Source organism: Cyanistes caeruleus, chromosome 1, assembly GCF_971803275.1.
Source record: "Cyanistes caeruleus chromosome 1, bCyaCae1.hap1.1, whole genome shotgun sequence".
Lineage (NCBI taxonomy): Eukaryota > Metazoa > Chordata > Aves > Passeriformes > Paridae > Cyanistes > Cyanistes caeruleus.
Window position 1 is genome coordinate 115,549,374 of NC_141701.1, and position 482,450 is coordinate 116,031,823.

A 482,450-nucleotide genomic window follows, 5' to 3' on the forward strand; every position below is an offset into this window, starting at 1 on the left:
AAATATTGCTGGTTTGTGTAATGCTAATGACAACTTGGAAAAAAAGATACCTTGGACCTTTTTGTCCAGATGTTGGGAAAAAAAAAAATTGCAAAATGCCATTTAAACTATTTTCCTTGTGATCCACTCAAGGGTGGGGCAAAAATCTCAGCATCCATTCAGTCTCACTTGCTCTAAAATGACTGGAATAAATCTCTGCAGCAGGACAGAGTTTGTTCATGAAGCTCTCTTTTTTGCTTTGTAGACTTATAAAGACAATGCTGTAGAAAGCATTTATAAGAAATGGGAAAGTATTATCCATGCTCCTGGTGTACCTCAGGAAAGCAGTACAAAAGGGAGCTTGTGTAAATATTCCACATTATAACTAAAAATATATTTTTAAAAATTATATGTGGTAAAGTCCAAAGTGGCAAGTTTGCTCAAATTAAACCCACTTGCCAGGTCTTGCAAAAATGAGTGTTCTGAAGAGTTGTTCTAGGAGCTTGTTACAAGAGTTTGTCATGCAGTATTTCCTCATTGTACTGAAAAACACAGAAAAAGTGAATAATATAAATTTAAACTAATATATAAATTCTTACTTTTACTTGACTCATTTTGATGTGCATTTAATTGTGCAGACCTGTGGCTCTCTTTGGGTGGAATTTTTCTCTTTGCAGAGCAGGAACACTTATGTTACAATTAAACCCCTATTTTCAGTGCCCAAGTGGGACTTTCATGTTTCATAAACCCTGTGTTGAAGTAATTTTCATGTTATTACTGTTTCACTATTTTATGCCTGAAGTAGGTTTTTGCCATGTTCTTGGCAAGTATTTATGTGAGTAACATGCCTTAAGGCAGCACATAATTTTCCAAATAGGCAAAGAGGGTAAAAGGAAGATATATGGATTTTCATGTGGCTATTGTTACTGTCCATCCTTGCTGTCTAGCTCTCTGTGACATGGCAGTTGTACAAAACATATTCTTCTAATGAAAAACACAGGTTGCATTTTCTTTTTTTTTTCTCTGAAGTCTAAGACCTCTCTTATGACCTTCTTCTGGGCCAGAACAAGAGCAGTTTAGTGAGCTTTAATGCACTGGAAAGATTAATCCAGAATTGCCTCTTCTGAATAATCTTTTGTGTTTCCTGCTGTTTTCTTTAAATACTTCCAGCTGCATAACTACTGTAATAGCTATCCTAATTTCCAACCAATAGCCAAGAAAACATGAAACTTCTCTCTGAGGCAGTTTGATTCTTAGTTTTCTATTTGACTTCAGTGGGAGCTAAACCATATGTTTAAGATTCTAGTAGAACATAAAGGTTTCTGATAACCACAGTGGTGTTACTTTATAATCCCTACTAAAATTTTCTGTCCTTTCCTGGCAAGTACCACAAATGAACATGATGTTTCTTACAAACTATTATGAGTTGTGCATGTATGACAAAAAAGAACAGAAAAGGCAACCTTTGGAAATGATAGTATAATTTTGTGTGCAAGAGCATGTCTCAGTTGCTGACAAGCTGAGCACCATATACTTGGCTCAGGAAGTGTGTACATATTGGAATTAAATTTATATTCTTAGTCATTAAGAAAGAGAATGAAAACAAAACAATCTCTCTGCTTTTTAGTGAGGCTGATACAATTGATACATCAGAATCAACAGCACTGAAAATAATGGTGTGAGGCTGTCCACATCATCACTCTGCAGACATTCCTTTTTCCCATTCCCCCACTGCTCACAGAAATTAATCTTGGTGGTTTATTCCTTGTGTCACATCTTCAGAAAGAAAATTTTGCAAAAAAATATTTCCCATTAGGTATGATTTTATAAGTTTATTTTTGTGGAGCTGGGGAGTACCAGTGAAAATTAGCAGCTCAGGAAAAAAAACCCCGAATTCTTAAGGACTGTTAAATTCTTAATACTGAGCTAAAATGAGAGTGACAGCTGTTGTTCATTGGCTTAGGTGTGCTGTACACCCAGACTCTTCTACCTGGGTCAAGGCTCTGATCAGGCTGCTTTTACTTTTCCTACCTTCTGGCCATTGTGCTTACTTGGACTCTAAATTTTCTGTGTACTAAGTGCTGTGCAGTGCATGGTGTGCACAGTGCAATGGGGTTTTCCTATTCCCATCCCATTCCTTTGCTGCTTTGGAGTCCTAAGCTCACAGGTGGCTATAGTAATTATGTACACCCAGCCTAGTAACTCTGGATTCTAAAAAGAGAAATAAATAAAAATGTATCCAGTATTTCACTGCTCAGTGTCTGAGGTATAAGGACTGCAGAGGGTAAAAAGAGAAGGAGAAGGCAATGAATACCACCAGAGATGACTAAGTTATGGATCTAGGTTCAGCTAAGCACCTACAGACAGTAACCTGACTTTCTTTGGGACACATCATCTGCTTTTACACTGGCCTACTTAGATGGCAATGCATTCCCCTGGGATACCCCTCCAGAAGTAGGTATGGTACATGTTATGAGTTTTATGGTACAGCACAGGCTTTGTAGCAGAGCCTGCACCCTGATGGTCCATGGTGAGACTGTAGACTGTATTTATACTGCTAAGTGCCCGTCCAATTTATGTTCCGTATCATAAGTCAGGAGAGACAATATGTCTGTTAGAAAACCCCCAAATAGCACAGGGAAGTGTTTGGAACAAATGAATGTCAAAGGACACCTCTGACTAGTGCAATACAGCCACAGTGAGTATTCCAAATAGCCCATTACAGCCCAGAATAGCTACCCTGGCTGTGTGGGTGTTATTGAATTCAATTCTTTTCAGTGTGTTTCCTTCAACTATAATATTGATCTTAAACTAATTACCTATTACTAAAGGTGACTGTAAATCCAAAGTTATGCATTTGGGAAGGGACTTAAACATGGTCAGGGAGTCATGCTTCATAATTGAGGCTTAATTAGAAACAGAATAAGGATGTCACAGGTCTAAAAATTTAAATGCTTTGTTACTGTCAAAAGCCTTTAATAATGTAAATAAGGAAAATTAAGTTGCTTTAAATTAGAAAAAAAAGATGTTAGAGTAAGATTTTACTGAAAGAAATTACAGTCTAAAGAGGTGACAGTAGACTTATCTCATTGGTTTTGGTTACTCTGAGTGACATGTGGGTTTCAGATTAGGTATTTCAAACTGATAAGCAATATAGATTGATGAGAAAGGAAGAGTAATCTCTGGTTGTACATTTAGGTCTTTCATAGGTCCTGTGTAGCTTTTGCTCGTGTTTTATTACAAAATGAATATGAAATACATGATGCTGTCCACGATGCCAGGAGCAAAATATCCAGGAAAAGACAGCAGAACACAATTAAATATTCCAAAAATCTATAGCCACGGCTCAGTATAGAAATGGACCCAGTTCTCCTCACAAAACAAACTAAACTCATCTAAAATAAATAATTAGTTGTACTAGATTTTGTTTTATAAAACTGCCTTCCTAGTGGCATTCCAATGAAGTGACAGACTGATTATCTCAGTAGCTCTTCTCTAGTAGAAAGAAGTGATGAGAGACAAATTTATTGAATACAGAGAGTTAAGAAGCCATGATGATGACCTCTCTGTGTATGTGCTGGCTTCATGGGGAAGGATGAAGTGGGTAATAATCCTGGAAATGCTGGTGTGTGATATTCCAGGTTTCTCAGTGCTCAATTAAAGGAGCCTTCCTTTTCTTTTGCTTTGGCAAGACACCTCTTACCTACCAGTGCCATACATTTGGGATGTGAGGTATTGAGTTCTTTACTGTAATATTATGGTTCACTAGAGCTTCTTGTGCAGCTGTGCAGAAGATATTTTTGGAAGAGCTGGACACCTAAGACCCCTTTAACAAGACCTCTCAGAGGAGCACTTCTCTCCTGGAGCTCAGGTTGTCAGGTGTCAGTGTGCACTGACAGCAGCTGAAAAAGGCACAATGCAGAGTAAGCAGAAATTACCATGATACTGTTGAAGCCATGATGTTTGACCCAAGCCTTTCAGTTAGATTAATTTATATCAATTCCCTGCAATAACTGAAAACTAATTTAAAGATGAATAGGAGTAATGATTAATGGCATTATTGCAGGCACTTTGAACTAAAAAAGGCCAAAATTAAAAGGCAATAATGATTCACAAGGCATGTTAGATGCTACATGAGACTCAGAAAAGATGTGGGTAAATGGTATGAAAAGTCACTCTGGACAGTTCCAGCTGGAGGAGATCTGAAGTCTTGTCACTGCCTGGTTTTGGGGCAGAGTATCATTCTTGGAGCAGGTGTCTTTCACACTGTTGTGATAACTGTAAAATCCATGACATTGGCTGTGTGAGATTTAAATTTACTCACAGTGCATCTGACCTGTGTACGTGAGAAAACAGAGTGCCCAGGACTCTCTTTTTTCTAACACCCTGCCCTGAGGGGCTGAGTCTCTGTTTGCAGGCTTTCTGTGGGTTTTAGAAAAAAAAGGCTAATCTGTATTAATGAAGTCAGTAAAACCTTTCTGTATTTTTGCTAGCAGCAAGTTGTTTCGGAGCTTTCTGGCTTCTGTGTCATCAATCATCAGAGCAACTTTGTTTAGTCTGCTTCCGGACCTTTTCTTGAACTATCCATCAGGGAGGCTTTGGAAGTAGAAAGACAGTGATTTTTTTTACAGAAGACCAGAAAATGGAGCAATAGGAAAAGCCAAGCCAACTTCTTTGTTTGATTTCTTTTGCAAAATGAGACAAAAGAAAGAAAGAGAAAAATATTGAGCAATTTAGACTAAGAGAGAAAATAGTCTGACACACTGCACATTTTCAATACATTTCAGTGGAAAAGAGGCTCTTTGCTGCTACCATTTTTCACAAAATATCCCTGTGTTCTTTGACATCAGTTTGGAATTTTTATGTTTATCCCTACTGAGCATAATGCACAGCATGAAATCAGCTAAGGAAATATAAGAAACTGCACTATATGAACTGAGTTTCTTCTGCCTTCTCTCTTGGTCTTAGCAGGTCTGTTTATGTTCATGGTTTTCCTTCCTCTCAAGATTTCAAGAATCTCCTGAGTTTCTTCTATCTGTGCCAGCTCCTAGAGAAGATGGAGAAATATGTAGCATAGAATGACATTGTATAGATAAACTACACAGTTAGAAAAATGAAAAGGAGTCCAGGAAAGAAGTGAATTTATAGAGACCTGTGTTCCAGTCTCTGCTTTGTTGGCCACTTCTTGGATCACCCATGTTTAGCTTACCTGCATCTGAATTTTATGAAAATATAGATGAAGAGTTCATCTCTACCTTTCAGAGATCTTCTGAGGTTAAACAAGAGCATGTGGAATTTTGTACTTTGAGAACAGGAGTTATATAAGTACTTTGGATAGGTGTATTAATCAGGTATCTCTGATTGCATCCCCTGAACAATCTATCTCACCAGGACTGCTCAGATATCAAGCAGCTTTCAGCAACCATCACAGTAAATACAAACTCCAAGTACTGTATAACTGTTGTCTTTGAGATGTTTTTGAGAAACAGACAATATGACCCAGCTTTATGGCCAAAATGTAACACTTTATTGCCCACAAAAATTTGATGGGCCCAACATGGGTCTTGATATTGCAACAATAAATAGCAACATTCTGCAACTCACAGATCCAAATCCAAGAAAATAGTACCACCTTATATTTTAATCAGGTGGGTGGATAGAAAATGTATCAGTATTTGTTGTGGTGTGCCATCCATGGCAAAAGGTGCCTACACAATTAGTTCCAAGCAAAATAGACTGGAGAACAATTCCCTATAATTAATAGAGAAAGGTCAGCAGAATTGCCTTCAAAAAGCACCCTTGTTTTGCTTTCATCCAGGAGGGTTCCTGTTTAGCCACCATCACCAGTATTTTCCCAGACTTTGTGTAATCAGGTGGGCTTAGTGCTACATTCAATTTGGTGAGCTCTGCATGTTTTGTTTACCTTTCAAAAAGAGACTTGTAATTTCTTTTCATTTGCATCCTATTGTACACAAGCACAGATGAAGCATACACAATATGCCATAATTAACAGAGAAAGTCTGAGGAAGACTGAATACATTTTTATTACCTGAATCCAGCCTGACTGCCTCTGGAGGGAGATTTGGGTAGTGGTGTGCCCTTTGGGAAAAACTTTTCTTTCATTAGCCTGATTGGTCACTGAAGGTCATTTTTTATTCCAATGAAATACAGCTGCAGGTGCCTTTTATCTGTTAATGCTGTTTATTCTTGTTAATGCTGAAAATTCCTGGGTGACTGCTTTGAGTGTTTGGTGTTTATCTTTGATACCTAAAGCAATGATAAATAATTGTTTATGTCCAATGTGCATAAACAGGACAGGATGTCTTCTCTCACCGAATACATCCAACATAAATTTCCATGCTGAAAATGTCTCTTTTCCATCTATTTCCTTAATATGAACTAGTCAAATTCATTAACCAAACCTTGCCATTTTAGAAGCCTTTTTATGTAACGTAAGTCCCTGTTGTATATTTTCCAGAGGTTTCTCATGCAAATTAAGTCACTCTGCTTTGAACTGCTGGCTAAATATTATAGTGGGATTTTGGAGACATATACTGAGGTCTTCAGATTCAGTTACTGAAAATAGCAATTTCACCTGTAACTGCTTTTATGCTGTTATCTGCAATGTTAAAAAAATTTATACCACTAAAATTTTCCAAGGAGTTTTGCAAAAAATGTGCAAGATATTCATAGATATAAAGAATTTCTGTTCTTTGTCTTTTGAAAGATTTACCTAGTGCTTTTCTGGCTCATGGTTCCACAGGGAATTCCTCCTTAGCAGAATTTTCTATTACAGGTCTTGACCAGATAGATAAACATAATAGAATTGTGATTGTTATGCAGCATTAGAAGAGCACCTATACTATATTGAAACATAAAGATCACATAATCTTAAATCCATTCAGCAGTGTACAGACTGGTTAAATATTTTTCAGGCTATCAGATACACCCTATAACTGGAAATAACTTCGCTGCACCCACTATTGTGTAGATAAATCATTCACACCACGTTCTGAAACTCTCTTTAGGAGATATTTACAAAAATGAAAATGCAGTGAATTTATATGTCATTTCAAAACTAATAACTAGATAACTGGCACTGCAGTGTATGCAGCTTCAGATTATTCAAATAAATAGGAAAATGTTATTCTCTGTGGGCTAAGACTTATTATTTCTGTGAACAAACACTGTTAATTTTTATTCCCTGCACTTTATAGATTCATAAACTGGGATTATATTCTGCAGTCAGTAAAGATATCACTTCATAAATTTTATTGTAGAAGTTAAGGAAAAAGACATCAGGAGTATTTGAAGGAAATGTTTTCATAACGAAATTTGAAATTTTCTTTCACTGAAAAACCCTATTATTCAGCTTGTGTAAAAGCCTCAAAACTGTAACTTTTCATAGGAAAACCTAATTTTTGACAAAAATGAGAAGACACAAAGACTCTGTATTATGCAGAAGACATCAGCCTGGATGTGGAAGACATTCTTAATGACCATGAGATTAATCATGAGGGAATTAAATATGTTCTTCAAGACATTCAGTTAAGCACAAAGTCTGACAGGCTTTTGCTATTCTGCTCATTATGCTTTGTAATTTAAGTGAATAACTCTGAAAGAGATGGTTTTCTTCATCTTGAAAAGGAATAGACACATGGCAAATGTTGAAGTGTTACAAAACAAAAATATGAGCAACTACTTCTATTTTGCTTCAGTGGCTTGAAGGGAATTGGCAAAATATTTTCAAATACTGGTTCATTACTCAATGTGATAGATTCGATATCTTTCTTAGGGATAAAAGGAGAATTCTAGTTGAGAAGATTCTGTACCAGTACATAAAATCAGTTAATAATAAGTTCTTTGATTAAAAGCACACTATTACTTTCCTAACTGTGGGTGAATAAATGAGCAAAGGAAGGAGATAAGGGAACACTGTTTCACAGCCTTCCAAATTAAGCTGATCAGATTGCAAGAGCTGCTGTACTGTGTACTCCAGCCCTTCTTGCTCACTGGACTGTCTCTAGATGAAGCAGCAGCTCTTGTGTATTTAGTTTTGACTGGGCTTTGGATTCTGTCTGCTTCAATGGCGATCCGGCATGATTGTGGCATTCCACTTGTCCATAATTATTTTCCTGAACTATGGCCTAAGGTTATGTCATAAGAAATAGAGTGTGTGTGTGGGCATACCACCACAAAAAAGCAAAATTGTTCTCTCTGAACTGTTTTCTAATTTGGTCTCTTTGGTGCTAACTAAAACCAATAAAGGTGTCACTTCAGCACCAGCTATATCTTTATGCCTAGGAAGGTAATTGAAAATGTCTTGACATGTTGAACTTCATCAGCTGAAAACACTGCCTCCTTAAATATTGGTCTACTTCAAGAAATGGCTGTTTAAATGTCACTTTCAAATGAAAGACTCTCTTCCTGTATACTTTCAAGTCATAAGAGACGGCAATAAGTCAAGTGCTGTTTATTTCAGTTAGTGTTGCAGAGACAATGCAGCCAGGAAAAGAGAGTGCAGATTCATTTTTCTTCCTGTGCATTGTGAAAAAAGCTTTGTATTTTGCTGCAGGTGGATGCAACAGCATGAACCCTACCAAGTGCCAGACTGTCTAAGGACTTCATTCATGCTACAGAACATTTGTTAGGTGAAGGGGAAGAGGAATTACCTTACAGCTTTGAAACTGTATGTAGTAATCCTGCATAATGAGAAATGTTGAAAGGCAACTTTATATAGTAATCCAATAGAGGAACAGAACCTTTGAAGTATTAGTTAAAAATCCTGAGTTCTGATAATATACAGACACGTGATATAAAGGGGTCTTGTAGCAATAATTCAAATGAATTCTACTAGCATAAATAACAAAAAAAACTTTCTGCAATCAAATGTGACAGGATTAATTTGCCATTCACTGGAATTTAATGCAAAAATATAAAAATGGGTGTAAAAATTTGCAACTCTACCCCATAGTTGTAAAGCAGAACCTTAAGCAATTGATCAATCTGTACTTCATGTCAGTTTGTACAATGGCCCAGAGTATTTTTGACAAGTTTCCATACAATTTTTGAGTTCTTATTTTGGGTTGGTGGCTAAATGTGGCAGGCTTAAATCTATCCAAAAGCTAACTAGCTACACTTCTGTAATTAAATAAAACTAAGAATAATTTCTAATTGACATTTTGAGTATTAAGTGCACAACAAATATATTGGTGGCATTCAGGCTAGAAAGGCTTCAAACTTTGAAATACAAACTCTGCCAAGGAGCAGCCACAATAGTGGGAGTGGGAACATGGTTAATGTTTTAGCCATCTTTTGTTCAGCTGATCATGTTTCATTCTGATTACAAGAGATAATGGAAAATGCTGCATCTTTTTGTGGAGGTTCCTTTTTAATTTAAAAGGACATAAAGGAATTTTCTTCTGTTTTGTTGTACAGACAATTAATTTCTGTAATTAGGTAATTTCTTCAAGGAGAAATCAAATTAAATCTGCCCATACAAGGAATTCAAAAAATTATGATTCCAAAAGTATCACACGACTCCATGATAGCTGTATCAGATTCTCACCATCAAAATAGTCTCGGAGTATAGAAGACTAACCTGTGATTGAAATGGTACCTGGAAAATAGAGACCCTCTGCGTGCTGACATTTTCAATATGTTCCAGCAGTTACCACCCATCCTATCTAAATGTTTTGTTTTGAGTATCTTTAACCCCACTGAACATAGTTAAGCTAAAACAGGGCTAAGGGAAATCTCACATTTATCCTTTTTAGCCAGTCAAAAAATTTTGAAAGGCCCAGGGCTGCACAGTGATATACTATACATTAAGGTTAAGGTATGTACAGGCTCTAAGTTATATTTTTAGTGCAGATACCTCCAGGCAGGGAGGATGTTCTTCCTCTTAAACTGTATGGCCTGAAATTATTGTGCTCTTGATAACTGTTGCTTATTTTATGTTACTGAATTTCTGGCTCTTTCTAACTGAATTAGGATAAAGATTCATCCAGGAACCCTTTTTATTTTCTATTTTCTGACATCTTAAGGCATTCTTTTTCAAGTATTTCAATTTTTGTCTAAAAGACTTTATGATACTATATTAAGCAAGGCTGAAATTCCAGAGAATTTTTGTTTTACTTTAAATACATGACTAAACCTTACTGACCTCAAGAGCTGAAATGGAGGTTCACCATTTGAATTGAAATAGAGATACACCAGGAACATAAATGCAGAAGACATACTGTGTAAATGAAGTCCAAACTTCAGAAGAAACTGAAACCATGAAACTAACAAAAATAATTGAATAAGAGTGGAAATGAGTTGCCAAGATTTGTACATGTGATATAATCACATTTTGTATAGCAACAGAGGGGAGAAGTGCTGCATAAGAAGCCAAATTTATTTCCACAAAGGGCAGAAGATAAAACTGACAACTTCAATATTCACCTTTAAGGTGAATATTGTAAAAGGTGAACATTAATCTAAGAAAAACCTTTTGTGAAATATATATATATATATATTTTAAATATAATTTCTGGATTTTGGTTGGATTTTAAAAATTGCATAGAAGAATCAATACCAATTTCATCCTTCCACCCTAAGGCAGAATCACCTATACCTGCTTTTCTCTTGATGCTTTCTGAGCCCAGTCTTAGTGGCCTACAATGACAAAGTTACCACACTTCTCCAACTCAGTGTTTCAGGGATTCACTTCCCTTTAGTGTTTAGAAAGTCTTTGATAATGACTAACCTGGACTTTGTGCAATTTAAGTCCATTACTTCTTGTTTATCCATGAAGAACAGATTATTACCAGCTTCTTGGAAGAGCTTTTAAAGCATTTGAAGTCTGCTCATCAAGTCTTCTTTTTTCAGAACCAAACATTCTGTATTTAGGAGACTGAAATGGATTAGTACTAAAATCAACCATCAAAATTAATAATCCACTGAAAGCCTAGAAAGCTGTTTATAAAGCTACCTCATGTCATAAAAAGGACTGATTACAAGCTATTTAGAATAAATTCTTTTGATGTTTTGCCTGGCATGAGAGTCTGTCAGGCATGTTCAAATTAAATGTCTTTATCATGGAGAATTTTTTACTCTTTAAACCTAAAACTTTTTCTCCTAAAACATATCTGGATTGAACAGAAAGAAGAAACTACATGGAGCCATGCCTTAAGAGTGAATTGTATAATATTATTAGCTCAGGGAGTATCACACTGAGGTCAAGGCCCTTCTCGTGCATGATTTGGGATATGAGGTTTAGCACTGCAGGTGAACATCCTAAGCTTTTGCTGATTCTGATGAGGAGGGCCTTAATGCAGGTCCCAAGTGAAGAGGGATCCTGAAAAGATGCAATCAAACCACCATAGAGACAAATTGCAAAAATCTGAGGGCTTGGGTTTTTTAACAGGTTAAGGACTGACTAGCTGCACATAATAAGAGTTTCTTTCTTTATTGAAAAACTTGATTTGTTTTAAGAGAGATTTAATTTGCTGTGATATTTCTAGGAAAACATAACCCCCAAATAGTAAAAACAAGGAAATAACCGTAATAGTGTCTTGTTTGTTATAAGACTAGACTCACAGCTCCATTCTCTGATAAGAAATTTCATTAAATGCTCAGAATTTGCTGAAACACTAAATTAAAACATTTCTGCCAGATTATGAATCACTCATAGCAATGGAATCAAGAGGCATTAAAGGATATGCAGGTGGTAAGTTTTTGTTTGCTAAATCTCTTCTCCCACTACTGATACGATGCTGCCCTAAAGCAATCATCTTTCCTTCTATTCCTTGCTTTCTTCTTAGTTGTCTTTTGCAGTCTCACTCTATTTTCAGACAGATCTTTTTAAGTAACACTGGTGCTAAAGAACAGCAAGTGTTATATACACATCCTCCAGAAGAGAAACTTGGCAGAGGTTTTTTTTGACAGAGGAGCTCAAAAATAAACACTTGTGTGTAAATGACTCATGGATTTACAGTACTCCTAACTTTTGATTTTGTTCTTAGTTTCTGTTGCATTCAGGACAAGGTTCTGGCACTCCTAGATCTTGTGTGCAGCAGCCTTGATCCACATGTAGGGAAAGGAGAATTGATGGCTTGTGCATCTCCTGGGAAGACATGGACTTTGCAAGACATTTAATTGCTAACTGATTCAGCCGATGAAAAATCTCTGAATCCACTGCATCTTTTACTGATTCTCATTGGCTTTTTTGTCAAAACAAGAAGGATGAAATGTGTAAGACAGAAATAATGGCTTCATGTTGAATAATCTTCCAAACTCAGAGCACAGATGTGTGAGAGAACAGGCAGATTCTGTTTTGCCGAAGCTGTGGCAAGACAGGAGTTGCATTATACTGCACATAAAAGAGTGCATATACACAGCATTAAAAAAGTTACAAAAATTAGCAGTGGAATACAATATTCTGAGTCACTTAATATCCTAATTTTCATACTGTAGACAGAAAAAGAACAACCTTATGTGTTAACTATTTCAGACTTTGCTGAGAAGCCCAGGAGTCCATTAGCTGGAGGAGATTTGAGGTTTGAGTGCTTAATTAGTTTACCTGAGGACTGAATTAGATGCTATAGCAGGTGTTTGTAGCAATTTTTTTTTCAAAAACTACCAGGATTGTAATAAATTCCCTTTGAAAAAAGTACCTAAATAACTGTTTTGTACCATCACAGCTTGTTGTTTTCATCATTCTGTGCATTTTTGCTTGCAGAGGGGTAACTTGTGGATGTATGCTATGTCTGTGGATAATAGTATTCTTATTTGCACGTCACTCGAGGACAGCTGAGACATCATAATTCAAGAATTAACTGTATCAAACACTGTTATTTTTTGATTAAAAGCTAATGAAGAATTTTGAAAAATACAGAGGTGATTTAGATTTTCTCACTGTCCACATTATGAGAGAGTGAGGGGTTAAAGTACAACAGTTCCTGCCTCAGTGCTTGAAGGTGAATAGACATTTCACAGCCAGCCATATTCACAGGCATTTTGTAAGAATTAAAATTCTGATTCACTGCTGAAATCATTCTTCTTCGAATACAAGATTTTTGAGTCATCCTTTAGTTGTGACAATTATTTAGTTGCTTTGCCTGTGAGAGTTTTCTTTCCTATCTTACATTATATAATGAAACTGGTGCAAACCAAACAGTACTTTCCAAGCTAAAACAAACCACCACAAGAAGTGGAGCCATTTATTGATACTTTTTTTTTCACTCTACTCTGGATCCTAATTAGAATTAATCTCTGTATCAGAATTACTTTATGATTTAGATTCCCCACTTCAAGGTGGAAAAAAATTCTACTTTTCATTTTGAAAGATATAACATATTCCTCATTTTTATAATTCATTTGTGATCTCAGTTACAGTCTGTATATAGACATAAATTGAAATACACATATAAAAAAATCTTGGCACTAAATCAATGTGCCATCTGCATTGTAAACTGAAGCGTATGTTAAAAACAGCAGCACAACAAAACAGTCTTATATCAAAGTCACAGGGAATATGAACAAGAGACAAGACATAAAGGAGAAGATTCACCTGTCATTTGCCATGACAGAAAAAGAGGGCCATGATTTTTTATGAGGTGCTTATACAAGGTAGACTGTCTGCTTTAAAATCTGACTCTTCAGGAAAAACAAAATCTTTGTCATTACAAATCACTACTCTAAAACAGCTGGTCTGTATTATACCATGCCTCCAGCAATGACCTTTGTTGGACTGGAAAACTAAACAAGCAACCTTGTAGCCTTGTCAATTCTGCACCATGCTACACATGAGTCCACAAGGACTTTTTTCCCTGCAAGAAACAGCTGATGCACTGCTGACGGTTGCTGCTGTTACTCTACTGCCTCAAAAATGAGCACCATTTTACCAATTCCATTGTGTAAATTCTTATGAGGACCTAACCAGCCTGGTTTATGGGTAGTTTTCACATATAATTGCTTTTTTCTTCTTCTGTTTGCATGTTGAAACACTTGTTTTGAGTGGGTTTTTTGACTGATAAGACATCTGATTTGACTCAGGTTCTGGATAATTTTGTCTTCATTTTATTATAAGAAAATGAAATATTGAATGGATGGATACTGCACACTTGAAACCATCTTTTTAACCTTTGTTTTGTTGTTTCATGGAAATGAGAGACAAAAAGAGGAAGTACTGTAGTTCAAAACTGACTAAAGAGCCCAGTGCAAAAGCAATCAGAACAGGACAGTTCACACTGACTGTGGCTGAATTTGGCTCTACAATATTTTTAGGCTATTTTCCCACACATTTTTAGGAGCTGTGTGTTTGTTCCTGAGTTCTTGTCTTTTAATGCTGCATGAATTGTACTATTCAAAGTCATTGCCGTTTGATTTGATGAGAAAAACAATACAGCAGCTAAGATTCCATTTAGGAGTCCTTTTTTTACTGCACCTGTTTGCTGTTAGCCTCAAGTGGAAGGCCTCAAAAGTATCATAAACAGGGGGTTTCTATTCTTCCTGAAAGAGCCCTTCTTTTCTTAGCTGGTGGGAAGAGTAAGTTGAGTGGTATGCCATTGAAAGCATAGTCTGAGTGAATAAAATGGAGTCTTGCAACAGCAGAGTGAAGTATTCTTTCTTCTTTTTCTCCATCTGTTAAAAAAGCTAGTGCAGAGCTCAAGCCTCTGTGGATGTCTCTGCAATTGAAGTACAAGTTGCTGAGTGCAGTTCTGCACTTGACATTGGAGCAGCAATAATAACACCCAGTGGAAGAGCAGATTGTTGCCACTGGCTGCCATCCTTTCTCAGAGATTTTGTCACAAATTATATGACTTGCTTTTAAAGAGTTCTTTTCTTCCAATGAAACTCCATTCTGTTGAAGTATACAAGATACATTGTGTAAGTGCATTAATCAACTTTCCAACTCTACAAGAGATATATCACTTGTAAATGAAGACCAGAGAGCAAAGGCAATAAAGGTTATGCATTCCTCTTCAGGCTCAATTTATAGCAAGGTCCCCACTGAAAATGCTGTGCCATGCTGTGCTTTCTTTTTCCCAAAATAAAACACTAATATAATGAGTGAAGCCATTCCAAATGAATTCTTTTGTGGCACAACCTCTTTGTCTTATGGAAAATAAGAGGATTTATATTGATAGACTTATGTGCATTAAGATTAATTACTTTTTTGGGCGTAACCCTCTATACTCTGACTCTTGCTGAATATAAGCAAAAAATAACAGGCCAAGTAAAATAAATGGTTGTATTTATACAAAATCCTTCAGTGATTTATGGGTCTTGGCTCTGACTGGGAGCTGTCATCACTACAAGTACTTGTGTTAAAGAGAAGCAATATAAACTGTTGGGTCTGATCTAAGACTTTAAAGGTAATAAACAGGTTTCTGGGTAGGTTGCCAAACCCCTAGAAATGAACTTTAGTTAGATCTTCCAGGGGTGAAAAAATGAAAAGAGACTGGAAAATGATAGCGAATTCTGTGTTTGCAGAGATACAGTAGAGATGAACCACAAAGAGAAAGGGACTTATAATGTTTTCATGTTTTGTATTCTCTAAAGATCTTTGAGTACAAATCACAGAGAACACAGCTGTTCTCTACAGTTGTGACTTGAGACTTTACCAAACAGGATATGTGTGTATCATTGTGTTATACAGACCTCCTGTTAGGAAATAGAACCTTTGCTGAGAAAAACTGCAGAGAAACCTGGAATAAGTTCTTGAAGCAGTCATGGCTTATTTTAAGTGGGATTTTTACATCACACACTGAGAGAAATATAAAATTTTTGAGGGACTTCCACATAATTTTTTTTTTCCTTCTGCACATGCATTTCTTTGCATACTTAGTGAAAACAAAAGAATCACACCCCTCTGCATCTAAGATCTTGTTCTTGGTATTTAAGCAACGAATTAAATGGACTAACTGCCCTCTCCCTCAGCCCCCACAAAATAATGAATGTTGGAAGACTTTGGAAAATGAACAGAATATCAAAGCTAGGTCTCAGAAAATCAGAATTAAGAGTGAAATAGGATTAGAATGTAATGTTGTTTCTCAGTTGTGCTCTTTTTCCCACCTCTATCCCCGCTACAAGATTTCTATTTATTGCCTTGTCCAATGTTCCAGAAAAAGATCATGTTTTAAAGTCATAAACAGATATCTCCATTTGCTCTTTCTCAAGCTTGCCTGAACCTTTTTGGCATCCTCCCTTCATTTGCTTTCTGTGGGGAGCATGCATAAATTTTTAAAAAAATTTTATTGCAACACCACTAGACACTTCATGTAAAGTGAGCTAAATAAACAGCACTCTTTTACAGCATCTCAAGGAAGATTGATTTTTGCAGACCTTGTTTTCAGAAGTTTTGGGTTTAACTTCCATTTAATGGAAGAAAATACACTCTTACTAGATGCAACAGTTGTACAGAAACTTGTCAAAAGTTGCTGAAAACATATGGCAGCATCTGCAGAAAGTTTGAAATGAGAAGTCTGGGTGCGAAGTACTGCAACGGTTCCAAGTTACCAGTGATAATGCTTTAAATATTTAAAGTATTGTGACAAATTCAAAGCTGCATGTAAATATTTTATGAATGCTGTGGCTTAACAGGATTGTTGTGGTGTTTACTTCATGCATCTACAGAGCATGTTTGTCAGGAAATTGGCTCTGTAAACAGTGTATATTACAATCCTTATATTCATTTCTTAGAAACAGTCCAGGATATTGCAGCTCCATCAGTCTATACATGAACTTGTGACATTCTTGCAGGCTGACTCACTTGGTTTAGCCAGAATCAGGAAACAGAGCAGAGAACAGAAAACTTGGATTAAAATAAGAAGAGAATACTTCGGGAAAAAAGAAAGGCTAAAGTGCAAGTTTGTGGGTGTAGACTGGAGCCCAGACTAAGAGAAAAGAAAGACCTGGAACTTGGAAATTATTTAATGTAATATAGACATTTACAGTGTCAGTATCTGTAGGGAAAATAGTTGCATTTCTTTCCGCATAGTCCATGGAGAGTTACAGGCAGTTTTGGATTAAAATAAATATCACTAATCCTAGATTTCTCCTTTTATTTGAAACGGTGTCCTGATAATAAAACATTCCTGGATACATTATCTCAGACACAAACTATGTGGATGCTCATATCTCAATAACTGAATATCATTTATACATAGTTATAGTTTTATATAACTTTTACTCTACCTTCTTCCTATTGTTAAGCTTAAACCATATTTTGTTTCAAAGATATTTTTTAGATTGCTGAATCTGCCATTTCTCACAATTCTCAAAGGAAAGATCCTCAGATACTAATTATGGTCAGGCCTGCTGAGTGATTAAGGCTTGTAATCAGGCACTTGGAATAAGATTAAGCAAATTGCAGATTTCTTGCTGGGAGAGGTGAATACGTCAGAAGCAGCACATCATGATCCAGAGTAACAAATAAGAAAGACACCAAAGAATCAACTTGCTCTGCAGCTATGACAAGTATTTAACTATTTCCTTTCCCACTGACCTCCTGCATATATCTGCATTAATTCATAAAATAGATTAATAATTTAGATGGGAAGCTACTGCTGGGTACCATCAGCCCCGGCTCAAAGATATGCCAGCCTGGAGCAGGCTGTTAAGGGCTTTTATCAGTTTCATCCTGAACATTTCTAGGGAAGAAGATTCCACATCAGGTAAATTGTTGTAATATTTTATTACCCTTATGGTGAATAAAAAAAAAAGTCCTTATGTCTAATCAGAGTTTTCATTTTAGCAGCTTTGTTGTCATTCATCAAGTCACCATTGATGTCACCTGTGTCAGTCTGTTCTTTAATCTTTGCCCATAACCTTGTGTATCCTAACTTCCCAGACAAATCTTGAAATCAACCAGCTGCATGGCCCAAAATGCATATTTTCTTCCTTTCTGAAGACCTTCTACTTATTCAGTGCAGCACTCCTGTGGCACAGGTTACCCCACCACATCTGTTCCTTCCAAATGAGCTCACAGATCTGCAGCAGTACATGGACTTCTCATTCTCTACCACTTTTCATGGCTCTATTTCTTCCATCATTTTTTCATATAGAGTTGTAGACAAACTACATATAAGCCTAATGGGATTTGAAAACTCTCAGATATGTCTTCTGATTCAAAATGAGATCCCTGCAAGAGCTAACAGTGTTTCGTGACTGCTATGTTGAAATAGATCAATATACAAGCTTCCTCCTTCTTTTATCAAGTATCTGACCTTCTGATTACAAGGATTACTTCTCTGGAAAGAAGTTATTTTATCCTCCATGTTGTCAGTGTACAGCATAACTGATCAGAACAATATTTATTTTTCTTTCTGCTTGATGATCCTTGTGTATTATATGAAACTAACAAATGTCATCACCAAATTAGGCAAAATGGGTAGAGCTGTGCCTGCATCTCCTTTCTTCTATGTGTAGATCCATCTCATTGAAACTGCAGTATGTCTGTGACAGGCTTCAGTTTGGGAGAAAACAAGAGTCTCCTGAAAATATGTTCCCCCTCCTATTAGGCAGGGAGGGTAGACATCTCCTCCAGAGGAACTGCTGTTTCTCCTCTCTCTGTTAACTTTGGGAATGAATCATCAGCAAACACTGGTACTGAAATTTGGACAGACTGACTGCAATGTTTTATAAAGTCTGACAGATATTTGACATTACAGAGATGTAATATAATTATTATATGACTTCAGGCAACCAAGGGTTTGTATCTCTATATCTCATAAAACAGTTGCTTTCCTGTTCATTTCTTAAAAGCAGCATGACAAAAGTGCCAGCACAGGAATGTGAGAACCACTATGTGAAGTAGCAGACCAATGCCATTTAGCTTTTCTTTTTACTCCAAAGCAAGGCAATATTCATCTGGTTTTGTTGCCTTTGAGGAGGCATCAAGTAATTCTAGATCAAAACTAGAGGGTACAAAAAAATGCCCTTTCACTTTGCAGACATATGTGACTTTTAATACTTTTCACAAAAAGTCACAACCCAAAATTATATCTCTTGTTATGCTTTTAACTGGAACATTGTTCCTAGGAATTTGCTTGCAATGAAGTAAAATAAATGAGATGATAGGAAAAGATACATTCATATTTCTCTCTCACATGGAAAATGAGACCAACCCTTGAGATTCCAGACAGGTAATACCTGCAGAAACTGGAAGTGTTTAAGCAGTCCTAAGCTCTAGAAATTTTTTGAGGGTTTTTTCTTCCTGGGTTCACCAATTACTTTTTTCCAACTTTTTCTTCTTCTTTTATTCTTTTTATTTTTTCTGGCTGTGTTGTTCTTCTTTTTCATCTTGTTTATTGTAGATGGATCAAGATACACAAAAGCCAGAAGGAATCAATAGGAGTTGAAGAGAGATCTAAGTGCTGAGACCAGAGTAAATAAAACTTAAGGCTGATATCCAAAAATCTTTCAGAACAGGTTGTCTAATGGAAATATTATCTCATTGTTTCTATACCTCTCATCATCTATTATGAATCTGTTACACATTGTGAAAAACTTAAGGTGCAGATCATGAAACTTAGGCTTTCTGTCCAGCAAAGCACAAGCCTGGAATTTGAGCGTGTCCTTTTAATGTTAATAGAGGACAAGAAATTTTGTTATCCACTTTCATTATGGTTCTTTGGGTTTAGGAAATAATGACATGAGGAACTGGAAGAAAAAAAATCAAACTTTCTCCCTAAAATACATTTAACTGCAGAGGGAGGTTGATGTATTCTCTTTTCTGATATGACTTATTCTAGGCTTTTACTTGTGTAAATTAAGAATGAAATGGCTAGAAAAATGCATTGGGGTTTTTTTTGTGTTTGTTTTTGGGATGGTTTTTATTTTTTCCCTGCTGTTTTTCAAATGTCTGCCTAATTGAGCACAGCTGTGCAGTGGTGCAAAACTAACCAGGAAATGAGCATTTTGATAATTTCACATTTCTAAAGCACCTCTTAAACATCTCATGTGAGAAAAGCAGACGCAGTACCTTTAGAGATCAACAATATTGAACCAGATTTGTCATACTGAGCTGTCTCCTGCAGGCACTTTAAAAAACCATCCACTTTCAAGACAAATTCGTAAAGGTTCCCTCAGCTGTAACTGTCTTGTAACATAAACAAAATGTGTGCAGAATAGAGACAAACTTTTCCATGCTGCTCCAAGAATGAATTGTCTTTTCACTAGTCTACTGCTAATGAAGGGTTCATATTTTTTACTTCATAACAATCATCCCTGCATCAGTTTTCCATTTTGGACTGTGACCAGTGGAAAAGTGTATAGGTCTATGAAATACTCTGAGGTAATTAATTAGGAGTTGGTTTTTGTCATCATCCTGTTTGTGACTTCAAGCTTGATCTTTGCATGTTAAAGGGCTGATTTATCCCTGAACCATATCCTCAGAAGATTTAATATAGTCTGACTAAATGCACTGATACAAGTTTGCCGGGTCATTTCTTTCTATAATAAAAAATTAATTTAGAAAATGCTTTTCTTTGTAATTCAGATTCAAATCTAGGAAGATGGACATCAGTTCCAGAATGTGAGTTTTCAACAGTGTCAGAAATCTCACCCAAAGAGCTTGTTTGGGCCCAAGCTTTGTTTTCTTGATTCTTGACTAAACCTTAGGCCTGACCTGACCCCTACCTGGTCAATGACAAGAATATTCTTGCCTTTAAATTTGATCTTGATTTGAACAAACTCCTCCAAACATCTCAATTCACTCCATCCAAAATTTGTAGTTCAGTAGTGATTCTCTCATGCCACTAATCTTCCAGAGCACTGTCAAAGAATGCAGGCTGTGGAATACAAAAACACCTCTTCTTGTTTTCATTGAGGTGAAATGTGTCCTTTGTCATTCTGGTTTTCCTTTTCCTTGAGCACAGTCAGAGATCACTAGTGAATTTTGAATGCTGTCAGGCTTCCATACCCTGACTTCTGTGGAGATTTAAATCACAGTATGCCTTTCACTAACCCATTATAATTACATCTATCTTATTTACTTTGATTGAAGTTGTACCAATAAAAATTGGCTTTGTGCACTGGTTTTGAGAGTTATAGAGAGAAATCAGGCCAAGAGTTTTACTTTAGTTACCCACTGACACAAACATTGCTCTGGGTAGGCCACTAAATGCATTGCTACCTTATTAGTCTGTGTATTCCAAAACAAATAGAGCTCCAGAATTTGAATGTGCTTTTCAGTGCATATCATCTAAGAAGGAAGAAAAATGTCATTGGTGTGGAAAACAATGTTCTTTCGGTACAGCATGTTTTAGCTTACATTGTAGTATGCCAAACTACACTCAATTTTTAAATAGTGTTCATGCTTTATTTGTTTTATTTCTGGTTAAGTGGCCTGAATAATGTATTTTTTTCTTTTATTTTGATTAGAAAGAGTACATTGCCATTATAGAAAGGCTTGGATTTTGAAGCCTTTCAGTTATTTGGACTTGACTGGCATGACTCTAACAGTAATTTAAAGTAGTATTAAGAGTTTGGAGATAACTGTGATTATCACCTTCCTGGGGTGGCTTGGAGACACTCATTTATGCTTTCACTCAAAAGTAAAAAGGCTGGGTTAAAAGTAGCCTGTTAATGGAAAGTAAACTCTTATAATAATTTTTCCCATGTAAGACACAGAGTGTTAGGAGTGTCATGATAGTGATTTAGAAATGTTTTCTTTTTCAATTATCCTCATTCTTCTTCTTTTTTCTTTAATTTTTCCTCAGTCTTATTTCTGAGACCCAAAACAAACAAATTAAGATTCATAAAGAAATAAAACTATGGTAGAATTTAAATTTAAAAAAAAAATGCCTTTCTAATGTGGATCCTTTCCAAGAAAAAACAGGTTTCTTGGAAAACAATTTTTCTTGTTTTTAATGAAACTGATTTTCTTATGAGAAAAAATTATGTTACATATTCTGTTACATACAGCTAAAAATCAAAATACAAACTTTGATTACTGTTAGAACTTCAATATTAAGATTTTATTTTTCAGTTAATGAAACAGCACAAAATTCTAAACCAATGCATCCATATTTGGCCCAATGACCCATCAAACTCGCTGAGACTGTTAGGCTTTTCATGATGATCATATTTAGACTCTAGACTGATCTGGGCAATAACTTCCCTTGTTGCCTGACCTTGTTAGCAGCATTTATTGCCTGAGTAGCAACTCAGAGAAGCCTTTTCTGGATATTTCAAGACTCATAAGATGTTTCAAATTTAATTAACAAATTTAATTAATATACAGTGATCTAATCTTGTGCGTGGGATACCTTTGAAGTTTGTTGCCTGGACTTGAGAGAGGTCCCCTTCAGAGAGATTATGGGGCCAGGAAAACAATTGCAACTATAGAAGTGTCTCAGTATTTCTCAAGGCCAAATCCAAATTAATTATTAACTTTTTAATACAGTTTGTTTTTCTGCTGTGAATAGTTTATATTGCAGACTGTCAGTCATATCCCATGATGCTCATACAGTCTAAAGAATAGGAAACATACTTGTTCAAGATTTTGATTTGGAGACTGTTGTTCTTTTTTTAGGTACATAAATTTTTTCATCAATTTTAAACAACACTTTCCCTCAAATATGCCCCTCCTTCATCTACTGCACATTGATCTGCTACAATAAAGGTTTCTCACAATTTAAACTTTTGAGAGCTTTGTACTCTCTAGTATCTACCAGACTGAAAAAAGGAGTGGGATAATAAAATGAAATTTAAAAGTAACTTTATTTTTTATTTTGGACAATGAAATAGGAAGTTGTGGAGTTACAAGATATTTCTTAGAACAGAAAATTCAGATTAAGAAATTATTTTTAATTATTAGAGATTTTGTGCTTATAGCTGTGAAATAATTAAATCAAAGGAGGGGTAGCAGTCAAATTAATACAGCTTAATATTATTGTAGCACTTCAAAGCTCTTAGAAAAATAAATTACTTGAGTTCAGAGTGTAACTCTCAAGAAATTATTTCCTCAGCATGTACAGCCTTTTCTTTCTGCTCTGACTACTCATAGACAACTTTTAGCAGTCTTAATGCATATATTACTCCTGTTCTTGTAATAAATTTTTATCAATAGTATAGAAGTACATCTTTATATCAGATAGCCTGTAACAGAAATCAGTGATGTTGATGGTGGAGTGGTGCCTCTTCCCTATGACTAATAACCACAGGCAGCCTTTGAGGAAATCATTACAGTTTTGTATCCATGATGAAAATATTCCAAATAAGGGAAGATGGGGTGGGGGAAGAGGGGGAAGGGGGGGGAGTAATTTTTCTTTTTATGAGAAGGTTTTATTTCTGGTTCATGTATTTTCCATCTCATTCTGTTCTTTCCTTTGTTGTGAGCTTTCACAAGCAGTAATTCTGATTTGTGTGCCTCTAAGTGGCCAGGAGATATGGGGTTTTTTTTTGTCAATTCATGCTGAGTTATTTGATGGTGTTTTGGATAGATGGTTCAAGATTAATGCACAGAGGCATTAATTTGCTGTTTTGGCAGTAGTCATTCTGCCTGGACTCACAGACAACCACATGTCTGTCCACCCCCGCACTCTTTTCTTTCTGGTTCAGTCTGAGATATCATCCATATGATTTCACAGACATGACTAGAGCACTTCCCTGATTTTGTTTTCTAATGTCAGCTAGAAAATCTGCTAGCAGCCTCATAAAAACTGCAGCTTTGTGGCTCTCCCAGGCCAGCCTGCCATCAGGACTGAAGGAGCAGCACACAATCACTGTCTCTCCAGAGCAGTTGTGGTGATACAGCAGAATGGATGCCCGAGCACTGAAATGCCTTCATTAGGCCTCCTTGAGCTTTCAGGGAATTTGCAGGCTCAGCACAAACTCCATAAAATCAGAAGTGGAACAGGGAGGGAGAGGCTAAGGGAGGTGAAAAAAAGCTAGCTGCAGAACTTGCAAATCTAAGTGATGAATGAGTCCTTGCAATAATTCTTATAGATCTAAGTGAATGGCCTCTTTGGTGCTGCAAATGTGACAGCATTGCTGACAAACAGAGGAATTAATCACAGGGAAGACAATGTTTATGGAGATCTGTACTAAGAAGCAAAGTCAATAATTATTTAGGTGATTCTTTTGGGCTCACCTGCCTTTAACTCATGCTAATTTCAGTTTGCCTTCCTATAGTAAGAAAGAACAGAAATGCCAGAATTGATGTATTTCTGATTAAGTGATTGGCCCAAGGTCACACGAAGATTGAAAAGCAAATACATTACCAGAAGCATCAGATGTCTGGGTTTTGCCACACAAGTTAAACTATCTAGTTTCTCAGTAAAGAGTAAGGCTGCTAAATTAAGCCCAGCACTGTTCTTTAAATAGTTTATTCTCACATGTTTTTTCAGAGTTAGCAATTCATGACATAAAGGTTTTAATAATACAATTGAGTTTGTGTGGCCAGGTTTTAGAATCAGGGGGATTACATGGGTGGCTTCTGTGAGAAGCTGCCAGAAGTAAACCCAATGTCCAGCACAGTCAGTTCCAGCCAGCTCCAGGATGGACTGGCCAAGATGGGAGTGCAGAGATCAGCCTGCAGCCCATGGAGACCCACACTGCAGCAGGGGGGTGCCTGAAAGGAGGCTGTGACCATATAGGAGGCCCATGCTGGAGCAGGCTCCTGCAGGTACCTGAGGTCCAAGGACAGAGGAGCCCACACTGGAGCAGGTTTCCTGGTAGAACTTGTGATCCCATGGGGGACCCACCCTGGAGCAGGCTGTGCCCAAAGGCCAGCACCCCATGGAAGAGTGACCCATGCTGGAGCAGTTCATGGAGAGCTGTTGCTTGTGGGATGGACTCACACTGGAGAAGTTCATGAATAACTATCTCCTATGGGAGGGACCCCGTGCCAGAAAAGGGGAAAGACTCCTCTCCCTGAGCAGCAGGAAGAACGTGTGGTAAACTGATCATAACCCTACTCCCTTGTCTTCCTGCCTTGAAGGAGGGGAAGAGGTAGAACAGAGGAGGAGGAAGGGATGATGGGCAGGTGCTTTTTTACTTCTCATTTCCTCCTCTGATTTTGTTAGAAATAAATTAAATTAATATCCCAGAGTTTAATCTGTTTTGCTGGTGATAGTACTTGGTGAGTGATCTCTCATGGTCCTTCTCTCAACCCATGAACCTTTCACTATATTTTCTCTTCCCTGCCCAGCTTCAGAGGGAAATTTGTGGCATTTGTGTGTATCTGGCATCCCACTACACACTCACTATGGAAAGGACTGTGAAAATCCCAAGATGGAGCAAAACCAACCTCAGCATTGGTCAGAGTTACATGAAGGAGCAGCATGAGGTATCATGGTGTAAATGGAATGTGGGTATAACAGGGAAATGTGAAGAAGATATTAGAGATTTGGTTTTCTTAAGGATAGATGAATCAGTAATTTAAGGCATTGCTGTGTAAAGTTCAAAACTTTGACATGATTTATAAACAAGGCTAAGGGTGAGAATTCACTGAATGTCTTCCAATTAAACATACTCCTCTTTTTATTGAAGACTTGGGTAGCAAAAGTTAATCTTAAAAACAAACTTGATTTTATCTTTGATTTCTGACAAAATGCAAAAAATCCAGGTTTTTTTATCCATGTTACAACAGTAGTAACATTTACAGTCAAAACTACCTAACTTTTATAGAATAGTAATTGTTAACAGCACAGTTAAAATTGTTAGGTAAGCACAATTCCTGATTCCTTTGAGGATGTAATCCCTACCCTTTTTTATGGGATGTTACATTCACCCCACCAATGTTCTCCTGGGCTCTGAGACTAATGCTTACAGTGTGATCTGCCCTCAGAAGAAGGAGGATGAGGACAAAGGAGAGAGGATTTCTGGGGAGTTGTCAATGTCCTGCATTGTCTGGGAAGAGCATGATATAGATAGTGAGGATTGCTTCCTCTGCACTCCAGCTCTGATATTTTTATACACTGGCACACTGTGCTCTTCTCTCCATTTATCCTCAGATGCTGTTACAGATGAATTTACTGGTATGCGTTAGACACTTGTTCTTTATTCTCCTTGTTATGCTTAAAACCCATTTAACATTAACAATATTCCGAGGTTTCAGTCTTTTGATGATTAATAATTGAGAACTGATTAATTATTTACCGTGCCAGGGCCTCTGAATTTGTACCGTTCCCACATTTGCAAGGACTCTGCCCTCATCCTATTCCTACACTCCTCTACAACAAAATCATTATTCTAAGGCCACAGTTACTTCTTTGTGCACTGAATAACTGCTGCTGGTTATCACTGATTAGTTACAAAAATATATCAGAGCAGCTGTAGAAGTGGACAGTTACTGAAGGACACAATCATAAAAAGCTTAACTAAAGTTAACAAAAATAGGTATCAGTTGCCTAGTAGCTAGAAAATTGCTGTTAGCAAAACAAGCTGAAACAAAGATCCAGTCAGGCCAAGACAAATGAAGCCTGGCAAGTCCTACTTCTGAGGCTTTGCAGTGTTAATATAAAGTCATGGTAATGGTGCTGTTTGGGTCACAAGACTACAACACCTGATCATGTAAGTAAGCACAGACACAAACATACCCACCAAACCATACCTCAGCTTCATGTATTTCTTGCATTTGCACTTCAAATGCAAGAAGTACACGAAGCTTTCTCTTATTCCATGCTGCCAGTTGACTGCACTCTGCAAACAAAGTCCAAGGATGTTCATAGAATTTTTAGTTGGAGAAAATTACAAAAATCTGGGGTTGTCACACATGTTCAGATTGAAATGGAAAAACTAAAAAAAAAAAGACAAACCCACATTTGTGAGCCTCTAGCAGGTATTATGTTGACCTGCAAACCTTAAATCTGCTGCAAATCTTAAATTAAACTATTTGAGAATTTTTATCAAATGATCTTCTATCATTTTTCCCCCAAGAGAAAAAAGTAGTTATTTTCTGGTACATCTAAAATAAAACTCTGATTCTCATAGTAATGAGGTTGAATAGATATGCAATTATGTTTTTTAAGAGGAAAAATTAAACCTCATCTTAAATTTTTAATGTCTATGGATTACATTGGAAATAGCAAAAAAAAATGGTCAAAATTTGGGCCTATCATAAACCAGTTTTTATGGTATATGAAAAAGGAATATTTCTCTCTGGAAAGGAACACTTCCAATTAGTTAAACTGGAGATGAATAGACCCATTAGATAGAAAAGAATGGAGAGGATTGGTAGTCTTCAACCAATGGCAAGAACAAAAATAGTCATCTGCCAAAACCATCTTAAACCCAAGAGGTAATGTACTTTCTGGCCTGAAAAGACAGTTTATTGTCCATTATTGGGGTTTTTTCTGCCCATCTTAATTTTTATCTGAAGAAATACAAATATAAATCTGATTTTCCTCAGTTTTGCTGGTAAGCTTTTAAGAATGAATGCTAAATATTTGGACATCTCAACTGAAGTTATAAGTTTGGCTGATAAATTTAATACTAATAAATATACTATCAATAAATTTAATACTAATACTAATTATACAATATATTTAGAGTTTTGCATGGGCACAATACCAGCTATTGTTTTTATTTAAGAAGTAGAAGGGCCTATAATCAGCGTATAGATGGATTCAAAGCTTGCTGTCAGTTTTTAAAATATAGTCAGTTGTAGGAGAGGAATCTCAATGAGAGGAATGTATTTATTTTGGGGTATCTTAGATTTAGATTTAATTTGAAAATCAGCAGTCCCAAAGAAGTAGCATAGGTATAAATGAAGTGTATAAATTACAGAGATGTTATGGACAGAGTAAATAATGATAAATAATAATCTGTTTGGTTGCCTGAATCCAAGTGTTACATGACAGCATAATACGAAGTCATGCAGAGAAATGAGAAATATAATCTTTAGCTATGGGAAAGAATTATAAACTTCAAAGAAAGAATGCTGCAATGCATTTGAACTGGGGGAGGGGTTGGTGATAGTTCACCAGCTAATCAGAAAAGCCTAATGATGAATTGTAGTCAGCAAGATGAATGCTCTAAGGAATTACACATTAAGAGGAAATTATATCACCATCCCATGGCGTGTAGATCCCCAGTCTGACACCTAAAACAAAAAAAAAGGGCTGGTAAATTAGAGAAAGATGAAAAAGAAAAGCTGAAGGATTATAGAGGAGGAAACACGTATCTTAGAGACACTCTTCAGCTGCTTCATCGACTTAACATATCAAAGGAAAGGCAAAGGGATGACTTCCTCCAAACCTTTTAGTGCCTTGGAGTCTAGGAAGTGGAAATCCGATAACAGATGCCTTCTACCTGACTGGCAATGTGGCAAGATTTAATGGCTGGTAGCAGGAACCAGGGAGCAAAAATAAAAAGGCACATTTCTAACAGTAAAGATAATGAATCCTCAAACCTGCACACTTGGAGTGCATTATCTTACCCAAGCTCTCAGACTAGCTCAAAACCATGCTCCACTTTGACCATTTGTTCTGTAAATCTTCAGAAGTAACAGAAATTTTAATTCACTTAACACAAGTTTTCCTTTCAAAGTGTTTATAAATCATCAAAGGTAAATTGCTTCAAAGATAAAATAAAAAACAAACAATTGTTTTGAAACAACCTTAGATTTTTTTGTTCACAGAAACTGCACAAGCCTAAGTGTCTTTGTTCCTGTATTTCTTTTTGACGAAGCACTTTTACACATCTGACTTTATTCCTGAAAGCTGGCCATGGATTTGAACAAAATATTTTGTTTCCATTACTTGACTTTCAATATCTTGTAACAATCTGCTCTGTGGTTAATAGAAGCTGTCCTATATTTTGTGATTGGCAATTAGTCCCACCCAGTGTGACAAATAGATGATGATTTAGCACCATTAAACAATGCAGTTCCACCAAGTGGCAGTATTTGGTGACAGGAAGAATAAACCAGCTAAAAGCATAACACTGAGGGGGGTAAATTAATTAAGAACATATTTCACACATTTGCATTAAGGTCACTGAAATCAGTGGGAAAGTCTCTGTTTTAGAGAGGATATAGGACTAATCTGGTAAATATATTCAAAACTATACTCTTACAGTGGGAGGTTGAACATTATGAATAAAACAAACCCCAAACCTGTGCTGAAAAAGACACAAATACTAAATATACTCTTTGTATAAATATGTAAGTATGAACTGAGGAGACATAGGTTTTATCCACGCATAATTCTTCAAAATTGTATCCAAGGGTAATACATTTTTAAATAGAAGGAGATTGGAATAAGTTTTGAACCCATCATCTCTCCTAAAATAAACAACTCACTTCTCAAGTCTTAAGCATGGTAACAGCTCTCATCTGTGAGTCTTTCCTTGAACAAATGGGAAAATCTTATTTCATGTTACATTCCTGAAGTCTTTTTTTTTTCCAGCTGACAATGATTTCACTTAGGGGAAGTGTATGAACTCCAAAAGCTGGCTTTGGGAAGAAGATAATTTCTTCTCTTAGAATAAATTATGTTTTATTCTTTATCCCTTTTCAAATTCCAGTAACAGACACATTTCAAATGTTTCATAGTTTTATCCAGAGGCATGCAAAATCTCTTCATAGAGAGGTGACAGGCCTGTCCCTCACGTTTGGACACTAAATCTGCCTTCTTTTTTTATGATTCACCATCAGACTTTCAAATAAGGACATGGCTTGACTACCAATATTTCACACTAGGCCTAGAGATTCACTGATAATTTTGATGTCTGAAGTATATTTCCTACTGATTGTATTAAAGAATGAAGAATAGGCTTAGGACTAAATGCTACAAAGTTTATCAATTCTGTGGCCTGATTGCATCCTGTTTAGGGTTTTTTTTTAATTTTGGAGCTTGTGTATGCATGCACATATGCATAGGTACCTATATATGGTAGTGAAGTATTTTTCTATTTATATCTATATATATTATAATTTATTTTTAATATAGTATTGCAGGAAGTTTATCATTTAAGCAGTAAGAATTGCTCAGTATCTTTTAACAGCATGGTTAATACATTCCTACACTTTTCAAAGCCCTGGGAAGTACCCTTTGTATTTAAGAAATAGTAGACCTTTAAAAGATGGAATTGTGCACCTGACAGTAAACTCAAATTCTCATGATAAGTTGAGGAATTAGACATTAAGTCCTATGCCTAGAATAAGGAAGTCAATATGCCAGAAAGAATTCTGTTTAGATATGAAACATGAAGGATTGTATTTAAAAAAACCAATAAGTAGCTCAGAAAATTGTTTGAAATGGTAAATAATCAGTTTAAATTAATGTTACATTGCATGAGCTTAAAGAGAAATTTCATGTTTGAACAAGTAAGAAAAGTAACATAGGACTTTTCCATGATTACACAGAAATTTTGTATCTATGATCATTTAAATACAATCAAGTAAAGTAGCAATGTTGTTTTTGTTTACTTATATATTGCAGTGACCTTTGCTGAAGTAGTATTGATCCAGTGGAAATAAACATAAAAAGAAATTGGAGATGATTCGGACACCAGCTAGACAAATATAAGTATTATGAAAACCATGAAATGTAGATTAAGCAATAAAAATGTTGAACCCAGCCAGTACAATTAAAATAAATAAGTTTTAAATAGATAAGGATATGAGAAAAAAAATTTATTTTCTCCTTTTTATAAAGGCAGAGAGAATTGAACCACAGTTGAATAGGAGAGGCTCTTGCACATCTTCCAGTACTGAGCTGAAAATTTTTTCCAGTGTCAGATTCTTTCCTGTTCTTAGTTTCTCTACATCAATTCAAGATGCTTACAAACAAAAGCATGTAATATTGAATACAGTCTAGACTGAATCTCAAAGTCTCCAGGTCTGTTAATTGAAATCAACAAAAAATTCTAACTGGAATCAATAGAGTGGATCCTGTAAGTGAAGTGAAGAATGGCAGCCCTCTTGGTCACAGCAACCATGGAAGAAACTGAGTTTAAAATCTCTTTTGACAGGAGGAAAAGTGCCAGCAAAATCTCAAATCTGGACATGAGGAGAGATGACTTCAGATTGTTCAGGGAATTAATAAGTAAGGTCCCCAGGGAAAAGGTTTTTGCAGATGGTGGGGTTCATCAGTGCTAGTTACTTTTTAAATATCACCTCCTAAAGGCACAGGAGCAGGAAATTCCCAAATGTCAGAAGTCAAGCAGGCAAGGCAGGAAGTCTGCTTGGCTGAACAGGGATCTTCTCTTGGAAACTTCTCTTGGAAACAAGGCAAAAAAGGCAGGTGTATGCCCAGTGGAAGCAAGATCAGGAGACAGGATAAGAACACAGACATGCTGTTTGCCTCTGCAGGGAGAAAATTCATAGGTCCAAAGCTCTACTAGAGTTGAACCTGGCCAGAACTGTGGGGAACAATAAAAAGAGTATTTTCAAATATGTTAATGGCAGTAAGCAGGGTAAAAATAACATTGGCCCATTACAGGATGAGGATGGTCACCTCACACACAGGGATAGAGGCAAGGCAGAAGTGTTCAATGCATTCTTTGCCTCCATCTTCAACACAGATGATGGAGCAAGGGGCTCTCAGGCCCTGAGCTGGAGGACTATGACTGCAAGAATGATCTATTTCCAGTCAACTATGAAACTGCAGGAACTGTTGCTCCACCTGTATCCCTACAAATCTGTGGGGCCTGATGAGATTAATCCAAGAATCCTCCAAGAGCTGGCTGATGTCATCACAAAACCTCTCTCAATGATTTTTGAGTCATCTTGGGAATCTGGACAGGTCCTGATTCTGGAAACTGGCAAATATTGTCCCAGTTCTCAAAAAGGGCAAGAAGGAGGACCCCAGAAACTATTGCCCTGTCAATCTCACTTCAGTGCCTGGTAAAATTTTGGAGATTATTCTGACAGGTGTTGAAAAACACCTGAAAGGGAATGCAGTCATTGGTCACAGCCAGCACAGCTTCATGAGGGGAAAGTTCTGCTCATCAAACCTGATTTCCTTCTATGACAGGACCAGAGGGAATGACCTGAAATCATGTCCGAGGAGGTTTAGGTTGGATATTTGAAAAAGATTCTTCACCCAGAGGGTGGTCAGGCCCTGGAACACTTCCTCAGGGAAGTGGTCACAGCACCAAGCCTGGAAGAGCTCAAAAGGCATTTGTACAGTGCTCTCAGGTACACAATGTGACTCATGTCCTGTGCAGGACCAGGAGATGGGCTACTGATGATCCATATGGGTCCCTGCCAAATCAGTATATTCTGTGATTTTCTGAAATGCTTGTCCCTACCAGCTCAGGAACTTAATGCACTTGCTGTAGTCTTCCTGACGCATTTTCCTTCAAAGAGGTATGTTGATACGTTAAGAAGATTTGGTTCGAACAATAGATGTTTGGATATTTCTACATGTTTCTAATATACTGTCATGACATATTCTTCACTGAAATGTCTTAAAATAAAAAGGATAGCTTCCTTCAAATACAGATACTAGCATTTATACTCTATTGCTTGTGTTTCACTAGCACAGATGTAATTCCTTAAATGTCTGTAACTTCGCATTAATTTCAGGCTAAATTTCTGGAAGTTTTCAATAGGCATATGCCAGTCAAGACAAATTGGGGTGATGGTGCTCCCTTAGTGAGCAGATTTCTGAGTAAATTTATTCATAGTAAGAGATAATGTCTGGACCAAGGTCAGGAAATCTACATCTCCACAGGAATAGCTGTGTGCAGACAGTTGAGGAAATAATTATATCTGAATTTTTTATAAAAAATTAAATGTACTGAGGGCAATAATTATTTCAATTCTTTAACCCTAGAGAATTATTGCAGGCCCAGATAATGCTGGAAACTCATTAAAGGCCTAAAGGATTTCAATCCCATCTGAATTTCTGCTGGAAAATAACAACAGTGATGTTTTGGCGAATGTGCCCTGGAGTTCACTGGTCTGTATGTACTAAATCCAAGATTATTATAACTATGTGAGCAGAAAGGTAAAAACTGCCAATAAACCAAACAGAAATGTGGGTTCCAATCAACAGGGCCTGCCTAAGCAGTCAAAGGAGAGCATGGAGTTGAAACATGGATTCAGTGGGCAAGGATCATATCATGACTTCATTTTACATGTGGGCACACACAAAGCATTTAATGCATATGGATTCCTGAATGCTTACAAAAGGCAGAGATTTCCTTGTCAGCTTGAACAGGGCGCAGGAGCTGTGGTCACCAGGATTCCTAAGCAGACCAGAAGGACTTTGCAGGACTCCCTGCACTTCTTGTGCTGCTTGTGCTCTCTAGCAAGCCAACAAACAAAACCTCAAAACAAAGCCTAGGAGGATTTGGTTTTCAAACATTTTTAGAGCCGTAACTATAAAGAAACTGACATGCAGCCAATAAAAGTACAGCTCTAATTTGTAAGGGAAGTAATCAGTACAAATTAAGAGCAGATAAAAAGAAATTACCATCATAAGGGAGAAGGCAGAAATGAAGAAATGAAAATTCCTGGAATGTCTCCAACAGAGTTTGGTTCTCATGTTACTTTACTTATTAGAGACAATTAGGAGAGATTTGTCTGTTGCTAAGAGTTCCTTAGATTAGATTAAAAGACTAAAAAGTTTTAATGTGTTGGCCTTTTGCTGCCCTTGGGGAAAGAATCCAAACCCATAGGAATGTTAATGAGGAGTGGAATCTCCAAATGGTTTAAAATTAGTTTTTTGCTTTCTGTCCACTCCACCCTACTTTCTCCTCTTAATTTCTTCCATATGTTTGCATCTCTACCTGTAAAATTTCACCTGTGAGACTGGCAGGAAGTCAATAAGAAATCATGAATTCTCATGAGATGCTATGAACTGTTTGATTTCTGATAATGTTTATACCTTTGTTTACAACAGAAGATGGAAGTAGGTAGTTTGCAAAGGAAATAGAAATAAGGCCCTTTTAACAGCAACTAAATCATGCTGACTGTCTGTTACACCCACACATCATTAAGTGCTCTCAAAAGCTGTAATCTTCAATGACAAAGATGGAAAATGGACCATTCACTTGAAGAATTAAAGCAGACTCTACTTCTTTCGACAATGTTTTCTTGACAGTCTGTTAAATTAGCAACAGCAGAACAGTATCAAAGATATAGGCAGCTGTCCTGCATTTGCTTCACATAATAAAATTTCCCTCAGGGACTGAAGAGACCAAGGATTGGTGAGCACCCAGGCATGAGCCATGGCAGAAAATGTTGTCTGAAGGGCAAGTTCCCAGTCTTCAGTTATCCTTTATCTTGAGAATGGAAGCCAGGAGTCTGCAACTGGGGGAAAGTAGAGTTTATGGAAAAACAAAGTTCAAGGATTGTCAGAATTAGATGAAATGTCTTTCTAATGTAGCAAGAACACCTTGAAACTAATATGAGCTCAGATTAACAACCAGCAGTATAACAGAGCCAGGTCTGGAATTATGAGCTGTAGCTATTCAATGCCAGCAGAGACCAGGCAAGGGAATTCTGCTTCAGCTGTTAATTGTGCATGCAGAAGCATTAGTGAGGAACAAATCGCTGCAGTAGCTTAGCCAGGACAAAAAGAAGGGATGGCAAGGACTTCTGCATCAGCAAAATTATGACGTTCTCTTGTAATGTTACTAAATTTAAGTATGGACAAGAAGGAGAGAAAATAGAGCTCTGGTGTTGTATTAAAGGCAACAATGAAATCTTGTCTTGCACTACTCCAAGGAATTTCTTGTTTCTTTTGAAATTTCTTAAAGGATGTTTTCTTTGAATATCGGGCAACTCTGGAAAAGATGTTTGCATTTTAACAGTGATATATTATCTTAATATAGTGAAAAACTGACAGACACCAAGACTCCTGGCCTTGCTGCAGTGATAGCTTCACCAGTAGAATTTCATGTTCCAGCAGGGAGCTGTCTGTCTGACCCCAGCCCATGCCTCAGAGCTGCCCAGCAGTGCTCATCCTGCCCTACTTGAGGCTTCCTGTACTCTGCAGGCTCCAGAGTTCAGCAAGGCATCAGGCTTCACTGAATCACACAACATCCAGAGGGAGAGACCTTTCTGTGCGCATCCAGGATATTTTCAACAAAACCTGGGTTATATAGGTAAAACATGACCATTTTGTACTTAGCTACAGATAATCAGGTTCAGGCTTGGCTGTCTTCCTCTGAAAGCATAAATTCCATTCAGCTAATTTACTAAAGCTTTGTGAAATAACATGGACTGACATCACCATGTCTGTCCTTAAGGAATTTGGAGAGATCAGGATTTCAGCAGAACAATCAGAAATAGCTTTACATTCTTTCTATTCATCCAACAAGCTACAGGAATTATTTTTTCTCTTTTGAAAGCATGCAGTAGCTTTGTTCAGTTGCCCGTAACAAAAGGTGTTTTTTTCTCTTCTAGCTGGTTTTTTGGGGAGGTGGGTTTGGTTTTTCATAGACATGATGAAGCATCACTGAAAGTCTTGTACAGAGAACAAACACAAGAGGAAGCTGTATATTTTGGGGGATTTATCACGTCTTCTGGTTTACTCAGTCTGCCTTGGTCTGAGAGCAGAGAGCATTTTGACATCTGTCTGTTAGAGCAACCGATGACACTCATGCATCTCTTCTGGCTTACAATATGAAATACTAGCAAAATTCTGATAAAATTGTCATGTTATATCAGCATACTCATAGGAGGGAGAGATTAAGTATCTCTTTAGGTAGGAAAAGGTAGGAAAAACCCAAATTGGTGTTTCCAGATGAAGGACTGAGTCCTGGTTCCTGTCTTGTCTGTTGTGTCCTTGTCAGTTGGTGCAAAGGAACAGAGGAAGTATCCTAAAATCTAGTTGCCAGGGCTATCCCAAATTGCACCTTCCAGATGTATTGTGCAGCAATACATCATACACATTTATGAGCCCTCCTCTAGGACCAGGTTGGCAGCTGGGGTACAACACCTTCATTTGCTTCTTCTCTCAGGAAAACTCCTTACAGCTACCATCACCTTTACATGCCATTTAAAATTGAACAAAGCTTTAGCTACAGTACAATTTACAGCTTAGTTGCCAAAATATAAGGAAAGTTAAAAGATAGTGACAATCTCACAGAATTAGGTCTCTGATTGTATTTTGAGCTTTAAATCCCTCAGATGTTACTGTATATTTCTGATTCTTTACGAAGTTGAGGAGATAATATCAACGTACTTTTCTCCCCTCTTTCACTACTGTTTTTTAGCAACATGAAAACAGTAATGAAAAAAAACCCATATAGTAAGAAATACTGAATATAACTAAAAATAGATGGAGATACTGTTTTACCTTCTACAGAGTTGACAGTGCATGTTGGATAGCTGTGTATATTTCTGTACATAGCTGAATCTAATCTAATACAGCAAATAGGTCTACTTGCAGAACAAATCCTGCTGTCCTAATAACATACAAAGATATTAATAGAGTTTCCACTTGTGAAATTGCTTTTTCAAAAAGCATATGGTTCAATTTGGCTCAACAGCTTTTATTCCTTTAAGTGTCAGCAATTTGCTGAAAACATTATTATTAGTTATAATTTATTTATTATCTCCCTCAAAAACTCCTAACAATATTTTTTGAACTCTGCCATTACATCTAGAAACACCACTGAGACTAGCAATTGACAAAACTGTGTCATAATAAGTTGGATGTGTGCTGCCTGTGGTTTTTAATATACCAGCAATGTCATTATTTTGTCTTATAACTTAAAGGGCAAGTTAGACTTTTTGCTAAATCACAAAGCACATATCCTTATGCAGACAATACATTTCATGCAAAAGTACATATAGAAATTATAATAAAAAAGGGTTCAAATTGCGGTATCTAATCGGAAAATGTTAGGAGCTGCCACAATTAAGCTGTCCAAATTGAGAAATGATTTGGCAGGGAAAGTTCCTGTGTCCTGGTCTAATCTGATGCTTACAAACCGGAAAGCAAATTATAATTTCTTTTCTTGAAGCTTTCTGCTCTGCTTGTTCTGTACCCTGGACACTTTTCATGATCAAATAGTTAGAAACAGAATAATAATTTAAATTTTTTTTTTATAGCAGATATATCTTGCATTTTGTTTCTGCTGCTTGCCAAAGATGATTCCTTTCTTAGGTGTTTTATTTTATTTTATTTTATTTTATTTTATTTTATTTTATTTTATTTTATTTTATTTTATTTTATTTTATTTTATTTTATTTTATTTTATTTTATTTTATTTTATTTTATATTTTTTTATTTTATTTTATTTTTTCTTTGTTTTCTTTCTGGGAATTTTGTTTATTCGGGTTTTTCATTTGTTTGATTTTGGTTTTTTTGGGTTTTTTATCAAAAAACTTCCTACCTTAAAATGGCAAAATCAATTACAGATGTAACAATTGCTCAAATTAAAGACTAATTAACAGTACTAGAAACTGACTATTTTCTATGAGCTCTTTTCTATGTCTCAGTGGATAGGTAGTGTCCTGAGCAATTCCACAGAGCCTGCAGGCTGACTGAAACCAGCTTGCTTTCCTCCCAGGAACCCAACATCTGTGTGGGAATATCCCTTTTGCTCAGCTATCCAGACTACTTCAGAAGCCCCCTGCACACACAAAGGTGCAGTATGTGCCTCTTGGACATCTCCTGACCCCTGGGAACCCAGAAGAGGGAGATGATCTACATGGCCAGGCAGTGGGATGCACAGCTGTGACAGAGCCAGATGGTAAATCTGGGGAATGAGGAATTTTATGTTGTACTTTAGGCTTTGAGGGAAGCAGTTTGAGTGTTACAGGCAGCAAATCGTGTGCATGTATCTACTGTGACACCTAACTATGATATAGGGCCATTAATGGAAACTTGGTAGTACTGTTAATAACGAAGCAGAAAAGCCACGAGTCTCTCGTGACTGTGTATTATACATCATGTGCATTGAAAACAGGCAGGTTGTTTGCATTATTGCAAAACTTGGAACCAGGATTCTTGGTCCCTCCCAGCACCCAGATCCCCCAGCACCTTCACAAGACTGCAGCAACAGGGGAAACTCACCTTGTCAGCCAAGGAGAAGACTGAGCAGGCAGAAGGGAGCTGATCCTCAATGGAACAGCACCAAAACCCCTTCCTCAATGCCTCACAACCTTAACGCTCTTGCTATAAAAAGGTATCATTTTACATGTTTTGAAATCAATCTTAATTGTGATGTGTGAAGAAAACAGAGCTGCTATGTGCTGAAACTGATCTCAGTGTGACTCCGAGCTGGGAAAGAGCCCACTGCAGCTGTTCCACTGCATTAGAGCCATCAGCTTCACCTCATTAGGAGAAGCATTCACCTTCCTGTGAGATCCCTGCTGCACAACCTCCTGCCTTGCCACCGAGACAGACACGGTATGAACAGCGTCACTTAACCCCTTGTGTTCCCAGCTGCACTCAAATTTAGGGAACAGAAAGCTGCAGGAGTAGCTAGAACACCTTCCTGGCAGTACTGGTGTCTGGGGACAAGAAAACTACAGTTTTGTGCACAAATATTCATGATGCCACTGTATGCCTCACTTTCTGACAGACCAACACCGTGTGGGGCACAGCAAACACTTAGCAGTCACCATGGCAGAGACAACATATGAAGAAAAGAAAGTGACAATATAAAAGAAAGAGCAAATGTAATGTTTTTTTGTCACCTCATAGCAGGATGACATAGCCAAATGTTCCTCTCAGACTAAAACATTTCTTTATTTTGTGACAGGGACAGGAGAGTATGCAATGACTCTTTATATTTAATTACATAATTTAACTAGATACAATTTTCATCAGTCGCATTTGATTTTCTTTATTGTAGAGAGGTTTTGATAGCAATTTTCCTTTCCAAAACAAACGTAAAAACACGGTTTGAGTATAGTATCATCATTAGGTGTATGAATTTCTCTTAACTTTAAAACATTCTGCTTGGAAATCTTCAAGAATTTCACTCAGAAACATGTGCCTGTAATTTTTCATAGAGCTGAGTTCTGATGAAGCCCTCAGGACTGTTAAAATCCACAAATTGTGTCCTTAAGTGTCTGGAGGTTGTATGAAGTAAGGCTGAATTACAACAAAGGTAAAATCTTATTTTATGGAATTCAGTGGTTGGGTGGGTGGTTTTGGGGGTTTTTTGAGCATTATTTGATGTCTTTCTCAAACTCTAATAGCCTGGTGTTTACAGACTGGTAGAATTGCCTTTACTCTCAATTACTTTATTACTTTTAGGACTTTTGTGGGAAAAGACTGATATAATTAGGGCCTGACTTTTATTTCATGTGATCTAAGCTTTGCTAAGGAGCAATCTCCCAGACTCCAAAGTTACTCTGTTAAGGAAATGGGAGCCTTCAAAAGACTCGGAGTTTCCTTGGCATTTGGTTCATTTGCCACTTTTGAGCGTTACAACACAAAAAACATACATTTTTGTGTCCCCTCCATACAAAAGGGCAGAGAAGGAGGGTTGTGGAGGAAATCAGGTGATGGATTTCTTCAGGCTCATTCATCTCTGAATATGTACCACACACGTTAAGTCTGAGAGGAACAAAGATGGAGCCATGTCCTCCTCCACAGGGCATTACTGGAGCTTTGATCCCTCGCCCAGAGCTGTCTGGAACTGGGAACCACACCTCACTACAACTGTTTGCTGCTGTAAACACAGCACAAAATCCTGCTCCTATTGCCCAGATTTCCCCTCTTAAGGAAAGGGTGCCACTGGAAAAGGGAATACTGTAGGCTATAAGAATATGTGGCACAATTCCTTGGAGACAATGGGCCCAAATGCAGACAGAACACAGGACTGAGCTTCTCCAGGTGCATAGTTTCTACAAAGCATTTCCTAAACTATGGAGAAGGGCGAGGTAATTGTCTGCCTGTGGATATCTTGTGGGGTCGTGAAAAGAAATGTGTATTTAGGTTCATGATTTAGAAGGAAGAGCTAAAGGAAATGCTGACACTGGGAGAAAGAGAAGCGGTTGCAAGGAATCTTAATCTGATGAAAAATCTTAATATAAATTTTTTGATTTAAGCTCTTGTTATTTGAGGTATTTTCCTAGCACACATCCTCAGGTCTGTGCTATCTGAAAGGAACATGCTTCCTCCTCACTTATGCCACGAGAATGGACAGTCAGTGAAGAGGAAATCTGGTGGCTGCTGGCTCTGATTCCAGAGAAGAAAGTGTACGTCTAATTTGGTATAGACTTCTCTGAGCTGAGAGTGCTTCTATTGCCAGTAATCAGTCAAAGATCAAGAGCACAATCTAACACAAACGTGGGACTTTTTTTGTAGGATAACTTGCACTTTTTAAGTGCTTTCTGTTATTTTCATTTAATGATATGAAAATCAGACAATATCCAAAAGTACTTTCCATAGTGAAGCAGTATCTGGTAAAATGGAAATCAGAAACCATTAGATGTAGTCAAGCATGAACCTGGGAACGAAGACTACGTTTTCATGCATGTTTTGATCCGGACCAGCTGGATGCTCCATGTTAAATCCATTTGCAAACCTGTGGTGCTATGCAATAGATGGATTCCTTCTAAATCAACCCAGATTGTATGTTTCATTCTCTACATAATGTTTTCCCATGCTTAACAGGTTATTTCATTTATTTAGTAGCCAAGCTAGGGCATTCAGACAGCTTTGGTAATGTAGATAGAAGGATATTTTGTTGTTGTTGTTATTGTTTTTTGTTTGGTTTTTTTTTGTTTTCTAGACCAATATAGAACTCCAGAACAACATTGACCAAAAATACGGCAGCCTCAACACCAAAATTATTTATATTTTTGGGACCAAACTGCATACTAATGTGGACACTGTGACTTAGACACCAGCAGCCTTTTCTCACACAGATCTTAACAGCAGAATTCAATGCTATTAACATTTATACCCCTCTTCTTACATAAATTTTTCCATGGTCATTGCTAATGAAATAGATCATTCTTGACAGAAAAAATGCATGTGAACATGCTGGAAAACAGTGTGTGCACTTTATACTACATGAGAGGATTCAGAACAAGGTGATGTTTTTGGAAACTGAATTTCAAAGGATGTGGGAATAACACAGACCATCTGTGTAGTCACTTCATTTTCTGTTGAAAACATGGAATTTACAAACAGGAAAAAGTTATCTGGCCCAGCATATCTGCTTTTTTTGGTGTACCTTAATCCCACTTTCCTGTCTTTTCGCTCTATGACTTGACCCCTTTCGTGCTGAAGAAGGATATATGCAGCTCTCTTGAATTCAGTTTCACTTCTCAGCCTCAATCTTCTCTTCAATTATTTATTCCATATATTCAGAGCTCTTTCAGTGAAATACCTCCTTCTGAGTTTACTTGGTTTAGCTTATGTGTCCACTATTTTTTATCTTTTCAATATGAGTAATTTGTAGATTAAAAGTGCTGGGGTTTACAGATATAAACTTTTCATACCAAGCAGTACCATGACAATTTTTTTTTTTTTTTTTTAATTAAAGCTGGAAATATAGCTACAGTGCTAATATGGAATCTTAACAACATTTCAAATATTTTTTTTTTTCAGAGGGAAATGAATTAGAACTAGAAAGTGCTGGTGTTTTTAGAAATTCCAAATATTTCCTTAATTATTGTGTATCGAAGTCCTCTTGAGGACTTTCTAAAAATCACATGTTTAAGTCTGGGCTCCCATGATGAGTTCCCTTGGCTGATGAACAGAACTGTTTACAGGACCCATTGCAGACATATCTCACTAGGAAATGAATTGCCCTGTAGGTGCTTACATGCCTCTATTGCTTGTTAAAAAACCTATGGATTCTTATTCAAAATGAAACACCAAATTCTAGATGATTTAATTCTAGCTAATGAATTCCACACCATGTCCACTGCTCCACAAAAAATATAAGATAATTTGAAATAATAGAATTCAGAGGCGTAGGTTTTCATTGTGACTCCCAATTCATTACCTTATCCACTGGACCACTAAGCCAGAAAATCAGCACTGTAAAGGCAACAGCAACTGAAGAAGTTTCAGCTTCATTAAATATTGCTGAAGAAATCAGACATGTCCCTTCTGTCTCCTGGGTAACATGGGGAATCTAAAGCTGAAATCTGTAGCCACTGGCCGAGAAACGTGGCTGAGAAGAAGAACAAACAGCTCTTTGGTCATAAACATTTTGAGGCCACTGCAAAAAGAAGCTGTGTCAGAAAAGTCTACCAGTGCTTGAGGTCCTAAGATGCTGAGTTCTGCATGGGATGAAGGGTTTTGCTAGGGGTGTAAAACTTGGGACAAGGCATGACTTTCAGCAGAGGATATGGAAGGCAGGAAAAGCAAGAAGACAGTTATCTCTATATACTAATGTAGCTAGTAACCTGGGACCCAAAATTACACTGCAAAGTAAGAACTGTTAAAATACAACTCATATAACAAGTAGTTTCATAGCCCTTTCTTCCTGCTAGGGAGCCCCTAGATGCAGTAGGAAAGCAGGAGGAAAAGAAATATTTTGCAGTCACATAAAGAATTGATTTCTTCTTAGGTTTATATAGAATATTTTGTTCAAATATTTTTGCATATGTTATTTTCTTTCCTTAACATAATTCTGTAGTCCTTCTACAAACTACTCATTTATGACAGTATTTTGGGAAATGCTTGATAGATAAAAACCTTTCATGACCATTGGAGAGGGAATTTTTATACAGGAAGGTAGTGAAAGAGTAAGTGGTAATGTCATTAAACTGGAAGTGGGTACGTTTATATAAGACATTAGGAAGAAATTCTGTACTGGGAGGGTGGTGAGACACTAGGAAAGCTTATCCAGAGAAGCTGTGGATGTCCCATGCCTGGAAGTGTTCAAGGCTAGGTTAGATGGAACTTTGAGCAACCTGGTCTAGTAGAATGTGCCAGTGCCCATTGCAGGTCTTCAGACTAGAAGATCTTTAAGATCACTTGTGACCCAAACCGTTCTATGATTCCATGATTTTATGATTTCCACTGAATCCAGTAACTTTGTTTTTACAAAGAACTTCTAAATGTACTTTCTGTGACTCCACAGACTTAAGGATGCATGGAATATCATGTACCTCCACTATCCAAGGAGAATGATCGGTTCTTTATGATGAGAGCTGGGAGGCTGGAGGTAGCGTGGTTGGTCAAGTTGTTGTTGGGCTGCCTCTCAGTCAAGCTGTCAAAACACCTCAGTAGGTCAGGATGTAACTTTGTCTCAGTCTAATTCTTCTTTTCCAGTTGTCTTCTGAGAAGAGCCTTGTCCTTTCTCCCTGCTTGGCACTGTTGTCTATAAAGGTCCTACCAAACCATATCATTCTCAGGTATGTGATCCAACTCTCAGCATCATTTAGGTCTTGAATAGACAGAAATTAAACAGTGCTAGAGAAATATTTCCAGGACTTGCTCAAAATTTATGTAAGTAATGTACTATGAAAGACGTATTTTAATATTTGGTCTATTTATCACTTAGGCCAAGACACATACCAAAAAAAATTGACTCATTTAAACTCCTGTAGTTTGACAAAATTTATTTATTTATTTTATGTCCAAAGGTATGGATACCCTTGGGGTACTAGGTAAATGTACATAAACCAGTAAGAGAGGCCATTATTACAGAGAAAACAGTGGTGAGAAACACTGGGCATACAACTGGGATAGTTCTTGGCGGATATTATATTTAATAACAATGCTCTCAGTAGAGAAATGTAAGTTTTAGGCTATTGGCCCTGCATACTACTTCTCACATAAGTGAAATATTATTAAACCAGATTTCTGTTTTATCAGACTGTAAAGTTCACTCAAACTGGACATGCTTTTCCTTGCTTGTGACTAGCTGTAGGTGCATATGCCAGCACAGTCTCAGGGCCAATATTTAATGTGCAATTTTGATACTTTTATAGAGAGGAGAAACTATATGTAATTTACATGAATTCATAATTTCTACTGCAAGCTGTAAAAAAAAAAAATATTCTGGGTTTGATTTTTTTTATGGGTATGTTTGCCAGATTGTAGCAAGGCATATGTGCTATGGAGGAAAAGAAAATCACAGCTTGAAAAAAGTCAGCATCTGAGTGGGTTTTATTCCCCTCTCAGAAGTAAACAGTTTTCACAATTAACCCCACTGCTCTGTTTATACATCAACTAAAATGTGGAGAGTACACACAGTTGTTCTCATTAATTTGTGATAAGCAATAGTGACTTGAAAAAATTATGTTATGGTTTATGCATTACCAGGTCTTGATTTCAATGGGAAACATATGCAGAGACAGATTTTCAGTCTTTCTCTCTGACAAAAAGAGGTGGGAAGCCATGGAATAAACACATTCCGATTCATCTGTTATACTGGAGTTCCCTCCTCTCTTTCTTGGTGTCCCTTGACAATACAGACCCATAAAAGACATCACACTTCTAAGTTGCCTCTTCCACTTGATAATAACCAGCAAATAAGCTGCAAGGTGGAAAAGCTCTGCAGAAAAAAATTGTACATAATATATTTCACTACTGCCTCATGGATATAGAAACAAATGAGCCCCCACAGCATATCTTGACAGTCATTATGTTGTAATAGCCAAGAATTTGCAAATATTAGTGACTTTTGTAGGAAATGCCCTGCCTGCAACCCTTTGTCAAATATATATGGCTTTAAGTTTAATGTAATACAGTGAACATAGGCATTTAAGTAATTCTTTAACAGGACATTCTGTTATTTTTGTTTCAGTAGAAGGGAGAAACATATCACTTGTCTACTCCAATTAGGTGATTTTAAAGTACTGAAATTGACAGCTATTGTCTCTTAAAGTGGTGACCCTTATGTCATATAATAAGGTAGCGTACAAGTAATAAGCTGGAGTCTGGATATGTATTGTTGTGTATCTAAAGCTAGTTAATCTTTGTATCTTCATTTTACTGGTCAATGTGAGATAATTTTCAAAAGTAAGACCCTGATATACTCAGTGGTCATGAAAATCAGGCCAATAAATTGTCACTTAGGTGCTCTGAAGCTTAGATCAGGTTGAGCATTTCTAAAAAATGAGATGAATGGAAAAATTATAAAAGCCACCTGGAAAGTCTAAAGTAGGAAGACAGAATTTTATCTAGACGTGTTGTTACTGCCACAAAACTGAATCTAGTCATTTCCTGAGCTTCATCACCTGATTTTTATTAACCCCACAGAAGTGAGACTTATTTTGCAATAAATAATGATTTACTGGCTAATTCCCCTGTACCAGTCTTCAGTACATGTACACACAGTGTTACCCTCTGCAAAGCTGTAATTTGCCGCATAGAGTATCTGAGAAACTATCCAGCTTTTCCTTTCAGATTAGTTGAGTCATTATTAGTCATTGTGGGTATTAGAAATAGTCACAGAGTGGAAACTATGGATAAAGCATGTTTTTCTGAAGTGCATGCTGGCCTGTCAAGCACAGTCCTTGCCTGTGCTCTTCCACTCATGCCCACTAATACAACCTTCCCTTGTGGTGCAGGTCAAGTGCGTGTACAATCCTCCAGGGAATTGTCTTCCAAGGTTTGTAACCTTGAAAGTTACAAGCATTAAATGCTGAAAGTTGAAGCATTAGATGCTGAAAAGAGAGAGGTTCATTTGGATAAGAATAGTTGAGTGACAAGTAGGGTGGTGATACCTTCCCTGCCTTCTCTTACCTCAAGCAATTCAGCCAAAGTTCCAAGGCAGCATGAGGCTCTAGCATGAGTCAGACTGCTCACCATGCACATAGCTCACACCTAGGTAAGCTGCAGAGAAATAGAAATGAAGATCAGGCCAATAATATTTTTTGTTCAACTCTAAGAGACCCATTGTGAATTAAATTCCCCAGAAGCACAGAGGTAAAGACAGCACTAGTTGTAATGATGAAGAGAGTTTTCCATCAAAAAAGAATATTAATCTGAAATGTATTTCTCATAATAGCAATTTCTAATGTAATAGAAGTTTTTCATTGTTTCCAGTAAAGCTTAGGCAAAAGACACAATGCAACTACTTCAGATCCTGAGAAAGTACCAAAGAGCACACAAAAGCAACAAATGAATGGCATGTTTTTAAAACAGGCTTCAGGAAGATGCAAATGAATAGAAGAGTTACTGGCAAAATGAAAAGCATCTAAGAGTTTCAGGCACTGTCTCTGACAAGACCTCTAAGCAGGATCTGAAACCAAAACTTGGGTAAAAACTCTTTGAGGTTTAAAAGATAGACTTTGATAAAATAATTTAAAATAGTTGGTATTTATATCAGCTGATATTTGTGTCAGCACAGGCTCTTTAAATAGATTAATAGTGCTCTGATACACTGTACACAATTACAAATGCAAAAGGTCTCAAGAGGGCAAAGGTAAAAGGATCTGGGCAGTTCTGGAATGGCATCCAGAAATTCCTATCCAAAGAGCTTCATGCACAAACCCAACAATTGTAAAACAATGTAAAATCACATTTCTTAGCTGGAACAAGAGAGTGGTTGAGTCAAGACAAAGACATTGTCTCTGACATTGTTACCACAGGAATAACCCATAGCAAAAGCAGGTAGTGTTGCAGGGAGTGACGACTGATATCTCAGAATAAAACAACTCACATGCTCATACCTTTAAATTTCAGGTCCTACAAGGTAGAATAGTTCACAAACTGAGCCCCTAACATTACATAAAAAACAATGGGTAACAAAAACGGAAACTAATTCACCCTAAAAAAAAATTGATCAAACACATAATGCGTTTTATTTTTTTTTCTTTTTTGTTATCTATACCCCAGACAAAAATGTAACATTTGAAAACACATTTTTGGAAGGATAGAGACTTCAAACATGCATTCCAGTGTCTGGGCAGGGTATAAAAGTTGAAAGGTAGAACATCAATATCAGTACAATAAAAAACTTGAGTTCAGATGAAATCTGGATAACGATTTCTAGATAGAAAGCCAAATGTCAGACATGACAGAAAACACCTGAAGTGACTAGTCAGAGATGTCGGGGACAGGGCATTCTGAAACCCTAATATCATTGTAAAGGGTCTTTCTTGGAACTGGGTAAGATCTCTGTGTAGAAAAACAGGTTTTTATGGAAAATATGGAAAAGAGCACATGAAACTTAGGTGGAGGTACAAGAAATGTAAGAATAAAATAGAGATATTTTATGTTTTCCTTAGAGGAGCATTAGGAAAACTTTTATTTTGTATGCAAAACTGTAGGCCAAGTTGAGAGGAAAAGCACATTTAGTTAGTGAATTCGGAGTAGATTAATTTATTTTGCCTGTGAAAAATTTTCTGGACAATGATTCTAGTTTTTTACATGATATTACTTAAAAAAACAAAACCCAGAATCTAATGTATGCTTATGTACAGCATATTGACTTTTCCCAGTGACAGTCCTTACATAATAGTGAAGATTTTTCAGTGGATTCAAGCAGTTTGCACTGAAGTACAGATTTTTAATATCACAGCTTCAGAAAATGGCAACTGATAAAGGTTTTTGAATCATATTCTAATAAAACATTCAGTTAAAATATGTGCCCAGATGGCCCATACCCCTGGCACTTAGCTTCAGTCAAAAGACACATTTCACTGCTTTACACAGATATCAGAATCATCAGGAGCTTCTGACAGAAAAGGAAAAGCAAAATTAAGCCAATGCAATTTGATGTCTTAAGTGCTACTGAGCTCCAGAAAATGATGCAACATCTATGAAGGATAGCAAATACAGCTTACAAACAGCAGAGATGTTGCAAGATGTATCTCATGCACATTTTAGGTCGACTCTCCTAGCAGAAACAACTTATGGATCCACTTGAAAATCTCAGACAGTAAGAATATAAATGCCATTAAGCGTGTAATTTGCCCAGAAGTGTCTGAGATGGCAAAAGCTTCAGTGGACAGGAGAGATGGTCACCCATCCCAAATAAGTGAAAATATTCACTGTTTTCTGATGACAGAGGTGCCTCTATTTCAGGGTAGATGTACCTGGCAACACTTTCCTCAGAGTCTAACCTACTGACTTTATGTTATGTTATCATATTAATCACAAATATTTGCAATACAGTATTAATCCTTAAAAGTGGCCCATTTCACAGAATGAGATGCAATATGGAAAAAGACTTTCCATAAAAAGTTTCTACTAGCAGCTTCTGCTAATAGAGGTACATTGTGGGCCCTTGCTTCAGCCATTTGAATTTCACTTTTGTGAATTTTAATTTAAATAAACCCAGTCATCTGCTGCCTTCTTGTTTACTAGACCTCACTAAGTGTCTAGATAACAGCTCAGTAAGAGTTCCTTCTCTTAAATGTACTTTATATGCACATGGTTGGGTCTCCTTCAAGTTCCCCAATTTAATTTGCTCCACACTACAGTGATTCAATCTGATCACCATTTATTTACACTGCTGCTCAGTGTAACATTGACAGTATTTCCACATTTGTCAGAGTTCCTACTAATCTACTCACATAATGCCTCACACATTTACTGAGGCTGCCTTTTCAATATCACTTGATTTACACTGCCTTTGGGAATGTTTGAAAAAAAATTATAAACTCTGCACATTTCTTTTGCAATTCAGACTGGATTTGTGGAGTGCTGTTCTTCTTTGCTTATTTATCTTAATTCCTAGGGTATTTGGAAATTTTAGGATCCCACATCTTTGTTATGGTGAAGTTGTTATTCTTACTTTACGAAAGCTGTGAAGAATCATTTGCACCACAGCTAGAATTGTTCATGTGTTTACCTTGGATCTGTTACTTTATTGGTAAAAAAACAGTTGTATTTTAATATTCTTAAGTCACAAGACTTTCCATAATTTCTAATAACAAAAAAATAGAATAGGTTCTGGTGGAACCATTAATTTAACCTTCACACTTAGTTTTTTCAAGGATTTGATATATCTCAGCCTGTCACTAAAACAGCATGTGTGGATTTTGGAAGCGGATTTGCTTCACCTGTCCTGTAATCTTCAAGGGTCCAATAGCATATCCAGTCCACCAAACACTCCTGCAATATTTATACAGCTCTACAAATTTATGCAATCCATTTTCTGCAACTCTGCATGCAATTATGAAGTTCAAAGAATGCACTAGTCTCACTAAAGAAATTCATTATTTTAAGCTGTGACAAGTGATGTACTTTTGGTGATTTTTTGTTCCAATGGATTACATGTAACACAGGAAATATATGGGTTTACTTTCATTTCTCCTGGGGGATATGATCACAGAGACAAACCAAAAATGTCACTGTTAAGCAATATGTTTTATGTATGCTTTTTGGAGAAGCTACCATTGTAGCTTCTTATATCTTATTATATCTTATATTCTTATATCTTATATTTGAATCCAGGGTATGATGTATGAATATGAGCAGGAGAGGAACCAAATCAAGGTAAAACTCAACAGCTGCACCTCTGTCAGCTCAGAGCAACTGAATCAGAAAAAATGTAAATATTATGATCTGGGAAAGGTGGCACATATGGTAACCACATGGTTAAAGACCACGAGGTAGCATGTTTTATCGGAGTTTGCTCGGCAGTTTTTAGAAAGAGTTTTTTTCTCTTTTTGAACACTTCATGGTTCTTTCACCCTCTTTGGAGTTGAGAAGGACAATTCAGTGACTGAATAGAGACATTGTTAATCAGATTAGTAGTTGTCCATTCATTAAGAATTTCCAAGATTTAAAAATTTTTCAAAAAGTCATACCCTGAAAGTTCAAGCTGGAACAATTTAAACATTTTATTACAAATAAGCATTACAAGATGTTGGAGGGGGGTTTTGGGTTTATTTTTTTTTGTGGTTTTTCTGTTTGTATGTTTGTTTGTTTGGGTTTTTTGTTTGTTTGGTTTTTTGGTTTTGTTTTTTTGGGGGGCGGGGATTTTTTGTATTTTCAAAGAATATATATTGTGGAACAGCTACCCCAAATTACTTATGTCAAACTTTAAGACTTTTAAAATCTCTACGTATCAAAACTGGAGCAAATTTAACAATTTTTTGGTGTCATTTTTTAATTGTGTTTTTTTTATGTATCTTCTAAGTACACTCTCAGATGATAAACAGAAAACCATGAATAAATAAATCATAAAGAAATAGGTCATCCAAAGCATTGCAAAATTAACATAACCCCCTACCTTGAACAAATTAGCAAAGCAATTGAAATCCTGAGGAAACCTAAGGCTCCTAGATCCAGTAGACACATTTAATTTTGCATAGATGAATCATACTTAAATATGGAGTTAATTACACAAATTCTTTAGCAACATATGGAAAGCCAAATGGTAATTATAGTTCATTACTATCTGCATCAGTAAAGACAACAATTCAGATTTGGCAGTTACCTCTCACATAAGCATGCGTGGTGTCTGGCAGCCTGAGCAAACATAAGATCTCACCACTGGCTGCACAACTCCGTCAGCTGTAAAATAACTAAGTGTTGTGCGATCTGAGGCACAAATAAAGTACAGCTGATGGCCTATCTGTACTTAGCAGATGCAGGGCAAACAGCACTGGACTCCTAAAACTCTCCTCTGTATATGGGGATATATATATGTATATACCCTTGAATGATGTCAGGAGAACTGGAGTCTGGCTATTGTCACCTAATCTGTAATTCCAATACAGTCCCTAGTCAAAATTAATCATAAATGACAATCATGTGACCAAATACAGGACTTTATGCTGTAGAATCAAACACAGAACTGTCAGAGCAATTCCAGAGGAGGGACACAAAATTGATAAGAGGACTGAAGCAACTCCCTTACAAAGACAGGCTGAGAAAGATGGAGTTGTTCATCCTGAGGAAGACACTGAGTGGAGATACTTTCCAGTATCTGAAGGTGGCCTGCCAGGAAGCTGGAGAGGGACTCTTCATCAGAATCTGTAGTGATAGGACAAGGAGGAATGGGTACAAATTGAAAGATGGCAAATTTAGGCTGGATATTAAGGAAAGATTCTTTACTGTGAGGGTGGTGAGGCACCTGGACAGGTTGTCCAGGGAGGCTGTGGATGCCCCAATTCTGGTGGTGTTCAAGGCCAGGTTGGATATGCCTTTGAGCATCTAAGGGAGGTCTAGTGGGAGATGTCTCTGTCTACAGAAGAGGTCTTTTGGGACTAGATGACCTTTAAGGTCCTTCTCAACCCTTAACATTCTGTGATTCTATAAATATAGTTATTGGGGGATAGAGTGATGTCTACTTAAAGTGCTCTAGATATCAGTTTAACAATATGATGAATAATCTTACAGCTTCACTGACTACATTTAGTAGAGAAAATATTACTATTAAAGGGACATGGAATGTGCTTTTTTGGTGTGTATCCGTGTCTACCATACACATATTTTTATGTGCTTCTTGTGTTACCTGTGATATGAAACAGAGTTGTGTGACAGTTCAACAGTTGTGCCCCATTAATGGGATCTGAACATGAGATCTCAACTCTCTTATCTTACAGATAAGCTTGTAGTTATCTGGAAACCTGATGAATTTAGAAGCTGCAACAGAAAAGCATTAGGTATGATCTGCTACATGCCAAGGAATACTTTGAAAAGATCATACAAGGAGAAACATGCCATTGGCTAAAGTAGTGAATTTGGGGAACAGAAATACTCAAAACCATGATGAGAGAAGAGCAAATCAAGGCTGTCTATACTAAACTAAAAGAGGAATCAAGAAGTAAATTTGGCAGCATACTAATGCAAGCTATCAACTCATTTTGTCAATTGACAATAAATTTGAAAGATTCTTATTCATCCAGTAGCTGACAGATGATATTAACAGAGCTTGCACATCTTTTGCATTTAGAAACAAATCAGAGTCAAACTTCAGACTGGATTAAACATTTTAAAAACCATCTTGCTGTTGAGGTGCATAAAACTCATTTGCTGTCAATAATATATGTGCACCCCAGGCAAATTGCACCTGTAGTTTCTTGTATTTCCTATTGCATACTAGATGATACCATAATTTGTAGATTACAGTAATTCAGGAAAGCTCACTGTAGCAATGCCAGGATGTGACAGTCATAGATCTAGAGCACCAAAATGCCAAAGTCATTACTGCATGATCCACTAAGAAACAGAACACAGAATTAAAGGGAATGCATGAAGACTTCTGCTTTAGAGTACATGCCTTAGCAAAAGTAGTATAAAATGGGAAATGTCAGCAGCAAGACCTCACCAGCACAAATAAGACAAATCTGAAGTAGCTGTTATTGAAAATACAGTTCAATAAAGAGTGGTGAAACTTGTTTTTCAGCTGGTAAGGAGCTCAGAAGAAACCAGCCTCAGCAGCTTTTTGTGTATTTTTCCTGTTTGCAGGCTAACTCAACAGAAAGTTAAGGGACTGATAACAGTATAAATGATGCTACAGTATAAATGAGAGGCTACCTAGAACAGAGGCTGTTAAGATAGTGTTAAAGGAATAAAGTAGGTATTTATTTTAAAAGCCTTCAAAGGACACACCTTGGGCAGTACAAGAGCCCAGCCAAGGCTCCACACAAGATGGACAATGGATCACATGTTTTCACACTTTTATAAGTTTTGGTCCATTCACATTTTGAGGTTTATTGTCCAATTACAGCTTCAGGTTATGAAGTCCCATCCTCCCAGATTGCTCTCCTCAATTCACTGCTGTTTATACATTTTGGGTCTGAAGCTGCAATGGTGTCCTTGGTTCTCGGGCTGGGAAAGGATTGTTTTGTCTATCTACCCTGTGAATAGAACTTGCTAATGCTTTATATGAAGTTCATATACCAATGCAGTACAGAATCTGGAAAATATGAAAGCTAAAGCTTAATGCATCAAAACAATGCTCTGCACAGATTAATTCATCATTAAGACAATACAAGGTGAAGGGATTTAGTGATTTTATATCAGATTACAGACAAAATGACCATTATATTGCAAGAGATTTTTTAACTTTCCCCAATTCACCCTTTTTGTGCATAGACTGAGTCACTGTATGCCCTTCTCTGAAACCTTTAGGATAATCAGTAAAATTCCCACTGCAGGCTGCATAAAGCCACATTTGTCCTTAACTGCATTTAGGTTGTCAATCCAGATAAATTATCGACCAAAACATGTTAGATGCTGTGACAAATTTTGACCTGTTTCAATGAGCTTGTATGAAATTTACTCTTGAATATATCATGCAACCTTTGATGACTGCATGTTTTGTCATCAATACAAAATCACAAAAAATAATTCGATAGGTTTACAAGTTTTTAGTGGGATGAACTACACAACGTATCAGTTGTCTCTTTTAAGAGAAAATAGGGAGAATGCTAAAAATAGGCACAGATTTCAACTTCAGAGGTCCCAGTGTCCTCTGATTACATATGTAGCTAATGAGGAAGAGATTCTTTTTTATTAATTGGCAATTTTTAGTCTTATATTAAAGTCAGAGTTGCTCCACTGCCACTAATTGCAACATAATAAAAATGCTAAGTTTGGGTTTTAATAAATCCTATTTTTCCAGGGAGAGAGTATGTATTTGAAAATTTTCTGACTTATTTGGTTTGACTTTTGAGTTCACATCAGATCTTGCTTGTTCTATAAGGAATATATTTTTCTACATGTGGATGTTCAGTGTTACAGATGGTTATTAATAACATATCACTAATCTCTGGAGGTCGAGAAATATTTCAACCCAGAACATCCACTTTGCCCTTCAAAAGCCATATTTTCTCTCAATAGTAAACATCAAAATAACAGCATAATTGAATGAAATGCAAAGGAATTATTTATGTAATGGAGACATCTTGTTCTCATAAATTATTGAATAAGAAATAGCTGACAACCTGTTGAATTTTCCTAGGGCTCTGCTGACTTTCTGTTTATCAACGTGATATATGATTTATGAATGCAGAAGCATCAGAGTAAAAATGATAAGAGAACCTGGCTTGCATACTAATAAAGAAACTTCAGTGAAACCAATATTTAAAAGTTAAAAATTAGGTCAAACTACTCTCAGTTTTGTTGTTGACATTCATTTTTTTCATTGTGTCAGATATAAAACTGCAGGATTTTTTTCCCCAAACTGGTACTAAAAAAACCCAAAACCCAAAAAGGAGAACTGCTAAAAGCCAGTCATTTTCACTACTTGTTTGGTGGCTCAAGATGCCAAAGGGTTAGGCTGGACTCCATGTGAAGGTTTCCCTTTCACTTCTATTTCTCCTCAATTTCATCTGTAAAAATTCTGTCTTTGTTATCACAGTAATATCTTTGAGGCCAAAACAATGATCTGATGAAAAGTTCCAGCCTAAGCAAAACCAAATGCAGCTCTCAGAATATGTGAACTTTGGGACATCAGCATTTGGAACTGCTCAAAACAAATGTAAACCACTACAGTATTAAAAGAGTAGCGAGACCTTTAAAGTTTGACATATTTAATACTTGTAAATCCTCTTGCACTTTGTTTTTCAGAACACTGTATTTCACTGCATATTTTACCAGTAACCTTCCATGCACTTGGCTTTTCTGGCTTTGGAGGAAAGACCCTGCACCAATGCACAACATAAAATATTTTTGTTCAAGGATTCATACCACAATAACCAACAATGTTCATGATTTAAAAACAAGTTCCAAAGAAATAAACAAAACCTTTCAATTTTAGGAGAAGCTCCACATTTTATGAGTAGATCTTTGTGACCTCAGGCCAGTTATTTTCAGTTAGCAAAAGTAAGTTGGAGGTGAGTGATACTGACTGATCTTTTCAACAGTTATTTGTTCTTTCTGGACATCTATCTGCTACTCTATGTTTTTATGAATTACTGTAAGAGGAAATGTTTTTTTTTTTAAAGTAATATACAAGGGTGAATGCCATCTGTACTTTAAGGGTTGCAGAGGTGAAAAAACAAGAGAATAAGTGCCTCATCCTATTGCTCCCCTTATAGCTGGAGCTGGGTGGCAATGCTTTGGCTGAAGCTTTGTGAGAATGGACACAATCCCAGCACAGTGATGGTGGACTAGAGGGAACAAAGGCTGATGAAGATGTTGGATTTCTCAAGGGCTTTTATTCGAGAAAATCCCTATGATTAATAACAAAAGCTCACAGCCTAGCTTCCACTATGAACAATCAGTTGCTATTAGACGATAGTAAAAAAGCAGAATATTTTTTTCCCATCCATGCATTTTCAAGAGGTAGCATTTGTTTCTTACAGCTCTGAACTTTGCTACTCACTGTGATACACTCTATCAGCAGATTTCAAAAACCACATGGTGCCCAAAGAAGATGTAGGGGCTCAGGAGGATGCAGCTTATTGTCTTGTATCTCTCAAACAGAGCACTGGGGAGAATGGGAAAGGTATTGATGTAGAATGGCATCAGAGAGCTCATTTTTGCCTGCCAAGAAAGGCAATAATCCCTTGGACGTGAACCTGTACAAAAGGGGACTTTTATTACTGTTACTTCAGCATTTCTTAGAGGTGTTTGATCTGGACTCCTGTCATGTACAAAACCAAAGTTCTGCGAGCAAGTTACTCTCAGCAGAAGTTTTTTGACTCTTCAATTTTCTCTCTTTACAGACCTGATGACCTTTTAATAGCCATAAGTGGTCTGAGACACCTTAAGGGGAAAACTAGAAGATGTGTTTCTAGTTGTTGGTAAAATGTCCTCCTTTCAATTTTTTTTTTTTTTTTTTGCTACATATAATATCTTGCTGAGCTTTTAATGCTTCTGGATGGTCTGTCTGCAAGAAATAAAATGAATGGCCAAGGCATGATTCACTATCATTTTTCTGAACAAAATTTTGGGATACTTTTGGGATACTTCTGTGTAGAGAAACACAAATTAATAATATAATTGCATGTGCTACTTACAACCTTATATTGGATTTACCACTGAATAATTTTGAAAATGTGTGATAAACACTGGTGCATTTCAAACTGAATAACTAATTTCCCATGTTGCACAAACTTTCCTGTACTGGGCTTAAAAATATATAGCTTGGATAAAAGGACTTAAAGATACTCAGGGTTTTTTTTAATGACTATTTTACATTATAACTGTGTTACTACATTATAACTGTATTATTTTCTAACCAGTAAATGAAAAAAGTAGATATTTAAAGTTTTGACTATAAATATTTTTATAAAGCAAGGTAAACAATTAATTGAATGAATCAAAGTCCTGTATACAATGCAGCAGCAGTGGTGTAAAGAGAAATAAGATTCTTTTGCACCAACAAAGAGGAATCCTCACTTTCCTATGCCCTGGCTCTTCCCTGCATTGCCATCTGTGTGAGACTGTGTGAAACTGACAAGTATCTAGAATATCTAATGAACTTTAGGGATGTGTGGAACAGACCTCTTTACTGAGTGATAAGCACAGCATTGCTGAGGAAATAACTTCATTTAATGGCAGCTGTTCATCTGGAGCAAATAGAACAAAGGCAGAGACTGTAAAGCTTAACAGATAGCAGGCACGGAAGCAATGAAAAAGTTATGTGTATGAGAAATTTATTGAGAAAGGATAAGCAGTCAGTAGCTGCCTTTGGTTCTTAACAAAAAAACCCACTGGTGTGCGAGCTAAAAAAAAAAAAAAATCAAAAATAATGGTGGGGTTGGTGTATTTTGTTTCCATCCTTCTGCCTATTCATGGAAACAAAACTAAGGAGAGGCCTGAGATAATGGGAACTTCTCCTAGTGCTAAACTGAGCAAAATATGGGCCAAATCTCAAACAGAAAATGAAACTAATCGTTTTCTGTGCCTCAGACTGATTGCTGAACAGGAGCAAAATGGGACCATGGAGGGAAAAATGGAGCAGCTCAATAACTTATTTTAGTCTGAAGGTTACAGAGGGTAAATAGCATCCTGACATTGAGGTCATAGCAGGGGACAAAAATGCTACAAGGAATCAAGCAAAGCATGCTAAATCAGAGTTCACAAGTTAGAAAGGAGCTATGTGGACCATGGTTTGCAAGATAAGTCACAGCAATGCCAACATTTGAAAAATGGGCTGCACTATCTCACTTTGGAATTTGCAGAAAGTCTTGTCAAGAAGGAAACTGTTGATGAAGTCTCAGGTAAAAACAACTGTAAAAAGGTTTGGCATTTTCTCAGGAAGTGGGATGGTCCTGACAGATCCCAGAACAGCAGGAGAAGCATTGGTGTCTTAGATTTACACACCCTGATTGCTGACCTACAAATAGGTCAAACAGGAAATAAAATATAAATAGGAAAATAAATGAGCTTCTGTATAGGTTCTTTGGAATTCAGAGTAACAAGCAGAATTAGCTAGATCCTTTGATAATTTTGATAAAAAAGACACTCAGCCCACTGCTCTTCTCCAGGTTCATGTTCTCCAGAATGAGGATCCTGCTTGACCTAGAATCAAGGATTTTTAGTTTCATGGATCAAAATGGACATCTTGAAGGATGTAGCTGAGCTACTGTAGTTTTCCTAAAGAAAAATTATGCTCTTTATTTTAGTGATGAATTCCTTATTTTCTTGAGTCTTTACCGCCTAGGAATGTAATGAAATAATAGTAAGTATAGCATCTAGATGTAAATAAGGCTTTTCTGTGCTACAGTGATGAATGGAAATACCTCCACAACATTTACTGCTGTTCAACTAAGCCCAGCATTGGGAGTGATTTAATTATTGATTAAAAAGCTAAATTAATTGTTACATTAAAAGAATGCTTTATTTGGAGACTTGTGCCATGTACTTAATGGAAAAATACCCATCAGTTCATTATTTCACTATTATCTACAACTCTTGCCTTTGATAATTTACTTCTCTCTTGTGAATGAAAAGAGAGCAATAAAATTGCCTTAATATACATATTTGCATTGTCAACTCCATATTTAAGTTTGCATGAAAAATTTGTACGTTACACTGACTCCTAAAGAGAGATCTTCAAAAAATGTAGTAAGTTATTTTTATAAAGCAAGATAAACCATTTGTAGAATATTTTACTATATTAGCAAGAAATGGCACTTTTCTAGTCCTTTATAGTTGCTTTGTTTTATTGTGAGTCAGAGCTGGTATAAAATACAGCAAGACAGTGCAGTGAAGCTATAGCATGTTGGTTTTTAATTAATATTCTTATAAAATATGAATTAGCATGGTTAGAAACTTACTTGAAATCTAATTAACTTGCCATAGCTATGTTGTTAGGTTTCTGCAATACTAAAATCTTTTTACAAGGTTAACATATTAATAATATTATGATTATGCATTTCTGTTCATTTAATTATATTGTAAAACTTACTTTGTCCTTAGATGAGCATTAAGCATCAATTCAAAGAGCTGTCCTTTAGCAAATCATTCAATTGCTGACCTACAAAATCTGACTTAATTACAAATTCATTATTAAATACTTTTACACTTAATTTTATATTTTTATGTCATGGTAGATAGCAACACTTTTAAAGAAGGAGGCAGATAGTTGGTTGAGGATTTTGGTTAGCTTTCTTATGTTGGATAGAAAACTCAGAAATTTGCTGATCTAGTTCCACATTTTGTGACAATCAAGTCTGCAGCTACAGGCAGGGTGAATCTCTCATTAATAAAGAGTGTCTCACGTTCCAATAAAGCACAGGCAGTAGTAGTGTGTCTTGTTCCTGGAAAGCTTTTCCTGTACACTTTGCAGAAATCAATGAGTATAATTGTAGTGTACTTGTCAGACAGCTAAAATGTTTTTTTAAGACATGAAATATGTTCTTATGTGAAAATCTGGGGCCTTCATAAGAGACATGTAACTCTAAAATAGTTGTATCATATGTATGACCTTCATAATGAAATGCTATACCTCATCAATCAAAATTTGACCTTTTCTTGGCATTCCAATGGTAGAACTATTCTTACATTAGAAGAGGTGTCTCACAGTAGAGGTGATTCTCATATTTTTGTGATTAGTTGTTTCAGGGATATCCTGAACATTACTGCAAATAAAAGTATGGTCTAGAACTCATATTCCAAAGTCATTAACTGTATTCAGTCAAGAAGAAAAAACCCTAGAAGACCTTATCTTTTGTGTGTTAACAAAGCTGTGCTTGTTTTTCCTCAAGAGAAGATTTATTTTCTAATAGATGAACATGGTCCTTTAATTTACATACCTTCTTGGATTTCAGTGCAGCTATCCTAATTTGAATCATAGATCATTCATTACTAATTTTTCAGATTTCTGCCCCAAATCACACCTCCAAAATTTACACTTCAAAATTTCATCCCAGCAAATGTTAATTTTTGACTATGTATATAAAAAGTAAATAAATGAATGAACAGGGATATTTTTCCATACTTTTATTTATTGTATGCTTACTTTTAGGTTTTCAGTAAGAAAACATGCTGAGGTTTTTCTAGTTTAATGAAAGACATTATTATGTAAATGGTCCCGAAGTAATTGTTAAATAAAAATAATCATCTAAAGCTGAATGACTTTTCCATTAGAAAGGATATATTTTCTGAAATTTCTCATGATGGTTATTTTCTGCTTTCAATAGAAACCTCAAGCATTTCTGTATCTTCCAGGAAAAACTTATAAACACATAAACAATAGCATTATTCTCCAATTTTATCTTAAGGGTCTGCACAGAAAATTGTTGCAGCTATGTGTTTTTATATAACTGTGAGTTGTGAGGAACAAGATAAAAATAAGCTCATAAACTATAAATCTTCAGTATTACTGTATAGTAAAATTGCTATACATAATTCTTGTGCAGTTTATCCTGAAAACCTGATTAAGATATACTGCAAAATGAAATGACTGGTGCCTAAAAATTTATGGGATTATATGGACACATATGACCTAGATTCCTCTGTAGCACTGATTTCCACACAGAACTAAATGGGTGCTGGTAGACTGTGCCACAGTTCTGTGCAGACAAGTCACATGAGTGAATGTTTCAGTTAATATTCGTGCTCACAGTCTTGCCTGACATGTCAGTACAGGTGCTAATTTCACTTGGAGACCTTTGAAAGGTAGGCATGGTCCTAAACTAACTAAATTTTAATGTAGGCCATGGATGAAGATCTGTACAACAGTCATGACTGATGTCTGGATCCTACCTATCTTCCAAACACCATGTTTGGGCATTTTATTACAGTAGTGACATGTTGATCATATCAATGACTCTAGGAATATTATTTTAGTAGATACAGATGATCTTTTCTCCTACACAAAGACTGTCAACTCTAAGGATTTCTCATTCTGCTTTACAAAATGGGGGAACAGAAAGGAGACATCCCCCAGTAAGTAGAACATGCATGAGAAGCCATACACAGCCAGCATGAGAATTCATGCTTTACTTCCACAGGTAAGGAAAAGTCAAAAAGATGTCTGAGTAAATGAACAGGGGAGATAGAAGCAGCCCAAAATATAGAAAATCTTAATTCAATTCCAAAAGTGCAGTTTACTTCAAATAATTGTCTCTTATTTACTGAGATTCCACTAGTTCAACACTTTTCACCTGAAAAGGAAGGCAAGGAGTGGAGGCAGCTCAGAGCATGAGGAAACATATGGAGGCTACAATAGAGAATCAAGTCAGGATATTTAAATTGCTTTGTGTATTCAGTGAGCCAAAAGGTGGCTTAAATTTCTTCTCAGATCAGCAAAATACAATTTTCTCTGACTTTGTTTAATTTACCAATGTGTTGACAGTTGGTCTTTGACTTTTTACTTCAGGTGAGCATAACTAACTCGACATGTTGTGACCTTAGTGTGTGCCCTGAGCTGGATTTGTGTTTCATTGCAATTCCTGTAAGACGTTAAGAATTAAATAGGACTTGTAGATGCTGAACAGATATGTTCCTATCCAATCCAGAGCTTGGATTCCATTAAGTATAAGCAGTCTGTAAAGACATTTTTCAAATGTGCTCATATCTGTTCCTATTTAGAACTAAACATGCTAATAACAGAAAAATTTTTAAAATGCATTTAGTTTTTCATAGGTAGGCCTAAGAAATTTGGTCCTTATTACATGCAAAGAATGAACATATGCATCCTAGAGAATAAATGATGACTATACCTCCTTGGAGTATAAATTTTCTAGTGATAATACTGAGGACATTTAATTGTCTTTTCCTCAATTAAGAGGATTTAACATTTACAATTTAATGTACATTTACATTTACAAATTTACAAATCTAACATTTATAAGTTATATGATATTTACTTTCCCACATTTCTTTAGTCTGTTTTATGTTTGACTCATAGTATATGTCACGTTTCTCAGTCTGCTATTTCTTCCTCTTTTTTAAATCCCCAAACCAAAATAGGCATCTTTCTTTTCTCCAGAGACTATCAGGTGATCAGAGAACTTCAGACCCCAGAAAGTGCCTACATTTACAATAAACAAATTTTCAGCATTTTGTATTTCAAAAGAGAAAGAAGTAAAATAATGAGTAGACATGACCTCTTCAACAATCAAAATTACACTGGATTTAAGAAAACAAAATGCAGTCGCTTTGTGAACAGTTTTGTTCCAAACTGGTTTTATGCTGTTTTTGGAGTATGGTCTTAAAATGAAATTTGTAAGTTAAAGAAAAAAAAAAAATAGATTTTTCCACTTAACTCTAAAAATAAGAAAAGGAAAGTATTAATTAGTGAGTAAATTGTCCTTCACTTGTTCAAGAAAGTTATCCTTTACAAGCAGCCTAACCTAAGGATAGAAATACAAATCCTTCTTGGTTGGAGTAAAGGGGTAAAATCCTTGCCTTAAAGTTGTTGAGGGTTTACATATATTTTCACTGTAAGCTAGAATCTATCCTTCCTGTGCTGATGGGTAGCATTTGTACATGAAACCTATTTAGTTTTGTTAAGGCTGATGCTGAAAGTAACTGGTCACAGCTGGGTGCATGACAGTATGTATGACAATCCATAAGTCAGCCTGCCTGTCTCTCTCTGGAACTTGTCTCCTACTTTTAATTTTTGCACATTCTCAAAATGTCTACCCTTAGCAATTTTAACTGTCAAAATTAATGAGTTAAAAATGCCATGAAGACTATGCGTAGGTACTGGTCCTTTTGGGTAAGCATTAATCTTTGTAATTATTTATTAAGTAATTGCTGTGCAGAGAGCTGTTAATCTGAAAAGCAATTCTCAAAGGAAAAAATTGTTAAGGAAGGCTGGTATTTAAAAAGACACGTTAATCATATAAACATGTGTCGCAGCACAGGAAAAGATTGAGAAACACAATAGGTGTTCATCTTGTTTCAGCTGCAAATTCTTCACTGACCTCTGCACAAGATGGGAGAAACAGTAGAAATCAGATCACATTGTTGGGAGGATTTTCAAGGAATACTTCAAGCTGGTAGAGACAAAATCAAAAAGGCCAAATTCAGAAATAGAGGCAGTTAGCAAGCCACACCAGGAGTAACAAGGACTGCTTTAGAAGAGCAATAACAGTATAAGGTAAGAAGTCTGAAGAAGGTGTTGGCCTACTCCCTCTGTGAAACAAACTAATTGCAGGTGATACTGAAAACAACGAAATGTCACAGTCTTTTTTGAGACAATCTTCCCTAAAAAGGTCAGTTTATGACTAGAGGATTAGTGCAGCTGGTAGTAGAGGAATATTAGCAAGATCTTCAATAGAACAGGGAAGACAAATTTAGAGATTATTGGGATAGTTAGGGGTTTGTCAAATCTCTGAGTGCAACCCCTTCCCACCCGGAAAAAGGTGCTGCTCCTGGATGCCCCCCAGCCAGACCTGCTCCCCATTGTAGAATCAATATGGAATATGAGAAATGCTGGAGGAAGAATGAACTTCAAACAAACAAACAAACAAATCTTATCCAACAAACATACACAGAATCCAAATGCAGTTTCAAACAAAGGAAATATTTTCCTTTAGCATGGAAAGCAGAGTAGCATGAGAATTTCAGGTTAGTCACGTTTCAATTCTTTTCCCAGAAAAAACTTGAAGCAAAGAGTGAGTACTCTTGGCAAACTTGGAAAATAACAAATAGATAAATAAGAACTAGGATGGATTTTTCATGAATAATTGTATCAAATAATAGAGTTTTCTTCATCAGATCTTGCTGATGGGAAACAAGTAGGAGATTTCCTGGGGCTTCTTGCCATCAAGAGGGCTTTGATACCATCTTCACAAACCAGGACAACAGCTTTACAGCCAGGACAGCAAAGCCTCTGAAATTTGTGCAACACAGGTTAGACAATTATATGCAAAAAGTGATCTATCAATTCTCTATGAAAATAAAAGAAATTTTCAGATATGGCTCTGCAGAATCAAACTGCGTCCACTTCTATCCAATATTTTCACTAATAAAGTGCATGATATAACAGAAAATGATCTTGTTAGATTTTTGAATTTCAGAACAACATCAGACCAGGACAATAAGCCTGTTGGAGGACAAGATTAGAATGCCAAAGGACAATTCTTGATGTACTCAAGAAATAGTCTGAAAATCAATCAGAAAGTGTGACATTAAAATCGGTTGCACAATAAAGGATATGGGAACAACCGGTTAGAGATAATTTTTGAAAACCATCTAGATTTAGAAGAGAGCACAAGCTGAATAAAGAAGGTATTGATCTTACAAAAAAATAAGTTTACCTGCAAAACCCCCAAACCTTAAGTTCTAATTTTTCTTTGGGAAGGCTTCTGTTAGAGAGACATGTAATTTTTGGGAATTCATTCCTAAAAAAGTTGTTCACTGGTTAGGAAAAGAGCCCCAGAGACCAATAAGAATGCTCTGATATAAAAATGCTGATACCTAGAAAAAATACTCTTTTAATTTATTTGAAAGATGTTAAGAATGAATAATAGAATGATGATTTTATTTTTTTTTTTAAGTGTATAAAGTGTATAAGGGAGAAGGCGACATCTATTTTCAACAACACTTAAGAACAGAACAAGAAATAATGGATTTAGAGTGCAACATAAAGCACAAATCCAGACAGTAGAAAACATGTATTTTCATACATTATATACATATTGATACCTACGGTCTTACATGTGTGTGTGTACACATCCAATATGCACAATAACATATTTTGTGTGTGTGCAGTTATATCATAAATGTATTGTATATATATATCAAGGCAGATATACATAAAAGTACAGTCAGCATTGTCCATAATAAAATTCAGGGCACTTAAATTGTCGTCAGTGATTATAAAGGTTACATAAAGAGCACTGTTTTTAACTTAGACAACTGTATTTTACATGTAAAATCCCACTCACCTTCCCCCATTTAGTAGTAAAATTATCTGCAAGCAGGGAAAACATGAACAGTTTATAATCCAAGTTGTCATTTTAACATTTTTTATTAATAGTAGAATAAACCTTTTTAGCATTCATTAATTGTTTTAAGACAGATGTGGTAGGTCTTTCCTTTTTAATAAGCAAATTCAATGGGAAATCACAGGTTTCTGTGCCACATGTGAATTAAGCAAACAAAACTTCAAAGATAAATTCACTCTGAGGCCTGCCAAAATTGCAAATGAAAGTAGTTCATTTGCTTCTTCAAAAGATGAATCTAATTTTTCAAGAAAATTATTTTTATCACATAGAAAGCACTTTAGTCTATTAATTATTGTTATAGAAAGCATGAAGTCTCTCTTTTTTCATGTTCAATACACGATACTCATGTTTAGTGAGACTAGTGCATTTGTTTTTGTAATCAGTGTCTACATGTCTGCCAAGCTCAGCTTTCCAATGCCTTCAAATTTTTTGAGCTTCCTTTTCTGACCATGCACATCCATGGTAATTGACTCACTGATTTACTTGCAACTGAAGAATTCAGACTTAACACATACACAAAAAACTTAACTTGCTTGTTTTGTTATAGAACTCCATTGTCCAAAAAAATCCTCAGTTCTTGAAGTCAAATGTACTAGACAAGGACACTGATATGTTATTTAAACATTTTAAACAAAAAAGGAAATGGTTAGCCTGGGAAACAAGGAGGAATGTGCATTCCTTTTGTGTAGCTTAGGAGAACTATCCATTGGTTCTGTGTGGTTTATGTGGAAATGTGTCCAAAATCAAACAAAAATCTGAAATTTACAGGTTTTTTGCCAAAAGAATTAATGAGTGATAAAACATTTATTTTCCACATTATTATTTTCTCAGACACAAAGATCAGAAACAGAAGTTTGGAAAAATGTTTGAAAATTTAATTTTAAGTCAGCTAAAGATCATTCATGTCACTGTGTTTCCTATGTAATTTAGTGTTACAGATTCAGCCATACCCTCTAACCACCACAAATAAACTCTCAAACTAGAAGGGAAAGCACATTTTTGCATGGAAGATGTAGTCAAGGAAAATCTTGTTGTAGAACGGAAAGAGGGCTGGATGCAACACAGGAGGGAATGTTTCTGTTGATTAACATTAAATTCAGACAAATCAAAAATAAATATAGTTTATTAAATAAATATTTAAAGTATTAAAATGTCTTTGAAGTCTACATATTTTTAGAAAAATTCCATACATAAATTTATACACAAGATTCCTGTGGAAAATTTTGATTTCACAGTAATTGAATTATATTTTGAAATATTGAATATATTGAAAAATATTGAATATATTGAAAAATATTCTAATTAACTGTTCATTAATTTTGAAGGAAAAATAGTGACAGCAGGATATGCCTAATTTTAACATAAAATTGTCATAACAATAAATTAAGATGACGAATGAACTCTGAAATCCAAAATCTATGGTTAAAGATAATTCAAATTCAACCCTGAGAACTGGTCAAAGTGAAGGCTATTTAAAATTATCAGATAATTGGATCTAAATTGGATAATTTACCAACAATGGAAAATAGTAAATCAGCTGTACTGAGCATCAGAGTCACTGATTGCAACAGAGTCGATCCTGATTCACTCTGCTGTGAATGAGAGGGAGAGGAAATACTTCTTTCCAATCAAACCTTGTTGCTGTAGGGGAATTGTGAAGAGAGTTACTCCTGTATTTTTTAATCAATGCATTGCTGAAGGATCTCCTGAGATTTAGTTGGAAATTGTCCAGTTATGCCAGCTACACCATAGCTGGTCACCTGTTTGGCAGTTACCAACATCTGCATGCCCAGCTAACTGATCAGTGGGGAGGTAAAGCTGACCCAGGAATTTTACAAATAAAAAGATGATCTGAGGCATGCTGACATTCTTCAATTTTAGTGACTTGTGATATGAAAAGCAGTCACATCTCTCTGTAAACTAGGCCACTGTTTTGAGTCAGCATTCTTCGGGCAACTTTTATATCTGCTTCTAGCTAGAAATAAAGTTTCAAACAGCAATTTTACAAGTGAAGTTTTTCAAGTGAACTGATAAGACCTATAGGTTTTCAGTGAAATAATCAGAATAGCTAGCATAAAAATGACACAGAAAATCTCTTCCTTTGAAGAAAATTGGTTGTGAGAGGAAAAATGCAGTAAAAATTATTAAATTTGGTTTATTAAAAGTAAAAGAGAACCCTGTTGACTTCATTTTCTGCTTTGAAATATGACTAGAATATCTTCACTGAACAAGCCATAAATTTACATCTTCACCATTTCTTAGTCAGTAAATTGTTATTTCTCTCAACAAACTATGAAGGGGAAAGAAAATAGATCTTTTGTATTTACTTTTCACAGTGAGTCATCAGAAAAAATTCAATTTTGAAAATATGAACTGGACAAAAATCAGGAGGAAAAATACAAAGGTTTCTTTAAGGGAGAAACAGCATTTGTGCGTGTGTGTGTGTCTGTGTGTATGTGTCTGTGTGTGTGTGTGTGTGTGTGTCTGTGTGTGTGTGTGTGAGTGTGTGGACACTGCTATCTGTGTCTGTTTGGTAGATGTAAAAGGGAAACTTCAGAAATTTAAAGATAGACAAACTGTGAAAAGATATGTCTGCCATTTGTGCATGGAGACCTGTGCAACTCCTTGTGGAAAACCAATTGAAATGCACAAATGTGGAGTATGCTTTGGCCCCAGAGCAATTCCAACCTTATATATTTACTGCACAAAATGGCTATTAATTTCCATCCCTGAAGCTGAACCCTTCTGTGTTAAAACCAAACAACTGTGATAAGGTTATGCAGTAATGTCATTACATCGTGATGAAGATTGGAAAGTGGAAAATAAATTTACCAGTAGAACTGAGAGCGTTAGAGGCAGAATATAAGTTGGAATTTGACTAGGACATGAGGACCTAAATGGTATTAATTCAATAACTATACTAAACAGTTAAAATGTACTTCTCATTTAAAGACTTCCATTTCTAGAAAAGCCAAGGTTTCAAAAGCTGGATAGGGAATTTATTTCTTACTTTACCGGAAAGAAAAGGTCCATATGCTGAATCAGCAAAGTAGTCCTGAAAGTAAATCCTGTGAAACAGCTGTGTCACCAGGCTGAACTGGCCTCAAGACAGTTTGCCTTTTCAATTGAGTAGAAGGGTTTCATTCCACAGCAGGATTTATTCCTCCCTCTTATTTTCTTTTTGGATCCTTTATTTTGTCACTACAGGGTCATTCAGTTCCTCATGTAAGTAAGGAGGATGTGGGTCAGAAGCCAGTATTCTTAACTTTTATTATGAAGGAAACAGCTCCAGCTTTTTGAAAATGGACCCTTCCAACTTTTGAAAACTTCAGTACAGTGGGAGATAAACAGAAATTATTAAATTGATCCTGTCTACTGTGAAACTTCTTTTTATACAAGAATTATGCTGTGTTGACCATATTACCCCTAAAATATTTTAAATCTAGTAAGGCAAAGGCATCTTGTGATAATGGTCAGGAAAGCTGAAAGAACTACACTAAAATGGTGTGAGACACGGAAAGATGAAATCTAGCAAAATAAATCAATATATACTTATGAGCTTTCAACAATTAGTCAATTAGTTGTAAATAAAACATTTTTATTTCAGCTCTTCTCCAGACATTGGAGACTGAAATTTTCTCACCTTTTATAGAATCATAGAGTCACGGTACAGATGAGATTGACAAAGAGTTCTGCGTACTGTCTAGTCCAAGAATTCCTCCATGGAGGGTAAGTCTTCCTAGCTCCAGAATTCCCTTGGTGGCAGGGGCCTGGGATTTCTGAGGGCCAGTCATAGTGGCAAAGTTTTAAGCAAAGAAGACATTAAGGACCTCAGTCTTTCCCCTGTACTATGTGACCAGGGCCCCAAAGCCATTCAGCAGCAGCCACACTTTCCCTCTTTTTCTCCATCTGCTGTTGATGTAAAAGCCCCTCTGGTAGCCCAACATGTTCCTCACCACACTCAGCTGGACTCTGGGTTTGCTGAACCTGCTACTGAGAGAGCATGAAAGCCATTTTCATTGTCAGCTGGTTTCAGGATCTGATCTTGTGACATCAACTAAATTGATATCAACCAACTTTGAGGTCCAGCCAGGTACAGACAACCTTGAACTTTGTTATACAAACACGGTACTGAATAGAGGCTGTTAAGGATAAAAAGTGAAAAGAGAATTTGTGGAAAGTACCAAAAACCCAAAAATCCTACTCAGGCTGCTGTTACCAGAGGAATAGGAGGGTTACATGTCCTTGATGGAGCCTGGCCCTGGTCTCCTATGATAATGATGGTCCATCCAGTTCCTCCATCTGTCCTAGGGATGGAGCTGTCACCACTGAGACTACTCAGTCTTGACATAGTCAAGCAAAGTTAGTTTGCTGTTTCTGACAGTCTATTACTATGGGTAACTCTAATTTACAGGCAGTCAATGCTAGCTAAGTACAGGGTCAAGCAACTAACTACAGAGATGAAATACATGTATGTGTGGATTTAAATGTTTATTACACAGAAACCAGAAATTTGGATATCGTCAGTGTCTTTTGATACCTTCAAACAATCTGAGCATGCTCCTGTTGTCTGTATCAATGGCAAATTTAACACAGAGCAAAGGACTGAAAGGGAGAAGAAAAAAACTTGGCTCACATTACCTTTTAAGTGAGCCTTTTGCCCACATGGATGGGGAAGGTCTCTTTCCAGCAGAAGGGAACACTGCTACTCTTGCATAAGGCACCAGTTCATCATCCCAATCTTTCCTGTAAAGGAAAATCAGTAAATATGCACTTAATTATGTTCTGATCCATTTCATGTCTGGATTGGCATATGGGTATAATATATATTACATATATAACCCATGGGACAATGCCGTATTTGAGACTGAATTTATTTTGAAGGTTTTCACATTACAAACAAAACCCAATGATACTAAGGTTCTTTTCACTTACATAAAACTGTAAAGTGCATGCTTTCAGGGGGAAAAAGTTCAATCACACCTCAAATGAGCTAATTTAATTTCTGGCTTTATTTCCCTAGCTGGTAGTTTTCTGCAGAAATTCAGTTCTTGATTAATATGCATCATTAGTCATTTAAATAAAAGTGGACCCCATAAATTCAAAGAACAAATAATGCCACTTGACTGCTAATTCAGCAAGGTAATTAGAAGACTTCAGACATTCCAGTTGACAGACTATGATTAATAAAAATGAATAAACCTTGCTTGTAGGGTTATTCAATAATAAATTCTACTACATTCTTCCTCCTTTGGTCTTGTGTATGTGTGTATATATAAATATGTATATATACTTTAATTCAGACAAATGTAATCTTAGCATAAGACTTGAGTCTTACAATTAGGGTTTGAAGAAGGTGAAACATTTAAAAAACAACAAGACAATGTCAGTGCACCCCTGTCTCTACTAGTTATCAATGAACACTTTTGTACTGCATATTTCACTCTGAGATACCTTATTCAAAAAGTGTTCCTATAAGTTCTGTTCAGTCCTTATGCAGATATTCTACTGGGCAGTGTCACCAAACAGCACAATACAAAAGGAAAAGTACAGAAAAACAGAAATTTTGAGACAGCTGAACAGATTTATTTCATGTCACATGTCCTAATCTGAAGTGGCACATTTGCTGTAGGAGCATATTTCTCCATGTTCAAGTCAATCATATCTAATTTCATCCTTGGGTCATAGTTGTGATAGATACTGTGCATCACAAGAGCTCAATTATGATGTAAGTCCTAAATTCAGAGGGCTAAATCAATTAATTGATTGTACATCCTTAAGTATATACAGATGACTCAAAGGTGAATATCAACAGCTGAAAACAATAAGGCAAGTTAGGACAAAATTTCCAGACTTAACAAAGGTTATTACTTTCAGATTGTTCCTTGAATGAGATGTCTTTAAATTAAATGGAGTGGTCATCAAGCTCAATCCATTGTAATTAGAAGGTACCAAAAGTCCCTGACCTTATACAAAAACAATACCTATTTGTGGAACAGCTTTTAATAATATATTAAGAACCAAAGTTAATGCAGAGGTCACTAATAGCTAGGTCTGTACCTTCATACACTTTTGTCTATCTCTCTCTCATCTGATTGTTTCTATGTTCTCATTTGCAGCTCTAGTAACTGGGACAAAAATCTGGAGAGTAGTAAAAGTAGAGTAAAATGCCACAAAATGGTGTGTTCACTTGTTAGACCATATCTCAGCATTGTTTGCTGACAGATGGGTTGTGTTCTTAGGCAAGATCAAAAATAGCTAGCACAATAAAGTCTGGCTTTTAAAAACTTTTTTATACTAGATTAGCGATATTCAAGTAATTTTATTTTCTTTTTCAAAAATGTGCCTTGTATACAATGATACGTTTCACTAAGATTCTTTTCTTTTTTGTCAGTAAGGAAAACTTGCCGTGCCAAAACAGATACTGCAAGAGACAGAATGAGGTTTTTTTACAAATGATGCTTAAACTTAAGATTTTAGTCTCTAATTAGAAGTTACCAGAGACTGGGAAGAGGGAGGGGGAGCTCATTAACTGTCTTTACCTGTTTCTTTGTGAGGAAGATGGAACTGACAATCTTTTGCCTGGGATCAAAGAAACATACACTTAGGAAGAAAGGTAGAGTGCTTTATTCTCTAGCTAATAGATGTTAGTATGAAACATAGTAGCAAGACTACTGGTCTTGGAGATGTGTGAGGTTTGTTGCTGCTAAAAGGCAATTTACTAGTCAATCCCTTCTGCAGGAGTACTGACCAGTGGTTCTGAGCAAGACTGTCAACTTCCAAAACCTTGAAATTTGTTCACCTGCTATGAACCAGGAAACTGTGACAAATCTACAATCCAAATTAAGATTGCCTCATATACTGTGAGGCAGGGAGGGAACTTGGTCTCAGATTATTCAATACCATGTAATTACAGCTATTATTGGTCTACTCACAGGATGAAAAACTGCTCAAGTTCAGCTCCAGTGCTGTAGAGGGACCTTAGCACAATATTAGCACTGGAAAAAAATAATAGATTTCTTGTAGCTCCAAAGACTGGACTAAAGACAATTGTACACTTTGCCTGTGGGCACAAACTGCTGAAAATTCAACTTCTCTTGTTCTGTCAGCAAAAAACACACTTTGTTTTTCTCTTCTGCAAAGTGCTATATGCTCCAGGCTATCGAACACAGTTTTTCTTACACTGTTCTAAAAATGGTATTCTTTGGAAGATTGGAACATCAAACTAGAGAGCAAGATAAGTTTGGATTGAAGAGATATGGGCCAGGAAAAGAACAAAAACACCCTTAAAACTAAAGGAAGTGAGTGAAATGAACACAGGCAATAGTGGCCATTCCTGAAATCCTTACCCTACCTTTATTTTCTCTGAAAATAAAAATTTCTGCCAGGATGAATATTGAAAAAGACTTCAGGATTGGCCTCAAGTTGAGAAAGTGAACTTACACATGTATGTGACTGAATGCTTCCTTATAAAAAAAGGCCAGAAGTGAGTCTCTTCAATAAATGCCGTAATTTTGAAAAGGTCTAAGCAGCCAAGTGTTCCCTTTGAGATGTGTGTTTCAGTGATGTGCCAGAACAGCTGCAGTGAAACTCACACTCACATTGTCTAATAGTTTCATCATCAAGGATTCATGAAACTGACAACAAATGAAATCAAATAACTTCAAACAAAATCCATTACTTACATGAAATGTTTGAAATTCAGCAGAGAAAAAAACTGGAAAAATTTCTTCAATCCTGTGAAATTTCACCCATTTTTTTCCAAGATGTAATGGGCTGAACATTGCCTTTTCCATCCCTTACTGCTTGACAGAAACACAAGGAAGTTTCTTGTGCATGGCCTTTCGTATGGAATTTCTCAAAGTTGCAATATCTACCCTGAAATTTCAATAAAGCTTCTGTTTTACAGGTCTTGGTAAGATTCACAGTTTAGATCCAAAAATTTGGTGGAAAAATGAACAGCAATCAATACAATTAATGTGCATTTCACTGAATTTGGCCTCTCAGAGAAAACAAGAAATGTCTTTTTGCCAACAAATTCCTACTGAAATACATGTGCAGATATATCAGAAAAGGCAAATTGTGGGAACACTCTCCATTTTCTTGGAAAAGCCAATAGAGAGACCATATTAAATGCCTGGTGCTTCAGATTCAAAAAAGTACTGGTAAGGCCACAAATCTGGTTGTGATTTTTTTTTTTTTCAACAGATCATCTGCTTTTATGAAACTGATTACCTTTCCCTGTAATCTTTGCATTTTTTATTCTTTGTTTTGTACTTTTAAGAGTATATGACTTCCACTAGCCATCACTAATACTAGGACTTTCCCCAGTACTTGTCAGTCTTTTGGATACTCCTAATTTAGCTAAATGGATTCAGCATTACAGTAGGTCAGGCCTCAACAACTGGACAATTGTTTACTTATTAAAACTCTGAAAGGATGAAGAAATGACCTACAGAAGTTCAAACTTCTTTTCAGAAAGACGCTTGAGGGTAATTCAAATAAAATACTCTCCCAGAGTACTTTTCCTAGATGATCAATGTAGGGGTTTAGTGGTTTGGAATTATGGGTGGCATGTTTTATTTTGTGTAGTCTGTTAGTCCATTTTTTTACTGCTGAAAACTTGTTCAGGTGTATTTGATCTGAAGTAATAAGTACCTTTATTCCAGGTCTTAATTAAATTAAATGTTAGTACATGCAGGAGTGGCGTGTAATTGACTGCAACAGGATCTTCAGCCAGAATTATCACGTCATCCTGACTGAGTCACCTCTCCTGAAAAGTCCATGGTTTGTTATTTAGTTATAGATTTTCTTTTCTTATAAGGACATCTCTAGTAGGGTGAAGACAGATTTGATTGCACTGTTATCAATTCTGCATCACTCCTACAAAAAAAAGGAATTGGAGCAGAATGATCCTTTGCAGCTATCTACCAAATTATTTTTTTCCATCAATTTTTTTTTTTTATTTGATCCTTAGGTTTGAAGATCTGATTCAAGATATTTTGTAAAAAAAACCAAAAATGAAAACATTTTCTCAGAAAGCATTTTTTTCTCTTGTACTGCTTTTCCTCACACTAGCCTTCCTGACAAAGATTTCATCTCTCTCCCTCTCTAGGTCCTTCATCTCTCTGAAGGCTGCTTTTTAATTAAAGAGTTCGTTTGGTTTGGATCATTTATTATTATTTGTTTAAATGTTATTGTTTGCACTTTGAATTGATTTCCCCTGTACAATCTGATCATTTTCTGTGGCACTGAGTGAATTTCTTCTGCTTCTGCCTCAGGACATGGTTGCAAACTTAGTGTTGCATTTGATAAAGATTCTCATGATAAAAAAAAAATTACAACAAAGGAATAATTAATTTTTCCTAATGCTCAATGACATCAAGATCAGATAATGCCTCCCTTTTCCCCATTTCCAATTCCCATTTGCTTGGAAAAGATGTTTCTATTTATTTGGACTGATATGAAAAGCACATTGTCATACAGACAACTGCAACACTCAACAGAACAAATGTGCCTTTGTCACAAGCATTTCTTTGTACCTACCCTTCTAGTCACTAACAACAGGCTTAAACTAAGTGGTACTATTTTAGTCCCAGTGCAATTTTCTTGTTCCTGCAAGAAATACCTTTTACTGTTCAGTTTAAAGTAAATTGACATTTCCAGCCATTCTCTGTTGTAAATTCCTTTCCTTTCATGTTTTTTTACGGATTTTTTTCATTGAGTTTTCGAAGCAAGAAATTTCTTTGTGTCCTTTGTATTACACCCAGTGTTGCTGATGCTATTGTTTCAGTTCTATAGAACAGTAAAAAAAAGACAGAAATATTCCATTCTCAGCTGAAAGAGGACGAGCAGTAATGTCTAGGAACAGAAATACTTGAGAATCAGTAGAGAACTTGGCTGTACTCAGACCAAAATAGTGACAATAATTTCTTATACCTCTAATGATTGTGCATGACTCTTATTTCTGCTGTGTTCTTTTGAACCTTGGTGTGCATTGAAGCCCCCTCCTTGTGAGCTTTTAGCACATCATGATGGGCTGTGGTTTATTGAGAACTTCCTCAGCTCATGAAATGATTTTTGGATCAAAATCTGCTCCCTTCTGCCAAAAGCCTTCCATTTTGATATCAAATAGGACAAAATTTCCCTTTCCATCTTCTACATAGTCATTGCTGTTCCATTACCTAATGGATATTATCAAAAGAGCTGTAGAGCTGCTTGTTACACACAATATCACAGAAATATATATTTTCAGAGAGAAAAGAAATAGCAAGCGAGTCACTTCTTGGCTACACTATATTATGGTGTTGTGCACAACAGTGTATTTCCTGTTGCTTTATCTAGTTTTAGGCATCAAGCATTGCTATTTCCCTGGGGAGAGCATTCCACAGTCTATTACATTTCATTGAGCAAGCTTTTGCCTTCTGTGAAGTTCAAATGTTCAAACTGGATCATCCCAGATAACTCCCTGAACCAAGTAAGTTTTAAAGTCAATGAATTCCAGATCCCTTAGGGGATTTTTAAATGTGGGGTTTGAAGGTTAGGAGGGTTTTTGGTTTTTTGTTTGTTTGTTTGTTTGTTTGTTGGGCTACTTGTTTGTTTTAAGACAATGGAAGAAAGAAAATATTACATTAATTTTTAAGCTTACATATGCAAATTGCTTTGAATAGTCACTGAATTACCATGTCAAAATTCAGATATGGAAGAAGTAAATGTTACAAATTTTATTTAATAATTTACTTTTACTTAGTGGTTTAGTTAGAGATCAGTTTTTTTTTTTTGCTTTCTGAAATGTTGTTTAAATATTTTCTCTTATGGAACACTGGATTTTGTCTAAAGCTACTTTTGCTTACTTAATGTGAACAAGCAACATAATTTAGATATCTTCTCAATTTGGAATATTTAATCACTTGTATATATTCATTAAGTCTTCTGAATCTTCATCACAGTGATTGTTTAGGTTGTCCTAAGTATTAAGTTTGTGCACTGAAATCAGACAGTTTTGCCACCAGATCTCTTGGAGCAGTACACATGTGCCTGTTCCACATAGCACAGTGCTTGACAGTGAGTCTTCACAGACCTTCCTCAGTTCCTTTGTGCCACTTGGGGCTGCAATTCACTTTTTCTTCCTGCCACCTTGTTTTACAACTCCTTTGGTAGTCCCTTCTAAGCAATTTATATTCCTTTTATTCTAAAACTGAATAACTTTCATATCTTGGCTCTGAAAAGCCTCTGTTTATTGCTGAAAACTTTACATGACCTTGATGTTTGCTGTCTGACATATCATGGTAAATAACACACTACATGAGGCACGTACATGATGCAGTATCTACAGACCATTTCAAAGGAGCACATGAAGGTCTGGAAAGGATTGAGCAAGGAATGATTTCCTCAAAGAGCCTATAGGTCTCTCTTAACCTGGCTTCTTGGAAGAGGAGAGACAAGATTTTAAAATATCTGGTTATCCAAAAGTTTCTTTTTCTCTTTTTAGTCAAAAAGATCTTTAGAATTGTAAGAAGGGGCAGTGACAATTGCCTTCAGCTTGATCTTCCCCTTGGGACTTTCTCTCATGTACAAACCACCCAGATTGTTCTGTGTTTGTGTTGCAAGCTAGGCATGAGTTTTGCAGTATTTAGGTACCTTCTGTGGACATTCCAAGAAAACTTTACATGTAATGGAACATAACAGATGCTACTTTCATCAAAGTATTTCTAAAATTGGATGCAGTAGATGTTTATTTTAAGGCAGGTTAACAAATGCACAGTTCAGACTAAAAGCTATTATCAGCAGGAAATTAAATAATCAACATTTGAATTCCACTTGTATATTATTTTTGAATGTTATATCTATACCTGTATGTGAAGATAAAGTCAAATAATTCTCTTCCTCTTCTGCTTATTACAGCACTACATATCAGCAAAGTGTAATGCTGCCTTATTTCTCCAGAGAGCATAAAGACAATTGACAAATGACTCCTTTGGCAGCTTTGCCCATGCTAAAAGAATGCAGAAGAAGCAAGTTTCTTCAGCAACTCCTGCTTCCACCACAGCCTCTGGGAGAAAGCCCTGCTGGGTGGTGGGTCAGGGGCAGCCCTGATTGGGTGGACTGGACCATCTAGTGCTGTTTCCTCTTGTATACAAAATATTTCCAGGACTAAGCTGTGCTTTTCAGACACAGATAATTGCCTGAACCTTAGCTAATAGCCAGCAGCAGCTGAAATCACACTACTATCTGGAAATTACATGTGTTAAGTGTGTGAAGTCCAGGAGACTTTTGACCTTCTGTACCAGTGTGTTCTGCAGTAGTTGTAAGGCTGAGGAATACAAACCATAAAAAGGTAACACTTTTCTGATGCCCTGAAGTAACAATGAAAAGAAAGTGAAACCATTTAAAAAGTCATTAATGAAGTGATGCAGTAATTAAATTCTAATTAACTAAAGAGACAGTGGTTTCTTACATTTGTGTGCAGGTGTGTAACTTTTGCTGTCACTCCTAGTTATAAATGGTTCAGTAATGCCACCTCCATATCAATCCACGTTTTAGAAAATCTTTTTACTGGTAAAAATTTGGGGGGCTCCTGGGGGAAAACAGCAATTAGTGTCTGAGACAGTGTCACTAAAACGGTTCAGAAGCAATCTGATAATACAGAGCTAATTTTAGCATGTAATGATATTAAAAAATGTTGCCCATTAAATCGTGCTCATACTTTCCAGCTGATACAGCGGGATGTGCTATAGTGATACAACTGGGTTTCTGGGTGGTGAGAGAGTTAGTCCTGTGTGAGCTTCTGCACCTGGCATGGGGAGTGAGACCTCCACACTTTGGGATTGTTTGGGATTGCAGTAGAGATGCCCATTTTCTAGATGTGATTATTTGCATCACAAGGAAACTGGTGAAATTTACAACAGTCCTTTTGAATTGCAAAAGATGAGAGTGAGAGATTGTTTTTAGGCTGGAATGCCTCACAAGAAACTCCCTAGGACACAACTTCTGAAGAGGAAGACAAGGAAAAGAAGCAAACAAGATGACCTTTTATTCCTTCCAGAGTTTGTCAATTTACTAAGACTTATTCTTTGCACAGTTATAAAGATAACGTGATTAACATGAAGAACTGACATTCTGACTTCTTATAAAAACTGTGCAACAAATGAGGGATTCCCTGGTTTGCCTAAACTGATGAAAACTGAGATTGGCCAAGCTCTGATCAAAATATACCATATCAAAATTTACATCTCCAAAAGGGTTTACTGCAAAAAGAATGAAAAGTAATGGTTTAATATTAGTTTATTTTCAAAACCCCTCAGATATCACCTCGTGCTTAATCTTTTCTTTAATTACACACTATGCATTTCAGGTTTAGGGCAAGTTATTGAAAATCAATAAGGTTATAAATGTAGAATTGGTAATTACTGCATGACTTGTGCAATATCTTATTTGCATAATTCATTTACTGGCAACTTGCATTTTAATTAACCTAGAATGAGTGCTTCAGTGAAATTGTAATATACTGTAATAAATTGAAAAAGTTGTCAAATCTTGCACTTAGTCATGCAACTGTGAATTTCATTGTCTATTCAGAAAGATTAAGAATTGTGCAATTAAGAAGATGAATTTAATTCATAATTCTCAATGTATTATATAAAACTTTGTTTTTTCCTGGTAAATTGTATTTAAAACACAGTAATGATTAGAAACACTGACAAATTAATAATTTTTGCTGACCATATTTTTCTCGACAGTAGTTGAGATAAAGATGTCATAACATAGAATTACAAGGAAAAAATTGACAAAGAGGTAGTCACTTTAAGACCTCCCCAGATGCTCCAAGCTGGCAATGAAAATACAAACACAGATATCACAGTACAGGTAGAGGTAACAGAATCTTGTCTTTCTACTGGTTAAACTTTGAATATGAAATGTTTTCTTCTTTTTATTAGGTAAGCAAAAAGGTTAATGACAGCCTAGGAAGATATCTTTGGTAAACTCAATATGAAGATTTTCTAAAACTCTGGAATGATATGGAGTTATTGAAGAAAAGTGCACTTAGTGCTTAAAACAAGCAAAAAACTTCAGTTTGACTTTCACTGACCTGCTTATGCTACAGCAGTTTATATATAAAATCAAAAATTCAAAATTCCCTTTCTCAGCTATTTCCTGCTGACAGTCATCTATATATTAATGAATTTTCCCCAAAACTTTAATTTGGTACTAATGTCCATATTCTTGGAAGGAATTTCATAATAGTTTTCCCCCAAAATGTACATAATAATGTTGTTACAAACACATTTTAAGTGTTCATCTGGAAAACAAAAAAGTCTGTGTAATGTTATTGCATTATTCTTACCTGTGCTCTGACATAATTTCTTCTTTCTGAAAATCCATAGAAACACAATGGCTTTTAAAATGGCAGCCATGGTAGAAGTGTGTCATCTCACTTATAACACTCCAGAGCTTGTGAGTATATTGACATAAATACATAGATAATTTAAAGAAAGTAGTAGCTTTGTAACCCATAAGATAGGAGGTTTTGGTCACTGGCACAAAAAGGACAGAAAAATACCATCTTATGTTATTGCCAGGGGGTGGGGAAAGGGACTCTTCTTTCTGAGAAGAAAGTTTTCTTTTTCTTCTTTTTCCAATCAGTGAAAAGGTGGCTGTGATTGGGTCAGTCAGGCTCTGCAATAAGCATTTTTGCATGTGAATAATTCTCTCTATTTTATCATCTATCATTTCATGATATCATTCATCATTTTTTATCAATATTGTTGTTGTGTTCATTTTCTTATCTCATTGCTATTTCCAGATAACTGTTCTCATCTCAAGCTGTAATTTTCACCCTTTTGTGCCTTCAGTTCTCAACTCCATTGGCAGAAGAGGGAGGGGAAGTAGGGGGAACAAGTAAGCAGTATCTGGTTTGGGAGAGTCTTGTGGGGGTAGGAGAAAGGGGCACTACATGTGGGATTGTCACACCTAAACCATGAACCCATCCATTTCAACCTGTTTCCGGTGTGGTGGATGAGATTTAGACAGAAGATATAATTTAGATTTTTCAAGGCACTTTTATGTCAGTATATATGCCACAATATGTAATGCAATTTGTCTGCTGCTCTCTTTCTGCAGCATGCTGTCTGGCACCACAGCCCCTCTAGACAGAAGGTGCTGACAAATTAAAGAAGAAAGCAACAAGCATTGGGTCTTCTGTTTATATTGCTTTTCTCAGAAAAAGAGAAGAGCCAATTCAACAGAAATTTGGTTGCCACTGTGCAAACATAGCTCTTGACCTGAGGGGTAAACTGGAATTTCACAGCTTTAGCATCTTAAATACAGCACAATCTTTAAAAAGAAAAATTTTCCAGAACATATCTTCTCATGTTTTCTGCTCAGGTGTATGTCAATGGCATTGTTTTATAGGCAGACATGGTGCATGTCATTTTAACCTAGCAAATCTGAGGTAGAACTTTTCAGAAAGCTAAAAACGGTAAGCATTTCGTTATTGGTTTTCCTTCCTATCATCAAGAAAATGTTGCTTGAAGCATCAGAGCTAAGACAGTTTTTAATGTCAAGCTGGCTTACTACAGGTCTGTATATTTGACTGGCTCAGATTGTGCTGAGGGTGAGGGAGAATATTAAGTTTTTATGCAGTAAGCATCATAAAGTTCTATTTCCTTCTACCGTACCAGATTTTAACAAAATGCTATAGTGCATGAAAGTGTCATTAACCTTCTGTCTCCAGACTTAAATCCTTATGCTGTGAATGGAAATGCTAACTAAATTTATTTTCCCAATGAGATACAGTGACTATAATGCACTTGATATATTTACTGACTTCAATATTTGCCTTGATTATCTGAGGTGAAAAATAAGAATAATAGAGACAAATAAAAACATTGTTAGGTACTATTTTTGCTTTGGAAATGAGCACCTCATTTCTGTTCCAAGATTCAGGCTTCTGCAATGAAGTGTTCAGTATCTGAACAAGTTAATTGAAAACTGCCTTCAATATCTCTGTGATTGCTGCTGCAAGTGGAAGGGTGGCAAAAAAAAAAATAATGAGAAAAGGGGCTAATGTGCATTAAAACTGGGGCTCAGGCACATCACCACAATTAGAATCAATCAACAATTTAGACCGTCCATGCTGAGGCACAATAACTGTGCATGAACTGCTCCCAGATTCCTAAATGTTAAAAACCATATGGTTTAAATTCCTGCCTAGTGACAAGATTAAGCTGTGGCATTACTTATATGTGTATACAAAGCCCTCCGGGTTAATGAACAAAAGATTATAGCTCAAGGTATCATAATGTGACTGCACCGGAGCCTCCCATGTTGCACTTTCACATACTGCTAAAAAGAGCTTAAATGTTTAGCCCGGTTTTTTCAGCAATAGCTACAAAAGAACACTGTGCCATATAAGCACATAATCTGTTTTTGTAATGTGCCTTGTGACATCTCATGTAATGGAGATAGTAAATTCTCAGTACCAGTTCAGCCCCTTGCACCTCTGAGAATCATAAATGAGTATATATTCTCTTGAGAAGACCATCCATTTCTCTCAATTCTGCAGAAATCCTTCAGCTGACAATGTCTTCTGAGGACACAGGCTGGATACAGATCATTGTAGTGGTGAAGGGGATGTCTACAGTGCAATCTCTAACAGCGTAGTTTCTCTTAACATATGATTTCATATTTGTATTTTAATTTGAGTGAAACTAGATTTCTCATTTCTTCTGAAGTTTTCTACAGCCAGGATCACTTCTTTTGTCTGTATAACATCTCTTTAACTTCTGCCTACTTATTTCTTAAAGGTTCAATATTTTTATTATATTTCTGCTCCTTGCTTTCCTGTTACTTTACACTGTTCAGTCTGTAAAATGGAATTTCAGAAAAAGATGAACTCATTGTTCTTCTATTTTAAAACAGCACTCTCTGTAGAATTACTTTAATATCTATCAATATACAGCTATTACCTTTTGGCTACACTCAGTGAATATAGTGGAATTGTGCTGTATTGAAGCAATGGAAATTTCTGTCTTTACTGACCATGCTTTTAGTAAAAGAAACGTAAATATATGAACATAAAGTATTTTACAGTTTTAGCAGATATATATAGATTTACATAGGAAATCTAAAAAATTATTGAGAATAAAAAATATTCACAATATTCAGATGTCTTCTGTACCAGAAAAAAAACGTCCAGATAAATGTGATGAAAATAAACATTGAAATAAGAGTTTTCTCTACTGTGTAGTAGTATTTGGAATCCACAATGTAGACAACTCTTCTAGCAGAACCTTTCAAAATTAGGTAAATTTTGGCTCAATAGTGTCACCAGCACTGGTTATTACAGCTGTAATAAACAGATCCATTTGAACCGATAGCTCAAGAAACATTTTCAAATGGAAAGTTTTTGTGCTTTTCAGATACATGCCTAAGTGCACATATTGCATAAGCAAAAAGTGAAACCAAAAAACTAAATCTTCTGAATCATCACCTTTGGAGTGAAATCAATTTCTTTAACCTGTGAAAGCACAATTAATGACCACATGAAAGCATCTAAGCACATGTTTGCAAAATCTAGTAAAGAGTTCACATAAAAAATGTTTATTTTCTGAGTGACACTCTTCTTCCCCTTGGTATCTTGAATAGTAAAGGTAGTGCTCAGGCACAATTACAAATTTACAGTCGGAATTAAAACCAGAAAAGGTTCATAATAGAGTAAATTAATGAGTCTTTTTTCAGGGGTAAAACTGTTTGTCAACAGTGAGAGATAGACCACACCTGGATTTCAGCGTTTTTTTGTGCTACTACACCTCAGCCATAAAACTTCCCAAGGAGCTGAGCAAGTCAGAAATTTGTATGTGATTTGTTTGGAGATTAGAAAGGAAATCAAAAAAAAGAACCCAAAAATGCCAGAAACATAAAGAACTCTTAACTACACAGTTATCAATGTTTCAAATCTATATAAAATCTCTAAAAAGTTAAGGAATTGGTCTGTACATTAGAAATCAGGGTTTTGCTCACAGCCATGTCGTGCACATCTGTCAAAAAGTAGTTTGGAACAGCAACATTTGAGATACAGTTTGGCACAAAATTAGCTAACTTATTGGATGAGTTATTAATTTTTATTAGAAAGAGATTGCTTGTTTAAATGGTTGCTGTCCAGCTTCAATTGCTTCTGAAAATGAGCATATAACATCTTCTTGGAAAATGGAAAAACATTATATTTTGGTTTGCAGGTACAGCATTTAAGAATCTGGATCATTGTCTATGTTTGCTTCTTTCATGAACTTTTATTTATATGAAGAAAAATTAACAGCAATATTCATTGCTATTTAGCTGACTTTTCTGTTTTCAGAGCTTCAGCTCTTTCAACAATGTTAGTGGTATGTAATTGTCTGAATATAATAATAAAGTTAAGCCTTTATTAAAATTAATAAACGTCAAGATCTCGAAATGGGAGGAGTCTTGGACAAATTTGATGCTGCAGCTGTATGGCTGATCTGTGTGCTTTCTCCTTCCCTCCCTGCCTTATCATGGTCACTGTTAAGGTATCCAGTGTATTATTTCCAATTCTGGAGAGAGGCCAGAACTTGGCTTGGCCTAGAGTACACTTCAGAGAAGTTTCTGCATTTCTAAAAATTATTCCACCATTGCATCAGCTACTGAAAAGTCCACAGTAAAACACAAAAATCTCTGAATATTCCAGAAATTAATGTCAAAAGAAGAAGGCCTCTGATTAGTACACATGCTGTATTTGATGCTTTTGTTTTAATTACAACAATTTAGGGAATGAACTTGAATAAGGAAGCATTTAGTAAGATTTATTATCTCCAAAGAGTAGTACCTTATAGGCAAGGTGATTTTTTTTTGTTTTGTTTTTAACTAATAACCTTGCAGATATCTTTCATTAACTTCTGTTACTTTGAATCATGCCCAGGATAAACAGCAAGAAATTAAATCAGGCTAAACCTCATATATAGTAAATTCTTCAGCCATAATCCTTGATACACATGAATCCATTGCATTCTGTAATTTTAAAATGCAATATTTTAGGATATTTCCTTAGGAATAAAACATTAGGCTTATGAGCAACTGAACATCACCAGAGGAATTAACTTAGTTAATCTACAGCTGCTTCTTTGTAAAACATCAACTGCTGTAAATAAAAAGTAAATAATAAGGGCTTTCTGCTTCAGATATCTATGCAATGTGTGAGAACGGAATATTTACAGAGTTTTAAGATGTGTTAAACAAAAAGTCATTGGAAGAAATTTGTTTAATTTTGTAGAGTATCTTTACCTAGTATCTTTACCTAATATCTTTACCTAGATCCTTTAGCACATAAATGCTGTAACAAGTTGAGAGGCAGTTCCTTACAAATAAGGGAAATTTTCTTTATTTTCTAATAATTTTTACAAACTCACAGCACTACAACTTCTTCCATTATCTGAAAATCATAATGGTGGGTAGGTTTGATGGACACCGCATTCAACACAGTTATTTAAAAGGGCACATTGACCAAATTTGGGCCTCCTATGGATGTTTGGAAGGAAAATATGCAGACCAGTCATCATATAACGCCTATGTACTTTTGTACTAAAGCTTCCTGAAGAGCTTGGTCAGTGAGTTTCTGCTAGTGAAGGATCTGGACTTTACAATATGTGCAAGCTCAAGGTGTTAGCCACAGCCTTCCTCACCCAGAGGAAAGGACTTATTATCTCTGGTGCTTTTACAGAGCAGGAGAGCAACTGGAAGTCTGAATAAAAAAACTCTTGTCCCACAACAATTTTTCAAGAAGTTAAATTTTAATGATACCACATAAATGTCCCTCCTAAATATGTGTTCTATATCAACCAGTCTATTAAAAAATATCCCTATGCTCAGTTTCGTCCTTGTTACAATGTAGAGATATGCTTTACCCATAAAACATAGAGCTCTTCTAATACAGTAACATTGTAAAGCATCAGCTGACAAAAATAAAAAATGATCTTGCAAAGTTCTCAAGTTTAGGGTTAAAAACATGTTGTAGCATAAATTAAACATGTCAAAGTACTGTGGCTTGTTGTTTCTTAGCATGATATTAATGGCTTTTGTTTGAGAGTTACCAGGAGAACAGAGAACTGAGTTCTCTGAGCAACCATTATGAGTAATGCCTCATTTTCTGAGGCAAGGGTCAAGGTATAGAACTGAGTTTCTTTGGAAAGTTAAAATCCCATTTTAAGGCAGGATATCATTATGTCTGTGAAGAATAGACATAATGATAAAGCAACCAAAAGGATAATGAGTGGAGGCATCATCTCTCCTTGCCTCAGCTAGAAGAGCACTGACAGAATGTGCAAAACAAGAAAAGTTGCATTTTTAATACCCAGAAAATGTAATGTCAGCCAGGTCACAACTCTGCCTTTAATTAGATGAAATGCCTTTAATTGAAAGCCACCTGCACATAGGTTAGCATACATATGCAGCCTGCTCAGTTCCCAGCAGGTAATCTCTTCTGTGAGAAGTACATTTCAGTTAGAAAGCAAAGTCCCTACAATGCACCTATTGTGAAGTGTAGCTAATGTGTCATTCATGTACAATCATAAACAGCTTTAAAAGCACATTGATTTTGTTTATTTTCATTTGAACATACAGTTATTTCTTGAAATAACTGGGAAACAGCAATCAAGAGAAAGCAGTTGATTAGCAATTTAAAGTAAAGCAAAATGGAAACATTTTTCATATACTTTCAAGATTTATCCTAAGTGCCTCCTGTTAAAACAGTATTGCTTACAGTAGCAGGCTGCAGTGATTCACTGCCATATTAATATGCATTGCTGAGTACAAGCAAAATCTATATTCAGTTACATAAGATTTCAGTGTTTTACTGTTGATGGCCTTTTCTTTGAACATAAGCTTTTTGTTGCACATGACATCATAGCCCATTAAAACATGAAACTTCTTGGACTAATATCAAAGACACATCCCCAAGGTCAATGAAATTATTCAAACATGAAGTCACAAAGAAGGCAGGGGAATAAAGCACTCAAGAGCTTGAGGTATTTTGAGGACTTGGGCCATAGCATCTTCTCTGACTGACTAATTACTTTCCAGATTGCAGATTCTCATTTGTGACATTAAAAATTTTAATTTCAAACAATTCCCATGTATATGGTGTGTGTGTATATTTATACATGTTTATACCCATATGAGAGTAGGCAAAAAGAAAATACATAAAAATGTAGTCATTTACAAAGCTCTGTCATAAGAAAGTTCTGGGTGGCCACTACAAAGCTTGATTCCTATTTGTTGAAGAAACAGTAATTTTTGAAAATGATAATTTTTTACATCTAGGAATTCTATATTTTTTATAAAGGCCCTCATAAGTAGGAAGATATTTCAAAACATATTTATTGTGCATTTTTTTTTTATTTTTGAAATTAGTGGTTATTTTTTAGGTCTAGTCAAACTATCTTCAGATGTGTGCCAATCAACTCTCTTGAGCACTTTAAAATCTGGACTCTTTTTCCAAAATCTGGTGTGTACTGCAAAAAAGTGACACTGAGGATGATTTAGGAAGCCCCATTTTCAAATCATAACAGATAATTGCACTCCGAGGATAGTGTGATATTTTCCATTTCATGAATGATATATGAAACTAAGGGTTTCCTATGTTTCTTGATTAAATAGTTTTCAGAGTAAATTGAAAATGTCTCAGCACACTGTCAGATAAATATCTTTTCACTATCCATAGTTTATGTTGATAAATGCCTTTAAAACTATTCCTTGGAAAGCACTTCATTTCTATACTAATTATAGCCATCTTTCTCTTTTGGAAAGGATTACCATAGTTGGTCAAAGGATCCTCACATACAGATGTTATATCAGATAGAAGCCAGGTCCTTCTTCAGCTCATAAATATTTGTAATTCATAGAACCTATAAACTGTTCCACTGTGCCTTCATGCCTGGAGCTGGCAAGATAGTTAAAGCTTCACTGTGTAGGACTGTATGATCCTAATGTGCTTTCTATCATCTGAGATGATAATGTAGAATTATCTGTCCAGAATTATGGTAGATGATCAAGAAATTAGTGCCAGAAGCATTAAGCATCAGAGATAAATATTATACTGGTGTATACTGCCAGCCGTATCAAAGAAGAAGAAAAAAACAAACAGCCCCAAACCACCCTCCTCAATCAAACAATCCCCTCAAAACCATCAATGAAATTATATATATGTACTTATTCAGTGTATTTATGCAGGAATTATTTACAATATAAGTGAAAAGCATCAAATCGTGTCAAATAAAAAAGCTCACACTCCTCAGGGTTGTTATGTGAGGTTAAAACACACATCTCCCTTTCTGAAATTAAATAAATACTGAAACAAACAAGGATGGAATTTACTAGAACTAATCAACATGTTTAGAGTCAGGCCTGTGACAGATCTTGGCATTCCCAGTTTTCTGAGAAGGCATATAAATAGCTGGTCATATTCTCTCTGATCAAAATGAAGTCATGACAAAGATGATAGTGTCTGGCACTGAGATGTGATCCTGAGTGACCAACTGTAAAACTGTCTGTTCCTCTGTCAGATTTTGTGTACTGTAGACTATGAAGGAACTAGAAGAAGGTCATCTTGTCAGATAGCTAGCATTAAGGTTTTATGCTACAAAAGTGAGATATTGCACCAGAAAAGTTTAAAATTGAAAGTGACAAAAATATGATTCCACTGAAGTTGTTTATGTGCTTATAGCAGCAAAGAGGTATCAAAACCTACTCACCCTTCCTCTGTGTTAGAGGAGCGATCATAATTTTTGCTGACACATGCTGTTATTGGGATACCTTCTTGTATTGACGTAAAGGTCATTTTTTTGAGAAGATATATTTATGTTCAAGAAAAAGAAGAAACCCTAGAAAAGAGTACACAGATGGTTTCACTCAGTGGAATCTAATGTGGGCTTAAAGCATCTGTTCTGAGAAAACAACTGCTGAAGAGAATGGGATTATATGGGATTTGGCTTGTTGCCATAGGTGGCACACTGATTTGGGTTGCTGCAAAACACAAATGTGATATCTTTGGAACACTGAGGATGCCTCTGGAAACCACAATCAGTGCGGTCTTCTGAAGATATTTTGGAAGAAACTCTTGAAAAATCTGGAATTTAGGGAGCTAAAGTCTCCAGCAATATAAAAGAGTTGATTTGCTCTTCCATTTTATAATTTTGTCTGATAAAGTTTTAAGTCTGGGTTTGGTCCATATTTTAAAGACACTGAATAGTAGGCCTTAGCCTGTGACTTTTTCTGTCCATAGGGTTGATTTCAGGCAACACTCAGTCCAGTAATTTGGCCTGTCACCCTCGGATACATGAGGGCCCAGAATTAGGGAGTCAGCATCCATTCAAGAAATTGGTCAGCCTAGCTTGAAATGGATATTTCAGGTCATATCCACATTTCTGGGATGAGCAAGAGCAGTAGATCTAGACAGTGAAAAGGATTGGACAGGATGCCTTTGCTTACACAGAAGGGGTGTGAGGTGAGGTGGAAGGAAGTGTTCCCCTGACCATTCTGGCCCACTGGCTGACATTGGGTGGGCTCCTGGAGTATCTTTGGCTCACTTGATTCTGAGAATACAACTTGTGTGCTCTGCAGTGTAAACCAAAATATGGTAAGTGGGGGCACATGGAAGATCAACTTCAAAAATTAATTCCTGATCGGAATGAACACTGATGTAAATATATCCTCAGAGCACAGAACTGGAATTCAGTATTGGAGGGGTGGTATACCTTCAAGGAACCAGAACTACTTTATTCTCATCCCCAAATCATACTATTGACTTCTCTGTTGTCACAGTGGACAGGGTATCTGGAGCAGAGAAAAAAGAGCTGTGACATATTTCCCCTCCTTCAGTTGATGCCCCATTCATGTACAACTGATCACAGTTCAGCCAGCCTGGTATAAAGTTTTCATGTGGAAAGAAATTAAATCCTTTGCTTTCTCAGTGTTCTGTCAAGAGTAGTTTCAAGTACTGTGGGTATTTGATAACTGCAGATCAAAATATCTAGAATTTAAGACCCTTTTAGTCAATGTAAATATGTAATAGCTTCCAGGAGTAACTCAGGTGACTTAAACTGAAAGCCTAATGAGTAGTCTTTGTATTTTTTTAATGAATGTTAGTACATGAACCCCAAGTTGTAATAGTAAATGTAAAGAATTAATTTTAGCCCTCTTTTCCAAATACAGGCAGGCTTCTGACTGCTAACATTGCTGCCAACAGGTCAAAGGACAAAACTCAAAATTGAGACTGAGAAATAATAAATATTGGAAAAAAGTAAGTGGGAACATCAAATTTTAATGGTCCTTATGATTTTAAACAGAATAAGAAGTGCAAAGCCAGGTCTGCTTCATTGATTGGTGAGATGGTAAGGTTTTTCCAGTGTACCTGTTCACCCTGTTCCTTCCCTCAGCTGTATGGACATCTTATTATCTTCTTTTACATCATTACCGAGTTTACCTATGGATCTTCCACTAAATTTTACCAGATACTCCTTTTTCTGCCCCACCAAATTGTTAATTTCTCCGTAGTAGTTCAGTCCTAAGGGAAAGAACCTGGACAAATGATCTGCTGGAATGCACTGCTTTTCAAGTATGTGGAATTTTGTTTCTAAACAACTTGGCAGTGACCTTATTTTCCACCTCAGTGATCTTATTTAATCACTTCTCCCATTTGGGTATCTAGTTTTTGAGGGGTTTCTCCCCCCTCCTCCTTGTCTTCTTCTCCTTCAGCTTGTGGCAATGGCAGAGAATGCTGATGAGCAAGACTAATCTGCAGCCAGGTAATCATTTTGGCCACCAAACACTGAGTGCATTTCTAAAGGAAATTTGCAGGCAGAACAAACCTTTAAAGTACAGTAAAAGCATTTGATATGCACTCGTTGCAGGTGCATCCACTGAAAACTGTTCAGTGACTTGCTACAGCACTGATTGCACCAAAATTATATCCTATAAGCTTTCTCTATTTTAGTACTTTTGCCATATCAGCTGCACATTACAGTAATAAAACTGGCTTTAATGGACGTGTGAAATGGTACATTGGTGATATGCAGTGCTGAACAACGAGCACTATTATTTCCATATAATGTAAATCTTTGCCTGACTCGTCACTGGGCAAAAATTTTCAGCTGGAGTACATGCACATGGGAGATCAAGGGATCTCATGAGAGTGGGAGTTCAAACTTTGGAGGATTTATGAAAAAGAATGACCCTTAGCTAGCATTTGCTTTTATTAAAATACACATGCAAGGGTAAACATTTGAAGAGGCTGGGTCTTGTAATCCTTTTTGCATTTGAAGTATGATTTATATGAACAGCTGATTATTCAAATCTCAACTACCAGCTTCTTCCCTGCAATCAAGTATTTAGAGTTTTATCCTGGATTCATATTTTCAGCTCAAGCGTGGGCACAAACTGAACACAAAATGGACAAGTCCCTGTACAAAAACATAACTCTAAGGGTGAGTGTGCTTTTCCTTGTTTAAGGGATAGGGACTGTTTTTTTATTCTGATTTGAAATTTTAGATATACAAGAATAATACTGACAAAAATTTGGGAGCCTTGTCTGATCTAAGGTAGTATGTTTGTATGTTTTTCTTAGGAGCATTTGACTAGGTTTGTTAGAAAAAAAAAAAAAAAAAGAAGAGACTTTACTTATGACTTTACAGAAACTCATGAAATCTTTCATCACTGTTAATTTCACATTTTCCTAAATATTATTTTTTGGGGGGTTTTTGTGTTCACTACCACAACATGAGAGTTGTTTTATAATAATCTTTTCACTTTTTATTTCACAAGTAAAACATCATTTTGTTTCAGTAGTATGTTACAATAGAAAGTCAATAGTAAGGAAGAAGATTGCCAATATGATAAAGTGAGTGCACAGACAAATTTGACAGAGGTGATCTGTATTTTGCTTTCAACATCCTTGCACTAGGAATGAGGTACACAATGATTTGGAATTAAAATGTGCACCCAACAGAGACTTCTAGCCCTAAGATCGTGCTGCTTGTTTGTTAGATTATCACTTGCTACAAATAAATCAATATTATTCTTTCTTCTTCATCATCTTTCTAAGTAGTTCAGGAGAATGTATTTCAATTATGGGTCCCTAATAACTTGAGATAACTTTTGATTCCATGAACAGATAGTCTCCTTCTGAACCTTAATGTTTCTGTTATTCTTCACAGTTAAGACAGTGTACTGCATATATATAAAACACACACACATATATATAATATATATAATCATTTTTCATCCTTATGAAATGAAATTTTGGATTTTCTTAATGAGGATCTGAAAGAAAAGAAATACTGCTCATTTAATATGCTCAGAGCCATAACTGATTTTCCCAGATTGGCAGCCTGTAGTAGCACTACTCTTGAAAAGGAGGTTCTTATTGGATAATATTAATAGTGTCATGGGAAAATATGCCAGCCTTAGAATCTTGTGGAAATGCAGATCCAGATATGCTACTTTGTTATGAACTACTAACCAGGTAAAGGGGTGATCTGGGGAGCACAGGATTCTCCAAGAGAAAAGACACATGCAAAGTGTGCTAGGGACAAGAAGAGGGAAGCTTAACCCTGGAAGTCTGCTTGCTGAAGGAATTAGACCTAATCAAGTGACATACAGACACAATGAGCTGAATTTAAACTTAGATAAAAATATTGCATAGAAGTTTCTTCTATATTTGGAATACTGAAATCCAAGAACTGCCAAAAATAACAGCTTGCTGACACAGGAAAAAACGTTCACTAGAGGAACATACCAAAAGAAAAAAAAAACAAACAAAAAAAAAAAAAAAACAAAAAAACCTTCATCATGTTTTCCTTCCTTCCTTCCTTCCTTCCTTCCTTCCTTCCTTCCTTCCTTCCTTCCTTCCTTCCTTCCTTCCTTCCTTCCTTCCTTCCTTCCTTCCTTCCTTCCTTCCTTCCTTCCTTCCTTCCTTCCTTCCTTCCTTCCTTCCTTCCTTCCTTCCTTCCTTCCTTCCTTCCTTCCTTCCTTCCTTCCTTCCTTCCTTCCTTCCTTCCTTCCTTCCTTCCTTCCTTCCTTCCTTCCTTCCTTCCTTCCTTCCTTCCTGCCTTCCTTCCTTCCTTCCTGCCTTCCTTCCTTCCTTCCTGCCTTCCTTCCTTCCTGCCTTCCTTCCTGCCTTCCTTCCTGCCTGCCTGCCTGCCTGCCTGCCTGCCTGCCTGCCTGCCTGCCTGCCTGCCTTCCTGCCTTCCGGCCTTCCTGCCTTCCTCCCTTCCTCCCTTCCTCCCTTCCTTCCTGCCTGCCTTCCTTCCTGCCTTCCTTCCTTCCTGCCTTCCTTCCTTCCTGCCTGCCTTCCTGCCTTCCTGCCTTCCTGCCTTCCTGCCTTCCTTCCTGCCTGCCTGCCTGCCTGCCTGCCTTCCTTCCTTCCTGCCTTCCTTCCTGCCTTCCTGCCTGCCTTCCTGCCTTCCTTCCTGCCTTCCTTCCTTCCTGCCTTCCTGCCTTCCTTCCTGCCTTCCTGCCTTCCTGCCTGCCTGCCTGCCTGCCAGCCTGCCTTCCTGTCTGCCTTCCTGCCTGCCTTCCTGCCTGCCTTCCTGCCTTCCTGTCTGCCTTCCTGCCTGCCTTCCTGCCTTCCTGCCTTGCTGCCTTCCTGCCTTCCTGCCTGCCTTCCTGCCTTCCTGCCTTCCTGCCTTCCTCCCTCCCCCACTCCCTCCCTCCCCTTTATGTTCTAATATTCTCCATCAGTAAATATACCTCAAAACCTCATTTACACTGTGTCCAGAACTTCCAACAAACTTAAAAAGTATCAGGAAAATGTCTCCTTAAGTCCAGTGATGAGTGTGCAGGGACATTCACACTCAGATTGTGCAGCAAGTTCTCAAAAGCAGGTGTGATGTTTCCAGCTTCTGATGGGAGATTAAATACCTGTCTGGAACTATTGCAAGAAATTGCAAGAAATGCATATAATTGCATAATGTTATCTACCGCAGTTGATTGTTATGGAATAGGTCAAATCCAGTAGCTTTGCATTTTTATTTCAAACATCTGATTCTTCCATTTAGTCTCATTTTATGGGTAGAAACCAGTTTTTTTTTCCTATTCTGCTGCTTTAATATATCAGAAGCTTGCTGTGTGGCCTGACAGAGAAAGCTGGAGCAGGTCTGTCAGATGCCATCAGAAGTCGCCATTGTCTTGTATGAGATAAAACCTCACAGAGCCTGGCAGTGCTGTTGAGAAATTACTGACTTATGAGCCAGTGGGATCCAAGTGCTGGAGTGTGTTTATTTGTTGCTGTTCTTAGTCAGGCTTGCCCTCTTTAAATTGATATGTTCCCATTGTGCCTTTTGTTCTCTCAGGCCACACACAAAGTTCTTTTCCTTGGGCATAATTTAATCAAATAAGTCATGTTCTTGCAGGAGCAGACAAAAGCACCCTTCTTCTCTCACCCCTTTGCCACAGCATGCATCTCTCAGAGTCATCTTCTAGTCCTTTTATGGACTAGTAAGAGCCTTTTGGTCTTTAGTTGGCTGTGACTTCAGCTTTTGTCATTTGGCTTCATTTTGTCATTAGCTGGATTCTTCATAAGAATATGGATTCCATGTATTTTAGTTGTCCTAACACAAATGGAATTTTAGTTTTCTTGAACCTGATAGTTGTATATGAGCTGTTAATATCAGGTTCCTTTCCAAGATCATGTTGTTTTTATCACATTACAAGCTGCTATCTCAACAATCATTCCAAAACTTCTAGTGCTCTTTTGTTGAAGCATTTTACTAGCTGGCATAATTCCAAAATGGAAAATTTAAGTCTTTTTTGTATATTGAATTGTATGTTCTCCCAATGCCTTGCTATCCTCTGATTTGCTGAGATTTTCTTCTCTTCTAAACCAGTCATCATGTTTTCATCAGCTAGTCATTTTGAAATATTCCTTAGTCATCTAAATATATCTACTAAATATAATACTAAATATAGATGACGCTAAGTCTGTCATTTATCTCTTTAGATTTGATCAGAATAATCACACAAGTAGTAGAAAACCTCAAGTATGTGAAAGTTTAATTCCAGTTCTGGCTGTTATGTTGTGGTAGCTAAGTGTGACAGATGACTCATGTATAGTACTTTATTTGGTAAATTTTTGTCTCTGGAGGTGCTTGCAAGTGTTGTCCTGTTAGTGCTGGACATTTGATACAATGTGCTTTAGCATGCACTATGCCTCTTTTGCTTTTCTTGTTCCATAACTGATATGGTGAAATATTTCCTTTCAGATTAAAGTTTTGATGGAATATAGACTATGAAGTCTCTGAGGAGTGTGACAGATAACTTCTGTTATCCTTCACTCCCAAATTCACTGCTAAATCACTCCTGTTGGTTCAACAAGGAATTTGTGACTTTGTTGTTGTTGTTGTTGTTGGATAGGCTTGGTCACTGGTGATTTTGTACACAGAGTAACAGTGTCCTAGTTTTCTTGAGCACTGCTTTCTAAACTGACATTTCCTGGGTGAGGATGTGCTATCACAGAACAGGTACAGACAGACTTCTGGCTAAGCCATTGTCAGACTTCTTTTTCTCAGACCTGAAAAGTTTTAGTTTATGACCTGCATATTATCTCTGCTTGGGAAGGATATGCATTTTGCTTTCCTGAAAGCCCAAATGAATATGCCTCATCTAGTTTTGTATCATCAACATTAAACACAGTTTGCCTCTGTATTCCTCAGTATTGCAAAAAATGCTGGATATAATTTTTTTTGCCTCAGATCTGTAATATGCTTATTTTCTGTCTAGATATAATTGACAGTAGAATATAGCATTCAGATATAGTGGTTTTTTTAATAACATTACATTATTTCCCTACCATTGTTAAGACTCAATCAATTTTCAGCTAGTTATATTATAAATGTTTCAGGATCTCTTGTCCCACAGTGTGTAAATAGATATTTTTGAGCCCCTTTCTTTTTTTATCCTCTCCTAAGACTCTTCTATAACTGTGAAAGTGTTGCTTCCACTATCAGTTCTTAGCAGTATTGCTAAGATAAAATGGGGTTGGGTTGCAGCCCTCCATGTGTAAGAAAAATTATTCTCTTGCTTGGTTGCTTTTACATTGGCCTCATTCTCTTGTACTTCATGTACTCATATCTCAGAAAAAACCCATTCCTTGCTTCACATAGACAGTGCATACAGCCAACATCATGTTGTGTTTTCTACTTGTTCTACTTTTGGTTTGTTGGGAAAAAAGAACAAGACCAAGCATGAAAAGGTTGAAACAGAGGTCAATATCACATGCAAGACAACACTGGCTTTTATGTAAAGTATGACATGCAGGCTTCAAAAAAGGATTTTGGCCAAGCTGGAAACATCTTCTAGAAAGCATATAACCGATTCGAAGAAAATGACACATTGGACATTTTGCTTTGCACACCTTTAGATCTAATGATATCTTTCCTACTGTGCAAAAAAGTACGTACCTGCAGACAATAACCCTCTTTTTCTCTACTGTCTTCAGCCTACTGCTTGTATTCTACAGAACTCAGCTTGATCGCCAAAGCAAAAAGCAATTTTTTCCCCTCATGAGCTGATTTTCCAGACCTTCTGGCCCCACAGGAAGACATCCATACCATAGTGATCTTGAAAAAGTTACTACCATAAAGGGCAAAATACTGTACAGAGAGAGAAGCCTCCCATCTGCAGTCCAGAAATGTCCACAGCACAAATACCCAAGTACCCAGAGTGATTCACTGAACTCCTTAGTGGAGCAGGGCAATCCAGCTGCAGGCACGTCACAATACAGCTGCTGAGAGCAGGGCTATGTGATTACATCTCAGCTTGAAGGCAAATTAATATTTTTAAACTCTTAGATGCACGTGCATTCCTAGATAACCCCTATCTATCTTTTGGCATGCACATGGAGGAAACTGCCCCTTGAAGAAAGATATTCTGTGTGCAGAAATTGTGCAGCTTGTGGTGTTCTCTAAGATGTCCTTGATTTTATGGAGACATGACCTACCCTATGATCTGAAGGTACACCACTGACTGGGACTCACAGAGAAGCCTAAATACCTTCTCAAGGTTTTGAGATACAATCTGCTCAAAGTATTGGACAAAACCCCTGAAGCATGGGCCAAACCCCAGTATCTGGGAGCTTTACAGATGACAGAAAATAAAAAAATAACATTTCAAAACTATGCTCAGAATTTATGCTCTTCCCTAATTGTACTCACAAGGGAATAAAAAACAAGATATCTCACTGAGCCAGACAAAGCAAATATAATACATAACTTTCTTTGCCTGGGAAAAGTATGCTTTTCTATAGAAATTGGAGTTATTCAATACTTGTAACAAAGCATTGGCTATAATAGATGACTACCACTGATATTATTGGTTATGAGGGAATATTTCACTGAATATTTTTCAAGGTGGAAGTTTCTATGAAGATTTTTTCTGAAAAGAACCAGTGAGAATACCTCCCTTTTGTTATTCTTTTGTGGTTTTTGTAATTTACAATGCATTTAACCCATCTTCTACTGCTGAAGAAGAGAAAAAAATGCCTTCAGGGTTTAATATAAATTGCTAGATAAATGCCCAGTTGAGCTACAAACTTTATGAATCTTTGAAATTTCTAGTTGGTTTTATACTAAAGAAATTTCTTCAAGTTTCCCTCATGACTTCTTTCAGATGGTATGATAAACTTTGGTGTGGAATGTTTTTCTGTTTTGTTGAGTTTTTCCCTCACTTGAGCAGTCATCCAGAAATAAAAGCCTTCTACGTAAATAATCAAAATATTCAGTTGATCGTGTTCAGAAAGAGCTTCATTCTTCTATGCAGTTATGCAATTATGGAGCATCTTGAATGATTGTCACTTAAAAGGGCTGTAACTTTTCCTGGTTTATTAGAAACAGCTGGCAGATACATCAGAGGCGTCAGTGGAATTATTACTCTGAAGCAGATGTTAAACAGAATGGGGCAATAACAGCTGTTGCAATTAAAGGCATTGTGGGCACATTTCTGCACATCTCTGGCTCAACATGACAATGATCCAACTAAAGACCACTTAGTAATATGTATTTTCTTTTGTATATTAAAAAAAATATTTTCACATTATCAGTGCAAAGAATGTGCTTTTTCTTACAGCTTGTGACATTTCTGAGGTAACTCAGACAACAGAAAGACTTGAATGAGATATTAAGTGACAGCTGATTTATTTTTTTTTCACTTTAAGTTCTCATTAAATATCACCCATAAAATTGACTCCTAAGCGTATATACTACCCATTGTTGAGTTCTTTGGAGGACAGTAGAGTCTTGCCTAAGTAGAAGAGACTCTCTCAGAGGCTCTTCTCCTTGGAAGAGAAAGGTTCAGAGGCAGTAGGATCACACAATTCCCAGCTGCATGGGAAAATCTCCTCATAGTTTATGATTGCTTCCCAAAGTGGACATGCCATTGCATGACATCCTCCAATAAATTCATACTAATTTCTTAATCCTTCCTGCAGCATCATGGCAAATGTTTTCTCATTATTCAGCAGCATTTTAAATTGATGGACTCTTGTTGCTGAGTCATGGTTAGAAAATTAAGGTAGATGACAAGTTTTGTCCTCAGAAGCTCTGCATTCGCTGAAAACCAGCTTAACTCAGATTGGCCAACATAGACTCAAAAAATGACTACATATTTTAAGCCACTAACCAAATGTGTTATGGAAGTCCCCCAGACTGAGAAGAAGACCACACACTGGACATGAAAGAGGCAGAAATTAGGAAACTCTGATTCATAATTTCACAGCTATGTGCTCTTTCCCCCTAATTACTTAGAGGTCCTTCCCTAGCTGTGACTGAGATTTCAATTCACTTATGCCCCAAATTCTCCTCAGCTGAGTGTATCTCAGAGAGCTGCAGTTTGCCGCTATTAATTTAACCATATCAATGGTTGTGTCAGTCTGCATCAGATGAAAGAAGAATTTAGATGCTGAGGGAGAAGTTCAGACCACTTGACTACTTACAGCCAGAGGCATTCTCCTTGAACTGAACATCCTCATGGAGAATGGCTCTTTGAAAGAAACAACAGTATGTAAGAGATTGTTATTTGCCAAGACAAATTACTTGTATCTCTTCGCTGAATGAGAACCCCAGTCAAACTTTGAGAGTGACAGATTTATGTTTCTTTGTGTTTCTTTTTTTTTCCCCCTTTTTAAAAAATATTTTTTATATTTTTTTGTTTGTCCTCTGAATCAAGTTGCTGGGAGAAAATGGCATATGGAACAGAGCAGAAAGAAAGAAGATAGGGGTCAAAATACAAATTACTCTTTTAAATTTAATTTTTCTTTTTCATTGACTAAGGTAGTAGAGAAATGATTGAAGCACTCGACCTTTCTTGCCTTCATCTGTGGAAACAAAGTTTGCTCTCAAATCTCTCAGCCACCAACATACTGTGGAAAGAAAGGCATCCAGAAACTGGAAAGAAACAGGTTTGGGAATATTTAGAGAAGCTGGATATAATCTAATTCATAGAGAGACAAGAAGTCAGCAGAGGTTGCTCTAAGTGTTGTCTAAGTAACAGAGGCTGTCTAAGTGACAGCAGCAAGACAACATTAAAGTGACTGTGGAAAAACCATTGTGTGACTGGGGAAGGTCTCTGACAGCCTGGGAAAAGGCTGTTTTTACCTACCTTTAAGAAAGAAAAGAAAGAAGACAAAGGTAACCGAACATGGGTCGGTCAGCATCTTATCAGTCCCTAGAAGATCATCAAGTCCTTTCTGTGAGAATATATTCACAGCCACATGAGGTTAAGGAAGGAAAAAGAAGGAAAAGAAGGTTACTGGGAATGGCTAGTACACTTTCAGAAAGGGCAACTCATGGCTGAGCAAGCTAATGAGTTCAGTGGGCTCTCTACGTAGTTTCCCTGTAACACACTTCAAAAAAGAGCTGCAGAAAGTAGGCTTTGGTGAAAAATTGGAAGTTAAGGTCGCTGTTGTGCAGCTGCATAGCTCTTTGCCCAACTCCCAGAAACCCTCACTGTGGAAACTCTTCAGCTGATGTCTCCATTCAGACAAGTGCTCTCTGCCCTTGTGCCTGAGGGCTGACGTGACTGCTTCAGACAGCTATTCTTTGGAGATATTAGGGTTAGCCACTTAAATGACTGTATTAGTCTATCCATTGCCAGGCAAGGAGTAAACATGAAAATGTAGGAAGGATTAGTGTGCAACTCTGGTAGCCTGAAGGCATTCTTCCTTTGTTAGACTGGGGCACAGACAATGTCTCTGTGAGAAGAGAATATTACATATACAGAGCATAAGACATCAGCCGTTGGTTAGAAATTTCCTGTGTCCTTGATCTTGATACTGAATCTCACTCACCCATGATTTTCCAAACGTGGTCAGTTCCTCAGTATCTTTCATAAGATAATGGAAAAAATCATTCCTTGTTTAAAAGTTAAAACATATATATATATATGTTTTATATATATATTAGCTCTGTAGGTTTTGTGGGGATTTTGGAGAAGTTTGTAACAAACCATTTTGATTAGAAAACATGGTCAATGGTCTATTTATAAATAGAAAGAAGTGAACTGACTGAAATACTAAATAATAAATGTGTTTCTGATCTATTGTGCAGGAATGGCTGTCACATTTATTTATTTATTGTTACTGTTGAAGGAATGGATAATGAGATGAAGATGATGAGATGAAAAGAGATAATGGGACAAAAAGAGAGTGAACTTTCATTTTCTTCTGTTCTTCTTCCTCAGGTAATTTTGTGCTCAGTACTAGCGGATAATATTTACTGAAGAGGTATTATTGTTACTGACACATATTTAGTGGTTTTCTTCATTACTTGGACATGAGAGAGGAAAAAAATTATCTTATGTTCAATCTATAATTCATCCTGTAATTATCCCTGTAAACTTTGAGGAAAAATTAGAGATTACTTTTGGTTGTTTTGGGTTTTTTTAACAAGAAATGTTCATACTTTAATCAATTATTTAACTCTAGGAGTAACAGTAATTCTTTTATGAGTAATTCTTTTACTCTGTGAGTAACACTCCTGACTTTGCAGTACATAACCCCATGGGCTCTGAATAAAGTTTTGTTTTTTGTTTGTTTTTCTCTGCCCTGGCTGTTTTTCACCTGCCTTGCACCTCACCAACTAAGTGCCAGCTATCAGTCACCTTCTGGTTACTGTGTGAGGACTGTCACATGCTGGTCCCTGACAGAGCTCTGGGATAAACAGCCTCAGCCATCAGGCTGCACTGTAAAGGCAACAGGGACACATCTTGTGCCTCGTGCTCTGTTTCCATGAATCTCATTTATTAAAAAAACAAACCCAGAGTGTGCAATTTTTATGACTTTGTCATTAGGAAAGGGCTTCTCCTGAGTGAAAGCTGGTAACCCCACTTTTTTCTGATAACCTTCCAGCGTTACCTGACAGAGTGACAGCCCTGCAATATAGTCCTTGTCCTGGGGTGATTATGCTGGCACATGCTGAACAGCATTACCCAAGGACTGCATCTTCTGTTTTCTACTGGTCATGTCAGCAGCTATTAAAGACATTATGCAGTCTTCCTAAGTACATATAAATTGCTGCCATTCAGCTAACTTTTTGCTGTTATTGCCAGCTATAAATTGTTTCCCTAGGTGACAAAATTCATTACTTGCAGGCCACAACTGACCAGCAAAAAGGTATATCTGGGTCACGTCTGTCACAGATCATTATATATTAGAGAATACAGATATTTTTAGGAAAAGGAGTGCCCAGTTCAACTGCCATTTCACTCTGAAAATCAGCTTTTTCATCCATCACTAGTAACTCAGTACTCAAGCTCTGCCTTAAATCACTTCACTGTGGGCAATGAACTGCACAGCAGGATAGATACCATCTAAAGGAATAATAAGTCTATAAATCCACAATCTCATATACATGCCCAGAGCATGAATAAGAAATAGTATTTCCCCAAAAGATGCTTTCTGCTCTTGCTTTTCCACATCAGATACATCTGACAATGCTGAGTTTCCATCATCATTTCAAGTGAACTGTATGTTCACAAACTGTTTCTAACCTAAGAGGAAGAAGTCCCATCTTTATCACCAGAACAGTCAAATCTAATTCAAATTTCACACATTACATTTTCAGCACCCTGTAGTTCCTGGCAAAGCAGCCTCCATATATGAGATGGTACCTTTTCTTTTATATAGTTTTCTTCCCTCCAGATTGAAGTTTTTTTTACTGGGAAAACACAGGAAGGCCAATTACTGACAATTGCAGTACTCTTTTTTGGCTAAGCTAGCAAATCCTCACAGTAGTAAATCTGTCCAGAGAATAGATGCACTTCGGTTTTATACCTGCTATCCTCATTGCAAGTCTATCTTTCAAAATACATTTATTCTTGCAGATGTCATTTCTTTCATTGCAACCTCAGTTATTGGACCATGGAAAGGAGATCCTCCCTGTGGTTGCAGGTGCCAGCACATTACCTTGTTATTTAGAAAGCATCAAATATACAGAAAAGTTGGTGATACCAGAAGCACATTTTTTAGGACAACAAATGTAAAATAAATTTGAAAATGAGGTGAATTGTGTTCCTTGTCAAGATAACATGAATAACAGGGATGGGAATAAAATTCCATAAAATTCTCTGCTGATGCCACAAGATTTTCTAGGGGTTTTTTTATGTTCTTCAAGGTTGTTATCAACTGATATTGTAGTTACTAAAACAAATTTATCAGCTCAGCTGCAGTTTTACCAAACATCACAACTATGCATATGTGTTGACGAGTAATTACCCCAGAAAAAATTAAATGTTCCAATGATACATATTCATGTATTTAAAAAATAATCTTACTGTCTATAAAAAGAGTTCACTTCCAGATTTATAATTCATAATTTATAAATTTATAAATTCATTTGAATTATAAATTCAGATTTATAATTCAAACTCTGACTTAAATATCACCAGAATATAGATCTGTGTGTCTGCTCCAAAGGGCAACCTTATGTTGTCCTTTTTCTTTTCTCTACTTCTGAGCCTTGTGATGGGCCACAAACCTGCTTCTGCTCCTAGTTCCACAAAAGACTGTGGCATTGTGCACAACCCATGACAAATTGTCCTAATGGCAGGAGAAAGAGAAGGTCAGTTTAAACCTCAGACACTGGAGACACTGCTTTGGCATAAATCCCTGTAGCTATGTAATGAGAAAGATGTATCTAAAAGTAAACTACTTGCTCTCAAGATTCTTCCAAGGATCAGGCAGCTGCTTAATTATTAAGCACTATGAGTACTCCCACTGATGTCAGTATGACTATTTATAATGAAGAAATTCAAGAGTGTTCATAATTCTTCTGGATAAGGGTTATTACATTAAAATGATTGTGGGAAAAGTAATTTTGGGTACAATTATATTTATTTAGGTGTCCATCTTAAAATATTGCTATAGTTTCACAGGTTAATGTATCCTTAAAAAGTAATTTTAACTCTGAATTTCCTCATTTATAACATTTGGGTTTTGGAGTTAGAGGCTCCTTCTAATGCATTTTGTCTTAAATTATTGATGTGCACTGTCAACCTTAGTTCCATCATCTACTGTGGTATCTCGTCTGCATAATTATGCAAGTTAATGAAATGCATGAGAAGGTATTATGAACATTTAAACTAATTTATATGTGTTCTATATGCAAAGGAACATATTGTATGGAGAACTCAAAAGTAATAGCAATTTCTATAGAAGTTCAAATATCTTATTTATAAGAAGGCTATTAAAGTAGCAGAATGAGATTAATGTAAAATTAACAACACTTTTTATAATTTTTTAGATATTGGTTAGAGTATCCAAAAGAACTAGTATTTCTATGTTCTAGTCTGTGTATTTTGTAGATATTTAAGCTTGAAGGATGGGCTCAGTAGCCTATCAGTGTAAATAAATTATATGTATAATAAATAAATGCATATATTCCAGTTCCTTTTCTGCAAGTACATTTTCTCTATTATGGTTTCATGGGTGCTTTCTTGAGCAAAGAGTCTCCTTATTTCTTTTCTGTTATTTTTTTTTCCCCACTTAATTGGAAAAAGAACACTTTCAGCAATTTGAACAATTTCAGCCAATTCAAAAAAGGACATACTTTTTTTAACAAATGTCTTTCAACCTGATTTGAACTATATCTTTTACAATTAACAGATTTATCCAGGAAGTATTCCTACAGAGTGCCAATTGACTTCCACCTGCTCTGCAGTTTGTTGGTAGTTTGATACAGTAATACCCTGAGCCGAAACACTTCACAGAGTACCTAAAGGACATTCCCATCATGGGCATGGAATAGCTCCAACACACAGCCCTCTCCAGGGGATGGGGCAGCCAACACAAGCAGATCTAAGTGGGACTGGCAAGAGAACTATACCTGTTGCAGACTTTCTTTTGGATAAATGCCAAACACAAGGCAGAAATACCTAATTTCTACAGGCTATAAGCCACAGCCAGTATTGCAATAGCAGCAAATCCCTATTAGACAGCCAGCTATTAACATCTGACAGATGACAGAACATCTGACTTTTAAAAGTTTGCTGCTAGTAGGTGGGTTTTTTTTTTGAAGAAGGAAAATTAAAAATTATTTCTAAGTGCAATCTACAGATTACTGCTTTCAGGTTAGTAAGTCATAGAAACTGAGATTGGTGAAGTCTCTCAAACAAGGTGCTGAACTTAAAACTGGCCACCACTTGCACTCTGTAATTCATGTGCTGTTATTTAACATCAAGTGTGTCTGTAGACATCAAGGATGATTTTAAGCTATTGTACTACTATGAGATTTATATATGGAGTATAGCTTTCTTTTTGCAGTCTGACCTCTGAACTAATAAAGTGCACGATGTCTGGGGACACATGAGAATGAGGAAACATTTTTTTCCATTAGATGATCACAGATGCTGTATAAATTTTTGAGGAGGCAGTTAAACCTCACTTTAAATACTGAAATATTGAAAGTAAAGAAGTCACTCTCTCACTTAGAGAGTGATCAAACCCAAAATCTTCAATCAGAACATCTAAAACAGAAACTGAATCTACCCCATCTCTAACTTACATTTTTGATAACCAAATCTGGTGGGAAATCCAAAAAGGAAACTCAGGGTGTGCTCTACATACATGTCAGGTACTTTTCTTTTCATGTGTACAAGATAATTAACAGAGACTGATCCACCTAATGAGCAAATAAAGCTTTACATTCCATTTTTGCTGTCATTTTCAGTTGAAGATTTTACCTTAAATGTATGACTTTTTTTCCTAGGTTTTCCTGAGCCATGAAATCAACTTTAACTGTTTTTCAGAGAATTATCTGACCAAGCTGATATCACACCAGATAAATTACAGAATCATAAGAGGCATGAAATTTCGTTCTTGTAAGGATCTAAATTTAAAAGTCTTCCTGTGGCACATTGAACACTGACACTTCTGTACTTGCAGTCAAAGCAATAAGTAGAATATATTCCATTAAAATCAGTGTTGAACATGGATGTAAAATCTGCCCAAAAAAAACCCCTAAACCAAACCAAACCAAACCAAACCAACCCAAACCAAACCAAACCAAACCAAACCAAACCAAACCAAACCAAACCAAAAACCAACCACCTTTCTAAATTTTAAACTGATTAAACAAGACGGGAATAAGTCCCTTAAGATTTAACTTAAAATTCCAAGTGGTACTGAGGTTTCTCACTTTTACCAAGGTGTCATTTCTCATAAGAATTGAAAGTCCAGACACTTTAGAGGAATTCAATCCTTGATGTGAGCTGGAGGCTTGCATTAAAAAGCATGCAGACTTGGAGGGGCAGTTCTCCATACAATGTTAAAAATCTAGAGAGAATACTGGACTGAAGGGTGCTTGTAATTTGGTTTATTTTTATGTATAAAACTGTCTGCTTCTAAAACTTGCTTTGTTGACATTACAGCAAGGCTGATATAAGCCAGTACTGAAGTGAAAATGGTGAAGTTGCTCTGAGGAGGCCCAGGGAAAAATAACTCAGTTCAGTATCTTATAATCATGGCTCCACCTTTTCTCTATAGGGTTGAATCACACTTGGAACAAGATCTAGTTTACCTGTAATTCACAACTCACAGTGGGTGCACTGAATCTTCTACACAAATATGCATTATAGCAGCTTTGTTAACCCCAGTGGCATCTTATTTTACAGACTGTTGCCATACTTTAAATGAGTCTTTTCAGAGAAAGGACTCATTTGCTTTGTATTTGTACCCTGTGTTTCATAATGGCACTCCTGTATTATCTATCTGTAAGATGCTACAGAAATAAAAATACAAAAAACCCTAAAAACAAGTATTCAGCAGAGAGCATCAAACCCCAAGATATTTATCTCTATCACAGGGTATGAGTGGGATGGTAGCAAAATAAACATTTCTGAGAAGACTGGTGAAATGTTTCTCCAATTCTCCTCATAAATGAGTCATAAGAAGGAGGAGACATACAATTGAGAAACAAAATCAGTTTGAAAGAAAATATCTCTTAGAGTTCTTCAGGAAATAATACTGTATAATGTAATGGGCCCAAACATAGCTTTAATCTAAACACACAATAATTAAATAAAAGATCAAAAGGTCTCTTTTTTTGCAAAGAAAGGACCCTACAATTCTAGAGGCAGCAGTAATCATATACTGAAATTATTGGATAAAGTTTTGCTTTGAAATACAAAAGAGAAATATTTGAGTCACTAAAATGAACGAGTCCCGTTGATTTCCATGAGACTGATATTATTGTAAGATACTTGTGTGTGAAATGAAAATTGGCATAAAAATGCATGACAAGAAAAGAAGGGACTGTGGAAAGAGTTTGTGTACCAAAATATTTTTTTCCATCAATATAGATGTTAAAATGATGGTCTGGAAGGTAGCAGGACAACCCTGAGAAGAGGTTTTCCTGAATGCCTAAGATGTAACATTATTAAAGAGAAAAATAGCAGAAAAATAATAAAGAAATCAGAAAGGGTGTTAGGAGAAGCCCATTGATAATGCATAAGTCTTTAGAGAATAGTTTTTTTGATCGTAACTCAGAATAAGAGAACAGAAGACAATTAATGTGTTACATTTATGAGTATTGCTTTGTAATTCTACTTTTGGGATATCTTTAATCAGTGCCCAGAAATATGGATTATTCTCAACTGAATAAGGATTTTATACCCATTTATGACACATTTCTAGAGGTATAGAAAGGAAAAAAAAGTAGAATCAAATAGAGGAGTTACAGGTAAAAATACTGAGATAGATTTCTGTTTGTTTTATTGTGTTCATTTCAACTGAAGTAAAACTTTTCAAGTGTGCCTGACATATATAACCTTTGTTTTGGTAAATGTTACAAGACAAGATTCAAAGTTGTGATACAAATTCTATTTGCTGTAATGTTATTATTCAAGCAGCTCCAAACAAAAATTGATAAATCTGCATTTAGGCACTCACTTTTGAGTAGAAATTTTCTAGACTGAAGTTGAAGCAAGATATGAAATGAAAAATTTTTATAATATATTTAATCTTAGTGACTTCCATTTTTGTTGAAAAAGTTCATTTGACAACAAATGGAAGGGGAAGATAAAAACTTATGGGGAATTTGCTGATGGGGAAATTGCTGATTTTCTATGAATGGTGTAAACAAAACAAAACAAAAAAAAAGTTTGATGCTAGATTCTCACTGTAACAGGTAAGTAGCAGTACTGCAAAAGTTTCTTTCCCAACACCTGAGAGAAGTAACTATGGAAATACACTTAATGCAGGCTGGTGTACTAACAAACAGATATCAGCCAACGCCTGTCCTTGAGAAAGTAAAGCTCTCTGCTCATCATGGGCTGTTGCCTTTGAAACAATTTAAAGTTCTTTTTTCCTCCTCAGACATCTACCTGCATGGGTGTTTGTTCAAACACCTACAAAAAACACCTGCTCATATGAGTTCAGAGGCTTGTAGCTATGTGACCAACCCCCTGTGCTCAGCACTGGTGAGGCAGCACCTCAAATCCTGTGCTCAGTTCTGGGGCTCTCACTACAAATAGGACATTGAGGTGCTGGAGTGTGTCCAGAAAAGAGAATTAAGCCAGTGAAGGACATGGAACACATGTCATGGAACAAAGTCCTTTGAGAATGGCTGAGGAAGCTGGGGGTGGTTAGCCTGGAGAAAAGGAGGCTCAGGGGAGACCTTATCACTCTTTACAACTATCTGAAAGGAAGTTCTAGCAATGTGGGGAATTGGTCTCCTCTCACAGGCTGCAACTAATGAGCAGAAATGTTGTCGAATTGTGCCAGGGGAGGTTTAGATTGGATGTTAGGAAAAATTTCTTCACTGGAAGGCTGATCAAGCATTGGAACAGGCTGCCCAGGAAAGTGGTTGAGTCACCATCCCTGGAGGTATTTAAGAGGTGTGGATGTGGACTTGGGGACACAGTTTAGTGGTTGACTTGGCAGGGCAGGGTTAGCAGTTGGACTCAATGGTCTTAGACGTTTCTTCCAAACTAAATATTTTTATGCTTTTATGATTTTACAGAACTGAGTAATAAAAAACTAAAAATAATAATAAAAAAGTAGTATTTTATTTCACACAAAAATAAAGCTGAATTTCATATTTAATAGCGTGGTGCTAGGAGTCAGGCCTAGGTTTTTGCTACCAAAGTCCTCTTTAGAGGTTTCTGAAGGACCACCCTGTCTCATTTCATAGACCGTGGAACAGCTTAACACCTGGCCAAAATTTACTCCCAGCTGTCCTATTTGTTCAGGCCTCAGTCCACATTAACTGTTCATCCACAGTCTTACTGTCTTTTTTAAGATCTGGGATATAGCTTAAATAATATATTTAGGTCACACAGTGAAGAAAAGGCCCTCCTTTGATAGCTGGAGTGCAATTTGTGAGGTGGACTTACAGTAACAATAAATAATTCCTTGTGTAGTGCTTTTTCTTCTATCCCAAGAGGAGTGCCATTGCATCTATCCCAAGAGCAGAGCACACTTTTAGGTAGATGGTCAGCTAGTGAGGGCATCAAATCTACATTATAATGGAAAAAGTAACATTCACGTTTGTTCAAAGTTAAATTCCAGGATGCCTAAAAGTGTTTTGATTTAAACATCATTGAAAAGTCATCCTCATCTAGAAGACAGCCTCCATAGGTCACACTATAATTTACTGAAGGTAGAAAAGATGGTGAGTGCACGGCAATATAATGATGACACTGTTATAATATGATATAACATTTTATATCCATGAATATTAAGATGCTTTTGGATATTAGTTATTCATGCTTTGTGACACCAAAATGCACCTTGCTGAATGATTATTTCACTTCCTAGACACAAGTCTGTGCTGTCTACCTTCCCATGTCCTTTTGACAGTTTTGAAGTAAGACTTGTGTTCGCCACTTTTTACTCTGCTATTGTTCACATTGCAGAGCAGCTCTGGCATATCCAAGTTAGATTGCACTGAGCTGTCACTAAACGAGAGGAGGTGTTCCATGAACGCAATCTGCTCCCATAACAGACATGCAGTCCTTGGATCTATACTAAAGGAACACCCCAACACATGACCAAAGTATTTGTGCTGGGTCCCAAGAACTCTTTAGCCCACGAAGCACAGCTCTGCAGGCCCCTCCCAGCACACTGGGATTTCTCATTCATACGTCGCTCTCACAGCTGAGCCGGCTCACTGGTCCCAACCCATTGCTGTGGAAGTTCTTTGCCTCAGGAAGGACACTGCTTCCCTACGTGTGATGCCAAAGAGAGGCAAGCTGTTGCTCGTTATTTTTCTTTTTCTTTTTTCCTGCCATATTTTTCCATGAACATACCACCAAAAAGACAAACAATGAAGGAGAGGGAAACAGCTCATCTTTTTACTGTTTAAAATGCCATTTCCTCCATGTCACTTTTATTTTAAAACATGAGGTGTAAGGTTATAGAGAACATTGGTGTTTGTCTTGAATCTTTGCCTTTGTTTTGGATCAAAAATACAACGCCCAGGCCAAACACAATACTAAACATTTACCACTGAGGTCACTGATCTGCAATTTGTTGCAGTGACAGATCCAATACTGTGCTTGGGGAACAGACTGGATGGCTGTTAATGCACTATTATAGGCACAGTTGGGAAATTGGCTGAGCACCAGGTAACTGGAAGAACTGGAGCTTATTGCACAAGTCCAAGAGTGTTTTAACTTGTGACTTGATTGCTAACATGGGGAGAGCTTTTAAAATGTTAATTGATTTTTTTTTATAATAACATAAACCATCTGCAGCTTTGAACTTAAATTTAACTTCTCTAATTAATTCTAATCCTTCTGCTACAAGAGCTGTCTGTCACACATCAGTCTCTTCGTTCTATTTCTGGTTCAGTTTGTCACATCATTTAAAGCCTTGACCCCACCATAGCCAGGTTTTAATTAACAGTAAAATAGTTCTAGAGCAAACTGTATGGAGCATTAGAAGTTGAGTTCAGACCTTTCCAGACAACATAAGAAAATCTGACATACATTTTGTGTCTTACAAAATGTCTGTATTTGTGTAAAACAAGTTATTCCATTTATCTGTGGACTTTCTGTGATAAATTTTTTAAACATGGCTAAAAATCCCGTTTTACTGTGGAAAGTTCTCCTCGGCCACATGCTGTACTCTGTGTCAGATTCTGAAAACTGTCAAGACATTGACAAACAATGCAAAAAACAGATAAAAATTACTGGGAGGCATAGGGTGGGACAAAAAATACAAGGTGTAGAAGAAAGCCACTGACAAGATGATAAATCATTTAGCTCTGGAACAGAAACAGACTAGCTGGAGGAGGAGGAATGTCAAGGGCAAGAAATCAAAGATAGGTTGTGAACAAAGCTGTTACTGTGTTCATTATCATATTACTATGTGTAGGCAAAGAATGTCTGTAGGGCTAGTGATTGCTATGTGGAAAAGAGAACAAGTAAAACTTCAAGGGATACTTTTGGCTGAACCCCTTTATTAAAGCCATAGTAATTGTTCGGCAGATAAAATGCTGCTTGTTTCACACTAATGATAATTTGTAAAATAAATCTCACTGTATAGTAGAAAAAAAAACATACTCTCTTCCCGAAAAGGCATAAAGTTAAGTGCCAATCTCTTGGATGACTTATTACATATAGTTTTATAATACTTATTATTTAAAGTTGTTGAATTTATGTTAGATTAGTCAAGACCTGATGGAATACCATTTTTAGAAAAACATGTACTGGAGGTATTCCCACTTCATGTAACATGCAATGCTGTTTACAGAAAAAACTCACACTGCGTATCTACCCTCCACACTTTCAGAGATGCTGACAAACATCCATTCTGATGGAGCAAAAAGCAATCATGTGTCAAAGCTGCCATTGAATTCAATGTGACATCTGCAGTTCCAAGCACAGTTTGAAGATCTGAGTCTTCATATTGAAAATTATATTGAGATGTAAGAACAATGTAAACAGACTGCAGAGTGAAAGAGCTGGACTGTATGCTTTTAAGGAGTTGAGACTGCTCCAAATACAAGAGGGCAAGAAGTGCTTCAAGCCCTCTGACAGGGGCTTTTTAATCTCATCTGATTTTTGAGCAATTGTAATTTTAATTTAATTGTAATTTAATTGTAATTGTATTTTTTAATCCTAAAATTCACAGGGACAGAGAGTCCTCTAGAAATTGTGTTAAGTGGGCAAGCAAACTGAAGACACACAGAAATTGTGAAGGTACTGCTACAGGCAAACAAATGCAATTGATAAGAGACTTAATGAAATTAGACACTGAACACTAAAATGTGCTGTGGCAGCTCCATTCCTGAAAGGTACTTCATTAACATAGCATAACACAATCTAATCCATTTATGTGCCCAAAGTCTAAAATCTGCAGCATCCAACACTAAACAGACCGGCAGATTTGAATCTTGGTCGGACAGCACAAGATTTTGAAAAATTCCAGTTTCACATCAAGATGATGAGGTGACCTCTCCTTGTCTCACTCCTTTTTTTTTTGTCCTTCTCTCATGACAAATGAAAGAAGGATTGATGTCTTTCTTCACAGAATAATCAGTAACTTGTTTGGCAAGCGTGAAGCTGGAATGTGGAGCAGCCGGTTGAAGGTGCTGGTCTGATTTAGGCAGAACAGAGATTTGAGCCTGCATTTTCCACACAAATGCATTATACACCAAAGTAATTGGTGCTTCTGGGACTACAGTCATTACCTTCTTTTCTGAACAGAAATTCCTTTCCAGTCCCAAGAAACTTCTCTCAGATACAGTTTCATGCATTTGGTTTATTGAATTGATATTTCTGACAAAACAAAGGGAAAAAAAATCAACTTCTAGACAGTTCTGCTGTTATAATGTTGTCTGTTAAAAAAAGAGGAATGATTCAGCCACAAAGAAGTATTCAATGCTCTATGGAAGACAGTCTTGAAGAGAAACACTGAAAGACTGCATAAAAATAAATAATTTCAGAGGTAATTAAAAGGTACTAGTTTTAAAAGATGTGATGGGAGTTGGAGTTACATTCAAATGTGAAGCCTGTCACTGTCCTGCAAACAAACCAACAAGACATTTGCACAGATTGTAAAATTTCTATAGAGTTATCCACACCAACACCAGTGGATGACTGCGGAGCATTTTAATTGTACAGGTAGAAATGAAAAACCAAATGAAATCACCCCTCAAGATCCAGCTGGGTTAATGAAAACAAAGGGGACCTTCCAGTTTTACAAGGGCTTTAAGAATTGCATTAAGTATATGGTCTATGTGCCAAATGTAAAATAAGCTATTTGTGAATGGTTATTGTCTAAGCCCCAGCTGATCCCAAGTGATTCTCATGAACAGCTTTTTGAACAGAAACAGATATTAAACATGATGGGAAACTGTAGCAGAATCATGAAAACTTTACAATAAGTAAAATGAGACCAAGAAAAGAGCATTACATTCATAAATGTTATATGACAGCATGGAATACATTGAGAATGATCTAGCATCTTTACAGCTGTTTAATTTAGAGGATAATAAACAAAGAAGTTCAGGAATCCTTTAAAAGATGGCTGGGGAAATAGTTTGAGAGCAGCATGAAAACAGAGACTCCTGTTTCTGTGATTTTGTAACAGTGTCATCCCAGACTGCAAAAACTGTAGACCTACAGAAAGCCATAGTGTTCCAAGAGCATACACAGGAAAAGTTTTGCTCCCTTGTGTACTAAAGCATTATAAAAGAGAGTAAAATTAAATAACATGTACTAAATCTTTATGTCATGAAATTACTTGTATTTTCTCATAGAGAACAGCCAACAGACATTTGGTTGATCAGTACAAGCATATGTCTAATTTTGAACTCCACATTGCCCCCGCCCCCAGCAATTTTGCAAAAAGATTATATTACCATCTTACTATGTGAAAATAATAATGTGCCAGAAGAGGGGATAAGGCCACACTTTCTACAAACCTTGTCAGCATGTTCTGTGGCTGTCAGAAACTGAGGGAGAGCTCAGCATGGGGAGGACTCAGGAATTTTAGCCATGGTTATGTGGAATTAATGAGATAGTTTTCCTGCCAGCATTTTAATGATGCCATCCATATCTCTCGTGATTTTTAAATTAAGCCAGACTTGGATTCTGGTCACTATTTCTTTTAATAGCTCAACATTCATATGTACTTTACTAGCAATCGTAGAGTATGGACTTTACCATACTCAGCCTAGAAATGGAGTCTGAAGAATGCGGGAGGGAACACACAGAAAAGACTTTCAATGGAGTAAGATGCCAGTATTTCAAATATCATCTTCAGGTGCTGTTTGGCAAACCACATGGACTGGGTTATCTAAAGTATTTTGGGTTGCTTTATATTATAGTCATATGTAAATATTTACATGTATATACATATATCTCAGTAACGTGCTTTCTACCAGAGCCATAGTGAAATAATGACTTGAACACCTCTCCAAAGTATCTGCACAGTTCTCAAAGAGTTATATTAAAACTAATCAGAAAAATACATACTTGTCCCTGAAGATATAAATATGCATTCTGATCATTGATAAATATGGAAAATAACATTTAGAAATATAAAATCATAGAACAGTTATGGTTCAAGGGACCTTAAAGATGCTACAGTTCCATACACCCTGCCATGGACAGGGATATAACTCACTAAATCAGGTTGCTCAAGGCCCCATCCAACCTGTCCTTGAATACTTCCAGGGATGGGGCATCCTGAACTTCTCTATTGGGCAGCGTGTTCATTGCCTCTTCATTACACAGATTGTAGTCTGAGAATTTACAATATCAACCCAAGCCCATGGTTTCCAGATTATGGTGCTTTCTTTTACTCTTTGAATTTAAGGATAGGATAACAATTGAAATAAAAAAAAACACATATCTCCTGTCAGAATTGCTGATAGAAATATTAGGAATATGAAAGCAAACAGTGACAACTAATTGCATCATAAAAGTAAATGAAATTCAACAAAGCTATAAAGAAACCAGAAATGGATAGATATGAGTGTACCAACATATGTTTTGATCTTTGCATAAAAATAACAGCCACAGGCATCATCATGTCTGGATGTCTGGAATTGGAATGATTCTTCCTATGTCATTCAGGATACACATAGTCCAAAAAATTCATGAAAGCTAGCATGGAACTGCAAAAAATTAAATTCTATCCTAGCACATAATTTTAGTCTTTTTTTAATTTTTTTAATTTTTTTTCTTTTTGTGTGTGGCTCAAGTATTGTTGCACCAACAGAGGACATGGAAGCCTCATCAGTCAACACAATGCAGCCCAGATATACTCTGTTTGATCACTTTCAAACATTCAACACCTCAATAACCACTTGCATGAAACATACTAAGTCTGATGGGGTTCATGATTATGGTGGTTGTTAAAATACTTAAGATATTTTAATACCTTAACAAGTCCACCTAAAGGACTCAACTAATTCCTGGGGCCTTTTTGCTGCTCAGATAGTGAATCCAATATGGCTTGCTTTTAAGGATGTGAGACTCTGAACAAATTGTACAAAGTAGGAAACTCTATCCAGCTCACAGATCAGCCATTTTCCAGAAGGAAAAAATTTCAAACCTTTCCTATTCCCCCCCTTTCTATTCTTCAAAAAGGGATTAGTGGGGATATTTATTTGCCCTTTCAAAGAAGTGCTGTGTGCTATGACTCCAGCAAAGGACAACTTCAAATCTTATATTGGTCTGTAGAGTGGCAGAAGTCATACTGGGGACATTGCACATTCATAAAAAGGAAGGAAGTTGTGGACAAGATGTTCACAAATAGACAACTGCAGTGGAAGCAAGATACTATAGAAATAATTCACAGAATTCACTGCAACCTGAAATAAATACATAGGGATAATATTAGCCAGAAATAGCCCTTCAGAGAAAAGTTATTTAAACCGCTTCTGTGCATGTATTCAACTTGATGCAGTAGAACAAGATCACATATTGAATGTAATTAGCAGTCAGACATTCAGCCTGAGCAAAATGACTCTTGAAAACCCACCATTTCTGCTACAAGTATCCTAAAATTACAGGACAGATATGTTGCTAACTAAAATGCCCTCAAAAGCTTATGACTTCTCTCAAATATTGCACTGACTGTAAGCCATCTGTGTAAGAATGATGTCATTAGCATGTCTCATCTTTAGTAAATGGTATTTTGCACATAAATTATTATATACTTTTCTGTAAAGCACTTATGTTCTGTTTATTGTTTTATGCTAAATGAGGGGAAGCAAGTAGTGCCTAGGAGTTGACCATCACTCTGAGTATTTAGAATTTCTTCAGTGGGGCTCCCTGCCCTCTGTAGTCACAAGTAAAATGGCAGCATGCATAAACCCTGACATGCCCAGATTGTGTGGGGAGCTGAAGTGTACAGAACCCTTCAGCCAGCCTCCCAGTGGCAATAACCTCTGAATTCATCCTGGTAATCACCTGTCAGCCTTTCTCCTCCATCCTGCCAAAACATAAGGACACAGCAGATTTTTCCTAAGGGCCTCAGCCAGTCCTCACAAGAAGGCAGGGACAAGCAAGAGCTACTCATTTGGGTCCACTCCCTTGATTCTGCCCCTGGATCTAAGAGCAGAGGAGGGGAAAACGAGGAAGAGAAATTGAAGTGATTCTGTTGATGCCACTTGTCTCTGTCTGAGTGAGGCAGGTGGCAATCTCATGGGTATCCCATAATGGACAGGGTGATAGGAAGTTATTTGGAGGCAGAACTTACTGACTGCATGAGAGCCTTTTTTTCTTAGAGGGTTCAGAGCAACACTATAGACACATCTACCTGCTCATGAACAAGAGGACTTCAGAAATCAGATGGCAGCCCCAAACCTAGGCTGTAAACCTAAAAAAACCCAAAAAACAAACCAAACCAAAACAAAACAAACAAGAAAAAACAACTAAACACAAAAACAAACAAACACCCCAAAAATCAATCAGTGAAAACTGACCCTATCAAGTTTTGGCAAAGTTCCAGATGGTGCTTCAGTTTCTGGAAGAGTATGCTTGGCATATTTAGTATTTCCCTCACCTGTTGGCTCATTTGTCTGGAAACCATCTATTAAAGTATGCATCTGCCATAGTTGTAGCATGTTACAGAAAACCAAGACAAGCTGATGAGACCAATGAAAAGGTGGACTTGAAGGCAATTAGAGAGGTTTGATGGACAGAGAGGTAAGGACATCATATCAAAGAGAATACCCAAAATGTACAGCAAACCCAAGCCAAATAGTAAAATCTGATATTGTTGGTCATCTAAGTTCTGTTATTTAATGTTGTTCCAAATCTCTGCAATGTTTATCTCAAATAATTCTGAGAGCTTAAAAATTTCAGTGAAAGAACATTTGCCAGGTTCTCTAGCCTTTTTCTCCTTTTCTGCCTCTGGCTGTGATATGACTCATGTGCCTTTCAAAAGTGCCTCAAAGTGCCTTAAAAGGCCCTAGTAAATGCTTAGCACTTTTTTTAAATTATCTGTGGACACTGGGTACCTCCCTACTTCATGACTCCACATTTAATCGTATCGATTTTTTGCTTGATACTTAACTTCAGTAATTCATGGAGTTTTGCTCTTTGCTCTCCAACACTTAACAGATTTAATGAGCAAGTGCTGCCTTTAAAGAAGAACAGGATGGAAACAAAGTTCTGAGGATGTCTCTGCTTTTTCACATCAATAATTTAAATTCTCAAGTTTTCTTTAACTTCTCATGTAACTAAACATCCTAAAAACAATGCCTACATGTTAAACTCCGTTAAAACACACAGTCATATGAGATTGTGTAAATATTTAGTTACGAATATTAACTTTCCTCAAGAACATATTCCAACTGTCATATTTCCCAAAACATCTTAAGCAGTTGGGTTGAGCCTTTCTTTGAAACTATTTTGTTTTCCAAACATATACTGACAGAACATTCTAAAGTCAGTACTCATAATTTTTATAAAAGTTTATCCATTAAACTTCTAAAAGCTTTTATTTCTCTTAAATACTTATCCAATTCCCTCAAACTGAACAGATGACTGAAACAGAGTAAGAGTTTCATAAGAAAAAATGGAAATAAATGCTTAAATTTAAGATTTTATCTATGCTACTGTGATTATGTTTCTACAGGGATCAAAAGAAGTTACAGCTGTATATAAACTCTCTTCTAAGAAAAGTCTTCCAAAAAAAAAATTCCCACCCTTGCCATTACCAATGTTGCTGAGTTGGCAGTGGTAACAGTGAGAAAAGGCTTGAACAGCTTGCTTTATTTAAACTCCTGCATCAGTAAAACTTCCTCAGCATGTGATTGATAATTGTTCCCCAGCGCTGTTGTGGAGCAGGACTGATTACCAAGGGGATTAAAATTCCAGAAAGTCTCTGAAGAGTGTCTCTGAGATCTTCTTTTCAGTCTGTCTGCTGCAAAACTGATTTTAAGTGATGGGATTTAAATTTACCTTTTTTTAGACAGTATTTCCTGGCATGATCAGCATCTAAGGCCTCACTGGAACCCCTTCAGAAAAATGTCTGACTTCTATCCAAGGCATAATACAGCCACAATTTAGAAATGTACCTCAGTACAGCAGAGTTTTCTGGCTACAACTGGAGGGAAAATAGTCACAGAGCAATAGATCACTTTTGTGGACTGAGTATGAGCAACCTTCCCAAATTGCTCCCACAGCTCTGCATTCTGCCTCCAGATTTTTGGGCCAAGTCATATTACCACTTTGTAACTAAGTCATTTCCTTAATAATAACCAGGGTCTATATGAGGAGGGAAATGAAACTTAGTGATGAGTCAAACCAGATAGATTGTTGAACTTCTTTATATTTGACTATGTCAAAGAAAATATATAAAAAGCAAATATTATTCTTAACTGGTTATGAATCATACACCCTGTAGGACTGTCTGCTGACAGTTTGCTTAGACAGCCACAGTGGTAAATTAATCAGGATGGAGACCATTTTTATTACTGCTTAATTTATGAGTGTAGGGTAGGCAACTGCTTGGAAAAAAATTAACAAATTACTTGGTCAAGTGGTGACTCAGTGCTTTTCTGACGCTTGAAGCGACGGGGAGAAAATCGTGAGAAATTATTACAATTTCTCATGATAATTAGATATTCAGCAGAAACACTTCAGTTGTAGGCTTTTTTCAAGCTATTTGACCAGAATTGAAAAATGATTCACCACCACTCGAGCATGATGGGTATGTTCAGGTGAAACCCTCTATAATCAGATGAAAATCATTTTGCTGCTAACCGCATTTGGTTGCATATGTTCAACTTACCCACACCAGAAAGCTAACTAAAGAAATTTAAGCTGTACCATATCCAATGCAAAAATGGCATAATGCTCATCAGTTAACCCAACTCTCAACTTCAAGATGGTAAAGCAGAACAGCTAATAATTTGACTCACTATTTGGTGTGTATAATGTGAATTCATCAAGTGTACCCAGACAAATCATGCCCAAGGGTTGTGACAAAAAATTTTACTCACCTGATCTCTAGGTGAGCTGGGTCTTAATGTGACAGAGCATTAGACAAACAAATTATACATGTCACTAAGACTTCCTTGCACTCAGCTCTGCCAAAGGCAAGATACAAAAAGACAATTTGGTTGTGCATTTAAACACATTTTTTTACTGTTTTACAGCAGCAATAGAATTTCATAAAGGAAAAAGAAAAAAAGGAAACAAATTAATATATGGCTTTACATCAAGTTGTCTGAAGTCATAGAGTGTAACACTTTTGGAAACATCTGGCTAAAGAAGAGTATGAAGGTTTGAAATTATAGAGACATACAGAAAAAAAAAAATATTCATCACAAATGCATAAATTGCTTCCTTTTTTTCTCCCCAAAGGAAACTTGGAGACTTAAAAGAAGGGATTATCAACCGGACACTATTACTGGCAATGTCAAACACATTTCCTCTTGGGCATTTTACTTGACACCTCTGAAAGTCAAATGCCAATATGAGACAGACACCTCTATCCCTTCTGCACAGTAGACATGTCTGAAGAAGTGATGAGGCCTGGACCATTAAGTGAAGAGAAACAGTGTCAGTTCTAAGTAATACTCTTTTGCACAGCATTATTAAAAAAGCTGAAAAATATTGAGTATTACAGACCTTACATATCAAGAATAGAAATTTGAGTTGCTAAATTAATAAGGACCTGCTGAATTTCATAAGTGCAGGAATTTTTATGCCTGTGTCAAAGTGATGTTTGGAAGAAAACATTGAGAAAATATAATGAGAGAATCTGTGACATTTTAGGAAGTAGGGAAAGATTTTTCTCTTCTGCTAGACTCAGGTGCCATGGTCAACAACATCCCAGACACAGGGTCTTAAAATAAAGAGGAAGAGCAAATGTTTCATGTACTACTTGCTTTTCTTTAATGTGAGTGATCCCATTGCCAGCAGAAGTCCTTGCAAGACTGGAACACAGACTGTTTGACAGTCAACACCACAAGGAATTTTAATTCAATTTTAAAATAAGACACACCACTTTTTTCTCCCTTGTATTTTAAATCACCTTTCAAACTTCTTTTGACTATATTTTGGAAGTTCTCTGAAAGGAATCTGACTCTTTCTTGCTCACCAGAAGCTTGTGTGCCTCAAATAATTTCTTTTAAATTGATCTGGAAACAGTGCAGCTGCATACACATTAAGAGCTGTGTTTAGTTTACCTCCATCTTTTTATTTTTCAGTGTATTTTTACTTAGAGAATAACTATGTGTTTAATGAGGTTTCATACAATCTTGATTAATCAAAAAGGTGTTTCTTTCCTTGGAATCTGCACTTGCTTTCTTGATCCCAATGTGAAGTCTGGGCAGAACAACAAATTAATCACAATCATTTTTATAGCAAGAATCTCTAGTGTCCAACAGAAAAGTGTGGGGTTTTTTCCTCAGAAGGTTGAGATGATACAGAAGAGGCAGAAAAGTCTACAAGAGGAAATGCTGAAATCAGTGGGGAAATGTAAGCTTGCCATTTTAAGTCAATATTTGTGGGATGGCAATGTGTCACTAATTCATATATCTTTCTTTTAAACAATCTGCCTTCCAAGTCAAAAGAAAGCAAGTAGAATATTTTAATCATAGACTCCCAGAATAATTGAAGTTATTCCACAATTCTCTATCTCAGTAGCTTTCCATTGGACCCACTCCTGTTTTCAACATCTTTCCTGAACTGGAGGGAGCAGAACAGGAAACCATAGTCCTGGTGTAGCCTAAAAAGTGTTGAGGAGGTTAAAATAAACACATCCTTCAATCCACTGTCTGTTCTCTTGCTAATGCAGTCCAGAACATGTTTTGCTCAGACTGATGCCCTCCAGGACCTCCAAGGCCATTCCAGCAGAGCTGACCCAAGCACCCAGACCTCCAGCCTGTTCATCTGCTTGGAATGAATCTGTACCATATTTATCTTTTATCTGCTATACACAGTGCAGTTCTTTTTGACTCAATATTTCAGCTACTGATTTTTGTTTGAATAATGTTTGTTCCTTCAAAGTATCTGCCTTTCAGTTTAGTTTACATCTACCAGCTTGGTGAGGATACATTACATCCCATCATCTAGGTCTTTTATTAAAGATACTACATCGTACTGGAAAAAACCATCATCCTCTAAGAAACTCTGTATCTGGATGTCCATTCACCTTTGGCACATTAATTACACCATTGAAGTTTTGAAATTTAGCAGCATTCCACTCACTGGACAGGCCCATCTCTACAGCTCATATCTTACCATCTGTCAAAAAGGATATTGTGGGAGAACATCTTAAATACCTTGTTAAAGATCAAGGTTATGTCAAGGTTGTTAGTGATGCCTCCCTGTTTGAGAGGAGCCAGACAATCTTTTACCCATATTGAGGCTGTCTTGTCTGCCAAACCAGCAGCAATGCTGTCCTTGGATTAGTGTGCTCACATGCTGTGCATTGTCTTACCTGTTTTACTGCAATTATAAAGAAAACAAAGCAAAGACAAAAAAAAAAAAAGGAGAATCCTCACAAATATTCTTTCTTCCTTTCAAAAATGTGGTTCTGAAAGATATCCTGTTTTCCCATTGTTTCATTTTTCAGTGAGCAGTCTCAGAGGCCTCAGGGGGTCAAGACCTTTTCTTAGAAGAAAGCTGGAATGGGAGTTGTGTAAAAATTTTCACTTGCAAAGTGAAGTGGAGGATTTGGGCCTTTTGCCAGTTCCGTGTGGGTACGATGATTTCAAGGCAGTTTGCCATGCCTTTCTATATAATTTTCTAGCAACAGAAATAGTTTTTGCATTAAAAAAAATGAAAAAGTGATGAAAAATAACTTCTCCAGGTCAAGAAAAGAACAAATAAGGCAACACTCAGAAAAGTAAATTTGTCCTCACATACATTAAACCCCTAAACCACCATCTATTTTATTTGGCTGAACCTCCTGAGCTTTGTTTCTCACTGCTGAGTTAAGTATTCTTCAGATTTTGCTGTTACCATGCATTATGCTCATAGACCTTCAAAGAAGCACCTATTAGCATAAAGACAGATCCTGGGTTAGTCCATCTTGCAAATTGGTAATATCTGCAGCTAAAACAGGCACTCAACACCAACATCAAGAATCAGGGTAGAAAATTTTTGTTTCTTTCCTTCCATCCTTTTTTCAAGAATCCCTTCCTATTCTCATGTCTTACAGCTATTTCCCCATCTCAAAGAAATGCTCCACTTCAGGTTTTTTTTTGTGTAGGAAAATGCACAATAAAAAGAGCATGCACAGCACTGTGTCACATTACCTTTCTAAGGTGCAGAGAATAATCTGTCTTATGTTTATATAAAACTTATCAAAATCGTTATGACTTTCCTCCATCTGTCTTGTTTAATAGCCCACGGAATTGACTACAATAATCCACATGCTCAGATACAGCCTGACATGATGATCCCACATGGCATAGCTGAAGTAGGATCTGCAGGGTATCACCCTTTCCAATTTGATATGTCAACTTGCTTGAAACAGTTGCAGAGAACTTGCTTGAAACTTTTGCAGAGAGTAGTCAATGGTACAAGCAAGACAGGTCACTCCCACTATACCAGCACATCTTGGCAAATGCATTTCTGAAGGCAAAATTTATCCTGATGTAAAGAATCAAGTCCACACACATAGCTTCATGTTAAAATCCAAAGTTTTTAGGGGTGGGTTCACCTCTACATTTAAAAATAGCTTTTTGAAATTTAAGGTCTATTAAAACTAGATAATTCATTGACCTTTCACTGATAACACCAGTGTGCCTGTGCTTTGTCTGCTCCTTTGTAAGTGAGGGAGGATCAGATCCCTTTGGGTCATTCATATGACCAGAAAATGGTCAGAGCAAGACTAGTTGTGGTCATATTTTGGAATAATTCCAGACACCCACCTCTTCAGTATCTTCAGTTCAATGATTTTTTAATTACTCTGTCATTTTTCATGTTCAGACAAGAATCTGAGCCTATGAACTTTGCTCTTGAGTATTGCCCTAATTTCAGCACAGGTCTACATGTGCCAAGGATACAGAATCAGGGGGAATATATTAGTGGAAAAAACCCAATGGTTTCTTATACCTTTTAAAGTATTTTTTTATTTTGAGGCACATCATGTTTTCCATCAGTGCAGTTTGTGAGGTGTGTTGTGATGGAAATGGCATCCTGAGCTTGGCACTCTACTTCCAAAATGTAAACAGCACAAACCCCAGCATATTGCTGCTTTGGATACTGTTTATTGCATTTATTTTCACTGAGTGGAGAATGGGTGTTGTCTTTGCAAGTTGCTAGACTCTGATTTAATAAGATGGAAGAAAATGAAATATCCCTGCTCATTACACGAAGACTACACAGGCAGAGGAGCACAATAATATCTGCAGGCTCTAATTCAATTAAAAATCTGTGGCTAAAGATGGGAAAACATTTTTAAGGATGAAAATTGAATATTTCTCCTAATTCTATCCTGTTTCATAAGGTAGACTCAAGATCCTTGAGTTACAAAATAGCTAAACATGGTTCACATAAAATTCTGGGTCATCTCTTGCAGGTTCCTTCTTCATATCAAGGTTATTTTGGGAATTAGAAGTAGTGCTCAGATTCTAACCCTGTATAATGCATACTAAGAAAATCCCTTAATTGTGTGCACTACTGTTTGTGAGAAAGGGAGTTCCTCTTGGTAATGCAAATACAGCCCTGCTTCATGAAAATTCTGTTGCTGCTTTTTCACAGTGTCTCTCCACAGACCCCTGTCCTCACCAGTGTGTGCTGGAAAATGGCACACATATTCTTTTACACAGGACTTCAAGTCAATTCATTTATACTAACAACCATAGAATGTGTCCATGAAATCTCAGATCCTGGTGCTAGGCAGTGTCCTTTGTGAGGTGGCTCTGTCCCTTGAGACCCAGGCTAAGCTGGGAGAAGGAGCTGAAGTGGTTTTTTTTGTCACATTTGGCGATACAGAGTGTTCCTGTGCCCAGATCCACATTGTTCATGCTTTTGCAAACAGTGGCTGCTGCAGACAGTTCCCATTCTTGTGAGGAGAAATTAATTCAGTCTTTGTCCTTTTTAAAATATCATTTTTTTTCCTAAACCATGCTTGTTGTAGTACTTTTTTTCCAAGTCCTGGCTGCACTGGGTTCTTGTATATCCTTCCCTTGGGAAAGCCTGACATCCACCTGTATGTGTGGTCATTATTAAACCTTGTCACAGTGTTTATTCTGACACTAGGTATAAAAAAAAAGGTTTCCTATGTATCTGTCAAGTGTATGGTCCACATTTAAGGTGTTGCAATATTTTATTATTATTTACTACTCAAATGTTTGCAATCACAAACAGCGACATATCCAGTAATTCCCATTTCTTCAAATGCAGACAGGTGCAAATGAGGATGGAGTCTGTGTCCTTGAGCTGCACCTGAGTATACCTAAGTCAGTCTTATACAGACTGACTGCAAGTCTGTTTTATAAATAGAAAAAGACTATTTAAAATGTCTTATTAGTTCTGAGTAAATATTTCCAGCATATTTTTATGCACTGAAGGGTCTGCTTCTATTTATGCTTCCCAGAATAGCAGAAAAAATTAAGCCAAGATTTGTTATTATTGCCTTTTATAAAACCACTAATGCTTGGTCTAAATTCTTACCTTGGTGTATATGGAAAATGTTGTTTTGAGTGCACTGTAAAAGTGCAATATTTTTTTTTAAATACTGATATCCATTTTGTTACAAATTGCCCAGAATTCAATGGTCTCATCTGAACAGATAGTTAAACACAGGTAAAGCAGACAGTGAGGAAGGTTCCGATTTTAAAAATATTGGCTTAAGGCTGTCTCTTCATTCTGAACAGGATTTTGGTGACATGTAGGAAATGGACACATCAGTAGTCACTTCCATTTAGATTGCTTAGATATGTGTCAAAGACTAAAAGGCCAAACAGAGTTCCTGGTGATTTCTGCCTTTCTAACTCAAGGTAACACCTCCCCTGACTTTACAAAGACTTTATTCAAGTACTCTGAAGTCAGTGGGAGGCAGTGTTTTTATTTTATTCTTTTTCCAAATTAAGAAAAGGAAAAGTCCTGGTGGAGAAAAAAGACAAAAGTATACAGAACCAGGGTCTTTTACTTCTATTTGTTATATTAAAAAAAAATTCAAATACCTTATTATAGGATGAAGAGACTGAAGAAAAACTGGAAAAAGAAAGGAGACTGAATGAGTAGCAAAATGGATAAATAATTGATAATAAAAAGCAGGCTGCTTTCCTCCAGAAGCTGACTATTACATGTTGTCTTTGACTCAATAAAGTTGTTAGTTCTTTTTGTCTTTCTTAAAAATGTTCTCTTGCTGTTTAAGAAAATAAAAAAAAGCTGAATATATGAAGGTAGGAACTAATTATCTTTCTGTAAGCTAAAAATTTTCTTGAAAATAACAACAAAAACATTGTCTTTGAGATGACTTTAAAAGAAATCATCAGTGACCTTCTGAAAATGCATGTCTAGATTAGAGTAGGATTCCATAGGGACAATGTAATAGCTGATGATTAAGGTACTTATCACCAAATATGTATAATTTTTGCAAAAGGAAAACACATTCCTTGTGCCCTCTGATACAGCAGAACATTTCTGCAAGCCAAGTATGAAAGCAAAGCTGTCAAAATAAATGCAACATTGTGTTCCAGGTGCACGTCTCCGCATTTACAGCTCAAGCAGTGCATCCACATTCTGGACATGTTGGACTTTTCAGCTCTCTAAAGAACGCTATCAGAGTGCCCTCGATACACAAGCTGCCTAGCTGCCCTTGGGAAATGCTCTCTGTGCAGTTGCTTCAAGTTCTGTGCAAATGAAGCAGCAGAAGGTACCAGCAAGAGGTCTGGGAAGGATCAGGGGACCCAAGTATTGTGGCCATCCCCAAGTGTTGCAGGTTTGGGCAAGGTAATATTTCCCCAGATTTTTATTATAATTCTTTTTTTTCCCAGTTTTTGTTTGTTTATTTGTTTTAATCACTTCCCCCCAGGCTTGAGCATGCAGGGCTGTAGAGAAACTATATTCATCAGCTGGTTTCTATGGATTTGGTGCAAATTTCTGTGTAAAACAACACGTTCACAGGGAGACTAAATCCTCCCCCTTTACAGGGAGAATGACTTCCTAAAAAGAAAAGGAGCAGGTGACCTTCAATAGCTCTGCTAATTTCACTTCTCTGTTTGCTGGATGGGCATTTCTATGGTACAGAATAATCTAGTCTAGTTTATTAAGTCCTGCTGTCATTCACGATGTTCAAGTTCACATCCTGTTACAAAGCAGAATTGATTGTATTGTTGTATTTGTGTCTTTTAAGAGGAAAGCTATTAAATTTGTTAGGCTTACAGCTCAAAGACACTGCAATGAACAAGAGAATCAGTTCATCCATATCAGTATTCTGATTTAAATTATTCAGTTTGACAACAATTTAGGCTGCTGCTGTGCTGTCCTCTGATCAATACTGTCTCACTGCTCTCTTTTTCTACTCCCATCTTCTATTTTCATCTTTTTCTCTTAGTTTTCCACTTGGATTGTAAAGTCCTTGAATCACGATTGTTACTTTGTTCTTTGTAAAGTGCCTAGAGAAATTCAGTCCTGGTCTGTAACTAGTGTGCCCAAATGGTGTAATAAATGTATCGCAATTACTACTGATGCTGCAGTTGTTTTTGTATCTGTGACCATACAGGTGATAAATGTATGGCAGTATAGTTGTAAGTTTTCCTTTTTTATCACACAATGCAGCCCAGACATCTGCAGAAGGTGTTCTTGCTGCCGCAGCCATAACTGCTGGAGAGATCCTGGCCCTGAGCAGAAGGGTAGTTCAAGTTCAACTGAACCTGTGGAAATCCTACTGAGGCTGTCAGAAAGGTTTCTTGTAATTGGATGGAGATAAGGAAACTCCATGATTAACTTGAATTTTCACTAAAGGTATATCACCAAAACAGTCACTCTTCATTCACTGCAATTTTGCACCATCCTGAAGCAAGGAGAATAGAACCCAGGAAGGGTAAAAGGGCAGTTTAAAACAGAGCTCTGTGCCACCAGCCCTTTTTCTTCTACCAAAGAATATTTTGCCCAAATCCCTCTATTTATGCAAGTAATCACTAAACTTTATGAAATCTTGTGAACTGCGGGGGTTTTTTTTGATTCATTATTAGTGGGAGGCATTTAAGGTAAGCATATTTGCCTACATGTTATGAACCAAAATTTTATCACATTGGATTGAAAAAACAATGGTACACACCATTATATACACACACCCATGTACACAATCTGTAACAACATCTGTAGAAAAGTTCCTAAGGTCATTCAGTAAGAAAATGATTAAACCCCACATATCATCTAGGCTTTAACCTAACCTGGCTCCCATCCTTCCCAGTATCCATCCTTTCACTTCCCAGACTGGCTTGATGCTACATGTTTATTTTCTTTGCTTCAACAAAATAACAGCAAGAGGTTCTGAAGGGAGGAGCTTTGGACTCTTAACAGGAGTTGGACCCTAATGATGGGTGGAGAAGGTAATGGATTTTCCTGGAAAAGTAAGAGGGAGGAGCAGCACCCTTTGCACCATCTCAGCCTGAGCCTTCAGTGTTTGGTACAGTCCTGGAGGGGTCTGCCCTGGCCTGTCCTCACTGTTGAGGCAATGTCTGAGGTGAATGAAGTGTGGGGTAGAAAGATGATTCAAGCTGAAATGCCTGAGAGTCCTCATCCCCTTTTGTGAGGTTGTCAAAAGTTTACTGATAACTTGTACTGACAAAGAAAATACCTTGAAGAGACAAAGTAGCCTTGCAAAGTGGCTCTTGCAGCTCATTGTGGTTCACTTCAAAAGTAATCTCAAACAGCCACTCTGTCAGTCATCAAGTAATGAGGTCAAATAAACTGGGGAGGCTGGAAAAGGGGATTTAGGAGGGAGAGAAAGAAAGAACTCACCAATTATCCACACCTTCCAAAATCCTCTTGTTTCGTGTTCACAAAATTAATAGCCTGGAGACATCTGAAGTTATTCTAGTAGTATTTTGGGGGTCTGGTAACTTACAGTAAGGATCACTATGGCCAGGGGATGTCCTGGAAGAATAATTGTCTCATTGTGCTAGTGGTTTTCACCTCTTCCTGATATATGACTGAAAGCTAAGGTGAATGTTAGTCAACACTTATATTCTTTAAGATGCTGCATATCCAGTAGCTGTGCTTCTGTTAGAAAGAGTGGGTACACTTCAGTGTTCCTGTATTTTAAGCCTTCTAAGGAGAAGCACATTGTGCCCTCTATTCCCTGAGGAAATCCAGACAAGGTCCTTTATATAGGAAGCTCTTTTTTCATTATAAAATGTACAACAGCTACTAAATGTACCAAAATGAGTTCTTTTACTCTAATATAAAAGCAATTACTTCTTCATGCAGCAGAAGTCCATGGTGTTCCTGCAGATGGTTTTGTCACTGGAGTCGTGTCAAACCCCTATTGCCAAATGGCAAAGCCCACTTGTAAGTTAATGATGCATTTGGGGTTTTAATACTCCAGTGACAGAAGGAACTGTAATGAATCTCACTGAACTTCATTTCAGGGCATGAACCTGATATTCAGTGGGTTGGAAAAAGTCACCTTCAAGGTTGTCAAACTACCCCACTATATTTTGTTTCTGTGCACAGTTTTTTTTTTCTTACCTTAGCTCCTTAAGATGCAGTTTCACTTCAGACTGTATCACTGAAGTGCAACAGTCTATCAAAAGCTGAAAAATGAACAACTTTAATTGTTTCCAGATTCCAGGTCAGAATATTAGTCTAAAAATACCCCTGTAGCAGAAAGGCCTTTAATGTAGTAAATATGGATGTGCAATAAATGGCAGAATACCATTTTTATTACCTATATTACAACTGCAGAAAGATTAAGGGGGAACCAAGGAACATATCCAATTCTTTGATTCAGGCTGGTCAGTCTTATTTCTGGCTTCGTGGAAAATGTTTAGAAGCAATGAAAGAAACTTCATTGTTTTTCTGTACATCTCCCCCTGCCTTTAAAATACAAAATGCAATTTCAGGATGTATTGGCACAAATGTGTTTCTATTGGTTCTTGTAATCTATAATGTATTCAAGATATGGCAGCAGCAACCTGGAAAACTATTAGCATCTGTAAAGCAGTCTGTGACCAAGAGATTACTTCACAAAATTAAGATTTAACACACAACTTCCACAGAAATTAGTTGTGTTTGGGTCTGGCTCTTGTGTTGCCTTCTTCCTTTATTGATCCCTTCAGGCAGAAGGAAAGAGTCAGTCATCTGATTAAAATATGTGCAAGACTGTAGGGAAATCCTGCACAACTGCTTATGCCACCCAATTTGGTGCTGGAAATACATTCAGTTAGGTGTTGGTCAGAGCTTCCGAATGATTTTAATAGTTTAATAATTTCAGAAAGGTCCAAGTTAGTGCAGAAGCAACAACAGACTGTTCCATCCTGTAAACAAGTGACAAATTTTAAATTACAAAACAAGTAAATATTTGTCTTGTTTTTAAAAAATCATGTTTCACATACTGAAGGAAATATGGATTTTTTTTTTTTCCAAAGGTGGAGTTATTTGTTATTTGTGAAACACATACCAAGGTTTGATAGATTGTTGAAATATTTCAGTAACAGCAAGTCAAATTGAACTGGTGATGTGCTTACAAAGGTTCTGAAAGCACAGGAAAGCACCTCAACACTAATTATTCAACCTAAAACAAATCTGAAATCTGTTTAATTTTCCTTGTGTATTTTGATACAGAGGTGACACGGTCAACAAAAGGCATGTATAGGCTTGTTTGCATATTTTCCAGTGCATTTGAAAAATGTGTTTTTCTAACTCTATTATTTTGAATTTGCAGACTTGTAACAGGAAAAATAAAGGAGAAACACAGCTGAAACCACCCAGTGTGTCTTGGTGAGATGAAAGTTCAATTCAGCTTAATTTCAAAACAGATTTATAAATTGCTACATATTTCTCTGAAAATTGAGCAAGTTTATAATCTTTTTCACATTCATTTTACAGTGAGACCAATACAGGGTGGGAGGTTATTGTTGCTACAATGTGCACACAGTAGATTGCACTCATATTTCAATCCTGTTGCATGTGATGCAAATTTTGCTCAGTTTCTTGTGACACAGTGAGTAGTCCCAACATGCATATTGCCTTGTAATGGTACTGCCCAGTACAGAGTAGTTCTCTATGGAGGAAACATATGGGAACAACTCAGACATTTCTGCACTCTGAGCAGCAAAACAAATATTTTTCCTCCACTGGAATGAGAGATGTGGCATGGAGCGTTCTTGACAGCAATCAGATTATTTATCTGTCAATGCCAAATGCAAGACGTGAAAAGAATCACCATTTAAGACATTTCAGAATACTCAAAATCCCCTGTCCCTTCCTTTATGAGTGCACTATTATTTTGTTGAATGAGTATAGAGATTTATGGCTCACATCTTGCTTAATGGCCTCTATAGGCTATTCTATTTCAAGGACACATAATGCTTTACAAAAGGTTGGAATTCTTCACATACCTCTTCTGTACTGGGCCTAATTTTGCACTATTTGTCAACAATCTCTCTCCAATGTCCTCCCACTGTTGATGTAAATGCTCCCAGAGTATCCGTAAAGCCACAGGCAGACATTCATTTTCCAAACCGTTTGCCAGCTGAAAACACTACTACTCCTTTGCTGTTTATATTTGACCTCTGCCAAGGGTTAACCTCTCAGCATTGCCAGCAAAGAGGGGATCACAAAAGGAGTCTCTCATCTATTCCAGGAAAAACCAGTCTGGGTTGACTTACTTAAATGGAGCATGAGCCAGAGCAGATGACATGGCCCAAGAGCTATTTGGAAGCACTCATATCATGCTGTCCAGCAGCAGGACTGGGAGGGCTGGAGCTCCAGCTGGAGGACAGCAAGAGGCATTGGGCAGGAGGTCTTAGCCCAGCACCACCCAACATAGGTGGTCCACCAGGGTCCTCAGGAAGGCACAGAGGGGTATTGGCTTAGGGCAGGGATAGTCATAATATGCTTTGGTATGACCACATCAATGGCTATACCATTCTTCACATGTAGTAATCTCAGAGTTATCTTGACACTGAAATAATACCTTAAAAATACAATTGGACCTTCCCCTTTCCAGCTGCCCCATGCTGTGGTAGAAAAGACATGGACCATGCTGGGTTTTGTTATTTGTTTTGCTCTCAGACACAGAGGTGGTTTGGACTTTCATGAATCATTACCAGATAAAGATTGTCAGAATTTTACAAGCAGTTTACAAGTTATTCCCTTGTGCATTTGTGAATATTTACACAAAGTGAATAAGAGAAAAGTGAGTGAATAAATTGCTGATGGTGGTTTATATTTTGGGGTTACTGATGGATGTTATTAAAATGAAAGGGGGAACAGATTATAAAAAACTGTAGTTGTAAAAGGGAGTTACAAAATATACACAAGTCAGTGAGATGAATATTATTAACACATGAGATGCTTATATAATTTCTAGAACTTCTGTTAGAAGAAAAAGGGCACACAAGAGAAGGTCACTAGAAAAATATTCCTTTCTAGTACCTTCTAGGCATTGGCTTTGTTGTTATGTTTATATTTGCTATTTCAGATTGCTATCATATAATAGATATTACCAGATATCAAATAAAGAAAAAAGACAATGATATAACGAGCAACATCTGTGTATATAAATAAATCTTTCCTATGGTTAGCTTTTACAAAGCACTCCTAGCTTCTGTTATTCACCAGTTGCACTTTGCAAGCACAGCTCAAGAGGTAAAAACATTTTATGCATTCTAGTACAAGCCATGTTTGTGACTGTACTGACTTTGTTTAAAAATGTTTGCTTTCTCTCTTCTTCAAAAAATCAAAATGCTATCTGAAAGATATTGTTAAAACAGAATAACATTGCTATTACCCTCCTTTAAAATGCTGAGACAGAGAGAAAGGAAAATTTTCTGTCTTTTCTGAAAGATTCATACACATTTATTTTGAGTTTCTTTTTTCCCTTTTTTCCCTCCTTACTATATTCTATGTTGAGTTAATTTTTTTTTCCGCTGCAAAGTTTATCTTTTTCATGTCAACTTATGCTGTCTGCTGTATTGCAAAATGCAGACAGGTTTCAGATTGAAATGGAAGTGAGTTTGAAGAAAACACAGCAAATTTACCTACTCTTTGAGGTTCTTAATAACATTAGAAATATAAATGCAGCACAGCAAGAGTGATTTTGTTAAAAGACAATCATCAAATAAAGTATAGATTTTTAACAATCAAAGGAAGAAAGTGCACTTAACCTTAGTGGCAGAGTGTGCATATAATGACAAATTCCATCTCAAAGGGCTTGATCTGGCTGCTGCTGAAATCAATGGCAAAACTTCCACGTACTTTGGTGAAGAAAGGAGCAGGTCAAAAAAGTTACATACTGATTTAAGGCAAACCATTCTTTTCTGCAGATTCAATATAGTCTATTTTTTTGTCCTGTATCTTTAATATCTAACAGATAAGTTCAGACAGGACTAGAAAGCTCATTGCATTCCAGACCTCAGTTCACTCTAAAGTGTAAATTTGCCCAAATTTTAATTCATTTACACACATCCCATGATAACTGACCCTTTCTTGTTTAGACACCAAATTATAATTGCAGTATGCTGTCACTTTGGAGGAAAATGATTACAGAAATCACTGGAATACATAATAGTTTTATGACTGAGTGATAGTAATATTGATTGCTAGTGGGGACCCTGACCCATGGCACATCTGGTGCCAAGGTCTGAGTGGTCTTTGCACCAGACTCCAGCTTGGTTCATCAACTGCAGTAGGTACAGAAAGGCGAGATTGGCAGTGGTTCAGAAATGAGCAGGTAGTGAGCCTTTCTGATCTCCACCCTGTCTGAAAGCAGTCTTCTCTATTTTGAAGGGACTGTTGGCTGGGAAAAGATTTTTGATCCAGATATCACTGCTTTCAGAGTTATAAGCTCCATTTTTCAAGAGGCAGGCTAGCAATGGTTAGAAATTTTCTACTCTCAGGCTGTACCCAAGGACTTGGAAGCCCTGCAGTACACTTTGGGTAATAACCTACAGAGAGATAGAGGATTAAACATTTAATAATAGGAATGGAAATCAGAGTTCTGAAAACAGCTATCTGAACTCAGTGCCTGGATGTCAGCATGGGATTTTCTCCTTAGATGTTTACCAAGCAATTGGATGGAGGCAGACTCAAGCACACAATCCCCTGGCAGAACTGAGCACTTGCTTTAGATGTTTTTTATTCTCCTGATTTGTTGGAATAACAATTAAGAGCAACTGTAGCACATGCTAGATTTCCACCTCTCTTTCTATTCCCTCCCTATTGTGGTCAGTGGAATAAAAAATGCCACTTTGTTACACTTCTCTGGAATACTAAATTCTTTTCTGATTTGGTTTTCCTGCCCAAAGAGGCTTTGTTTCATTTGCATCTGCATCTTTGCTTGACTCTGTCCTTATATTTTGCAGCTCCAAACTTATTTATGCTAATTTGGATGGGTTTAGCACGTGTTGGGAATCAATTATGGCTGGATGAAATGTTTAGAAAATTTTTCAAAAACGTCTTTACCAACACATTCACCTATTATTTTTCTCAGTTCATTATTGCCATTACACTTCAGTAAAAGTCTGATACAAAATTTTTGATACAAAAATGTCACAACAGAGAATGAGATTTCTGAACCATAGAACTCCACCATACACATCTTTAAATTAATGAGGCTCCATGAGGGTCTTCAACAGTCATTTCATACTTTTGTGTGTCCAGCACTACTTTACATAATAGTTAGGTATTACTGATTGTGCACAAGTGGAAAAACTGAGATACAAAGACCCTTTTCTGTTTTGCAGATAATTTAAAAGTTAATCTATCTTTTAAGCTGCAGTTCTGTGCGTCATTAATGTGATTGGTTTTGCACTACATCCGGTGAGTGGGCAGAGGTGCCTCAAACAGCTCATTATGACTTACATGGGTCTCAGAAGCAGCACAAACTTCAGAGCAGTTTAGTTCATCCTGGCTCTAAATGGGCAAATTAACCCAGACTGAGCTCTGTGATGTTCAGATACAGATTCACATATCCAGCCTTATCTGTGTCACACTACCTCAACCATTTCAGGTTTTGCAGGTTCCAGTGTAAGCATAGATGGTATGAAAAGGTGGATATCCAGACCTACAAATGGCCACTAAGGTTTTCAAGTGGCTTTCCCGGTAATAAATAAATAAATAAATGCTTACAAGTCTATCCTCAAATTACATGTGTTCAACCACATCAAACCAAGATACCAAGTCAGCTTCATATAAAAAACTCTGTCAGAGTCTTTACTAGCAAAAATTCAAATTGATAAATGAGGTTTTTAATGTTACTGAAGACGACTTTACTTAGAATTTATCTTGTGTTTACCAGATTCTAGTTTTCAAGTTTGTTTCATTTTGGATCTCCAGTAATACAGGGAGAATCATATTAAAAAAGCCCTAAGAGATCAAAAACTATATTAGACCTTTCTAGTTTCCAGCCTGTTGACACTAGTTAAGGCAAAGTAAAACTTTTTCAAAGATGAAAAATTTAGAGTTGAGAATGGAAGTCTACTTCTATAAAGCAGTCCTCCCCAAAAACATACTCACAACTCACCAGGGCTGATGTGGATTCATCAGTAATCTGATTCTACCACTCCACATCCACACACAAATTTGATTCCACCCCTCTCTGTACACTACCATACACACAAATGTGCCTCTGTGCATGCCTCGTTTTTGTCCTGATTGTTCAAGTAAGTTCAAAATTACTAGAGATGTTATTTTGATTTAATATTTGTAGGCTGGAGTCCCCATAACCACTCTGTGTCTCTCTGGTGCAGCTATCTTTGTTTTTATGTGAGGTAAAAGATGGATGATGTGCAGAATGAATCCTATCTGGTCCTGAAAGAGATACTTAATGTTTCATCTTGTCTTATGATTACAGGCTAGGAAAAAACATTATTGATTTAAAACTCAAAGCCTCTCTATTTCTTAGCTGTGTTCTGGCACACATTAAGCAGACCTGCCATGCTAAGTTTATTTATTGGGAACTAAAGATGAGTATTTATATTTTTGAAGGGCCTTGTAGTTTGGTAAAAATAAAAGCATACCTGGTTTATTTCCAGATCCAATTTCAACTGAATTCCCCACAGGTAGGAAACAAGGGGAGGTGATAAGTTTTTCAGATTGTACCTTAAGTCTCCTGGTTGAAAATGATACAGCAGTTCTACAGCACTTCAAAAAATTAGAACAGAGGTGATGATTCAGGGAAATAAAAAACTGAGGGAGCCCAGGATAATAGGCTGAGGATAGATAATGGACAGGATAGATAATCAGACTGGACTTGTAGTCATTGCTGTCCTCATGGAGGTAAAGTCTGTCCATAAATAAGACTATCAGAGTATGATTCTATAAAGATATATGACGATCAAGGTCACAAATCAAAGGTAAGGTGAACAAAGTAATCTTTTTTCAACAAATTTAATACACAAAATAGAATAAATTTTACAAGTGCTGTGTTCACAAATTCAATCCAGAATAGAATTTCAATCATTTCAGGGGAAGACTCATTCTAAAACATAAAAAAAACCTCAAAACATACATACTTTTACCCTATATTATGAATATGCTAAAATATTTTTAAGCATTACGATTTTTTGTGGTAGTATTGTGTGTGTATTTTTACAGACTTTTTTCACATGCTGCTGCTGCTGCTGCAAAATGTTTTTTCATTCACTATGACCAACAGAAACATGATGTTTATAGATAAGCAGAAAAGACTGTGCTCATAAAAAGGAGTGTGAAATCAGCACTTACAGCACTTCATATTTTCAAAGGGTTGCACTCGCATGACTAGACAGATTGTAATTGACTCTACTGCAGATGGAGTGATGAAGATTTATTCCTTTAAGGGATAGAAAAAAATTGGTGGGAGGCCGGGGGTGTGGATATGAAATGAATTGCTTCATCCTCCCTGGTGGAGGGACAACTAGAAGAGACCAGATGCAGACAAGAACCTACGTTCTTTCCATGGCTACAGTATTTCATTATGTTTATTCTTCTCTGTGAAAAATAAAAAATAAGGGAAAAGGCCCCCATTTCCAGCCTTAGTAGCCTCACAGAAAGGACAGAATATTCCCCAGACTCAGTCCATAAATTCAGAAACATACTGAACTGAACCAAATGAATTAGCAGACCTCCTGCATTATATATGTAGGTGAATATATGCAGGAAAATCCACTTGTTCCTGCTTTCTGAATACTCAGATGGTTCAAAGAGAAAAGAGGGGCCACTGGCAGCTTGTGCTACTTCAGTATATCTCCTGAACAAGATCCACACTTCTCCAAACCAGGAAAGATGGAGGTAAGATGCAGGATACTCCAATATATAAAAGGCAGGTAACACAGTGGTATCAGTGGCATCACTACTCTGTCCCACAGGAATTAGTGTAGAATTATGCTTTTGTGCACTTCATCTCCATTCCATTATGAATAGACATTGTGACCACTGTTCTGGTTTGCTGGACAAATGCTGAAAGCCACTGTTTCACAAATGTCTTTGGATATTTTACATCCCTCTGGGAAGCACTGGATGGAAAGAAAACACATTCCTACATGTACTGTATGCATCTGAGCTCAGAGAAACCTGGAGTATATTACCCCAAAACTTCTAGAGTGCTTCTTACAGAGGCAATGGTGTGTTCCTTCTGTTAGAGGCAGGACACACAGATCTGTGATCTCTGACAGAAGAATATGTTCAGGAGTATCTGGAAAAAAGTATAGTGTTAAATGACACCATATTCATAGATGCAATAGATTGATACTTTCTGATAGGTAACATTTATTCAGTAGAAAGTTTGCCTATAGGCAGCTGTTGTGCAGAGACTAAGCACCCCTGAGTTAGAAGACTACTGGTGCAACTTCTAGAAAAGTTTTAGTTCTGTGTGAGGGATTTTTCTTGATGACATATTCCTGATGTTCATGGCAAAGTCACTGTACCTAGGTGACATCAGACAAGTTCCCTGGTACTCATACACCTTGCTAAGTACAGTGGGATCAAGGTCACATATTGAAATGTTGCAGTTTTACAGTACCAGGAAGGGAAAAGGAATTATGTCTTCTAACCAAATCTCACCTAATACCTGACAGCATTACAGTAATTATTGCAACTTACTCCATGTTAAAGACTGGTTTGCCTTCCTCCTTTCCTTCTCTACTACTCCCTGAATATATAGCCTCTCTCTTTTCAAGCAGTTTTCCTATGCCTGAAATTCAAGCCTGTGGCTAATCCATAACATAGGCTTTCAAGTAAAAATCTTGTTTTTCCAAAGGGCTATAAGAGCCATGTGTCAATGTTTAATGTCTTGAGTTTTGTACGGAATAGGAGGGAAAGGTAAGGTGATGGTGAAATATGTCTAGTGGAAATTTCAGAGTTGAATCTTTATGTTCTATATCATCAAGGTATAACCAATTTCATGGCCTTCAAGTGACCTTACACAAGGTTTAGGGGAGCTCCTCATGCAGTCCTTGAGAACAAGATTTTCACATATTCTTAGCTTGAATTTTGATACTTGTCCTATCTGATGAACAGACCTGTATTCCCAAAGCTTTTATTTATTTTTTTTTTTCCTCTTACACAGATACCAGCTGCTTTAGTACATGATACTACTTCCCCTAACAGCTTTTGTCTCCAGCTGAATGAGAACACACACTGTGTCCTGATGATCTGCAGGGCTTGCCAAGGTAAAAACTGGTCTTTCACCTGCAGAGGACATTCTCATGTCTTCTTTTATGGGCCACTGAGTGATGACCTCTGGCTGACAGCATATAAGTCCACACCATGGACTCCTCAGGCTCAGGCTTCCAGCATGGCTGTCCATGTTCTCCACTTAGCATAGCCAGACTGATCTACATGGAAGGCAGAATGCCTTGCAATACCCTACAGATAGTCCTGGAACATATTGTAAAAGATGCCCCTGAAGATTAAGGAAACAAATATTGTGGTGAAATACATGAAAAGCAAGGCAGAGGCTGTCTCTTGGGTACAATGCTTGACTATACAAAGATTAGATTCCACCACACTATAGTTAACCATAACCAAAATATTTTGACAGAAGACTACAGTGATTTTTTTTTTTGGTTTGTTTTTTTGGTTTGTTTTTTTGGTTCTTTATGTAAAGTCTCTAATATGAATTATGTTTCCTGTTCAGTTCATGGACTGTTGAAAGAGATCCTGGTAACCAGATTTGAAATATATTGAGACTGATGAAAAGTGAGAGGGGGAAAAAAGCACTTTTTTTCTCTTCATTTTGATTGAGTTTGATATTACGGAAAGATCTTGGATGTGGATCAGACAGGTAATTTATGTGAACAAAGCTTGCAGTGTTCTGGTTACAAGTGAGTTGCTAGCAAGTAATCAAATACTGCCCTGACTTCACTATGCATATGTGTAAATCAATGTCATTCCCTATCCCATTGCATTGTAACAGACTTGCTTTCCCCAAAACCATATAGTATCTGTCACAGTGTGCCAGAACACATAAGAATGTTGTATCTGGACACTGAAATAAAGCCCAATGCTTTAGGGGATGTTATCTTACATGCAGACCTCAGCAATTGTGTATCTGCACATGGAAATAATTCACTATTGTCTTTTTCTTCTCTGCTGCTATCAAAGGCAACTGATGAAAAAACCATCGATGATCTATTGCTAGAACTTATTGTTAACAGTAAAGTATTGATAGAAATGCTTCTTAAAAACAATTTCCAACAAAATTTCACCCTCCATCTTTGAAGTTTTCTTTCCTGTGTGCCCCACTGCTGGTGCTTAGTGAACTGTCTTCCTTTGTCCCATGCTTGCCTGGACACATAAGTCCAAGGCCCTACCGACCCTAACCCTGCCATTAGAATATTCTTTCTCCAGATTATTAGTACTGGCTTGCTGAATATCCTCAATATGAGGTGACCAGTAGGGCTTGACAGCCCTCAGCAGAACAGTTTAAAGGAATGAAAACAGCCAAGAGGATCAGTTCAGCTGTTGTAACTTTCCAGGCTTCTCACTCCTACCTTACCTAAACCTCCTACTCCAGCCTTACCTAAACCAACACTTCAGTCTTATCTGATGTTTATTCACTGTAGAAATACTCGGATAAATATTTCCACTACTAACTCCATAATGGCAACCCACAAGCAGATTATTGGTTGTTTCAAAATCAAAGCCCACTTAAGGACCCATAGAACCTCACTAGGTAACTTGAGAGTTCTCTTTTAAGAGGGAGAATTTTTTTCTGTCACTACAGGCGCAAGTACCTCCTGAACACTGGATAAGAGATCAAAACACCTTGACATTTCCAGCAAAGCAGCTCTTTGTTTTTAGAAAAGACATGCAAAGAAGGCGAATGTGAAAAACTCCAGAGTGCAACCCCTACCTTGGGGAGTTTTGCATGTTGCAGGGAGTGAAATGAGTGAAGAAAAGTAGAACCTGCAAGTCATCTGTATGAGCTGACAGGAACACCTCCCAACTGTGGACACAGAACCCGCTTGCAAATACTTAAGTAATAACACAACTATTTCCCAAGTTCATCTTATTTCCAGAAAGTCCCACCACATGTTAGCTACTTCAAACAGAGTGAAGTCTGAATTAGGTGCCAAAAAGTCATCTGAGCCTGCCCAGAAGAGAGTTGGAATCTGATATGACCCTTTTATATCCTTTGGAAATAGTACTACAATAATTACAAAAATCTTTTCTTCTGTAGCTAGGAGATAGGCTTCAATACATATTCTGATATATCCTGATCAGCTTATACAGGTCTTCACACAATATACTTCATCAAATGTTAGTATTTCAGTCTGCTAATCTGCCCCTTAGATCGCAGGCTTGATCAAAGGATCACTGAAAATAGCGTGTCTGCATCCACAAGAAATTAAAGAACCAATTAAATAATTGGCATATTTTTCAAATGAGGCTGTTTAGTCACAAAGATTCAACATTTTGCTTGCCTAAAACTGTAATGTTGACAGTGATTTCCAAGAGGCAGAAGACTGACACTTTTTAGAGCCCTACCCAGTTCATCTGTCACAGCTGCTCTGAGGCCAGCAAGAGCAAAAGCTGGAGGTCTGGAGGAGCTCAGAACCTCTGGGCAAGAGAGCTGTTTTGTCAAAACCAGATGCATCTAGCTGGTTTTGGGTATTGAGGCAGGGAATTATGTCATTCTGTTTTGCTCAATTGCTTCACTGACCAGAAATGCAAGGCAGCGGCAGAATCAAGGCTAGTGTTTTCACTGTCTCTTCCCTTTCCTCTCAAAGACACTGGGCACACCTGCTCTTTTGAGCATACCAGGAACACCTTTCAGCCATCTAAGCTAAAGATCTGATCTCCTGCTGAGGGTAGTCTTAGGCCATTCCTTCCTCTTTGATCATGCTTCTGTACATTCACTATCTCCAAATATCTGCATACAACATCAATACTGAATCAGAGGGGCACACTCAGAAAAGTTCCTCATGGATCAAAGCATTTCTCTTGACAAATACAATAAGACCATTCAATACAGGGGACACTGATTCTTTGGTATGAAAATGATTCTGGTCATCTTCATAAGCCAGGGCAACAGAAAGTTAGGTTCCTAATACATAACATTATACAGCAGTTATACTTAATTTTTTCACCCTGTTTTGTTAAAGCATTTTTACTTTTTAGAAGGAAAATGCTTAAAATGCTACTTGAAGCATATGAAATCTGGGAAATGAGAGATGGGAGTCAATATCGCCTGTGTCGTGTGGGAATTAGCGTGCATTCAGGGTCATTTTGAAAAAGTGCTGAGGCTGAACTTATTTTCTACTTCAATAAACTTTATTGAACAGCAATATTGCTCTATCTCAATAAGATTGTTTAATGTTCATGCCCATGCACTACCTCTGCTCAGCTCCAGTGTGTACCTTGCCTTACATACATTTTTGCTACAGCTGTTTGTATGACCAGAATAGTTCAAGGGATTATAAATTGCTAAGCAACATGGAGAATAATGCTAATATTTGGTGTCTGCACTGGTTTCTGCAATACACAAGTAAAGCACTTAAGTTCCCTTTGAAATGTGTGTAAGTAATCATTTTCTTCAGTGGAAAGAAACTGGGATGGAAAATAGTATCCCTCGTTCAGAACCCAAATAGCACCAAACTCCAGAATCTAAGGCACATGCACTGATTATTTATGAATTATCTGAGATTTTTACCCTCCTCAATCCTTGCAAAACTGTGCTTTGCTGATAATCATTGCAAATGTCTCTCCAGATTTTATAGGGATATATATACAAATGACACTATAAACACAGAATAGAGCACAGCCTTGAGGCAAATAGAACTTCTTACACTGAACTGCAGGGTACTTCTGCAGAAGCAAAGTAGTGATTTCCCAATTATTATGTTAGTGCAAGATAAATATGAGTTAACAGAAGTATCCAGCTGCCAAGCTCAAAAACAAAAGAAAAAGACAATGTCATGTCATAGAGATTTTCCTGCTGCTTAATTCCCCTGTCTGCTCCTGTGCAAACACTCACCTTTTTAATGAGGAAATGGTCCGTAAAACTGCAAAAATGAAAAATGAGATATATATTCAATTAGCTGTAGTACTGTTGGCATGACACTTCAGGTCAGCTGGAAAGCTTTGAAAAGCAAGACATTTGTAACTTAAAGTAGAAAATCTGAATGTAAACTCAGCTGGCTTAACGCTGAAGCTCTTTTGGCAAACCACCGGAAAACATAATTGAATGTAGCCCTCCTGGGAAGGAACCCTAATAAACTGGAGGACAACTTGTCTGCTAGCATTTTGATTTTGCCTGCACAGTGTTCAGGTCTTTGTGAGATTACAGAAGTAAGTTTCACTTACAGGAATGATTACCCTACGCAGTTACAGGTAAGGGCCTGTTTTATCCTTCCCCTGCAGCGAGCATCCATCAAAGAAATGGCTTTCTATACATAGCCTGCTTTCCATGAGTTTATTTTCAAAGGCTGACCATCATTTTACAGGCACAGACAACACCTGAACAATTTACTCTGGCATATTTTTGTGCTTACAACCCATATCAGGGTAACAAATGGGATGAGCTGCACACCCATCTGAGTGGCTGCTGTGCAGGCAGAAAACAGAGACAATTTTAGCTGCCAGCCTGGGCTGCACCTGCAGGAACACTGGTTATGCCAGTGACATTAAGTATCTACACAGGAATAAAAGGTGAGGGACATTGCTGTAGGGGAACTCTAAGGAAACACATGGTCTCTATTCACTACCTGTGACAATCTGCAACCATAACAATCCCCCTGCAGTCAACATCCTTACAGACACTTTATAAATAGTAATTTTTTTTGCAGCTGCTTGTTTGCCAAATCCTGGGGTATTTGTGGCAGCAGCACCTACTTAGAAAAATACTGCCACCTGTGATGTGATTCAATGCAAATCCCTTCTTTGCACAGATTAAGGTACATAATTGTACCAATGCACTGAGTAAGAGTCCTGGTATTCTGTGGCATGTTTTTAATTTTGGTTCTCCAATTCCCCCCAACATAGCTGCTATCTTCTCTCCTCAAAAAAAAATAGCTACAACATGGGATAATCCCCTTCCTGTATTTAGTTATGCTTATAGCTCAGGAGATTATAACATGCCAGAGTGGCTGCACTTGGATCAGGCTATAAGAAACACAAGTATAGGCAAAACCTGAAAAAGACAGATCCTTTACATTGGAATTTGTTTCCACTATCAGTTTCAATGAACCCTGCATAGCCACTCAGCTAGCAGAAAGAAACCTTCAAATTCTTCCAGCTTGCATGTGGATTCATGTGATGATATCCTGCCATAAGGGATGGCTAGAATCAACTTGGACTTCTACTGGATAGTGTCTGAGAGTCCAGATCCTGGAAGATACTTAGTATCATTTCATCCAGGGAAACCTCCAACACCTTCATTTAAATTAAAAACTATAAGGTTAAACAAATTCCTTATTGCACAAAGTGGTGGTAGACATTAATTTCTGGTTTAGCCTGTGACACAGCTTATCACATATATAATGATTACTGTTTGTCAGGATATTACTGTACATCTGAGTGACACAGTCACATTTAATTCAGGTTCAGTGAGGACCAGGATTTTAGATCTCAGAAAACCTTTGCTGGCACAGGCCCAGGCTAAGGGGAAAAAAATAGCAACTTACACATCTTTTGTGGCTTCAGGGCAGCTGTAGGTCAGTATGACCCTAGAAAATTGTGGTCACTGGCAAGTTAGACCAGGTTTACTAAGAACAGTGCACCTAAAAACCTGAGATAAAGCATCACTGAGCAGCATGAGATGAGAATCAAGTCTACCTTCCTTCTTCCCCTTTTCTTACCTTCTAGTATGTCCCAAACCATATCCAAGGCATTAATCTTCTCTGAACTGCAGCAACCTTCACTTTTCTTTGTACTACTGAAATCCCTTACATATGCTCTGTTTTCTTCCACATTACTTCTTGTAATTATTATGCAGAATTAATCTAGTAACTTCAGCATTTTCCCCTTTTTCATTTGTCCCAATTATGTTAATGTTAATTAATGTTAATTCCAGAAAAAAAAATATATATATACATCTGAAGTGCTTCAGACAGGCTGACACAAGAGTCCCTGGAGGTGATTTTAGGTGCTACAGACTGGGTTCACATTTTCCTGCCATAGTGCAGCACAAATTAAAGCAAAGTCCCAGCTGGCACAGACAGTTGTCTTAGAGAACTGAAATTACCCTGTACTTTTCCAGGTAATGCCCTGGCTGCATCTGACACTGACTATATTCAGGCTTACTTTATATGCATTTATTTCCCAAACAGGGACATGAAGATTGTATTCCATCTTGAGTACAAAGAAGTCACAGCCATCAATACATCCTTGGTTAGTTTTTCACACAGTCCTATTCCATACTCAGCTCTAAGAAACCACTTAATAGTCCCAGACTTCCTGCACTGTCCGTATTTACATTGCATCATCAGCCTTTACTGAGCATGGAACCAGAAATGCAGAGCACTGCTTTCTACATATAACTGTACTTCTTGACAAAGGTATTTTAAATGCATTTAATCAGAAAGTTGAAAGATAAAGAAGCGGTTACTTTGCTTCACAAAATGCTCAGTAAACTGCTCAGAATTGGATCTCTGAAGGCACTGTCAAACAGGTTTACTTCTAATTAAATAATTCACTGTGAAGATTTTAGTGATTGCTGCGACTCAGGCCTGGAAGATGGAATGGCTGGAACAAATCAGTAACATGCAGTAAACTGTCATATACCATCTTCAAGAAAATGGCAGAAGGCAGGAGAATGGGAGCAGCAGCATCTCAGAAGAAATACTTCCACGGAAGAAAATATGCTAAACAGCACTGAGCCAACAATAAAAATGTGCAGTGATCAAAAGCAAGGTTGAAATCATTATTCAGAAATTCCCACTCAAAACACAAGATAAAACTCTCACTCACACACCTGTTATTTCCAGACTGAGCAACTGTTCAGGAGCACTCTTGATTTTGGGTATAAGGCAACTGGGAAGCAAGCCACAGATAGAATAGGTCAGCTGTAGCAGAGCTGCATTCTGCTGAAAACTCTACAAACTCTTTGCAGAAATAAGTGGAAATTCACCAGTTTGCAGCAGCAGAAGACCTTTCTCTGCCATTTTATACATCTTGAACATTAAGATCAAAACAGATTTCATCATATGTTAAGGAAAAAGCATTGAAAAGTGATTTACCAATTTAAGTTCATATTCAAAGTGAAGTAAAGGTATGAAATCAACCTTTCATTGGGCAACTGGTCAGCCAGAGAAAGCATAAGCAAGTCATTCAATAGAAGTGATAACAATCACCACAATGGCTCCAATGGAACTAAACAATTGAACCAAACATAAATTAGTTCACTTACTTGCATCATGAAAAGTGTGTCATTTGTGTCTGATGCAAATAAACCACTCCAAAGTGTACAGTCTAACTTTGTGTTAACCTCAAAGTTTGTGTCTCCCTGTTGCAGTCCCTTTCTATACAGCTGGGGGAACATTGTTTTGCTTTGGAGTTTTTTTTTAACTTTAAGAAAACTGTAATTATTTTAAGTTTTCCCCATAAGTATGAAAATTGAATCTTATTCCCCAGAGTTTACTGAAGTCACTGCATATTTACGTAAATAAAGGTAGATTTATTGCTTTTAATGGAACAATATAAAAGTTGACTGTTTCCTTCAGGTTAGATACCTTGAACAGTCATAGGCTAAAACACAAAGACTTGTGAGTTTTTCTCTTTGGGGAACTCTTTATCTAAATTCTAAATGTAAAAGTTAAGAAAATCCTTCCTCATTTTTGTTCACTTGTAAAAATGTATTCACTTACTCCTGGGATGCTGCAGAGTATTTTACCAAAAAAAAAAAATAAAAAAATTGTGCAGTAGGACACAACAAACTGCATATCCAGTTCTGTCTGCATTTCCATCCACTTTTCACATTAAGAAAAATAACTAGTGCATTTCTCAGAGTAGCTTTCCAAAATGGTACTAGAGGGCAGGCAGTATTTTTGAACCAGAGAGGAAAGCAAATTCTAAAGCCAAATATTTTCCCCTTAGGATAGTCTAAGTAATGTCCCATTAGGCCTAGGCCAATTACAGTTTCAGATATTATTGCTTAGGAATTATAACTTCATACCACAAAACGTCTGTTCTGTTACTCATACAATAATGCATTGCATTTCTAAAAACAATTCTGGATCAATGGTCAATAAAGACCATCGAAAGAATGCAAAGGTGTATAATCAAGCTTTTATCTTGCCTTAGCAACTTCTAGGCAATTAATATTTCATTACATATATTAAGAGGGTTGTTTTTTTCTGAGTTTATTCCTAGTGTAGAATCCTCAAAAGTGAAATATTTGCCAGTGGCAATCTCTTTCATACAATATTAGCATATCCAATTCTTCCCTTGTGGGATGTTTCAGCATATAATATTAATTCACAATTAGGTAATGTACTCATTTTAGCAATCTCCTGTGTTCTCATTAATTAAAAACCTGGTACAATCACTTGTAGTCTATTCAATTTTACTTTGTTTGCTTTGCTTTGACTTTTTTATTTTTCTTTTTTCTTCCCCTATCTTGTTTCCAGAGTGATGCTGTTTTTTAGTGGAAAACTTCTACCAATGCCTGCCCCATATTCAGCACAGTATTCAGCAGTTATTCACATATATGAATCCAACAGCTTCAGGCAGGATGGTATTTTTTTTAAATTTTCTATAGTTTACTTATCTATATTAATATAAATATAATTCTAATGTAACAATAATTTTGCTTTGCCACAGGATTTGTTCTATTGTCTTTTTTTTCACAGTCCAAAGTTTGAAACCATTTCAATTTTCTTTCTTCTCAGAATGAGTCATAAAATTTCTACAAAATTGCATTCTTGCTGAAATTCTCAGGTGAGTTGTTCAAATTATGACCTGCTCACCTCCCTTTTACACAGATAATGGTGAGTTGTTCCTTAAATCTTCAAACAAATTTTGATTGAGGAAATTAAATAATCAAGTATGAGACATGAAATACCGGAGAATCATCCTTCAATAGGTTTCACTACATGTTCAGTTGTCATGGAAAAAGAAAGGACTCATTGTAATGAATGTTACATACATAGAGTAGTAGGTGAACAAAAATATAAAACCTGTGTTAGCTCTCAGAGGGTACAAACTCCTATTTCATAGTTACTTCTGTCCAGGACAGAGATTCTGGTATTAAACCTCAAAGTTTGAACAGAATTTTCTTTTAAAAAGGTCACAGCATTTTGTAACATTTTACTAAAAAGGTGGGGATTTTTCTTTTCCTGTAAATTAATGCTAATAGTTCTATTCCTCTCTATATTTAACGGCTTGCCTTAATGTCTAAATATAGAGAGGATTTCTTTTGCAATACATCGTCTTGCCACAAGTTTTTATGACCAAACATTATATCAGCAGTTAAAGGATGGAAAAAACTATTTTAAAGATAAACTTCAATAGAATAAAATACAGATTTTTTTAAGGAAATTATCAGAGCAATAACTAATTTACACTCTACCAAGCCAGAAAGCAAGCTCCTTCAAAGAAAAAGGTTTTTGTTAAAATTTTTGCTTGATGTAACAGCATTTTTTTTTATTTTCTTTCAGGATGCCTTTAAAACTAGATTCTGATGAACTAATATCAAACAGGCTGTTCCCATTTATTCCAAAAGGAATCTTGGAATTTATATATTTATAACATATAGGTGACGGGCTGCCTTGTGTTTCAGAGAAAAAAATTTGCAATGGGAGGCCAAAACAAAAATACACTGGCAACATTTATTTGTCAGATAAAAGGAAGCAAGGTGGGAGACCAGATAAGAGGCAGAAGGAGAATAAAAGAAGACAAAGGAACATGGTGGTAGGTATTGTAAAAATAGTTGAGCCTGGAAACTCTAATACCCAGAAACTGTATGTTTCTGATAAAGCAGATGAGGCTCCAGAAGAGAAGCAAAAAGTTAATATGTGACTGGGTTGAAGAGAAAACAGAAATATGCAGAACTGAGAGTTCCACCAAAAATCAAGTTCATCTTAAAAAATTGCAAGCCAGAATATCTCAGGAAAATGAATGAGAAGCATAGGCATCCAATGATCAGGTGAAAACCAGGAAAGCAGTAATAGCAGTGTGTACTTTGGAGATATTGTGGACATCTCACTAGCCATGAATTTGCAGTGTAATATGATAGAGGGGGAACATGAAATCCAAGTAGCAAACTCTGGCACACTTAGCTAATCACAAAGTAGAAAGAAAACAGTTCCCTATCAACAATCTACATGGCTCTGCTACAGTTGTCTCTGGATTATTTCATTGATTAAGGGTAATTTATTACCAAAATAATATATGCTCTGAATGGGGAAATGGGGAAAAGAAAAAAAAAGAAATATACTCTACATTACTGGATTAATTTGGGCTGCTTTATGGAACAGAGTGGGACAGACTTAGGAGAAAAGATTAAATAGATACAGTAAGTTTTGGGGGAACTAAAGCAAACAGGTACAAACTGGCACAAACACTAGGAGCACAAAATGTCCTTGTAAGATGACAGGAGCAGAATCCACATATCTAAATGTATTTTTAGAAAATACCCTGAATTCTGTACAGACAGCAACACAGTTCTGCTCATAGACCTCAATCTGGTTCTTATTTCAGCTCCACTAAAAACATTAAACTCTCCATGATCTCTCTTGGCAAGCAGTTCTTCCCCACCATCAGTAATTTGGAGATATCAAGAAAAACCCAATATACTTTTCCAAGGAAAGGAGGAGGTTTAGGGTGGAGAAGAACCACAGAAACAAATAAATATAAAGAGCTCAGTATTTATACTCATGAACATTGAATCAGGAAGGTATTTGCTGAGCCTCCTCAAGCTGTGTCCCACAGGAGGTGGCCCCACCTGCCTCCTCAAGTACTGCTCAGCTTAGCCAGACACATCTCTCAGAGTTTGAATGAGGCTGCAGCAAACCATCAGCAGCTCTACTGTGCCACCTGCATGCCTCAGCCTCTAGCCCAAAGTCCCAGGCTCCTGTTCAGACTGAAATGCAGCCCTGAAAAGCAGCAAGACCACACTGGACTGCGATGAACTGAAGACACTTCGGTTCAGCATTTTTTTCCTTGGACTCAGCTTTGCCTAAGGAGCTGCTGCAGGCTGTCTTCCCCTGCCTCCCTGGGCTGAATGCAGCTCCCCATAGTTGGCAGCATGCTGTGGGGAAGAGGACCTGAGACAGTTTGGGCACAGTCACGGCTGCTGCCATGGCAGTGTGGGCACCATCAGCTCTGCATGCAGGAGTCCACTGAACTGGCTTCCTGCAGACTGTACAGGAGGTGGAATTAGGTCATCTGTGAGCAGGTAAAGGAAAAGCAAGACTGTGACTGTGCTGTCTAATGAACACAACAGAAGAAAGAGCTTCAGGAAAAATATCCCATACCAAAACAAACCAAAAACCCCCTAACAATAACACCACATTTTCAGTATAGAACAGGATCTTCCAAAGCTCACTTGCCATACAGGCTTGGCTAATTTCCATAGCCTCAAACAAGTGGTTTGTACTTAGCCTTACAAGTAAAGACAATGGTCTTTACATGACCCTTAAAATGATGTTTGAATCTCAGGGCCAGAACTGCTAAATTTCCTCAGCAACTCTGTTGGGGATTGTAAACAGTGCTTCTCCATTATCAAAAAAAAAAAAAAGGAAAGGAAGATTACTCTGTATCCATGGCTACATGACTACACACCATATCATCAATACCATGTCTCTGAGCAGCTGAGAGTGTCTGACATATTTTGGAATTTTAATGAAACCCATCAGGGAATATCTGATAGGTAAAACATTTGGAAATCAAACAATCCAGGGAGCCATATAAAACTCAAGTGAGGACTGCTTCAGTTCTCATTTTTGTCACACCTTTTTGTATTTTCAAGCACATTTCTACCTTTAAAGTTATCTCTGCCAAACCTGCTGTCAGAGCAGTTTGGTTATTACCCATTCCCAGCTGATGCTATCAAGCTGACCTGTGGTGAGGCAGGGCTGTCAGAGTAAGCGGATTCCAATGTACAGTAGTTGAAATAATAAATGACAGGGGCTATACACCAGAGAAAACTGTGATTATGTCATCACTCCAGTGCCCATTAAGCTCAGCAATTTCTAGCTATTTGAAAAACTGAGATGTCATTTCTGCAACATGTAAGTGTTTTCTTGAATGTAATAAAAAACCCACCATTTTAACACTGATTGCTTCTCAGGACCTAACTGGACTGTTATCTAAATAAATATTTCAAGAGGTCACTTACCTCTATCAGACTTTTAATTCATAATGTGAAGCTATATTGTTTTGGAAATGACAAGCACTCAGTGACTCTCTGCCAGTGACCACGGCATCAGGATTTGTACCAGGAGACTTTCCAAAGCCTGGGAAGTGCTCAGGTTCCTAAATCTCTCACTTTAAGAAACCTTGCAAGGACTGGCTCTGAGAAGTTCCCACACTGCTCACTCTTTGAACTAGCACAGAAGTACAGCAAAACTGTACTTTTAGCACTTTTACTCTTCTTCTGCAACTAGACAGTGCAGTTAACTGAATTATCTGAACCTTAGATGGGTTTACATTTCATTTGAAGATATTTTTGGAAACCTTTTTTTATTTTTCCTGGAGTAGTTCTTCCTGCTTGAACTCATAAAACATATGGAAAAATGTAAAACTGAATTTCACATCTATCTGTACCAGAATGTGCCGCAAAGTCAGGGCAGAACTTAATAGGGAACTGCTGGGAGGCTTCCCACAGATTACACTGGGCTTTACATTAGGTCCTGAGAAATCCAAACCCTTCTTTTTCTACTCAGCCAACTTCCACTTCTAGTTTTGCGTCAGACCAGTCATGAAAAAGAGAACTCAGCCCTACTGAAGTAAGGGCACCCAGGATAATCAGTCAGGGAAGAGATCTTAATATATAAATGCTCTTGGGAAGAAAATGTAAAGAAACTCTTTCATCTTTGACCCAGAGGCTTTTAATGAACCTGGATGTTCATTACTACACTACTACTACTACTTCATTACAAACACAGTAATGTTTCTAATTGGAGAAATGTGTGCTCAAGAAACACCTGAATGTTCATTTATGAGCTATGACTATGAATTATTTGGAAATATGTCTCAATGTAATGGAAAAAAAAAAAATCCAGAGCAGGAAGCAAAATGTAAACCAGTTCTACTGAAAAACTGATGACAGAAACGCTACACAATGGAACAGAATGAATGGACAGACTACAGGTGCAAAATATACTTACATCTTTCCAAAACCAAATAAATGGAGGACAGAAATTATTCAATGCTTGCAAGCATTGATTAGGAAAGGATGTATATAAAAAATGCTTGCTAGTGTTTGTGGGAGGGGAAATTTTCAAGTAGCATCTCCCTGGAAGTGTTAGTTTTTATGTTAAAATAGAGATGATAAACCAAGCCTGAGAAATTTTAGATTTCAATCAAGATTTAGAGGTAAGAAACTGACTATTTAAAGTTGAGACTTCACTATCCCAAATATATTCACAAGGGAAGGTTGCAGATAGCAGAAAGAGATTAAAAATTATTTTTATTTCTTTCTTTCTAATGCTACTGGCTTCAGCAAAGTTCTTCCTGGCTTATTCACTGTTAATGTGAAAGGAGAAGGATGCTTTTTAAATTTAGTTTCTGAGCACGTGTTTTTTCACTAAAAAGGTGAAATGTGTCTATTAATCAAGATTAATTTCATTCTGACCTGTTAATCCTCACTAGATTATGGGATACTTTGTTTATGTTCTTCTGTACTTACCTGTAACTGTCAGCTCTGAAGTGCCACTGGGTTTAGAAAACAAATGTTTAAAGGAAAATGGTTTTGTACCTTGCTAATGCTCTGTTTTCAGCCAGTTTTTCTATGTTGAATATTACAGTATGATACTTCTTCATTTTATTGAGTTAAAGTGGTAACCCAGAAAAAGATAGAAAGGTAACATCAGCAAGAAGAAGACAGCCTCTTTTTTTATGTTATTTACTGTTTATTTCCAGCTGAGCCCACAAGAATGGCCAAACAGGTTCAGCAGATCTTCAAGTTATTTCAAGATATTAAGCAACCTACACAGTAATTGTGGAGGCCTTCTACTTCCTTTATACACTTTCTGTGTCAAGATCAAGTTTGAATTTTTAATCTTATGGAATACTAGTACACAGCCTCCAATGCAAATCTCCCCTAGTCACTACCCAGGAGATGCTGGTGCCTTAGAAACACTTAACCATTGATACAGAGCTAGTCCCATATTTCTTTACTCTTAGCCTTGATTCTATTTTATCATCTTCCTTTCCTTTGGTAAAAGTGTCAGTCTCCCCACTTACAGTCCGTCAAATAGCTGCAAACATTTTCACAGCTGAAATATTTTATGTCTGAGTTTTACTGCAAAAGGCAACAATCCCCAAGACCACATTTCATGAAAACACAAGATAAGCAGCTTCAAAGTATAGCAAATTTAATCCTTTCTAAATACTAATTTAAGAAAAAACTTACACTGAGACATAAGGACAAGTAATGTCTGGATAATGAAATCTGCGATGACTCATTCCTCTAGTAAAATAGTCTCCTATAAGTGCTACACACTTTCTAAAGTCAATAACTTGTATCACTAGAAAGTAAAGGAAAGACACATTTTTGTGGGATGGAGATAATCTGGATCTCAAATGAAATACGTGACTCATAATAAATGACAGTGATGTATTAGATTGCATTTTTTTCCTTCCTTCTTCAGTTCTTCAAAAATTATTACGATGTTATTACTCTATTTTTCTCAAGAAGTACCTCACTTCCTCCTCATCTCCAACATTCTCCTTCTCCAGTTTACAAGTTAGAATACTGAGAATTTTATAAAATCTGTCTTAAAATTTACAAAAAATATAGTTGATTAGAAGAGCACTGGAAGAAATGAAGCAGAACTGTAACACACCTTTTCAATCACTAGAGACTTACACATACACACAGAGACCACCACAAATAATCCTGTTTCTGTTTCCTTGCTGGACAACCTCTTTCTCTCCAGCACAAGGACTCCATATGTGCTAAACTTCCAAGGAGAACCACTGTATCCTACCTTTCTGTCCATATGTTTTAGCATAGGAGTCCTACTAGGGGACAAGGGAATGCCTCAGTTCAAGACCTCTAAGCTCTTAGCACAGATGTGGGCACTACTCTCAGAAATCCCAGTATCTTAATAATCTAAGCATGTCACCTTTCAGAACATTAGCCATGCAAGGACATGAGGTTTATTAATAAATTCAATGCAATGTATGACAATAAGAAAAATGGATACCCTGAAAGACTTTGAACAAGAAAATCAAACGAATTCAGTTATGCTTTGCAGAAGAATTGCCCAGAGTTAGACATAGCTCTAAAAAGACTTGACCTCTTTCTTCACTGCTTCAAAAACCTGTTGGGGCCCAGGGCAGCGTTCTGTAGAAATTCAGTCATTCCTCTGTCTGGGGACCCTTTCTTCATGATCTAAGTTGTATTTCTCTGCTCCCACTGTTAAATAGGACTCTCTGATTGTGCTATTGCACATCTTTAAGTAGCTCCTCACCTTGTCCTCCAAAGTCTGCGGTTGGTATCGACATCTCTTTCCCTTGCTCTTGCTTTGCTTGCTGCCTCAAGCATGTCTTTTGTATCATTTGGAAGAAGATGAGCCCTCCTATGATATTATCATGTTTTCATCCCCCAAGACAAAGGTCGAGCTGCTCTATTATTGTTCGTATCTATTAATTAAAAAATATATCAAGGACATCCCCATGACCTTCATGCCTGGAACATGGAGACAGTTTCTCTGTAAGAAGATAAACAGTTTGTGAAATAAAACCAGTCTTCAAATTTTGGGAACTAGTGCCAAAAGCTAACACTCCAGAGCATCTCATTTTATTTTTCACCCTTAATATTTACTTGACTTTGGATTTGAGAAGAATACGTGCTCTTTAAAATGTGGTGTCTGTGTTCAGACACCAGATCCATTAACTGCATTGACAGAGTAGGCAGAAGGAACAAAGACCAGAGAGAGTAATCCTCCACTAATGGAAGATGTCATATCTCCAAAAAATCAATTTGCTGAGGTGACAGCCTCATCTGTTGCTTTTGGTGAAAGTCGCAACACCATGAGTAATAGTTTCTCAGAGCTGAATTACCTTCTCTTATATATGAAAATTAGTCACATCATAATTGAAGGCATTTTAAAGCTAGTATTTGACTGCACCCTGGCAACCCTTGGCCATGTGAAATAGTTTTTCCTAGTTGTGAGTTCTGGGACATAAGCTGCAAGAGTCAAATACACCAACCATATATGTCAATGACCATCATAAGACCTAATTGGGACTGATTCTGTTTTCTGAAACAGATCTAGAGTGATGTGTCAAGTTAATTGCAGCCTTCTAGAACAAATAAGCATTAACAAAACACCCTTCATTTCTTTTAAAAATCTAATTTCAATGTTATTGAAGTATTCTCAGAAATTTCTGTCCTCTAATGGCAGAGATCCCAAAATGCATCGCACAAAGGGCTAGTGAGACTCTGTAAACTTACTTACAGCATGCAGCAACTTCAATTAATTAAGTCATTCATGTATGTTAAAACTGGCTTAGTGTACATGTTAAAGTTTAGTAGAAGAGTGCCACAAGAGAATCAATTAATGGGACTCTATTCAAAGGTGTAAATTAAGACAGCTAACCTTAGTTGCTTTAAATAGCTTCTTGACAGGCAAGTTAAGTTACTATGTAAATTCCATTTCCCACTAGTAGGGATTAAGTGATATTAGAACATCTAAGTGAATCAAATTATTTAAGAATTTAAAGTTTATAAAAAGTCCTGAGAATAACTTAGACATCAACTCTTTGTCTCAGACCTGAATGCTTTTTAACAAGTAATTCAGAAATTAATAATCAGTGTGTTTGTTGATTCTTCATTTTTGTTCATTTTGTGAAGCTATTTTTTTTCATATATTTCAGTTACTGTGTTCCTCTGTACAAAAGTGGGAAGAGCTGCTATTTGGTCAGGTGGGACACACAGCTGCTTGGCCACTCTTCCACAGCACAGCACACAGCAGGGAAGTTGAAGGAGGATTCAGTCTCCTGAACCTTCTAATACAGCTGCCTCCCAAAAACATATTTGAAATAAAACCAGCAGATGCAGAAGTCAGACACTGCGCTGTTGATGCACCTCAGCATGAGAAAAAAGACCTGCTATTGTAAATCACAATGAACACTCTAAAGAATTGTGGTCATTAATGTTTATCATGTCAAGAGAAGGGATTTGGGTTGATAAGAGTTACTTCTGTCTTAGACACCTGTAGACTCTGGCTTTCCAAGATTTATGGCTCAGATTTTATTTGCCTACAGTCTCTGACCTCTTAATTTAGAACTGTCTTAGGTGACTATACCTCATTCCAAGACAATTCCTGTGGCAGGAATGTGATGCTATCCTTCTGTTTTGCATAAGGGATTATTTTCCTAATTTGGGGTTTGGAAAGAGGATAGCAACTAGTAAATCGCTTTGAATGAAGGCATCCTTGGATAAATCCTGGAAAGCACTATGGATTGAGGAAACTTTGTTCTTTCCACAGACTCTTCAGCACATGGAGAGAAGCCAAATAATTCTTTTTTGATTCCCAATACTACTGTGTTGGGTCAAGAGAGAGTGGGTGCCTGCAAATAGCCAGTAGCACACACTCAGAGAAGACTTTAAGAGCAATGCATGAGGAAAGTCTCTGTTCCATTAACATTTTCACCAGGTGTCAATGATTTATCAGTCACTTTCTCTTTTAGTGCATTCCCTCTGGGGGCAAAATCTCTCACCCCAACACCTAAATGCTCATGAAATACTTCCCAAGTATATCTGTAAAGAAGACAGTGGGAACTTTTATAGTGAGAAATTTCTTTCCTCTCCCAAGACATTGGTTCATCCAAAAACCCAATGCTTTTTTCTAACAGAAAGCCTTAAGATTAGTTTTCTTCTCTCCCTAGAAATTATAAAAATATTTCTAAATATATTTAGAAATTACAAAAAAATTTCCCAGAAGTAGGAAATGGGAGATTGTTTTCTTCATCAAAACAAAGTTCTAGTGCTTTAATTTGACATTATTTTTACTGTTTTATTAAGCTGACTATTAACAACTACAACTATTTTTAATGTTAAAAGCTGCATAAAGTATTTTGATAGATAAGCAACAAAATCCTTAAATTTAACTTATTTTTTTTAAACAAGTCCCTGTCTTAAAATAAAAAAATATTATATATTTCATCTGTGAAAAATTTTCACAAGGTAGGAAAAAATATCTGCAGGTATAACCAAGCAAGAACATATAGGCTCCTCTGAATAATGTCTCTTTTCCCAGTTGTTCTTTGAATCCATTCCTACCTATCTTAAAGGCAGATCTTATTCATGCCATACAGTTGAGCTCTAAAAAAACCTATTTCAGGTTTTTAAAGCTGAAAGTGGATGATCTAGTCATGCAGGCTGTCAGATGTTTAGGATGTCTAAAAACAAACCTGATCTATGCAACTTTTTTTAGGCTATCTTTTTAGTTAATGGAACATTAATACAGAGTGTTGGTTCAAAAACAGTGTCTAAAATATATGGGATTAACTATCTTGAAGACTTGCCTACAGGCTGACTATAGAGCATGACAGGTAAATAGGTCAGACTAGATGAACAACTCTGAGATATCTAAGGTTATAAGAGACTAATGCCTTCTCTCCTTCTCAATGAAATTAATGAAAACATGGAGGATTTCTTAATGGTATTTAAGTTAAATAAGATTGTTAATTCCTAAATAATTTTAGGCTTTTTTTCTGCCTTATATTTTTAACAATGTTTATCACCAACAAAAGAAAGCTTTTGTTTTCCTAAATCATTTCACTTTATTGTTTGAACTTGGCATCACTCATCAAACCTGGTTGAGCTGTCACACTGTCATCACAGCACTCTATGAGAAAAAACCAGGAGAATATTGCTGCCCCCACTTCATGGAAGAAGACATGAGGGTATATATAGATGGAATGGTACTCTAGGTCTTCCAAACCTTTGAAAAATTATTGATAGAATACTGGATTGTGAGTAAACTGTTATTAGAAACAGAAAATAAAATTAAATAGTAGCCCAGAAGACATCCCCCCATGTAGCTATATATAAAGCTATAACTCCTCTTAACTGAGGAGTTCATGGATTCTTTTTTCAGTACTGCTTATTTTCTGATTATGAGTGATCTCTTAAATTTGCACGCTTGTTAAACATATTTATGTAGCAAATTATGTCAAAACAAGTAACATAATTCTTAATCAATGCAAACCTGGTTTTCTCCTTGCTTTTCAGTCCATCAACATAACAGGAGAAAAACAGCCTCTATTAGATAAATCAAGCATCTGAAAAGTAAAGCCAAGTCAAAAGTAGCAGAAAGAGTGCATCTTCCACGTCTAAGCTGTCAACCTTTCAGTCTCTGTTCTTTGAAAGGGAGCACAAAAACTGTCATTTAATAGTCAAGGGATATTAGCAACAAAAGCCCTATCATTTAAATAAAAATAAGAGTTGTGAAACTGATGTTGCAGCTGTATGATCTCCAGTTAAGTTTTGTTTTGTATGTCAGGCAATGATATTTCATTCAGCAACTCCAAACCAGATATGAATGACAAAATTCAACACACCTTGTGTTTAGACCCCTGGCAAGAAACATAGACTGAGTGGGTATGTGGAAGGCGCCTCAGTGATTGACACAAAGCAAATGCTAGATTTAGAATGCCTTCATTTGCTGACTGACCCAGCAGAACAGCACCTCAGTGGGCTGACAGTCTTTTTTATATCTCTGCTCTCTCAATTATAACGTCACATCCCATTTAACACTCCAAATTCACAGTCATTTATGGACACCACCCAAGCCTAGGCAGTCAGCTGAAAGGATACAACTGCCTGGTTGTTATTATTAGCCATCAAAGTTCTGAAACATTGTCATCTTGTGGCAGGTCGAGGACATAACAAGGGAAACAGCTGCTTCTCCAGGGTACTTCCCTGGCCCTGGAAACAACCAGCATGCCTGGGGTAATTTCAAGTGCGAGGCACACGTAGAAATTCCTGCAGGGGAGTTTCCCCAGTGCCATAGTTGAGCAGACTGGGACAAACTAAATCCCAGCTGGTTTACATTACTGGATCAGGTCTTCAACTTGTAGCACTGTGTGTTCATTCCAGGTGTAGTGACGCTCATTAAATACAAAACAATTTAGCCATTAGACCCTCTTGCTTTTTCAACTGAGGAAGTACCAGCAGTTTGCATATTGGTATCTGGCTACATATATACACCTTGCCAATAAAAATTAGACCTGACAGAGGTTAAAAGGTGAGTGATAGACACCCAGGGCTTATAACTGCTGTACCATCTTACATTTTCTTGCTTGGTTTTAGGAGAGATCCTACTGGAATAGGTCTGCTATCTTTGATTTGCACTGTCACATGCCTTCTTCCAGAGCATCTGAAGGACATGCTAAACTCAGCACAGTTCTTCCCAGAGATTACACTGTGTGCACTCATTATCCAATAGAACAGTGTGTCACCTAACCTTGAGTCATCACTGAGTCAGTTTTAGCTCTTCAAGATCAGTGCCATAACTTTCTACTCAAAGTTCCTGAGTCATACAGGAGGAAAGGAAAGAGAAGACACAAGGAAACTTCACTTTACACAAACACCTCTTGATATGCCCAGGCTAGGAGCACATCTGTCAAGGTACATGTAGACACATCTGGCTGCATAGAGAAGGAAATAGTCAAATATGCCCAGCAATATAGCAATGCAGCTATTCAGATCTTAGAGCATATGTCTGGATTCAGCAAAGCTGATTACCAACATCATACTGTATGTCTCCACTGAAAATGAAAACCCAGGTTTCAGCAACATGTGTGTCTGCCTTCTCCCATTGCCAGCTCTTTGCTAACACGTTTGTAGTAGAAAACAGAACTTGCACACACCTCCAAGCTCTTTCCTATGAAATCAAATTACTTACACTAAAAATGACCTCACAGCATCGCTCTGGATTAAAATAAGTGCTTGAAGGTTTTCCTGCTTCCTAAAGAGTCAAGCCCAAGGCCATTTGGTTCACCTGGTAACAGACAAGAATTTCCATTTTCATATGTCACCTGATGGTGGACTGTGCATGGAAGACTCACGGGAAAACTACTGATAGCCTCTTGGTATGTATAAAGTGAATAAATTCCTTATTCTGTCTGAGAGGAAAAAACAAGAGCCACCACCAAAAAAGGTGGTGCAGGTTAAATCAAAAGCTGAGCAATGTCAGTAGAGAGAGGTCCAGCAGAGAATGAAAGCAAATGGATATAGCTGGCTTTTTTCCATTGCAGATACATGTAGGCATGTGTATGCATAAACTGACACACAGAAATATCACATAGAATGCAACAGAAAGCCAAAGGCAGCTAGTCATCATATGACCCTGACCCGAAAGAAACCCAGGAAGGCTTTGTGAGGGGAATGCAGACTGGAAAACAAAGGAACATAGGCAGGAATCATAAGAGAAAAAATGTTCCACCTTTTGGTTTCTGCTGATCTGGGGAGACAAACTTCTATATACATTAAAAAATACTTTTTATTAAATCAATATAATATTGTCTTCTACCTAAAGATTTCATCCCAACAATAGCAACATGCAGAAACTTAAGTTTTTGCTAAATGCTAGGACTGCAAAAGGCAGAGTTGTATCACATTTAGGTTCATTTCTAAGACTACTAAACTGTGAGGCCACAGTTTTGTGCTAATCAGGGTCAGATTTGACTTCCTGAGGTCATTCAGCCACATGACCCTGACCTGGATTAGGAAGGTAGGCAAAAATTGTTTATGCCACTCTTAATAGAGAAGCTATATCTGGCTATGAGTAACATCAGAACTGAGAGTCAGATAATATCAGAGCTGGCATAAAATCTAGTGCATAATTGCCTGCCTTAAAAATCCCTTGAGCACACTGGAAAAGTCAGGGTTACTTTGAACCAGTTCTGTGCCATACCATATGGCTGTGACATTTTAAATCCTGCATTTAAATCCTGGTTCTAAAACCATATTTTCTATTCCTTGCAGCCACAGCCTAAGGAATAAAAGAGCAGGAAAACGCTGCAAAGATAGCAGCCAGCTAAGAGGCAACATTAAAGCAGAAGTATGCCTCAAATCCCATCCCTCTGTGGGGTTTATTGAATATAAATAGAGTAGCAGGAAGAGAACTGAGATGCCTCAAGCACTCCTGTATCATGTTTATTATCTGGCATGATGCACATTTATTTATTCCACATAAAACAGAAGCTTTAATGGGGGGAATGAGAACATCTTCAGTCTGCCCACAGTAGTTAATCCCAGGTTCAAATCACTTCAGAAAGATGAGAAAAGTTAAATCCTTCCCATCATCACCATGAAGTCTGAGCTATAATTAGTAGGTGAACGATTAAAAGAGGAATGAGATAGAGTGAGCACTTCCAGGGATGCTCCATATGAAGCCCAATTCAAAAAGCAGCACTGGAGCATGCTTACCAATCAGTCACAGAGGGAAGCTAAATGAGAGGGAAGCTAACAATCAGAAGCCAGCTCAGACCTCAGCCCCACAGGGAGCTCCACTGTGACAGCATTCTGCCCTTTTCCCCTTTAGATATCACCAGTATGAGGTGCTATGAAGCAAGACTACCAGTCCAAATTTTGGATCTATTGAGAGCACCAGTGAGGTGGTTCCTCCGTTTCAGACGCTTTGGGACAATAAGAGCCCAATGCCTGGACGAAGGCAATGAAATGCAGACACTGCCTGCTGCAGCCCTAGAGAGCCACCAGCTCTTCCTTCTAACTGCAAAATTGCACTGTGGATTGTTGCCTATTGTGGCTACCTTGTAGCATTGAGGTTATGCGTTTGGGTATGAGAAGGTAGATACTTCATACGACCCCAGACAAGTCTCTGGTGTAAAGTCTGTCACGACTAATAAAGTTTCACCACATGGGAATAATGATTCAAGGAGTTTCAGGACTGGGGGAAGCAAAGGAGAATGTGTTCATTGCTTAAAGGACAGTCTAAATGTTATTTTCCCAAGGCCATTTATTATTATTTTTTTTTCAGCCATAAGGGTCATACTACCATAAATGCTGTCTCATATATTTCGAGGCATAAAAGGTGACCGGCCCCTACTTAAATGAATGAAAACAATGTTCCTTTCTAATCAGATTTTAAAGGAGATCACTAATCAGCAATTTTTGAATGAGGAACAGTAGCCAACTAATCCATATCCTGTGATGCCTTCACCTTCCCATTTACCTTCTCACTGCCATTGCTCACATGGTTATTTAGCCGATCAGATGCTGAAATGTTGGGTTGGCATTTATTCAAGCAAAGTTAGCATTTTTATGCAGATCAAGGGAAAACACCTAAACAGTACTAAAGCAAGGAGCAGATGTCTGCAGTTTATCTTCCTTGATTTAATTTCAATAGAATTTACATGAGGTCCTGTTCATATTCAAGTTATCACATTAGGGAGTCTGGGCTTGTGGTGAAGATTGAGAGATATTTGAGAAATTTGTCCAGCATTTGCAGAGGACAAGCTTACAGATACGAGCAGAGAAATCATTGGAGTGGAGTTCGTTCACTCTTCCTGAGCTGGAAAGGACAGAGCAGACTAATTTTGGGTTAGGTTCAGAGTGGATACTCTTTTCATGTATCTCATCTGATGCAATGCATAAAACTTCTGTATTTAGGTTTTTTAAGGTATTTAGCCTTTAAAATGTCTTAGCTAAGCATCTCTAAGGGTTAATATTTTGGCTTATCTTGGAGGGGAATTTTAATGTCATTTACTTTGATTAATTTTCTGAACAGCTGTTAGCCACTACAGTTACAGAGTCCTGAAGGAGTTAGGACACTAGCTGTACTTCCCCTTCGTAACTCTTGCACTACTCTCTCAAGGCCTTGGACCAGATAAAATCTTATTGTCTTCACTCATCTCCAATGCTGGAAGGGAGGCTGAGAGGTCAGGATTATATATATGATCCTCTCATTCCTCTGGAGAATCATACTACTAGTAGCAAAGCAAATGCTCATCTTTTTTGGAATGATATTACAGACTTGAAAGATTGCTGCTATCCTGGCTGCTCCAGCAATTATTGAAGTAGACTTGGTGTCTAGAGTCCTTTCCAAGGCAGCCCATCAAATGATATTTCATTTTCCAGGTTAGAAGTTAAGCATATAAGTATAAAGTGGGCAAGAACCAAGAGATGCTACCACAAAGCAGGCAAAATGTCATCTGTCAGTGATGCTCAGCATCTCCAGGAGGCAGTGGTTTCTAGTTCATGCTGAGTTCAGAGTCCTGTGAAACTGGAAAGCGATCAATATCCCTTCTTTATATCAGCCCTGCTGTGTGCAATTCGGAGTCTGGCATCCTGCAGTACCAACCCACGATGGGGACAATCTCCACAGCTGACAGATGTGCACTTTTACAGTCCAAACAGGTGAATGTGCAGAACAGGGAAGCTTTCCAGTGCAAATCCAGTACGAGTCAAGGTAAGCAAGCACACAGTCAAAGAAACATTGTGCATTCCTACAGCGTGCTGCTCTCTAAGACTGCAGAACACACAAGGTGACCCTCCTTGGTGGGCATGCATTATGTTCAATCTGTCCATTTGTTCTTCTGTCAAATGGGTAATTTCCTAAGAGCTGGCCTTTAGTTTTTTCTCTTGCCAGTGTGTTTCTTGTGTGGTATATTAGAGTACCAGTTCTGGAAGAGCCAATTACTTTCATTTTACTGTGAAAGAAGACACAGAATAAGTGCAGTATCACAACTGCTCTCAATCCACAAGCAATAAATGACATTAGATTTCAGACAAGGTATTCTGTTTGTTCAAACCTCAGAACAATTTTTATTTACTCTGGCACTAGCAGGCCCACTAGAAACACATACTAATTTAGGTTAAAGAAAAAAATTATTTTTTATATAAAAAAGAAAATTATTTTAAGAAAAAAAAAATCAACTTTTGCATTAGATCTTAGTTGCCATCTGTCCAGGCCATTATAATTCAAATTATTTTTTCCTTCCTCATCTCAGACAGAGTTTTTACTCTCAAGTACCTGTTGAGGAAAGAGATTTTACTTTCATTAATATATATTTATTCATGTGTACATGAACATATGAATTTGAAAATACAGGAATATTATCCACACTTAATCAGACTGTGCACTTTACTCATCGTGCTGCTATTTTTAACCATGAGTGGTCATTAAAAAAAGCCTTTTAGCAGAATCTTTTAGCTTATTAAAAACTGTGTCATAATATATTTACTGCTGCCTAGTCTACAGGAATCCCGAGACTGGTAATCAAGAATTTCACAGCTGCAGTTAAATTATGCACCACTAAGAGAGGATGTGTACATTTGAGACTGGACTTTAGGCTTTCAGTGAAAGACTGATCTCATCCCCAAAACTTTACTTCTAGTCCAAAACCATGATAAGTGGGAGAAAGAAAGTATTGTTAAACACAATGTGTATGAGGGAAAACAAAGAAAGAAAGAACTTGCCCAAGATTTCAAAGGAAAGCACGAACAAAGAAAAGCTGGTAATTGAACCCAAATGTTCTAAAACACGGTTCTGTTGCCTTAGTAATAACGTTTTATTAATTTTATGTTGCCTTTAATTCTTTTCACTTCACTTAAATATTATGGTGACAGCTGCCTCACAGAAATCAAAAAATGGAGGAAAAGCAGGTGTCAAGAATTTCTTGAAAAAAAAAGCAAGCAAAACAAGAGATTTTCACTTTCTCCAGGGTGCATACTGACTTGTCTGCTGTCTTCATCATAACATCACACTACTTTGAGAGTTTCCACAGTTCTTCTAAATAGATAATTTTTATAATTGATAGTGTTACTGTGTAAAGCAATATGCTGCTGAATTAAAGATTAAGCCAAAAGTAAGCCCTGAGTCAGTGTGAAAGGATCCTGTTAATTATAAGGGTAATTTTACCCCTTAATACCCCTTAAGAGTAAAAATATTTGAAGTCCAACTAATGACCTTACAGTAAATTATATTCCCAGAAGGGATGAGTCTTAACTGTTATACCAGAATAGTCCACCTCTATCATTTTGAAAGAGGAAAAACTGGATGATCTGTACACATTTTAAACAACTCCATTTCACCTAATATTATTCTTTGTAAACTTGCAAGCTGGCAACTTATACATGTTCCCAATGTTTTCTTCATTAACAGGACAAAGAGAGAACTTCTTTCTTATTCAACACACAGTCCAGCTGAAATCCAGCACTCAAGTAGACAGCAGAGAGAGGAAAGAAATAAGCAGCCCAGGAAATCTGCAAAGCACTAACCTTAAAGTACAGCTGTTTAAAGAAACAGTTTATTGTCCTGGCAGCAGGCAGAAAATTATCTGAGTGCTATTCACTGGAATTCCCAGAAAATGTAGTATTAAAGGCTTCACTGACCTGGAAGAGAGGAAACCCAGGCTCTGGTCACAGACCAGTGGGGCTGTGTGACCTTCTGTTCTGCACTTGGTTCTCCTGACTTAACACCAATAGCTACATGTAAGCTGGTCACTGCAAAGTTTAGAGAAAAAATGAACTCATCCAAACTAAATGTGTCAAGTATGGCCACAAAAACCCATCCTAAAATTGCTTTTCTTTCTCTCCATTAAGTAGAAAAAGACTTCTTGGCAGCTTGCTTAGCTGAGAAGGTATAAACTCAGTGAAACAAATAATGGCCCAGCCTCTTCTTCAGGCTTTTTTAGCAAGTAGTGTATTTGTCAGTCATGTGTCACTCCCACTATATTAAGATGTACAGGAAAGGAAGACACTGAGCTGTTGGAGAAGGACTGGAGGAGGTCCATGAAGATGATCAGAAGGCTGCAGCACCTCTCCCATGAAGACAGGCAGAGAGCTGAAAGACAGAGAGCTGGGGCTGTCCAGCCTGCAGAAGCAAAGGCTTCTGAGAGACACTTAAAGAAGCCTTCCAGTACCTAAAGGAGGCTAATAAAAATAATACAAGGATATTTTTTACCTAGACCTCTAGTGACATGACAGAGGGCAACAGTTTCAAGTTGAAGAAGAGAGATTCAGAGAGAATACATAAGGAACATATTCTTTACAGGAAGGATGGCAAGACACCAAAACAGGTTTCCCAGTGAAATTGTAGATACTTTATAATTGGAAATGTCCAAGGTCAGGTTGGATGGGACTTTGAACAACTCAATTTAGTGGAAATGCCCATGACCATAGCAGGATGGGTAGAAATAGATAACCTTTAATTGTCCCTTCCAATCCAAACCTTTCAATTTTTCAATGATTAATAAAAAAACAATGTCTTAACACACCACCAATTCAATCAAAATTAATGGTCAAGATAACATTCCTTTTAGGCCTGTATTTGTGATGTTTTTGATGTTTCATCCCAATATTCCTGCCCTCATGAGCTCCTCTCTTTGTGATACAAATATGTAGCATTACTGTAGCATGTGGGAAGGTTACTCATGGCATAGCATGGCTATTTTAGTTGCTATATATTCACATCTCATTGCCTTGCAATGCTGGTTTTGTTAACACATCTCTGGTATTGATTTTAACAGTTGTGCACATGTTCTTAAAGGCTATTTTAGTACAAGGCCCCTGAAAGCTTTTGAAGTGAATCAGTGCCCTCGAGTAGTCACAATTTACAGGCACACAGGAGGCATGACAATTTTGCCAGGTGGATTTGAAGCAAGGAATTGAAACAACACTTTTCCATAATTTAAGTGAGGACTGACCCCTGATAATTATTTATAGATCTCAGTCATCTCGTATGAATGTGTTCTCTGTTTTTCAGGAGCCCTGAAATACAGGTGTGATACCTTTCATCTGAGGAAGGAATATGGTCCTGATCCATGCTCTGAATTTGAGCTGCCCAACAAGCATTGACCAGAGCTGAAAAGGCAGAAACATGAAAGTATGGTCTGAAAAACCTTGCAAAGGCATCACTTAAGGAAAACGTGGATCCTGTCCCTAATTTGCCCTATCTTGAAACAAAATCTGTAAAATCTTGTACAGCCTTGGAGTAATATGGAAAAAGAATCCTGTGGCTAATGTATCTCTAGGCCAATAAAATATCATCAAAACTATTTGAGAATTCATTTGAAGACATGGCATATTTCAGTTGGGAAAAATTGTTAAAGGTCAAAACAGTTTTTACGCCATTATTAAAATAATTTTGAATTTAAACTGATGGTTGTCTCAGCATTTACCTTTAGTTTTGTTTCATTTTATTTTTTTAGTATTTCTCAAATTATCTCCAATGAAATATTCTAAGCCTTCAGATTTTTAAAATTATGAGCAATGTCCCTCTTAAAGAAATCATTTCAGGTCAGTGTGAATGGAATTTTTTTCAGTCAGTGAACTGAAAAATCAATTATTCCAACAGCCACTGCAGTGTACAACTCAAGGGCAATGGTGAGACCAGAAGACAAATTGGGAAAGAAGAACTGACTTATCTTGCCCTAATACTTTTCAATGTAGTGCTACCAAACTTTTTTTAAAGGTTCCTTGTTAAAGCTTTCAGTTGAGTCCCATATCTTGCTCAAACTTTGCTGAGGTTGGTGTTAACAAAAATGAGCAAACAAAAACAGCATAAGAAAAACGAAAGCAAGAAAGTTCCATGTCATGTTTGAAACTAAAATCTGAGAAGTGTATAAATACATTTTCATTATTTATTTGAACTAGAAGCCACCTTGGAAAATATTTTATCCGTATTTAAATATTTCTTCAGCTGCATAACCTTCTCCTACCTCTTCTTTTTTTCATCTCACTTGCTATAACTAGCTTGGGAAAAATACAGAGGATATAACACATAGCTTCAAGACGGTCAATATTGTGATTATAGTGATGTATAGCACTGCAGAAAAACAGAAACTTTGTTAACATGTGAGTTCTCCCAACAGCAACTCAAACCAAATCTAAATATTTTGTTAAAAAATATAGGTAAGGATAGCAATTCTGTTTTCTCCTCTTTCTGTACACAAGGTCAAATGAAAAAAATACAAGTCACATCAAACTCAAGATCCAATCTTGCATACAATAGGTCACCTAGTTCTGTGTGCACCAATAATATATTCTGTTATCAAAACATTTTGATATTTAGGGGGGAAAATCTATTTCTAATTTAATTTTTCACTTCTCATTATTTCCCTACTTCTCTACAGCAAAACCTAAATTGATTTCAGTGTAGGTGCAGTAGCCTGAGAACTAGTCAAGATTTGCATCTATAAAGTGGTAGGATCACATGAAATTTGCCATCTGGCCATGGGGCATAAATGTGGAATTAGCATCATGTTTTAGCACTTGTGACTCCCTTGCTTAGATGTATTTGCAAAGAGTTTGACATTCTGCAACAAGACTTTGAAGTAGTCTTCTTCCATAATCCTGATAAAGACGAAAATAATTGAGGTGCCAAAACTAAGTGACCTAATTCTCATATGGAAACATTGTTTTCCTACTGCCAACAAGACTTGTCTGAAATAATTTTTGGACACTGATTAAAAAAAAAAAAATCTAAGGCCATTTAACAACCTTTATGAAGAAGTAAAGGAAAATGATAGTAAATTAATTTTCATTTAATTGAGGATCAATGTCTTTTGCCTTTAAGCAACACTATTTAAAAGTCAGTCTGTTGCCTGAAAGGAATGTGCTTTTTATTGTTTGGCATAACTCCAAGGCTTGTTATAACTACAAAAACTGGAAAAAATTAAAAACTGTTTCTGGTTCTTTTTAGTCTGTTTACTTCTACATTTGCATGCGCTCTGTGTATCTTCAGTTTCATTGTTTTTAATGTTTCTGTGACTCTTTCACACTAACAGCAGAACGAAAATCGTGACTGTAAAGCCCTTAGAATTTCCAGAGCAACCACAGAGTAGGAGTTTTATCTGATACTACTTTTAATGCTTTCTTTATTAAATGAATATATTTCAAGCTGATAGGTCTTTTTAAATCCTTCTGCTCTGATAATCTGTATTTCTGATTATCTTACACATAAGTACCAGCTTGAATTTTTCAAAGTGAAACCTCATTTTCTTATTTTCTGCAAAGCTTTGCAACATGCAGTTTTGGATTTTCCCACTGATGTTGAGATGAGGATTTATATGACATTTCTAAGTTCTGAGAGTGACTTGATTTTCTTCTTCAAACTCCTCAGGTAACTTGTCTTCTTTTAAGCAATATCTTTCACAGCCCAGTTCAGCAAAAGCATTTAAGTACAGGTTTAATCCTGAGTGAAGTAAAGTACATAAATATGTTAATATGACTGCACATCCTAAAGCTAACACCAAAAGGTGTGACCATTTTATCTCCTTTTGACTTCAAAAGACCAGTAGTCCAGATATTTTCAGAATGGCAACATATTTCATTTAATAAAAAATAATATTAATAAAAAGTCTTTCCTCAATCTTCAGATTCTGCAAAAGCCTATTCCCTTCTAACTATTATCCCATCACATATGATAATAAAACTAAATAGTTTCCATGGTTTTGGCAATGAAATCTTATTCTTTCCATTTGATAAAGAGAACTCCATACTTAAAAATAATACTCAAAAGTATCACTGCTTAATGTATTTAGATTCACCATCCTTAGTAGTCAGGGCCAGCTAAGAATTTTCCAACAGACTAGAATTCTGCTGGAAAACAGTTTCAGGGATGAAATATTCTGCCTTTGGAAGTCCCCTTCTCCCCTGCCTGCCCCAGCAGGACCCAGCCCTTAGCTGTGTCTATGGGACTGTGATGAGAAGGAGCAAGTTCAAGAGGAGTGGTGGGAAGCGCCTGCCATGTCTCATGATGGTAAGCAGAACTGAGAGCAAAGATTAACAAAAACTTTGGGAACCAACTATATTTCTAAGAGCCAGCTGGAGTGAGCCACCTGCAACACTGCTCTGGTTTCAATGAAGCAGCAGTTTATGGTGTTAATTTCCTCATTCTTCTTTACTTACAATGTCAGGATCACTGAAAAGATACTGCACACTACATTTTCATCTGCAAATTGACCCTAGAGTTTTTCAATTCCTGTCAAAATTACTCCCTTGTGTAAGAAAGCCAACAGCCTTTATTCACTCTAGATCAAATTTAGCAATGCTTCATTCTTTAAAGCAACATTTTTATGCCTGAAGCATCATAGAATCATTGAATGTTTTGGGTTGGAATGGATCTTAAAGATGATCTCATTCCAACTTCCCTGCTGTGGGCAGGGACACCTCTCACTAGACCAGGTTGTTCAGGGCCCCATCCAGACTGACCTTGAACACTGCCAAAGATGAGGCATCCACAACTTCACTGGGAAACTTGTTACTGTGTCTCACCAACCTCATAGTAAAGAAATTTTTCCTCACATCTAATCTAAACCTACTCTCTCTCACTTTGAAGCCAGTCCCCATTGTCCTATCATTGCATTTCCTGATGAAGGCCCCCCTTCAGCTTCCTTGTAGGCTCCCTTCAGATACTGGAAGGAATCTATAAACAGTAATAAAATATGTACTATTATAAGACTCATTTGTAAATGTATTAACTCTTTCAGGTCCTAGCAAACTCTCCTTTCATTTCTACTAGGATGTCTGCTTGATTTTTCCCCAGCCTTTAGAAAGGAAATATAACCACTGTTTACAGTATCCTGTATTTCTGGGTGTGGATGGCATTCCTATTTTAGGATGGATGGGCAATTCAATGTTTGTATTTAGGATCCTTGGGCAAGTCCCTACTGTTATTTACAGAGCATTTTTGTTAAGTACATTTGTAAGTGTCATGCTGAATAATGGCTATTAGGGTTAAATGTGGTATGACATTTGGAAACATTGCAAGCTCAGAACCTTTCACAATTAATAATACAGGGGGAAAAATCATAGAATGCTTTATGGCACTGTGCATTTATTGTACATCTATGTTTGTGCTGACTGCATTTATCTTACATTAACATGGAAATCATGCCACTAATGAGATACGGTGCATTTTAAGAAACACCATCAATGATATCTGAGAAAACCCAGAATGTAAATTCCACAATCCACTGCCAAAAAAATAATAAATTATACTGTTCATATTTTTAAATGTCATGTTGCAAAGGTATTTTGGTTTCTTTTCTTTTCTGTCAGCATTGTATGAAATAGTCTTTGCTGCTGAAATTACCTGGCAAAGACCGATGTTCAATGATCATTGTTCCTGCAGTACAGCTGGGCATTCAGAAATTCAGCAGCCAGAATCTGATTAGCCGCATTTAATCATCAGGAGCAGCAGTTCTAGGAATATGTGCCTAGTCCTGCTAGCTCTGTCTTGTCTCCATCTCCACAGCAAAAAGGTTTCCCCACCTACAGCCTATTTGCTCACAGCTAACTCAAGGGTGAGTTATCCATAGGACTCTTGGCATCACCTCTCCAATGATAGAGGATTATTTCTTGAGTTGCCTTAAAGTAAAGCTGTAACTTTTCCAGACTGGTCCGTGAATTTGGCTGGTGATGAGATGACTGCTCCTTTTCTAGATATGAATGGTTCATTTTAGATCAGAAAGGTTCAGTTTACATTACATTACAGCATTAAGCTTAAAATGTACTCTTGCATTGCAGGGTCCCTCAGTATTTTTGTTTAAAATACATATCAAAAACCATATCATTATTTGCCACTTTATTTAAGCCTGCCATATGCTGACATGAAAAGACAGGCTAGCAGTAAAATTAATTTTCTTTAGGAAAAAAGGTGATGGGAAGCTTATAAAATCCACCTTGTGGTGAACCCAATTTTAATAAAAATATTTTTTATTTCTCCTATAAATATAAAATTCTTCTAAAGCAGGTTAATAAATTACTTCTTTTATTTTCTGGGAAAAATATAAAGAGAGAACTATCATTTTAACATTAAGTTTAAAACATGCCATCCAATACTAATGCATAAATCAAAATAATTTGAATTTAAGTGCTTTGATTATATATATATTGAATTTAATACAAAAATGAAAGTGAAGTTTTAAGCATTTTGAGCAGCTCTTCAGACTGCAATAATGTGAAAACATACATCATTAAGTCACTGAGACTTGTCTAAGGCTTATAAATAACCATTGCCATGCTTGTTGAACAGAGGTCCACATGCAGAGCAAAACTGCTAATCACCTTCCCAAAAAACTTGATTTGAGATAAAATAACTTGAAAAAAAATCTTTTACTTTGCCTCTGTGTGCTCCAAATTACAGAAACAGCAATGTGTGTGTACTTTACTGAGGCATACAAATATTTACAGGCTGGTTTAGCAGCCCAGTCTAAAGGCTCTACCCTGACAAACTCTGTGCCTGGGTACCTTCAAATGGCTACACAGGAACTGCCACATCTACAGGGATATGCTCGCCCAGAAAAGACAAATTCATTGTCATTTATTTCTCTCAACAGAAATAATGCCCCATTCAGAATTTCCCTAAGCTTCCAGCAGACAGGGAGATGCGTGGTATATATCCTGTTCATTTCTTCTGACCTTTCCCACTTTTGGCACTGATGTGCAAGAGTTAGGATGCTGAACTACACAGAGACTTTTGCTAGCCCACTGTTTTAAGAGATCTGGACCATGGTTGAGCCACTTATGATGTCCTGATATTTAGGCTTAACACCTATCTGGACTTAAGTTTTACTTAGGTATTAAATTTGTTTCCCCTGAAAGCCTGGTTGCAGAAACAAACCTCCTATACAGAAGGGTTCTGAAAGTCTTCTTTAACAGGAAACTGAAACCTTCCCTATTGCCTGTGCAGCTGTCAGCCTCTGCTCCATGTCCTAACCCTGCTAAGATTTGCTGTTGTCTTTTATGAACAGCAGGATTGCTTTAGTGTTGCAATGTCCTAAGAAGACATGTCTTTTTCAAGTAATCTAGATCCATCAATCTGTCCAAAACTGGTACATCATCCCATAGTCAGTAGTTTATTTTGTGACAGTAATAGGCAATAAAATAATGCAGTGAAATATTTTAGTGTGAGGAGTATAGTTCAGTATAGGTTAATATAATCTAAGTAATTCTTTATGGCACATTATTTATCTACAGTAATTTACTAGGTAGATTAATTTACTAGGTAGATGTGTGAAATCCCATTGTAGTGAGTTGAAATTTACGTGCTGAATGGTCTTTGGCTTTTCTTAATTTATAACTTCAAAGGACATTTACTTTCCCCACAGCAATTGAATAACAACCAAGAGTTTTAAGAATTGCATGTTTTCTGGTGAAAAAAACAAGGTGCTGATAATGATGACCTCTTTTACAATACAGAGTTAAGAAAAGCTTTGAAACGGATACTTTTTAAAAGTGATGCATTTCCTGTTGAAAGTACTGTAATGGTTAGAAATATTTTGAGAATTAAAACACTTTTGAACACATACTTGAATGATTAAAAAATACATACACAAATAGAAACATCTACATAAAACAATTTTTAAAAGAATTTAAGCTAAACTACTGTAGTTTATATTCTACGACAAGCCCCGCTAGTCTGAATATGGGGATAGAGTAATAGCTAATGTGGATTTATGAGAAATGATCACACAACACTGAAAATGAAAATATTATTAATTAACTGCATGAGAAAACAGCATCATAAAGCACTTGAGGGTGTTTTCTGAAAACTTCATTACTGATGGTAAACACTAAAAACTTAAGAAAAAAGTTGTCTCCTTACTCCCATAATCAAAATATCTCTGGAGACCGCAACATGATGCGAGTCTGGTCTGTGAGCAAAACGCTGTCTCCCTGGAAACTGCTAGAATGTGTCACTCAACTAATCCCAAAATGAGAGATAAGAAATGAGTGTGAAATCCTTTGTTGTGAAGGTTAGCCTTTTATTAACAACCACCTGCAATTTGATGTTTAACAGGACATGAAACATATGATTTCCTAATTGCTGCAAAAGGCACTGAATCTATTTTACAGTTGCATTTCTCCTGATAGAGGTGCTTCCTTTCACTGTTATTTTCCTGCCTAACAGATTGTAACTTCAAAACAAAATTATTAATATTTTCTTTACATAATTTCCTAATTAACCCCCTCTCTGCCTCACTAAAAACTACATTAACACTTTCCTGGAAGCAAACTTAGCATGTTTATTTAATGCCATTATTGTGACTTTATCAGGATATCTATTATGTGTATGCTAGACATAGATCTAGGACTGCTCAAAACAAAATCACACTAATGAACACCTCTTAAACCAAAGCTGTAGGAAAGGGATATTAATTCAGTAGCAAACCAGCCAGTGTGCATCACAAGAAACAGTTCTCCTAAAACTGAGAAAGATCACTGGGACAGCAGCACTTATGTTCAGGCTGATGCCCTTCCATTACATGACAGTTTCCACACTCTGTCACCCAGCAACATATAGGGCAGTACTGGAGGCTAAAGCTAATATCTCTTTAGATTTCTTGAATAAATCTGTGCTTGAAGAGGAAAAAAAAGCAAAGTGAAAAGCAAACTCTTGTCTATCATGGGTTCAACACAATATCCATTTTCTATCTGTTGGGAAGGCAGGCTCTTCTGTACTGCTGCAGAGAAATTCATTCTCTAGATGATATATGAGATACAAAGCATCTTCACATACAACCGAGTTACTTCACAGAATCATAGAATGATTCAACCAACTTGGGTTGGAAGTCTTAAAGATCACCTAGTTCCAATCCTCCTGCAATGGACAGGGAAACCTTTCACTGGACCAGGTCACTCAGAGCCTAAAGGGGCCTAAAACATTGCTGGGTTGGAGAATCCAAAAAATGCTCTGGGCAGCCTGTTCCAAGGACTCACCACACTCACAGTACAGAAATTCTTCCTAATATCTAATCTGAACCTACTCTCAGATTGAAGCCATCCCCCCTTTGTCCTGTCACTGCATGTCCTTGTAAATTGCCCCTCTCCCTTTTTCTTGTAGGCTCCTTTCAGGTGCTGGAAGGCTGCAATTAAGTCACTCTGAAACCTTTACTTAGACAGAAGAAACCTTTCCTGACAAGAACATACTCCTCCCCTGGTCTCTGGGGCATTAGTGGAACTCTGCACTGAACCAGATATTTGAATACAGGACCCTTAACTTCTGGAGTTTGCAGGAAAATGATGAATGAGGTAGTACTGCAGAAAGAGTGCACAAACACCACATTTGACAACTGGACTCTATTCCTGCTTTCTCTCACATGATAACAAAGCAATGAGGGGTAAATGTTTTGGATTGCAGTAACCAGAGCTGCACTAGTGATGGCATTTTCTTTACCCATCATCATGTAAGCCTTCAACCTGTCAATCTGCCCCACAAAAATTCTGTAGCAGTCAATGGATGGTGAGATATAAAAAGCTAAATAATATTTAGTGCTCTGGCAATAAAGCAAAGCATCACCTGAATCTTATTAATTTAATATTAGGATAATCCCCCCCCAAAAAAAAATAAAAATGAAACATTTAAATCTTGAGCTGTTCATGCTTTGGTATCTCTGTCTGTAGTACAACAATGCCACAACCTCTTTTTGTAGCATACTATAAAAGTCTGCTCAGTAACAGCTAAGAAGCCCTCAATTCATACAGAAATTAATGTCTTTTTCTCTAGAGGACAGTCTGAATGACATGTCATACAGGGCATACCTGGGCCAAACTTTTATCAGTGAGGGTAAGATGGAATGGTGAATCCCTCTTTGTTTAGAGATCATTCACACTTTGATGAGCGGGGGCCACTTAAAACAAAAAAAAGTATGTGATCATGAAATTAAAGAAATTATCTCTATTACAATGTAGCCTTTAATATCATGATCATACAGTAGTGATGCTAGGAAGTTAGCTAACACTTAATTTCACTATTCCACAGCTTTCAAAAGGTAAGTTTGCAGTTCATTCTGTAAGTAATTACATATATATAACTGAGACAATACTCTCTTTTGAATCTTATTAGAAACACTTCCAGAACACACTTCACAGGATGAGATTAGCAAAAGTGAGTACAGGAGAAAAGTGATGGAAATTGAAGGCAAAAGACTTCTTTGAAAGAATAAAATATTATTTTTAGATATTGCTTCCCAATGTATTTGCAAAAATCTTTACAGAAGCACTAGGCAGCAAAAACAGTGATAACATTATCAAAACAAGGGACAGTCATCAAAAAACTGAAAACCAAACAAATATTAAAACATTATGTTCTAACTGCAGACATCTTCCATGCAAGAATGCGGTCTCTCATCCCCAGACTGACAACTTTTAAACCAAATATTATGCTATACATGACCTGCCATTTAAATTTCTTTGGATCTTTTTGTTACATTTGCAGAGGAATTATTCTATGGATCTGCATCTTTTAACTACTGTCATTATTAGGCAATATAGAGAACATCGAACTGGTTAGTCTGACAAAATATTGACTACTGATGAATTAAAATGCGTGCTGAAATTTCCTTACATTTCTAGATGACATCAGAAATTATAACTGTGACTTTTGTTTCTATAAAGGTTGGAACAAAAGACCTTCCAAGGTCCCTTCCAATGTGGGTTTTCTCTGATTCCATTAAAAAAAAAACCAAAAAAAAAAAAAAAAAATAAAAACCACAAAAAAAAACCCCAAACTTTATCAGGACAGGGCATATTCCTAATGTGTTTTTTTCATAGGACATATCATCCTGATTAGAACTCTAATGAATAATTACTGTCTTAGCTACTTACTAAAAAAAGTTGTTGAGAAGAGAGGATAAATAAAGGGGGGTCTATGTGTGTTCTAAGTGCACAAGCAACAGAGGAATAGTACAGCTAGTGTCTAAGGTGACAACTAAAGGACACATGGGTCAGAATCTGAAGAAGCAGAAAACAGGACTCATGGAAAGAACGAGAATAGCAGTGTCAGGCTCTCTGGCTGCCCATATCTAAACACATAGATGGAAACATTCTTATTAGCTGGAAGATATAGCTTGCTGGGTTTTGATTGCCTCATGTTTCTGCTGTAAACAACTAACAAAGTAGCACAGTACAAAATCTGGAATTATTAGCAAATTGCTGATGCTACTTCAGAATAATATTTTTGTTACTTTGATGGATATGAAACAGAGAAAAGAACAGCACTACCAGTATAACATATAGTGTTGCATAAGAAAAATCTTGTTAATGAAGCTTTTAAAAGTTACCAACAAAAATGAAGTACTGGGGTGCATCAGGAACAGCAAGAACAGCCAGTCAAGGAAGGTGATTGTCCCACTCTGTGTGGTGCAGCCTCACCTCGAGTCCTGTGTGCAGTTTTGGGCACCAGCATATGAGAAATAGAGATATTAAAGAGCACCCAGAGGAGAGCTACAAAGATGGTGAAGGGTCTACCGGGGAAATCATATGAGGAGAGTCTGAGGTCACCTGGTTCATTTGGGCTAGAGAAGAGGAGACTGAGGGGAGACCTCACAGCTTTTTACAGGTTCCTCATGAGGCAAAGCTGAGGGGCAGCACTGATCTCTTCTCTGTGGTGATCACTGACAGGACTCAAGGGAGCAGCATCAAGTTGACTGGGGAGGTTTAGGTTGAATATGAGAAAAAGGTTCTTCACCTATAGGGTGGTTGGACATTGGAACAGACCCCCCAGGGAAGTGGTCACAGCACCAGACTGGGAGAGCTCAAGAAGTGTTTGGACAGCATTCTCAGGTACATAGTGTGACTCTTGGGGTTGGGTGCTCTGCAGGGCCAGGAGTTCGACTCAGTGAACCTTGTGAGTCTCTTCCAACTCTGTGATTAATAATCTCTGTTCCCTGGAGCTTCAAACCCCTTCCTCCAGCTGCGGTATTCTAATCCTGATGGAAAACTATGAATTTCTGAGTCCTTACAAGACCTGCTATACTGACTATAGCATGACCTTTTTCATCTTTCACTGGCCCTACACATGTCCCCCAAATACATATACTATCAGGAACTCTAGAGCATTTGCTGTCTGTAGGCCAGGTCTGTAGCAAATCCCCAAGAGGATACCTGAGCAGCAAAAATATAAGCAGAAATTGTTGGACTTGTTTCTTTGAAGCAGCACAGAAAAAATGCTTTAAGGAATAGTGATACTTCTCCACTTGGAACTTAAAATACATGCATGAGATATTAACAACTGAGAAAATTTGTTGGGGCGAAAAAAACAAATACTTTTATTTATGTAAAAATGAATCACTGGAAGAGGAAAAGGCAGAATTTAAAGAACCATGGGCTTCCAACATGTTCACAGTCAACTTATGCTTATCCCAGAAATAAAAAAAAATCTCTGCTGGTCACAGAAACAGAACCTAAGCAACCCTGTTCCTTGTGGTTATATTTCTATTAAATCTGAGATCTCACAGAAGCAAGCTTGTGGTGAAAACTGAACTCTTAGAAAGCAGATCTGTCTGCTAAAATTCATTAACTGTAGTGCTGGGGAAACAAATAACCAAACAAACCAAAACAAACCCCAGTGTTTGATATAGTTTCTCTTTCTCAAATGCTTTACAAACATTTGCCTTGCTTAAAATGCACTACTGAGAGATCAGCAGCAAGAGTGTTAAGAAAAGAGAGGAATGAAGTAGTACAGGCAAAAGAAAACAGTTGCATTTTCAGTTGATTCAAGTTTATTGTACTCATGTCTGAGGAGAATATTAAAGGATATGTAAGAGGAAAAAAAAGGAAAGGAGTAAAGAAAATCCAAAGAAAATTAGAAAGAAATAAGAAAATTATATTGCCCTCCTTCCAAAAATATCAAACCAGTGCAGTAGTTTAGTAGTGAGTCCTAAAAAAGCACATGATTTTGAAATCTATGGATCCTTACACATCTTCAAATTAAAATACTTCTTTCCATAAAATAAAGCTTGTCTGTTCTCTAATTTCCCTGTCTTCCAATTATGCTTTTTCTGAATATATTCACTGTAATACAAATCCTCTTAGAAACCTGGCTGATTGTCATTAGCAGTAAGAGTGACATTAAGATTCATTTTTTTCCAGAGTAGTCCAGGGTTACTACTGTCATTCTTCATAAACTAGCTTAGACAAGTGCAACTGTCAGAATAAAGCTTAGAAAATGCTAGTGTACTCTGTACTTATGATTTCTGCTCACCATATCTCATCACTGAGATCTACCTTTCCAGTCAGATTTTAACAGTGAAGCAAGGAGTAGAAGAGATCTTTGTGGCCCTAAAGCTGTGTCAGTTGGACTCAAAGAGGTGCAGAAGGATTTGAATAATTGTGCACCACTGACTTACATCATGACTAAATTAATGCAAGAGAAATCAGTTTCCCTGGATACTTCATTCTGATATTTGGGATTTAAAACAGTACTTTGGTTACAACAGCTTCACAATATTTTGGGTTTTTTCCATGTGCAGCCCATTTGATGGTTTCCTTGGTTGATTCCCTGTCATCTATTACTATGCTCTCCCTCAATGCCTCCTTTCCACTAGCAACATTCTTCCCACACAGATTTTCATGACTGCTCACTTGTGCCAAAAGTCTGATTTCCAGCTTATGTCAAGATTTTCTAAGACCACAATACTTTTACCTTTCCTAAACTCTCAGACAGAAATTGACAGAACTCAATAAAAAATTTAATATTGCTCTCTGAGGACCAGCTAATGCTCTAACTTGTAAAACTCATATGGGCTTTTATTAATTCAGACTTTGCTTTCGGATACATGGCTTCTCATTAAGTACTTACAGAGGTATGGGTCTGTTCTTGAGAATCTGATTTACAGGCTAACAGAAGCTTTGTGCCAGCTTGCTGCTTGTTGGTAACGAATTGGCTGCAACCTGAAGCAGAACTGCTGAGGTTAACCTGCAGCCTACTGAGCATTTTGTAGAATATTTTCAGATTTGAGTAGAAAGTAGAAAAGAAGGTTAGAAAAGATGGTTTCCTCATAGGAGTGTTTCTTCCTGTGCATCAGGAGTAACCTGGAAAATTATAAGCTAAAGGAAACATTGCTACCGAATATTAGTTTATTAACAAATTATATTAATTTAAGTTGATTATCTTCATTTCCACACAGCAGATCCCCTTTTCCAGAAATGCCTATGTAGTGTGTTAAATGCCATCCCAGAAAAACTTTTGATGCCTCCAGAACTTGCTTTCTGCAGTGTTCTGATGGTATGAAAGGAAAAGGGATAAACCAGTAGTGCTGACAAAGGAGTGCTGTGACAATTGTGGTTCATACATAGGACTTCAAAATACAGTGTATTGAGTACAAAAAGGATCTGCCTCCTACTGAAGATAAAAACCTCTTCTGGGCTTTCACAAAATCAAACCACTTTTATGTAACCGGTGCAGTCCAAAATGAAGTAATTAAACAAGAACTTCCACACAAAACTCTTCAGTTTCATCATAAACAAAATCCCTCCCCCAACTACCTGCGAATGCATCATCATTTAGTTCATTCTCACAGGCAACAGCTTTTAAAACGCATCAAGGGTTCTGCCAGACTCCTGCACATATTTTAAATTCTGCTTCAGGCTTTGTACAGATAAAGTTACAGCACAGTCTGAGCATCAAACACAGGCAAAGCACAAAGAAACTGCCACATCAGCAGGTCTAATCAAACAAACCACTGATATGGAGAATTATGACATTTGGCAGTAAAGAGCAGAATACTGTAGTTGATCTAAATGCAATAAGCAAAGGTTTTTCTTGCACTCTTTATATATAGCAAAGAAAGAAAACTAGTATCAAAATAGTAGTTCATTTGGTAAATAGACCAACTCAGCTGACAATCTAGTATTATACATGCAGCTATGGAAAGGTGGAAAACAAGGCTGGGCACCCACTTACTTGTTAATTAAGTCATTACTTGGCTAGCTCCTCTTATTTATGCCCACAATTAAATGGAATGAAAGCTGATTTGAAGCTCACAATTGCACCTTCAAAATTTAAAAGGCTTATCTTCCTGATCTAGAAAAGGTATATCAGAAGACAAAACTAAAAATCCCTGAAAATCCCCAAATGAGGGAGGAATGAAAAAAAGTGTCTCACCAAGTTCTGAGCTCTCTTTAGATCAGAAGTCATGGTGGCCCTGAAAATGCTGACAGGCACAGGCAATTCTGCACTGGTTGCCAAAATAATGCCATATCTTTTCTTTCACTTCTTTGTACAGAGAAGTTTAGTGCTCAGTCAAAGGGTCATGGATACCCTTGGACACTCTCCAGCCCTTCTGAAACGTTCAGGATTTTTTCAATTCTGGCTCCCTTCTCTGGGGCACCCAGCCAACAGCCTTGAAGCACACAGCAAAGACACAATAACTCCACCCTGCAATGTGGGAACACTGGAGGTCCAGCGAGGGAAACTTCACTTCCTGCATCTCAATGTAATCGCATTATGGCTGACATTATTTGGTCACATGTCTTAATTATTTTTTCTCCTAATACAAAAGATAGCTTATCTGAACAGTGACAGGGGAGCAAGTGCCTCTTGACATTCAAGATCTCAGCAAAAAGTATTTTCTTAAAGGAGTAAGACATCTTAGAAACCTGACAATGTCTTCTACAAGGAAAAGAAACACACTCAATTCCAAAGAAGTAGAGAAGCAAATTACATTATTTGCCTTGGAAAACTCAAATACATCTCATCTCTGTCAATTAATCAAAACTCAATTTGAACCTAACAAAAACAAAAATACTAAATCGGCCAATCAGCAAAAAAATAAAAATACTGCCAACTTCTCTGCATTTGTGACCCATTACTCTCCTCACTTCATGTGTTTTCCACCTTCCTGCTGTTGCCAAGGTTGCTAAAGGTCATGAATTTTCTCATCTAGGCAGGAGATGTAGGGTTTCAAAATAACACCCTCAAAATTTCTTGATATTACTGAAAAAAATCACAGTTAGTATAGATCCTTGCATTAATTTCATAATAAATAAGTGAACGGGGTATCCAAGTTTAGAATGGAGACCACTGTTGCTGGTGTGACAGACAGTTTGGGGACACAGAACTGAAGATTGAGCTGTTAGTACCCACAATATGTTCCTCTTTGAAGCACCAAAAGATGAACTAATCAACATTAAAAAAGAATTTTCCTTCCCAAATACTTTGACCCATTCCCATTAATTATTCCTTGCAAGTAAGCTCATTTTGTCTATCTTTTATCTGCTGTCAGAATCCCTTTTCATTGGTAACCTTACCGACACTTCCAAACGAGAAATACCAAAAAACACAATAACCCATAGTACAATATTCTGTTTCCAAAATAGTGAAACACAGACACAACTCAGAGAAGTTTGTAATTCTAGGTCCTCGAACTTAAACCAAACAAAATCTGGTAAAAATAAAGCAAACAGTCTCACAGTTTTATTATTTATTTTTTACTTAGGAAAGAACACTGGAAAGGCAAGAGCGAGATGGATTGCCTGGAGCTCTTAATGGCACTTATTACTTTGGGTTTACACAATGAGGAATTTATACCTAGTTACTTAATAATATTGATAGCAGCATCAATCTTGCCAACTGAAAATGGCTAATCTACTTTAGCAGCAAGTTCATCAAAGGTTAATTCCTTTTTTTTTAATATGTTTTTTTTTATCTGAAGAAGGGGATGTGGGTCAAGAAAAGGACCTTCCAAAGAGCATTTGCAGACTATTTCTATAAATAGGCTAATATGGGCAATTCACAAATAGGAAGGGAGAGAGGAATGGAAAAAATCATAAATTCTTAAGAAAACATTATAGCACATAGATGAAAAAGGTTATTGCTTAGAAGATTGAAGTGTTTTAAATGAAAGTGGCTGAGGCAGAATAAAATTGTTTCCCACAAAAAAATTAGATTCTAGAAGGTGAGTTGGTGATGAAATGCTGAGCTGGCAGGAGGCCAGTACTGTCCAGTTTCATTCCAATGAGCAGGAGGGATAATGTCAGCTGACATGCTGGCAGCAAGGAAGGCCGAGGAGATGGATGGCAGTTTAAACACAGACTGGTCCTACAGTCAATGGGAAGCTTGTTGCAGTGACCAAACCAATCATTCTATCCACTGGGATTTGGAGTATTTTAAACTACAGAATCCTCCTGTCAGGGAAGCAGTTGGGGAAAGGGTAATCCCATCAACTGAAAATACACATGCCTGGTGACAGACCAGATGTAGCACCAAGGAAAAACAGTAGGCAGTATCCTCATCAGTGTGACACTGAACTTAATACAGGACAACTTTACTGACATCTTCAGAACTGACTCCAGATTTACACAGAAACTAACGAATTCAGAGTACAGCCATATTGAAATTACCTACCAAGTGCACAAAGAAGACTTTTATAAAGAAAATCCACTGGCTTGCAAAAAGAAATGTACAGTTGAAATACATTAATACATGCTAGAATTTCATCCATGGGATCGATGTCAAGCAGATGAAGTAAATGAGCACACTTCCATGATACCAGCTCCTATATCTTCCATGGGACAGTCCTGGTATTTATAGAGCAGAAGTCTCTCCAAAGCAGATGTTGAAGCAGTTTGCAAAACAACTAGAATAACTAATGCAAATATTACTCTAATCTATTTGACTGAAACTGAAAATCTAATCTTGCTGTGCATCACCACACTCAGGGATTTTACTGTGGGAGAAGCTACAAGTCTTAGCCAGATGAGATCCTGTCAGGCCACAGGCTTTAAAAAGACAGGGAACCTGAAGACACCTTCCCAAAAAGAGGGTATTATGAAATGGATCTGGATGCAATCCAGACTTGGGTCGGATTTGATTAAATAATTATAACTAAGCAGAAATGGAGAAATCATTATGGCTATGCTGCCCTTAGAACAGGGACTATGTATGTAATGATGACAGGAGTCAAGGTATAGGAGTAGATGGTAAACTGGTGACTACCGAGGTCTGAAAATAATTTGAGCAGAGGGAGAGGAATAGCTACCTGAAAGCTGGAAGAAGAAACCAATTCCAGGGGGCAATCAACCCAGGAATGAAGACTTCTAAGCCCTCACCTAATGAGCATGAGGGAGAGGAACTGCTCTCTCAACCACTTCTTGAGAAAGGAGGTATCTGAACGGGCTAATGGCAAAATACTGACTAACTCAATCATATGTATACTTAACTGGAGTGCTTGTAGAATAGCAACCAGTATCCAGGGAGGAAGATTGTGCAAACTCATAATCAGACAATTGCAGTCTATACCATCACCCACTTTTTATTTTTCTGTGGAAAGCATTCTGCTTTTAATTTCAATTCACATTCTATGAATGGTTTTAAACAAACATCAAGTTAGGAAGGATATGACTTAAACTTTAATCTAAATCAACCTTTTAATGAGTAGCATTGTGAGAAAATATGAAAATGGATTGATTTTTTTGTTTGAGGTTTACTTCCTACTTTAGAAACCCAAATTAACCATTTTGTCTTTGATGAGATCATCTTTCTCTGATGTCAAATATCAACATGCTACTTCATGATGTTTTTATTTATTTTCATCTCTAATGTCAAAAAATTTCTTTTCAATATGTAAATATATTCACTTCTTTTGGTTCTTTTTTAAGTCTCTTTCCTCTCTGGTATAACTTCACTGATGTCATTTGGATGTAGAAAACAATCATACCAATGATATATTTCAGGAAACAAATACTTCCCTGGCAATATATCAAGTTGCTTCCTTATCTTTCTCAACAGAGGTCAAAAAAGACATTCCTTAATGTAAAGAGTGGACAGGAAATTTGACACTGTCACAGAACACCAGATTGGAAGACAACAATCCCATCTTCCCACAGATATCAGTTAAAAATTTAATTCATGAAAGAAATGGATGAAATTATTTCTTCAACTCTCTCTACTTCTTGCATCCTACTCTCAGCTTCAAAGAATTTGCCCCCAAAAATATCATTCTTGCCAAACTTTTGAAACTATTGTAAACTGTTATAGCTCCAATCGCATTTAATAGAACAAGATTTCCATGGTTAAACCACTGACTACAGCTGGGTACCATACAAGCCATCCTACAGCAATCAATAAGAAGTTTGAAACATTTGGCCCAAGACAAGAAATGAGAAGTGGAAGTCACTGTCATAATCAACAGGCAACCAGCTGCCTCTCTTGAATACTGGAAAGGGGTTAGAGGGCAAAGTAGAAATGAATGTAATAGCAGCCAGAATAAATTAAAGAAAACTTGTGAAACATACTTGTATTCCATCCAAGTGAGCAAAACTTTTTTTATTACTTTTAAAATGCTATGAAGGTGCTAAGGAATAAATGGGTTTTTAAAACTCCCAATGCAATCTGTCTGGCATACTGTATTCCCACGAAGGCCAATCAGATAAAAACTCTGACAGTAATTGAAGAATCTGTAATTCCATCAAATAATGATTTCTTTTTAAATTGGCCTGGCAATCATAATGCAGTAGAGGCAATAAATACATTTAAAGAATAAATATTAGGTGTTTTACCAAGATACACTGTTAAAGATTTTAGGCTTCAGTGGAGAGAATAGAGCAATCTAGATAAACAGGTCAAAATGTCAGAGTCTGCTGATTCCACTTTTCTCCATTTTTGAATGCCTCGAATAATTACAGCTGTGCTCCAAGAAATGCTAAGAATCAGCAGGTTCCTCTGTTACTGTGACTGAAGGAAAATAATCTGGATAGAGAACCAGCAAACCATCCCTTCAAATATCTAATAAATTCAAATTGGGCACTTATATTTTTGGGGGTACTCCTGAATTTGCTTTCTGCTGAAGTGCTATTGTTGCCAGTACAGGAAGCAATGTAAAGTTAAATTCCCAAGTGTCTGTTTAGATTCAAGAGGTAAAGAAGGTAATTTCTATTTGTATAAGTTGGCTAACTTATACATATTGCTCATCCCTTTACCATTTCCAAACTTTAATCTCATTTTCAAGTGTCTACAAATCACTGTAACTTGGATTTACAATGCTTTTCTTCAAACAGGAGTTGCATTTGGATGCAATAATTTATTATTTATTAATATTAATTCATAGTGCTTAAGTAAGACTAGTGACAAACGCAAGATTTTTAATTTCATTTTCTAAAATAATAGTGAAAAACTGTTCTATTCCTGGGTGACTTCCATTCATATTCTGGAAGAGATGTAAAAGTAGTATACACCTATTTTACCCAGAAAAAAATGACTTTGGAGAAATCTGACCATGATTCATTGCTTTCTTTCAATTTTTCTGTCACTTTTGTCACCCAAGCATGATGTCACAATTTGTCAGGAAAGGGGACACATTTTATGGCCTAAGTGCTATCACGGAGGACTCAATAAATGATTTGTTCTGCTCATAATGGAAGACAGTATGGTATGTGCTTTTGTTCTCAGAAATTTAAAAAGAGACAAAGTGTTAAAATTCCTTAATAAGTAGAGCTAGTGCAAAATCAAGAGATGCTAAATTAATTCCATATTCAACAGCCTTTTGGCAGGTTATGTGCCAAGCTACTTGGATGCCAATGAAATGGTAGTGAAATTCCAACCACTGAAACAGCATCCTCTCTTCCCTGGCTGCAGCACCACAATCTTCAAATTCTGGCTCAGAGGAGGTCCTGCACCCAGGAGATTTTGTCCCTGTAACATCTTCTTGCTAGAGAAATTCCCACAGTAATCATGTGAAAGGTTGTAGAAAATTCTTGATGAAGCTTCTCTTCCTCATAGGTTTTTGTTATTATCAGTTGCCAGTGTATTATTTAATCAGCTAGATTTATACCAATAACCCAGTAGTCAAGGGCTACTTCAGCACCCTGGGCTCTCTAATCCTCTAGCAACACTTCTGTTCAACAGCATGTAAACAGACAGACTAACAGGTCAAAGCTAGGAATTGCCAGGAAGAATGGTTGTTCATCTCCAGAGAGTCTCTCATCTGTTCTGAGTAGAAACTCATTGCTTTAAGTGTCAGAAACAAGCAAAGGTTCCAGTTCATTTCCCTCTGTGGTTCAGTTTTGCCTTGGCATAGAACTTGGCCAAAAGAAAATCTATTCTCACTTTTGCTCGGGAAAAAAAAAAAAAAAGGAAAAGAAATTTAGACTCCTATGGGATGTTGGGTTTTTGTTGGTTGGTTGGTTGGTATTTTTAGCTGTGAGGTGAGGAAGATTTATACCTACTGAGAACCTCAACAACTGTTCAGATAAGTCACATGCAGCAGAGTGTAGTTTAAAGTTCTTGCTCAAGGTGAAATTGTGAACAAATGGCAGCCCTGAGCAGAAAAATCTAACTCTTATAATCCCTTTCTACTACAGCACTTCTCTCCCAATCATTTTTGGATTTAGCCAGAGGTAGACTCTCACTTACATTGGAATAATATAGTGGTAGCAATTTTAGAGTAGCTGGAAACATATATTGGGCTCTTTCAGCTCCACCCAACAAGGAAGGAAAGAAAATTACTCAGCACCATCATTCATTATCATAATCAGCCTTCTGATGTGGCAATCTGCTCAAGGATACCTTGCTCCCACAGAGACTGGATAACTTGAGACTAAAAGCAGATAATTGTTTTTGACAATGGCCTGAAGAACTGAAGGAGAATAACTTGAAGATGACTTAAAATATAACACAGGCACTGTATGGTGCTTTTCAGGTAACTAAAATTTGGAGAAGATGAAAAGGGAATTTTATTTAATTTGAGGATGAGTTAATAGCTTTCAGGAATTCACTGAAATACTAAATAAATTCTTCAACAACTGCCACCACCTATTATTATAAATTTACTTCAAGGAGCAGATGAAACATGATCTTACATTTATGTAATTTTTTTTTAATTTCTTTCTTTATTCTTGTTCCAGTTCAACTTTAAAACTAAATGTTTAAGCATGAAACAGTAAATAGCCCAGAGATGCAAATACCCAGTCTTTCACTTGTTGCTTAGTTATATAAATATAACTGAGATAAACAGCAATAAATATGTAATGATTAGTTGGTATTAAAACTGCTTTTAGAAGATACAGAATATGTAAGTGTCATGACTTAGCATTACTTGATACTCATTAACCTAAGGAGGAAGACAAGGTATTATTGATTTAAAAATCAGAACAAAGTAAGACATAAATAAGTAGTTTACATTTTCTTAGGTTGCCCTACTGCACTGTATCATTTTATCGCATCTGATCTTTTAATTGGCTGCTACTGAGTAAATGGATGGTTGGGTATTTTTAAGGAACAGAGAAATACTGAAAAACAAAATGAAAAGATATTAAAATATAGTTGCCAGAGTCAAAACCAGTAATGTAAACAACTGAAATTAAAAACAAACAAACAAAAAATAACAGTCCTTCAGGGAACACAGAATTGTTGAGTGATATAAAGCCTGGAAACTTAGAGACAAAGTTAAATTCAACATGTCAAGGTAGAAAAATGCATCAAATGCATTATTTATATTTTTTGCATGTGGGATTTCATTGGTAGAAGCCATTTGGGAAAAAATCAGTTAAATTTAACTTAAAATCACGAATAATAAAAAAGCAATCATTATACACTGATCATAATCACATGGTTATTGCACAAATTCAAGTTTCTCCTTCCTATACATGGATGATTTAGAAATTAAACTGCTCATTTCACTAATGTCTGTAAATATCCTCATATTTCATATCTTTTCCAAATATTTAGGCTCATTTCATCAAAGAACATTGCATGCATAGGGGAAAGGGATCAAATGTTTAAACCAGCACATGGCCAGTGGGAATTAATCAGGACCTCCTACAAAAAGGATCTCTTCTGAGAGATGTGAGAAAACAAAGCAGAGCCCTCAGACAGAGAACCTGTGAACACTAAAGGAAAAGGTCAACATACAGTACAGCAGAAACCCTTACATGAACAACTATGAAACTCACATGAGAAAGAGATGGAAAAACAAATTAAAGGGAAGATCTCTGCAGTCAGTCCTGCCAGCACTGAGAATTTTTGTGTCAACTACCACTCTAGGAGCTAAGTGTGGTTTGTGCTTTACCAGGAAAAATACCACAGCTCAGAAGTGAGAATAAAACATCTGAATGTTGTAGAAGAAAGAGAAATAACAAAACATATTGGTCCTCCTAGAAGTATCCAAATTAGGATCACACAGATATTCCTATTCAAAATGACATCGTTATTGTCTGCAACCATTACAAGGATAGTTAAGATTGTTATAGAAGTCCAATCTGCCCATTATCATAAAGGGGGCTTAGAGAGAAGCTTAAACATAAACTGGGTTCTCCAGGCTCAGATGCAAAATGTATGTGAATATGATGAGAACTACAATACTTAGTCTCAGGACAACAGCCAGTGCTCCTTCAGCCCTGAAGGTCTAATTGGTTTAAAATGTATTCTGTTTGCTCTTATACCTGCTTTCTGATATTTAAGTTTACGTCACTTTTCAGTGCATTCAACTTATGCACTATGGATGCTAGCTTTGGAGCAGGCTGCAGGCCCATGGCCTCTCAGTCCTGCCTGAGAAACTAGCCTGAGAAAATTCATGGGAGGATTTCAAAACAATCCTCAGAGACAGAAAACAACTGCCAGGTGCTGTTTGTCTGTCCTCTTGTTTTCCGTGCAGGAGAAAGTCAGGGGGCTGGTGAGCCCCACTGACCAATGATGGTGATGTAGCACTTTGCTAACCAATAAGAGTTTCCTTTCTGTACTTTCCACGTATCTGTCTGTAAGACAAGCCTAGAGTAATAAACTAGAGGAATTCTCCTGTTGTGACTCCCTTGAGAGTCTGTGTCGTTCTTTTCGCCGTTCCCAGTCAGAACGACAATGCACAATGGGCCTGTACATTATATTTTATGTGCATGGACACACATTTTTGTGTGCATTAGAACAAAACTAGATTTGATGTCCTCTGGCAGAAGCATCTCCAGGGATAGGGACGGCCTGTCTCGGATGGTAACTGGGCTCACTGCTGGTTCATCGCATGGGTTGGAGTTCAACCCCTGCTATGAAATACTCCTTTGTATCAGTCTGACTGTTTTGCAAGATTGTTAACAAGATGATTATAAAGTAAATGTTGATAATAAAGTAGATAAATAATGATGGTTATAGAGTAAATGCAGCTGATGTTGGCTGTCTGAGAAAGCTGGGGCTGTTCAACCTGGAGAAGGTTGTGTGGAGACCTCTTAACAGCCTCCCAGTACCTGAAGGAGGCCTGCAAGGAAGCCAGCAGTGTTCAAGGCCAGTTTGGATTGGGCATTGAGCAACCTCATCCCTGTTCCTCTCTGTGGCACAGGGGTTGGGGCTAGATTACCTTTATGGTCCCTTCCAATCCATGCCATTCAATGATTTTATGGTTTGTATACATAAGAATATATATGATATACATGCGGAAGTTATAGGCAGGTAATACACTACAGTGAATGTGCCAGGTTTCATGGGCATTGAGAGCCAAGTCCCCAAATGATGTAAATTCATATAGATCAATGGAGGTTGATCAAAAGCTGTTTTAGCATTTCTTTCATCAACATTGTAGGACTTTGCCACATGAATGAATTAACTGCATGAGGTCAAAGAGTTCAGTAAAAGTAGCAGTATATGCATTCTAATGATATTATTTCCTCACTACTTTTTAATCAGATGGGAGAGTGTGATGCACTTTTTAAAAAGTGAGACTTGATTTTTAGTAGCTCAGTCTTGAAGATATTCCAGAGATCTTGTCTTTGAGACCTAGTCCCCTTCACTGTGCTTTGCCTTGAATATGCAACGGCTCCAGGGTCTGAATCACCAGTCACTAGAAATGTAGGTCATAAGTTTTCATCTGTATTTCTCATTGTTTCAATTTACTGAGCATTGACTCACCATGATGGCTGTTAAACTCCATTGCTGCCAGAATGTCAATGTTTAGCATGTTTTTCTAAACTGAACCATATGATTTTGTGTTCCTACTGCAGAGTGATTGTACTCCTTTCCTCTACATCTAATATTCCTTTTGATAAACTATACTACCATAGCAATAACCCTGAACTCTCAGAAGCTACCCCACATTAAAAATAAATGTTCTGAGATGCCTTTCTGCAGAATGGGATGTACAATACATCCTAGGTAGCAATTCTGGAATTTTTATGAAAAACATACTGTAAATAAAAAATAAAACTTACTCTGTAAATTATCTGTTAGAAAATGTTATTCTGCAATTTTTGTTTTTCATTATCCAGAATGAAACAGGTCTTCATATTAAATTTAGAAATGACATTGCTCTTCCTGTAATATAGATGGAATTGATAGTATAAAGAAAACAAAGCACTCAAACCTCCTCCTTTTTAACTACACCAGTGCAGAAAAGCATTCTACATTTGCACTGACGTTTATTTAACCCAGAGAATAGGTATGGAATTACCAATTACTTTTTACCTTACTCATTTTATCTCAAAAGGGTATTTAAGGACCAGACACTGTCAAAAGGAATGGAGAGAGGAAGCTTGTGAGAAATGAAAGACAAAAGATAAAGTTCAGCAGCTCTTAAAGTGTTGCTGCATAGAGACACAGAGTTTTGAGTCCCTTCCCACAACTGCACAAAATTCTGTCTGATGAGCAGCTTAATTTGAGATCCAGTGTTACAATAATATGTACCTGATACAAATGAAATATTCAAATTGCAATTATAACAGTTACATTTTCCATTAATCTTTTTCAGATTTGTGATTGAAGGAGTCTTCTTGTCTTAGATAATGAATCGACATCCTATCCAAGATAAAGGTAAAAATATGGCCCTTGGGCATAAAATATAAGTGGTAGGTCATCTATAGGGAGTATGTACTTTTTATACAAACAAACATAAGCTAAAGCTGATGTAGAATTCATGGAGACAGAAGGAATTTGGAGAAGACCAAATGATTCTAATGTAGTTGGAGGAACTTTCTCAATTTTTAAGTAAGATTAAAAAAAACCTCTGACACAAGGTTTAGACTATAAAGCTAATTTTTTTTTATAAAGTAACATTCCAAGTTCACAAAATTACACCTGGATTACAGAGACAAGAAGAGAAAATCCTTTCTGCTGAGCTCATATCACCAGTTAAGCCATTACAGGAAAGCAGAATATGAAGCAGAATGTTAAGGAACAGATATAGTTTTAAAATGAAGTAATTGTGCAAGACAGGAAGAGCAATAATGGCTTAAAGTTTAACCTTAGCTTCACCCTTATGTCGTAAACTTCTCATCTTCCATAAATATACTAGACATAATGAACAGATAACCTAGTGGTCGGGACAGACATATCCATAGAACCCATTTTGCTGGAGCAGCATTGATAAAAAGTGGCAGTATTCATTTTGCAAGTCTTGGTAAGAAGTAATATTATATAACACTGTCCATTAAAGTTCTGGTTAAAGCAATATAGTGTGTATTGTTTTGCCTTCCATTTATAGTAAGTTACACTAAAATCTACAGACTGAGATTTGGTTTGGTTTGAAACTCTAGTAAAATCTAAAGATGAACTTGGTGTGAAAAAATTGGGAAACAAAACAAAACAAAAAAAACAAAAAAAAAACAAAAAAAACAAAAAAAAAAGTTAAATGATGGCATATCCAGCTAGAAATTTCCATTGTCATTGCAAGTCTGCAAAAAATACCCCCCAAAACTCCATCAAATATTTGACCATAATTTTGCCTGTTTTTTACCCTAAAAATTATTACAGTTTCATAGAGAATGAAGGATTGTCTGCAACCTATGTTTCATTAAATAGATCTCTTAGGCAAGTCACTTGAGCTTTTATTTTCATACATGTTTGCTTTGAATATGACCATGCAGTGCCAGAAACAGCAACGCCAGCAAGGAAAGGAAAGCTGTAAGTGGAAGTCAAGGTTACACCAGTGAGCTAACAGTTGAGTATCCATAGTGCACATCCTTATTGCATGCATCTGCTACATACACACATACGAAAAAAAAACAGGATTGAAAAGATAATGTCCACATAAGACTTCACATTACTTGCAGTTATCTTCCACATCCCTCACAGAGGCAAATGAAATGTCATCCTTATTGTTAGACCACTCTTTGGGAGAGGATAACACTGGGTTTCCATACAAAAAATGAGTTTGCTCAGCAGTCTTTGAAATTCTGCTGTGTTAAATCTGATTTTTGCTACTTAGATGGGAAATAAACATGTGGAAACAGCATAATTTCAAAATTCTGGCATTAATCTATTTTAACTGAGGCATGTTTTTCAGGAACACATGTAGACCAGTTGCCAAGGCAGGTGAAAGACACAGTGGATTTGATTTTTCACTTCTGAAATATCTTTGAATCATTTTATACATCATAGGGAGTGCTCCCAAATCCTTGAGGAGTTTTCTATGTATAGAACTATGAAGAGGGGGAGAGATTTTTATTTATATTACTAATGCTGGGAAGATTTCCATAAGATACATCTTGGTTGTCAGTGTCTGCAAGCAAGGTTGACAGAGAAGCATGCCCAAATAAAAATTTATACAGTTCTGGAAATACCTGCATATACATTTAAATAGTGTGAGACATGTATAGGAGTGTCTGCTTTTCACAACATTTTCAGTGACAATAGGTGAATGGGGAGAGGGTCTTGAACTAAAAAATCTAGTATGGACTTAAAGTTACAATTGGGAATGCACCCAGACTTTTATCCGGTCTGAGCATCTGAGTTTGTGAAATGAATACAATAGGGTTCTGTTCCATACATACTTACAGAAGTCTCTGTGAAACAGAAATTACAGTATAATGAAATTATCCACAAAAGAAACGTGATTTCTTTGCTAAAAATTAAAAAACTACAAGTTATTCTTGGTATACAGCAATTCCTTCCAGCTTGTCCCAAGATCTTCCCGTATATTGAACATCAGATCAGATACACCAGAATATTTTTCCCTTATCAAATTGTCAGTGTTAAGTAACAGAGTGCCTCAAACATCCCTTCAGCATTACTGGGCAAGAATGTGGGTTAAAAAAAGCCTTCAGTTCAGTTTTCAATTGAAAAAAGAAATCAGCCTTCACTCAGATGACTGTTCTTCTAATGATTTATACACTAAGTCATCTAAGAAAATGCTGATTTCTTTTTTCAATTGTACTGCTTCTTATTGTGATGGCCTACTGTTAATAGAAGTGTAGAAATTACCTCCTGATCCAGTTAAAATAAATGCCAGTGAATCAGCACATGTTTCTGCACTCTTCACACACTCCACTCAGGGAAGAAAATCAGGGAAAAAACCCTGAGCTGTTTTCACAAAATGATTCTTTATCAGTGCCTTATGTCTCCCCATCCACCACGCTACTCAGCTGCCTTTTAGGCAGCTCATCAGCCTCACTCACCAGGAAAGGCTCACTGGCTCAGGAAGGACATTGTGCCAAGCAGCATTTGCAGCACCTTCAGTGACATTCTCCAAGATGTGCAAGATACAAGAGAGGCAGCAGAGACTGCAGCACAGCAACAAACACATTTTCAGCAAAATCCACCTGTGAGTCAACTGATGATAATCAACTAGGGGCTAGAAGGCAGCACATCACTAGCCATTACAAAACAAATGTGTGATACTGTTTAGACCTGCAGAGTTGTTTTCTCAACTAGCAATATATCCCACCTATTTCTATATCATATTTCAGGAGCAGAAAAAAGGAAAATCTCTTGAATGATGACAGATTAACTTAGTTTTCTATGAGCTCACCTTATTCTTAATGGTTTTCTAGTGTTTGATTGTTTAAGGGGTTTTTTTTAACTGAAATACTTGCCATTAATTTTAGTAATTTTTTGATCAGTGTACAGCCATACAGCAAACAATTTTAGGATAATAATATTAATATGTAAGGATTTTTCTCTCTTATTTGCTTTTATTTTAGTCAGTGCATTGCATATTATTAAGGAACAAACTCCACCTCTGTATTCACAAAAATCTAATCCATAGAGGTTCTAACTTCTACGAAGATACATAATAGAAAGCAGTATTGCCATGATCACTGCCATGGATCCCCAACCACCAGTCAGCTGTTAGGGGAAAAATAAGGAAAATAGTGTTTTGGCAAGTCTCTATAAAAATACAAGTACTTGCCACACAGAAATTCTTCATTTTGTATTCAGCCACACTTTCCTGCAAGATGCTGATGGCATCTAGTACAACAGCACAGTGCTCAACAGCAATACCAAGCAGCTGGTTATTTTGCCTCATGACTATTTTAAATTTGTTTACTTAAAATTGAAACCATGAAACAAGATAATGCTATTTTAAAAGAAGTTAGGCTTTTGAAGGGCCTACTCACGGAAGATTATATAGTTATGCTTCTGAGCCCAGGAGAAAATTTAAAAAATAAAGGAGTTTTTAAATTAAAATTAAGTCTCACATTGCACACAAACATTTGTCTTTTAGTCACAGTACCCTAAAGGAGATGAATTCATTGCCTGGATTACAAGAACATGAGCCAAGATCTCCAGGCTCTGCCACCAACATCTTGAATGATCTTCAGAAAGTTGCATCATCTCCTTGAGTACTATTTTTTCCATAAAAGAAAAAGAGGGAGGGAGGGGGAAAAACAGGATGAGCATGGTCTCAGAAAGATACTGAGATATAGAGGTTTACTTAGTGTTTTTTAATGTTATTGAGAATCCCAAAATGAAAATGCTCTATTAATGCAATTACGTTTCATAAGACAAGGGCTGCATAATGTTTGTCCAAATAATGAAAGTCCAACTTCACTTCTTAGATTAAATTGGTTAGAAATGTCATCAAAAGATTATGGTAGAGAAAACATTTAGCAAAACTCCAAAACGGGCACTCAAATCAAATTAAACTACCTTAAGCTCATAGTGAACATGAGATGTATAGATATGGAAATTAATTAACTAAAATTTTGATCCTAGAGCTTAGTTCACACTGGTAAATAAATTGATTAAAATAAGAGCTACTCCACTAATCTTAGACCATTTTTCAAATCTGAGGTTTTTGAGGGGTGGGTAGGGTAGAAGGAGAATCCAGGATCAGTATCCTTCTTTATCACAACCTTGATGAGCAATGGTCATACTAGAGATTTAAAAAAAGACTTCTGGTTTCTATAGGTAAATGAGTCATATGAACCAGCTAAATGGAAGGCTTTACCACCCTTTCTTTCCTTCTATAGGATTATTTTTTTCTCCCCCTCTCTCCTTTTGACCCTCCTATCCTTCCATTTAGACTACTACAGCTGCTTATCTTATTTGTTTCTGTGATACTGCTGTGAGCACCTCTCATGTTAGAAAGGCAGCTGAAAGCACAGTCCTGCATGTTGATATTTGACAGACTTCACAATGGGTGAGGAGACCAGGAGCTCTGCCTGTCTTTCACTGTAAGATTTGAAGCATGAGCCAGAAAAAAAAACCCCTAAATTTTCAGTCTTTGCTGTTATTTTTCCCCCTCTCTCCTTCTGTGTGCATGTTGCTTTGTCATCAGCAAAAGCAACCACAATAGCTCACATCCCTAGTACTGTCTTTCTTCAGTCTTCCTCCAATAGTTATCATCCTCAGTATGCTCTAAAAGACTGTCAGGCAAGATTTTCTAAAGTAAAGTAAAAAGAAAACTGGTCTCTATAGAAACATCCTAAGCTAACATGAAAGGGAATAATATCGGCTGTTAAGATGCTTGTTTTTTTCTTAATGCTTTGCAAGTCTGAGTGGATTCCCCCACCCCACAATTTTTATGTCTTTAAATGAAAACTTACCAATGCTTTATCTTGTTTGCTGTGAGTATAAGCAGACTGGAACCTGTTTGTATGCAGCACTGGATGTTGTTTTACATTTTGTAGTGACAGTAGCATATTAACCCCTTTGATTCGTATTTTTCAAACAGGTTATCAGTAAGGCACTATCCAAAGAGTAGAGAAGAGAGCAGGCAGGCATTTCTGTGTAGGATGTCTACACATACACTTAGGTCTAGCACTCTCCTCTCTTGCATGTAGCAGTTAATCTCCATAGGCTTCAGTGCTGCAGAAGGCAACCCTATGTGTCATTGAACCTGGCCTGTAGTTACACAGTACTGCAGTGCACAGCTGCCAAAGCCAACTTTGTTTACTCAGCATCACATGGAACTCCATCTGGATGAGGTTTAGAGCTCTTCAAATAATTGGAGACTCCACAAGGAATAAGGCATCCTTCCCTAAACAACAAAGTAACAGTGGGAAAAAAATGAGAAATATTTCCTGCCTTCTTTGATGAGAGATTATTTGTCCCACTTAATTTTATTTCAATCCTGCTTGCCAGCCAGAACTGTCAGTGACAAGTGCTATTTGGAGAGCACAGTCCCTAAAATATCTCAATGTTAAAGTAGCAGTTTTGCCTATGCAATACTATCTTCCTGAGATCTGCAAGGTCAGGAGATGACCAAACTTATCACCATAAGGTCATGCTGGGCAATAACCTGAATGTACTGCCCATTGAAATAAATTGCTCAAGACACCTGCAATGTAATGTAGTTCACTCAGTCCTCATGCTGCCAGGGGAGCTTAGGATCACAGAAGGATTAGGGAGAGAAAATGTAAAAATTAGGCTTTATATAAGGCCTTTACTAGACAAACAAAGTACTCTGAATTTCAAATGGAAGGGCCTTTATGACCATGGACATTTCTACCAGAAAAGGCTGAGACAGAAATCACCTTGCTTGGGAAGAGGTGAAAGTGAAGTACTGCTCTCAAAACAAGAGCAATATTAAGACAGACATATTTCCAGAATTGATGAGGGAGAAGAACTGGATATATCACATATTTTTCTTCCATTTTTAATTCCTCATAGAAAAAACCCATCAATTTCAATCAAGTGTTTAAAATGCCTTTATATGACCAGCTTTAAAAATACAGAAATACAGCTTAGTTTTTTCTTTTTTGTTACTTTTAAACCCATTGTTCATTACCATTTCTAAAAGTGCAATTAACATAAACTTTAGATTTTAGCATAAAGAGAAGTATCATTCAAAAGTTTTTCCACCTCTCCAAGACTGCTTACACTAGAAGAAAAACATTTAAATTTTCCTTCCACAACTACTAAGAAATTCACATCCCTTAAACCATGTGTTTCACAGAATTACAGTGACTGTTTAGCTTAATGCACTGTGAAATATTCTATCAAAATGTACACTTACTTACGTATTTATTTTACTATGGGAGTTTTTAAATTAAGATTACATTCATAATTTTTAAACAGTAATAATATTTTAGTAAAATTTACTCTCCAGTGGAGAATAATTTAATAACAAAGCTCATATATATATATTACAAAAAGGTTTTAATTTTAGAAATGTAGTTTGAAGCATACAACACAGTATGATGAAGGAAATGTCTCAGTGAAAATTATATCTAGATCTTTATATTTTTTAAGAGCTTTAAAAACACATCTTACCTAATGTACTAAATCTTCAGTGTATTTCTAATAAAATGGAGATTATTTAAGGATTCATGCAGCTGAAGACTGGAAATTTTCATCTTGTGGACATAAAGTTCAGAATTTTTATTCATTCAAACTTTAGAGAATGAAACATCTAGAACTCTCAATAACAAAAAGAACAATAACTACCCGTAGGATTCTCTGCCATATTACACAGCTTAAGAAGTGGACAATTGGTGGAAATATATATTTGTTCTCATTTTAAACTATTAGTTAATAAAGCAATATCTCTATAGTTGCACTCTCATTTCCACTCATAAATGAGAATACATCTCCAAGTTTAAACCTCTTGCATATAGTAGGCTTTTTATTTTTCAAGTATTCTTGAAAACCACCATGGATGACAACTGATTGTTTCATCTAAACTGTATGTATCAGTAGCATTTTTAATTTTTTTTCGTTGTTATTGAGGCATCTAGAGTTACAGAAAATAATTTGTCCTGTCTCCATTTTGCCTTTTTTTTATGTGGTTGCAAAAGGAAATAATACCATCAGTACATGAAACTTTTGCTGTACCAAAATGTTTCATTTATTGCAAAACAGAACAAAATAATTTGTTATCCCAAACAAGTGATCTATGGGAATGATTTTGGTTGATGGTTTAGTGTGCTTCTGTAGCAGAAAACAATTGTGCTTTGTAATTTTCTGTATATTCAGAGTCATGAAAAAAGAGTTTCAAGGATTGCATTCATAAAATTATATGTTAGAACTATTTTTACAACCCAGTTAATTTGCATGCTTTGTTGCATCTGACAGACCACTCTGGCTATTTAAGAAACCTCTTCTGCAAATACTGCAGTAAGCTTTATGGCTATTATTGCTATGTTCACTGATCCAGGCAAAGTCATTTCTCTATTCAGAATGCACAGAACTATTTTTGGTGTGTGGTTATGACAGCCTTCTCAAATATGAGAACAATCCTTTTAAACATGTGGAAATTTCTTCCAGGTGTGGAAGAAATTTCTCTTTGCTGAAAAAGGAACGCCTCACAACCCCAAGGTGAAACAGCTGCAGAGGAGTGTTCTAGAAGCCCCCTTCAACCCAATTTGCTCTGTTATTCTATGATCTGCTAATGGAACATTTCCCTCAAAGTCATTGCACAGTCACAATCCATGTGGGAGATAGTTAAATTAACCAGAAAACACACACATAAAATATGTCAAGAATCAAAGACTTTTTTTTCTTTATTCCTTAATGCTGTATACTCACACCAGAAAATAACTTAGACATGAGAGGATGAGCACAAGTTAGTCCTAGCTATGTTTCTTCAAGGCAATCTTGAGACTTTGAGATATTCTTTCTCAAAGAGACATTCAAGAGAAGCTCAGAGTCATAATCTCCACTTCTCTGTCATCACCATTTGGTTACAAACCCCTCTCTTACACAATCTTCTCAGCATAACAGAATATAGTAACCTCTGTAATTTCTGCTGTGGTTGGTTGCTTTCCACACTGCACCAGGAAGGTAAGGCCTACATCCATAAATGCTGAGGTCTTCCAAAGGGCAGTGGTTAGCTAGTACTGTACATACAGTGTGAGCTAAGTCTTTCTAATAAAACATGTGGGAAGCACAGCATGTCTACACAGTCAGTAATTAAATTGTCCAGAATACTTTTTCTTTACATAGTATTTTCTTATTGGGCTACAAATGTAAAAATGGATTCTTAAAGAATTTTTAATTTTCAGTCAAAGTCTGAAACATCTGTAATGTTAATGTTAAGGTCAGTAACATAAAGTTACATCTCTGAATTAAACTTCAGACAGGATCCTTACACTAACTTTTTAAGCTACAAAGGGATTTTTTTGTGTGATCAGTTTTTCTTAAAATTCTGACATTTAAAATGATTGCTGCACTGAAAACAGAATTGATCTACACAGACAGAACATTTTGTGGAGTTTTGATTAACTGATTCAGCTTGATTCATGCTGAAAATTAGGAAATTAGGACTTACTTTAAAATTAAAAACACCTCTCACTCCAGTGTACAAGAGACCCATCCAATATCAGTATTAACAACAGTCCTTTAAAAGACAAGATATCAGATACTCTTGACTAAGACAAAATTCATGCAGACCTCCTTTTCCAAGGAAGCTCAGGTGTTATTTAAAGAACCCAAGTGCAAATGCACTCTAGGCTCAGATCACATCAACAGTCTGAAACTCTCTTCCAGCTAAATATCCAAGATAGTTGGGTTTTCAAAGGGATGTTTAGTATTTACAGAGTATTTTGATGTGACTCTGAACATCCTCAAATGTACTCATCTGCTGTACTCTTCAGGAGCTATTCTACTTCTTCCAAAAGAAGTTGTTTCTAAAAATAGCACAAGAGCAAGAAACAACACTCTAAGATCACAGTTAGGCCATCTTTCTTGGAAGCAGACATAACTCAGTTCTCTTCTCTGCCCCTGGGAATATTCCTTCGCAGAAATAATACAGAGTTCACAGCAAATTCTCAGAGCTTTCTCTGTGTGCTTGCTAGCCTGCAAGCTGGAAAATTGAGATCCACATTCATGCTAGGATGCATAGAGAATTTAAATGGGGTTTCTCATCCCTATCTACTGGACATATGACCATGACATTTTCCCTTTGACAACTGATACTGCTGCTATATTAAACCTAAATGATTGAAGAGCTTTAGAAGTACTAAAGATTTACTATTTAGAGAAAACTTTTTCCCATCCCCAACAGGAAATCATGCCACACCCATGAGTATTTGTTTCGTATCTGCAGTGAGGGGGCAAGTCTCAGGTGGGATGTTGGTGAGAAGTTGTCATTATGCAATGGTAATGTCGTGGTTCACATGGCAGCCTTTGCTGGGGAGGCTGTCTGAAAAGGCTTCCTTCTGTTTCTGCCAAGTCACATTGTTTTATTGCAGTCAAGAAGGAAGAGGAATAGAATGATCAGCCTCATGAATCATCAGGAAAACTGCCCACCAGTTTTTCATTTCAGGCTTTCCTGTTGAGCACTACTGAAAGGATATACAAGGACAGATTAGATTTTCAAATGCCCACGTGAAACAATCCAGAAAATTCAAATTACACTGTTACTCTTCAGATGAAGAGCCTATGATCCAAAGTCATTCTTTGTTGCAACTAACTAGATCTTGCTATAAGGAAATTGTAGGAGAACAAGTAAACTCAACAGCTGTGGTACCTGTTAGGGAAAAGTCCAGTAAGGGGAATGCAGAAATTGCTGATATCATTATTACTTTGGTTCTAGAGTGTGGTTTTCATTAGTTTATTGATTTTCCCTATTTGCAAACTGGTGTCAGAATAGGAAAACTGGAAATCTCTCAGAAGAAACAAACCCAGTATATACGCTCTGTTTGGCTGCTAATGTCTCCTCAGGGAACAGAATGAAGTAAGTCTGAGGCAAATTCAGGAGAATAAACACGGTTCAAAACTGCAGTTCCTCAGCCACAACAGCTCAAATTTTCTCTTAATGTATTTCTTCACTTGTTAATACACAGACATTATTAATATACAGGTTTGTTGAGGTGTTCTAAATATTTCTAGACTAGATTTTACCATTTTTTAACATCCAATTTCATACATATTATTTTTTTTCTAAATCAGATTTTTGAAATAAATTTTGAAAGACAGCAGCATAGGAAAATTTGCAGCATTGTGAAAACTTCAGCACACAGAATAATGTCATATGACCCTGAACTACAATGGTAGAAAACTACTGACACAGTTTAAAGTGAGAATAATAATCATTCCAGACTACATTTTGAAATCTTGAACAGACAAGCTTCTTCTTATTTCTTTTAAACTGGACCTAAAACAATAGGTTCAGAACTGGCTGTTTATTTTGTCAACAATTGTGCTACTGACTTCATTGAGAGATCATTTGCTGGGACACATTACATGAACTTAGGCAATAATTTGCCAAATGAATGGCCAGGGGTACTTTCTTCGCTAATTCTGATAGCTTTATTCTTAGCACCTAATTGAAATGAAACATTCTTCTGACAGATATGTCAGGGGTCTTGCTGAAGGAAAAACTCACAGAAACAATGTGCCCTGCACTACACAAGAGTTAAGACTGGATGTCAATAATGATTTTATCTAGACTTCAAAAAAATTACTCTACCAGTTTGCAGCAAAGTCTTGTTTGAAGAATACTATTTGAGAAATAAATTGTCTTCAACAAGAGTTACTGTTGGGTTTTCTCCTAAAAGAGACTTCATCAAGGAGGAATGAAATATCAAGTTTTTCAATTAAATATTTTTAACTGTGTTTTTACATTGTTTTAAAAAAAAAACTGGGAAACTTGGGAAAGGAAACTGAGCAGCAGGAAGCAACATAATTGTCAATAGCCTATATAATACCAGCATATTTCATCAATAATCCACAACACAGGAATGGTAGACTCAGCGAAAGTAGGCCCTGACAAACAGATAAAATAGAAATACTATAAAACCATGAAAGCATCTTTCATGACATAGCATCTACTTGCAAATTGGAAGAAAACTCTCAAAATTTACTGAGGAAGTAAGTCATAATAAAAAAAAAAAAAAAACGAAAGAACTTTTGGAATCAGAAAAAACAGACTTCTGGAGGTGAGAAACCACTACTGGATCGATGTTATCTCTACCCTCAAGCCTCAGATCAGCAGAACGTGAGAAGATGTAGAGCAGAAACATGTCCATGTGTTTAACTTGTTGCACCTTTCCCTGGTCATTCACCATTTGTCAGCACTAAAGGAAGGTAGTGCTTAGGCAGAGCTTTAGTCAGACCTTGTCTCTTTGCATGTTCTCATTACTGCACAATGTTAACATCAGCTGTTTTTCCTGCAGCTTAATTGTAAAGGGGAAAAAGAATTGACTCATGTAGTACATTATCAGAAGCTCCATCTTTTTTTACACTAGTTCAGTAGAGAAGGGAAGCAGCTTAACCCACTAAGCTGGACTTTTCTAGCACAGCATTTCCTTCTGAATGTCAAGGAGTATTTCCCCCTAGCTTGCACTAACTCTCTTTCCTAGTTTTCAGTTAAATTACCAAAACAAAGATAGTATATTAGTATACCCAGCAGATCTTGACTGTCTTACAGTTCATTAGTGTAGATATCTACTGCCACTCCACTAATGACAAGCTGTGTAATTTCTCATAGTTTGCAGAGCCTCTAAGCAGTAATGTCTGCCTCCCCAAACCAATGTTTGATTTCTGCATCTAAATCCGCACTAACGTGAACATCAGTTGATGCTGGCCTGACGTCGACTGAACACACCATTTCCTTTTCAGTCAAGCATGCAGCTGACCAAGAAGGTAATAAGGCATAAAATTCCAGCAAAATTGTTGAAGTAGAACCTGTTTCTCACTCTGTCACATGAACGCTATGTTTGCTCTTCTGTTTTTCACAGCTAAAGAAGTGCTAACAAATTGTCAGTAACGTTGTATAAATTTACTCTAGTAAAACTGCAAATGGTAAAAATCTATTTTACATTTATTAGAAATGGCCAACACCCCTTGTTTCTTGAGTGAATGTGGACTTTTTACCCCCAAGAAAGAAATAAAACAGACTGCTTATAATAGTTGGCAGCAATAACATCCATACACCACAGACCTCCATATCCAGCTATTTGGATTCATGTCAGCCGATAATATTTTGAGACATCGATCCACAGAACAATCTCAGGGTTATGATTTAAAATAAATTGCATTAGGTATATCTACCCACATGGCTTGGTACCAGCATATCGCTGTTTTTGAGACCAGGCTGATGGATCAGGAAACCAATGAACTTCTAAATGTGGGCTCAGGGACAGTTTAAGTGTCCTCTGAGGAATGTCTCTGTTTAGACTCTCAGACTCAGCCTCCCCATGTGGTTTAACCCAAGCTGGCAACCAAGTCCCAAACAGCCATTTGCTCACTCCCCTCACAGTCAGTTGAGGGAAAAGATTGGAGAACTGATAATGGGAAAAGTTGTGAGTTGAGTTAAAGAGAAATTAACAGGGAAAGCAAAAGCAGTGCACACAAGCAAAGCAAAACAAGGAATTCATTCACCACTGCCCATGGGGAAGGCAGGCGTTCAACCATTCCAGGGAGAGCACAGCTTCCTGTAACATGTAACAGCTACTTGGGAAGAGAAATAACCATCGTTCTGAACACCTTCCCCTTCCTCCTCCTTCCCCACACTTTATATATTGCTCCTGTTACCATATGGCATGGAATATCCCTTTGGTCATTTGGGGTCAACTGTCCTGGCTGCGTCCCATCTCTATCTCCTGCAGCCCCCAGTGCACTCATTGTGGGGGAGTGTGAGAAGCAGAAAAAGCCTTGACCCTGTGCAAGCAGCATTCAGCAGCACAGCTCTGAAAACATCTCTGTCCAAAATGTAGAAGCTATTATGAAGAAAATTAACTCTACCCAAGCCAAAACCTGCACACCTTCACAAAGACTGAAGATTGCCCATGGGTGACTGTGCAGCTGAGTTGATACACTGCATAAAACGCTGCTCTAGAAACCATGTCTCCAGAACTAGGTAACAAGCATTGGGCTTCTCACACGCCATCTAAAACGACTGAAATAAAGGTTTCTAATAAGTATCAATTACAAGTAACAAAATTTATGACAGCCTCAGTGGCAGAACAGTCACAGCTAACATATTGGACACCATACCTATGATATATACATACCTTGACATCGTAGAGGGGAGAAGAGGAGCATATACTTTTGGTAACTAATCTAAAATTCAAACTAAAACAAATCTTCCCTCTGGGCATCACCTAAACTGAAAGCTTCAGTCTCAATAACCTTTGAAAAAAGAACTTTGGTAAAGGAAAAACATTAATGTATTTCACAGGAATTGTTATATTACTCCTCACTTTTTGGTAGTCCAAAGACCATGACACTGTTTTTACTGCCTCACAGATTCTCCACAAGGCTGATACATCAATTTGAGTTTAGGTATTTGTGTTGTTAGTTTTTTGTTTGTTTCGGATCCCCATATACATTCTTGTTTCACTGCAGTGGCTACAGGTATAGCAGTGAGAGAAAGACACTTATGATTCTGTTTAAAATAAAAAGATTATTTTCCTGAAGATTAATGAGATCTGGCTTGAAGTTTTGGAAGGCTTAAATTTGAGGTTAACTCAAAACAGTTTCAATTCTATTTCAAGCTGATGGAGGAATCATAAACCCAAATTGCTATTACATCTTTCAAACTACAATCCAGCACTAACTACAGAGAGATTTGTAGAGACTATAATAGCAATGGAAAGTAGAGCTGAGAAGAAATGGAATCTAAAAATTAGAATTAGAAAATAGCATTAGGAATAGCATCTAGAATTAGAAAATAACTGAAAATTTTTTGCTCATGCATTTTTTCTCAGTTGTTCTGTCTAGGAGGAACTCAATAAGAAATACCACAAATAAACTTCCAACACATTAATTACTTTGTTTCATTTGATTCACTGTGTTCTGCTCACAAAACAGCATATTTTTTTTTATCCATGAAAAATAATTGACTAATCATGAATAGAAAACAGAACAGGTTAAAAAAAAAATATTTGAAAATATTCAAAATAATTACAATTGCTGCTGTATTTATAATGGTGGAGCCCATCATCCTGGCACTCCTGGCGAATTAAAGCATGAGGAAGAGATTGCAATGGAAAGGTTGTCCATTACTTCTAAACAAGAACCTTGTAAAAAGGCTGAATTGCTGGAAAGAATGAGAATATATTCCAGTCTCCTCCAATGACTCATGCAATGCCTCAGAGTGTCAAGCTGAATTGCCTTGCCAAGATCTTTCATTTTGTTTCTCTGAGAAAAATGAAAACTAAGAAAAGAAGGAACATTCAAAGAAGATGGGGCGTTTATCAAGGTTCAGCTTTAGCCCAGGAAAACATCTGTTAAGCACCTACTCTGAAGCACCCATTTGAAATTAAAATGAATAAAAGTTATAGAAAACCCATTACCCAGAAAAGATACTTTAAAATTATATTCAGCAGGCATGCGCACACGGGAAAACAGTAGAGCAAATGTTTTGCAAGCAAACAAATGCAAATAATTCATGTTAGTAAAGAGATTTAAAAGTTCTTGTGCATGGTTTCTTTTCATTTTCCAGAAAAAGAAAATCTTTTAACAAACAGGATTTTTTTGTTTGCTATTGACTTTAGGATACTTCCACTGAATTGACACTTTTTTCATGCTGCAGTTATACATGTTGACTGGAAGCAGAGGTTAATGTAAAACAGCAGCTGTTTCTTAGATATAATTGCATTTCTAGCACAACTGGTGACTTGATTTAAATATTCTTTATAAAGCTGTAGAAATTATAACTAATGAAGTTGGTAGTACTTGTACCTCTTAAGCAATTATGCAAAAAGTTATATATACACATAGATTACAACTAGCTTACATATCTGAATTAGTCCTTGCAAAGGCAAAGTTCTCACCAATTTTAAAGGAATTTTAATTAACATCAGTATATGCTATGCTATTCCCCCCCATAACGGCTCCATTCTGCAGAGTGGAAGCAGTACTGTTCACAGCAGAATCTCCAGCCTAGATATCTGTTGGAACACAGACCTTATTTTATTCAAAACAAGGTGATATTCAGCAACATATAATTTCATGATTAGCATTTTTGCCCACAGCTTGTGTCAACTTATCGCTAATCTCCTCCAACTATTGAAAATCAGCTTATGAAAGTTCTTTCGTGCTACAAACTGTTTTCTCTAGTCAAGATAACCAGGATGCAATGTACACAAAGAAAGAATATTAAAGATTATTTTTGTCAACTTTAACTAACAGATTAATATAACTGATTCTTCTCTCCCTGTCTTCTCCAGCACAGGTATGCACAGCCTATTTGATGAATGCAGTCCACAAGTACAGTCTGCTTAAAGTCTAATAACTAGCATTTGGAATACTGATCAAACTATAATTCAATGTGAATTTCCTTTGAATATAATCTTTCTGAAGCCAATTCTAAGTAAAGCTGTATAAAAAAGAAATAAAAAGATAAAAGACTAAATGTATTACTTTAAGGCCAGGTTCTGCCACTCACAGACATAGCGAGTGGTGCTTTATAATTAAAGTTCTGATAATGGTAATGGGAAAAGTGGCATTCAAGATCAAAGGGAGGGAAGAGCTAAGGAATCATTCCTTAGTGAACAGGAAAATAGACAGACAATACCTAAAAGAATCAAAGATGGTATTTACACTGCTAATCCGACACCATAAGAATGAGATGTATTTTCACTAGTGTAAATAACCAAAAGTTAAGGAAAAAGAAAATGGAGCCTCTAAGGAGTGGCTACAATAATGAGGCCAGTATTAAACCCAGCCACATCCAGTATTTACCTTGGCATTTAGAAATCACAGGAAATTATTTTGGAATCTGGCAGATGTTTCCCAGAGAAAACATATCAAGTACTGTAAGGATACTGAAGTTGAGCCAGAACAGGAATGTTTGAAGTCTGACATGAAGTGGCAGATGTGACAGCAGAGAATATCTGTTCAGAAAGATCTATTTAAAACATCTTTAACAATTAAGGAAATGCCAAGTGTCATTGTGAAAGCTAACAGAACAAAAACACAAGGATTATGGAGAGCTGTGCACATCTGATCAAAAACATCTCCCTCATTCCTTATTAACAACCATACTTCAACAACTCACTCCCCAGCCTCAGCCGACATGCAACACAGGAGAAGGAAGGGAACACACAAAAGTCAACACTCATTCTTTCAGAGGCATTGACCAGCACAAATTTCTTGCTGCTGAGACTACATTCAGTCCTGAATGGATTATTTATGATTCACAACCAACACACCAGTCTACAGTTCTGGACTGAGCTGTATCATAGATGAACAAAAGTTGAAATGGCAGGTTTCCCATAGAAATAGATTATGGTTATATGTATTTCTAAGTTTGGATGAATTGAGCATTTTACAGATTGCCACTTGTTTGACATTACATGGACAAAGATTAAGCTGCATCTCTACTGATATTCTGGACATATAATCCACCACAGCCACAGAGCCCTGCCTGTTACTCCATGAGAAGTTGTGTTGGCTGCTGCTTCTTCTCGGCTGCAGAAAAGCATTGACTTTAGAACAGCTGTTTATTTGCATAGATTTTGACCATTCTCAGTGTTACCAGACCATAATGTCTGTGTCTCACAGATAAATAAGAAATGGCACTGGAAAATATGCAAGTTAGTGGAATCTGGAGACAGAACTCCAGAAGAACAAGCATAGGAATTTGTAAAGCAATAGGAAAGAAACTAACTCCTCAAAGTAACTTTGGAACACTGACTCTTCTCTTTGTAAAGAGTCAAAGTTCTCCATGCCTGGTGAGCAGGACAGATCCAGCTTTGGAAAAATATTACAAAGAAGCTCAGTCCCAGGGAGTTAATAAGTGACAGCTCCAGTCTGATCCAAATAAATTTCCAGGGTAAAGTTTCTATTTGCAGATATTTCTCAAAGCCATCATCATTCGAAAACCAACACCAGCACCAAGATTCAGTAGTCCTAGCTGGCACAGGAACCAGCACTATGCTGTGGAACTGCACTATGGCTATGAGATTTTCAGCCATGCTGGACCAAGTAGTGTTCCTGGCCTATGTCAAAGAATGGTAGGTATTGCTTTTTTTACCCTCTAGCAATGAATTCATTCCAAGCAAAATGGATTTTACTGTGTGAAAATGAATTCCATACACCAAATTTCTTTTAGGCCAGACTTTTAGGTGAGGACCGTGTCTGTCAAAAGTTTGCATGTGTTTTCAAATTGCTATTTACAAAAACAAGTATATATCACACAGTTTGAATTCTTTAGAAAGCAATCAGAATTTGGCTACTTTTGCTTAAGTGCAGCTAGGACTTTTGATTATTACTACTTTTTTCTTAATGCCATTCTCTCCACGATGGCACAATTTTCTTTAACCTTTCATTTTATGACAAGCAATTGTGCACAACAATTTCTTGTCCAACATGAGGTAAGTACCCCTTCCCAGGACAAGTCACTAACAGCATCAGCTTGAATCAAGCTGTGTTGATGTTGACTGTCTTTTTTAGCAATGCCTACACAGTATTTTCATTCCAGTTCTATCCAGCACTGAATGATAAAGGTAGTGCAGCAGGTGAGGCATTTACCTAATGAGAACACCAGACACTGGAGAAATTTTAACAGAATGATTTTCACTCCTACAGAGAATATTGCCTCTATGCAGGTTTGGGGAAGGAATCTGTCATGAGTAAAAATGAAGAAAAGTACTGGGATCACTCAGAAGGAGAGCTTGTCCTTGTGCAGTAATTGCTACCTGACAAAGAAAGAAGCAGGAAATGCTCAATAGTATAAGTGCTTTAAAGTAAAACTCATTGATCATCCAAATTCCAGCACTATGAGGAGTACTTTTCAGTTCATAATCTGACAGGACTTTTCTTTTCTTGTGTGCTTTAGACAACACCACAGATTTAAGTCACTGGAAGGGATGTAAAGGGAAAATATACAAGCAGCCTTTGATGCCATTTGGAATGAACATAAACTTGTCTTCTGGCATCAATGCAGTGGAGATTTTCATGTCCCCATATGGTTATTCTCCTGGCTGGAGCCTGTAGAGCAGATGCACAACACATGGGAAGGAAAGAAAATTATACTTAGATAGTAAAATAAAAGCTGGAAAGTAAAGGAGAGAATTTCAGGAATCACTAAAGTACCTCCCAGAACACACTGTTTGGGTTATTTCTTCTTCCAAAAAGAGAAAGAAAAAACAATAACCCCACCAACCCTCCTGAAAATGGCTTGCTTTATGAAGAGAGCTCTGCTGCCAAAGTCCTGCTGCTCTGCAGAAATGTATCCATGGAGAAAAGGCTGAGTGCCGCTTATGCTTTTGTTTTTTCCTGACTCAAAATGGATGGAACACAGATTCTGTTTTCCATTCAAAATACATTAAATCTTCATTTAGGGAGACTATTGAACGGTCATAAGAAGGACAGCTTCTCAGGGAATATCACTTCTTCACTGCCCTCTGACAGCAAGCCTGGATTTGACAAGAGCACTTGATAGCAAAAATAGAGTTTCCAGCTAATAATAAGCTCCAGTAAATACGGCAACTGTGACCTTCCAAAGCTACGTCAGCTGCATATCTCTTCTGTACTCAGACCAGGCAACATTATGACTGACTGTGCAGTGAACCGTGCTTCTTTCAAAAGCATCTGTGGATTTTAAGTGATCCCTAAGCATTTCAGAAATGCAAAGCTATTTAAAATTATGAAAGGATTTCTCTTCACTCTTAATGGTAGATGCTTAACTACTCTTGTTAGCTGCTGAATTCCATCTCAGCCAGAGATAATAGCGAGAAGTCCGTGATGGTATGCATACCAGCATCCAGTTTACTGAATCAAATTAGAATTTCTTGGTTAACCTGTTATAAGGACAGCTGATGGGGCACCTGGAGGGCAAATGCCTGACGTTAGTTTCAAGTACTATAAAGTGCTAAATAATGGATAAACTATGGGCTGCTTCTGTCTGCAAAAATATCCAAATCGCAATAGCCTGAAAGGGGAAGATTGTGGAGCTACCAATTAATTTTCATTAGACTTTCCTGTGATGCAAAGAAGTCCCAGGAAATTTTGAAGTGAAGGGTAAGGGGTTATGGAGACTGGCTGGAGACAGAGGTGGGGAAGGACACCAAATTTAATAATAAATTATCAAGGGTTTATTAAAATATGAGTTAATACAGTTGCCCACTTCACAATTCTCAAGACCCAAATTCAAAGTAGGTTGCAAATAAAGTAACTCTGGTAATTTCAGCCTGGTCCCTAATGGACATTTGTGTTTTATCGTATCACCTAATTAGGCAGTGGTGAGAAGACATACAGATCTGGAACAGAAAGAAGGAACATTGAGGTCATGACAGAGGTATTCCTGCTGTAGTGTACATGCTGGAGGTGACAACTCCACAAATTGCATCAATTTTCTGTGAGACAGCACCCCCTTCTTTCCAGTATGAATTGCCAAGAGGTAATCCAAGAGAGCTATGATATGATGCCATTTTGGGCAAATAAAGCATAGGAAGTTAATTTTTCACTGAAATCAACTTCCCTTTTACCCCTTTCCTGCTGCCTCCTCCTCATTTACTTGCAGAACACACAGTAAACTGTTGTTATTTGCAATTTTAATCTTACCACTCTTCAACAATAATAGATGAAAAGTAGTGTAAAATGCTTTATTTTCTGGGGTGAATATTTATGAATATTCAAAATGTTTTTGACTGGTCAGATGTTCAGCTAACATCCTTCAGTAGAAAAGTGAACTGCTGGTATTTCTAAGGTATCTGAGGTCCTCATGGACACACACACACACCCTGCCTAGCCACTTCTCCACCCCCACCACCCCCCAAAAAAAAAAACTCCAAAAAACTGTGGAGTTATTTTCTTTTTGCTTCTTCACTTGAGGATACTTCAAAGGTCAAAGCCCTTGAACCATGGAAAACAAAAATACGTGAGGAAGGTGAAAGGTTTAAATTCACATCTTTCATAACACAACACTATAACTCAGTCAAAGTCATCTCTTGCAGACAATTTTTAAGATTTTCTTTTTGAGAATCTTATGTAGTAAAATCTGCAGCTCAGAATTTTAATACAGAAAATTAATGTTAACACCAATAACATAAATACCAATATGTACTAATAACAGTACAGCTGAAGAGTAAATATCAATATTTATATTGATATATTTCAGTCAAAGTGCATTATGCATACAGGACAGCAATAAGGTGACATACTTGTTAAAATACCTGCATCGAACTCTTTCATGAATAGCTTTTAGAGCCTTGCTGTTTTGAGCTCAATATTATTTACAACTAAAGGATATTCATGAGATAAAAAGGATCTCCTGAGAGAGGCTGAGAATCCTAAATCTGATTTAAACACAACCCATGACAAGACAAGGCATTATTCAGGTTCCATCTAATATTTTTATTTCTTCTAGACCAACGTCTAAATTTCTGAGTGAACATGAAGCAGAACAAGCCAAAAATTTAGGCAAGATCTCAATGAGGTAAATTTAGCGAAAGCTTTGGCTTAGTTCCTCCCTGATTTGGAACTTGGGTCTGTCTGTCTGTAGACTCCCAGTCTTCTATGCTTGTGCTAATACATGCACTCTGCTTCATACCTTACACAGCTTAATCTTAACTTTTACATTTTATGTTACAACCTTTTCACCTGTTACCTAAAACTCCACCTACATGAAAAACTGCAAAAGTGATGAGAAGGGGGTGTTGTGAAAAATGAACATGATTGCACATTTGAATCTGCAGATTAAGAATGCTCTTACCAAATATTGCACCCATCACCACCTAACTTTACTAACGAAAAAGTAATGATCCTTCCTCCTCCATCTTGCTCTGTGTGCACAAATTGCAAGCAAAACCAATTAGTTTAAAACTAACCCTGGGATATTAAGAACAGCCCCTAAGTGGTCACAATGGAAAATATTCACAGTAAAGGGTCTGAATGAAATTTTAAACATGAAAATATTCAGGCTTCTGGACTATGTTTTCTGGACTTGAAATGTTTCACAATAAGCTTTAAAGGAACCATGTAAAAGACTGTCCTTGTATTTGTGCAGTTCATAGGTCAGACGCAGCCTTCAAAGAGTTGTACAAAGAAAAGTTTACTCCATTAACGCTTTTAATAAAATTCTCATTAATCACTGTTCTGTTTGGAAAGCATGAAACTATTCTTGAACAGCAAGGAAATAACTGAGTGTTCCTGACAGCTCAGCTCCAACAGAGCTTTCTAACTTCCATATTAGAAAACATGGTCTGTATCCTAGGATTTGGCTGAAGACATTACATAGTTCAGAAAGAGACATTGCATTGATGGCCATTAATGATCCCAGCAGACTACTATATTAATGAAGAGTTTCTCTAAATAGAGGCTGAGATCCAGTGTTCACTTAAACCAATAGAGAGTTTTTAATACATTCTTCTAACTTTTCCAGTCCTAGAATGACCAGATTGCTTCCTTGAATGGGAAGCGTTTTGAAACATAATTCAACTTAGTTCAGAATTTTCAGAGTGCTCTACTGCAAGTGAATGCAGACCCTTGGGAATGAATCTTTCTTGGCTGAAAAAAGTGTAAGTTCATGGTCTCCTCTGTAGCGATCATGTAGGAACCCTTATTCACACTCCTTGAATAACCTGAACCCAGATGCAAGCAATGCCAGAGACAGCATGCTGGGATATGCTGAAAAAGACTCCCCCTTATTCACCCTCTCAAAGGCTTTGACAGCAGATCTATTTCCTTACTAATGCTGAGATCACATCATCTAGGACAAAATGATCATCCCAGAAATCTGGATTTCTTCTCAAAAAAATACATAAATAAGAAAAATCTGTTTATAATACCTGGATTTTAAAACCTGGCAACAGCTGTAAAACCAGGGATGAGCTTTCCTTTCAAAGGAAAGAGAGCAGAAACTGTTGCCAATACTCATTCCTCAAACTTCAGTCCAGTGGATCCTGCAGAGATGCACATAATTACCTTCCTGTTAAGAGCACCTAATGGAGTAGATAGAAGCATCTGGGCAGGGAAGTGGGGGAAGACAAATTTTTGAGCTGAACCTTTTAAGTTCTTAAAAATCATGAAGGTCTTTCAAACCATTATTTTTACATTACAAAATGTGAAACTATTACACCATGCAATCTATACAACGCAACCCTGGCAGAAATTTGGCAAGAAGTACCCTGGAAAGACAGCCCCTAAATAAAAGCAAAAATAGAAGCTATAACGAGAATAAAAATCTCTGATCCTCAGGGGATTCAGCATCAACCAAAATTCATTTATGGAAAGGCTTTAAATTTCTTTGCACTCATTTGCATTTTAGCACTAAGATTTTGTCCAAGAATAATTAGCGTAGGATACTTCAGAAAATGAAAATTATTTTTAATAGATGAACTGTCTTTCTCCTCCTCCTTCATCTCAATGATTAAAATGAATGTTCTATCCAGTCTCATTTCCTAGTTTTAGGATTTAGCTCTTTCCATTTCTAAGGATTATGCATTTAAACAAAAAAAATAGTTAAAATATTTTTTCCTAGTTTCTGTCTCTGAGAATAATATTTTTGCCCTTCTAAAAAAATACTGTGCACAACTTTAAATTTTGTGCATAAAACTACTAGTGAACACAACTGAGAATTATTCTATCCAATTATAATTATTGATATGCTAAATTAGAGTGTGCCACAAAAAAAGGAAATTCTACAAAAAGTATGCAGAGGGGAGTAAGTCTCACCTACCTGAAAGCCTGCATACCCAGCATTTGCCAGATCCACAAAGCCCAGCAAGTCAACAACAGTCTTAAATGCCCCATCCTTGTTCTTATATACAAATAGATATATTCAAATATACAGATGTATATGCAAATCACAGGAAAATCTTTAATTCTTGATCTCAACATATTCCCATGGTATCTTTACCATCTTCAATACTAGGAACAATGCGTTGGGGCACAGGGAGTGAACAGAGATTTCAGAGTGTGGGAAGGACCCCACACGTCTGGTGCAGAAATTGGAAGGTGTGGGACAGAGGAGACAGCGAGCTGTGGAAAGACACCAAATGGCTGCACCGCTGACTGAGATGAGAGCTCCTTCACCAGCCTCTGCTCTTGCCTCTGACACAGCCATTCTACATCATGTTGTTCTCCAAACAGATGCATTTCTTACTTTTCCACAGCGTAGGGCCCATTTGAGAACCCTCTGTGAATAGCCACTGGAGCTGCACATACAGAGTGGGTATGTGCAGGTGCATATGGACAAGTCACACCATCAATAATCTCCATGAATCTCCATCAATAATGATCTCATCCTCTCTGCATTTCAGGCACACAGGCTCCAGTGTGGGGTAATATTTTGCTCATTCACTGCATATCAGAATACATCAAAAACCTGAAAAAATACACTGAATACAGAGAAAACTAAGCTTTAGACAACCTAGTTCTATTTCTCTTTCATTTTAACACAAGCACAACATGGGCATGAACGAAGACAGGTGAGGTGAATTCCCAAATTTTCGAATTCTTAAATGTTTGCTTTACAAAGTTAATAATTCATATAACTTCGGACATTTTAACATGCCTTTTTGGGTGTATTGCATATTCTATTTAGTGATATGACAGTATGACTAATTGAGTAACAACTTTTAATGTGCTTGTAATTATTTTTCTTTTAACTGTCCTGAAAGTATAATAAAACATTATAAAAGAAAACCATCTAAGTCATAAGTGATATAAGCTAAAGAAAGAAATAAAAATTATTCCTGACTTCCTGGCAACTGAATTTATTTTGAAAAAAAAAAATCTATGCAAGTCTGACATCTGCTAGGCACCTTACTAGTTTGATTCCTCATCTAAACATAAATGTGGGGCCTGAAAGCCCTATTACTTGTGCCTGGCTTAGCACAGACTGAGTGTGAAGTTTTTCCTCTACCTTGTACATTTGAACAAGACTGTTTATGCTCTGCTTGGCATGGCTCTGAGACACAAAGATGCTACTGCCTCTAGCGCACCCATTGCTTGTCACTGCTTCCCCGAGAGAAGCTGACCTTAAGCTTGTCTAGCTTGGTCTGATTGGTCTCTAATCTGTTTCTGAGAAATGAACCAGATTCACAAAGAACAAGTGAAAAAATACAAGACTGTTTGGAGGCAGAGAAGATACACCATACAGCATGGGGTTAGTCTCAACCTGTCTGGATGTCAGCTAGACCGAAGTAGAACAAACGTCTCACGCAACAAACTGACAGACCCAGCTGGAAGACAGCAGGTGACAGCACCACCTTCAGCAAGGAGCTTCTAAAGTTTATTCTCACTGACACTCTAACTCACACATGCACAGCATAACCAACAGACAGGCAGCACCTGGATATTCACAGAGTGCAAGATGATTCCAACAAAATGATCAGGATGGTCCTTGGAGAAGGTCTCAGAATTAGTTATTAGTCTCCCAAATCATGCACTTATTGTTGAAGAAATTCCAACCATGTATCTGGGCCTAACTTGCCTGAGAAATAGGATGGGAAGGAAATGAGATTTGACAGAAAGAAACAACATGAAGCAATTCACAAGGCAGAGATGTCAGGAAAAACTTGGCTACAGTCAGGGAGACATTTGCCAAGACTGCAGCAGGACAACTGGACCTCTTCTACATTACTGTCATGCAATCATGTTATGTTGCTGAAACAGCTCCCCAGCTGGCAACAACTACCAGCAAGAGTCAAACTGAATCCATACTGTATTTGTTTTGGTATTTGTAAGGAAACAACCTTTCTGCTGGTATTCAAAAAATGGTTCTGTCTGAGAAATCCATTAGTGACTAAGTCTGAAGGATAAGAAGACTCTCACTGCTTGCTATGTGTGGTAGAAATTCCACTTTTTTGAATTTGAATAAAATCTCCATGAGACTGGTGGAAGAGGTATCTTTTTGTTCAACAGCATCCGTAAGAGATCTTGCTTACTTATTTCCCTCTTTGAGGTACATCAGATTGACAGATGTTATCTGGGTGGAATTTCATCTGGTCAGAAGCATTCCTGCTCCATTAAAAATCTAACATCCATTATGTTCAGTGTTAGCAAAAATTACTTCAATTCAAGCCACTTTGAAAACTTAACTACTGTCTCAGTGACAAGATGACATGCACTGTGGAAAGCATAATGTAGGTCACGCAAGCAGTAAAGGTTAAGCTTAATACATCCAGTAAAGATGACTAAAGGTTTGGCTCTAGAATACAACTTTATCTCCTGGAAGGGAACATACTTTCATAGAAAAAGCTGGGGAAAAACAAACAGAACAAAACAAACAACAACTAACTAACAAAATAACTGTATGCAATGAAATGCAGAAAACTGTGAAGCCTGCTCAACTTCTGGGGGACATCTCAGAGCATTTCTGGTTTCATCCTTGTACTACTTAATTTAAAAATTAAGTCAGAGAGCTAGCTTTTCAGTCTGATATTACTGAAATTCAGGGTATATCCTTCACCATCTATTTTAAAATTGAGAAATTTTACTTTTTGCAATTTTGATTTTTTGTTTGGAACGTGAGACGTGGGTTTTTTTATGTCTGGGTTAATAAAAAAATTATAGAAAAGATGCCATGCACTTTGCTTTGAGGAGGTCACAGCAGAATGAAAGCCTGTGCAATCAAGCAAAAAGCACACATTTTCTAAGCTTAAACAGTACACAACTCGACTGGAGTCCACGTCTGTTTTTCAGAGATAGTCAGGCTGAAATCCTAAGCTCCCACAAAAAAGAAAAAAAAAAAAAACCTGTAAAAATTAAGGGAAACAATATGATCAGAACACGTTGTCCATCTTCTGAGTAGATGGCCCCCACCTGTTTCCGGCCAGACAGAGCCCCAACCTCTAAGCAATGCCAGAGTTCAGCTCCACTCAGTTGTGTCTGATTAACTTAATGCAGGAAGTAATTTCCAGATGGGACTCCAATTTAAATCCAAAAGCTATGCCACTGTCTGGCTCATCAGGGCTTCTGCATCACATACAGCACACCCTAAGGGATGGCATCTTCTGGCAGGCAATACTTTTTTAATACCCTACTGAGGTAGACAGTGCTGTTATTCAGAATTTACAGGGTAGAAGTGCAAGGTTGTACTTAAAGGCAGTTTTGCAGATAGACAGTCAGACAGATATAGAAACTAGCTCCTGTACTTCTTATCTCACCTTTCTAAACTTGACAAATAGTTCACACTTGAGAAGGTTTTCTTAGGAGGATTTTTGTTCAATTTGCTTCCTCTCTATCTATGTACCAGGGAGATTTTAATCAGTTCGTGACCTCCAAAGCTGGTGTTTAGGGTTTTTTATGCCACCTGATGCACAAGAAAGCCAGATTCCATGAAGTCCACATGTTAGATTGTTTGTTCCTAATAATTTACAACACAGTGAGGTTTAGATAACGTGCAATGAAGCTGTTCTCAGCAGGCTCACGTGCAGACTTCCATTCCATTGGCTGAACTGCAGAACTTTTCTGTCATTCCTGAGCTACTTCCCAAAATCATCTAAACAAGAAATGGAAAGACTTTCTCTTCAGCAGAGCAAGTTTCCATTGGACATTGTTAAAATTCTTTCAGAACTATATTAAGATTTCTGTTTCTATGAAAGCACTGGGAATATTTAAATGAATAGGCATGAATATTCATGAGGGGAAAACTATAGAGACTGTCCAGCTGCTGGAATTATCATCTGGATGGGGAAATGGGAAAACAAGGTCTAGGTGTGAAATTATGTTGCTCAGAATTAAGGGCTCAGGGAAACATCTCACCAAACATAAGCCAGACCTATGGCCTACGTGTTCAAAAGAGGACAGTGATATATGTTGCTGTTTGAGATATCTGGCTTTCAAAAATCAGGTTTAACTGCTTGATCTCTGAATCATAGTTTGCCAGAAAACTGCACAGGGTGTGTCCCTGTTCAGGGTTGGGTGATGGAAGAGCAACCATGCTTTCAGACAACATTTTTCTCCCCTAATCCCCACCCACTCTCCTGTCTGCACTCCTTGATCAGCCCCAAACTGGGTACTAGACCTCACACCATAGAAAATAGCCACAGAAAATGTAGGGTTCTGAGACAAAAGACAAATGACCAAAAAAAACCCGCCTCTGTCTTAGCTTCTTTTGAAAACATTCACCAAATTTCACTGTGCACCTGCCTGACTGATCAGATGTCCTCTGGGGAATTTATAAATTCACTCACAGTTCACTATATTACACTAAATGCAGCTGACACCACTAGAGGTACCAGGTGTTTAATACAAACCAGTCCCTGCTGATTACAGTGCAACTAAAGAATATTCAGTAAGGAACTACTGAAAATTATGTTGGCAAACAGACACTGTCTAGTGGCTACTATCACTAACCATGGCCTATCTGAAATATTAGTATTATTATCCTTTCCCTAACATAAGTATTTCCCTTAAGAACATTGTTATATAGACTTGGCAATGGGTTGTATAGAATATAAGAAATATTGACTTACTAATCTCACTGGTTGATGAAATTTAAGTTCTAAGAGAACACCAAGGAGCAGTAGGTGACATTTTAATGGAGAATAGGCAGGCTGTACAACAAGAAATAATAGTGTTTTAAGCCTTTACATGAGCATTTTAGAGCTGTACTCCAGTGAAAATGAATAGGCCCTCACTGAAAGTCCCAATCTCTTAAACATTAGGATTATGTGGAGGATTCAGGAGGATTAAGAGCATGCAACAGGTATGAGTAATGTGATTACAATAAGTAAAGATGAGCTGTTAAATATGAAAAGAAGCACTCTTGTGCATTTTCCTGTGTTGTGTGAAACATCTGTCTTCTGAAAACATCTGAACAGTACCCCATTACAGTCCTCTACATCTCCCCTTGAAGTGCATTGTCACAACAGCTACTAACAAGTTGAAAAGGTTGCACTTTCAATGGCCTCACCCAAATATCCTTTCATGTCACCCAATGCCACTCAGTTTTCATAGGTCCTTCCTCTGCAGGCCTGTGTTATACTTGGGGTAGAATCAGATGTGCCATGCCCCACAAGTAGAAATGGCTAACTGCTATAATATGAGTAGGAATATTATTATACTAACAATAGTAATAGAATTATTACTATTATTAGTATAAGAATAACCCTGCCATGTTAGATGAGTTTCCCTACTGAGGCAACCTTAGAAAAAGAATTTGTCTCTCTACTTCAGCAACTACACAGTGATTTTGCAAGAGAAACATGAATCATTCAAAGACACACATGGTGGATATGAATGACATATTTTGGCGTTTGGATTCCCGATTCATCTGACAGATGTGAGAAAATTCATGAAGTTAGACAAGTCCCAAGTGATTGCACGTGTCTAGATGCTGTAAAGCACAAGTCATTCCACCTACTTTGGCACTAAGAGTACTGAGATTTTTTTTCCTTATGGTCAACCGCTCGCTGTGATGCAGTAATAGCTGTGCATTATTAGCAATACCACTTGTCTTTTCACATCCATTAAAAAGATTTTACAGACCTTATAATAATAATAAAAAGGCAGCTAATACTCTCATATTTAGTCCAACTCTCATTTTTTAAAACCCTTTAAAAACAAATTAAAACCTCCCAGCAGGCCTCTGAATTCATGAATCACATAAAGATGCGGAGAAACCTTTTAAAAATTAAATACCATAACAGAAATGCTGAAACATGAAACAGATGCCAAAATCACATGCTAAATGCACACATGCATGTATTTTGCCATCCTTGCACAGTACAACTCATTACAGCTTTGATAACACCACACACATACTGATCCTTCTGTTTTTATTCCTATAAGATCTACTTCTATAAATAGAATAACTGCTCCAGATGTCCGTCTCAGCCAGAACTTAAGGAAAACATCACTGAGATTCCTGGAAGTCATCTTGTTGAGCATTCTGAGCTTTAGGTAGGGTGCCTATGGACTGTGATGAAAACTCAAGATGATTGTGGGCAGGCTATGTTTCACAGACACCCAGTGCATCGTCTCACTGCTCTTCAATACTCTTGGAGTCATTCTCCATAAAGTTCACAAGCATGGCACTCACACTGTTCAAACGAGCTATTTGTTTTCAGTTAATGAACCTCACCATCAAATACACAATGGTGCTCAGTTTCCTCATTTATTTCTTTTCCCTTTCCCTCCTGCCCTCCTGCTGTTTATTACCAGCAAATGTGATCTGCATCATGTAGACTGCAAAATCTGTGGACCAGCTACAGTGTCTATGCATTTGTGTAACACCCAGCAGAGCGTGATTTTGATCCTAATTTGGTTCTGTTGCTCCGAGTCCTACCCTCTGCAGTGCTGATTTATCTGAAATTCACAAGCATATATATAAACTCATTGCTTAAAATTAAATAAATTAATTCTATGGTCAAGTATCAGAGTTACAAATGTATAGAGACAAAATTTCTATGTCAGATCTCCAGGTGGTTTCTTCCCTCATTGGGTCTCTGTATCTTCTTCTAGCTATGTTCAGGATGCCCAGGGATATATTACAAGGAAACGTATTTTAAATAAGTAAATTTTGCACTTGTTAAGCTATATAGAAACAATGGCTATGACATGTTTTACAAAATGTGCCAAATATTATGACTCCTTAATGAGAGACATTAATTCCTTAATTGAATCAAAGCAGACAATGTTGGAAAAAAATATGCTGTGTTTACTAGAGGTATTTCTTAAATTATTCACTTTTAATTCCTTAGGATATTACATGGGCCACCAGCCTTCATTTACAGATTTTGTATACAGTCCTATAAAAGACTTGTTTTTGCCTCCTGACTGTAATTTATTTCATGAATAACCACAGAAAATCACAAGTTTATCCAGGCCTCCATTTTCTCCAACTGTAAATTCACTAACAGCAGTTTACAAACATGTATGCTGCTACAATTCATTACTGAATCTGCTTGGGGAATGCCAATTTCATCTTGCATTTATACCACAACTAAGGAAGCAGATCTAGCAAGGAGATGACTAGGGAATCTGAAAGCCATCTCCTCAGCCCATTAGCCAAAAGCAGTCACTTCTCTGCCAAATCCCAAAGGGCACTGACAGCTCATTGAAGCTGGGCAGCTTGATATGGTATTGCTGAAGAGCCACACAAATAGCACCATCAGTATTTCAGAAAAGGATTCTGTGGTCCTCTAACAATGGAAAGCAATTACAAAATAACTCTTTTCTATTAAAGGGAAAAAAAAAAAAAAGAAAGCAAAATTCAGTAATTTTTCATGCTATTTGAGACTAAGAGCTGGGTGGTACAAACATCCACCATTTAAAGCAGGCACTTGTCACTTAGTACAAGCAATTGCAAAGAAAATATCTCTAACTGGAGGTCACTACACTCTCAAAGGTACAGTGGTTGATTCAATGTGATGTACAACCATCCAATACCCAGATAGCAGGTGACAATATTTTAAGGAACATGATCCGTCTTTCTCAGCCAGTTGGATTTGCTGGTTCAGCAGTCTTAACGACTAGAAACAGGGATGAAATGCTTCTAATGCCTGCTTTTAAATTATGAAGCTACAGGGAGGCTGAATCTTGATTAACAGACTGGCAGGCAGCTGTACCTTGAATGACTAGTGTGATGCACAATTTCCTATCATCCTGCTCAGTGTAAGGTGAATGCAATCAAAATTGGTGTCTTGTATGGAGAGTTTACAGCATGATAATTGTAGGAAATGAATATAAATTAAAGCTTTAAAAGACAGATACACTACAGATTATTGGAGCCAACATATTGCTTGAGATTTTCTATTAATAGGAACACCCATGGTAGAATGAAAAAGCGGAGCCAAATCTTTTAGATTTAAGAAAAAGGGGAAAATACAAACCCTAAGCAGATAAAATAACCACTCCACAACACACATACAGAATACATCAAAATCTCTACAGAAAATACCTGGATGGTTTTATACTTTGGCCCCAGTAAAAATCTCATTACACATTTTAACCCAACTTAATTGATTTAATTTTGTTTTTCCAACTTTACAGTTGTACTTTTAGAAGAAGAGAGATGTAATTTAAAAGGTGGTAATCTAGAAATTCTAGAAATGCTCATCTGGTATGGCTCATAAAAAACAGAGTAGCTCATCAGCAGACAGTTCAAAAAATTTTAGGGGTTTTTGGATTTTGTTGGGTTTTTTGTTTTTAATCAGTCTTATATAGTTTTGGATTCAAAGACACTTTAGCAAATCCACCTTTCATCCAGCCATAACAGCCTTCATTAATCATTACTATAGAAGCATAAAGATAAAATCATTATATTACTTATTGAGTGAAAGATTGAAGCAGGAAAAAAGATAAATCTCCCTTCCCATCTGGCAACTTCTAAGTCAAATATTTATACTCCCACTTCAAAAAAAACCCAAAAAACTGTTTTAGATCCACAATAAAGTCTAATTACTTCCTGTACAGTAAAAATATGTCTTGAATAATGTCAAACTGGGACTAAGCCCCAAGATTTTCAGGGTTTCTATTTAAGATTTTTACACCACACATTGAGATGCACATTCTTTGTGGATCTATTTAAAGAGACCCAGTAGAAATTAAGTCCCAGCAAAACAAAGTGTGCAATCAGAAAAGCAATAAATGAGCACTCTTGGAACCCATAAGCAGGTGGGAATCAGTTTGAGAGATTGACATAATGAACAGGTCAGGCAGTGAGAATTTTCAGACAGTTTGACTAAGCAATTAACATGAGACTTGTGACTAGAAAATCATGTGTAACACATTACTGACCCCTCAATGAATTCATTCAATTGTAAACTGGTTGAACAGTTGGATTTTAATCTCATTTGTCTTTTCTTTTTTTTTTAAATTGAAGTAGGTAAATAAGTAACACAACAGAATTACTCTCAAATTTGCAGGTCTTCAGAAAAGCTTCCAGATTGCCCACAAGGATTGGAGCCCCAAAGGGCAGGCTCTGACATAAATGCTGAGATAGTTCTAACAACATGGGTGAAAATCCCAAGTGTCCAAATGCTCCAAGAACTTAAGAAAAGACGGAAAGTTGTCACAGCTCTGGTTTCAGAAAAGAGAAGTGGGAGGACTTTTGTCCTCATCCCTTGACCTCACCCTTCCCTGCTCTGCACAACTCAGTCTGTCTGGTGTTAAAGTGGAAGAGCAGAGCTGCTGTGCATTAATACAGCCTTGAAAATTCACCCCACATGGTGTGTTATTCTAAAATGATGAGGAAATCCCTTCCCCTTCTTCCTAACAACCAGCATTTCTATATTAAAACACGAGTCTTGCTGTGTATGTGTTGAATCAAGTTCTGGAATCTTAAATTGCTTTATATCAATTGAGTCAGTATACCTACCTGTTCCTATCTATCTCCCCAGCTCATGAAAGGTACTGTGGTTTAGCGCAAGCAAAACAAAGTTATTTTGTACTTGCCACGTACTAAGACACAAGAACAGCTAGGCCTGTGATCCAGAATTAATATACAGCAATTCCTTACAAATATTTTAAACTACTTAACCAAGGATACCTGCTCTTCCCACTGTAAGTGACCATCAGCTCCTACAAAACCAGAAAAGCTACTCATGCTAAAGACAAGAAATGGGTCATATTAACTCAGAGAAGCTCAAAGCTTTTCATCTTTTTATCTCACAAATCTTGACAAACTTGAGAATTTGGGGGGAATGGTTTATTTCTCAAATCAGTGACATTTAAAAATGTCATTAGTTGATAGCTTAAACTTGACAGGTCATCTTAGAGACTTAAAAAATTGTTTCCCCATCACAGAATTTTTGTTTTCTCAAGTATCCAAAAAGAACAGTTCAGGCAGAATGGGAAGAAACTACTCAATATTTAATCTATATCAGTACACTATCAGCAAGATAACCAAGATTCAGATTGACTCAGGGCACCTTTAGTTGAAACATTTTTTCCTTGGTAGAAATCCAGTAGTCTACAAATTGTTGTGCATCTGTGATAAGGCACTGCTGTGTTTTTGCTTGTTTTAAAGTAAATCAGCATTTAATGGACACTGTGTTACTCCTTTGTTGCTGTAGGTTATTGAGTTTGATTTTCTGTTTTGTTGAGATTTGTATTAAGTGACACAGATGGCAAAGAACAGACTTTCTTCTGGTTTTCTATGACCTAGAATGATGATATGTCAATTATGATTTCTTCTCAGACTGTTACTCAGGAAAGGAGCTTTTGCTATTCCTGTCCCCAGCACATTTATTTGTCCTTGCTGGTACCAAATAATTTGAGGCCTTTTAGAGATCAACAAAAATAGAATATTCATCTCACTTGAGGCTGACAATTACAGAAAAGAGGATCACTTTACAAAGGGTAAACCAGCTTACCCTCATCTGTGGTTCCACTGAAAACTGATTGTAAAGCAAGTTACACTGGTTTAGATCAAAAGAGATGGAGAAGATGAATTCTTGGGGAAAAAAAAAACAACAGTTAGCAATCATAGGTAGGACCTGCAATATACAGTTAATTCAAAAGAGTTCAATGAACAGCTTATCCACACTGAAACACTTTATAAAGAGAAAAAAAAATAGCTACATTAGACAAATTTGGTGCTTGTATGCAACATAAATAAATAGTTGAATCAACAGTGCATATCTTCTCTCTAGAAATTATCAATTATTGGAACTAAGACTTCATTCCTAGCTGTCAGATTTAACAACTACTGACCCATAACAAACAGAAGAGGTTAAATTTAAGGCCCCCCCATCTGAGAGAGAATGAAAAGACAAATAAGTAAAGATGTTCCCCAAAAGCGTGAGAAAGAACAACTGCCTAGAGCAAAACAGAGCAGAGATGCTGTTTTGCTTCCTTCCCCATCAAGCATGTAAAGAAGTCAAGTTCTTTCCAAGTCAAAAAATTAATACTAACTTTTAATTTACTAAAATTAATACTAATGAAGAAACTTTAGTTTCTTCAAATTACTCTCTGAATGGTTGTGGCTTTTCCTGGTAGCAGGAGGCATGACCAGCCTTCTCTCTGTGCAATGGGTTCTACCACTCAGAGAATCAAATGGATTTTGAACAGCAATGCCACCCAAATTGCACAAGTATATGAAAAAAGTTTTATATTTACAAAAGAATCAAACCTCTTTAACACTTACCCCAAAGCCAGATTTTTAAAGTCTCTCAAATCTTTCCTGAAATTCTTCATCTGCATCAAATAAATAAACACTTGTGCATTGATTTGGGCTTAACAGGCAGTCACTTGATCACTTAGGCTATAAATGCAGCAGCCATCAGCCTGAACAAAGAGCAAATATGTGAACATTTGTAGCCACTACACCAAGTGTTTGTATTGAAGTATAAGGAATAAAGCCTTTCAAGCAAACCAAGTCCCAGCACCTGGGATTTTGTATATAAAGTACAAAAAAAAAAAATGTGTGCAGAATCACATACCCTTTGTGCCTTGGTCTCATACTAAAAAATGCTGTTTTCAGGCCAGATCCAAACTTCATATTCAACATTTTTTAAAAACTAATGTGAGGCCATTGATCAGGAAGAGCAAACACTCTCCTGCTTGTGAGAGGCCTCCTGTGCTTTACCAAGCCTTCCAGCGCTCAGGCTCACCGTGGGCTGTGCACTGGCAGCAGGTACTACCCTGCTTGCAGGGCTGGAGCATACAGCTGTGGAAATTCCTTGAATACTCCCTCATGCACTTATTTGCAATAAACAGATAAGTCAGTGTCATAGGGTGACTTTACCTCTAAAATAGCTTTGGGAGCTAAGGAAGTTGAATCTGCTGGTGGCTGATGGGAGTCTTTTCTCCTGAGCAATTATTGGTCATTTCTGAGAATTGGCGGAGGTTTTAACCATTCAGAAGTGAGAGCAACTTGTGAACACCACCTTAAAATGTAAATCCAGAGCTCTCTTGTGCTCTTTGGGTTTCCGGCTTCTGACAAGGTAACAAGGCTCTGCCTCGGCCTCCCCCCTCCCCTTTCCAGGCTGGACAAGGCCGCAGAGGGCAGGGTGGGAGAAACAGAGCTGGCCGGCCTGGGTTAGTTTGTAGTTTCTGCTGCTGACTGAAACCATGAACATCTGCAGCCTTTCCAAGACTTCAGTTCTTTTACTACATGGATGAGACACGTAGTAAATTACAGATTACTCCTTTTTCCCAGAGAGAGAGAAAGAGAGAGAATCAGCATGAAAAAGACATCATAAAAACCATCAAAGACTGTGAAGAAAAGAGTTGAGTTTTAGATGGGGAAGAGAGAATAAGGAAATGCTTTATAAGCTGAAATATTTTTCTGTTAAAGCTATGGAGATGGACAATAGTGTTCGGAAAAAAACTCCTTTAATTCATGACAGAGTATATTGAGAGGAATGGAGCATTCAAAGTGTGGATTTTGAGCAAAAGGTAGAGTAATTGTGATACAGAGAGGTGCTGTAACAGAGGGGGGAGAAGTAATAGTTGAAGATTTGGGGCCGCTGTAGAGGCAAAGAAAAAACTTCTGTTTCCAAGAAGCTCACAGAGACAAATGAAGAAAACTTTTGCCTTTGAATAACTCATCCTTAAAAATGACATCCCTAGACTCATTTGACCCATACACACCTCAGAGTGATGTGAAATGGGAGGAGTGAACTGATGACAGGATTTCCGGGCACCTGGCATGAGAAAAATAGAAAGCTGTAACAGAAATAGTTTTCTTGTGAGAAACTCCATACATTAGCAGAAGAAGACTTCTGTTTCTCTACAGAGACTGATGAAAAGATTCTAACAGGAATTGGGGACTGTTTAAACACCAAAGTTCCAAAGTTTGTTGTCTCTATGTTGTCATGTAAACAAAATAATGGTTGGGTAGTGGGGGAAAAAAGGGTTTTCTGGAAGGTTTATTCTGGTGTTCTTATTCTTGAAGTTTTGTTAATAAACTTTCTTTATTCCTTTTAAGTCTGTTTTGCTCATGTTCTAATCCACATCTCACAGCAAGAAATAAGTTTCCTAGTTTTTTTAGTTACTGCTTTAAAACGACGACAGTCAGCAGCAAAGATCCCACATTTTTCAGCATACTTTTAAATTGTATTTTTTCAGTAGCTTGCAAATAGAAGCTTTTTCACACATTCTCCACTGTCACAATCTTTAATAAAAGCTGAAAACATTTCTCAAAGCAGGTTCAGGGCTCTATGCCTTGGAAACTGTCCCTCTGATCCAACATGCTGTTCTCCTGAATACCTCACAGCACAACTGCTCACAGTTTTCCAAGCACAGTGACCTGCAAACACACCTATCAGTATTGTACTTTCAAAGTGCAAATCAAAGGTCAATCTACATATAAATTATCCACAACTAAATCACATTTCATTTCCCACATTATTCCCCTTCCCAGAAAGCTATGTAGCTTTTCACAGTTTACCTTGTTCACTAGCCTCAGAGCTATTCCCCCTATACAGAGATATAAATCCTGGACTTTAATCTAGACTACTAAAATAGTCACATATTAAAGCACCCAGTTTGATTCTTCATTATAAAAGAAAAAAGTCTAATCCAAATTTTTAAGTCCCTTTTTCCTACATCCCTGTAGTTATTCTATTCCTTTTAAGACTATATTCTTCATCTTTACATGAGCTTCATATAAAGCACTAGAACAAGCACATTTGAAATCAACTTTACAGTGAACTTGAATCTCAGAACACTTTAATTTTCAACAGATTGACCCTAATTTACATCAGTCAGAAATCCAGTACTTTCGAAACTGAAAGTAATTCCTCACCAACAAAAAACATCAACAATGTCCCTCTAGAAGCTTCTTGCATCTATGTCATAGGAAGAAATTCTACCACTCTTCTTCCTTCAGGATTAAACAAGTTTGCACTGCTCCTACACTTTGCTCTACACTACAAAAAAACATTTTCTTCAACAGAGCCAGCTCTCTCACCTACAACTGTAGAATCACTGCCATACAGTAATGCCAAAGAAACCATCACTAAAGCAGAAGCTGCCAATCTATACTGTTCTACTTAAGTATGTGGATTTGTTTGCCTGTTTAATATAAGAAGGTGCTTAAGAAAGGTAATGAGAAACATCTTTGTCATTATAATCTACTTCTTGCTCCTCAGCTGCCACAAATCAGTGCTGCTCTACTAACTTGCATTTGACTTGCCTTGACTTATACCACCTGTAGATCTCACTCTCAGTGCTGAATGTAAACTCATGTCTAGAGGCCAAGGGCTCAGCTGGATTATATCAGCATATTCTCTTCTTTGAAGTGCGTGTGGCACATGGATTTACAACAGCTGTAGTTCTAGTCTTGAATTTTTGGTTTGAATTTTTAACATTGAGTAACCTACCAGGTACAAAGACTGATAAAATTGGCAAGAATATAGTTTATAAAGCTATGTGTTCGACTACATGCTTGTCTCTGATTATTATGCTTTTGAGGTACATATACATAAGTATATGAAAAATTTCTACTTGATAGTCTATCAAAACATTTTTCAGTAGAATGGTCAGTGTGGTAAAAGAAACATAAAAATGTCGGGGTTTGCTTAAGCCTAGAGTTCAGTTTCAGAATTCACTCTCCCATTTCTGCTGTTATTTTTTTCACAGCACTTAGAATTTGTCGAATGGGTGCAAAGGATATACATTATGTTGCTGTAATGCAGTCAATTTTTGTCTAGCAAAGCAAAGTTTACTGCCATGCTTTCAGCTTGGAAAGTCTGTTAAATTTATCAAAGCCAAAATTGTTAAGTTTGGCAGCCTAAAGTCAAGCACCAAGATCTATATTTAGGCACTCATATAAATGGGCTACTTTACACAGGCAGTGAAGTAAAGACCTTAAGCTTACCGTAAACTTAAAAATAAGTCAGCACCCAGCACTTCTAAAAACCAAGTCACTTAGCTGCACAAATATGCAGTTACACACATTTAAAGGAAATGCCTTCATTTGTGCGACTTTGGTATAAAAGAGGTATGATGTGCCCTATGAAGAACACTTTGAAACCACCTTTTGAGAACTGCAATTCCTTCTGCAAGTCCTCTTACAAAAGCAATAACCCTTTTAATTAAATGTACCATTGATTCCTTTCATCTAGATTGAATACAATCTGACTAGTGAATTGACGAATGATGTGTTCAAAAGAGCCCAGTGTTTTGAGTCATTTTCTTCTCATTTCAGCATTGTATAAATCTCAGGCATTGTCTACATCGTGGTTGTTTTTGTGGCTGAGGAGATCATCTTCATTTGATTTGTACAATAACAATGTTAATTGAAGTGCTGAGATCCACGTAAGTCATATCAGTTACCAAACGACCTTCTGTCATTCTTACTTCCCATGCTACCAAAACATCTAATGAAAAATCTTTGAAGACAAGCAAAGGTTGTTAGAAAAGTTTATCAGTCTAGGACTGTGATCAAGGATGCTATTGCTGGGATCAGAGTTGGAATATACTTGCTGCTGATCCACTCATCACTAAGCCTGTGATCCAGAAGGCAACACAAGAGTCACTAATCCTAACACATTCTTAATCAGTTTATTTGCATTACAGCTGTTTGCAAGAAATATTAGTGTTTCAGCCAGACTTGTGCTGATGGTATTCCAAAGCTACTCTGTAAGTGCTGCAAGGATTTTGTAAGTTCATTGTAAGGGGCTGAGCACTTGGGCAGCTGAAGTGAGCAAAGCAGACAATGAAAAGGACTCCATCTAGAATAATACCAGCTTTCCTCTCCTTTTTGGACAGATAGTGGGCTTCAGAGCATAAGCAATGTTGTCTTGAGTTTACATGCAGCCAGATTACATGATCTATTTTACAATGCTATTATATTATACTGATTATACTGTGTGCCTGATAAAGGCCAAACAAATAGGCTCTGCTGTGCAGAAGACAGAATTTCTTTATAATACCTTAATTATGGCACCCTTTCAAATATAAAATTTACTTGCAATCTAAATCATGTAAACAGCACCAGCTTGAATTGTAAAAGGATCTCAAAATTCATTTTCTTCCCCAAAGCTGGAATGTCCATATTTTCTTTGTCTTACCATAAATTGACTGCATTTTTATAAGTTTAAGCAAACAGGAAAAGCAATATTGTTTGATTGTTGATTCCCTGAAGCATCAAAAAGGAGTTATAGGATTTTGGTCCTACAAAGAAGCTCTCTTTTCAAAGTTGTTCTTGCAGCATCTCATTTTACCTATTAGCTGCATGGTAGTTCATCATGTAAACATTTGAAAATTATAAAGAGCTATAAAGAAAAGAAAATAATTGTAAATACCAGACTCAAGAAATGGCTAAAGTGCAGAGCATGCCTGGCCTGTTGCATAGCCACCACAGCAAAAGAAAATGTATGGATGACGTGATAGTGCATACACTATATGCCCCCAGAAAGTTTCCCACACAGAAAATATATCCCTCTGTTGAGGCTCCATTAGGTTTCAGTCAGTTACACTGAGCTGAGTATCTGCACACAGATGTAAGTAAAAGCACTTGGTTTATGCCATAATTATTGCACCAACTGTTATTACAGCCTTCTATTTTTATTGAAAGTGTGTACTTCAAGTGAAATTAATTTTACTAAGTCCAAATTTAAGTGTCAGCCTCGGTTTGTATGTAGCCCAAGACATGAAAACTGGAGGTGCTAGGAGTCAGGGCTGATATTCACAGGCAGAGAATTATGGAAGGAACTTTTCTGTGGCCAAAGCCATACAGTTTTATAATTCAGTTTCATGAGTACATGTTATCAATTCCCACAATTTCTTAGTGATCTGTTTCCCAAGAGTCAGGCCAAAATTTGGACATGTATGCAAATAGTGATAAAATTAAAAGAGAAAAATGGCTTATAGCTTTCTTTTAACCTCCTCATTTTCCTCGAAATATGAAAGTATAAGTTCTCTATCCTAAATAAACAGGGGAAAGGGCAGTAAAATCTTAGGTCACTTAGATAGGGAAAACACAGGATACAGTATGGAAAATGCAGAGGATCTTCACTTTTTTATCTTCTGTCAGAGAAAGACTAGCATTTCTAGTATCTGCAAGTACTTTGAATAGGAAGTTTCATACCTAAGTAACTGTATTTCTAGCATTTCCATTGACAGGCCAATCAAGTAGTTAATATGTACTTCTCAAGCAGTAAGAAGTGATAGTCCAGTCCACCAATGAGTCAGGAAGTGCCACCTTCCACTCACAGCTAGGAGCTATTCATTACAAGGAATTGAAAGTTTCTTAATTAACTGAAATTAATATGGAGTAAAATACTTGAGAGAACCTGGTTTAAGTCGCTCTGCATTGAGAAAAGTGACCTTTTTACTGCACTTGGTCTCTACGCAAAGTCCACCGAAACTTTGCGCTGTCTTAAGCGGCATTATCTTCTTTCATCTGCTGAAGACTTCAAAACTGTACTGACCTAACTCAGCTTAAAACTGGGTTCATAACTGCAAATGTTCCTCAGTTATATTATTTTACCTCAGCTGTAACTGTTGCATACATAAAAAATACATTAAAGATATATAAAAACTTCTTTGGGTTGAATTGCATCATGGATGCAATGAAGGAAATGTGATGCGGAACCATATCACTTTAAAAACTAAGCAATAACACACACTGATTTTTTTGTTACACTGTACCACTAGATTCCCACATTTTCAAATGACTTCACAGTTTAATCCCAACCTCAGCAATTATTCATAATAGAATGTTTGAAAATGTAGATGGTTCTATTCAACGAAATGTTTCCATTTTTCCAGTCTCTCATGTATTTCCTTGGAAATCACATTGGAATGGGAGAATAAAAAGCATGTTTTATTGCCCTCATGACATAAGTGTTCTCAGTCAGAAAGTATAGGTACTTTTTAATGATATTATAACAATAAAATAAGACATATGTCACTTCTTCTGTTGTAATTGCTAATAAGGCATATCTGTGCCTATTGTTTGAGACAATTTGCCTTTGGGTATTGACAGTATTCACCTGGCACTAATGGAAAGATGTTAGTATAAAGAAATCTCTTAGATAGGTTGAAAAGCTGATTGCATGGATAATTCCGCTAAAAAATAACTACCTGTCTATTGGAGAAGATTTTTTTTGCTATTTGCTGAGATTTAAAATTTAGCAGTACAATAGAGCTTTTTTGATAACTTGAAATACTTACACAGCAGGTTACATTAATAGGTGTTAATTTAAAAATTCGAATTCAGTCAGTTGAAAAAGAGATGTGCATGCATACAGAATTATATCCCAAGAAGCGAAATATATGTATCCTGCATTCACATATATAATTACAATACACACCAACCAAGTTCTGCTGTCCATTTGCCTTCCTGATAACCACTTGATACCCTACACAAGTTGTGAAGTATCTCAAAGGGAAAGGAAAGCCTAACCTTATCTTCACTCACTCTACTCCCTTACTGAAGACGAAAAATCCACTGATACAATTTACCACATTCAGGATGGAGCTCTTCCCCCAAAAGATACCTATATTACCTAGAATAAAGCTGAAGACAGTAAAATCCTTCCAAGTTCAGGGAAGGCAATGTCCAGTTGACAACTTCATCCACTGCTAACAGATATCATGTAACTACTAATAGGCAACCTTATCAGACTTGAAGGGATGCAGCCTAGGAAGTCTGAATCCCCCTGGAAACTCTTCTCATAGCTACAACTGTAAGAACAAGCTTTTGGACAAAGAAACTGCCTCAACAAACTTCTTTAAATGCGGCAAAAGGCAAAGTCACAGACTAGAAAGGTGGGTGTTGAAAAGTTTGTGGAGTATGTTGAATGCAATATTGTTTGTTTGGAAGGAAGAGGGAGGAGAGAGGTTATCTGTAGAGAATGCATTGTCAAAGAATACAAAAAACTGTCTCATTTAAAATTATAAAGATGGAGGCCATCACTTCATCTCTCTCTCTTAATGGAATTGCCTCATGAAAAAACCTTTCCCTCAAACAGAATTTACTCAGCAATTGAGTAAATAACTTGTGTATTTTTTAATCCACATTTTTTCCCATAGAGTGCTGAGCACATTTTCCAAATTCAATGAATAAAAGTTTATGATAGCTTCAAGACAAGCAAATTCAATTAGTTTATCAATAAGGTATTAGAAAAGCATCAAAAGGACAATTCACACTTGAGCATGCTGTACAGTTCTTTGTAGTGACAACATATTTTTTGTTTAAAGATAAAACAATAATCCAATAGATTATTATTATATTATATTATATTATTATATTCTATCACCCTCTCCTCCTCTCTCACTCTAGTCATATACACAGTTATCAAAGCATACATCGTAGAACATGGCAGCTGCCCTTGGATAGTTCTGATTTAGAAATAATGTGTCTTTCAGGTAATAGAAACTAAAAAATAACTTCTGTATCTTTTAAAATCAATTTTTTCTCTTGAGAATGGTGCTGCAGTATATAAAGAAATCTTTCATAACAATATATGAGATAATTATGAACTCCATTTGGTGTTAAAAGACTTAGTAGCTATGTCTCAGAAAAGATGAGCTGAATAGCTGTGGTTTATCCCTGAAAAACCGTGTTCTTATCCAGCTCAGTCTGAAGAAAAGCACACATAGATAAAAAAATTCTTTCTTTTAGACCAAAAACTATAGAAAATATCAGCTGTCAAAATTAAATAAGTTCTTCATTTGGTGTCAATATTCAAATATTTACAAAATGAAGGTAGAGGATCCTACATTCCCTATTAAAGCAGAGGTATTGGCCTGATTTACTAGGCATTGATTGTAACTCTGCTTTTATTAAACTCAGGATGATTTTTTGTTTTCTAAACTTTTATTTCCATCCTGATTGCAATAATTCTCACCTGTGTTCTTTGGGGCAGTTCATTTTATGCTATAGCTCACAGTGGTATCTGGATATCTAGTTAAATTCTAGATTATGCTTATGAATACAAGATGAAGCTTTGTATATTAACTACCTACAAAACAGAAAACAGAAAGCAATGGACTGATCTTTTAACGGCTCAGAATCCATGGAAAATACCTTTTGGTTGTATCTTAAAATAAGATACTGACATCTTAAATTATATTAGTAGACATACTATAGATAAAATTAAAATTCTTTGAAATAACAGAACATGATAAACTTCTGCCTAGTGAAGATAATGTTTTTAACAGCTTTCAGGAATATATATATACAAAAATATTGTAATATCATCTTACTTCACACTCTGCTAAACTACTTAGTTTGGTCACAGTATGGAAACATACACTCTATATCATAGCTTATGAGAGTGAACATACAACTGAACAGTATACAGTGATATTACTGTATAGATGAAATAAAAAAGCAGCAGCAGATCTCAGGGAGATCTCATCGGTGTGCACAGATACCTAAAGGGGGTAAAAAACATGGAGCCAGGCTGCTTTCAGTGGCAACAGAACAAGAGGCAATGGCACAAAGTGAAACACAGGTGTTGGGGTCAGAGGTACAGAAAATAGGCCCTTATCTGTGGTGCCTGGCTCTGACACCCAAGAGAGCACTGAGTTTAGCATAACACTGTGGAGACAGCTTTTAAAGTTAAGTAGAGAAACTGGAAATGTGAGTGTGTAGGTTAGAGTTTTTTTAAGTCACTGGGTGAGAAAGTTAAGTTTATTTAGGGTTTAGGCTATATTAGAAAATAAGAGACCACATGGAGGATTTAGGGTGTTGCCCTTTCTCCTTCCTTCTTCATCCTCTTCTTCTTTGGGTTTTGGGTAATAATAAGTGGTTGGATGAAAGAATCTACAGTGCAGCACACAGGTGTTGGGTCACTGGGTCACTAAGAAAAATAACTTGGCATTTGATTATTGGACAAATAGACATATAAAAGATCTTGTAAAGATTCTTCATTCTCCATTTTGCACCTTTCTATCTTAGCCTATGTAGCTCTTTGTACTCTGTATATATGTAATATAGATAAGGAAAGAATAAACAACTAAGCCCAAACCCAAGAAAACAGCCTCTCTCTCATCAATCTCAGCCCTGGGGAAAAAGAGCCCAGCCATCAATGTTGCACCCTGACATACAGGCAGTTCCATCTAAAATTTCTGGAGTCTCTTCTGAAATTCGTATCAGTGACTTTAATCTGTTTATTGGTGTCAGTGTCAGGTTCCAAACCTGTGAAGGTAGAGATATCAATCACATATAGGAATGATGACAGTATCTGCAGATCAGGGGAAAGTGTGCTAATTACCAAGGCGTCCCACACATGGAAAAACATTTAACAAAGGTAGCAGATTAACTCATTCTCACACAGCCATTTATACTCCACCATTGACGGCATTTCAGGAGTAATTTCCATTATTGTAATAAGCATGCTACAGGACTTGCTAAAAGAAACAGTTCACAGCCTCTTTGCAACATTATCATATTAAATACAAAAGGCAAGGAAGAGGTGCTGCAGAATGTTCTAGGATGCCTTAGAAAATACATAGCAACAGTCATTGCAAAAATTCAGAGGTATCCAAACCACAGTTACATCCTGTCTGAAGAGACCTTATTGTGACCCTTCCAATAGGTCAGCAGAGTTCATACCTTGTTCCCCAAATAATTCCTTTACTACATTTAGCCTGTGCATAAATATCCTCATTCACAATGTGAGATCTCTCCCCTGGCTTCTTTACATCTTGATTTTCTATTGTTCCTAGTGCAGGAACATGCACTAGGTTTTTTTGACTGTGAGGGTATGAGTCTATATTTTTAGCTTCCTTCTTCCAATGCCTGAGTGTCTGCACAGGGATTTCTGAGGGTTTGTTTTATTAGTCATGCATGTTATTTATATCATGCTATGGCTCTCCCTGTGGTTTTCATACACTACAGTTTAAAATATTCTGAAAAAAAATGGATGAACAGTTGGGGAAAAGTTTGTAATTTTCTGTCTGCTCTTTCTGTTTGATCGTTGCCTGCTTTTTTTCCTGGCAAATGAGCTGGGTAATTCTTTGCAGGCTGTGTTCCAGAACCATCTCTTGAGAAAGAGCCCCTGTGTCATATCCAGGAAGTCCTAATAAATCAGCATCTGAAAACAATAGCATGCAGAAGTGTGGTATACGTGGGCCTTTACGGAACTGCATGAATAAGAATAATTTACCTGCCAAGTCTCAACAAGTTGAAGTACTCTTGACTGGTACTCTTTTTGACTGTTAAGATTTTCACAAATTTTCCTTCATTTCATTGTTGTAAAATCCCACAAGGAAACAGAATGACTACCTTGGATATCTCTTGCCATCACCAATATCAAACAACTGAGTTTCCTCAGAGAGGTTCCTCAGAGGACAACAGCAGTGTTAGAAGAAATTGAACATGCTGCCACAAAATCTTCCCTTAAACTTTGTGCTACTGCATGCCCCATCAGGAGGTAACTGCTAAGAGTGCAGGTGTTCATACAGGGTGACGAGAGAACCTAATATTTATACTGTGAATACAGCCATTGACTATAACTGAACTCCAAGAAAAGAGAAAAAGGCTATATAGGTCATTTGAAGACGTATGTTAAGATACAGCAAAAGCTAATGAAGATACAAAAAACCCTAGTGATCAATTCAGAATTCATAGACTTTAATAGCTACTAAAGAGTTTAGGATCAGATGACATGATTAAGCCATTTGCTGAAACCACTTTTATGCCCCATGATTTTATATTTTGCTTAGAACCCACATACTAAGATGAAAACCTTCTTACTTATCTCCTAGAAGAAGATCCAAGTTGAGCTAGGAACACTACATGAAGAATTCACTATTGGATATTTTCTTCCCCTGGTGATTAGTAATCTTCACTATAAAAGTATTGTGGCTTAATTCCATTGGGAACTTGCTTGGCTTTAAAATGCTAGCCATATACTTATTTTTAATCCTTTCTCTAGTAGACGAAGAAGGAATTGAGGAGTCAGCAGTGCTTTGTCCCATAGACATCTTAATGTTTAAGTGCTGCAAGCAAGTTTCTTCAGTCTTGGTCACTTCAATGAGAGATGAATCCTGCCTCAAAGTGATTGAGCAGCCCTTTTGGTTTACCGAACAGCTGAAGCACAGTTGCTAGACACAAGTAGGTGATGATGTTACAGTTTTATTTCACATGGGTAGTTCATTAACATGGGAGTTGAACACAGTAACCATAACTAGATGACCCATGGGCTGAAAAGAAGAAGGAAAAAAAAAAGGATAATTAAATTTCAGTAAGTGAATAGCAACAGATGAAAAGAAATAAGGAAAATTAAAAACATGCTGAATTACTCAAAATTTATATTACTCAAAACTTAAGTTTCTAAGTTCTTTAGTTCACTTCAAGAAGAGTAATTTGACTTGGGGAGGGAAAAAACCCAACTTTGTAAATTTTACCTTGTTTCATTGTTATACCAGAATTCTCTTTATGGCAGCACATGTTCTGGATTAGAAACTACTCATTGATTCAAGACTGTTACAAAGAATAGATTGTAGGCACCTCATTAATAGTAATTATTAGTTTCTGAAGCTTTATCCAGGCTCCCTATTTATTATGATATTAGTTAATAAATTGGACACTTCCAGGCTTCCTCAGCTACTGTTGAAAAGAACAAGAGAAACATTCTTCAAATGTAACTGTCCTCTGAATGAGACATGCTTTCCTTCCCATGCACCTGAGGAACTTCAACAACATCCTCAGCTTTGGCAATGAAAACAGTGCATGGAATTACAAGACTACTCCTTCTCCTTCTCCTTCTCCTTCTCCTTCTCCTTCTCCTTCTCCTTCTCCTTCTCCTTCTCCTTCTCCTTCTCCTTCTCCTTCTCCTTCTCCTTCTCCTTCTCCTTCTCCTTCTCCTTCTCCTTCTCCTTCTCCTTCTCCTTCTCCTTTTTCTTCTAAACTTTTCAGGTTTTCAAATCCAATCTGATTTTCATGCACATCTAGATTACAAGTAAAATATATTGTGTGGCATAGGTCTAGACAGATACAGGAAAAAACCTCAGCAAACGTTACCTCAATTCTGACTTGCAAAGATTACTCAAAAGATTATTTTATTGTTTAGGAAGATACTAAAAAACTTCTTTACAACAGTAGATTCACTCTGTCTTTTGAAAGGGTAGCTGCTTATGCAGTTACAGACCATTAACCTCATCATTTCCTACTCTGTTCTGCTGGCCAAAACAATTCAAGCACTGATGCTATGCAGATTCACTAGTGAGATGCTAAATGTTTTATGTATGCAACTGTAGGAATATATGCATGTAAATGTGTGCAAATGTCGTAATGTAATTAAAGGGAAATAGTCAAAATCGTGCCTGAAGTACAGTATTCATGTAGCACACACACAGATAGGTATGTTTGTTTACACACTTTTTCCACATATGATTGAATATCAAATGATACACCGTAACCCTGAAAATTTAGTACTAGTATAAAATGTGTCTCAGACTGAATATTTAATTCATGCAAGCACAATAATAAGACAAGGGAAATAAAGAATAAGTCAGCACTGTAAGGTGAAGGAATGTGGCTATTTTTGCTCCCAATAAGCCAAAGATAAGCCTTTCTGAAATGCAGGAGAAGCAAAAACCTGACTGAGGGACTACTGAGATTCAGCAAAATGCATGTATTAAAAAATGTTCTCTCTTGGTGCAATAATGAGTTTACTAACATATAAAATCAGGTGTGTCATCTGGAGGCATTTATTTTTCAAACAGTATAAACCAAGTCTGCATATAAAAAAGCAGCTATTCTGAGGATGCTGTCTGCATCCATTTGCATTTCTTTTAAAGGGCACACAAACCCCTGAAGGTGATTCTTTTATGTTTCTATGCTATGAGTTGCAAACCACTTAGAGGAAATGAAGTGCCTGAGTCCCACTCAATAGCAAGTGGAAGACTAATTCTTTAGCCCCTCTGTAATAACCAGTCTTAAAATCTTGATGTTTGAAGAAAATATTTTCCTCTGAAGGCTCATATTGTCAACTCTTCAAAGTCATTATCAATTGTATTTATTCCTACCCTGAAAGTATCATCAAATGGAAATTTAACAGGGTTGTTGAAACACAAGTTTTGCAGCTGCTCCCAGAGAAGTTCACATTTTATAATTATTTGCATTAAAATGATGTAAATACTGCACAAAACCTACATGCCATCATTTGATATCCATTATTTTAAGAGTTTGGTTGAATTTTACATCCAGAACATCTGCTCAACATTACCCTAAAGTGAGTCCTGGTTAAATGGTGAGGAACTTGGACCTTCCTTCTTACATTCCATAATCTACAGAACTAAGGTTGTCTCAGAGAACACTTCATTAAAATAAATCTCATCTTTTGCTACTATGTTGTCATTTACCTCATGGTGGGAGAAAAGTGCTGCCAAATAGCTTACTGAGCTTTGATACCCTTTCTCACTGATATGGCTTAATTGAACATTTCCCTTGGTTCTTTTTTTAACACCATCTTGTAAATTATCCTTCCTGAATTGTTTGAGGGGGTTTTTTGTTTTTGGTTTTGGTTTTTTTTTTTCCCTGTACCATTTTGATGCATACTGTGAAGCCATCTATCACAAGCTGGAAGCAATGTATCCACTAATGTAAAGCCTATTGCTTGCAGCTCAGTGAGCACATCATACATCTTCTTGAGTGTGCCCACAGCACTTCCACTATTGGCTGTTTCCACTGGATCTGGCTCTTCCCTGGCTGGAACAGCTCTCGGAGGTACCCCCAAGACCAGCTTGGGGAGCAGCCTCACTGCATGGCAGGGCTTCCTGTCCTATTTACCTGCTGCAGGTAAATTATATGTCCATTTCTAGATCATTTCCATGTTTTCTTATTTGCTTACATTATTTATCAACTTTATCTTTTATTAGAAGTTATGCCTGTGTTTGTAGTGATCTCCCTTCTACTGTATTAGCTACGCAGAAAAGAGACTAAGTCTGAATATTCTATAAAGCACCAAAATATTCCCACACGCCACAACTACATACATTGTAAATACTTTATTTCTACTTTATCAAATAACAATAATGTTCCTGTCTTTCATGTTCCCACACAATCCTCTCCAGCACTGGTCTCAGAAAGTGGCCTTCCATTAATTGTGAACTCATTTAATGGCAGGTGCAACTGATGGCATAAAGACATTTATCTATCTGACTGCACTCACAGGAGTCATTTAGTCTGAATGCTCCCCACTAATCACAAAATCAATAATCACCTTCTTTTAACAAGTGTCTCTGTATGTGAAAGCTCTTTAATAACTTCCTCTATTTCATGTATCATTTCTCCATGACTGCTCAGAGTTTTTCCAAAAGGAATCTTTCCAAGATGAGATCAGATTTTATCTATTCTTCAATAGCTACACTAACATAAGCTTTTTTGTGCCATCCCAATGGGCCATAATATATTTTCCTTTTTTCTGCCAAGAATTTCAGAAACCTGTTCAAATGTACTGAAAAGTCCACATCATATGTCAAGTGATGACTCAGTGGGGTTATTTGGAAAGACATTTTGGAGAAGAGCAGCTCTTCAGAGTTCCATTTTAATAACATTAGAAGTATCCATTTCAGACACTGTGTCCACACCTCTTACTCTCCATCACAGGGGATGTTAACTGAAATGTTAATTACAGTGGTGGAGTGACTGGCCTCAAAAGTAAACTTCTGAATTCACAGTGTTTGAGAGCATCCAAAATTAGGCAACCAATTGAGTTCACCCATCCTGACTAAATGGCAGCAGAATCAGTGTTACTTTTGAATAAGACAGCTACCTTTCAATTGAAACTGAATTTAAAAACTACTTTCACAACCATAATTTTTCATGTCATTTCCTTACTACCCAACACTCTGAGTGGCTTTTTCTGTATTTTTGCAGTTACTGCTCAGTAACTGTAATCTTTGAAATGAAGTAGAACCTTTCAGTATCGCTGTATTAAGGGAAATTATAATAGCCTATTGACTGCAGTTTAGTCAATGATCCATTCGTTATTCTGTCTTAAAGTCTTCTGGAGTTTGTAAAATAATGTATTTAATTATCTTGAAAGTCAATATAAGCACAAATGAGGGACTGCAATGAACCAAACTGGTTAAGATAATTAATGTAGTTGTGGAAACAGGGTATCAAGCTGCTCATCCCACCCTTTCTTAGCCACCTTTCCCAGGCTAATAGTCTGCACAAAGGATCAGATAAAATTCTACAGTAAAGTATTTGTTCCTCCAAAGATCCTTAGCTTTAAATGTGACATGAATGCACATTCTACACAGAGATGAAACAGGGTAATAGCTGTCTAAAGCGCCAGTGTTAACATTTAAAAGGTGAGACATGATACATCGTATACTTGGTAGGTGAAGTAGTTTTGTTGCATACTTCACTTTAAATGTCAGGCACCCTGATCAGATGATAGAGGAGACAGACTATGCATGAAAATTTGGGTCTAAATTAGATCATCCACTCCTATAACATGGTTCAGTTACTTCCTATGTCATATTCCAATCCTGATTTTTTAGTTCAATATAATTCTTTTTCTGAGTGCAAGAACACACACAAGAGAGTTAAAAATTAAACTAATGAAAAAAGTAAAGGAGTAAAGAATCAAGACACAAATCTTCATCTTCCCCTCAGAATTTGATTTGAGAGGACTACCAGCATCAACATCCAACATGAACTACTGGGAGGTCAGTTGGATAAAACTGTTTGAACTAGTAGGTTTACATGGGAGGTGGATGCCTTGTTCATTTAATAGTCTCTGTTAGGCGCAGACTGGCAGAGAAAAACATGTACAACTGACCTTTCACCTCACCTCAGGAAGAATATCACTCACCAGCAGCCACACATTTCTGTACCTCCTGCCGTCATCTGATTCAGACTAAAACATTCACTTAGCTTTCAGACAAAAATGGGGAAGACAGAGGGTTTAAACTCAGCATGATCCTAAGCATTCTCCAGTGAGGCAGACAGTGAAGCTTCCTTTCATGTTCCTGCCTTTTTAAAAGCAACATGCAAAGAGAAGTCTTGTCTCATTCCAAAATCTCAGGACTGCATTAGTTCATCTTAAAATAGCTGTAACTAATACTTATCTGACTTAAATTTTGAGATTTCTTTTGTACTTGAAATTATGTCTTTTAGCCATAAAAGCTTTTTAAAAAGCTACTCGATAAAATTCCTGTCTCTCTTTTTCATACAGAACCAAATAATTTCTTTCTCTCTCATCCATCCTGGGCAAAGCAAAGGTAACTAATCTTTGGTGCATTTTTACTCACATAGACTATTCCAGCAATAGTTCAGAATATTTATCTCTGGGTTAACTATATCTTCAGAATAGCTTGAATCAATTTTTCAAATTTCATTTTCCCCAAGGGAGAAAGGTCTGTGTCTTTCAAGGTAGTAATGTAAATATGAAGTTATAGAATTATTGTTTTAAGGATGCTTCATTATTGTTTCTAAATTGGCCATGAATAATTTTTTATTTCAGATATTTATTGTCTATAGTAGTGCTATATTTGGTACAATAGCTATCCAACAAGACAACAAGCCAACATGTTTAAACACTTATTCTGACCACAAATGAATTTTTTTCATCTACTGGTCACAAACATAGGAGGTTTTGTTCACCTGTGTGCCTAAGAAAGCCACGTCCTACTCAGCCATAAGTATGAATCTGCTAAAGAGCAGTAGCCCATGGGCCCAAGCTGCAGGAGTGTTTATAACAGCCTTTTTAACATCCTATACTGCATTCTAAGAGAATATAAGTGCTTTTAAATGCTGTTCTGTTTTACCATATCCTTATGTTTCCTGCATTACTAATGGCAAACTTCTTTGCCAGAAAACATGCTCTTTCCCAGAATACACTTTTGACTACTTTAAAGGCAATAAACCAGCACTGATACTTTCAGCCTGTTTCCATTCTGCTTAACAAGACTATTCTGTTCAATATCACCAAATGGAGGTGAAGTTCCACCAAAGTTTAAAAAGATTAGAGTCAGGTATTCTGGCTAGCATATCTCTATTTTCACTTGGTTTTTATTTTTTTCACATTTTTTCTCCCATTTGATAATCATGCATTTAGTTGTGTGGCTACTCTATAAATTAGCATCTACTAGAGAATTTCTTCTTACAGCAAAGGAATGGCATCCCCAAGGAAAAGAAAAAGTCTGGCACCTCAGAAATGTCAGCAGTGTTTAGCTTCCCCCGAGACTATGAAGAAAGGTAAGATTTGTGGGGCAGCCCTCTGTACCATGGAAAAATGGCTGAAAGCATTAACTCATGCGACACAATCTAAGCTGTAGACATCAGCTACCACTCATGTTATAAATGGAATCAAGATTTTATTCTCTGCTATTGAAAAAACTTGTCCTACAAGGTCTGAATAGGACTTGTGCCAGTAGGGAATAGCACCAGTGTGAAAGCATGTGATGAAGTGAACAGCAACTGAAAGCAAAGCAACTTGAAACATCCTCTCATATTTATATTCATTACTTTCAATACATCTGAGTTAGTTTTGATCTTGTATAATGGGATTCCCTTGTATAATGGAACTCCTGTAAAGTGAACACACAAATTATCTTCTTAATTTTCCAGTTTTGTGTCCTTTTATTTTCATTCACTTGCTTCATTGTAATCCCGACATCTTATAGTCTATTTTTATACAAACTAATTGCCCTATGTTTCAATCACTTTTATCTCCTATATTTTTCAATTATCTTTCCATAACACTTTCTAGAAGAAATAATCAGACTTGACCACAGTGTTCAAAATAAACATTTTTCTGAAACATGCGTAATCATTAGAGCATTAGAGACATAGAGACATCAGAGCGCCTTTAGGGGTATTTCCCTACCCTACCTAAAAGTTCATGCTACCAATAGTCTTTTGTTGTTTTTCCTATTTTCAGTATTGTACTCCTGAAAGAGGCTTTTACTGAACTATTAGGCAAAGGTTAGTTTTGATAGAACATCAAGGCTTTCTCTTAGCTCATCATAGAAAATCTGCAATTCTGATTACCTCAAGTTCTTTATTCACTTAAAACAAAGATTTCCTTGTTTGTTTGGCAGTCCTTTTCTGACTGTTAACAGGTCTTAACTCACTAAAATTTAGTCCTTCATTTTCTCAGAGTTGCATGAAGGTCTAGAAGTTCTCTCTATCTTCTCTTTGCAACAAAGACTTTAATTTTTTCATCTACATTTTCTGACAATATAAATTTAACTCTCTTTACCCTGTACTTATTGAATCTTAATGTTAGTCTCCTCAGCACTTTCTCAGAGGTACATTTAAAGAACATGTAAGATCCAGCACTTTCATATTGAAAAAGAAGGGGTCACTGCATATTGCCTTATTGATGCTTCTGCTCATTATTAAAATAGGGAGACTACATCTTTACCTAAAAGCTCCTCTGCCAGAATACTTTTGCAGGCACTTGAAGAATAGATCAGTCTCCTTTGCTTTTTTAAGAAGAAATCAGTTGAGAGGCAATTCCTTAGACACTTCAGTAACAAATGCTATCAAAATACAGGTAAAGCAAGGCAAACAGAGCTCCACTATGTTCAGTTCCTGTAAAGCTAGCTCCATAAATAATTTTGTCCCTGCTTCTCCTCATCAGTACAAAATGATTTTGGCTTCTTAAACCTGGATTCAATCTGTCCCATTTTAGCCACTTACGAGAAAAATTTCAGTCTGGAAACTATCACAGAGGAGAAAATGGGATAGTACCAGAGGCACAGTCCAGATCCTAAGGAGGCTGAATTGCCTTTGGACATGTCTATCAATCTTCTTCAATTACAGAGGTGCTTAAAGTAACTCAGCTCTTAGCTCAGGCATTGCAATTAAATGTCTGAAGTTAATTCTATTTAATGTGTTTCCAAATCTGATTTAAATCCATGAAAAGGCCAAAGGATCTTTCCATTGCTTTAACTGACTGTCAATCATCTCTCCATCAATACTTTTCACTTTGCCTGAGGCAGGGGAAGGGACACAGAGCCTTCTCTCTACCCCATTTTTAAATGATTGTGTCAAATTGATAAATACTTTTGATATTTCCCTTCACTTCTCTTGCAAGAACTGTAAGGTTTTGCTGCAATATTTCAATTCTTTTTGAAGTTCTATGCTAAACTCTGTCCAAGTTCTATGTAGGGGAAACTGAGAAACCATATCAGCATATTCAGCCAGTGTCATCTTTTCAGTCCATGGTGCCCACTATTCCCATAAAGCACTCTGCCTAGCCCATTTCCACTTTTGTCTTGGCAACTCTTTTACAAATGCAACATGGAATGCTAAAAAATTCCAAAGTTGGGGAGAGGAAGCCCAAGGTATTTTTCTTAAAATATTTTTCCAGAAATAACTAATGCAGAATATGAAAATGCAATAATTTTCTTTTGCAGTAGAGATGTTATTTCTTCTAAGATCCAAAATAAATCACAAAAGCTTTCAAAGCTGACATTTAATCCATGAATTCAAACAATTTCTGAGATGGATGATCCATTAGAAAGATGCTTGCAATTTCTCATGCCCTTGTAAGATTTTAATGTATAGCTAGCAGAAAATGCATTTACACAGCAAGCTTTTCATAGCAAGGCTATAATTTATTGATAAAGCTTTTTTTGAAAAAAACCCGCTGAATATTAAAGCGGAGCGCCCACCGGTGGTGCTGAGTATCCATCCTGCAGATTGCATCCGAGTCACGGCACCAAATTTGTTATGAATACACTAGAAAGAGATATATAAGGAAAGGGTTTATTAATTACAGCAAGCCAGCAATAAGCAAAAGTTGGTGCCAGGCGGCAGGGAGAAGGAAAAGTCTCTTCCCCACGAAACTGCCGCGCTTCCCGCTTCCGTGTTTCTTCTTTTATTCGTCTCGACTTCCGGGTTGCGTGTCTTTTCTCCGGCGTCTCTGCGCATGCGTCTCTGGTTATTAGAGGGTCTTTTTCTGCTCTCTGGTGGTCGTAAAAGGGAGGCTCCAAGTCTTCCTCACTCTTACTCTGCTGACCTTTTCTCACTGTTTTCCCCTCAAGGTTTATCTTGTCCTAGCATTCCAGGACTCTCTTCTAGGCTGTTAATAATTATGCCAGCCTCAGCGAGTTAGCGGCCTTCAACTTCTTCCCGATTTTATACCCAAAGTACAATTTTGCAAAGCATCATATCATATCTATATATTTAGGCAAACAAAAGAGTTTCTGTCTATTACAACATCTATGGCTGGTTATGTCCCTTTTTATTTGTTTATCTATAAATAATAAATAATAAAAGGACTGAGCCAAGTCTTATCACTCACATAAACCTGTTGGATAATACTTTTTCTAAAAAAAGAAATAACCGTAACTCTGCAAAATAACGGGGATAGTTCAAATGGCAGTAGACATTATCATAGATATGTTTGATGTATGTACAACCAAATTAAAGTAAAAAAACAGATGAACCCAGCTCTCCCTCCCCTTATCTAGGTAGAAGACTTCCTGTGTGCACTCTTGGTGTTCTCTAGAAGTGTTACCTGGAGTCTACAGCATAGACAACATGCTTTTCAAACAGCTTGAGACATCAGTCTAGGAATGAAGGGTAGAGAATATCTGATAAACTGGGGCATTGTAATAATGATTAAATCAAAACCTTATGTCTCTACAATTCTTTCCTTAATGCCAGCATCTTGCTAGGCATAACATCAGCTATATCAGACACAGGAAGTATCTGCTTGATCTTCAGGAGAATTGTATAAAGTTTTTCTAAGTAATCATATAATGTATTGTTGTCTCATTCTTCCCACTGCAGAAGGACACTCACTTAAGCATTTCTATTCACTAATGTAAAATCTTGCATGTAGGAATATAAATTTAATTAAAGAAATAAGAGTTTGCTACATTAAAAGTATAATGGATACAAATATAAAATATAGAAGATAAGGAGGTTCTCTTACATTGATTCATCAAAGTCTTACATTAAGCTATATCCTCTCTTCCCTAATGTCAACTGATCATCAGACAGCAGAAATGTCGTTTTTTTTAAAAAACTCCCGTAAAAGATGTTCCTTTATATCAAACACATCTAAAGAATAGGATTCTGTCTCCAGATATCTGAGATTTTTGGACTGAGAGCAGCTAAATTTATATAGACCTTTACTGGAGAAAAGTTAGATAGAGTCTTTTTTAGGATTTAGTGTAAAACCCAGCTGCATGATCAGAGCCAGAATCTGCTTTATTAAAAAAAAATAAAAACCAACCTTCCCAGAATCATCCAGGAATTACAAATTTTGAACTATGTTATTTTATTTTTAGCCAAAGGAAGGAGAAAAGATTAGAGATTTTAATTAATCATTTTAGATTATATTTCTGTCTCAAATCAAAGGATGCAGTCCAGAGTCAGATGAATAATCTCTCTTCACTGATCAGGCTTCAGGATGACATACATTACACATGCACTTCACCTCATTGTCATGAAAGCATGTGCTCTACTGATCCTCTTTAGTAGTCCAGACAAAACAAGATGCTGCTACTGGAATTCAATTTTAATACTGGATCTTTTTGATCTTGAGCTACACCTGTCTCTTAAAACGGGTTTGATTAAAAAGAGAAAAATGCTGTTATCAAAACAGAGAAGCCAAAATTTGTATTGCTAGGTTATGGATGCTAAACTAAAGTATCAAATATGCTATATGGACCTTGAATTCAAGACATAAAATCCAGAAAGAGCATCAACCCCTTCTATGCCATCATCCATTGTCAACAGAATTCAGGGTGAAATATCACAGTTGCAGTCATGAATACTCATATTTTTAGTTATATGCATGCAATCTTCAGTATTTTGTTTGCTTTTTAATGGTTCAAAATTTGTGAAGCATAATATGAAAACTCCTAGCACAGATATGTGTTACTGGGATAAAGAAATGAATTTGCTTGAGATTGTAATAAAAATACTATTCAAATATAATAATTGAACGTTTTTAAGATAATTATTTGCTAATGTCTCTTCTCAGCTGAATTAGTTTAGAATACCATTTTGATCTTAGTTTAGCCTTTTTGCCATTCCAAGACAGTACTGCAACTTACATCAGAGAATAGTCGCTCTTCCTGAGATAATGGGATTTTTTACACAGGCCCTGGAAGATTGGGTTTTAGCTTTGATATTCTGGATTTAATCAAAAATTAAAAAGTGTTGTCTCCAGAGGAGATTCATTTGGCATGGTGGATGTTGAAATCTTAAAAATTACATAATTGGCTTGATAATATTTTCTGTTATATTGTTTATATTGTTATATTATTTGCTTTCAATAAGCTTAGAAAAATCCTTTATCAACCAAAAAAATTACAAAGAGCATATGCTTATATATATATATATAAAATTTGTATTTGAGGCACCTGCAATAATCACATCAATCTGCTGGAAAACTACAAGGTGGGAAAAAGGTCTCTTTTCTTACTCCTTCTCTCTTTTATCTAGTTAAAAGCTTCCATCATTCCCTTAGAATGAGTTTGCCTGCTTTTATGTGATATCACAAGCTTTTAAAACAATTTATTCTTGGCCACCTCACAGGTGCCAAATTCATTGTATTTCCCTTTCTTCCCACGTGCTTCCCCCTCCCAGTTCCTCCTGATAATTTTGTCTCCATTTGCTATTTCTTGTTTTCCCTTTTACTTTTTCGCTGAAACAATAATGATTCTTCTGAGGATTAAGGTCTTTGTCATGTATTTGATTAGTGTAATTGTAAGTAAATTACTTTAAATAACCAGTTACTTTTTTTTTTTTTCAACTACAATCAAATTGAATAGAAATTCAGATTTGGGTTCACTTGGAGAAATATATTTCCGAAAAGGAATAAATATCTTTGCAAAGAAGAATCCTTTAAAAATGTGTATTTAAAGGACAGAACCTGAGACTGTCAAATTATACATTAATCATCCTTCAAAGGAAAATAAATCCAAGCACACTTACATGGACAATGCACCAGCATTGCATTGTCATGATAAACCTTTCCATGCATATGAAAACTTTCTTATTAGCCTTTACTACTGGACAGAATTCATCCATTCTCATAAAGGTTTTCAAAGCATAAATGATACTTGACAGAAAATCTTAAATAGAGGGTATGGGGCAGTAGGTGAGTAGAAATTCTGTCTTAGACTTGCCAAATAAATTTACGGTTTGATCCAACTGTGTCTGGAATTGATACATCAGCCACGCTGACACATCATGTAACTAGGCTGCAAACATTCCAACCTGTGTTGCCAAGCTTCTCACTGACAAGAAAGAAAACCTCCCACAGTAAGATTTAAAAGTCAGAAAGTAAGGCTGATAGTTTAAGTCAAGAGAAATCAGGTAAGATTTATGATCTGGATTTGCAGTACAATATTGTTGGAATCAACATTTTTGAATCATATACATATCTACTTTTCAAAATCATTGTTAGCAGATACTTCTTTTATACTTTTACAAGGCTCTGCAAAGTAAGAACCTGTTCTTTCAATATTTCTCCTACAGAAAAGAACCAAATTTATATGACATTACTCTTTCCTAGGTTCTTTTAAAACCTACGGGATAAGTGGGGAGGAACACACACATAGCCTCTGAGCACAGAAAATACATGATCACTGAAAAACAGAAGGGGTTAAAATGAGGGACTTTAGAATCCTTTTTTTTGTTCTGTTTCATCTTTTGCTGTTTTAATTGTAAATATTTGAGCTGCCTTTGTTTTTTCTTTGTTTGGGGTTTTTGTTTTTGTTTTTCTTTTTTTTTGTTTTGTATAAAACTGGTGTTTATTAAAAGACAAAGCAACATTCTGGAAAGAACTTTCTTTAATATACTTACTAAATCAGACTGTCTATACAGCCTTTAATTTATAAGTGATTCTGAAATGGGGAGTCATTCACAAGGATCCTCAGGCTTGTTGCCAACATGCTTTGAGCGGGAACAGTGACTGTCAGCAGGTGTTTCTGGTCTGAAACCCTGCAATATCTAAGGAGCAAGTAACAAAACTGGCAAAACCTAAACTGCTCTTACCTAATCTAGATTTGAACAAAGCCATGCAGGCTGTAGAACAAAGTAAAAGGAAATAAATATATATATGTAATCACTATAAAATGTAAAATCATAAGCAGATGAAAAACATTTTTCTTTCTTGTAATAAATCAGGGATAAAGAGCTGCTTCTCTTTAGCCAGAACACAATGAGGAAAAGGGGGAATTCAGAGGTAGGGTGTTATCAGAAGTCACTTCTACTGAAATGAATAATTGTGCTTTTGTAGTACAGCAGCCAGTTGCTGGCAAACAGAAATGCCAAGCTACAATTTCTCAAACAATAACACATTGGCTTCATGATAAAAAGGATTTTCAGCTGGAAATATTACCAATATTGCTAGATTCATCTTCCGGTAGTAACTGATGGACTTTTAGTGGAAGTGGGTCAATACTTCTTTTGGTATGGCCATTGCTAATCCAACCACATAATTCTCCTTTACAGTGCACTGCTTTGGAGCATGGCTGCTGAAAACCCTCTTGCAGTGACTGGTTATTCATTGAAAATTTCCACATCTAGTGCAATAAAAAACCACTAATCTAATATGAGGATTAGGTTACAAGAACATTTCCCATAAGAAGCAGTTATGGTGGCAAGCTCTGCTGCTGAAATGTTTGAAGATGGGGTTGTACTGAAATTCATACAAGAGGGGAACAATTTATTTAAACACATAGGAAACTTTTCTCATTACAAAATGATAAATGGTAGAAGAAGAAAGTTTTGATGGGACTTCTAAACCTTAATTCTGCTTTTGTGCCCACCTAATTGAAAAAAAAAATATTTTTTTTATGGCTGTGGCAACTATTTAGAAAATTCACTAGAAACATGACTGAAGGGAGTAAGGAGAGAAAATAATTCAAAAACATGGCCTATGCTAAAGCAGAAGTTTTTCTAGAGTATTCTTGTTATTCTCAGAACATTATATTGAAGAATATGCATGTTCTAGTCACAATGTCCAAAATTTGGAGTGAAATACAGTTCTCTTACACAATATTCTTAAGAGACAGGGAAGAGCTAAAACAAATTAAATCTGTATGTACTAAAAGAGAGTAAGACAGACTCCTAACCTCTTCAGGTCCCTCTCAAGTCCCACTCACCCTCTGTTCAAAAAGTTCAACAGGTACTTTTGGAGACATCAGTATCATCAAACATTCACACAGAATCACCAATGACTGGGTGATACTCAAATTGCTCATCTAAAAATTCTGTTTTCAGTTCCTTCCCTATCTATCTTGACTGCAAAGACTTTTAAATTACAGGGACACATCGGAAGGGAAGTGTCATACTGCCACCATTACAGCCACCACAGAATACACAAACTGCAGGTGACACTTTCCTGGGTCAAAAAGCATTGCCTCATTGCCTCCAAATAAAAAAGAAAAAATATGAAGTTTACATCATCTAGACAGAAACAGGAATTGGTTCCAGGAGTAAAAAAGTGGTTGCTTGAGTACATGACATCATTACACTCATTGCATGCAGAAGCAGTGGAGTCCTTATCAAGGCTGTGTGTTTGGGGCTTTCAAAGACTGTTTTTAAGAAAGAAATGGAACAAACATAAGGTAGATCTTTTGTGGAAAATAATTTAAAATTAATAATTCTGATAAAAAAGAAAGAAATTGTGATTTGGAACATTACCCTAGAGGCCACAATATTTCCAAAGCTATGATCAAGACAAGAGGAGAAATTAATTAATAACCCAGATGAAGCACAGGAAAACAAACAAATCTCTTGGAAAATGTCATTTAGAAAATGGGATTATAATAGCAATGAATATAAATTAGCCACTGGAAAGCAAACCACTAATGAGGAAAGTTGAAAGTCATAAGAGTCTGTGACCACTACAATTAATGCCAAAGGAAGAGACTTTTTATTACACTAATAATGATCAGTATCTTAATTGTATTGGGATATTGTTCAATAAGCAAGGGGCAAGTGTTAATAACACAGACACAGAGATTTTCCATAAATATTTCTAATATGTACTTTGCTTGTAGAAAGTAAATTATGTGGTTATAATGAACCCATTCTGTTAGTACTGAGACAAGATATTACAATAGAAGCTATTTTAAACTCATTTAATTCAAAAGCAGTTCTAACTCAGCACATCCAGAGAACTTTCAACTAATAGCTAGAGGAGGACTGGTGTAGGAGAAGACTGAACTGTTGTGGATTTTCAATGAGACTAAAGACTCATCTCCAATTCTTAAAGGTAATTTTCAGAGGAGCAAGCTAAGAAAATAATCTTCTGCCAAGACACAAAAAGGGTAAGTGGGGCAATACCTGAAGTAATTACAGACTTTGTTATTCTTTGTTGATCCCAATGAAAATAATGGAATAGCTGATAGGGGACTGAATTAAAGGACAGCAATACATTGAAGTACTAATCTAAATGCTCTTAGAGATAATAGATCTAAATATAGTTCAATATTTTTATGAGATTACATTTTTGATTGATAAAGGTTAATAGTGTTATACAATACATTTAGATTCCTGTAAAGCACAACTACGTGCACACTGCACAATATCCTAATTAATAAACAAGGACACAAAATCAGCATTGCATACATTAAAAGAATTAAAACCGGCCAAGGATAGGTCTTGTTGATCTCATTGGAAAGCACCAGGCTGTGGCTGTATTTCCAAGGACATTGCCACAGAGCAAAATTGTTGGTGCCTAGCTGTTTAATATTTTTTATAAATCATTTGTTGGAACAGAATCTAATTGAAACAAAGATTAAGGGAATTGTGAATACCAAGGATAACAAGTCATTGACAGAACAACAAAGACCATGTCATAAATCACAAGAAACATTCAGGATGGTGTGAGCAAATCAAAGTTTTTGGACCATTCCAGGTAGGCCATATCAGCTTGAGTAAATTACTGCTGCATTTTAGACCATATTTTGGACCAACCATGAGATTAGTTTTACCTTCACATACAAGTGAAATTTAAGCTTTCAGAGGAATTTCTAACAATCTATAATTTATAAAAACATGTATTAAAGGCAATGAGGAAAAATGATATCTGAAGTCATCAGACAGCTAGAAAGGCACCTGAGTAGCAGCTTACTTTACCTGGAAAATCTACAAACACACATAAAGATAACAGACTTAAGGGTTTCCAGAAAATAAAAATTATTAATAGAAATTAAAAAGAAAATTTTACTGGCTTCAATGCCCCCAAATCATAACCACATGGTAAGAAAATGAGAGCTCAAACAGGTCAGAGTTAAACTTCGGCAACATTTCAGATCATAGGAATTCATCATCACTAATGAATGTTAATAGAACCAGAAGAGAGAAGTCAGGCAGATCTTGCTGTTGAAGGAGAATAACAGCCAGGCTCCAAGTCTGCAGAAACTTCTTTTGTATTCACAGTTAAAGAAAGCCCTGAGGAGAGCCTGAAAATACCCACGTTGTCAACAATCAACAGGTCATGTTCACCTGAATAGTGAAAAGAAAGCCTAGCCACAACGTACTTGATTTGTATACTAACTCAATGTAGTTACAGAACAAAACTATGTGATTTTATTTACACCAAAATATAAGCCTGTTCTTCAGGTCTCAAAAATGGAAGGATTATACCCAGGACTTACAGGTATGCCACAGATAAACAAAAATCACTTCCCCATCTTACTACAAGAAGATTCTGATTGCAGGGAAATTTTTTTCCTTGTATAATGGCATTACGATTATAAAAGCAACAAATATCAAATGAGAGTGGAATACAATGCATTTTCATTATGCCATTAGAACATGTCTATGAGCAAGCAGTCTTGTGAACAGCATAAAAGTACAATGATTATAAGAATTAAATGCATATGCAGTGCACAGATTGTTCCTGGAGACATTTCTTCATTTATTTATTTTTAACTTGAAGACTTTGTTTCCATAGGAATCAATATTTCCTTGCAAAGTTAATGACTACTATAACATGTTAATGAGCTATGTTAACAGGCAATGATGGTACTATTAATGTTTGCCAGCCCTATATCTGTGAACTAGATTCAGCAGGGAGCAAAAAATAACATTACACTGATACGTTAGTTATTAAATCCAGAATAATTTTCCTACCTAAATATTCTTAAATCTATTTTCACTGATTAAATCAAATAAAAGAGTAAAACATCAGCATCAGCCATTTGTCTTTATGAAATATCAAAAATGTATTTACATTCCCACAAAGTTTTGCAAGTCCATTTATGACTTGACTTAAATATTATCACTAATATGTTGTTAACAATTCTCTTTTATTGAAAGTTTACAAAATTTTCCAATGGAAGCCTAATTTTTAGTACTGTGTGGCCTTCACTGAACCAAATATCCAAAAGAAGACAGATACCTCAGGCATAGTGGAAATCTAACTTTTCTGTATCAGGGGAAAGAGGAAAGCAGTCTCCAGAGAAGGTGATTCAGAACACCTAGGCCTGATGCTTAAAATAGAGATTATAAAAAGTTTCCTATACAAGTGAACTCATCCAGGCTTAATTCTCTGCGAGAATTCTCTTCTGAGAGAAGTTTTAAACTTCAATAAAGTAAAAGCCAGTTCATCCTCACTTTTTTTTTTTTTGCATTGGTAGGATTCAAGTTAATATAAAATTAAAAATGTTCATGCTATAATCTGCGGTAAGAAACCTTGCTGAAGCTTACTTTGAATTTAACTATTCAAATTATTAAAAGTGATACTGCACAGAGATTAAAAATGCATGTGGCTTTTGAACTGATGCTTTGGATTTCACATTCCTGAGAATTTTGCAGCAGTCAACTTGTGTTGTATGCTGTTAGCAGCTGCAAGAAAAATGTATGGGATACCTGGTTTAGCTTTGAAGAAAGAGGTGAGCCCTGATTGAGTCACGGGCAACATTTATAGCTATTTAAACAACAGTAATCTGTTGGCTAACTTAACTGCACACCAGCCAACATGTACCTAACCACACCACTTTTTCTTCCCTGACTCACAATTTATTATGAGCAGAGAAGCATCCATCTCTGGCATAAGACAGGCAGCATAGGAATGACACAGAATATTTGTTCAAGGTGACACCAGACAGCAGCATTCCTGCGCCACTGTAATGGGCAGCAGTGGAAATGCACACAGAATTATGGAACAGAATGTAGGAACAGAATCTTCACCATTTTGCCTTCTCTATCAAAGTATTTTTGTGGGAGGTGAACAGAGAGGTTCAATTCTGACCCTAATAAATGATTCAAAGTGAATGCCAGTGCACTGCCTGACTACAAACGTACCCATGATTTTGCAGACTGAGAACAGGTTGTATAAAGACAGCAGGCTACCTTCCAATCTGTTCATAACAATGTCATATTTGTCTCCTAAAATTTATTTTCTGCAGGACAGAAAAAGCAGTATTGGCAGATTTCAATACATAGGGGAATAATTTGTTCAAAGGTTTGAGGCATTTTGGTTGGTAAGGAGCAGAAATTTTGATGTGTTCTTCCAAAATAATTAAGCAGGAATGTCTGAAGCACATCAAGCAATCTAAAGCTGAGCCTCAGGTTTCAGGTTTTATGGGTTCATAATATTACATCCATGCTTATAGTTTTAGAGACTCCAGCTTACTTTGCATGAGCATAATGTAGCCAAAGAGCCACATTCACTCCAAAAATCTGCATCTTCTTTTCTGATAGGACCCAGAAACCTTATTCTGACTTTTAGCACATACAAGAGTTCTAGAAAAAAAAAATACTGTTTTTAAAATCATTGACATCTTGTGTGCTCAATGGTTATAATTCCTTCTTAAAATCTATAACACTTAATGATTCTGTAAATTACTGGGATGAAAAGTAAAAGGAGATTTCAGGATAATGTTTTAACAGCTCACTTTCATACCCAGTTTTGGGTGTCTTTTTAATCATTCAACATTTTTCAATGGAAAATTCCATTGCATTGTCATAATGAAATCTAGTTTATCATCAGTTACTTCAGTTACTTTATTTTTTGGATAAATAACTGGATTAATGCACTGTAAATGTTTACAGCAGAAATCAGGATACAACTTTCAATGCAGATAATCTTTAATTTCTCCATATCTGAACACAAATTAATGAAACAAGTTAAAGCACAAATATGCAGATTAAAAGAGTATATTAAAGGAAACTGCTATCTTTGTTTAGTATTTTTGCATAGTTCTGTGTCAAAATATAATTGAATTCTTTTCAAATTCAGGGTGTTACCTGGACAGAGACAATGTACATCTAATGGAACTTGCTGCTTTAGTCTTCACCAGCACTTCCTCCATTATCTTACATGTACAGATAGAAATCTTACAAGATTACAGATAGAAAACACATAAGGACAGAACACAGCAAACTTTAGGCAACAGTCAACTGCTGGAGATGAACTTCCTGCATCTAGTCCTGAGCTGGGATCCTGATGCATATAACTTGGAGCAGTGACAGTCTACATTATGCTCTTTGATGGGGGCATAAGATGACTACTCTCTTCAACAAGTCCTATTTAGCTTCCTTGATTTAAAAAACAGTATTTCTTATTCCCAAAAACCAGCATGTCAGTGAAGGTCTGCTGGATACCTCCCACTCGCCATACCATGATATGATTTTCTGCAGGTTATCTCATTTCCATGACTAATTTTCTGTATTTTATTTCCAAAACACAAAGAAAAGTGAATAGAATAAAATTGCATTTGTTCTTTGTTGGAGTTTATTTAATAACACTTGAGTGTTACAGAGAACCAGTTAGAATAATCTTTCAAGTAACACTCATAGAATCATAGCATGGAAGCTGGAAGAGACTGTGAGGATCATCCAGTTCCAAGCCCCTGCTGTGGACACAGACACCTTTCTCTAGACAAGGTTTCTCAGAGCCCCATTCAGCCTGGCCTTGAACAGTTCCAGGGATGGAGCATCCACAACTTCTCTGGGAAACCTGTTCCTGCATCTCACCACCCTCATCTGCTTGGCAAATTCACACCCACTTTTGGCTTGGCAAGTAATTCAAGATTTCAGTGCACCTAGTCATGTCTGGAGGCCAAAATTCAGTGAAAAATACTTAATTTTTTTCCCTAATATTAAATATTATGAAACCACTACAGTTTCCTTAGGAAAATGTAAATTTTCAACTGAGCTTTACAAGCAATAACATAAGATTTGAAGTTCCCTTATCTTCACATGGAACTAATAAAAAATTGAAAATACTAATTCACTTGTTGACACCACACATGCATAGGCACAGATAGTGTTCTCCCCATTATGTTGCAGGAGGTGAGGAAAAAGAACAATTAATACACTTCTATCCCAGCACAAAGTGCTGAATTGAGGAACTAAAGCACTCTTTAAAAAGTGGTGTCTAGTTTTCAGACAGACTACAAAAGTTACCTTTGAAGATTTAAAAATATTTATGGCACTAACTACAAAAACCTTACCCTTTCATGTATTCAAATTTCTTAACTAGTCAAGTGTGAGAAGAGCACACAGACCATCAAGAAGGAAGCTTTGCAGAGTATTAAAATATAATAAAGATGCAAAACAATGATGTAGTCAGGATTAGACTGCATACTAGTTAACCATTATTAATTACTTAACTCTAGAACTTTGAGAAACACGTACAAAACTAAAATAAGCTTTCACTTAGTCTTAATTTGTAATTTTTTTGTAGTCCATCCAGAATTTGAGCTTTCTGGAGAATTATCTTGAAACATTTATTAATCAGTTATGAGTTTTATGCTGAAATCATGAAAAAAATAACAGCTTTCAAGATGAAAGGTTGATTTGATTTTTTGGGCTAGTGATTGCCTTTTTTCTTCACTAATGTTTTAAATGCATATTAAAGAAACAGGCATAAGTAAAGATAAAATAATCTTCATATAATGACTTTTGGAGTGAAGAGCAAAAAGGTATGAAATAAAATCTTTATGTGGTAAAGTCAGATTAAACTAAAAAATGAAACATCAAATTATGAAGCAGGTTCCTAGGATGTACTTCTCTAAATGTAACTGGAAAATAAAATTCAGATTCCAGAAGATAAATTATTCAGCAAAGGAAAAGCTGCTACCACTCCATAAAACGAGCCTTTGGCCTGTATAAAATCAAAAGTGAGAAGTTCAGGTTGTTTTTTTCACATCTCACAAATTTGAAAGGAAATGATTTAACATGCTTCTGCCACAGAAAAATTCTCATGCTATGGACTGCATCACACAGTGAAGCAACAGGCACAGACTTACATATGATTAGGAAATTAAAGCACAACTAACAGGTTAAATGACCTCCAGGAGCACTTTTGGCAGATGCTTTGAAAAGTCCTCTGAATTCCTGGGTAACTGGCACTGATCTCATAAGCTGACTCTACAATTGCCCTGCGTGGCATCAGTCTGGGTAGATGTTAGAATGAAAGAGGTTAGAATATGTAGCTGAGAGTCAGCTTCATTCCTTGTTTTCCCAAAGAACCAACGGACAAGAGTCAAAAGCCAACTCATAGAGGGCTATTAATTTTAATAACCTGCTATCAAGTTTAGGCACTACTCCTCACAAGTGTGTAAGGCAGTATATCACCTCCAACTACAAACCAACATGTTCAGACCTTGCTTCTTGTTTCCTGTCATAACTCTTATTTGGAAGCCATGAGTTATGGCTCTTTTATGACTCTGCTTTCTTGTAATCACACTGATACATCTTTATTAGCATTGTTAAATATGCATTATTGACAAATATAACACTGATTAAATTAATATTGGACTAAAAATGAATGCCCACACATTAGTAAGCAAAGGACAGAAATTTGCAGCACTGTTATGAGAAGTCCCCAGCATATAGTGGCATTTATTAATAGCTTATGTCAAGTAAAAAAATGGAAAAAAGGGAATTAAAATCTAAGTTTATCTACTTGATTAAATTCCTGAACTATAATCAGAACATTTTTCATGTCATATTAAACCCGTTTTGCTGTTAAATTTATGTTTCACTAAATATCATTTAAACATATCTATGTATCAGGCCTAACCGATGAGCATGGTTTTGTTGTCTTTTAAATCAATTACATTGCAGAAGAAGCTGACAGTTGAGCTCATGTCTCTCATGTGTGACATTGAAAGTGTGCACTGCAAAAGAAAAATCATTCACCAAAAGACAAACAACTTAGAGGGCTAGCAGTCCTGCACAGAGAGTAAGAAAGCTTTGATAAGCCAGCGCAAGAAGCAGAGGCCACTGTGAATGTACCATGTTTTTTCTCCTTTCTGCATGGCAATGTGTCAGATCATTGTGCTAACAAAGCACTACACATGTTTAGTCTTGTTTAAACACAGCTGCCTAAGTGGCATTCCTAATTGCCAAATTCTGCCAAATAATCCAGTTCATACAATGTACATCTTATGTGACCTTCACACTGGATTTTGGAAGAGAGAAGATGGTACCAGTCTGGTGAGAGACAGGAGTGACACAAACAAAGCCAATCAGTCACAAAGCCTCCAGGTTCACCTGCCAAAGATTTTTAAGTGCACTTGAACAAGAAGAGGGGCTCTGTGCCACAGGACCACAGTGTTTGTCACGTAGTGCTGGGATCTGCAAAGGCAGATTTACGTTTTCATGCAACTACAACTTTAGCTAAAATCTTTGCTGCCTTCATTCTGAAGTGATGTATCGATAAGAAAAATGGCTTTTAGGGAGAGGAAGATTACAGAACAGCCCATCAGGGAGAATTCAGCACATGAGACGACAGAGGCTTGAATTGAAATACATAGTATCTTATAGCTGGAGCAATAGAGTCTATTTTTCTTGCTTTGTCTTCTTTTCCTCTACTGTACTGAGCACCATATTTCTTCTCTGCCTTTGGCACCTTCTATAAATGTAAACCATCCTCTCTGTTCTTGCAGTGGTATTTTATAAGAGAGAAAATGAAGAAATACGAAACTAAATTTCCACAGAAAGCCATTAAACTTTCTTTGTACTACTTAGGTATTTCTGCTTTAACATCCTATTTGAGTAGCTCATAGACCATGTAAGGTATTTACAGAACTTGAGAGAGGGTGGTGTCATTTTATTCTCAAGGCAGTATTTGTTCTTTCTATTTATGATCAATTTATTATTATCCTTCTAGCAACCCACACTTTTAAAGAGGGCACCATGACTCAGAGGAGTTGCTCAGGATAGGTGACCTTGGCTGCAAAACAAATGACAAGTTCTTGCTCATTCAAGGGTTAACACACTCCCCTCAATAAAATTCCTGGTGACACTGCTCAGAGCTAACAAAATTTCCATTTCTTCTTGCTGCTAGGACTAGCTTTTTGAATGAGCCAGGCTAGAAAATTGAAGCTTAAAAATGGGATGGGAAAAGGTGGTGGAATGGGATGGCAAAGCCTATAATAATCCTTTAAACATGGACCAATGTCCAAAATTGCTAGATATCAAGACCATTGGGGCTCAGCTTCTCTGACTCCTTTGGCCCTCACTGAAAGCTGAAATGCACTTAGCATCTGTCAAAACTAGGTCCCAGGCTTTTTTGCTTCCATCATCTGGGATGTCTCTAAACCAAATAAGCACCTTTAATCTTTTATTCGGTTGCTGATTTCTGGGATGTCTGCCACAGATGTATCTCTACCAGCCTTTTTTTATTAGTGTTGGAAACTGCATTTTTACTTAGTGGCAGGGAAAAAAAAAAGAAGACAAAATGAAAATGTTTTCTAAAGTTTCAATGTCATTCCCAGGTACCAGTTAATGGATAAATTATTATCTTCCCTCCAAACAGCAAGATCAGCAGAACTGCTGTAGTCAATTGCCTGCAGATCTGGAGACCTGATATTGTTTAATTAGCACAGATTATGTGTTACCTTGAAGTAGATAAATTTTCCTCACAAAAGTGTTAAAAATCAGTTGTGTCTCCAGTAATGAGACCATATAATTCCCAAGCCCTTCAGAAATGCTCACTACTACCCATTCATCCAACCATGTATCTCTCTGTCAGGTCATCTGGACTGCAGCAAAGCTCCAGCTGGAGCTGCTCAGTCTTAGTTGCCTCCCATGTACTTTAAAAAGTACTGTATAAAATATAAATAACTAAATATATTGTAAAAGCATCCATAATCAATACAATTATTATAATTATAAGAATTTCAATACAGATATTTGATTTCTCCTTTCATGTTTTTGCAGAGCAATGCTCTGGAAAGGCTGGTGCTGTTGGCATTGTACTGACAGCAAGAAAAAAAAGCTTTATTTCTGTGGCTTTTATTTCATCTGAGGGAGTCGCTTGTCCTGATCATGGTACTAAGTTATGCCTGTCAGCAGGAATTTGTCTTTGAGGTTACAGTTTCTTGAAGTTACTGCTTTTTTCTGACAGCCATTCTTTGCCTTTGAACATGACAAGGTAGCATCATGTGAGGGTTAGAAGAGAAAATTAGAATAGCCATGTGAGTCAGCAAATGCCCTTTCAATCTAGTGACCAGAAAATAACCCTTTGAAAACATAATCCAAAGGAGAATTAACTTCAGAAATTAAAATAGCCAACACAAAGATTTATTTTTTTTTCAAATGTTAGAAATCATCCCCTGGCTTCTAACCACTCACCATTTAGCAGCACCTACTGGATGGCAGGAGACCTGGGCAGAAAGAAACCCTGCAGCCTTTCTGCCTGGAGGCAAGATGCCTGTCCCCTGTCTGAGCCTGCAGATTTTCTGCACGAAGACCTTTCCATCTGAAGCCTGAATGCCCTTTCACAAGCAGTAAGCATCAAGTGCAATTACACCACTTTTTTTTTTATGCACAGGGCTGCACAGAGATAACACTGAGGGAGATGAACGAGGCCTGAACTCAAGAGATATTTCAGTGTCTGTGTGACATAAGAGTAGTATTTGCTTATAACCCCAAAGGAAGGATTCAGTCTTTGAAAGCACAACATGATGTATTGTCTTTGAAATTCACTAGCTAGACACAAGCACTGGTGAATTATGAAGTATTCAACAAGACAAAAACTTATATCATGGTGTTGTGTATTAGTGGTCTTGAGGCTGCGATATATTAATGTAGGCAAACTGACAATAGCTCAGGGAAAGCTCGAGCACATGCAGCCCGAGATAAAGAAACAAATGGCACAGCTCAGCTCAATAACCACAGTGGGTGGCAGCCAGCCAGTACAGTTCATAAGAAATCTTCAGAATAACTTCTGCTAGGCTGGAATTAGTCTTAAATACAGCCCAGGTGCAGGGTAACACAAAAGATGTCTTCACACAGTAGTTTTATTCCATCAGCATTTCTTTCAAGGTTATCAATACTACAGGCAGACCAGGAGAGTTAACCTTTTATACTGAGGCTGACCCCAAGAGAACAAGCTACCTTTTTCAACTTACCTCTCCTGTTTTCTTAATCCTTTATCTCGGGCTGTGATCTTGCAAGACTTCACAAGCTAACTGAGGTTAGCTTGGGTCATTGGTTAGATGTGAAATCCAGGCCACTATAGTCAGGATCCTTCCCCTGAGTTGCTATTTAAGGTGGGTCTGCAGCAAAGTCCTTCAGAACTCCCAAGAGCTTGGCATGCTGGGATGAAAGGCTTTGGTGTGGATTCATTACCAGGTCAGAGCTGAACTGCTATCAGGGTGTGAGGCTAAGGACATCGTAGTACTGAAAAAATATTCTCATATTATCTACCTGAATTCATTAAAATTCTCATAACTTTGTGGAAGGGCTTTTTTTTTTTTTCATTATTACACCAAATCTGATCATGTGCAATACTGTGGAAATCACTGAAGTTTCCCAATTATTTCTCAAAGTGAATGATGAGTGTTATAATCCTCTTCCCTGATTTATGCACAGAATTATGCATAAGGCAACAATTTACCTTAAAAGGTCCTTCAAGATAATTCTGGATTAATGTTTCTAGAGAAGTATAAAATATCATTTTTTAAAAGTCCAGGTGTCTGACTGGTCCTCACCAAACAGAAAAAATGTAAGTTTTTATTCAGAAATACTATTGGAATTATATTTAAATCTTATAATTTTAAAGTGACATTGATGGTTCTAATTCTACAAAAACAATAATGCAATAAAGTAGAAGTAATATCTGAGTAGTTTAAGGGCTTGAATGAAACAATTAATGAGATTGATTGTGACTTATTTTATAGCATCAGAAAAAGTTTAGCTATTTTCCATTTCAGGTGAAGTAGAAATATTTACATTCTGTAATAAAAATAAAATAAGTTGCAAGTACAGAAAGAAGGCTAGGGGAAAATTATTCAGAAGCATGTGCTGAGAGTTTACCCAATATATTCAGTGCTTTATTTAAAAGTCTGTAATTGAAACTCATTTACTTTTTAGAGATTATTTGCCTAAAAATTAGAATCAGTGTTAAAAAGCAGTCATCAAGAAACTGAATCTGCATAAGGAAATAGAAATTACCTATTTGAAATAAATTTTTGCCATCCTTATGGCCTTATTAAAACAGGTTAAGTCTGCTAGTATAAGAGAGAAAAACAGAGGCTGAAACAGTGTGAGACATTCTTTGTGGTGTCTGGAAATTGAAAAAAGAGAAGCTGAGATTCTGCTGGTCAAGACTTGTCTGCCTTTTGGAGGTCAGAAAGTTCAAAGGATAAGAAGTTTCTTTTAAACAATAGGTGATTCCACTGTTTTGGAAATTTGGATGTAATATCCTGGTTCATATAAATAGGAAAGATATTTCAGATTCTTCCAGGTTTTGAAAGAGCTGCTTTCCCCAAAGGTTTTTTTTTTTGTCTTGTCTGTGTATCTCATTAAAGAAAAAATAAAATAGCCATAAATAACTGTACACTATGAACTGGTCTGTCCTTTAAATGAGTACCCTACACATGCCAAAAATTGATTCTTGACATAAGATACATTCAAACAAGCAATGAAAGGGTCTTCCTTGGAAAGACAATTTTAAATACATGAGAGGCCCATCAGAGAAAATATATTTATTTTTCCTTTCTGATAATCTACTGCATTTTGGGGGTCAAGGCCAAAAGGCAGAAGACACAAAAAAAAAAGGAAGGGCCACCATGGTTTTCCAGTCCTCTTCCTGTTTGTTGCCTTCCATGCCAGGTATAACAGGACAGCATACAAAGCATATAAAACCATCAGGCTTTGGAATCACAGTAGAAGATACCTCTGTGCTTAAAGCAGAACAGATAGTCTAGCATCTCCTCAGGTTTGATAGCTTTGTTGCAACTCAGTCCAAGCAATGTGGTGATTAAGCTGAGGAACAGCCCTAGCTGAGAATAGCATAGCTAGTGAAAGTTGCTAACAAAGACAAATGGTCCCGATGACAGACTCCACCAAGCCTTGAGTTTCCTTAATACCTGCAATAATCCTCTACAAAGTGGAAGGGATTTTTATTATTGACTTAACAATAATGCATATTCTAATCCATGTGTCTGTGCTGGCCTAAAATGGACATGTTTTGTTTGAAACCACTGAAGCTCCAGACTTTTATATCTACCAAATCTTGTAGCACAAACAGAACACTGGAGTTACAATAGATAAGTACTGTATTTTCAGAAACAGTTATTTCTGCCCACCACCTTATAAATATGTTGCCAGTTCCCAGAGCAGGAATTCCTTATCTCATTACCATGGTATTGTTCTTTTAACTCTACTTAATATGCAGAGAAAAGAAGCAGTTGGTTAATATTGCTTTCTTGACACAATACTGAATCAGAGCAGGTGCAATTGCAGAAGACTTATGAATACAAAGTAGAACAGCAGTAGGTTAGAAAGGATATGTCACTTAAGGCTGTCTTTTTTAATTCAACTTCATTACTGAGAACAGGAGTGGAAAATACATTTTACTAGTCTGGTTAATATTTATATCCTACTGTACAGTCCATTGGCATGAAGGGATCTCTGTATTAAATGTACCAGATGTTATGGGAGCAGAGCTGGAAGGTAAACAAATTGAGTCAGAGATCATATCATACACATACTCAGACACACAAAGCTTAGAAAGGTAGAAAATCCAATACGTTTCTATCCTAGATGAAATAATGATTATCATCTTTCCTTTGTACATCTTTGGGCCTGCCTGGAGATGGGGTTCAATTATCCTGTGACAGGAAGTAAAGCTGATGTCCTATTTTCTGCTATGTTGTAGCCAGGAGAGCTGATTTAGTGAAATCAGTGCCATGTTTGTATGGAGATAAGGCCTTCTCTTTCCTATAAAAAGTCTTTACATTTCACAAGCTGACACTGAAATCTTCAAAATCAGTTGTGACTAACATAATGCTTGCAACAGAAAGCCTAAAACAGCAACTATGACTCCTTCTCTGGGGAATTAATTTGCATAATCAGAGTTGGTAGATTAAATATTTGCATTAATAACTACTTTGCTGACAAAAATGGTGCTAACTAATTTTGTGAATAACAATGCTCTGTTTTCTTCCCACTCTTCAGGTTGGAGCTCTGAATGACAAGACTTTACCTTGACTTCTCTTTGTGTCAAGTGTACTGCAGGAGCTGTTGATTTTTTCTGTTCATTTTGTTGGGTAGTTTAGGAAGTTCTGTACCTGAGGATTGTTCAGCCCCTGGGAATGTTACAGATTTTACATCAGGAATAGTGCCAGAGATAAGTAGGGGACATAAAAAATTATAGCATCCTACTAGTGCCTTCAGGAAAGGTAACCCAGAAGACTCTGTTTGACCATCCACCCATTCTACAAAAATGGGATTATTTTTGTGTGTATCTTTTACACTTGAAAAATTTCTATGAATAGTATTGTTCTTAAGAGAAAACTTGATCAAAATCTGAAAACATAAATACTGTGAATTACCTTGCACATGGAGTTCCAACCTCCAGCCATAAAAAAGAGACCAAATTTGTTAAGCGTGCTTCATTATTCTTCAGTCCAAACCATCTATATAGACTTTACTCTTTAAAATTTCCTGTAGTTACTTTCCTCCACTTATTCCCAAAGTAAAAAAATAAAAAAATTAAAAAAAATAAAAAAATCCATACCTTCCAGCTGCAAAGACTCAGACCTTTAACCCTATATTCTGGCACACTCTTTCAGAGGCTTAATGAATCTGGACTGCAAGTTCATACTGTAGTCATGTTACAGGGTGACATTCTCTTTAGAGAATGCTTGAAAGCAGAAAAGGGAAGGAGCGGTTACTCTCAAATTAGCTTTAAAAAGTATAAAAGATAAAAGACAAAAGAGTAAAAACCACCACTCTGAACCAAAAGCAACTTATAATATAGAGGCACTAACAAAAACAACAAAAAAGATACCAAAACAACAAATTCTGATGAATGCTATATTGAAGCTAAAGACAATTCTTTTATGATTTCTAAAGGCTCTGTTTTTAAACCCTACCTTAAAAACAAGTTTCAGGAGAATGAATGCTCTGGTCTTCTATATGAACACTTCCTCTCTATATTGCAACATTATTGGTTTTCATTCAGCTCAGCTTGGTGAAGACTTGCCAGTGGAGTACCCTGGACAGGCATCTGTACAACTTATTTAATGAACCTGAAATTCAGTCACCTTGCTTAAGTAGTAGTGAAGGATATATTGTTTTCATTCAATCCCATGTGAAATTTGACAACTTTGCCTTGATTTGGAGGTCCTCTGGAGGTAAAAGGAGACAGAACAACAGAGGTAGAAAAATAAATCTTCCTATATATGATGTTGGCATCATTCACACATGCTCAACAAAAACAAAAAGAAGACCATAGTTTTGTATTTTCCAGAGACCAGATAATTTGAATTGGTAGCCAACTTTCTGTTTTCAGCAGGTGACAAGACCACATACTCAGAACTAGCACAGACTAACAATATGAAAAGAAAAAAAAAAATCAAGGTCACGAGTGAGCAGGGAGGCCCAGAAACATGATCAGGCTCTTAAAAAGAGGACATACATCTTTGTGTGCCAATTTCCAGTCTAAACTACATCTTTTATCCACATTTAAGATCTTTAGATGGGAGGCTAACAACTAAAGCAGTGACAGGCTCATAACTACAATGATACTACTGGAAATAGGATAACAACTATGTTGACTAACCCATCCTAATATCATTAATAAATCAACTTCTTTGCCAAGTACACACAAATATGCTGAGTTGAAGCCAGCAACTAAGAGTAGAACTTTTTTTATTCTACTTTCATCACCTTTGACTACCCAAAATATATGCAGTGCAAACTCCAGCAATTCATGTCATTCAATTTACCAGTTTCATGTAAAATTTCATAAATTTGACTACTGTTACATATCACAAGGCTGAAGACTGATCTGTGATCATTAGAAAAGGGTAATAAAAGAATTTGTTGGGACACACTACACAAATCTGATTCATTTTATGTTAGATCAGTCACTCTCAGTGTATAAACCACAGACTCTGAGGACCTCTGTCCACTCTCACAGAGTGAAAGACAACCAAGAAAAGGAAAACCACTGCCACTAGGACTGAATTCTCTTTGTAAGGGCTGACCACTACTTAAAAAAAATGCCTAAAGGTATTCATGTGAAAACAGACTAACAAATGTGTTAGAATTACATTAATATAGGCTTATATGGATATATAAGCTTGACTGGTGTCTCCACTGCTGCTGAAATGCTACCCAGCTGGCAACTATTTTCAAAATTGACATCCAGTTGAAATCAACTTGTTTTCAACAATAAACTTGCAGAGACAGAGAAGAAAAATGAAAGCATTCTTTAAATTTCTAATTTTCCCAGATTCATAGATCTTCCTCTGAGAATTTCTTTAAGTTTCCAAATCTGTTTGGAAACCTAAATAATAATTTAAAAATCTATCCAAAACATCTTGGTTTTAGCAACGTGTTGATGAATCCATAGCATGTTTCTTAAGGAACCATACTTGGTGTCCTGCTGAACTCTTGCATGGAAACTGGTACAAAGACTTTATTTCCATCAGGTCTGTTAAGAATTAGGGACATGGATGGCTTTAGCATCTCCTCACTGCCATTGGCCTTATATCCATTTTCACTACCACTCTCCTTTGAAAGTAACCAAACTATAATTTTTTCTCAGCAAATCCACAAATCTTCTAGTCTATGGTAAAATTTAGGTTTTTAAGTGTGTGTATATTTTATATATATTATGCAGATATTTTAATACAATAAATATAATGTGTCCATCTTTTTCAATTTAAATTAAAAAAACCCGTAACAAACAAAATTTGCAACAAATAAAAGGAAAAGCCCTAACAGGGGAAGGGGAGGGAAACTCTTTCTTTTCTTGATGTCAACTCTGTAATATTACTGCTTCAACTGCTAAACATTTTGATCTTTTCCCAAGGGCATAGCACTTTCTATTTCTTCAAGAAGCTCCATTTTAGTCTCACTTCCTAAGCCAGAAGTTCACTGTAGGTCATTCTTCTTGTTATCACCCTTCTATGACTTCACATCATTTTCTGCATCAGGCTCACAAACCTCATCCCCAGGGCACAAGCTACAATCTGCTAACATCCAAAGTCTTATTCTCATTTTCTGTGTATCTTACTTTCCTTCCACAAAATAAGCAGCTCTTCTGTACAATTTTGTCTGGTTACCTTCATTTTTTATTTTTTTTAATTCCAATTAATTTCTTCTTCCTTTTGTACAATCCTCAAGGTATCTGAGCTTCTAGCAAGGTATCTAGAGTAACATTTCACCTGGAGCTTTTGCAGGAACTTCCACAGGCTCTGGAAACACTTTGCCATGGCCATCTAGAAGTAGTACTCCATGAAAGCACACTCTATGGCACATAGCATGGTCTTAAATAAACATGCTTCTAGTTTTATTAACACAGGATTCCAGTTCTGCGGCAGAAACAGGAGGTACAGCAGCTCTTAACACTGGTCTTTGGGATTTATAGTAAAGACATTGTATCCCATGATCTCAGCTCATTCCCTCTCTTTGCAGCATCCTGAAAATAATGGAGCCCTCCCTGGCAGAGCAATGAAGTGTTGTGACCATGTGCGCTCTCAAGCAGTGAAAGCAAAGGAAAATATGCAGAGTAGACACAGCAGGTTACTTTAAAAAAATCCCACAATGTTTTAAGTGTGTGATGGTCATCAGGGATAGATGGTGCAACAGCAGCTGTGCTGCACCATCCCTCCAGTTCAAGTTATAAATAACTGGGGACATTCATCTAAGTAGGACCTGTGTGATTCTGCATATATTTATGGCATGGTCATGGACAAGCCCATAAAAAAAACTCCATGTTTTAAGTATCACCCTCGGTTTTTTAGGAAAACTGCTGCTAAATAGGATGTGTTTCTCTATGACTTGCAGGGTTGATTATTTGCTGCAAGGAAATGTGCCACAATGACTGCCCTTTTCATTATAAACAAATATTCCCATCCAGACCCCAAGTAACGCTCCATCTAATACTATATCCATCCTTCTGCAAAAGTCATTCCCTCATTGTCTTGCTCACACAGGTGTTTGACTTGTTAAGTGATTATGATGGACTCTTCATTACTGACAATTTGTGAGGGTTAGCTCTTCATGGTTGAAGTCTGTTTCTTAGGTATTAGACCCAGCAGATGGACTGCAGATGGCAGATCTGCTGCCCAGAATTTAAAAGTGGCTGTAGAAGAAATTGTAATGCTTGCTTGCAGCACAGTGGGAGACTCTAAAACTTGAAGCATCAGGAAGCAACCTAACAAAAGCTGCAGTGATGAAAAAGGTTATGAAGCTGTGTTTCAGTAGAAATTTGGACTGTTTTATACTGGCAGACTCACTCATAATATCTTGTCACTGTTGTTTATATAAAACAGCATATGATCCATTATATATCATTTATAGTACAAAGGCAATGTGCTTATAATTAATAGATCTCATACTTCAGGTATGGATACTTGCTCTTCCCAGAATCTAATAATGTGAAAAGAGAGCCAGCTCAGAGACCTAAGAAAGGTCCTGGGAGGTGAGTAAAGAAAGATAGGAAGGATGGAAAACATTGTGAATTCCTGTTTTCAAATTGCATTTCTCTATAGTGAATATTGCAAAACAAAAACAAAAACAAACCCTCCTCAAAAAAACCACTTTATAAACCAGGATAAATTGAGAGAAAAAAAGAAAAAAATTTAAAACCCCACAAACAATTAAAACTACCAAATCCCACAGTTTCAATTGTGTTGTGAAAGATCTGCATCAGCAATCATGATTGACTTTCAGAAATAAAGGAAAGTTTTTGTCAGGAGAGGACTCCTGGCAGTTTCTTTAAACTATTTGCTACAAAACCCCAGAATTTACCTTCATATTTCCAGACTGGAGAACTCTTCTTATCCACACAAATTCTTGAGGGATGTCAGCTTCAGCATGGAAAGAGATTATTTTACTATTTATTTTTATCCTTCCCTTTAGGAATGCTCATACTCTAGTGCATAGCCTTGGTTTTGCCACAAGTTACTTTGTGCCATGTCAAGCTTTATCATGTCAGGACTCCTTCTAAAAGAGGAGGAGAACATTAAGCCTACAAGAGTTTCAAATAAAATTCACACCAACAGTGAAATTATGACTTCACATGTGATTATTGAACCCTCTTCTGCAAAAAAGCAGCCCTCTTTTCCCATCCCTGCTTTCCCATCCCTTGGAACATGTTTCATATCATATTTTCCATTTCCAACCTCCTTCCAATCAGTAGTTACCATCCACCTGTTAGTTGCCTTTAATATAGATTTTTACATATTATAGAAAAATAAAAAAAAAAAATTCTGTAAACAATAAAAATCCTAGGCACAATGAAAACAATTAGGCCACCTATACGAGGATCCATGTTCTTTGGACACAGACCCACAAATAATTCATTTTTGTAGCCATGTACATTTGAGGTACTCAGCTGGTGCACAAATGCTACTCCTCAATGGTGGAATTGCTGGCAATGTTACACATTGCCACATAAAAAGTTTCTCTGCCACAGAAACTTTCCCCCCATTAAGGAGTGTAGTTGTGCTCTACCACCTTAATTACATCACTGAATGTTCCCATTCCCGCTCTCCTTTCCTGTTAGTCATCAGAAATAGATCCTTAGATGAAACAATATTTATATCACCTAGATCTCTTCCTCTACAAACGCCAAGCATGTCTTCCACTTTGGAAACAAAGAGGGAAAAAGATACAAATTCTGTTTTATGAGACTCACAAATAAATTCTTTCCCTTCACCTATACTGAACTCTGGAAACACCCCCAGAGAAAACACAGCACTATGAAAAATGCTGTGTAGCACCACACTTACAAGATCATAGAAGATTTTCAAATGGCAGCACACTAATGAATTAAGAGATATAGCTGTCAGCCTCATACATCACTTTTGAAGGTTCTGATCAGAGTGCATGAGGCCTTTTGGAAAAGCACGGTTGTTTGCATTTACCTCTCCTTGGAAAATTCCATTCAGAAACAGCATCTGGTATCTAACCAGGTCTTGTCTTTCATCCAGTTTTCCTGTTGGACCAGGCAAGGGACAGGGAGATTTAACTAGCTGCCTGTGGTCACAGAGGCATCATTGCTCCACTGGGCTAGAAGTCAGAATCCTTGCTCACCTCTGACTTCCTCAGGACTCTACAAACCTTGACATGCCAGACCCTCCATGCTAAAACACTTACTCATCTGGCTCACAGGCTGGATAGAACTTTTCTTTCTCTCCATTCTCAGTCTGTGGCAGACATGAGTCTTTGTTTAAACCAGGTTCATTTAAAAAAGGAGAGCAATGGCCTTTCCAAAGCCATATGTTGGAAGCTCAGGAAAACCCACATCAAAGCCAATTAGGGGCCAGATGTTCCTGACATGGGTTGCCAGCAAAACCAACCAGAGGGGAGAGAGGGGGCTGAACACTTTCCTAGAACCATGTGCCTGAATGTTAAATCCATAGCTTCAGGCTCCCCATGACCTGGCAACATAAAAGTGTGAGGGTGAGATCTCTAGTGCCATTAATGCACTCTGTCCAAGGCATACTTCTCATGTGTCCAACACGTGCAACACATATCTACAATTATTTTATGTAGGCACATTTAAAGTATATTCCAGAATACAACTGTGTATATGGAAAAAGTAAGTAAAGTTCTCATACAATGGAATGCAGCAATTTTACCCTCCAATATGGCCTCTGTTCATGAAACCATTAAGCAGTAAGCTTACAGGGGACCACATGACATAAATGCACGTAACAGTCTTCAAGTTTAAACAGGTCATTATGCTTTAATGGGAGCTAATGGGATGATAGGAAATTTTGAGTCTTAAAAATGAGTAGAAAGGATCTGTTGCATGGAGATTCGTATTTCATTTATTTTCAGTCTTCCCAGCTATACCACAGGAGTTTCTTTTTGCATAAACACATGCAAGACCTTCAGTAAACTTTAAAATCTCTGTGTACTGTTATAGCATAGCAAGCTCAAAAACAAAGTATCAAACAGAATGAAACAAAATCTGCTTTTCTATGACACCTTTCATACTCCAACTATCCTAGAGCACTTTAAAATAAATTACTTGGAAACTGGTAGCGCAGTCATGCAGCAGTTGTTATTTCAAACTCAGGCCTAGATGTCGGAGCTTATTTTGGTAAAAGGAAGACAGTGCCAGCCGAACCCAGAAGTTTCCTCCTCATTCTTTCCACAGTGTCCATTAGCTACTTTGATCTCACTCAGTGTAAGCAAAAGAGTTCAGCCAGGTATTTTATGTTGCCAGTTACTCATTGCTGGTTTTAAAACTCCTTTAAAGCATGAGCCCAGAAATGCCCATGAGCATTTCTATACATCCAAATGTTCAAAAAGCAAATCAGTGCAAACATTTTCCCACCTCAGTTTCCACTAAAGGACCAGATAATTTTTTGTCCTTGTCAACAGCACAATCCTCACATAGGGAAAAAGATTACAAGACTCTGTCTATCCCCATTAAAACTTTCAACTCTCTGCATGTGCAGCTAGTGGAAATCCCATTTCAATTCAAAAATCACCATACTTTGGGTGATTTCTTGGATTGGTGACTCTTAGATTTCTTCTGCCTTCTGAGTTAGCCTAGACTAAGAAATACTTACATGAACACTTTTGCCTCCAGGAATTATTTGCAAAGCCCAGTAAAATCCACAGGCATTACCAGTTCTGGACTCTGGCTGTTTTACTAAATGGTTTTCTATATCTGCTGAAAACCTAGTGCTTTTATTTGTAGGCCAGACTTCTCAGCTTGTTTAAATACCCATTTCCAAACAACTTTTGCAGAAAAGAGAGCAGAAGCAGCTAAAACTAAACTCAGATGAATTTCAGAAAGTAGTAAGTTTTCCCAATAATAATTCCCAGGAGATGAAAGGCAAGAGCAAAACACAGTAGCTTCTTCTTCAACTTCCTCCAGAAAATAGAATTTCATCTACGTCAAGGATCATAAGGCTTGTCTATTTTTTCCCCTTCTTTTAGAATTAATATCCTTTACTAGACTAAGTAACAATCTGATTTTAATTTTTTTTTAAAAAAAAGGATTTTAAAATGTCTCCTGGGACCAAAACACCAGGACAACTGTCAAAGCATATACTGGACTTCTATTTAAGTCAGCAGTAGGCAGATGGTGGTAAGCAAAAATGGTGGAGGTCACACTGCAGATAAAGGAAAAAGAGAAATAAGAATCTTTTTTAACCAGTCTAACTTCACTGACTTTGAAACAAAAGTTCTAAGGTATTATCAAAGTAACTGGGAAGTGTGTAAATCAATAGATAAAGGTAACCGGGGTGACCACCAAAACAGCTAAAATGCAAAGATTTATGTCATTACCTCACTAGCAATGCCAGGTGGCAGAGCCATAAGGGGACACAGGCTCTGTTAGGCTCAGCTCATCCCAGCAGGCAAAGCCACAGCAGGACACAGGCTCCATTAGGCTCAGCTTACCCTGGTGGACAGAAGGGACCAGGGTCCAATGCCTTCTGCAATACATCAAAGAGCTTCACACACATAGTTTTATCTCAAGGTTGTGCTTTCATGACCTCAAGCATGTATGTGAGAGTGTGTTATCTCTGTACAGGAATTCCACTTTTCAAAACAGGCAGAGGATGAACAACACTAGGCATAATAAACGGAGTTTTCCGACAACAACATTTTTAGCATTCTGAACTGCAAGGTCACTTTGAGCAAAAACTATTCTCTCCTCACCAAATCTACTTTTACCTCTTTTTTCCCAACAGGAGGGAATAAGCAGGGAGACAGTCAGATGACATGAGCAATACCCAAGGACCAGAGAAGTAGGCTGAGTTTATCTTTCTTCTTATCAGAGTGATAAAGATCACTGGGCTGTCTGGGGAGTTGTAGAAGATAGGAAAGTTATTTTCAGCAGGGCCATCAACACAGCAGAGGGGCAAGCACAGCACCTGACCTCACCACATGCTAGGAAGATGTTACTCATTTGTTTACGAGTCATGTTCTGCTGCATTTCAGATTAGAAATAGGAGTAATCAAGAAAGCACTTAAATGAGGGCCAGTAGGATGCAAGCAGAAAAAAACATATAGTAAGAAGAATGGAGGATGTACTGTCTTCCCCCTGCATTTTCCTTCTGCTGAGGGGCTGCTGTAGCCAGCTCTATGCTGACTCCTGTGTGACCTTCTTCAGAGCAGCACTCCAAAGAATTCAGAATGATCAATGGGGAAAAAAGCCCCAAACCTTTACTTCCAGTTTTTATTTTTATCCATGCTTGTGCCCTTCACCCAGACACTGTGAGAATAAAAACAGCTGAAGAGTCAAGCTAAATGGCAGGTTGCTGTCTGTCTGAAATGTGGCAGAACTGTTCGTCACCTTGCCAAAAGGACAAGAAAAAATCTTTGAATAATTCATTGAAGGTTTTGACCAACTGATCAGTGTCCCTGCACTCTCTTGTCCCCTGACCACAGCTGAGTAAGAGAAAAGAGTTCTCTGTGAGATTTCTTCTCACACTCTGTCAGCAGCACACTCTGCCTGCAAGCTGAATTAACTTGACTGTAGTAATATTGTTCTGCTGAGACAAGAACGATGATCAGCACAACAGCACTGTTAAAAATGTTATAGGCTTCATAAAAACAATCACATCAGCTATAAAACGGTAGGTGATCATGACTGCTGCACCGCTCTCATCATAACTTAGCTTGACTTGCCTGGATGGAGAAAACAAATTATAGATGATTCCTCTTCCTTTCCCCCATTACTGTGCAAAGTGATACAATGTCCCCATTCCTTGCTAGATCTCTGTCACTAGAAAGATAGAACAATGATTTTAAAAAGACAGAACATAAGACTTGGGGTTCAAAACTGTCTGGATAGCGTTACAAGTTCTGCTAAAAAGCAGATCTAAGCAAATGGTTAAGGTTCAATAGAACAAACAGTGGACTGTATAGCTCAGCTGTAACTGGGGTATGGATTAAGAAGCGCCACTTAAAACTCATCATCTGCATTTCTGGTCCAGGTAAGGATCCTCAGCAAAATTACTGATAGTTCAGGACCAGGTCCTAAGCTTATGTTGTCTAAAAGGCTTATAGTAATCTATAAACATAATCTTAATTCTCACTCATGCCATTAACCCATTTGTACTGCATAAGGCAAACAATACTGATAAGATCCATTATTAAAGTAAGATTTTACTTGGCTTAGAAATCTGAATGATAGTTTTTCTCAGACAACAGAGACAATTTTCAGTTCAGAGTGATGCAGGGTTCTTCAGTAAGGTCTGTTTCAGGAGTAAGGATTTGTCTGCCACTGTGAGGGCTGTGCAAAAAACCCATTTTTCAGAAGACTGTCCAACTGCAAAAGAGAAATGATCAAGCAACACACTTTAGTGTATATTATCAGATTTGGTTTGTTCATTTTTTATTTTTTTTTTTGTTTTCTTTGTTAAAATTAGAAGTCCAGAAAAAAAAACCACCAGTATATTAATTGATGGAACAGTCTAAGAGGTCCAAAACTGAATGTTCTTATTTGGAAGAACTATGTAAAAGACAAAGGAGTACACAGCAATATTTAAAAAGGAAGAGCAAGAAAATGCCTTTTTTTTTTTTTCTACCCACAGTGAAGAAGGATTTGGTTCATTTTCTTCTCCTGTCTGAAGAGACTTGAAAGTTCCCATTGATGCAAACGTGAGTTAGCATCACATTATTGGGTAGAAAAGAGGAAGCAAGGAAGGGAAGTAAGCCTTGGTCCTCCCTTCTTACTAAGTTCTACTTCATGTGTGTCATTTAATACTGATTAGAGTAGCAGTGAGTATTCAGTCATTCACCCTGAGCTTTACCTCTTTCCTAATTTAAGTAACTTTATAATGAATGGAGTTTTCCCTTTAAACTACTAAGAATATTCATGCAGTTCTTCCATTTCCTGCACTTAACCTTGTGACTTTTAGGTTGCTTCAAACCCTAGATATTAAAGTTTTATTAACCTCAAAACTTGAGAAGCATATCAAATTCAGAAAAAAACAGAGGTGTGACATATAAGAAATGATAAAAATAACCAGAAATGGAAAATTTGTATGATTATCTGTGGCAGAGAGAGAAACACAACTAAAGACAAGACAGCATTCAGAAGAGCTGTGTGCCTTACAGAAAGGCTAGGGTTTTTATGCTCCTTAAATTCTCAATGTATAAATTAAAGCAGTATTACTATAGTAAGAGATAACCATAAAAGCCTCAGATGGAGACAAATGAGAATTAGAAAGTTTTAAAGCTTTCTATATTCCATAGGCAATACTTCAGATATACTAAGACTCACATTTCCTGAATATCGGGACTCTGAAATCAAAATCTTATCTTGTTGGGAAATAGTGATTTACAATGTCATTCACGATTTTGAATGACAGCAAGCTGCAGTGTCTATCTCTGATGGTTTGCAAGGCAGAAAATCTCAGACCTGTCACTGATCCAGATGCAAGTATTTTCAGTTCTGGGCCCTTGGGAGGGAAAACTGGACTTGCAGACATCCCTATGAATGATGCTATAGAACCATGTAAAAACCATGTATTCTACATGAATTCTACACTGAGACAAGCACAAGGAACACTTTTTTGTGATCTGGTGTTTTAACCGTGATTTATTACAGTGATGACATTTGAGAGATATATATCTCAAATATTTGAGAGAGATATATCTCTGATGGAGATCAATTAGTTAAGAGGTTTATAAGTTTAATTGGATGGCATAGATATCACAAAGACATATATGAGTGGTTATTATGTCATATACTGTTATAACAATGGTTTTTCAAACAGTCATTATCTCTGTGCTTGGAAACATTAAAATATAAAACATAGTGTTAAGTAATTACAAGATTTTGGGGAAAAGGGCTCAGCACTGTTTATCATCCACTACTGCATACAGCCTGAAGATTTAAATCCTCAGTGTAAAATGTTACAGTGGGATTTGAAAGATCACTCCACCTGCAAAACTGAGGTGGCAGAGCCTTCTCAACAGGAAATGTTCTAATATGATTTACTGTATTCTTTTACAGAATTAGTCTTTTTTAATAGTGATTTCACAGTTTGCATTGATTCTCCCTAAACTCATCCTGATTGTCTGAATGTAAAAACCTGCTACACCATACCACAACCTTTCTGTCAGTGGTAGACAATATACAGACAGCCTTTGCAAAACACGCAATAGCAGAGGGCAAACTGAGGGGTAGGAGAGCAGATTGAAGTAATGAAAAGTGTTCAAAAGCTGCAGGATCTGCTTTCAGCCAGCTCAGCACACCCCAGGCCTCTGGAGCACAGATTACTGCTACATGACTGTGAATTTCAAAACCAAAATTAACTAAAAAGCACAGCTTAGCTTGCAATGTGCCCTTACCACACAGAAGGCGAGTGGTATCCTGAGCTGCCTTAGGCAAGTGGAGGGCAATCATCCTTTCCCTCTGCTCAGCACAGGTGAGGGCACACCTGGAATACTGTGTTCAGTTCTGAGCTTCCCACTACAAGAGAGACATGGACATATTGGAGAGTCCATCAAAGGGCCACAACAGTGATGAAGGGACTGTGGCAGCTCTCCTATATGGAAAGCCTGAGAGAGATGGGGCTTTCAGCCCGGAGAAGAGAAGGCTCAGGAGGATCAAAGTGTATAAATACCTGAAGGAACAGTGTAAAGAGGACACCTTTTACATCTAAAGGGTATAAGGATGGACCAGGCTCTCTCAGTAGTAACCAGTGACAAGACAAAAAGTAACAATCACAGACTGAAACAGGCTGTGTTTCAGCACAAACGGAAATGCTGAAACATAATCTGAACATCAGGAAACACTTATCTGTGAGGATGACTTAGCACCAGCACATTTCTCAGGGAACTTTTAAAGTCTCTGACTTTGGAGATATTCAATACAATAAAGAGTTCAGCTTAAGGACATCCATAGTGACTGTGGAAGTTCTTTCTAAATCCAGTTTAGCAGTAAACCAGTAGCACATGCCGTGAGTTAGTGTGAAATACAAGTTGCAGCCCTGTCACAGTGAAATGCATCTGATTTAATTTTAAACTTTTGACACTGAAAAGGCCAAACAGTGAGGCGATGACCTACCCACACATCCTGGGTACTTTCTCCACCACCCCACAGAACAGTTGTGATACACACATACCCAGCCCTCTGCTGCAAACATGCTCATGGTAGGTCTGGAAGTGGGCTGGGTACAGCTGTACACGGCATTGCTGCAGCTTGCTCAAGACCTCTGCAAACTGTAGACAAGGACTTAAATCTGGGTGACATCTCTCCCTCGTCCTGCGGTTACAGAGAAAGACAATTGAAGTTCCTGAGGTTAAGAAAGCAAGCACTTTTTTTACTTGACCCAAAATCTGTGCAGAATTTCTAAAAATTCAGCTCTGATTAAGAATTTCCTTCTCCTCTTTTTTCCCCATCTGGCTGTTTATTGCTGATCCTCCTTCCAGCTGAGAACAGTAACTGGCACATCACCACCCACAGAGACTCTCTAATGATCCAGGGGAAAGTTAATCACACTGTACCATCACATAAATCACAGCAGTTGGTCTGTGACTTACTCAGCCCTATTGAGGGCCAGCTCTTGAGGTCCCAAATCAACCTTTCCTCTTTCTTTAACTTTTTTTTCCCTCTCTTTTTTGGCAATAGGACTCTTTTCATTCTTTCATTTCACCTATTGAGTCAGTCTGAAGCATCATAATGGTCCATAAAACTACCATCTGGGATATAAAATGTCAGGTTTGTGCACAGGAACAAGATCTGCTGCCTTTTCTAGCTTCCCCTGCTATGATGTGCTCTGCTTAGCCCAGGGCATTTCAGAGGGAGATCACATATGTAGACAGACAGCACCCTAGAGGGTTAAAGCCTCTGCTGTTTTTCCCCTGACAATATTTCAATGTAACAAAAGTTAATTTATTTCTGAGAAAAATTCCTATTCAACGCACACACAAGGACACGCAAACACACATACACAGTTCGTAGTAATATCCATTCTGTTTATATATCTATGTTGTGGTGTTGTGATATACAATAAATATAAAAGGAAAACAGATGCTCCAACAGCACCAGCTAAGCAGAAAGGCTATTTTTTCCTTTTCCCAGGAGGCATTGTTAGCATTTAGCTGTGCTGAATCACAGAAAAGGTACCCAGAGGCTGATAGGTCCTGCACCTCAAAAGGATCCATCCTTTGAGTGCCCACAACAACCCTTAACCACAATGAGAACAAAGGATTCAGTTCCACTCACAATAAGAGAATAAACATTACCCCAACAGAAGAAAACATACAATATGAAGTGACAGAAAATAAACAACTCCCGTAGAAATCTTTTTGTCGAACCTGACACTATATGAGGTTTATGATATTTACCTGACAATAAAACAAAACTAACTTTGCAGAGCTTGCTGTGGCTCAACTCCTACCTTTTCCCCTAGTTTTGACTTTAGACAAATGGCTGAAAACCTGTATAAATTTAACCAATTCTGACTAATATCTCTAAAATTAGTTATCAGTTATGCAATCAGTATTTAAAGTATTCCTAAAATCTGTGTTTATCAAAATATCATATGCATGGTTCAATAACCATGATAAAACATTTAAAATGTGTACTAAAACAAACACGTGACTCATTCTAGTCCATGGCCAGAGGACACAGCAAACAGCATATCAATTTATTTGAGGTTATAACATTGGCTTCTGCAAGATCAATCTTCCAGATTTCAGTACATTTGAGGTCTAATATTTGCAGATTTGCAAGGCTAAGTCACAATGAGTCCTTCAGTAAAAGTTATTTTCTCTTTTCATGTAAAATGAAATCCCAGTGTGACTGTCTACTAGGACAGCCATCTGAAGGAAAGATAAAATACAGAAAATAAGTTTTTGCACAGAATATACCCACTGAGGCATCATTTAACTTTTCTTGTGATCTTGATTTATACATAGCTTTCCCAGTTGGATGGCTGAGGCATAAAGTAGTAGAGTGATATCTCTCAAGATTACCAAGAACCTGAAATCACTTTCCTTAGCTCCATCACAAACTTTGTGACTGATGAGAAGCATCAGAGCCCTATCTTAAATTTGTGTGAGAATATCAATTCAAAACCCAAAATTCTGAGACCAACAGATGCAAAATACTAAAATTTTCCCTCATAAAAAGCAATGCAATACATAAGCAGTCTCCTATCAAGATTTCAAAACAAACAAACAAAAGTAGTGATGAATCACCGACTTTAATTGAACAAGGTCTAGTTAATATCTATCTCATTTTTTCCTTCAAAAGAAACAAAAATTCTAATTTATGCCTGGTGCAGCCTGTCATAGATCACTGCTGAATTTTAAGACATTAAATGGGTCAGTATTGCCCTTCAGAGGAAGGCAATGTCAGTACAGCTCTATTGTTACTGCAATTATGGTCAAAGAGTCACATAACAGAGGTCTGTGTAACAGAGCTATGGTCAAAGGAGACAGAGGCAAAGCACACTGAGTTAGGTGGCACCTCAGGTGAGAACAGTTGATATGCTTGGAAAAAAAATGCAGACACATGTTTGGGCTCAAAATCCCACAAGCAAGGGTTAGTAGAGTGTGTAAGAAATAACCAAGTGCAGGTGAAGATGGCAGATAAGCAGATTCTCCCATACAACATGAAAAGCAGATATAGTGTCCTGCTGCAAACCAGCACTGACTCTGGTCCTGGCACAAGAGCCTCTGGACACACCTGGCACACAGCTGTCACATGCATGTTTCACACCCAGGGGTTTGGAGAGAGCACCACGGCAGCTACAGGTCACAAGGGGCTCTTCTGTAAGAACAAGCACAGCCAGGAGCTGCTGGAATTCACCCTGCTGAGATGCCACCACATTTTGTTGCTTGTTCTCAATTGTCCTTGCTCAGCCAGGAGCAGAACCCACTGATTTGGTTTTGCTGAGGTAACTCCTTCCAAAAATAGTCAGAGATTAAAAGCATCTTTGTATCTTTTTGGTGCTTGATAGAGAACAGGCCACTTGAGCACAGCTGGGGCAGGTGGCTTGGCCAAAAGACACCCAACAGGAGGGCTGATTTGTGGGTATTTACTTCTTTCAGGGAGAAAGAGAGTAGCCCAGGTTTTCACCTTCTCATAGGCTTCAAGATGAACCAAAGCTACGGTATCTTTATCTTCATATCATGATTTTATGCAGTTTGAGACGCACGGGATACAACAAAGTAAACTACAAAGCACAATTCTAGCCTAAATTTTAAAAAATAAAGAATAGAAAAATGTGGTTTTATTGCAGGTTATCGCTTAACACATTCTGGATGCTAGAGGTGGGGATTCAACAATCACATCAAAATCCTATTCTCATAATCCTCAATTCAATGTTGGCTTTAAAATACTGTCTCCCTTGTGAGCCAGCAGAGTATCGTTATCCCAAGTCAGGTGTGGGTTTATTTTAGTTTGTTAGTTTTGTTGTTTGGTTCTTTTTCAAATATGGAATCAATCTGAATGACTTGCAGCTTCATTAACTCCGGGCATTCTCAACAGTCTCTTCTGGATATAGTGTTTGGGAAATTCAAAGTGATTTCCTATCCCCTATTCACCCCTGGTTAGTCAGAACTGAGGGAGATAAGTCACCTTAAACAGCAAGAAGACTATCCTCCCTCACTTTTATTTACTGGCTCTTTTACTGCTCCCCACCGTGAACTGGTCCCCTTACAACATGTTCTTAAATATTAACCAAGTTATCAGTGATATCAACACCATGTGAACACAAATTCTTTGATTTTAAGCAGCTCCTAGCATTTGGTTCATTGCTAACACTGATGACATTTGATAGTGAGAACCTCTGCTTCAACATACCCATGAAAAGACATATTCCTTACTTTCCCCTGTGCATGAGATAAAGATATGTTGTAACATTCTGCTATGTTCTGAAGCTGGGGAGTGTCCAACACTAGATGTCCTTAAGAAAAGGCTGAAGAAAGATTCGTTAGGAATGAAATGGAGACAGAAAGACTCAGCCCCACAGGAACATTTTGGATTTGATTTTGCTGGCTCTGGCCTATGAAGTCAGTGTCATATAAACTGTAATGTCTTCCTTCTTTAACAGTTATAATAATTAGGATGAAATCTAATTCACAAGCTGGAGTTAAAAGGAATTAGCTAATAATGTATGATTAAACAATAGTAAGCAAGGTCACTGCATGACTAAATATTCGGTAATCAGTGATTAGATTTTGTTGGTTGATCTTTTAGAGAACCTGATTGAAGATGACCTCTTTCTTTCAGATTAAATGTCTGCTCAGGCTGAGTTATTATTGATCAGGAAGCTGACCTTACTGCCAGCACTGGCATTCCACATTACTGATCTCTTTGCATATGGTGTGCACGTAGTGGCTGGAAAACTTCAAAGAGATTCGATCAAGTTGATGATTGCTTGGTTAATTAAAAAGGTGCCATAATTTGGTATTCCAGACTGGTTGCTCTCTGCATTCTTAGAGAAATCACTCCTAGCATTCAATTTTAAAAAGCAGGCAAAGAAAAAAGATCCATAAAACTTGCATTCTACAGGATAAATCTTGCCCTGACAAGGGGAATGAAGTTTTTCCCCACTCTTAGGTGGAGGATGGGTGTAGTAAAAAAGAGGAATTCTTCCTCTCTGTGTCCTGCATGGTGGGCTTAAGATACAGAGTGGGAGAAGGTGCTCTGCAAAGCATCAAACACAAGAACGACACAGTGGAGGCTTTCAGCAATCTCAGAGCCCCAAATTCTTCTCTCCAGACAGTTCATATGATCAAGTGATAATGGGAAGAAAATTGTCTTTAGGATGTAAGGTCATATATCCATCTCACATCTACTAATTATCCATCATAATTATATATCCATACTCCTTTTTGGCTGCATGTTGCCATAAAAGCAGTTAATATTAGTCTCCATTCCCACCCAAGAAAATGTTGCTTTAACTCTTTCTCTCAAAGTTAAATGAGCAATTCTTTCTTGGAGAAAACATCCAGTCATGCACCAGGAATATAGTCCTGAGATTGTATTATCTTCAGAAGAATGTGGTCTTGATTTCAAATGTCACATTCTCAGGAACAAAATCTTGTCTTGGTCTGTCTTTGAGTGGTAGGAAAGTCTCTTTGCAAAAACCAACAAGATTAGTCACGGTTTAAGGAACACTTGGGTAGGAGGGAGCTTGGGAGTGTAAAACTACCAAAAAATCCCCCACACCAAAAACATAGTGCCATACAAACATCTCAACCAATTCTACAGGTACAGTCAGCTTCACAAAAAACAACTTTAAACCCACACAAAAGCCCATTTAGACTGAGAAATTTCACAAAATATGTACAAAGATACTCCCAGATACTCTCTACTTTTAGGTAGAGAATTATTAAGAGATCCCTCCATTATTTTTGCCTCCTGCAGTGCATGCTCCTTCTGGAAACGTGAGAAAGCATCTTCAGAGCACCTTCTCTGTGCTCCTTCTGTGCAGAGGCCTTGGCTGTGCCCCTCCCAACTCTTGTCCAGAGCCAGCACTGCTTCCCTGGGTCTCACTAGACATAGTAAGAATGAGCACACCATGGCACAGGATATTTTTTCTCTGGCCAATTCCAGACATGGTGATGATGTCATTCACTTTTGCCTCCCCATTGTTTAGCTGCAATAATTCCTAAATCAAAGTATGCACCCCATTACAGATGAAGATGGAAACTGTGAAAGGAAGCTGCCGTTTCCCTGGCCAAAGCAGCGTGGTTTGGAAGTGAATACATTCCATGCTGTGTCGTCCTTGGAAGGAAAGGATCATGAAAAATAATACAGACATTAGAGCATAGTCCAGGGAAGGTATTCATCTGAATTCTATCACCACACAATGGGCTGTGTGTTTACATCTGTAAAAATATTTACTCTTGTTAAACAAAGGCTGAGTTTACAAGCACAATAAACAAAGTTGTTCATTCAACTGACTGCTCTGGAAATCAAGACCCTAATTCTCCAGCACTCTTAATCTAGCACTCATCTAGTTACCTATATGACACACTTATACATTAATGTATACATACAAATGACAGTACTAATAAATATTGTCTACCACTAAATTCTTCCTCTGCCTTAAAACAAATAAAAATTTTCTTTAATCAAAATTTGGGATCCCTCTACAGTCTGCTGTTGCATTTGCTCTCATAAAATAAGGTAGGCTTAAATCAAATGGAAACAAATTTCCAAGTAAGTATCAATTTCAAATTCCTAATTTATTTGAATTTAGTCTCAGCTGTAGACAGTCACTCTACAGAAGCACTAGAAGGAATAAAATCTAACTCCTCAACTTATAAGTTTGTTTTGCACTAAAAGAGTCACTGTTGGTAAATTCTTAAAATTAGAGAAATTTATGTTTGGGAGGTTTTTGCTCCTAAGTCCTTTTAAAATTGTTAGAGAGTAATATTTTTGGGAGTAACAGAAGTGTTTGACGTAATTCCAACATTTATAAATTTTTGTGTTTAAAAAATCTAGCAAATTCCCAACAGAGGCATTGTGTAAAAAAATCAAAGAACAAATGTTAAATTAAATATTCACATAATCCTTTTTTGTGGAAGACAAACCAGAAACCCCTTCACTGAAATCTTTGATAAATGCAGACTTGTTCTTCAGTGAGAAAAATGTTTTGGCTTAAAAATATTATCTATATCTGCAATTCTGTGTCTGCCATATCTGTCCTCTGCATATCTGAGCACACAACAGAAGCATAAAAATCTATACACTGTGCATGAAGTGGCTTTATCAGGTCTGTTCAGACACAGGGAGACCAAGGGGAGGATGTTACACAGAATTCCTATTGCATGTTTTCTTTCAGATCCTGTGTTTGCAGTAGGGACTGGCTGCTGTCTCCTGCTCATCCTGAGGCCACCAGACCTGGTGACACTGTGCATGAACCCTACGGCTCACAAGGGTCCCATGAGAGCCAGCACCTCAACTACATGTCTCATGCCACTTTCCCTTTCATTTGGCACCACAGAAAGCCAAGAAGAAGAGGGAATGGTTTTTACTCACAGCCTAAACACAGAGAGCAGCCATTCAGAGCTAGGTGCACCTCAGAATAAGGCTGCCTCAAGCCTGCCTCCCTGCCATAAGTCACTTTGTGGAGGCAAAAGTATATGGCAAACAGCAGAAAAGTCTTATTAAAAGACTGTGTTCAAATAGGAAGTAAAATCAAATCTTCCCACCCCTCTCCCCCTCCCCCCCCAAAAAAAATCAGGACCTAAAACTGTTGGCCAACTTTCTGTTGAACATTAGTTTATCACCAAAGAAATATCTCTGCCTGGTAACTCCTGTCAGATATACATTTTTTAAACAATAAAAAGCTGCTTAAAAATAATAAAGTTGGCTTGGAGAGAAGTATTGATTTGAGTATTTGATTCCTGTAGGAACAACCCGGGTTTAATCTACCAACACTATGGTATAGATATTTTAATTACTTTACTTAGATATCATAACACAGAACATACTGTTTTTAAAGTTATACCTCTGTGGGAAGTGCAAGATGTCAAACAGAAAAGAAAACAAGTACACAACATTCCCTTGAATAATTTTCAACCCTGTGAAGCAGAAATCTTTCTCCAAATTCAATGTCATAATAAGACTGCAGAGGACACTTAGTAAATTATCTCCAAACCTAGAAGCAAAGGTCTACCCAAAGTAAGGGGTTAAATGTGAGAAGCCTGAAGAGACAGATGCTGATCTGAATAAGTCACTGAATAAATATGAGGGAAGCTGTAGCTTTCTGTTGACCTCCTAAGTGGTGAGGATTGGGAAAGAAAACAACAGGAAGAAATTCAAACAAAATTAACTCCTATAAAATAGTAAAATTATTCAGAAGGTGTGGAGGAATGCTAATGCTTCCAATTGCTTTCACCTTTCAATGGTGTCCTTGAACAAGTAAGGAAAGGTAATGCACCGCACAGACAAGAATCTGGAATCTGCTTCTCTGAACAGCCCCTGTCTGCTTATCCCATTCTAGCAGGAATCAATTCTCATGATCCTCTTGTCTGCAGTAAAGAGCAAATAACAAAAGCACCATGTGATCTAAAAGGCACAGTAGTCACACCTCTGGTATGCCCTTGAGAATGAGACAGAGTCCTGGAGAGGAGACCTTCCAAAAATACAGACAACCCTAGAACAAAGAGGAGGAAAGCAACCCAAATGGTAAATTAGGAAAGCTCTGTAGATCAGGGCACCAGGAAATTCATTTGCCTTTCTGTGCTAACCAAGACAAAAAAAATATCCCAAACACAAGGGCTCAGCCCTCTTGAGCTCTGGGGAATCAGCCCTATTTCAGTGAGATGTTCTAATTCTAGATTTGAGATCCTTCTTGAGAGTCATCCACTGCAGCTCACATTTTTAAGCTTGGACACCCTCAGAGGTTGTGTAAAAGGATGCTTTCAGTCTCACCTGGTAGCTGAGAGCATCAAGCACTTAACACACAGGACCAGGGGTAGGTATTCACCTGCTGAGCAACAGCACAACACCTTAATACAGCCTCTGTGGCAAAGGCAGCTGGTCCCACAGACAGGACCTGAATCACAGGGCCAGCTGAGGCACATACACTGTGGGGTCAGGCACACATGTGTCTGTAGGGACAGACAACATGGACGTAAAGGGAACAAAAACTGATTTATAGCCACCTTCTCTGAAGTTGTACAATGAGCTCCACAACCACTTCCTCTGAAGGCATGGTACAGAAATGTGTTTTCACTACCAGCCTAAGAGCCTCACAAAGATACCTGTAAGTGCTCTAGCTAACTCACAGTCATTCCAATATTAATACCCCATGGGGTATGAAGAAGAACAGGCTTACCCTCACTTCCCCTTTCATGTTTCTTTTCCTTTCTCAAACATGCATTCACTGCAGGTGAAGCAGAGAACCCGGAGCTGAATAGAAGACTGACATTTTCTTGGGGAGCTAGAAATTCATCACAGTCCATCAGTAAAGGTGTTTTCCAGTCACATTATCCTTCAGTTTCTGATACCATCCAAGACTCTATCAGCATCTTTAAGGGTGCTCTGTCTCTTCTCTTCTTTCATTTTACCTCATCTTTTCTTTTAGTTCTGCAAGAAAGTGATGCTTCTATTGGTTTATGATAGAAGAAAAGATTTAACTCCTTTCTTTATGAATTCCATTATCAATTCCCATTTAAATAAGCTAAATGAAGATAGCAAAGTGGCCAAATGTTGTTTAAGGTCAAGTGTGTTTCATGAGCAAGGTAAGAAAGACTTGTGTAAGAGGATTTATAAAAACTAGGTTCCTCTACCAGAATAGATTACAAGAAAGAGGTTTCTAGCAAAACAAGCAAATACAGAGAGGGATAACATCGAGATGATAGAATAGCAGAATAGTGTGGGTTGGAAGGGACCTTTAAAGATCACCTAGTCTGACTCCCACTTTGAGGAGCAGGGACATCTTTAACAAGATCAGGTTATGCAGAACCCTGTCCAAACTGACCTTGAATGTTTTCAGGAATGGGGTGTCCACTTCCCTGGGAAACCTGTTCCAGTGTCTTATCAGCCCCATTGTAAAAAATTTCTTTCTCATACCTAAAGCAAACCCCCTTTCAAAGTTTTAAAACCGTTGCCCCTTGCTCAAAACAGCTAACACGTTTGCCCTCATCTTTCTTATAAGCGTTTTGTTTTTTTTACTTGAAATAATGACTCCCCGGAGCCGCCTCTTCTCCAGGCTAAACTCTCAGCCTTTGCTTACAGGAGAGGAGTTCCAGCCTCATGGCTCTCCTCTGGACTGGCTCCAGGAGCAGGACCATGTACTGTGCTGGGGACCCCAGAGCTGGCTGCAGTGCTCCAGGTGGGATCTCACCAGACGGGGGCAGAGGGGCAGATTCCCCTCCCTCACCCTGCTGGACGCACTTTGGATGCAGCCCAGGCCACAACTGGCTCTCTGTGAGCGCACACTGCCGGCCGATGGGCAGCCTCCCACACACCAACACCTTCCCGGCCCTTCTCGGCAGGGCCGCTCTCGGTCCCGCTCTCAATCCCTTTACCCCCAGCCTGCGGAGATACCGGGGGCACTCCCGAGCCCCTGAGGAGCAGCACCTTGGCGGCTGCACGTCCTGGCTGCGGCCGGGGACGAGCCGTGCCCGGGTCGCCGGCTGTGGGTGAGCGCTGCGCGGGGCCGGAGCCGCGCCCTGAGGGCCCCGCAGAGCCCGCGGGCAGCGCCCCCTGCCGGCCGCGCGTCCGCACTGCAGGTGAAATAAATACAGAAATAGAACATGAGAGCGCATAGAGTGAGCCTGCAGGTGAAATAAATACAGAAATAGAACATGAGAGCACATAGAGTGAGCCTGCAGGTGAAATAAATACAGAAATATAACATGAGAGCACATAGAGTGAGCCGGCAGGTGAAATAAATACAGAAATATAACATGAGAGCGCATAGAGTGAGCCTGCAGGTGAAATAAATACAGAAATATAACATGCAACCACATAGAGTGAGCCGGCAGGTGAAATAAATACAGAAATATAACATGAGAGCACATAGAGTGAGCCGGCAGGTGAAATAAATACACAAATATAACATGAGAGCACATAGAGTGAGCCGGCAGGTGAAATAAATACAGAAATATAACATGAGAGCGCATAGAGTGAGCCTGCAGGTGAAATAAATACAGAAATATAACATGAGAGCGCATAGAGTGAGCCTGCAGGTGAAATAAATACACAAATATAACATGAGAGCACATAGAGTGAGCCGGCAGGTGAAATAAATACAGAAATATAACATGAGAGCACATAGAGTGAGCCTGCAGGTGAAATAAATACACAAATATAACATGCAACCACATAGAGTGAGCCTGCAGGTAAAATAAATACACAAATATAACATGCATGCACTCCTAGAGTGACCCTAGGTGCTTTGTAGTTGTGCTGGAAGCCACTCAATGTTCGCAGCTTCAACTGCTAAATGCTTGCTGCGTGCTGCTCTGGCCAGGCTCGTAACAGCAGCGCCTTTCCCAAAGAGTGAGCCTCCTAATAAAATTAGGAGGCAGCTCATTGTGTTCCATTTTTGGGGGCTTTTTTTTTGTGAAACTTCCCTGGTGTGTATGTGTGTATATATATTTAAGTCCTTGACAAATTTGGACTCCACTGGAGCTGCAAGAAAGCTAAAGTCAAATTAATCAGAATAGATTACCTAGATGAGACAGTCATTGCTGCTGAGCAAACCTTTAGGGAGAAAAGTTGTCCTTGAAAAATATTTTATGAAGCTGCTGCACAAAGAAAGGGGATAAATCTATGAATAAAGCAGCCACAGAGAGCTCTAGGGTCCCCATTGGCTCAGTCTGTTAAGCAGAGAGGGGCAAGGGAGAAAAGGGAGAAAGAAAGAGGCTGATAGGGAGAATTTCATTATATACTCAAATCACCTCTAAACCCAGAGAAATCTAGAAGTCTGTCCCACCAAGTGCAAGAATCAGAAACAGTGCTTTGCCCCAAGGTATCCCTCGAGCTAGTCAAAGCATTTAGATCCCTTGGGTAGGTACCAAGGAAGAGGAGAACTTTCTTCCTAATCATATTCTGAAGCACTGGTTTATCTTGGGGCTCTGCCTCTATTCCATAGCCAGAAATAGCAGTAGAGGTGTTTTCCAGGTCAGAATCCAGCCTGGGGACACCCACTCCTCCCATTCTGACTGTGACTTTTGCTCAAAGTCAGTTCAGTGTGGGAGGACTCTTGTGCCATCCTTAATTCACATCAGATTCAGCTCACCTGCATTAAAGGCAGCACAAGGGACCATGATGAAGTTAGATCAGGATATCAACAATCCCCCATCTTTCAGTCTCCCCTTGTAAAGCATGCAAATAATTTTTTTTTTTCCATTTACTTTTAACATTTCTAGAAAGCAAAAGTCATGCAATGCTTCAAACAGCATGCACCTGCAAATTTGATGGGCACGAATGATTTATCTGGACAACTTGAAATTCAGTAAAAGAAGAAAAAGACACCTGGCCACACCAAAGATCCAGCTGGCCCAGTAACGTGTCTCCAGCTGACCAGCAGCAAAGTCAAGGGGAGAGGACAAGAACAGTAAAATTTGAAGTGACAAGCCTTCAGACTGCACCCTCACACCCAGTGTTTTGTAGCTTGGGGACCTCAAGAAACGAAGGGAGCACACCCATGTATGTGGGATACTTATTTTGTTGTTTTCTTACTCCCATGTGCTTGCACGTTTAGTTTAGGCACCCATAGGAATTTTCATTTTATGCAACACCTTATGGCAAAGAGTTCCATTACTTTATTCTCTATTTTCCTGTGAGCAGCTTACAATTTTACAGACATCTATCTTTTCCCTTGTCTCCATTTCCACACTGAAGTCTTCTTCTTTTACACTTTATTCATTTTCAATCATCCAGCCAAGTAACAGAAACAATAGCACACAACTTAGCGACCTAAACATACACCTCTACTAAAAAATATTTATTTAAAGGCAGGGCTGGGGGGAAAAATATTTTTCAGGTGTTTCTTAAGTGAAATATGCTTTTAGTAAAAAGGTGCTGAATAAAAATAGGTTACAGGCATTTGTTTTCCTTTGAGCAAATTAGTCACAAGTACTAAACACCTTATTACAAAGAGTTGCCCTGGTCATAGTAGTAAAATATAAAATACTAGGAAAAAAAGAAGGCACTTTATGATTGGGGGAAAGTTTGGTAACCTGTCATTTAAGCAGCCAGTTTCCTCTCAGACTATAATTACAACATTTTGCACTCTAACTGTAACAATAACAGGCTTTCTCAGGGGCATTTGTCAGTCCTCCTCTCATGTAAAACCAATTATGTCCTATGGGGAATATTATTTTTATATCATCACTATGGGTTTTAATAACTCGGTAGTTCCCTGCAGGAACGTTGGTCTCCACCTTTATGAGTGCCATGACAAAGGGGGCAGCGATGAATCAGCCCTGATGGGGTGGCCCATACAGCCTGAGAGTAGAGGGTGAGTACCAACAACTCCTGCTGAAGCCAGTCAGGCACTGTCACAGGTGTCCTTGAGGACAGCATGAGGAATGCCCTCAGAGATGATTGAGATGTTAAAAAGAGCTGTACTACTGCTGATCTCACTGAATGCTCTAGGGTATAAGCCTCCCTCTGATTCAAGCCTTACACTAAACTCTGCCTGCTCCCTAATAGGAATTGTATGTCCAGTGATTAGGACAATGGTAAACTTAATGGCATATCTGGTAGGCTATACTCGTCTATAAACTAATTTTTCCTATGACTCAGTGAAAATAACACACACACAAAAAAATAAATGTACCCTCATGCTCACATTGCACTGGGACAAGTTGACATAGCAGAAAGCCTGACTACCATTGTATCCTTTTCTCCCTCACGGCTTTATCACTTCCAAAGGACAGTATGGGGATGTATGTAACTTATTTTTCAGTAGCTGAAGTGATTAATTTAGTAATGAGAACCACGCACATTTTTATCTGATTAAGTCAAACCTACCTAACAGAATTTTTTTCTGTTTATTGTAAATCTTATTGTATATTACACTTGCATCTCAGTACCTTCATCATTGGTCTCTAAGTAAGCAGAATGTGTATGACTATGTAAGTTTAGTTGTGGGTTTGGTTTGGGTTTTTTTTGAGAAGAAGGCACTCTGTAACCAAAAAAACTCCATGCTAATATTGTCAGACTGAAGCAGAGAGATGTTCAGCTGATATTGAGACCATATATATTACCAAACATAGTTTGCTAGGAAACTTCTAACCCAAATATATATACTGACTGAGGACAGTGTGAACAGGGAAATATATATATATGTTCACCCTGAGCCAGTACAATAATGTCTTATACTGTCAGAGGTATCATCCTACAGCATCAGCAGAAAAACAAAGCCCTGATGACCAGTGATCATGAAATTTTATCACAATTCTTTCTGTGGGGATGATGTCCTCCCAAAGTACATTCAAGCCAAATTTTCTCCTACACAATTTAACTCTGTTTTCCTTTTGTCTAGCAACATTCTGTAGTGAGAAACAGCACCTTCCCAATGTTTTCTCTATGGGCTGTGTAGCAGTGCTGGACTGCATGCTGCCCCTCAGCTATCCCTCAGGCTGTAGGACTTCAAGGAGGATTTTCAACTGTTATTTCAGTGAAGTTATTCCCACATATGGTTTATAAAGCACTGTGAGGTCCTAAGGGATGAAAGGTGCTATATAAATGCAAATTGTTGCTGTTGTTATGCATGAACCACAGCCAGGTTTTAAACTAGACTGACTATGAAAAATGTCATTTATTCTGACCTTTCCTGATGAGAACCACTGCAAATAGAAAATCTCTAAACTCTTCGGACATAAAGACAAACTCCAGTTTAAATTCTCTGGGAGGTAACAGCAATACTCAAAGTGAGCAAATGAGTTAAGGGAATAAAAAAAGAATGCTCCCTGACTTGAGCAATACTGATAAGAAACCAGCCTTCAGGCCAAGGAATTTGGGGTCTAATTTTGACCCTGTACTAGACTTTGGGACAACTGGGAGGAAATCTGTTCACTGTTCTGTGCTTCTGTTCCTGACTCTCCTCCTCCCTCACCCACCATCTGTTTTGTCTATCCATATGGTACATGTCTATCTACATTGCAAATTATCTCTAAGCTCACTGTTTGTATAATGCTTACCCAAAACCTCCTCCTCACAATTTCCAAGTGAACAAAGCCAGCTAAGTAGCTGCAACCCTGTCAGGTGCCCAGGCAAATGTAAGTAATTGGATGGTACTAATGGGAAAAGTGGAAATCAGGGCCATGGCCCTACAGTACACCAGCTTCTTCCTCACAAGTAAATATTTAGATGCTTTACAGCACTATATTGAGAAGCATGAGCTAGCTCAGAGTTAATTAGCTGGGGCAGAGCATTGCATTAATACAGTTATAGTGCCTCAGGAGTAAGATAGATTGTGCAGAACCAGACTGGGAATCACAGCATGACTGCACTGGGCTTTGAAGAGTTATTCTCAGTATTCACCAATGAAAAAAAATTATACAGAACAAAGAGACTGAGTAAGAAGTTCACGATCTTCTTTCACTAATGATCTTGAAAAGGTCTTCCATCAATCCTAAAAGTTGACAGCCTTTAACACGTCCTGTCCACTAGATACTTAGTGCTCTCCTACTCTGTTATCCAGACACACATGGAGTAGCTTGTTGATCCATCTGCTGTTGGAGGAAGTTGAGTATGGCTGTCAAGAGACACCAGAGTAATTGCATCATACCTCTTTGCCAACTACCTCCTGATCTCTCTCTGATGACAGATCTTCTAATAGAAGTCACATCCTCAGCCAGATGTGATAGCTGTAAAAACCAGGGCAAAGTGCTGACAGTCACAGCTGGTAAGAAAAGGAGCAGAGATGTCTTTCATGCAGTTTTACTATTGAAAGTACATTTTTCTGTATTAATGCAGAAGGTACTACCATGGTTTTTAGTTGACATTTCATTCTACAATACAGTGATGACTGAGCAGTTAATGCCAGGAGTCAAGGAAATGGAGTTCTGTCCATTTTTTTTTAAATAGGGGAAGGTGGAAACATTCTAAATTTTCTAAGGGCCAGCTTCAGCACAACCTAATTTCATGGGAAGTTACACACACCACTGTAAAAGTCAGCAAGACTACATCAAAGCAGATGTTGGTTCATTTTGGTCCAGAGTAAGAACAGAGCTCCTATTCAATGAAACAAACTATCTCACTGCATTGATTCAGCCTTTTCTAGACAACTCTTCCACAAGAAATTATGAGGTGTGAAATTAATCTTGGGAAGACTCTAGAAACTTGTCACTCCATACTGGGCATAAATCCCTCTCATTCACAGATCTAGTCTTGATATTGGCACAAACTGTCTCTCAGTGTCCCAGACTCGCACAAAAATAGCAAGGACACCAAACATATTGCAATCTTGTGAAACACCGAGTTTAAAATTAGGCTGGGGGTTTGTTTGGGGGGATTTTGCTTGTTTGCTTGTTTCTCCCCCTAAAAAAAAAAAAATTCACCTCTTTGGGCAGTCTGTAAGTGCTGCCTCACATATAGTGGTGGGTACCCTCTGACTAAATCTAACAATTATCTATAATCATGGAACACTGCGTGGTAAAATTGTTTTCATTGGAAACTCAGAGAATCAAGAAAAATACTATGAGAACATGCATATTATTTTAATCAGAAACCATATCTATTTGCAAAGTAACATAGAAAAGATACTTAGTCTGGTCTCCAGCCCTAGAGATAACCAACTACTCAGTCTAAAATGGAAAGCAGTTTGGGTCCAAAACCTATCTGGAAAAAACACATCCACTTTTATATGATTACAAATTAAATTAAAACCCTCATGTATTAAAAGAAAAAATGGTTTTAATCAGGAAAGTTATAGATAAGAATAAGCAAAACTGAAAATTTTGAGGAAATTTGCATTTCAGACTGTCAGCCCATCTGTAGGCCCTTAGTTTTCAAAGTGAAGAATTAGTTTGATTTCCTGCATGTGACATTAAGGGTGTATTAATCACAGCTTATTGCCATCACAATTCTGAAGACACAAGCACAGTTTATATTGCCTTGAGTGGGATGAGCAAAAGCTATTGTCAGAAGTAAACCGCTGAAAACCTCCTGTTTCCCCTTCTACTTCCATCAGAGTATTATTTTTATTTAGGTTTATATTAGAAAAAATGTTTTCATTTAGTCTAGGACAAAATCACTTTCTGTATTATTCCACAGAATATGTGTTCATCATTTCCTTTATTGGAATGATACAGAAGATAAATGTATAAATTATTCAATGTATAAATATATAACCAATATTTCCATGTGTTGACTGCATACACCAAAAGCTAGAGTTTAGCAAAACTTTCCCAATGGTTAATTTAAAACACATTTTCAGTTTGAGATTCTCCAGTTCTGAATTCTAATGCCTAAGCAAAAGGAGGGTATTTTAAACCTCCTTGTTGCATCAACTTTTATTAATCTAAATATTGCTCCTTTTTTTTTTTTTTTTAAATTGGTTTGGTTCGGGATCAAATATAATGCTGTTGTATTGTTAAGAGAGAATCACAACATCCAAAAGAAGGATTTACCTCTCCAGGGCCAAGAGCCAGCTGCATCCATGTGACCAGCTACTGAAACTTAGCTGGTGCTTGAATACTGGGTAGGATTGACACCTAGGGCTATGCCTTCAAGCTCCTGCCTTCTTTATTCACTCTCCTGTGTCTTCCTCATCTTTCACACCTAATTGCTTAATTATTTTCACATGTACAGAAGAACCTCCTCCCTTTTTTATATACATGATGCTTACCATGTGTTCCTTAAGCCAATGCCTGTCCTGTCAGCAAAGACAGATCCAGAAACAATACTCCATGATAATGGTTACTGTAGCACATACATGACCCAAACAGAATCAGGGGCACGCTCTGTTAGATCCTCTCCAAACAGCAGAAGATAAGCTCAGGTCTGAACTACGTTAAGGGGTGACCAAACACCATGGCTTTAGATTTCTGAACACAGAGGAATAAAAATGACTTGCTGAAAAAATAAGGGCTAAGTCAGGTGCAGAATCAAGGATAAAAACAGGTCTGCAGAACCCTAATCCTAATGCTTAAGGATGACCTATTTTCCATAGTGGAGAGGCTCATGACAAATAGGATTTGTACTTCCTTTATATAGGGTACAGCCTGTGCTGTTAGCCCTCCAATGATATGCTGCTTCACAATTCATAAGGTGGGCAGGTTGAAAATTTGTCATTTCTTCCTTTATGAGGAACATTCTGACATCCTATGAAAATATCTTTCAATCCATGCTATAAAGGTCATGGGAACATATGCTGCAAAAACATGCAGTTATTTAACATCTGAAACGTCTGAAAAATGTGTTGGCATTTTCCTTAAACTGAGTAGCTTTCCTTTTTTCACTCATGGTTAGTGAACAGTTTTTGGGAGTTGATGAAACTGATTGCATGAGCACTATGTAATTTCTTCAACAGTTGTAGCCAACTGTTTGTAAAAATGACATATTGTAAATTACTTACATTTTACTCCCCTTTCTCTAAATAACCTTTTCATTGCCATCCCCTTTACCATCCCACAATCTCTTCTAATGAAATACCTTTACAGAGAATGAAGATTTTGCAACTCAGAACACTGGGTCTTTTTACTCCTGTTCTGAGAAGATTTGTCATCTCTTTAAAATTGCTAGCAACACCATCCATTCATGTGTTACAAGAAAAATAAAGTGTTTTTTCCTCTCTAGATATCATACTTTACAAGTTACTCCATACATCAGGTTGTGGAAATATCTTAGTGTCCTTAAAAGATTTATGTGTTTGTGGCAAGAAGTGTAAAAATTATGTATTTGTATATTTCATTATTCTTGCTGCATAATCCTAGCTGAAAGATGCTGGCTGTTGCCATGGTCTGTAACACTGTATATGACTGATACATCCCAACATGGTAAAGATTGATTGCAGATATTCAATTGCGTGACCTAAGGACTTGCCTTACATGTTTTATTTAGGGTATGGAACACATGGAGCCGCAGCTGGGGTTACTGAAGCACCACAATACATTATGTTGTTTGACCTAAAAAAGAATCCTCGTGCAGAGGAAGTAGGAAAGAGCAAAAAAGAGATAAGTGAATGCTCGCTGAAAATTATAATATTCAAGAGGTAAGGAACACAAGAAAGAAAGGAGATGCAATGAAGAATCAAGCTTCAACATCTAGTATATGAAATGGGTCAGGATGCTGATGTCAGTCAACAGCTCCAGCCCAAATGAAGGAGGTAGCAGTGTTTGTATTTTCAAAATCTTCTCCTGCCCCCAAAAATTTTGGTTGGGTTTTTTGAGCCGGAAGTCAAAGGTCCTTTTATATTACACAGTTTGTATTTCATAACTGAAAGAGTTCTGCCTCCTAACCTAGACCAGTCTTGGCTACATCAGCCCCTAATTCATACTTGCCCATTTTATCATTAAGCATGGTTATCCAGCCTATGTCATACTAATAATAAGCTTTGGGAAGGCATCATAATTCATACAATGTCATATTTTACTGATTTTGGAAAATCTGGTTTCCTATTCTTTTTTAAGATGAGTCCTTAGCAGGCAGAAGAAATAACCAGAGGAAAAGCTGAGACCTATATGTACTCCTTGTCATCACTTTATATCTCCTGCAGAATTAACCAAAATAGTTTAAGTGCCACGTAACAGCCTTATTGTCATAGACCACCTTCCCTCCCACTAAATTTTACGTCTAAATATATGTAGCTATATCATGGCACAAAGGTATTTCTATCTAGAAAGCATCCCAGAAATTAATTTAATTTCATTCATATTCATAAACACCAGAGAGAAGCAGGCAGCTTTGTTTTAAATCACTGTTTTTATTTGCACTCAGCTTTCAAAAATTCATTTTATGTAGTATTAAAATTATTCATAAATGAAAATGATGAAGTGTGTTTTCATGTAAAGAGCAGTGCAAGTGTATGTGATCTTATACACAGTAACCATTTCTACTGCTTATTTGGAAGTCAAGATACATGTCTGTCCATGAATCAAAACCAGAGTTTATGGAGGAAGTTGTGTATCTGGGCTAGATCTCTCAGAGCAAATTAGGGCAGAACTGCAGGATGCACTGAAGAATGAATCTGCACTGCACTGCAAGAGCAGCCATGGAAAGCTCTTTTCCAGAATATCTAAAAGGAAACTTCCTTGTAGACATGCACCTTTGCCATAGTCCAGCTTCCCCAAAGTCAACAATAAAACCCTCTAAGAGTTGTTTAGCCAATAAATATTTTCCAGATAATAAAAATCTTATTGTGAATCACTTCAATTATTTCCTTTACTTGTATTTTATAACTAGATATATATATAGTATATATGTGTGTGTGTGTGTATTATATAGTGTATATATATAGATATAGAAACAGATATACTATATATAACTATGATTTTACCTTATCTTTATATAATCTGCTTGTCATATACCCTAAAGTCTAGGACACCATTTTTCTCCCACAGGGCTAAAAGTGCACCTGACAAGACTGCGACCTGATATGGTAAACTATGACTGATATGACTACAACACCACGCAAGATCAAGTGCTGTGACTTGCTGAGCATCCTTATCTCCTTACAGAGATTAAGCTGATCCAAGGATTTATACAGAGAACCACAGTGTAAGGCACAGAAACTCTGTTATGCATCTTATCCAAGTGTCGGAGGCTTTCCTGATGATAGGAACAGTAGGGATGAGGAAAGTGGGAAATTAAGACAGCTGCACAGTTCTGTTGATTTCCTATGACCGTTCACCTGGGAATGAGCTGGAGAAAATCTATAGGGCAGAATTATGAATGCAGCAATTGCTACCTTCAGAGCAGGGAAGTGTGATTTCAGGTGTACACAGAGCAAGAAATGTGAGTGAAAGTCCCCCTTACTTGCCTCCTGATGAAGACTGCTCCTGATCATCACTGAGAGAGCTTGTCAGTATAAATTTATAAAAAGCTTTGTAACTATTTAGAAGTTAATTTCCTCAGGTCACCTTTAGTGTGGGGAAAAGGAGAAGCAAACAAAACCCAGGCTGCCTAACTTGCTTTTAAGGCACAGTTTCTTTTGCTATATTTAAACAGAAAAGGTCCAAATTTCGTCCACTTTTGACAAGTGTCTTACTTGACATTTTATATCACTCATGTCAGTCACATTGTATTTTCTAATACAAAGTGACACGGGCACCACTAAGTCAGAGTCACCTGTCACACTGTTGTGTCTGCAAGAAGAATTTCTATGAGCTAGATTTTGCTTAAATTCAGAGGTGGAGTAAGAGTGCCTTACAATGAATTTTCCTTTTCTTTCCAGAAAGCAGATGATAGAGTGGAGAACATTTTTTTAACCCCTGCAGTTTTATTCTCTGGCATAGGAAATGAATTATTCCTATAAATGGCAAAGAGAATACTGACTCTTCCCTCCATTTAATGGTTTTGGTTTTAGTGAGCATTGTAATCACTAATAATGTACTCTATTAAGACTAAACTAAACTATGCCAGATGCTAAAACAAAATGTTAGAAAGCCAACAGCTGAAATGGGACTGGAGCAGTATAAATTATCCTTCTAGTACCTAAGAGAGATAGTCACAAAGAGGATGTAAACACTGTCTCCCAAAGGAAGGAAAGTGACAGCAAAAAGCAACATGCAGAACCTGGGATATTACATTAAAGTTATTTACTGTGAGAACAATTAAACATTGGAAGAGGTTTCCAGAGAAGTGGAATCTCCTTTGTTGGAGATATTAAAGACTTGGCTGGACAGGGCCTTGTTTAACCCAGTCCAATGCCCTGCTTCCAGCGGGAGCTTGTACCAGATGACCTCCAGAGAGCCTTTCTTCAACCTAAAGGGTTTCCATCACTCCAAGATTCTAAAAAATTATTTGTGGGGAAAAAATTGCTTAAACAAAAAAAATCATTGTATGCTGCTACATTCATGTGTTATTTTTTCAAATATAGCATAGCGATGAAACTTGAAAGTCACATTTTGTTGTGAGCTGGGACAAAAACTATCATTCACTAATTGTCTGTATGACACTTGCACATTACTGTTCAAATGTGTGAAGCTATGGGCACTGTAACTAAACATTTTGTAAATCCTCCAAAGCACTTAATGTACTTGGTGAAAACACAAATATTTTTGCACAAATACCTTGCACGTTAGCCCTTAACCTCATCTACAAACAACCTAGTAAGGAACCAAAACCCAAAGGACTACTAAAAAACTTAGCAGAGAAAAGAGAAAGAGATCAAAGCCTGTATTTAATTAATCCAACCTTTCCTGATGTTTTCTGATCTGCTTACTAACACTTAGCTAAAAGTCAAAACGCTTGGTGTTTAGTTGTAAATCCACATAATGAGAAGCTTAAAAATATTCCTTTGTCATAAAAAATAATTAATTAATTAGTAGAAACCAGGTAAATCAGATGAGATTGTGGCAATAAAACTGCTTAAGATTTTCTGGGAAAAAAAGTATATATATAAAATGAGACCAGTTTACTGACAAGGCTGTCAGCAAACTTGAACTGTTTTGTATACCAGAGTAACTGGACTTTTTTGGTAACTAGTTTATTTCCCCAAAGTGCTTATTCAGTTGACCTGACATTATTGATGGAAGTGCTTATAAACCGACAAATGCTTCCAGTTAAGTTAAAAATATATTTAAATAGAAACTACATCTATCCATTTCTATCCCCTTCCTCTTGCCTTTGTACTTTCTGGGAGATGCTGTAATTCAGTTTTCTGAATAACTATTCCTTGAGAGATTAAATGAAATTCTCTTTTTCCAGCTGCCCAAATCATATCAAGTGTCTTAATCAAGACACTCATATTTACCACTGGAGAGCCCTAATTACCAGACCATTAGAACAGCCTATCTCAGGATATCCATTCTCTCCTGTTGTGTTACACCTAATGTTACTTAATATCATATGCAAATGAGAGCAATACTCTTGTCTCCACTGAAAGATTATGAACTAACCATCATACCCACCCTCCCTGATACTGCTAGTACTCAATTATTTATGTCCCAAAGGAGTTTAAGAATCAGTCCCAAGTGACACACATAACCAGTTCTTTGTCTTTTTAGAGAATCTTTCATTTATTTTTGCATGCATTTCAAAAGTAAGACCAGCTAAATGCAGAGCAGAGAAGATTCAGAAAAGTGGCCATAAGATAATTTTACCCCTAAACAGACCAGTTCAAGACCTGCCCAAATTTACATCAAATGATCTGCTATGGTTTTAACTTTGTTTCTGGTGGAAACCTGGTATTTGCTAGCTCCTAACCTGTAAGAAACACCACAAGCAGACTATGGACAAATACTTAATTGTGTTTCCTCTGGGTCAAAGTCCCACCTGGCTGTTTAGAAGTTCAAGGTCCTTTCTTAAGGAAACACCAGAACAGACAACCATATCTATTTAGTTTCAGGTTTTTAGGAAAACTCTGACTTCTGTTTGCTAAAACAGAAGTCAAAATTTGGAAAGGTCAAAGGCATTCCTTGCTGGAATGACATGCATGAATGCTCCAGACCCAAAAGACAGAATAATCTCAGGTATAAAGAAGGAGTTTTCCTGGAGTAATCAGTAGTTCCTAAAAGGCCAAATTGGTTGACTTCAAAAACCTTGGTTCAAACAATTTCCTACAAGATGTTTCATTTTAAAGGTTCCCTAAGTTCTCCAGGAGATTTTTTCATCATTCTTCTCAAATAATTTTTTTTCTTTCAGGAAAAAAGAATATACCCCTTTTGCTTCTTACAGTTTTTCAGGTAGGATGTATGTATCTTTCATTCCTTTAATATTCTTTTAGGTTTCTCTTGCTCACTCTTACATCTATTCAATAGAGTCTCACTACTGAATGATTTTATCTCTTTTTTTTTTTTTAACATACATTTTTGTGGTTATGTTAAGCACAATTCTCTGAAAAAAATAACAAGATTTCTGTAAGCAAACATTACTATATCACTTAAAGTTAGGTGGGAATTGGTGGGGATTTTTTGGGGAGTGAGGTGATTTGGCCATTACTCAAGAAATAAATAAGAATCCCATCCAGGATGTTGGATTATTCTTTGGCCATTTCCCTGAACAGAAGTCTTTCTTTGAACAATTGCACTACAAAATTATCAGGCTGAATAACCATGCTGTTGAATTAATTAACATGTTACATTTATTAAACGTATTGTTACAAACGTGTATAAATAGAGCAATTCAAGTGTTCAAGGAGGATTTAAGGAAAAGGAAATTTCAATTAGTTCCTGAAGTTACAGGAGGAAACACTGAGCTATTTCCATATGAGGACCACATTATCCTTTCTATAAGATTGAACAGACACATAACATAATTTACAGAACAGCTGAGATTTAAGGACACCACAGCAAGTGTCTTCAATAATCTTGCAAAGAAGATATTATGATGAAGGGATCAAGTGCAGCCTCAGCAAATTTCCAGATGACACCAAGTTGAGTGGTGCAGTTGAAACACCTCAAGGCTGGGAAGCCATCCAGAAGGACATGCACAAGATCAAGAAGTGGACATGGGAACCTCATGCAGTTTAACAAGACCAAATGCAAGTGCTGCACCTGGGTTGGAGCAGCTCATGGTATCAACACAGGCTGGAGAATGAAAAGATCAAAAGCAGCCCTGGTGAGAAGGACTTGGGGGTGCTGGTGGGTGAGAGGCTGGACATGACCCAGCACTCACAGCCCAGAAAGCCAGAGTTGTCCTGGGCTGCATGCAAAGGAATGTGGCCAGCAGGCCAAGGGAGGGATTCTGCTCCTCTGCTCTGCTCTGCTCTGCTCTGCTCTGCTCTGCTCTGACCCCACCTGCAGTGCTGCATCCAGCTCTGGGGTCCCCAGCGTAGGAAGGACGGGAACCTGTTGGATAAAGTCCAGAGGAGGGCCACCAAAATGATTAGAGGGCTGGAGCACCTCTTCTACAAGGGAACTCTGAAAGAACTGGGATTGTTCAGCCATAAGAAAAAATAAGGCTCCAGGGTTGCCTTATTGCAACCTTCCAATACCTAAAGGGAGCCCAAAAGAAAGATGGAGAGGAACTTTTTACAAGGACCTGTAGTGACAGGAAAATAGGGAATGGTTTCAAACTGAAAATGGGTAGATTTAGATTTGATGTTAGGAAGAAATTCTTTACTGTGAGGGTGGCAAGGCACTGGAATAGGTTGCCCAGAGAAGTTGTGAATGCAGGATGTCTGGAAGTATTTAAGGACAGTCCTCTTCAAGGACATTGCCTCAAACCCATGGAAACCCAGGAAGGTTGTAAACCAGACTCCTGTGACAATATTACAGATTTCTCATGACAGAAATACCAAATACCATGGCTTGCTTTAACTTGCACAATACAAACACACTACAAGTCCTTCCACAGAGATTACTGTATGTGGTTGGTTAGTGTAATGACCTTTAAATTTTATTCAAATAATGGTAAACCAGAATAGCACCTGAGCTTTCCAAACCCTTAAATTCTCCACTGGAATTATGGTTCTATGCCACCCAACAAAAGCATTTGCATTAATCAGTCCTTGGCACCACTTTTAATCAATGGATATCATAGGCTTTCTATCAGTCAATGGAGACAGAAAAGCTCCTACAAGGGGAGGAGTCCACAACATCCAAAATGAACTCACAATTTGAATTGGCATTTTGTACAATGCTGTGATCACCCTTTTTTCCAGATGCAGAGAGCACAAAGGAAATCAGTGAGGTATCTGTCCCAGGTGTAATTCTTCAGTACTGGCACTGGCTTCCCATCCCAGTCCCAAGTCATGCCTTACCAGTCTAATAGATCCAGACTTCCTTCAATTTATCATAGAGTTATTTAGGCATCTGCTGTATGCCCTTAGCTTCTTATTGCTGTCAGAAAGATGTACAGAACTTTTTACAGCCCCGAAAGATATAGGAATGTCATAAAAATGAACATAACATTACTAGAATAGCAGAAGGGGAAAATGAGCTCTTACTGTTTAATCAGCCCACTTAACAATTTTGGATTTGTTTTATTATTCTAATTTTACCACTCCAATTTTACGAACATTTACTCTAACCCTCATCTTGTTCAGATTTGTCCTCAAGTCCCAATTCATGACTGTTTGCTTAATACTTGAGGGATTAAGCCAGTGAAATTTAAACAATTTACCACAGGTCTTTAAAAGGTTTCCTTTCAGTTTTACTAGTGGCTTATTCACTTGATAGAATAGCCTGCTTCTAAACCTTCTGGTCCTGACACATTACCATAGTGGGCAAGTGGATTTATCCAAAAGAGATATTATGAAATTCAAGTCTCAGGCTGCAGCGTTTCCAGGCTCAAACTTGAAGGTGTGCTACAATTTCAGCTGTGATTTCCAGGTTGTGAAAGATCCTCTGTCACAGAGGACAAGAGTCATTTGGCTTGAAACATGTGAGAATGAAATTGTAAATTGAGGCTATGCAAACTGAAGAGAAGTTTGAGCATCCTTCCTTAAAGTTTCCCTGATCTGTTGGCGAGTTTGATCTGGAACAAATGGGTGATGGAACAGAGTGTAGAAGGCTGTGACACACAGAACATGACACTTGGGCCAAACTGCAAATACATTGATACCCATGAAGTGAAAGCAAAAAATATTACATGATGTAATTGTGTCTTTGTACATACTAATCTTTGATAGAGGTAGCAATGTGAGATACAAATTAGCTGAGAATCAGAAATTCTACGTGATCACATATGACTCACTTACCAGAGCTTGGCTATCTGAGGGTAAATGGAAGTCAATAAAGTTAACTCGTACCCTGCATTCTCCTAAGCTGTCAGTCATATAAACAGACAGAATGCAAATGTGTTAAGCTAATGTGAACTGAAATTAAAAAAGCCAGTAATAACACCAGAATATTTTGAACAAAACCTCAGACTTGCATTCATTCAATTTTTTTCATTTTCCTGCATTTAAAATTTATGTTTTGCTTCATGTTATGGGAAATGTAATAAAAGCAGTTAACAACATGATGTTAAGCTTCATTTGTAAACTGTTTGAGAAAAATCAGAATCTGCCCAGCCCATTAGTGAAGTGAAAATTGTACAGGCAGAATTCCAGCACTTTTGAATAATTGAATCTAGATTTGTTCATTAGAATAACCTTCAGGGAACTATAATGCAGATCCATGACATCAGCAGCTTTAATAGGAACAAAAATGTGAATTTTTCCAGAAGAGCACCATAAGGCTGATCAGGGGGCTGGAGCTACCATCCTATGCAGACAGATGGAGAGAATTGAGATTGTTCAGCCTGAAGAAGAGACTGCTCCAGGGAGACCTCAGAGCACCTTCCAGTGACCAAAGGCAGCTTACAAGAGAAATGGGGAGGGACCTTTCACAAGAACATGCAGTGACAGGACAAGGGATGATGCCTTCAAACTGAAAGCGAATAGGTTTAGATTAGATATTAGAAAGAAATTCTTTACCATGAGGGTGGCGAGGCACTGGAACAAGTCGCCCAGAGAATGGATGCATGATACCTGGAAGTGTTTAAGGACAGGATGGATGGGGCTTTGAGCAATGTGTTCTAGTGGAAGCTGTCCCTGCTTGAAGCAGGAGGGCTGGAACTGAATGATCTTTAAGGTATCCCCAACCCAAACCACTCTAGGATTCTATGGAGACAGATACTCTCAAAATTTTTTAACACTAAATTTCATTTTGCCTACATAGAAGTATACACTCTTTATATCCCCTTACACAGAAAGCTATTAACTTTGTCTCATGCCACATGTCAGTGAGAGAAAATGACAAATATAAATATATATAAATGTTTTTTCAGGCATGAGGGCAGCAGCTGGGCTGTAAGGCTCCTCTGCCGTCTCCCATTACAGGGTTCTCAAAAGGTAATGACAGTGACAGTGTCTCAGTCTCCGTCATCTATACCAACCAATTATCAGTCACACTTTTCCACTGATTTCTCCTCTGCCTGAGCCTATCATCACTTTTTGTCCAATCCTATAGCCTATCAGAAATCTCTATTTTCTAGGCGTGGATATCTGCAACAGACTTCTAACATCTTGTTCTCACCTTCTAAGTCTCACCTTTCTTCAGTTGATTCTAAAAATTTGGCACTAAATTACCTGGAAAAAAGTTTCCAAGTGGAAGTATATGGATCCCTTACTGTATTACACCTTAGCCTAATGACTGTATATCTATTTTGACTTCTTCCTGGATGAAATCAGATCTCTTTGAAAGGGATAGTAACATTTCCTTTAATGTGGGAGCAGGATGGTAGGGAAGAGCAAAACTGGTATCACATCTCCCAAATCTTCTCTTGCTTTTCTAGTCCATTAGTAGAGTGGAAAGAAATGTGAGAAATGGCTGTGGGAAAGCTTTCTGTGGATAGTTGAAGTAGACCTGTGAAAATAACAAAATACTATCCTAATTTTGTAAGCAAGTGACACTACATTTACAGATAAATTGGGCGGTCCATTCCCCAACTACAAAACTGCCCAAGTTTCTACACTGAAACTATTGCATAATAGAAATGACAAGGCAATCAAGATGCAAACAGTTTTTACTGGTTACGGCTTTCCATTATTTATAGCTTCATGTCCCTTTTGGGAAATGCCATCCCAAAATTAAACTTAATTTTAGTCTCCAAAATTAGGCAAGTCCTATGACTCAGTGGAGGAGAGAATGTTACACATGCATGCTTCTAAATGGAGCGGGCAGTTTAGTCTATTAGAATTCATTAGAGACTGAGTCATAATTGTGAAACTGAATTTACTTAGGACAATAACCTTCAAGAGAAAATAAGTATGACAGTGAGCCAGTTCTCATTTCAACAAGAAGTCAGGCAGCCTCCAAGCTTCCTTAAGTGTGGTAATCCAAGTTCCTGCCTGGCAGGATTTAGGCTGCCTCCTCTACTTTCACATATAAGAACTTTACTGCATACGACACCTGCAAAAAAATGTCACATGAAACTGGCATTTGGCTGCCTGGAGTGTTTAGTCTATGCAACATCATTATCAAGATACTAAGAATTCATTCCCAGTCTAGTTAAGGAGTAAAATTAGAAAGGGACCACATACAAAAATAACATGAATAAGTGGAAACAGCTGAAATAATTCCCTCTGCACACAGCAAATAAAGTCTAATAATAATTTATTAAAACAAACTGTTAAGTGTCAGCTGAAGATCCAGGGTTAAATATTGGGAGTAGTATTGCAAGAATGAGAAGGCTTGAGTACATCACATTTGATCACAGATTATTGACTGTTGTTGACTTAAAAATCAGTGCTTAAAGAATCAATTCATTGTCTGTGAACAGCTTCTCAGTTTGGCAGGAGAGAGCTGCACCCCACTATGCGAGGGTATATTTCAGCACTTAATTCTCCCAGGTTGAGCATAGCAGCTTCTTCAGAGTCAGATTCTTTCTCCATTCTGAATTTGGAAAATACATGGGGAAAGAATAACTTTAACAGTAGAGAATTCCCATCTCTTTGGCCTGTTATGGTGTCACAGAAGTATCACTGGTGAAGACAGGTTAGCTCGGTTCCAAACTTTGACAGTGATTGCAGAACAGCAAGCATTCGCTTTTCATTCATTCCTGGTTGAGTGGCTGCACAGTGTGTGATATTCATGTACACTCAGGTGGTTCCGAATTTAATTCTGTCCCTAAAGTACATCATTAACAATTAATACTGATGCTTCACAATTCATTTAAGCATACAGCAGTCTTCTGTTTTTCACAGTGGCAGTTGCGTTCCAACTCAATTGGGACCCTCCCTAAATCTATCCTCTAATAGCTTGCTTAATTTTATTTTTGTATTCCACAGTCCTTGATAACAGCAAGCTAATTTCTGTAACTCTGTTTGATGAAAATGTGCTGATGGAACTCATATTTCACTTCATTGACTGTAATGAGCTATTTCATCAAACTGTCCATGTGACACTATTATAGAGAAAATGATAAATTTACTAATTTATTCACTAGAAATTTCATTGGAAATTTAAAAAGGAAAAGAAAAGAGCCATGAAGTGAGTTACATTAGACTTCCACCAAATGATATGTCAGGGTCTACATGAAACAAAAGCACTGACTACTGATACACTTAATGAGGTGTAAACATTAACTATGTGTTGATTAATCAGTAGGTTGCTTGAAACTAAGAACAAAAATGCGCACCATGATACAGGTTTTCTCTTGTAAATATTTACAAACTTTACTGTTTCATCACATGACATGCTGCTACCATTAGAAATCAGAATTTCATCCACACACCTCCTCCCTGCCTGTGAGACCTCTTACCCATGTCAGGCACATGGATTTGGATGAATTCAGCAGCTGACAACCAAGCTGTCATAGTGAAGAAGCAATTCCTCCAAAGATAATTTTTACAAAGATTATTTGCATTTACCTCTTTTAAAGAGCAGGCACTTGACTACAATGTTGTGTGGGATGAAACACTATTTTGGAAGAACACTAGGAAGTATGTAATTATATAAGACAATTCATATCATGCTAATATTAGGCCTGGAAATAGAGACAGTATCACACGGCCTGTCTGGTTTATTTTAATTAGATGTCCTCCACCTGTTATTACAGTTATGATCCACATCTTTGATTGCTCTGCCACAGACCATCCGGAAACCTAGAACTAGCCTGGAAAGCGTGCCACTGGAAAATCACAAAACCAACTAAGACAATTACTCATAATTCTTCCTTGCATTCCATTTTGTACCTATTCAGGGGCTTTCTTCATCTGTACTCAAACCTGCAGCACACTCCTCCTGCAATACTAATTTCCGGCACTTGTTTATTGTGGGAAGGGATTTTGTAGGAGGATAAAAATAATTTTAAAACCGACATAATTGTAATTACCTTCAAGAAATTATAAAATCAATAACAAAGATCAAAATAAAATAATATTTCATATAATGCTTAATTAATTATTGGACTTTTCTGGTCCATATAGTTTAGGGGAAACCATTTTACCCAGGGTAAAGTACTAGGGTCTTTTTTGTTTGGTTCGTCTGGGTTTTTAAATCTACTTGAGTGTCACTTTCAGAAATTGCTTTCTTTCCTATTCTAAGACAGTCCTTGCTTGAGGGAGATGAAGTCTCCCCTTTTTTAGTCTGGAAGACTAAAATCCAAAACAGATGATGGCATTAAGAGCCCAAGCAACTATTTGCAAGACATATCTTGTGTTCACCTAAGTATATACCATTCAACATAAATAGAAAACTACCATAGGAGACAGCAAGAGGGCTTGTCTTTTTCCTCAGAACCTGAACATTTTAAGACAGCGCACTCCTTACTCAAAGGTGAAGATAGCCACCAGAAGGCAGTGACTGAGGAGCAATCACCTTGCTGCTGCTCAAGGAGTGTCTTCTTAGGGTACATTACAAGGAAAAACTGCTCAATTCTCATGCTTTAAACCATGAACAAAGAAACCAGTGATTTAATAATGATGTGATTAGCTGGCAGTCAGTAAACTTTACATTCAGGATCAGTATCACAACACATAAAAAATATTAGAATGAAAAGTTAATTAATATCTATAAATCTCTAAGTGCTCTGTAAGCAAGAGTTACAGCATCCCCCACATTCACATTTGCACACACACCACTCTCTGACAGGGCTCGAAGGAAATAAGCCCTCACCATTCTCTTCTGGGAGTGCAATTTCCCCTACTTGCACCCCAATCTTGCTGGAAATGTGGGTACCCTTGCTTTGTTTGTATCCATGCTGCCCTCTACAATCCCTTTGTGGCTGAGAAATGACACCACAAGTTAACACACACAGATTCGTATTTTTTTGCTCCCTGTCCTGTGACTACAGTGACTAGATCACTCTGATGTAAAGGATGCTCTGTTAGGTCTAGACAGAAATTGCCATGCCAGAGGATGACTTTGGAAGCATCAAAATAGGTTTTGACTGTTGCTTTCTTTCCACTTCCCTCCCCCATCCTGTCACAAATTTATGCGGTGTTTTCATACTTCTTTTCAAGTTGACTCATTTATTTATTTTTAAAAATTCTTGGTTAGATGGAGGACCATGTGGGTACCCCAAAGAGGTTATACCAACTGGTCCAAATACGGAAAGAAGCCAGTGAAGAAACTCTTCTGGAGAAGAATTTATCCATTTCAATATATTTCTACCCTCATCCATTTGAATAGCATCTGGTCAGAAAGCACTCACACTCCATCAGAGCAATGTTTGGGGCAAACTCACCACAGGGGTGAGCGGACCAAGAACACTGTGGATTATTCTGCTACCAGACTCCTGCTGGATTGCACTCTCCCTGCTTGGATCAGGCACTGGGAAAGCACCACTTAACCTCCCACTCTGGCTTCAGCATTAATTAGTCCTCCAGTTGTCACAACATTTAGACATAATGTGATCAGCACCTTAATCTGCTAAGATATCCAGTCCTTAGGAACGTAACCTCCATAGAAGGTACTTTAGAAGTACAAACTTGGCTTTAAAACTAGGTAAACATTGAGGAATGGAAGCTGCTCTCTTTTTATGAGAGCAAGTTCACCACTCTATAATTGAGATGTATAATTATATAAGGCCTGAGTGCATCAAGTAGCAAGAGAGTCTTCCTAAGAGATTTGTGTGTAATAGGTCAATTAGTCCCTAGATCCCTACCCTGGATTTTGAAAACAGTGAGAAGATCCAAGAAAGAGTGATTTTTTTGCTATTAGTAATATATACCATGTACCCATCTTCAGGCATGGTCATCAATAACCACTGTGCTGATGATACTTGTTCAGTATCTGTGTGAGGAGAAAAGTTCTCTTTCAGTAGGCTTTTCATAAAGCATAATTAGATGAATTAAACTGTCCCTGCTAAATCTGCAGTCTCCAGAATGCCACTCTATGGTTAATTTACTTGTCTTTGTTCCAGCCCTATTGTGCTGGTTTTTGTATTCCATGGATTGATATAGCAACCATCTGTAAACATGAATATAGTCCTGGCATAATAGGAAAAACATGCAAACAAACAAACAACTGTTTGCTCTGCCATGTAAAGGAATACCTTTAGCTCAGGCCAGATAGTTTTTATGCAGGGCATGAAGGTAACTAGGAGAAGCAAGTGGCCTCTGAAAGTCACTTTTGTTCTCTATGCTCTATCAGGGAAGCAGAAGACACAAAATAAAGGAGACATTAAAGATATTTTGGTCCTCTTTGCCAAAAAGCTGAGTCTGGAGGCTGTTACTATAATGATGCCTTGAGAGGCTACCTAGAACAGAGGCTGTTAAGATAGTGTTAAAGGAATAAAGTAGGTATTTATTTTAAAAGCCTTCAAAGGATACACCTTGGGCAGTACAAGAGCCCAGCCAAGGCTCCACACAAGATGGACAATGGATCACAGGTTTTCACACTTTTATAAGTTTTGGTCCATTCACATATTGGGGTTCATTGTCCAATTACAGCTTCAGGTTATGAAGTCCCATCCTCCCAGATTGCTCTCCTCAATTCACTGCTGTTTATACATTTTGGGCCTGAAGCTGCAATGGTGTCCTTGGTTCTCGGGCTGGGAAAGGATTGTTTTGTCTATCTACCCTGTGAAGAGAACTTGCTTATGCTTTATATGAAGTTCATATACCAATGCAGTACAGAATCTGGAAAATATGAAAGCTAAAACTTAAGGCATCATTAAAATGCTGCTTTAAGGGGTTTTCTTAGTGGAGCAAGTCTGTTAACAGCAAACAGAATGGGAACACAGCAGAAATATCAAAAGTCTTCCAGTTCAATGCAATCAATATTAAATATTTAATCAAGAATATAAAAATGGATATCAATGCAAGTCTTCAAGGAAAACAAGAACAAAAGCAATTTAACACAGATGACTTATCAAGTAGTTTTCAGAAGCTTATTCTGTAAGCAGAATAACCAAGCATCAGAGACTACTGATTAAACAAGTCTTTCCCCTTTCCTGGTCTCCTTACACATGTTCCAACTCATATTCAACTTTACAGCACAACAGGTAGCACTTATCTATATGAATATGGAATAACCTATTTACAACACTCTTAAACTATGCTCTGCCCACAATCCCTCAAGCATCAACCATGCACATCATCCCAATGCCTCTAATTTATGCAGTTTCTTAACAGCAGTGAGGAGACTGATCCTAGAATCACTTTGCAAAGCAATATGATACTTAGTATGATATAATTAGTATTATACTAATAGTGAGTAAAAACTGATCAAAAAACCTCACATTAAAAAGTCAACTGCCCAGATGTCAAGCAAACATCTAAAACATACATACTTTTAACGTATGATGGTTGACATTGAAGGGCTATTCAAGTAGCTCTACAGAAGTTGAGGAATATAGAAGTAAAAAATTATTAACAAATCTCAGAATGAAAACTACCTACAATTTTGACTTGTCAAGCTCTTGGCAGTGGAACTGAAACAGCCATTCCTTGACTGAAGTGCCCTTATACCATGAATATCATACTCAATAAATACAAAGTAAACTTAGCAAAGGAGAGACCAGTCAGAACAGAATGATGTTTGACAATCACCAGGGTGACCTTTCAACCACAGGGAAAATGCCAGAACTCAATTATAATATTGAAATATCTTGTTTCACAACATTTAGAATACATTAAACAATTTAACATAACATAGCACAAAAATTATTTCAAATCATCATAAAACACATTCTTTCTATGACGTGGTAAATTCTACCAACACTAAGCTCTGCCTATATTTTGGAGCATGCAAATCAGCTGGAATTTCAAATTTAAGGTCCAGTTACCAACATGATGCCAAAACACTCTTGCTCAGCAGCCCTGGGACTAAAACATGCATTTGCACTGATTCAATTGCACTCTTGCTTTGAGTTGGCTCAAACCATTTGTTGGGCAGTTCAGAGAAAGTTTGCAAGCCTAACCTAACAGGCTTTTTCGTCAACTCAGAAGAAACTCTTGTTGACATGGCTGTCCTGGCAGTATAGCTTGTTTCAGTCCTATTTGCTCAGACAATATCAAAACACTGGTCATGGTCCTTGGAAGCCAACTACAACTTGCATGTTTTATATCTGTAGGAAAAATACGAACAAATTAAAGTTTTAAGAATGCTCCTAAAAATGCCAGGTTTTCTTTCAGAAAACAGAAAGAAAATTTTAAGCACTGTTTTGGACAGCTAATCTGAGTCATATTAAACACTTGAACAACTTTGAGGGCTCAGAAAGAATAAAAATTAACGGCTTTTAATAAAAGCACAATTTCTATCTTGCTAACCTTAAAACACCAGTTCTGAACTGGATTCAGGGGACACTTTATTGGTACAGAAGGCAATTTCTTACACTCCATCACTGTTTGGTGATGGATACTTAACAACCTGCCTGATCAAGTGTACTAATGAGGCACTAAAATGTTTTAAGGCATAAAGTAGGTATTAAAATTTCTTTAATACATTGTATGCATTTAAAGGCAACTCATTTAAAAGTTGCAGGTCTTCTTAATGGGCATATAAAAAGGTTTGTTATCCAGAGATTTTTCTCATTATTTGCTTTCAGAGTTCATTTACCCTTGATTCACTTATTAATTCCAGCAGGCTTCATTGTTCTCAGACAAGGAAAAAACACCATTTCATATACTTTGGCACAGTTATGGTGGATTAGGAAAGAAAAAGACAGGAAACAAAAGAACAATCCATAACTTAAAAATGACAATAAACTTCATCTATATTGCTCATTTCTCCTCTAATTTATCTACCCTGTAACAATGATATAGCTAAGGGCTGAATTCAGAAGGCTTCAGAAGAGAAAGACATGATTCTTTTCAGGGGCAAAGTGATATGGCCCTAACTATTCCATGGATAATTATGTTTCACTAGCTAGTGAAGAGTTTTCAATGAGCCTTCATTAACTGAAATTCAGGGAGATTTTTTGCAGTGCAAACCAGAAAGAGTTTTGTTTTATTTCCTGTACAAACAAGCAGAAGGTATGGAACTGAATTAACTGCTCTTCAGGAAAAAAGGAAAGAACTAAGCAAGGCTGTGAATAGTTATCACTTAGGGGAAAGCTGTAAGGAATAGCAAGCAACAAAATTGTCTGTAGGTTGCCTTACCTACTCCTAGAGAAATATTACAAAAATTTAGAGACGTTTTCCAGACTTTATCCCTAAAGTCTAGTTGCTTAAAGTCACAAACAGCATCATAAACTTTATTTTAGATCTAAGGAGATCCACTTCAAGGCACCTGTAGGTTTTTTGCCCTATTATCATAAACACACTGTTCTAAAATCTGCTTGTAACAATAGCTAGAAGCCTTTGTAAAGCCTAAGCCTATTTTTCCTTATGGTCAGACTGTACTTATTTCCCTTTATACCATGGCCAGCACATACCATTTTTTTTCCTTTTGTTTTTGTTTTTTTTTCCCCTCTCCTCTGTGGTGTATCAGAAGCTTTTTCTCCACCTCTTGTTTGTTTTACTAAACAAGAACGCTATGTTCTCCAAAATCATTACCTTGGCAAGAGCTGTCCACAAACAGTGTAAGTGCATCAAGATGGTTTAACAGCTGAAGCAAATAGTCCTACTGAGAAACAACACCTCTTAGCCCAGGGATTCAGTTAACACATCCACGCTGCCCCAGACAGCCTAATGTAATAGGACACTGCTTCGGGGGGTCAGTCATCACTCTTGGTGATGGACCACTTTGTTCTGGATGTTTCTGGGATCTGCCAACAGATTTTCTTTTGTATGATGCAATTTCCTTAGCGTTTGCCAAAAGTCTCATTTGGCCAACCAATCCATCAGGAAAAGCAACACATCTCTGTGAAACTCTATAACTGGAGCAGATATTAAGCACAGATAAACCAAGATACCTTTCACCATTTGAGGTACTGGCAACTGAACTGTTTCAAGGTAGAGTTGCACCACTGAGTTCTCTCCAGAGATAAAACTCCCACGGTTTTACTTGCTTGACTTTTACTAGTTGTAATTTTCTGTTTGTAGTTTATCAGATGTTGGGACAAAAGGCAAAAGAGAACATGAGCATTTGTTAACTTTTCATAATTGGGGTTTTTTTAAATGGATTGACAGAAGCTTTTTTCCCCCAATTATAACTGCTGCTTTGAGAAGACAGTCAAATAATGATCCCCATATCCATGGCATAAATCTTTTTTTGTTAGGCTATGTTTTACCATTAGCATTTGGCCTTCCTATGCAATTACAGTTCATCAAGCACAAAAAGTATTTGTCAGTCTATTAATTTTCTGCTGGAATCCTCAATTATTGCTCACTTGAGTGTGCAGATCAAGCTTCTTCAGGATCCAGCTGGTAGTGACCGCTGTCATTTAAAGAGGAATTCCATCCACTGCACAGCCCTCCCCTGCATCAGTGGCTCCTAACTTTCTCATGCAAATTCTGTCAAGCCAAAAATGTCTGCGCCTGTTCTCAGTCCAGTGATGAATTATTTTGGAAAGCATGAGTAAAATCAATTCAGTCACTTCAGTTAAGCCAGCATGAAAAATAAGCTGTGCTTTCGCCATATGTGCTGATTGAAATTTTCAAGCATGGAAATCTTAAAAATGGCTAATTCTCCACACGTCATTCTAGGTTGTTTCATAAATCCTCGCAAAGGAAGGAAAAATTATTCATGGCTAATGAAAAATGGTCCAGTAATTGTAAACTTATGAGCATTTGAAGTCACACATTTGTTTAAATTTTTCCTGAAATAAGAGATGTGTTAATACTGCTCAACTTTAAAGCTAATCAATTATCAATAATGTCCCTTGCTTTAAGCCTGTTTCAGTGTACAATAAGTGTGGCTGTTTCACATTTTTAAATATTTTTTTTTCTTTAAAAAAAGACACTAAATAACACTGACACGACATTTATGAATCAGGATCTAGGATTCTAAGATATTCCCAGAAATATGTAATTCTTCCAGTATCAACTCTACCATATTCTAAACACTCAGTACTTACAGTGACTGTTTCACACTGCATGAACCTTGATGACCTTTTTTTTCTGGTATTTAAACTGTTATCTTGCATACAATGTACAGAAAGAATACAGTGGCTAAAACAACAAAATTATGCTAGTGGTCATATATCAGGGGTAGGGATAGGGATAGTTCCAAGTAGTAGGGAGGAAGGAAGAATGGGCTGTGCAGTCAGCACAACCATATTACCTACAAGTCAGAGTACACCAAGTTTGTGAGTCACTGCTTACAGAGAAAAGGGGAAGATGCTTTGAGCAATGCAGGAGCCAAAATTTCCTTGGGACTCCGTAGAGTTAAATTGAAGAAAACAAATCCCTACTTTAAGAGCTTTCAGCTTTGAGGATAATTGAGGACAAGGGAAAGTGAGATATTATGTCACTAGATCATTACAGGTATGACAGTAACTGTCATCTTGGATTTATTTTATTTGATGGCCATGGAGGTAAAGTCCAGAATTATGGAAGATAAAGAGTTAAAACAGTCAAAGAAGTATAAAAGAAGAAAGTAGGGTAAAAAAACTGAGATGAAGCAAATGAAAAGAGCTATAGTGCAGAGCATATGAGATTAAAAGACCTACAATCCCTTAAGGAAATACCACTACCTAAAATGTAAATCAGTAAGGAGTATTGAGCTAAAGACTATTTTTCTCTCTCAATTTCCTAACTGATCTCTCTGTCGGAAGTTTCATCCATCTAGAATTAAAAGGAGAAAAAAGTGCATAAAAATGAAATAAGGATCCCAGAATTTGGTCTCTAGTATTTTCACCTGACCTATTTTTCATATCAGCACCAACAAGCTACAGCTTTATGTTAGAAAGGTAAAGCATCTGTGTAATTGTAGTCAATAGTGTTCTCATTAGGAGTAACTAATGTTCTTACAATTGTTTGAAACACTTTACTTGCTATAGGAGGAAGGTCAAAGGCTTGCAGAAGTAAATTAATGCTAGTAGTGTTTGTGCTAGTTGAGAACACCTGCAGCTATTCCTAAGACCCAATGATATGTCACTAACCTTACCTGGGACACGATGATATGAAAGTAATGATCTTGCCAGGTAAATAATCTTGCTGTTTTTAAAGATGAGTAGTTTAACATGCCCCCCCAATAATATTTTAGCATAACTAATAACTTTTAAATAACTATTAAGCTGTAAAATCAACATCATGGGATCGGTGCCTTTGCCTTGCATGGTGCCTTTTCATCTACATTTATTCCTTTATATTTCATTTTAGTGGAGTTGCATATTTTCAGCTGAGTCAAATATACAAGTGTACACTGTTCCATGTTTACATTGCAGGCAGTGTCCACCCAGGTTTCTTCACAGGTCTGCTGGATCTGATCAGAGCCCAGGCTCTCTCCCCCAGACAGTGTCCAAATGCTTTTAAACAGTCCATGTAATAGTTGATCTGAGTCATGAATTGAGTCTGTGTGCTGCAGAGCAAATACCTTGATGCTAGTCAATGATCAAATGTTCTCAGTGAGAAACACTGAAAGGAGTGTTTGGAGAAAATGCCTGTTGCCTCAGGCTCTTTCAGATTAAAGTCAGATCCAATGTTAGTTTTTTTATGTATTATGTATTTGTATTTTTTAACTTTTCTTGAAAGATTTTAGCACCAATATAAACACATAATTTAGAGGTTCATATATTTTAACCATTTTTATTCTCTCACAATATTTCATAGTTGTGAAGTCCTCATGTAACCGTTTCCTGTTAAAAAATAACAAAAAAAACTTTCATCTTGTTAATAGTATGAATAGATGCCAGTAACAGTGGATCCTTCTACCTCTAGCAGAGCAGACATTACTGGACAGATAATCCATCCATATGAGAAACTAGGGGTAGGACACCTGATATGTATCTGCCCCATGCTAAGACAGCAGGGATTCTCTGATTTGCACAAGGTTTTGAACTAATCTGCAGCAGCTGCATCTTTTCAGTGTGTTTTTGTTATGGCCCTTTTCCTCTATCAGTAATTGCTTAGTGGCTAGGACGTTTAAAAAGTGTGCAAGAGAGTAGAACTCATTTTTCTTTTACCTCAGGGGATTAAAACTTATTTTGACAGGAAACTTAATCACTTGACTGTAAGTTAAGGGGGCAGTAGATGCTCTGCACTCTTCTTTGTGTGGTTATGTGACTGCATATCAAGAGAACAAAGACTCCATGAAAGGTAATGTTTCAGCAAGACTGTAGCTGAGGGTAAAGCTTCTCAGTTCCCATATTGAGAATAAAGTCACTTTTTTAATCAACTGTACTTCCCTATTGTGACTTTTACAGGTTAGCAAGCAGCAGACTTCCAGAATGAGTAAAAGGACTTAGTCATCATGTAGCCATGTTGTACACTTGCCTGATAAACTGGTATATCAAACCTCCTGGAATATAACAGAACTATTTTAGCTGATATGCAGTTCATGGATCTAAATCAATAGTTTAATTTATGGAGCTATAAATATTGGGTGAATATCTAGATCTCCACTCAACACAAGGATAGGGTATTCCAAGCACTGTCACTGAGGCATCTTTTTGCAAGTATGCTGGAGAAAATAAAGTACATAGGGCCCTAAAGACCCTCAGTTAAGCAAACACTGTTGCCATCTGTTATCCTTTCAGTTAATACAATCTCTAACTCCAACAACTACAAACTCAGTGCCAAATGAAGCAGTGCTGCCATCTGAAAAATATATGAGTATATCCTGAGAATATATAGAGAATACATAGAGAATACATAGAGCATATACTATGCACCACCTTATATTTATAAAATATAACCTTATATTTATTTAGTAAATAACTTCTGTTTAACATTAAACCTCCTTGTACTTCTCATGCAGTTGCCTAGTTGCAAATGCAATGTCAGGTATTTTTATCTTGTGCAAGACTATGCTTCCATGAGCAATTATAATCTAATTAAAGTCATTAATGTTTATGCCCTAGGGAAACATTCAGTTATTTGTAGGCATCTGAGTTTTTTCCTGTCTTCCGATCCTTGTTGTAATTTATGCTTTGTTGAGCACTTCTAAATATCCACAAGTTACTTTACTTGCCACCTCAAAGCTGCGCCACCCTGTAGCCTATGGCACTGTTTTCAGTGATTCTATTTAAAATTATACTGAATAAAAATGAGTAATACATCTATTAAAGTGTCAGAACTGGAGCAGCTTTTGAAGCCAGGATCTTTTTTCCTTTTACCAAAAGATGTTCAAGTTTTTCATACCATAAATCATGCCTTAATCAGAGTTCAGAACTCTCTGTGCCTTTCAAATGCAAGCAGATACCTAGGAGTGTCTGAAAGAATACACCAGTGATTTCAGAACCTAGAGCACTACTATAATCCTCTATAAAAACTATTTCGGAGCTAGGAAGTGTCAGTGAGGTAAAAGTTTTAGACAGAGTTGGAAATTTTCCTATTATTTATCAATCATATAGCAAATCTTTTCACCACTAAATTAATAATATCTTGTAAACTGCTAGAGTTTTATTTTCAGAGTTCTGCTAGGACTTGATCCATAGACATTAAGGCAGATCCAAAGGATCCCACTGATTTAAGAAAGCTCTGTAGCTAACTTCAGTGCCTCTCAGTGTCCGTACACAGGCCATGAGGAAAAAGAAGGAACAGTAATATCATTTTCACAGGGTGTCTCTAGTAACTTCCCAGGTTTCCAGATTAGGGATTTTTCTGCTTGGAACTGGGAATGTTTGGGTGCAAGGTGAAATAACCAGCCAAAGAGCACATGATTGCATATCAAGCAATCCAACTCCATTACTGCAGAGGGTGTGGGAACTGATCTGTCTGCATCACTGCTGTCAACCCAAGGGAGGATCACTGCTGATGGCCTGTGACAAGCAAAACATTTTCATGGCTTTGCCTACCAGTCTATCACCAAAAAATGTTCCCCTTCAGAGAAAAAGTGATTTTAACTACAGCTGTGAAAAAATGTGTTTTCCCATGTAATTCCACATTTCAAATATTTTTCATTCCACATGAGTATGAAATTAAAGCTTCTTGAAGGTTTTCACCAAGAGAAACCATGCTTTCCCTGACACTTCCAGATCAGGAAGTGTCAACATGCTGTACAACCTGGTTTAAACAAGGGGTGCAAGTTTAAGCCTTTTTCTAATATAGCATGAGCACCAGGTTGTCTTGGGGTGGAACTGTTTCACATATATGTTATCTATAAACACTCAAACATTTTACTGCAGCCAGGACTTGATCCCAGTAGAGTTTGTGAAATTGACTGTTGTGGTTTGGGACACCTGCTTGTCCATCCTTATTTTGTTCCAGCAAGGGGTCAAGACAGCTATCCCAAACCAAGCTAAATATACTTCAGTTTGACAACCAGTCACTTAATGACAAAAGTAATTTCAGTAAAATATTCCCAACCAGCGGCAGTAATGCTCCTTTTGGAACACATTCTAAATAGTAATCAGCATGGCCAGCCTGACCTTGTCTGAAACCTGTTCAGAAGACATTTAATTAATGAGACTAGAAAGCTAGAATAGAGTCTGACGTGGCCTGCATTCTCCACAGACTGGGGTACTTTTTAGTTGGAGTGCCCTTTAGTAGGGGTCTGCTGGCTATAAAGTACAGTCCCATGGTCAAGGCAGTAAGGGTCATTAACATGGAGTCAGCAGGATTTAAGCACATATTGTTACATACCAGTTGTTCTAAATATGGATTATGAAATCATTGATCCTTGGGAATTATTCTTAATATCTGCAGAATTAAGAAATGCAGACAGACATTCTGTCTCAATAACATAAGCTCTAAATTCTGTCTCAATAACATAAGCATAACTTTATTTACAATATTTTTTAAGTTGACTTAAGAATGTGTAGAAACAGTCTTCTTTCTACAAACAGTTGCACCCACAGTTTCTAGGAAAAAAAATAAAAACTACAATACTTTTCTCTATTTTCAAACTAGAAAGATGTCAAGTGGTTCTAAACAGCTGAGTTGCTTGCATTACTCAGGAGAAGTGTTCATCAACATTTAGGAATGTAAACTACATATATTTTAGGTTCCTTTAACACAGCTTATTTAGAGTGTGTATCAGGACATCTTAATTTTAAACATTATGCTGAGAAGGTTTAATTATCTGCTACTTGCATCACATATCTCCAGCCCACACTTTACTGTCCAAGCTATTAACTGAAAGTTTGGAATATGACTACAGGTTAAAATGGATTTATTTGATTAATGTGTGTATACAAGTGTGGGTTCTCTTGTGAACTATTCAAGTGTTAAGTTTAATTGAGCTACAGCTGGTGCTGACTGTGTTTTCAGAGAGTAGGGATTTACTGACTGATTGACTGTCTCTCCCTTTTAACCTGGATGAAGATGCGTTCAGGAAGAAGTGAAATTTCCTGATGATACAAAACCACAGGGAAAATATAAAAAAAAAAAAAAAGAGAAGAGCAATAAAATGAATGAAAATATGAGAACATAAAATCAAGTAGTTTATATAAAAGGAATGAAACTAGACATACCAGTTAGAAAATGCATGAAATCAGGGATTTTGTTTGTAAATCTCCAATTCAACTGGGGAGGAAGGATGAGGAAAAATAACAGATAAGAGCTACTATTCCAGTGACAATACAAATCTCCATTGGAGAGGCAGAATAAATTAAACTAATGAACTTTTAAAACCCTTCAGCTGAGAACCTCTCTCCCTTGTTGGCAGAGCTAGATACAGCTGTTCAAATGGTATCACAGAAGGAAAGCAGAAAATCAGAAAAAATAAATACATTTCAAAAATTTTCTTCCCTGCTCAAGGATGTGAAACATCCTATGTGACTTGTAATAAGTACTGCTTATCCTAAGAAAAGGCAGTGAAACCAAATGCAAATAGGGTATAACGAAAAGTATAAAAGATAAATAGAGCTATCCAGTTAGAAATAAAACAAAATGAAATAAAATCCCCCAAACCTCCACAGATTTCATCATCTGGAAAAGCATTGCAAAATTTAACACTTGTCATCATTTTGCCTAAATAGAAGTTCTGGACAATGATCCAGAAAGAGGCCACCACAAGGGCTCTTTCCAGCTTTCTGGATGTGCAAAACCATCACTCCACATCTATCCTGCCCCTATTCCATCTTCCAGCATTAACAGAGCACATCCTGCCCTTTTGTAGGTGGGAAAGTCACTTCTGTATTTCAAGTTTTTCTTCTGCTTGACCTTTCCTCTTTTTCACTAGTAATATCATTCCATAAAACATCTTTCCATAAAATGTGATCTGTTCCTTACATGAAGGTTAATATGTCCTTTTTTTCTCCTCCCTTGCAAGGGAGAAATACAGTAATTTTTAATCTTCCTTAACATATATCTTGTTGCTGCCCACAGTTATAAATGAAGATGTTCTAGAAATATGGCTTGTTTTCATGATGTATATTTTTATCCACTGAGAAAGGCTGTGTTCTATGCAAAAATAATCAAGGAAATATTATTATTTAGATAATCTTAGTGGTTCTGAATAATGTCTCTAGTATGCTTTTGTATGAACGGTCTAGGAAGCTGTAACATCAAATTTTGAAGAAGTTTCTTACCTTTTTATACTAGGATAGAAGACTTTATAAGAACACTCTGTGCCAGGATTGCCAGTATCTTGAAGGCTTGAAAATCTCACTGTCAGCTGACTCAACAGGTCACAGAAGCAGATGTAGTTCTAAAAACACACATGGGAGCTGGGAGCAAAGACATACAATGTGTGGGATTGTGATGCCATTATATTACTGAGAATTTTGTCTTTTAACTTGGATTTCACAGCATAAACCCCTCTAGCTGGCCAATCTTAAGTTCCTCTCCCCAGTGCTGTGGCTTCTCTCCTGTTCTATAACCCTGGTTGCCAGATATGATATATGTGTCAACACATAGCTGATGGGAAGAATCTTTGGCTCTTTTTGGCACAGGAGGCCACCAACCAGGAAAGCCATGTGCTCAGTATATTATGCAATAAAATATGAAGCTTGAGCTCAAATGACAAAGTCTATTCGCAGTAAATGAGATCTGAAAAGTCTAAAGAATATATTGAAAGTGTAAGATTTCATTCACATGGTAGTCAGAACAACTCCTCAAAAATACCTATCCTGACCCATTTCAGAGAAATTCAGTGCACATAAACACTAAAAAATGAGAATTATAGAAAAAAAAGACAAAGCCACACAAAACCACAAGAAAATACACACACTCCCAATAGTGACCTCTGATCGCTGAGTATCACAATAGCAGAGAGAGCCATAAATTCCCCAAGTTCTTTGTTAGAGTGTGCACAGTACATACAGTGCAGAATAAGAAGTAGGTGCTTCTACTGTTGAAACTTCTTTAAATAGTGTCCCATTCATATGGATAGAAAAGAAACAAATTGTGAGGAAAAGTTACTGAGAGTTCTTCATACTTAGCAGAGTATAGAGAAGGTGTTTACAGTGTGGTATCTCCTCCTTTTTTCCTCCATGTATCATCTGTTCTCTACACCAGAAATAAATAAGGTGTTTTTTCCAGATTTTATGAAGAACATTAAGAAGAGAGATATAAGTATGGTATAGATTTAAAGTATTTGTGAGAAAATAATGTAAAAAACATGTATAAACATTAACACACTGAATTTTAAAAAATCTTACCAAAATTGAAAGCTATGGCTTCATCCTTGCAGGTTTGCATGTACATTATCAAATATACCAACACTGTATTCCTATTTTATTCCAGCAAATAGAGATAGCCTCTGCTTTGCCCAGCAAGTCTGATACTTCTTCTGTGCTAGAGTAATTAAAAGCAAAGATGTAAAGCTCCTAATTCCTAAAAGGATGTATTAAAATCCCACAATTTGTTTTTAATCTTCCTCCAAAGTAATATTTATAAATCCTGTCTTTGATAGCTTTTCTGAAAACTATTTGTAAAGCACATTCACATGCAGAGTAATCTGGCTCCACCAAGTGACGATTGCTGTGATTGCTAGTCTACACCTGGACCTAAGAAAACACAAAAGGGTACTAAATATTAAGCTAATTTGGGAACATGGGATTTAGCTGGATAGCTTTGAACTTCATTATATCATAAATTTTAAATAGATTATCTTGTAGTGTAGATGGTAAGTGAAAACACTGAAGCAATGCAAGGAATTTACTTGTCCTACTGGATGATGATGAAATTTTGCCTTACAAAAGTACACATTGGATTACTAACAGTAACTCCACCAATAACACCTGTGAGAATAATTGTAGGAGGGTGGCAGGAGAGTAAATTATTTTGCTGAAATTCATTCCACATCTTCCAGGTGCAGATAGATAATGAGATAAAAGCCTGCTGGAATATCAAGAATGTGTATAAATGAATTTGCTACACAGTCCTTAATGTAAGGTCTAAGAGAACATGCTCTGGATGGCTAAAAACAAAGTGGATGAAAATCACAGGTGCAAAGAAGAGTATTATAAAATGTATTCTGAAAAACTATTTTTGAACAACAGGAAGTTTTTAAAGCACTTCAGCTGGCCTGGGAGATACCATGAAATCTGACAGTAAAACTGTAAAACTGGAATTTCTTTGGATGCTGCCTGCATTGACTTTGTGAAGCCACCCAAAGACCCTGAGCTCAGATTTTGCAGCCTCACAGGAGCATGAAAAAGTAGCTCTCATGAAATTTGAAACTACCATGTTGCAGTTGATAAGTTTTAAATATCACTATTAATCAGTTGTAAATTTTACCATAAACAGCAGGATTTCCTTTGCCATCATTGTTACTTGCAGTTGTTATTTTTTGTGAGGAAGACTATGAGCAAAAACTGAGCAAACTGTGTCTTGTTACCTCAGCTATTGGAAAGAATCATAAATGCCCATGGATATGCACACATGTACACACATGGGATACACAAACTATCAGAAATTAATTTAATATATTAATATCTTTGGATTATCATTCTCTCTGCCATTCTCCCTAGCTATACAATAACGCAGTGTTTGTTTATTTTGTGTGTTCTCTGTTACATGTTCTGTTCCTTTGAAAAGCCTGGTTGAGGAGGAAGCCTGCTCCACATAACAGGAGATAACTCAGCACGCCCAAGGGAGAGAAAGCCAGAGGGGACCACAAGAAGGAATAGACAGGACATTCACAGGAAAGAATGGCCTGGCTCTAGAAAGATTGAAAAGAACTTGCACACAGGACTACACAGAAACTGGGGGCACCCAGCAGCTCAAACCTAGGGTCGGTCTGCAGTGATAGTGGACAAGAAGAGAACAATGCATAAATCTTTTTTCTGTGGTGTTACCTCAAGTTGCCTTAGGTTTTCTTTATATAAAAAAGTAGAAACACAACTATTTATTTAAATAAAGTTTAGCTTTTATTTTGCTTAGAATGTTTTTGGATCTTTTAGGGGAGCTCATAAGATGAAAGCCCAAGGCATTTCACATCAAAGTGTATTCCACTCTGCATCTTGTCACAGGAGGGAGAGACAACCTTGCAGAACAATGGAAGCTGCTGGTGTCCTAGATCCTGGTGTCATTCTGAGAAAGGGCAGGGGGGTGTGAATAAAATAGCAAGGAAAATCACCCCTGGATTTGAACTGACTCCTCTTGAAGAACACATTGAGATGCTTCTTAAAGGCAGATTTTTGCTTAGGTTGCTCGTTAGTCTGACACTGCACCTAAGGCAGGGGGGGAGGGGGCGGGGGAATTACATGTATTCTCCATGCTGAAAATCAGGGCCAAATAAAAATCTTGGGGTTTTTTTTCTAGATTTTCACTCAGATTCTGTCCTTAGCATTCTAGGAATTTATCCCTTTGAAACTGCTGACTTTTTATGACTTATGGACTTCAATATCAATGCAATCCTTGGAATCCTGAACAATTACTGTTAGTTATTGTCTCTAACAAAAGATAGCAACACCAAATTCCACTGGCCCATAAGAAGACACCCACTCCAGGGTTAAAAATCACAGTTATCTCAAACTGTAAACTGACTGTCCAGCAGCTTAATCAGGAAGCACAGAGTATTAAGCTGGTAGAATACAATACAAATTAAAAGAAGAAAGTATAGATCTTAGCAAAATCTGTGCTGAAGGCTGCACTGAAGAAAATAAATACTCAGTTGAAATATCTGGCAATTCTGCATTTAAGTTGTACTTTGGTGCAAAAATTTCAGGATTAAAAAAATCTGAAGTGAGTTTTCATGAGGCATAATATAAGCTGCAATAAGCCAGTACTAAGGCAGACACTAATCATTACTATCTTACTACTAAGATAGTAATGATGAAAACATTATTTTTAGCAGAAGAATTATGGCAATTGCAGACTCCCTCATTCCTTGCTCACTAGTAAGAACTCCAGTTGATTACAGATGACCATGCACTAAGACCTAAGCCTCTTCAGTATCAAATAATGCACAATCTGACAAATTATATAAAAATAACAGAATTAAAATGGGTTTGCAGCCAGGTAATATATGGTTATTCAGACTACAGGCAATCAGATAAAATATGGTGTGCACATTGAGCTCCTAATTTTACACATAACAGTACCTTCCTTCTATTTCTAGAACTTCTGTGTTTCTAAGCCCTCTTTAAAAAAGAGAGGCCTAGGGTTAGCCATCATTTCTTAGCTGGCCTAAGCTGACCAGGAGTATCTGTATGTGTGTGTGTGTGTGTACTTCCTTCACTGACTGGGGCAGCAGCCAGGGTATCTGATGCAGGTGAAATAGTACCTGTAGGAATTAAACTAGGAAAACCAGAAATAAGTAGCTTTATCTGAATGTAAATAACAGGAACCCAGAGACTCCTCTGCAACAGTCTACATCTATTTTCCAACACAAAAATGGTAGGAGAGATGTGTAGGAAGGTGACTGCATGTTGAGTGGGCTCCATGTCTGCAATTTAATTTTCCCTACATCATCTGCACATAAAACTGTCATTTGAGCAACTATTCAGATTTGTGCTTATTTCTTGGCAAATAATTACTTCAATCTAATTTAGCTCGTGAAATTTCTAGAAAACTGCTTTGTACTAAAACATTTTGAAAGTTTTCTATTAGATCTCCTCCCAGCCTTTTATTTTAGAAATTGTTGGCTTAACTACAGTGAAAAACTTTCAGAGAACATACTGATTACATTAAAATTTGTGATATGATAGTTTAACTACTTCTTTTTGGTAATATTCCAGCATTTTACAATTATTTTATCATGACAAATGCTGTGCTCTATTTCTATTGATTTAAATAGTTCAGATTGAAGGAAATTTGGTCATAGTATCTAATTTTTCAAATGTTCTTAAAATTTTAAATATTTTAATTACACAAAATTAACTGAAAGAACTGTGGAACATCCACTAAAACATAGTCCTTTTCAACATAATGTTTTTTCTGCTTCCTCTTTCTTAATACAATCTCTAGTTCTTACCATACCTCTTGTATCTGCCTGTAAATATAAAATAACAATACTGTACCTTTTTATTCTGATTTCTCAAAAATAACTGAGAGAAAATATTCTGAAAGGACAGAAAACCAGATTGTGGGAATGAAAAGCTGTAACACTGGACACTACAGTACAGTTGCAAAGCACGATAATAGAATGATAAAATGTACCAAGATACAGAGGAACATAAGAAGAGAGAAGTGCAAAGATAACAGACCTTGGAGAATTCTGCCTCTGTTCCACTTTTCTGTCAGTCAAAAATCTTGTCATGTTTGAAGTTCACATCTGCAGCAGTTCAGTTGTCTTTCCATATCTCTTTACCAATGTCATGCCACTTACAGCTTTTGCTGGTGACAGATCTGTTTCAACTGTTCAAGTAAACATCAGGATGTTAGTGGCAAGCTAAGCTACAGAAACAAAATATCCTCAAACCTTAGAAGCCATTTTAATGTCAAATGTTATAATGTCATTTTGGCCATACAGTTATTATTTCAGTTGATCCTCAGGAGTGTTTGTCATTCAAATCCCTCATTTCCTCAAAAGAAACTGCAGCCTCAATGTGAGTAGAGCTGTTATCAACCAAAGCACCGAATGATGATTGCAGGGTATTGCTGTATTCTGGAACTGACCACTCTTTTTTTGCCTTTGTTTTCTGTCTGATATTACCCACAGCATGTCCCACAAAGTGTTTAAGTGATAAAAAAATCCTGTTTTTTTCTAATATGGGAAACATATCTAAAGCAGAACCAAATGGAGTACTATGGGGCAATGGTGTTTGCTTCTTTGTCTATCCTTGGCTATTATTGTTATATAATTTATTACGACTTATTTTACCCTGTCTACCCTGTCTTGTTCTCTGTGGTGGACTAAAGTCAGTAAATAGTGTTTGTGCAGGACCTCTTGTGAGAGAACAAAGTGTCAATCTATATCTCTGTCTCCTACCTATGAACAATGATTAGCTCTTTCAAAGTCATTCACCCGTGACCCAAACCCCTGAGAGCTGACTGCAGCAATACAACCCCAGCAGGAAGGAAAATTGCTTTTCCACACTTCATAAAAATCCTCCTTAACTGAATATTCTGATCTAGAGGAAATGCTGACTGTCAAGACATTTTTTCCCTACCCAGTACCAGTGTGCCCCAGCCAATGTGCATGCCAAATGCTGCTGTTAATTTCTTCAGTCCTCTGTCTTTCATCACGTTTTACCAGTGGCTTTAGGAGCCAGTAAGGATTGTACACACCATTACAAGGCCTCAAATAAATACTTGTATGTAATGTGTACATATAAGAGTAGTTGTGTTTAAAGAGAAAGGTCAGCTTTAATCCCAGGTTTATGCATATAAACCAAGACCATCTCCACTGACACCACAGGACCTAGAGAGAGAACGTATCCAAGAGTGGGAAGCTAGTGGCACTCTGTTCTATCAGGATCCTGGATTTCTGCACTTATTATCATATGATTAATATTTACCTCTTATATTATGACAGGCGTATTAGCATTAAGAAAAGCTACATTAAAATATATTCTTGTACCCATGAATGAGTTTTTGCCTTTGTCTCTTTATGCTACAAATCTACCAGTGGCATATCCTACTACTAAGCTATTTATTCATCAGGAAAACTGGGAAATAACTGGTGGAAACCATATATTTGGACACACAGTAGAAGGGAAAGAAATAGTTTTGTCAGTAAATATTCCATTCAATGCCAAAAAAAAAAATACCCAAAAAACCCCAATCAAACCAAGAAAAATCCCCCCACCCTTCAAAGCTTAAAAAGAAAAATGTTTCCTGCCTGGTAACGTAGAACCAGTGCTAAACTGCACTTCAGTCATGTGAGACAGAGGTTAGTAGGAGATTTGGGGGTAGAAAATTTGAGGAGTAGGATGTTGTTTCTGACAGCATGCTCTGGAACTGCTGTGTACTGGAGAAAGTCAGGGTTCTGGTCTACTGACAGGTGGTACAATGATAAATTAAGATACGTACTCAATGCAAACGTTGAGAAAATATTAAACATTTAATATATACTTTTGTTTCATTATTCCTCTTTGCTCATTAGACCATGTAGTTTCAAGATTTCAGATTGGCACTTTTATTGTTGCATACTGCTATGGATTAAGACACTCATTTTGGATTCTGGATTTTCCCTGGCACTGAAAGGAAAGATTTGGTGGCAGCTCAAGACATGTATAATTCAGAGTGTCTAAAGTGGAAGACACAACTGTATCTGGCCCATATAATAACCACTGCATATATTTTTGTCTCTGGAATATCTCTCATGAACAGATCAAGATACTTATTAATTTTTCACATCCTTGCTTACATTAAACTGATTAATAATTGAAAATATTTAAGAATTAATTAGAACATAAAGATTTATATAAATATATATATATGCATTTAGAACAATTTAGAATACATATTTACATCAAAAAGACACTGATACAACTAATGTAGGAATGCTGATTTATAGCTAATTAATTTTGGCTTAATGAAACCATGTTGCCTCATGCTTAAATCAACTCAGGCATCTTTTCCTCTTACATTTGTGGTTTTCCTTGTAAGAAGAACAAGGTTAGTTTTGAGAAAGAAAAATATTGTAATCACAAAGTGGTTACGGATAACTTAGAATAGAGAATGTAATGCCAATAGTATATTCCAAAATAGAAATGGTCTGAACTTTACCAACTTATGGCTTAAATTTGATAAAACTTCCTGAAATGTGAAAGAAATAGAACATAGGGACATACATAAAAATAATGCCACCCAAAAAATGCTCACATTTCTTTTTAACCTTGCTGAAGGAACAAAAAGCAATCATCTGTTGTCAAAAATTTTCAGCTCATTATTTCTACAGGATTTTCAGCCAAACATGCTTAAGCTAGTAAACCTTTTTTGCTCAAATATGTCTGTACCAGCTTCTTTAAAAAATGTTTGCTGCTTTTCTGTTTTCAGTAAGAAGAGGGTGCATCAGCATCTTTCAGTCCCCACAGTTCTCACACATCAAATATTCTTAGACTCCTGTCATGATACTTCCAAGACGATGATAGCTACAAACATCCTACTCCAAGCTGATCAGAGCTGAACAGTTTGAAGGCAGCTCACAAATGAGCCATTCAATGGCCAAGCAGAAAAGCACTGCAAGGCATCATCAGTGTGCATGTCACAGCAAATGAGAACAGAGCTGACTCAGCAAGACATAAATGATCTTCCCAAACCACAAAGGTAATGGAAAGCAAGGCAGTCCTTTGTGTCACCAACCAGTCTCTGCTAAAGGAAGAAAATACTGCTGGTGTGTAAGAGCCACTTCTAAGGATGTCCTCTAACAGAGAACAATTTGCAATATTCATTACTTTGGTACTACACGTAACAGTATATTGTATACAATTTTCCTCTTGTCCTCACAGTAGGCACTGCATTTCATACACTGTGATTTCCAGCTCTGTACCTCTTGGTGGTAGAGGCAGTAAAATATGAGTCATATCCACTACACTGAGCTACTCTGACGGCTAACACCAGACAGTACAAACATCACCACCGTGGCTGTCTGATGTAGGGCTGGACATGGAGCAGCTGAAAAGATGGGTAGGGTATTTAAGTAGGGTATCTGGAAGTCATCCAGCTGCCTGCATCAACAAAAGCTTGCTGTTGGTCACCACATCATGGCTGCTCTTCTGTGCCCTACTGGTGATCACCAAAAACAAGTTAAAAAGTAGATACAGCAAGTCTAAATGTCTGTTCTTATAGAGCCATACACTTCACCCTGTTATTGAAACCAGTAGAAGTTTTAAAAATATTTTCCATCAAGTACTGGATTATCAGTGCTTCTTATAAGCATTCAATCAAAAAGTTAAAATTCCATTTATTTGAAGACATTGGTTTTGGTAGCAATAGAAGAAACTAATTAAAGTTTCATAGGATATTTCACATCTGATTGTTTGCTTAGTTGGGACAAACAACTTTCTAACTTTGAGCCTTAACAGAATGTATTGGACATCACCATGCAACATCACACTCAGGCAACTCTGATAAGAAGTATCCAGAAATGCTCCCAGAATCCAATTCCTGTAAATTGCTGTCATTATATGAAGCAACTCTTGCCTCGTAATGCAAGACAATAAATCTAAGATGAGAGCAAATCTTTTCATACTGCAATTCCAGTCGCAGCAGCAGCTGTTTTGCCACATGAGTACACCCGCTAGAAATAAACTAATAATCCACAGCAACTCTGGCATCAATGACAGCATCAATCTTTATAGAGGAAAACGTGAAATTGCTTACAGCAAAGATTCAGTTGAGCTAGAAAAATTCACTACTTGGAATCCTCTGCTATAAATAAATAAAATGATACAGAGGGTGTAACCTGCAAGTAATTTAATAGAAACACAACTGTCTGGAGATGAGACTAATGCACAAATGAGCATACCTCAGTAACAGTGAAAATGTGATTATCGGGATATAGAAATTCAAATACAGAAAATCAAAGATAATCTGCAGAAAGATTCCAAAGTGTTTCTGAAAGAGCTGTAACAAAATTAATGGAAACAACAGAATGAAAAAAAGGTGAAGAGAGGATTTTTAATCTTGATAGAAGTACACTCAGGACAAAAAAAAATAAATAATTAAGAGTAGCACTTAAGATAGTAACGATGAAAGCATTATTTTTTTAATCAAAACATGTTTAATTTAATCACAATCAGTGTATTTGTGTGCCCAATTATTGCCTTGAAAACAGTGAGAGGCCTGAGGGAAAGGGATGCAAAGTGTACAATACCAGAAAACCAGCACTTCTAGAGACTATGTGATTTTTAATGTCCAGTATGCCTCTATTTTTCTTCTGGTTTGGGGGTGGGGAGGGAGGTAAAAAGAGAAATTGTGGGATTCTTGGGATTTTTGGTTGGGCTTTTAAAAATTTTCATTTTCTTTTTTTCCCCCAGGTCTGTGAGATTTTGTTTTGTTTTGGGAGAGTTTTTTGGGGCTGGAAGGATGGGTTGGTAGATGCTACTTAGGCCCATCAAGCAGATGAGAAAAAAGAAAAAAACATGTAATGAGGAGCTAAGATAGTGGGTTGCAGTGGTTTTGTGTGTTACTAGTAAGTAAGTGGGTCTAATATGTGCAAATTGCTCATCATTTTTCATGCTGAATCCTAAAGAAAATATGGGGTTTTTTCTTTACATGATCTCATGTCTCCAATGGGATTGTCACACTGCATCAAGGGCTGGGTTTGCAGGACTTCTCTGCTAACAGGTATGCAACACCAACTTTGACAGTTTCTATTGATGAAGTAGGAGAGTAAGTAAAATATTCATTTACACTACTGCAAAAACTACACAGATGAGGCCTTCAAGGCTGAACTGGAAAAACAAAAATTCCATGACCTTGCAAGGAGCAGGAAAGACAAAAGCACACACATCATGATTTCTGTCATGATCCATGAAAACTTTTCAAGTTTGAAATCACATTGCCACAACACATCCAAGCTGTAATGAGTAAAACCCGGAAATTTGGAATAGCTGTAAGAAAAAAAAAATGCGTAGTATAGCGTAGCTATGAAATGCTGATTTAACAGAATCGAGAATATCATTTATTCTGTTAATAAGACATCGTTTAGCTGTTCGGGGGTTTTTTCCTCCCATTTCTCTCAGTGGTTAATCAAGGTTCAGTACGCCGTGGTCAAGATGCATATAACCACACAGAAGATGTAAGTTCCCTCACACTTGTCAGGAAAACCCACAAAAGCAGAGAGGCTTATGTCCGAAAAGGAGACAGAGGAGTCCTGCAACTTTATTCGAATAAATGGAGATTCCACTGTGACACACACCCGCGAGGTTTTCTCAATCGAGGTTTTGGAGGGCACAGATTCCTTTTAAGATCCCGAACTCCCGGCCGCATGTTGCCCTCTTCCTTTCCCCACTGCTGAGGCACCAGGAAGGTACAGCCTTCCCGAACAGCCAAGCACATATTCCCCTCTTGAACCTGCTATTTTACCCCAAAGCTCAGAAACTCAGGCTGTGCAGACCCTTGTCTGCTTCACAAGCCAAGCTGTCTGGGCTCTGCGACAAACCTGCTGCCCAGTGTTAGCAGAGACATCAAGACATTTCAAGATGTCCTCCACCCCTCAAATCGTTTGTAAAGACATTCGCTTTCCTCTCACGCTTGTGTTACGCTTCACGGCCTGCCCGTAAGTAACTCTCACAGCGCAATTCAGAGTGTGAAATGCCCATCCGGCTACTGCTGCAAGAAGCGTGCACTGAAAATAAAGCACCGCAGATGAGAAATTTAATCTGCCGGCCCTGCCACTTAACCCCGCCCCGCCGCTGCCCCGCGGTTGCTGAGGCGATGCCGGAGTGGGCGGGGCCGGGCGCGGTGCGCGCGGCGCTCGCGGCGTGACGTTTGGCTCGGGACGCGCCAATGGGAGGCGGCGGCGGCGTTTGAACGGCGCGTGGCGGCGGCGGGCGCGCGGGTGCCGCCTCGCGGGGCCCGGCGGCTTCTCCTGTGCCTTCCGGGTGCGGCCGGAGCGGGAGCCGAGCGCGGAGCGGGCACAGCTGGGCACAAGGAACCGGGCGTGCGGAGAGAGGAAGCACCGAGCTGCGGGACGGGAGAAAGTCCGCGCCGCCGCCGTTGCTGTTGCTGCTGCGCCCGGATCCGTGCGGACCCTCCCGCCTCCGCTGGGGGCTCGAGCGGCCGAGGCCGGTAGGGGAGAGGTGCTCGGCTCTGTGCTCGCCCTTCCGAGGAGGTTCGGCCGGCCGGTGTGGGGTGCTGGAACGCTGTGCCTGCGGAGTTCGAGGAGCAGGGGGCCGGCTGCCGGTGCCTCGGGAGGCCCCAGCCGAGCTCTTGGCTCCGGCCCCGGTGTTTAAAGCGCTTCCTGGACCTGCTTCGGGCGCGGGGAGTTTTGCAGTTCAGCCGCGGCCACGCCGCAGCATCTCTGGTGAGAATGGACATAGCTGCGTGGCTTTCCCTGTTTGTGGGTGTCTGCTGTGTGTGTGCCTCCGCTAAAAGTGCCCCGAGCTCTACGCGTCTGCCTTTTCTTTGGGCGTTGGGGGGGCGTGGTGTGACCCCGGCTTCATGGGTTCACCCTTTCTACTTTTAAAGGTAGAAGATGGCAGACTACTCGAGGAAGTCCTTCAAAGACAGTCTGAGTGATATAAAACAACGTATGAGAGAGAAAAGAGCTCAGAAGTTGTCAAGGCTGGGTAAACCTACCCAGTTCTCCACCGTAAAGGCCAGAAGAGCAAGTAAGATGATTGAATATTTTAGGATTTATAATTTATTTGTTTTCTTTTTAATCCCCTTTGAAACACTCACTGTTGTATTGCAGCCAACAAATCCAACAAAATGAAGATCATTCAAGCAAACAACAGAGATCTGGCTCAGTCCTTGCAAGAACAAAAGCTCAAACTGAGGGAAGCTGAAGCTACCATTCTTCAGCTAAAGAAAGACTATTACACTTTGAAGGCTCAGATGCTTGTCTTGCAAAGAAATCACAGGTTCCAGCAAGAACAAGGACACATGGAGGTATTTTTAATAATAACTATATGAGCTGGTGAAACTTAACATCAGAATCTGTACCACTCCATTGGTAGATATTTTTATTGATCTTAAATGTTTCATAAAACATTAACTTAGTGTGTTCAACAGGGTTTTTTTCACCTTAGTATGATACCTAAGTAGGTGTCAAGGTTTGGATACCTTGACACCTGGAATTGAACTTTTTCTCACTACTCTTTCTCATTTACTAAAAATAAGAAAGAGTAAACATAAGATTTTAAAAATCTTAATTTAAAAAAAAATTAAAGTCTATCTTCTGTGAATTTTCTAGGGGGTTTATCACATGTGAAGGCACCTGACAAAGGTTTTATCAGATTTTAGTTATCTCATAATGCTGATAAGTTTGTAGTTGATACTAGACTATGATAGTAACAGTGTTACTGTCCTTTCTTTGTCCATTAGAATTCACTGTCAGCCTTGAACGAGATAATTTCCAAAGTCTCTCAGAGTTTACTGGATTCAGTCACTGCTCTTGGCACAGCAAAGAATTTGTGTTCCATAGACATGGTAAGTGCCTTTTCCTCTTGAGGAGCTGGACTTCTGTTACTGATTGCCTTTGCTCTTTCCACCATAGGTATACACAGATTTTTAGATCTGTGCCCTTGTTCAGGGGAAGAACTAGTCCCACAGTTCCCAGTGTCCCAGGGGTGCACACTGTGGGGGTGTGTCAGTAGGTTATAAGTGGGACTGAGGCTCTGCTAGGCGGTGGTTGGGGCACCCTGATATTCTGGGGTTCCTTCCCCTGTCCACTTGCTGTAAGATTGGGCTGGTGATGAATGTGCTGATGTGTGGAGGCTGAGAAGGTGCCTGGCTAACACCCACAGCAGCTGGCGTTAGCCAGACAGAAAGAAAGAGTCACGGGCTTCTTTGGTCCTTCCTTGGGTAACTTGGCTGTCCTCTGAAATTTGTAGATGGTGCAAGCTTGTTTCAGACATTTAACCACAGTAAGATTTATTTTGTTGACAGAATCAAAGAGTGCTTTCTTCAGGTCCTGGAAACAGTTGCAGTGTCACAGGACCAACACATTCAATGTAAGTATCATTGATTAATGACTGTGTGTGTTACAGGAAGTTTAATTTTCTGACGGGGAAAAAGGGAAGAAACACACTATAACAAAACTCTTCCTTGTAATAAACTTTATTGCTGTTCAGTAAATGCTATCTTTGGTATTTTCTCTAGAGAACCTCTAAAGTGTGTTCTTCAAGATAGTCCTGTACTTCCAAGTGAGATGGAAGCTGATGGTGACAGAAATTCTTTGCCAGAGATCTGTGTAGCATCTGACAGTGACATTTCCTTCACCAAAATAATTCCAAGCAAAGGTAACTAAATCAAAGTATCAGACATTGCTCCATTTTGAATTTGGAAAACAATGTGTGAGTACAAGTTTAACTAATTGCTGCTTTTGAAAGAACTGACAACTTTTGGCTTATTGTCAAAAAGGAGAAATATTAATGCTGTCCAGTAGTAAAATGTTTGAATGAAGATGCCCAACAAAATGGGGAGGAATTTGAAACTGCTTTATGTTCTCTATACCTGCAGTCCAGTTTCATTATCTACCAAGCAGTTCAACCAAGTAAAATTACCTTTAGGCAGTCATTAGCATTTAAGCATTAGCATTTAAGAAATCAATAAAACCTTGTTAACATGCTTTCTGCATGAAAGCTGTATTAAACAGAGCTTATCTCAACTGCCAAATCCTAGTTTATAAAAATCTATGGAGAAAATCCAAAGAATAGTCTGAATTTTTGATACATTTAGAATTTTTGCACAAAATCTTAACATGGTTTTTCTGTTTGGCTTTAATATGACATTTTCTCTTCAATTACAAGGACAGCCATCTGATTTTCATCTGAGCAACACAGAGCCAGAGCTGGAAAACGTTTCTTCAAGTGTAAAGTTTGGACTTGGTAGGATGTTACCAAAAAATGTATCCACCAGACGTCACTTTTCAAAGACGAGGAACCTTAATGTAATGTGTACTCGTGTCTTGGACCATTTAGAAGCACCTGATTCAGTAGAAGAACTTTCTGAAGAGAGTGAAATTAGGCTTGAGGAAAGTCTAGAGGAGTATGCTACAGAAAATATAAGTGCAGCTGTTCCTCACTTGAATGAAAGCAAGGTCCATTCAGAGCTGGCAGAGTTGAGGCAGAAAAATTCTGAAACTACACAGTTCAAATTAAAACGTAATTCTGATCTTAAACAACCAGAGTGTAAAAACAAAGAAAAGAAACGAAAGAAAGAAAAGCGCCAGAAAGGAAAACTGGAATGGCCACTTACTTCCCAACAAAGACCAAGAAAACTGAGTAAAGAAGCTTCTAAAGAAAACCTGAATTTCTTGGGTGACATCAGTGATGCTTATGACTTTCATTTGGAAGAGAGTGTCCATCTTACACCTTTTCGACAAAACAAGGAGAGCAATAGCGATACTGAAGAGGAGGACAAAGAAGACTCAACTGAAACCAATACCATTGATTCAAGCAGTACTGCAGGTGACTCAGATGACAGCCTCTATGAGCCTTACAAGAGTAAATCAAAGAAAAGGCAAAGTTCAGTGGATGAGAACCCTACGTCATCAATCCATCCAAGGCCAAGATCTAAAAGATGTTTGGCACAGCGTGAGCAGAAGCTCTGTCATGAAGAAGAGACTGAAAACAATAAATCAAGTGATAAGTCTATTAGTAAGTAAAGAAAATGTTCTGTAAGTGGTTTTGTCTCCTTGAAAGATAACGTTGTTTAGGAGATTTAGGCTTTTTTATTTTAGGGGTTTTTTTTAATGACAACTAAATAGTAATGTTTTAAGAATGGTTAAATTTTTCTTTTAAGCTTGCTTACCTGAATGAACTGAACTGTCTCTAATTTCTTCACAGGACAGCCTTCTGAGCCATCTCGTGGGCATCTCTGTGATGTTACCAATACAGCTGCAGCGCTCCCCAGCACTGGGAATGCAGAAATTGTCCCTGAAGGTGAAGGACTTGAGTCTCCAAAACGCAAGCGGCGAAGCTGTTCTGTTACTGTGAACTACAAAGAACCAAGTATTGCAGGGTAGGTGTCTTTACTTTCCAGTTTGATACAAAGTTCATGATATTCCATCCAACAGAGGATTTGAAAGGCTTATATAGATCTTGAAAATAAGATGTTAACAAAAGAGCTCATTCAAAGAAGTCTAGAGTTAGTAATACAGCCTAATACATGTAAAATGGAACTTACTAGCTAAAAGTTATTGTTTTAAGTGATGTAGGGAACAGAACTTAGTTTTGCCTTTATTTTTTTTCAAACAGGAAACTCAGGAGAGGAGATCCGTATACAGATACAATGTTCCTGTGTTCTCCAATTTTCAAGGTGAAAAAAGACGCTAAACGACATTCTCATAAGACTGAAAAAATACAATGAGAAATTGGTTAGTTGTCTTTGAGATTTTCAGCAAAACCATGCTTCTGCCATGAAGAAAACAATTTCCTGGATGAAATATTTTGTTGCACAGGATGTTAAATATGTGAATAAGTTGTGTGTCTAGTATTAAGGATATCACATTAAGGGTGCCTGGATTTATTCTAGTGCCTTATTTTTAATGATTGATTACTTTTATAACGAAAGTGATTCTATTTAAGGTCTTTTTGAATGGATCTGGGAGTATATGAGAAATCTTTGATGGATAAGATGGCGAATGTCATTATCTGGGTGAACTTTTAGGCACTTCAAATGTTTTGGGCAGGAGGTATTTTTAATAAGTGTTTATACAGATCTTGTTCATGTGATGGTAGTAGTTTCATGTTGAATACTGTAATAAACGTCTTAGTCTTTGGAAACAGCTTGGAGTGGGTTGGTGATCTTTTGGCAGTTTCCATGGTTGCTTCAAGGGCACTAATGTCAGCAGTGGGTATTACAGGTCTGTCTACTCTGTCCCCATCTTCTGTGGTGGCATAAGCAGTTCAGAAGCAGCTTAGCAGCTCCAATTTGATTCTGTAGCTGCAGCTCAAAAGCAGCAATTTAGGCTTAGTTGGTATTGAGTGCAATTTAGAATCAACCAGACAGAAACAAAGCAACCTTGTCAGGCAGATTGGTGAAGGAGGCGCCAGTTAGGTCCCAACTCTTGTGGGACATTCATAACAGTTTATAAAAATTTCTAAAGTTTATAAATACCATAAAAAAAGTCCCAGCTTTGACCAGTGACTTTCCCAGATGAAGAGGTGCCACATCTGTGCTTGTGCTATTTGGTGCCACACTAGGCTACATATGAGAACAGTGTTACAAACTGTCCACCATTCAAACTACTTTTACTTTGTTTGACACACACTTAAGTATTAACGGGCTTGTGAATACCCAAAGAAAAGGTACATTCCAAACACCTAACAGGGAAAAACCAAAAACTACATGTTCTTTCTTTCTTTTGTAAGACTGCCTGTCCCACTTCAATAGGTGCAAGATCTCTCCCTTTCTGTAATAAAACTAATTATTTTTCTGTAATAAAACTAATAAAAATAATCATTTTACTTGTAGCTTCTTCTATAGCTTTCAAAAATAATACTAGCTGTAGCTACTGCATGTTTGAAAATCATGGTTCACAACACAGCCTTTGGATGCTTGAATGGAAACTTTACCTTTGTATCCCAAAATTCTAGTCATAGGCCCTCACCATCTCAGTCTGGGATTCTAGTACTAGGGCAATTTGTGGTTGAACTACATTGGTTAGAGCCTGGTGCTAATAATGCCAGGGGTGTGGGTCCAATCCCTGTCTCAGCCATTCATGCAAGAGAGATGCACTTAATGATCCTTGAGGGTATTCTGTGAACCTCAGGTACTCTTTCATGAAACAAATCTCCAACAGCAGATTTCCTTTTATCAGAGAAAGAAAAAGAACAGGGTCATTGCAGAGCAGCCCAAGGCAGGGTGTGGTGGTTGGTCTGGGTGGTTTTTTTTCTTACTGGATTGAGCAAGTTTGAAAAATTGAAGTGATGGAAAGCAGTCTTTCCTGATCTCAGCTGCTTTCACTAGAAGTGTTTGGTAAAACAGCTCTTGGCTACTGTTGCTACCCTTAGAACAGAACACCTTCACAGGAGCAAATCTAAGTGGATGGGGGGAAAGAAAAATCTCTTCCTACTCTAATTATCTGTCACATATTGGCCAGGTGCAGGTTTTGTTGATGTGATCATAACTGACCATATGGTGATGGTACAAGCTCAACCTGGACTGTAGTTTGCTGCTACATATATTATGTATTGTGAGTAAAGGACTCTTGAAGGCAAATACTGGCAAATAGCATAATCAAAACTTGGGACAGCTAAGTCAACAGCATGGTATCTCAGTTACCATAATGCTGGGAATGATACTTGGACTGATCACAGCTCAGCCCAGCCCATCCTGAACTCTGAGGCCATTTCATGTATTTTCTGTCCTACCTGGAAGGGGCACTGACAGCACTCCTGTAGCTTCACTGTGCTAGCTTGTGGAAGTGCTTCAGTATGTATGTTTGTATCACAAGTACCAAGTAATGAAAAAAACAGAGACCAAAATAAGTAGGGTTTTGTACATATATAATTTAAAACTATTCTGTACCAGTACAATATATTAATTTGACAAATGTAAAGTTCATCAGCTGTTAAAGCATTTGCAAAACCACATATCCTACCATAACTTTATTGCACAGTATCTATGAAAATATTAATTCTTAAATTAGAAAACACGTTTCAATATAGAAGAGACAATCTGATTGAAAGACTATAAGAAAATCTACTCTGAAAATAACAAAAATTCACAGGTTACCAAGCTTAACAGGTGCATCTGTAGGCCCAATCTACAAAACAGGTTTATAGCATCCTGTTCTGGCTATTAAAGAAAAAGTACTCACTGTACCCTTGTTATAGATCCCAATGTAGGTCAGACTAAATTCATACAAAACACAATGGCAAGTCCAGCATTAACATTTTGAATACCTTGGGTACCACATTTTCTACTTCTAGATAGTTCCTGACATCTCCTTGCTGAATTGATCTGTGATCTAACACTGCACAGGCATTTTGCAGGAATAGATTCTTTGACACATCACAGGATTGGTTTTCTCAGTCTCATAACTTGAATTTCACCAGTGTAACATTTGTAAATATAAAACACCAAGAATGAAAGTTTAATCTGTTTTTCACAAAAGCAGTTATAACTTACAAACTCTAATTAGAAAACGTCAAGGGACAGCTTTTTGGCCTGCACTGATCTCCATTAAGGATTTAGGTGTACCTCTTAAATGTAGTGTAAGCAGCAAAATGTATATATATTATATGTATATATGAGTGTGTGTTTTTTTTGAAGATATACTAAAAGCTGTAAAATGTTAATATGTTCCTGGGTCTAAATAATCACAGTTAATATGCATTTACAATAAAGCTTGGCAGAAAATCCAGTTTACCACAGAGCCAAGTATCTAAGCTCAAAGCTGTCCTATGTTGTCTTCCTTTGTGTACAATAGTCTTATTTCTGCTGAACAATCTAAAGAATTTAGCAGTGAGGAGTAGTAAGTAGGGTGGATCATGAAGTGCATAAAACCTTAACTCTACTAAGCCAATTAAAATTGTCTAGTAGATGCAAAGTAGTCTCCAAAGTTATTTTCCAAAGTTGTTTTGGGTACTTATGTCCTGCATAAGCCAAGTCACTATGACATTATGCATATAGCCAGATTTTTTTCTTTTCCTTTTCTTTTTTTTTCCTTTTTTTTTTTTTTTTTTTAAAGAGTGGTTATGAGATTACAATTTGCAGGTAAAATATTTATCAAAACTGAAAATGAATAGAAAAACTTGCATCTATCAAAGATCACAGGCAGTCCTTTTCCAGAACTGACTACTCTTCTCTCACAGCTTCTCAACCAGCTGAGTGTTTCTTTTAAAAAATAATATCTTATAAAAAGATTCTACAAAGAAACAAATGTTTCAGAACCCCCCCACACCTGTTGTTTTCCCTTACAATTTTCTTTTTTACTGGAAAAAATAATAAAACTTTATCAAATAGTACTGCATTAGGTAAGCTATAACATTAGGTAAGCTATAACATCTGTTGTCTGGGAATTTTCTCCATCTTCCCAAACATGTGCAACTTCCCCCAGGTTTGTGGGGTTTCTGAGGCTGTAGCTGATAAACTTATTAGGAACATAAGGTAATCGGCACACAAAAGAAATATTCCGTAATTAAATACATTATAAAGCATTTTAATAAAATAATTTTTGTAACTTCATTATAATACATGTTTGCAAAACTAAAAGGGTTTTTAAAAGTGCTAAGTATTAAACAGAAGTTTCTTGAAAGTCCCACAACTCAGATATAGAACGGCTTTCCCTGTCCATAACATAGGCACACTATTTGGTTGTAAAAAAGACAGTGTCACTTGTCAATTAATCCAGCTTCTTTAATTTTTGTGTAGAAGAATTTCTCCAGTATATTGGCACATTTGTAGTATTCACTCTCGGGGGGGTTGTACTCTCTGCAGTTTGTAAAGACTCGCTGCAAGTCTGCCATGAATAATTTCTTAGACACGTAGTACCTGTTCTTGAGTCGCTCACTCATTGTTTTGAGATCTGCACAGAAGAAAAATATATGAACAGCGTTGGATTCAAATATGTTTTGTGTGCAATATCCCTTCAGACAGATTTGCCATTTAACATGAACAGGCAAAGCTAGGATTTGGAATGGAAATTGCCTTCATCTAAGGCATGGTCCGTATTTTAGTTTCAAAAGCAACTAAGCTGCTGCAACTAAGCAATATTTCACTGTGAGGATGAATTTATGTAGAGTTTATTTTTAATTCCTTAAAACATTAAAGCTTTTTTTGTTCTGTTCTCATACTTAGAGCTCTGAGTTTTCTGTGGGTAGTAGATGTCCCTAACACCCTTCTGATTGTCCTGAGACAACCTGTTCTCAGCTCTGCTGGAGGAGGCCTTAAGAGTATATGGGCAAAGAATTCAAACATCACAAAACATGTACGTTAATCTAAAATCCTTACTGCTGTGCAAACAGAGCAGAGAAGATACATTGGTCTACACTACAAGCAGGAATTGCAGCTTTGAAAAAAAAGATTAAATTTGTTTTACGCTCTACATATATTTTTATTACCACTTCAGAGTTTATAGTTGTATATCCTTTTTAAGAATCATGTGAGAACTGATCTCTCCTGCTTTCAGAGCATCATGCAAAACATTTACTTACAGAACATTCTTTAAGGAGTGTCCTCCTTTATACTAAAATCAGTCATCCATAAAATACGTAAATCATCTCAGTGTTCTCCACACAGTTGCTTTCCCAGTAATTCTCATCAGGCATTTAAAAATTCTGTCTACATTACAAGTGTTCTAGGAGTGAGTACAGGAATAGAAGTAGTGGGAGGTGTGCTGGATGCCTTGGCTTTTCTCACCTCAGATGCTCTAACAACTATTTTTTTAGCAATGTTTGAGCCAGGCATCAGCAGCACCTTTGTGAAACTGTAACAGAAGCAGCTGAAACGAAGAAGACTTAATGTCAATGACTATTGCAAGGACAACAGAGACCAAAGACCTCCAATGCAAAGGAATTAAACTTTTTAACTTCAGATTTGAAAATATGGTTTTATTTTCATTTTGGTAATGGTTTGGGAGGTTTTAGGGTGTGGGTTTGTTTTTTTTAAGGGAGATTTGAATTTATTAAAAGAGAGGAAACTGTCAAATTGACAAGATGGGATTATTTAAGGAAAGTTTGAGGGATGCTCTCGAATACTTTTTCCAATGGTACAGAACAACAGTTTTGCACAATATTTTGTGAAAGTAAAGGCTCATTCAGCTTCTATTAAATCTGAAATTCAGGTGCCAATGCCTAAACTAGATATCCGTAGACTAATTATAGCACCTATCTGAGAAGGCTGCTCAGCTCACCCTAAAGCAAATGTTGCCTGGCTAAAGAGTTAAGCTGTTCTCCTCTTAAGTACAGTGAAAGTTTGGTTCCATCTGTCACTCAGCCATACAGCTTTTGAATGGCAGTTGAAAAGGGGAAAAAAGAAACCTAAAGGTTATTGCTTGATAGATTGCCTGAAGAGCACTTAAAACAGGGGTAAAAAAGCATTTATACATGAGAACTGACTTCAGGAGGTAGTAAAAAAAAATTACAGCCATACCTCTCAAAAACTACAATTTAGTCTGTACACAAATATAAAGGCAACTGTTATATCTTGTCTGAGAAACTTTACAGTATCAATATGCTGGCAGGGAGAGCACAAAGAAATCTGAAGTTAATCACAAATCAAGGCACAGTTTATTCGTGCCGGGTACCTTAGCTGAAAAAAAAACCAAAGCAAAACTAAACCAATGACCTCAGCTTAATCATCAAAGTAAACTGCTGCCCCTGCCTCTAGTGTAACACACCTGAACAATGAAAGGACAGACAACATTCCTACTTTGAGTTTCTCCTCAGGTAAATTATTTGTAACCACTGTTCAGATTAAACAGATTTCTGAGCTAGATCTGCTCAGAATAGCAGATAGAGAAAACTCTGCCACAGAAGGGGATTCACATTCTTTTTCTTCATTGGTAGAAAATAAATTTGTGTTGGGGATACATGAAGCCAGCAATTGGCTTATAAAGTATATGTACATCTGCTCTTTGGGAATGATAAGTTGAATATAAAAAATTAATTAAACTAAATTGATATACATGGGCTTGGAATCTATGCAAAGCAACATGAACAATTACTTTTATTCTCTGAGAAACTGATGGCTAGTAGCCTGCCATGAACCTGTAATTCCTTCTGTAACAATATTAAAGGGTTCAGAAACTGTAATCAGAATGATAGAGGTGAGTATTCCATAAATGAGGAAGGAGTGCCAGAGTTTAGTCTTAAATCTGGTGCAGTACAAATCAAGCATCCATTCAGAGTATCACTGAATTATCATTGAAATTATATGTCCCAGAAGTCAAAAGCTGGGTCATAAAAGAAGCAGTCAAAAGAAAAACATTATTAGCAGTTGTGTACTTCCCTTTGCAAGCAATCCTACATAAACAATAGCTGTGTTACTTTTAAGTGAAAATAAATAAACAAATAAGTATAACACCTCAGACAATTGTGGCAGATCTAAAAGACAAAGATAAAAGTTAGCTTAGAATCAGTTGCATGAAGCATTTTCCTAAACTTAAATTGGAGCAAAGTGTTAAGACTTAGTTAGAAAACCCTGTGACCTTTGAAAATGTTTTCTCTATGTGATTTAGAAATCTTAAATCTGTATTTCAAAGCAACTCAAATGCTCAGGTGTTGCTGAAAGTTTGCCTTCAGGTTTTTAACATATGAGTAGGATCTGCAATGACCAGTTAACCACACACAAGAACACATCCCTCCAACTCACCTACACCAGCTCAGTCCTAAAAGCTTCTAGCTGACTGCACCATTTAGGAGCTTGTTAGGGTTCTCTAGGGCACACTAAGGTTTCAGATAAGTACACCATGCATGTTTCACAAAGGTCACAGAGCACTCATCAATTTCAAATGACAGCATCACACCCTTGACACTTCAGAGCTGCAAGGTATTCAGCTGCAAGTAACACGTATCTTTTACCATAAAACAATCAGATTAAAATTTATCTGCTATGTCTGCAGCTATAATGATTTTTAAACTCTACTTAAAAAATGTTAATGGCATTACCCATGGGAAACCTTATAACTTCATAATATCCAGGAGCTTCTGTTCTCTTCACGGGTTCCATGAAGGGCCAAGCGCTTTGATGGCTCTTTGGTAAAGAAAAAAGTAAGGTATCTAATATGGAAACTAGATATTGGAAATAATTTAAAAATATTTACAGAAAGTAAACTAGAACTGGAACTCACCTTCACTTGCTGCAGGATGGTTTTTAATGTGCTGTAAAGTTGATCTGGATCCTTGGCCTCCTTACTTGAAGGAAAACATGAATATAAAAACATTAGTTTGAGTCCCTTATCTTCATTCCTACAATTTGCATTTTACCTAAAAGCAACTCCAAAGTTTCAAGAATTTTATGGAAGAACTAAATTTTAAAACAAGCAAACAAACCCAAACAAAAATCCCCAAAAAGAACCCCACTACCAAAACCACACTTGCCCACAATAAAAAAATAAAATAAAAAATACCACCAAAAAAGACACTGAAGAACTTATCTCTTGCATATTATTTGATTTCCAGTGGATGGAAGGAAATATCAAGTGATATTGTTTAAAGACTTTTCTCAAAGGAATATCCCAACTGCTTCAACATTTTACTTTATGTAGCACTTACCCTCTTTCTTTTCCACTTGGTTTCCAGCCAGTCTCTCCTGTACACCAACAACATGAGATATTATATAGGAACTACAGTAAGTCAAAACATTAACTGAGTTATTGCAACTCAAAGAAGAAAAGCCATTTCAGCACTACTGCAGTAAAATGCATTTGTTTTAATAAAAGCTACTCCTAATAAATAACATAACCATCTAGCCCACAGCTCCATTCAATTTCGTACATGCATCTTCCTCCAGACTGCTGAAAAGATTCTAAAATATTTCTATATGAAACTTCTTTTCAATAATTCAATACATATTTTACTGCAACCCACCCCTGTAAAGTATAATCATGACAAATTTATCCTATCTGATTCCTCAGGGACAAAGAATAAATTGCAGAAAAGCATAGCTGAAAAAAAGTCACCCAAAATATGATACTTTTTTTTTTTCTGTTTTGTCCTGTAAGTTCATGCCTAGCATAGAAATCATTGTTGTTCAGGAGTGCAGTGCATTAAAATGGTGCCAGGGGGAAACTGCCACCTACACTGTGATACAAATCAAAGAGGGATCACATATAAGTAAAATTATACACATGTACATAAAAGAGGATCAGCCTGGGATGCCTTGGGGAAATTTCAAAGACAGCAGTTGTAATGGAAACACAACAATCTTCACAGAAATCAAATCAGCAGACCAAAACAATTACATTCTAATCAAAAAGAGCTATGTGACTACGATGGTATTTCTAGTCTTGGACCTTTCTTGGGCTATTCTGCTTCTGTTCTACATTAAAAGAGATTGATACATACTAATTCCAGGAATGCTTTCTATAGGAATCTGCCGTACTCCATCTTTGAAGCAAGAAAGGCCAGGATAAACTTTTCGTATTTGAGCTTGCTTCCTTTCTATGAGCTTTTTAATGATCTGTAATAGAGCAGCAGAGAAAACAAAGAATAATTTATTTGGTGTAAAGTAACCCAGAAGATTAATGCAAAACTGCGATGAACAGAAACATTCTCACTTCCTAACCTTGCAGTCCCTTTCTATGAAGTTGGTAATGGAGCTGAGCTACCTGACCAAATACCGATTCTGCAAATGAAGTTAAGTCTCTCAGCTATTTTGGCACAAATCTAGCAAAAAAAAAAGAATCATTGCTGGCTCTACTGATCACAAGCTGCACAGCTCTTGGGAAGACAGGAGCAGAGGCAGAGAAGGAAATTTTCTGAAAGAAGGTTTGAGAACTGGCTATAAAATTTTAACAGCTGTAGCTTCTGAAATTCTTCACCACAGCTGGTCAAAAATTTCAATGCACATATTGAATGCATGCATTTAGATGTACATATATGTTCATATTCCAAAATTTTAGAAACAACCCATTCACTTCAAAGACTCCATATATCTATCTGTAGGAGTTGCTTATGTATTAATCAAAGATACTCTCATGAAAGATTTTCTCTGGAGGATGCCAGAATGATGCCACTCTTCAGAACAAAAATTCTACTCTCTTTGTAAATGCTAGGGAAAGGCTTTTCCCACTCCTAGGTATACCCTCTTTTACTTTGCAATCTTATTACCTCAAATTCTGAGCAATTTGCTTTGGTGCTCTTGATACCCACTTAGATACTTATCTAAGCTTTGTATGTCCTGGATATGTGACTTTCAAAACTTCATAACTTGGAGTAAACAAATATGCAGCCATGCAGATCAACAGTTTGATAGAATATTTTCATTGGTAATAATAAAAATTGACATATTTTCATTTTTAAGGACCTTCACTCCCTCATACATAGTATTTCCTCTCAAAGAAGAGAAAAATATAAAAGCAGACTTTCAAAAGAGCTTAGAAATGTTAAGAGAAATACAATATACAACAGCACTATGGCCAGATTCCAGCATAATACAAAAATAATTTCAAACTAACTATTAAATCCAACTTAAGTCCTTCTTATAATTTAGGAACTAGTGGCTCTTCCTGATTAAAGCAAGCTGTTCAATCAGTGATTACTCACAAGTCAGGAGGTCACAAAACTTTGCATAGAGGGACTTGTATTTTTTAGAATGACTGTAAACAAGCTACTGGTACAGTATCAGGTGATATGGTCTTAGCAGCCATAGGCATATACTCCAGTTCTTTAAATAAAAGCTTAGACCCCATGAAAAATTTCACTTTTAAAAGGACAGATCCTGAAATGCCTGATATCTATTACTGGGAAATAGCAGGATTCAAGAAAATTGGTACATAATACAAACTGTCAACACCCAAAATTATTTTTATGTCCAGGTAGCGTTTTCACTGCCTTTGATATGCGCAGACAAGCAAACACTCTTCATGAAGCTGCAGACCATGAGGGCTATTTCTAAACTTCCTTGCAACAGGAAGAATAAAAAGGCCTGATGGGTATTTTCAATGTTAGGCAGGCAATCCTAAAATGCAGTTCCAAAGCTGTATGTAATCATTCTCAGAGAAGATCAATAGTACAGATCAGTGCATAACAGCAGCTTTCTTCCTAATAATTTTAGATATGAGATGTCTGGAGGACCAAGGCACTTTATCTACAAGAGGAGTGTCTCCAAGTTCTTTAGAATAATGTGGACACCCTGACAAATAAGAGAGTGAAGAAAGCTAATAAAGCAATCCCAGAGGCAAAATTTTGAAAACTAACAAGTTTTCGGGAGTGGCATGCCATGTTGATGGTTTGGGCCTAGAACTGTACTACTGCAATTAGGCATGTCTGAGATGTAACAGGCTACAAGAGACACATCCACTATCCACACTGACAACATCCCATCCCTAAGGGACAGCCAGCATGTCCAGCAGCAGCCTGGAATCTGAAGGGTAATGCAGCCAAGAAATGAAAGAAATTTTCCCCCTTTCAGAAATGAAAGGGGAAAAACTTATGGTCCCTGTTGTATGGACTTATGAAAACTTTCCCAATAAGTAAAGTTAAAAAACCTCATAAATTAAATGTAAAATCATCAGATAGTGTCTTTCCCTCTCCAATCACAGGCCAAATCATGCTTTTGGAAGAAAAATGATTGTTCCATAAAGAAGCATTTTAACAAAATAAAGGGTCAGGTTTGAACAATCTTGAAAGAACAAATTATAATTTACATTTCTTTAAAAACCAAGGAAGATATTTAAACACAAGTGGAAACATCGTAATTATTTTGCCAATAAACTACCTTATTATACAGAATATTATTAAGAACTAAATAAAGAACATCCCACATAAAATCTAAAGAGGGACAGACTGGAAATTAAGACAGTTCACCTTTGCTTTTTATATTTAAAAAATAGCAGAAAAAGGAATCTTCTATTTTTCAAATAAAAGAGGACATGCAACACAAGCACTCCATTTAAATGTAGCTCTAATGAACCCTACTGATATGGGAGGGAAGGAACTGACAAAGACATAAAAAAACAAATCTCACAAGATTTTGCTTAGTTAACCACGACAAAATTGAACTGTGAATTACTCCTCAAAATACCAGTACTTTAAGAGTCTTGTTCTTGTTAAGCCAATTAGAATTTGATGTTTCAACTACAAAATTTTGGCACTGGGGCTTGAATGAAAGGATTATTCTAACTAATAAAAGTATGCATTCAAATTTAAGCACCAAAGCAGAGAGCTAACCTGGCACCCACTGAACTGCTTCTAAACATCTCAATAGAGGGTAACATTAAACATTTCATTTCAGCTCTCACCTCTTTTTGCTTTTTGATGATGACAGAAAATTCCGTGTAGGGGATCCTTGGATTTAATTCACATCCCATTAATGTGGCACCCTCATAATCCTTGATGTAGCCAACATATTTTGCTTTTGGTACTTTAATATCTTTGGAGAAACCCTGACAAAGAAAGAAAGAAAAAAAATTACATTGCCATGATGACATTTTCCTTGTTTTAACTGAAATGAATGAGGATTTAGAACCAAATTCATCATAATGCTAAAAAATACAACAATAGTTACAGACCACAATTCAGTGTTGCAGAAACCTTCTCATGGGAGGCACTAGATAAAAGAACAGTCAACTGCTAAGAGGGACTATACGGGAGATTGTATTCATTTTGAATGTGTGAAGAGTTAATAAATATATACAGAACCATAGAACAGGTTGGAAGGAACTTGGGGAGGTCATTTAGCCCCATCTCAGCTCAGAACAGGTCTCATCATATCTGGCTGATCAAGGCTGTCACCAGTCTTGAAGATTGAAAAAGGACAGAGATTCCACCATCTCCCTAGGCAACATTTTCCAGTATTTCACCACCCTCAGGACAGGAAAGGAAAAAAAAAATTCCCTTCTACCTAGTTGCAATTTCCCACTATCCAGGTCACCTTTACTGCCTAATGCTGTACAGCATTAGAAAAATGAGAAAAATCTGACTCCAGTTTGCTGACCAGACAGTTGACACGTGTTTATCAAATCTAATTGACAAAATAGACATTGCCATCTTTCCTGAATTTGAACCTTCATGCTTTAAATCAGGAGGAGCTGCTAAGTGCAGGTCAGGTAAGTTTTGGTCTGTCACAGATATGCTTAGTCCTTCTTTATACGTCTTATAGAATCAGTGAAGGAACTAACATTTTACTAGTTCTTAGACTAGATAATTATAGACTATACCATATACTTATATTCAGGTGATTCCATCAATGTAAAATGTATTAGAAGCTAAAAACATTGCACAAGATGAACACAGAGCACATTTTACAGATAAAAAATATACATGTAAAATTGCACTATGCATTTTATCCAATTACTTTGTCATGCCTAGTTACTTAGTTCATCACTGCTAGATATAAAACTTCCTGCAAGAAGTAATTTCTTGCAATGAACTTACTTGTTTCTTGAAGTAGCCAATAGCATATTCATCTGCATACGTGAGAAAGTTGAGAATGTTGTGTTTGATGTGGTACTCCTTCAGATGGTTCATTAGGTGAGTCCCATAACCCTGTGTGAAACATATGAGGAAAAAGTCATGACAAAGCCTTTAGGGCCTGCATATACCAGAACCTGTGGACCCAGGGTTATTACACACGATTTTTCAAAATGCAGTCTTTCCTCTAGATCCTGTTTCAAAGACATTCTCTTAATTAACTTGGTGTTGCACACTCAAGAGCAAACTCTTTTGAGCCTTGAAGGAGTATCTTTGTGACCCAGCATGGAAGTTGTAATTCAAAGTGCCCACCATTTATTTTTTTTGTTCCTCTTTTAAATTAGATATCAACCATTAAAACCACATACTACACCAATAACAAAACTGCACATGCTGTAACAATAGAGCATCCTTTCTGAGCCCTATCACATCAAAACTACAAAGCAGTAGCAATATTGAAATTATTCCAGTGTTCTGTGCACCTGTAGCAAAACCATCTCTGCCTCAAAAGATTTATTATCTAAACTTATCATAAGGCATAAAAAGGAACAGTGAACAATTGGCATAATAAGGAGCAGAAAATTATTGAGTCCACAATCAAATAAATAGCTGCATCTTCTGACTGCACACAGGCATGATTTCCATTTAAATTTAGCCCCAAAGTAAACAAAAGGTTGCATTTATTCACACTGACAAGTAAGCCATAGTCATCCCCTCCTGCTGTGATATTAAGAAATATAAAGTAGATAGGAAAGCCCATAATAATGTTTTGTTCCTGCGTATGTTCCAACTTTCTCATCATGCAGACTAACAGGACACTTAGAGAAACATACATGGATTTCTTTTTGGTACTCTGTTCTTGAAAACTGGGAAAAATTTTACTGATGTAATAAAGTCAGAAAAATAAATTAGAAAATACAAACTTCTGATTTTATTTACATTTTAATAGCCCCAAATATGGCAATTGGCATTTAGGAAACTAAGCCACATCCAGTAAAACTTAAAATTATTTTGTAACAGGGGACTAAACTACCTAAAAAATAATTCAATTTGTATGGGAAAATTATTCCTATATTTTTTACTCCAGCCTCAAAGTGAATTAAAATAGGAATTTATTTTTCCTAAGACTAGGCAGGTCACCCATGTGTGAACTTTTTTTTTCTCAGTTATCTGTTGACATGGTCAGCTTACTCAGAAAGAAAGGTGGGAAGGCAAATTTTCAGAAACACTCAACTGATATAGTGAAGAACCCAGAGGATAAAAGAATAAATAGAATAAATAAAAAGAATAAACACAACCCTGGACTCAATCTGATGGGTCAGAATTATCTGCTCTATTACTGTGAAAGATTATTCCTAGAAAATTTTGACACACCTTTGGCAGCCTCACCTGTGTAATGCAGTTAAGCACAACTTACACATATTGTTAGGGCTTGCATTTGTTAATTTACTCTTAATGCTGACAGGTCACTGCTTAATGTAAGGAAATGCTCCTTTCTAACACCAGAGTTGAATAAAATTAAATATAACCTGATATTAGCGGTTGTTACAGACTTTCAATCCCACAGTGTTACTCTTTTGCACCAGGATGTACAATTTTTGTATGTTATAACTGTTACACACTCTGAATTAACCTACATCTCAGCTCTTGCTACTTGAACTAAAAATCATGAAGCTACAGCACCATCTAAAGGCAAAACACTGAACCAAATGGTGGGAGTTAGATCAACCTGTAGTAGCTGGAAAAGCTGGAGGAATCTCATGTATTCATAGTGCTCTGCATTCTTTCAGCACAGATGCTGTCAACATTCTGATAAAATTTTGTGGCATTAAGTCAAAGAAGAGTGCACAGAATAGACCCTGTGCTTATTTTTAGATGTAAAACCTAGCAAAAAAAAACCTAGTAAAAAAGCCCAATTTTTTATTATATCTCATTTAGATTAAAGTCATGTAATGTCACAAAGTGACTGAAAACAAATTACTGCCCCACACAAGCAATATGCATTTCAGTCAACCATGAGGTGTTACACTACACAAAGACACAGCTACTGGGAAAAGAGGCATGAAAAGTCCAAGAATGGCAGGCTACTGCTCTGCTGAGAAAAATAAATACAGGTAATCTTAGAATTATGATGATAATTATAAATCTGCACTTTTTAATTTGGCTTTTGTGTATTAAATTCATAACTGCTGTATGTTTCAAAATCTGTTTCTGTCTGGAAACTCAGCAGTATATTCAACATCACTAAAAATATTAGGGGCACATGGCAGAAGGTGAATGGGACTCAAATCCACTTAAAAAACACTTATGATATAGAATTCTTTTACCTTGACTTGCTCATTGGAAGTCACAGCACAGAAAACAATCTCTGTAAATCCTTGGGAGGGGAACATCCGGAAGCAGATACCACCGATAACACGGCCATCTTTTATTAATGCAAGGGTTTTATGTTTCCTGAGCAGACAAAAATAACAATCACTTAATTCATGCACACAGTACATAAAGTGCTATTAACCTTCCCTTTTTCAGAAACTTGATTCAATTCTTTCCATGATGATAATGCAATTGTATATGCCTCCTAAGTTAGCCACTTGTATCTACAGAAGAGTTGTTACTTTAATATCATGCTTTCAGTATACCATAAAGGTCATATCATAAATAAAGCATGCTTTTGGCCTTGCCAAGTACTCTATGACACTCGAATAATGTCCAAAAAATAAAAGTTGTATTGCCTTCATTGAATCAATTGTTGATAGTTACACTATTGCACAGTTCTCAGGATGGTTTTATCCGGAGTAAATTGAAAATTAATGGAGTTACAGGAGAGCAAGTCCTTTCTAATGGACTCCTGTTTGCTTGCATGCACTCTCCATAGTTAAGTTATCAGTATCAAATGCAGCTGATGAAGTAAGAGAGGACATTTCTTATTTCTGATCACCCACTCCTCTGAGAATCAAGACCAGAATAAATATCCATTTCTCTTGCAGTTATAGTGGCTGCCAGGAAAGATGTAACAAGGTGCAATCTCAACTCTTATGTTCCTTTTAAGGAATTTTTGTACAATCCTCAAGGTGTGAAAACAGTGCACTTTTCTTTAGATTATTCAATACACAGTAGCATATAAATCATATAAATTATACAGTTAATATACAGATGATGTATATTGAAGTTACATTGTATATGCCACCATTTAAGAAGATTTTATACACATTATATATTCTTTTAGTCTTGTACTCATTTCAGTGCATTTTACTTGTGGAATGACAGCAGCAATGCTGTTGAGCTTTTGTGGTGGTTTCACCCTGGCTGGATGCCAGGTGCCCTCCAAAGCTGCTCTGTCATTCCTCTTCTCAGCTAGACAGGGGAGACAAAATGTAATGAAAGGCTCATGAGTTGAGATAAGAGCAGGGAGAGATAACAATTACCACCACAGGCCAAAGAGACTTGACTTGGGGAAATTAGTTGAATTTATTACCAAACAAAATCTGAGCATGATAATGGAAAGTAAAACAAATCCTAAAACTACCTTTCCCCTTCTCCTTCCCAATTCTCTACCTTCTCTCCCAGGCAGCACAGGGGGATGGGGAATGGTCAGCTCACTACATGTTATCTGTGTCACAGTTTCCTCCTCAGGCAGGGGAGTTCTTCCCCTGCTCCACCATGGGGTTCCTCCTTCAGGAAGGACCTGCATTAGCACAGGTCCCTTTCCATAGGGACACAAGTCCTGCCAGCAAAGCTGCTCTAGCAGGTAGTATGGGAAACTCTCTTCATAGGGCTACAGGATCTGCCAGGAACCTGCTCCAGGGTGGGCTTCCCACAGGGCCACAGCCTGCCTTCACCACCTGCTCCAGCATGGGGCTCCTTCACAGGCTGCAGAGGGACACAAGGCTCCCCATGGTGTACCATGGAAGGTTAAACTGCTGGAGCAGTTCATGAAGAACTGCAGCCTGTGGGAAGGACCCATGTTGAAGAAGTTCATGGAGAACTGTCTGTTGTGGGAGGGACCCCATACTGGGGCAGGGAGAGAGTGTGTGAAGTCCTTCCCTGTGGAGGAAGAAGCAGCATACAGCACATGGGAACTGACCGTGGCCTCCATCCCCCAGCACTGCTTGGGGGAGAAGGAAGAGAATCATGAATGAAGCTAAGCTTGGGAAGAAGGGAGACATGGGGCAAAGGTATTTTAAAATGTAGTTTTTATTTTCTCATTATCCTATTCTGATCTGATTTGTAAAAAATTAAACTTATTTCCCCAAGTTGAGTCTCTTTTGCCTGAGATAGTGATCAATGAGCGATCACTCCCTGCCCTTCTATCTGAGAACTTTGTACTTTCTCTCCCCTGTCCAGCTGAGGAGGGGAGCAATAAAACAGGTTTTGTAGGAATCTGGCATCCAGCCGATGTCAACCCACCACAGTCCCACAAGAAACTTATTATTAATACAGCCACCAAGATGGCATTTGGGTACAATCCAATTAGATTGACCAGGAGTCATGAGAGCTTGAAAAGATTGCAAAAGTGTAGCACAGGCAGAGCTGCTCTCCACCCCACCTGTGCTGCAAACAGCACCAGACTCCCTCTACCTCACACGCCAGCCCCCTCTCCAAGGATACCCACGGATCAAAGACCAAGCGGGTGATGTATTCCTTCGGCATTCGAGGCAGCTGATGGGAGAACACATTCTGCAAACCAACCAGCCACATCATGATCTTCTTGTTGGGCTTCTGGTTCAGGGAGTTGCCAACCACGTGGAATTCAATCACCCCCCTGCGCTCCTCCAGCCTCGCTGCCTCGTCCCGGGCCGAGTGTGCCGAGAGAAAGTTGGTCTGTACCACACAAAAGAGAAACAAAATCAGTTTTGAGATTTCACATCCTCTGACAGAACATCCTTAACGAACAAACAAATTAAACCCTCTCTCTTTTTCCAACAGAACTGCCCATGACTTCCTTTGTAATGTACCTTTGCAGAAGGGACACCATCACACCATCAAATAAACCCGATGTAAGTCTACACTACAGTCTACAAAGGCGTATCTGATTTTACATTGATACAGATTTATATAAAAATGGTTATGACTCAAAAAGTTCCAAAACCTCCTGAGGGATAGCCCTCATCCAGTTGAAGCCTACGCCACTAAGTCTTCATATTCTCTTTAGTCTTAGCCAGCTTGGGCATGAATTGTGGCATCACCTACACATACAGCAAATCACACATTTCAATGGTGGTGCAGGAAAAGTCATATTCTTTTTTATTTTTTATTAAAAATATTCTTTTTTATTAGTGCTTTCCAGTATCTCTGCCACTACTGAAAGTCCCTAAAAAAAAAATTTAATTCCCACAGAATTTGCTGTTACATATCTAGCAATTGCATCTATATATCTAAATGCAGATTAAATTAATACAGAAAATTTATTTAACTTATTCTTTTCAAGATGATTTTACAATGCCAAACCATCTCTGTATGCACATACTGTTTACTTTTTTGAGCAAAGTTTGGCTGCTGGGTTTCAAGTCACTGCCAGCCCCAACAGCCAGGCTGGCACAGCATTTGTAATATGCAGAGCCATCAGTCACAGTACATAGTTTGAATAAGAAATGTAGGTGGTTCCAAATCTTCAGCAGTGTCTAGCTAAATCTTGGCAAATGAGCTGCTGGCAAAACATAGCCTGGCAGAGAGAACAGAAGGAGGAAAAGCCAGCCAAGGAAAAAAAAAGTGCAATTCTGTACATGGCACAATTCTGCATTTCTGTTTGTTTTTCTCTTCCAGCCGAAAAAAAGAGCAACTGGGGAAGACAGCAAATAACTGTTTAGATCAGTTTCTGCACCAGAGAGAAGTTTTAACTTCGGATCTTTCATTCTGCTGCAATTCTTGAACCCCATTCAGCAGTATTCTTTGTTCACCTAATCATACTCTTTCAAAGTCTATTTGTCTTGTCTTAGCTTATCACATTCTATCCATATGGAACATTCACTAAAAACAGACCAGTTACAAACAGACCATTCCCAACACCGAGTCTGTATCTCACCTCTGGCCCAAGCATTGCTGCAGGATCTGTAATTGTTGACATTACTTCGTTGATTAACTCAATAGGGATATCTCCTACAACCCTTGGTCTTTTAGAATCCTCCAGAGAATAGGGCTCATTATTTTTTCTCTTTTCCCCTATAAAACAAAACTTTGAAAATTAGAAATAACCAAACTGTCACAGACTAGCACTATGAAGTCTAGCACTTCTGTCATATTCTGTAGCTTATATGAAAAGTTTGAGGTTGGGTTATCTGGTCTGATATTTTTTGGTTTTTTGTTTTTTTAAATCTCCATAGACAAAGAGAAAGAGAAATAAATGAAATCTGAAAAATACCACTTCTCAATTTTCACTTTGCACTGGGGTATTAGCATGAAGCAGGAAAAATGTACCTCTCCTTCCTCTATATCTCTCTAAACTCAGTTTCAAACTATTTGCTTTTTCTTTTTGCTTCAAAATCCTCTGCATGGAACTTCTGTGCAGCTGGTTTGGAAGGTCAGTACTCAATACACAAATTGCAGCACTTATTTATGGATAACATGAAATCCCCCTTTTAGGATTCACTGGAACTAAGTATCTCTCTTAGATTGCAATGCAAGATGTAACCAAAAGTATGTATTCTATTACCATCTGTTAAAACCAGGTGAGGCAGTGTTCTTTATCTCTTCCACCACCCATCCTCCCTCCAGAGGGTTATCTGCTGTTAATGGGCCAGTGAGTCTCATTGCATGACTGATGAAATTACATTAATCCCATTGGGAGATGCTCCACCCAGGAGGAGGAGCCAAGCATTCCTACCTGGATATAATCTGACACTTGGAACACTGCAATCAGCCTTTCTGCACTGGATTCCCAGAAGAAGACTGGACCCATCTACACCACCACTGGACCTTTAGAGGAAAACCACACCCTTCTACAGGATCACTGCTTCAACAGAAACACACCTGTCACTCCAGGAGAGCTGCAGCCAGCACTTAATGATACTGCTACCAACACCCTGACCAACAGGGCGTCAAGTTGTATCCTGACTCTGTCAGTGGTTTTTTTGTACTACTGCATTTTATTTTAATTTTCCTATTAAGTTGTAGGTTTTTGTTTGTTTTGTTGTTTGTTTTTTTTTTTTAATTTACATGTACTGGTAAAGAACTTTAATTCCTAATCCTATATCTTTGCCTAAGATCCCCTTAATTTCAAAATTAAAATAATTCAGAAAGAAAGAGTTTACATTTTTCATTTCAAGGGAGGCTCCTGCCTTCCTTAGGAGACACCTGTCTTTTCAAACCAAGACAGTACCCATCATATATTTCTTTCACCTCTTCTGTAAACCCAGCAGCACATACAGATAAATATACATACATATGTATGTATGTCATACATATTTGAAAATCTATGTAAGATTTCCAAATCAAAATATACCAAGTTAATTATTAGCTGCCCAACTGACTGCAGAGACACATGCATTATATAGCACAAGAAACTAGTTAAATTCATAAAAGAACAGTCCACCAAGGACTGAGGTAGCTGAGGTACAGTAATAGAGATCCAGCTGCTAGCTCAGGATTATCCCACTCATCATCCTACTCCCTACTCATTGCCACCTCTGAAGGACAACTTGAGAAATTACCTTACAGAAAACTGCAGTTTAGGAGCCACCCCAAGTTTTTCTGTACTAAATACCGAGACTAAAAATTCACTTTGGTTTTGGTTTTTCTCCTTCCTTGAGGACTCACTTTACATATGCTTGGGACCCTCTCTCTGACCTAGAAACCTCTCTTGACAGGCTCATTAATCCTGAGGTGTTTGAAAAATGATTTATTAGGAGAATTTATGCATCACCAACTTTTTTTCTTACAAGGTTTTTGTTTGTTGCTTTTTTTTTACCTAACCTCATTCAGGTTTTAAATTTAACCTGGTTGGTGTGTCTGTGTTTTTCTTCACTGTTTAAATGTATGCATTTTCACTACCTTGAAAGACTAAAATACACAAATGTGATGGCCTCTTCTACTCTGCCATTATTTAAATGAAACCTCTCCTCATGGCTTATAATAGATGTACTCCAAGAAAGCGTATTTTTCAAAAACCTCAGACACCAGCAGATCTTTCCCCATTTTAAATGAATTTAAACAAACCAATTGGGTTTTTTTTGCAAATACAGTTACCATTTCTGTAAATTAAACTTTACTGTAGTGGAGAAAAAGGTATGTGTGTGCAAATCTTTCAGCAAAAACACCTCAAGTTTGCTCATGTAGAGTGAAGACAAAGGTTACCACATACTGCAACTACTGATAAGATCAACATAAATCAAAAGGCAAGGCTCCTTCTCCATTACCTAAGTTTGGGTCAAGGGCAGAAGAAACTTTACAAGCTGGACTCATATTCCCACTGTTGGATTGCTCCAGAGATGAAGGACTTGCACTGTATGCAACAGATCTTGCAACGGGAGGTGGACTGATAACTGCAACAACATAAAAAACAAGCACAAAAAAATCAGGTCACGGAACCCATTCTGGAAAGACTGTCACAAAGATGGACCCCCACCACCCAAAAAGTAACAGTGAACACTGTGCAACAGAGCAATGCCACCAGTTCACAGGTACAGACATTAAAGTTTTATATCAGTGTATTTTTCTAAACTAAATTCTACCTAAGAAGGAACTGCTGGATAACAGGGATTGCAAAAATCAGGCTTTATTAGTTCTCAGTGCTAAGCAGAAGCTAAGAAAACAAACTTCCCTCACATACCTGCCAAGCCTGCTGGCATTCAGCTTCATGAAAAGGTTTTTTGTGGGGCTCTATTGAAAAGCAAAATCTCATCATTCAGCTTCATCTGTCCAATTTACAGTGCTCTAAGACTGGTTGGACAAGTCAAACTCAATCAAGGGAGAAGCTGTTTCACCAATTAAAAGAATGAAACTTTTAAAAGGTCACAGACTAACACCTCTCTCTCTCTCTCTCTAATATATATATATATATATATATATAAAAAGCCCCACATTAGTCCTAAATCACGCAGTTTCATGCAGTTTTCATTTGTGCTACCCATCACTAAATGCAAATTACCTGTCTGGATTCCCAGCTGGCCAGTTCGGGAACTAGACACCATGAAATCCTGATCCCAAATGGGAGAATTCTGGCTGTACACTTCTTCTTCCAGCATAGACAGAAACCTAGGCACAAAATGAGGCAAAATATCAACTAATGGGATCATTCCAAACAGGTTCTTTTTCAAAATAAACACTTGCAATGTTTTTAAATTAAAAACATTTACTAAGTCAGTAAGAAAATGCTGTTGGCCAATGCTATTAAAAAAAAACCCCACACATGCAAAAATCACATGCCAGAGTAGACATGAAGTACCACAATTCAGTAGAGTGCTTTCATTTACAAAACCTTGCCTCTGATTACAAGCAATAGTTATCTAATTTGCAAGTGCAGAAAAAGACAGTTACAAACTACTTTTACAGAGCAAAACTCCACTAATGAGAAAGTTATGAGTTGACTGATGTTATACAATGATGGCAAAATATGTCTGTTTTGATAAACCAGTATTTTGCAGATGCATTTGCTATCTGCCTTTGATAAAATCCCAGTGTTACTAACAATGCTCTTAGAAAGATATTTTCATTCCTTTAAGTGTCCCACTGTAACATTTAATTGCCATGTTTGTGCTTGCCTAACAGTATTTTTAACCTTACTTTGGTACAGTTACAGAAACAGCACAATTTTAAACCTTTCTTAGTATTATTTTATTCCACAGATCAGACTCTCCAGCACACTCACCCTCTCAGGGCTAATACACCAATTCCTTCCCAACAGCAAGACAGCTGCTTATCCTATGTTGCACAAAAGAGGTTTTCAGACCAGAAGCTGACATGGATTTCTACTCTCTGGAGTCATCTATATGTATAGAAACTGCTCAGCTGAAACCAACAGGACTGATGAATAAAACTTCCTTCAACGGGATGGGGATTTTCAGGATCAAGTCAGACTCTTGTACTGTATATGTAGGACACCCATAACAATTTCCTGTGTTTGCTGCTGTCTACACAGGTGATAATGGCTAAAAAGTTTGTAACAGTGACCTGACCATCTGTGACAGAGCAGAAGGACAAATTCAACTTTAGCCAAAGCTCTATTTCCAGGCAGTACAGAGGCTCTGCCTTCAGCCCTGATAGCAACTACTTCCTAGGTATGCACAGACACAAGCTGTGGGTGCTCCTTTGCCCAAAAGGAGAGCCCAGGGCAGAAGGGAGCCCTGTGCCAGTGCCAGGCTCCATGCTCTGAGACACAGCTCCTCTGTGGGGTTCACTCAGCACAATGCCAGAGGAAACACAAATGCTTCAGATAAGTACATGAAAGATTTAAAACATTATTCATACTTCCCACAGATCATCTGGAAACAGTATTTGTCTTTTTTTTCCCCCAGCAGAATATCAAAAGGAATTGCAGTGAATAGTAATGCTTTTCAAATTACTGCAAAAGGCTTTAAAAGGCAGTGAAAACAGGGACATATGCACACCTACGTCCACCACAAATCTTCTCCTTGCATCAATGGGGTGTTAAAGTCCTTTTTTATATCTGTTTCAGGGCCAGATCATGATCCTGTTCCCAGACACGCAGCACAGACATTCCTGTAACCATAACAGTCTACCCCAAAGACAGTGCGCATTTTTCAAAGTGGTAAAATAAACTATTAATAATAGTAGGAGCAAGAAATCCTTACTCTACTCAGCTTAGGAAAGTTCATGTTGTTTTTCATTCCCCTCAGCTCTAACCCATCTTCTGGCCCAACACAGTAGCATCAGTGCCACCAGGCCTTCTGTAGGTTTACTTCATTTGTTGTTAGGAGGCTTTTAAAGTATGACTTAGAAAAACAAGCTGCCCTTGTAAAATAAGGATATTTTTCAAGTGATACACTATTTTACAGGAATTCATTACAGTGAATGATCCTGTCAACATCACTACCCCTCTTCACCATCAGTAAAATGTTTGAAATTAAGGACTGTCAAAGTTGAGCATGTTTCAATACCCCTATTATTGCTGTTTTATTGTGAGAGATTGTCATCAACATTCCAGTACTGGAAAAAGATACCCAGTATTAAATTTATGAGTTTAGGATTCAATGATGCAGTTTTATACTGACTCCTCTCTAATAAACCCATCTCTTCTATGGGTGGGGTAACTATTACAATATTGAATTAAACTGAAATTCTTATAAACTCTGCACAACATCACCCCCCTTTTTTTAATGCTCCATCACCAAAGCAGATGCAAGCATGTTTTTGGAGGTCTGGACCTACATTGTTTCCAAGGACTACAGAAAAAGAAAGTAATTGACCTACAGTACCTGCTAATAGGCAAAAAGCACAATCCCCCAGCAATACGAATAATTCTTTTCATAAAGTAAGGCCTAGGATAAAACAAAGCAAGCATTTGTGTACATAAAATACACTAATCTAAGTTATGGCAGTAAAGAAAGCTGCAGGGTCTAGTTGCTACTGAATAAAAAGAAATTATTTTAAGCTGCAGGTAATTTCTCCCTTTCCACAACGAAGCTGATGGTTAACTTTGGAGGCAGGCACACTGGGAACCCTTACTTTGGAAAATGAGTGAGGATTAGTGTCCGTTTTTCTTGAGGAAGCTTGTCTTTTTCTTGCCGGGCCTGCTCCAGCAGTTGTCGTCTCATTACAGTAAAAACAGAGCGAAGCAATGTCCTACCAAAAACCTGGGTGGTTTCATACCGAGGTAGACTGTCACAAAACTGAGGGACATTGCAGTAACAAAGCCACCTGTAAAGAGAAAAAAAAGCCAGGTAATTATCACCATCTAACATACGACTTAATGCAATAAAACCACTACCCACATCATTTATAATGCAGCTGAGAGCTATATGACCATATAAATCAGTTCCACTACCAGGCTGGACAGAGTTAAGCAGCATTTATATTGCCCATTTTTTTACAGAAATGACAACCAAGTACTTTTAAGTTTTCATATATTCTTTTTCTCTGCAGTCTAGTTTACACAAAGTGCTCTTTTTCCAGACAGTAATCACAGATTATAGAAAATTCATGGGTATGTCAGGGATTCTCTCCACAGCTCATTCATTCACCCTCACACATCTCTTGCTCCAAAGATGCTTAGCATAGCCTGTTTTACCCTCTAAAAGTCTACCTTACCTCACACAGAGGACAAATGGGTGACAATTTTGACTAGTTCCATCTCCATCCCAATCCAACTGAGTTCCTGGCCTGTATTTCCACCAATTGGCTCCTTCCCATTATACTCTATCTTATTACTCTTTTGTTACCAGTACCTCCATCCATAATAAGCTTTGCACTAAGGAAAATTACAGGATGTCATGTTTCTTTTCTAGGAAAAGAGATTATGGTACCAAAGAGATAACTCAGGAATACACTGCCTATGTAGATCACAATATCTGTTAATCTTATAAACAAGATTTTGATATCTATGTGTAAGTGAACAGTCATTGGTATCTGAAGCTTCAGCAGAATCAGACCACAACCATTATTTCATTGCTGGAAAGCTCCAGCAATGAAAAGAAAATATTAGGATTTGGATGCAAACATACTGTGCTGGATCCTGCACACATTTCCTCATCCAAATCCAAAGTACAGCCTGTCTCAAAATGTTCTCCCAAACTCTGGCGCTTTAATCTTTGCAAACATGAGTTGCAAAAGAGTTGTGAGATAGAGCTGCTCACAGACTTCTACTCCCTGTTCTTGGCCGATAAAGCACAGCTCTCAAAACACAAGAATGCATGTGAAACTCTGATGTGGTTTCATTCAAATCCTCGGGTTCTCAAATGAGATTGGTGACTGCAAAAATTCAGGCATGCCCATGGTGCACAGCAGCACCCTGAGCAATGCCTCAGACAACACAGAGGAGAGAAGCTCACAATGACAAGTGAGATTTGATGGGAAGAGCACTTTGGGTTGGGGAGGGACCTTAGGGACTGTGGGCAGGATAGCTGAGAAAACACAAGTGACAAAATAATTAACAACAGAAAGCCACCAATCAGAACCAATTATCAATTCCTAACAAGATTTAACTCCTACCACCCCTGGCTGACACTGGTTATCACAAACAAATGGAGGTCAAACGCCCACCAAACATGGTCTTAGGAGCACCATGGATTGCAAGTGTGCTTTATGGCACTTATTCAAGGTGACAGGACATCTGGGTCAGACACAGACACAGCGCAGTCTTCTCTGTCACTACCCAGAGTCGCAACTCACACCAGGTTTGCTGCTGTTCTCCTTCATGGAGAGCAGGTGTGTGAGAGGAAAGGCCACCAGGAAAGCTGCCAGAAGGTGGTGCTCCCCCTCGGCCAGCAGAGATGTCCGGGGCGTTCCTGAGAACACAGAGGTTAACTACCTGCTGCCAGACCGGCAGGACCCTGAAACTGCTCTCACTCTGCTTACTGAAAAAGGCACTGCACTACTCTTGTGAGAAAAAGAAAATAGAGACATGTCTTTTTATCCTAGCTCTTAATCCTCCTGTGACTAAGTTATGACTTTGAATTCTAACAGCTCATTAAATGGTCATAACAAGAACCATAATTTTAAGGAACCTAGTAATATCTGTCCCCCATTTAGCATTCAAGCACTTGCAAAATTAGTCTAATTTTATAACTCCTCTGTGATTTGGTTTCAAACAGTGATGATTTACAATGCTAAATGTCATGTTCTCTCTCTTTTTTTTAAGTTGAATGATAAATAGGGATCTTAATTGAAGCTCATATTTAAGAAGACCGAGAACGCTTCACAAACACAGACCTTGCAAAAGCATTGTTAGATACAAGTGTTCCAGCCTCTACTCCCTGCTCTTGGCTGATAAAGCACATCTCTCAAGACCCAAGGATGCACATGAAACTGATACAGACACACTAAAACCCTTAGATCTTCATGTTAAATCCATGGCTGCAAGAATTCACAAGATCCATCTATGGCATAAAGACACTGGTGTACTCCTGATGTTTGCACATGCCCTATTTGTAAGGAAGACTCCTAACAAGCAAAAGCAGCATTACCTGGTATAATTCACTTTATACCCCGCAATATCATCATTGGGTGATCTTAGTCTTCGCTGAGAAGGCGTCTCCAGGTGCCAGTAGTTAATGCGGTTCAGAAACATTTTAGCCAGCTCCACTATTGTTTGCCTTTCCTTCGAGGGTAAGTGGCTAAATTTGTACTGCACAAAATTATTCACACCCTTGAAAAGTAAGAAAATTCTGTTTAATACTTTATCCATAATTTTTATAGGAGCATCCCCAAACATTCCTCACTTTATGTTTATAATGAAATTGCATTGCATGAGATAGAAAAGAAACATCGGAGACCATGAACTCCTTGCTCAGCATCATGCAGATGCCACAGGCTGGTACCTGTGTACACAGCAGGAGGTACATCCAGGTATTTTTAACCTACTCTCAGCAGCTGATGTAGAGGGAAAGAAGAAAAAATTCCTTTTTCCCTCCTTCTCAAAGTCAGAAAACAGAGAAAGTTCTGGTAGGCTTTCATCTATACATAAACCAACTATCACCTCTCCAGCTACTTGCCAATAATAAATTAGAGCTTATGGACTTCTACTTAAATTTATGTCTACAAATCATGTTATTTTTTCAAGAAGTCTTAATACTTCACAATCATGTCTCCTCATTGCACTTTGGAAACTGTCCAGTTTAAAGAAAAATCTACTGAACATGATTAAAATGGGTGACTAAAATTGCTGCAACACATATTTTATAAACCATTATAACACTTAGTGCTTAGCAAATAATTTTGTTTGATTGAGTGGCTGATCTGCTAAAAACAGAATTGTAAATACTGGTCTTTTTTAAAGGGAAAATTATTTCAAAATAAGCTGTAAGAAGAATTACTCTTTTATCCCTATGCTTTATTTTCTTAAGCAACTTGAACATTATGAAGAATTTGACAAAAAATTGCATTGAATAAAACCTTTTTAATAGTATATTTTAAGGAGCCTAGGGGGATTACAAACACATTTTTTAATATTCAAACTAAAGGAGAACTTAAAGTGAAGACTTCTCAGAAATTCAGCAATAAAGTGGTTTGATCTTGCTAAATGATAAGAAGGGAGAGTTGCAAAGAAATAATTAATAAATATAGCAGTCTTCACAGTTAAATTATCCTGTTTAACAATAGAACATCATTTGGATGGGAAAACACTGAGCTCCTGTGTCAGGGAGGTATGTGAGCCTCTGCATAGTCTCACTGGAGTTCATGGGCCCACTTGTCTGCCAGAAGTGCATTCTTAGGAGCTTGCTTAACCAAAAACTGAATTTGTCATATGTTCTTTATCTACTGAGAGTCACAAAAGCCTCAATTATTCTTTGGTTTCTGCTTTGGTTTTTTTCTTGTGCACCCTTTGAAAGAGAAGGCTATGATCTCACTGAATTGGACTGTAACATTTTTCTTGATATACAGAAGGCAAGTGCCATTTTAATATTGGATTTCAAAACTTCAACAGGCATTTTTCATCACTTGGAACAAAGAATGATTAGAACTGCCCACATAAAAGTAGCATTTCAAGTTAATTCTCTAAACCCACAAAAAAGTCAGTTTCATTAAAGCATAAGACCAACGATGAGAAGCCAAATAATGTAACTATTGTACAAATACTAAAAGGAGAACCAACAGCAATTTATAGCCCACTATTTTATCCTAAGCAGAACACAGAAACATCTGCAAAGTGCCTAAAAAAATGTCCTGTTTCAAAACCAGTGTTTACATTTACAAAAACAAACCACAAAAAAATCCCCAAACAAAGCCTCCAAACCCCCACCAAAATAAAATTTAAAAAATACATAAATAAACAAGAAAAAAATCCATCACACACCAACAAAAAACACATTTTGACTCTTTACCTGTTCAATGCTAGGTTTCTCAAATGGGGGACTTTCCAAAGATCCTTCTACTATGGGTTTTCCCATCTGCAAAATGCACTTCCTCAAAAGCTGTTAAAAATACACAAATGTTGAAAAGTTAGTGTATTTTCATACACAGAGTTGATGCAAGTCACAAGGGTACAACACACTGTGAGCAGTGTTGGAATTCTCCTGGCTATATACCTGCTTGTTCAGCCATCTGAATCTGTAATAACTAAACTTCACTGTGAAATCACCTTCTCTGAAATGCGTACAGGAGGCTCTCTGAGGAAATGCAGGCAGCTAAGTTACCATTCATGTCTCAACTGACTCTTCCTGGTATGTCAGTGAAGAAGGTTGCAGTTTATACATAGGACCCAGGGTCAGTTCCTCAATCACCTGAATGACTTTTGGGATAAGAATCAGTATATTGCAAGTACCAGAATGTCCAGCCCACAGTTACTCAGTAGCGCATTGTCCCAGAGAAAAACTGTCTCAGCAGACAAAGTCAATCCACACCTGAGCACCAATGAAATTGGCTTATGTGTGAGAAAGTGAAAAATCTGAGAAGATACTCCACAAGTTCAGCTTACTTTGAACAGGTAGAAATAAACTTGCTTGGTGTCTGCATCTTCTTCTTTGTGGACACAGGTGAACAGATATTCCACATCCAACACAATCCCCAGGAGCCTGTTCATTTCTTCTTCAGACACATTCTCCAGGTGAGAAACATGAGCAGCTAAACAAAATAAAAACCCAAACTTGTAAAAGGCTACTGAGAGAACCCATAGCACAACTATAGCTCAGGAGATCTCCAGCTAAGCCGTAACTGTAAAGGCACTGATCCTGTAATAACCTACTTAAACAGAACACATCTTATCTGAGGTAACTGAAACCTGTGTCACATCAGAGCAGTTTGTAAAGGTTGACCAGCAGTGGTAACTTCCACAGCAGAGGAATGGCAGCTGGTTGGAATCACATCATCTGTTAACACTTAAGCAGACTACAGAAGTCAGGCTTGTATTAATACATTGCACTATATAAATAACTACATACATTTTTGTCCTGGAGCTATGTCTTTGAGACAAGTTTTCTTGACTTAAGAAAATAAATCCATAATTTCCATAAATTATGCAATCCAGATGTAAGCATCACCTTATTTTGTGAAGAGTGAAAAAAACCCAGTCCCAAAAAATGACCTTTTGTTTTAAACTGGGCGTTATTGGCTAAGTCCCTTGCTTTTGTATCATGTAAGCTCAAACTGTGCTTTGTGCACACTGTATTAACAGAGATTTTGCAGACTGTACATGCTCATTTGTTCAGCAGTCTCCAAGTGACAAACTCCCTTTTATTGTCTCCAAAGGTAAATACAGTCTCACATCTGTAATTTTCAAAAGCTTGAGGTTTCTCCCTGTAAATCGGGACATTCATTTCAAGCTGGCTTGAAAAATTGGCCCAGGGAAGAAGGAAGGCAGTGTAAAACAAAAAGTCAACTCCCAAAAAGAAGATATTTGCATTACAAAAAGCAATGATCTTACTGACTCCAGGCCAATGTAGATGGTATGCATATCCTTTCCTCAGAAAGGACAAGAAAATATCCTTTCAAAGAAAGAAAAAAAATACTTTTAAGTTTGGGCATATTAACTTTTTATATTTTAATACATTTTATCTATATTTGCTTCTTAAGATTAACATATATTTTTTAACAGAAATCTGACTCCTTAGCTGGGGAGTTAGTGAGGAAAAATAACACTTGACTTGAAAGTGATCACATTTATTGGCCACCCAGCAAAGATGGTTTGTTTTGAGAAGTTTAGTATGATACAAAAACATTTAAATTTAATACCTTTATTTGGCTTCCAGTAAAAAGTGCACTGTAATGCAGAACTTTAAAAATATGTCAGCAACTGTTTCCACTTAAATGAAAATTTATAATATAGTGTCTTAGGCACGTGACCATCATGAGCTTCCTTTGAGGATAAATAGTCAGTATTCTGGGCAGAATAAAATTATTTAACTTCTGTCCTTAAGGCAGGTATGAAGGGTTAATATTCCCAGCAGTTTGTCCTGATCATTTGCAAGGAATAAACATCCTCCTAGAGGAGCTTTGCATTAGAAGCTGATAACATACCAACGAAACCTTGCCTTCAACAAATGAATAAAACATCAGCATAAGAAGCCATTTCTATGCAGTTTCCATAACAATACTGAACCATGACTACTTAGTGGTGTTTAAACATTTTATTAAGCTAGAGAATTATTATTATTCATACTGAATCTAAAAGTTAAGTGTTTTACCAGCATTTACCAGACACCAATGCTTATACACCAGGTCAACAAACTATCTTTCTTCAGATGTTCACAGCCCATTCCCAAACTCTGTGGCCATTAGTAAGTGTTTTATTAAAATTAAAGCTTTAGTACACTGGCATCAGATACTGCATCACTCTTGACTAGAGTTACAATCACAATCACATGCACTGCCCAACTGGTACACCCTTCTTCCGTTGCTGTTATGCCTGGAAAAGAAATTTAAGTATCACATGCATCGGTTGCTAGAGCATGCACAGAAAAGCAAGCAGAAAGAACAAGGCTCAGTGATAGGAAGACCTTCAACTCCAGCAAACAAGCACTGGAGTGTACAAATTAGGAATGGTGAAAAAATGGATTAACGAGGAACATGTCCACAGCCTATCTCAAAACACTAAAATCAAGAAATACCCAAATGTGAAGGTGCATAGCAGGAACTGAAGACAGTGATAGGAGGAAAAAAGAGACTGAATGTGTATATGGTGTATTAGCACATTAACCAACTAGTTTTAAAAGTGATCAAAGACTGACAATGTTTACCAGTTAAAAAATGCACCTTGCAACACAGGAGAAACAATCAAATAGAAAAGAGAATAGTCTCTGACTATGCAACACCATAAAGCACATGGACAGTGAATTGTCCCAGCATCTAATCCTGTCACAGTGTTAGAAGATGTATCACCCAAATAAAAAAAATATTCATTAGAACAACCACATTGAGCCAAACTGTGGCACTGAGCACCAAAAGGATGAATATAAGTTGTAGATAAGTAGACAATAATACACAAAATCAAATAGATTTATGCACCAAAAGCTGCACTGGCTTGAAGATCAAGCCACACCCCCAAAAACAGAAATCTCAAACAAGGTAGTATGTAGGAGTACCTTGGGATGAAAAATTAAATTCTACCAAAAAAATAAAAAAAAATAAAAAAAAAAATACATCAGGTACACATTTAACCAGCACAGAAATTTCTACCTTGTTACTTCAGCGGCTTTCTGAGGAGAAAAAAAGTACCACAGCTAATGTGAAGCCCACACACCTTGTGGTAAATCTGCTTTTAAAGGTATTCAGCAGAAATACAATAATTTAGAGGAGATGAGTAGGAAAATTACCTTGAAAAATATGGCAAAAAGGCATATTTTTCCAGCAGTATGAGGAAGAACACAGCAACTCATTTCAGTTATTTTACATGAAACATCTTCCTCATTAGCTGCAGTCAGAAGCATTTTCTAAAAAGAGCTGTAAATAGATTACTTTTTTTTTATAAAATACTTTTTCTGGTTTTACAGTACTGGTTTTCCCTGGTTTCCTAGCTAAAGAATGATTTAATATTTCTTAATAGACAAAACCAGGCCCATCTTTTAGAAGAGCCAAGTTTTTCTCATACAAAACATCCACAAATTCTGCTGAAGAACAGAGAACTGACAGACACACCTTGAAAGTTTAAAAAAAAAAGAGAGAAAAAAAGCTCTTTCTTCAAAGGCCAGGATTGGAAGGGATGGGTAACACAAGCCGCTCTAATTGCACAAACAGAAGCAGCACAGAGAAGCTGTGTGATGAAAAGTCAAAACTAACTTGGCTAAATTTTCTGTAATATTATGCATTTGTTAATCTTCTTCTGCAGGCAAACTCAGAGATTTTGAATATCAGGAAAAAATTCTGCTGAAAAGCCTAGAATTAAATCACATGTAATGAGTTTTATTACATGAAAACACATGTAATAAGAAAGAGTACTGCAAAAAAAAAAAAAAGGAAAAAAAATTCCATTCGAAGTACAATTTTTTTTTTAAAAAAGTAAAATAATAAGTGATATATTGTGAAGGTTTTAAATTTCCCTTTTTTATTTTTTATTTCATTGTCCTAAGTTTTGTGTGGCAACAAAAATTAAACAGCAACTGGTTTTTTTTTCAACTAGCTCTGAATTTTATTTTAGCTGAATTTTTATTCAGTATTTGCTAGAAAGGATGTGGATCTATGATGGAGCAAGTTGAGAGCAGGGCAATGAAGTTGATCTGAGGGCTGGAGCACTTCTGGTTGTTCAGACTAGAGAAAAGAAGGTCCAGGGAGACCTTAGAGCAGCCTTCCAGGACCCTGAGGTGGCTGGCAAGAAAACCAAAGGGGGACTTTTTCAAGGACATGTAGTGACAAGACAAGGGCTGGTGGCTTTAGATTGGTTTAGATTAGATACCAGAAAAATGATTTTTTACAGTGAGGGTGGTAGAATGCTGGAACAAATTGCACAGAGAGGTGATGGATGCCCCATCCCTGGAAACATTTACGTTATAGTTGGCTGGGGCTCAGAGCAACCTGATCTAACATCAAGTATCCCTGCCTGCGGGAGGGTTGGGCTAGATGATCTTTAAAAGGTCCTTTCCAACTCAAACTATTCTCTGATTCTGATAAATACAGAAACAGACATCAGCTTTTATTTTGGATAAAAATATAAATTCTTAAAATAATAATACAGTGATTCAGCACTGTTTTTCAGGCTATGTGGGTAACAAATTGTTACTTATTTTAAGTCTGAAAACCAAAACCAGAAACCACAACAGTATTTAACAGTGGATTTTGAGCAGTTTCTTCCAAGACATGCAAGCTGTCTGCACAATAACTTAGACCACGCTAAGATGTACATGTTTAATTTTAGTTTTATTTTTTGTGACTCAGGAAAGATAGCTCTTTTAGCAGGTAGTTTTATTTTCTGTGACTAAGGAAAGAAAGCTCTTTTAGCAGGTAGGAGCACCTCCATAGTGATGTTCAAGAATATTTTATACATTGTTCTAAAGTAAAGAAACATAATACAGCCTAAAGGAGAGAATCATTCGCTTTGTAACGAAGGCAGCTGGCAGGTAAAGCTGTGTAAGGTTAAGGTATATGCAAGACAAAGTATTAAAATTATTACAGGTAGCTTAACGGTGCTTTTGCATTTTAGCACCTTTGAATGTCAGCGTTGCTAGAAGTTGCACCTTACCCGAGTTCCTTTCCAATAAAACAAATTTCAGGATATTTCCATATTAACCATATTTTTAAAATATTAACCATATTTCAATCTAAGCTATTTCCACCTGACAGTAACTCCCGTTTCTAGGCCTTGGCGTGGCACCCTGACCGGTGGTTTTGGGGCTCACCCAGAGCGTGGCTGCAGCTGCGGCAGGGCTCGGCCAGGCTGACCGCTGCCTGCTGCAGCTCGGCCCGCGGCGGCGTGGCAGGCGGGTTCGGGTTCTTCCAGCCATTGCATTTACAGGACTCCTCGGCCTGAAAGCAAAGCAAAGGGATATCGGTCAGCGCCAGAAAACACGGGAACTTGCTGAAACCGCATGATTTCAAAAGCAATAAAAAGAACCAGCAAAAAATATTTCAAAAGCAATAAAAAGCTTCTTTTTCTTTTTCTTTTTTTTGGGGGGTGGAGCTGAGAAGAGGGGAAAGTTTTGTTGTTTTGTTTGCATTTTTATCCACCACATTATTAACCTTTATTTTCTGGAAATGATCAGAACTAGAATACTATCGCAGAGAGATTAACACAGTTTGGTAAGCAGAATTCATAACGAACCCTGGCTAGTTCCTTTACAGAAATCCCTCACTCTACTGAATAAAAATTAAAATATCTACTAGTAAATCAGCATTTACAGATCCTGCCACCGAGACAGGTTTAATTATTTAAACATAAGCAGGTTATCTAAGAGGCAACACGTTTGTCACTGCCTCATCAGCTCCACGGGCACCAAGGAATCACACACAGCTGAAACCAAGCCCATGACAAGCCAGGCAGGGTTAACTAATGCTGAAATAACCAAACAATAAATGCACTATTGGAGAAGGCTGTCTAAGGCAAGGAACACTTGGCCACAAAAGCAGCAGATGCCAAAGACAGTGACACTTCCACAGCAACCTGCTGCTTTCCCTAGGAAGTTTACTTAGGCTCACTGAGTGTCAAACAACCACCAAGAGAATGCAGCTAAAAGGGAAGACCATGAAGGAAAAGGTTGTGACTTTGGTAATTGTGTCTCAAATCATTCAGTAGTTCAAAGCACCGATTCCAGTTATCCAAAGAGCAGCTTTACAGGAGGGGATTTTCTCCTGCATATCCAAAAGTTGGATATTTGGTCATTCTAACTTCATTCGTGCTCCTATTTGAAGATCTGATTGGAAAGAAAGCCTGCTTTTCTACTCTTCAGAGATATCTGTGCACTGGGTTGTAAAAAGATACTCATGAAATTGCACTGCCGAGACCTCAGTGAGGAAAGTATGCCAATTGCTGCATAATATTTATGGCTGAAACAATCTTAGTAGGAAAAATTGTGATGGTAATATATGCAGCACTAATGTATCATTTTTCAAAACTGATTCTGCATACATTTAGTGTGATCTATTTCGGGAACCTATTTCGTTTTCCTTTTAAGTTTCCAAATCCCATCCTACCTAAGGAAGAAGAACCCTGGAGAAGCAGAAAGGATCACAGCTTGACAGCTCTTAACACTGACAGCTTTGTAAATGGCTGGTAAATTGTTCTTTTAAACTCATTTCAATATTCAGTAACCCGAGAACCAAGAGAACTGCTGCCCGCAGTTTGCTGAGCACCACATGATGTTTTTACCATCCCTGAGGCTTAAGCATTTATCCAGCTGGGCTCCTGGCCCTGGCTGCCCTGGCCTCTGCCTGGCAGGCACCAAGGGCTGTGAGCAGCATTTTCTATAGGCACCGGCATGACTCAGAAATCCACCTGCAAGTGCCCAGCAAAGCCATTTCCGCACATTTCCCTTGAAAAAGGGACAGCTTGCATGGCCTGAACCTCCCGGCTCTCCAAACTCACTGAGAAGGTGCAGACCGCCTGCCAACCCACGCATTTATAAAGTGAAATTAGCGAGGCTTCAGGACGAAACGAAGGGAAGATTAAAACAAATTTATTTTTTTTAAGTCTCATAAACTCCAATCTGAAAAGATTTATGGTGAAGTTTATGTTCTTTTCCTATCGTGTTTTCTGTGAGTAATATGACTGGCAGAGAGCTGAAGTGTAATTTTCTGGCAGAAGCCGTCTCTTGCAGTTTCACAGGCATTGAGCCAGTTGTGTTTGTCATCCAGCCCCAGAGGCTCTCGGAGCTAAATGGACTTGAGAGCTCAGTGATTGATACCTGCAAACCACAGACTGCCCCACTGCAAGGACTCCGAACATCTGGGAGATGACATAAAACCCCTTGTTTTCAATTAGCTTCCCAATGCAAAACCAATGCCAAATAAACTATACATGTTTGCTTTAAAAATGTGAGAAAGGCAGTGTTGCCATGAAAGTTTTGCATTTAATATGAGGTAGAGAAACTGTCAACAAAAAAAGGGAAGAAGTCTGGAAATGAGATTATTGACAAAGAAAATGCAAGAAACAAATGTGAAAGAGTTGTCAAACAAAAAAGGATTGAATATTATTTTAGGGAAATAAGATTTGACCCTTCCCATGGAGCTGTCTGGACAAATGTTCAACACTGTAAATTACTGACATATCACCATTATTGCCTTAAATCATGCCACAATGAAGCATATCCAGAACTCCCTCCTAAAAATAGGCACAAGGCTTTTGTGATTTATTTTTTTTTTTTCTCTGAGTGGAAGCAGTATGTCACAGAAGCTCACCAAGCAATGTTTACTATCAAGCCAAAAGACTCTAAACAGTGAGTAACTATGTAAACTTTAGTGTCACACCATAATTAACAGCAAAGATGCAAACAGATGTACGAATCGTGGTAACAGCTCAGTTAAACTGACAAAAATAAACATCAACCCACCCACAGAAGAATAAAACCAGCATGTTCAATGGCAATTTTTTTTCTGTTCTTGTTGGTGTTTCCTCGACAGATCTTTTTGCAACAGCTGTTAAATGATATTGTTCAAATTATTCTAGAGACCTTAACCAACCAACCACTAGGGTGGGTCTTTTTGGTTAATCTCTATAAAACACCAGAATCATCATAAATGTTCTGTTAACCAAGGCAAAACAGAACCTGAAAAGGTCCTCTTTAAAACTTAGCTTTCACTGTAGATGTTGACAGTGCAAGTATTTTGCAGTGAATATGCAATGTGCATTCCTCAGTGGCTTAAATGGCTGAGTTGTTTTAAATCTTCCACAGCATTTTGCTCATTCAATCCTTTCTTTGACTATCTTTGGCTTTTTCCTTTCTTCCTTTTTTGTTTTTTAATGTCACTCATCTGCTTTTCATTAGAAAATAAAGTATGACTTCACCTCTGCAAAAACTTAAGACCAAAACACTTTTGAGGGAAGGAAGGAAAAGTATTTGAACTAGCACATCCAGTCCTTGAAGCCTCGTTTTCTGGGACATCTGCACAGCTTTGACAAATCCACTGTAGAACAAGGGGGACTTCTGCCCTAATGAAGCCTAAAAGTAATGACTGTCATCTTTGCAGGCCCAGGGATCATGAACACCACACCTTCATTCCTGTTTTTAAATAAAATTGAATGAGTATAATAAAATAAAACACAACTACATGCTGTTGCCTGCCACCCTCCCCACAAAAAACAAAACAAACAAACAAACAAAATTACAGAAATTATGTATATTTTGTACTGCATGACACAATTTCACTTTTCTTTTTAACACCTTTCAAGTTTGGTGGAGTGTTACAGTGGGAGAAATCAAACTGTCCACTAGCTCTGAGCAGTGAAAACTGCAACTCTAGGCAAACTAAAGTTATCGTTTCCTTTAGAATACTGAACACACAGATAAGTCAAATATGGAGAGTGAAAAAATACAGAACATTTTAACACAAATTATCAGTATTTTATTTAAAAAAGAAACACCTGAAAGTTACAATATTGCACATATCTCAGCCCCTTTTAGGTGAGTTTCAGCTGTTTAAATAATAAATAAACCAAAAATGCTAAAATAATAACCTATGGACTAAAATATCCCTTCCCCTTCTGGATAGTGAAATAAGCCTGAGAATGTGCAAACTTCAAGTTAACTTAATTACAAGGTAAAAGACCCCAACAGTTCTAAATCTGAGTTTCAGTTCACTGTTGTGCAGGGTTTTTCTTTCCAGCTTAAAATTATACAGGTTACCCTATTTGGTAATTGAGATGCAAAGCAGGTTCAACAGATTATACACAGAATGTTACAGATCTTCTCTATTTCCAACAAGTATAATTACACTAGAAAACATCTTCTTCCTCCCATCACAAAAGCTGTGTAAAATACCTTTTAAGCTTTTTCCTGTTGCTGGCAGCAAGCTCAAAATGGTGACTTCATCAAAGAGTATCACATAAATGATAATAAGTACATTGACAAATTTAAATAATATATTCTTCCTACTCATATGCCCAGTACCCAAGAACCAAACAGCTGGACACTACTCAAAGAGCCACTCATATGTATCAGGAGATTAGCTGACTCATTTATCTTTAACAATACAAAGTAAGCAGTTTAATGGGCAGCTTAAAGGGCATATTCTTCATTTATTGGTAGATCAATTATTTCATTCCTTCTACTTTCCAGTTGCACTTACAGAAGAGAAGTAGGCTACCATATAAAGCTTTTATTAATAAGCACCCAGTTCCTATCTTGTAAAGTTAATGGTAGATTTCCTATTTAAAGGAAGATGCTTTAACAGGGCCTGTAAGACATTATAAAACAGATTCACCTCACAATGAAAGTGATAAGAAAGCTTTGGATGTCTTCTTTGTCTCCTATACTTTTGTAGAAAACAATACATTTCGAGTTGAGCTTCAAGGAGCTGTACTTCCACTATACAGAACACAGCAGTAACATGGCCAAATTGGCCTCATCTTAATCTGCCTTATAAGAATCAGGAAAGAAAATAGTTTATAATGGAAATTGTGGTACAAGTTTACCTTATGAACTCCTTTTTTTATGTGTGGGAAAACCAGAGCTTACTCTAGAATGAGCAGTGGGAAGAAGTGCTTCAAGACAGGATGAGCAGCTGGTCTTGAGCCTGGAGCTGGGATTTTACTTCAACATCGGCCCTTGCTCACCTGCTGCAGGGCCTTGGCCAAGTCATCTCATCACAAACCTTCTCATTCTGTCTAGTTTGTTCACCTAAAGCAAAAAGCTTTTCTTCAAGGAGGTATCATTCCTTGTGCAAGTGCTTTAGGCTACCGAGTTCTCATTATATCTGCAAACACCCTGGCATTACTGTTAAGATACATATAATGAAAAATAAACAAGTTTACAGAAAACTTGGTGTACTAAAATAGTACATATTTCACCTTATTTACAGAAAAAGCTCCCAGTGAGACTGGAGAAAGAGTTGTATTTTCATATAATCTAAACCAATAGGGGAAAAAAGTACAGAGGAGACTTCCTCCTACACCTTCATTAAATATATTTATGTGTGTAAGTCACACAGTGCTGCTTTTATATAAAGTGCTGAAAGCTCGCATGCCTAATGCTCAACTTCACAGTGGACAAAACCAAAATGATGTATGCAGCCATTCATACATGCACAGATAGAGCAAGTGCCAAATACAAAACCCCTCACAGCACACAGCACTACTGTGTACCTCCAAAAGTCATGAAAACTGTACCAACTCCTATTATGTATATATCTTGTTCAGAATGCCTCCCTCCTCCTTCAGAGCTGGGCTTTTAAGGTTTTTTACTTGGAAGAGCCTGTTCTATGCCTTCCATCCTGATTTTTCCCACAGAGGAACAAGTCAGGTGGAGCAGCTCAACAGATTTGTCACTGAATATCGCTGCTACAACTCTCCTGTCCAGTTCTTTTATCAAACCCCACATTTTTCTAGTCTCAGCTCCCTAAACTTCAGGCTCATTCTGCTCAGGATACGTGCACACCAAGTATGTATTTACCAGCAGTCTTTGCCCATGTTTCACATGACAGAAAGGGATGGGTTGTAAAGAAGGGCCAGGAGGTCCTTCTTGGGGACCAAGCCCCCGCCCCAGAGCAGTGCCTTTTACTCTCCTCTGCTCAGCATTTCTGCTGTCACCCGTGAGACTCACCCTCTGCACAGTCACTGACCGCTCCACCTTCTTGTGTGGTGACTCTTCACCCCTAGCAGACAGATGCTCCCTGCCTCTTACTCCAAGCATCTCTGAGGTTAAGCTCCTAATAAGTACTGCATACTGAATTTTGCAATTAAACGTCCGTGGGAGAAAGTGATTGACGTTAAGGATGCCGTTACATATTTTATCACTCCAACTTGTACAGCTCCATGTAGATTTACATAAGATCCATGTATAGTCACTACTTGAATGAAAACAGACGCTCCCTTTGGAGATGGTGAGAGTGTTTGCCTTCTCTCACTCTTTTTGCACTCACACACACAAATGCAAAATCAATGGAAGAGAAGTTGCAACCCAAAGTAAGAAAAAGTTCAAAGTTACAAACTGCACTGCTACATTTGGCAAACCAGCTTCTCCAGGCTACAGTTTCTGGCAAACCACTAATGTTACAAACCAAGAAGTGTTCTGGAGCACCTGCCAGGTGTTTGGGAAGAAAAATAGAACATTCTTCCACCCCGCACCATCCTTCCCACCTTATCCCACAGGAGAAGCTTACAAGGAGCTTCCAGTCTGCTTACTTGCTTCTGTTATGAGATCTGAAAGCAAGCTGCCTGCCATTGAACTACTGTACAGAAGTCATACAGCAATTTTAATCTGAACGCAGTCCAGCGTTTAGTGCTGGAACTGTGCCTATATCCTGGCAGGAGGAAGACCCTCTGGCCACATGTCCTGCTCCATTCATCACTGCAGTTCCAATGGGACATGCATCCAAGACTTGTCACAGACGAGGGCCAGCAAGGGCACCCAGCAGAGCACTGACAATAGGAGCTGCTCCTGCTCTGTGCCCCATCACCAGCGTCCTGCAGGAGGGAAAGAGGAGCTGACAGCAGGCCACAGCGTGCCCTCCTCCACTCACAAAAGGTGCTCATGCCCCTTACCACAGATCACCTGCAAGAGTGGTGAGCTTTTTGGTGAACCCCCAAAAAGAAAAGGGTTTCAGGGGAGATAAGGCTTTTCTATAGCACAGCAACCTCTACGGGGCAGAGCACTACAGGAGAAGGCTTTCACCTTCAAAAACATCATCTGGAGGTGCATCAGAGGAAAAAAAAAAGCACCAACCAGGGAAGAAAAAAAGCAATTCACACACACACACCTCCCTAACAGCCCATGAAAAATTTACACACTTCGAAACCAGCTTCATCTATTAGCCAGCCTTGTTAACATTAAAATAAGGGGTGCAAAGGGGACTCATCACTGGGAAAGCTTCACACCATATCACTCTGCCCGCAGCGTTGCAAAGTTCAAGCGCACCAGCTGCTCTTTAACCTTATCGGCACCGGTGTAATCTCACACTGTCCCATACATGCACCAGAGCTGAAGTGTAGGTGCCTGCACATGTGGAAACAGGCAAATAAGACATTGCAATGTGTGGCTTCCGTAATTTGCCCTCCCACGGCAGCATTGCGCCATGCCTTCAGCATACAGCTAAATATGCTCACACCACCAGACTGGACTACAGAGCCGTACAGTGATGCTGCGTCTCGTTTGTTAGCTTGTCCTTTCACTTACCATCTGCTGAAGTAGGAGAACAGAGAAAATAAGAACAAACAGCTTCTCTCAAAGCTGAAAGCATTACTAGAGGATCTGACATCAGCACTGCCAATCTAAACATGTCAACCCCGCTGTGCATCCAGAAATTGCCCTGACAGCAGCAGCGCAGCCAGCGGCCCGTGCTCTGAGCACAGGCGACAATGCCCGCGGTCAGAGCTCTGAAGGCGGGAGCGACAGCTCTGACCGAGCCGCCTCCCTCTACAATAAACAGGCGAGTCCTGCTTCTCCCACCAAGAAGAAAATCGCGGGCGGACAGAAAGTGCTTGTGATGGGAAAGCAGGAGTAGCGCTCCTGAATGCGAGCACCGGGCAGACACGGAGCAGAGAGCCCGGCCGGGGCAGGGTACAGGTGGACAGGGGACCCCGCTCGGGCACCAGACAGCGGACACCGGCCCGGCGCTACGTGACCGCCGGGGACACAACTTTCCCAAGCGCGGAGGCCGCGCCCCTTCGCCCCTTTGCCAGAGCTGCCGGCGACGGCGGCAGCTCCAGCTCGGAGCAGCGGCTTCAGCGGTGTCAACAGCTCCGCGCTGCGAGGCCGCCGCCGCGACCGGGCTGGGGCAGCCCCCGCCCGGGGCCGCGACCTCCGGGCAGAGCAGAGGGCTGCCCCGCTCCCCGCCCGGGATGTTTACGCGGGGAGCGCTGCAGCAGCGCTGCTAACCCGGCGCTCACCGCCGGCACCGGGAGCCGCCCCGCCCGCCGCCGCCTCCCTCCCGCGGCCGGACTGAGGGAGCGGCGGGACTGAGGGAGCGGCGGGACTGAGGGAGCGGCGGGACGGGCAGCTCCCCGGGCGGGAGGGAGACGGCGCTGCCCACACGGTCCCGTATTCGGTGCGCGCGGGTTTAATTTCTGCGGCCGCCGGCCGGAAAGCTCCGGGGGGAGCAGGATCCACCGGCACCGCCGTAGCCACCACTTCCGCGGACAGCGCCGGGCGGCAGCCGGGCCACCCCCGCGCCCGGCAGGGGTGGGGTGGCAGGGCACGGCCCTTCCCCACCGCCTCCCTCTCTTCCTCCCTCCCCTCCCCTCCCGTCAATCCCCACCCTCCGTGGGCGGAGGGGCTCCCGCGGCCGCCCGGCCGGCTACCTTGCAAGCGGAGTAGACGCCCAGCTTCTCCAGCTTCTTGGCCCGCGGCGCGGCGCGCAGCTGCGCCTTCTTCCCCGCGGTGCGCGCCGAGCCGGGCCCCCCGGGGCTCTCGGCGGCGCTGCGGACCGGCCCCGCGGCGGCCGGGGAGCCCTGCTGCGGCCCGCCCGCCGCCCCGGCCCCGCCACCGCCGCCGCCAGGCTCCGCCATGCCCGCGGCGCGGCGGCAGCCGCCCGCCCGCCCGTCCGTCCGGCCAGCCGGCGCGGCGCGGCGCGGTGCGCCCGGCCTTAGACCCTCCCCTTGGCCGCTCCGCCGCCGCCGGCTGCTCCCGGGGGGGGCGGGAGGAGGGACCCGCCGCTCCGCGGGCGGCTCCTGCCCCGCCGGCGGGGGTGGGGGGCCGGCACCCGCCTCCCGCCGCTGCGCACCGCAAGGGCGCGCCCGCCTCCCTGCGCGGGGGCTGCGCGGGAAGGGCGGCGGCACCGGCGGCACCGCTGCGTGCGGAGCCGCTATGGAGCCATCCCGGCCCGCCGGGAGCCTGCGCGGAAAGTTGCCCTAGAAAGAGGCGGCATCGCTGGCGGTGTCGAACCGTCCCGAACCCCGGGGCGCTCCGCGGTGCTGCCGCAGCCGCTGTGGCCCCTCGGAGTGCCGCTACTTTGTTTGGCTTAACCATTGCCTTCCCGCACCGTGTACTCTGCGGCCACCTTGAAGGGTTCAGCCTTTTTTCCCCAGAGGATTTCTAACTGAGTGTAAAAACACGGGTCAGTTTAAAATAGCGGCCAGTTCAAAAACTCTCTGCTCAGCTCGTCGTGCCGTGGTTCTGGGGCTTGTTTTATTGTTGCGCCCAGAAACAAATGTTGAGAGCAGGTCAGTTTATACCTTCAAGGGATAACCTTTGAAATGAAAGTTAAATTAAGCAAATGGTCGTGCCCCCGAGAGCGCACTCCACGCACCGCAGCAAGCGCACCGGGTGTGCGGCGGTTCTGCCCCGATGCGCGCATGTAAAAGCCGTGGTTGAGCCGTGAGAAACCGCAAATGGCAATTCCGTACTACGGCACCGCGCTTTAAAGGGTTCGGATTGGGGCTGGGCGTTTGCGTGGGATTTGCGGTGCTTTGATGTGTAAAGCTAAACTATCAAAGTAGCAGTGTGAGTTCGGAGGGAAGACCCAGCGCAGAGAGAGCTCTTGCAGGCACAGGGCCTTGGCACCTTGCATGGGGAAAACAAAAATAACTCTAGGTTTGCGCCAAGTGCGATCTGGGGGGAAGGATGGGTGACAAAACCCTGCGGTGTCCTTCTTCTCCTGGGGATATTTTCGAGCACGGTGTCATACGGCGCGCTGGCACATTCGTGAAATGACAGGAAAACAGAACGGAATAAAACGAGGTATCTCATGAAAACGAGGGGATCTGTTGTTTTTCCCTGCTTACTTATTTCTATATTTATTTCGCTGAGGTTTGTAAATCGGCAGGGTGTGTCTGGGGGCCAGAGCCGCTGCCCGGGCTCGGGGTACCGGGGGCAGCCGGCGGCGGAGGCCGGCGCTGGTTCGGGCTCGCAGCAGCTGTGACAGCGACCCGTAAGATGGCTGCTGCCATCCCCGCCGCTTTAAGACGGACTGCTTAAGGTGGAGGAGCCGCTGCCCTTGGCGGTGGCAGCCTCAAGATTAACAGGAAATTAAACGTGATACAAAAATCCCGTTTCTCTGGAATTTAGGAGAGAATTATCTTCGTCTTTTGTTTATAAATTTTTGTTTAAAGTGTCCGAATCACGTTTCAAAATAGCAAATAGCCGCTGTGTGTTAGCAGCCCCTAATGAGCTCTTTCTTTGCTTGCATTTTCTTTATGCCGGTTAGGTTTCTGCTTTCGGACTTGAAAATGAAACTGTTCTTGCTTAGTTTCGCTTTCAGCTTTCCCACGATTCCTCTTCGGCAGCAAATGTTACAAGCAAAGAGCACATCTGGAGCAACACCCTGGCTGCAATGGACCACTTAATATCCCTGCCTGAACACAGACTCCTAGTTTTCCCGAGAGTTGATGTACCTTTACATCCCCCAGTATGTTTTCCTTTTTTTTTTTTTTTTCTTTTTTTCCCCCCCAAATCACCAGGTTCTTCTTTAACCAGGTAGATAATATTTAACATGCATTAAGTTTGCACATTTGCATGTAATAAATTACAGTTTTGATACTGAAAATACATTTACTGCTGTCACAAAGGTGAATAACTCCACCGATGTGCATTGAGGCCACTTGGTGGGCATTTGTGTCTGAAGCTGCACAGGTGAATGTTCATAGGATCACAGCCCAGGCAAATTATTCTTTAAGATCCTTAAAAGCCTGAAAACTTATTGCTTCCATTAAAGTAAAATCAAAGATGAAAGTTGTCAGGATAATTTTACTGTAGTTCCTTCTTGAATCCTCAAGAGCATGGCTGCCTTACAATACCATGTCTCTTTTTTTCCATTATATTTTGATGCTCACCAGATAACCAGAAATGTAAGTCTACCAGCTTGTGGCTACTGATACAGTTACTATAGTAACATTTATAAACACTAATTTCACTACACTTGAAGAACTGCTGCCTGCTAGAAGCAGCTTAGAAAGAAACCCCTCTAACTGCAGCCTCTATTTTTTAAAAATATTAAGCCTGATCATTGCTCACTTTCTAACTTTGTGCAAATATGTTGTTAAAATCAAAAAGCAAAAAGCTTTACTTTGTCTTAAAGTGCCCTAGTGAAAAGTAAAATATTGCATTCAAAATTTTAGCAAGACTGCAGAGTGAAAAGAAACAAACCCCCTATGCTCTGACACACGAATGGATACACGACATTGTCGGTTGCATATATCCAAGCTCTTTTCTTCTGTTGGCTGAATTCACAAGTACAGTACATACTAATTTTCTAGTTATAATGTATACATGAATCTTAGCACCATGTAACCCCTCTGTTGCTTGTTTTTAATCATTAAACATGAAGATATTAAATTAGATTCAAACTCACAGTATTGTCTGAAAAACCCTCACCACATTTTTCAGTTTCTGTCCTTTGGGGCATGTCAGTGGGTTTGCACAAAGTCAAGCTGACTCTGAAAGCTGAGTTGAGGAAGCACGGGTGGGAGCAGATGATCCTGCCTGTGCTGCTCAGCTCACAAGCTCAGGTGAGTAGCCAGGTGACTTCAGGAAGGCTACTCATCTGCATCAGATTAGGGAAGCCAGGAGCTAGGTGAGACACAAGTGCCAGCTCATGTGGGTTTCAGGTCTCAGGCTGCTGATAGCCCCGAGGAGAGGCCTGCTCAGAGCCCATGCTCCCAGCAGATCAGATATGCATTTCACATTTGTTTCTCCTGCATGAATTCACCATGAACACCTGACAGGCTTAAATGCAAGAGTGTGTGTGTTACTATTATTGCAGCAAAGGAGGCAGCTGAATTCTTGAGTCACAAAAGAAGAAATCAAAATACAGTTTAGGGTGTGCCGGACTCCTGGTTATTACTTAGATGTCATTTAGGGCTTTTGGGGCCTATCTTGCTGCCATAAATTAAAGAATGACTCAGTTAATAGCAGCCTAATGCTGAATGCTACTGCTCTGACAGGGACCACCCAGCCCACAACTGAGCTCTGGGAATCTACCCTTAACCCTCATCACTGTCTCACAGCCTAGTCATATCCAGCATGCCCAACCCAGCCTTGTCTCCCTCCTTTTGTTCAAGTGAGATTTTTCTTCCAGTGCTCCCACCTGTTTTTATTCTTGCCATTCAATTAAAATAGGAAAAGTGTAGCCCTTGCTCTTCCAGGGAACTTCTCAGAGTATAAAATCCTATTGAATCCTTTCATTATTGCATTCCTTGTGGGTGAAGTGGCCTCCCTCTCGGCCACCATGCATTCAGGAGTGCTATCAATATTTTATGAATCACTGGAAGTATTAACAATACAGAAGTTTTGCTCATTAGGCTGCCTCTAGCATCTTGTCAGCTTCCCATGGTGCTTACATGTGACTCTACAACACGGATGGCAGACCTTCCCATCAGGTTTGTGCTCTGGTAGGAAACCTCACACCCCAATTACACAGTTTCTAAAAGGAAAAAATGAAGAAAAATAAATGGAGAAAATGTCATTGCAACACCCATGGCTGCTCTAGTCACACAAATTTCTTGTTAATGATTGACCATTTAGCAGTTTTTATATGCTTCTTACCCAGAGGATGCTGTTCTTGACTGCAGTCAGACTTTTGATTTAACCCAAACCAAGTGAGAAAAATAAACACTAGGGTCACTCTTGCCTTTGAACAATTTAAGGCATGTGTGTGAAGTCCAGAAGATGTTTGGTGAAGTTAGGAAGCCATCAGCAGTCACTGCATGGGCTTACACTGTGTTATTTTGTGGTAGTGAGAGCTCTGGATTTCTTCATCCAAACATGGGATGTACTATCTATTTTTCCCTTACCTTCTCTTTGAGTCCCCACTTTGTTTATTCCTTTCTCTAATGTATTTTTCTGTTCTTTCTATCCTTTAATTCATGGCAGAGATCCCTGCAACCCTCTGTGACTCCACTTGGTGCATTTTGACTGCTTGTGCCATGTAAGGCAGGTCATTGGTGCCAGGTGAAATACCCCTGGGAGACTGGCACAGGCACTTCTGGCAGGGATGGGAGAGAAAGGGCCTCCTTTCTCCTGCCTGCACACAAGGTGCAGGCGCCAGCCAGCATCTTTGATACAACATTGACTTAGATAAAGAAATTCTGCAGAGAAAATCCCGATTATTTCTGTAAGATGAAGTTACAGTGGCCAAAGCACATCTGATGGTGCAAGTCCAGTCGTGGGCCTTCCACATATCTGTCTGGGGTACCACCTGGAAATCCTAGATTTTCCAGGAACTAGAGGCACCACTGCTAACCACTTGGCTAAAAACTTCCATTTGGACCTACTGTAGTAGTGCTGTGTACAGCTGAACAAAGCAGAGGAACCCCAGCACCAACCCCAGATGGGGATTTGTGGGGTGAGGGAGGCAGGATGTCACTGGGAGTGCAGAAGGCACATTATCACCACCCATCTTCTACCTTCTGCCACAGCTTTCTTTGTGGATCCCCAAACCCTCACATTCCTCACCCCCGTGCCAAGGCCAGCAGGATCATCATCCCCACTCGATGTTTTGTGGCCTCTCTGCCCCACACAGGCCCTTAGGGGTACCAAACTGCTACTTCTGCCTCACTGAGACTGGCTTATCTATGAGGAAGAGCTGCAAAATATCTGGAGTGTAGAAAGAGCTGGTTTTGCCATTGTTTCGCTACTCCCATTTCCCAGTTTGATGCTTCCTCCCAGCTGTGGAGCTGCACCTCTGCACAAGTGGACAGTGTCACAAATTATAACTCTTGCCCAAGAAGACCTAATGACAGGGACTCTTATTTTACAGGGTGTCACAAAAACAGAGGGTCTGGAATCCCGGGATTCCAGTTTTGGACAACACTTCAGAAGATAAATGAGGAGACTAATTATCTTAATTTATTCCATAATTATTTTAATTATTAATCACTTCCTTCTTTCTTACCTATTATCAGGTTTACAGGTGGGAGTGTTCCCAAGTCCTGAATGCAGGCTCTGCCCCTGGCACGCTCCTGTGACTCACCAAGTTGGTCTTTTTCTCTTCCCACACCTTTCATAACTAGACTTTCTTGAAGCTGCATCATTGCTTCTGGGGATGCAGTAAGGAGGCTATACAGGCATCCCTAAGCTGACTCACTTGGGAGAAGATGTCTTGCTCCTTCTGCAGCGTTCCCTCTGTGGATGGTTTTAGACAATGACAGGGCCAGCTCTGGTAAAAATTCATGGACAGTGTAGGCCATGGCTCCTGGGTTAGCAAACAAGCTTTTTTTTCAGGCAAAGACTTTTTCAGAAGTGTTATATGAGTTTAAGGAAGGCTTTGTAAGGGTTTTCACACAAGATATTTGCTCTTTGCTGCTTTGGCCAAAAATGACCACGTGAAGCTGGGACCTGCTAAGGCGGCACCCACCCAAAGCAAAGGCTGGCTCCAGCTGTGCTGTGGGACAAGAGCTGCACAGCACAGCCACACTGCACCAGACAATGCCAATGCCTCACTGGCCACCCAGGGTGGCTCCTTGGCAGATGCTGGTGGCACCAGGCACCCTGCAGCTCAGGGACAGACGGTGGTGGCCATGCTGAGAGTCTCAGTGTGTGGGTGTGGTGCATTCACAGTCTTCCAGGGGAGGTGCTGCTGCCAAACTGTGATGGGCAGGGAAGAGGGAGCTGTGCTGAACGCGTGGAGGCAATGAAGCCATGTCCTGGTGTCACAGGTGCACGGGAAAGAGAGGACTGAGAGGGAAGCGCTGACTGAGGCATGAGCAATAAGTAAATCAGGGAAGCGGGAAAAGACAGATAAGGAAGTTGGTGCTCACTCAGCAAGAATCTGCAGCAGTGAGGCCTGTTTATATGTATTAGTTGATAATATTTTGATGAGAAACTCAGGAAGACCGTGACCTCCATTTTACATCACACAGCCCTTCTCTGCTTCTTCCTGTCACCCACAGGCAGGTTTTCACATAAGGCAGGCATCTTTCCAGCTCTGGTTTCAGCATCAATAACTATCACCATTTTCTAAGGCCACAAGTATGTAGCAAATAATAAAACCCCCAAATCTCACAGAGGAAGGAGTTCAGGCCTGGAGATTGTGCAAGCTAAGTTCTGACTGTGTCAAAGGGAAGTGAGAAAGAAGCAGTCTCTGGGTGGAGATAGAAACAACATGTGTTAAAGGGAGATAACTGCATATGGGACTTGTCCGTTTGGACACAGATCAGATCCTCGATCCTCAAAGCTCAGGAACATCTTCCATCTTTGGTGATTAAAAAATGGTGATTGTAGCGCTGAACTGCAGAAACAGAAAATAATCTTGCCTTACCCTATTAACAGCAAGCAGCTCCAAGTGTCATAACTAGAAAGGTGTTCCAGAAATATGAGAATTACTGAGACAATGGTATCGTCTGCCATATGAGCCTCACACTCTGCCTCAGTTCTGTCCCTTTTAGATAGGCCAATGTATGATAGGCTAAGCACTGACCAGGAGGCTTTGTTATGACACATACAGTAAATATGATTTTTTTGCCCTTGAAAACATGTACAATCTCAAACTGGTTCACTCCCCATTCTTCTCCATCTAATTTCTTTTTATCTACTTCTATTTACATCTCAGAACACTAAACTGTGTTGGGTTTTGGCTCCGTGAATAGGCACAGGGAAGCTGCAGTGAGCTAGAAAGCTGAATTTTATCTTTCACTGCGAGGTTGGGAGTGCTTTAGCTTGCTGTATTGTGCTGTCAGTATCTCAGTATTATCCTTTAACCTGACAACAAAAAACCTCCCAGTCTGTATTTGTTCCTGATGAGAGAAATGCAAGGAGAGAAGGAAACACAGACTAATCTTTTTACTTCATAAGAGATCAGCAAAGTGAACATTTTTTTTTTTTTTAATTTTTACAAGGTTTTTAGCTATTAACATAAGCAATTTATATTGCTTATGTTAATATAACGTAAGCATATCATAAAAAAATTAACATCAGGGCTGCCCTTTTAATAATTACAAGCAAAGTTATTACAACTGAAGAGTCGTAGCCTATCTTGCTACAGGAATTATTATGTATATTATCCTGGTTATTTACACATTGTAATTAACTGGGACTGTTTTGGTGCTTTGAAAATGTGATTTGTTAGCACTTACAGACACTTACCAAGATACAAACCCATGTAAAATGTATGTGAGTGTTAAGGATTCAGTTTGCTGAGATCAAACTAATGTTTTGATGAAAGTTTTCAATTTCCTGTCTCTAATCCAAGGGGCTTTTATATACATTAAATATAAAATGAGTTCATATTTAAAAGACTGATGAAAAATAGCTTACCAGGTATTCTGTATGCATTAGTCCTGATTTTTCTCAGGCCTGAATGCATCATCGTAACAACAGCAGTGAAAAGTCTTGTGCCATCTCTGAGTCTCAAATTCCCGTAATGCAGAATAAAGGCAAAGGGACCTGCACAAGCTGTTTTATCCATGTACCTCCTTACCTTGCCCTGCTGACATGGTGCAACATTTTCAAAGGAGTCTGATGTTCACCTCTTGTAGAGAGACAGACTTTCCTATAAACTGGTCCTGCATCAGACTGAGAGCTTTAGCCAGCTGCAAGCCACCTCTGCAAGGATAAACTATACTACACTGTCATAAGGGGTTATTAACTGGTTCTACTTAATACCATCACCCTTTACAGAAGGCATGTTGCAACTGATCTACCTCAGCTGATCAGAGGCACTTGATTCATTAACATGTATTATGATTAATTTGAGCTGGAGGAGGTTAGGACTTTGACTTTTAACAAAAACTTATCCAACGATTCCCGCAACAGAAGAGAGGCACACGTTGAAACACAAACTGCAAGAATCCTTATAATACACAGGTGATGGAGAGAAGTAGTGAGACCAAAAAATTGTACTTCCTAGCTGAAATCCTGGAAGAAGAAACAGGTGCAAAATAGTTTATTCAGGTGTGGCTGTATGGAATGTAAAGAGACTCAGTAAAGGAATGAGGTGCGAGTAGGATGAAATTCCCAAAGGCTGCTCTTGTAATGTGGCTGTGGGGTATTACTGCTGCTAAACTACCTTCCTTTTCCCCTGGTGATGAATTATCAGCAGTTAACATAAGATTAACTGAAAGAGAAATCTCATAACAGAGAATACAACAGCATATGCATTTTGTCTGATTTTTCTCATCCGTACAGACATAAATGGTAAATAAAAAAACCCATAATCAACTTGAATATAAACACTATGTTTTCGTATTTAGTAGATGCATGGAGTATAGGCTGGCAAGCTTAGCTGCTCACATGGTGTCAAGAATTTTTGTGTTATGGTGTCTGTGCATGCATGTCACGTGCCGGTTTAGGGTGAGAGGATATTATGAAAGAAGCAGTTCATACTGACATTTTCCAAGCCTGAAGCAGAATCACTTGGAAAAAAATTCTAGGTAAAATGGCTTAGCTGTTTCTGAGAATTGGATTTGGAAAATATGTTGTTTTGAATGGATTAAGCCAAAAGGTCTAATTTTTTCCTAGAGAAGCTCCAAGATGGTCAGGTTTTATTTGGCTGAAATGGCATCAGCAGTGCATCTTTCGTCATCCTTGTCAATTTGCCCAAATCAGAGCAAGTTACACTATTTAGAAAGCAGCACCAGTTTGCCCATGCCAGGTAGAGACATGCCAATATGCAGGTACTGAATCCAGACAGTAATCTGAATCCTGTGTGCCACCAGGGCTCTGTCAGGAAGCACCTTGCTTGGAGGCTCTACAGCTCTGACTCCTGGCTTTGCAGACCTGGGAATAGTATGGGGCATCCAGAGTGAGGTGAGTGCTGATGGGGGAGAGTGGAGCAAGGAGCTGGAGTGGAAGAAGTGGAGGTACATGGGAACAGGAGGAAGATAGGAACTCTGGCTGGAGGATGGGCAGGCTGGTGCTGACTATAGAGTCAGCACCCTTGCAGTACTTAAATTCTATACTGCTAAATTCCCTGAGACATATAGGCAGCAGATTCATTATTCACTTGAATTCCTTGTGGATAATCCCACTCCCACACCATATTGTGATCTTGCCAATATCAACAATCCTGGCACTTCTAAGAAAGTAAATAATTCTTTAATAAAAGCATTACTGATTCGCTAAGATAAAAATTCCACATGGCAGAGAGACATGGAAGACAGGTTTATTGTGCTGGACAACCATGAAAGTAGGTCAGATACATGCTTTCTGTAGATTCTTGATGGCTGTCACGGTGTGACAGCTACAGAAACAATTGTGGCAAAGCTTCCACTTTTATTTCTTGAACAGCTTTCTCACATAGATTCCTCCTACAAAAATAAAAACGAGAAAGAACAAATTCTAGAAATTTTTTTTGCCACACTAATCAAGGCAGATAACAGGGAAAAAGAGAAGAACCAGGCAGTGAGGAGGCCAACAAAACTAATCTATTATGAAAGTGTATGCCAAGTCCTTTTGGAGAATGCAGATTTTTACAGCTGGGAAGGAATGAGGATTCCAAAGTTCACTTTCGTGGCTGTTCAGTGGTAAATAGAATTCCTAGTGAAGAGATGGATGGCACTGGGGAAGACGAAAGAAAACATCCTGAAAACAACGCACACAGTTCATTAGCCAGGACAACCAAAGGTGTTGCTGGGCTACTGCACGTTGCTATTATAGGTAAGTACATTACACATCAAGATTTTTCACCCAATTAAGAGAAAAAAAGGAAAAAAAATAAAAAAAGGCAAGCATAAAATAATCTAGAGATTTGTTGGCAGTTGGTATCTGGAGATAAAATGCAGCAATTCCTTTAGCTTGACAATGTGACAAAGACATGATAAATTCCCTCACAACTGATACTGCTATCAGACAATAATATTCAGCTTACTAGATAAGTAGCCTGAGCACAATACTTGAATTAAAGCATTTAATTCAATTTACTAAAGTAAAAGAGTTAGGAAGCATTCTGTAATACACAAATGACCTCTTGACCTCTTTAAGAATAGCATGTTTTTTGTTGGTTTTTTTTCCTTTTTTTTTTAATCAAGAGGTTTAAGGTATCATCACTTCAGGAAAAGCTTCTGATTCTTGAAATTATAAAGTCCTTGTGACAATAAAACATGCTTAAAATATTCATTCAATTCATTTGTTTCATTAGACTAAGTGCCACCACATTTTGCTACCAGCAAACTGAAAACATAATTTGAGGGAATAATCTGAATTAATACTTTCTGAAATAGGAATCTGTTGTATTTTACTGTTAGAAAGAACTATTCAGACTTGTTTCCTTATGAAATAGAACCCTGCTTTTCTTTAGTACAGAATCAGTTATTTATCACAACCAGGAATAATGATACATTCCTAATGCTTCTGCACCCACCCCTGCTACAAGGGACACTAGAAAAAGCCCTTGCAGACTAGCAACTCTAGTCATTGTATCGTCCCACATGGTGATTTTTGTTACCACTTAAGCCCTCTTGTGTAAATAAAACAACTGTGAGATTACAAGCAAGATACTTGCTTTCCCAGAAAGGTGTGCACAAGCACAGTTACACAAAAAAGCTGGTGAAGAGTTCCAGATGGATTTGTGTCTACGGTTACGTTCTCTTCCAGCCTATGCCTGAAGCACGTGCCCAGCACACCACTTCTCCATCACTTTCCCTGGCATCAGTAAGGAGAGGGCTGACACTGCAGCTGACATCAGAGGAACTCTTTCTTCCTGTACTGTGTGCCTTCACACAACTTGTAAGACTTCTTCATATTTTTCCGTATGAAATTTTACCAAAATTAACGAAGAGGGTCAAAGTTCAGTAGGAAAAGGGAGAACCATCTGAGAAGCTTCATTTTTGTCAGGAAAAAAAAATTTAAAAAATCATACTCCACATTTGAAAAAAAACCAATTCCAGATTAAAAAAAATGTTTTTGCTTAACGATAATTTGCACTCTGCCAGTCTGAGAAACACTGTAAACCAACCTGATCATGCACCGACACTGAACTAGGTAACTGGTGTATCCCACTGCCTCCATTCTTCAATGCTTGCTGCTACAGCTGTAGCTCACCTCAAACAAGCTTTCTGCAGCCACATGAACTTTACTGGTACAGGTATCAAAACAGGCAGTTTAGCACTAGCCCAGCTATTCTTTCAGGAAATGCAGTCAACACCTTTATTGGAATACAGCATTAACTCACAAAAAGGCTGCAATGTTTTCAGATGCATTTGTTTCTACCTTATTGGGACAGAAACACATTTTATTCCAGAGATTGATGAAGGCAAGAACTGAGACTGGGTGAATTCTCTACCAAATTGCTTCTGGGTCTTCTTACCTGCCTCCATCCATTCCTTACAGAGAGGATTTCATGCTGGCTGCAATTAAGGATACCATAAATTCAAGCTGTGCTATCAAGTAAAGGTTTGAAGTTCATCAGAGGCACTTAAAACCCCTTATGATTAAAATCCACAATTCTGAACCACCACTAAATACACACTTATTTAATCTAATACAATTAACTTTCCACCAAATGTACCACAAAGGAAAAAATTCATGCAACATGAACCTTCATTCTTCCCCAAGGAGTATGTTTTTACAGAAGTACAGATGTTCCTTCAGCTCCAGATAAGCAACTAGAGTATGGCCAGATACAAGGAGCAGGAGATGGTGACATGGGGCATCTTCTTCATTCAGTCCCATATTGATAGGTCAGCTAAGTTTTGATTCTTTTGCCCTATCTCTAGTTTGCAAGAGATTCAAGAGAGACTTGAATCCAAAAGGGATGAGATTTTACTCTTTCTGCAGTCAAATTGTTCCACATGGGTTGCATTATGCCCTTTGCTAGGATTACAGTTGATGGTCTTGCTCCAAGGGTTCAAAGGATATTTTACACATTCTTCTAGCTCTCCATGGAAATCAGAGGAAGGAGGTGGAAGCAAGTACAAGGAAACATACACAGAACAGCTTAAGGCATCTAAAATTTATAATTAATTAAAAAGGTGCATCCTACAGTTTGGCATTTTGAATCACTTTCTGATTTAAGGCAGAAGAAATCTGCCTTCACAGACTACACTGAAACTGCCCAAGAAACACTACTGTGTAAGCAATGCCTACTCATACACCTCTTTTCAGAGGTCTGTGCCCCAGTCTAGCCAGATGATATTAAAAATGCAATAAAAAAGAACACACTGCAGCCAACTTCATATCTAGAAAGCCACCACATCCCAAGCAAGTTCCTTCCACCTGACATTGCTTTTGCCCTTATGTTTTCTCCTTACACATCAGAGCAGACTGAACATCTCCCTTAAAGCAAGAAATGGTCTCCCAGAGCAGGCACAGAGGATCTCAAACAAAACAGCACTTTGGTTCTGAGCTCTTTCCTTTACGTGCTGTGTTCAAATCTGACACGACCAGCCCCCTGCAGTGTTGCAATTTCTAACACTTTCAATTCTCAGATTTCAGAAATGTTCAGGGACAGGAAAAATACCTCTTCCTACTAAAGAAAATAAATTAGTCCTCAACTTCCCACAATGCCTAAAAATTCTTGCTCCCTTGGGTGCCTTAACCAAGAGATTTAAGGTACCATGTAAATAAATCCCACATAATGTCCGAATTATTTTCAGGTACTAAAAATTGTAGGCTGCTAGACACAGTCTGAATCTGAAACTTCTTGCTGAGTTCATTCAGACACTTGAAAGCACACATTCCCGTAGGAGGGGGAAAGAAAGTGAGAAAAATGGAGACGCTGCACCTTGATTGTTTTTAAACAAGAGTGCACATTTTTCATATTAGACTGCACTTTAAACTGAACTAAATGTCACCTAAGACTCCTCATAAGAGTTTATTTGCAGTCAGGAGATTAAGATTTCAGAACAGTCTTCTAAGAATGGAAGGGGAAAAAAAAGAAAACTTTGCTGTAAAACCAGAAATTGATTCAATTACGGACATACTGGTGCCTGTGAAGTAGATTATTAACTATGATCTCTGTTTTTTTTCCAGTCTTTAAAGAAAGGAATATATACTTTAACAGCAGGATCTTTAAAAAACTAGTATGCTATAAATATTATTTCAACTTCAGATGATGTATGTGCAATATTACATATAAATGGAGTCACACCTCTCAAGAGCACAGCACTTCTAATTTGAGAGAAAACACTTCAGAATGGTGGAAACATCAGCACTAATAAACCAGATTAATAGAGGGATACCTGAGAACTACAAGGGCTCTCGGACATCACAGAGCTCTAGCAAAAAGAACATCTGTTATACCTGTACCTCATATTGCATCTGTCCCTATCAGTGTTACTTGCCAGTTTCTTATTTTGGCTTCTAATGGGCTTTGAGTTTTGGATTACCTGAAGTACTTGCACCTACTCTTAACATAAACTCATTATTTGAGAATGCATGAACACTGTTCAATGAAACAGGACTTTGTGTGTGTCATTATCTAGTATCCCTCACTGGAAACAACTAACTCCAACACTATTAATCATCTGCCAGATTGAATACAGTTATCTTATTCCAATAATTCTTATTCCAATGTATCTTCCAATATCTTATATTAGAATCTTATATATTCCAGTATCTTATTCCAATAATTTGGGTTTTTTAGAGTGCCTCAAAAGCTGAAACAAAATCAGTGAATATGTTCTAGGAAGAATTACAGGCAATGTAAAAATGGAATTCCTAATAAGGAAACCAATGACCACAAAAATCAACCTAATCCAGAACTGTCTCTTTTCAGTAACAAAGAAGTAAATTCATAGAACAGAGATACACTATTTCAACTCTAGCACACAAGGTGACTCTGAAGAACTCCGTTTGAGGGCAGAAAATTTCATCTAAGTTTTCATCCACAGTGAGACTTCAGAGCAAGAAGAAACCAACACTTTCTGTGCAACCTGTCCAAGTCACAGCTGTAACAACTGCCAGGGAAAGTCCTGGCATCAATGTCTAAAGCCATGAAAATGCCCCCAAACAGACAAAACCATGCTATCTAATTCTGACCCAAATACTCAGAGGTGGCAGAAAAAATGGACTCCGATTCATTTTATGACAAACTGCAGCTGATGTTGGTCAAGAACTGCTCAAGACTGTATCACCATTGGGTTCAAAGCCACTACCACAGATTGAAAAGAACACAAAAATATACCCGATCAATTGCAAATCACAAGCTGCAGAAGAGACATAGCTCAGAGACACTGCAATGCAACAAGTCACCTTGTGAACAGCTGGCAAAGACTGCATTAGCTGCAGGTTCAAGAGACAATATTACTATTTTGATCGTACTTCTAAATGAATGTGATACCAAATTACCTCAACATTTAAAGATTTATCATAGGATCACTGGAGTGCCACAGTATATATAGGACAAGCTTGTATTTTAACTTTGCCATGAATTTATTAAGCATCTTAAATGCTGACCCATACAGTGAATCAGACCTCTTGTCTGGAACTGTACAAATGTGATAAAACCTTCTGAACTCTCAATAAGAAACAGTAATCAAAAAATTTTTAAACCACTTTATTCAAACCTGAGCACCTCAATATAAAACTAAACACTGGTGAACTGTCATTTTTCTTGCTAAACCCAGATTACTGCAAATTTAAAATCTGCACAAGTAAGTTTCTATCAGTTCAACATTTAAATAGACTAATTCATCTCTTCTGACACACTTTGTAGATTTCATATAATGAAAATAACTAAACGAATTAGTGCAATATACTGGACTGATCAAAATAAAATGTACTTTGGAAAACAAAGTTGCGAAGTTCATTACTGACAGACAGCAGTACTTATGTTACAGATACAGGAGCATCATTTATTACTGTTCTAGCCATAAAGGAAGAACTCAGAACCCCCTTTGATTAGAGAGGAAAAAAGTTAGCTTTAAGTAACTGTACATTCTGTATACCTTTAAGCAACTCTTAAATATTACAGAAAGTATTAAACAAATGTAGACTACAATGCAGAGTACCTATTTACAGTACATTAATATCCAAATTTAAAATCAAGTTGGATGTACATAATTGTTAGTGCACTATGTTTTTTTCCTTAGGGGAAAAACAAACTGTAATGGCCAGCAATGATCAGAAACAAGAAAGAAGTCACAGACACCAAGTTTGTTGTGGTTTTACTTGAAGAGCTCTTACAGTTTGTAGAGGACAAAAAAACCCATATCCTAAGTTGTAGAGTTGAATTTACTGGTCTGTACCCTCTGAACAGATTAGAAATTAAGTTAGACTTGATTCATCACTAATTCATTAAGATAACTAACTGGGTTGATATAATTTACATACAGTGTACCAACTAAAACTCCACTTTCTGGCAAGCATAGGATTCTTAAAATTGTTAATGCAAGTATTATTTGTAATAAAATTATTAACCTATGGAATGTATAACTAAACAGTGGATACCTGCAGAAACAACTGGTTGCATCAATACTGCAAATAAGTTTAAGTAATTTTTAGACCCTGTTTCTAAGGAGGTTTTAAAGCACAATTGAAAATTATGAAAAGACCCAATTCTATTTATTGTAACAGTGATCAGTATCGAGGCTACAGGAACTGGCCAATTAGGTCCACAGAAAGTATTTCTTCTACACCCCTAATAATAACAACTGATTTTTAAAACCTTTCAACTGAAGGAAGTTTATTCCACTTCCATCTCTCCTCTACTGCTGAAACATTACAGCCAGTGGTGGATACATGCATGTTAAAATTTTAGGTCAAAAGAAAACTCTGTATCATGAACTTGACTATTATCGTAAGTCTCTTCGCTGTTTGGAAGCTGTACTGGACCAGGTTAAGCACTCCAATTCCATGGTTATTAACAGTTAGGAAGCAGAAGAATATTCAGAACAGTTTAAAGCAATTGATCTTTTAGTTACTACAACATTGACTCTTGGGTGGTTGTGTGGGTTCAGTAAGGTCTACTCCTCTTCCTCTGGCAGAGCTGGCTCCTGCATTCTGTGGTTCATTCTTGGGCAATTTTTTTGCTGCAAGGTGAACAGGAAGTAAAGAATTAAACCTGAGATTTTACTAAGATTGAATCACCAGAATAAACAGAACAACACATTATAGGCATATCAGTATACTCATTGTATAATCAGATTTGATTCAGGGCATTCGTAATGGAAGAAGTGAAGACACTTTACTTCTTAATGGTTAGCTACTTTGTCTGTGATTTCCAGGAGTGAAATACATTGGTAAGTTGAGCAGCAAAATGTATCTGCACAGGTGTCCTATGCCAGCAAATGACAGCTCTTGTGGGAATCCACCCACACAGAACAGGCTTTAAGATCAGGATATTAATGCAAAAATATAGAGTAATATTGAAAAGGCACAAAATACAGACAGAAATGGGTCAAACAGTTCCCAGATATCCAGCCAGAATAAGTGTTTGCAGACAACATGTAAAATGGCCCTCAGCACCAGCTCAAGCCACTCATATTTTTTTCAAGCTGTCTCTTCTCTCCAGTTCTTAGGAGTCAATTGACTGGCAATTTCTTTGTTGCCCTTGTAGCTCCAAGGTTTCTCCTCAGTCTTAACATGAAAACTAAGGGTGAAAGCTGCCACCCCTTCTGAGCAGTAACTTCTCCCAGATTTCCCTCTATCAGAAAATTGCTAAGTTCTACACAAAGGACTTCCATGGGCCTATCTTACCAGGGCCCAACAACCACCGTTGATCTATAGGTTGGCTGAATGGCTTCCCTGCAAAGTAATTACTTCTGTCAGTTTTTAAAAGAACTTTATCAGCCAAAAAAAAAAAAACAAACCAACTGCAGAGCAGACATAAACTGGTTGTGGTACCAGATAACCTCAGGGTACTGGACAAAAGGGTGGGCCACAGGGATCCTCTGAGGGCCCCTGCAACTTGGGCTGTTCTACAGTTCTGTGATAAAACCCAAGAATCCACATGGTACTAAGCTGCTGAGCCAGTACAAAGAGACAATGCACCAAAAGAAAAATGTCTTCAGAGCAATGTTTTGGATTCTAGAGCTGTATCTAGAACTGAATTAACACTGGGTTTTTGAACTGTGAGTTCTGAATGAGTGTTGAAACAGTCAATTTACAAGCAGCTCCAGCTTGCATCCAACAGCTCTTTGAACATTCTCATTTTTTATTTTCTCACATCTTTAAGATCATATTTGCACATGGTCCTGAGGAATGCATCTACATTTTGCAGGCTGTTCTGAATTACATGCAATACTTATAACCTCATCAAAATTTCCGTTCAGAGTCTATTATTGCACAGATCTTGTTCTGATGCACTGACAAAGATGAATTTCACCCCACTGATGTAAAACACTCACATGGGTAAAAAACATTGCAGACAGTTACTAATTGGACATGTTTTTCCTCAAATTTACTTTGTAGCCTTCATTAAAATATAGAGGCAGGAATTATTGTTGATACATCAAATTAAAGAAAAAAAATCAGATTTTGGGGATTTCTTTTTTAAACAGGAAACAAACTGCACCATTAAACACAGTAATTCTGAAATTTCACCAGAACAATACAATTAAGCATTTCTGTATCATTAAATGAAGGCCTATCTTGAACATTTGTGAGAAAAATATACTTTCCTGTCATACAGTTAAGTGATTCTATCCCCCTTCTTCAAGTGTTTATAGCAAATATGAAGCAAGTACTTGTTATAAAGTGTTGCTATACTGATAATTTAATTTACATCTGCTGGAAGTTTGAAAGACATCACAAATTACCTCCTGCTCTCCTGACTTAGAAAGCAGAAGATTAAGACCTCTTTAAAAACATTTAATTTTAATATCAGTGATGTTTTTTCACAAAGAAGTGGGTTAGAGAGGTGCAAACAAACAAAATAAAATTGAAAGAGTTTATTTGATGCTACACATTACTATTACCCACTAGCAAAGCATCTACTATAATTAAGGTTACTACTAAATAGTTTATTGGCCAACCTTGAAAATGAAATCTTTTTCCTCCACCTTCAGAAGTTTGTTAACAATTGTATAAAATTTTGGGTATCAATGGAACACACAAAAAATCTTGGTTTATGCTTACTACTACATGTTAGCATCTTGACAGAAATCCCTAAGATTATGTTAAGTTAAAAATATATGAGCAGATTTACTTTTCACGTGCAGGGTCCTTTATTTTTAATTTGGACACTGAATTTAAGCACACACTGCCATCTTTGGCACAGCTTTTGGATTTCAGATAGGTGCTTAAACAAAATTGAACAAATGAAAAGGCCTAAGGACACTTCAATACCAGAAATAACTTATAAGAAAAACACAGATCTTAGGTTAGGAAGATTGTTGTGGTCTGAATCTCATGAAAACCATTCCCTTTACAGTTCTCAATTTGTTCATAAACTTACCAATTGCCATGAATATTTCATTTACGTTCATAGATGTTTTGGCAGACGTCTCCATGAACAATAGGCTGTTGTCATCTGCATAAGCCTGTGCTTCCTGAAATTTAAAATAAGAATACAATACTTCATCAAAACAAAACAAAACAACTTCATACAATCATTACTCACTGTACTTTTAATTGCTACAAAGGAACAATCTCTACAGCATTTTGAAAGAATGACAGTTTGTGGAAATACTCATCTGACGATGTTATACACCAGGTATGGAGAAGTTACAATTCCACCAATCCGTTAAGCAATTAAAAGTGGAATCTTAAAGATCCCTACTAATCTTAAAAATATCCAGGTGGAAAAATCTCAGGCAAAACTAAATAATAAATTAAAATATTTATGAAGGAGACAACCCCAACGCAGAACATTAGCTCTGACAGTAAGAACAAATAAACTTCAGAAAGTGCCATCAAATTTCAGCAAGTCCATTATTACCCTGGAAAAAGGCAGTCTGTGAACTACCTTGAATCTTTCAACCACTGAGGCAGATGGATCAGAACAGTTTTTTTACCCTTATACAAATTCACAATTATAGCAAATAAGCAGTATTCAGTATTTTGCCATGTTACCTCCCTTTTCAGTTTGAATTTTAATCTGATACACTGCTCATAAGAACCTTATTATTTTTGCCTCTTATTAGTCAATTCAGCTGAGAATCTCTAGCTCCTTATGATTATGTAACTGCCTTTGCATTCAAAAAGAAATCTGCAAAAAAAGCTGAACTACAGAACACCTATGATGATAAGAATAATCTACAGCACTCTGTAATTGTGACACCTGCTAAGATCCATGTAATTATATCTGAAACAACATATTAACAAGTACCTAGAATCTGTGATTTGCTATGAGAAAGGCCTGTCAGGCCCACAAGGAGCCCATAAATCCACAGTAGCAAACCCCCTAACATTTGAAAAACATGAAGACTGTAATTGTTCAAAAAATAGTGCAGGTAGGTCTACTCTGCTAGTTAAATGTGATTACATTATTAACTGCAGTCATGTATGAAATTTTTGTTAAATACCGTATTTTTTGATAAAACATCAAAGCCTCCTGTCAACTGTCACAGAAGTATAAAATTAGAAAACTGGCAGCAAAACACCTGAACCACTGCTAACCTTATAATTCAGTTCTCTATAGTTAAAAAAAGATTCATTACTACATGCAGCTGCATCTCATATGGTGACCCCAAACACAGATTAAAAACCGTAAATTACTGAGTAATAAATACGCTCTTAATTCAAAATCAGTCAATCAAGAATGGACCAAAACTACCTGCAGTTAGTTTAATTCAGCTAAAAGGCTATTTTCCTATTTTCTGATGACTTGATTAAACTTTCTAGAAGATAAAATACACCAGTGAGAGCACAGATGTAATCACTAAACCAAAAGAAATGCCATGAAAAGCCCAATTAAAATTTGAACACTGCTTCCACAGTACAGCCTAAACAAGTTAGGCACATCTATCAGCTTTGTATCATACGATAATCAAAATTCCCTGGCTGACAAGCCAGACACAATAGTTTGCACTAAGTTGCTGATATCTCATCCCCTGAAACTCTAGTTACCAGTAATTTTGGACAGAAGACAGAAAGAGGTCACATCAAAGAATGGGTATTCAATTAGCCTTAAAGATATGCAAATCAATTAATTATTCCTCAAAGTAAAATTAATTATTCCAAAAAGTCTATTCCTCCATATTACTTGTACAGAAATAGGTTTTTCAGTAGCATATATAATTTAATTAGTCTCAGTTGACATTTATATTTAACAGCATGACCTCCATAATAACTAGCTAGGCTATGCATATAATCTCCCCCTAGGTTTATTTACTATCTATTCAAACAAAATGTAATTTCTGTGAACAAAAACTATGTACATACCTGGAAATCCACAGCTCTTTTGTTAGCTAGATCAGCTTTGTTTCCTGCTAAAGCTATTACAATATTAGGACTTGCTTGTCGCTGAAGTTCTTTGACCCAATTTTTCGCTCTGGCAAAGGACTCCTGTTAATGATTGCAAAATGATGCAACTGAGTTTTATCATCCTTCTGTACTCACCTATTATCCCCATCTCTGTTATCTACACTTCAAGCATGAAACGCCAATGCAAGGCTTGCTACCTTAGTCCAAAGGCACACTCCAAAATGCCATCTGAGCTTTCAAAATTAAACATTCCTACCTTAGTTCTCAACTGTGCTTAGCTGGGATAATGCTGAAGTAAGTAGGTAGGACAATCTTTGTGTAGACAGAGTAAGGAAAGAAGTGGTTAAGAGAGGAATTTCAGTTTTTCTAGAAGATTCAAGTATATGAACAGCTATATTGGAAAGGCCTCAAAATTACTTTTTAATTACTGACAACTGTTCATTATGGTACATGATTACTGGGGTTTTTTGAAAGCTTTGGATTTTAAGTATCATATCAGAAACAAATGAAGTTTATCTGATCTAAGTTTAAATAAAAGGCAATTTAATAACATTAGGTTTTGGTCCGAATAGCTTGTGCTACTTTTCCAATCCTGAATCAAAATTTGCAAAAATTTTAAAATAATGTCTTCACTATCAGAAATAAAAGTGCCAGCAGCAATGTGATGAGAGCAGCAGCTCAAACTCTATGAACTGATTCAAGGGTGGTTTAGAAACACTTCTACAAGAGGATTTTTTCTATTTCTTTCTGTCTTTTTAATACAAAAGAACCCCCAAAAAACAAACAAAATAAACAAAAAACCCCAACAACCAAAAAACTCCAAACAAAAAACCTCAAAAAACCCCCCAAACCAAACAACCACAAGACAAAAAACCTCCCCAGAATACCCAAAAATCCCAACCCTAGAAACAGTCTTTTAGCCAGAAAAGTTTAGAGACATAAATAGAAATTACAGTTTGAAATGAGCAATCTGGTCCAGCAGAAGTGGCAGGAGTGTTGGACTAGATGACTTTTAAAGGCTTCTTCCCATTAAAACAAAGGTTGGATTGTTAGAACTATGATTCTACAAAATAATGAATTGATTTACACAAGTCAGTAAGAAAAAATTAAGTATATATCAGTGTGAGATAGGTAACTTCCAGATGCCCCTTGTGAATCCCTAATCCAGTACCTACCTCGTTTGTAATGTCGTATACCACTATAGCTGCTTGTGCTCCTCTGTAGTACATGGGGGCTAAACTGTGGTACCGCTCTTGCCCAGCTGTATCCCAAATTTCAAATTTTACCGTTGTATCATCCAGACATACAGTCTGGGTTAGAAAAGCAGCTACAAAAAAGACAGAGGTGCTGAAAACAGAAGTTTGCTTTATATCTCTACATTCATATATAGTTATGTTCACAGCCATGCAAAACAATTCAAGCCTACTATTACAATAGATTTGATACAATCATTAGCTGACAGTCTGCAACTGATCAGCACAAAGGAGTTATTTAAACAATCAGACTTTCCTCAAGTTAGACATAAGAAAGCAAAAATTGGAAAGAATTCCCCTTTTCAAAATAGTGAATCTGAATAACTGTAAGCCTTCTCTTAAATCTTCTAGATACAGTCTGTTGAAGCAGTCTGTGTATCAGAGTACCAGTAACAGCATCCCATCATGCTATAACATGCTAACAGCTATACATATTTTATATATAGGTGTGTGTATATATATATATATATATAAACACACACACAGTTAACAGCTCAGATATTTTCAGTTCTACACATTTATATTATTCGACCAGTATCTTAAAACTTTGTTTTTCAGCTCCTAACAACTTCACCTTAACTAACAGGTCTGGAAGGAAAAAGCACTTCTTGTAAGTTCTTGCTCTCAAAGCAGCCATATTTTTGACTTTGCAAGTCATCTCAGGAATTAATTTCAGCACGATTTCAACACCCTGCAGTTTGAGGAAAATTTGCAGCCATTGCTACTACAGCTGAATGCCTTAGCATAAATAATGGTCTTCCAAGTTACAGAAAATACTAAGTAACTCATTCCAAGTCTTCAAACAGTTACTCCTAGTAAAACTTTTCCATTCTGTTTACAGTACAATCAGAAGTATGGAGGTAAGTGGCCACACAGCATAGAAACCACTATTAAAAACTAATGAATGCCCACTACTTAGTTGAAGCAGGAACTCTGATCACTAGGCACACTGACAGATTGTGGCCAACTTAAATCAAATGTCTGAAGAGACACTGACCCATAATGCTTGCATACCTGGGATTTCATCCTGCCCTACATACTCTGAGACATCATAGCCTATGAATCATTCCAAAACTGCTGCAACCTTCAACTCAACTCATTACAGAAACCAAAATGAAGCCAATCTTGCTCTGTAAAGGACATTGTAACTAGCATACAGAAGTGTCCCTGTCTCAGCTGTGAGCAGCAGCTGCATGGTACTTAGTTGCTGGCTGGGGTTAAACCGTGACCAGAAGCTGACTCCTTAAGTGGTCAGGTGCTCCTGCTTCAGGGGTATTAGCATCCATCACAGATGAGCAGGCAGGCTGGAGAAGGTAAAAGCTTTGATGTTCCAATGTTAAATAAACATAAATCTCTCTAAATGCTACATATCCGAACACTGGTAGAACAGGCTGCACTTGGCAGCTCCCTAGGCAGCCCAGAACCAAAACAGAGTGGAAAAACACCATACATCCTGCACTAAACAAAGGGCTTCCTCCTCAGAATCAGCTCAATATTCTATTTCTCCAAGGCAGAGGCAAGATGTTAAACAAACTGATTTTGAAGTTTTCACACCCATTATTCTCTTAACAGAAAAATATACCTACATTGCATAAATGAAGGTATGTACTTAGAAAGAGAATTAAACAACTGCTTTATTCTATACAATCCTTTTGCATTTGTCAAAAGTAACATTTAAACCACTTTAAAATGCCAGTTAAGTTTCTTCGACCTTGCTAAGGCCATAATAAATTGACAATTAATCATCTGTTAATTATCTGAAAGTCTATCATCTTTAACAGCCATACTTTTGTCTTAAACAACTAACAGGCTTTGCTACACTAGTCTGAAGTGGCAAAACCACACCACCACCATCCAACATGTCTGCCTCTAACTGCACGCCCTTTCAGATGTTTTTATCCAGATTCACAATGCACATAAGCCTCTCTTTGTTAAATGGCCCTTCTGTATACAAAGAAAATTATGCCTTAGGCAACTACAAGCCACAGAGTTAGACAGCTTTCTCTAAAGAAAACTTTTCTGAATCCTAACATTGCTGCATGTAATAGCTCTCAGCTGTATTATATAGCATCTCCTTGTTTCTATTTGACAGAGAAGAGGCACAAGTTAATACAGATTACACTAAGTCTCATATATCTGAACTTGAACTTAGGCTCTTGTTAAACCTTTGTTTAGATTTTCAAAAGTGTGACAGGGTTCCAGTTATCCCAAACAAAAAAACCAAAAAAACCAAACAAACAAAAAAAAAAAAAAAAACAAACCACAAAACCCCACAAAACCAAACAACTAAAAGGAGGTTAAATTAATTTGAGATCACTGAAATGGAACAAAACACTTAATGTTAACAGTTTTTTTTAAACTAAAAACCTTGTTGATACTGGAAAGTTAATTCATTACACATCTTTTGAGAACTCTCCATATTACCACACAGCTGTTTATCAGAGCATACAGAAACTTTCCTACCAACACCTATCCTCAAGCCATGATAAAATGCACAGAGCCAGAAGTGTGCATTAGTAAGATTGCTGAAGTAGAAAATATATGGTTCTCTATTCACACTGACAGATAGGAAAAACAAATACATGTAACAGCTAGAAATAGGGCAAAAGAAGAATGCAATGAAATTCAGCTTGCATTTATTTTTGTAAGCTTTGCAGAGTTTTTACATTTCAACAACTGCTGGTGTGTGAAGACACATACAGAAGACTGAAAGGCCTTCACATAAATATTACAATGGAACAGGCTGACTCATCCAAGCTGCAACAGAAACTACTGGAGAGTATTTATCAATTCATAAAATCCATACTTTGTAAAGTCTGTACGCTGTTCGGTAGTTTTAGGATATGTTTAAATTTATCTAAGAAGGAATATAGCTTAAAGCACAAACAACTCCAAAATACAATATAACTGAAGAAATCTGCCAAGGTGAAGAGTGTCATAAAATCTGTTTAAAGTTAAACTGATTTTCTTTAATTCTAGTAGCCAGTACCTGTTTGGTTTGAAGTCACAAAATGGAAAAACAGCACAATAAATTTTGTGATTACTAACACAGAAATATATCCAGAAATGTAGCAAGTTCTCCAAAATCAAAATCGAAGTCAGCATACATAAGTGACAAACGCAAGCTTTTTGGAAGAAGCAATACTTGGGTTTTTTTCCTAGAAACTAAGCTCATAATTCTTACTGAGCAGTCACTTCATGCATTAAGCATACAGCACAATTGAAAGAGCCACACGCCCACTTACATACAAAATGTAATATAAAGCCCAGATTTCAAAACTATGCAGTTCAAGAACACATTTACTACCTCCACTTGAAAAGGATGTTTACATTTAACTCAGAAAGTTACAGTTCTCAATTACTGATACAGGGCGCAGTTTTGACCCTTGCTGCCCATGACCCACTCTAGAAGCACCACTACATTAAACTGTCCAAGAGCAAGGACAACATAAAAACATAACACAAAACAAATTAACAGGGTAATTTTCTCACCTCCAATCGTGCTTTCTTGAAATTCATGAAACTGTCCTTTTACAAAACGAAGCACCAAACTTGATTTGCCAACTGCAGACTCTCCTAAAAGTACTAGTTTGAATTGGCAAATTTTATTTCCAGCATTTGGCCCGTTGGGCCTTGTTGCTCCTCGATTAGCCATGTCCAAATTAGAAAGCAGTCCTTTGTTTCAACAGCTTTTGAAAGCAAGTTCCACTGAGATCTGAATCCTGGTTCTTCGCCAGTAACAACCTATTTTGTGAAAAGACAGCGGGTGCATTAGATTTACAAACCAAGTAAGACAAGTCTCATTCACTAATGCAATGTATTATCTATAACTTGACCTGCTATTTACCAAAGTCAACAGTCCAGACTACAGGTACCATCATTGGTAAGTTGTCAACTATAGCCAGAATTTATGACACATGAACCAGTTATCCTCTTCAACACCTAGTCTTCCCATTAAAGCTTCAAATTAGCACATTAAAATCCAATTATGCTGCTTCTTGCAAGACCTCATTTTCCTGTTAGTTCTTAACAAATCAAGACTGATGTATAACACAACAGACTTTCAAATTGTCAGTAAAATAACAAATGACAAGAAGCAGTAACTTTTCATAACCATGCTATTGCTAACCAGTATTCCAAAATCAGCACTGCTCAAGGATGCTAAAAAACTGAGCGAATTGGGAAAACTCAAACACCACAGAATAACTTCTTTGCAAGTGTAGTTCATTCACTTCTATCCCATCTATCAAATACAATCTCCTTAAATAGAAGTGCAGATCTTCACATACAAACCATTAATCCCCTCTCTAATTAACAACTCTACTGAGAAACAAGTGAAGCCTTCCATAAGAAAACCAACTGACCAGTAAGAATTGCAGGCCACTTTGTACAAGCTACCAGAGAACTACCATAGGATGATAAATTTCTATTTCCAATAGTTACACTTGTCCTAGGTCAATATTAACAAGAGAGATCATTGAGTATGAACAGCATATTGCTTAGTCTGCCTACTCCTCTTTCCAGCTACTTAAAAAAACCCCACCCACAGTACTTATATACTTCGTATGGAAAGGGAAGCCTTTAGACTCTGCTGGTATCACTTCTGACCCTAATATTTATGCTTTTACACACTTAAGAGTAAATACAAAATAAAAGACCTCTCAAAACTAGCCTCTAATTTTGTCCTATTCCAGCTAATTTTTATTTGAATTGAGCACACTTCACAGGGATAAAACTTCTCTAACATCTAGGATGCAAGTCAGGTTAGAGCACATGCTCCTAATGCAAAAAATGGTTTTAATTCCTATGTTGCAAAAAAGAAAACGTAATAGTTTAAAGTGACTTCCTGTTCTTTATTCCTTGTGATAAAGCAATTACATTTTAAACCAAGCAGTAGTCTTTAGCCATCTTCCTATTTCAAACCCCTCAGCACACGGATCAGGCACTTGAGCGTTCCAGTTTGCTACAGGCCTAGCTCAGATGCTAAGCCTTCCTTCTCCTTCCTGACTCTCCCCTTCCCTCAAACCAAGTCTTGAAGTACCTTCTTTCCTGCCAAGTGCTTCAAGTCTAGCAGAACCGTACCCCTCAGTAAGATACTCCCTTGCAAATTAATATTCACGGAATAAATGAGAACAAAATACTCATCATTATTTACTGAATAACATAACAGCTAAAAACAGATATTCCATTTCTCATTTTAAACAGAATACAGATCTTGAAAAATATTTTCAGCATCTTAGAGACATTTCTATTTGCTCATGGTTCCTCCTTTTCTCATATTACTCAAAATAATTTACCTTCTTTGAGGTAGGATATAATGATTTTGCATTGTCCTGAGTTCATGTTCCATTTGACTATTACATCACACTTAAATCACAAATATATATTTTTTAAATTTCGGTTGTACAACAATCTATCAAGCATCACATTTTAGCTATATATTCTTAGAAACATGTGAAAGTGTTCCATAGTGAAAGAATGAAGCAAAAAAGCCCCTGCAAACCTACCAACCATTCTTACTAAGTACCACATTAATTCTATACTAAGATTCTTATTCATTAAACTAATTTTCGTGGAGTATTTCAGAATACAGGAATGGATTCAGTTATTTTAAAAATACCAGACCTTTCATCCTTACACCATAAAACAGCAATTTTGCACTACTAGTGTGTTGGCTCTCAGGCAAGATGGTTCCCCCTCCATGCTGTGGAAATATGCACCACAAGTTGTGGAGTGATTTGGATAAAAATGTATCAACGACAACAATTAATCTCTCCCTAATTGTACTACAATAGAGAACACAGCAAGGCATAATCAAAATATAGGTGGTTCAGAATATTGTGAGCCATTTGTTTATCTTTTCCTTTGGAAAAGTAATGAAGACAATTAAGTTATTTCTGTTTTAAAATGAGAAAAAAAAACCCCAAAACATCTGTTTTCTGTAGCATTCCAGTGTGTTTGGACAACCATGAAATAATTTAAAACCCTTTAATCTTAATACATCCCATACTTTTCCAGACTCTGCAGCATTCATAAAGACATAAGGACAACATCCAGTGACTGTGTGACTTAGTACTCCTGGGGGCAAGTGACTTCTAGATGACAGTGAGGAAATCAAGCCATTGCACAGGTTACTTCCTATGACTGCTTTTTTGCTTGCTGTTTCCCATACTGAGAGCAAAAGGAGGTATGAGAAAAAAATATGTAACTCACATAATATTTATCAGTTTTACCTGAGCATTTAGTTTGTAGGTAATTCAGATTTTTATCACTCATAAAACAGTAATTACTACCCTTTGCAAAACTACTTCAGAACACAAGGCTGACACAGGTTGTCAAGAAAAATATCTAGATGGATTTTTACAGATGCCCAAGCTACAGAAGCTGTAGTTATCAGAGAACTTCAAAGTTTACATTCTTACAGCATCCCTCCCCTGAAATCATTCTAGAGTCAGACACCATGTACAAAAATAACCAGCTCTCAAGCTGAATAGCAGACCTCAGTACCTCAGAGGAAGGCCATCTAAGAAACATACTGCAAACCTCATTCATTCAACAGTCGCATCAATACAGCTAATAAATTAATAATGAAACCTACTAGTCATACCACCCACTATTCAACAGCTCAGGATAAAAGAAAATGCAAGACTGAAAACCTGATAGAGCATATCCAGGTGATTGTGACATATTAAAAAAGTCACTAACCTTCTGTAAGTGCATATGGAAATCATAATCTTTTGAAGTTTCAGATTATGACAAAAATCTGTAGTTAAAGTTCACAACATGGCAGCATACACAATAAGCAAGGGAAGTATCTGCTTAATCTGAAGAGAAGCAGTAGTGGAGTCTGATAGCCACTATAAAATGGTTTTGGCCTGTTTTTTTCACATATGTGAGCTGAGCACACAGTGTTTCACAAAGATTCAGAAGTAGATTTCAATGCTACAGTCTCCCATGCACACTCCAAGTCTCAGGTCACATTCATTCCAGTATTTCTTAATTCATCAATAAAATACAAATCTGGAGAACCCGGGTGGAACAGGACACTCAGTACTCTACATATACATTGCAAACTCAGCTCTGGTGAAAATTTCCTGGGAAAAAATCCATTAACATGGCTCCCCTTCTCTTCCCCTTCCAATTTTGTATGCAATGTAATCAATATGTTTGGAATATGTAAAGAAAGAAAACTTGGATAAGACATTTTCATTCAACTACACAGAAGCAAGTACACAAGTGCTTGACTTGAAACAAGCTCTTAAACTTGTACATATGGGTGTCATGGAAGTGATCTAATATAAAAATCTGCTAAAGAAAATATTGTAAAAATTTTTGAGATGGATGGAAATGAGGGACATTTTCTTGTTTTTATAGAGTTTAACATAAAAACTCCATTTTGCAGTCTTGGACAAATCTTTTATAATCTTGGACAAATACATGGTGCTAAGTAGGAACGTTCACTCTTCCAAATATTTCCACCATGACGGAGCAGGTCCATGCTAAAATGCCAAAACACAAAGCCTAGAGCATATTATTAATCAAGTACTCCTGGTAATCCCACCAACTAATTTACTGGATGCTGGGCATTCATTCTCAGCCCAGAAGAGAAATTTGTATGCTGTTGGGCAGTCTGAGTTTTATTTATGAAAGAGTCCTAAGTATTATAACTGATCAAACACAAATCTTATGATTGAGTCTTTGTACAAAATACCAATAAGCCCCCACCAATACCTACAAATTCTCAATTTAATGGCATAGTTCAGTCATGTAAGCATAAGCACTGGCCTATTTTCAACTACAAGACAGCTAATACAGAAGTATCAAAGTAACACTGGTGACAAAAGCCATCCTGCTGAAGAGATTAAGACAGTGAGCACTGTTCCTAAAATTAATGTGATTAAGTGTATTATCAAATACAAAGGCCACACAAAAAATTCACGATAAATTTAAAATTGGAACATTGCACCACTTTTATATTTCATAGCAAGCAGCACTTTTTCTTACTAATAAACTTCTGTACATTGCATTAACAGACATAAAGCATACAGTGCTGAGGCTGCAGCTACTATCTATATAAATTTCTTTATACTGGACTCTTCTGAATGTTTTAAGAAGCAGTTATTTTCTACTTTTATATAGCCTTATATATTAGCCACTCCTACTAACCGAATTTTCTGTTATTCCTTCCAGGTTCAGCAGAATTAGTGTGACACCTCACTGCAGTGTTCAAGACAGTGACGGGAACAACTAGCAAAATGCTTGTCACATATAAGCCAGTTAACATTGAAACATAATGAGACTGTAAGTTAAACAAGCAAATCAATACAGTTGCTGCAAAAAAATCAGAGCCTTACAATTAAAGGTAATAGCAATCTCATAAGCTCATCCGAATGGTGAATGATACCAATTGCTTTCAGATAAACTGGTTTATCATACAGGAAATGTAACTGATGACTATAATACCATTGTCTCTAGCCACCTCACTTCAGCCAACATTTACCTTTCCCTGGCATTGCTCATGATGGAAGAACAATACCTACATGCAATCTGTAGGTAAGCCTGACTGTAACTCTGAATAGTCACTATAAAACTGCAAAAAATAAAAAATCCCACGATTTTTGCTTTGAAACGTTACATGAAAGAAACCGATTAATTTCAGCTGCTTAATCAGCTGTTTACCCTTTCATTTCCATCCCCAAGCTCTGAAAAAGGTATAAGGTAGGAAAAAAAATCATTAAAAAGGCCGAGAGAACAGCGTTTCATGGCCCACTTTTGGAATATTTTGATGGTTCTTATGCAATTGAGCTCTTCTCTAAAACATAGAAAGCTTAGGTGTGTTCCTCCACCCTACCCTAGCTTTGTGTCTCGCTCCGATTCAGTGCAGTGCAGAAGATATCCAGCATACTAGGCCTGTCGCGATCCCCCCGATGGCGACGCCTTGTCGGGAGCATTTTACTCCCCACCTAGCTCACCGTCCTTCTTCCAGACGCAAGCGAAAGGGAAAGCGAGGGACCCATTACCCAACCTCCCCTTCCATATCTTACAAGCAACTCGAGGGGCACAGCCCTCACGGCCGGCCCCAGACAGCGATACCTCTCTGCAGGAGCGCCCGCACGCAGGGGAGGATCCCCGCTCTCCCGGGCCCAGCCCCTCCAACCCCCGCCGCCACCTCCCCTCCCCCGCGGCTCCTTTCCAGGCACAGGAATAAGGGGAAGTGGGAAAACCGGGGGCGCCATTTTGAGCCGGGAAGGGAGAGAGCAGCCTCCCCTCCCTTGCCCGCCTCGGCCACCCGTACCGCGGCACGACGCTCCCGCAGCGCCGGGGGAGCGGCCGCCGGCAGGAGCCCGGACAAGGCGGTCTCACCGCCGCCGGGGCCCCCCCGCGCCACCACCGCCTCCTCACCTGGCCGGGGTGGGGGAGCCGGGGCGGCGGCGCAGCGATGTCCGTCCGTCCGCGCGTCGGTCGGGGCCGGCGGGCGCGCCGGGACAGGGTGGGCGGAGGAGGGGTAAGAGGGGAGGCGGCTCCTCGGTGGGGGCGAGGGGCGGGGGCGCAGCCGTGCCTCACCCAGCCCCGCCGCCGACTTCCGCCGCCGCCTCTGCCCCGACCAAAACACACTCACACACACACAGCACGCACTTCCGCCGCCGCCACGTCACGCCCGCACGCGCCGTGCCCTTCCGGTTCGCCCGCGCCAGTCACGTGGCTTCCTTTCTTTCCCACCTTTTCCCTTTTCCCCCTCCTCCTTTTGTTCCCGCTCCCGCGGCCGCCGAGCCGCGCTCTGACAGCCGGGTGTTCCCTGGCTCCCGCTTCTCCCCAGCGCCCGGGGGGAAGGGTCCCTGGGAGCGATCCGCGCGTCTTCCATCTTCCATTTACGGTGGGGGGTGCTGAGACACTGGAATGGGTTGCACGGAGAATTTCAGGACCCTCCATCCCTGGCAGTGTTCAAGGCCAGGCTGGGTGGGGCTCTGAGAAACCGTCTGTAGTAGGGGCGCCCCCGATCAAGGCAGGGTGGTTGAGACTGGATGATCTTTAAGGTCCCTCCCACCCCAAACTATTCCGTGATTCTCTGCCAATCCTCTAGGGACTGCATTGCAGCCTGAGGCGGCCACTGAGGTGCCAGGGATGGGAGCGGGGTATCACACACACAGACAAGTTCTGCTTTAATCCTTTGAAATAACCACTTTCCGAAGCTATAAATGAGTTGAAAGGAGGAACTGCATAAGAAAACCTGAATTGCCATCGGGAATTTGCCTTTTTAAAACACTGAACAGGCACTGATAAAGCCTTACAGGTTGTCTCATTTTTGTCAGTGCTAAAAATTGAAGAAACGGGTTACTAATGCAGAACAAGTCTTAATTGCTTCATAGCACGAAGCATGACCTTGTGAGAGAGCAGGATATAGGCCAGCTGGCCACAGGCTGCAAGCGGGTTGTAGCAGAAACAGAGCCATCATGATAAGTATTTCTTCGGTATAGCACCTTTAACAAGGTCTAAAAGTTGGAATTCGAAAGAAATAATAAAACAAACAAACTGGTAAGACATTCAGTAAGTTTATCAATAATGGTATTTAGTAATTGGTACAATTTAATGAAGGTTGGTTAGATACTCCATCACAGGAAATAATCAAAGTCATATTGTTGTATTCTTAAAATATATGTTTTAGTTCAACCACATATATTTAAATAAAGCAGAAATCAAGTTATGTAAAGCCTGTGGTCAGTATTATGCTACTTTGCCCTTCCCTAGAATGACATTTCAATACTTTAACATACTGAAGTGAATGGAGTGAAAACAATGTTCTCTTAATCTTCATCACTTCTTTTTCATACACTTTTCTGTTGGTACCAGTTTACTCTCAGAGTATCAATTTCCCCTTTCTGCTTTATTAAGTTGATCACTTACATAAGTGCTTTGTGAAAGGCCAATATGTAGCTTCAAAGAAAGTACAATAGTCTTTGCATTCACCAGTGATACAGAGTGCCAGACTAGCTCCAGAGAAACATGTTTGAAAGTATACAAAATCTTTTAAGCTGTGAGTTTGCTAAATGTTTGTAAGAGTTGTCCTTTAAATCATGTAATACTGCCCTAATACACTGCTTATTTGTCATAACCCTCTGACTGGTCTCAATATGTTCAACTGGATTTCAGGATTTGCTGAGCAAAGAGGAGATTCCCGATAACCAAATATGTTTTACTACACACCTGATAGGCATGCATTGGAGCACCAGATAGCATCCAGTCAAGCTGGCAGCTGCTCACTCACTCACTCACTCACTCACTCACCTCCCTGCAGTAAGAGAACATAACACGACGAACAAAAGCAGGAAATCTCATGGCTTAAGACAAAGACAGTGTAATAGATGAAGGAAAGTGGAAGTGAAAAGGCAATACAAAGAAATTGCTGGCTACCTCTCATAAATAGACCAGTGTCCAGACAGTCTCCAGCAGCCAACTTGTAAGACATCTCCATTGTCTACCTCCATTTTTTATTGCTGAGCGTAATGCTGTGTGAGATGGAATATCCCTTCGATCTGTTTGGGTTTGCTGTCCTGGCTGTATTCCACTCCCACATTTCTGGATCATCAGCAGCATTTCTGCCTGAGTGGGGCTGATGACAAAGTGGGGAAAAAGAGAAAGTCCTCACCCTGTGCAAGCACTGTTCAGCAGTAGCTGAGGTATTGCTGTGTTATCAACAGCAGTTTATTCACAAATCCACAACACAGCACCATTCAGGCTGCTATGAAGAAAATTAACTCCACCTCAGCCAGATACAGAACACACATGTACAGATTTTGTGGAAAAATATTACACTGAATCTTTAGAATTACTTGATTAAATTCAGATTAATTCAAAGAATTACTTGAACTAAATTCAGTTTAGAGATTAAACATGTCATACATGACACTTTGTGTTTTACTTAATCTTATAAAATAAAGGTCTATAGTATTCCATATGTAAAGATCACTATCTATGCTTCTAATATAAATAAATACTTTATAAAATTTAAACAATCTTTCAGATTATCAGATGTATCTTTAGTTCAAGGCTAAGTGGAATTTTTGATTCAGGAATTCTATTCACATGATACAGTTGCTGTTAGGAAGCATGTTTTACATCCAGGAGGTTCCTGCTGTCTAACTTAACTCTGACTGCAATGCAGAGCTGTAGCACATCTCCCTTGCTTTGTTTAATACCCAAATTGCTCACATCTGGTTGATGCTGACAGAATGCAACAGCAAACACCAATGGTTCACTGTGAATGTGTGAAATAGAGGCACAAAAGAATGTGGCAATAATCAAACGACCAAGTTCCAGTTACTGTATTTCAGGCTTGACAGGTCTATGTGAATTCTAGTGGTGAAGACAAGTTTCTTCTGTTGTAGTCTGCACAAAAAGATGTTGAAGGAAACCTCTGAAATCACACAGATTGCCCCTACCGGTGGTCATGATTTCATGTTTTATTTCATCATGGTTCATATATCATATACCAAAAATGAAACTGTGCTGGGTGATATTAACAAATTTATGTTAGTGGGTCATGGTTTCACCAGGTGGCTTTCCATCTATTTTAGTATTTCTCTGCAGAGTTTTAATATTATGTGTTTAAATCTAATGCTAGACATGTAATAATAAGTGGACGTTGACTTTAGAGGACGTACAGAATCTTTTTATTGTGTTTGAACTTCCCAATTTTTGTTTTTCTTTAACATTCTTTTTTTCTGTCTACTTGTGTACATTTTCTCTGTACCTACATTGGCGTGGTCATATAATTACATACAGAAGGGGTGTAGCACATAAAAAACAGCCACTTGCTATCCATAAATTACTCGAATAAAAAAACATGAAAGCAACCAGGCAAAGTAACAGCAAAGTGCATCAACATGGCTGCCGTAATCCAGACATTTTGCAACATTTGCAGTGTTTTACACGGAGTTCTCTGGCCTTCAGGGACCTAAAGGAATCTACAAACTTAGTGCTTTGACTCCGATCTATGCCAGCACCATAGTCAGAGCGAGAGCTGTGTTGCAGAACATGGGGTGTTTGCACCCCTTAAGCAAAGTAAAATGCAGGGCTTTAGTTTCCATTCCTCTGTTTTAGCTTAAACAGGACAGAAAAAGGCATTGGGTTGTGGGGATTGGATGTCAGAAACTAGTGAAATGTCAAGTACTGTTGAGGAAAAAAAAGTGCTGCTGTAGAATGGAAAATTTTGTTCAACTTTTTCCAAACAGCTTTCTCTAGAGATCCAAGTTTTGACATAGGAGATGACAAATTAATGCTGAAGTAAAGAAAGTTTTGATCCATTTTTCCTTAAAATTGAGTTCAATTGTTTTTTGTTAATTCATCATCTTATCTATAAATTACAGGTCCTTCCCACTCCACAAATATTCTTTTGTGGCCAAAATAACTTTCAGTATAAGAAAGAATGGATATGACACTGATTCCAGAATGAGAAGAATTATAGGAAAGAATATATATTGTCAGTAGGTTTCAAATTGATTTATAGGGAACCCACGTTTCTGCAAAAAAGAAAAGAAACACAGAGAGGCAAAAAAAAAAAAAAAAAAAAAAAAAAAAAAGGCTGTGGACTTCTGCTCTACTTGTTTCTGCAATAGGCACTTTTTTACATGTCCAAATTCTATTTTTGTGCCTTTGACAAAACCCACTCCATGGAGGCTGAGTGGATGCTTTCAATTAGCAAGTGTGGCCACCTACTGGGGAAAAAACAAGGCAAAAATAAATCATCAATGCACAGAATATATAAAAATGATAGCACCTTGAGCACAGGTAGAGAGCCATCTCATACAACAAACACAAGGGCAAAAATTCCATTTCCTGAATTTTATCCTGGAATAAAAAGTCCCAGTTTCCTGCACCCTTTTATTACTATATAATTTTTACATTACTGTACTTTGCTCTTCCTCTCTATAAATAGTTCTTCCTTCTGACAACTCTACTAGATAGAAATTACACTTTGCAGATGAATGGATCACAAGGCAAGACATAACCAATCATTTTATTTATTAAACTACCAAGAATTATTGTTTTATTTGGTAGGAACACTCTGAACTTCAAGCAATAACAAATATGATTGAAATATGAAAATAACTGAACACATTAAGACTTTACAAGAGCTTCTTTAGTTCCCAAGTGATGTGGATGTTCCATATTAGGGGTGTGGTGCAGACATGTCTACAGCAGAAAAACACATAACTTCTTTTGAAAAAGGGCACCAGCACTGCCACAGCTAGATCATAGTTGATGCTATACATGATGGTTCTGCCTGGAGAAGACGAAGATACATATGTATGTGCTGGAAGTTCATGGATCATGGCACTGACAAGTATTGTTGGCAACTTGGACAGCTGGAGCAGATCATCACACAGCAGTAACTGCTGGAGCCTCTCACCTTCCATTTGTAGGAAATGAATTTAGTTTTAATTTAGCATCATTCATTTAAAGTCCTTACCAAACAAATGTTAGAGCAGAGAATAAAATGGCAACACCTGGTAATAGTTTGATTAATTATGATTAAGGTTTGTATATTTATCTAAAATTTGTTTTACCACAGAGAATGGAACAGGATGTGATTAAATGGAGATGTTTTGCTGGGAAGAAGGGGATAGTTTGTTAAATGTCATCTGAGAATAAAAGCCTTTGTAAGAACTGAGGGTCTGTTAAACAGTGGTGAAACTTGTTCAGTCTTACCCACGCTGCTTTTCTGAAATAATCCACATTTGTTTCTAAAAATCAAATACAGTGGGTTAGATATACGAGGTGTTGACTCATTTAAGACAAACAGTGAGAGCACTCACGTGTCTGGGGTAGTGCTGAAGGGCTTCTCTCACCCACCTCCATGCTGTGTGTGGGTGGGAGCGGCAGTTTTCTCTAGAGGAACAGCCCCAGCATACAATATTTTAATATGACATATTTTAATGTGACATCGGTGAAAGGGGCAGAATTTTTTATTACAGTAATAAAGATTGAAACTTTGATCAAACTTCTGACCATATAAGACGTCCTTTCGACCTCAAGATTCAACCCGCCTATCTGAAAGCCGGTATATTTTTAAAGATTTAACAATCGTTCTAAGAAATATGGGACCTCTGGGCCTTAATTATTTTTCTAGATCATGACATTTACGGAACAGCCCAATGCAATTTATTTCCTGACTTTCGCCGAGGGGTGTGAGATGTAATGGACGTGGCGGGCGCTGAAGGCGATGGAGGGAACGCTGTGAGGGGAGAAGAAATGGGCGCCGGTGTGAGTGGGACGGCGGGGCGTTGTGAGGGAAGAGGGGGACGCTGGGTGAGGGGCCAGGATGGAGGGCGCTGGGTACGATAAGGATGGCGGAGCGCTGTGAGGGGCAGGACGGGGGGCGCTGGGTGCCGGGGGATGGCGGAGCGCTGTGAGGGGCAGGACGGGGGGCGCTGGGTGCCAGGGGATGGCGCAGCACTGTGAGCGGCGGCCACACCGCCCGCCTCGCACGAGCGCTCCCGGCGCCGCCGCCAACGCCGTTACCGAGCGAGCAGAATAAGCGGTGGCCATGGCGGAGCAGCCACGGCCCTGTCCCGAAGAGACGGCCCTCGACGGGGCTCCGGAGATGCCGAACGTGAGTGCCTTCCACGAAAAGGTCCCGCCGGTACCGCGGAGCTGTCCCCCGCTAGTCTGTGCCTTTCCAGGGCGGAGTCCCGCCGAGGGAAGGGGCTGGAAGAGGGACAGTGTGTGGCAGGGGAAGGCGCAGCTCCCTCACTGCGAGTCCCCTCTCTCCCAGAAATGGGTGCGGCTTCTTCCCACCACCATCAGAACGGGGACAGTTGGACAAGGTCCCGTCCGTAGTGTCAGATCCCAGTCTGACTAGTTGTGTGTATTATTAAAATGAAGTTCGTCAGGCGTTATTTATTTTTTTATTGCATTGTTTAGGCTGGAAAGTTGCGTCCTGCAGGAAACACGGTTGCGAGTTGTCTCAAAGAGGTGGTACCCAGGGTGAGTTGATTTTGTAGAGGCTTCAGTGTTTTTTCTACATCACTTCGCTTTTGAGACTAGCATTTATTTCATTGTTGGTTTTTGTCATAAGGAATTATAGAGACTAGCTGGCAGGATTGGAAAACACTTCTGGCAGTCCATTTTTTTTCACATGTTTTACAAAAGTCACCATGTTTAGTTGGGACTAAATATAATTTGTTTTAGACAGTTTTTCCCTCTGGTAATGAAATTGGAGTAATTTTGGGGAGTTATTACTTCTGATGCAGGTTCCTCTTTATAAGGATGCCTACCAGAATTGTGATTCCCACTGGCCCTTCCTTCCCCATGGCCCTGAAGAGTCAGGGGCTACTGAGACACAAATGGAATCTGTAAATAGCAGGTTTCCCTTTAAATGATAGTTAAAAACACCCCAACACTGTGGTCTAAGTAATTTCCAAAATTGCTTCATTGATGGTGGAATTTCTGTGAATCAGGTTAAGGGTTTCTGAAATTTATAAGTGTAACATCTAGTTTTCATCAAGAACATGTGAAGTAGCTATTGTCCAAATTAAAAAAAAAAATAAATGATGGGAAGTGTTGGAACTTAGCCATGCTGATTTGATAAAATTTAGTCTGGGTTATTTTGACCTTATGCTCACAGTATCAGCTTCTGCAGGAGCATATGCATGTACTACAGCCCTAAAGCATCCTCATATTTTGTTGTTATATCTGGAATGACACAAATGTCTGCACATTTTCTTTTCATTAACGTTTTGTGTATGTCTGTTGTAAATTTGTTTTTGCTTTGCCTTGCGTATAGCCTGTTACTCCGACTGTTGTACGAAAGTTTCGAAATACAACAGATCCAGCTCCTGGTGCTAAAGTAATATTCTATGGTGCAGCAGATGATCCCGATGTTGCAACTCACTTGACACATGGCATAAAGTCAAGCTCCAAACTCACTGTAAGAATGTGACTCATTTGTTCCTGTTAAAGAATGAACCTCTTAAGAGTGTTCTTAATAAAAGCAGCTGATTTCCTCATAGTCAGGGATAAAGGTACATAGCTGAGTGATTTAAACTGCAGCATTTCACTGCTGCTGTGGATTACCTGAGTTCTGAGGTCAAATCATAGGACTTATTTAGCATTATTGAAACTGGAAAATATTTGAAGTTCAGTGACTGTTATCAGTGATGTAATTTTTGTAGTGACTAATGAACTATTAATTTCATTTCAAGATTTAAGTTAATGAACAGTCTTCTTCCCAATAATTTTGCTGCTTGCTTTTTCCAGGTTACAGAGATAAAATCATCTAAGCTCCTTGCAAAAAAGCTGTTGTCTGAGAATGTCTTTACAGTTTGGTGTAATTATTCTGTGTGCTTTCTTAACTTTGGCTTGAAACTGATTTTTTTTATCTAAAAAGTGGTGGTTTGGATATATCAGACTATTTTGTGTTGTAATCTGTAATCAAACAGCTGAAGAGATCATTGGTAGTTTTATCACAAAGCTATGTTCCTATATCTAAAAGTAGCAGTTGTGTTAGTAAAGTGTATTTTTATGAAGGAAGTAAGTCCTAGTATTAGAGGATATTGAGTAGGACAATTATTAGGCATATCCAAAATGAAAGACAGCCGGGTTTTGGTGTCCTTCCTTGGAAGCTTTTTGTTGAATGGATTGATCTGTACTGGATCTGTACTGGATTAGTCTGCGCTGTCTATTAAAGACTTTGCATTACTAATTACATATTATCTGTAGGAAGGGTCAGAAGCCTAGTCAGTTTTCTAAGCATTTCAGTATTTCTTTATATAATGTTTAATGAGAGTCTAATAATAAATTTTCTCTAGAATCCCCATTACTTTGATGGATAGGCTGAAAAATCAAATCACTTTAATTTTTGTCACATTATTATTTGACTATAGTTTCTAATATGTGCTAAGAAAAGAAAGACTGCAGTTAATAAAATGTATATATTAACAAGTGGAAGAACTAGCATATAATAAAAGTATCTCACAGAAAGTATTTTATTTAGCTGGAAATTTAGCATAGAAGTAGTTATTAGTGGTCTTCTCTCAAGACACAGTTTTGGTTTGCAGCTCAGTGGATAAAATTATATCAGTGTAACCATGAAAGATCTCATTACAACACTTATGAGCAAACTTTTGTTTGTGTAGGTAGTCATAGTGATGTGTGAATGATCAAAGTTTGTTGGTTTTCCTGCCTCTGCTGTTGTTTGTGATGTCTTCAGGTAGCTTCATTGATAAGTCCAGTTGCTAAGAGTGAATTTCAAGAAAAGATACAAGACATGAAAGAAGCAATTTACTCTAGTAAACGTGAAGCACCTTTGGGTAGATCACATGATCAATCTTCTAAGTTACCTGAGGGCTTGGATATAATCAATACTACATTTGGAATAAAAGTCTTCAAAGGTAGGAAAATGTGCCATTAAAACATATTTTCTGTAAATACAAGATAATCTGCAATTTATTATCTAGCACATGCTCTATGATTCCAACAACTCTGTTTTAAGGGAAGAGTTATTATATGACAGTTACTGCAAGGCCTAAAATTTTTCAGTTACAATGAAGAAACAAGCAGCTGAAAACATATGGTAACTAGCAGGGCTTTTGGCTCTTTTCCTGATCTGTCTTTATAGACTTCCTGGGAGAACTGCTTAGGTAGCTGTCAACTTCCTTTTCCCAGCAACTCTAATAGGCCTCATGGAAGAAACTTCTTTGGCATGTGTATATTTCCTCCACAGACTGGAGGAAATCACATCTGTGTTGCCCGTGTAGCTTTCTTGCAAAAGTTCTGTTCATCTGGGTTTCTGTGATTCTCTCCCTAGTTCCATGTCATTATGTTATTAGATTGAATATAGATCGACTAGAAATGTGGTAAGAAGTATCATCCTTCCGCACTATTAGCAACTTCTCTAACAAGGTATTGTTTACAATTAAGAACAAACCACACAAGACATCTGCCCCCCCTTAGTTCCCCCAACTATACATTCTTTATTTGTTTCCAGATTTAACAGCTGGAGAGCTTGTAAATCCACCAAAAACTTTTGAGGAAGTGGATAAAGAAGCGAGAGAAGGACATAATTTGTATGTTCTGTCACATGAGGATTATTATGCGGGTAAGTTAAAAGGCTGATAAGAAGCCACATAAAAAGTTCCTCTACATGTGTTCCATGCATACTGTGTGCTATTTTGTGAGATGTAAAATATTAATTTTAACCACGGTATTAATACAATATAAATTATTAAAAAAAATTATGTGAAAAAATGCAACAGAGAGAGCATGATCGCAGTTTCTAAAACTATTGATCACTTCAGGATGGGCATTTAAAACAGTATAAGAACTTCACGGAGTTAAAATCCTGATTTCTTTTGGGAGCTGTTTGAAAAGCTAAATATTTCCAGGAAACTAGAAACTCACAAATACCCTGGTTGTTTACTGAGTTTGGCATTGTCTATGCCACTGGAAGCAATCTCAGATTTGAAGTCACAGGCTGAAAATACAAATTTTATCTGGTGTCGAATTTTTTGTGGGTCTTGGGTCTTCAAAGAGACAAGAACAGTTGGTTGTTGTAAAGTTGTTTATTGTATGAATGCATCAGTCTCAAAGGCAAAGAGTTCAGAGTATTGAAGTCTGCTAAAAGCTTTCTGGTATAGAGTCTCAATATTTTGAGCAGAAGCAACAACAGCCATGGAAGCAGCAGCGTCGTCTTTCTTCTTCCTCGTGTGTTGTCTCTTTTCATCCTAATACAGGGGGATTTTATTCATAAGGCATCCAATCAGCTAAAGACATGATTCTAAAACATTCTTTCTATGCCAATCTGAACTTAATTCTAGTGTACGAAAGTAGTGTCAGTTTGTACATAAAATCTATTTTAGGTATTCTCTATTTACGTAAATAGCTTTATCTGTTCTATCTAGAAGTGCAAGCTATGTTTTTGTTATGTATAGAGCTAAGTTAATTATGTAAAGGGTAACACTACTGAACTTAAAACTAGGCTTTAGGTCTTTTTACTAGCTAACACAGTCACTTAAGGCACTTAAGATATATTTCTACTTACTTAAAACTAAAACCTACACTCTTATTTCATGTCTATGTGATTTAATGTATTTCAGTTCCTTTCTCTCTCTGAGGGACTCAGAGAGGCTTCTATTTCATGTTCCAACAATGTGGAGACTGTTACATGGATGTGAAATTATAGTACTTTGTTGTCTCACTGAAAAATTCTACTATTCTACTATAAATAGTATTGGTATAAATTGGCCAAACCTGTAACTTTGTTTTCCCCCTTCCCTGCCTTCTTGGGTGTTTTGGTGGAATTACTCATTATCTGTCTCTTCCAATGTTCCTGATGTAACTTCCATCTACCAGATCATGGAGAGGCCAAGTCAGAAACAGTGACAGAAAAAAAGAGTCAGCTATGTGCCCCAGCAATATTGTAAAAATCCCATGCTGCCAAACAGCCTTATGAAGCCGTTATTAGAAAACATGAAATGAATAATATTTTTTTTGAAAGTTCTAAGTATCATTCTTTTTAAAAGGTGGTTGAAAAGAACTTGAAGAATGGCAGTTTTCTCTGTGACAAAAAGACATAGCAAGAGTATATCTGAAAATGAAGGACATCAAAAAATTTTTGCATTTTTTAAAAACAGTAAATCAAATGGTGCATGTTTCTGAGGTGTAGATGCATGACCCTCACCACTTACATGGTTTCATTTATTCTGTTTGGCTTGTCTTTAATCAGACATAGAAGAACATCCAACTGAAGCAGTTTTTGCTTTTTATTTTGCCTTTTATCTTCACTTTTGACAATTGGATTGTTCCTAATTACTCAATAAACAAGGGGAATGCAAGTTATTTATCTTTAATTGACTGTGTTTGTTAGTTATTTTCCTTTGTTTCTTCATTGTTTTGTCTTAAGAATGAAGATACTGGGTACATTTTTCTTCCTTAGGTGGTATACACAGGTTGAAATGCCTACTTCTTCTGCAGGGGAACCAATCAATAGGAAGTATAACTCACACTTCGACAAGTCTTTTGTTTATGGAATGGAAACCCCTCACTACGAAGATGGGCGAAATACAGCCAAGACCTTAAACTGGGTCTTGGACCTGGATTCGTAAGTTGCAATGAGTTAACTAGTTAATAAATGGGATGAATTATCAGGAAGAGTGGATCTTCAAATATGAAGAAAATTGTACATCTCACAATCCTATCCTTGGCTGTATTAAACTGAATAGAAAATGCAAGATGTGATTATCAGTACAGTTTATGCAAATAACTTTTACCATATAACAGCACTTGGCACGTCTAAATCTTTATGCAAAGATTTTAAGTAGCAAGATATTTAAATTACTAAGTTGAGAGGAATTGCTGGGTTTTTTTTATTATATAATAATATTTTAAAATATTATTGAAAAGCTTTTGAATATTTTTAAACAAATATGTGCAGTTATTTTTGTAATTTGTAGGAAGAGAGCACCACACCTTGTGTCAAAAAGAAGCGATGATTTCAAGGAAAAATTCCAGCCTCTGGTTGGAAAAACTTTTGATCCGTAAGTAAGCAAAATATCTTCTGTTAACTAATAGATCAAGCACAAAATTCACTCACTTTTGCCATTTCTCCAATATCTTTTTATGTCTTGGATAAAAAATATAACTGTGTGTTTAATGCTTCCAGTGCAGCACACATTAAATAGAAAAGGACCTTCTACCTGCCCTAATTAGGCTGATTACAAGTTGCTAGTAAGGGCTGTACTGTGTCCATGTAGTAAAGTTAGATCTTACTGTTTAAGTGGTCTGTATCTGACAAGCACTCTTTAAAGACATTTTTCTCCTTTATTTTGCTATTAGGAAGGTTTGAAAGGACCGAAACATCTCACCTAATGTTTTGGGATTCAACCATTTTGCTTACTCTGACACTATTTTTGGTCTTCTTCATTACATCATCTATAATCTCACTTTATTTCTTCCTTGGGAAAGGATGTGGAACTACATTGTGTTATTCTCTAGCAACATTTACCAATCTCTGTTGAATTATTAGAATGACTGACATTTATGAAGTGATCTGGAAAAGTTTTGTAATTTTACAGAAGAGTGCTTAAAAAGCACCACAGAATTCATAAGGTACAGTGGAGTTAGGTTCCAGATGTACAAATCTAGGGCTCCTGAATGTATCCAAAGGTTGTCTTTGCAGATGCTCTAGATTTCTCCAAAAATATGTCTGAAGGCTCACTAAAAGCATGATTGACTTTGGTAGCAAAAGTTAGTTTTGAACTCAAGATCCCAGGCTTGATCTGGAGAAGTGTTCCCGTAAGTACAAGTGTGGAGCGATCACAAATAGAGTCAGTTTCTTCTCTCCCCTTCACTGTGTCCCAGCTTACTGTGAGATAGACCTGGAGCATGAGCAATGTGAAGGAAGCAGTGTGGTCAGAGATGGGCTGCAGTGCAGGCTGAAACCCAGCACTAATATTACAAGACAGACACAGGCTATCTTAATTTTATTTAGTGAATTTTATGCTATCCACATCCTATATGTGATATGAAAATGATAAAAGAAAAATATACACAGTAATTTTTAGATTGTGGTGTTACTATTTCTGTGTGTGGGTTTTTGTTTGTTCAGTGCTTTAGAACAAAGCACTGATTATCTTTTCAATTCTGATGAGGATTTTTGATTCAGATAAACGTTTTAATTATTTAATTACTAAAAATAAAATGAGCATTGCATCTTTTTTAAATTAAAAAATGAAACAATTCTTTAATTTCACAAACAGAATCTTCAATTTTTGTGAAACAGAACTGAGCCAAGTTTTCTGCATGGATATGGGCTTGGTTGCTGGTTTTGGTAGACATGAAATTGCTTGTGGAAAAACAGAGATGCAAATCAATTTTTCCACTTTAGCCAGACATAGTTTATTTTAGACATTTCAGTTGGAGATTTTGTCTAAATATTCCTATTGTTTGACTACAAGGACTCTTCTCATACATTTCTATAATGTTCTTTGGAAAAATGGCTTAGGATGTTTTTCCTTTTAATGAGCATAAGTGTTCAAAAAGTTTATATTTGGCTGTGTTACATTACAAACAGTGAATGTTCTTATCAGCTTTGTAAAGGGATGCTTTTTCTGGAATGGTAATGTTGAAACAAAGTCCTGGTAAAAAAATTTCGGGTGAACTATGACTATCACCCCTGTTACATAATTGCTTTTTTTTTAACAGTAGCTGAGGTTTTATTTTGGCTATTAATAAACTGTTTGACAATTAACAAAAAAATGTCCTTACTGACAGTATAGCAGAAACTATGAATGTTCCCCCAGACCATACATTTGGATTGATGATCCCTCCAGATGAATATGGTAAGTTTAAGGGCAGAGTAAAATCTTGTTTTGCTGATGAAACTGCTGAAGTAATAACTGTTGGTTGTATATACAGTTTTCCTAAAATTTTAGAGGCAAGGTACAAAAATATATTGACAGTAAATTTTTGAAATGAAAATTTGAGTGCTTTTGAAGTTGCTAGTGGTTAAAAAGTAAATGTCAAAAATAAAGAAGCTTTATGTTTGGGATTATGATCATGCTGGTATTTTTTTTTTTTTAAAGCCTTTGTATCTGAATGTAACAAAATGGGAAGTGGCAGAAAACCCTTATTGACATCAAAGTGACAAATTAAAATGGCTATTTAAATCAATCATGCATCTTCCCTCTCAATGATATCTCAAGCACTTCTGTAAAAAGAATAAAATAACAAGCAATAAATAGGAATAATAAGTTTTTGAAGGTTGCAAGGAGATAGAAAGCAGAGTAAGAATAAAAAAAATAATTAATTTTCATTATGACAAAATTTTGAAAGCTAGTCAACTCAAATAGTGTTGGGATTGATGATGTTTTAACATTATGTTTAATAATTAGGGAATACAGTCAATAATTGGGAAGCAAAAAAATGAAGTGGATCAAAGTCATTCAGTTAATCTGGGCCATAGAAAGCTTGCATAAGCTTTTACATGTTTTACATTTTACTATGTAGTGTACTGAAGTTCATGCTATAAGGAAGAGCAGAAAGAACTGAACAAAAGAATTCATAATAAATTCAGAATTAATAATTAAGTAGAAAACAGTGCTTGTACACTGCTGTTAGAGGGGGATTAGGTGAGCTACTCATGTTGTTACTGAGCTCTGAATGAACTTCTTGCACTCTAGAAGGTGACCTTGGCATCTTGGGAATTTGGATGAAGATTGTAGCTCAGTGTGCTAAAGCGTTTTAAAACACTAATAATGTTAAGATACATAGAAAATGGGAACAGTAACATAAAAATAGTGCATTGTCTTTCTAGAAACCAGTGATATGTAATTATTCAAAATACTAAATTGGCTCTCATAAGTATCTGGAACATGACAGACTGGAAGTGGTAGATGAATAAAATATGTTCTTTTTTTTTCAATTATCTGGACACTGAGTAACAACTACTGATTTTAGAAGCTTTGGAATCATTGGATAGATTTGTGAAGCTACATTATGATGTTCCAAAATCTTCGATACTAACTGTGTGTGTGTAGAGAAATAATGATATGATACAAATTTGATCTTGTAATGAAATGTCTGTATCAGCTGTTCAGCAGTGCTGAAAATCAGCATCTTGAAACTGAAATTCTCCTTTTCCTTATAAATGCAAACTTTTCTATTTTTTTCAATAAATATCTGTTTATTGTAGATACACAACTAATTGAGGAATTGTTAATTTTTATAGATGTTCATGATCTTCTTCATGTCCGGGTTCCATGTGAGTTCCTACGTGGGAAGGGCAGAGAAAGAGTTATCTTGATTGCAGTTCGGCAAAGTCTGAAGAAAGCTAACTATGAGAATTTTGATGTGTTACTAGAAGCATTAAGACATTTTGATAAGGTTAGTGCTTTGAAAAGGTGTAAATGTAAAGAAATGTGTGACATTAGTGCTCCTGTGCTATAGAGATACAGACATGAAGAAACACTAACATAGCAAGGTAAATATGGATGAGGACTATAACTGTGAAGATAACTTCATAGTTACTGTATGTTTCATTCACTGTGATATGCTATGGAATTGGACACAAGACTATTTGGAGCTTTTCATAGTATCATTTGTAATATCCAGGTTAGAGGGAGCAAGGGACACACAAGCAGGAGTCATCTTAACAATTTTTGGATTTCAAAATCTGGTGTTTCTTTGTAAAGGGAAAAGAGTGGAAGGGATTATGTTCATATTTTCTTCCAAGCTGTACCTTTTGACTGAGTTGCCAAGCATCAGAATTTCAGATATTTTTTTTTTTCTCTCTGGAAAAAAGTTGTAACTGACATTTCATATATAACATTAATTGTAATGTATACAGAATGATTGATGTCTTACTTTTAAAGACACCTTGACTTTTCCTCAACATTCATGATTAGATTGTTATCTTGTCACAACAGCCTGTCACACCTTTACTCTCAAATCTCTGTATTATTTAAGTTGAAAATTACTTTTTGACACTTTTCTATTCAGACTTCTAATTTCTTAAATTACTTAGGGTTTATTTTTGTACTCAGAAATATTACTTTTCTTGAAATGGTGTGTCTGGTGCTATTTGTATATATATCTATATATCTATCCGTATGAATACATACGTGTTTCTTTTGCTGGTTACTTTATGATGGCTGTTAGAGAATCATAGGCTATAACAACTGTTTTATTTTCTTTGTATTAGAATGGTGATGGAATCATACACAAGGATAACCTACGAAAGATCTTTTTTCAGCTGAATGTGAATCTAGATGATGAGCTCCTGGATTCCTTATTTGACTGCTGTGATTTGGATAAGGATGGTCTGATTAATTACCAGGACTTTGCGAACTTTCTGAACTGGAAAGATAAAATGGGTGTTAAAGAGTTTGAAGAAAAAATAATTACAAAAGGTAGATGCCTTAATACTGGAAAATTGTGGGGATGGTCTTTTTCTTACAATAGAATTGAAAGGACATTGATGTTGTAGACTAGGTGCTCCTTTAGAAGGGTAGGATTTAGAGAGTGATTTAATTACCAGCAAAGTCTCAGGTACAGTTGCATTTCAGAATCCTGAATTTCTGTGTTGCATGCTGAGATTATATCTGGCAAGTTTCCTTAATAATACAGATCAACAGAAAGTAAAACATCCCTAGAAGCATTATCAGAAATGTAGATTGAATTATGTAACCTCCTTCACAGTTCTTCAAGAAAAGTTTTTTGCCTCTTAGTGTATAATGTGTTGATAATATATCTTGGCTGAACCATACCTTTTGTATATAGGGAAAAAATTAGATGCCTGTCTTCACAAAGACACAAAGAAAGAGGATGAGCCGCTACTAGAACAGGAAGATCTCAAGTTAAAAGAATCAGGAAGCTCAGAAAAAATGCCAAAACCACTTAGAAGATCAACAGACCGTGTATATACAAATTATCAAACAACATCTTCTCAGTATAATGCTGTCGTAGGTGGTATCCCAACATCCTGTAAGTACAGTGGACTGTTCTGCTCACTTCTGAGCATTATTTAAGACAAAATTAGGAGCAAAGTTAAGTATTGCTACAGGTTCTACTAATGTAAAATAGTGAATTACTTTATCTAAGTTTTTTTAAGATTGAGACTTGGAAGTTGGAAGGGATAGTCTATTCAAAACCTTGGAATTAATATAGATGTATTTGAGAAATTATGCTAGTAATTTTGGGAGAACCATATCTCCTTGGAATCACCTAAAATACTTTCAGCTGGGAATACTAAGTAGGTAAGTAAGTACTAGTATATTACTTCAAGATTCCTTGTTTTCACACTTCATGATGTAGCTGAAGCCAGGATTTCTAAAAATGCAAAAAAAGTTACGAGGAAGAAAATTATATAACTTGTTATTGAACCTATGTCAAGCATCACATTTCTTCTTATTTAATGCAAAATGTTTTATCCTCCCTGGACTATTTATCCGTGCTGCCTCTTGATTGATTTTCACAGGTTATCCATTGTGTGGTGTTCCAACTGTTCGTTCAGATATTCCTGCTCCTCGAATTCGCCGCCTCAGTGACACAACTAATTATGGTGACCAGGGCAATGGTTTTACAATATTGTTCCCTTCTGTCTTCAGTCAAAAGGGAGTGTATGAAAAAGATCTTTTAAAAAACAGACCAAAAGCAGAGGTATAGTGAATTTCTTCAGAATATTCTTCCAAGATAATTGTTCTGCTAGTCATGTGGGAGTGGGAAGTCATACCAGCAAGTAAACAGGCAGTAAAATTTATAGTGCAACATTTCCATCTTGCTTTACATCCATTCAGCTGAAAATTATGTACTCTTCGCATTTGAAATTATTAATAAAGATGGTAGATATTAATTTTATTGAGATCCAACCTATTCTAATTTCTGAGCAAGATCTCAAGCAACATGGTTTAATTGTAAAGTTAGATTATATCATTGAATGAATAATTTCCAGAGATCTTTTCCAATCTATGTTATTCTATGATTCCATGAAATGTCTTAAAAAGCCATACAAAAAGATTTTTACAAGTATATAAAAATAATTTCTATCACAGAGGGGTGTTTAGTGGAAAATTTTACCAGGAGCATCTCTCCTTAGACAAACTTGGCAGGTTTTGCTAATGACAAATTCAGCAAACCACTTGAAAGTACCTTAAAAATGAGTCATGGTTGTAGACTCAGATCTACAAAGGATCTGTACAGTGATGGAGGACATTGGGAGTCATACAGCAATGCTGTGCTGTCTCATAATTCTGAAGACAAACGTGGGACATGAGACTCTAGGAACTTGGGGACTCCATGATTTTTCTGATATATCTTCAGCCTCCTATCACTCTCTTTTCTCACAGACCAGAGTTTCTCTCACATAAATACTAAACCAACTTTGCTGCTTCCTCTTCAGTATTGTTTACCACTATTTTATACGTGGGTACAATTTATAGTGAAAAAATATTGAGAGAGAACTTTGTTACCTGTAATACAATTTATTAGACAATGGTAATGAGATGTGAAATTCCAATCTGAAACAAGAAAAGAAGCTGTGGCAACCCCTTCCTCTCTACTTCTCATTATATTAAATATTCAGCAGTCATGTTTGGAAGTGGATCTGGAACTTGAATATATATTTTACAAAAAATAGTGTTGCTAGTTAGTGACTGGGGGTAAAATATGTGGTGTCATGCTCATCAAACGCCTTGTCAGAATGTTGCGTACATGAGCATTTACCACTTTATAATCTAGCTCTGAAAGCAGGAAATGCGTGCATGCAGCAAATAGCTAACAGTAAATGGAATTCATGCTTCATTGAGAAGTCAATTACATCTGCCAATTACATCTGTCAGGCACTAGATAGGACTGGTCTTTGAAGTTACAACATGTCCTGAGATGTCATACTCTATTGTAGACTACACCAGCTATATAGAATTCAGTTCAGAACCACCTCTGAGTGTTAAAACACCCTATGTTCATGAAATCGGCTGTTTGGACATTTTATAATTATTGTTTTGATATGTATAATTAATGTTTCCAAAACTTTCATGGTTAATAAAAATATTATAAGATTATATGATATTATTATTAGATGAAAGCTCAGAGTAATTTAATACCGTGTTTGTATAGTGTGGTAGAAATTAATGCAAATTCTGACTATAAAATAGTTTCATGAGGTGACTCATCTTGTTGGAAAAGAACAAAGTAGTTCTTGGGATTGCTGTTTTTTTCACTGAAATTCTCTCCAGTCTCTTGAAGAGAATAGAAGTTATGTAATTGAGGAATAGTGTGTAATTTGTATGCTGCATGATCTTGTTGATCATAGGTGAAAGTGAGTTTTATCCTGACTGCACGCAATGTTTTTGGGTTCTGTGGTTTGGTCAGTGATGATTTTACAGCAGTTGATGAGTCAGGACAGAGTTCTCTCTTAATATGGTGAAGCCAAATTAAGAGAGCATGTAGTCCTTTATTTTCCCTTCAGTGTTGTCCTATGAAGGAATATTACTTTTAGTTTAACTTCTATATTTCACTAGCTTGTTGAAGACACTGGATTAGATCTGGTTTGTTTTACTTGTGGGTAATATGATTGATTTAACTGAAACAATACCTATACTTAAAGAAAGAGTGTTCAGTCCCATTTTACCTCCTGAAATTTCAGCGTGCACAAACTCTCACAGATTTATTGCTTAAAATGAAGCTGAAGATTTGCTGTATGGGGGATCAGGCCTATATTTATACAAAAGACAGTTTTAGAGAAAGATGATCAACAAGGTTGATTTGACTGTGTTAAAGGTCTTTATCAAAGCATGCATAAAGTATCCATAGCATAAATATAGCACACATGTACACACACATACATGATACAATTGAAGAAGCCAAATGTTTGCTGATACTAACAGAGGCACAGAGCACATCAATATTCTTCTAAAGTTACCTTCCACTAATGAGTCAACAGGTCAATGTAATGAGGCATGCAACAGGAAGCACCCAAGTGAGAAAATATGGAAAAAATCCCTTCTGCTGAATTATTTTGGTGTAAAAATTATAGCAAGGCTGAAAGTTGATGTGAACCATTCCATTTTAGTCACATCACCCACTTGTCTATACCAGCTGATGACCTTGTATATAGTACTCTTGCTGTGAAATGCAGATAATATAATCTGACTTATGTTGGTAACTGCAGACAGCAAAAAATAGAGTGGATAAACAGAACTTTATGTAGGGCTTTTAAAAAACATTTACTTTTCCCTGAGTCTTCTGTATTTGATTTTTTTTCCCAGTGTAGAAGTAGTGCATCAACATTACTGTATTAATTACAGACAATTTTGTACAACTTTCATTGCAATAAGATTCAGATTTACTTAAATAGGAACTTCCTTCATTAAGGATGCAGGATGTGGCCTGTAGTTTTAATTTAAGAGTGGGAAAATATTCTTTGGCAAATAGAGATTGCTAAATATGTAAAAGCCAGACACTGTATAATTTAACAAAATATTGATTAGAATTACATGAATTGCATTATTTTGTATTATTTTTGTAGATTAAACAAATTCTCCACAATATGGGCATGAATGTTGCAGATGAAAGGTTTGAAGAAATATGGAAGCAAGTGTGTACAAAACATGAGATAAAAGAGCTTTGTGATTGTGAAGAAAGTATGTGGAATATACTGAATAAGATACATGAATCACGCATAGAATTCTAGTCTCTGATTCTAGTCTTTGGGCACTGCTTTTATTTAACATCAGTCATAATTCTGATGCTGAATAAATAATAAACAATAAATATTTATGTGTGTATTGTCTTTCTGAGTAGTGGGTTCACCTCCTATATATGAATCATTGAAGTTGGTAAGAACTGGTATTCATGCTTGTAAATGTAATAAAAACATTTATATTCCATTTTCCTTTTTTTTTTTAATTAACTTTTTCTCTTAGAGAAAGGCACTTTTAAAACTACTAAAGATAAGTGTTTCAGATATCCAAGGCCTCTCAAAGATTATTATCATATAATGGCATTTTCTCTTCCCTCTCATGTTCCATAATTCTTGTCAACAGAGAAATGGTTGTGGCAAAGTATTTGAGATGTTTGGAAGTTCATGTTATAAAGTGCTTTACAGTAAAATAGTAAGGAAGGTACATAGCAATAGGTATGGGATCCAAAGTGTTGTCATGAAAGAGACTCCATAAAAACCTAGAGGTTAAGAAGGACCAGAAATGAATGTCCAGTTGTGTGGCAGAGGGCTCCTATTCTTTATTCAAGCTTCCGACTATTACTTAATAGTATTCAGCTTTCACTATGAAGGAAAAAGAATGGGTATTGAGAGGTGTTTATGTAATAAACATTACATAAAAGTGCAGGCTGAGTAGTCAGAAAAGTTTGTGAGGTCTTTCAGAAAGCCAGCTGCTCATCTGTGACCAATGTGGTTTCTTGGGAAGAGGGAGGGTCATTAATGGAAAACACTTAAAGATTATTATGCAAGTCTCAATGAGTATATATAAAGTCCAGTAAGAGTAAACAATAAATAATACTAAAACTTGCAACTGTGAGTTGTAATGTTCACTGTTCTTCTACAGTACTGAACTTTGGTGTAAAACAGATGGAAATTGTTCACTATTAACAGTGAGAAATATTACTTCTAGACTTTCAAATTCAAAAGAAACATCCTTGACCAATGTAATCGTAACATACAGGATTTCAAGAAGGATGCTACTTCATCACTTATTGGTGCTTTAAATACCTTAATAAGATTTGAAGAATGTTGCCAAAAAGCATTACTGAGTTTTACAATGGAAGTAAAAGTTCTGTTTTGTTAAATACTAGAAATGCACATGTAATGCCAGGTTTAAATTTTACTATAACCCTCTCTTCTTGTGTTTGTTAAGATTTCTCTTTTGCCTATGTTCTAGGAGGTGGTCATTTACATGTAACTAGCTTTTTATATGAAATCTGCAAGCCAGACCCTTTGTACATTATTTTTGTAGCATTAACAGTAGCTGTTTTACATCAAGTAGAAAGAGTTTGCTTTCTGGTATCTCCAAGGTGCAGGTGGTGGAAATGCTGCTTGATGAAGGCAACTTCTTTCCTGCTGTGAATGAATATTCTGCACTGTTGCCTCCCCATCCTTCTGGAACTCTCTGCATGCACTCAGAAGCGTGCAGGAAGCTGACTGACTGTCCCAAGTGGAATCATGACAGAAAGATAAATGTACAGATAATTACAATTGAATTTATTATGTTAGACTTTTACCACCTTCAGTGAAATCCTCTAAAGCTTCTTTTCTGCTTACATTATGTGGGAGGGAAGAATACTTTACCTTTGTTGCAGCTAACTTTCAGTAGCATTGGAGAGAATTACTTTAGAAAAAACCCAAGTATTTTTCCTCTTCAATAGAAAATTTTCGATGAAATATTCAAGCTCACTTCAGGGGAAAATTAAAAAATCTTACTGGATCTGTGTATGTGTGTGTATACATGTATATGTATGTGTATGTATATGAGATCTGTTGTGTTTGTTCAGCAGCTTGAAATTCTGTGAACCCTATTTTTTTTTAATCTACCATAAAGATACTTGTGCTCCTCTACTTTCAGTAGAATCTTTTCCTTTGTCAATAAAATGGAATTAATGTTGTTCTTGGTCAGTCTGCTAAATAAGTTCTGAATAAAGAAGACTGATAAATCATGGTTTACTTTTTTGTGAGTATATTTGTAACCACAGACTAAAGATTTTCTTTCAGGTTGGGGTTTTAAATTACCCCTCTGGAGCTTTAAAAGATAAATTACTGAAAAGAGCTGTAAATTCTGCTTTTGGGTGCTTGTTTTTCATCATGATACGCATTAGTAAGGCCCTGAAAGATCTAATCACTGTGACACAGACAGAGATTTCTCAGGAGTTTCCCAATTCTTTTGCTTCCTTTTATTAAATACTTTGTGTACCAGAGCTTTGTGCAGATTTTTGTGTTTCATGTCTGACTTCCCAAGCTGTGAATTCAATGACATGTTTTTAGGCTTTAAAGCTGCAAGTTGTGTTCTGTATTTTTTGTGGTTTCCTCAATATATTCCAAATGACAGAAAATATAAGGTTTGCTTTCTTCTATATTTCAGTGTGATTCTATGCATGGAGTAGGTGTAACCAGGACAGCCCATTACCTTGTACTAAACCAGGGGCTGTATCCAAGGTAAAGCTTTTGGGAAGAGATGTGAAAACAACTCAAAACCCATGTGTTCTAAGAGCAAATGTATAAATTTAGTGCTTGAGGCAATTTATTCTGTTAACAGTTGTATTAATAATCCCATGTTGACTGAGACGGTGGACAAAACTAATAAACAGCAAATTGTAGCAAAAATTGTTAAAAATTTTGGTGAGTTCTAGACATTTGGAGTCAAATTTTCTTAATGGAATTTTCATAAAAATCAACACTGGATAAAAGACACAGCACATTCAGATACTTGTGCATTATTTCACTATTAATCTTTGTTTCACTGTGATGAGTATTCAAAAAAATCATGATGCATTTTTAATTGGTTCTGTCAAATGAACAAAGTTCATTCTAGAGCAGATATGTTGGTTTCCAGGAGCAGAGCAGGGAGCTCTTCCTATTTACAGAGATAGAGGCCAATGTTTGCTACTCCCCAAAAGCCATGACAGGGAAACTGAGTTTCCGTACCTAAAGACACCTGTAAAAGATAAGGCTGAAGATTTGAATGTGCAAAATTACTTTTCATTCATTCTGTACTTCTGGCTCTTTATCTTTAGAGTGTGAATATTAGCATATATACGAATGTGAATATGAATGTACACAGTGGTATGACTGATTTGGCAGTGACTTATGCTAAGTAAAGCAGATGTTGGACTTGATTGTTCTGTTATTATTACGGTTATTATTTCAGTTTTCTGATGAAAAAAAGATCTATGCAATGACTTTTGTTTGAGCTGCTGGAAGATTCATCCCACTGTCTTCCATAGAAATGTATGTACAAATAAATGTAGGCCTTTCCTTGATATTATTACTAGATAACATTATTGTATCTGTCTTAAAAATATTTAGTATTTTTGTTCTATACATCAAGAACTACTGGTTTTCAGTCATTTATCTGATCAAGTAAATATCCTGGTCCTTGAACTGATTCCTTGAAGTGAATAGCCAGTTTTGTTTGTTTATTTGATTTGGTTTTTAAACAGCTGTATATAATTATTTGTGTGCTAAATAGGATGCTAATAATCTCTTACACTGAGTACTTGAAGTGGATGTCTAAGCAGAAAAGATACTGGGGAAAAGTGCCTAGAAAGATTATTAAAGTCTTTGTGTTGCCAACAGATAGGAGCAGGTATGATGTTTTTGGATGACTTACACAGCCTAATTAGTTGATGTTTGCCATTAGGATGCATTTTTTTGGACAGTAGTTATTGCATTAACAGTCTGTCCTGGAGGAACATCTGCCTGTGTGGCTTCTTCACCTTGCTGGATGGCACTTTTCTAGCAGCTAGGTACAGGTTTAGGCATGCCAGAGAAACACTAAATGCTACCATGGTTGTTAGTTCAAATAGGATCTATATTTCTTTACTACTCTTTAATACCCTGCTAATTTTGAAGGTGCCAGGATAGATTATGCAAACCTGTAGGAAATATTTTGGAATCTTTGATCAGGAATAATCTGCAAGGGGAAAGGTAGTTAAAACAGTCGCCGCTATGCTCTCAATTTCCTACCATAGATGCTTGCTTTTTTTCCAGATGTATGTGGCTTCACTGAGGCTTGGAGGATGTAGAGAACTTTTGCATCCTGGGTCCACATTCTTACTTCCAAATGGGGACATTTATATTCCTGGGGACGCAGGTATGCACAGCAGTGTTCTGAGATTATACCCTAAGAGATGAAGTATTAAATTCTATAATAACTAAAGAGTAGATCTGCTGTATTCTGAATGTTTTTAAGCTCACTCCTCATTCCAGGGCCTAGATATAGATGAAAATGGCAAACCTAAGACTTCATCTGAAAGAAAAGAGGACCTGAGTACTACTGACAGTTTTTAATTGTGACTTTTGTGAAGGCTCTATTCCTCTAGTAATAAGGATCATATGTACTGTATCCTAAAAAAAATAATCCTGTGTGTGGTGTATATTCACTAGATAAGGTTCTACCACACAATCTGATCAAAAGTAGACAGAGGATCTTAAGAACATGCGCTTTTAGAAATAGCTTTCCTATAAGCCTTGACATTTTCTGCAGATTCTAGAAATTGTTAAGTATTTTTTTGAATCTAGTGTGGAACAGAGGACTGAAATAAGAGTGAAGGGTTTTCAAATGGTACCAGTAAATCACAGGGTGATTTTTTTTTTCAGTAGTTTTCAACAGATTTTACAGACAGATATACACAATCCCATATGAGTGCTTTACTAAAAGTGTGTTCTCCAGTGCATGACAAAATTTAGTGCTTTTTGCTTGTGTGCAATGAATATAACATGGTAATGTAATGAGTTTCTGCACAGGGCAGCAGAGTTCTATCTAGCCCAGCGTGCCAACTGACAGTGGTCAAAAACGTGTATGGAGAAGTAGCCCATCAGGGCAAATGTTTCAATGTTTGTTCCAAGCAGTCTCACAGTGCTCCAGCTACTTGAGCCTCTAGTGGGTGAAAGAAAGGAAGACCTTTTCTGAGAAGCGTTCTTAACATTCAATGATCTTAAATATGTTTCTCTTCATAAACTTCCCCAGTGTGCCCTTGAAACTTTGAGATGCTCTAGCTTCTGCAACATCTTTTGGCATGGATTTCCATAGCTTTAGCAATACATTGAACAGAAAACCTAGCTCCTTTGCTTGTCTTAAAACTCCTTTCTAAGGTCTTGGTATGATGTAAGATGATCAGACTGAATAAACCACAAACAAATCAATTTCTAAATGCTGTCAGTGATATAGACATCTGTAACCCTTTGTCACATCCTTCCTAAGCACTGATTGGGGACTACTTGCTTACCTGTTGCCTACATAGAAATTATTCCTAAGTGCTCTTTTGACGGGTTATCTTTTTCTGAGATGCTTCTAATTCTGCAGCACATTTTCTGAGGTACTGTGAACATGGATTTAAAAGGGGCAGACAGGAGCTTTCTCTGCACTGTCAGTTGATTTCCCTCAGTAACAGTATAAGGAATAACTACTGTATTTCAAACATGGGAGCAGGGGCAGTTTCAAAGGTGTGCAATGATTTTCCACTGAGTCAGAAGTCATTGCTGAGGGCAACAACCATGTAATATATTGTTGTATGCTTACTGCAAACATAGCTCCCCATGACCTGCTTGCTCTTATGTACTGAGTCAAGTAGGTTTGATTCCAGGTTGCATGTTGCTTGGAGAACAGAGCATGTTGCTTTGGTTCACTTTATACACCTGGACAAAATACGTGGGTTTTTTTTTTTTTTTCATAAAAGGCTTTGGGGGTGTAGGATGGAACATGAAGCCTAAAATTAAATGGCTTTGCTTTAATAAACACTCATTTGTTGTCCAGCTGCAATAGGAATGTAGACTAGTGCTATCTCTGTATTTATTAGTCTTATTCCAGTGGATTTATATCAATAACAAAATATCACTCATACAATGTTTCACTCAAAAGACAGTCCTGTTGAAAGCTGAAAGTAAATGGATTCCAGACTTCTGATCTCTCAATAAGAATGTCTTTTGAAGTCCTTATTTGCACCAACTTTAGAATGGAAAGCACTACAAAGAATTTCTGAGGCAAAAAACAAGCTGGTGATTAATTACCTCATATGAACTGGGCTTAAATTGCAGCTAAAATAGTAACATGATTAATAGGGATGTAGGATTGGAGCAGTTTTGTTTGTTTTGTTTTGGTTTTTTTTTTTCCAAGTCTTTTTTTGTCCTTTTTCTACAGGTGAGGAAACAAACACTCATATTACCATTTTTTCTGAGAAGTGCTAAATGCATTTGTAGCTGTGCAGTCCTCTATTTAAGACAGTAGGCAACTGTCTCTGTACACATGCAGGCATATAATTGTCTGTCACAGACCTGGTTTTCTTTTCTAATTAAATCACACAAGTGGCTAAGTCAAGCCCTGTTAAACCACCAGTAAACCCTTATTAAACCACCATCCCTGCTTAAGAAAGTAGACAGTTTACCTCTCAACTTGCTTTGACGTGAAACCCAATGCCAGTAACAGAGATAAGATTGAGCCCAAAAGCTTAGATATCATGCCAAGTATTTATCGTTTGATTAACAGCTGTTGTTCTTAAAATTGTGTTTGTTTGGGTTGGGTTTGTTGTTATTTTGTTATTTTGTATTGCTGGAAACAATATCAGTAGCCTGAGTAAGTTGTCACAGAAAGTGCTGGTACTTTGTTACTGACTCATTTTTTGCTTCATTTCCCACCATTTATTGTGTTTGTCAGCTTTTCTGTTCAGACAATTTACTTTGGGTTTGTGAGATTGACATAGCTGGAACACACAGCCTAATAGTGTTTGCAGGTGGTCAGAGATGTGCTAACAATGTTCCAGTGTCATGATTACTGGTCTTATTATTTGAAAACAAAAAGAACTGAGAGATTACTCAATAAAATTCTGCATAACAAACATTTGTTCATAAAACTAGGCATGGTTCAGATGAGTGATGAATGCTTCCCTTTCCACGGCTGCTCCACTGGAGAATTAAGGAAGCAGATTGCTATCCTGGAAAGAGCTTTGCATGAATTGAAGATTTTCTGCCCCTGGGGCTTGAAAGATGTCAAGTGTCATGTCCAATTCTCCTACTGGTTAGCAGTTAACAGAATTGGTGGGGAAAACTGACTCTGCTTGGAATGAAAGGAAAAGAAATTAATGTTTTGTATGCTGTTAAACAGTTTTTGTGAGTTACTTCCTTCTTAAATGCAAAACCAAACCAACCAATCAAAAAAGAATGTAGGGGAAAAGAGTGTCTCCTTTTTAATTTTGTTCCACTGAACAAGTAGAAAAAAATGTAATAAGAAAAATAAAATAGGAGAATGTTGGGAAATTGGAAATGAGTAAGGTATGAAAAGGAACGTTTTTCCTTTTCAAAGAAGAAAAATATGCATCAAAAGGAGTTTGCTTGGTTTTCTTTGATAAGAAGAACAAAAGTATGAAAAGACTTTTCAGTCAGCTCCATCCATTTCTGCCAGTGAGTCTACATGGAAGAAAGCTGTGATTCCCTAAAGGGAAATTCCTGAAAGGACGTTGAGCCTTTCTTGAAATATAGCAAGGGGTTTGAGAGAAAAACATATTGTAGCTGTCTGTAGAGTGGTAGTTGTTCTACAGTATTAAAATATATTTTGAAGCGTTGAAAGGAATGTAGTGTATTGTATGGATTGTATGACAGCAGTGTGCCAGTAGCGTGTGTGCCTGATTCTTTATTTTGAATGACTGTATAAATATAATAATAAATCATTATTCTTCCCTAAGTTGTTAGTCATGAGATAGAAGTACGGCATTTTATTATTCTCTTTAATTTCCTTGGAAACTGTAGGAATATTGATAATTATTACTTTATTGAGTGACTGCTGTTGGGGTGATGTAGAAAATATACTTGCCCAAATATTTTTTAGTGTTTCATACAAGTGGGAGGATATGTTGTATTGCTTCAAATCCATTTTCCTGTCAGAACTGAGAACTGCAACCACTGCATTTCTGACAAGCAACCCGTTTGTTTGAATTTCTAGATGTCATTCACATCTTTAATTCCAGGATCCCAAGTTAGTAATGATATTCTGGAATGGTGAGTCATAACAAAATGGTTTTACCCAGCATTTAAGTATATATTTAATTTTAAACATAAATATTGTGATAATTGAGATATGTATTTGTGAGATAGGATCGTTGGTGATATCAAACACAGGATCCCTCTGTCTTCTTAACTGCAGTCAATCAATCTATTGAAGCACCAACTTTCCTAAAGGTTCCTTCACATTAAACAGAAGGAAAGATTCTCAGTCACATGGCAGCTGAGTTTCTGAAATATTTTTCTCACCATTCAATGATTAAGAGGAGATTTAGAATATCTTTAAATTAAAGCTTGGTGAGTGTTTGGGACTGTTCAGTGTGGAGAAGAGAAGGCTCCAGGGAGAACTTAGAGCAGCCTCACAGTGCTTAAATGGGGCCTACAAGAGCTGGAGAGGGACTTTCTTCAAGTGCATGGAATGAAAGGACGGGGTGGTGGCTATAAACTGAAAGAGGGCCACTTTAGATCAGATGTTGGGAGGAAATTCTTTACTGTGAGGGTGTTGAGGCACTGTAACCGGTTGCCCAGAGAAACTTGTGGATTCCCCATTATCCCTGGGAGTGTTTGAGGCCAGGCTGAATGAGATTCTGCACAGCCTGGTCTAGTGGAAGGTGTCCCTGCCCATGGCAGGGAGGGGGGTGGAACTGGATGGTCTTTAAGGTCTCTTCCAAGCCAAACCACGTTTCTGTGATGTTTCCGGGCTCAGCACTAGTTTCACCTTCCTCAGTCCCTAGGCTTCATTTGTGCCTTCCATTTCCTCGTACATTATATTATCGTGCGGAACAGAGTACTTTTCCTTAAAATTATTTGTGAGTTTGATCTACGACAATATTTAAAAAACGAAAGATACCTTGTCTTGTAGCAGCTGCCTCAGCATGTGCTCTTGGTGATCCGTGCGACTCGAATGTATTTACTTTTAAATATATTTCCCGCCGGCAGCGATCAGGGCGGGAGGCGCTCCCGGTGCTCAGCAGCTCGAGCTCGGCCGTGCCAGCGGCAGGCGGCGCTCCAGGATTTCCAGAGCCGCGGCCGCCGAGCGCCGCTCCCGCGGCCACCGGGGGCTGCTGCCCGAGCGAAGGAAACGCCTAGCGCCGGGGTTTTTTCCCAAGCTAACACCGTCAGACGGTGTTTCCCTCATCTGTCCAAGCAGAATGTCGCCCCTTCCTCCGCGTTGAATTCTAAGGCGGGGACGGCAGTAATTTGGGGATGTTTAATGTTGCGTGTTCGCTCTGGTCTGTGTAACCTTCCCCGGGAGAAACGCGGTGCAATTGCACCGGAGAATTGTATGTGTAGATAAATACCTTATCGTACTTCCCCCCCCGTGCTATACTTCTGTATAAGTAACCATGGTGTTTGTTGTAGTAGAAATATGACTGGATTTCAACATACAGATTTAAGCAGGTAGGAGATTTTCAGTCAAGTGCAATAAGTATCAAACTAACACACAAATGTCCAGAATATTTTTGTCTGTTAGGATTAGCACAGCTACTCTCTGCATCAGGCTTTGTTCATAGCTCAGAGATCTTCAGGAAGCATCACATTTTGTCATTGATGCAAACGACAGTGCAAGCTATATAAAAATCTGTAGATACGTGCTTTAATACCTATGAAATATATAAGTTATGTGAAAAGTTATTATTCCTTTAGTGGTAGGGTTTTGACATTTATAGCAGCCACAGTGAATGGTAATTAAAATGGGAAAAAGGAAAACGGTGGAGGAGATTCTTCAAAAGCAACTGCAGGTTTTATGGTAGTATTGCAATAATAATTTACAATAACCTAATAGGTGTGGAAAAGATTCATTAGTGAGTACATGTATCAAGGAAATACTTACATCTTCAGTGTTAATATACAGGGTTTGAGCAATCAAAAGAAAAAAAATGTGTTTTCTTTCTTTTGCATTTTTGTTTTTGATTTTTTTTATTTATTTTGTTGTTATTTAAGCATTAATAATGTAAAATACTCTTGCACTAAAATGATGGAAAAAGTACTTAAAAAAATTGCTATTTCCATTATTTTAGTGATGTGACTGGTAAACATATTTTGAATTAAGCATTTGACTGTGTAATGTTAAACATGGTGTTTTCCATAGTGAATCATTCACTCTGTTGCTTGAACAGACATTGGTAATGTGTTTTCTTTTTGATTCTCATATTTTCTCAATCCTAAGCTTACTTCATAGTAAAATATACTCCAATTTGCACAGTAATAAGTTCACTCTAAACACCTGACCCCAGAAACTATTGCAGATCATGGGACCAGAACTTGGGAATGTCACATCTCCAGCTCTTGAAATTGAACTATATTAAAACCTATCAGTCTTTCTCTGTAGAAAGCAAAATGAAACCGAAACAAACTGAGCTGAAAATCAATGATATTTTTCCTGTATTAAACTAATCTGAAGAGTGTACAATCTTTTTTCTCTTAAATCCTCATCTCATAGTCCTTGTTCCAACAAACACCCAGACTCTAAGCCAGAAGATCTCTTTCTGTAAGGTTGTAGAAAGATGGGGGAAGAAAATCCATCTGTTTAACAGGAGTTTTTTTTGGTTTTTTTTTAAACAAAAAGGTTTTTTAAATACTGGAGATTTAACCTGCTTTCAATTCTTTTTTCTTTTTCTGGGACCACTTGAATTACTTTTAAGAGGTCTGGTATTTGAAACGATAGGCTACCACTATTTTCTAAAACTAAAAGCCATTAAAATTCCTCACTGAGTAACAAGGTATGTGGTCACTCATAGGCAGGAGACATTACAAGCAATATGTCTTAACATTACTTTATCCATAATATTCCAGTGATTTATACTCTAACTTTGTTAAAGGGATCCTGAATTTAACTTCTGCTTTTAAAGAAGTGAATAGAAAACAATAGCACAATTGATATGACACTTTCGTCACAGAAGAATTGAACCAACATCTCAATACTAAACTTGTGTATTACATTTCCTGATGAATGTAGGGAAAAAAATCAAGTCCTAGTCCTGATGTTGTCAGGTTGCCTGATATTTTATTTTTTTTCTTAAAGGTTGGTGAAAATTCTAAAATTTCAGCTGAAGGAGCAAACACAGCCATAAGTGCATTTAGACAGAGTTTGAATCTACCCTTAGGGTTGAACAGGAATCATGCTTTGCTTGCAAAAGCATATCCTCTCCAGTGCCATCCAACAAAGCAAAACATTGCCAGCAAATCACTGTGGCCCTTGCAAAGAAGTCTCCGTGTTAGCAGGAGCTCTTGCCGCCGGCAGTGCTGCAGAAAGTGATGATAGTGACACACAAGTTGCTGACAGGCTGACACTGTGTATTAGTCTGTGGACAAATGGTTCATGGTCAGACCACTATACAAGTCACTCGAGCCACATTTCATCCTGTGTTCAATGTGTGGGCTTGTACATCGAAGTGGAGTTGTCTAATTAAGGGTTGTTTACCTGCCTACTGTTTTCTTAGGGCTGTTGAAATTTAAGATGCTTTCCTAAGTACAACTGATTAGGTTAAATGGAAACTATTCTCTTGGAACTAGGAAAATTATGCCTTTCACTAATTTTTGCTGTTAAGTGCCTGTCATCTTTAACCGTAATCTTAGACTCCCAAACTGATGATAAATTTTAGTTCTTCCTTTTTTCTGTAAACTCTTAATTCCTGACATCCTGACATCTATCCTGCTATGGTCTCAGGATGAAGACTTGTCTTTACAAGTCTTCTCTTTCAAACTACTCTTGTACTTTCACTCTGCTTTCTCTCCTGGAAGCACAAATTTACCAACTTAATAGGGACTTCTTCTTTCCTGGAGCTTGTCTTGCATCACAGTCCTTTATATGGTCTTTGGCAAGTATTCTAAAGCTTGTCTTCCCTACTTACTGTGGATTTTGGACAAAACATGATAACAATGAATGAAATATGTTGAAATTTTGTGCTTAAACTGGTTTTTTAAAATGAAGCAATTGAGCTCATGCTTTTGTGGAGATTGCTGGAGTGACCAATGCCTCTCTCTTGAGGGTGAACTGTAGGACATATGTAGGACATTGATCTTTCTTTGTGAAAAATGTGTCTGTTTTGTCTAGTGTATATTTTGTATGTGTTTTCAAAGACAATAGAAAGTAAATACGTCAAGCATCTGTGCCTAAGAAAATGAGGGAGAAAATGATTATTTTTCAAAATAAATTTTGTTAGTTTCCTCATAGAAAAAATACCAAAAACATAAAGAAACCTCAGAAACTCAGTGAAAGCTGCTGGATTTCTTTGGTTGTTTGTTTGTTTGGTTGTTTCATCTCCATTGGAATGCTTTTAAGCAACATTTGCTGTTGAGATCTCTGCATGTCACTTCCTTTAGGTTTTAACTACCCAGGCACATCAAGCAGCATCAACAGATGCAGTGGACCGAAATTAGTATTAATTCACAGGTGTAAATATTCTAAATGTTGAGACTAATAAGAAGCTATTTCTATTTTAAATTTTTAATGCTCATTCTGTTTTACATGTGGCTGCTGCAATGCTATTTTATTCATTATTTTCCAGTTACCTTTTTCCAATTTTCTTTTAGAAATCCACAGTAAATAAAACTATGGGCTAGCTGCAATACTTAATTCTGTGTCCAGCCACTTCTTATTTTATGGTATTCACCTTGTTTACTTTCATTGTTCTTCAGAACAAATACTTTAATTCAAATACAACATCTTTTTGTACTCCAATGATCATTCACTAAATCCCTAGATAAGTTGAAATTGTCAGGAAGACTGTATGACTTCTGTATTCTTAAAGAAAAGACAAAGGTGATCCTTATATATCTTTGTACTTTTAAATGAGAAGCAAAGCTATATTTTCTATTCCTACTCATTGCTTTACTCATCTTCTAGAATGAAGAAAAATAGGTTTATTGACCTACATGTCTAAGCTTGATGTGTGTCTAAGAGGTGAAAAAAAATTTAAAGTAAATAGAGAAGTTTTACTACTTCAAGTTTATGAAGGTAATGGGGGTTCATGTTCTAGTTACTCAATTTTCCATAAATATGGAATTTTAGAACAAAAAATAACATCAGAGAGAAATCAGAAATTTTCATCCTGGATAATAGAAATTATGGCACAATTCTGCTGTTTTACACCAATCTTACTGAGTCTTCACTAAGCCCTCATATTCTCCTGCAATCTGTTTTATTCCTTGTGCCAGGTATGTGTGCTTTAATTGCACTGGGATGGTGTTTTAGTTAGGATAGCCTGGCCTCAGCCTGAAAGGGAAAATGGTAATGTCTTTCACACGGGCAGAGTCACAGCTGCTTGTATTAAATGTAAATAACAGTCGGATGAGAAGATGAAAACAAGCTCCTGGTCTTGTTCATGGGGGGGAAAGGGTGGTGAATTCTCCCTCTCTGTAGTATGGCAGAGTTAAGTTTCTGCTTTCCCTTGGTCTGACGATTTTGCCTTTTTGTGGTGGGATTCCAGCTAATGCTGCAAAGCTTTCAGGTAAGATGGAATGAAAAGAGGTATGTGATGGTTTTTGTTAATTCTTGTGGTATCGATGTGGTTTATTTGCTTTTGTTCAAGCTGTAGTCCTAGGGGTAAATGGAAGTTTTACTTCTGACTTTTTCTTTGTTAAATAAAAGCCTTTCAAAATCTTACAGCCTTAAAGAAAAATTTGAAAATACAATATACTATATGGACACTTTATTGTAGAGCTATTTTCCTAAGATGAATAATGATGTTTTTATAAAATATGCTATGAAATATTTCAAATTCACACACAGGATTTACAGAATACTGAATATTCTGAATTAGAAGGGTCTCAAAATCAGGTAACCAACCCTTGAAACTGGCATATAGAATTGAGGCAGAGGCCTGGAATTCCAGGTTTAAGTATACATATTTCCTTGTTTTTGCTTTCCCACCGGGACCCAAGAGGTTGCCTTAACAAATGTCAAAACAGACTTAATCAAAATTTATTTTCATTCATTCTCCTAAGCTGTTTTGTTTGTTTACTGTCAGTGTTTCTGAAACTCTCAGCCGCCTATTCTCTGCAACCTCACACCATAAGTGGCACTACAAAATGCTGCCATCTGGATTTCAGAGGGCCTTCAGAATTGCTGAGCTACAAGTCCTCTGCACTTTAATGCTGTCCAAGTCAAGAATTTGGAAGTGCCTCCAGTTATACTGGTTATAAACAGGTTGTAAACTATATTAAGCTGAACTATTTAAGGAAGTTGTCAAAAATATGCAATCAAGACTAATTCTTAAATCTAACTAAAACCAAAATCATTATAAAAGTGGTGCAAATGCAGATTATGTCTTGATTGGTGCAAAACCAGACCGTGCTGCTGTCCTCAGTGGTGTCCTGGATGAGGAGTTCAGCAGTACAGAACAATGACAGTTTATGATTTTCAGCATGATCCTGGGAGATGAGGATGCCATGCATCCTCATGCATGGCAACTCATTATTTAGTACATTTGAGCCCATATGTTTAGGAGATTTGAGCACCGGGTATTCAGTTGAAGAAAAGGGACTATAATTCTTTAACTGAATGGCTGCCCTGGCTTTTTATAAACTGCTGAAAACATTCATATCAGGAAAACAGTGAGTCTGTTATGAATAAATGTAAAATGAACAGAAGGTGCTCAGACTTTTTTAGCTAGTAATGATGAGAAATCAGTAAACACATGAATAAGGTGATTGCAGAGCATCCTGTAGGTGAGCTTACAGAAATCCAGCTGACATATTCCTGAAATGTTCCTTGCTTATTTTAATTATGTCCTGTAACACCAGATATTTCTCACCGAGGGTAAATGTTTTAGTTAATGTCACTAATGGCCTTAGGTTTTAGATCCACATGTATGTAATATTTTCCCTCTTTCTATCTAAAGGGAGAAAAAAAAGTATGAATATTGGCCTTCTCTAGGTAAGAAAACCACAGAGGCATTATTGTGCCCCCTTCCCCCAAAGGAGGGGGGTGTAAAGAATGAAATTGATTCCAAATACTCTGTCTGAAATGCTGCACCTGTTCTTACAACATGCTTCCTAAAATGAACTGTTGTAGCTATATCTTTTGTATATAGTTCTTCTCTCTCAGAAGAAAAAGATTAAGTGTCCTTTTGTTTAATTCTGTTCTCAAGGTTTTTGCTATTACCACGGGTTTTTTGATGCTTCAGAGGAAAAATGATGTCACACTGCTGTGATAGAACGTGTGATTTGACAGTCCTTCCTTTGTGCCCCATGAGGCAGAAGAGAACAGAATGAAAGTGCTTATTCCCGTTTCATTGCACATAGGTGCACAGGACAGGCAGGCAGCCATCGCTTCATGCAGAGCAATCTGCTGCACCTTGCCCATCAAGGAATAATCTCTGTACCCTTCTTGCAGGTTCTACGGATGTTACTTATGCACAATGGCTCCTAAACTTCCTGACTGTCTTTGTACCCAATTCAATGCCTAGGGGCTGACCCTTATGTTTCAAAAATATTTCCTGCATGAATGACAATGTGAAGAGAACGTTGTGACTGCTTTATTTTTCCCTGGCACTGACATATACTTAAGTCCATTAGAAAATTAACTTTGAGAAAACTAAGAAAAGTTTATTCAATACAAAGATAACAAAAGGCATTAGTCTCCTAAAATAGAGGATATTGTATGGATGGGAAGCAGTGTTGATTAATTCACTGCTTAAATAGGATTATGAACTGTGGTCCTTTTTTTATTTTTTTTTTGTTTTTACACTAGATAGGTTTTCAATATTTCTGAACTTCTGAGCTGGTATTTACTGAACTTTTAACATTTCTTGAGGTATTTAACCTCAAATTATAGCCTGAAGTCAGAGGTGCAGGTGTCTGTTGTCTACATCTTTCTAGACCTTTATTCCCTTAGTGACTTGTGTAAGGTCTCATTGAATAATGGGTGATAACTTGGGGAGTTCATTCTGGGGTCTTCCGAACTACAGCTCAGTGTCCAACTTGCTGTACTAGTCATCTTCCTCTAGTAAAAGGGGAATACTGACAGTAAAAGTATTGAAACAGTCAAAAAAATGTGTGTTTTAAAATTCCCACTGAAAAAAGAAAATCTACGTGATATTTCAAAGGTGGAAATGGTTGGTGCATTGGGTTTGCGTGGCCAAGATTTTGTAGCAGGAGGGGCTAAAGGGATGGCTTCTGTGGAAAGCTTCCAGAAGCTTCCTTCATGGAACCTTCTGCAGACAAAGGTTAGTGGAGGAGAAGGTGCTCCAGGCACTGGAGCTGAGATTGCTCTGCAGGCTGTGGTGCAGCTGTGACCCTGCAGCCCATGGAGGAGCCCATGGCAGAGCAGGTGGGTGCCTGAGAGGAGGCTGTGATCTCGTGGGAAGGAAGCCCATGCTGGAGCAGGGTCTTGGCAGGGACCTGCAGATCCATGGAGAGAAGAGACCACACTGGAGCAGTTTTCCTGGAAGGAGTTGTGACCCCATGGGGGCCCTGTGCTGGAGCAGCCTGCACCTAAAGGACTGCACCCCATGGACAAATGATCCATGTTGTAACAGTTTGTAGAGAACTGTCGCTGATGAGATGGACTCATGTTGGAGAAGTTCATTGAGAACTGTCTCCTATGCAAGAGGCCCCATGCTGAAGTAGGGGAAAGACTATTCTCCCTGAAAAGTGGGAAAAACAACATGGAATGCATTGACCATAACCCCCATTCCCCATCTTCCTGCACTGCTGGAGGGGAGGAGATAAAACTGGGAAGGAGTGGGGGTTAGGGGAGAAGGTGTTTTTAAGGGTTTATTTTACTTCTCATTATTCTGCTCTGATGTTGCAAGTAATAAATTCAGTTAATATCCCAAATTTGAGTTTGTTTTGCCTGTGATGGTATTTGGTGGGTGACCTTTCCTGGTCCTTAAGTCATGAATCTTTTGTTTTATTTTCTCTCACATCCACTCTCCATGGAGGGGAGTGATAGAGATGCATGGGTGAGTCTGGCATCCAGCCAGGGTCAGCCCACTACAGTTGGAAAAGACCTTTAAGATCATCAAATCCAGCTGGACAACTAACTGCTCATCCAAGAGACTACAGGTGCTAGAAATCGCAAAATATTACAGTGGGACTGGGGTTGTCTATCTCTAGTTTATATTAATTTTTCTCTTTCTTTCATGTAGTGCTATCTGTCACTGAGAAATAACTTGTACAAACAGAAACAAATGTAATTTTTGCCAGGGTTTTCAGCAGTCTGCCACAAATTTTGTGCAAAAGAAAAAAAAAAACAACCCAGCTGTAACTAAAGCACGTGCAAGCAATTTGCATTTGCTTAGTGGTGCTCTTTTTCAAGGCCTAGGAATGGTGTTTGGGTTTATGAATACACAGTTCACCTGTATTATTAATGAAATTATTTAAGTCTCTAAGGTCTTAAACCTTAGAGTTTGGCATTTTAAGTTGCCTGTTTTAATTCCTCAGGCCAATAGAGGATATAGAAAAAAAATTAAAATTCTCAGACTCTTTTGTAATAATACTTTGATGCTCCACTAAGGTCAAAACACAGACTTTAAATTTTATAATAGGAAAAAATAGTGTTTCACTGACAACATTTGCAATAAGACAAATCTAAATGAACAAAATATCCAAATTTAAACAGGTAACAACTCATAACAATTTCCAGGGGAAAAAAAGGAGACCAAAAAGTTATTTGGCCACATGTAGCAGCTAGTGGTTTCAAAACACCATTTCTCTGTTAGGCCTCTTGCAAATGTCTCACAAAGTAAGCATCTGCAGTAGTTGTGCTCCTCCAGCAATTCCCATGCCCTCTCCAGTGTAAGAGGAGAAACTTGTGCAGCTGTGGCTCCACTGTTGCACTTCAGTGTAAATGGATGTTGACTGCAGGTCTGTGAAGAGGACAAAATTCTGTGAATTGTGACAGCTGGGCTCTGGATGCTGCTTCTGGCTTTTTTGAGGTTTTTTAACTCCTGCTGTGAGGACTGCAACTGCAAGGAGCAAAATACAGAATGAAGAACTGCAGATAGTAACACAACAAATTACCACAACCTTATTTACCAGTTTGTTGTGTATGTAATGTTCATATATCTACTATTCAGGGGTAAGAGTAGATGCATGTTAATTTATATCAAACTCAGATCTTCACAGGGCTTTTCATTTACTATTATTCAAAATTTCTGAATGTTCTTAGAGAAATTCTGCTAAGAACTGCTACAAAAATTAATTTTGGTTGCGATTTTCTTTTATATAATAGTCTTACAAATCTGGAGAAGTTCCAGGAAATGGGAAGATCTCATCAGCACTTAAACAAAATAGACAAAATAACCTCAGTAGCTGGGCTGGTTGCCTGGACACCGCCACTAGACAAGATGATCGAGACTGATTTGGGATGCAATCAGACAGTAATGTTAGCACAGCTAATGCCAATCAGCATGGTGCTATGGAAAGCAGGCTGCCTGTTTTATTTTCTGTTGAGTTGGACTGGAAGTGCTAAGTGAGACAGTCTTTGCTTACATTCACGTGTGACATGGAGCTTGTATGCAATGTGAATTTATCGAAGCAACATATGTGCTGACAGCAGACATGAGACAAATTAGAATTATGTCAATGTATATAAAAGTAAAATGTGGAAGCATCCAGTAATTATTCTCAAATTAGAGAATTCATGTAGGACTTATGCCTTTAATTTTAATGGGTATTTTGTTGTGGAAGCATAAAGTCATTGCTGGCTTAAAGGGGGCAGGGAGAAAATGACAAAAGCTGGCCTTGTGTGCTTCTGAAATGGACAGTGAAATGGACTTGAAAGCAGTGGGATTTTGGGATGCAATGTATTAGCAATAATAATTACTTAAGAGAGTATTTTTGCAGACTAAATACGTGTGCTATACTGAAATAGAAGTCTCCAGGTACACCTATAAATGTGTTTATAAAAGTACCAGGGGCAAATACCTGATCAAAGATTCTCCTTACAAAGACATCAATATGTTGTTCCTGTATGCAATGTGAATTTCTTTTTCCCATTTGTATGCAAGACATGGAACACCAACATTATTAAAAACGCCTATGTTCATTAGACAATAATTAGTAGGTAACTGCTAACTCACACCTTCTCTCTAGTACCCTTTGTGGGCTAACCAAGCTGGATACCCAGAGGCTGCCACATTCCAGAGACCTTGTTTCCAGCAGGCACACAAATATCCCTGTGGCTTTACCTCCACCTGATATGGTTTCCACAGCTCCTTGCCGATGCTGGTGTGTGCCAGTGGCCTTTTAAAGGTTGAGGTGAGCCTCGTGGCCTGATTTCTTCACTCCTTGCAGGTTCAATGGGACCATCACTCTCTGCAGTTTATCAGTCTTTGGGCGATGGTCGCACACTACCTTCCTGCAGAAGCCATGGAAACGTGAGTTATTTGTTTTTCAGAGCCTTCAGCTGCACCATGTGTTTTATCTCTTTCTGAAAATATAACACTACTTTTCAAAAAGACTTTTATTGTGTTTAGAAAGACTAGAAAACAAACTCCTCTGCTGCCCATAGCTTAACTGATGTTTTTCAGAAAAAACCCAATTTTCTTGTGATTTTTACCAAACAACAAAAATTCATGTATGCTGTTGACAAATTGGAGATCTAATTTATATGGTTACATTCGTGCAAGGAGGTGCAAAAGCTTTCAGATGTATTGAAGCTGTAGTAGAGACAACATTTTTCCATTTCAGAGAATGAGCAAAAATAATCTTGGAGAAAGAAAAGCTATGTGCTTACTGAAACTGTTGACTCATTCTTTAAGGGAAAACATCTCATTTATAAGTTATCTGTCAGTCCTTCCCCTCTGTGGTTTGTTGGTTTGGGGTTTTTTTATATTTAAATTTTGTTTCAGATTCTCAGTCTCATTTCAAAATTGGGTTTTGAGTGGTTACTAGTTGTAGACTGCCGAATCATGATAATCCATCAAAAGCCACGTGGAAAAGGTTGGTAGTATCCTAAATGGGACTGCCTGAAACAAATCTCTTCAAATTCTACTGTAGCTGCTTCAAGTAAGAGCAACTTCCTCTGTTCTCTGTGGGTAAACCCTCCCCAAAGGTGGTGTCATGACTGTTCACAAAGAGGTTAAACCCTTCTTTAGCAGTTTGAGTTACTTTGTTCTAATTATATTGTCAAACAGAGGGCACTGAAACCCTGGCCAGAAAGAGACCTGTAAGAATTTTTTATTTTTTTTTATTTTTAGTGAAAAATAGCATGAAGAAGCTGCAGAAAAAAAATTATATAGAAAATATTTAGAGTGTTTTTATTGCACAAATTATATGGTCAAACAAGAGCTGTAGAAATGGCCCTTAGGGAAAAAAATTCAGAATGTCATTGGTGTAAGTGCTGTCTGGAAAAGTCCTTGGAGTAAGGAAAACTAAATTATAGTATGTCTCTTTTCCCTGAATGTGGAAGAATTTGAACTCTTTTTTTTTTTTTATCTTCTTTTGGAGAGTGCTGTAAGGGAGATAGGAATTATTTTCTGAAAACAATAGAAATAAACTTTTGTGCAGCTCTTAAATAGATCAGATATACCTGAGCTTTTTCAAAAATTGTGGAGAAAAGGTGAATAAGATTGTTATATCTATTCATTATATAATGTCCATAAACATCTTCAACTAAGCATTGGCATTTTAAGCTTTCATAGGGATCAGTGAAGTTTAATTATATATTTCTGAGATATGGAGCCATGCTATAAAAGTGAGCCACAAGAGTCAGCTTAAAATATAGACAGCTTGCAAAAAAATGTGAACATCACAAGGCATGATTTAACCTAGCTTGAAAATCCTTGCTTTGTTATGGCTTTAAGTAGATGGCAAACTAAATGTAAAAGGTAAATTTAAAGGTTCAAAACTATATTTTACAGAAAACAATCTTTTCCCAGCAAAGCTGATGTGGAAAATGCTGGAATTAATTGTAGTTGGTTTAATCCATCTTTGGTTGCATTAATCTTTATGATTGCTGGTATTATTAGCATCTCCAGAGGTATTTGCACATGATATGGCTCATAACAATAAGTTGCAGACACCAGTCTTCAGAGCAATATAAAAGCACTTGAACACCTGTAAATGTTACTATAGCCTAGAGAAGTCATGGCTGAAGAAAATTATCCAAGGAAGGGCCTCTCATTGCCTTGAGAAAGGCTGCTCTTTGTTTGCTGGGTCTGTCACCTAGAAAGGAGCTATGGCTTTCAGATGGTAGCAAGAGCAGCTGCAGCATCAGTCTCTGTCTTTCCACATCCTTTCTGGCCCAGTCCTGCAGTGAGAGAGGGCACAACCCATCCCAGTGCCAGCTACTGCTATGACTGAATGACAGGTGTCAGTCACAACTGGCTTATCCTGCAGGAAGGGTGCAGCACAAGACAGGGCTGCCCTAATAGGAAACTTCCTGGAAAATGGATTTATGTCACTTTCTCAAAATCAATCTCTAAAGCAAACAAACAAACCCCAACCAAACAACAAACCCTCACTTGAAGGCAAACCTCTGCCTTTTTAAACTGCTGTAACAAGATTGATTTTATTTTCTTCTACTGTTCCTTTTAGAAAGTGCCCAATTTCAAGCCTCTTGTTCTCCTTTTTTCCTGAGCTTAACTGTGTTTTACTACAGAAATATGGTACTAGTCTGAATAGGATCTTTCACAGGAACTGGTGAACAGGACCATATGTCTTCCAGTAGACAACTAAGTATTAGATGTTTGATTGAGAAAAATCCCCAGAACATCAACATTTCCAAAAATTTCTAAAACCCCTCAATGTTTAGTATGAAGATTTTGTTTCTTTTGTGGTTTTATTCTGCCTTCATTTATTAATAAAATTTTTTAAAAGTGGCATAGACAGTGGGAGATTTTGAGACAGTCATTCACATCTAAATGACACCGAGGTAGATTAAATACCTACAGGAGTTCTTGCAGCTCAGGTTTTACACAAATAGCAGAGGTCAAACTTGTTAGAAGGATAAATGTGAGATCTCCGTGGTGATCACTTGGTTATTCACATGGTTATCACTTCTAGTGGCCAGGATGGATTTAACTGTTAAGTGTATGAAGGTAAGGCTCTGTTGCCCCCTGTTATCCTGCACTGGGGAGCGTTAGTCATTCTGGGAAAAGTGTATGGCTTTCAATTTTTGATGAAATGAGGTGGATGAGGGGACAGCTGTGGTTTGATGGCAGCACAGAAGTGTCTGTGCACAGGATCAAGCAAGACCAATGAGTAGGGGTGAGGGAAAGGGCCAGATCTATATTCCTCAGTAAATCCATGTCTGCATAAAGGAAATTCTCAGAAATCCTGTAGATTGGAACTGCTGCCAACAGGCAAGAGCTGGCGATTAAAGAAAATAATCCTTGCCTTCTGATGGCTTGTTCAGAATTTGTGCAGAGGATGAAGCAGAGCAGCAAGTGCACCTAAAAAGCAAAATAGATATTTTCTGTTGGCTGACATTTATTTTTTTTTTCTTTCATTAGAATGGCTTTAAACATCCATTTGCTCAGGATTTTGTGTGACATTATATGTGTGTGCTTCACATGTCTGCAAAAAGAGAGGTAACCTTTAAATCCATCACTTTTGTACCATATTAACTCAGCAATGTCCTCATGGGGGTAAAGGCTCTGGAACTTGTAAACAAAAGGGTTGTTGTTGAAACTCCATATGCTCAAACTTCATTCCTTCTGCATTGGAATTACATGTTATCCTAGCTTAAACCATGCTTTTCCAGTGGCTTAGATTGGCCTAGCTGATTTTAATAACTCATTGAAGTGGGATGTGGATGTATAGCTATACAGCTACAAAATTAACAATATAATTAACTTTTCCGATTTTTCTTTCCATTGTGAATGTGGCTATTTTCTATCATATTAAATGTTGCTTCTAACTCACCTGAGGTGACACATTCTGTGTTTAAAAAATGGTAGCTAGGCATTGAAAGAATCATTAATAATTTGTAATTGCTCTTATGATATTTATAACCAGGACAATATTTATCTGCCTTTTGCTCTCTGTAATTTGAAGGTAGTAGTGTGGGGTGGTAGAGGTTAAGGTTCTCAGGCTCCCTATGTTAAGAAATCACTACTGGAGATACTCAAATCTGCTTCTCTCACATTTTGCTGTGGTTCAGATCACTGAACCTTAACTGAGATCCAGACCAACCAGAAAACAAGAAGTCTCCATGATATTGTGGTACAGGGCTCGGAGGCACATGAGCGGGATCTTCATTACCTGTCACACTGGCTTGGTAGGGAATCCACTCAAATTAGCAAATTGATTTTATGCAGAGGAATATGGAAAGAAACCTGCCTCTCTGTGCTGACATCCTATACCCTTCAGGTGGGCTGAGCTGGCCCTACTGCACATTTTGTTTTTCTGTGTGGCTTTGGGAGTGCTGTTGATTTTTTTATTTTTATTTTTAGCATTTCCAGACAACAGTTCTAAATAGGATTTGGCTGTCCCAGCCCACACCTGTGAGGACAGTGTGAAGAACATCCTACTTGCCATTTGAAAGATTTTTGCTCTGTTCAGAAAATTTTTCAAGCCAAAAAGTTTCTTTGCAATGGTAATGAGTGAAACTTAAGAAAGCGGTAGGCACAAACTGTACAGGACTGTTCCTGCATCCTGTTACTGGTTATCTGAATCCTGCTGCACATCTCAGTGCAAACTGCATTTCAATCTCTTTTCAGGCACTGCAACATAAGCCTCAGCTGTCTCAGTAGGAGCTGAGCCCTGAAAAGACTCTGTGTCCTAAGATCAGGGTCCTGGGGAGCCTATTTGTAGTCAAAAGCCTTCTGCAACAAAGGCAGCTGATCTTTGCAAATGTGCAGTAGGATTTCCCTCCCCCGGCCCTCCTTTTGAGAATGATGGCTCCCTAGGATTAAAGGTGTTGCTTTCTGGTGTGCTTCAGAGAGCCAATGTTGATTTGTTTCATTTTGTGTTTGTTTTGTTTGGTTTGTTTTGGTTTTGTTTTTTAATTCCACCATCCCCACCCCCAGCTGTTTCCTCAGCTTGGAAAACAAAGGAGCGGATGAATCATCATTTCAGCTTTCCAATCCTTATTTTTCCTGAAATTTCTACAGCTCCTAATAAGCTGTAGGACTAAGTGGTTGAGATTCCTAATAGGGAGACAAGACATTGCTATGACAAAGCAAATCAGTGGTGCTGTCTCTCACGGGGTAGGTTTCACTGACTCTAACTCCCAGAATAAGCATCAGTAATTTTATTGATACTGGCCATCAATAACTTAATTTGGTTTAACTGCATGCCAGTTAAATCCACTGCCATGTGCTTGCTGTTTTTCATAGTATGTCTGGTTCAAAACAGCATCGTTAGCTGTACAAATTTAATTTATGTTAAATGACATTTCAGCCTTGTGGATAGTTACCTACAGGAAAAATCCGAGTAATTTCTTCCTTCTTTCTGTGAGAATAGACTGGCAGTGTGGGTGGTAATGAATATTTAGAGCGTTTTTATTACAGAAAGAACAAAAGAAACAGCACCCACAACCAAACACACTTTCTAACAGCATTCATTAGAATTTAATTGGAATTTTATCAAGATGAACGTGGTTAAGCACTACATTGCACTGAAGGCAAGGGGGAGCTGCCAATGGACTGTGGAACTATACCAGGAATGGATTTGGCATGTTTTCTACATATTTACTTGAGACTGTTTGGGGCAAGGATACTCATGAGTTAAAGATATGAGTTCAGACAGCATAATGGAGAGAAAAGTACATCTCTGGTCATTGTGACACTTTACAGAATTCTCAGGTTCCATTTTGCATTTGTTTCCTGAATACACATGTAAATAAGGGAGTTATTTTCTGGAAGAATTTTATAGGCAAGGAAAACCTTACAGCAGCTGTGAAGGGACTGCACATAACCCTGGAGCAGTCATTCTGTACCAAGAAGTGGTCTCCTAAGATTGTGAATCCATGGTAAAACTCCTTTGTGCTTAACCTTTGAAGCAAATAATGGTTCCCTACATAGTAATAATATGCTCAGCAATATTTTGATTTACATTCACATCTTTTATTCTAATCTGTAAAGCCGTGGGAGCCTCGTGAGGGATGTAAGTGACCTAATGAAAAGCTGGAACTGTTTAAACAAAGCAGATCCTGTTCTTGTCAAGCAGTATGGTTTCAAAGCAGGGCACTTGGCTGCAATGCAGAAAAGTTTGGTTTCTTGCCATGCAGCAATTCTGTGATGTCTGGGAAATCTCTCCTTCCTGTATACTTTGTTTATCTTTCTGAAAATTTATAATGATCTCTCCTGTATCACCATGAGCTTCACAGCTAAAAATCTAGATAAAACAGGATATAATCTTCAGAAGACTTGCTTCCAGGATTTCATGGAACAAGGGACTTTATGCGTGGCAGCCTGTTGCTTTGGAGACAGACAGATATGTTCTATACCCTGCTTAGTTTCTTGATTTAGAAGAGTCAAATATTCTTGCAGTAAAGAATCAATATTGTACATGTTTGAGCAAAACACTCTGATCCGTATGTCTTGTCTAAAAAATTATTTTGAATGGTTTTAGCTTCTTTTTTCTTTTTCTGGGGCTCTGCTTCTGAGAGATGCATTTTCTGACATCTGAAATTTGATTCCCCATAAGAAGGGTTAACCTTTTATTCCAGAGCATCACGAATCCTAATATTTAGCAGAGCCACCTTCACTCCTGTCTACCTAACCATTAAAGGCCCTTGTGCAAGTCCCTTTAATATCACCTTTTAATGTCCACTTATTTGAGGAGGTCCCAGGGACACCTTTTGTTCCCCTTCTCCAGCTCAGCCATTTGCTATTCTCTTTTGAGACTCTCTTGTCTTACCTCATTATCTAGAGCCTTCCTGAGCAAATGTTTAGCTAATGAGGCTCTGGCACTGCACAACAAAAAGGGCCTACTTAAGTATTTTTAAACAAATATTCAGGTTTTAGTAACTCCACAGAAAAGCTGGTTTTCACTGAAGGTACACTCATACCTTTCTGAGGAGGAAAGAATTAAAATTTGACACTAAAACAAGTAAAAGTCCTTTATGACATTGCTGATGGACTGCAGCATCAGAATCCTAGAAACATCTACTCTATGATTATTGATAACTTTTTTGTACTGGATGCTACATGGGCCAGTAAACTCATAAGGTTTTCAATCACATAAAAATTGCCTGTGTTGAATCTGGAAGAAGGGTAGCAGGAGGTTGATTTTCAGAGCTTACCTTATTTCCTTAAAAGTAACAATTCATAATGAAAAACTCTTACAAAATTCACATTGTTCTCAGGGGAATTACTCATTTACCCTTTAATAGAATAAAGTCTCTGAGTCATGATTGTCCCCAGGACTGCATTCAGCAGCTGTGTGCATATGTAATAGGTTGTGGATTTCCTCCTTCTTGAAAAGTCAAATGGCTCAATTTTCTTATGAAACAAAATTAGTTCTGTGAGTTTTAAATAAAATACAATGAATACACTGCAGTGGCAGTAGTGGTGTTGTACCCTCCCCTGTAGCCAGCACTGAAGGACACTCAAGATAAAGAGCAGATCAGCTTGGTTCACACATTTCTGTTGTCTAAGTCAGAACACAGACCAAAATGCTAGTTTATTCACATAAATGGGGATTAAACCCCCATGTCTTCTATCAGAAGGCATCTCCACAGCTCTGCATTTCTGTTTAACTAAATTATTCCTGAAATGGACTTGACAATTATTCTCGCAAAAACTCTGAATCAGTAATTTGTAGTTTTTGATGGATAAACTGTTTTCTAAAGCAGGATATCTGTTCCTAGGCATCCTAATTTACAATCTAAACAGTTCTGTGCTAAGTACCAGTGATTGTATGATGTTTTGTCGCAGTTGAGCATGATTTTTCATACTGAGGTCACCATGATGTAGTGATTGATCATGTTGGTGATATTATAATTTTTTAAACTTCTGTGAAATTTGTGCTCTTTTTTCAAACTAATCAACTTTTCTCAATTTTTTTTGAGCTGTCAAAAACACTTGGATCCCTTTTATGATATTCATTTTGTATTGCAGAAAACTACTGCTCTTTAATAAGGTCTAAGATTTTCTGAAATACAATCCTACTGTAGAAACACACAGAGTCACATATTAATACTTACTTGTTACATATTTGACTGGGGAAAAGAGAATGCCCTACTTTGAAAATGAACAGTTTTGTGGTGGTTTAACACAGGCTAGAAATTAAATTCCAAATAAGCCACTTTTCTTTACCCTGCTCCTTCTGGTAAGAGAGGGACAAAGGTAGAGACTATGAGTTGAGGTAACAATTTACTGAAAGAAAAACAGCAATGGAGTAAGAAACACACACTCTGCCCCCTCTCTGCAACCAGGACAAGCTTATAATACAGTATTGGTCTTATATAGTCTCACAAAATCCCTCGAGCATAAGCCAGCATCCCTTTATGTGGTCAGAGACACCTAAGCAAGTTTACTGTTATCTCTGTTTTTCATGTTCTCTTGTCTCCCCTGGTTTAATCGTGATTAAAACTGTATGTTACAAAGCTCTTCACACATCATGTTGTACATGGATAGACTCCTGTGAGGCAAAGCTGCTTGGCACAGAAGATTAAAAAAAAAATAGGAAACGCTAAGGCAAGGCTCTGGGAAATGCACGTTCAGTGGTGATATCAAAATAACTGTACAGGGAGACTGTCAGAGTAGGGTCTATTTATAGAAAGTATGTGTCAGGAGCACAATGCATTGAATAGCAGAAATCTTTGAGCTAACAATGTGCACAGTGGCAGATATATATATATATAAGTCTTCTGTGCTCTACAGAGGTTTTCTGGCTTTCTAAAGTGAATTTATTTTTAGAGAAAGTTGATATAATAACACAATTAGAAACAGAAATCCTTTGGCTACCTGCAAACAGGGGAAAGTATGAAGAAATGTCATGTTCAAGTTTTCCCTGTTAATACTTGTTAATCCTTTTTTAAAGATGCCATGCAAGAGATGAAACCTTGTTAGTTTTACACAATCACTTTACAATTCTAGCCTTTCAGGGTGCCTGTGGAGAATATCTTTGTCCCTGTGCCCTTCTATTTTCTTGGCTAGTGCCCGTGGCTTTGGAGGAGGAACATCTTAGAGTGTTTATATTGGTGACTGAAGAGAACTTTAAATTGGAAGGTTGTAATGATAACAGTGCTTTGAGGCAAGCATCTAAACAAGCAAAAAAGTTTCAGAGGAAGTGTGATGTCTCAAGTTTACCAGATGTATTCTTGCTTTTGCAGGTATGGAAAGGCTTAAAAAAAGCTAAATTTGATAATAAGTGTCTCTCCTCTTCCCTCAAAGGCCCTAATAAAGGAAAGAGACAGAGGGGCAAAGTCACTATGTCCTGTCTCAAAAATAAATTGGAGGTATCCCACCCTGGAATGTTGCTGCAAAAGACTAAGTGTCAAAATATTTGGTTGCCTTGAAAAAATGACTAGGAGTGATCAAGTTAAAGTCTTGGAGTAGTGTATGGTCTGAACATTTCTGCTAGTTTGCCATATTTCTTCAGTCCCTAACCTGATGGCTGTCACCTGCTAGGAACTGGATAATTTCTGAAACATTGTACTATGAAAACAATTTGGTTTGTCTTCAATGAAAACTGGAGTTTTGCATTTAAAAGAAGCCACTGAGCATTTTTCTTTCACAGTTCTCTCCTCTTACGTGAACTACATCTGCATGTTGGTTTGGTTACAAAACATAATCCATATTTTTTCCCCTTTCTCTTTCAGCTAGGTTAATGCTCACATTTGTCTTTTTGCTGTGTTTGTTTTTAATTACTGTAGCTTCACAAATTAGTCTTAACATTGTATTTTTTATTATGCTGATTGTGATAAACTAGTACAGAGCATTGTAGATCAGTGTTCTGCATTGCAGTAATTTTTGCAGTGACTGGGTTTCAGCATTAGTGGTACATCTGTGCTGCAGGAGATGGTAGAGGAGTTGTTTTACAACTGTAACTGCCAATGAAATATGAGAATTTCCTGTGAAGGCATCTGATAACACCTGGATCTAGAGGTTCCTTTTCTGCTTTATGGATCCTTCCCTTCAAAGATGAAGTTTCAGAATCTGTAGTGCATCTGAACTGGCACACTGTGTGAGAAGTTTTGATCCAAACAGCCGCCTTTTTTTAAATTATTAAGGAAACTATTCTTGACCCTATCAGTGCGGCAAAGTAGGGGCTCTTTTCTCTATCTCTTAATATGTCCAAATGTAGAATTAACCCAACATGTTCTTAAATCTTATGTTCAAGATACTCATCAGCAATAGAAGGAATCAAAAGGCTGGTTTTTTTTGTAGAAAGTTCATTTGGAATGTTTATATTTCCAGCGAGGAAAGCTGCTTCTGCAGAAGCATTTTCGGACAATAAGGAAAGATTAGTTAGTAGTAGCATTAAGACAGCAACTGAAGAAAGAACAGCCTCTAAAAGCCAGAGGAATAATTAAGAGTAGCTGAAAAAATAACAATTTCAAGCATATTGGTGCTCAAGTCCTTTGAGGTACCACTTGAAAGGGTGAAAATGTAGCTGAAGAGCTTTAAGTCAAGAGCTAGGGACTGTTAAGAGTCTAGGTTCCTTGAGGTGCTGGCAATGGATCTCAAACAAGCCACTTAAACTGACTTTCTACAAATGCCAGGAAGGCTTTGTCTCCTTATTTCCTCTTCTATAAACCACTAGTATCTAGAATTTGAGAAGATGGTAGAGATGGGTACCTTAAATTTGGATAATGTAATATGTACATTCTGTGAATGCTGTGGTTATAAATTAGGTAACATAAATGAGAAATCTGGTAGAAATGGAACTGTTAGTCTGGCCTAGGACTGAAGTTGAATATATGAAGAAAATCTAGGGCTTCACATTAATCAAACAACAAGAGAACAAAACATTTCAGTGAACATGTGTCCATCTGTTGCACAGAATACTGTGTGGAGACTGCAGGGAGAAAAGAGAGCAATGTATTTTTGCTAGACACTGGAATTCAGCATTTCTTTCACTCTGGTGTTTCCCCAGTTTCCTTTCAGCTTCAGACTGCTTCCAAACGTAAGTGATTCAATCAATTTTTCTTGAATTGACATTGTTCAGTCTTCTGCTTTCGGAGGGAAGTCATTACATGAGGATAAAGGCTACGGTTCAGTTGTCATAAGGGATACATAGGTTCCCAGGGTTCCTTGGTTTTGCACAGTTCAGTGAATTGTGCAGGTGTTGTGGAAACACATGTTATGGAGGGAATTTGCTTGAGTCAACCAGGTTGTAAAACCTGATAAATGGAGCCTGAACAGGAAAAGATAATTTTCTAAGAATGGGAATTAAACCCAAACTGCCTGGAAATAGGAGACAAATGAGCCTGTAAAGGAGGCTTTGAGAAGCTGATAAAGAGTAACCAAAGGAGAGAAGTGTAGGAGAAACAAGATTTAGGTTAAGTTTATTAGATAGCCAGAGAGTGCAAGGTAAAGGGATCATTACTAAGTAATCAGGCACAAAGCTTGTCTGACATGATCAGAGATAACACAAAAGCAACATAGGGAAAGGTATGAAGGGGAAAATAAGCCAATTTAATCATCAAGTACTTTTTACCATTGACCAAACAGCAGAGAAATATCACTGCAGAATCCTTCATATAGACATAATATGGTATTGCTTATAGCAATACCGAGTTATATTATTTGAGTACCGTTGGTCATATTTTAATTGTGAAGTCAAAAACTGTTGAAATTGTTAAACATCAGCACTGCTATAGTGTCTGTATAGTCCTCTGCCCTGTGCAGTTTTGTGTTCTACTCTGAGCCGTATGTACCCAGGGCAATGCACTTTTGCTATGCACAAACCAGCTGCTCTGGCCATAGGGAGAAGAAAAGGGAAGAGTGTTGGAGGTGAACTGTGCTCACTCTCTTCTTGCTCTTTTTTTCCTACTCCATCTTCTCTCCCTGTTTTGTATCCAGCCAGAATCCCTCTCCCTGCCACTCCAGCAAAGTGACAGAGCAGAGAAATGCTGAGCTCAAGGGATCTGAGTTGGAGAGAGAGTGGGAAGACAGGACCTACTTATTTCATGGGAGGATTGGGATCCAGGCGCTGCAGACAGCAGTATGCCTCTGGCAATAAAGACTTTTGGAGAACAAATTCCATCCTCTCTCCTCTCTTGTCCTTCCACCCAACATATTGGGTCAGATGTCAAGCAAGGCATTTGAAGTTACAACAGGAAAAGCTTACATTTTCACCTTCTTCCAACTCTCAGTTGTCCTGAAAGTTAAATGATATTACAGAAGGGGTTTTTTTGGTATCCACGTGGCAGAAGATTTAAGTGTTGGTCTTGAGCAACTGCCTTGATGAACTGAGGCCCTTGGAATAAATCATCTCTTGCTCAAGTTTCCTTGTGTATCTCATAAACTGGCCTCTTTCTGCCTGGTGAAATCAGAGGAAATGCTGGATTGGCAGGATGGGGGACAAGTGAGACAGAGTGGTGGGTAGGACCCTTGTGCCCTGCTGGTAACAAGTCCTTTCAACTATGTGTTTTTGGCTGTTGTCCATCCTATCCTTTGTTCTTCCTTTCAGGTCAATGAAGCAGAAGTGAGAGAAAGAAATACATTTGCAGCTCAGAAAGCTGCATTAAAAATAAAGAGGTTGAAATGAAATAATGTTGAAGTTATTTCCTTTTTTATTTGTTGAACTAATAATTTTTTTGAGCAAAGTTACTTGAATAGCCAATATAAAAGATAGACATGAACACTAAATCTAACCTCCCATAAAAAACTGAAGGGTTTAGTGATTGGAAAATACCTTTTGATTTACCTAGGGTATTTGACTTCTATAAAATTCCTTGCCTTCTCTAGTTTCCATGGGTGCTGGATTGCTTCTCTCTTTTGTTTTTGCAGCAAACCTGACTTTTAAACTTCCATGAAGAGGAAATCAAAATTAATTCAGGCTTCCAGGCCTGATACTGTCCACTTGCTCTCATACAAGCACTATAGTTTATACATATCAAAGCAGTTTAGCTCATAGGTGAAAAAAATCAGATTACAGTTGCAGAGTGTTTTATCACAATATGGTAAACTCATTTTATTGCCATTCCTTTTGGTTTTTTAAAATCTAATTTCTGGTACTCTATTTCCTTTCCCTTGAAGAGACTGTAATAGTTATTTGTCAACTTTTGATGCTGGCATTAGAAAAGCACAGACAGTTGCCTGTCTATCCCAGACCTCCATCTTCATCTGAATAAGACACACTGATTACACTAAAATAATTACCTGTCTCATTTACAGCATGATAAACTCCTTGGGAATCTGTACTGCGGGACATGGTATGAGACATGAGGAGCTACCTGCTCCTTTGCTCTCAAACAGCTTTATTCTTCCAGTACATTGCTAGTTTCATATGAGAAATCTGCTTTAGGTGTTGGATGATGAAATCTCAGGTGCTCAGGTCAGTGAGGATTCATTGGTTTGGCCAGTTCACAAGGAAATGTGGACATAAGCATATAGATGAGTCAAACTGGTCTCCTAGACAAATGTTGATGTAAGGTGTGTACAATCAAAATAGTATGAATTTTCTGATCCAGGTTAATGTGTTTCACGTTTCTCTTTAATTTATAGTGACTTTCTATCATACAAGCAGGCAGACAGGCAATATGGTCATTTTGACTGGCAAAATCAAATGGGATTTTTCCTAACTGAGTTAGAAAAATTTCTAGTTGTGAATTTCAGTAGATTTTCTGTTTGCATCATAATTAATAGCATGTAGTGATAGCAAGGTTAAATAATGTCTTAAATGGTTTGCTAGTTTGGGGGTTAATTTTGGTTATTTAAAAGTTTGCTTCAGTCACTCTACTTTCTTTCCAGGTACCTCAGAAACAACACCTACTGTGGTCTTCAAACACTGTTTGACAAAAAAACAGATGAGGTTTGTTGGTATTTGTTTTATGTTTTGTTGTTTTTAAATTAAAGTAACCAGCTGAAAAGTACAGAATTCCGAATAGAGTTGAGATCACAGCTTTCCCCATGGTGAGCCACTCATATATTACCTTTATGGGGTGGTTACTGTCAGACAGAGATGGGATGTTCCTAGAGTAAGAGCTGGATTCCAGCAGAGAATTGTAGAGGTTCCTCTGGAGGAAAATGTAGAGACACTGATGGTGTCCTGTGCGTGCTAAGCCAGCCCACCTGTCAGTCAGTACCAGAGCTCCCTTTCTGTGACTTACAGACTTTGCAGTGAGTGGGGAAAAATGAGATGGATGGGATAGGCACAGGTAGGAAATCTGTCTCCAGTGTTATCACACAGCATGCCTGGGTCTGTTGCTGACACACCAGACCTTTGATCTTCTGAGTAAGGCTGCTTTGCTTTTTCTTTGTATTAGAGCCATACTTGAGCCTGAATATGGCTCAAATGCTTTTGATCTTACTTGGATAGAAGGGGATTAAATGGCATCCTGGCAAATGGTTTGGTTTTAGGGCCACATGTCTGTGTACTTCAGTATTTAAGTAGATATTAGCTAAATATTCTTCCAAAGCCCTGAGTTGGTGATGTACAGTTCCCTAAATGTAAGCAGTTTCGGAGTGTCACAATATTCTGTGTGGTCTGTTCAACTCTATATGTGCTGTGTGGGAGTGGTACAGATGGAGCTGGATAAATATCTTGCTTTTTATCTTATGGGCTCATCCATCTGAAACACACAACTTTATTTTTTACATCCTGTTTGTGTGAATTATTAAACTACTCTTGGAAAAGTTTGTTGATTTTTGACTTATGACATGACAGATTCTGTGTGTGTGTGTATGTGTATTTTTGTTTCTTTTTTCATTTCCTGAAATAAAAACCTGCTGTCAGAATTTTATATTCAGAAAAGTAACTTTATATTTCTTAAGAACATAAACCTTTAGCCTCTTATCTTGTGAATTGTTATGCTGAATGGATCAAATGCTTTTTGGGGTAAATAATATATTTCAATGTGCATGTCAGACTTCAACAAAGAGTAAATAATCTGTTCTGATCTGTACTATATGAAGCTTTTGCCACTAAAAAAATCCAGTTCTGTATATTTTTGGGAGAGAGTTAATATACTTGTGTTTTGTGAAAGAGTACAATGTATTTAAATTCTTTGCAGTTTTATTGTTAAAGTGTTTGCATAAATCTAATGCATATGCCTCAACAGAATTTATATTTTGGAGCTCCTTCTAGGGTAGACATTGTATCATTATTAATATTTCAACCTTGATTTAAAAAGTTTCCATTGCATTTTTTTCCCTAAGAAGCATAAAATATTATTCTCAAACTCTCAAAATACAAAAACACCCCCCTCAAACCCTTTCAATATTCAGGATTTTTTATTTTATTTTTAATGTATTTCTTTACATGTTTCAGAGGATAAAGAATTAAGAAGTTTCCATTGCAAGGATTGTGAAGCTATCCAACATTTTAACAAGGCTATTGTTAATGCTTTGGAAAAGCTTTTCTTTAATCAGATATTTAATGCTGCAGCAATCAGAACAGAATAATAGTGATTCTTTAGCAGCTTGGAAAATAAGGACAATGGCTACTGCAGTGTGTAGCAGTGATCCTTAACTGTCTAACAGCTAAACACCTATTGAGAGCAAAGGAAGATGTGTTTCCCCTCCATTTTCAAGAGTTTCCATCATCCTCTACTATTTTTGACAAGAATTTACTTGTTATTGCAATGATGAATATCTTATCTTGCTGTGATCGCTGATATCTTTCCTATTTAATGAGATAAAACCTGGAAGGGTCAAGAAGATCACCAAATTCTTTTATGACTGGGGACCATATGCCCTTTTTCTTTAAATAACTACATATTGAATGTCCCCTTCAAACAGCTTAGCTACTTGAATTACAGGTTGCAGTCTGACCCTGGAATTTTGTCAGGGAAAATTTGATTAAAGTTATTTCCACATGCTCTGATTTATGCAATATCTTCTTTGTTTGTAGCTTAAGAAATAGGAGTGCCACAAAACATTTTTTTTGCCATCAGCAAGCATATTACAGATCTTCACTGAAATCATATACTTTTGTCTGAAGTTCTAACTTTCTGTGGCTCTATGAATAGCCACAGAAATAAGATGCCTGTGGCCATGAGGGACATAGTGAATACAGGTCTCTAAGTGTTTCATAATTGCATAGAAGAGAACAAATTCAAAACATGTTTTTGAAGGAGATACACCACAGAATATCTTAGAGCCAAATCAGGACAAGAATTTCTTCTGAGAGAAGAAAGTTAATTTTCAAATTCTTCCTCTAAATAAAACATGAACTTTAGGGACCTAATTTAGATTTTTAACTAGTAGTAAGTAATGGAAAGATTACATTTAATGGAAAGACTACATTTAATCAATTCTTGTTTCTAAATTTCCTTCAGCTTTTTTAATTGTCTCATTTAAAAATTCTGTAAGTAAAAGTGGTGTTAAATTCACTTTTCATTTAGGCTAGCAAAAATAACCAACAAAAAATCACAATGCTTTTTGGAGCTGAAAGTGAGTGGAGGAATACATTGCTTACAGACAAGGCATTCCATTCTCTCCTACTGGGTTAAAGATCAACAGAGACAAATCTTCCGGCAGTGAAAGTTGCTTTTGGATCTCCTGCAAAAATTACAAATTACCATGGCACTAGCTTGTTAAAGGAAAAAAAAAATCAATCTAACTAATGCTGTTGAATAACAGAAGAGAATTCAGTTTAATCTTTGCTACACTTTAAAGACATGGACACGATCTACATGTACTGTGCTATGTCTCCCTTCACAACATTGGAACAAGGAAAAACAGTGGAAAACTTCAGACCAGTAAATAAGGAGTGATGTTTTGGCTAGTCTTTGACTTGCTTTATACCTTTAATAGCACTAGGATAAGCAAAAAAAGGTCAGGTGATTTTTAGATGGGAGACAAATATTATCCCAGCTGTGATCCTCCCCCATAGGAAAAACTGAGCTTCCTCTGTATGAAGGTTGTCAGCTGTCATTGGGAATATTGGTCAGTCAGAGCAACATTCTGGTAAAACTAACTGGATCCTGTTGGAAAAAGACCTATAAAGATTACAACAGCAGAATTTTCATTGTGCTGAATTGATGAGTTTCACTGGTTCAGAGTGGAAACTTGATTCAGTATTTAAGAAGAGATCTATATTTTAAGTAAAAAGAGGGCTGACTGATGATGAACTCTGTCAGTTTTGTGTAAAAGTTTTCTTTTTTCAAACAGAATATCACCTTTACCTCAAATGAGACTTTTGAGAAATACTTAGTGTATTCAACAGAGGATTCAAGCAGGTAGGGAAGTATCTATACAATCACTAATAATGCTATAGATAAAGTGAAAACCAACAATTTGCATGTTGAACATAAAGCATCAAGGTAGTAGGAACCTGCCTATTAATGCTGTCTGTATGAACTTTACAGTAATAGAAGCAGTAACTTCATCCTAAAACTTTGACTACAGGAACAAGAAACCTGGTGTTTCTCCTTTGCCCATGCTTCTAGAATCTCAGAGTGAACAGCTCCCTGCCATAGAGTATGCACTAGATTGGCTCTGTTAAAAAGAAGTATGAAAAATGTCTTTATTATCTCTGGGGTGACTGTGGCTGTTACACATGAGAACAAATACCTATATGCAGGGTGCATGTTATTAATACTTATGTGCTGTAAATCACACACAGACAGTACAAAGTGGTACAAAGGATCCTGTGAGTGGACAGAATGAGTGTCTGAAGTGAGTTTATAAGCTGTTCCTTCCTCAGTGATGTAGTGAGATACCTTCACACACAGAACATACTGTCAGATCTCTGTAACTCCTTTTCCTGAGCCACTTGCAAGGTGTCTTTAGCAAGTTTCTATGATGCTTCTCAGAGCATTGCAATCCTAAAAATCCACAGAAGGAAGGATATTTAGACTAATGTTTTTTAAAGGAATGTCAAGTAAAGAAAATAGTTGCTTCAGTCTGGGTGTGCTAAAAAAGAGATTACTTCTCTTTAATATAAGATCTCTGAAAGTCAGGCTGGCAAACACATTGTAAGATAACACCAGGACAGCTGGACAGCTGGGTTAGACCATGAATAAAAAAGTCTTAACCTCTAGTTTTGTGCTTAGTTGAATCTAAAGAAAGCCTTAAAAAAGACAAAAAAAAAAAAAGTCTTGCATTACTGTGCACATCAATTCTGTCCTTCTTTTGTGCAGGTTTTGATGGGCTGTAATTGTGTTCCTGGCATTCACAGTGAATCACATTAATTTTGCTTTTAACTCCTTTGAAATTCAATAGAAAAATATGCAAATTGTTCAGAAGGAAGTATGTAATTCAAAAGAGGTATTATATGCTGGGTTTTTTTCTTTTTTTTCTAGATGAAAGAACAGAAGCTTCATTGTCTTTTCAGGACTCCTTTATTCATCTTGATAAATCAGGAGTCTGCTTCCTCCACAAAATTTGAAATTAATTTTTCCAGCTCCTGATTCTATTCTAGTGTTTCTCCCATAGTGTGGAAGGAAGAAGGAGTTCTTGTTGCTGTTATTATATAATTGCATACATTCCTCTATGACAAAATGGGTTGTTCCCTTATGGATTTTCTTAAAAATGAAACCATCAGAGTGATATTAACTGATTTAGTTGGCAATGTAGAGACGAGTTGAACTCTGCTCTTAGAGTCTTTTTTGTGAGTAAACAGGCTGCTGTAACTTTGAGATGTCAGGGGTCCAGTGTGTGTGCTCAAGTGCATCTTATGGAAGTGGGGTTTATGAGGAGTCACAGGCATAACAGAAGGAGTATAACCCCTGAGCAGTGGGATGGCTTAGCAACACTCCCATAACTAACACTTGTGCCATCAGATAATCTCTGACAAGTTCTCTCACGTGTTGTCCCTCAGCATTCCAGTACTCCCGGCTCAAATACTAATTCCAAACCTAAATGAGGACTTTTCCTCCATTTTTGAGCAGGATGGGGTATGGAAGAGATAAGAAGAACACCTTACCAAACAAACCAACTCACAAAACCTTGCCCTGTATATGAATATTACCCTTGGAGGGGAGATATGCATCTATTCAAACTCTTATGTTTAGCTTCATGTCAGTGCAAAAATATATAGAAATCTATTGCTTGCTGTTGACCTGCTGTGAACACAAGACCAGGCCATACAGAAAGGCACTGGCCTCTCATCCTGTGTGAGCTTCTAGAAGTTACTCAGTACTATACAGACACATTTGCTTTGATTTTCCAGCTTAATTCCAGCAGCTGCCTTTGCCAGAATATCTTGTGAGCTGGAAAGATAGAATAGTCTTACTGCCCCCCACTTCCTGCCAGACAGTGTCCCCCTGGAACACTTGTGTGTTTTTCTCTTTTGAAATGAAGCGAGGAAGGATGGTAAAGACACAGAAGCACCGTAAATGACTATTGATAGTCATTTTAATATCTCTCAGCTTTGACCCTGGAGCAGGCTATTACCCATCAGCTGTATTGCACTAAGGATAAAATAAGAAACAAGAAGTTACAGTGGAGAAAACACCTTGTGCCAACTCTCCATCCTGTGGGAACCTCTGTTCCTAAAGCTTTGAGAAGAATGAAGCAATTAATGTCTGAGAGGCTAAAGTGGATATTGCTCATTAAGGTGTACTTCATGTGTATTTCTCCTGTTGTACTTGTGACTAACATTGGCCTCTGGGGGCTACCTGAGGGATAAAGTGTTGCTGCTTTAAGCAGACTGCAGGGTAATGGCTGCTGTGGATGCCACAGGAAGCTGGTAATGAAGGGGAAGGTGGGCACTGAGTAGGGGAAAGGAAAGAGATTTGGGACAAATTGGCAGTGTGCCTGCTAAATAGGGAGAGAAGAATTATTTGGCAATTTCTGCTTGGCAGGTGTGTTTGGTGCAACAAATCCCCCAGACTACATCACCTAGAACCTTTTGTTTTAGCCCTATCCCCACATTTTGAGCTGCTTTTACTTACGAGAAAGGTATGTCTGGTGTATTTGTGCCCTTGGGGATAGGTGTACATTTCCGATAAATTCTGCAAGTGAGGTGTGTGTGGGAAATACTGAAAAATTACTGATGCTTCTAAAAGGTTTTTAGTCTTAATGCTCTTTCAGGCTTTCTCTGCTCACACCTGAGGTTCTGCAAATGGTGGGTTTGATTGTAGAAAAGGCCTAAGTGTTGTCTTTCCCACCCTTTCTCTGAAGCTATACAAAAATAACAGGAGGGGTGCAGGGGAGCATAGGCAAACTGAACGGACTCAAATTTAGAAACTATTTAAAAGTATTATTTTCATGCTGTGAAGGGAAGAGAGGCAATATATTTCTCCACTGACAAAATTGTTTGTTTTATTTGGGGAGTAGACAGTGAGCAGCAATATAAGGTTGACATCTCTCCAAGTTAGCATTCAAAATAAAACATTCCTGGAACCACAGCTTAAATTTGTTTGTGTGAGAAGCCTTTCCTGTTTGTGCTGGAATTTTTAACTAACTATCACTACCTTCATCTTTTTATGCTAACTAGAAGTATGTTCCTTTAAGCTTACTGTTGTGTCTTCACCTGTTTGTATAAATACTTTGAAAAAATAGATTCATTGGCTCGCATCGTATGGTAGCTTGTTGGTTCCTGCATGTTGCACCTATGCACAGGTGTATTTTCAAGTGCATGAGTCTGAAAACTTAGATCCTGCAATTATTTCTTAGCTAAGATTGAAATTTAATGTTTGATACTTCAAGGGATTTTGGTTTTGTTTTGTTTCATTTTTCAAAAAACACTGATAAAAGCCAGGTGTATATAATAGCTACAGTGCAGTTCAGAGTCTTGCAGGTGGTATTTTAAGATGGAAAGGTTTCTGAGAGTCCATTTCCAAATGTGAACAAGAAGGACAAGAGTTTCAACTTTGTTGTTGTAATTCAGTGCATGTAAGAGTGCTGGGCAGCAAAGCCAATTCTCTGGCATCCTCATGGTCATTTTTCACATACATTTTTCTCTTAGAACTATGAAAACGAAACAGTAACACTTGAGATGAATGAAAGTTGCAAAATTTTATTAAATATATCAATATGTCAATTGACTTCTGCATTTGGCAACCTGGCTATTTGCTGTCTGTAGAAGAGAAAGGTTTTTACACACCTGAACACTTTGAGAAGCTGTACCATGATTACCTTTTTATGTAAGCAGTGTAAAAACTGCAGATTAAGGTCACAGTTATTGTTTTGGTGAAAGCAAAGAAACCTTGAACAAGAGAAAGCTGGTAGCTTTTACAGGGAAGTGAGGAGATGGGAAAAGATAGGAAAACTTCACAAACTTGGCTATTGTTTTCCAGAAAAGCAAACACACTTGTGAATGGAATTTAAAAGCAAGGAGATCATACCTGATTTTAGTGAAAGAGCAGAGTCATAAACATTTGGCTCCATCCTTTCTTGATGCATCGTTTTTTTTCACTGGTTTCTCTCTTTGCTCATTCTCATACATTCCACTAGCCACACTCAGGAAGGGATTTCCTTAGGCATTCTCCTTTAAGAAAAGAGAAATCTAAGTTTCTGGGTTTACATAAATTTATTATCAGCCTCCAGGCTTGTCTTGCTGCCCCTGTAGTTCAAAATGATTTGCTATACACTACAAGTGGATTGAGAATACTCTTGTGTTTCATTTTTCTTTTATTATCTGCTGCAATATAATCTGATAAAGAAGCTTTATCTTTTCCATGCGTAGTCATGGGAGTAAAGGAGGATTTATCCTTTCTCCTGACATGGAGGAAAGTCAGAGAGGAATGAATGTGGAAAAACTGCTTTGGCCCCCTGCATGAACTGAAGTTTTATGTCACTCATAATTGTGTTCAAGCCCCTAGAAAAGGTGCACTTGCTGGAGCTTTGGCATTCTGCAATGTAGCAACATCCAATGCAGATTTCTCTTCACTTTTGTTCCTCCCAAGGATATCACTCACATTTAGTCTCCACTTTGTAAACAGTGTGAGTCAAGGCCGCTGTTTATCTGTTGGAATTCTTGGAGTTTTACTGAAAATCTCTTTACCTGATGGTGACTTCCCTGGGAGGAATGTGAGCTAGAAAAAGCAAGAGAAATATATTCTATACCTAAAACAATAAACAGAAATTATGTATCTAAACAGAAACATACCAAAGCAAACTCCCTACAAGAATTAAAAGAAAAAAATGTCTCCATGGTGTCAGTCTTGTTTTCTCTGTATTTCATATATGGTTGCTGGCTTTACCTGTGTGTGATGAACCCAGTGTTTAATTCCATCTACCTTGAGTGCAGTGCTGGTTACCAGGAGGACTTGGAAAGGTCTTTTCCACTTTTCCTGCAAGGATTCTTTTCAAGTTTCAAGTCTTTACATACACAAAATCCCCAGGCTGATATAATTTAGGCATAATTTTTTCCACCACCCTAGTTTTATTTGTGTGACAGGGAAAGGAAAACCAGAAAATGTACTTACCAGTACCAGAAGATACCTGCACCCTTTTTATCTAGGTAATTCAAAAAACCAATTTTCCAGTAATCTCCCAGTGAATTTCCCTGTTAACTGTTACAGGGAAATTTGTTTTTTAAACAAATTGGATATTTCACTGTTATTGATTTCAGTCATTCACACACTAAGTATAGAATTTTGGAGACTAGAGATCATGGTCTCAATTCCCCAATGGGCTTTGTTGTGCTCTTTTTCCATTATTTTCCTCATTACAGGAGGTGGGACTGTAACCTGTTGGCTGTCTACCATCCCTATTGATTCTCAGTGGGTTTAATATATTCCGAGTTGGGTTCTTCTCTGCAGGTGTTCAATACTGAATAATTTGTTTCTCTATAAATTTAAAAAAAGTTTATCTTTTCATTCCCCACCAGTAAAGTAACCAGGGGGTCAGCTGAGGAGGATTCCCCTGGACCCCTTCAGGACCCCTGAAGAGATGAGTTTAGGTTTCCTGTCTGATTTTCCCCCAGCCTGGGGATACCCTGTTTTCCAATGTTCTTTATTTGGCTGTATGCATAAGGGGATATCTCCTCTGAAATGTCATGCCTGCTAAGTACAGAAAAAGCTCCTGTTTGTATACTATGTTTTACATGCATATTCATAGGTTCGTCCATATGCATTAACATATGTTCCCTGCCCTCTCTGCATGTGTTCTTCTGTTCTGGGGGGTCTCTCTGGTGGTCTCTGGTGGTTGGTGACCCCAAAGTCATACCTGATTGCCTGGTGAAGTGGTGAAAGCTGGCATAACTGGGCTTGTTGCTTTGCAGTTCTCCTACAGAATGAGTATTGTGTGGCTCCATAGTGGTTTTTGAAGAATAAGCACTGTATTAAACTGCCAGGTGCAAATGATTTTTTGTCTGGAAACAGATGGGGAGTGGAAAAAAATATGCTCATAGAGAGAAACTTAAAAAGATGGGTTGGATGTCCCTTATGTATTAACAGTCTGAGAGCAGATTGCTCCCCCTCAACCCTATATATCCCATGAGCGTATTTCCCAAACCAGTCTAGTGAATTTAGGTGAATTGATCTCAGTTCTTGAGTAGCTGTATTTTTAATGTGATCTTGCAGAGGAATACATAGTCTAGTTTAATAATACAGAGCTGTCTAAATAGATTACATGGCTTTTACACAATTCTGATTTTCAGTGCAAATAAAGCAGAGTCAGATATATTCAGGAGCACAGCATAGGTATAAAAGACCTTTACACCCACACAGATCTACTCCACAGGTGTGACAGCCTTCTCCTAAAATGGCTGTAAGTCTTATTGTTCATCCAGCTCTAAATGCTCTTTGTCTCTGAAGAGGAAAGAGAGTTGTTTGTACTGTGGGATTTGATGTATCTAACCGAGCCTTGGCTTTTAATTTACACACCTACATAATCCCTGCAGAGAAGGAGGTACTCTGAATTGTTCTCCTGGGATGCTTATCTTCCTCTATTGTCTGAGAGATGAGATGTGGAGGGAAAGGCAATCTTCCTTTATATTTAGGTGCAAAGACATGAATATATCCCCTTCTCTCCCGCTACTCATGCTGATGAATGTTTCATTCAAGCAAACTAATTTCCAAACCTGGAAAAAATATATGAGAAAGCATGTGGTGATTTAAAGACAAAGAAAAAGCTGTCATGGAGAGCAAGCAAAATGCCATATGTGTTGGTTGCAACAGTAAAGCCCATGGAGAGAGCAGTAGGGACTAGAATTTAACAGCTTTGAAAGCCATTTCACTACTGGTGTATAAGCTGCAAGGTGGAGTGAAAGTCAATTCTCTTATCTCAACAGCATGAGCCTTACAATCAAAGCTGTCTGGGTTTTTAGTTGTCACATGGACTGTCAGGCAGTTTAGTGTCCTCACACAGAAAAGTGTTTGGATTTACCTCTCTGGTCACACCTGGAGATAAAGGTGCTTATGCACCTCTCTGATATCAGGCTTCTCTGCAAAGCTCAGGATGTGCTTCCAGAAGGATCATCAGGAATGCTTTGCACCCAAGAAATTTTGTTTAGATTTTGTTTGAATTTTTTTTCCTTAATTTTTGTTTGGATGCCCACCTCCTGCTTTTTAGCCTCTACTGAGGGCACTGCTGATCTTTGAATTAAGAGGGATTTCTTAGCAGGACTTTTTGCTGGTATGATTGGGAAAAATCCTGTTTGGGTCTAGAAACAGAAATCCAGGCCCTGTAAATTTTCCCGGAAATTTAAATATTTAAGTTACATTAGAAGATTAATTGCTTTATTTCAATTGCTTTAGGAGATCACATAGTATTCACCTCAACCTCCCCAGTGTTACTCTGGAACTCTGCGAAACACAAAGAAGGAACTGACTGTCTCAGAAAAACTATAATTGTCTTGTCTCACACTTTAATATTAATACCAGTTAACAATGGCTTCAGTAAAACTTTCTGAAACAGTTAATATAAAAATCAATGCTAAGTAGTCCAGGGGACAATCAAATCCATTATAAAACCAAGTTACAAATCCCTATGAGACTGCTGATATCAATGGAACCCATCGTTACTTTAAAATTTGGATAAGTTTAATAACTTTTTAAGTAGCAGAAGTGATGCTTATTAGAATAAAAGTTAGGGTCCACTTTGGTGAAGCGGTAGCATTGAGATTTCAGTTTTTTTCTGCTTGAGAAGAACATATATTTTTTTCTTCTGCCCTAGAAAGAGTTGCATGCCCTAAAATTGAGACATTATTGTTAAGATGTCTCTGTTGTTTATGGGTACTTTAAAATTCTAAAAATACTTGAGCTTAGTTCTATTAACCTCTGTCTACCCACAGACCTTTTTCTTTCATGTGGTTGTTTGGGGCCATTTCAGAAACTATTTAAAATGCAACATGAGCGAGGTGCTACCTCTATAATACCAAGGAAATATTTTTAATTACCTTTTAGATAAAAGCTAAATGTCTTGATGTAATTTTTTTCACAGGCATCTTATTAGTCAGTATGACACGTGGGAAACTTCTGGCTTGTAACAGTCAATGGGTATTTGCTGGAAACAGTCATGTCAAACCAATCTAATTTCTTCCAGTGATGAGGTAACTGGCTTTTGCATAGAAAAAAGAAACAGATGTTGAATATCTTCAGTAAAGCTTTCTTGTTGATATGTACTATATTCCCACAAGCAAACTAGATTAACACATTTAATTGTAACTAAGAAAAAAGGATTTCAGTAATCATGGGACAAAAAGATAGACTGGATAAGTAAACAAAGTAGAATGCTCCAGGGATCCATCCTGTATGAAATACAATTCAATGTTTTTATCAGTTACTATGATGACAAAATTGAGGATGCTCCCTCGATTTTAACCCGAGGAACAACTCTGCAGGTAGCAGTTCACTAAAAAGTCTGGGAGGTAGTCTGGATTAGGACCTGAGTGGAAGCTGACAGTGCAACAGAGCAATCAAAAGGAAAAAGGCAAATGAAATGGAAGAGCTGGAAAAAATGTGAGATTCTGAACATTGGTAAAAAACGCAGTTGGAATGTGGTGGCAAGTTTTGGTTTAGAAGAGAATTGCCTTTCTGGCACATGACAATCACGTGCCCAGCATGTGACAATTGTGTGGCAGTCGTGCTTGGTGTATGGTGATAATAAGAACTACTACACCGAGTTTCAGTCAGCACAACCTAATATAGGGATAGTCCAGAGCAGGAATCCTAGGAATGCACTGATTTCTTATCCTCGTTTTTACAAAACTGAGGTCACTGGTGGTTAGAGCTGACATTTTCCACTCACTCTTCACAGCTGTAAAATAAATCACAGCGGCCTACAAAATAGTAGTTAGGCTAAATAATACAGTAATTCAAAATAAATAGAACAGTAATTCAAAATAGTACAAACAATCAAGAGTGTTCACTATCTAATATCCACTTAGGCTTCAGCAGATCCAGAATTCTGCATTCTGCTCTTTTACTGAACAGAATGTTCAGTGTAGAGGGTGCAAGTAACTCCACAACATTTATCTCTGTTCACTACAGACAGGTTTTAAAGTATCCTAATGATTTTAACTCCAATACCTGTTAAGTAATAAGCATGAAGGACTTAGTTTCCCCTTTACCTGCTGTTCCTCCTTCTCTTAGGGCTACTACTTGCCATGAAAACACCCTCAATTTTAACTGTGTCACCAAAAAAAGTGACTTGCCTTAAAAACTCAGACTTTAAACATCAGGCATTTAGCACACAGGGCAACTTGGGAAATGGCAAAATAACCCAAAACAGTGGAAAATAATAAAAGTAATTTGTGGTAACAGCCACTGGGGTCATCAATGTTTGGGTCATCAGAATCCCAGCAGATGGATCTGTCTGTCACATGATGAGGGAAGTAAACAAAATTAAACTTCCCAGTGCTCTGTCCTTATGCCTCACCTCATTCTGATAGCCTGGCTAACCCTCAGAACCACTTTTGATGTGGAATTGGAGGATTGGGCAGTGTACCAGCTGGATCAAGGAATCACTTTCACCAGGAACTTTCATTTATTGCCAAAGAGCAATGAAATTCTTTCTTAATGAGTGTTAGCAGCACTTGAACCTGCAATGGGTAGCAAGTCCACAGGAGAGCATGTGCCAGGATTTTACTGCTGCTTAGAAAGATGTAAATGATATAAAAAAAAATTTGGTTTTTTCGGTGAGCAGCTTGCTTTCTTGTTTAGTAAACACCATTCTAGCCAGGCTGTGCAGTACAACAGTTTACAGTTTAATTGCAGAGAAAACACCATGGGTGTGCTCTACCTTCACTAAGGGAAAGCAGTAACTAGCAAAGAAGAACAGTTGAGGCAGAGAAAAAAATGCTGGTAAAACAGAATAAGGAAAAGAGAGAGAGTAAGGGACTGGAAGAAATTAAATGCAGGAATAAGCTTTGCCTCTTACATTAGGTAGCACTGTATGAGATTCTTGCCTGATGTAGATAACAAAGATGCTTTGCAGTTTGGAATACATGAAATCTCTCACCACCTTTTGATCCTTCTGAAAGTGGAGATGGTAAAAAGTGAAGAAGTCTTGAGTTCTCATCCCACCCCCTGAAGAAGGGAGCTTGGGCAGCCTTGCTCATGCTGATCTTACACGAATGCCCATCAAAGCCCTTAGCTGCTAGGCATACAGAGCAGCATAGCCTGTCTCCCCACCTGTCAAAGACCCAGTAAGCTGCACTCAGCTGTCCTGCTGCCAGGCACAGGCAATCTTATGGTAGCAGTGCCATGGGAGCTAAAATATCGCTTTCCTTTGAGGCAGCAGCGACCACTGGAGAGAGACACCTGTTTTCATACTATCCAAAAACATGTTGTGAGGATGACTTTGCTAGCTCTTTCAGCTCTCATTGCTGGAAGGGCATGATGGAGGAAGAGCATTATCTCATTCACATGATCTCATTCAAATCCATGCTGTCATTGCATTTACATTCTCTCAGGGCTTGAAGTCCAGACTGTAAAATGGGTTTTTCAAGGTGCCAGATGTATCTGCATCAAAAATGAGTTCCTTGCCTCCATGTCTTCCTCTTAGCAAATTAAGAGAGAAAGTAAATAGGTAAAGGCAAAATATTTTACTTACAGAAAATTTATGGTATGAATCGGAGTTGTTATGGGATTTGGGCACAACTTCACCTGTTTCTCTTCCATACATACTCCGCCTTCATTTGAGTCTTTGAAGGATTGTGTGTGTGTATGTTTAAACCAGTTTTTAGCACCTGGGATCCCATTTGGTTAAATTATTGTGTTGCTGTTAAAGCTGTCACAGTGTTTTGTCGATCAAGTGTAAGTTCAGTCTGTAACTTTCACAATGGTGTCTGCCTTCTAGGATTTGCAAATTATAATAATACTTGTTAAATTTTTCCTTTGCTCTTGGTGATGAGGAAAGTTTTATGAAGACAATTATTCTTCCATCTGTGGTTACATCATTCAACTTTGTTTTTTCTGTCCTGTGTTATTCCACCTACTACACTCAGCATCCCTGCTCCTGCTGGTACAAGCTGTTGTCCCAGTCTGCTCCAGACTTTTAATCTGTGAATCTTGGTGTTTAGTCTAAGTCCTCCTTTGCTACAGTATCCCTGTGAGTGAGCTGCTATTGGCCTTCCTGCCCCTCCAATCCTCCAAATGAGTTCCTTTCACTTCCAAATTTCTACTCTTCTGCTGCTGCAAAGTTGATTGTATTCCTTGTGTTCCTGATACTATGATTTCTCTGAGTAACTTTATGCTTTTTATTAGTGAACCCCAGTATGGTTCCTGCTGCTTGATTGGATGCCTGTGCTGACCTAGCATGCAGCAGCAATTTTTTTCTCCCTCCTGCATTGCTATTTTTGTTTCTCGACCTCTTGGTCATTACTAAGTTTTGGGGTTTTTTTTGGTTTTTTTTTAATCACCTAGTATACCCATTCATATAATTTTCTTTACCTCATCCCTCTCTGATAAACCTGCCATGTTTGATTTGCTCTTCTATTTATTTGACTCCTCTGCCTTTAAGTGTGAATGTACACATGTTTTATGTGGATTTGTTTTCACTTTTTTTTCAAATGGCTTTTGCAAATATGGCCAATTTCAGCCATACTTTGGAGAAGTCAAGCTATCCAGGAAAATTAAGCTTCTGCTCTTTCTGTGAAGACTGGAACAGGCTCCCCAGGGAAGTGGGGAGCACCAGCCTGAGAGTTCAAGAAGCATTTGGACAATACTCTCTGGCACATGGTGCGGTTCTTGGGAATGGTCCTGTGTAGTGGGAGGAGTTGGATTCCGTGATCCTCGTGGGTCCCTCCCAGCTTAGCAAATTCTGTCATTCGTTGTGATTCTGTAATTCTATTACTGTAGCAGAAGGCACATTTTAAAGAAGTTCTGCTAATGTATATCTTTCTTTTATATCTTATATCTTTCAGTGTATATGGAATTTGTGTACAGTTGATGTGAAACATTAAGTTTAATTTTTCACAGCTGTTTAAAAAAATTATATCCTATGTTCTTTACCATATAAACAATTTTTTTTAATCTGAAGGCTTGTTCAATTGGCAGACAGGTATTTCTCTCTTTTTTGTATGTACCTGACAGCTGCTTTAGACACCCTTCTTGCTTTCTTTTTCCTTTATGGGCTTCACAGGCTGCTGTTGAACAATTTCCAATACTTAAGTATTCTGTATGACTTTATTTTTATTTGTTTGTCTATTTTACCTGCATTTATAATATGAATTTATTTTTAGCCCTTGTTTTTTTTTTTTTTCTCCTGTGAAAATTTGCTGGTTGGATGGAATTTCTCCTCTTTGGTTCTATCTTGCCAGAGATTATTCTACTGAGAGTGTCAATGGAAATGCATGAGGCTGAGCAGGCTGCACCAGCAAAGAGTAGCTGCAATCCTTTAGTGTCATTTTAGAGGCAATGGGGTCTTTGAGGGATAAAAAAAGTTCACAGTTCAGGCTGCAACTACATTATGTCTCATCCCTGGGATACATTAAAAAATGACTTCTGTTTCAGTACAGATTTCCTGGAATGGAGAATAGTGTTGACATGGGTGACAGCATCTGTTTGGATGACTGTATTTCTGATTTCCAGAGCTCTTCAGAAAAGCTCAGTTACTCTGAGAGTTTCTGTTATGGCAATTCTTATTTTGCTTTGCTCCATCCAAAGGTGATTTTCTTTATCATCCATTAATTTCAGTAGTGATTTTCTACATGGAAACTGCAAGATCTACAGTGCGGTTGCTTTAATTGAATACAGTTGAATGAAAACAAGAGGCATCAGGGTAAGGCTGTGGAAGGAAAGGACTGTACAATACAGTGCTCTTGCAAATGGATGGCACAGGATATAATGCTTTTGAGGGGGAAAATTTACTACTAGATTTTTCCATTTTCAAATGGTCTGTCATGTACGTCTTCCATCTCCTTGTCTGTGTTAACCTCAAATGTTGACACGTTTCACCCAAAATTTCCCACCTGACATTTCAGGTAAGATTGAACAGTTCAGTGCACTACCTGTGGGAACATGTTTAATTATCATTCCCTGCCTAGGTTCTGTAAGGTACCTTCCTCAGCAGTGCCTCCTTGGTGAAAGATTATCCTTCATTGCTGAGGGTGGGACTGTTCCAGATGTCATCAAACAACAATTAGGTATTTCCTGTTTTCGGTACGGTCGTTAGAATCATAAGGATTCTTTCCATTTGACGTTAGGATGCTTTCTGACACTAGAGATTCACTAAATATGTTCTTCAAAATGATCATACTGGAAAGAAAGATATAAATTTCATTGAGTGACACTTGCCTAACTTGTCTTTGCCATCTTTTGTCAGTGATAAAAGGTTTGAAACCAAATATAGCTGAAGTTAAACTCTCTTTCTTTAGAAGAGTGAATAAATAAAAGAATGGAAATTTATAGTATCTGGCAGTGTGATTTCAGAATCTCTGAGAGGGTTGTTCAAACATTGCCTTGCATGATAATGATTTTTATCACTGTTGACTACTATGTTTCTTGAATTACCTCTAAGTATGTCTACAGGAGTGCAAAACCATGCACATGCTTCTGAAGCATTTCTTACACAACCCAAAGGAGAATGGGGGAAGAGATCCGGGTTTGGGTTATCTAAGGAAGGAGGAAGATATTTTTAGTGCAATACCCCAGAAAAGGACTACAAGAAGAACAAAATTTGATGTGAGAAAGTTTTTAAGATTTATATGGAACCTAGCTGCCATTTTAAGTTCCTGTTTTATCCAGATGAGCAGTCATGTATGACTCATGTCATAGAGAGAAAAGATGTGAAAAAAAAAAAAAAAAAAAGGCTTAATAGCATGGGTGAGACTCATGCTTATGACAGCTTCTGAAAGCTCTGTTCCTGTACCCAGTCAAAATAAAATTGCCATGCTAAGTTGCCTGAGATACATTCACGTACAATATAAATTTGAGATGAAGAGTGCCGTAAACATAGTACAAGTTTGGCTTCTGTAGAAGAGAAACTCTTTAATCTGTAATGCAAATCTCAAAAGCTGTATAAGGAACATAAAGAGCAATATAAGAAAATCATGTAGCTTAAAATTGCTGTGGAGGAAATTATTTTTGGAATGGTGCAAGTAGGAACAATTTGAAGTGTAAATTTGCATAGTGTAAAAGATTCTTCCCCATAAGAGTAGAAATTGTAGAACGCTTACATCACAGCTTCTGAGAGGATACTGGAAAGGAAATCTTTGTAGTGAATCTCTGAAACAGGGATCTTGCCTTTCAGCAGCTCTCTTGACCTCCATGGCAGAGATCTGAAGGGACTGATTATTTCAGGGATGCCCTACAACACCTAACTCAGACTCAGACAACTAACAAGAAACACATAATTTTCCATTAACAGAGTGTAGAATGAATCAGTCTGTTTTATAGCATGCCATCTTGTAGTTAGCCTGTGAAAGCTTTTCTAAGATAGTACAAGTAAAAATAACATTTTTTACGGTGATCAACTGTAGTGTCCTTTTTACCTAAAATCATCATCCTGCTGCATCTAAGTTTTTGCTGTTACAACAGAGAGCTTCCACTGCTGATGCACTGTCATCCCCAGCAGCTGATTTTGGACACGAAGCTCCACTGGCAGAAGTGCTTGGAAGGGCAGTGCTGGGAAGGCCAGCAGGCTCAGAGGTCCCTTCCATGTGACTGACAACAGGCACATGTTCCAGAAGAGCTCCTGCCTAGCTGTACCACAGAGATGAGCTCATTTATGCTGGGAATCAGAGGGAAGATTGCTTGGAGTATTAAGCAGCAATAAAGAGAGTAGGACCTGCTGAAGGAGACCAACTATGTGCTACAAGTACCCTGAACAAATTCCTGGTTTGGAGGGAAGAATTTTTGTCCTATGCTGTAATAAGTAAACTTATTAGGGTTTAGGCCCCTGACACAAGTTATGCTGAGAGTAAAATCAGCAGCATTGACCCAGCTGCAGATAGAATTTTTTCTGGCTCAGTGGAAGAAAGGCAGGGTGCTGAGATATGGCAAATTGTTCCATGCCCTCCCATAAAGTGTCCTAGAAGTGCTGTGAAGGTACCACCACTAGGTGCTAGTGTCTCAAAAAGGAGCAGACTGTCTGTGTCTTTGGATAAACTAAAAGAACATGAGGGAACCTAAGCTGACAAATTATTGCTGGAAACTTTCAGATTTAAAAATAATAAATTTGTAGCTTAATATGTATAATTTGAAAATTAATAATTTTCAGGATTTTCACTGCACTGTAATTTGGTAGACAACCAGACTGATAATGGAGGGAGAGACCCTAGGTATTTGCAAGGATGAAGATAGGAAGTAGATTTGACTGAAGTGACACAGTTCATGGGGCATGGAAGTAATCCTTGAGAATGCAGCTCTCAACCCTTTTGAACTATGATGGACCATTTTTGTGGTTGATACAAAAGGAAATGAAATAATCTAATGGAGTTTTTAAGTGTTAAATAAAACTCAAGTGAAATCTAAAGACTGTGATACCTGAAAAAAATATATGTATTGGTGGTTCAACAAAAACAAATTATGAATATGGGACAACTCTTTTGGTAAATGCAAGGTTGTCTAAAGTCACATTTTTTCTCTTTGCTCTGATGAATAAGTGGGCGAGAACAGGCTCATGGATAACTGGTTTGATGTGGCTCATATACTGCAGCTAATTGTTATTGTAGTGTCTAAGCCCTATCAGTCTAGTTCAAATATTTCACTTGCATGTGTGACTAAAAAGAATTTTAAGCAAGTGCATTAAATTATTTTAGGTTGTTGATGTTAGTAGTTTGTAATGTCTTTCCAACAGTTTTGTTTTTGGAAAATTAATATTTTCTAAACTTTGCCCTCATC

General features: G+C 37.6%; 5 protein-coding genes and 4 long non-coding RNA genes across 29 annotated transcripts; 3 read left to right on the forward strand and 6 right to left on the reverse strand.

The window, feature by feature from the left end:
* Positions 1–2,934: 2,934 nt before the first annotated feature.
* Positions 2,935–285,753, reverse strand: LOC111923470 (uncharacterized). 9 transcript variants are annotated; one of them, XR_015276734.1, is made up of 8 exons: positions 285,624–285,753; positions 284,377–284,627; positions 267,398–267,592; positions 263,509–263,763; positions 263,151–263,276; positions 262,617–262,719; positions 261,927–262,077; positions 258,706–259,790 (listed from the first exon to the last, which is right to left on the reverse strand). It is a non-coding gene; the product is annotated as an uncharacterized LOC111923470 (long non-coding RNA). The 9 variants fall into 9 exon arrangements; XR_015276737.1 differs by having other exon boundaries at positions 259,537–259,790; positions 267,398–267,456; positions 285,624–285,741; XR_015276732.1 differs by lacking the exon at positions 258,706–259,790 and having other exon boundaries at positions 260,141–262,077.
* LOC111923948 (uncharacterized) lies at positions 217,489–223,303 on the reverse strand. Of its 2 annotated transcripts, none has more exons than XR_015276746.1 (4): positions 223,064–223,303; positions 222,464–222,603; positions 221,691–221,770; positions 217,489–217,680 (listed from the first exon to the last, which is right to left on the reverse strand). It is a non-coding gene; the product is annotated as an uncharacterized LOC111923948 (long non-coding RNA). The 2 variants fall into 2 exon arrangements; XR_002861356.2 differs by having other exon boundaries at positions 222,759–223,100.
* LOC147655841 (uncharacterized) lies at positions 252,563–259,672 on the reverse strand. Its single transcript, XR_015276748.1, has 2 exons — positions 254,567–259,672; positions 252,563–254,523 (listed from the first exon to the last, which is right to left on the reverse strand). It is a non-coding gene; the product is annotated as an uncharacterized LOC147655841 (long non-coding RNA).
* A 22,567-nt stretch (positions 285,754–308,320) lies between the features above and the next one.
* LOC111923468 (uncharacterized) lies at positions 308,321–330,761 on the reverse strand. Of its 2 annotated transcripts, XR_015276760.1 has the most exons (5): positions 330,467–330,761; positions 324,621–324,771; positions 320,628–320,763; positions 319,557–319,694; positions 308,321–310,106 (listed from the first exon to the last, which is right to left on the reverse strand). It is a non-coding gene; the product is annotated as an uncharacterized LOC111923468 (long non-coding RNA). The 2 variants fall into 2 exon arrangements; XR_002861098.2 differs by lacking the exon at positions 330,467–330,761 and having other exon boundaries at positions 324,621–325,304.
* On the forward strand, positions 330,762–335,758 carry SGO1 (shugoshin 1). Its single transcript, XM_023919229.2, has 9 exons — positions 330,762–331,330; positions 331,495–331,637; positions 331,721–331,917; positions 332,353–332,457; positions 332,917–332,981; positions 333,130–333,269; positions 333,780–334,628; positions 334,818–334,992; positions 335,229–335,758. Exons 2-9 carry the CDS (start codon positions 331,502–331,504, stop codon positions 335,338–335,340), a joined length of 1,779 nt encoding a protein of 592 aa, XP_023774997.2. The 5' UTR covers positions 330,762–331,330; positions 331,495–331,501; the 3' UTR covers positions 335,341–335,758.
* A 1,706-nt stretch (positions 335,759–337,464) lies between these two features.
* On the reverse strand, positions 337,465–378,183 carry KAT2B (lysine acetyltransferase 2B). Its single transcript, XM_086851863.1, has 18 exons — positions 377,977–378,183; positions 369,428–369,554; positions 364,579–364,724; positions 363,986–364,075; positions 362,129–362,310; positions 359,673–359,864; positions 357,136–357,242; positions 356,405–356,530; positions 354,076–354,212; positions 352,666–352,874; positions 350,381–350,507; positions 348,018–348,128; positions 346,883–347,026; positions 343,986–344,100; positions 343,194–343,230; positions 342,770–342,833; positions 342,588–342,672; positions 337,465–339,505 (listed from the first exon to the last, which is right to left on the reverse strand). Exons 1-18 carry the CDS (start codon positions 378,181–378,183, stop codon positions 339,312–339,314), a joined length of 2,400 nt encoding a protein of 799 aa, XP_086707989.1. The 3' UTR covers positions 337,465–339,311.
* Positions 378,184–393,026: 14,843 nt separating this feature from the next.
* On the reverse strand, positions 393,027–410,157 carry RAB5A (RAB5A, member RAS oncogene family). Of its 6 annotated transcripts, XM_086851918.1 has the most exons (7): positions 409,400–409,512; positions 408,271–408,403; positions 403,597–403,848; positions 400,027–400,178; positions 398,810–398,932; positions 396,882–396,975; positions 393,027–394,515 (listed from the first exon to the last, which is right to left on the reverse strand). In XM_086851918.1, the coding sequence occupies exons 3-7, from the start codon at positions 403,757–403,759 to the stop codon at positions 394,400–394,402; spliced, it is 648 nt and encodes a 215-aa protein (XP_086708044.1). In that variant the 5' UTR covers positions 403,760–403,848; positions 408,271–408,403; positions 409,400–409,512; the 3' UTR covers positions 393,027–394,399. The 6 variants fall into 6 exon arrangements, with proteins under 6 accessions (XP_086708044.1, XP_086708074.1, XP_086708032.1 ...); XM_086851948.1 differs by lacking the exons at positions 408,271–408,403; positions 409,400–409,512 and adding an exon at positions 409,825–410,157; XM_086851906.1 differs by lacking the exon at positions 408,271–408,403 and having other exon boundaries at positions 409,507–409,825.
* A 5,215-nt stretch (positions 410,158–415,372) lies between these two features.
* EFHB (EF-hand domain family member B) lies at positions 415,373–432,264 on the forward strand. Of its 2 annotated transcripts, none has more exons than XM_023919223.2 (13): positions 415,373–415,714; positions 416,026–416,088; positions 416,888–417,031; positions 418,313–418,493; positions 419,090–419,200; positions 421,075–421,201; positions 421,554–421,637; positions 423,373–423,440; positions 424,829–424,983; positions 425,801–426,008; positions 426,379–426,582; positions 427,076–427,257; positions 431,626–432,264. In XM_023919223.2, exons 1-13 carry the CDS (start codon positions 415,649–415,651, stop codon positions 431,842–431,844), a joined length of 1,812 nt encoding a protein of 603 aa, XP_023774991.2. In that variant the 5' UTR covers positions 415,373–415,648; the 3' UTR covers positions 431,845–432,264. The 2 variants fall into 2 exon arrangements, with proteins under 2 accessions (XP_023774991.2, XP_023774992.2); XM_023919224.2 differs by lacking the exon at positions 431,626–432,264 and adding an exon at positions 430,124–430,368.
* Positions 432,265–443,616: 11,352 nt separating this feature from the next.
* On the forward strand, positions 443,617–469,237 carry LOC147655842 (uncharacterized). Of its 5 annotated transcripts, XM_086851981.1 has the most exons (7): positions 443,620–443,769; positions 449,561–449,643; positions 450,118–450,274; positions 452,722–452,799; positions 463,081–463,141; positions 466,444–466,511; positions 467,577–469,237. In XM_086851981.1, the coding sequence occupies exons 3-7, from the start codon at positions 450,225–450,227 to the stop codon at positions 467,578–467,580; spliced, it is 261 nt and encodes an 86-aa protein (XP_086708107.1). In that variant the 5' UTR covers positions 443,620–443,769; positions 449,561–449,643; positions 450,118–450,224; the 3' UTR covers positions 467,581–469,237. The 5 variants fall into 5 exon arrangements, with proteins under 5 accessions (XP_086708100.1, XP_086708088.1, XP_086708092.1 ...); XM_086851974.1 differs by lacking the exon at positions 450,118–450,274 and having other exon boundaries at positions 443,617–443,769; positions 467,577–467,649; XM_086851962.1 differs by lacking the exons at positions 450,118–450,274; positions 466,444–466,511 and having other exon boundaries at positions 443,617–443,769; positions 467,577–469,212.
* Positions 469,238–482,450: the final 13,213 nt, after the last annotated feature.

Bases quoted from the DNA above. Each gene is read 5' to 3' on its own strand.
- EFHB (XM_023919223.2), top strand. From the start codon at position 415,649: ATGGCGGAGCAGCCACGGCCCTGTCCCGAAGAGACGGCCCTCGACGGG. The intron at 417,032-418,312 runs GTAAGAATGTGA...TGATGTCTTCAG, and splicing joins AGTCAAGCTCCAAACTCACT to GTAGCTTCATTGATAAGTCC. The intron at 421,638-423,372 runs GTAAGTAAGCAA...CCTTACTGACAG, and splicing joins GTTGGAAAAACTTTTGATCC to TATAGCAGAAACTATGAATG.
- KAT2B (XM_086851863.1), bottom strand. From the start codon at position 378,183: ATGGCGGAGCCTGGCGGCGGCGGTGGCGGGGCCGGGGCGGCGGGCGGG. The intron at 364,076-364,578 runs GTAAGCTGAACT...TATTTTTAACAG, and splicing joins TTTATTTCTACCTGTTCAAA to CTTTTGAGGAAGTGCATTTT. The intron at 342,673-342,769 runs GTGAGTTCCAGT...TCTTTACCAAAG, and splicing joins CCATCCTGCAGCAAGTGAAG to AGCCATCAAAGCGCTTGGCC.
- SGO1 (XM_023919229.2), top strand. From the start codon at position 331,502: ATGGCAGACTACTCGAGGAAGTCCTTCAAAGACAGTCTGAGTGATATA. The intron at 331,918-332,352 runs GTATTTTTAATA...TTTGTCCATTAG, and splicing joins AAGAACAAGGACACATGGAG to AATTCACTGTCAGCCTTGAA. The intron at 334,629-334,817 runs GTAAGTAAAGAA...ATTTCTTCACAG, and splicing joins ATCAAGTGATAAGTCTATTA to GACAGCCTTCTGAGCCATCT.
- LOC147655842 (XM_086851962.1), top strand. The intron at 449,644-452,721 runs GTGAGTTATTTG...TTCTTTCATTAG, and splicing joins CCTGCAGAAGCCATGGAAAC to AATGGCTTTAAACATCCATT. The intron at 452,800-463,080 runs GTAACCTTTAAA...CTTTCTTTCCAG, and splicing joins ACATGTCTGCAAAAAGAGAG to GTACCTCAGAAACAACACCT.
- RAB5A (XM_086851948.1), bottom strand. From the start codon at position 403,759: ATGGCTAATCGAGGAGCAACAAGGCCCAACGGGCCAAATGCTGGAAAT. The intron at 400,179-403,596 runs GTGAGAAAATTA...TCTTTTTTGTAG, and splicing joins TCAAGAAAGCACGATTGGAG to CTGCTTTTCTAACCCAGACT. The intron at 394,516-396,881 runs GTAAGTTTATGA...TTCACCTTGCAG, and splicing joins TGAAATATTCATGGCAATTG to CAAAAAAATTGCCCAAGAAT.